The sequence below is a fragment of the Phocoena phocoena genome, chromosome 12, assembly GCF_963924675.1.
Source record: "Phocoena phocoena chromosome 12, mPhoPho1.1, whole genome shotgun sequence".
Lineage (NCBI taxonomy): Eukaryota > Metazoa > Chordata > Mammalia > Artiodactyla > Phocoenidae > Phocoena > Phocoena phocoena.
In genome coordinates, this window is record NC_089230.1 from 83530750 (window position 1) to 84089029 (window position 558280).

Genomic DNA, 558280 nt, shown 5'->3' on the forward strand with positions numbered 1-558280 from the left:
GTCTAGTGATTGGTGCAGAAAAGAGCGGAGCATAGGTAAATAGGAAACATGACCTGGAATTTATAATTACACATGTGTACTGGCTTGCACTGAATTGGTATTCGGAAACAGTGCCAAGCTTTTAACCTTTGATTTGAGTTTTTGTGCAAAAGCATTATTTACTTATTTTAGGGGTCTCTCTCTTTTTATGGCTCAATTTTTTTTTTTTTTTTTTTGTGGTACGCGAGCCTCTCACTGCTGTGGCCTCTCCCACTGCGGAGCACAGTCTCCGGACGCGCAGGCTCAGCGGCCATGGCTCACAGGCCCAGCCGCTCCGTGGCACGTGGGATCTTCCCGGACCGGGGCACGAACCCGTGTCCCCTGCATCGGCAGGCGGACTCCCAACCACTGCGCCACCAGGGAAGCCCCTATGGCTCAATTTGTAGCACTATTCAGGATGTCCATCTGTTTTTCATGAGTTTAGCGGCTAAGCTTGCATGTTACTTTTTTTCCCACTGATGATGAAACAGAATATAGCCAAAGAAGGAAGCCCCCTGCATATTTATCAGGCAATATGACAAATATAAAATCTTCCTCTACATGGCTGGTTGTTAAAAACATACAACCATTAAACTTTCAGGAGTTTACAGATAGTACAATTATAAAATTTGATTTGCTTTTATTTCAGGTTACTCTTTGCCATTTTTTCCTCTGATAGTGCAGATCAAGCAGTTATAAGAACTTTTTTTTTAAAGAAAATCTGGCAACAGTATTAGATTATGATAAGTCCATACAGTACTTAATTTAAAGTAAAAGGAGCTAAATCTTTTTCTCCCACTCTTGATTCTCTTACGTCCCTCATTAGCTGGTTAAAGAGTTCCCAGCCCGGACTCTTCCCACTCACAAATAGGAAGAGGGAGACGCAAGAGGGAGGAGATATGGGGATATATGTATACGTATAGCTGATTCACTTTGTTCTACAGCAGAAACTAACACACCATTGTAAAGCGACTATACTCCAATAAAGATGTTAAAAAAAAAAAAAGATGCTGTGAGAACCTGTCTTGGTCAGTTTAAACTGCAATAAGAAGTCACCACAGACTGGGTGGTTTACAAACAATAGAAATTTATTCCTTACCATTCTGGAGGCTGGGAAGTCCAAGGTCAAGTGCCAGGAGATTCGATGTCTGGTGAGAACCTAATTCCTGCTTCATGGACTGTAGTCTTCTTGCTGTGACCTCACGTGGTGCAAGAGGCCAGGGAGCTCTCTGGTCCTCTCGTTCATGGGCACCATCCCTACAGTGAGGGCTCCACGCTCACGACTGATCCCCTCCCAAAGGCCCCACCACCTAATACCAGCACGTCAGGGATTAAGATTTCAACTTGTGAATTGTGGGCGACAGGGGGGCCCAAAAATTGAGTCCATGGCAGAATCCATTTAATTTACACATAAAGTCCGAAGGGAGCCACCTTCGCTGCCTACATATCCTACATTAGATTAGAGAGTATCTAATCCAGAGAGGCTACATTATATCCATTCTGCTCTATCATGGCCAGTTGGTAAAAGCTTGAAGTACCTGAGTCCATTTTTGATAGAGTATAACATTTTGATGGGCTCTCATTTCCATGCTGACATAAAGGCTCTACGGGGTTTCCTCAGTAAAAGATCTCTTAAAAAATGATCCAAACAAACTTATTTACGAGACAGAAATAGACTCATGGACATGGAAAACAAACTTATGGTTATCAAAGGGGAAAGGGGAGGGGAGGGATAAATTAGGAGTTTGGAATTAACAGATACACACTACTATATATAAAATTGATAAAAAACAAGGGGCTACTGGATAGCACAAGGCACTATATTCAATATCTTGTATAAACCTATAATGGAAAAGAATCTGAAAAAGAATACATACATATAAATGTGTGTGTGTGTGTGTATATATATATATATATATATATAAAACTGAACCACTTTGCTGTATACTTGAGAGTAATACAACATCGTAAATGAACTATGCCTCAAAAAAAAGATCTTTATGGAAAGTGCTGAAATGTGCTATGTTCAAGATTTCTCAGAGAAAAAGATACCCTAAAGATGGATGGAAATGGTATCCTAAAGACATTTTATTCAACTTTTCCAGATGTCAGAGGTGTTTGGTAACCCACAATACTGGAGACTTTGGAAATTATTGAGACCCAGACAATGTTAGGTCTGGTTGTTGATTCTGCCACTTGTAAATCTAGTTGTCTGACAACAGTTAAGAGTATATTAATTTTCTTAAGCTGCTGGACAACCTTAAGGTGGTATAACATAGGAGCACACGTTAAAAAAGTTAATTAAAAATCAGTATCAGAAAGTCTGCCTCTCTGCCATTCTACTGAGAGATTCACATGGGGACCCTGCCCTGGGCCGTCACACATCATCGAGACTCACTCTCATTATCACTGATGGGTGTCAGCTCCTTTCCTCTAGGTGTAGCTACTAGAAGTACTACTAGTAGCTACTGTAGTAGCTACTAGAAGGACAGGTCCTTTGGTTTGTGCTTTTCCAAAGATCCACTGTAAGGAGGCAGATAATAGGACTGACATACAGGGAAAATTAGGAGTATAAAGGAATGTCAAGAAGAGGACAGCAGACATGAATTGCTTTAGGAATATCTTTGCAGTTATTTTGGTCCAAAAATATGTGCCGATTTACATCAGCACATATTTAAATATATGCTGAGAACAAATACACACAGCTAAGATGTAAATTATAAACCAACAGTTTTTTTGCCCCGTTAGACAGTTCTTATATAGCAACTTTATGATCCTTGTAAACATAGAGGATAAATTAAAATACAAAAATTTAAGCAACAAATCATATTTATGCTAGACATTATTATTCACTCTAAGGAGAAATAATTAGGAACAAAATATTTCATACATATGAATAGAAAATCCTTTTTTGCCTAAGGCCACGGTATTTATTTGAATACTTGGCAGGATATTATAAAGAAGCGTATGAATTTGACTTTGGGCAGTTTGTAATCCATCAATTAGCTTCGGGTTGTCTTGTTTATGCCTCACATTTGATTGAATTCATATAGAGTCTGATATTTTGTTTGTCATTTCCATTCTTCCTCCATGTTTTATTACTTAGTTTTGCCTTAGCTCTTATGAAATCTTCTCTATGTAGTTCTTCTGATGTATTATTGGTGATGGGTTCCTGCCCTACCAGGTACCACCAGTGTGGTCTTGGTCAGCTCACTTAATTTATCAGAGCCTCTATTTCTTTATATTCTAATATTGGGGTAAGGACAATTATCCTCCACATTGTTGGCAGGATTCCAGATAACACATACAGAGCATGGTGGCAGGTCCCATGAGGGGAGGGGGCGTGGGGGGGCAGCTGGTGGATCAGTCGATCCTCTTCCGCAGGTACCGCTGACCGTTATCAGGAAGGAACGGCTGGCCCCAAGGATGGCTCCGACAGCTCCGAGTCCACTCTGGGCTGGAGTCTGATTCTGGTTGTTTTTAGGGTAACCAATCATCCTGATCTGCTTAGGACTGGGATGGGAGGGTGGCTCCCCGGACGCCAGGTTTTCTAAAACCGGGAAAGTCCTGGGCAAACTGGGATGAGTTGGTCACCTTAGACTTTTGGTTTACATATTATTGAGGATGAACTGTGGATTCTTTGCAAAGACAGTGTGCGTGTGTGACATGAACCTGAGCCTAGAAGTTTCATGAGACAAAGAGCCACTCAAACCGAGGGTCAGGAGAATCGTGTTTCACTGTCCTCTGTGAGTTGCAGGAAAAAAGTTCTTGCCCCTTGAGGAAAGGGTCTCAGTCTAATTGCCTAACTTGAAAATGAAACCAACCAGGAAGGAACTGAGGAGAGACCACAGCTGCGGCTGTTCGTAGGCTGTTCGTAGTTAAAACTCTGAAGTGTGGTTTCTCGCAGTTTCTGCCCTCTACACTGGGGTGCACTTCTACAGTGTCCACGAGTCACTGAGAGGTGAAAGGTTCTGTTATTTTAAATATGAACAGACTGTATTTAGAGCACCTGAATATTGCTTTATTCCAGACTTGGAAACTAGGAATTGAAGCAAGGAATGGCTCTCCACATCCCAAAGCTCACATATGTCCTGACGTTCAGGGCCAGAGTTTTATAATCTCTTTGACTAGATGTTTTTTTTTTTTAAAGTGCCACATCTTCTAATTACTTTCAGCAGAATACGCTTCTTTGCTTTCTTGGATCAAAGTCATATTAATTAACATGGAACCATTCCCTCCCAAATGACTTTGCTGTCTCGTGATGTCACTTGCAGCTGGTGTAAAGATAACTAGGTCAAATGTCTTGGTTCATCCCCTGAGCAGCTCTGTAGGTGATGTTTGAGTTTAATATTTCTGTGCACGTTTGTAGTAAAGAAGAGATAATTTGGTGAAGAACTTTGACTGTCACCTCAGATGTAATCTTATCTTAATTAGAAAGAAACTAGATCTAGAATGTATTTCAAGATCCAATGAGGATACATAGATGTTCAACCACCCCTAAAACTTTTAGGTTTTTGGACTGGCTCTATAGCAATGGTTCCCAGCCTGACTACGTGTTAGAATCACTGGGGGTGGACATGGAGGGCCTGAGGGGCTGGGGAGAGGGATTTAAGAAAATACTGATGCCCAGGCAATTAAATCTGAACCTCTGAACAATTAAGTCTGATCTACCCAGATCTGCTTGAGTAGATCCAAGCACCGGAATTTTTAAAAAGGTCAGCAAGTCATTTTAATATACTGTTTCACACAGCTATAATGTCTCTAGTGGATCAAAAATTCAGAGGACCGATAGGTCCAGAATTTCAGGCATTGTGTGACAGCTTTTTAAAAAATCCTTTATTTTAATCAAAGTATAGTTGATTTACAATATTGTGTTAATTTCTGCTGTACAGTCAAGTGTTTCAGTCTATATATATACGTATATACACACATTCTTTTGTATCGAGTAGAACCAGCATTCTATTTAAGGGAGTTCTCTTTTCACTCGCATCCTGGGACCCCTCTCACCTGCACTTCTGGAAGAAGTGGGAAGCAGTTCTTACACACTTACACTTACAACCTCCCCATCTTTTGTGAACGTGCTGAGTGCAGGTCCACACAGGCCAGTGCATGGAGACAGGCTGACACCTTTCTTCCTCGCCCATGACTGTCTTCTTCCCCGACAAAGCCCTACAGGACCTGCATTGAACTTGGGAGGAAGTGATCCCCATGAATGGACCTAGGAGTTCAGGCTTCCTCCCTTGAAATTTTAACGTATAGCGGTGAGGAAACCAAGGGGAACAGTTTTCACAGGAGGAAGAGAAGCATGAACTTCAGGATGCGTTGGCTAAGAGAGAGGGAGAAGACAGAAAGAAATATCAAAATATAGGGAAAATGGCATTTTTGCTTTCTCTTCCCTAGAAAAACAACAATATCGGCAACAAGCACAAACTTAAAAAAATCAATACATTGAAGGAAAGTTACGTTAAGATTGAATGTAAAAGACTGCAATTTAATTTATAACTCAGCTTATGAAAATGACAAAGAAACAAAAAGGACAGTATGCTCAGATTATTACTCAGATATCTGGGTGGTGTTACGGGGAAAGCTGTGAATCCCCAACATAAGACAGTGAGAGCCCATGGCAGGACATATCTGCCATCTGGCCGGCCGGCCCCAGAAGAGGATGCCTATATCCTAGGTCCTTAAGTAGTGGTAGTGGGAGATGGGATAATGGAAGCAGAAGGAAAAAGAATTAAAGCGCATACTAAAGGTACTCAAGGACAGCAACACAGGGTAGTTAGCGTGTGGAAAGCTAAATTTGAGGCATTATTAACAAGGGTCTGGGTTTGGTTGGGTTTAATTTTGTTCCCTTTAAAAGCCACACACACACACACACACACACACACACACACACACACACACATGCCTCAGGTGCAGACGGTGGGGGGAAAGGAGAAATAAGCGACCATTCGTACCCTCAGGATGCGAACTCTCTTATTGGAAAGCTTATTTTTATATAGAAGACATAAGGACAAATTTAAAGACAATATTAATCACTAACATGATCATCCATTAAAAAATATTTATTTTTGGCTTCGTTGGGTCTTTGTTGCTGCACGCGGGCTTTTCTCTAGCTGTGACGAGTGGGGGCTACTCTTCACTGCGGTTTGCAGGCTTCTCATTGCAGTGGCTTCTGCTGTTGCGGAGCACGGGCTCTAAGCGTGTGGGCTCCAGTAGTTGTGGCTCGTGGGCTCTAGAGTGCAGGCTCAGTAGCTGCGGCGCACGGGCTTAGTTGCTCTGCGGCATGTGGGATCTTCCCGGACCAGGGATCGAACCCGTGACCCCTGCATTGGCAGGTAGATTCTTAAGCACTGCACCACCAGGGAAGCCATGATTGCCCATTTTTGTATGGTTTAGTTTTCCGATTACAAAGATGATAATGCCTATGGTAGAGAAGTTAGGAGTTAAAAAATGTGGAAAGGACAATACCGATCATCCGTAATCCCCGAGCAGTCCCTCCTTTGAGTTCAGATAGCATCTTTGCTCTCCCTATAGGTGCTGGCTCCCTCTTTTCAGCCCACAATGTGGTCAAACTCTCCCCATCTCAGTTTCCTCATCCCTCCAGTGGGGATAACTGCACCTACCACTCTCGGTTGCTGTGTGATTAAATGAGTCACTATAGATGAAATGCTTAGAAGAGTGCCCAGATAAAATTGCTATTTTAAAGTTATGATTTAAAAAAGAAACAAACAAGAAACCCGTCTGGTAGGTCCTGTCCTCCCGGAACCAACGTCCCTGTTTTCCCATCCCTGGTTCCCTGACTCTTTCGGCACCATTCTCTTCCCCCCCCCCCACCCCGGTGATCTGGCTTCTGCTGGAGGTCGTGCGAACCCACACTTACGCTTTCCCAGAACAGCTGAGTCTCCGTGGTCACCTCCACTCCCACCCCCCAGCAACCAGCTGCCTTACTGCGCTGGTTGATCCAATGCCATGTCTGGTCCTTTTCACCTTTTCTGGAAAAAGAAACCCTGTACTTGGAAACAGATTTCATACTCTGCCATCTCCTGCAGACTTTACCCGTGGACATCTAGGCTTAAGCCTCTCCATCTGCCTCTCTACACAGACCTAACACATTCCCAGTAAGCTCTTTCTTTACGGGATTTATCACCATCTGCTTGTACTGACACCATCACTGTTTCTCTGCCCTTCCTGCCAGACAAGTGACAGGGACCATGTTTACTTTTGGATCTCAAGAGCCTGTTTCATGGATATTTGTCAAACTGAGTTGAAGTCATGGGGTATTGCTTAGGGAACTTACTATCTGCTACTCTGTAAGGGTATGTATGTCTTCACTTCTCTGCTACATTTTAAGGTTTTTGAGAGTTGGGAGTTTGCCTTCTTCAGCTGTGATTACTATGCGAAACTGTGGTCTTGCACGGCATAGGTACTCCCTAAATACTTCCGAAACAATAATCACCTTTGTAGGCTACTTGACACTTTACAAAGCTCTCTCACATGGATGAGCTTGGGTCTCACAGTGAACTTCTAAGGGGGTCCCCACTGGACAGAAAAGGAAACCAGCTCAGTGGTTTTAAGACCAATGAAGGGGACTTCCCTGGTGGTGCAGTAGTTAAGAATCCGCCTGTCAATGCAGGGGACACAGGTTCGAGCCCTGGTCCAGGAGGATCCCACATGCCGTGGAGCAACTAAGCTCCTGTGCCACAACTACTGAGCCTGCACTCTAGAGCCCGTGAGCCATAACTACTGAGCCCGTGTGCCACAACTACTGAAGCCCGCAGGCCTAGAGCCTGTGCTCTGCAACAAGAGAAGCCACCGCAATGAGAAACCCATGCATCGCAATGAAGAGTAGCCCCTACTCACTGCAGCTAGAGAAAGCCCACATGCAGCAACAAAGACCCAATGCAGCCAAAAATAATAAATAAATAAATAAAAATAAATTTTAAAAAAGACCAATTAAAGACACCACTGGTGGAACGAGGGGGGCTCAAGGCCAAGTCTCCTGATTTTAGACATCCCTGCCTTCTCCACTATATCCTCCTGCCTGGGGAATGGAATGTGACATCATTCCATGCAAATAGCTTTTCCCATGTGCAATCAGAATGCAGAACACAGAAACAACCTAAATGTCCATCAACAGAGGAGTGGATAAAGAAGATGTGGTACATATATAGAATGGAATACTACTCAGCCATGAAAAAACAATGAAATAATGCCATTTGCAGCAACATGGATGCAAGAAATTATCATACTGAGTGAAGTAAGCCAGAAAGAGAAAGAATACCATATGATAATACTTATATGTGGAATCTGAAATGTGACACAAATTAACCTATCTATGAAACAGAGTCACAGACATAGAGAATAGACTTGTGGTTGCCAAGTGGGAGCGGGTGGGAAGGGATGGAGTGGGAGTTGGAGTGAGCAGATGTAAACTATTATGTATAGAATGGATAGACAACAAGGTCCTACTGTAGAGCACTGGGAACTGTGTTCAATATGCTATGATTAACTCTAATGGAAAAGAATATTAAAAAAGAATGTGTATATATATATATATATATATATGTCTATATATGTGTATATGTAAAGCTGAATCACTTTGCTGCAAGCAGAAAGTAACACAACACGGTAAATCAAGTATACTTTAATTTAAAAAACCCTCAAGGAAACCTTCAAGATGGCGGAAGAGTAAGACGCGGAGATCACCTTCCTCCCCACAGATACACCAGAAATACATCTACACGTGGAACAACTCCTACAGAACAACCACTGAACGCTGGCAGAAGACCTCAGACCCCCCAAAAGGCAAGAAAGTCCCCACGTACCTGGGTAGGGCAAAAGAAAATAGAATAAACAGAGACAAAAGGATAGGGACGGGACCTGCACCAGTGGGAGGGAGCTGTGAAGGAGGAAAGTTTTCCACACACTAGGAAGCCCCTTCGCCGGCGGAGACTGCGGGTGGCGGAGGGGGAAAGCTTCGAAGCCGCGGAGGAGAGCACAGCAACAAGGGTGCGGGGGGCAAAGCGGAGAGATTCCCGCACAGAGGATCGTTGCCGACCTGCACTCACCAGCCTGAGAGGCTTGTCTGCTCAGCCGCTGGGGCGGGCGGGGCTGGGAGCTGAGGCTCGGGCTTCGGTCGGAGTGCAGGGAGAGGACTGGGGTTGGCGGCGTGAACACAGCCTGCAGGGGGTTAGTGCACCACGGCTGGCTGGGAGGGAGTCCGGGGAAGAGTCTGGACCTGCCGAAGAGGCAAGAGACTTTTTCTTCCCTCTTTGTTTCCCGGTGCGCAAGGAGAGGGCATTAAGAGCGCTGCTTAAAGGAGCTCCAGAGACGGGCGTGAGCCGCGGCTAAAAGCACGGATCCCAGAGACGGGCACGAGATGCTAAGGCTGCTGCGGCCGCCACAAAGAAGCCTGTGTGCAAGCACAGCTCACTATCCACACCCCCCTACCGGGAGCCTGTGCAGCCCGCCACTGCCAGGGTCCCGGGATCCAGGGACAACTTCCCCGGGAGAACGCACGGCGCGCCTCAGGCTCGTGCAACGTCACGCCGGCCTCTGCCGCCGCAGGCCCGCCCCGTACTCCGTGCCCCTCCCTCCCCGTGGCCTGAGTGAGCCAGAGCTCACGAATCAGCGGCTCCTTTACCCCGGCCGTCCTGTCTGAGCGAAGAACAAACGTCCTCTGGCCACCTACACGCAGAGGCGGGGCCAAATCCAAAGCTGAGCCCCGGCAGCTGTGCGAACAAAGAAGAGAAAGAGAAATCGCTCCCAGCAGCCTCAGGAGCAGCGGATTAAAGCTCCACAATCAACGTGATGTGCCCTGCATCTGTGGAATACCTGAATAGACAACGAATTATCCCAAATTGAGGAGGTGGGCTTTGGGAGCAACGATATATATATATATATTTTTTCCTTTTTCTCTTTTTCCGTCTGGATGACAGGGTCTTGGTGCTCCGGCCGGGTGTCAGGCCTGTGCCTCTGAGATGGGAGAGCCGAGCTCAGGACACTGGTCCACCAGAGAACTCCCAGCCCCACGTAATATCAAATGGTGAAAGCTCTCCCAGAGATCTCCATCTCAATGCTAAGACCCAGCTCCACTCAACGACCAGCAAGCTACAGTGCTGGACACCCTATGCCAAACAACTAGCAAGACAGGAATACAACCCCACTGACTAGCAGAAAGGCTACCTAAAATCATAATAAGGTCACAAACACCCCAAAACACACCACCGGATATGGAACTGCCCACGAGAAAGACATGATCCAGCCTCATCCACCAGAACACAGGCACTAGTCCCCTCCACCAGGAAGCCTACACAACCCACTGAACCAACCTTAGCCAGTGGGGGCAGACAACAAAAACAACGGGAACTACGAACTTGCAGCCTGTGAAAAGGAGACCCCAAACACAGTAAGTTAAGCAAAATGAGAAGACAGAGAAACACACAGCAGATGAAGGAGCAAGGTAAAAACCCCACCAGACCAAACAAATGAAGAGGAAATAGGCAGTCTACCTGAAAAAGAATTCAGAGTAATGATAGTAAAGATGATCCAAAATCCTGGAAATAGAATGGAGAAAAAACAAGAAACGTTTAACAAGGACCTAGAAGAATGAAAGAGCAAACAAACAATAATGAACAACACAATAAATGAAATTAAAACTTCTCTAGAAGGAATCAATAGCAGAATAACTGAGGCGGAAGAACGGATAAGTGACCTGGAAGATAAAATAGTAGAAGTAACTACCTCAGAGGAGAATTTCTAAAAAAGAATGAAAAGAATTGAGGACAGTCTCAGGGACAACATTAAATGCATGAACATTCGAATTATAGGGGTCCCAGAGGAAGAAGAGAAAAAGAAAGGGACTGAGAAAATATTTGAAGAGATTATAGTTGAAAACTTCCCTAATATGGGAAAGGAAATATTAAGTCCAGGAAGTGCAGAGAGTCCCATAGAGGATAAATCCAAGGAGAAACATGCCAAGACACATATTAATCAAACTATCAAAATTTAAATACAAAGAAAAAATAGTAAAAGCAGCAAGGGAAAAGCAACAAATAACATACAAGGGAATCCCCGTAAGGTTAACAGCTGATCTTTCAGCAGAAACTCTGCAAGCCAGAAGGGAGTGGCAGTACATATTTAAAGTGATGAAAGGGAAAAACCTACAACCAAGATTACCCAGTAAGGATATCATTCAGAATCGATGGAGAAATTAAAATCTTTACAGACAAGCAAAAGCTAAGAGAATCCAGCACCACCAAGTGAGCTTTACAACAAATGCTAAAGGAATTTCTGATTAAAAACCCTCCAGAAAGTAGACATAGAGGGAACTTACCTCAACATGATAAAGGCCATATACGACAAGCCCACAGCCATCATCGTCCTCAATGGTGAAAAACTGAAACCATTTCCACTAAGATCAAGAACAAGACAAGTTTGCCCACTCTCACCACTATTAGTCAACATTGTTTTGGAAGTTTTAGCCACAGCAATTAGAGAAGAAAAAGATATAAAAGGAATCCACATGGGAAAAGACGAAGTAAAACTGTCACTATTTGCAGATGACATGATACTATACACAGAGTATCCTAAAGATTCTACCAGAAAACTACTAGAGCTAATCAATGAATTTGGTAAAGTAGCAGGATACAAAATGAATGCACAGAAATCTTTTGCATTCCTATACACTAATGATGAAAAATCTGAAAGAGAAATTAAGGAAACACTCCCATTTACCATTGCAACAAAAGGAATAAAGTACCTAGGAATAAACCTACCTAAGGAGACAAAAGAGCTGTATGCAGAAAACTATAAGACACTGATGGAAGAAATTAAAGATGATACAAACAGATGGAGAGAAATACCATGTTCTTGGGTTAGAAGAATCAACATTGTGAAAATGACTCTACTACCCAAAGTAATCTACAGATTCAGTGTAATCCCTATCAAACTACCAATGGCATTTTTCACAGAGCTAGAACAAAAAATTTCACAGTTTGTTTGGAAACATAAAAGACTCTGAATAGCCAAAGCAATCTTGAGAAAGAAAAACGGAGCTGTAGGAATCAGGCTCCTGGACTTCAGACTATAGTACAAAGCCACAGTAATCAAGACAGTATGGTACTGGCACAAAAACAGAAATATTGATCAATGAAACAGGATAGAAAGCCCAGAGATAAACCCAGACACATATGGTCACCTTATCTTTGATAAAGGAGGCAAGAATATACAGTGGAGAAAGGACAGCCTCTTCAATAAGTGGTGCTGGGAAAACTGGACAGCTACATGTAAAAGAATGAAATTAGAACACTCCCTAACACCATATACAATAGTAAACTGAAAATGGATTAAAGAGCTAACTGTAAGGCCAGATACTATAAAACTCTTAGAGGAAAACATATGGCAGATCACTCTACGACATAAATCACAGGAAGATCCTTTTTGGCCCACCTCCTACAGAAATGGAAATAAAAACAAAAATAAACAAATGGGACCTAATGAAACTTAAAAGCTTTTGCACAGCAAAGGAAACCATAAACAAGACAAAAAACAAACCTCAGAATGGGAGAAAATATTTGCAAATGAAGCAACTCACAAAGGATTAATCTCCAAAATTTACAAGCAGCTCATGTAGCTCAATATCAAAAGAACAAACAACCCAATCCAAAAATGGGCAGAAGACCTACATAGACATTTCTCCAAAGAAGTTATACAGATTGCCAACAAACACATGAAAGAATGCTCAACATCATTAATCATTAGAGAAATGCAAACTAAAACTACAATGAGGTATCACCTCACACCAGTCAGAATGGCCATTCAAAAAATCTACAAACAATAAATGCTGCAGAAGGTGTGGAGGAAAGGGCACCCTCTTGCACTGTTGGTGGAAATGTAAATTGATACAGCCACGATGGAGAACAGTATGAAGGTTCCTTAAAAAACTAAAATAGAACTGCCATATGACCCAGCAGTGCCACTACTGGGCATATACCCTGAGAAAAGCATAATTCAAAAAGATTCATGTACCACAATGTTCATTGCAGCTCTATTTACAATAGCCAGGATGTGGAAGCAATCTACGTGTCCATCGACAGATGAATGGATAAAGAAGACGTGGCACATGTATACAATGGAATATTACTCAGCCGTAAAAACAAACAAAATTGAGTTATTTGTAGTGAGGTGGATGGACCTAGCGTTTGTCATACAGAATGAAGTAAGTCAGAAAGAGAAAAACAAATACCATATGCTAACACATATATATGGAATCTAAAAAAAAAAAAAGGTTATGACAAACCTAGAGGCAATAAAGACGCAGACCTACTAGAGAATGGACTTGAGGACACGTGGAGGGGGAAGGATAAGCTGGGACAAAGTGAGAGAGGGGCATGGAGTTACATACACTACCAAACGTAAAATAGATAGCTAGTGGGAAGCAGCCGCATAGCACAAGGAGATCAGCTCGGTGCTTTGTGACCACCTAGAGGGGTGGGATAGAGAGGGTGGGAGGGGAGGAGTTACAAGAGGGAAGAGATGTGGGGATATATGTACATATATAGTGGATTCACTTTGTTATAAAGCAGAAACTAACACACCATTGTAAAGCAATTATACTCCAATAAAGATTAAAAAAAAAGATAAAAATAAAAAAACCTTAAAAAAAAAAGGAATGCAGAACACCTGGCTTGAGGTCCAGGGTGGGAGGTGCTTCGTGGAGGGGTTGGGGCTTGCAGAGAAGGGCTGGGAAAGGTGCTGTAGAAGGGCGCTCAGAGGGAGACTATAGTCCCTGAAGGGAAAAATCTTGTATTAAGATTACTTTCCCTATTTCTCATTTGAGAAAACAGTGGTACTTAGGCTTGGCAGGAAACATATATTTTTAAAGGAAGCTCACTCATGGCTAGTATACAAGTTACAGCTGAATTTGTTGTCAGTGTGACTCTGGACACAGAACGATAGAAATTAATATGGTGGGCTTTGTGGGCAACACAGCAAAACCCTGAGGGTTTTTAATAATCTTTCAGTCTCTTTTAAAAAAAAACGCTTTTTATGGTTATTTATAGTCCAGTGAGGGTCACCTAACTTCGTGGATTTTCTTTTAAAATAACGTCTCACAATAACACACCAAGGATCTATCATTTAGCCTCTGGATATAACATTAAAGTTATTTATTTCTTGCTGTCTGTGTTTATAGTGTGTATTTACGGACAACTTTATTATGGTACAAATCTGTAGCCAAATGACATTTCCCAGTATTGTACCAAGAGACAGATTCCTGCGATTCTTGAATAATGTTTTACACGTTCTTCTGGCTTTCGGCAGTATCCCGTCAGATGACAAAGCTTGTAAGAGCATCTACAAGTGATGAAAGCCTGGTGGGGCTGCAGTTTCTCCACATCTGCTCCTGAAACCAATGCTCCGTAGCAAGTTCTGCTTGGAGAGGCCAATAATTCTGGGTCATTTATTCTTTTGTTGCTTCTTTATTATTTTGTTCTGCTTGACTGAATAGGTTTTAGGAGATCCGCCACGGGCATGCTGATTTCCACTGAGGTTGCTCTGGCTCCACTCTGCCTCTTCCCCGTCTCCCGTCTGAGCTTCACTCCAGAGCTTGTTTCACCATTCAGAGCAGCTTCAATTTCAGATCTTTTCCCTGCACACAGCGCATCTCCCGTTCTCGGCTGTGTGCCCTCGCTCTTGCAGGCTGAAGCCATCGCTTAGTGTGTACCCAGGATTCTCTTGGACGGTTAGTTTTTAAAGTAATGTAGATCCTTATTTACTGATTCGCTTTCCCCCAAGGAAGTGAAAGCATTGCTCACTGGTTATGCCATCAACCCTTCCTAGCCCCTGACTTAAGGCAGGCTTCGTAGCCTAACACTGATATTAAAGGGAAAAAGTAAGCTGTACTTTAAGTGGTAGCAAACACCTTGTGTGTCCTAGTGAAGACATCATCCCTCCTTTACCCTCGCTCCTGGCATCGGGCACCTGATCTTCCTTTTGTCTTGATGAAATTCTCAAACTGAGAAGCCTTTGCAGACGACAGAAAGTTTCTCCTGGAACTGTGCCACCCTACCACTGAAACTCTTACTTCTACCTTTTCCATGACAGCAAATGGGTTGCTGATTTGTTTTCCAGTGACAAAATAGGAATGTGATAGGCAGCTTAATAGAAGACAGTCAAAAACATCGTTAGAGCCCTTATTTATTTATTTACCAAGTGTGGTTTAATGACGAGTTTTCTCAACCCCCAGGTTCATAATGACACACAAATAATATTTTCAAAGAGTGAAGTCATGTCTTTGACATAACTAAATACATGCCTCACATCATCGTGCCTCTGAGGTTTTGTTCTCCTTATTCCAACTGCCTTGTCACCCTTTCTGCCCGTAAACTCTGATTCGTCCCTCAAGGTCATGTTAAAATGTCACTTTCCTCTGTGAAATGCTCTTGAATCTTTCTAGACAGTATCAGTTAGTTTTACCTTTCTGTCTCTAGAACACTTTGTGGTTCTACTTATTTTCATTCAGGGGTCCTTTTAGGCCAAAGCGTGCTTCACAGCTTTGGGGTGTGTGTGTGTGTGTGTGTGTGTGTGTGTGTGTGTGTGTGTCCTTCTTCCTCGAGGGCAGATAAAGTGTTATTTGGCTCTAAAATTTCCTTAGTACCCAGCACTGTGCTTTAAATATGGTGTTGCCTGAAGTTCTGAGTGATGAAGTATATACGAACGCTGGCTGCAGTAGGTCATAAAGGAAGAGAGATGATAAATAATCGAGGTCCCTAACCTGTAAGAGTTTAAAATTTGAGACAAATTTTGATATGAATAGAACCATATGAAAATATAGAAAAGACCTTTACTACTACTTTTTGTAGTTTTTTAGCAAAGCACCAGTAATGCAAACCTTTGGACGCGGCTCACTCAATTAGGGCACCAAGTTGTTGACCTATACAAGGGCAAATTTTATCAGCTCTTGAAGGAGTTCTTAGCTTGAGGTTTATTTATTCATTTTTTAAATTTCCAATATAGATTGTATTTCTACTTTTTAAAATATGGACAAATGAGGGAAACAGGGAAATAATTATACTACCCTGTACACTTGGGGGTTTATGAAGAAAGGAAAATAATCGTGAAGGATTAGATGCACAGTGAGATGGAAAATGTACTTAAGCTTACTGTGCATGTGTGTGTGTGTGTGTGTGTGTGTGTGTGAGTGTGGACTCAGAAACAACAAATTATAGGAAGAACATTGGCTTTGGTGTCAGATAAACCAAACTTAGGTTTGGCATGCCATCTGTGTCCCTTAGCAAGTTTTCTAACATCTTTGAACCTCACTCACCTCCCCTATAAAATGGCAGTGAGTCGTGTAGATTGAAGGGGATGACGTCTTTTTAAAGCATGAAGCAGTTCCCGGCATGGTAGAGGGATCCCTTCTCCCATATCCTCCTTATTTTGCACTTCTAGAAAAAGCCCTGGAAGCCTGGGAGAAGCCCTTGGTCCAGACAGACTGGGGTGACACCAGTGGCTCCGGTCCTGACCCACTGTCAGCACCTCTGTACGCCCTGCCCACCTGTCCACTCCTCTGGTCCATTCTGGACAGACGGCTGCCTGGAATCACTGTGCTAATGCTAGAGCCCTTTCAGCTTGCGTGGGCTCTAAGGTCAGCCCTTAACGACAAATACTCTTTATCACCTGCCCATGTGTCAGTTGTCATTGCTATTCCTGGCACCAGCCATGGCTTCAGGGATATTTGAAATGCAGGAATGGCAGGAAGCATGGCTCCCCTGCGGTGGCCCTGCTGCCTCTGGAATGCCTGCCACACCTCTGCTGCTTTGTGGTTAGTCAGTTGGTTGTGAGTTTATGGTCCCACATGGCTTTGGGTGAGAAAAGGAATGTCTTTCAAAAACCATGAGCTGCTGGAAGAATCTGCCCCAGTTACTCAATGGTCCTTTCTGTACAGTTGTTCTTTAGAGGTTACAGCAGTTAGAATTAAAAGGTGTAATCTTGACTTCAGGGCTAAGTTCTTACACCTGGGCTTTGCTTTCTATTCTGTACATGCCACATCATTGCATTTAAATTTGGGGAAAGAAAATGCTACGCTCTTCGTGACGTGTATTTACAGAGGTTGTGAAACTATGTAGAATATGATCACAACTTGCGCATAGAAAAGGAACGGGAAAAAATATCCTAAAATGGTAATAGTGAGTTGTCTCACTGAGTGATTTTTTTTCCTTTTTTCTTTCTCTATGTCTATATTTTCTACTTTTCTATAATGATCACATATTGCTTCTAAAATGAAGAAACCGATTATATACAGACATAGATATAGATATATATGTATATAGTAAGCAGCAGTTTCATAGTTGTATCTGTTTCAGATTCAGTCAGTAGACTTGGGTACCTCCGTTGTCACCATGAACTTAGGCAGCCGTCTTCCATCTTCACCAGGAAAACAGGATGGTCACATCTATCTGTTGGCTTGTTGTGAGATACAAAGGAGATTATGATGATAGATGTTCTTGAAGAACCACACAGCATTATGAAAGAGAAGGTCTTATTGATGCTGAACTGAGCTTACAGGGCTTAATAAGGGCAGTTTTGTAGGAGGAAGAATCATAAACGTGTAGCAAACAGCCAAAGATGTGAGTATGGCAGGGAGGAGGGGGCTTCTGATTGGTTTACTTTGATAGCTGTAAGTGGGTTTTCCAGTAGTTGTATATTGCCTGGGAGTTTTCAGCTTCTAGCACAACCATACACCCCACACAGGGAAAGCTTTTCTAAGGAGATCTCAATTAGCCACTGCTTGCCCCAGCAGAGTGGGACTGAGTGGGAGAATTATGTTTAGGAGAGTGAGTTACAGTAACAAAAACATTTGTAGCTGAAATTTATTGAGTTCCAGGCACCATGTTAAACTCCGGTTTAACCCTTAAAATATACCTATAAGGTGGTTGCTTTTATTATTCATATCGACACATGAGGAAACTGAGTCACAGGGAGATTAGCGAACTCTTCGGGGTTTCCCAGCTAGAAGGGGGTAGTGCTGAGTTGAACCTAACTGGTTTCAGAGTCCACACTCTTAACCTTGGGGATGGCCTCCTTAGTTGTAAGGCTCAGTTTGGTGGTGGTGAGGGGGACAGAGTGGATGGCTCACCTCTTGGGGCAGAGTTAAATTTAACTGTTCATTTAATGCCTTTCTCCTTCAAAAGACTTTCTGAACAATCAGAGTGCATTGTATTTGTGCATTTATTCTGAGAGCAATCCCAAAATGGAATCAGTTATAATACTCCAATATATACATATGGAGAATAACCATGAATGGAATATTTGCATAAAATCAAAGTTGTCTACTTAAAGACCGGAAATCAGATTCTAGTCCGATGCCTGAGCTTTGGTTTCAAATTTCAGGGTTACACTGCCATCTAGTGCAGACAAAACATTTTCCCAGAGTGTGGAAGCTAGTGAATCCATATAAAATTTCTTGGGATGTAACATTAAACAATGTTTATTTAAGGCTTCTTTCATAAAAGAGGAAGAACAATTCAGAATCAAGGATCTTTCTATATATATTGATAAAGGGTAACATGGAATTCAGGAACGCACTTTCTAGTTTTTGGTTAATAGTTGATAATAGTACAGAAGGTAAGGCTTGGTTTCCTGTACTTCATTTAATTTCAAGTACATTTCTTTAATACATATCCAGTAAGGAAATTAGTACAGTCTTTTTCTTCATGATCATGAAAGTTCCTGTAGGTCTTATGAGTTCAACTGATAATTATTTTAAAAACTTATCCTGCAAACACTTATTAAATGCTACCATCAATGTAAGCTGTAAAAAGGAGGGGTAGCTTAATGGAGCTGAAACCATTACTTTTTTTTTTTTAAGGTTAATATATGGTCTTTATTTATTTTTTAAACATCTTTATTGGGGTATAATTGCTTTACAATGGTGTGTTAGTTTCTGCTTTATAACAAAGTGAATCAGTTATACATACACATATGTTCCCATATCTCTTCCCTCTTGCATCTCCCTCCCTCCCACCCTCCCTATCCCACCCCTCCAGGCGGTCACGAAGCTGATCTCCCTGTGCTATGCGGCTGCTTCCCACTAGCTATCTACCTTACGTTTGGTAGTGTATATATGTCCATGCCTCTATTTGTAATGAGGTGGATAGACCTAGAGTCTGTCATACAGAGTGAAGTAAGTCAGAAAGAGAAAGACAAATACCGTATGCTAACACATATATATGGAATTTAAGAAAAAAAATGTCATGAAGAACCTAGGGGTAAGACAGGAATAAAGACACAGACCTACTAGAGAACGGACTTGAGGATATGCGGAGGGGGAAGGGTGAGCTGTGAAACCATTACTTTTATGAGCAGCCTTTCTTGACCAGTAGAACCAGTGGCACCCAGGACCTTGCTAGAAATGTAAATTCTCAGGCCCACCTGAAATCTTCTGAATCAGAAACTCTGGTGGGTGGAGCCCTTGATGTGTTTTTAACAAGCTGTCCAGGTGGTTCTGTTGTAGCTTTGGGAACAACTGTTAGAGAAGGAGATTACAGTATGTCAAAAAACATGCTGAGGTACCAGAATGTGAAGGCAATCAGCTGCTACAAACTGAAGATCCACAAGGCAGCAGATGCAGCAATAGGTGTTGGAAGCCCACACATGGTGGAGGAGAATTGATTTTTCTCTTTCTTGGGGAAAGGGAAATTCTCATATTTTAGAGGAAACAAAAGTAACACACTGAAAGGCTTGGGGGTAGGGATGGGGTTTATGTTAAATAGCACATTGTTGTATTAATGGTCTATGGCAAGGACACATGTATCTGCGAGTGATTTCAGAGAGAAATGGCTGTCATCACGGGGCTCTATTTGCTTGCTATATATGATTAGGCTACAATTACAAGTATAGAACCAAAATAAGCGATTCAAAATAGAGCTTTGATTGTGGTGAAATTTCTTTACAGTAAAAACTGAACCCAATGCAAAACTGTGGGAGTCCTAGTTTTAGCAACTCTCTGATTGTTAATTAGCCTCTCAGCCAGATTTCTCTGATAAATTTCAGGCCCTTGCTGTATCTGATTTGTGGCATCCTCACACAACTGACATGTGCCCTTAGGCGTTTTGGGTCTTTTATTTTTAAAGACAAGAGAGAAGGAAGAAAACTTAAGCCTAGATACTATTAGGAAGCTAGTTTTTAAAGTGTCTCTTCTTTGTTTTACTCTATAATGTAATTAATAATGGGAGTCGTGGCATCTTTAATTAATGCTATAAGTTAATGCGAACTTCAAAAGAATACCTTCTAAAAAATATAGTCCTGTTAAAAGCGAGGAACTTGTTCTACCATTCATGAGTTTTATGGGGCATCCCACCTATTGTGCCCTGTACTGGGAAATAAGAAGAAACTACCTCTTGGCATTTCTAGTGCAGCTATATTCTAACCCAATGTTTTTCAAACCATGGGTTGCAATGCATTAGGTGTTCCTGAAATCAATTTATTGAGTTGATCACATCACTAAAACATGTAATAGAATAAAACAGAAAATAGAGTGCACCACACTTACGTGGGTAAGTACTATTTTCTGAAACTCTTGTTTCAGTTGTATGTATGCGTATTTATCAAATCCATTCAATCCATCTTTCCAGAAATGCCAGAACCATCTTTCTGAAGACACATCTGAAAAGTCATTCTTGGCCTCAAACTCTTCACTCATTTGCTTAACAGCCAGAATGAAGTCCAAACTCTTTCAAAGATTTTCAAGATCCCCTACTCATCTCCTCCCCCACGGTCCTTCTAACTGTCATTTTAAAAGAATCACCATCTACTCAGCTACTCAAACTTCTACTTCCCCACCCAGTCCTTTTCCAGTGTTCCACCCATCAGTCTTACCTCCTCATTCTCATCTTGTCTGAGTTAAAATTTACCATCTCAGATAAGCCTTCTCTGACAGCTCAGTCTAGATCAGCCTCTAAACCCACCCTTCCCTTCCTCTAGCACACTTTACCCTTTTTAAAATTTTTTTAAAATAATAGTTCCAACTGAAATTATCCTGTTTCTTCTTATAAACATATTTAGTATCTGTCTCCCCAGAGGCATGTAAGCTCCATGGGGCAGGCACCCGGTCTTGCTCTGCCATATTTATGAGCTGAGATCCATTCAGGGCTCATGGTAGAAAAGCCACTAATAAGTATTTACCAAGTGAGAGTTCCAGAACTAAACTTATGGCTCCTGAAGTATACTCCTCTACCTTTTTGTCATGGTTTCTGTTGTTTCTTCTGCCCCAAATACACTGTACCTGTTTTTTCTCTTGGTAGGCATCTATTCATTCTTTAAGATTTCACCTCCTTGAGAGTTCCTGGTTCAAGACGGTGGTGTAGGGAGATCCTGAGTTCACCTCGTCCATCGGACACAACAAATCAACAACTATACGTGGAATAGTTTCCTCTGAAAAAGACCTGAAGACTGGATGAACAGAGCCTCCACAATAAGGGATGAAAGGGCAGCATTGAGATGGGTAAGAGGATCAGAGACACAATCTCTTTCACACACACAAAACCCCACTCCAGGAACAGTGATCCAAAATTGAGAGGTATTTAAGAAAATGTGGAGTTTACCCGTAAGGAGTGAGGGCTTTGTGTTCCACATCAGGGTCCACAACCCTTAGGAGAGATGAAGCCCCCAAATGCCTGGGTTAGAATACAAATGGGGATTATGTCCAGGAAAACCATAGTACTGTAGGGGAAGAAGGGCTCCTGCACAGACTCAGTCACCCTGGGATCCAGAGCAGAAAACACCAGTTTGAAAACTGCCTGGGCCATATGTGAGGGAGACCCACCTACTAATCTTAAGGCATGAGCTGGAGAGGCAGGGACCTGCTGGGACTCTCCCTGGGACAGACACACAGGTGAGTACCATTCTGTGATCTTATTCTACCTTACTAACGCCAATGCTGGTGGGAGCCACTTTGTAACTCTCTCTCTAATGTGCTAGTGCTGGGACGTGCACCCTGCTGAGACCCTCACCCATCCCCATGCCACAGCTGTATGCCACAGCTGCATGCATCTAGCTGAACTAGATGACAGCACCCCCCATCCCCATGCCACAGCTGCATGCCACAGCTGCATGCATCTAGCTGAACTAGATGACAACACCCCCCATACCCATGCCACAGTAAGTGGGCATGACCAGACCACACCAGGGATGCCCCTTGAGCACCCAGCTCTGGTGGCCAGGGGAGACTGTGCTTCTGGGCCTCATGGGACATCTCCTACCCAGGCCTTCAAGATTGGGAGAAGCAGCTGAATTGCCTAATACCTAAAAACAAGCACAGAGAGTCAGGCAAAATGAGGAGACAGAGGAATAAGTTTTGAATGAAAGAACAAGACGAAACCTCAGAAAAAGATCTTAATAACATGGAGATCAGCAATCCACCTGATAAAGAGTTCAAAGTATTGGTCATAGGGATACTCACTGAACTTGGGAGAAGAATCGATGATCATAGTGAAAATTTCAACAAAGAGACAGGAAACATAAGAAAGTACCAAACAGCAGTTACAGAACAGAAGAATACAAAAACTGAACTGAAAAATACACTAGAGGGATTCAATAGCAGACTGAATAAAGCAGAAGAATGGACCAGTGAGCTGCAAGACAAAGTAATGGAACTCACTTAGAGCAGCAAAAAGAAAAAAAGAATTTTAAAAAGTAAAGATACCTTAAGGGAACTTTGGGACAACATCAAGCAGAAATAGCTTTCACATTTTAGTGGTTCCAAGTGGAAAAGAGAAAGAGGGCCATAAAACTTCCTTCAAGAAAAAATGGCTGAAAACCTCCCTAATCTTGGGAAGGAACCAGACATCAAGGTCCAGGAACCCTAGAGACTTCCAAACACGTTGAACCCACAGAGATCCACACTAAGACACGTTATAATGAAAATGATAGAAGTTAAAGAGAGAATCTTAAAAGCAGCAAAAGAAAAATACCTTGTTATGTACAAGGGAAATCCCATAAGACTACTATCGGCAGATTTTTCAGCAGAAATTTTGAAGGCCAAAATGGAGTGGCATGACATATTCCAAGTGTCCAAAGGAAAAAAACCTTTAAAAAAGAATTCTCTACCTGGCAAGTTATCATTCAGAATTAAAGGAGAGATTAAAAGTTTTCCAGATAAGCAAAAGCTAAAGAAGTTCATCACCACTAAACCGGTCTTACGAAAAATGTTAAAGGGACTTCTTTGATCTAAAAAGAAATGGCACTAATTAATAACAAAGAAACATACCAAAGTAAAATTTTCACTAGAAAAAGTAGTTTTATAGTAAAGGTAATGGATCAATCACTTATAAAGCAAGTATGAAGGTTAAGAGACAAAAGTAGTAAAATAAACTGAAACTACAATACTTAGCTAAGGATGCATTAAATGAAAACATATAAAAGGTGATGCCAAAAAAATAAAACGTGGTGGGGGAAGTAAAAACATAAAGTTATGGAATGTGTTCAAATTTAAGTTGTTATCAACTTAAAACAGACCATTATATGCATAGAATATTATAGATGAGCCCCACGGTAACAGCAAATCAAAAAGGTATAGTAAATACACACACAAAAAATGAGAAAGGAACCTAAACATTACACTAAAAAAGTCATCAAACCCCAAGGGAAGAAAGAAAAAGAAGAAAGGAACAGAGAAGAACTACAAAAATGGCCAGAAAAAATTAACAAGATGGCAGTAAATACATACCTATCAATAATTACTTAAAATGTAAATGGACTAAATTCTCCAATCAAAAAGCATAAAGTCAGTAAAGTTGCAGGACACAAAATCAATATACAGAAATCTGTGGAGTTTCTATACACTAATAACAAGGTATCAGAAAAAGAAATCAAGAAAGCAATTCCATTTACAGTTCAATCAAAAACAAACAAAAAACACCTAGGGAGAAATTTAACCAGGGAGGTGAAAGACCTATACACTGAAAACTATAAGTCTCTGATGAAAGAAATTGAAGAAGACACAAATAAATGGAACTATATTTCATGCCCAAAGCAATCTACAAAGTCAATGCAATCCCCATTAAGATTCCAATGGCATTTTTCACAGGACTAGAACAAATAATTATAAAATATGTACGGAGCCGCAAAAGATCCCCCAAAGCCAAAGCAATCTTGAGAATCAGAATAAAATTGGCGTTATCATGCTCCTTGATTTTAGATTTTACTACACAGCTATAGTAATCAAAGAGTATGATATTGGCATTAACTATATGGACACATATATGTGCAGTTGATTTATGACAGAGGATCCAAGGACATAAAGTGGAGAAAGGACAGTCTCTTAAGTAAATGGTATTGAGAAAACTGGACAGCAACATGCAAAGAATGAGACTGGACCCCTGTCTTACACCACACACAAAAATGACCTCAAAATGGATTAAAGATTTGAATGTAAGACCTGAAGCCATAAAATTCCCAGAGGAAGACACAGGTGGCAAGCTCCTTGACATCAGACTTAGTGATGTTTTTGTGGATCTGACTCCAAAAGCAAGGGAAACAAAAACAAAAGTAAACAAATGGGATTATGTCAAACAAAAAAGCTTCTGCACAGTGAAGGAATCCATCATCAAAATTAAAAGGTAACTTACTGAATGGAAGAAGATATTTGCAAATCAAATATCTGATAAGGACTTAATATACAAAATATATCAGGATCTCATAGAACTCAACAATAAAAACCCAAACAGCCTGATTAAAAAATAGGCAGAGGTTCTGAAAAGACGTTTTTCAGAGAATACATACAAATGGCCAACAGACACATGAACAGATATTCAACATCACTAATTATTAGGGAGATGCATATCAAAACCACAATGAAATATCACCTCGCACCTGTTAGAATGGTTATTCTCAAAGACAAGAAGTAACAAGTGTTGGCAAGGATGTGGAGACACGGGAACCCTCTAATACTGTTGGTGGGACTATAAATTGGTGGGTCCACTAATTCAAAAATATATATGTACCCTTATGTTTGTTGCAGCACTATTTACAATAGTCAAGATTTGAAAATAACCCATGTCCATCAATGGATGGATGGATAAAGAAGATGTGATATATATATATATTCCATTGTATATATATATATATATATATACACGCACACACACACACAGAAGGAAAAAGACAAATACTATACAATTTCACTCATATGTAGAATCTAAAACAAACAAAGAAACAAACAAATGAACAAAGAAAACAGAACAAAAATGAACTCGTAGATACAGAGACCAAATTAGTGATTACCAACAGGGTACGGGGTTCGGGGGTCAGCCAAATGGGTGAAGGATCAATTGTGTGGTGACAGATGGTAACTAGACCTTCATTGTTGATCATTTTGTAGTGTATACAGACGCCAAATTATAAAGCTGTGCACCTGAAACTTCTATGTTACATGCCAATTTTACTTCAATTAAAAAAAAGAAAAGGTTTTTTAAATGAAAAATTTCCCAGTGTTCCTGGACTGAGTTCATACTTGTTTTCAGTGATGCTGCAGCCTCTTTCACTCGCTATCTTGCAGTCATTTTTATATTGGATTCCCCACTGGGCCATGGGCTTCCTCAGGGCAAGGTTGTGTTTATTCATCCTTTTGTCTCTTCAACTCCTAGCCCTTGGTAGCAGTGGCATATACTCGGGATACATAGTGATTCCAGAAGGGTTTGTTGAATGACTGAGTAAACCGAGTAAAAGAAAGCAGATGATCAAGGCATATGATCATTTGTGGTGATGTTCCCTGACTTAAACTGTAAATAAATAAAATTCTGGGTTTATAGAAGGGAAAATATTAGTATATATGTATGTTGTGTAGAGGACAGTGTGTCTGGGTGGGGAGGGAGTAAAGAAGGGTAAAAACACAGTTACTCTGTATCAAGTACTTTTATTTACAAAATGGATCATTTAAAATATGAAGCTGTCTGTGCATTTACAGTCTGATATGATTGACCAGATTTCATTTCCACATGGTTTTTCAGGATCAGAACTGTTAAGTAAGGTGAGGGAACAGAGTTAATGATAAAAAATCTTGTGTGCCTATGATTTTAGGATGCAAATTCCTGACCCAGACAGGAATAGCTTGGGGTTTGCACTGTTCCCTGTGAGACTCGAATGTCATATTAGGAAATATGATTAAGAGAAAATGGGGTGGGGGGAGGAGAAAAACTGTCCTAAGTATGTGTGTGAGATAAAAATATCTTGTTTTCTCTGGATTTACATTCTTCCTTAATAGAGTTGTTGCTTGTTCTTTACCACCTTAAATAAAACTGCCAAGCTGGAAAGAAGCCCAGCTACTTATAAACAAACCCATTTTCTTCTCTATTCTTTTATCTTTTATTAAAGTCTCTCCCTCACTTGTCTTCAGATCCTAGCTGGAGAGGATTCTTCAAAGTGGGAGGTGGGGGGAAGGCGAAAGCAGAGGTGAGATCTCTAAAACACTTAACAAAAGGATTTCTCGAACACTTAATTCCATAGGGAAATCTGCCTCTTCTTTCTCAGAGTATTAATATTAGAGGATCTGTATCACAAATAGAGAACTTCAGTGGAGACGGTCCCTTTGGAAGAGGCCCTTTTCCCTGTGGAGCTAGGGCTGGCTTACCCTGTGTGATTTCAGGATGTCAGGAGGTCCCCAGCTGTGCAATTTCTCCTCTGATGTCCTACCAGTGGAGGGTCAGTTCTTTGGGCTAATAAACGGCTCCATTTATGTAAGATAAGCCCTGGCTGACTTATAAGAATAAGCTAAGACCCTCTGTAATTCTGTGACTCAGCCAGAATGGCTGCCCTAGGAAACTGCAACTTTGATAGATGGAAGAAGAATGACAGGGCCGTGTGGAAAGCCCCAGACAACGTGAGGAAATGGATGTCCCAACGCTGGGGGGAGACAGGGGTCCAACAGATAGGTCATGAACAGAAAAGCGATGGGGTGCAAATGGACAGTGGAGTTTGCCTAGTTGTCACCTTTTCAGGCCAAACCCTCCAGCGAGCTGAGAGAGGCAGAAGAGGAAAGGATTTTTTTGGGGGGGGGGCACCAAACAAAACATAAGAAGCAACACTGCTTATTTTGCAGTGAAATAGAAAGTTTAATTAATTTAAAAATTAAAGAAACGTCAAGGAAGCAAAACAACTTCATGCTAGATACCATGGACTCATTAGGATCATTGGATGCTCCGACCCTGAAAGTCCTTGATTTTGGGCTCGACCGTCCTGAGTGGGTGGCATGGGGGCTTGCTCTCAAGCTGCTCAGGTTCTGGGAGAGGGTGGGGATGTGTGACACGGGGCTGATACAAATCTCTTTCTCCAGGTCTGTGCTCCTTGTAACTGGAACTCAACTTGTTTTTAGAGCATAATATGTTGCTGACTTCCAAGGATGTTCTGCTCAGCTCTGGTGCTGTAACTATAGAGTTTAAGAAGAAGTAAGACCTGGGCTTGATGTTACATTTTATTTATCAAGATTTCCAGCCATCTAGTACAGAGAGTTTGCAGTGTATTGAGTAAATTAGCTGTGCAACTTTGAAGTTACAAGTTACTTCATTTTCTGTGCCCCAGTTGTCTCATTTCTAGAACAGAGATCATTTTAGTCTTACTTTATAGTGCAATGAGAATTAAATGTTATCAAGTACTTTCAACAGAGCGGCACACATGGTGAAGTGTCAGCTACAATGACAATGATTATGGGGAATAATGATGGTTTTCAAAAGCCAGGTGTGAGGTTCTTCTATTTTGTTTAATTCTTTAACAATTGTTTGGGGTAACTATGTTCAACTTGTATTGCAGTTAAGGCAACTAAGTTACAGGCAGATTAACTACTTTGCCTGAGGCCAACAGCTGAAGAGCTTCAGAACAAACTGGGATTCAAACCTAGGTTGGCTGGGCACCAGGGCCCCTGTGAATTCCCACATCCCTGCCTTCCAGGGAGCCCCTCTTTACCGAAGTCCTCCAAAAGCTTGCAGTGTATTCCTAGAGCAGTTCTCAAAGCTTCCACTGTGTTCCTATAGCAGCTTGTCTGGATTTTTTCTGATGAATTTCTCCACATCCTGATTTTTTTTTTTTTCTTTTCAGCAAACGTTCCCTTGCTAATCCCTCCTTCAGTGTAAACTTGTTAGCTTTGGGGACACACCCCTGGCTAGGCCTGGCCTTACAGGGCAGCCTCTTCCCACCCCTTCCCTCTGCTTTGGCTTAAAGTGTCACCAGATGCCTCTGGTTCACTCCCTTTGCTTTAAGCCCTCACAGGGGCAGGAGGGACCAAGGCTGGCCTGGGGTGGCACTGAAGGGGTCTCGGGGGAGCACTGACTCCCCACAACCCCTTCTTCATTGGGACTGTTGGCAACAAAGGAAAACCGGTCGGGAAAATGAAGAACTTCTGGTAAGACCTTGACGCAGAAAAGAGTCGTGGGGAGACTGGGCTGGGGATCCTTGGAACCCAAGGTCTGTGTTTTTGCAGTGGTGGTAGGAGGGGAGAGGGGAGAGCAGAGAGACAGAGAGATAGATGACGGAGTGAGACAGAAAAGAGCAAAAATGAGAGACACGAGAGAGCCAGAGAAAGGGAGAAAGAGACAGCCACCCAAATGGAGATGCAGAAAATGGAAGATAAACGAAAACAGAGACAAGGATATGGGTGTAGAAATAGTGAGACAGGTAGGTATGGAGAAAGCGAGACAGAAATGTGAGAACTCATTAAATCTCTTCATCGGACTTAATAAAGAAAATGGAAAAAGTAAACTAGACTGAGGGCTGGTCACCTGCATTCATCAGGTGCGCCATATTTAAAATAGTGAAGCAGTCCCCATGTGGAGAGACTCCTGTTTGAGTCATTTTTCTTCTCTTCTCTTCAGGAAAATCCCATTTCTCTTCTTTGTATGCAGCTTTGTGGGACCTTGGGCATCCGCAACTGTCAAGCGCCGCCCAAGTAAGGGCCACAGTTTCTAGATTTCACAATGTTACTCGTTCTGGAAAGGATCAAGCAGGGCTGCGGCTGAGTGAGGCATCCAGGACCCTTCACACCCTCCTTCTTCAACTCTGCCTTGGCCGTGGGTGTGCTCTATAGCTTGTTTTCCGTGGTCAGTGTTGCACATGGAAAAGTCCTGGCTGTGATCACAGCTGGGCAGGAGACCTAATCTGTGTGCTGCAGTGCCTCACCCAGCGCCTCCCTGGTTCAGATGGTGATTGGTAATGATGGATGGATAGATGGATGGAAGCCAATAATCTGGGGTTGGGGGGCATATAAAGAGTACGTTTGATGTACTGAAATGGCCAGGCCAAAGCTGTGTAACTGGAAAATGCTTTTTCTGAAATCTAGGACGTGTCTGTCACCAGGTGAGGACCAGCAGGGCACCAGGGTTGGACAGTTACAAGAAGCCTTCTGTGTTGTTGAAAAAACTGTCCCCCGCTACAACCTTTCACTTGAGTAAGGAGCACCCAATTTCATTCTAGGATTTCTCATCCTTCTTGTGATTGAGGGTTTAATTCTCACAATTCTTTTGTCTTGTCACTCTTCCTTATTCTAAGATGCTGGTAATAGTCTAGTTGGAACGCTTATTTGATCTCTTAGAATAAATTTATGAAATGAAGTGCATCCTCTATATTTTGTTTAGGGTTAATGAATCCTAAGACATCCTCAACTCCTTTCTCAACTTGACAAAGATTCTTAAGAACTTCACTTTTCAGAAGTCCCATTGAACTGGCTCTCTGGATTCTCTCAGGATTTCTAAAATTTGTGGTGTTAAAGGAATATCTTCTAGCCCAAACCACCAGAAGTTTTCCAAACAGTCTTCTGACACTGTGCCATTCAGAACAGCATGCAGCTCTGTTCCAAAAAGAACAAATTCTGAACTTCCCCAAAGGGAACATTTTCCCAACACAAATGATTAAAACAACTTTGTGCCTTGCCTCACTTCCCGGATGGGTTGAAGATGAACAAATTATAATCATAGAGTCATAGAGTTAAAGCCAAATACACTACTTGTAAGTAGATATGGCATAGTTTAGTATGTTTTGTATAACTCTGTACTTTAAACAGTTGCCCAGCTCATTATTATTGATATATCCCCATGATCCCTGTAGGGGTTGAGGTAGGATGACATGTCATCTCTTTTGCAGGGTTCCCTGTTAGTTCAAATGCTAATGGTGAAAATGAACTCTGTCCAAAGGTCAGGATTGGACAAGATGATTTACCAGGTGAGTATCAGTGTGTCATATTGACAATGCACGTTTTCTATAAACCTACCTGATACATGTTTTATTTGGGAAAGTTGTGGAAAGGAATGAAACCAATCTCATTTTAGACTTTGATTTCGTGTTCTCTTTCTGTAGGGTTTGACCTGATTTCTCAGTTCCAGATAGATAAAGCCGCATCTAGAAAAGCTATCCAGAGGATAGTGGGGTCAACTGCATTACAAGTGGCTTACAAACTGGGAAAGAAGGCAGACTTCAGGATTCCAACCAGGTAATGTAAAACAAATACTTGATCTAATTATCTGCCTCAAGCACAACTTAAAACATGAAAATCTAATCCGTCTTGAGAGTCGTCTCCTGCTCAGTGTTTCTTGGGTCACGATTTTATTTAAAGATGAAGGAATTTATTTACCTACCTATCTTTAGTACCTGAATATGTGAACGCTCTTCATGTTTTCAGTGTGTAATTTACTTTCCATTCCAGGAAAAAAGGATCACTGAGGCTATTATACATCGATTCAGGACATGTTCTTATTACTTTGCTCTCTGTTTTTCTAAAATTTGTCTGGTTTTGCCTGAAAGGACCCTCTGTGAAAAGTGCCTGGAGTATAGTTGCTTTAGAATGGTGTGCTAGTTTCTGCTTTATAACAAGGTGAATCAGCTATACATATACATATATCCCCATATCTCCTCGCTCTCGCAGCTCCCCGTAAATTTAACTAGAAACCGCTGAGCGGTTAGAAGGCTCACGATGGCGCTGTTCAAGCATCCTGGTGCTGAAATAGATCCACACATCTAGTGCTTGGCTCCTGGCAGGAACCAAAGAAAAGCAAAACTAGAATAATGATAACAGAAACAATGGTAGTGATAACACTTTAAAAATCCTGCATCTCCTTCTCTGGAACTAAGCCTTTTCTTCTTTAAATTATTATAACTAAGGTGGTTTAGTGCATGTGTAAGTTTTGAATCATGCCATTGTTAGGAATGAGCTTCAGGGTTTTCAGTTTTATATCACCTAAAAACCTTAAATGTAATGGTGATGATGATTGAATGTTTTAGGGCACTGTAAAAAATGTAATTAAGATTCCTTTGGTATATGAATGAGAAAATTAGGGCTTTGATAGAAATTAAGATGTAAAGGTAAAGAATGATTTATAAGAGCAGTAAAAGGATATCATGAAATTCTAAATGTTTATAAGAATGAACATTTTGTTAAAATTAGAATATCCTGATATAGTGCCAGATTGCAGATAGAAATTCATGCTTTGAACATACTATATTTTATAAAACAAAATAGTGTCCTGTATAAGCTCTTTTTATAGATTTACTAATTAACATTTTCATTACAATTTTGTGGTGGGGACGTTATTATCCACATTTCATGGAGGAGAAAACCGAGGCCAGAAAGTTTGTTGCTTGCATAAGGCCACAGGGTTAGGAGGTGCTGGGGGGATTGAAACTCAGGGAGAATCATTTCAGAAGCTGAGCTTCTAACCACTATCCCATACTGACCTGGAAACGAGTCACATTTGGAAAGATTAAAGGCATGATAGCAGCCATTGACTTTTTTCTTATATTTTCTTTTCATGTGCTAGATGTGTTCTTAAATAAGCTTTAGAATACTTTGGTTTTTCTTTCTTCAATAAAATAATTAAACATGACACGAGACCCTCAATGTTGACCTTTCTTCTCTATAATTTAAGGTACAATCTGGACTGTCATTAACTTTAAGTTCAGAGGTCGATAAACTTGAGGCCATGGAGCCTTCCTACCTCCTGCTCATCTTTGCTGTTGTTTTTCTCTAAGTGCCTAGAGTGATCACGAAATATTTTCCACAGGTGAAAACGTCACAGGACATTTTTACCAATGTCCCGTATTTTCTGTCTCCTTGACTCCTTGCTCCCACAAGGACTAAAGGCTCTTGTTTTACTGGCAAGGTTTATTAAGATATGAAGAAAGAAGGAGGAAGGAATAGAAGAAGAGAGTAGCAGAAAGAAATAAAAAAGGAAGGAAGAGAGCCAGAGGGCTGAGATAGGTGGAGTCCCTTGGGCAAGTTGCTTAGACTGTCTTTGATTCTGTTCCCTCAGTTTAAAACTAGGAATGATAATAATCATGCCATTGGGTTGCCATGAAGAGAAAACGTTAGTACACGGAGATGATGAATAGAGCCTAGTACACGGGTGTTGGTGAAATGTTTATTGTAAGTGGTGGAGAGCAGTAGAAGAGAGAGGTGCAGATGGGGGTGCTTTCACCTTAGTGGATTCTTTCTTTGCGAGCTGCCCTCCAAGTCCTATTCACTCAAGAAAGGCAGGGACCAGGACTGCTCTCAAGCCATGCATGCAGTAGACTGTCTTGGTTGTTAAGGGAGTCTGTGCAGGAGAATATAGGCTCCGAAGGAGTGAAAGAAACTATTAGCATGATCTTTTTGGGAAGGAGAGTATGGCATATGGAGCTAATGTGATAGAGTCACGATTCATCCTTATTTATGTTTCAATTTTTTTAGAAATATTAGAAGCCACATAATTTTGGTGCTTTTTATTCTTTTTTTAAGGCATAAGAGTGTCACAATCTCAACTTGTACTTCAAATATATTATGTTTGTTTGCAGTAACAGTCCTTAGCTTTTCTTTGGGTTAAGGTCCTAAGCAAATGTTCCAAGGTTCAAAGATTTCTTATGTTTTATTCAAACGCTATGGTTCTCCTTTTAAGGTATTCTGTGCAGATTGTAACATAATGAAATAAACATTTATAGATTCAGCTTCTTATAAATTATGTATCCTGTCAAGTTTACTTATCGATGTGTAGAGCATAGTTGCCAGAAAAGAATCTCAGTTGTTCAAAAAAGTAAATGGGACTGACTGTTCTATAACTTAAACTTTTTTTTTTTTTTTTGCGGTACGCGAGCCTCGCACTGCTGTGGCCTCTCCCATCGCGGAGCACAGGCTCCGGACGCGCAGGCTCAGCGGCCATGGCTGACGGGCCCAGCCGCTCCGCGGCATGTGGGATCTTCCCGGACCGGGGCACGAACCCGTGTCCCCTGCATCGGCAGGCGGACTCTCAACCACTGCACCACCAGGGAAGCCCTCTAACTTAAACTTATGAGGACTTTTAAATGGCCTTAGGTGTACACAAATAAACACAGACACACATATATATTTTATTAACTTGAACACTCAAAGGAATTTTCTCTTCTCATCATGTTTATTCTCTTTCCTCTTACTGCATTAACCTAGTTCGAAAGAGTCATAGCATGATAATCCTATGACGTTTGTGTAGACACACATATTACACTCATATATATGGAGAAAGAGAGATGGCCGCCCTTGACTTATCCCCATGTTTATCATGAATTATTCTTCCAGCAACCTCAACCACCTCCCATTTTAAAAAAGTTGTTGGCATTACGTGACCGAGTCAGAAGGAAATGAAGACATTTTGTCATATCCTACCTTCAGCACAATCACTTTGTTCACTTAGCAGGAGAGATTGGACGAAGCACAAATTGGGAGAGATCCCTCTGTTAACCTCATAATGTCTTTGCAAAGGAGTCATGAGAAGTTACTGTGACTTCTAGGATCAAAACACCTAGACTTGTTTTTCCTAGAGACTGATGAAATTCCGCAGGCTTGCTCAGTACATCTTTAAACAAATATATAGGTGACACAGATAAGTTTTTTACTTTTTGATATTTTTTATTATTATTATTTTTTACACAGATAAGTTTTTAAAAGCCTAGAAAATGAATGCTTTAAGGTAGAGAAGATAAAATATTAGGATTATTTTCCTTCTTGGAAAAACTCACACCTCAACAATAACTATCTTGGGCTCCCCCTAAAACTCTTTAAGTATCTAGTTAAATTCAGGTCATTGGTTGGAAAGAATAATAAAAAAAAAATTATAATTTAAATGGAGACTTGCCAAATTTCACCATTGAATAAGACTTTTAAATTACCTCCTAGCTCCAAATTAATCAAGGTTGGTTAAATGAGATGTATAAACTTCCATAAGATTTTACAATTACACAGTAGGCAATATCTTTTTTTCACTGTTTACAATTACTATTTTCTTGAGCATTTACATTATTTCCAACTTTTTGTTATTAAAAATATGCAATACATGTTTTGTAAATAAAACTGTTTCGCCATTTTGTGATTACTTTCTTAAGTTTCCAAAATGAAAAGTATTGGATCAAAGGGCATGAATAGTTTAAGGATATGTGTATGGATCTAGTATTATCAATACTAACACATCAATATTAATTTAAAGTAGGCAATGTCTTATACTGTCATTAGTGAACCTTAGTTTCTTCTCTAGAAGATTCTGGAATAGGTGTAATCTGAGAAATCTAAAGTCAAAATGACAAACAGAATCTATATTAAAAACAAATATCAAAATAGATATGTTAGACATCCTTTTTCTGGGAAGATAGGATAGTAAATAGTTCTTGCATACGTTTTTTTCTTCTTTAGCTCCAAACTGAATCTTCTAAAATGTAGATATTTAAACCTCCTGTACACTTGACAGATGTAAAATATATTTAGCAAATTGAAAGCTTTGCAATAAGAATAATAAACATCACCACTAATCAATTAAAAATATGAACTGAAAATTGAATTCACCCAGTGTTATAAATAAAAATTAAAGTCATCTTAGAAAATAATGGCTAAAGAAGTACTTGGATGATAAAAGAATACTCGGATGAAGCTTTCACATTTTTGTTATTTTTATAAAACTAACAAAGCAATGACATTTGTTGACATAGTTGACAGCTAGCTATGACAGCTAAACATTTGGGGCTGAGGAAAATTTTGGTTTAGAACTTTTCGACCCCAGCAATATATTTTAAAGTAATGGGCAGAGTGCATATGCTAATACAATGAATTTTTATGTTATTCATATTAGTTTGTAACAAATTAAGCCAGTATCCACTTAGCTGTTTCTTCTTGCCTTTTCTTCTTTACACAAGAAGAGGGCCGTAAAACAGGAGTTTGACCTGAAGGAAGGTTATTTGGGACTTTGGATCCTGGTCCGTAACTGTTCAATCGAAGTTGATTGGCATCTAGTTTTCCTAGGATTTCTCCTTTGCTTAGGAATTTTTCTATGCTTATAAGGAGGAAGGTAGAAGGAAACAACCTTCAAGCCCCTGAAGGTAAAGATGTAATGGCGATGTTTACATTTACTATGTCCTGATTTTTTAAAGTTCGGTCTTCAGCTTTTAGCCGCTTGGCTTCAACAGAAGACCCAGGTAGCTGGTGCAGCTCCAGATGGCTACCTCCACAGAGATGGGGGATGCAGGAGGAACAATGAAGTCTTATGCAGCCATTTAGAGCAGTAAAGGAAGTTGCCATGATACAGATTTAACTGGCAGATTGAGGAACAACTGGGTTGGAGTAGAGAATTAATGACTGGTCACCTTTCCCTTGTCACATGTCCAGTGACAAGCAACCAGCTGCTACTTTAACACACTCTGAAGTCCTTGGAAAAGACAGACATGCTCAGTGTGAAGGGGCTTCTCAAGTCTGCAAGTGACCAATTCTCAAAATACTTATGAGACTAGGTTATACTTGGGGAAGGGAAAATCCAAGCAATTATGGAAATAACAAAAAATCCTAACATATTACGTTAAAATAAAATTTCAAGAATCCACTTTAATTAAAGGGTGTCCTAAACTGGTAGAGCTGCTTTGGATTCCAAATGATGTCTTCTCTCATTTGTGGAAGAATGTTGCCCAGAACTTTGCAAGAATGTGTTTTTGGCGGAATGTGTTTTTTGAGGTGGAATTGCTGAATAGTAGCTCTTTAGGTAGCATAAATAGTAAAACTGTTGGGATTATGTGACATTTGGGAACACTCCTTAGCTACGAGGGAGGGTTATTTTTAATGTGTATTTTAAGATGAAACATTAATGTACACGAATGAACTTCAGTGAAGGTCTTTATGAACAGTCATGAAAGAACAACTTGTACATGGTTTTTCACACTGGAGCCTCTCTGTAGGTCTAGAATCTAAAACAGCATAATTAGGAAATATGGTACTATGCTTGGGTACAGAAAACAAGGTTTATATTTACTGTCTTAAAATTTTGCTCAGGCAATTATATCCCAGTGGGCTGCCTGAAGAATATTCCTTTCTAACCACTTTTCGGATGACTGGAAGCACACTTGAAAAGAACTGGAGCGTTTGGCAGATTCAAGATTCCTCGGGGAAGGAGCAAGTTGGCGTGAAGATTAATGGCGAAACAAAATCTGTTGCATTTTCATACAAGGGACTGGACGGAAGTCTCCAAACTGTGACCTTTTCGAATTTGCCCTCCTTGTTTGATTCCCAGTGGCATAAGATCATGATTGGCGTGGAAAGGAGCAGTGCAACTCTTTTTGTTGACTGCAACAGGATCGAGTCCTTACCTATAAAGCCAAGAGGCCAGATCGACGTCGATGGCTTTGCTGTGCTGGGAAAACTTGTGGATAATCCTCAAGTTTCTGTTCCGGTAAGTATACAAACGTACACTGTGGGAGATTAAAACAAACCCAGATTGGTGAAAATTAATACCTCAGACATCTTTAAAGATCATTCGAGTATCTTAGACAATGGACAGTTATTCATCTTTAAAAGTCATTCAAGCAGTTTTGCAAAATGCCTTCAGTGCCTCTTTTGAGCAGAACACTTGCCAGATGGAATGGGGAATCAGAGCAAGTTGAGTAGCTGTTTCCTCATCCTAAGGAGCTTGAGGTCTACTTGGGAGATGCTACATGCCCACCTGGAGCACCCAGAATCCTTTGAGGCAAATTGAAAGAAACCCATACTTGTGTGGTACATATTGCTTATAAGTAACCAATGAGCATATTCAAAGTAAGGTTAAGATGAGTGGTGGATTCAGTTAGTCAAGAATCCCATGCTTTTCAGAAGCAATGAAACCTTGAAATGGAAGGATTTGAATTGGTAAAAAGAGGAGAAAGTATATTCTAGCTGAGAGAAAGAGCATTAAAGGAAAAAGAAGTAAGAGAGTAATTCAAAGATCTGGAGCCTGGCTGGTTTGGATGAAATGTGTGTGTGAAAATGTGAGTGAGTGTGTGTGATGGGGGGTGGTGAGGGCAGGTGAGAGGCAAGGTTAGGAGGCTGTATGGTATCTGACCCACAAGAATGAAAATCATGTAGACGGCACAATATTTCTTTATTTAGAAGTAGGTCTCGCATGACATATTATGCAAGTAAAGGATTTTAGAGCTCTGTTCGTGATTTTGCCGTAGAGACCCATGGATAGAAAGGTAAGGAATTGTATGATGACACAATAATTGTGCCAACTAGTACCATATAGTTCTATCATTTTGAATCGTTAAACTTTCACTGAGCTATCCTTTAAAAGGATATTTCTTAATATTGTTACGGGAATTTAAAAACTATATCTTACTGGGCAAGTGATCTGTTGGAAAAAACAAAAGGATTTAGAGCTCCATCAATAAACTATTGATTCCTCCCCCCACCCTACTTCTGTCTCTCGTACAGAGCTGTTAAATTGTAGTCACAGAACTCGTATCATGGAGTGTAGCAGAGGTGACACAATGATTTTGAGTGGTTCCTGTGTACCTGTCCAAAGGAAGAAGGGTTATCGGGCATCTCAGTAACGGAATTGCTCAAATAACTTATTTTCAAGGGAAGAAGTGTGATTAGTGTGAAGGATAGTGTGAAATTTCTATATTCTGTGATGGACAGGAAGCAATTTTTAACTGCCACATTACTGCTCTGACTTGTAGACACTTGAGAAAGTATTCCTCCAAATAATGAGTTATCACACTCGAGTGGTTGGATTAGAAAGCCAATGGGACCATCGTGGTGCCATCTTGAAATTTCGTGCAGCAAGATCTTTGCAATGGCGCTGGGGTGGCTTTCAGACAACACAACCTCTGCCATGTCTGTGTCACTTCTGGACCATAGGTGAGGGAAGGAGACCTTAGGGTATGTCCTCACTGTGATGGATATCAGTCAAGTACTTGTATAATTGATTTACTAATTCATTGCTCTTGAAAAACATTTCAAGTCATTATAATTCTGAATTCTGCATGCTAAGATGCTATTAAGTTGACTGATGGCCAGAGCAGTAAAGTCTCAGTATTACTTCGTTATATTATAGTCTAGCCAATCATGTTACAGCTGACTGTAGGCTGTCTGCCAAGTGTAGTCTTACATCACAGTGGAGACCAGTTGGGACAGTTATCTTCAATTTTTTTCTGCCATGTGCAGGAATGCAACTAAGATGCCGGCAGCTGGTGTTACATTTCACTTTTGTTCCACCAAGGAGCTTTTCGAAGTCAGCACACTGTCCATGTTAAAAGTGTTTGGAACAGGCATGAACGATTTTTTTCCTTTGTACTGAATTCTGACTCTACCACAAGGAAACATAAAAGAGATTTGAGTCTAACGTGTCATTAAAGTTCTGTATTTGATGATGGTTGGTGGTGGTAACAATAACTAAAATAGATCAAGGTTATAGGTCCAAAAATATCCCACTTATGCCCAAGGACAGACTGTGACAATGTCAAACTCAAACTTGTCACCAAAACATATTCCTCAACTTTTACCCTGTATAAGACAAAGAAGTAGAAAACTCTACGTAATTAAATCCCATTTATGCTTTTTTAGCATCTTAATACCCCGAATATACCAATGTAAAAGTTTTAAAAATACTTCTATTCCCATTAACTTACTTTATCCTTTCAACAATTTCATAAGAGAGCAAACACAGATTGGGTTCTATTTTTCAGTTGAAGACATGGCTTCATGTAGGTTTCTTGGCTTGTAAGAAACAGTGTTAGGCATACAATTTCTAATCTACCTTATTTTGTCTATGCCAACGAACTTTCCTTTGAGAAAAAATAGAAACATATGTAATATCCACATATCTTTTCTTATAAAGGATCTCATCATTCTCATTTTGGAAGGTATTTGTGATTTGCATAGATGTTTCAGAATTTACTTTGCAGGACAAAATAAAATCAATTTTTTTAAAAGAAGGAAAACTGTGCAGTATGAAACATGTCCTCAGACATTGGTCCTACTTGTTATTCATTTAGTGAGCTTTTGTTTTTGTTTTTTACTTACTTTTTGGTTGCACTGCAGGGCATGCGGGATCTTAGTTCCCCAGCCAGGGATCAAACCCGTGCCCCCTGCATTGGGAGGGCAGAATCTTAACCACCAGACCACCAGGGAAGTCCCTAGTGAGCTTTCAGTTTTTGCCTCTAAACTGGGTGTACAGAATTAAACAAGTCACAGGTCTTGTTCTCCCAGTTCCTGGGAGGGTGAGTGGTTGAGATAAGTAAACGATGACAAAATAACACCATAAGGATCAGGAAACTGGAGGGAGGCACAGGGAAAAGGCTCTTCACTCAGATGGGGGCAGGGAGGCATGGGAGTGAAGTCCAAGGAGGTTTCCTGTGGGAGGTGGCCTTTGAGAGGAATCCTAGGGGGAGAGGAGAGTTACCCAGGAGAAGATAAAGTCCAGTGTTCTAGGAAAAGGAATTCTCATGCGGGAATTCCCATATCTGTGAATTCTTACCTTTTCTAGCTTTATTAGTTTTCCAACACTGCTCTTTACTTTTCTAGACTAAGAATAGTCAAGTACTCATACGAGTCCCCAGACAAACCCAAATGCCCATGAATTGTCCCTACGCCCTTGTTTTTATTTTGTGGCCTATGATCTCATGTTGGCTGAAATCTCAAGTTGCCATCAATGACTGAAGTGACTGTCTCTTGGAAGACTTACAGAGTGGTGAACAGCGGAATCTGTGTATTCTGAGTGGTAGAAGACGCATCCTGAGAGGGTACTTTTCTTTTGATTTGGAGACAGCAAGTATTCGGTATTCCTTGTGAGAGATTTTAGATTAAAATGAAATGTGCTGCTAACATGGAAGCAACAAGTAACAGTGTATTTTTCTATTTTCCTTCATGAAATCAGATTCATTCTAATCTTTGACACTCCACATTAATTAAATACTTTTTTCAGGATCGGCACTTGCTTTTCTTTAGTAAAGCAAACGCCCCTTTTAAAGGTATTAACAGATGTCGAAAGGTAACCCTAGGAACTGCATAATAAAAATGCAGTGGAAAACAACATTTGATGGGGCGCTAACACTAAGAGACTCATTTATATCGTGCTTGTTTGTGATTTCTCCCGATCTAGCCCATCTTTTGTCTCTTTCCCTTTTCTAAATTGGAAAAGGAAACGAATTTCAAGAGGTTTACGTAAGACTTGCAGAGCAGCTGCTTCCGTGCTGTACAGCTCAAACACCGTCGCATCATTCGTGGTTATTCAGTGGGCTCAGAGTATTTATATTTTCCCCAAAGTACTGCTATAATACATAGTTTGACTTCAAAGCCATAAATACCATATTTTCTATTCGCCTTTGTGCCCGTATTTTAGGCTGGTGCCATTTATTCCACGGCAAAGCTCAGTTTCTTGGCAGTATACCATAAAAACGTGATTTTATGGCAGGTTCTTTATTGTTTGCTGGCAACGTGGTTGCCCAGGAGAGTTATTTGGTACAGCTCCATTAGAAAACAAAGTAAGGCTTTCTACCTTTTCAGGGATGTACATTAGGGGCTTGGGCTTGTTTGAGGGAGGATGAAAGTATATATGGCTTTACAAATACATGATTCAAACCCTTTATCTTTTTTTTTAACATTTGAATTTTATTTTTTTACACAGCAGGTTCTTATTAGTTATCCATTTTGTACGTATTAGTGTATACATGTCAATCCCAATCTCCCAATTCATACCACCACCACCACCCCCGCTTTCCCCCCTTGGTGTCCATAAGTTTGTTGTCTACATCTGTGTCTCTATTTCTGCCTTGCAAACTGGTTCATCTGTACCATTTTTCTAGATTCCACATATATGTGTTAACATATGATATTTGTTTTTCTCTTTCTGACTTACTTCACTCTGTATGACAGTCTCTAGGTCCATCCATGTCTCTACAAATGACTCAATTTTGTTCTTCTTTATGGCTGAGTAATATTCCATTATATATAGATACCACATCTTTTTTATCCATTTGTCTGTGGATTAGCATTTAGGTTGCTTCCACGTCCTGGCTATTGTAAACAGTGCTGCCATGAACATTGGGGTGCATGTGTCTTTTTGAATTATGGTTTTCTCTGGGTATGTGCCACATAGTGGGATTCCTGGGTCATATGGTAGTTCTATTTGTAGTTTTTTTAAGGAACCTCCATACTGTTCTCCACAGTGGCTGTATCAGTTCACATTCCCACCAGCAGTGCAGGAGGAAAACCCTTTATCTTTTTACCTATGCATATTCTGAATAAACCAAGGCAGAACATAATTAATCAGACAGATATAATGCTTTTAAAAATTATATTTCGTGAATGTACTTAATACCTCTGAACTGTACAATGATTAATAGAGTAAATTTTATGTAATATTTATTTCACCACAATGAAATAGAAAATAAAGTACTACTGGGTTATAGCCCAAAGTATAAAATAAAAAAAAAATTATATTTCAACTGTGTTGCTCTATGTTATTTTTTTTAAATTCAGAGAAAATGTGAGAGCAAATATTATAGAAAGAACCAGCAAAACCCAGGATGGAGAAGCTATGTCTTTCTCTCTATCCCACAGAATTGTCATACTAACTTCCCAGTGTACAAAGAAAGTTTCATGAATGATAACATGGGAAAGATAAATTATGAGGTTGTGATTAATATTATTTCTGGTATTTGAGAAATATTATAGGAAAGTTATGTTTTCAGTGATTTAAGAAATGCATATCTATTGTGCAAAATATCTAAACTATTGTTTGCTTATTACGTTGCTTTTGACAAGTGCTTTTTACAAACACTCTTTCACTAGGAAGTATTAAATAAATATGAAAGAAATGGTAGTGTTATCTGTACATATCCATAGAAGATACTTTTTATAACACTTTGGTGTGATTTGATCAGGTTATTTTTGAATGTTGACTGTTAGTCTTTCAGAGATAAAACCTATCTTGCTACATCCGCTGGATCTTGCACTAGGTGGCAATAAAACAAGAAGAGCACAGAAAATAGAGCTGCTATCACAGGAGGAGCCATGATGGGGGAAGGTGCTAAGGACAACTAGAGTGAAAACTAAATGACGGCCAAACTTGCTTTTAATGGAAAATAGAAAGTACGAAAACTTTTATTGGCTTCAGCTGTGCCCAGACTGTTGCAATGAAAAAAAAAAATCATTGTTATTAGTATTCTATTTTTCCTAAAATGTATGCAGACTAAGATCATAAAGAATCTTTGTTATGTAGACTGGTTGACTAGAAAGCAAGAGATTCATTCAACGGCATTTTCCCTTCTCTTCACATTAATTTCTCTATTGTTAGTTTCTTTGGTTACAACATGGTACCCATAGAATCATGGGCTTTCAGAGCTATAGGAAACTAAGTCTATGTAGTTCCAACCTCTCAGTCTATACATGAAGCAATTAAAACCCAGACAGGGGAAGGGGCTTGCCCTGAGTTGTAATCAAACAAGAAGGCAAATACTAACAGTACTTTCTTCATTATATTTCTTATCCATTTCTATGTATTCATTTATTAACACTCAGTAACTATTTACTAAACATCTGCTAAGTTATAGACAGAAATTAAAGCTGCAATGGTGCTTACATTCTTTCTAGGGAGAGGTGATGAACACAGATGAGTAAATCAATAGGTTTATAGTATGATAGGTGGTCATAACTGCTGTAGAGAAAAAAGAAGACAATTGGAGTGCCTGGAGAGAGAGGCTCCTTGAGAAAACAAAACAAAACAAAACAAAACATGAAGGAGTTGGGGGAATTAGCACGTATATACTATCTGGGGGAGGAGGATTCCACAAAGAGAGAGTGAGTTAAAGGGACTGTGTTAGTGTTGTCGACTGTCTTTGAGGAAAGCATGGAGACCAGTGTAGCTGGGATGAGATGGAGAGAAGCAGGCTCTGAGGTTGGAGAGGGACCATGATGTGAAGGTGAGAGACACTGTCAGCACCCTGGCTTTCCTGTCATGTGTGAGATAGAAAGCTATCAGATAATTGGGCTAGATAAACAACATGTTTTCTTTTTAAAGCATCTCTTTGGCTGAATTTTGACAGTATATTGGAGGGGGAGATAAGGACAGAGCATTTAGGAGCATCTTAAGAGGAGACCTTTTTTTTTTTGTTTGAAGTATAGTTGATTTGCAATATTGCATTAGTTTCAGGTGTACAGCGTAATGATGATTCAGTCTTTTTACAGATTATATTCCATTATAGGTTATTGTAAGATGTTGGGTATAGTTCCCTGTGCTATACAGTAAATCCTTGTTCCTTATCTATTTTATGTATAGTAGTTTGTATCTGTTAATCCCATACTCCTAATTTGTGCCTCCTTTCCTCCTTCTCCCCTTTGGTAATCATAAGTTTGTTTTCTATGTCTTTGAGTCTGTTTCTGTTTTGTATATAGCTTCATTTGTATTATTTTTTAGATTCCACATAAGAGTTATGTCATATAATATATATTTGTCTGTCTCTGTCTGGCTAACTTCAGTTAGTATGACAATCTCTAGGTCCATCCATGTTGCTGCAAATGGCAAAATTTCATTTTTTAAAAGACTGAGTGATATTGCATTGTATATATGTACCATATCTTCTTTGTCTAGTCATCTGTTGATGGACATTTAGGATGCTTCCATGTCTTGGCTATTGTAAATAGTGCTGCTAGGAACATTGAGGTGCATGTGGTTTTTCAAATTAGGGTTTTCATTTTTTTCTGGATATATACCCAGGAGTGGGATTGCTGGATCATATGGTAGGTTTTTTTTTTTTTTTTAATTTCTTTTAATTATTGTTTTTTAAAGGAACCTCCATACTGTTTTCCTTAGTGGCTGTATCAGTTTACATTCCCACCAACAGTGTAGGAGGGTTCCCTTTTCTCCACACCCTCTCCAGCATATATTACTTGTAGACTTTTTGATGGTAGCCATTCTGACTAGTGTGAGGTGATAGCTCATTGTAGTTTTGATTTGCATTTCCTCTAATAATTAGTGATATTGAGCTTCTTTTCACGTGCTTATTGGCCATCTGTATGTCTTCTTTGGAAAAATGCCTATTTATATCTTCTGTCCATTTTTCAATTGCATTGTTTGTTTTTCCATACTGTATTGAGTTATATGAACTGTTTGTATATTTTGGATATCAATCCCTTGTCAGTTGCATTCTTTGACAGTGTTCTTTCCCATTCTGTATGTTGTCTTTTCATTTTGTTGATGGTTTCCTTTGCTGTGCAAAAGGTTTTAAGTTTGATTAGGTCCCATTTGTTTATTTTTGCTTTTATTTCTTTTGCCTTGGGAGAGTGTTCTAAGAAAATACTGTTATGATTTATGTCAAAGAATGTTTTGCCTATGTCCTCTTCTAGGAGCTTCATGGTATCATGCCTTATATTTAGGTTTTTAAGCCATTCTGAGTCTATTTTTGTGTATGGTGTGAGGGTGTGTTCGAATTTCACTGATTTACATGTAGCTGTCCAGCTTCCCCAGCACCACTTGTTGAAGAGACTGTCTTTTCTCCACTGTATATTCTTGCTTTCCTTGTCATAGATTAATTGACCATTAATTGGTTTATTTCTGGGCTGTCTATTCTGTTCCATTGATCTATGTGTCTGTTTTTGTGCTGATACTATACCACACTGTTTTGATTACTGTAGCTTTGTAGTATAGTCTGAAGTCTGGAAGGGTTATATCTCCAATTTTGTTCTTTTTTTCTCAAGACTGACTTGGCAATTCTGTGTCTTTTATGGGTCCATATAAATTTTAGGGTTATTTGTTTTAGTGCTGTGAAAAATGTGATGGGTATTTTGATAGAGATTGCATTAAATATGTAGATTGCTTTGGGTATTATGGCCGTCTTAACAATATTAATTCTCCCAGTCCAAGAGCATGGGATGTCTTTCCATTTCTCTGTATCATCTTCAATTTCCTTCATCAATGTTTTATAGTTTTCAGAGTGTAGCTCTTTCACCTTCTTGGTTAAGTTTATTCTTAGGTATTTTATTCTTTTAATGCAATTTTAAACAGGATTTTTTTTCTCTTTCTGATATCTCATTATGAGTGTAAAGAAACACAACAGATTTCTGTATATTAATCTTGTATCCTGCTACATTGCTGAATTCATTTATTAGTTCTAATAGTTTTGTGTAGAGACTTTATGGTTCTCTATACAGAGTATCATATCCTCTGCAAATGGTGACAGTTTTACCTCTTCCTTTCCAAATTAGATATACTTTATTTCTTTTTCTTGTTTGATTGCTGTGGCTAGGACTTACAATACTATGTTGAATAAAAGTGGTGAGAGTGGACATCCTTGTCTTGCTCCTGATTTTAGAGGAAAGGCTTTCAGCTTTTCACTGTTGAGTATTATGTTGGCTGTGGTTTGTCATAAATGGCCTTTATTATGTTGAGATATGTTCCCTCTATACCCAGCTTGGTGAGCATTTTTATCATGAATGGATGCCGAATTTTGTCAAATGCTTTTTCTGCATCTGTTGAGATGATCGTGTGATTTTTATCCTTTGTTTTCTTAATGTAGTGTATCACATTGATTGATTTGTGTATGTTGAACCATCCTTGTGGCACTGGAATGACTCCAACTTGATAATGGTGTCTGATTCTTTTTATGTATTATTGGATTTGGTTTGTTAATATTTTGTTGAGGATTTTTGCATCTATATTCACCTAAGATATTGGCCTGTAATTTTCTTTTTTCGTAGTGTCTTTGTCTGGTTTTGGTATCAGGGTGATGGTGGCCTCATAGAATGAATTTGGGAGTGTTCCCTCCTCTTCAATTTTTGGGAATAGTTTGAGAAGGATAGGTATAAGTTCTTCTTTGTATGTTCGGTAGAATTCCCCAGTGAAGACATCTGGTCCTGGACTTTTGTTTGCAAGGATTTTTAAAAAATTACAGATTCTATTTCACTTCTAGTGATCTGTTTGTTCAAATTATCTGTTTCTTCTTGACCCGGTCTTGTCAGTCTGTATGTTTCTGGAAACGTGTTCATTTATTCTAGGTTCAATTTGTTGGTGTTATTGTCACCTCCTCTCTTCAGAACTCTATCCTTCAACCTCCCCATCTCTGCTTATGAAAACCTTAAGTGCCTTCAGGTCCCTCCTTATGTATTCCATGTTATATGATCCCCTTGTTGATGACCTTAGCCAGAAGTATATCTTTCTCATCTCAACTGCTGTCGTATTTATTTTCAAAAACATTTTTCAGCTTAGATACTGTCCTATATGCTAAACATTTTTGTGTCTTCCATACTGTCTTTCTTGAAGCACGTGAATGTGCTATACAAAGATATGCTGACTTAAAAAATGAGTAAATGACTAGTTGCCAGTCTGCTAACTCCAAGTCCACTGCTTTCCCCTTTCACCATTCTGCCTCTGCCTTTGGTGTGATTTGGATGAGTGTTGCCCACTCATATTTAACCACATTCTTGGCACTAAGTCTGGAACTGCATGGCCTAGTCTACACAAAGTTAGGGGGATTTCTGATTTTGTCACAGCTCAGAACCTCCAGCTCAGCAACCAGGAAGCTTCACCTAGAGGAGGTCCCTTATGATGGTAGAGAACAACATGTCATCATAAACTGAAAAGAAGCACGAGATCTGTGAATTCAAGTATTTCTTTAAATCTTTGTTGCTACTGACTAGACAAAAAGCTTAATGAATCACCTCTCCTATTAAAGAATTTATATTTGAAGGGTTAGTTTTTAGGCAATGTATATAAAATTTAATCATAATTCAGTTTGCAAAAAATTAAGCCTTGTGTCATTCTCCTTAATGTAGAGTCAAGTTCCATAGTTTGTCATTAAAATTCTCTCTCGGAGGAAAAGGTAGTTGTCTGCTATTAGTTTTTGTTTAGTTCTTCTGAATGGCTTAAGTACCTTATTAATATTTGTCAATAACCTAGCAAAGTAAGTAGAAATCTCTAGCCCTATTAAAAGAGTAGAGAGTTGGGGCCAAAATTCCTTGGTTTAATGTGTTGTCAGCTGGACCCTACTCTAGCTTAGGGGATAGAATTATACCTCGGGGTCCTATTGAAAAGAATTGGATAATGATGAATCTAGGCAGATGTAAGACAACTTACACTCACACAACTCAGTTTGCCTTGAAACAATGCAGAGGTATTTTACGTTGAGAAATATGGATTGTCCTAGGGCCTTTCATGTTCTGTTTAACAGATTAAAAAAAACTTTTAACTTTTTATTTCTCTGCTTGTATTTTTTTTTTTTCGTGTCACATACTGTAAGCCCATTATGGGGAGGAGAATATCTGGTTCCCGTAGAATATTTCCTTAGTGCTTGGCTTATATTGGGACTTGAAAAATGTTTGCTGATGGACTAAATTAAAACATTAGTCACATATGTTTTGTTCATGGGTATTCAAAGTGAAGAACGATTCCAGGTATGAAAATGAGAGATGTGTGGAAGTCAGCATTTTAGATGTATAACGAGAGTGACTTTTACCAGGGAACTCTGCCAATCTTCCTTCAAAATAATTAGCATGGAAATTAGAATTCATATTGTATGCCCCCAAACGGTTGTTGTATAGATGATTATTAGTGCATAGGTGGTGTTTATATGGAAGCACAGATGTGTTCAGAAACCTCTGATCTGGGTGACACTCTGTCACAACCCAGCCTGTATTCACAAGTGAATTCCATTCCATTCCCCCTTATCCTGCACCACAACTGCAGCGCGCGTACTTACACAGGTGTACCCATTTATCCAGACAGAATTACATTTTTGAGAAAATAGCTTAATGAATTACTTTGCATTTGCAATAAGTAACTTTAATGAACTATCTAAACAAAGGATATAGGTTTCCTGGTTAGCCATATAATTAAAATTTCTCAAGGCGGTTAAGGTATGAATTATTTTTGAGAATCAAAGAATCACCCACATACAATGCATGCGTAGTTTGATACCAATTCACAAAGGACTTAGTGGATAACATTGTATGAGTGGTCTCTTTTATTTTGCGAGTCAGGGAGGGGGAGGCACCTTTTCTTATTCTGGTAAAACTTTTATCTGGTCACTACGGAAAAAAAATCACATTTCCTATGTGATATTTTGTCATACACATGAATATGTAACTGCACATAGAAACGGCTGCCAGTTTGGGGAGGAACAGTAGAAAGTTTGCTTCTGGATCTGTTTCTATAACAAGCATGCAAGTAGGGTAAGTTTTGAGTTCTTACGAAAATTTATTAGTCGAGTTCTGAAGTCTTCTACTACGTGTAGGAAGTAAGTTTATGCAGTTTTAATTTCTAGGTCTGTCTTCCTTTCTATTCATCTTTAATACAAATGTTCAATCACCACACGCATGGGTTACCTGCTTAGAAAATCATGATTCATTCTGGAGAGATGCTGCATTCTCCAAGGAGGCTGACCGGGATAGCAGAGAAAGTCCTTATTTGAGAGGCAGGAACATTTGGAATGCCAGCTCTGACGTTTACTAGCTGTGCGACCTGGCAAATGATTTAACCGCTCTGCGCCCCTTTACCCGTGTGTGACTGGCCTCCAAGAGCTGCTGGGGGCATGCCGGGTACTTAGCAGTCCTTAAGGAAAAGGTTGTTCCATTCTTTCATCTTCCTTTTACAGTTTCCTCGGCAGGTTGGAACAGAACCAAGATAAAATCCCTCCCAAGCAAACAAGACTATTACGATGCAAAACAAAGTGTTTGATTAAAGTGATTTCCTTAGCTGCAAGCTATTGTGTGGTTTGGAAAGCAGTTCTTTTGTAGGATGTCAATATGCAATTGTTAAACAATTCACACCAAGAACACGCAGATCAGCATAGTTTTCATACAATTTGTAGATAACTTTCCACCCTAAAATATGTCTTGATTTAGCTGCTCACTTTCTTTTCATCTCACTGAATTCGTTTTTCCAGTGTCCACATTTTCTGGAGAAAAGTCATAGTAGGGCTGAGGGAAACAAGAAAAATGGAGGAAGAGGAGAATTCCAGGGCCTGTGAGAAGGGGCACCAATGCAGGAATGTCAAAGATTGATGTCGTATTTTCACTCCTTTATAAAAGTTTGGTTAACTTTCCCTTCCTCTGTGGGGAGAAGGAAAGGACTTCATCTTTCATTCTTTCCAACTCTGACCTTCTATCCAGTAACTTCAACTCTGGTTGCTTCTGTAACAATGGGAAAAATGTGTCTAACTTGATTCTGGATCCAGTAGATGGAGTCATTTTGGCAGGAGGGATGGAGTGCAAATCACCATTGGATGAAAGAAAAGAGATTACCTTACATTAAGCTACTTTATATTTAGATGACATTATGTTTAGATTTGGGAACTGGACATGTGCGGAATGTCAGGAGAATCAACTGACCAAGAAACATGGATCCAAATAGAAATGCCTGACAAGGAACTTCCTCATTGAAGAGGGGCCAGAGTGGCACATGGTGGCAGGCTTCCTGTGGGGTACATCTTTTTTTTTTTTTTTTTTTTTAACCTTCTCACCTGAGGCTTTCAGATTCAGACCTGGCCACTCTTCCTTTGTTCTGTTTCCCTCCTGTTCTTTCTCCCTTAACACCTGCTGAAAGGTAAGAAGTTGTGAAGACACACCTGACTTTCAGTTGTCTAGGAATTTTATATCTCTTCGACCCATGAATTAGTTAAACTGAAATATTTTTCATTACCTTGTTTTTTCCTGAGTCCTAAATTTCTCTCATTCCCTCCACTTCCAGACCTTCCTATTTCCATTTTAAGCTGTGACACTCCGTGGCAAATGTCTAGCACGCATATTCTCCCAGGACCCAATTTTCCTTTCTCTACTTTATTCCTGGTGCCGCCTCTGTTTCTAATCTTTTCCCGTGTGAAGTGTCAGTGCATATGTCCTCTGGGATCCCATCCAGACTCTGACACTTATTGGCTTGTGCCTAGGACAGTTTCCTGTTCTCTCTGAGACTCATTTTAACAGAATCTACCTCTTGAACGTTGTGGTGAGGACAGAAATAGAAAGTCAGTGCCAGTGGTGGGTTTCCTGCCTGGGGCTGTGCTGGAGCAGTGCAGAGCTAAAGTCATCTACATCCAATGATAGGAGAAAAGTGGGAAGGGTTTGCAGCCCATTTCCATTGGAAAAAAAAAATGGTATTCAGGAACAAAAGTCCTGGTCCGCTGAGATCAACAAGTTCAAGCTAGTGACCAGACACTTAACCATTGGACCACACTTACAAACTCATCTCCTTTTTAAACGACCTGCTTCTGTGCTCCAAAAAGACCTGAACTGACTGGCTGCTGTCTTTCCCCAGTTTGAACTCCAGTGGATGCTGATTCATTGTGACCCACTGCGACCCAGGAGAGAAACTTGCCAGGAGCTGCCAACGAGGGTAACAGTGAGTCCCTGGACCACCTGCAAAGACCACTTCCACCCAGCGTAGCTCTCGCCACCTCCTCAAAATCCCCCCCTCCCCACTCTCTTTCTCTAAAGAATCCAGGCTTTGCAGCACAGACCAGATAGACAGTAAGGAAGCACCGGTCCCACCCACAGCTGGGCGGGTAGAAACCACCTTGGGGCGGGGGTGTCTGTTTCTACCTGAGGTGGCTTACGACCCTCCCTCCTCCCCTCGCAAACATCTCCGCGAGAACACTGCCGGTCGCAGCCCTCAGTGGCACGCAGGCCGTCGCCTTGGCTCCTAGGACAGCAGGAGGCTGCCCTGGGGCGGGAGGGGCGCGTGCAGAACCGGCCTGAGCGGCCGCGGGGAAGGGGTTAAAAGGCACTGTTGTCATTCTATCCGTCCTCCCGGCCCCGCAAGCTCTCCTCCAATCCCCAGGACCCTCTCCAGGGCCACTCACAAACAGGAGGAACTTAGGCCTCTCTGTCTGGGGGCGCTCTTTGTGGGGACAAGCGCCACTGTGCGCGCGTGGAGGGCGGGCCCGGGGATTAGCGGCGCGCGGCGGGGATGGCCTGGTCGGCGCGGGACCGCGGGGCCCTCGGGCTGGGACTGCTGCTGTCGGGGCTCTGCCTGTGCGCGGCTCAAGTAAGTTGCGCGCGGGTTTAGGGGGACGCCTTCCCACTGTCTCCCCATCTTTTCTTCTCCAGCCCAGCGAGACCACCGACCTGGTAAGCCAGGGGGCGCAGCCGTCGGGGGAGCCTCAGGGAAGGTGCCGAGCATCCCGTGGGCTGCCGGGCCCCGCGCATCCTGCGGCGAGCACGGTGGGAGGCGGGGGCCCTAGGTGACCCCTACGGTCCCGGAAAGGGCTTCCCCTCGCCCACCGGGCCCCCATACTGAAGGCTCAGGCGGTGGAGGCCGGCGGAAGCTGGAGGCCGGGGTTTACTTTTCAGCCTGACCGCCCCTCCCCCCTTCCCCTCCCCCTTCCCCCTCCCCCCTTCCCTCCCCTCCCTCCTTCCCTCCCTTCCCCTCCCCTCCCCTCCCCTTTCCCCTTCCATACCCTCCCCCTTTCCCTCCCCCTCTCCTCCCCCGTCCCCTCCCCCTCCTGGCGCGGTCCAGGGCAGCCCAGCGTGAGTAGGCGGGGTTCCAGCAAACTTTGCATCCCGCCCACTGTGCCCGCTGGTCAGGGTGGACCCGCGGCCCGGACTCGCCTCGAAATTTCGGCCGCTTCCCGAAGGCTCGGCGTCTCCTCCCTCCGCCCAGGACAGGACCCCGCGGGGGCAGGGGAGCCAGCGCCGTTTGAGGTTTCACTTACAAAGACCCCATTGTAACCTGTCTGGTCCCCGGAGTTTAGAAAAACCAAGTTTCCTTTCATCAGAATGAAGCTTTTTTCCTTCTTTCTTTCTTTAAATTTAGAAGAGAGACAGAGAAAAAAAATCTCACATTCCCTAAGCAACGTGTGCAAACTACTTCAGAGGCCAGCCTTCCCTCTAACACCATCAAAGCTGAGCTGTTTGCAGCCGATAAAAGGGGTCACACCCTAGGGTCAGCCTGAAATTTGGGGTGTTTTTGAAGCGAGGTGCCCAGACCTCCTGCAAGAGAATCGCTGCAGGCGAATCTGAAAGGAGGCCAGGCGCTCGCTGGGTTTCACCGCTTTCCCCACCCACCCCCATCCTCCCTTGTCTTTCCCTGAGAGGATTCCCCCAGCTTTCTCCTGAGCACAGGAAGGTCTACAGAATGACACTGTAGTTGATCTGGGCGGGAGCGCCTCCGCTCCTACCTGTTCCACTTTGGCCAAAACACTGACCCGCAATCACCGATTAAATCGAGGTATTCAGTGACCACCAGCTTCAAGATCGAATCCCTTGAGGAAGAGGCCCCCTCTTCCTCACAAGCCCCCTTCGGTTGAATGCTCTGTAGACGTGAGGACTCCACCCTGGGGGCCTGGACTGTGCTCTAACCTCACTGTCAGCCTCACTGAGAACCTTGAGGAGGGGAAGAAGTTCCCTTGGAAGTTCGATCCCCACCCCCCCGCCGTGTTATGTTGGGTTCAAACCCCGGCCTCTGCAGGGCAATGTCTTTACCGGACCGCGCGGGGGGCCTTGGGCCCTGGTGTCCAGTTTCGTGTCGTTGCCCCACGTACTCCACTAATCCGTGTGCGCTTTCTTGTCAGAGGGGCCCCCCGGGTGAGCAGGGTCCTCCGGGGCCGCCGGGCCCCCCTGGAGTCCCCGGCATCGACGGCATCGACGTAAGTGTCACCTTCCCCCAGCGGCTCGGGTGGGTTATTTGCGAGCGCCCGAGCCCCCCACCCAAAGGCAGGTTGGGACGTGGGTGAGCCTGGAAGCCTGGGAATTTCGGAGGGAGGAGGTCACGTGTCCTGTGGCCCCAGCTGGTCATGGACCAGCACCGTTTAGCCTGTCCCTGTCCCTGATTTGTGAGGGATTCTCCCGGAGGGGTCCCCAGCGCCCCCCTCTCACGGACTGCTCTCCCTTTTCTCCTGTCCTCCAGGGTGACCGAGGTCCGAAGGGTCCCCCGGGCCCCCCGGTAAGTGGATCAGCACCTTGGCCCTCCACTTCCTTCCTTCCGACGCGGTCTGCAGCCACGTGCGTCAGAAGAGTCTCAACTCTGTCCCCTTTTCTCTCCTTTTTTCTCTCCCTGCCTCGCGCCCTCCCTGCCCAGGGCCCCCCGGGAGATCCGGGAAAGCCGGGAGCTCCGGGCAAACCTGGCACGCCGGGCGCAGACGTAAGTAGTGGGAACTGGGGGCGCAGCCGGGCCCAAGGCGTGTGTGCGTGTGTGCGTGTGTGCGTGTAGAGAGGCGCAGGCTGAAGGCATGGGGGTGACCGTGGTCCCAGCTCCAGCAGGGCTGTGGCCCTGAACTTGGCCTTGCGTGCGGGCTTGGCACGGACGCGGCCGTTTCTGCGCATGGGTCTTCGAAGGTGGAGGCTCCGCGCAGCTCCCTGGGGAGATCACGCAGCGCTGGCATTTCCTGCTCTCTGAAAACATAGGTGGGTACCGGTTCCTGCCTCTAACCGTCCACTCCCCTGCTCAGCCGGTGCCGGGGAGGAGGGATCCGACTGGCCTCTGCAGGGGCTTCCCAGCAAGCCGTCTCTGCCCTTGCCTTCCGGCACCCCCTAAATGCATTTAGAAGAGGAACCTGCAGGGGAAGGTTCTTGGGGTTCTCCTAAATCCCAAGGAAAAGAGAAGAGAAAGATGCTCTTGAGGGGAGGGTCTGAAGTGAGTGGGGGTGGTGGAAGCAGGGCTGGGGCAGGGATCTGGTCAGTACACGTGGAAGAGGAAATTCAAAACTAGTCTTCTCTCTTCCCACGGGTGTTTTCTTGGCTGACATCACTGACAGAAATAAGCTGACTAGGGTTGCCTGAAGACCGGGAAGCAGCAGCCTCTCCCCAGCCTACCCACCAGGATACCTGCCTCCCCCCCATGTGAGGGACGCTCAGATGCTGAGCTGTGTGATAAGCCTAACACTAAGTAACATTTCTTCAGAGTAAACGGACTTCAGGCCTCTCGGCTTCTCTGTCCGCACACTGGACTAATCTTCATTGAGGTCTCACTGCAGGCCACTCCTTGACTTTGCCGCTGGATATGAAGTGAAGTGAGATCCGGCACCTGCTCTCAGAGAACAGACAAGGCTGGGTCCCTCAAGCTAGCCTTCAAGTTATCATTTCATGTGGTTTCCCCGAACTAAGGACTTTTCTAAATCAAAAAAAGCACCCAAAAACCTGTGATTATAGATTCCGAGAAGTTTTGACTGGCGTTTAAGACAGAGCCTTCATTTTGAGAAAAAGAAAAACCACACAGCTAGATATTAGTGGTTATTAAGATGCACTTTCTTTATCGAGATTAGCATAATGAAAATATTTATCTATGCTATTCATTGCCTTAGGAGATATCGACTTTGTTTTATGCTTCAAAGGCCCCAGTTTGAACTTTCTATGTACGCAAAGTGGCAGTGCGTGAGGTTCCCAGAGACCAATATTCATATAATACAAACTGAAATTATATAACTTGTTGGCTATCAAGCTTTTCTTTGAAACTCCGTGAATTACTTATGACACATGATAACAAAAACGTCTGATAAATACAAGGCCACTAAGTAAACCAGTAACCCAATATAGGTTGGATTTATTTCTGCATTCCTTTGAAACGTGGACCTTGTCTTATGTGAAAAGAAAATTGATGATTAAATGACTATCATTATTATTGATTTTTGTGGCAGTCGGAGCATAAACCAATGGCCTGAAGTCTTGTCTCACTATTGAGTTGCCATAATTTCAGACAGAGGACTAGAATTATGGTGCTTTTGTAGCAGGCGCAACAAATTCTTCACCTGTAAAGAAGAATAAAGACAATGCCTGGTTTTGCTTTATAAAGTAATTTCCGCACTTAAACAGAAACTTGGGATAAACAAGTGAAAGGTCTTGAAAATCTTCAGAAGTACAATGTAAATAACACCTACAAATAGTTTTTTTTTTCCTCCTTTGTCTATAGTTGCAGTACCACAGTGCAGATTTCCAAATCAGATTTCCAAAGTTAAAAGGTGTAAAATAGTCAGGTTTCTTATATCATAGAACTTTGACCCTGGGAGGTCCTCAGGGAGACACTGATGAGGGCATTGAATCAATCTTCTGGGATTGCAAAGGAAAGCAAGAGAAAAAGAGAAAGAGAAAGGAAGGAGAGATAAAGTAAGAAACTCGTGTATGTGCCAGTATTGTGGGCATTTTTAGAACCGAGCAAAAAATGAACCGTACTAATTTGCATTTGAGTAGAACTTTTTTTTCAAATGCAGAGTCACAAACATTATTTCCTTTAACTTTACAATAAGCTGGAAAGTAGGTTTGGCTAACTTTATTCTTCACAGACAGGGACACTGAATAATTATGAGGACAAGTAGTTCCCCCAGGGGCCCAGAGTTATTCAGTGGCTAAGATGGTGAAAGAAACGAGATTTCTTGATTTTTAGAGTCACTTTCTTTCCAGATAGCTTTGCCTCATACAGGTATGAATGAGCTTCTTAAATAGATGAATATTTGGAGAAAATAGGGAGAAAAAGAATGATAGTGAATTTTTGTTATCTGAATTACCAACCAAGAAATATGATATTAAAAATTCAATGGATAGTAAAAATATTTTAATTGATATTTTATAATTACTTGTAAATATTGGTGTAAGTTTCATGTTCGCCAAATTTTGAAATGGAGCCATATGCAGCTTACAAAATCCTGACCTGAAAAGTTTTTTTATTCCACTCTTTGACACATTTGACATTTTAAACAGACCTTTTACCCTAAATTGAGAATAGACCTTGAGACTAATGAAATACCAGAAACTGGATCAGAGTTTGCTGTTTGTCTCTGGGCTTGAGAGCTAAGTAAGTGGGAAAGCGTAAGTTATCTTTCTTGGTAGGTGAACCTAAGTGTAGTGGTGGGACCCGAACCCTCCAACCTTGGTTCATGGCAAAGCTGTATTTTTTGGTAATGTTAACAAATGGTTAATCAGATGGTGTTTGGAGGGATCTGAAAGGAACATGGCTTCAAGGTAATTATCCTGAATCAAGTGGATTTGTGACAGAAAAGGTAAACGAGTCATGGCAGCTAGTCTTGTGGGATTACGCGTCGGGTCTCTTGAGCTGAGTGGTTGGAATGTTGGAAGGAAATTACTGTTGATGGCTGGTGTGCTCTGCCGGACAGCGGCAGGAAGTTTCAGAACACAGTTGGCTTTAATATCGTCCCGTATAGAACTTAATCTTCATAAGCATTCATATGACAGCAATTCTTTCTGCTGCTGGCAATATTTTCCTCTAGTCATTTCTCTGACAAATAAGAATGATTGCAAGTTGGAGTTGTATGCGTGCGTCTGTAAATGTAAATTGTAGGAGATTTATGTGCATCCATATAAAATCCCTCCTTTCCTGCTAAGGCTTTAGTAAGTTGATTCTTTTCCCTTATAGACGTGTAAAATTAAAGAGGTCAGAGCTTGGATGTAAGCTCTGCTCCCAAAGGACAGCTGTGCTGTTATCATTCATAACTTATATTCTTATAGGCACTTTTGCTGTGGCATGCTTAGTGAGCTCTGTAAAGTAGTATTTTTTTTTTCACTCGTATAGCATCCGTCTCAGATACAGAGAAGAGGAATTAGAATGAAGTACAGGAATTATAGTGAAGCCATGCTACTTTTTACAGGAAAGAGGTTAGAACATCCCCTGAATGTATACAACTATCATCCCTGATAGACAGATGTTATATGATTAGAATAGTGAGTAATAAAGAAACTACTCTGAAAGGTCAGTGTAAGTGGAACTAGCCAGGCAGCAAAAAAAAATGTGGGGGGGGGGGGGCTGTGAAGCACAGTGCCCGTGGTTAATACCTAGAACTTTTTGCCTGTTTATTTGCAGAACCCCTTCTGAATGAGGTCTTAAGCTCCCAGAGGGCAGGAAGCATCACTTCATGTGAACTCTTCATTAGCATCTAGTGTAGTCTGACCGCACAATGGTGATAAGAACAGCTAACATTAACTCAGTGTCCGCTCTGCCAGGCACTGTTGTAAACACTCTGTGTGTAATATCCCAGTGAATGTTCAGAATTACCACATGAGGTAGATATTACCATTATACCTATTTTACAGATTAGGAAACTGAGGCTACATATAGTTGAGCAACTTGACCATGGTTGCATAGCAATTAAGTGCCAGAGGTGGGATTTGAACCGGAAGTAAAGATGATGTGGAAGGACAGGTGTGAAATCCCTCCACCCAACACCCAAAGTAATTTATTCAGTAGTCGTGTACCGAGTGTGTGTTAGATGTTGGGACAATGTGCTAGGATTGTAATGGACACAGTCCTGTCCTCATGGAGCTTATGCTTTTCTACATGGCTATTTCATAAAAGAGTTCACTGGATCATCGGACACCAGAATATGTTTTCATTCATTCAAAGAGCCTCCTAGCGATTAGGCATAGTTTATCATGTCTGTGGAAGACAGTATACGTAAGAAGTGACTGGAAGCAGCCTCCAGGGTATCCAGCCATTCTGCTTCCTTATTATGGAGCTGAAGTTCTACCATATACCATAGCTTGTCAGTTACTTCAATCACTGAGATGGTTAGCTGGCTGTGTGTGTGGGGACTGGCCAGGATTGGTCTTGGAGGGTATATGCATAGAGTGGACATTAGATGTCCCATTCGTCGGACATGCCCTGAGGTTTATAAAACCCATGTGCCATATGTGTTACCAGAGTGCCCCTGCAGGAATGGTTTGTTTGCTGAAATACAAAAGCCAACGTTCCATTACCATAGGTGCTCAGCAACTAAGATGCTGGGACCTGTTCCCAAGTTACAGCATTCCAGTTATACTGGGGAGATTGAAAATCTCAGCCCGTCCAGAACTCTTCCGTGTGTGTTTAATAACTTTATTCTTTGGTAAATTTCCAGTAATTAACATTTTCAACTCATTCTTTTCTACTCCCTTTGATTCACTCTTTGGAGTTATGAGGGAAATTAATCGATGTAGAGAAATGTAAAAGTGGTGACAGTGAAATAGTTTTCTATATAAGCTACATGAATGCATTTTATTGATATTTATGCAGACTATGACAGATTAAATATGGATTTTGGTGATTATTTTTAAGTAGGGCTTTCATATTTTCAAGGAATCCATCCCTCAATTAGTCTCATTTTAGCCTTTTTCAAAATCTTGATAATGTATAGGTTTTATAAGGTATTTATATTGTATATGCATGCATATATGTATATGTACATATATGTATGTATATATCTATAGATACACATACACATATTTATCTTTAGCAAGGTGTTCCCTTCAAGATTACATTATAAATGACAACATCTAAAAGTAAAGAAAAAATTACAGAGATAAAAATACGGGCTTCCCTGGTGGCGCAGTGGTTGAGAGTCCACCTGCCGATGCAGGGGACCTGGTTCGTGCCCCGGTCCGGGAAGATCCCACATGCCGCGGAGCGGCTGGGCCCTTGAGCCATGGCCGCTGAGCCTGCACGTCTGGAGCCTGTGCTCCGCAATGGAAGAGGCCACAACAGTGAGAGGCCCGCGTACCACAAAAAAAAAATGCATCTTTACCTGATGTGGAAATTTGGATGTACATGTAATGTTATCATGCTTTGATATCTATTAAGTCAACTACTGTGAAACACATTTATAACCATCATATGTAAAGCTAAAGCGGTTATTAAAGCATCACTTCCAAACATTTTCATTTTCCCTATTAATTTTCAGTAACTGACTTAAATTCTACATACTGAGTGGCACACATGTAAATGTATACTTAATGATAGCTGTTTTACTAAGGGAAATAACCTAGAAACATACATGCTCTCAAGTGATTCAAATTTAAAAGTTAATGTATTCCATAAGCAGTCATCATTGCTAAGATGACTAGAGAGCTTTAGACGGCTCTAAGGCAATAATGCGATGGATTAGTTTTAATTACTAGCGAAGGAACATTTTAACTCTCAAGACGTGATTCAAAAGCTACAGAGACATACAGTGTTTTTGTTTTATAAACGAAGTCAAGGAGGTACATAAATATGGCTCAATGGCAGAGACAAGACCTGTCGTCCTATCAGACTTACCTATTAGAACACTGTAACCGTTAGTCTGCATTTTTCAAAGCAGAGACAAAAGTACTAAATTATTGAACCCTGTGATAAACAATGCATTTAGCAGGAAGTTAGGAATAGGATCGAATTTATCAACAGAAAGTGACTAACAGGCAGATCTTAAACATTAGCTTTCAGAAAGAATATGCAAAGGTATTTCTTTACAAATATTTGTACCTTACATAGGTAACCATCCTGTATAGAATTAACAAATTAAGCAAAATTATCCACTTAGTGGTTTGCCTAAGGATGCTCTATTAGTTTTAACATCATCTTGCTTTATTAGGGATTAACGGGACCTAATGGATCTCCTGGCTCTGTTGGACCGAGAGGACAGAAGGTAAGTTAGTCACCTGGTATTAATTGCTGGTATTCATTAAGTGTGGAAGCATAATTTCATTGTGGTGTTTCCATATCAACTGACAGATTAGTTGTGAAGTAGCTGAAATACACTTGTTCAACTAAAATCGTGTTTCAGTTGAATTAAATTACATCCCAAACACCAAGATGGAGTGTTGTGATGATCTCAATATTTACCCAGTTTGCATACTTACATATTCATTCTGCTAAAAGCTAAGTACAATGGAGCTCTTTTTATTTTTAGGGAGAACCTGGCGTGCCGGGACCTCGTGGATTTCCAGTAAGTAAATGTAAAGTGACGTGGTTGATAATCTCCTATCTTTAGGTAAAATTCTGCCACTATGAAATTTTTCAATGTCGTTTTCTACGTAATACACATCACAAAGGAGTTTATGACTCTTCTGCTGTGATAAGCATTCTGACTAGGAGTAGAGAAATTTTAGAGCAATTTGAATGTAGGGTGTAAAATACATACATCTGTTTGCAGGTAGCGTTTCCCAATAGACATCCCCCCCTCTGTCCCCACTGGTGGAAAATGTTTCTTGCATAACAACAGCAAATCTAAGTATTCAGTGTTTAGACCTGGGCATCACACCACTTTCTTCACAACTGGTTTTATCCCTAATGAAATATTGGCTGTCAGATATTATCACCCACCTGGTTCCCTGGCAAGTCTTTTTCTGCATTGTACAATCTGGCAGACTTGTGTTATTTCAGTCTACAAGAGAACTGGGATCTCAGGCTGCTATCTTTTTTTCTATTCTGCTCTTCATTCCTCTTTTGTTCTTGTCAGGAATCTGTATGTTTCCTCCTTGTTTTCTATTCTCACTGTTTTCTTTGCCTTATTTCAGTGTCTGTCAACTTTTCCATTATAAGTCCATCTGCAGAAGTGAATATCTTCCTGGCCTTTCTCCCATATTTTCAGCTCAGAGCTCAACATCTTATAGAGATGCCTTTTTTTTTTTTTTAGATTTAGTGAAATTTATCAAACCTCTAGGTCTCTGATAATGAAATAACTTATTGATTACTTTCATATTGCCAAGCAGAACATTTATTCCCCAAATTGATCCACATATTAAAATGTTCAAATAGAAGTAATTTTTCAAAGAATGGCTTAAAAAAAGTCCCACTTATCATTAAAACAGACTGCCCATGTGAAATTCATACTTGTTGTGGCTGCCTGAATAATTAGAAATAATAGAGAACGGACTTGAGGATATGGGGAGGGGGAAGGGTGACCTGTGACAAAGCGAGAGAGAGGCATGGACATATATACACTACCAGACGTAAGGTAGATAGCTACTGGGAAGCAGCCGCATAGCACAGGGAGATCAGCTCGGTGCTTTGTGACCGCCTGGAGGGGTGGGAAAGGGAGGGTGGGAGGGAGGGAGACGCAAGAGGGAAGAGGTATGGGAACATATGTATATGTATAACTGATTCACTTTGTTATAAAGCAGAAACTAACACACCATTGTAAAGCAATTATACCCCAATAAAGATGTTAAAAAAATAATATCATTATCAGAGGATGTACACTGATTCCACTGGGTCCTTCATATAAGGATATTTTAGGAAAGGAGGTCTGGAAGTATAAGCTATCAGGAATATGGTATCAGAGACAGTTATGAATACAAGGGATTCAAGCCAACAGAGGAGAGGAAACCCAAGGCCGGGAGACTGACCCTGGAAAGCATAGAGAGAATAGGGGCTCTAGGTAGCTGATGCTCAGTTTTATTAAGTTCAACAAGCGTAGAGTTAGAGCTTCTTATGTACTAGGCCCTGTGCTTGGAATCGAGGCTGCGAGGCTGCGGAAGGCGTGGCTTCAACCCTTGATTACATGCAGTTCGGTGTTGCTCAAGAGATAGAAAATGTCAAGGAGTGTGAGATGGGGTGACCAGCTCTAAAATAAAATTCAGCATACTAAATTAGGATCCATTGGAGGTTATTTCGTGAGTGACACCGTTTCATTTTCAGTATCTGGTGGATTTGGTGTCTGCATGTAGCCCTACCTGTCGAAGGGTGTGTTTCTAAACCCTTTTCTTCTCCCCCGCCTCTCTGTGCTAAAGGGAGAGAACTTTAGGAAGTTCTCCCCTAAACTAGGGAGAGGAAGTTTGGGGAACTTCCAAATATCACATTAGAAACTTTAAAGCAGTATTGTATTGCTTTTAATGTAGGTTTCTTATAAAACATGACAAGTGATGTCACTTATATGCAGAATTTAAAACATGATACAAGTGAACTCATTTACAAAACAGAAATAGGCCCACAGACATAGAAAACAAACTTATGGTTACTAAAGGGGGAAGAGGGGGAGGGATAAATTAGGAGTTTGGGATTAGTGTATACAAACTATTACATACAAAATAGAAAATCAACAAGGACCTACTGTATAGCACAGGGAGCTATATTCATCATCTTGTAATAACCTACAATGGAAAAGAATAAGAAAAAGTCTGGTTGTGCCTCTTTGTGAGTAACGGTATCTTGGTTTTCTTTAAAAAAATGTTTGGAAAAAATATTACTGGTTAGCTTAGACATCAAAAGAATATTTGAGGAGCTGAAGCAAATTTCTTCCTTTAGAAGTAGAGCCGTGTTTGCTTTTCCTTACCCAGTCCTTTCTGTAGAATGAACATCTTATGTTTATTTAGTGATAAACTTTATTTATTTTTTTAAATTAATTAATTTATTTATTTTGACTGCTTTGGGTCTTAGTTGCGGCACATGGGCTCTTCGTTGCAGCACTCAGGCTTCTCTAGTTGTGGCATGTGGGCTCCCTAATTGTGGCGTGTGGGCTTAGTTGCCCTGTGGCATGCGGGATCTTAGTTCCCTATTGTTTATTTTTGAACTGAGTTATCTCTGTGTCTGTATTTACACTAAGTATAGGTCACGTACCGTAACAACTTTTATTTTAATCTTTTAGGGCCGTGGTATTCCTGGACCTCCTGTAAGTATTATCTCTTGGTTTGTTTTACATAGTCTACAAAAACGGCCCATTTCTCAGATCCCGACCCTACTCTCCAGCTAACACTGTACCCAGTGGCGTTTATAGTGTCCTACCTGAATGATCTTAGGGGGCTACTATGACAGCACCCCTATTCTGCTAAAAGTATTTCATTAATTTAAGGAATTTCTGTTCATTTAATTAATTTCTATATAAGTAATTAAAATTTGGTCCAATGAGTCGTCTCTTTGGAAACCAAAGCTAGCACAGATACGTAATTCTAAGTCAGTTTATCGTATTTGATATCACTTGTCGTAGATTGTAAAAGCATCCGTAAATCACCGTGTCCCTTTAATTTGATGACTGCAGGGTCCTCCTGGGGGAGCAGGCCTCCCCGGAGAGCTTGGCCGTGTTGGACCAATTGTGAGTACACGCGCACACGGCGCATTGGTAGACATTTGCTGATTTAACGGAAGATGTTACTAGGGAAGGCTCATTGCCCTCGCTGTATGCTTCCCCCTGCAAATCCAAGAAATGGCAGATGAATTTCATTCCAGTTTATAATATTGATGAAGACCAGGGTGATCATGCTCCCTCATTTTTGTAGAGTGATTTAAATTTTTTCTCCGAAGTTTTCAGCTAAACTTTTCTTCCCAACTTACAGAATTAGTGATCAAGTGGAGAAGTGTCACCTTCGTTTTACGGACTCTAAGCCAGGATTGGGGTCCAGTGTCTCTTTTATTAGTCTCTCTGCAGGAAATGAAGTGAATAGTCTAAAATTACTACCATGTACACTTACGTTAGGATCATGAAATCATAATCGAACTGACAGAAGTTAACTTTAGTCAGTAAAGAACTGACTGAACTTCATGGGAGAAATTGCTGGTAATGTGTTTGATGTTCATATTCAATAAACATTCAAAAAACGTTGAATCACTGACGTTCTCTGAACGATAGATAATAGTAAATCCACGGAGAGTCTGTAGGAGCTACTCTTTGACAAATTTATTTAGTGAATGACGAATGAATATGAAATGATTGTAAAATTGATTGTCCGATGCTTTTGACTTCTTATGATAGAACATTAGGAAGGAAAAGATGTGCCAGGAGTCAACTCTGGATAATAAGTCTAACTGGACTCCATGTTCATCTGAATGGCTCATTTGAATTTAGCCATCTTGACCTTCCGTCCCAATGGCAAGAGCGTGCAGTGACAGACCGAGGGATAGCTTCTGGGTGAAGAGCCCCAGGGGTGGCTGGCCCTGCAGAGGTGACAACCTTCCCTGTTGCAGCTTCAGGCAGGCGCAAGCCTTCCTTGCTGCTGTTGGCTGGGCAGCATCAGCAGTGTCGGCTGTTCTGGTTCCCCTGAAAATCAACTAGAGAAATACGTAGTGTTTCCAGTTTGTTGGCTGTCCTGGTTCCCCTGATAATCAACTAGAGAAATACGTAGTGTTTCCAGTTTGTTTGCAGAGTAGATAAAGTGATCATCCTATAGAGAAGGACTGGCTTTTTTCCCCCAAGTCTCCCTCTGCCTTGTCTTACTACTTTGGTGAGACCGGAAGTCCTTTATTCTTCTGGTTTTGTGGAGGTAGTTGGATTGCGGGTCCCCCATCGATTTTGGTGGCAGGTCCATGCAGGCTGAGCTCTGCAGGGTTTCTAGGAATGTCAGTTTCTCATGCCTCACCACTTTTATGCACTATGTTTTGACGTGTGTATAACCACTGTGTCACAATTTTCAAATAACTTAGGGTGACCCTGGGAGAAGAGGACCACCGGGCCCCCCTGGTCCCCCGGGACCCAGCGTAAGTTATTTGAAGCTTGAATTTCTCTGTGTCTGAGAGTTGGGATTAAAGAACCAGAAATGGAAGTACCTTTAAATCAAGTCGTTGTCCTAAAATTCCAGAATGGCTATGATTTTTTCACTCATTCAGAGCATGGTCTTTTTAGGCCAGAATAGTAGAGAAATCACAATAATTTAAAAGATGGTTTTCACGGGGAATGGTTTACTCATTGTATTTGAGGTGCTTTGAGGCTTGTGATGTCTCAAATGTTCAAAACTTGGACGTATAAAGGGAACATTTTCAAAGGAACTCGTTTTTACGAAGGATTTGCACAGTTAAGTACTTTTAAAAATGCAGTTAATTAGGAGATTATCCTTATTTTTAACTTACGATTTAGAGTTCTCCACATTTTCTATTCTCTCATTTTATTTCCCTTCAATCCCCTGAAAGAAATAATCTACTGCAATTTAGTTTGCTCCAAGCAGAAGAGGCCAAGTCAAGTTTTTAGAATGTTAGCGTATTATACGCTATTTATTCCGTATAGGTTATTGAACAAATACATTGATTGTATTTTTGTCCAGTGAACTTTCTGTTATTAGTAGTCTGAATTAAAATGTTTCACTATATTCTTAACTTTAGTATTTTCTTTACTTTAGGGAACAATTGGCTTTCATGATGGAGATCCATTGGTAAGACGTTTTCCTTTGAACAAAGTACAGTTTAGGTCAAAGACCAGGAATTCTCTTTAAAAGGTGAATTCTCTTGAAAATGACCTCACTGGAATGTTGTATTTCTGTCTTTTACTTTACTCAGATAGCAGAGCAGTCGGCCGGACTGGTGAACTGGTCGCTTGTGTACACTCAGAAAAACCGTTTTTCATTATAGAAATATCTTTTTTTCCATAATCTTTTTACTTTATGACTAAGACATGCTTTTTCACCAGAAGTCAAGCAATCCGCTCTGAGACTTGTTTTACTTATAGACTAATGTTCAAACGATGTAGGAAAACTGCACTAAATGCAGCTTTGGTCCATTTGTTGGGGGGACGTGACCCTCAGGACAGAGCTGTTGGAGTGGGGGGCAGGTGGGAGGGGACAGAGGTCAGGTCCTGGGACAGTGGCCTGTCTGCAATCATTTTATTTCTTTAACAAGTTAAATCTGAAGTAAATATGGCAAAATAGTAACACACATTAAATCTGGGTGGCGGATACGTGGGGGAAGCGTTTGTTATGTTCTCTGTACTTTTCTGTAAGCTAGGAGTATTTCCGAGTTTAAAAATAAAAGAATGAAAAAGGAAAGGGGGTAGTCAGAGTTATTTCATGAATATAATTGAATTGGGGTTCTGTAGCTGGACTCCTAAAGGAGGTACCATTTTGTCATAAAGTAGAAGCTCTGGTTTACTGTCTCTCTGTCTCTCTGGCAGTGTCCCAATTCCTGTCCACCGGGTCGCTCTGGATATCCAGGCCTGCCGGGCATGAGGGTAAGAGAATAATTTCCATGCTGTATTCTGTTTTCTGTTTTGAGTATTATCCACAGGAAAAGTAGAGCCTTTCCTTGAAGCACTGGCTTTTCTGGTGTGGAGTGCCCACTTTGATGGATTAGGCAAGTCTGTGTCGCTTATTCTGTGGTCCTTATACAGTCCTGGAGATTCCCGCTGGTACCCTGACAGACACAGATGCTTGATTATTCAGTGCTGTTCAGGGAAGAAATACCAGTGAAATGTACTGGATGGAGGGACCCTACAACACCAAATGAAGGTTCAGAAGTTTGCTCCAGTGATGAGAGATGCGGGCCAGGGACGGTACACATGATGTATGTGAAACTGTTTTAGTTAAAAAGAATTGGAAAAACTGTGCAAAATAGAGAAGAAAAGAGACTTTCCAAAAGTGTTTTTCTCTCACTCTGCCATCATAGCTACTTCAAAATTGCCCATAAAAATAAAAATAAATAAATACCAAAAGCTGGGGTTAAATGGCTTTCTCTCTCTAGTCCAGACCAGGGAAGTTCTGCCAAAGATCTCAAAGGCTCCAAGGCCCTGGGTTTCCCACTGTGATTTTCGTGGAGGTTAGCTTTGGTGGGTTCCCATAACTGCAGAAGACTTGGGCCTGGCTTGGTGTCTTGTTTTTCACAGAGACTTGCACCCTTGGTACAAGAAAGGTTCTGAGGAAGGAAGCTCTGACAGACTTAATTTCAGAATGTTTATTTCACACTTGCCCCATGTCCCTGACCCGAAGCGCACATATACTTAGAACAGGTGGCTTGACAGTGAAAGATGAGGATTTCTGCACATGTTCTGCAACCTTCACGGGCTGCCGCTTATAGCTTGTCACCTGCACTTAAATTGTGTACAAGAAGAGGCAGAAAGTCGTGTGTCTGGGGAAGCCCTTCTTCTGCTTCCAGGAAGGAGATGGGCACAGAGGAAGCAGAGGGTTTTCAGGGGAGCCTCCAGAGAGCAGAGAGTAACCCGTTGGGTGTGTCAGCTGTCACCTCTGGAGAGCGAGTTACTGATGCTGGAGAAGACTCCATGCCCTTCGCCCAACTGTGGGAGGGAGCTGAGGGGGGGAGGGTTAGGGACCGGCTGGCAGTGAGTCATTGCCCAGTGGCTGAACTAGGTAACGGGGTGTTTGCTATTCTCGAACAGAGTTTGTCTATTAACTGAAACTGATATTTATTATATACTGTGGTCATGTAGCCCACAAGGTGTTATTAAGGTCTTCTAAGGCTGTCATTTCTCTGACATAACCTTACTGTTAGCAGCCTATGGACGTAGATTTGGGGGGAGCAAGGTCATTTCGTGAGCCTTCTGACCACTTTCTGTGCCAAACTCAACACGTTTGTTTGCTTGTCTATTTATTTATTTCTGTACTTACGTACTTTTGCATTTGTTAGGGTCATAAAGGGGCTAAAGGAGAGATTGGTGAACCTGGAAGACAAGGTCACAAGGTAAGGACAATGAATATTTAGTGGGAAAATTGTGATTAGGAGGTCGTGATCACTTTCATTATAAAGAATTATAAGGGGGCTTCCCTGGTGGCGCAGTGGTTGAGAGTCCGCCTGCCAACGCAGGGGACACGGGTTCGTGCCCCGGTCCGGGAAGATCCCATGTGCCACGGAGCGGCTGGGCCCGTGAGCCATGGCCACTGAGCCTGCGCGTCCGGAGCCTGTGCTTCAGAACGGGAGAGGCCACAACAGTGAGAGGCCCGCGTACCGCAAAAAAAAAAAAAAAAAAAAAAAAAAAAGAATTATAAGGGATAATAAAAGCATACTATTTTACCCTTCCTTTTCCAGTGATGATTAACAAGTTCTCAGTAGATGCATCAATATTCTGTTTAAGCATCATATTCTAACATTGTTCAGTTACAAAAAACAGAACAAAGAAAGCGTCATACACTTTCATTCTTTCCTGTATTGCTACCCCTTTTCTTTTCAAATCAGTCACACACACTCAGCACTTTTCCTTGATGGTTTTGATAGTCAAGTGTTATTCTAGCTGGTTGTTCCACTCCACTAAGCAAAATTTTATGACGGGAGTAAAATTTTATGACAAGTGTTGCTGAGACTAGCAAACGGGGAAGTTGGTAATTGGCTCATAGCCTCTCATCTTAAGTTCTGAAATAATTTATCTGTTTCTGACCTAATTTCAGTGTAACTTAGATTTTGAGTAATCTGGAGGTTAGCAATTGGCACTTATATTATATTCTGGGTAGAAACTGAAATCCACAGCACAACTTGCATTGGGGCTGGCATGTCCTACAGAAAATCCAAGGCTGAAATTTAAAGCAAGGTGACCTATTTGCCTTTTCTTTTCATCCATTAGGATGAAATCTCTTTAGAGTAACTAAGAATTTGACTTCTTGTACGGTAGAATTTTAGTTCCAGTTAATTCTATAATATTTTACAAAGTCAAACTGTTCTTATCAATGTGGGTCTTCTCGACTTTGTTGAATATGTCCTTCTACACCTTTATTGGGTGGCAGAAGTCTTTTTCTTTAGAAGTTAAGAGCTTGAGAGGCAATTTATTAATACCTTCAGGCAGGCATTAATATTCCGTTTTTTTTGGCCGTGCCGCAGGGCTTGCAGGATCTTATTGCCCCGGCCAGGGATCGAACCTGGGCCCTCGGCAGTGAAAGCACGGAGTCCTAACCACTGGACCGCCAGGGAATTCCCAGGCATTAATATTCTTGAACTCCTTAGATAAAGCTGTTGAACAATCTCAGATAATGAGGATAAATAAGCCAATTTCCAGTACCTTATTACAGTATGAACATTCATTTAAAAAGTCTTTTATTATTTAGGCTCTGAATGGTTAAGGCATTTCACTTATCTGGCATATAACAGCTGGGTTCTTGATGTCAAATTGGAGAAAACAGAAAAAAAAATCAAGTACTTTGGAAATTTCTCTGTGTGCTCATTCCTCCATTGAATTTTTCAATTTGTAATTTAAACGAACCAACAAATATTTATTAAGTACCCACTATGTGCCAGGGTTTATTCTAAGCGCTAAGGGAGCAGAAATGAAAAATGTCCAATATGGCTAAATTAAGTATGACATATCCATATAATAGACTATGATCTAACCTCAAAAACAAGTGTGTAGGAATATTAAATCACACCAAATATTCAGGAGGTAATATGTATAATAAAGCAGATTTAGTAGACTTCTGCTATTTTTGATGCCCTGCATCCCTTTCTTTTTTTTGGGGTGACCTCTTTTCTTTGGGGAACTTCCGCTTCCCCATCCCATGGGATTTGGGAATGGACCTGTCCGTCAGAGTGTCTCTCCACTCTCCCATGAAACTAGCATTTTTGAGACCTATACAAGTTAGTGATCTGGACTTTCAAATTTGGTTTGGTCTTCATTGGGGAACCTGCAAATTGTTTGGTGTGTTGGGTAACTGGCCAAAATTTTCATTAAAAGTTGTTGAGGGCTTCCCTGGTGGCGCTAGTGGTTGAGAGTCCGCCTGCTGATGCAGGGGACACGGGTTTGTGCCCCGGTCCGGGAAGATCCCACATGCCGCGGAGCCTGCGTGTCCGGAGCCTGTGCTCTGCAACGGGAGAGGCCACAACAGTGAGAGGCCCGCGTACCGCAAAAAAAAAAAAAAAAAAAAAAAAAAAAGTTGTTGAAAACTCCTTTAATTTATTTCACATGTTTATGTCACTTAAAACTTTCAGTGGTGTCTTTGAAAATCGGCCTATGAAGATAAGATAGCTCCTTGAACAATGAAACTTGAAAGGGCTAATAGATGCTGTAAACTGAAAGCAGAAAGGTGAAGAATTATGAGACTATAGGGGTCTGAAGTTTGCTTTCAGATTCACAGTTCTGCCTTGAGTTTACTCTACAAATTAATTAATGAAGATTATAAAAATTGTTTATAAAGATAAGAATGAATAGTCAAACATCTTTCAGTAAAACGGTACTAAGTTGCTATTCTAAATTCGTCATTTAGCTTTGTGGTTATTGGTTAGTTTTTGTGTGCTATTCATCTGCTGGTGAAATATTTCAGTCAAATACAGTACTCCAAGGTTTATCAAGAATCTGTGGGAAAATACCCCAAAACCTGCTAATGAAAAATTACAATCACTGTTGTTTTTGTACTTACATGGGGAAATACAAGTAGTATTTAATCATACACATGTGTTGATTATCCGCTCCATAAACTAGCTTATTCACTGGCTTTCCCATTAGGACCATCTCCCTCCACTGTCAATCTTATGTTCTGACGGAATGTAATCTGAATATAATTATGAGACAAAGATCCACTATGTAAGACTCTCAGAGTTCATTCAAAAATCAAGTGTAAATTATTTAGGTATAGCCTAGTTCTTTGCACTAGATGCCCAAATGTTCTATATTAACACTGGTACTAAATTTTTTGTATTTCTTTGTGGGTGTGTGTGCAAAAATCTCTAGGTATAAAGTATAGCATGTGGAGTAAGAAAATGGGTGAATTGAAGCATGTAATAAACAATAGAACTGGATTTTAATCTACCATCATGAACAAATATCAAAAACTAAGAATGTTTCTCATGATGAATTTCACAATTTAAGTCATTCATTACCACAGAAAATGTAAAACAGTATATCTACTGTGAAAAGTAAAACCTTTGTCAGAGAGAAAATAACTTTTTCCCCAGAGTCCATAAAGTAATCTTTCTGTAAGAAACAGTAGTTGGATTTCTGTTTAGAATATCCTAACATTTTAAAGTATATCAGAGATTATAAAATTAGTATCAAAAAGTTAAACCAATAATTAGTTAAAAAACATAATGGAAGAAGATTCCATTGGCAATAGCCACCAGGTGGTCAAAATACTTTAGAACAAACTTAAGAAGTATTCAACAAAATGAAAAGAACAAAACTTTATTGGTGGAAAGAAAAAGAAAACGTTTTGACTAAATATGAAGATACACTGAGTTCTGAGATGGAAAGACGCAGTACTGTGAAGATTCTAACTCTCTCTCTATAATCTATTAATTTAATGAAGTCCTAATACAAAGCAAGCAGTGTTTTTGTGAAGATCCGCCCAACAATTCCAAAGTTCATGTGGAAGGGTAAACATTTAAGAAAATCTGAAAATAAAAGTAACTATAAATGAAAAATAAGGGTAAAGGAATTCTCCCAACCTGAGATTAAAACGTATTATAGAATTTCGATAATTAAAACGTTATGGTATCGACAACATCATACAGCAGACCAGTATAGCTGAATAGGAAGGAAGTCCAGAAACAAGTATATTTATCAAGTTAACATACATTAAAGATGAATTTTTCAGCCTGGGTGGAGAGAATCTATTATTCAATAAATGATATGGGATAGAGTGCCAGTTATCAGGAAAAAAAAAGATTTCTACTCTATATTTACATAAAAATAAATTAATGATAATTAAAAATTTCTATGTAAGAAATGAACTATAAAATTACTAGAAGGAAAATATAGATGAATATTTATATATTTTGGGGATGTCAGAGAAGGCTTTTCCGAGCACCATCAAAGGTAGAAGCCATGGAAGAAAAGACAGATTTAGATTTAAGTACAATTTTTAAAAAACAAACTGTGCATGGTACAAAAACTATAATGAAAAAGTTAAAATGAAAATCATAATTTAAAATATTATAGTTTAAGGAAAAGTTTGCATAGTGTGATCACACTTTCCTAATAATACACCCACAACACACATACTTAGAACATGAATGCATACACTCCCCCTCTCTCTCCCCCTCTTCCTCTTTCCCTCCCCTCCTCTCTCTCTCTTTAGAAAAGCTTTGAAAGGATAGCATCCAAAATATTACTGGTGTTTATAGTGGAAAGGTGGGATTGGGTGACTTTATTTATATGCATCTCTATTTTCTGAATGTTCTGCAGTTAATATGGACTACTCATATAAAATAATTTAAGCAAGTATAGTAGACTAATTCAGGAGATGCCAGATGAACTTACCACGTGCCAAGTTAGACCGAGCCCATTTCAGTGTCCATTTGCTGGATTAGCATTTGGTGCCCTTCTCTCTGTTTTTTCAGGGTGAAGAAGGAGACCAGGGTGGAATTGGACAGGTTGGAGCTCAAGGACCTCCGGTGAAGTATTTTTAGAAACATATTTAACTATGTTGTGGGACCCTGCTGGTCTTTGGAGGATATCATTACTGCTTGCTGAACTTCTGGGGTTTGGGAGAGGATATGCCAAAATATTTCTGTAAAATTCACAGTTTTTCATCTTTTAAATATACAGCATCTGTCAAGGAATGCAAGATTTGTAAAAAGTATGCTTTTTGGAACACTTATGCACGAGCTCGGGAGACAACACATGTCATTCTCATGTCTCTGCTATTGACCCAAATATTTCTGGAATTCTCTTTTGAATTACCTTCAGAGTCAGAAAATAAGTCCCACAAGAATGAGTGGCTTTATTCTGATTTGGCCAGATCTCACTTTGTGTCCTGACTGGATCACCCTGGCCATGTGTATTTCAGGCCATTCCTAACTGATCTACAGAGAACCGGGACTGACCTGGATGTAAAACAAACAGTTGGAGATGCCCCCTTTTCTCCAGTGAGAGCACGGGGAAATGACTGGCCTAGAGCTACTTTATCCTAAGCCATTGTGGACAGTTAGCAAGTTGCCCGGAAGTGGCTACCCCGCTTTCCTGATGGGGCGTCTGCCCGCTGCTTCTCCCCAGGGAGCATCTCTACGGCATCTGTTTCTGGAGCCCTGCTGCTGTGGGTCCAGACAGTCAAGAATGACAACACTCAGTGTTGAAGGGGGTCCTAGGATCGACACCATGCACCCTCATTTTGAGGATTACCCACTCCTGTGCCCGAGAAGGGAGGAGATGGCTTCCTCCTGCCCCAAATTGGAATTCACAATGCCTTTTATTGTAGAAATGGTGTAATGTAGAGTGATGGCAAGTGAATGATGGAGACCCCAGCTACACTTATAGGAAGAAGCTTTTGTGGGCTGCCTGGGAACCTATTGCCTTGGATGGCACACACTGGTGGGGAAAAATTAGTCCAAAGTTTAAAATCACGATCATGTGACCCGTAACCACGTTACAAACCATGAAGGAGGCAAAAGTGGCAGTGTATTCTGTGTGAGTTAAAAGTCAAAGGCTTTAGCAAGATTCTTTGATGCTAATGATACTTACTCTTTTGCCATCAGTCATTGTTCCGATTCCAGATTTGTGTAAGTCTTCAGAATTTTTAAAAAGGGTTTTAACATCAGAAGAATTCCTTTTGGATTTTTCTTCTAAACCAGGAAAGTTTGTCTGCAATATAATGTCACTTTTTCTCAGTGTTACCTTTGGTTATGATAACATCCTTCTCGATCAGCTTTTGTGATGACATCAAAGAATGTGTGCTTCAACTAAAAGAATTTCCTTCTCTTTTTTACATTTCCAGGGAGCCCAAGGTTTGAGAGGCATCACTGGCATAGCTGGGGCCAAAGGGGAAAAAGTAAGATGGTGATGATACACTACCAAAATGCATAAATGTTTAAGTTTGGGGCCATTTCAAATAACTTCTTATCTTTAACGTCACTTTTTATTTCTTACTTGGTGCTTTGTAGATGTTTGGTTGGGTTCTTACTTTCTGTTATAAACGTAGATGATAGAAATGAGTCATACATAGGATACTTGTTATTATTATATATTTTAAATTATTTTGGGTAAATAGGAGTAAGCAGGGTTGTTTCGCTTAATCTCTTTTCTTTATCAGTAGTTGACACTGATAACACTGACACAGTACCTGGAGTGCCCGGCAAAAGCAGAGGAGGATGGAGAGGTGGAGCAGAGGATGACGCGTTGCCCTTGGTGGGCAGGGCAGGGCAGGGCAGGGCAGGGATGGCTTGTCTGAGTGAATAGAAGAAGCAATAACAACGCAAGCTTGAACGTCCATGATGAGCTCAGAAATATTTTTCTTGCTGTGTGTGTGTGTGCGTGTGTGTGTGTGTGTGTGTGTGTGTGTGTGTGTGTGTGTGTATGAGTGGAGGGGGCATGTCTAGCTTCTCTCAGATGTTAAGGAAATGGTCAGCACTTTGTAGAAAGTTTGTTAGGAAAGCCCATTTGTAGGCTCCAGAAAATTAAAAACGGGGCTCTTTGCCCACCACCCCTCCTGACCCTCGCCTCACCCTCTGCAGAACCTCTGAGGCTAATTCATGTTGTTCTGCACGGAAGCACAGAGTCTTTCATTAGCAACCAGACAAGGATAACGGGCACATTGTAGGTGCTCAGTAAATGAAATTCAACCTTTTTAGAAAAGAGATGCACATTTTTGTGGATCGAAGGAATTGCTTCATGAATAATTCCATCAATTTCATTTTTTCAGCCGCTTTCTCTGTCTGTCTAGGTTTTCTCATTGTGCCCGTCTCCCTCTTCTGTTTCCTATAGAATGCGGTTTCTTTTCTAAAAACACTGTATTTTTAAAAACATATTTTGCATTTCTGTACTCATGTTTCCTTAAGTAACATTCTGTGTGTACTCGTCTGTTATTAAAAAATAAATCCCATTTATTTTGAAGTTGCTGATACACAGACTTTTGCTTTTTCTGGGTTTAAATCACTTCCTAAAATACGTGACCCTCACTTTGAAACCAATTACTGTTCTTGATATGCTCTTTATTTGAGGTATTTTGCTACTGGGTACTTTTCAAAATTTCTCATTTCCTCTGATTTTTGTCAAATTGCTTTCATTAAAAAGAAAAAAGCTCTTCTGGTGAATTCAGACCTGCGGAGTGGTTACCTAGTAACAGCAGTTTGGGTCTGAGCTGGTGTTGAACAGCAATAAGAGAGAGAGAGAGAGAGAGAGAGAGAGAAAGGGAGAGAGACGGGCAGCGTCCAAGCCATTTCTATAACTCGAAGGCTGGCTCTCCTTCCACCAGGCAACGTGAGTGACGACTTCAAGGGCTTTTTCAGGTCTCCCAAACGTCTTCTTCACTGGTGGAAGGAGAACGCCTTCTGCTGTATTCTAGTTTTAGGGATCAGAGACTTTCAAGGCTCTGTGGTGCCTCTGCTTCTTTCTTTGATTCTACCCACGTCTGAACCGTCTAGCAAAGGTTTTCTAATTTTTAATTCTTACTGCAGACACCGTCCACCTGGTTTTCTTGGCCTGACATTTACCCAATACCCTTTTGACTGTTTTCCATTTCTTTTATCATCTCCTCCTCGCAAGCCTGTTCGTCAGGAGATGGCTTGTTCACTTCAGGTGCCCATCTGTCTTCTCGTTCCCCTGGTAGATGAGAAGAAGTTTTAAACAAGGGAGTGTGTCTTGTCATGCAGCATATGTAGAGAGCACCGAAAACCCCATATTTTTGTTTTCAAATCACATTTTGATTCTTATAATGAAAATAGGGAGGCGATATGTGCAATAGATAACAAAGACAGAGATAGTTTCACGATGATTAGATTTATGAAGCTCTGTAGGTTTTAGCCATTGTCACTCAGCAGGGTAAATCTGTTGTGGAGAAAATAGATCAATTACTTTACACATACTGAACCTGCCATCTATCCAGGATGGAAGAGGGGATGCTTAAATCCTTATTACAATTCGTTCCTCTGAATCACACGGCTGGACTCCTGATTCTAGGTCTGGGTGGGGATCTCGAGTCCCAGAAATCCCTCCCACTGGTGTGGTGGTGGCGGAGTCCACAGCAGCTACTATTTGGGTGGCCCCTTGGTCTTCACCATCAATGAATTCCTGTAGGGATCCTGAGAACCCTGGAGTGTGATGACCAAACCTTTTCCAATAGGCTTGCCAAGTTCTCTAAACAGGTAGCTCATATCAGCAATCAGGAATGGACCCAGTGTTTGTTAACTTAAAATATTCAGGGTGGTATCAAAGATTGGGTGTAGGTACTTTTGGTGGGATGAGAGAATGTAAACCAGTGTTTTAACATCTGAGGTTTCTGATTAAATACTCCTAGGGTTCACTGATGAATAGAGTATATATTACAAAACACAAAACCTCCTTTTTATCTGGCTATTGAAGTTCTTTAGAAAGACTGGTGTGCCCTTTAGCATACATGGCTGATCTCAAGTTCATTTCTTTGTCTTGTTTATTTCCAGGGCGCTCGGGGCTTAGATGGAGAACCCGGACCACAAGGTCTCCCTGGTGCACCTGTGAGTAGTTTTCCTTTCATGGGATCCACTGATAGATTTTTTCTCAATGATCAATGATAGATTTTTTTGCTATATGTACGTGTGTGTGTGCAAGTGTCTTTACGTGTGAATAAGGTGGAAAAATGGGCAATAGTTTCTATATTTATTTAAAATTTAAAAATTAAGACAAGCATCTCTTTTTTGTACAGAGAAATGTTCTTCTGACTTGTTATGGGTTTTGTTTTTCTCATAAGTACCGTCAAATTGTTAAGTTTTTATGCTTCTGCTGCGTTTTCCTTTTGCTTTGGTTGCTAGGGTGCTTAGAGCCGCAGAAACTCTCTCACTTGAAGTTCTTGGGTAGTTCTGTCATTTTTCTCTCCTGTGATTTCTGATCTCATTATTTGATATTCTGACGGCCATGTGCACACGTGTCCTTATTGTGGACTGCCTCACACCTGTTTTGGAAGTAAATAAACCAAAGAGCTGTTCATTAATATCTCTCACACCACCTTGAAAAGAAGAAAAGGTATAGTAAAATAGAATTTCCAACTATCAAGGTCCAGTGGGAAGGACAGAATGTAACTGAAGGATAACATTTTAAGATCAACCTCCAGAACATGTGGTGGAGGTAATGCACCGAGCGGGCCTGAGAGGAAGGAGGGCCTGCAAAGCTGTGCTGGGGGGGAGGCGGGGCACAGGCGGGAAGAAGCCCTGTTGGGGTGATGGGGGTGTGTGCTGCCTTAGGGCTGGCACGGCCTGGGTGGAGAGCTCCTTCTGAGAAGATGAACTTGAATAGATAAGGTCGAAGCACATGATGGAGAGTGTTTGATGCCAATCTGGGCGATCCGAAGTGATCCAGTAGCAACAGGAAGCCATTTGAGGTTTCAGAGCAGTTAAGCTGTTCAACAAAAGCTATATTTTAGGAAGACACCTCTTCTCATCTATTACCGCCTGTACCATATATCAACATTAGCTGGGTAATTGTGACAGAAATCATTATTATTGACTGGGGGAGTAAGTAATATGGAGAAAAGGTTGGCAACTCGTCCAAACCTCAACCCACCACGATAGTCAATGAGGCTAGAGGATGTGTAGATATAGTTACTGATGTCAAGGTTACCTGCAGTGTGGACCTTAATTTTATTATACTTATTCATCCAAAGAGCACAGAGCATTATGCCTTTACAATGAAATCAATAGACATGCACGTCTCAATTATCTTTATGGTAATATCAATTTTGAGGATAATATAATTTTTATAAAAAGATTTCTTGAGGCATCCACGATAGAGCAAAGCCATTGGGATGAAAGGGCAATAGTAAGGTAACGTAGATGGTGTTTTATAATTTCTAAAGTCTATCAAAAAGTTACTTTTGCTTACTTAAACGCAATTTTATTTTCATACAGGGTGATCAAGGGCGGCGAGGACCTCTAGGAGAAACAGGTCCCAAGGGAGACAGAGTGAGTTCGAATTCGCGTTAACCACTGCGAGCATGCAGGTTGTGCTGGTCTCTTTGATGTGACCTAAGTACACGTGGTAATTGATTGTGTCTTGTCTGTCTTCTCCCTTCTACCCTGCAGGGGGCTCAAGGTTCTCGAGGAATTCCTGGTCTCCCTGGGCCCAAGGGTGACACGGTACGTGAGCTGTAGTCATCGAGCCCATTTTTCAAAGTGATTATTTCAATAAAACTTTAGAAAGTGATGAAGGGAAGAAGAATGTGTTTCTAAGAGCCAGTGTGTTTCTTTGTGCGTCTTTAGGGCTTGCCAGGTGTGGATGGCCGGGACGGGATACCTGGAATGCCGGGAACAAAGGTAGCTGTGTGATTTGATCTAAAGGTGGTGGAGTCGTCCCTGCCCGGGGCCAGCCAAGCACAGGGTTTCCATTACTACGTCACTGAGACTTTTATTGAGCTGGTTTTGACTTCTTTCCTCCTTCTAATTTTTTAATCAAGTGTCAGTTCAAGATACTTATTAGAAGTCAGAAAGAGAAAGACAAATACCATATGGTATCAATTACAAGTGGAATCTAAAACATGGCACAAATGAACCTATCTGCAAAACACAAAACGGACTCACAGACATAGAGAACAGACTTGTTGCCAAGGGAGAGGAGTTTGGGGAGGGATGGACTGGGAGGTTGGGATTAGCAAATGCAAACTATTATATATAGGATGGATAAACAACAAGGTCCTACTGTATAGCACAAGGAACTATATCCAGTGTCCTGAGATAAACCATAATGGAAAAGAATAATGAAAAGAATGTATCTATGTGTATAACTGAGTCACTTTGTTGTACAGCAGAAATTAACACAACATTCTAAATCAACCACACTTCAATAAAAAAAAAATTATTAGAATAGAATGTTTGCTTGGTTTCAGAAAGTCAGTAAAATTGCCCCATTGATGAGAGTAGTCAGAAGGAAATTAACGTATTCTGATTGCATTTCTGTCCTAAGTCCTATCCCATCTCCCCGCCCTGAACTGGGTCATGCTATGAAAGTGCACGTAAGGTCAGCTGTGCGGATACTCCTTTTACTTAGAAGGTCTTGGTCTTTCCTTTTCTTAAAAGAAGGACAGCAGTTCATACAGATTCAACAAAAATTTTTTTCAGGGTGAACTAGGGAAACCTGGACCTCCTGGGGAAGCAGGGTTGCAGGGGTTACCTGTAAGTATTTGAATATTTAAATGTTGATTGGTTTATATACATAGTTTGAAGATATGCACTTTGGGGAGAAGCATGTTATGTATGTAATTTGATAAGTTCTGGAGAAGAAATGATGCTTTCATTTTATATTTTTACAGTTTTACATTGACATTTCTGTACTTTTTCTCTGAATAACTAGTTATTTCTCTGGTAACCACACTGAGCTTTAACTTTATATTTTGCATCCCTCCTCTCTCTAGAGTTCACTAAACCTTCCTTATATCGTTGCACTAACCCTGAGCTGTGGTCCAGGCTTTATACTTCCTCCTACTTTTAACCAGTTCTGAAGCTCTTGTACCAGGGTTGAGCCATAAGAGGTTGAGAGGATGTTCAGGGAACAATGTGAGATAATAAGATTTCATTGTTTGATCGTGTGCTATTTTGAATTATTCAAATTGGTGTTTTCCTGCATTAATGTGGCTGGAAGTTCACGTGGGTTATACCACGTGTATTCTTGGCCCTTTGGAGGCAATTATTTCAAGTTAAAAGGGATACTTGGTAATGATGAGGGCTGCCCTCGGTTTATTATGATATCTGACACCTTAAAATAATCAGAGAAATCAGGCCTCCCAGTGGCACCAAATCTCAGACCCAGCATTCTCCTGCCATTCTCTTTTTCTACTTAAGGCTTAGAGTTTTTGATAGGTCCTTGCTTTGTATTCCACACATGAAATCATGCCAGGAAGAGCTCCTGTTGATCTGAAAATAGGATTCTAATTTGGAAGTTCATCCTTGAAAAGTAACTTTAGTTTAGAGCTAGAATTTGCTGTAAGGGTATTCAGACATAACAAGCCAGTTACAGTAAAGTTGCCTTCTACACTGTGGGTAGGTCTATAACTGTTCAAACTGGGGAACTAGGAAGAATCTCCCTCTAAAGCTTTGAGGTTGTCACGATGCCCCCAGCCCCTCGGCAGTATGCAGTGGGCTTGGCATCTCACGGATTCTCAGAGGAGGTGATTAAACCTAAGTTCTGTGTGCATGCTTTCAGGGTATACCTGGAATTCCTGGCGCAAAGGGTGTTGCCGGTGAAAAGGTAAAAGATGAAAACTTTGTAGTTAATATTTTTCTCTATTTCTTTATTCTTTTACTAATATATTTTATTTATCATTTTATATATTTCCAACCTGCCTTTTATATGTTTGACCTTAAGGAGAAATCAAAAAGGCCTTAAGGCTTCAGAAGCTAATCTCTTTCCCAGCTGCAGAAATAGTACTTTGACAAAGCGTTGCTGATCAGACTACCTTCTTGAAAGAGTCATCATCTGCCAGTGTAAAACAGGGAAAGTTTGATTTGCTCTTTACAACTTACTATGAGGACGATATTAAGCCATAGAAAATGTCAGTGCATATATTATTAAGATGATTTATCTTAAGCTAAAAGATATTAAGCATTTTGTTCACATAATGATCAGTTTTAAGTGCTTATATTCTAGCACTTAAGGACAACAGTTGAAAGAAAACGTTAAAGGGATAAAATATAGCATTACTTTAAATAAAATAAACTGTGAATAACGTAGAAATTGATTACTATTAGATTACATGGCTCCAGGCCTCCGATCGTAGTGGCTCGTGGAGTCTTGAGCAGAGATGTGCCCTAGTAAGTAGACCATGAGCAACTGATGGTGGGGTGGGATCCCAGACACCTGCTTTCCCTGGAGCTTGCTGGCACATCCCTTATTTCCTCATGTTGGCACGATCTTTTACAATTTTAATGGTGTCAACGTCAGGTATCAATAAAAAGGCTCCAAGAACTGTATTAGAGGTGGAAATGATGAAGAAAGACATATATAATTCACATTGTAAAGAAAGAAAAATCCTCTCTTATTCTTGTCTGTCTAAAGACCTTCATTTTTGGACATCTGACCTTCGCTTTTAAGTATTTTTGACATCTATATTATGCCTCTGGAAGTGACAAAACAGTATCCTAACCTAAATCTAAAGAACTTTGATGTACCCACCAAGAAAGAGAGTTTACATCTCAATGTAAAATCAGGAAAGTAACGCTCTTTAAGTGTAAGAAATACCCAGTCTGGGTAAGACAGGTTGATTATTACGCTTATTTACTGCCTGAATTACTCTAAATATTGTATTTTACCTTCAGGGTAACACAGGTGCTCCAGGGAAGCCCGGTCAACTGGGGAATTCAGGCAAACCGGTAAGTTGCCATAGGTTACCTTTTCATACCTTGTAACCTGTTGTAATCACTAAGCAAAGGATTAGGGAGTTTAACTTTTTCTTTACCTGCCTTCCTTATAACAGGGCCGCCAGGGGCCACCAGGAGAGGTGGGACCCCGAGGACCTCGGGGCCTCCCTGTGAGTATTCCTTTTCTGTGGACCCCTCCCAAAGTGCCTTCCCCAGGCTTCGCTGGGTCTTCCTTCCAGCCTCTCCCTCCCTCCCTCCCTCCCTCCCTTTATTAATTCATCCATTAACTCATCCAGGAAATGCCTTCTGACGTTTTAACATGTGATAATCCAGATAAACGCTACTTAGATATACAATATGCTGTTTTTCCCCTAGAAAGTAGAAACAAAAATGAAGTATTTAAAAAAAAACATGCTGACCCTTTCTGCTCTCATCTCGTGACGTAGGAAATATTTTAGTGTGATTAAAAAAAACAACCTTATCGAGGTATAATTCACATACTATATAATTCACCCATTTAAAGTATACAATCCACTGGGTTTTAGTACATTTGCAGAACTGTGCAATCGTCACCACAGTCCACTTTAAAACATTTTCATCACCTCAGAAAGTAACTCTAGATCCACTTGCAATTCAACATTTCCCCGCCCCCACCCACCCACCCACCCACCCACCCAGTCCTCTCAAACCTAGGAAACCACTCATCCACTTTCTATAGATTTGCCCATTCTGGAAATTTCATATAAATGGATTCATGCAATATGTGGGTTTTTTAATGATTGGCCTCTCTCACTTAGCATAATGTTTCAGGGTTCTTCTATGCTGTACCATGTATCAGCACTTCATTCCTTCTTATTGCCAAATAGTATTCAATTGTATGGATGTACCACATTTTGTTCATCCATTCATGCATCGATGGGCATGGGGGTTGTTTCCACTTTTTGGCCATTATGATTAATGCTGCTGTGGACATTTTTCTACAAGTTTTTGTGTTGACTTGTTTCATTTCTCTTGAGTACATACCTACGAGGGGAATTGCTGGGTCATGTGATAACTCTATTTTAATCTTTTGAGAACCTGCCAGACTTCTTTTAGTGTGAATTTGTAAATGTGTCTATTTTGCAGCAAATAATATAGCTCTGTATATTTTCTCACTAGATACACTTTAACCCTTAGAGAGAAACTGATTTGGAAATGAAACATGGTGCACTCAAATTTAACTTTAAAAAAAGTCTCCCTGGTCTTGATTTTAAGTTCTTATCTTCAAAGCCTGCTGGGTAACACAAAGAACTCCAAGTGAGAACACAGAAACGTTCCCAAATATCATTGTTAGTTTCTAAAGAGCATCTCTTGAGTATGTTGAGTGAGGATTTTCACGCTTCAGAAAAGTGAAATATCCCAGGTGTCTCGCGATATGAGAGTGGAGAGTGGAGTTTTCCCACTTCTTACCGCTGTTTGTCAGCTGACCCGTACCAGGCGGTGTCCAATACTTTCCCTCGACTGTCTGTCAGAGCAGTGAGGTCACAGCTGGATCCTATTTCTGAAGCAACAGAAAGACTGATCAGTGTGGAGGAAGGGTGCTGGAGCTTTGAGAAAATTGCCTATTTCATCTCGTGCTCCCTGCTGATGGCAGGACCAGGCACAGAGCACAAGCCGTACGGGTGCAGTGGGCTCGGCCCATCCCTAGCTCAGGACTCGAGGCCGGCCTTCGGAAGCGATGGCGTGCGGTGGAGGCGGTGTTGACTTCGCTCACGGGAGGGCGGCGGATCCGAGGAAGTTATGCCTGCGCAGGGTTTTGGGCCTGATTCCGGTTTTGCTTGTTAGTTTCTGTAAGCGTCCGCGTTCTTCCCACTGTTGCCGTCACCGAGGCTCAAAGCCTTGGTGTTTCTTCTCCATCACGTTCCTGCCCCCAGGTGGACCTGCTCATCCTACCACGTCCTCTCTAAAGCTTCCTGTCTGACTCTTCTTTCTAAGCCCACGTCCACCCCCTGGCTCAGGTGGTTCACTGCTGCTTGATTGTTGCAGTCATTTCCTGATTTGCCTTCCCTGCTCCCATCTTTCCTTCTACTGCGGCTCGCAGCAGGGTACTCTTGGTATTCTGGCTGGGATAGCTCTCCGTTCTCCAGGACTCTTGCACATCGCAGGGTGTCCTGCATCTAGAACTCCAGCAGTGTCCCCGCAGTCCTGGTGACAAACGTAAATGCCTGGGGAACCGTAGGGCTCCAAGTCTGCACGTGCCTCCATACTGGTCTTTGCAAAGTACAGCATCCAGCATCATTTCTCTTCTTCATTTAAAAATCTTCAGTGGATTTCCACTGACAATAAAGGAAAGCCTGAAGTCTGTTTATCCCCTAGTTTTACTTCCCATTTCTGCCTTGCTAAGAGCCTGCGTTCCAGTCAAGCTAGACTTCATGCTAATTCCCAAACACTCTCTGCACTTCTCAGACTGCCTGTTTTCTTTGTGATGCCCTGCAACTGAGATGGCTTTTTCCTCTGTTTCTCTGACTGGACATCCCATGTGCCCTCCTAGATACAACTGAAGTGTTAATTCTGCAATGGAACCATCTCTGATGACGCCCTACCCCCCAGATAGAAGTGACCTCTCCTTATTCTGAACCTGTAACCCTTGGTCCCTTTTTGCCCTGTGGTGTGGAAACTGCAGGAAGTCAGGAACACGTCCGATCCACATTTGTGTTCCCTACATCTCTTTCCTCGGGGCCTGCCGTAAGGTCGTGCTCAATAAATATTCCTTGAAATGCATTGGATGGGAGGTACAGTAAATCTTGAAATGCATTGGATGGGAGGTACAGTAAATCTTGAAATGCATTGGATGGGAGGTACAGTAAATCTTGCTATGCTGCCTCTGTTCATGATTGACTTTGCACCTACTATAAATTTTTCAGAAGAGTATCACGTGCGGTTATAAATATTATAGTTCTGGATCAGAGTTTTTACACCAAATGTACTTACTGAAAGATACATTTGTTCTTTCATTTTCCATCATTAAATTCATTTTCTTGGTAAATTCACACATTGTCACCCATTCCCCACAAGTTTGATCAGTTCTTCCTGCAAATCTTCAACTGAGAAGCTGAGTAGAAGGAATGAAACCTATTTCTAATGTGTCCTGTGAAAGAATCAAGGTTAACTGTAGTCTGTCTTTGAAATTAAATTCTCCCCTTTCCTCACCGTTGTTCCATCAACTTTCGCCAACGCCACGGCAAAAAATATTGGAGTTTTGGCATCTCTAGGGATTACGTATGAGCACGTATCTTTACCACTTGGCTTGCGCTTCCGGCTTTCTCTGTCACATTCCGCTGTGTTTACACATGCGTCTGGGTGACTCCTGGTTTAGAGCCAGCAGGTGGCTGGGGCCTCTGATTTGGTCCTACCGTGTAGTCGCTCCCGTCCGGCTTCCTCTTCCAGGTTTCCCAGAACTTGCCAGGGCTTTTGTTGAGTGGGTTGTGTTTGCTCTGCTCTCGTGATTTGGACTGGGATGAGTGCTACACCAATCTACCCCCAGTTTTCTGAAGACTATACACTCGTGGAATGTGGAAGCCTGTCTCCTCTCTCTTGAAGTCTTCTAACCTGACCCCATCACCAGCAACTTCAGCACAGAGGTCCCACATGCTGTGTAGTTGAGTGACCTAAGCTACCTTCCTACCCCATCAGACTCTGGAATAGTCTCCCAGTCAATACTTCGTGAAGCAGCTGTGATGGTTATGGTGTAAACAGATTGTCATCTGCTTCTGTGTGAGGGGATATTTAAACCTACCCTGGAGAGAAATACAAAGTACACAATGTTGTAAAATTGAATGAATCTTAAAAAATATTTCTGTGGCAAGCCTAAAAATCATCCCTGTAGTAGGGCTAATATGATCTGCCAATGTTAATATGAAAATGGGTTTGTAAAAGCAGCAGTCTTTAGCAGTCATAACTCATCTTCTGGGTTGAACGTCCTTTTTGCCAGAAAGAGGCATTTAGGGTATATTACAGCCTGAGCATAGTGATTTATAATTTCCCCGTTCTGAAACTGGCAAGGTACTAAGGATAATGTTTGTTATTCAGCTAGTTAGGATTTGGGGTTATCAGGCAAATACAACCACCACCACAATCTAGAGCACAGTGGAGTAAAGTCCAGTTTTTTGGTAAAATAATTATGACAACCCAAGTATGATAAAATGCATTTTTCGGTGGTATTTTAGAAGTCTAGTAGTTCCATTTTGAAAGGGAGACTTCCATATTGAAGTCTTTGTATTTATTAAAATGAGTTTTACAAAATAGCTGCTAGGATTTCTTTATAAAAAAGGCGCCTTCTTAGTGATCTGACAGAAACTCGAGAAATGAGGACTAAAGACTTGTTTTTTCCAAGCATAACTCATGCTTTTAAAGAAATTTGGAAGATTTGAAGCGAAAAGAACATTTAATGAAACATTTGATTGAAAACCATCATTTTGACTGATGTCTCTATTCCTTGGATAAACATAATAACTAGCACGTCTGCAGTGCTTACTATGAGCTGGACGTTGTTCTAAGTACTTCATGTATCTATTCAATCCTCCCCAAAGCCCATTTTACAGATGAGGAGACGGAGGCACACAGGGGTTGAGTTGCCTGCCTGGAGTCAGCTGGTGCCTGGCGGAGCCAAACTTCAGACCTGGCCTTGGGGCTTAGTGTCCAGGTCCCCATCTCCACCCTCTAATGCCTCCAATGTCAAGGTTCCGCTGCATGTTTTTTTTTTTTTTTGCGGTACGCGGACCTCTCACTGTTGTGGCCTCTCCCGTTGCGGAGCACAGGCTCCGGACGCGCAGGTTCAGCGGCCACGGCTCACGGGCTTAGCCGCTCCACGGCATGTGGGATCTTCCCGGACCGGGGCACGAACCCGCGTCCCCTGCATCGGCAGGCGGACTCTCAACCACTGCGCCACCAGGGAAGCCCCGCTGCATATTTTTATTTGAAGTTAGCCTGGCAAATTCTAACGGCACAAAACACATTTAGCAAATTTTAGTATTTATGGAGCTTTCGCAGTGAGCATTTAACAAGAATCTAAGTCAAGCTGGTGAAGACAAACGAACAGAACACAAGCCCCAGTAATTTCCTGGGTCTTACCCCAGACCTACAGAATCAGGACCTGGGGGAGAGGGGTGGAATGCGGAGGGGAGAGAGGAGGTGGGGTGGTGAAGACACCAGTGAAATGTATTTCTAAAACCTCCTCAGGGGATTCTGATGCACAGCCAGGGTTCGGAATCATTGGTAGAGGGTCTGCATCTTTTCTTTTCTTTAAGCCTTGATTGGCTTCTTAGATAGGGACGAATTGGAAGATGTGTCTTAACATGTCGGAGATAAATATGGTGGCACAGAGCACCCAAGAGAAAAATAGAGCATTTTCTTATGGTCTTCGCATTTTCAGTGGTAGGATGTTGCCTTTTTATCTGGTTCCTTCCAATTCTCTTGTTAAAACCCATAACTTCTGTCAAGAGGTTTGTAAATATCAGCCATGGGACAGAAGAGCCATTTCCCCACCAGCCTCCCTGGCCCACATCTGAGAATGTGATTTCACCATAGCTGTTGAAACAGAAGAGATTTATCATTTTTCTAGCACTCTTGTTGTTACCAGGTTAGGGTGAATTGCTCCCTGCAGGATGTGTTTAGTTTAACCTGTGTTTTTTTAGAGATTACTATTTGTATCTCAATTTCTCACGTTCATCTTAGTTACAGGTGAAATTAAAGAACTTAGAGGAAGAATATGCATGTTTTTAGAACACATAGAAATCATAAGAATGGCCATGAGAAAATCTTGCCCTTTTTTTTTTTTTTTTTTTTTTTGGTAGCTGTTTGGTCCTTGTGGAAATAAACATTACCTTTTCGCACAGTGGGATGATTTCTATAGAAATACCTAAGTTCAGAATAGCCAAGGATTTATAAGCTAGACGTGAAACGAAAATGAGGACCCACATGTTGTCTATTTGTGCAGGGACAGAAAAGTGAATGCCCGTAATTTCACCCATCCCTCCCCCGGTCCTATGTGTGTTGCCTTGTCATGGCTATAGGTCAGCAGAGCAGGCTGCGTAGACTGGGTTCTGAGCCGTTCGTAGGTATTACCAAGGGCTGCCGGGGCTTGGAAAAGACTTCTGAATTGAATAATGAGAGCTCATGAAAGACAGAGAAAATAAGATTCCAGCAAAGAAAATCTTTGTCTTTGACTGAAAAGATAATTAATCTCTCCAAAAGTAAATGAAAGGTTATAGAGTCCTTTATTTTCATTTAGCCTTTTGGTTTGTGGAAGAGGAAAAGAGTATATTAATCATATATACTAATGTATATAATCATATATATACATATATATATACATATATAATCATATAATCATATATATAATGTATATTAATCATATATACTAATATACTAATCACATATATTAATATGTTTTGGATAAGATGGAATAATGGTTCATTTATTTAGACATGAATACTTGAGGTTGTGTCGAGAACTTTGCTTTCCCTTTCTGACACGATTAATTATGTTTCCCACCAATGACTGTTAATCGTTCTGTGAATTAAAGTCATTTTATCTCAATGACATTTAGGATCTCAATCAGGATGCAGTTCAGAAATAATTTGAAAATGCCAGCAGAGCAGATGTACTGAAGAAAATCTATCTTGAACTTGGAAGTACTGGGTCATATTAATGGAGTGAAACCCCATCTTCATGTGTAGAGACACATAGAAGAATCTATCATAAGGGCTGGTTTTCACCTGACTTATCAATATATCTTTCTAACATCTGTCCACATGGGGTACTGCTTCTGGCTTCCAAGCTGCTCACAAGGGTTACCTACCAATGTATTATTCAAACTCATGCATTAGACAGAACATTTATATAAAAGTTTTTGAAAAGCATTTAAGAGTATTTTGTTTAAATCACCTGTAAGTCATATGAAATTATAGCTAGAAACTTGTAATTTGGCATACAATTCTCAGTCCTCTAGAGCAACGGAAAATGCAGAAGGTTTATAGATCTTGACATTTTGTTCTTTTTATAGATGAATGAATAACATATGGGTCAGATCAGGATAATCTTATCAGAAGCACTTATAAATATTAAACATTAATATGAAGTTGTCATGTCATTTTAAAGAAAAACAAACTCAAAAGACTGCCTTCATTTTGTGTACACCATCCAGGAAATGTGATTATTTATCCAGCAACCTCAGTGTTCAGCTTAGTTGAACTTGAGTTAGAAATGAAACAAGCTTTTGTCAGACTGCATAAAAGTGTATGAAGTTCTCAGAGAAAGAAATTGAAGAGTTCGTGGTGTTTCCTTTTCTCAAAGGGCTTCGAGTTTCAAATAAATTGATATTGGCTCACAAAATGAAATGAGAGTGTTGCTTTTGGTGCATCTACATTATAAATTGTACTTTCCAAAGTCTATTTAATCTTTTAAGACATGTTTAGAATGAGTAGAACAAAGACTTTTTCAGAAACTTTACACATTTCTACTATTTACGTCTTTTTGAAGTTACAGTAGTAATTTGAGGGCGAACATCTCTGTCCTGTGTCTTTTTCCCTCTTTCGAGGTTCAAGATCACTTGCCAGATGCTGCTTTAAAATGTACTGTAGACCTGAAATTTACTCTGTGTTTTACACATTTATGTGGAATTCAAAATTTTACTATACCTATACCTCAAGAACATGTAGTCTAAATGAGAGGATAAATCATGTACACAAATCACCATAATCTAATTTGGATGGTGAAGTAGATGCTGAAAACTCCTAATTGCCATTTCTTGTAGATGTATCAGGTATGATGTCCGTGGAACAGTCTGTATTCACAACGAACAGCGTTAGGACTGTTAGAACTCAGGATGGACACTGATGAGGCTGCAGGCATTTAATATAAAGGTCTCTGCCTTCAGTTGAAGATGGGGAGAATACTTTGGTGACCTTTATATTTAAACAAAAAACCTAGGTAGCATGTTACTTCATTGAAATAGTGATTAAACATTTGCATTTCGGCAGACTGTCTGGTTGACCATCATGTTTGTGTGTTTCTAGGGCAGTAGAGGTGAAGAAGGACCAGTAGGACCCCCAGGACTACCAGGTAAACTGGTAAGTAATAATTCTGGTCCCGCAGTTTATTTGCTTCATACAAAACACAGTAAGTCTTTTAAAAGAAGCAAGGAGAGAAAAATAATTTACAAAGGGTAATTGCATCATCCTTACTTGATTTCTATTCCTATGTGAATGTGTGAAAATGTAAATGAAGAATTTCAAATTAAATCTAGGAGACCCTTAAAGGGTATTTTAATCAGTGTGGCTTGTAGCATTTATTCGAAAACTGGGAGAGATACAAAGTGCTACATTTGGCTCCTGGTTGTTCTTGGACTTGGAGAGCGAGTGCGTGAATGCCACCCTTTTACTTCTCCAGCCTTGCTTGTTTACACAGCCAGCGAGGCGGGGACTCAGCTCAAAGAGCCCACTGTTGGGAAGGGGTGCTAGCCCTGGAACTGGGGACCTCAGAGGTGGGATGGAGTCTGGTGGGGGGGACTGGGTCTCTTCTCCTGGGAGTTGGGAGAGTGACAAATTTGAGAAGCAGAGTTAAACCAACACAGCACATTTATTCTAGACAGGAGTCCACACACCCAAGGTTGTGTCTGGCTTATGTGCTTTCAAAGTTGCGGTAGCAGTGGTTCTGGGGACTCTGTGTTTGCTTTTCAGGGTTCTCTCGGCAGACCTGGCTTCCCCGGCTTGCCTGGCCCCCCTGGACTTCCTGGAATGAAAGGTGACAGGGTAAGATACCTAGCTGTCCAGAAAGTTCCTTATTTGGAAGGGTGATTTCTACTATGTTGAGAAACCAAGGTCGCTTTTGGCCCAATGGAGAATTTTTCTAGAAATTACCATAGAGGGCTATCAAGAAAGATATCTTAAATTACTGAGAGTTGAGATTAAGAAACAAACAAAAAAAATCTATTAATACAGTAATTTATCAGAAGGGAAAAATAAAAGCTGAGTAAAGTAAAAATTCAGCTGTAATCACACATCCTATTTAGTTCTAAACTTCCAGTCCTACTAGTTACATTTTACATGGATGTGATCAGAGGGCACTTCAGGTTGCCAGTGACTTTTTTTGGACAACTGTCAGTTTCTCCAGGTCTGACCTGACTCTTGCTAGGTGGTGAGGTGATAGGGATTATTCATACTTGTTCCTATTCACCAGCCCAGTAAGGGGAGTTGGTTCGTTTGAAATTATATAGTTAAACACCTCAAAACACTGAAAAAGTATATTTTATTCATTACAGGGCGTAGTTGGTGAACCTGGTCCAAAGGGTGAACAGGTAGGTGCCACGTGTGAAATGCAGCACTTAATGTGCCTTACCAGCAGGGGGCACTGGCTGACCTGCGCTGTGGGTAAAATGTGGAGGCTCAATGTACTTCATAGTGGGTGAAACGCAGGGTTTAATTTGGTCTGTAGCCTTATCTACCATTTTAATAAGCCGGAGCGAATGATGGCTCTGCCTTCAAGAATACACATTGTCCTTCCTTTGAAAAGAATGGCCCCGTCTCTCTTACGCAACAGATTGGTTTACTCCAAGCCTGATGAGGCCTTCCATAGCCGCATCATAATGTTTTGTTTTTTTCTTTACCAAGACCTTAGCAAATAAACAATGCATGTGAATTAGAGTTAGTCCTTGCCCTGGTGTTGTTTGTTTGTTTTTTTACCTAATTATAAAATTGTTGATTATACTCATTAATCCTTACCTTTAGCAGAAACTCAGCTTCACCTTCTGGCTTTTCTCTGGGCTGTTTTCTGGGTTGGACAAGCCCGTGACAGCTAGATAGGAAAACCACTGAGATCATTTCATATTTCTGCATGATCTTGGGGGCACTGCAGGGACTTTTGAATACTTCTCAATGTTGACTGGTTAAAATTGAGCCAAGGAACTAAGAACTTAAAAAATGTGACTTTTAACTTTTAGGGTGCCTCTGGTGAAGAGGGAGAACTGGGAGAAAGGGGTGAACTGGTAAGACCCTTTTTTTTTCCGGTTATTGATGGAGACTCACTGATTTTGGACTGTATTAGAAACATACGTACTTTTTCTTTTCTCTGACCTTGCTATCCTTGCTGACTTCTTTAAAGGTAATATGTTTCTTACATAAGCTAAAAAACAACCCCCGAGAATCGCACCCAAGATCAAGTAAAGTGGAGGGGAAACACGGCAACATCGATAGACGTGGCCTTAAGTGTTGGGAGGACAAAGCGTTCCTTACGGAGGGCATGTTTTCTTGTGGTTTTCAATGTAGACATCCAAGGTGATTCTTATGTGGCTGTAGACAAGTCTATGAATAGTGCCCATCACGGAAACAAAATTAAAGCTTTATTATAGTTTGTATTATAGATTATTGTAGTTAGAGAGTTGAGGCTCCCGAGTTTGACTGTGGGTATTCTCCACGGCCTTTTGGAGTCTAAGACCCTCCAAAGAAGTGATTCCAGGTCCAGGGGAGCCTTCTGCTAAATCTCCAGGAAGGCGGGGAGGAGAGCAAGTCATCACCTCCACAGCACTGCTAGGTCTGCTGGCGCATCCTTTATGGTTTATGACACAATGTAACAGGACCTCGTGTGGAAACTTATGATTGGTCCTTTGGGGGGTGTGTGCCTGACAGAATTCTCAGAAAACGGTTTCAGAGAGTTTTTAGTACAGGAGAAAATGCTGATAGTGTTTTATTCAGAGTTTTAGGATTTCAGTTGACATCTGAATGAGGCAAAGCTTCCTAACTATTAAGTAAATTAGAAAAAGGGGGATTTCAATTTTATTTTCTGTTGAAAGTGTTCATTTTATAAGGTAAGAGGATGTTTTATTTCTTAATTTATTTATTTTTAAATTTTTGTTTATTTATTTCTGGCCGCACTGTGCAGCTTGTGGGATCTTAGCTCCCCTACAAGGGATCGAACCCGTGCCCCCTGTGTTGGAAGCGTGGAGTCTTAACCACCGGACCTCCAGGGAGGTCCTTAAGGGGATGTTTTAAGTCGTGCTGTTTTGTAGTGGACATGCACTGACGTGCTAAGATGAGCTGGATTCATACCTAGAACTAGTGGTGGGAGATAGTCAAGGTTTTTTTTTAAGCATAAGAGCATGCATATTTGGTTTGATAGACTTCTGGGGATGAGTTTAAAAATATTGTTAGAGTTTCAGAAATGAAGTCATCTGGTTTAAATGTCTATTATGTTTTATAACAGCATGCTAGCTTAATGTCTTTTGACTTGCACATTTCAGTTCTCCACACCTAGCATTTTAAATCTGAATGCAGCCTTGGAGAGCTGTGATTCAATCCTATTATTTAACAGACAAGTTAGCCAAAGGCTGGGAGGGGACCAGAATCCAAATTGTGAATCTAATGTTTTTCTGTGGTGTCATGGTTCTGTTCATGGTTTTCTATTGAGTTTGGCAGCATGATAAGCTTTTTAGAGTTTTTAGTAAACATTGTTCTAATATAATTTTGTTTTATTGATTTAGGGAGATATAGGATTACCTGGCCCAAAGGGATCTGTAAGTATAATGAACAGTAACGGTATAAAAGATAAAAATATGAATAAAGCTATAGAAAATGCAATGCTCTGCTTTATGAAAGCATTCTAGAAAATTCAATTCTAAAAGGATTTACCTTTAAGGAAATTAACACCTACGTTTATTCTCTAAGTAGTGGATTAGTCCAAAGAAAAAACCGCACAACAGTGTAAATGGAACTGCCTTTTGACCTAATCACTCTAGAGGAAGGGTTCTTTTTTCATATTAAAGTGGCTCACTGAATATACGTCGTAATTTCTTCCACAAATGGTTTATTTTATAAGAACCGACCTGTGCTTTGCAGTGATAAGAACATAAGTGAAATTCGTTGTCAGTCATAGCATTGCAAATATTTCAGCAATTTTCTTAATCTTCTGTGTGTCCTCGTTGGGGAAGTAAGATATAGGCACGATACCTAAGAAAGTACAGATAATTATTAGAGCGAGAAAATAACCATCTCATTCAATTTATCATTTTACAGAAACGAAACTGATGTCCTTAGAGATTAGATGTATTCAGAATTATAGAACCAATGAATAGCAAATCTAGAATGGCTTGCTAATTTGAAAGGAACGCACATCTAATAAAATAAGAGATTTAAGATAATACAAGCAGAAAGGAGGAAGCTCAGACTTCAATCTCAAGTGCATCTATCACCAGTTTCCATGAATCTCCAAGTCTTCTTGTTTCTGGAATCCCCCCCTGACTTCTCTCTGTCCTGGTCCAATGTGTTATCCTCGTGACAGCCAGTGTCATCTAGATGAAAAGATAAAGCCCACTATCTATTCCTCCTCTGCTTAAAACCCTCTAAGAATAACATTTTACAGAATAATTCAGACTCTTAGCAAATGTATCCAAAGCCTTCAATGAGCCTCACCAGCCTCATCTCCGACCTCTCTGGAACGTCATCTGTCTGTGGTTCTTTTTGTTTGGCACATACTATTTAATGCCTTGTGGGCTTCTTCTAGTCCTGGACACTCTTTCTCTTTCCTTAGAATAGCACGTCCTACCTGAGCTTTTAGCCCCATCCTCAGCTGAGCTTTCTCGGGGAGGACCCACCCAGCCTTGGTTACAGTGCCCTGCCCTGGGCTCTTCACACAGCACTGAGATGGAAATTGTCACATTATATTATCTTACCTGTTTACATACTGCCTTTAAACACCATGTGACAGTCTCAAGCTTCAAATAACATCTTTATGCCTAAGAATCTTTGACAGGAATCGTTTAGGATTGAGAACAACGTAAAGAGTTAAACCTTGATAGAATTCGGTCATGGAAATCCTCCTTCACTGTCTAGAAATAATCAGTAATGTTAAAAGGTGAGAATTCAAGTTATAAAAGAAAAAAGTGGATGGACAATGCAGGTGTGAAAATGAGTTAATTTCATTTAAATTCGGATATAATACTCGGAATTAGCTCTTGATTCATCACCTCCCTTCCTACCCCTGTCTTTCCTGACATTACCCAAGTAATACAGATGAAATTGAAGTGCACCGTCCTAGAATCAGGGGACAGAGTTACTGACAGAAAAGCTTTTCCTTTTCTCAGTGATTTCAGCAAGACAAAGCTGGTAAGTGGGTGAGGTCTGCACGCTGGTTTCTGCATCAGCGTATCCCTCCTCAAGTGAGGAATCCTTTCCCAAAGACCCAGGGCCCTTGTGACGTCCTGGTCATGTGGGCCCTTGACTTCTTCATCAGAAATGCCCTGCTCCTTGTTCTAGCAAAATTTCAGATGTTGCCAGCAAGGTAATACACTCTGATTTGGCCTCCTTTGTCTTCCACCAGCTGTTTAGCGCATTCTGAATTCATTTTGGCTTCTCCTCCGGGTTTCTTTTAGAAGTCGCTATGGTCTTGCATACCCGTCACCCGACAGTTCCCCAACCTTCGTTCCATAACACGTGCTTAGCTTTCCCCCTTGACCCTGACTCTGGAAATCTTTTAAGCCATAATTTCTTCATAGAGGCAATTTTGACAGGTTGACTAAGATGAATATCAATTTTTTTGTGTATAAAGCACACTCCGTGAGCTTTCTTTAGATGTGTCTAGTGAAAGCCTTGCTTCGTCACCTTTATTTCTTCAGTTTAAAACATTTGAGCTTTTGAACAAGTTGGCTTTTCCTAGATAAATGTTGCATATGAAAAAGAAGCAGGATTGAGCTGCTTTATGAACATTCAGATCTTGACCAGTGGTGTTCCCTCAATGTCTCCTGTGCATTTATCTTCTCGTTTTTATTCTGAAAACACCAGTCCACTGAAACTACTTTGCCACAAATTCCACCAGAGGTAGTTTAAGAAAAAGTGAATTAATTTAGTCTCTCTTTAAAGCAGTTTTTGTAGATGAGGACTTTAAAGATACTTTTAGTGGTCTGCTTTCAGAAGAAAAATTTAATTGGTATATGCTTTCGTGCCAAGGAAATAATTGGTTTATTTTTAACATCTTTAATGTTTAGATTTTTAACTTCCTCAATACTTAGATAAACTATGGACTCACTTTTCTTGTTCTGGCATTTTAAATGCATTGATTTAGTTTTCTGTTAGTATTTTATAATTCCTGGATACATCTGGCTTCTTCAAACTCTCCAAAGAATGTTATAAAGGCTAAATAACTTATGTTCTTGGAAATATCTTTATTTTATGCTTTCTATATTGGTGATATAGAAGGTGACATGTCTTGTGAACTCAGTGGCCTTTCTGTGGCCAGAAAAAGTTAACACGTTTTATTAAAAATTAACGTGCTCTTAGAAGTGACTTAAAGTGTGAAGAATATGGTTTTAAAATATATCCTTCCCATTAACATTTTGAAATCATAACTATACCCCAAAGAAAGATCTTTAAAACGTTTACTTGAACTGGAATTCTAAGAGATTGGAGAGCTGCTCTGTGGCATTACGTGTGTTTACCTTGAGGCTTTGTAAGCTCTGAGCAAACACGGCTCGGGAGACAGAACGTAAGTAAACCCACAATTTCACGGCAGCGCTTGTATTAACATGAAGCAGACGCATTCCTTGTGTCTAGCCTGGACTAACAGTGCGCCCCTGTGTTCCAGGCAGGTAGCCCCGGGGAACCTGGCTTGAGGGGACCCGAAGGAAGCCGGGGGCTTCCTGGGGTGGAGGGACCACAAGGACCCCCTGGCCCGCGAGGCGTGCAGGGAGAACAGGGCGCCACCGGCCTGCCTGGGATCCAGGGCCCTCCCGTGAGTGCTGGGCAGCCCCTGGGGTTTCCCTTTGGAGACTCCATCCCAGGAGGGAGCGCGGGGGTAGGGCCAGACCTCAGCTCCTCAGCAGCATGGGGCCAGCTCTTCTGGTTCCAGCCACCTGTTTTCTTGCCCAGCCTGTCGGTTTACCATTGAACAATGTCCTCTTTGTGGTTCCGTGTACAAACTGGCTTTTGTCTTTTCTGTCCCAGGGCAGAGCACCCACCGATCAGCACATTAAGCAGGTTTGCATGCGAGTCATTCGAGGTAAATAAATCATCGCCGCTTGACGTTTTGTGTGCTTTAAAGGCGGGGGATTTGGAATACTAGTAATTTCACGTCTGTTCTATACAATTTGTCGCCATGTGCACTAGCTTATAGCCTCAAGGAAAAATAGTACCTTTCTGGGCTCGCCAGGATTTTTTTTTTTTTTTTTCCAATGTGGTTCATTTACAAGAAAGCATACACACACACACACACACACACACACACACACAGATACAGACACCTTTTTCCCCCCCTTTGGAACACAAATTCTCAGGCTCTTTCCCCTCTTAATATCCTACCACTTGGTGTGTACCTGGCACTGACCTAGGCTCTCTCTATAGATTATATGAGAAGTAACTGGCAGACTTCTGCCCATAAGAAGCCTATGGCGATTGCTATTTTTTATTTGATTCTGGTTGGAACCAATTCTATCATGAAGAAACACTCATCTTTTGTGTGTTCAGGAGATAGTATAATTTGTCTAGTAGAATCATAGAGTTTTTCAGAATGAAATGGTCCCCTCTATATTTGAAAACCAATATCGCAGACATCTTATCTTGAAAGGATATTTCCAGTTCAAACATTAAGTGTTGAGAAAATTATGACTTTATGTTAACTCTCACTTAAATAAGGCCAACTTAGGATACCTGCATTTGAACAGTTTAAAAATCTTGTTGAGAAATGTGTCTCCAATTCATTTTCTCCTTCACACCCTAAATTAAAAAAAAAAAAAAATCACACTAAAATATCTCCCCTATTTAATGGGAAAATGTTTTGTTCTCCATGGTTTTAGTGGATGTTTCTTAATCTATTTAATGCTTCCTGAAAGAGCCTACACAGTTATGAGTTTTTAAGACAGGCAGTGACCATTTCTAAGAAGCAGGCTTTCTTTAATGTCTGGTGTCTCTTCCAAGCGTGAAAAAACTTTTGAGAAGGAGAATTAATAGAAAGTCATGAATCCTCAGGGTATTTCATATTACTTAATATCTTCAAACTAAAAACGTGAGCCTAGGTCTCAAACGGTATCTCAGTACTAATTCTGGACAATGTCCTTGCATTTGAGAAGCTTCTGGGTATCCACTTCTTCCTGTGTTGAGAAGCTCACTTTCTTTTCGTCCCGGGTTTTCAGGTAACCAGCCAGGTTCAGGTGACACACTCATCTCTTTGGACACCGCTCAGCCCTGAAGTTTAAGGTCTTTTATCCCCTTGTCTCAGAGCAGCAGGGTCCATCCAGGGAGGGCTGAACAAAGCAGCACCAGTGAAACCTCCTGGCAGAAAGCCCGTGGACAATGACCCAGCTTTATTCAGGCCTCACCAGCAGCTTTGAAGCTCTGGTGACACATTTAGAAAAAAGGCACTTGAAATAGTTCTTTTTTCGTCCGAATCACTTTCATATTTCTGACTCACCTGGACTGTTTTGTTTTTTATCTTTTAGAGCATTTTGCTGAGATGGCTGCAAGTCTCAAGCGTCCGGACTCCGGAGCCTCGGGCCTCCCCGGGCGGCCTGGCCCCCCTGGTCCCCCAGGCCCCCCTGGAGAGAACGGTTTCCCAGGCCAGATGGGACTTCGAGGCCTCCCGGGCATGAAGGGCCCCCCCGGGGCTCTTGGTTTGAGGGGAGCGAAAGGTAAGGCATTTTGTCCACGTGGAACCAGGAGCACACACTGGCTTTTTTTCAGATGGATTCACTTGTCCTAAAGTGCCAGGTATCTAGGAGACAAGAAGATGGATTGTTCTCTTTTACTGTGGTGATGGTAAAGATTAGAAAACTATCGTTTGATATTTTCTTGGCCTTGGTGTGTGACAACAGTAGACCCAATACTGGAATTAAGGTCCCTTGACTTTTGGTACCAATCTTTTACAGTTACACTGCTTTAATCATAGTTCAAGGTAAACTTTACAGGATCTGGTAAAGGATTTTTTTTTGAGACCTTAATATCATTGTAGAACTCTTCTAAGATGGCAACTGGCCCTTGAATGTTATCTGTTACTTCAGGTAACAAAGTTTGTTAGCAGGACATCAGAAAAATCACAGCATGCCTCAAAGCCGCCTCCCTCTTCTTTTAAAGAGTGACGTTGGATATCAGTTTTGCTGTTTTTTTTTTTTTTTTCCGGGTCTGAGGTACAACTTTATTCCTTATTTAACATGTGAGAGGGTGTGAGGGAGTTTGTTTCTTCTCCTTTTATTTAAAGCAAGTTAAGCCCTGGAAACCAGTATTTTGTAGGCCAGCAGGATTGTGAGTGTGTTAGGTATTCTGCAGGGTTTGCAGAAGAACTGGCTGCCTCTGATGGTGTTTGCTAGATGAGGTATGTCAGCATGGGGGCTGGTGGGCCTGGGATAATCGACAGAAGGGACTAAAAGTGCAGAGTTTCTGCATCATGGTGAGTGACTGACAGCTCTCTGGGGAACTTCAGAAAAATGTGGCATCAAGAACAAGAGAGGGACTTTTGTTTTTTAGGCAGTGGTGCTCCAATTAGGGATAAATATTATGGTGCTAGCGGTCAGAGGTCAAACAAGATGCCTTTCAGATCTGTAGATGAATGCCTGATGTGTTTGGTTCAGGACACTCTCAGCTGGAACAGTGTTGTTAATTACGTTTTTTGTTTTTGTTTTTTTTGGCATGTGCAGAGCCGTGTGTTAAAAAAAAAAAAAAAAAAAAAGAGCCCTAATTGGGGCCTCCTGTGAATCTGACAGGATTTCCCTGTTTTTGGAGGCTGGACAAAATCATATGGAGAGAGCTCCGAGTTCACCTTAAACAGAACTGGACCTCTTCTCTGAAAGAACCCCTTAGCCATTCATTCATCTTGGTCCTGCTTTGAGCTTGCATTCAGGAATCCATAGCGGAGGTGCTCTCCCTGTGGTCGGGCCCCGTTCGCTCCGTGAACCATTCTAGGGAACTCCATGCTGTAGGCGGACTGCTGGCTGAGCTCGCCCTGTTGTGCCCCAGCCCACGGATAACTTCTCTGCCTTGGTGAGTTCACTGAAGTGAACTAAAGTACAACGGTTCCGAAAGAGTGGTCCCTGCAGCATCAACATCACCAGAGACCCCCTGAGTCAGCAACTCTGGAGAGGGGCCCGCAGTGGAAATGCACAAGTGTAGGGTGGTCCTTACCCTACAGGCAAGGTCCCGCCTTCCCAGGGAAGGACCACCTTGTAGGGCTAAGAGGATCACAGCCCTGTTTTCTCTGGCCAAAAGGAAGTCTCCATATTTGGGGCTGATCTTGACTTTGAGTTAGTAAGAGCCCGCTCCTGAAGTCCCATCTTATTTCCTAAGACAGGAAAATGTCTGTGTACTTGCTCCACCAGGAGAGCCTGCCGAGGGCTGCCTTCTCCAGCCTGGGCTCCACGTGGGACTGACCCAAGGAGCTTTAAACACTGCTCACGTCTGGGTCCCGTGCCCAGAGATTTTGATTGACTTGGTCTAGGCCCCAGGCTTTGAAAATATTCCCCAGGTTATCTGAAGAAGCAGTCAGGGCTGAGAAGCTCTGGAAACAAAGGTGACATGATCTGGACACTTTCCAGGAAGCTGGGAATCGCAGTGTGGAATTGTGTCTGGGTTGCGCTGGGTTGACTCCAGCAGTGAACCTTATTTTGAAGGGAAGAAAAATACATTCCTATATTTGGAACCTGAGAAATGCCTCTGGCACTAGGTTCATTCATCAACCAGAGTTCCATGTTATAAGGGGCTTCCTCCTATTTTTTCTGCGGTGTTTATGACATAGCCTATAATCCAGAAGTGAGATAGTTCTTTTCTTTTTTCTAAAGAGCTTTCTCGCCCCGCCCTCCTCCATACCTTTCTTGGCATTGGGTTCCTTTAAAGCAGCATCTCCTCCCAGTTCTACTTCTTAAGATTTGGGGTGTGGGCAGAAAGGAATAATCAGATTTTCTATCAGTTGCTGCTGTCATACATTTGGAGATGTATGGTTTTAGGTAATTGGACTTGACCTTTCTTGTCCACCACATACATTAGCAGCCCTACTTAGTAGAAAACACATAGTGTTCTACTACCCAAAGGTAGTAAAACAAATTTTCCTTGAGAATAAACACACCACCATTTGAAACTTAACTGTTCCACCAATCGGAGAAGAGACGTGTTTCATTGTCACCTGTTGCTTTTTTGTTTTCACGCTTAACAAAGAGGGGATGGTGGAAGTCTTGGTTTGCCATAGAGTTGCTCTGAGGGTCTTTTTCCAGAGAAATTCCTATGTAGATAAGTTTTATTAAAACAAATAAGTTTTACTAAAGCTTTTAACAGTTCAGGCTATGTCTTAATCAAATCACTGTTTTCTTCCTAAAAAGTTACTTTGAAAAACACAATGGAACATTTTTAACAAGAGCTAGTAGAAAAAAGCCTCAGACCGTACTGAAAGCTTCCATCATGTTTGTGTATTTTTTGGTTTTCACTGACATGTTTTGCACACTTTTACACAAACACATTAGAGCTGTGTGTTCATTTCATGTGATGCTTGAGCAGAAACGCGAAAGGCACCTGACTGGCCCTGGGTCCACTTTACTTAGGATTAAGTCAGTCTTTCATGTCATAAATACTCTTTGTAAATGTTCATGGTTTGTTTATTTCAACTCCCTTTGAGGAAGGCTGTGTGTATTTTTAGATCTTTTAGTGTGGGTCAAGCAGACGTGTCCCTGTGTTAACGAAGGCTGTGGAAAGTACACCGGGCATATCTGAGACTCACCTTTTCCGTTATTAATCTGCTCACCTGGAGGTAGAGCATCAATTATAGCTTCCAAATAGATGAAATTGAGAGCAATTTTGGAGCAATGAGAACTTCTCTAGTTTCCCCAACTCTGTTTTGAATCAAACTGCTTATTCTCTTCATACCTTATCCAAAGCTTATTTTACAAGCTTTTAATATGTCTTTTCTGACAATAGGCTAACAAAGGTGGACTTTAGTTCCCTGAGCCAGGTTTCCTATGTCTTGAAGGAAGACGTGACCAGTGTTTGAAGAAGTAGATTAACCCTGGGGGTAGCAGAGCCGACACACGACGGCCGCTGCAGGTTGCAGTGTGGCTCTGTCCCGGGGCTCGTTTTCGTGTTTTCCCATGACTGATCACCAAAAACCAGTTTCAAAGTTAAGACAGGGGTCTTTTTTTTTTCATTTGGAGAAAATGTTATTCTATATATCATACAATGCTGTTTATTATTGTCACCATGCTGTCTGTATTCCCTTTATTCTGCAGTATCCAAATACGCTGGCAATCCCATCCAATGAATTTTTACCTTCAGATCTTGTACTTTTCAGTTCTAGAATTACCATTGTTTTCCTTAAGAGTTTTCATATCTCTCCGGAAATTTCACATCACTTCGCCCTTTATTTCCGTCTTTTCCTATACGTTTGGTAACATATGTTGATACATAAAATAGTCCTTTTAAAGAGACCGCGGTCTTATTCCTCGCAAACAACATTTTGAAGTTGGTGCGGCTTTATGCTAGCGCGCGCTTAACTGTCACTTTCGCTGTGAAAGTTGCATTTTAATTTATAATCTTCATCTCGTGTCTTCAGAAAATGTGGTACATTCTCACTGCCAGCCTCAAAAATTACGAGGTGACACATTTAAATTGCTAAGTTAACAAGAGAGCTTAAGCTGTTAGTTTTAAAAATGCTAATTGTCATATCGTCCTAATACAGTAAGGCCATACTGACGATGAGTGTAAGAAACAACTAGTTTATGTATGAGTCCAAGCTGAGCTGTACATCCTTTCACAGTATCTATAAAATTTAAATTGATTTCAAAATGTAGTTGATTCACCATAAAAATGTTCACACAAGGACATTCACAGCTAAAGTATGGTAACTTTTAAACATTCATGTCACAATTTGAGATTTTTGACTATTTGACAAATGCACAGATGGTTGTACAGATATTCTTCCTATTTTTGTTGTGCACTTGTGACTTTGTTTTTTAAATTGTAACAAACCTGTCGATATTCAATGAGGTTGGGCGAATATTTGGAAAAAGTGATTATGTATAGAATTTGTTGCAAAATGCTATCGCATCTTGTAACAATGTAGTAAAATAATAATATACTACTGTACTAATGGGATAGTAGAACTGGTCTTGTACCAGAAGCGGCATACGTCATTCAGGACCAGTTAACTAAGGTATTAGGTCATCTTGTTAATGAGGCCAAGTTTCTAAGTTTGGTCCCTGCAGGGCCAGGATAACTTATGTAACTTTGTTCTGTGGCTGCCGAATCCCCGAATTCAATCAACTGTCTTGCAAACACACATGGTTGGTTGCAGTCCAAAGTACATTCCCTATAAATAATGAGAAGTGAAATGGAGGCACTGATGACAGCACACTTTAAATTTTGAAACTTCATTAATTTATTTTTGGTGATACTAAATTTACATTGTTCAAGAAATTAAAATGTCTAAAAAGATATTTAGTGAAGAGTGTCTCTCCCACCCCTGTCTCCCATCTGTCTGGTTTCCTTTATCCTTCTCATTAGGGAATCTCTATTATTAGTTTCCTACATACCCTTACCAGTGATGCTCTAAAGGATCTATGAATATATTTATTTTCCCTACATCCTTTTAACAACAAATCATGCTGTCCATTAGTAAGTGATCTGGGCCTTGCTTTTTTCACTTAACAGTATCTTGGGGATCATTTCAAAGACCTTTCTGGTTCTTCTACACCTGTGCATAGTATTCTGTTCTGTGGAAGTACCATAGTGTATTTAACCCTTTAATGGATATTTAGATCGTTTTCAATCTTCTGTTCAATTTTTTTTCATGTTGGATTTGCATATTTCTGATTAAACTTATTTTCCTAGTTATTTGATAATTTAGTTGCTATTACAAGTGGGATCTTTGTTCACTACATCTTATCACTGATTGTTGTTTGTATATATGAAAATGATTGATTTCCATGTATTTCGTACCTTGCTACTTTACTGAATTCTTTTATTGCTTTTAGTAGATTTTGAGTTGCTTTTCTAGGGTTTAAGATAAGCAGTCATATCATCTGAAACTAGGGATGGCTCAAACCAAATAATAAATAATAATGATAAAGTGGGCATCTTTGTAATGTTCTGACTATGATGAAGCTGCTCTGTGTTTCTCGTTAAGCATTATGCCAGCTTCAGTGCTGAGATAGATATACTCTATCATGTTAAGGAAATAGTCTGAGTCTTATTTTATTGACTGTTGTATCAGGGATGCATGTTTAATTGTCAAATATCTTTCCAGCATCTACAGATATGATCATTTGATTTTTTTCCCTCTTAGATCTCAATATAATTAACTTGATTTTTGCCTTGCTACATACTTACTACGACCTACATTGTGGCAACTTCCTACTTTTTGGTTTCTGAATGTAGGCTTTGCTTTAAGTTTAAAAATATTGAACTTTATAGACATATAGAAAAATAACATTTCTCTAATGAAACGCAGGTGACATGGGGGAAAGAGGTGATCGTGGACCCCCAGGAAGAGGTCCCAAAGGTTTGCCCGGGACTTCAGGTCTCCCAGGTAAGAATAAACAGGATGAGGTGGGAACTTGGCAGCCAGTGGGTGGTCTGAATTGGATCACATTTTAAAGAACTGCTCTTTGTTTACCTCTGTTTATCATGTGATGTGCAGTGATGGCTGGCGTGGATCTTTCAGAACCAACTTTAATGAGGAGTTAAATAGTCTGTAAATCACGTCTGTATTCTTTGAGAGAAAATACATGTCAGGGCTTGAAATATTACTTTCTTTTTTTTTTTTTTACATCTTTATTAGAGTATAATTGCTTTACAATGGTGTGTTAGTTTCTGCTTTATAACAAAGTGAATCAGTTATACCTATACATATGTTCCCATATCTCTTCCCTCTTGCGTCTCCCTCCCTGAAATATTACTTTCTTGAATAAGTACTTTAAAAAATAGTGTCAAGGTCCAACCACAATGCACTCGTTATAAAATTCTGAATGAATGGGGTCCTGTCCACTTCTAGCCCAGTTGAGAGTTCCCTCTTCTTTTCCTTTAAACCAAAAAGTCAGAGCAGCAGGAAAACGAGTCCACGTCTTCAGCTATTCGTGACGCATGGGGAGTAACTGACATCTTATTCTAAAAGCTTCTCCTTCAAACATCCAGACCCTCCAGAGGCCCACATCCCCAAATAAATAAACCTGAAACATTCCTACTCACGAAAGTCATGCCCAAGGACGCATCCCAGCTGGGTCGACCGAGGTGACAAAGTGGCCTCTGTGTGAGAGCCCGGGTCCTCTCACTGGCCGTCTGTTCTCTTTACACACTGGCTACTCTGTGGCCAGAGTCCAGGCTGCTGCACGTTGGGAATGACTGCCAGGTCCAACCACAGAAGCAGCCTTGCGGGCCGAAAGCCAGTTCAGTTGAAGAGCATGAATGGCCTGCAGTCTCCCAGCAGACGCTCTGATCACTGCTGGGACAGGGCTCAGGAAGGGCCCCAAAGCTCTGGGGAGACCAGTCCGGGGAGGGGAGCTTGTGCAGGGGGGTGCCCCACACTCCCACAGTGGATTTGGAAAACTTCGTTGAGGGAAATCTAGCAAAAGAAACGATCATTTTCTAATTCTGCCGGAGGTTTACATAGCCGATTGTGGCTATAATTGCAGCCTGAAGCATCGTTGCTTTCTAATTATCCATTCCATTGCTCCTGGGTTTGGCTTTCTCATTTAAAAGAATTTTTAAAAAATGCATTTGGAGATAGCTCAAACACTGCCTTTCTAAGACGGTGATTCACGGGCTGTCGAGATGTTTTCACAAACTGATGAATTTTTGTGATTGGAAAAGGAAGCCTTTATGATTGGAAAAGGACAGAAAACCTGGTTGGAGTTCAATGGGACCCAGACAAGAAGATTTTAGTAAACAATAAAGTCTGGATTCATTGATGGATGTTTAGAAGAGAGAAAAGGAAAATAGAATTTACCGAGTGCGCTTCTCCTTTATCAATGGTAGGAATAGGAGGTTTGAAAGCTGATAAAATATCATCTGTACCATTTACTTAGTTATCTATGTATTTATAGGAGAGACTGACAATTTCTCCTTTGCGCATTTGGTTGACAAATAACAGTTCTTGGATCAGCAACTTGCACTATTAGCACAATTTTCTTTTAGCAAAAATACATGATCATTTCCGGTGACTCTTATTTTTAAAACATCTGTTCATAAACCCCATTTTGAGTTTAAAAATGGGAAGATCGAGAAAGACCAGCTTGGATTTGTGCAGTGTTCCGGGATGCCACGAGGGGGCGCGTTATGCCTCACCTCGGGCTTGCCTGGTGCTCCGGGGCCCTTGCTCTGCCCCAGGGGGCTCCACAGGTTTGCTTTTTAGCACACCTGTCATCTGTGCTGCGAGTGGTAAGGTAGGGCAAGGCATCTCTGGCGTCTCTGCCTGGCCCTCATTGCATTTCCTTTATGACAGTGGTTCGATTTGTTGCAGCTGGTCTTGGAATTAATACTTAAATCTGATTTCTTAAAAAGCTTCGTGGGCTCCCCAGTTCAGGACCCCGAAACCTGCCCTTTTCCGTTTCCTTTCTGCCGTTTGCCAGCCCTTGCCCCTCCCTTCCTGGTACCACTTGGAAATCTGGTCTTTCTTTTTCTGTGCTTTTGTTACATTTTCATTGAGAGGGTATTTGACATTATTTAGTGAAAAATCAGAGTTACAGATTATTCTTGAAAAAATTAAGGCCAGGTTTCTGAAGCGTGCAGTTTCCTCGGTGCTTTACCACACAAGCTCAAAGGGTCCATATTTAGCAGCCTCCTTGAGGCACCAGCTGAGCTGGGGCTTTGGTTTTGGGTCAGCTCACATCCCCTTGTCTACACCTAAACGTACTCAGATGACAGTTTCCCAAATCCATCAAGTCCCTGAACAAGAGCTTTTAGGGCCATTCCGCCTCTAAAGTGAGTCCTCTGAAAGTGGACTCTTGGGAGTGTGGGTTCCATAAATCAGACATCTGGCCTCAAATCCTGACTCTCACTTACTAGCTTTATGACATCGGGCAAGTTCTTGACTGCCCAGTGCCTGTTTCCTCACTTACGAAAGAGTGATAATAGTCAATCACTTCTCCTGGAGAGGCTAATTCTGAGAATTAAAGAAAAATCAATCCACGTAGAGTGCTTAGGACAGTTTCTGGCTATAGTGGGTGCTCAAGAAATGTTAGCTATTGGTACTATTATTAACGTAACAAATGCACTTGTGCGTTTTGAGGTAGATGAAGGTCAGAGGTGGACCCTAGTTCAGTCCCTGTGGCTTCTCCCCTGGCTCTCAGTGAGAAGACGCTACTCTTCTGTCAGCCGGCGCCACCTCTGACATCTCGGACCTTCCCTCCGTGAAATCTACTTCAACTCCACATCACAAATGCAAAGTGCTGGGTCACAGTAAATCATGTCACTCGTTCATTATCCACTGAGAGGCTGGGCCATTTTTCATTTCCCCCGTAGAGCATGGAATGTGGTTAGGAATGTGATTTCTGGTCTCTCACAAACATGACCGTACGAGGACTTCAGGACCTGGGGGGACCTTCACCAGGGCTGTGTCCAGGAACTGGTCCGAAACCTTCTAGGTAAATATACGTCTTATGTAAAGGAAGGAGCCTGCAGAACAGGGTATTCTGTGACCCCCTTTGTTGTCCCGATTGTTGGATTTGGGACTCGAATTCTCCTGAATGGAAAGGAGATCCTTTGGTCATTCTTGGTGCTAACACATCTGATATCCTTGGAAAAAGGTTAACTAATACCTTCATGGTCTGTCAGTTGTCAGGACTGCTTTATTCTTTCTGGACTGTTTTCGTTCTCGGTCTCCCCTCCTTCTCTCAGCTTGTTCAGTGTTAAGTATTATGTGCCCTTCGGGTTTGTGATGGTACATCGCCTAATGTGGACCACGGGTTATTATTATGACCGTGACATGGACTGTCACTTTGGCTGTAGTTCTCTGTTGTCTAAACGTAGACCTAAATCGTCCAGCTTGCTTCTCGCCTGCAGCCAGAAGCCAGCAGGGCAGGTGTGTAAGAAGGATGGGCTCCGAACGAGGCTGCCCTGGGGTAGGTTCTGCTGTGTCACTCCTTTTCAGCTCTGCCACCTCTGTGTGCTCAGCTTGTCCCCTGCACATTGGGGGGTTATACCCCTACCTGCCCTATGGACTCATCTAGGAGGGTCTGTGGATGTGTTCATACATGGAAAGCACTTAGGTTAGTGCGTGGCTTATGGCAAACATTCTGCAATTTTAGCTCATTACTATTATTATTCTTTTTTCTTCCTTTTGTATTTGAAGAAATACAGACTTACAAAGGTCACAGGCCCTGACAAAGGTCTCCCAGGTAGTAAGTGACAGAGGCCAGTGTTCACACGTCCAGGTTCACGTCGTGGACAAAATGATGCCCTGGTGGTCCGGGTGTATGCTGAGTCTATCTCGCCATCCTGGCATCTGACTTCGGCACGATCCCCTTTCTGCCTCTCTCGTGGAGCTGTGGGGACCACATCAAGCGAGACCCCTGGGGCCTTAGACCCCCATCCCTGCCCCTACCTCCCGTCTCTTACCAGAGGCCTTCGGTGGGTTGTTGGATGGGGCTGTCTCATCACCAGTATCTTTTTGCCTGCCTGGTCCATTGGGGACTAGTTCCTTGGCACTCTGGGGATTTGAAGAAAAAATATTTGAGAGTGGGTCTTCACTTCCTCTTTGTGCATCTAAACGCACTGGGGGAAGGAGGAAGTTAAATGATGGTCGTGTGTGAATGTGCCCGGGAGGTTAGAGCTGACCTGCGCTCATCATGCCAGGTTTCTTGTGCAAGATTTGCAGATAGGTGAGATTCACTTGTGAATACTGGGTGGAAAAAGTCCCCAAGCGCAGGGGGCACACCTGTTTTAGGCTTATGTGTAGCAGTAGTCATCTCTCCTCTATTTCCACTGCTGTCCTGTTTCCACTATTTTATTCGGTTGTGGGCATCTTATGTAAACAGGCCACTTTATACACCACAATCTTAAACGTATGTGCTTTGTCAAACACCACAAAAGTTAGCTCGGTACGAGGTGAGAAATGTAAGAAATTCCCTATTTAATGCTGAAAATTATTTCCAGGTTTTGTTTTGTTTTTAAAGCCTGCCATGTACAGCCCTTTTTATTTCGTGGCAGGTATTATTTATTAGGTCCCAAAGAGTGTTCCAGCCAGGTTGCGCCTCTGTCAGTGTAACACGACTGCCCTCTCCTGTCAGCTCAGAGAATGGCACAGACATTCATTTTTTTAAAAAAAAAAATCATGAGAAGTTTGGCAATAGCATTTTACAGGTCCTTGAAATTTCAGAAAACTGTGTAATCATCAGGCAGTTAGTGTAGCTACAGACCTGTGAGGTAGGCAGAGCAGAAGGAGAACACTTCAGATCCGTGCTTTCTATCCCTCGTAAGAGTTGAAAAGTGGTTTATAAATATTTGCTAATGCAGCTGCTGGACTTCCTGAATGACTTGGTGTCACCCCCAAATTTGGCTCCCACATAATAGTCTTAGAGCACCTTGGAGGGTAGATGCCCAAGGTCAGGGCTCACCAGAAACTCATAAGCTGTTATGGGAAGGCTGTTTTTTTTTTTCCCTCTGGCCATTTTTACAGGGTGAAACCTCAGAAAAATAGCTTTAGTCACTTGTGATAGAGTTGCAGAAGAATCGTTAGTAATGCTTGGCTATCGTGTCTCTTTCTGCCTCTCAGTCAATTCGGGCTCAATGAATTAAACCACACACACACACACACACACACACACGCACTCATGGATGCACCTTGTCAGAGTTAGCAAATCAGTAGGTGTGGAAGCACAGTTAGGATGGAGGAGGGGTCCAGGGCCCTCATTTCTAACTCCAGCGCTTTCTAGCCACGTGACTGTGTGACTCTGGATTTCACCTTCACTCTCTCAGTTTACACACCAGGAAAGTGGGATCGCCAGTGAGTGGCACAGGGTAAAGGGAATGCTGGTGGGCTGGTGATGACTTACCCAACGCTCCAAAGGGCAACTTGCTGTGTTTGCCAGAGGAAGACTTGGACTCCATGTGCTTGTCTTAGAATAAATCCAGGGGAGACAGGACGGTTTCATCAACTCTTTCCTTGGAGGATAAGCAGGAATCTGGAATAAACTCAGTCATTGAAAACACCCTCTCCTGGATTGTGTTAAAATGGGGGAGCTCAACTTGAAAAAAAGTTCTCCTTCTGCTTTTTCATACTGCTTGTGTAGTAGAAAATAAACTCCCTGAAGTTTTAGGTCTTAGGCAGGAGGCTGGCGTTACACATGTGGCTAAAAAGGGAAAGCTATTTATTTAAAAACTCAGCTTCTGAGTTGCCCTTGAAATGACCAGAGGTCTGGCAGCCCTGGCCCGTGTTCGCCATGGCAGCGGGGACACGCTGGCGTCCACTCTCCAGGTCACCTCATGCCTCAGCCCTTCCTGCTGCCTCCATAACCCTGATGTGTTACAGCTTCCATTACGTCTGTGGTCTCCCGTGAAGACAGAGGGCGAATTTCTTAATCCAGGGCAGTTTCTTTACTACATCAGGAGTCAGCAAACTTTTTGGGTAAAGGACCACATTCTTCGAGGTCTGCAGGCCAGGTGGCTTCTGTTGCCGCCCACACCTGTGCCCTTGTAGTGCCAAAGCAGCTGGGACAACATGGAAACTAATGGCCATGCTGTGTTCTGATGACACTGCTTACAACACAGGAGCTGCCCATCCCAACCTACACTCCCTGCCGCTGTGGTCACTGCGTGTGCCACCTCTCCTTTGGGCGTTTTCTCCCCCTAATCTTGATTTGATTTTTGTTAAGGCATCCTGGAATGTCTCAGTGGGAGCTCTGCAAATCAGCTTTTAAATGCATTTATATCTGACTTATCTTTTTAATCCTTAAAAGATCAACGTAACCTTCAACTGTCCCAGCGCCCGGAGATCTGAACAGGCTCTGCTAGAGGCACGGTTCTGCTGAAGCCTTGTTGACAGGTGCTGTGGATTAGAGAGAGACTTTCTCAGGTGCCTTGTCTTGAGAGGGAAACACAGAACCATCTGCTTCATCACAACTTATTATAGTCAAATGAAAGCCCATGGGATAAATGAAGGGAAATGACTTACGTCTGCTTGTCTACAGCCTTGAGATGTATAGAATCAAAGATAATTATTCTCTGAAAACTTAGTAATGTTTTGTCCTGTAATGTTGCTTTGTAGATAAAGCAGGAAAAATGAGGTGTTATATCTAAAGCAGGATCTCTAACCTAGTTCCCTTCTAAAAGTATGCGGGCTATGTAATAAGACAGCTTAATAAGACCAGATCACTATAATAAGACCAACAAAAAACACACGTAACAAGACCACTAAAATAGGAAAAGAAAACTAAAAACCACCAAGAAAGAAGGAAAGGAAGTAAACCTAAGCAAATATAGAGTTGAACATATAGATTTGGTTTTCAACTTTTTGGTTGAACAGCCAAGTTAAAACAGTTGACAGCAATGAGGATCTGTGTAAGACCGTATTATCCTGGCACAGACGATTCCTTTTACACGGCTGTCTTATTGCCACCTTTGCAGTAATAGTACGACAGCGCTGCTGGTGTGATGAAGTACACGCTCAGCAGAAATGTCTCTCGGTTACGGGAGCCGTGCCTCACTGGTTCGTGGGTGAACCAAACAACCTCTGGACTTGACAAAAGAAAGCGACGCCCCCAAGAAACCTAGGACACCGTGTAGTTCCGGCTGGGGGAAAGTCCCCGATGAGAGGAATTTCCGGCAGCTTTGCGGGGTGCATTGCACAGGCTTCTAAGAGACGTGAATCAGTAGCATTCGAATAGTCATTTATCGGGTGCATTCAGGCTCGGAACTTTATTATCAGGCAAGCGTCATCTGTCCTGTAGAGGAAGAGACGGGGAGGTGAGTGCCTTGCTGATGTCACCTGACTCATAAATGGCAGAGCGAGAACTTCCAGCCACCTGTCTGCATCTGCCCACCACCGAGCTGTACATCTCCCTGCCCGGAAGTTGAGGACCCGCTAGAAATAAGGGCAGCTGCTAGCGGAGTGCTGTTCAAAGAAAGCCAACATGAACCTCATGAGTTGAGGGCATAATTTTAAATCTGCTAGTAGCCACGTTAGAAACGTCCAAAGAATCAGGTGAAATTCATTTTAATAATATTTAATATGTGTATTTATAGTATGATTTAATAATTATTTAACCCAGTGTCCAAAATATTATAATTTCATCGTGTAATAAGTACCAAAGTTATTAATGAATTATTAAAAAATCGAAGTCCAGATGTGTTTGGCACTTACGGTTCACCCCCCGATTTGACATGGCCACGTTCCCAGGCTCGGCAGGTGTCTGTGTAGAGAGGCTACCATACTGTGTAGTACAGCTCCTCTGATGGAAATAGGGGTGAGAGATGTGAGGTCTCCTAACACTTTTAATTTTGAAGCAACCCAACTGCAATGAAGGAGTTTTATTATATCATCACCATCATCGTCTGCTTTAATCGTCCTCTGTCATTTCTAAAAGCGTTTGTCAAGGGCCTCTGTACACGCTGCCTGGCAGTGGGCAGGGTGCAGGGTCCAGTGCCTTCTGTGTCTCTAGCCATGAGGGCACTCCTGCTTACACGTGCATCTTCTGTGTGTTTCAGGTGACCCAGGTCCTGCCAGCTACGGGAGGAATGGCCGGGATGGTGAGCGAGGCCCCCCAGGGGTGGCAGGCATCCCTGGTGTACCCGGCCCCCCGGGACCTCCTGGCCCTCCTGGTTTCTGCGAGCCAGCCTCCTGCACCTTACAGGCTGGGCAGCGGGCATTTAATAGCAAAGGTCCAGATCCATCAAAGGCTTAGTGCAGCATGGCTGTCTGCACAAACCATGCCTGGCGAAGGGCTTGGAGGAGAAACGTCCCCAGAAGCCAGGGCCCAGGTGACGGTGCATTACCTTCAATGTTATTCTATTGATAGAAGTCCCACCTGACCATCAGGTTTAGAACAATGGTGCTATTCAATAAATCCTCTTTCCTTTTCCTTGGAGAGGAGCCACAGGGTCATCGATCAAACTAACAAATAAAACCTTCCCTTGAAGTGAACTGACAGTAGTCCTGTCCCCAGGATCTGGAACTTCCGTGTGCTATCCGTGTGTGTTACGTCATGAGCCACTGAGCCAATAAACAAAAACAGCTGTTTGGTTTACCTCGGTTTCGGCAGTTATTTTCATTTTTTATTGAGAGCTTGTTCTCAGATGATAGTTTCAGCTCTATGATTACCAGACTGGTTATGAAGAAACGCCACTACCGTCAATAGAACTGGTGCTCAAAATCCCCCCAAATCCCGGGAGGGCCAGGGATGCTGTGCCACTCGGAGCGGTTTCCATGCTGCACGTGTGGGTTCTCAGCATCAGCTTGAATTTCTGTGGAACTGTACTGTATCCCAAACCCGCGAATATTTTGGGCTCTTCTGTGTGAAAGCAAAGAAGGAATCTTAATATCCTGCCATTCGTAAGTTTTATTGATGAGATTATTTATTTTAAAGGTTCGAGGTAACGTCTCTGGTTGTACCAAAGAAGCAATAAATACGGTTTCTTGATCTCTTGCCATGTTTTCTTATAGTCATGTTCAATGAAAAAAAGTCACTGAGACTATTTAGATACTTCAAACTTTCCTCATTTCTGTAGGCTTACGTGATTTATTCTACAGAGAAATTAAAACGCCCTTACTGCTCCCCAGAGGGTGTCGTTTTGTGACAGAGTTCTTCGTATGTATGTGTTTGGTGGGGGACTGGGGGGAGATGGGGAGGGCTTCACGGACCTTTCTGAAATGAAGTGAAACCTATGAACCCATACCCCAGAAGGATACGCAAATCTGCTTGCACGCTATGTCAGAGATTTCACGGGGCCCCTAAGCCTAGCCTTGCTTGGTTTCTAGGAGTGGAACCGCTGACTTCAATGGTGCGTTAGCGCCCTCCTATTTAGAACTTCACGGATGCAAAAATGATTTGTTTTGCCGTTTTTCTTATAAAGGCAGCTCAACTGAAGCACTATTTTCTTATCAATAAGATAGGTATTGCCTGACCACTCAAGCGCTTTATTACTACTTACACAGTCACATTGGCCTGCTGTTTCATCAACAACATGCTAACTATCGATCAGACTTAATATATTCATTTTACGTCACAGCGCATACGCCTGACTTGTCCCAGGCCATAGCACTGCGCTCCAAACAGCCAGTATCTTTTTAGTTTATGGCACTCCATTCTCTCACCTCAAGGGGAGTGAGCCCCAATAGGATCTTTGATGCCATGTTTTTTTCTCCTCAGGTGTACTTTCTCTACATTTAAAAACTTTAGCCCGATTCGTTTGGTGAAATCAATCATTATATAGTCTGTACTTGGGATTCTTTTAAACTGCTCACGGCATCTAGTTCTGTGCTTCTGGTATGGACTGTGTTTAAGGGAAATAATTCCAACTTGGCCGCAATAGATCAGGGCCATTGGACACCCTGGGAAGGATGGTCTTCCTTCTTGGGGAAGAGAGAATCTTTGGAAGCAGAGATATCTGTCATAACTACTTAAAATTGTCTTCATATGAATGGCAAACCTTTTCAGGTACTGTGGCGTATAGTCAAATAAATGCAAAGAAACTGCCTCGTCTTTTCACCAAGGTGGTTTTATTTTTACTGGAGTAACATAGTCAAATACAACAAAAGAAAAATTAGGTAACCAAATAAATATGTTTCTCAGTTCTATACTTTCAGATTCATAAGAAAATTAAAAAAAAATAAAATTTCAAAGAAAAGTTGAATCAACTGTTTTCCAAACTTGATATACAAAAGGCAGTACAGCAAGCTTCACAGATACAGCAAGACCGGAAACAACCACTTACAGAGAGATTGGGCAAAATGAGCACATACCAAATGGTGGGAACAATCCACTGTAAATCCAGTTCGGTCAAAGAGTTTACAGAAGCAGTAAATACTTGACTGAGAAATTGCAAAGAAAAGCATCTCACAAATCGTCTCCATGAAAGAGAGTTGATGAATACTGAATTAGACCAAATCTCTCTCTCTAGCAAAACAGAAATCTTCAAAACCTTTGGGATTATTTTTCAAAGTTGGATGAAGTGTCAGAGTTGCTGAGAAGAGCATGTGAATAATAACAGGTGGTTAGAAACGGGCATGTCACTTACCCAAGGGCAAATGATTTATTTCCAGTCAGTGCTTCTATGGCATCCTGACCTGATTTTCATCCCAAAGATCTGACAGGTTGATGAAAAACTATGGCCATCACTTCCCAGGGTGACTGAGCACATCAATTGCCTGGCATAGTTTGGGATAATTGACTTTGTCTAGCAGAGGAGTATGAATGAGCCACATCAGTTTCATGACTGATTTGATTATTTATGGACACTTAGTACTTCAAGCTGACTAAACGAATATTGCTATTCTTAAACATCATAAATAAAATCTGATTTACTTGCAGCCTGAAATAAGCTGAATGTAAATCCCTGCTTTAGAAGATCACCTCTGATTGTAGTATTTAATTTTTTGGCTATTACAGCCTCTCTGATATCCAACATCTCTGGGTTTAAAAATAGATCAGGATGGGGGGAAGATCACTAGAAATACATAAAATCACACCAAATATCAAGAAAATTGCTTTAAAACATTTTCTGGGAGCCCTGGCAAAAGGTGTGAAAAAGCAATACTAAGAAAAAAAAAATACTAGCCAACTAGTAATCCTGCTGTTTACAAACAGGGAATGGACATAAATTATTTAAAATATCTTTTTAGAAGATTTGTGTTCAATAAATATAGGTCAAGTCTCTTTGTTTCTTTCCTAGAGTAAGATAGATACTTTTCAGTGGTGTCCTGAGTCTTTGTTAGCGAGCTTGTGATCTAGGACATGGCGGCATTAATGCATATGGCTCGGTAAATATTAAATCAAAATTGGTTTACCATAAGAATGTATGACTATAAATACACATGCCCAAATGCTCTTTAAATGGTTAACTAGAGGAACTGTAATGTATTTGTTAGATCTGGTTATCAGAAAGCGGATGCTGACTGATCCTATTTTTAATCGTAATAAATGGGAATCCATGCTAACTTTCCCCTTAACAATGCCTTCTCATCCTGCTCTCGACGCCAAGTTTTCTGAGAATACCTAGAGAAAGAACAAATGATGGAAACTGGCTCCAAGAAACTGACTTTTTAAAAGATTTATTTGAAATTGTCTCTGATCTCCAAGTTGAAAATTCTTGTATGAAAAGACCTGAAAATATCTTAGAGATATCTGAGCACACGGTCAATTTATATACTATGTCATAAGGGGACCTGAGGGTGAGGACAGTTAAGAACTACATAAATCGTTTCCCAGTCTAAGCGGACATCTAAATCCACTGGCATGTTTTCGTGTGATTCATCTCAGTTAAGGAAACATGCTGTGTATTTAACCTTTCGTCGCCTATTGGCCTGTCACTCATGATGGAAGAGCTTCTGTTTATGAGGAAAGTTAACTGTGACATTCTCGTCTCGCTCAAGCCCACGTGATTTAGTGAGCAGATCACTCTGTGGGACAAAAGTCACAAAGGCCTGGCTACTCGCTGACCTTTATTTCTGCTTTTAATTCTCATCTGAAATCATTAGACCAAGCTTTTTATGAGCTGCCCTGGAGATGGGCTATAAACTTAATTATTACAACCTAAGCATTGATTCATGTGACAGACATAAGTGTAATTACCAGCATGGTGTCTAGCCAAACCCTGCAACAGGCCCATTTGCTGGTTCCTCGGGCATCCGTGTGGCTCACGCGGGGCATGTGAGTGCTTCCGCAGTTGCCCTGTGGTTGAGACCCATCAGAATGACGGAAATGTGAGCCTTCGGCCAAAGAAGAGATGCTGTTAACAACGGCACCTCGGAATTCCCCCATGTAGGGTCAAATCCTTTATTGCTGAGATAACGGACAAGCTCATCATGCAGCATGAAACATACAGGAATCTAGGCCTCAAAGCATTATATCCATGTGGGATCTAGCAAAAAACTAGCGCCATTCCACTTCACATCAGTATGTTGAATTAAAGAGCTTGATGAGGTATGGTAGGGAACAAACAAAATGGGCAAAAATTGCATCCTAAATCTTAAAAATAGTTATAAAATATGCCATAAAACAATCTGAATTTAAATACATTAATACACCGAAAAATATTTTTCCCTAAAATGTACTTTAAATAATACAGCCAGATAAAAGGTTGTCAAGTAATTAGCATCTTTATACCCAAATGCTTCCAATCGTCAAGCGACACACACCCTTCTGATAAACTCAAAGCTTATTGAACTACCCCCAAGTTTAGTGAAACCTCCTACTTTTTTGTATTCTCTTTTGACAAATTCGTGAAGCAAGTAGGTAACTCTTTGAGTTGTAACCTGTATCACTCACTGCTGGTTCTGAACATGACATTTTTTCCATTTAGATTTTCTTAGACTTAGCTTGGTTTTATAAGCCTGCCTTATCTTCGAGGTAAATTTTTGCTCTTCTGAGTCTGCTTCTCTGGATGAGGTCCCTGTGCTCATCTGGTTCTTCATTCAATTTAACAAGCTTGACCAGTTACCCTGGCATGACTTTGCTGAGTGAAATGTTTTGGTTACAGCTCCAGCTATACCGCACAATAAAACTGAAGTTATCAATTTGTCTTGTTTCCTGAGACTGCTAGTAGTTAAACACATGTAATGTCATTAATGCTACCTTTACCTGGCAACTAATGAATGAATACAAGTCAATGGTCTAAGTTGCTTTGAAGTAATAGGCATAAAAGACACAAATTCAATCCTGTCTGCACCTCTCCCTCTTGGAAGGCCGTGTAACCCGTGAGAGAGAGAGAGATAGGGGTATAAAAAGGGGTCTGATCCTTCACACTAGAGTACTGGGAAAGAACACGGGAAGCAGTGACAATAAACACTTGTGTGTCTTAAGAAGGTGGACACGGACAAATGCGAAAAATCATTTAAAAACGAGAGCAATGAACAAACCTGCAAAACTATTCTGAGACTTCACTGGAAAAAACTTAAGCATATAACTTAACCTGGAGGTTCTCAGTATCAGGATATTATTACCAGTGTTAGGAAAATTTAAATGGTATTTTGAAAAATAGTGTTCCTTATCTTACTTTTGTAAACAGTGATACATTTCTAGAAAAATATACAAATCTAATTGTAAAATTTTCAGTACTTTGAACAATATGGAGATTTGGACATTGTCTAAGTCTGTAAATGGTCTACTTCTTGTGATAAGCCAAATTCTTTTTATTTGCCGAAAGAGACTTTCTCTTCTGTTTAGAAGGTAAGATGATTCCTCAAGGGTTTTCGTGTTAATCACTAAAATAGGAGGGTAGCGTACAAACTAAAGTTACAAATAGTAACTTTGCAAGTTAACTAGGCATATAAATCCCCTGACGAAATAAAATTGAAACAGCCAACAAATCAAGAGTTACTGTGCCTGCTTCATAAAGATACTTAAAATGAAGAAAAATATAAATGAACAAAACAAGATAACAAAAGATAAATTAACAAGAAATTATTTACAAAAGTAAAAAAGAATAAGTGCAAAAGCAAAGGTTCTGATTGAGTTGTTGCCCACTAAACTGTTTCTAGATTTGCATTTCTGCAAGTCTGTTCAGTTCTTCTGATACAAATTGCTTTAAACACCATCTTGTGGACAACAGGAGGTATATCACAGGTTCTCAACAGATTAGAAAGACTGCAGAAAGGCTAAATCTTATTTAACTCCTAAAACATATTCATAAAACATTATTTTATAACCCAAACATCAAATGGCATCTTTTACAGATAACACATCTTAAGATAATTACTGAAGTTCTATAATAAAAGTGACTACAATTTTAAAGTTTCAACAATGTCATGAAACATAGAAATAAGCATATGGGACTATCAATACTTTAAAGTCATTAATCAAATTACTTTGATCATGAGGTGAAAACTTTCAAAGGTTAAGACTGGCTGTGTTTCTGTTATGAAAAAATGGTTAATGTCTTCAGTAGGAAAGAACAATGAACAAACTCATGAATTATTCTTCCTTTTTCCTTTAGGTTCCAAAGGCCATAAATATTAATTGAAGTCATATCTTGTTCTTCGCATAGAAAGATTTCTATCTGACAGTGTTAACTGACCTTGGTATAAAATGTTAGACTGGAAATCAAACATATAGGGTAAACACAATTTTAATTTTTAATAGCCATCATGGCCAAAATTATTTTGTATTTAAACATTACGTTGTCTGGAGTCCAAAGAAGAGATAATTCAGGAAATGTGGTCATTCCTCTTCCCTGCTGTGGACATTACTGACATCTGTGTGAAAGTAAACAAAGGTTTTGGAATGGAAAAAACAAAAACAATACAAGAGAACTGGCAACCACCAAGCCAGTTAGGGGAAATTTTCACACCCGACTTTGGGACCTTAATTATCCCCTTTCTCTTTGTTAAAAGAATCAGGCAACTGCCAACTCTCCGCTTTATTTGGTGTTGTGTTAGCTGGACTCAGGCTTTCTTGCTGCTTTTGGCCGCATCTCGTGTACAGAGATGAGACGGTGGACACACAGGCAGCTGAGCAGAGGCTCGCTCCACATGACACAGCCTGTTCCCCTGGTTACGCCCCAGGTAGACTGAGTCACGTGTGTCGGTTGTTAAAAACCAGGCTGTGTCATTGTGACAGCTCTACTTTGTAATATGCACCAGCTCCTCAAACCAGCTGAATAAATCCAGATTCTTGAAGCAGGGATAAACCAGCCCAGCCTTAATGGAATTTAGAACAAGAAAGGTTCCTAAATATACCATTTGTAAGAAAGGATACATGACATATTCTCTGGAATTAAAATAAGCAGAATTTATAAAACAAGAAAGTGAAGCGAGTCTTCTTATGTCTGTGAAGGGATCGACTCAAAGAAAACAAAAATCATTGATCACCAATAGCAAAAAAGTTCATGAAAACAGTAAAATGCTAAAAATAAATACTTCCGGATTAGCAAAGAGGCAAAAGGAGAACCAAACTATTAACTAATGTGAAAAAATAATCTTTGAAAACATATAAAATGTTGAGCTTTATGACGAGTTCAAGTAAATTTATGAGTGGCAGAGGAGTTGTAAAGCTTTCAGAAAATTCAACAAATTAAAGTTCCACAAATTAAAAGCTCAAGATATACACATAGCACCAGATTTTAGATCTCTGTACATTTTTTTGGGGGGGGAGTGATAAATGATCATTTTACTAAGAAAATGTGTATGTATATTCTGATTGTGTCAAGTCTAAAACACAGCACCATTGTAGGTATTGCACAGGAAAGAAAATGAAGAAGAAAATCAATTTAAAGTTAACAACACTTGAAATAAATAAAATGACCTTGGAAAAGAAAATAAATAAACTTGGAAGTGAAATATACAGCATCATTCAACATGAAATAATGAAAAGGTTCCATGTACGCACAGCCACGTAGACAGTACCTGACCAGCAGTTCATCCGTCTACAGTGAAACCCAGTTCAAACCCTGGGTGCGTTTGAACGAAGCCGCCTTCATGTAGCAACGCTCCCCACAAGACCCTGCTCGGGGCTTTCCCCAGCTTGCCCCGACGGCCTCGGGATGGGATGTCTGCAGCGGGAGGGCTCTGGGCGCTCTCAGCATCCCTGGGACCCACCACTTAGACGCCAGCAATATCCTCATGCTCGGTGCCCTAGGAAGTCCATTGTTTTTTAACAACAGTTTCTCAAAATAATGTAGAGCCAGGCAATAGAAGAACCGTTTAGCCATGTGGTTGGCAATCACACATTCTCGTTCCTGGCCAGAGGACGTGGTCCGGGCAGTGCCTGTTTCCCTGCAGTGCGTGGACTCTTTGGTCTCGGTGCCGGCTGCATGTTGGGTCTCGTGGCTTTCCTTCTTTGCCCCGCACCTCTTGCTGCAGCTTCTGAGAAACATCCTTCTCCACCAGAGCTTCTGGGCTTGGCAATATGCGTCTGCTGGCACCACACATTCATCTTCTAGGTCAAGGGGGTTTCTTTTCCAGTTGCTACAATTCCCATCCTTTGTTCTGATGGCTGGTTCTTAAACTCTGAGAGTGATGAGGTCAGAAGGATAATGGATACAGGGGCCCAAAGACCTTGCGAGGCCCTTTAAGCTTCGAAAGTACTAAAGACAGCTTGGTGCCTTCACCACCAGATACCTTCTAGGGAAGACAGCTTTCTGTTTCCCAAATGAGAAACTCAGTGCAGGGGCCACAGTGCTGGGCTTTGACTTCTTGCCTCCCTTCTTATGCAGGACATACTCATGCCGGTGGGATTGCTTTGAATGGAGCTCATCACACAGAATCGACAAAATCATTTCAGCAGTTGGCTATGGTAGGATTTTGGGCTCCCTGATAAAACGGCCGCCTGGGTTTTCTTCCAAAATATAAGTTATGAAGTGAAGGTCTTATTGCCTATCTATTTCTCTGCATAAGTAGAATGGATACAGGATGGTATAAGAATTCTTAAGCTATAAAAAGTAGTCAAAAAACGTTCAGCAGGAACAATGCACTATATCAAAAAAGGTGATGAGATTTTTAGCAATGCTAGTAAATTTAAACACCAAGAAAACTTTCAGGTAAGTCTGAAACTGTAAAATTCAGAAATCAAAGGCCAAATACAAGTTGATGAGATTATAAAACGTACATCGCCGTCAGTCTGCTAAATCATAAGATGTCACTTCCTCTTGAAGAAGAACTAATGATATGATTTGCTTGCATATTTCAAAGAAAACTGAATAAAAATCATAATAATGATGAAACAAGACACATGGAATGAATTTGGAAAAATTCTAAAAAGGCTGATATCACCATTACTATAGGAATAGGATTCCAATTTTTGCTCTTAATGTCTGGCCTACATCAAAAAAAGAAGTCACCCATGAATCATGAGGGTCTGACAGTACTAAGAAAGCTCCAACAGCAGGAGGGATGGCTGGGAATCAAGTCGTCCTCAGGTATGGTTATTTCCCACCCGTCTGCTGACGGGCGTGAGAGACGGGATACAGGCAGTCTCCTGGGTCACACCTTCCACTGGGTCCTGGGGGGCCCTGGGGCCCTGGGGCACCTGGTGAGCCTGGCAGGCCCGGAGCTAATGAAATAAAAGACCCCATCAGAACACGGGTCAACATATGGCTTTTCCTCCCTCCCTCCAACCAACGTGGGTCATTCAGTGTCACCTGCAGCGATACCTAAGGGCCATCGGGGAGCAGGCATGGCTTCTATTTTGGGAGGTTTGCTCATGCTATGAAGATGATAATATCACTATTACCTGAGATCCCAGGAAGACCTGGGCTCCCTGGAAGCCCCATTCCCGGTTCCCCTCTTTCTCCCTTCTGTCCTCGGTAGCCTAAATGGGAGATATACAAAAAGAGAGACAAAAAAGTAAGTGTGTTCTCTGGCAACAGACTGATATACATTCAGGAAATATTTTGAGGTGTATATTGAAAATCCACCCAGTGGACTATCTTCACACATTTATATCTGAAAACTATGTTACAGAGATTCAATACAATCCTAGATCCTAGAGAGAACAGTGGAGTGAATACTAAATAGATACATAATTCAAGTTTAAAATATCACCAGGATTTCTTTTATGTAAGTGACCTTCATTTAACAAACGTGAGCAGTAAGGAGAAATGTTTGGACTTAGGTTCATTTGAAAGCACCCTTCCAAATCTGTATTTAAACATTTCTGCAGTAAAATAACATTTACCACCTGAAGTATATTTAATATAGTTCAACCCAGCTCCTGCTGTGACAGACACCTCGTTAAGGTGGCTCTCAAGTCATCTCAGTGAGGGCTTAAGATCATAGGCTAAAAAAATGAGGAAGAAAGAAAAATAAGTGAAGATACATGAACTTCCGATTAACAAGAGGGTTAACGACACTGAACACAATTCCAAATGAACAACGTAGGTGCTAAAAGCTACATATTTAAACTCAGTTCTCAGATTTCAATATAATGCAAAATAGATTATTCCATATGGATTTCAGTGCATATGGTATCACAAAACGAGAAACAACAATTTGTGTATTTGTATAATAAGGTAACATTTACACATGTCCTGTCAAATGTAACAACTTGTTTGTACAAATCTCTCACATCATTAGGTAAATACGGACCCACTATTAACAGATAAAGATGTTGAAGTGCACAAAGCACATGAGAACTTTCTACTCTTAACTTTCCTAATAAGGTCCCAGGCTCATTCCTTATGAAGGCTCCCCAAAAGCCTTAGGGTCTTATTTATTATTTATTTATTTATTTGTGGCTGTGTTGGGTCTTCGTTGCTGCGCGCAGGAAATGTGGAAAACGTTGCTTTCTCTAGTTGCGGCGAGCAGGGGCTACCCTTCGTTGCGGTGCGCGGGTTTCTCACTGTGGTGGCTTCTCTTCTTGCGGAGCACGGGCTTTAGGCGCGCGGGCTTCAGTAGTTGTGGCGCACGGGCTTAGCTGCTCCGCAGCATGTGGGATCTTCCTGCACCAGGGATCAAATCCGTGTCCCCTGCACTGGCAGGTGGATTCTTTACCACTGCGCCACCAGGCAAGTCCAGGGTCTTATTATTATCATTATTTTCTAACATCTTCATTGGAGTATAATTGTTTTACAATGGTGTGTTAGTTTCTGCTTTATAACAAAGTGAATCAGCTATACATATTTTTTCCACAACAACACTTCAGATAGGAACGCTAATAAGGTCAAAAACAACGTCCCCATTCTCTAGAATTAAGCTTTTCACCCTTTAGGGTAGGCCTCTCTCGAAATTTGGAAAAGACTAAAAGGCTGGTCTATCTGCAAACAGACATGTGTTTTCTTGGCCCCTAGGTGCAGGATGAGAGTTTGATATCAGTGTAGCTTATGTAGGAAAAAATATAAAACAACAGCAGTGCCCTAATCCAAAGCATCTAGAGATTCTCATCATTGAAGAACTGTGCTTGCTGGAGTTTTTAAGGTGTTAGACTTTATTTCCCTTTCAACACAAGGGATTTACTTCTAAAATTGTAAATCAGTGCATTTACATGCACGCTGGAAAAATGAGGTCAGAAAAAGAGTGTTACTGGCATTTGGGAGGATGACTCTTCATGTGGGACCTTACAAGCTGTCTGCAAGCCTTCCACATTGTCTGGCCTGCTTGTTCTGGCCCACTAATTGGCCACTGAACCCGTCACCATACTGACACACATATGCCTCCCATTTCCTAAGGCCCCTACTGCTAACAGATCTGAAGGGTCAAATCTATATCAGTCACGTCAACTACTCTATGGGCCACTGGCTTATACATAACAGGTGGTTTCTTTCATTACAAACCAATAACAGCTGAACTTTAGAAGTTCAAAAGTAAGAACCATCATTCCCAATACCACCCCTCCAAAATTGATGTGGGATAGAATGGCTGGATCCATTTTCTCCTAGTAACCCCCCCAAAGCAACTCCCACTCTTGGGGGCTGGGAATAAAGGACACCAAGGAAAGCACTCCTCCCACAGCACAGTGGGAAGGCAATAATCCGAAACCCAAAGGATGGTTAAAATCTAAAACTGAACTTTTTGAATTAAAAAAAAAGGCATCAACAATTGCCCTTTGGGGAATTTAGGAAAAGTGCAAACAAGGTGACCCAACTCAGAATCATATTGGCATCTATTCTCACTGCAAGAAGATCAGGTGCTGAAAGAATGTCCAACAAGATTCATGTTGTTTTCATGCCTGCTAACACTACATCCATTCTGCAGCCCATGGATCAAGGAGTCGTTTTGACTTTCAAGTCTTATTATAAACTCCCATATTTCACGAGTTTTATTTTTTGGCTGCATTTCTGGCATGTAACAAATCCTGAAAAGGAGATATGCAAACGTTGAGGAGACACCTGAGTTATAATCAAGATATGTCTGTTGTCAGAACCCTCTGGTGGGACAAGAGTTTTGTTAATTTTACTAAACATTCTTTTTAAAAACGTTGGAGGGCTTCCCTGGTGGCACAGTGGTTGAGAGTCCGCCTGCCGATGCGGGGGACGTGGGTTCTTTCCCCGGTCCGGGAGGATCCCACATGCCACGGAGCGGCTGGGCCCGTGAGCCATGGCCGCTGAGCCTGCGCATCCGGAGCCTGTGCTCCGCAACGGGAGAGGCCACAACAGTGAGAGGCCCGCGTACCACAAAACAACAAAAAAAGAACTGGATCCGAAGCCCCATCAGGAGTGGAAACAGTAGATAAGGTCTCCTCGGCAGCACAGCAGGTAAATAAAACCCATAGAAATCTTTTGCAGAAGTGAAGGCCAATGAGTGGTGAACAGAGGTCTTGTTTCCAAAAGCTGCACGAACACCTGGCACGGCCTCTGCCCGAGAGCCTTCCAGATGGGCCTTCCAGGTGGGCCTTCCAGGTGGGCCTTCCCTGCATGGGAGGGAGCCCGAGACAGGGGTTTGTGTGGACAGGTGACTCTAGTTCCAGAAGGGTTTTCCTTGCTATCCTGACCATGCATTGCTCTTGTCCCCTTAGGTGGCCACTGTGTGAAGCATCTGTCCAAGTTCTTTCTCCTATTGGTGTTAACAGTCCTGGTTCTTCACATGGTTTGAGGCATCAGACATCTTCAGATGGGCTATCAAGGTCTTCCTTCCCGTCTCCTACACTCTGAATTCACAACAGACCCAACTGGCAGAAGATGGTAATTAACCACCCTTTACACAATGGTACACACACAAGGCTACACCTGATTCTACACTTGCTTCCAATTCCTTGCCAAAACTCTCTGTGACCTAAGAGAAACTAGGTAGAAAAGACAGTTCAGGTAAACTAGAGTGATTCACTGCCGTTGTTTTGCACTGTGCTAGCTAAACCAGAAGGCTTGTCAGTCTCAATGGGAAGTTAGGATCCTAACAGACCCCACGACCGGGGAAAGCTGTGCCTCTTTCAGGGGAGGGAGGACACGGCAATCACCTTTGGGCCCTTCCTACAGAAAATAGAGAAGCCGTTGGAAGGAAAGTGAACTAGTGAAAGGGAAATAACTCTCCGCATATATAGTATTTTGAACTGTATTCCTATGCGATATTGGTGTTAACTTTCTCTTTTCTCCTTTACCCATTCATCTGTTGATGGACACTCAGGTTGCTTCCCTGTCTTGGCTACTGTAAATAGCGCTCCTATGAACACTGGGGTGCATGCATCTTTCCAGATGAGCATTTTTGTCTCTCTCCCTTACACAAGCTTTTGATTATTCCAAGGAGAGCCCTTGAGTTCCTCTATAATAACACATGAAAAGCAGTGTCTCTGGCCTTTCCTCTCACAGTACGTACTCATTGGATCTAATGCTTCCTTGTCAGAGCTGTGACTCTTCTAAACCAGGGTCCCCTTAGCCCCTCTGCTGACTGCCAATCACATTTCTAGAAAATGCTCTTGCCAGCTGAATTTAGCCAAGCTACATTTAAGATCATGTCTCTTGTCAAGTGATCATCAGTGGAGCAAATTTTTTTTTTTGCCAATTTAAGTCTTGCTTTGAAAAATTTAGAAACAACATGAGAATTCTTTTTTTTTTTTTTTTGCTGTACGCGGGCCTCTCACTGCTGTGGTCTCTCCCATTGCGGGGCACAGGCTCCGGACGCGCAGGCTCAGTGGCCATGGCTCACGGGCCCAGCCACTCCGCGGCACGTGGGACCTTCCCGGACCGGGGCACGAACCCGTGTCCCCTGCATCGGCAGGCGGACTCTCAACCACTGCGCCACCAGGGAAGCCCGAGAATTCTTTTTTTTTTAATTCAGAAGTTACCATCCACAACTTTTGCAGAAGAAAAAGGATCTAAAATTTCTCAAAAATATATTTCGGACCCAAATCACTAGTCATAGTAGCAGGTCTTAAGACTTTTTCCTCAGTTTCTTTAAGATACTAAGATTCTTGTTGTCTACTTACGTTAACAGCGAGGCATAAATTTGCAGATGATAATGATAACTAAGCACATTATTGCTGTTATTATCATACTAAGTATTGTTATTAAATACATTTAGATTAGCAAATAATTATCAGTCAGGTTTAAACTGGAATGAATAATAGTTAAAAATTTATTTCTAGAATATTAAATATTAACAAGATATCCTATATTAAATCATTATATATACATATTTTTAAATAAATTTATAAAACACATACCAAGTATATATATTATATATAATCTAATATACATACTTTTAATGTATATTAATATATATTTGTAATGTATATAAATAATTTTTGCCTTAACTGTGATTAGCATATTATAAATACTGAGAGTTAAAGAGCTGGTAAACAAATATTGTCCTCAAAGACGTACCTTGGGGCCCAGGGTCTCCTGGTGGCCCAGGCAATCCATCCTTTCCTGGTGGACCAGGCCTCCCATGAGCTTGGGCAGCCAGCATTGCTGCTGGTAGCTTGAGCTGGGACAGGAACACAGCCATCCTCTCTTCATTGATGAAAGGGAAAATAATATGCATGTTATGGAAATACTTTTTATGTCAAAAGTTTTCAAATAGTTTTACATAAAATTCAACAAAAAATTACTTGGTTTTCAATTTAAGCACATCTAATTTACCAACTGGTCTGAGCGTGGAGAGATTTCTTTGATTGTTCAAGTAAAACAGATTGTACAAAGTTGTTTGAATATGGATGCAGATGAGTTGTGTTGATCAGAGGATTGAGAACCTTCAGTGCTTCAGCGATGTTGCCAACCTAGCAGACAATACCCTACAGTAGGGGTCCATGGCCCATTAGGAACCGGGCACACAGCAGGAGGTGAGCGGCAGGCAAGCGGAGCGAAGCTTCGTCTGTATTTACAGCCGCTCCCCATGGCTCGCATTACCGCCTGAGCCCCGCCTCCTGTCAGACCAGCTGCAGCATTAGATTCTCACAGGAGCGCAGACCCTACTGTGAACTGCGGATTTGAGCCATCTAGGTCGCATGCTCCTTATGAGAATCTAATGCCTGATGACCTGAGGTGGAGCTGAGGCGCTGATGCTAGCGCTGGGGAGCGGCTGCAAATACAGATGATCATGAGCAGAGAGGTGTGACAGCACAGAGACCATAATAAATCAACTGCTTGCAGACTCATATCAAAACCCTACCAGTGAGCGGCAAGTGACAATTAAGCTGCATCTTATGGAGTAGACCGGACATAAGCAACACACGTCGGGTGTCACTGTCTTCCATCACCCCCGGATGGGGCCGTATAGTTGCAGGAAAACAAGCTCAGGGCTCCCACTGATTCTGCATTATGGTGAGCTGTATAATTATTTCATTATATATTACAGTGTAATACTAATAGAAATAAAGTACACAATAGATGTAATGCGCTTGAATCATCCCCAAACCACTCCCGTCCCCGGTCTGTGGAAAAACTGTCTTCCGTGAAACCAGTCCCTGGTGCCAAAAAGGTTGGGGACCGCTGTCCTAGAGCCTAATTAACCTCTGGTAATGACTTGAGGAGAGAATTCAGGTTCATATTAAAAAATGGTTGTTATAATACATTTAAGCCGCTTTCCAACAGTGTTGTGAATGTGCCGGTGGTGGTTTAAAATATGTTGACAAGGTCTTTGACACTCCCTTCCAAATGGAATTAGGTGGAGCCTAATCCCCCTATTCTGGAGTATGGGCTGAACTTCCTTTCACTTCTAACGAATAGAAAAAAGGCAAGTGGGGACACTAAGTCATAAAAGCCTCGTGGCTTCCTGGCTGCTTTCTCTCTTAGATTCTCATTCTGGGGGAAGACAGCTGGCACGTCTTGAGGGCATGAAGAGAGCCAAATGGGGGTGAGCTGAAGCTAACTGCCAACAGCCACGTGAGTGAGCCCGGAGGTGGATCTTCCCGCCCCAGCTGAGCCCTCAGAGGACGTCAGCTCTGGCTGACACCCTGAAAGCAACTTCATGACAGACGCCGAGACAGAACCACACAAGTAAGTGACCCTTTAGGTCCCTGATCCACAGAAAACGCACGCTAATAAACACTGTTGTTTTAAGCCACTAAAGTTTTGAGATATTTTCTTATGCAGCAATAGATAACTCATATGGTATGTGACACTTTATATCCTTGAACAAAACTGCATTATTGATAGAGAGGTTTATTTATTGAAAAGATGGGTCACTGGCTTCCTATTCATTATGATTTCATGGTACTGTTTAATTTCTATACTGGGCTAATACTTTGTCAACAACTTATGCTTTTTAAAGAAAATGTTCTAGTATACACCCTCAATATTATTCCTTTTTCCTTTTTTTTTTTTTTGGTTTGATTTCCAATTAGTTCCATCATTCAGCCAAGGTTTTAGTAGGAAGGATGTCTCATTTGGCCAAAGGGACAAATGCAGCATTGCTGCCCAGGAGCAGGCCGAGTGAAACCAGCAAAGTCTCTGTACATTTCTGTGAACCTCAAGAAGACGCTGAAACTAAGAACACACAAGTTACAGGAAGTTGACAAACTATCCAGAACAGTTAAAAATCTTTTGTCAGTGTTGAGTGATGTGACCTTTATGACCTGAATACAAGGACACATCACCGTCATCTGCCCTTTGTTCATCCACCAGGCTGCCTGGAGCCCAACCCTGTTCATCTGGGTCCTAAAGAGAAAGTCCAGGGAGGGGAGGCAGGACTGTGTAAGAGTGCTACCTCGGGTGAGCTCGGCTCTCTGGCCGTGAGCGTGTCCTACAGGGTACATCAAATGTCAGTGCTTAGGGTCAACAAAAAAGTGACTCTACATCATAGGACGTTGGTGCATTAATAACTCATAACATTTAAAGGGTCTGGAAAATGAACACCAAAAAATGTAAATATGAAAATATAAATAAAAATTTTCACCCTAAAATTCCTAAACAAGTCAGATTATTAACTAAGTTAAACATTCTCTGTAAGCAGGGCTTTGCATTGGGCCTTTAACATTTTCTGCATTAAGTGCTCTCGTTCAGAAATCATGGAGAGTTACTCAGCCAAAAAAGAAACAAAATTGAGTTATTTGTAGTGAGGTGGATGGACCTAGAGTCCGTCATACAGAGTGAAGTAAGTCAGAAAGAGAAAAACAAATACCGTATGCTAACACATATATATGGAATCTAGAAAAAAAAATGGTTCTGGAGAACCTAGGGGCAGGACAGGAATAAAGAGGCAGATGTAGAGAATGGACTTGAGGACATGGGGAAGGGTAAGGGTAAGCTGAGACAAAGTGAGAGAGTGGCATGGACATCTATACACTACCAAATGTAGAATAGATAGCTAGTGGGAAGCAGCCGCATAGCACAGGGAGATCAGCTCGGTGCTTTGTGACCACCTAGAGGGGTGGGATAGGGAGGGTGGGAGGGAGACGCAAGAGGGAGGTGATATGGGGATATATGTATACATATAGCTGATTCACTTCGTTATAAAGCAGAAACTAACACACCATTGTAGAGCAATTATATTCCAATAAAGATGTTAAAAAAAAAAAAGAAATCATGGAGAGAGCAGAGAGAGATTATCATTTCAATATCCAATAAGAATTATTATCCATGTTTTTATAAGTGCCGTGCACTATAAAGATTAACTGCCAATAAGCTTTATTTTATGACTAGAAATCTGTTATATAATTATTCTCAGAATTACTTTTTTGGATAATCAAATCCACGGTTACACTTATTATTGTAGAATTCTTGGTTATTAACCCCACATAAGACTATTGTTCAGTTAAATTTCATCTCAAAAGCATTTTCAATATTTTGCCACTATATGGATAATTTTGGTAGTCATTAATGCAAATTCACCCAAAGTCCACGATAAATACAATGTGTCACTGGATTCTGTATTTAAACTTGCTTGTTTTGTTTATATTTTACATAGCTCATATTTAAGAAATCTAATATATATGTAACTAGATTTAAAATAGAAAACTGGAGGAAGGCATATCCTTGCCATGACATAAAAAAGTAACCACATGTTTTTTCTTTTCACATATATTCTTTAAAAAGAAAATTCAAATGATTTCACTTGTAAAACTAACTGTTTTTCAAAGATGTAGCTAGTAAGTAGTAAGAGATGACCCTTTCATGTGAAAAATTCAGCATAGGTTTGGTGCAGACAAATCTTCTAGGAAAATGTTTTACTGATTAAATTAGCGTTTATTCTGCAACTAAGAACCAAATGACAGTAACATACTAGAATCTATAGCTGCCAGTTAGAAAAAACAAGGGCCAAACCATATAGAGCTTGTAAAGAATTACCTCAATTTTCTCCAGTCTCTTCGCTCAGTTTAATTCACTTAGTTGAACTTTAAAGACACTTTTTGCTTAAACAGGATGTGTATGTTTTACAATTTTTTGATAAAGAGCAAATTACTACTGAGTAAAACCTATTTTTCAATGGGCTTTCAATAAAAATTTTGCTTAAAAAAATGTAGGTCCCTACACTGTTTAGGAGATAAAACCAAAATTCTTTTCAAATAGAATCATTAAGGGAAAAGCCTCAACAAATGTGGAGTATTAGCTATAATTAACAAAAGAGCAATCACCCTACACTCACATTCTGAAATCACAAAGCAAGCCGAATGGAAACATGCCAGTACCCACAGGACCAGAATCTCTGATGTGGATTGATTGACAATGATGATGAAAACCAATGAGGGTCCGATGAGTCATCCCTAAGAGTGACATTAAGTCACCGGCTTTCCAGTAAAACTTTTTACTACCTGACTTTCCACCTGGGGCACGTTTGGTTGGTGTTAATACATTTGTTTCCAGTAACAACAGATAAAACAAATTTGCAATTAATATATATAGTTTTGCAAATCATCACATTGAATCTAGATAGAATCTCTTTATATTACATCGTAAACTGGGTGTTTTATAAAGATATGAAATTCAGTGATCACAGTTTGAAACTTTGCGTATTATTTGTTGTTTTGCACTTAAAAGATAGATATATATTTCAGTACAATTTTTCTTAATTTGAAACATACCTCTTTGAATATCTTCAATGTCTAAACACAAATATTCATAGCACTAGTTTTTCCTCTTTAATGTAGGAATTGAATTTGTAAGTAACTTGCTTTGGGTGCTTTTAAATATTTTTAGCAAAACAGAGAGTTCTTTTAAATAATTACTTCTAGCTGTAAATTATCTGGCTTTAAGATACACTCAAAAACAGTTATTTAGCACAGGGTAATTACCTCCTCTGAACCATACTCCAATGCTCTATAATTTTAAATAATATGTTTCTGAGCCGGTAAATAAATTGTAAAGACTTGTATTCTTAATTGCGTTTCCTCTGTTTTCAGGGATCTTTGGTCAATTAAACTGTTTTTGGCTATGCTTTCTAAAGAGGCAGGAAATTGAAGAGTTTGGATAGGAGCTTGCATAAACCAAACTCACACAGGCCATCTGCCAAGGCAAACCCATAGCAGTCATTCTAACAAATGATACCAATGGCTGGCCTTCCTTGGAGAATGGGCTTGTTAATATCATGCAGACATTAATATTAATGTGATAATAAAGCACATTATACGGAGAAGGAAGTTTGTCATCTGGCCCACGTCTACCTTCTATTTCACAGAATTTGTAAATATTTTCAAAGAGAGAAATTCACTTTTTTCTCCTAATGTCCATTCAAATGTTTAATTGCCCATTTTCTTGGTATAGTGTCAACTTATTTCCTTTTGTTACCCCCTGATGGAAAACAGAGAGTAGTTAATGAGTACTTCCCTTGGGAAATCAGTCATCTACTTGATAATATTGTTACCTCTTAGCCTTCAGGTTAAATAACTTTTACGCATAGGCTTGGTGATCTGTTCTGTAAATCACGTTTTGGTTCCAATGTTCTGGGGTTTTTCCATACATCTCTTAAATGTGGAAGCAAAAATTAGATACAGTTATCTCTTAATGGGCAAAATTGTCAGAAGGGTAATTTCCTTTCATGTCTTGAGAATGATTTTCTAGTTTCATTCTAGCTGTTAATTCAACATTCAACTCTGGCTCAATTCTTTGTCACCTCTGTTGCTTTGAAATGTTATTATGAGTAAAGATGGCAGACGGAACACACGCACCTGCTTTAACTCTTTCCTGAATCACTGCAAAACAATGGTAAGTTACTTTTAAAGGCAGAAAACCACAAGAATGGGAGAATGTGAAAGGAGACGACATTAACCTTTGGAAGCTGAGAGCCAGATGGCAGAGTGTGGATGACTTAGCAGACTCAAGAAAACCAAATCTTTACACCAGGAGCTGAGAACCAGCCTGTGTTAAATCACAAAATCCCTAAAACGTTCAGGAGTTACATCTGGAAGTGGGGCTAAAGGAGGGGAACTAAAATAAGGGGGACTGGATGAAAGCCTGTTTAAGAAATGATCTTAGAAATCCCTTTCTCTGCTCTGTGCAGCTACCTAGTTGCCCCTTCCTAATCCCGGCAGAAGGCGGCAGGGTTATCATCTGAAAAGTGTAAATAGACCATCTCTGCACTGGGGACCCCAGACTGTGTTGAGACTCAGGCTTACCTACTGAAAACAAGGAGAAGAAATGGGCATTGCCTTGTTGGAGCTGAGGCCACCACTGCCCTATCCGCCTACCTGGCTCCCCAAATGCTGGCAACCTGGCAGGAAATGCAAGTGTTTCCTTTGGGGAATCTGACCAGAATACAAGGAAAGACTTCAAGACAGTGAAGTTGAGGGTCCCTTAATTAAAAAACAAACAAGCAAAAAAACCCCCAAAACCATCCAGATTACCCTACGGTAAAGCTCGTGGTTGGCAAGGCCACCATTCACTCCTAACGTTCCAGCAGTTTTTAGAACCCATGCTCTTGTATGAGCACATGGCCAAGGATGGCTGACACTAAGGAAACCCTCTAAGCTGAATGATAGACCCCAACAAACAGAAAGAAGCAGGTTGGAAGAGATAGAGACTAGGATGTGGAAACTAGTTTTAAAAACTATCTACATCTCCAATTATGTGTATCTATGAGAAGACTGTACATATACAAATATGTGTATACAAGTACATATATAAATTAATATCTTCATTGTAGAGATGTTGCAGCCTGGAAACAAGAGGGCAGGATAATCCATATTCATACATGTTCACGCATATGTGGATGAAACTATGTATGAAAAATGGAGAAAACATAGGTGAGGGGCTTTCGTGGCCCTGGCAATCTAGAGGCAGAAGCATTGCTCAGGGACACAGCCCCAATCCTCCCGTCCTCCCACAGATGTCGGTATGGCCTTGTCGTTTCCAAGTTTGTCTCAAGAACCCAGAGGGGGGCTTCTCTGGTGGCGCAGTGGTTGAGAGTCCGCCTGCCGATGCAGGGGACACGGGTTCATGCCCTGGTCTGGGAAGATCCCACGTGCCGCAGAGCGGCTGGGCCCGTGAGCCATGGCCGCTGAACCTGCGCGTCTGGAGCCTGTGCTCCGCGACGGGAGAGGCCACCACAGTGAGAGGCCCGCGTACTGCAAAAAAAAAAAAAAAAAAAGAGCCCAGAGGGTCAGACGTTTGTCCACTTGCCTGCCCAGGTTGGTAAATCCTGCCTGCAGGGTGATATACATCCCCCAATATAATAGGGTGGTGGGCGTCATAGCAAGAATTGAGCTTCTCAGATCTGGATGCAGAGCCCTCATCAAACAAACAGGGGCTAAGCTAAGATACACAGCTTCTGTCCCCTTTCTGTGCGGCCACCTTGCGTGCACAAGGATTTGAGCTCCTGGCCAATCACATCAAGAATCTAACGCAATTTTAGATTGGGTGTATGTCTGTGCATTTTATCCGCCAGAAACCCAGACCTGGGATGGGTGGAGAACCAGCTTTCTTCCACCGTGCTCGGTTTGGGATGGGGCATCAGGATGTTGAAAGAGGGCTCGGTGGCCTGGGTGACAGTCCCAAGTGTGAAATCTGCGGGAGTGCTCTGTCGGCGGGGTCGCCTGTGAATCCCCAAAGGGGTTGGAAACCTCCATGAGGAGAGCCTGAGTTTTGGGGCCTGGTCTAGGGCCTTGCTATGGTCTGGATGGTGACGCGGGACAGCAGGACTCCCCTGAGCCCCGCAGACGACCCGCGGCTGCTAAGCAGAGAGAATCCCCCTCGAGGCTGAGGACTTGCAGGGGTGAGTGGAGCAGAGGCGATCGGCTGCCGCGGACACAGCTCTCGGTGAAGTGGTTCAGCCAGAGAGACGCAGACAGGGGCTGCTTCACTGGAGCCCTTAACTGTTTTAACATGTGAGAATTCATCTTGGCTTCTACGGAGAAAGCTTTCTGAAAAGGAGAACTGTGACCCTGGAGCTCGAAGATTTGTGAAAATGGAGGATTTTGTTTTTCTCTTTTATAAATGGTGTTCAGAGGCAATGGAAAAGGTGACTTTGAAGTGGAAGATGACATGGACTGACCTGAAATAATCTTGGGACAAATGAACTAAAGTACCGAATAACTAAATTCTGGGTTCCAGGTACAACTTTGTTCGGGAGAAGATGGTTTTGTAGGGCTGGGGCCAACAGAGATAAAAAGAGAGAGGGGATCCCATTTGGAGTCTCAGAGTCTGGAAGTCTCAGGAAAAAATTTGCTTTGGGGCCACTTGAGAATATTGTCTTGACGCCAAGACATCTGGGGCCTCTGCGGGGGGCACTGACCCCTCTACTGGGCCTCACCAGGCTGGGAGAGACTGGGAGAGGGGGTGGGACAGATGGGTGGCGAGTGGCCCAGCTTCCGTGACCTCCGTCCTCAGGAGGCTGACAGCCCTTCCTGGGAGGACCCTCCCGGTGGCCTGAGAGGGCCGTGTGGAGCCTCCCCTGCAGAGTTGGCCACATCTCCTCCCCTGCTGGGCAGGCCACCAGAGCTCTGCCTTTATCCAGTGTCCCCGGGACTTGCAACACGGACACCTCCTGTATCTCTGCACGTCACGTTTTTCTGAGAGTGCCTGGCTATATTTTCTGACCTCCTTAACCAGCCTTTAAAAACTTAGACTAATTAACTACGGAACTATTTACACTGTTTTTATATAAAGTATTTTAAGAAATTGAAGCTCCACGTTAAAGCTGCCTGAGATAAGAGATCACGGACGTGATAAAAGGAGATTCTAAAATGTAAGGGCAAAGGAGATTCTAAAATGTAAGGGCAAAATTAAAATTACAAAGAGAAAACTGGTAGCTCAAAAAAAAAAAAAAAGAGCAGACAATTGTATTAATAAACTATCATGTCAGAGCAAGGTAAAGGCACTTCGCAGGGATCAATGTGAAGTGAAATCAACAGCATGAAGTCATGACCTTTGAAAAAACATTTTTTTCTATTTTGTAACTGAAGCTACCAAAAGTCCCTGGGCTAATCTGTTCTCTCTCTAGTGCTCACGTGAAATAAGATAATGTGCCCTCAAGCACCGAGAGATTTTGGTCTCTAAATCTAACTACTGCTTAAAATATTCAGGGCTTCCTGGAGAGAGGCTAACTCCATGTTGGCAGTGAAAGATTTAAGAGGAAATCAGGGCATCTTGTAATCCTACTGCTTGCAACATTCAACAACGCATTTTTAGCTTAGCAAAGGAAGGATGCTTTGCAAAAGAAGCGGGAACCACGAGCCAATGTAGATTTATTTTCTCAAGACAAATAATTCCCACCTTATAAGCTCACAGTTGAGGGACGTGATCTTGAGTTTAGCAAATCATTTGATTAAATCATGTAATATCCTTGTGACTAAATAAAGAAATGTAGAGTGGATTTTAAGACAGCTGTATGGATTCAGAACCCGCTAATACCATAGATTAATAGATGATTTACGAACGAGCAGGACAAACGCGATGGCATTTAGCCCTAACCCTCCTTAGTCAACATTTCTAGCAACAATTAGAATGATGACATGCCTAGGAAATTTAGAGATGACACAAAGTTATGAGGGTCAGCCAGCCTGCCCTAAGAGACAAGATTCCAAAAGATATTTTCAGGTGAGAATGATGTTTGAACACCAATCACTTGAAACTGAATAAGAAGAAACATAAAACCACACACGTAACGTTGTAAAAATGAACGCAGCACATAATGAGAAACCCCTGATTTTTAAAAGTTCGTATAAGGAACACAGAGGGTTGTTAGTTAACTGAAAACTCAAAATGAATCAACAGTGTGATATGGAGACTTCTTTTTAAGGAATGCTATCTTAGGCTGCATTATTAAAGTATCTACATCAGGCGTCAGAAAACTTTCTCTGCGAAGGGTCGCATAGTACATCTTTAAGGATTTACAGGCTATACGGTCCCTGTCCACACTCAATCCTCCTGTCCAGCATGAAAGCAACCAGAGAAAATACATAAAGGAAGGAGTAGGACTGCACTCCAACAAAACTTTATTTGTGGACACAGATTTGAATTTCTGATCGTTTCACATGTCATGCAATATTATTTTGATTTCGAAAAACCATTTAGAAATGTATCCTATCCCCTCACTTTGCCCCCCCCAAAAGGAAAAATGATTCTAAGCTTGCTGCAGCTGCGCTGCCATCTTTGGAGAACGCTGCTAGAGGGACTCCCTACAGCTGAGGGGAGGGGGGGGAGGGAAACTTCCGAAATGCGTATTAAGCAAATCTCACCTTCAAAAATCCTCAGAACCTCTTGATTAATATACTTCTTTATTTCTTCAAATGAAACCACATCAGCCTAGAGAGAGAAAAAAAGGCCTGTTCATGTGGAACCTAGCACAAGTGAATAAAGAACAGAAATGCTGGGAAGAAGTGCATAACTACAGTGCTTTAAAAGCTGTGGGCCGGCACCGTAACCAGCGATGGGAACATACTTCCTACTAGATTTCACACGATGAGGGAAGACATTTCCTATTACTTCATTTTCTGAAGTAATTTGAACCAGTGTTATGACGGGACCACCCCAGGCACATTTTTAACCTGTAACTAATCCCTGGACACTGGTAAAGTCAATATCTAACTGATTTTATTACGTATGTTCAAAGGAAGAGAACTCCAAGTACGCTGAACGATTCTTTAACAGGTTTTGTTCGTGGGATAAAACTAAGTTTTACCCATTTCATGGTGAAGCTCATCTGCAATCTGCACATTGTAAGCATACTTGTATTAAGCAATTTCCTTTCCTTGATAGAAAATGCTGCGGGATCTGGTAAAGCGGAGTAGGTAAACGACGCCAGTTGAATTTTTAACCCCTTGACGAACAAACCCACATGAATTCGACAGAGAACCTAACATTGAAAATGGTATCTCACATTTATAACAGTAACGTTTTACTATAATACCTTGACATTTTTAAAAGGGAGCTATTATTTTTCATGATGGTTAGGGTTTCAAGGTATGTTGTTACTCATAAAGTGATGATTTCTGTGGGACAGAACAGTTCCAATTTCAATATTTTACTTTCACTGTTTATGGGGCAAATGAACTTGAATGAATGCGTCTAATACCACGTACTGACACAGCACTGAGAGTTCACTGTATAGGCTTTATTCAAACAGAGTGTAGGAAGAGTGGGTAAACTAAAGCGTATGGTGGGAAGGCCCAATTCGGCCCAATCTCTGGAATTGGCTGATTATCTGAGGACGGCATGTCCTTAACCCCCTGGCCTCACGCTAGGACACCCCTTTCTTCCTGATGTGGATATTTTCAGATTCAGTTCTCCGTGGAATGGCCATCCACCAGCCTCCTGACGATGCTTATAAGGACATGGGCTTCCTTAGCCAAACACTCTTTCTTGGCCTAACAGGTTTCCACTTCAAAGCACCATACAGGGCAGATCTGTTGTTCTGATTGTCAACAAAATGGAGTGTTAACATGAAGCAGACGTGTGTTTTCTGGGTAGTGTAAGGGGACATTATGTATTGAAGAGTGTGGGCTTGGAGTCGGTCAGGCCTGGGTCCGACCCACTGGATACCTGTGACATTGGACAGGTCGGCACTCGGCTTCTGCATTCGTCAAGGTGGATGGACAGGTCACCTGTCCTCCCAGGTTAGTTGTGAGGCTCTATTGAAGGGTGTTTAGTGAGTACTAAGAGGGGGGAGTCCACACATAACTTGAAATAAATGACAGCTATTGACATCCTTGTAGAAGCCAGCTTAGGTTCATTATATTAATCTTGAAAGGTTTATGACTGCTCTTGTTGTAAAAGGGACACGTGGTCAGTCCCAGCCAAGAGTTCCTCGCCCACTTACCGGGGAGCCGGGGAGGCCTGGGTGGCCTGGAAGGCCTTGGTGCCCCGGGGATCCTGGGGAGCCCTGATTTCCCGGGGGCCCCATAGGACCTAAGGCTCCCTTTATGCCTGGAAGGCCTGGTTTTCCACGTTCACCCTGTGGGCCTCGGTCTCCTGGAATTCCCTGATCACCCTGTTAAGGAAAAAGATGAATAAGAATGATCTCTTCTAGAAGCACGTTAGCTGTGGTTAAAAGCAGATGTCTGGATTCATACTGGCCCGTACTAGCTGTGAGGCCTGGGGTAAAATGAATCAAACTCGCTCCACCCTGCGTCCTCTCCCTAAAGTGGGGTCATTAAGAGTATCCACTGAATAGGCGATGCTGAGAAGTGAGTTAACTCAGGTAAAGTGCCTAGAACAAGCCGACACGTGGAAAGCACTCAGTACAAAGTTAGTGACGATGTTACTTGTACCCGGGTGCCAGTCTAGAATGATGTCACTTTTGAAAGTCAACAGCTGCTTGTCACTTCAGGCTTGGGTCTCCTTTTCAATGGGGAAGGAAGATGGTTAAGAAGATTTCCTCCCTGAAAGTTTTCACTCGGAAAAGCTTCAGGACACTCAAAATCTCTCCTAAATCATGTGTTTTTCTTTTTTTCTGCTTTTTCCTGTATGCTTGGCCTTTAATAGTTTCTGTGGGTTTCTGCTCGTGTTTTACATGCACACGTGTATGTGTGTGTGTGAGCGTGTGCGTGCGCAGGTATCTTAAAGAGTCAGGAAGGTGAGAAAGGGAGCCTTTGGGAAGGTTCAAAGTAGGTCACTGGGGTGGAGAGTCATCACTGAGGTCGTTCGTTCAATAATGTAAATAAACTATAAGAGAATTCATTGATTAAGATGCCATAATAAATTAGATGTGCCTGAATCTGAGAAGAAGTTTCGTTAATGTAGACTTTGATCCTGCAAGGTGTCTACTACTGTATGTGTTTGTGCATGAGAGTATGAAAGAGGGAGGGGGTGAGAGAGAGAGAGAGAGAGAGAGAGAGAGGGAGAATGTGAATGAGAGAACACGCGTGTGTGACTGAGGTGTCTCAGTACCAGATTTCAAACATTCAGTTCCACAGTTCCAGGAGGTGACGATCACACTGAACATGAAAGGATGGTGCATTGACCTGCCCGGTATTTCACCGTATGATTCTTTTATTTGTGACTATCCTGCAGAAGTCCAAACTCTATTTCTCCTGATTTAAAAAACAATAAAAATGAATGAACAATTACAAAGATCTATTTGGTCATAAATGAAGACATATAGAAAGAAGCCATGTAGAAAGAAGAAAAACAGTCGGACCTAATTTCAATTCTACTGTCTTGGTTATAAAAATGTGTCTCATACAAGTATATCGACCCAGCTTGCATCTGGAGAAATATCGGAGATGACTAAGATTAAAAAAGAAAGAAAGAAAAGAACTACTAGCACACTTTAAGAATGTGTGAAATAAACACGATTAAAATTATTTATAGTTTAGGCACACGGGTGTTCATTATAGTAAGGTTTTTTATCATGCAAATTAGAAAGAACCTAAATACCCAGGAAAAGGGGGCAGGGTATTTTCCAGATACCTTGGAAAAGCTATATCCAGACAGTGGAATAACATATAGCCACTAAAATGTCCACGTGGATCTAGATGCACTGACATGGAAAGATGGTCGTCATATATTAGGTGAAAGAATTCACTTATGAAACAGTATGAACCAATATTTTGAAAAGTATATATTCACTTGTACCGATGCATTGAGCAAACGTGTATATGATGTATAACAGTGAGATGGAAATATGTCCAAAATATCAATAGTGCTTATCTCTGTAGGCTTTTTTTGGTTTTTTCTTTATATATCTCTATTTTTGTGTTTCCTTCAGTTAGCGTGGATTATTTGGGTAATAATAAGTAAACTAGACACCAGTACACAGGAACGTGTGTGCACGTATACACACACACACACACACACACACACACACACACACGCAAGCCCTCGCTAGAACCCCTCTGAATAACAATGCTCAAGGAACCTGTTGCCATGGAATGCATCCATTTCTAGCAGAAAATGCTAAGGTTCCTTAGGGAAAAGAATGGGAAGCTGCAACAATGACATCAACAACCAAAACAATGCAAAGAAAAACGTATGCCGTAACTGGCATTACTAGTAGCTCTATATGTCTTTCCCCTTTGTCTTTCTCTCCCCCCTCACCAGCCCCCACTTACTCAGCTTGGTATTATTCCCCCAGCTCAGGGGGTCTCGACAATTCCTCTGCTCCCAGGGAGGCATTTGCAGTTGCAAGGAGACATTTTTGGAGGGAGGTTGGTTGTACAGTGTCTAGTGGGTGGAGGCCAGGGATGCTGCTAAACATGCTACAAAGCACAGGACAGGCACCTATGACAAAGAATTATCTGCCCCAGACAGTAACAGTGCTGAGGTGGAGAAACCCTACTTCAGGTAAAGAACACACGGGTGATAGTTACAGTAGGGACATGTGTCTGAGACAGGAGGCTGATAGAAGCTTTCCAAACTGGAACAGCAAACCAGACTTAGTTGTGAATAAAGGCAAACCAGGTAGGGGTATCTGCCATACGCCTTGATCCTGTTTCCCTGAATGGTCCCATTTTATGCCTGGCAGAGACCTTGGATCACATACACCCCAGCCTTTTCATATGCGGAGATTTCGAGGGGGTCTACGACCATAACTGTGTAACTCAAATGAGGGGGCAGCTGTGGAGACAGACTTAAATAACAATCACAGTAGGAATGTACATACCCGTTCTCCTTTGGGGCCTCTCTCTCCAGGCTTACCCATGATGCCCTGAAAAACAAATGTCAGCACTAAAAATCACTGTGTATCAAGATTTCTCATCAAGCTGCTGGATCAGGAGCTCTGGCAGGTAATCTGGATGTATTTTTGCATTAGAACATTTATTTTCGACAGTATTTTTCATACCTGCGCACCTGGTAATCCATCTTTCCCATTTATTCCCTGTAAAGACAAAAAAATGATCAATATTTCTCATTCTGCATTAACAGACATAATTAAATGCAACAAGAGGGTAAAGTTTCAAGGACTTTATCATATTTCTACTGATATTTGGTGAGGCAGTGTGGTGAAATGGAAAACAAAATCGATAGAGTCAGCCCCAAGTTTACATTCTGACTCTGTCACTTGCAAGTTCCATTTACTTCAGGCAATTTACTTAACCTTAATAGCGTCAGCTTCTCCACTTATAAAGTCAGGATAAAATAATGGCCTTAAAACTAAGGATTTAGGGAAATAACAGAAAATGCCTAGCTCACTGTAAATAGTCAACAGGGTTATTTTCCTTCCTTATTCCATTAGGTACATTCTGAGAAATAAGAAGGTTCCCCATGGCACTGGTTGGCTGGTGTACGACATTTATTGTTCCCTTCTAACAATCTTCCTACCAAAGAGAGCCATTCTCAGTTAAATGGTCTCCGTTGCTGCTTGAGAAATCTCATAACATGGCCAGAGCCAGATGCCACTATGAAATAAACTGTCAGCCAGAGAACAATTGTTATTTTTCAGTTAGAAAATATGAAAGGACAGTGAGAAATCCGTAATCATGTTTTCTGAGAGTATTATATAGTGGCTTTTTCTTAGTAAGCTGGAAGTTTCCCGAACTATACATGGCAGTTCTGGAGGTGGTAATAAAGCCCAATCCTGCTTGCAGATTTATAAGCTTGGGAGAACCACTGACTGGGAGGTGTTAAGAAGGGAAAGCACCTGGGGTCCCATCAAATACTGAGAGACAGCAAGTACGTTTCTGAGATTTGATTTGAAGAGGGAGACCGAGGTGAGGAAATGATTTCTTAGCCAGCAGGCAGGTGCATGGACTTGCTCCTCTGCAAAGCCCGGGAGGCTCTGATTGTGCTGGAGTGCAGTCTGCAAGGATGGACCTGCAGAAAGGTCTGTGTTTTTACTGCTGTAAATCACACTAACACCTGCCACAGTTGGGAACCCAGAGTCCCTCGGCCTTCCTGAACAGCCTGGGAATTATCTAGGGCACTTTAACTAAGACCACGTTGCCCAAAGCATCAGGTTCAAAGGATTTATGTCATCCAGAAACACAAGCAAAAAAGGATAAAGCGGATGAAGGAGAGGATGTGAAAGAAACAACTGTGTTAATTGAATAAAAGAAGATAAATCTGATGTCAAAATATAATTCATGTTTTTGGTAACAATACAAGAAAATGAATAAACCTATAGATAGTTTTTTGTCTCTTGTAATTCATCCATGACTCTCGTGTGTTCTCTTTTCTATGAAGGCGTTACTAACTTGTTCTCCATGGCGGGGGGTTGAGTTCTGCTTTCAGAAACTTTTACAGAAACCTCAGTGTATGTACCTCTATCCCCCTCGTCTCACTTATCTGCAAGAACGCTATTCTTTTTTCTAACTCAGAAAGTGTAACCAGCTTTCCCTCCGCACACCTGCGTCTGAGCAGCTGACTGTGGGTGAAGAAGGGTCACCCTCGCTCAGGTGTTCTGATCTACACGTATGGCAGCAGCTCCCAAGCAGCCCCTCTGCATCACCGGCCATCCTTCTGTATTTCCTGACTTGACTCCTTCTTTCCAGAAGTACTTGCACATATTTTCCTGTCTCACGAAACCTCCAGCGTCACCACCCCACTCCTCATGGCCAACTGATGACTTCCGTCCTTCACTGAGAAAATCACAGCAGAGGACCCGCTCACATCCCCGCCGCCAGAGCCACGCACCTGTGCGCATGCGTACTCGGACTTCCGCCCGCCCCCTCCCCGTGAGAAGGTTGCTCTGCCCTGTTCCTTGTAAACACCAGTTTCCACTTGGGAGTCTTCTCTCCTTACTCTAAGTCCACTCTCTTGTATCTTCAAATGTCCCCTCTCAACGGGGTCATTCTTCATCAAGATCCTACCGTGCTGTACTCTCCCCGCAATGAGGTCCACATTTCCAAACGTGGGGGAGAATTGTCGGCTCCTTTGTTACTTTTCTGTATGTTTTCCTCTCGTTTCTCTTCAACACTTACCTCCCTCCACATCCAGGAAACCGCCTTCGCCTGGTTTTCTTCACATCTCACTGGCTGCCCCTTCTCCGTCTTTCTGCCATATCCTCTCCTAACAGCCCTGCTCTCTCCCCAGTTCGCAGCGACCCCACTGCATCCGGGCTCAGGTTGAAATACCCAAACCAGTCTCTCCAGTCCTGGCCTCTCCATTAATTGCAGATGCACGTAGACACTGCTTACTTGACTAGAAATCCACTTGGATGTCTACTAGTGCTTCAACATGAAGTTTTACAACAGAGAGCTCAGATTTTCCTCCCAAACCCACCCATGTCACGAAACATACCACCCTGACCCCGTCTGCTCAGACCCCAAACCACAGCTTTGACTGGTCTCTTCCTCCCACTCTGCATCTGTCTGATCCATCAGCAAGTGTTGCTGGCTCTACCTTCAGTGCACACCCTAGGTCTCCTCTTCCCACCATCTGTGTTTCTCATGGGGATTACGGTGATGCTTCAGAGTTCCGTTCCCTACGGTGTGCCCCCCGCACGGAACTCAGAGTACCCCTTGAAATGCAGTCCAGTCATTTTGCTTCCCTGCTACAGATGCTCCAGTGGGTCTCCGTCAGACTTCACGTGAAACCCGCCCTCCATTCCTGGCTTAGAAGTTCCTTGTGCTCCGCCACTGGCTGCCTCTCCCTCCGTATCTTTGCCCCTCTCCTTTAGCTCAGCTCACGCCTGCCTTCAGGCCTTCCTCCCTTCCTTCAGCACGGCAGGCTCTACTAGCCATTCCTTTTTCTTGGAACAAGCTCCCCCTGCCTCCCCGCCCTGCTGACCTCCCCATGGCCTGAGCTCTCCCATCATGCAGGGTTTGCTCAAGTGGTGGGCCTTTATTGACTGCCCTATTTAAATTCTACTCTAGGGCTTCACCCCGCTCAGATCATCTTCTCCCTGAAGTTGTGTGTGTCTATTTGTTTGTTGTCTTGTGTCCCTGTACTAGAATGTAAATCCGATGAGCTGAAACCTCCCAGTGCTTGGCATGTAGTAGGCGCTCAAGAAGTATTTGCTGAGTGAACAGATTGCTTTTTGCATAATCCCCTCGGAACTGGATGGCAAGCATTTGCGAGTGGCTTACAGGGGCTGGGATGGGGAGCTGGTAAAAGGGAGGGAGGGGAGGGAGGGAATGAGACTAATATTAATGGGGCGTCTCCCACGGCAGGCATTGGACGTCTTACCATATGTCACGTTGCTTAAGTGACTCACAAACCCTTTGAGTCATAACTCAAACCCAGATCTTCCTGACTCTAAATTCCATACACTTCCCGTGCATTCACGTTGCCTTCTCTGGGGAGGCTGTGGCCAGGGAATGCCCTTGCCCTGTGGTCTCACAGATTCTGAGCAGCCTCCTGAGCTCCGCACTGCGTGGTCACCTTCAGCCCCCCTTCTCCTAACAGCATCCCCTTCCCACCCACCCCACGGCACAGAAACAAGCAAAGGGAGCAGGGACTTCTATAAAAAGCGCACCCGAGAGTGAGGTATGTCTATTCCTCTTTATATCCCCTCCTTCGGGGCCCAGCACATCCTTTGCAAACGGCAGGGATAGCTGACAATATGTGGAATTGAGTTGAATTAGTAGGAATGGTTGTTACAATGTCACATCAATATTATGTATCAGTAGCCAAGAGCTCTTTTAGGACAGGAGGGGATGATGTATTTGACAGCAGTGATTTATGAACATGTAAGAACAAGGCCCACAGGTAAAGGAGGGACTCTGATACAAGAGCGTCTTTCCTCTCTAGCTTAACACACAGGTGTCACATCTGCGAGTCTTTGTATTTCAGGATATGACAGGCCATTTCATGTTTTAGCTCTGCTGAGGACCTCAGACCTGAGAAATAATGAGTCTAATTTCCTGACATTTAAAACAAAAGACCTCACTGTTCTCACTGTGGTTTAAGACGTAGAGATACTCACGGAGAGCTGGACACTCAGTGAGAACCACACCCCCAAAAGCCATTTGCAGACCTGCGCTCACTTACTTGGAAACTACTTATTCCAATCTCAGACTTTCTGAAGAGAGAGGTAAAGAGGCAATGCTTAGAACATTTCTTAAACTGGCAAATAATAGATAAAGGACTTACGGGCTTTCCTGAGGGTCCTTCTGGTCCAGGGAAACCTATGTCTCCAACAGGCCCTCTCTCACCCTGTAGACGTGGCCACAGACAAACATTAGCTGCCAAGAAGAGCTTTGAAACTGCATGTAGTACAACACAAGGACAATGGCTAAGTAAGGAATGGGCAACTGACCGGTTCTCCTGGAATTCCTGGAGGGCCTGGGGCTCCGGGTTTCCCCTGGGAAATGAAGCCAAGGGGAAATGTTAGGAGCCAGATTACTGAATGAAGCCACGCGCTTCCCTCCCCCACCTGTGCGTTTACCACCCGTGCTGCAGGTGTGGCTCTACACCGAACTGGCAGCCCTACCGGCCAGAGTCCCAGAAACCACACTGCACTGGGCAGACGGGACGGCAGTCCCTCAATGCACATATGGGTGTGGGGTATGGGAGGGAGGATAAGCTTTTGAAAATATTAAGCCAGTGTATCCTCATTTCTGGAAATCCCTCTTGATGGGCAGATCCTCTTTACTTTAGGGGGAAAGAGGGCACAGTGGGTCAAAGAAGTCCTTCCTAGATTTTGATTTTCACAAGAAGCTTTTTCAGTTCGTAGTGAGATAGCCTGAAAAGAAGCATGGTTGATTTGAAAGGCCGTTTTGTTGAAAGCAGAGGACAAGTTTGGTGTGACCCGGCGTACCGCAGCCTGGAAGACTGAGGATGGAGAAACCGTGGGCTAGAGAGACCACAGGAGGGATGAGAGAGGAAGATGCACCAGCAGAGACGGCAGTGGACACGAGCCCAAGCGTCCAGGCCAGGCCTAAGGATCCTGCCTTGGAGAAAGAGCCGCTGCCTGCACCCTGAACCTCATGTGGTTGGAGATGCAGGTGTGGGACTGAGACCATGGAAATCCCAGTAGGTTGCAAGGGAATGGAGAGGGAGACCCTTTTCCGCACTTGCTGTATGGAACTCTGGGAGCAGACCGCCTGGCAGGTCCGCTACAGCTGAATACCGAGGTGAGGCAGACACAAGGTCCTGAGATGGCATCCGGGCTCCCACCGCCCGCCTGCAGCAGGAGCGCCTGGAATCCCATGGACCTGAGTTGGGGGACGTGTTAGGGCTGAGAAAGCCAGTGTCCCAAAGGGTCTTGGCATAGACTCAGGGGTGCAGGGTGCTTGGGCCTGGAGCTCCAGACGAAGATCCCAAAGGCTGGGTAGTGCTGGCAGGGACCTCGGAGGCCCCGGGGAGGGCATGCTGCTCACACGCCATCCTGGGAGGGAGGGGAGGAAGAGCCCTGGGGAAGGCCCTGGAGGGCCTGAGTGCACTAGGAGGAAACAGACAGCTCTGTTCCAGGAAGAGCAGGACCGGCCCGCTTGGCTCTCAGCAGAGGCCTGTGATGTGCTGAGCAGGGAGACACATCCCTGCTTCAACCAGAACCATCACCTTAAAAGTCTTTTATTGTGGTAAAATATACATAACGCGAAAGCTACCATTTTAGCCATTTTATGTGTACAATTCAGTGGCATTAAGTACATTCACACTGTTGTATAACTGTCACTATTTCCAGAATCTTTGAACTAATTCATTTTTCCGAGCCACAGTAAGGTCCAGTTATAGAAAAGAGAGGTGCACTTTTTTTTTTTTTTTTTTTTTTTTTTGCTGTACGCGGGCCTCTCACTGTTGTGGCCTCTCCCGTTGGCGGTACACAGGCTCCGGACGCGCAGGCTCAGCGGCCATGGCTCACGGGCCCAGCCGCTCCACGGCACGTGGCATCTTCCCGGACCGGGGCACGAACCCGTGTCCCCCGCATCGGCAGGCTGACTCTCAACCACTGCGCCACCAGGGAAGCCCGAGAGGTGCACTTTTAACTACCCAGTTGTATATTTGCGGCGTGCAACATGTTTACCCTTCCCTACTTCTGTCATTGTCAGTTAACCTTCTTAACGATGAGATAGGAAAGCTGCGTTTTAGGTGAACGTATTACGTCTTGGACATCCCCACAGTGGCAGGCTAGCCTCTAATTTCAGTCATGCTGCATCCTTCAGAGTATCCTTGGAATTCTTCATTTGGATCGTCTTTTGATCCTGTCACTTATTTTTTCAATACTTTCAATGGTTGCTAGTATCTTTTCTTTGACTCGGTTTAGGGTAATGGCTGAAAGGAATTTATAGTCCCACCTGAGTGAGCACTGCGGGGCATTACACTTCATTATACCAGGTGGAAACACAAACAGGCTGTGAAGGCACCCTGAGAGGCGGGTTGTAGGGGACTCAGGGCAATTGCACAAACAGCTGCGAATATGTCGCTAGGAGTGGTGGTGAGCAGGGGAAGGCGGGGAGGAGGGGGATAGTGTGAGCCAGTTGTCAAGAAGAATGCTTTCGTGTATCAAAAATTCTGCGGTGCTTGCTAAAGAAAATATTTTCACGTTACTGTTTTTTTTTTGTTTTCGTTTTTTGTTTTTTTTGTGGTACGCAGGCCTCTCACTGCTGTGGTCTCTCCTGTTGCGGAGCACAGGCTCCGGACGCGCAGGCTCAGTGGCCATGGCTCACGGGCCCAGCCGCTCCGTGGCATGTGGGATCCTCCCGGACCGGGGCACGAACCCGTGTTCCCTGCATCGGCAGGCGGACTCTCAACCACTGCGCCACCAGGGAAGCCCTAAAGCAGCTAATTAAGGGGATGTTATCCTTCATACAGGTTGCTTTGCTATGGAGTGTGGATGGGTTTTTATTTTTTTGTCGTTAGATTTAGCAACTAAATAGAGTGGCTACCCTCCTTTTGAAGGATGGGTGCTGGGGGGTGGTGGTAGGAGGGTCTGAATGGTGCTGGGTGGAGATGGTAGGGCCGTTTCTTATCTTCCTCATGTTCCTGTGACTGAAGCACACGTTTTCCGTTGACTTTCCTACCCTGGCCCACCCTGCAGGGGCAGCTAGCGAGGATAAGCGGGCTCTTATTCATCAAGCCTGACCACAAAGTTTTAATTAGAGCCTCATGAATGAAGATCAGAATAATCCCTAGGGCTCAGAGAAATGACTTTAACCTTTCCTGGAGCACTTCCTATTCATCTGGAAAGACCTTGATGAGATTAAAACACTGGACACATTAAAACATTGGACACAGAGAGCAACAAAAATGATTGAGAGGCTGGAAGGGCTAGTTTACGAGGACACATTAGCAGCCATAAAGCTCTGCTAATAACACCTGGCTGAGGGAAAACTCAGGCAGATGGCAGCTTAATAAGAAGGTCCTGAAGCACGTGCCTGAGGACTTTGCCTTTTGAGGATCAAGAAACCTTGAACTGTAACAGGAACAGAGAAACCCAACAAGCTTCTCAGAGCTGTGCTATCTTAATGCGTTGACACAGGTAACTGGGCTTCCCCTTCCCATGTGAAAGTGAGTTGGGGAGAAAAAAACAAAGAAAAACATTTAAAAGATGAAAATAAAGAAAGGAGCATTCTTGAGGTGGGAGACGGACGGATGGTTCTGCTTTTTAAACCGGAGGTTTAAGGAGTCACTGCGTGCTCCCAGCCCTTCTGACGGTCGGTGCCCACAAAACCAACATGAGAGAATCTGGACTCACCGAGATTCCCGCCACTCCAGGGGGACCTGCCGGGCCTCGATCTCCCTGGAAAAAAATGTACTATTTATAATGATATCTATAAAATCTCCACCGATGAAATTAATGCTCCAGTAATAATTTGGATTTGGTAAAGCTTCTCTTTGGAACTTATAAATGTTATCCGTATCAGCTGGGTGAAGCTAGAGCCCAGATGGGAAAAGAACAAAATGAAAACTGCAGCCAATGGAACCTACTAAAGTTCTCTCTCTCTCTTTCTCTTTTTTTTCCCCCATAAAACCAAAGCAAATAATAATCTTAATGAAAACGAGCATTCATGGTATCATTTCTGTGACCTATTCTTTTAAACAGAACCCCATCCATATTACAGGTAAAATCAGTAAACAGTTTTATTCCACATATTCAAAAGTAATTCATTACTAATACTTAAAAGCTAAGCACACTGAATGTCTTCTAAAAAGCTTTCGCTGTACTTGTCTCATTGGATGTAGGTTAGAATAAATGTGTTTAGAACTGGGGATTTTGTAGCTTCTCCTCTTTAGGCCAATAAGAAGAGCCCTGGAATTGCTCTGAACAGTGGACTGACTCAACCCTTTTTCCAAAGGCAATGTGGTATTTTAGATAAAGCCGACAAGGCTAAAAATACTTCTGATTATATATGGGGTAATAAAATGGCAATTTTTTGTTGAGCAGAATCTACATTAAAAAACTTCCACAGTTCCCTAAGGGACATAAAAGAAGACTTGATTAAATGGAGAGAGATGTTTTGTTCTTGGAGGGCATGACAGTGCTATAAAGGTGTCATTACCACCCAAACTAATTTATAAATTAATGCAATTTTTACAAATTGTGGCTTGATCGAATGATATTAAAGTTCACTTGGGATAATAAATATATTCGAGGATAAGAGAAAAAATAAAAGAAGAATAATAAAGAGGTTAGCAATATCGTATTTCAACATACAATAAAGCTATAATAATTGCAATAATGGAATACTGGCCCAAGATTAAGCAGTATATCAATGCAATATAACAGAAACCTCAGAAACAAACTAACATTTGTAATAGAATTTTAGTAAAGAAAGGGCTGTATTATTCAACAAATAATGCTAATAACTGAATAATTTCTTTGAAAAAATCTGATTCCCTTCTTTGCATTATACTCCATATAAATCCCATATAGATTATATAAAAATAAAATGAATTAATAAGAACTAGAAGAAAATCAAGTCATATTATCTGATTTTGCTTGAGAATGAGAACGAAAGTCATTTAGTGCATAAAAGCAAAATAAGAAATCATAAAGGAAAACAGTTTTACATTTGACCACATAAAAGTTATATTTACATATAGAATAAGATTAAACATAAAAATGAGAGGCAAGGACCAACCAGGATAAAGCCTCTACCATATAAGATAGAAGTAGTATCTTTAATATATAAAGCATAGCTACAGTCAAAAAAAGAAAAAAAAAAAAGAACTAGTAGAAAAATGGGTGAAGGATGTAAACAGGGAATCCTTGTCAGTTCCACTCTGCCCTTTTTTAATTACAGGATTTTTACCCTGGAAATGAATATACTGGAGCTTTTCATTCAATGGAAACATTTGCATATCTGATAAAGGTGAATGTTAAGAGAGCTCCTCTCTGGTAAGATGTTCCTTCCAGCAATCGGGTCTCACAGTTCTTTGAACCACTCTCCCCTAATGGTATGGCCTCTTATTTCCATAGCTATACCCGAGACCTCGTCAAAAACAATAACTATATCCCTCCATAACCTCCACTGCACGCATTCCAACCTTGGACCACCATCTTCCATCATTCTAAATCACTCCCTTGAGTACTTTGAACCCCCAAAACTTTTGATGTCACCAAGATCTCTAATCCATCCATGATTCAAAATTTTCATTATCCTTCATTGCCCGGATGGCCCCTCCTCCTTATTTATCTAGTTTAAATTCCACTGTCACTTGTTATAATCACCCCCTCGTGTATACTGTTGGCTTCCTGGCCCATTCTTGCTTCTTGCACTCACTTGTCAAAACCGGAGCCTTGTTTAAAGCCAGCTCCCCTCCTGTTCTGTGCCTTTGCCTGAGTGTATGTACCTGGTACATAATCTCACTTCCGTTCATGACCATGAACCTCTAGGGTAGCGGTCCCCAACCTTTTTGGCACCAGGGACCGGTTTTGTGGAAGACAATTTTCCCACAGACTGGGGTGGGGGAGGGGGGATGGTTTGGGGATGATTTGAGCACATTATGTTTATTGTGTGCTTTATTTCTATTATTATCACATTGTAATATATAGTGAAATAATTATACAGTTCACCATAATGCTGACAGGAGGCGGAGCTCAGGCGGTACTGCGAGCCATGGGGAGGGGCTGTAAATACAGACGCAGCTTCACTCGCTCGCCTGCCGCTCCCCTCCTGCTGTGCGGCCGGGTTCCTAACAGGCCACGGACCAGCCGAGGCTCTAGGGGGTTCTGCTCAGCCACCACACTCTGTGGTCCCTGGATTTTCCCTCTCTCTGAGAGGACCTTCTCCTTAAATCTCCAACCTCTTCTCCCTACCACACTCTCAGATGATGACCTGGACTCCTCCATCTCTGAGAAAACTGAAGCAATCAGAAAAGAACCTCTATAGACTCCAACCAATTCATGTGCCCACATACCAGCATCTGTACCCCTGTTCTCTGATTTCCCAACCGTTACCATAGATGAACTATCCATGCTTCTCTCTGAGGCCAAACCCTGCATTTATGCTCTAGGTCCCCTTTCCTCTTAGCTATCTAAGGATGTCATTCCAGCAATTCTCGCCTCTCCTCCTATCTCATCATCCCCCTCCCCTTTCTTCAGCACAGTAACAGTCTGCTACTTCTGTGGTCTTAAAGTTCGTTTTAGCAAACCTTGCCCTATCTCCTCCAGCAGCTGCTGGCCCAGTTCTTTACTTTCCTTTGCAGCAAAACTCCTTAAGCACTGTTTAAACTGTATTTGCTGTCTCTAAATCTTTTTTTGTTATTCTCTCTTAAACCCATTCAAGTCCAGCAATTGGTCCTACCAACACAGTGAAACAGTAATCACTCCCCTGGTGATACGTGACAGTACTCCGCCATCCTACTTGACCCCATCCTACTCGACCTATCTGTAGGATTGAGACAGATTTTCACTCTCTCTTCTTGCTACGTGACCTTTGCTTGATTTCCAGGAAGCCAATATTTCCTCCTATTTCCCTGGTCACTCCTCCTCAGTCTCCCTTACTCATTCCCCCTTTTCTTCCTGATCTTAATGTTGGAGGGCCTCGGGGCTCAGTCCTTGACCCTCTTCCATTTTTTTGAGTGAATAAACAACACTCTTTTTGTCTTTAATTTTTTGTCTTTTAAATTAATTTTTATTGGAGTATAGTTGACTGATCCTCTTCTCTTTTAAAAGAATCCACTGTCATTCTCTTGGTGATCTTATCCAGCCTTCTGACTTTCAGACGGCATCTATATGCTTAGACAAGCAACCTGTATCTTCACTTGGACTCTTTATTATTATTATTTTTAAATTTTTGGCTGCACCACGCAGCATGTGGGATTTTAGTTCCCCTACCGGGGATCGAACCCATGCCCTCTGCAGTGGAAGTGTGGATTCTTAACCACTGGACTGCCAGGGAATTCCCTGAGACTCTTTTTTCAACTCCATACTTTTATACTGTACTGCCTACTCAATACCCTCACTTTGCTGTCTAATAGATACTTCCAACCTCAGTCCCATGTCCAAAATTATACTCTGGATCATTGTCTTCCAACCTCAGTCCCATGTCCAAAATTATACTCTGGATCATTGTCTTCCAACCTCAGTCCCATGTCCAAAATTATACTCTGGATCATTGTCTTCCAACCTCAGTCCCATGTCCAAAATTATACTCTGGATCATTGTCTATCTGCAGCTTTCCTCATTTCTGTTGATGACGCCCTGCCATGCCAGTTGCTCAGGTCAACACCATGGAGCCGTCCTCGACTCTTCTCTCAGACCCACATCCCATCAGTCCTGTCGCCCTGCCTTCACAGCACGTCCATAACCTATCTGCTCCTCAGGACCGCCACCGTTTCTGCTCTTATCCGAGCCGACACCACTCCCCCCGTCTACAGGAACAGTGTCTTCCCTGCCCCATCCTCACTCTCCAGCTGTGGGCCCCATCACTCTACTACTCAGAAACCACCGCTGGCTCCGTATTCCCTCAGGGTGAAGGATAAAGTCCGTACAATGGCTGGTAAGCCTCTTTATTAATTAGTGCTTCTCAAACTACCTGTGGTGAAGGAGGAGTTTATTTACTTATTTATTTTCTAATGCATCACGATCCAGGGTGAGTCTACTGGTCACAGGTTTGGATATCATGGCAACGTCAAAAGTCAAGCTGCCAGACAAGCTGCTTAAATGCTTTCCCTCCATCTCTGTGCTCACCTTGCCCCAGAATCCATAACGAGTCTGCAGACTGGCACTGGGACTGCACTGGCCAGTGAGTAGCATTGACCTCAACATGGCGGGGCTGCTCCTAACTGCCACCCCACCTCTCTGACCTCATCTCCTAACATATCCCCTCGCTCACTCCCCGGGTCTCCTTGGATGTACCAGGAGTGCTCTGCCTCAGGGCATTTAGACCTGCTGTTTTTTCTTCTTTTAAAAAAATTTTTTTAGTTGTATATATTTAAGGTGTACAACATGATAATTTGATATACGTATACATTGTGAAATGATCACCGCAGTCAAAATAATTCACATCCCTATCACCTCACACAGGTCACTGTGTGTGTGTGTGCGTGTGCGTGTGGTGAAAACGCTTAGCAGATTTCAAGCGCACAGTTTAGCACGGTTACCTAGTGTCACCTTGCTATACACTACATCTCTAGAACTTACTCACCTTGCCTGGAACATTCTTCGTTCTGGCTTGAGGGGGCTTGGCTAACTGCCCCCTACCTCTTCCAAGTCTGCTCTTTTCTTGCTTTCTCAGACCACCCGATTTAAAATGATACCCTTCCCTTCCGCACTCCTGATGCCCTCAACCTGCCTCTACTTTTTCTTCCCACAGCACTTACCAACAATATTATTTCGTTATTTGTGTTTATTCTTTTAGTTTCTGTATCCCCTTCTTAGAACATAATTTTTGTCTCTTTTGTTCCCTTATACATCCCCAAACCTAAAACAGTTCCTGGTCCAACAGTAGGTGCTCCATAAACAGTTTTGAATGCTGAATCAGTGATCACACGTCTAACCCTGCACTTACCTTTATACCAGGAAATCCTTCTAATCCTGGCAACCCCATCACACCAGGTTCTCCCTGTTAAATATGAACATGAGAACACAGAAGCGATGGTCAAAAGGTTTTTTAAGCATTGATTTCAAAAGCAAAGATATTTTTTTGCCTAAAAAATACTCCCTCAAACATCAATTGGTAATTTAGCAAGTAAATAATACACTCTATTTTCAAGCATCTGTATTCTTGCATTTGATATTTGGGAACAGTTTGAAAATAAAGCTATTCCCTGGAGAAGTATGAGTATCTTTTCTAACTAATTGTTTTTATCCTGATGAAGAATCTGCTCTGAACGAATCCCTCTAGTCAGTGATAACTCCAATTTCAATAAGAATTAGAAGGAAAGACTGGGCTTTAATAAACTTTGCCAATTTATAAGGTACCTAAGCCTTCTAGATTATCAGAAAACAAGACTAAAGTCTTTAAGAGTGGATGAAGATGGAGCTCTCAAAGTTTATAATCCCTCAATATTTCCTGGAGCTGGATATGAATTGTGGATGCTTCAGAGGACAGCCCAGGAGCAGTTATTTATGATGGCTCACCGAGAGGAGACAGGTAAGCATTTCTGCTAAAAAAAAAAAAAAAAAAAAAATCTGTTACATATGCTGGTGTCTGGTCCCAGATGACTGGAACCCCTAGGCCCTCAAGGAACCCATTTAGAAAGGTCAGGGTGAAGGAAGCTGCCAACTTTGCTCAGCCGATCAATCAATATTTGTCTGAAAGTAGCTAATAATAAATATTTAATTGAAAGCCAATTATAAATTGAATATCAAGGGAATGAAATGGAGTGCCTCAGAAGATAATAAATTCAATTAAGGGTAATTTTTATCTGTAAAGGTTCACTGAGAAGATTAGAAACAGTGGTACGGATCTGGTGTCCTGGGATCTGAAGGATGCTGGAAGAGTATATCTCCCCATACTTACCCCGATGGGCCTTTTCCATTTTCTGCTCTGTGACCTGTGACTCCACCATTCCTGGCTTATCTATCTCTATGCTATGAGGTAGTATTTCTCTATTCGGGGCAACTGGTCGGAAATGAGTTGTCCGGTGGTGGTGACATGGAGCCCAAAGGGATAATCTAAAGTTTTATCTAAGATAAACCTGAAGGTTTACTCGGTAGTTAATTTCATGATTCCACATTTCTGTTTTTGTGCTTCACCCATTTAATTCACATCTCTAAAAGCAAGGAACGTCATCCACTTAGTTTTTATTCTTTGTCGCAGCTAAAAAATTTTGAAGCCTAATCTCTTCAAATTCTACTCAATTGCTGTCTACATTTTCGTTGCCACGCGCTTTCGAATCCAAGTGAATTATAATTTATCCTTTATTATAATACTTTTTAAAAAGGTTTCTCACCTTAACCTACAGTTACTAATTTAAAAACTTGGGTGTTCCAGAAAAGTCAGCGAGAAGCCTACGTGTCCCTGAATGATTCAGAGGGGAAGCTTGTGTGTGTGAGTATGAGAAGGAAAGACCAGGAGGAAATTTTTATCAATAAGATGAAAGCAGGTTCAGATTGGAATGAAGGATATGCGGGGGGAGGTGAAAGCATTAAAAAACGTTACAGATAAAGAAAGCACAGCATGAGTAATGAAACAACGGAAACTTCTAAATGACATATTTCGGAAATATGCTACAAACTGGGCATTTCATAGGGGAAAACAAATGGGCTTTTAATATATATTGCCCAATAACAAAAAATAAGCTCTTTCATGCGTCTCCTTTGAAAATCTATTTAGATGTAAAAAGATTGCTTTTTATGGCTCTTCTTTCACTTGTTTAAAATTTATTCATCTAGTTTTACCAAACTCCACTGTAATGAAAGGGCCTGCGATTTCCTGAACATGGAACCAGTCATCAAAATAGTCCTATTGGAAGAAAGTGTCCTATTTCTCGGGAGCTTTACATGCGTCTTCCTCCAGCCCAGGGTGACTTTCAAAATCACACTGATGGAAGAGCGTCAAGGGCAGGGACACATCAGGACCGAGGCATCCTGACACGAGGAGGTGCCCGCTTCCTCCATGTAACCAAGGGACATCTCCGAAGGCAGGCATCTCTCCTGAAGGTCTTCTTTCAAACTCGAATAAAGATTTATTTTCTAAATGACACAAAACATGGGAGTATACATACCACTGGGCCAGGATCACCTTTGGGGCCCTATAAGAAAAATATGAGAAGTCATCTTGAAAATAACGACCGAAGCAAACTTACAAACTATGAAGAATTTTTATCCAATTGGCTTTAATACACATAAAAATATCTGCCGGTTTTGTTTTGCTATGGTTTGGATTTGAAGCATAATAAGATGAGGAAATATAACTTGATGGAACTCCCATGACGGTGATTGCTTGGACATTGATTTAGTTCTCAGGTTTCCAAAAAGTGACACCGCAACGCAGAATGCTGTTTTCCTTTATTTTGACTGTGTACATTTCCCCAATGTTATTATAATTGGTTTCATTTATTTCCTCCTGCAGAAAATTTTCTTTATATTTGTAATACATACTTTTCAGTGAACTTAGGAGGTCTGTGTGTGTGTGTGTGTGTGTGTGTGTGTGTGTGTGTGAGGCTGCTCAGCTAAAATATGCTTGGTGGTAAGAAACGGTACTCACAGGGGGGCCAGGTGGCCCTGGAAAACTGGGAGCGTTCACACCTCCCTTCAAAAGAAAAAGACAAAGGTGAGAAGAATTTGTAGTAACCCACAGCCGGAAAGTGATTTTACATAATTAGAAAAGTAAATACCTGGATTTTATATAAACTGCTCATTCCATTTCCTTCATTGAATGGTACACCCTTAGGAAAGAAATGAAACATGGAGTTATCCTTTGAAGTTAATAGTGAGCATCTCTACCTTTTGTTGTTTCACCAAATGATATTTTTCCTACTCTATTTTAGAAACTGAGTTTCATGTTATCGGTAAAAATAACAACATTCCCGTTTTTGGTTCTTCTAAAGCAAACGTAGAAGAAGAAACCAGAAGGCATGTGGGCTCCACGTGGAGCACGCGCGCACACTTTGGGTGGGGCTGTGACGAATGTGCCGGCTTGACAGATGAGACACTAATGCATTCAGAGGAAGATACTATTTGCTCATTAAAATTCAGTTTCTGAATTGCCAATTTATGCTAACTGTTTACAGCCTGCTGACCTGCAGGCCATAACACAGGAGTGCTGATGAAGATGTGAACAGGGAACAATTGGGCTGCTGAAAGGTAATTTTTTTCCACACTCTCTTCATACCAAATAGAAAATTAAGGGAAATGGGGGAGATGTTGTTACTCACAACCCTGCATGGATGTTTCTACAAAAACATATTCTTTAGAACAACAGGGAAGAGGAACTTCCTAATAAATTGACCCGTGAATGCAAAGTCCCAGAGCAACTAACACTTAAAGAGAACTACTGTGAGGGGCTTTCAAAATCGTACATTTTGGCATTCAGGAAAAATTTGCATATGAAAATTTTAGTTAGGATCTCCTAGCCTTCTTTTTAAAAATTCCCATAGAATCATAACCTGCGTTTTCCTGTATTGTGATTTCCACGCTTCAGCTGCAAAACTGAAGAGCCATCATTGCCGTTTTTGGACCACGGCGGTCAGTGGTGCTCAGGGCGCATGCTTTGCATGCATCTTCCAAACACTTGTGAAGGAAGGAAAAATGCTCTGTTCGTTTATTCCTTCAGTATTTCACTCGTTCATGTGACAACTGCTGAATGTCTACTGTATTTAGTCCTGGAGGGGGAAGGATACTTTTGTCTGAGATTCCCAGGGCCCCAGGGGGGTGCTTCACAGAAAAGACAACATTTAATTTGTTTTGAAGAATAAATAGTTTTGGAGAATCGGGCTGGGGGGCAAGGGAGATTTCTTAAGTCCATCGTAAAATAGAGGTCCTCTTTGGGAGCTCATGTTGTATTTTGCTGTTCTGTCCACGGGGGAGGGAGGGTATTTTAGTGTTTGAGCCTCAAATGCTGCCTGCTCTGCTTCCTTGTCAAAGGAGAAGGTAAGTAAAACAAAAATGAAGAGCACGTTTAGGGAAACCGAGTGCCAGCATATTCACTGATGCGCGCCAACGTGCGATTGCATGCAGAGTAGCGATGTATCTTTGTTGTCTCCAGCATCTCAAGAAACTCTTACCAGTGGAGAAAGCTGAGACGTGAAACTGCACAGCAGCCATTCCCTTCCTTTCTCTTGTTTTTAGATGAGGATGGTACTTAAGGTGAGGACTTGGGCCATTTCAGGGCGTCACTCAGTTTTCCCGGATGTCTCCCTTGCATACAGGAAGCGCACATGTTATTAAACTTCTGATTGTGTTTCTCCAAAAAAAACAAAGTCATGGATGAATTCTGCCCCTTCTGGAGGAGTCTGGCTTCTTCACCTCTCCCTCTGAGGCAGGTGGGAAAGAACGCTTGGCCGGACGGACGCTGTGATGCTGTTTGAGCGAGACCCCACTTGAGGGCAGACTTGCTCCAGAGAGAGGCCCCTGTCCTCCTCAGCCTACCGACAATGTGCACGTCTGTCTCAATCCCTAGCACGAAAGCAGCGGTGGCCCTTGTACATTTCTTTCACTAGGCGCCATATAAATAGAATTTCCTTGCATCTCGGGCATCATAGATGGTAATGAACACACACAGCACAACAGAATTTTTCTACCAACTCACACTGCCGGAAGGGATGTCTTTTTACAGCCCCTGTCTTTTCTGTGAATGAGGCTCATTGAGGTTAAATGACTTTCCCAGGGTCCCCCAGGCAGGAGGTGGAGAGTAGGGGTGCACACCCACCTGAACTGAGTCCACAGCAGGGAGGCCCACAGTCCGCAAATCCGAGCAGTGTGCCTCAGGGCTGAGCTAAGGCGGGAATCAGGGCTCCCCTAAGCCACCCTGGCTGTCATTCACATTTATACATAAAACTCAGATGACTTTTATCCTTGAGAATATCTAAATGTATTCTGACCTCTGAGTCATAAAAGCTTTTTTTTTGATTTCAACTATAGGACATTCTGAAAAAGGCAGAAATATAGAGATAGTAAAGAGACCAACAGTTTCTAGCGGCTGGAGGGACAGGGAGGTGAGCGATGAACAAGTGTGGCACAGGACGTTTTCAGGGCAGTGAAACTGTTCTGTATGGTACTGTAATGGTGGATACGTGAGATTATGCACTTATCAAAACTAATGGACCATACAACCAAAAGAGTAAACCCCAGGGTCAACTATAGAGTTTAGTTAATAATAATGTATCAATATCAGTTCGTCAACTGTAAAAAATTCTACTCTAAGAGAGAAATTATATTACCTGGATAGTTAATGTGACAAATAATATTTCTCGACATATACTTCATAATAATAATTTTGTTATACATGCCACTGAAAAATCATTATATCAGGGTTAGAAGGAACTTTATACATATGTTTTTGGTTTTTAAGCCGAGATAAAATTCACATACCATAAAGTTTATACTTTTAAAGAGTACAATTCCACACTAATGTTAAGATATTAATGATAAGGGAAACTGCGTGTGTGTGGCAGGACCATATGGGAACTCTTTGTATTTTCTGTGAAATTTTCCTGCAAACATAAAAAATCATCCAAGAAAAATAAAGTCTATTTAAAAAAACAACAAAAAAACAAACAAAAAAAGTAAAATCCTTTTTTTTCCCTATTCCATTATGGTTTATTACAGGATATGGAACATAATTCCCCGTGCTATACAATAGGACCTTGTTGTTTATACAAGTCTGAAGTAGATGCATGAATTTATGTTTTAAACCTGAAACAACTCACAGGTGGTCCAGGTGGTCCGGGTCTCCCAGGGGGTCCCTCGCTGCCCTGCAAGGGGGTACACAGACCAACATCAACGGCTTAGACATTTCTACTCCAGGTTTATGGACCCGACTGCGCTTGTTCCGAGAGCCACATTCTGAAGTCAATATGACTTGTTTTGTTCACCCTTGCAAAGTCTTATTCAGCGGGGCTTTTCCCTTCACCTGGAGAATTAACATTACTAGACCACGGGAAAGGTAAACGCCTTTTCCCACAGGCATTCAGATCCTCACGGTGTGAGCACCAGGGATGAAGCTTATTTTTAGATGGAGCCAGACAAGCAGGTGACCAGGTCCTGGACTTCGAGTGCAGCTGGGGGAACTCTCCCCACATGGGGGTGCAGAGCACACTTCCTGAAGCAGCTCAGGGACACGGCTCTTTGGGTCAGACCCTCGCTTCTAGCCTCACCTCCACCACCTTCATCTTCTGGGGACCAGAGAGGGCATCCACATGCTCTGACTAAAGTAGAAAATCACAACCTGTGTGTGTCTGCAGGAGGAAAACCTTCTTTCACATCCTAAGTGAATATCAGGCATGTCCCACTGAGCAAAAGTGACCGTGGTACAACGCTGTATAAGGGAAATGTTCTTTACAATGTAAACAGCCTCAGACATTCTGCTTCCAGGCACAGCAGACTGAAAATGAAATGTGTGAGAAATGCATTCAAGTTGAAACTTGAAAAATGGGATTTCATCTATATTTTGATAAAACATAGGATGCTTATTGGTCCGTGATAAACAGAGGTATGATACTCCTTTTGGTGCCTTTAACCAGTTTTTCCTGTAACTGCTTTTTTTTTTTTTTTTTTTTTTTTTTTTAGAATAATAGCCTCATAAAATCTTTTCAGTCCCTCAATATCAGGGGCGATGGCAAGAAATGGTTCATTAAAAAAGAATCCAGAGAGAGTAAAATTCCTACTTTAAAATGCCCAAGAATTTTGAGGGATTTTAGTCTGTTTTCATAAATTTGATGAAGGATTTCATTCCAATCTCCCCATTTTTTCAGTAACCAAAGAATCCTAGAAACATTTTGATTGTATCTTTATCAATAAAAACCAACTGTTAAGTTTTTCTTGCAATGTATCTGTCTGAGAAGGAGTGACCATGAGTATATTGTATCTTTTCCCAAACTGCTCTGCTTGTGGCTCTCTCTCTAAGACGCATGGGGCTCTGCTGGCAGCGTCCTTCAGAGAATCATATCATGATTCTCATGAACTGTGAGAGGATGACAAACAAGGAAAATATGCGCCTATTGAAAGGACTTTTTTTTTCCGGCACAATTAATAGTCATATTTTCATTCTCGATTGTGCCCCAAAACTCATCTCGGTGTGGAATTCCCATTAACTTCAAAAGGCAAATCTCTGACTGAATAATTTCCATCGAGAACAAATCAAAAAGGCTGGTGGAGTTGGGCAAGCTCCCTGGGATGCTATCAGAGAAACTGTGCTGAGACTGTCCAGAATAAGCACGTGTTGCCTTTTAGTTTGGGGGGATTCCTTTGCTCCTTGATGCCATTATGCCCCACTGTGGTCATTTTGAGGTAGAAGCCACTTGAGTGGCTCACATGGCCTCTGGATTCTTAAACTTCTCTCATCCAAAGAGTTAGTCCATGTGACTCATGTGGTGGCTCTATCACACTGTGGGTGACACTTTAGATCCTAAATGGGGTAACTGTGTGATCTTCCTGCTGAGACCTCTTTTGCTGGTTCTCCCTGCTGACCACAGCAACCCATCTGTCCTGTCAACCGGACTCCCCAGGAAGCAAGTTGTGCTGGTTCTTTCGCGGATGTCTCCTAAGACCACCTAAGGACAGAACTTGGCAGATTTTCTCAGCAAGCACGTCATTTACTGGGATCCTGGTTGGTTCTGAGAGCGAGCCTCCTGTCGGGAGCCTTGGCACCTGCGGCTGGACTTCCAGATACAAACTACCTTCCTGCACCTCATCGGGAGGTGACCCTCACCCCATCCTTCCCCACAGTGGATGCCCAGGACCCTGAGTCCAGCTTGGATGTTTGCTGTGTGGCACCTATGTGTTATTCATCCTCTTCCCTGGGAACATATCTCTTGTCTTCAGACCAATTTTGGGACCTATGTCTTTCCAAGCCCACTTCCCTGACATCACTCCTATAGTACTTTGAGGCTTTGCTTGATTTTATGGATTTCTCTGTAAGTAGGCTCACCTTGCCCCTACCCCAAGCCCCAATCTGGACAGTAAGTGAGGCTTTCCCTCTGTACCTTGTTACCCTTTGTTCCCGAGGGGCCAGGATGTCCCGTTCTTCCCAACAAGCCCTGTAAAACACAAAACTAAGTTTGTCACAGAAACAACAACCAAACGGCCAAGGGTATTGGAAGTTGGTTGCTCAAACTGATACACTTTGAAGGTCATTTGATCCTAATTAAAATCAGTCCTATAAGCTTATATTTCTTCAGGCTGATACAGCAGCTGTATCCTGCTAATAAGCCCTTGGAAGGATAAAATTTGTATTTGTGGTCGCTTTTTCACCTTGGCCGACCACATTTAATGGCCTTAATTGGAACCTCTTAATACATTTAAGAATTTAGCCTTGCTGTTGAAATGGCAATTTACATAGCATTATGCCTTCCTAAATGAGCTATAATTTTGGTGGTGATCACCATTTTAAATACTTCACAGAGCAGAATTAACAAGGTGAGTTATGCGGTCTGCATTTTACCAATGGAAAATAAAATTTAGTTTAAAATCTTCGTTGAGCATAGAGTTAGCTATCATTTCCATGGCTCCTTTCACAACTCTTTCTCTTAACTTTTAATTTTAGTGTACAATTTAGAGCCAGGTTTGTTCTATATAACTGTGGTGAAAGCATAAAAGGTAACATTTTCATTATGGCAAACCCACGATTCAAAACATGAAAGAACACGATTACATTCCTACATACCATTTGCCTAGGCACCCTAAGAAGGAAAGAGTTGGAAAAATTGAGGCTTGAGGAGGGCTGCTAGACTTAGCAAATAACAATACAATATTTGGGACAAACATGCTATGAAAGTATTTATTTACATGAAATTCAAATTGAGCCTCATGTCCTGTATTTTAACTGGCAACCCTAGATTTGAGCTCTACTTTCATGATAGACTGGGTTTAGCAGGTGGGAAAGGAAAAAAAGATTGTTTTAAGCAAACAGGGTAACTGAAGACAAAAAGGCCCTGATGCTGCGTTTGAGAGAGACAGCTGAAAAAAGTGCCGACTAAAGTAGAGCGTATTTTAAGTCAGAAACAGGAATAAAAGTAAATTGAATCTGATAATCCTTGACCCGTTTTTTTTTTTTTGTTGTTCTGTCTAGAAAATAAATTCTTAGTTTATGGCGCTTAAAAATGTAAGGGTGTAACCATCTGAATATCTGTCCCTAAGGTTGATGCCAGAAAAATTATAGCTAAAAAAGCTAACGCTCCTCTACATCCAACGTCTATTCAAATAGACTTGCTTCATCACAGTCTGCTTTCTGGTCTGGTAGAATTTTCATGACAAGTCTCCACAACCCCAAGCAGCCTTAAGGAATACTAACAAAAATCTGAGATGTTGGATGCTACTTTCCCCAGCAATAGCTGCATACTCCACACAGAGGAACAGAGAACAAAAATCAATAAAGAATGTTAGTTCACTTTGCGTCATACCAGCAGACATGGACTCTGAGTGAGACCATTTTAGCAAATACTTACAGGGGGTCCAGTCGGGCCAGGAGCACCTGGAAGGCCTGGAACGCCTTGAAGACCCTAAAAGAGATAGTTCCTACCATAAAATGTAATATCATTGGAAACAAAGCATTTTAGTTCATCAAATTTTTTTCTTTTTTTTTTTTTTGCAGTATGCGGGCCTCTCACTGCTGTGGCCTCTTCCGTTGCGGAGCACAGGCTCCGGACGTGCAGGCTCAGCGGCCATGGCTCACGGGCCCAGCCGCTCCGCGGCATGTGGGATCTTCCTGGACCGGGGCACGAACCCGTGTCCCCTGCATCGGCAGGTGGACTCTCAACCACTGCGCCACCAGGGAAGCCCTAGTTCATCAAATATTTTGACGATTGAAAACTACCCATCTTTGTTGGCTAATCAAGAAACACATTTGTCATCTGCAAACTCCCGTTTTCTAAGAGTAAGGATGGCGAGCTAAAATGCCACGACATGGAATTTGTTACAAACATAATTTAATGTGTTGGTGATTCATAGAACATTTCTGATCTCACAGAGCTCCTCCATTGACAATAGCCATCTTTGAGAAGCTGGCACTGCTAAAGCATGAAAATACAAATTTCAGATGAGCAGAATGCCATCAAAGAAATACATGGTTACACTAATGCTTCTTTCAGTTGGTGGAACAACGGACTCTGTTTTATGATCCAGTATTTAGTTTAGCCGGCCAGTTCATTACAAGAAATACACCTCATCGGCGAATTTAAATTTATAACCCTTTAATGGCTTAAAGGTAAAAGTGAAGAGATAGCTTCTTAGGCCCCACCTAAGATTTGTAGCGTCATGCTAATTATACTGGATACATTTATATATTCAAAGAAGAATTGGTAAGATTAACTGATAACTCGTGTAATTAATTTGTTCCTTTACCAAGTAAGTCAGCAAAAGAATATTAGTTAAATAAGTTACATAAAATCCATAATATGAAATGTTTTGCAACTGTTAAAACCATGTTTCAAAAGCTATTGAATAACAAAGAAAAGGAAACGTTACAAAATGTTACATAAAGGTCCAAATTATTAAAAACTTAGAAACGCACTTCATAAAATATGAGACTGATAGAGGCTCATAATGCCTTATCTGGAAACTTTAGTGTCAGGTGTGTTTCAGGGTTCTGAATTTTCAGATTTGTTTCAAAGGGAACACAGTGCTCATACTGGATACTACATAACACTCCCATGGCACCTGAGGCAGTACCTGCTAATAAACACACAAATATTTCTATAGCAAAACATATGATAGTCTCACCAAGTGGGATGAATAGACTAGCTCCATGAGACTTCAGGTCAGACTTTGCTGCCAAATAAATTTGCTGCAAACTTGGGAAAAATTTCCTGGGTTTTCAGAGGCATTTGAACTTTGGAATTGTGGATGAGGGGTTGTGGACAACAATCTGACTTTTACCAACAGTCGGAGAAGTACAAATAGGAATAATTTTTGTCTTTTTAGTGCTTTTGTGTATTTCTCAAGTTTTCTATAAGGAACTCAGATGATTTCTACAATGGGAAAAATATACTTTTAAATACCCGTTTATTATTTCACATAACCATATGACGTGTCAAGTTCTATTTTGAACGGTTCCACTTTTTCAGGATTGAATTTTCTTTACTGAGTAATCCTTTTATAGTGCCAAACCATTCATTGTTATAATAAATTCCTTTGCTCTTTACTGTGATGAAATATGCATTTTATACATATTATAAATATCAGGTGAAGTGACTATGGTAAAACTGCTACATAGTTATCTATGGGAGCTCTAGAGGAACAAAGTTCTACAGGATCAAGGTTCTTTGCATCAGTGGGATTAAGGACCAAGCTCTGCCAGGTCTGTCCATCTAATGCCTAATGGGATCATATTTTCCTTCAGGTTTTTCCATGTGATGGGAGGTGAAGAAATGCTGGAAAGGCTCTCCTTGAATGTGCCGAAATTCCTCATGTAACAAGAGTCTTGGGTAAAATCTTATGTATACTTGTGTTAATGTGGACATATACTTTCTTCAAGGTGGTATCATCCTCACTGGCAACGCTCAGCGTGTGTGTGCGTGTGTGTGTGTGTGCATGTACCCATGTGCATTTGTGGGCGGTACACACTGGCATGTTGTATTGACTCTTTTTATTCCCCCACCATTAACTTGTTTATGGGGTTATACGTGGAAAGGAAACAAATTTCCTTCTGGAATGGATCTCTAAATGTCTGGAGATTATAAATGCTATGCCACAAATTGCTTTATCTCAAAACACCCACATTTCCATAAAATTCTCTCTGTATGTACGTGTATAAGATATGTGTGTTCATATGTATTTTTTTTTTTTTTTGCTACTTTTAGTCTCAACACTGAATCAGTCTAGAGATGCTGAGTGAGTCTTTAGGTAGTCCAGTTTATAAGCTTGGGACTCATTAACCTTTGATGACCACATTAAACTTTAAAGTAAACCTCAGTCCATAAATAAAAAGAAATCATTCTCAGCCATCTTTCTCTGAACAAGCTGAAGTTCTGTAGTAAGGGTAAAAGTTACTATGGATATATAAAGGGCAAGCAGGTAATTTTACAAGACAAGAAAGGTCATTAAAGAAGACAAATACCTATTAAAGAGTAGGACAGTCAATTTAGCATATTTACCAAACTAAAATACAAATTAAAATTTACTGCATAGTCAAGGATCATTAGAGCTAAGTACTTTCCCTATTCTGATATTTTGATTTTGCAAGTCCTACCTCACTTGCTACCAAGAATATTTATTTTTCCATTGCTACAACTTATGGCTGACAGTATTTTTCCTGTCCTATCTATCAATTATTATTCTAAAATATTGTAGAAAGACCTGTATTCCAAGCAAGAATTCCCTCTGACTATGAGAGGTAAGTCCGTGTTCTATCAGCACCTGCTAATTTGCTACCTTGCATTGTGAAACAACACCCGTAAAAACCATTGAGGGTAATGTCACTTTTGTAAGCGCAATAAACCGAAAGGCAACTCCTCTCTTTAAGTTCCCAAATGGATTAAATCGACCATTGGAAAATTATTAAATAATAATTGGGAATTCCTCAAAGAGACAGGGTGTCCTTCTGCATCTTTTCCACTAACGGTAGAACAGACATCTTAGATTTTGTATGATTAGATATTATATGCATATTAAAATAGTATAGTTTATTGGCCAGCTGGAAATACATATGTTCTTGGGCAAAGTTTCATTCACTTAAACAAATCAGCAAATTAAAATGTAAGGGAGTATCTGAGTCCAAGTAGAAGACGAGATAATATTCAATATTTCCCACCTGCCTGAGAGGGACAAGCTGCCTTGCCCCGCTACCCCCTAAAGGCCCAACTGAGCTAGTATGTTACTTCAGGTTTATTCATACTATTCATGTGATGTGGAGAAACTCCTCCTGAACTAGCTGGAATTGTCTAAGTGTCTTGTGCAAAGTCTGTGTACGCTGTGTTAAAGAACCAGCAAGGTGTACTTAAGGAAAAGCACACTAAAATAGTGATTAAGGAGGGATTTCAGTTCACCAGGAGTGCTAAGGATTCTGAAGAATCAATAAAAGTTAACTTCTAATAAATTTAATTTAGAGTCACTTATGAAAAAGCCTGAATTCCAATTATTTCCTGATCTTTTTGTTATTACATTCTCAATTACCTTTAAAGCCTACTTCTTGAGTCTAGGCAGTTAAAAGCTGTTAGACTATTAAAATCAGACACTGTGCTTGTACTTTAGTGCAGCTTTCTGTGGAGCATGAAGATGCAAAAGCTCAATAACTCTTCCTTATTTAGAAAATAAAATGCCTTTACTGTTTTTTTTTTTTTTTGCCATACGCGGGCCTCTCACTGCTGTGGCCTCTCCCGTTGCGGAGCACAGGCTCCAGATGCGCAGGCTCTGCGCCCATGGCTCACGGGCCCAGCCGCTCCGCGGCATGCGGGATCCTTCCGGACCGGGGCACAAACCCGTGTCCCCTGCATCGGCAGGCGGACTCTTAACCACTGCGCCACCAGGGAAGCCCGCCTTTACTGTTTTATTTACAGATGAAAAGAAATGTTGTATTTCTTTGCTCTTCAATTTTTAACTTGGACAAAAACCAAGCCAATCCTCACAGTTTTCTTGAATAGAATCCATGTTAATTAAAAACAATAACAACGATGATAATTTATAATGTGAAATATATAACTCCAACTCAAAAAAAAAGATCTACTTTATATCATTTTGATTTTCTGCACTAACATCAAGGTTACTAGATGGCTTACTTACTTTCATTAAGAATTATTAGTATCAAAACTGTTTAAACTAACAAGAATTCATCATCCTAATTGGTTTTTCTAAGAGTTCATGTGAATTATGCAGGAAAGAATGCTATCCTGAGCATCAGTGTGGCTGAGAGTCAGAAAATTATGCCACCATCTCAAGAGCACATTTGACTTTGAACCTTAGTGGGAGGGTGGGTAGCTGATTTAAACCAGTCCAAGCAGACCCATTTGATAGTTTTTTTTTTTCTTCCTCCCAAGAGTTTGAAAGTTGAGCAGAGATACAAACAAACCAAGGTCAGTGAAACTGAGCCACGTTGCAGCAGCGGCCCAGGGAAGTTCTGCTGAATTCTGGAGCTGCCCCTATCCCTAGGCTGGTTGCTGACTATCCCTTCAATTCTATGAGCTACTTTGGGATTCTTTTCAGTAAATCTCCTTTTCCTCTTTCTTCTTGCTTTTATCTTGAGAGAGCTGGAATTGTTACCTGCTATGAGAAAACAGAAACGTAGTAACTGATATGTTAACTTTGTGTTTGAATTCCCTTGTCTCAGAAACTGGATCACTGAAAATAAGCATCAACGTATTATTTTAAATGTGTTAACACTTGGAAAAAACCTGTCTCTGTTTCTATTTGTTTAGCATCAAACATGAGATATGGAAAATTGATGTCCTTCTGTTGTGTCACATGGAAAGAATCAACAGTAGGGCTGCATGGTCAGAGAAGAGCCTTTTACCTCATTGCCTTTCTCCCCACGTATCCCGGGGTAGCCTCGCTCTCCTTTGCTCCCCTAGAGACACAATACATTTAGTTAGTACACTCAGTCATTTTGTCATCTTTTGGGAAAATGAACATATCTCTTCTCAGGACACTTGGGGCATGTCATTTGGACAGAATCGGGGAAAAATAAATGACATCTGCAAATGATTTTTACACCACCTTTTCAAAATATTTTTAGAAAAAGGACTGTATTTTAAAACGTATTTCTTTTTCTTACCCTGAATTAAAGGTTGCACAGAGGAGAGACTTCCTTACCTTTGGTCCCTCTCTGCCTGGGACTCCTGGAGGACCTCGTGGCCCTACATCACCCTAGAGGACAGAGCAGTCACAGCTGAGAGAAGGCACCATGTGTCACCTCCAGGGTCCACCAACACTTAGCCCCCTTCTTACCTTCTGGGCTACAGAATCAAACTGTCCAGGCTCACCAGCGCCTGCTTCTTCTCCTTTGTTGCTTTTCAGCCCAGGGACACTGGCTTGGCAGTTGCCACAGAAGTTCTAATGAAGACAGAGATAAGGTCACTGGAGATTCATTATTCATTGATTGGATTTGAACTTCTCTTTGAACTTTTGTGAGAGTTGAGTGATAGCCATTGCTATGTCATTCTACTTTCAGAAACTTAATTTATTCAATTTGAAAGACTACTTTTGGGGAGGCAAAAACTATTTTAAAAGATAAACTCGTAAGTCATAAGAAAGAAAGAAAGAAAGAAAGAAAGAAAGAAAGAAAGGAAGGAAGGAAGGAAGAAAGAAAGAAAGAAAGCTGTGAAGAAAAGATTTCCCCTTTTGAGAGCCCAATCAGTTGGAGAACCCTAAACACAGCTTACTAACCTTTTATTTGTTAGGGGAAACACTCATGTGGGAAACAATTATTTGAGTGGCTGGGACTTGACTTCTAAGTCAAATCCAAGTGCAGATACGAAATATAAGTGGAATCACCTTTCCATCGCCTTCTCTGTAATCTTTAGCTGATCTACAAACGCTTCAAGTTAGTTACCTGAACTCACAAGATAAACTTCTTATCACATAAAGCCTACAGAGGCTTATTTTTAAATAAACCGTTATAAAAATATGATCAGGAAAGGCATAAAATAGGGACTACTGAGTGGGGGACACAGCTTAAATTTAACAATTGACCAAAGGTAGGACAATCTAAGCCTCAATTCTTCCATCTTTTTAACCAAAGGGAAGAATCCTTAAACATAAAGAGGGAATGGAAGCTTGCCGTTGACGGGAAGCTGGCAAGAAAGGCCATGAAGTTCAATATTTTTGACCCAGTGTATATCAGCACAAGTTTGATTTCCAAACATATGCTCCATGGAAGACTAGTTTTGTATGATATTGAAAAGGTTCTGAGGCAATTTGCCTAAAAAATGCTGGGTTAGAACAGTTCTCTTTGTGGTTGTCCTTCTTAGAGCTGGAATACATGAGAAGGAGTTGGAACGTGCAAAGTTTCCCAAACTAATTTTACCACTAGGATCATTCCACTGAGGTAATGTGCTGGTACAGGAGTTAAGAAGCACATACATAATTGTAGAACCACCCCTACTCAATCTGAAAAACTGTGAAGGTAGAGACGCTTGAGGACTTCAGAGAACCAAAAAGCTTTCCATATTTCAAAAAGTATAAAGAACGTCTACTGTATCTGTAGACATTATAACATGGCACATCAATATATAGTAACATTTTAGAATGGATTATTCAACTGATTGCTTTTTTACTGAAGTATAGTTGATTCACAATGTTGTGTTAATTTCAGGTAAATGGCAAAGTGATTCAGTTATATATACATATATATCTCTTTTTCAGATTCTTTTCCCTTATAGGTTATTGCAAAATATCGAGCATAGTTCCCTGTGCTACAGTAGGTCTTCGTTGGTTAACTATTGAATACAGTAATGTTCATATGTTAATCCCAAACTCCTAATTTATCCCTTCCCCCGTTTCCCCTTTGGTAACCATAAGTTTGTTTTCCATGTCTGTGGGTCTATTTCTACTTTGCATATAAGTAACATTTTAGGATGGATTATTCAATTGATTTTTATTGAAGTATAGTTGATTTACAATGTTGTGGTAGTTTCATGATTGTTTTAATAAAACATAAAAAATGGAAATAATTACAAGTCAATAGGATTTTCTAGAGTCATTTCAAACTGACCTCATCTTTAGGTTAGAGTTACTAGAATGGTAAATGAAGGAAAGTGGATTTCATTAAGGTTCTTGAAAAAATATCTTTTAAGATTTTTCTCACGGAGAGGATAAAGACGCAGTTATTAGCTAATACACAAGCTTGTTCAAAGAAGGACTGACACACGGATTAACCTGGAGGAAGGTCTTTGAAGGTATACATCATTCGGGCTGGGAAATATGTCAGTTCTTTTCAACACTTTATTCAAACACAGTTTTTGAGAACAGAAAGCAGGACGATCAAGTCCGCTAAAGACTTTAAGACAGAGTGGGACAGTTAATGTACTGGGTGACAGGATTAGGATTAAAATTCCCATATGCTTTAGGGAACTACATGCTTCTCTCCTACTGAATACAGCTTGCTGGGACTCAGTCAGGGGTCCTGCCCACCTCTTGCCAACTGGCTCCCCTGAGACTCAAAACCCCCATGAGGTGATGTTGGGTCTGGACCCCGGCAAGGGCATTTATTAAGGGGATGCTGCCCTGGTGAAACTGTTGACTACTTCCATGTCTGAGGCCATCGGAGCCCTGTTTCTTTTCTCTGTCAGAGCCTGTTTGCAGTCTTTTTGTCTGTAGTGGGAGCTGCCACATCCTATCAGGATAGTCAATAATTTTTTTGGATCTTAAAGAGCCCTAACTGTTCCGCAATGATATAACTCCTACAATCCTGCCATTTCCAACATCACTGCCCTCGTAGAGAACATGAGACTGACCGTCTGAGGACCTGCACTCCTGTGTTAATGTCACACTTACTGGCTGTGTGACTCTGAGCAAGGTACTTAACTCCTCAGAATTGAGGTCTCTCGTGTACAGAATGGGAAACTCCACAGCCTGAACTCATGGGATTCTTGCGCAGGTTAAGTGAGATGATATGAGTAAAGCAGTGTGTTGCCTGGCATGTAATCATAACTCAATAAACATAAGATCCTCCTGAAGCCCCCATAAATACTATTTTTTAAAAAAAATAGGATTTGCTCTTTTTTAAAAAATTAATTAATTAATTAATTAATTAATTTAGGGCTGTGTTGGGTCTTTGTTTCTGTGCGAGGGCTTTCTCTAGTTGTGGCAAGCGGGGGCCACTCTTCATCGCGGTGCGCGGGCCTCTCACTATCACGGCCTCTCTTGTTGCAGAGCACAGGCTCCAGACGCACAGACTCAGTAGTTGTGGCTCACGGGCCTAGTTGCTCCGCGGCATGTGGGATCTTCCCAGACCGGGGCTCAAACCCGTGTCCCCCGCAATAGCAGGCAGATTCTCAACCACTGTGCCACCAGGGAAGCCCCTATTTTCTGACTTATGAGAAAATGTTGGCTTTTGAAAGTCTTAAACCCCCCCCTATATATTTATATTTATATCTACATTGACATTTATATTCATATACTATTCTCAAAACCTTTATCACCTGACAAATATATTTACTAGAATTCTAGTCTTGTGAATTCAATTCAACAAATATTCTTGCCTGCCTACTATTGAGTAAGTCGTTGCAGGAAACATTGGGTTAAATGCTGGGAATATAAAATAGATCACATATACACACACATAGCTCGTGTGTGTGTGTACAGATATACTGTCCATTCATACATTGACAGATACGACACATGAGGTTTGAGTGGAATATAAAGGGACAGACTTTCATTTGGGTTCAGTCTTAGCATTCCACAAAGAAACATGAAAATACACAACCTCCAGGTGTCTTATTATCAACCATCCCCCATCTGTTTTACAAATAAGATAGAGGAAAGTATTAAAGAAAAAAAACAGTAGCAAGATTAATTCCCTGTGAGGTGGATAATAGGTAGAGATCATTTTTATTTAATAGAGTCACAGGTGTTAGGGCAATTGTCAGCTATGGAATTTTGTAGCTCACTTTGTAAAATCCCATGACATAAAAACTCAGCCTTGCAAGCTAGCTGTTTATTGAGCAGCATTGCTTTCCATCCTGGACTGGCCAGGGCAGATACCGTGAGGAGGACTGGGTTTCACAGCGATGAGCCTGGGTGGGTAAACACCATTAAGAGAAAGCTATTGCTGCAGAGAGAGAACATCTACTCAAGGGTGCTAATGACACCATTCCTCTCCTGCAGCTCATCTCAGAACTACCACCTCCTCCCCTGCCTCCCTGTTCCTCCACACCCAAAATGAGAGGCTGGTAAAGAAGAGAGTGGGGAATTAGTATAAGTGGCACTAGACATATACAGATACGTGTTCCTTTTTCTCTCTGAAAGATGTTCTGCCATTAAGAAACTGAATTTTAATTCAGGCTAAGCAATTAGCTCCAATTCTCGTAAAGATTTCCTTTCTGATTTTTCCCAGAAGTTAACACATAATTTCTTACGTAGCCACAGAGTACCTTGAACAAGGCCCCAATGTCTCCCAAGAGAGGAAGTGCAATCTGTGGATAAGGAGAAGAAAAACCCCAATGCATGTAATTATACATATACAGGCACACAATACAATACAAACATAATGAATGTAGATGTTTTCCCTCAAAACACCAGGCCAGCTGAGATTTGTCACCATGGTGACAAATGGTAGGGCTTAGAAGAGCCTCACCATCAGGGTGGTTGGCCAACATGATGTTTCCTATCCAGAAACAGACACAGGACTTGGGCAGTGCTTTGGCCTCGTGTCTTAAAGCGTCCTTTCAGAGAGACACCGTAAACCCCAGTAATGCTTTAAAGGTTCCCAGTCAATACACATACACACATGATTCACTCAGTGAGGGAGTTAAAGGCCAAGATACGCCTCTGCACGTAACTTATGATGGCACATGAGGCTCAAACGGTGTAGGAGGATTTGTGAGACTCAGAACCGAGAGGCCAGATTTGGGTTTTATTATACAAAATTCTTAATACAATGTCATATACCATATGGCTTCTTAAATTATAACAGCCAATTTGGAGGCTATTTAAAGGGATTTCACTGTCACTCAAAGCAAGGTTTAACCTAAAATAAAACTTTGGAACACCCATTTAGTGCCTAAACCTGTTCTGAAAAGCCTACTCAAGCCAGTTTTGTAATTGAACCATTTCAGCATTCTTAAAGCCACCGAATCAATAGATATGTACCATATTGTGGGAAACTTACCCGCAGACTTTCATTTAGAAAAATGAAGTTCATTTCGTCACTAGCGTTAGAAAGAACAGAATCTGTGGCTTTGTATTTTAACTCAATTTTCCATGGGATTGAGACATTATACACCAAGGCTCAGCTTGGGGCAAAAATTGTACAGCTGAATTATACCCTCGGGAAATAAGTATTCGTCACACACACAAAAATGCTGATGTAGCTTGAATTTTTTTTCCCCTCTACAAAAAAGTGGGGATAAACAAAATCACTAAGCAGTCACTGAGCATTCTAATTAGTCTGGACAGCAAAACTTGCTTGGTAGGCTGTTTGCCTGCTGCGTGCATTAAAGATACATAAATCAGGCACAGACTGTCAACATACCGGGTCACCTGGGGGGCCTGGCAGCCCTGGCTTTCCATCCCTCCCAGGAGCTCCCTGAAAACAGAAGCAGCATGTTCAAATCTTTGCACCTCGGCACAGGTTCAGATTAAGACAGGTGTGGGGGAGAGGGGAAGTAGGTAAAAACTGTCCTTACATCATTCCCTGGGGTCCCTGGAGCTCCTGGCAACCCAGGGAGACCTCGAGGACCCTGGCAAAGGGGGAAAATAGTTACTTACAAGGATAGTCTTTTAGTAATTGTCCCCATTCCCCCCCACCCCCACCCCCAGTCAGCAAGATGGATTTGCTGTGCCAGATAACTTGGTTAAGTAGCTTACCTGAATCCCTGGCTCTCCAGCTGGGCCTTGGGAGCCCTGAAGAGAAGGAGATTCAGTGATCAGAATTCTGCTGGGAATGTCCATAGATTACCCAAGTGGGAGAAAGGGCCAAGTACTGTAATTTACATAGTGGACAACAGGGCTTGCCACCCTGCACACTCTGAAAACTCTCTGCAAAGCTGGCCAAGAGTTCTGGGTGGCAGGTGAACACCTGACCAGATGCAGTGCTGGAAGCACCACCATGACTGTGTTCAGACACCTGGGCCGCCCCCGAGCCCGCCGGCGGTCCCTGCCCACTCACGGGCGCACAAACAACACGCCCAAGTTCTGTCTGCTAGACACTGGCCGGCCACAGGGAAACCGGCCTGGGGCTTCCTCTCCTTCCTGCTTTTTACTGGGAGTCATTTCTCTGAGGAAATTGCCAGAACCAGTGTTCAGTGACGGGAACTGGAAACAAAACTTCAGTTATTCTCTTCTATGTTAGAAAACTGGAATTTGGGGTAGCTGAAATGAGGCTGGGAGATTATCAGTGAACCTAATGGTGACAGATCCATCCCTGTCTCATGACCATGGACCCCTGGATGAGGAACTGACTGATCACCTGGGTGCGTAAAGAGCTGGGGTCTCAGCACCTGGCTTCACTACCTGCTCATTGCCTTTTCCCTTCTTACTTTTAAATAAATATTCATATTGTCAAAGCTACCTTTTGCTTCCTTTCTATTTATACGGTGTGCTTAAGTTATTTTTGGTTCGTTGGTTTATTTTTCGCTTCAACCTCCTTCACTCCCCTAATAATTTCCTGACCTACTTTTTTACTTTGTTTAATCTCTCATCTCCAGTGGTCTTTATATTCTCACCCTGGAAAATCAAACACCAGCTACACACAATATAACCATTCACTATTTACATCTTCTTTTACCTCTCACGATAAGGCCAATCTCCAAATTAATGTCTTTGGGATAACCATCTACTTCACTTTTCTTGTCCCAAAATCTTTTATCTTTTTTCGTAGTAAATAAAAAGTTTTATCTCTTACTGCTATTTGGTCCACAAGTATGCATACAATGGTCATTATTATCATTATTACCCTTATAGCTAAAACACGTCAAAAAACTTTCTATTATTTGTCTTAACTATCAAAAACTATCTCTATTCTCTCTTCTCTAAGATATTACATAGAGATTTTTGATATCATCTCATTTATAGGCACTCCATTCACTTTAAAAGTAACTTTTCATTTTATTCTAATTAAAAACAAACAGTAATATATAATATCCTAATATTGGGCATTCTCATAATCTTACACTCATTTGTACTTTTAAATATATAGAATGGAGGAATAAAGTGTTAAATAACTTCTTCTAATTCAAAATCAGTGTACGTGTGATTAGCATCTGTAAGTCAACAAACAGTGGGTACCTTCTGTGCTTAGGATATAACCACAAAGCCCATTAATTCTTGCTCTCTGACTAGCACTTTTTGTATCTCCTCTGACCATTTCACTCTTCTCCGTATTCAAATTTGTTGCTGGATTTTATTTCACAACATTGGGTCAACAGGGTTTCAAAAACTTGATTGAATTTCACTTACAGTTCGGCCAGGAATTCCTATCCCTGGGGGGCCTATGTCACCTGGGGAGCCGTGGATACCTGGCAGTCCTCTTTCTCCCTGTGCAATTAGATGCTTCTGTTAGTGTGAGGCTCAAGGGACATGGATTTTCCAGTTATATTTCGTTAATTATTAATTCTTTAAAAATTATGTAAGATATTTTTACCTTTGGCCCTCGCGGGCCAGGTGCTCCAGGATTTCCATCTAATCCCTAAAAGAAAAAGAAGAGAAAAGGAAGTGAATACATTTCTTTTCCTAAAAAGGTTAATTACATCTTAGAAGTCATAACTCAAAAATATTTCATTGCTCTTCATCTTTTTTGAATAAACCTTTTCTGTAAAATAGTAAGGAAGAGGGAACACAAATTTCACTAGGCTACAGATTTTGTATAGTTACTTTAAAATATAAGATGTTTTCATCTTTAAAATGAGGCATCTGATATTGAGAATTATTTATTACTGTTCACATAAAAGGTCAAAGGGGAGGAGAAAAAAAGGCAGATGAAACAGCCATATGGGTTGGATTTTCCAGCTATCCAGTTTTCTATGTCCTGGGATTAGCCCAGGCCACAAGGACATTTTTTAAAGATGACCACCAATGGCTATATATGCAGAGCCTCTAGAAGGGAAATTTCAGGCAGTTCTTCTGTTTTAAGAGATTGTCCAAGGAAGGTTTATGGTTTAAAACTAGCAAACCTTACTAGGCTTCATAGATCCCCAAACAGTCCCTGCAGAAGCTTCAGGGGTGCCTATGAATCTCCCAGAATTGTATGAAAAATGGTGCATGTGTGTGCCTTTTCTTCAGATGAGAGCCCTTTGCTTGCATCAAATTCCCAAAAAGATTAGACCTCTGATCTAAAGAATAAGATGAACACTTCTTTTTCTGCAGACCTAAACATTCCTATGCCTGTGGTCTGAAACTGGGAACACACAAACAGTAATTAATCAGCTTTCAAAGGAAATGTTAGTAAAAGGATTGGTACTTACTGGTTCCCCTGGCAGGCTTTTTCCTGGAGGACCAGCCTCACCTTTTGGACCTGGAGGGCCTATAATCCCACCTGGGTCTCCCTGAGGAAACAAGGTAAGGTTCTCACTTCATCACTCAGGTTCATGGTGGGACGGGTAGAGGCAGCAGTTTCCATAGTATTAAGTTGTCACCATAGCCAGTCACACTGCGTTCTCTCACCCATTCACTCACTCATTCCACTATATGTACTGAGTGTCCCATCCACGCGGACACTGTTCTGTTATCTTAAGTGCACCTAGATCTGGCGGTGAGCTATGTTACGGTAGGTTTACAGTATCATGAAATGTATGTACGTGTATAAATAGATATGCAAAAAATATAAAAATCTATTCATATGGTTCTTTAGATGATCTTTATGTTTTCTTTAAGTTATTCCCAAGTAATGGTTCAGTACTAAAATACTATTTCCACGTAGACATCAAGAAACAGGTACTGAGAGATTGAGACTTCTTAGGTCTATACCTGAGTTGTTAGCTGAGCCTGAAACAGGTTTTTTGAGTCCTGAGATCTTCAACTCTAAGGCAGTTCATTCTGTAAAACTGCATTTTCAGTGCCAGAACCTGGGCTGCCACAGTGTCCAGGGATGACGCTCATGCCATAATTTATGCGAACATCTATCTCCTGCACAATCCCAGCTGCCCTGGCCTGTTCTTTCACTCCCCCAGTGTCCTTATGACCCTCTGTCTCTTCCTCCTACCCAGCTACTTAATATACAAAGTGAGTGAAACGGAAGCGATACCTTTTCACCCTTAATGCCTTGTTTTCCTGGGATACCATGTTCTCCTGGCAATCCCTAGAAAATTCAGAATAAAAGGGAGAGAGCAATTAGAAAATCTCTTATTGTAATAACATTTCTATCTGTGAGTCTTTGTCAGGAGAACAGAATTTTAACACACAAACTACATGGGAACGTGTTGATTTTGGTCTGCTGGAGAGAGAAAAACCTTAATGAAAATATGTGGCTTGTTGTTTCAAGTGAGGTAACCTGAATGTAATGAGAAAGAAACTAAAAGGGAGACCTGAATTAAATGCCCCATCCATATTACTGCCAAAAGGCATGGAAGAATGGCTCTTGGTGGCATCACCCTATGACTCAGAAAGACAATGGGGTAAATAGAAAATATGCTTTTACTATGATTTGGCAAGAAAGGCTCTTTTATTTTATTCTCTATTTTAGCTCTAGCCACTATCACTTAATGTCATTTCTTGGGCATCTTGTGGCTCCACCTGTGCCACCAGCATTATGTTTCTTTTTGTAAGATCTCTCCATTAGGTACACCTTCAATGGTTCACTATATGGCTTGGGGGTGCAACAAAAAGATTTGCTTCATGAAGTGAATGTTCAAAGTACCAAGTGACCAAACGTGCTGAAAGATGAACCCCTGGAGCCTCAGTCAGGGAGCACGGAGAACAGAGCAAGATGTCATGGGGCTGCTCCCAAGGTGATGGGAAAAGGAGAGATTCTAACAGTTGCATGGAGGGTACTCAAATCATGGCCAGATAGAGATCAGTGTTAAGAAGTGGTGGTCAAGCATTTTTCTCGTTTTGCTCAAGTGAGGATTGATAGTGAGGTTTTGGCTCCCAAGATGTCAGAAGGCTAGGGAGATTGTCCAAGGGACACAAAGCTGACATGGGGGAATGGATAGGAAAGTGCATTTATTCAATCAAAAAACAGAAGAATACACATTCTTTTCAAGTGCACATGGAATGTTCTCCAGGATAGATCACATGCTAGGCCACAAAACAAGTCTCAACAAATATAAGAGAACAGAAATTATATCAAGCATTTTTTTCCAACCAAAATAGTATGAAACTAGAAATCAATTACAGGAAGTAAAATGGGATAAACACAAAATTGTGGAGACTAAACAACATGTTACTAAAAAACCAATGTGTAAATGAAGAAATCAAGAGGAAATCAGAAAACACCTCAAGACAAATGAAAATGGAAACACAACTTTCCAAAATCTATGGGATACAGCAAAAGCAGTTCTAAGTTTATGGTGGTATAGGCCTAACTCAACAAACAAGAAAAAATCTCAAATAAACAACCTAACCTCCCATGTAAAGGAATTAGAAAAAGAAGAACAAACAAAACTCAAAGTCTGAAGAAGGAAGGAAATGACAAAGATCAGAGAGGAAATATTAAATAAAATAAAGACCCCAAAAGCCCCAAACAATAGATAAGATCAATGAAACAAAGAGCTATGATTTTTGAAAAGATAAACAAAATTGATAAGCCTTTAGTGAGAGCTCATCAAAAAAAAAAAAGAGAGAGGACACACATAAACCAAATAAGAAATGAAAGAGGAAAAATGACAACCATTACCACAGAGATGCAAAAAATCATAAAAGAATACTAGTTATATGCCAAAAAATTGGACAACATAGAAGAAGTGGACAAATTTCTAGAAATATAAAACCTTCCAACACTGAATTAGAAAGTAATAGACAATCTGAACAGGCTGGTCACTAGTAGTGAAATTAAATTTGCAATAAAAAAGAACCCTACAGCAAGCAAAAGTCCAGGACTGGAGAGCTTCACAGGTGAATTCTACCAAACATATAGTGAAGAGCTAATGCCTTTCCTCCTCAAACTATTCCAAAAAGTTGAAGAGGAGGGAACACTGCCAAATTCATTCTATAGGACCACCATTACTCTGATACCAAAACCAGACAAAGACATTACAAAAAAAGAAAATTACAGGCCAATATCTCTGATGAATATAGATGCAAAAATCCTCAAGAAAATGTTAGCAAACTGAATTCAAGAATTTATAAAAGGGATCATACACCATAATCAAGTGGTATTTATTGCAGGGAAGTAAGGATGGTTCAATATCTGCAAATCAATCTATGTGATGCACCACATTTACAAAAGGAAGGGTAAAAATTATGATAATCTCAAAACATGCAGAAAAAGCAATTCACAAACTTAAACATCCACTCATGATAAATGCTCATCCAAGTTGGTACAGAGGGAACATATCTCAACATCATAAGCACCACTTATGACAAACTCAAAGCTAACATCATACTCAGTGGTAAAAAGCTGAAAGCCTTTCCTCTAAAATCAGGAAGAAAACGTGTATGCCCACTCTCACCAGTTCTATTTAACATAGTATTGGAAGTCCTAGCCACAGCAACCAGACAAGAGAAAGGAATAAAAGGCATCCAACTTGGAAGGAAAGCAGTAAAACTGTCACTATTTGCAGATGCCATGATACTATATATAGAAAGCTGTAAAGTCTCCACCAAAAAACTATTAGATGTAATAAATGAATTCAGTAAAGTTGCAGGATATGAGATTAATATACAGAAATCTGTTGCTTTTCTATACACTAATAATGAAACTATCCAAAAGAGAAAGCAAGAAAATAATCCCACATAAAATCAAATGAAAAAGAATAAAATACCTAGGAATAAACTTAACCAACGAGGTGAAAAATCTATAGTCTAAAAACTATAAAACACTGATGAAGGAAATTGAAGAAGATATAAAGAAATGGAAAGACCCTGTGTTCATGGATTGAAAGGATTAATACTGTTAAAATGTCATTACAACCCAAAGCAATCTACTGATTTAATGCATTGCCCAATGCATTTTTCACAGAACTAGGATAAATAATCCTAAAATTTGTATGGGACCACAAAAGACATCACATTGCCAAAGCAATCTTGAGAAAGAATAACAAAGCTGGAGATATGACACTCTCGGACTTCAGAGTATATTACAAAGCTACAGTAATCAAAACAGTATGGTACAGGCACAAAAAACAGACACATAGCTCAATGGAACCATAGATAGCTCAGAAATAAACCAATTATTGGTCAATTAAATTATGGCAAAGAAAGCAAGAATATACAGTGGAGAAAAGACAATCTCTTCAATAAGTGGTGCTGGGAAAACTAAACAGCTACACATAAAACAATAAGTTAGAACATTTTCTCACACCATATACAAAAATAAACTCAAACTGAATTAGAGACCTAAAGGTAAGACCTGAAACCATAAAACTCCTAAAAGAAAAAATAGGCAGAACACTCTTTGACATAAATTGTAGCAATATATTTGGATCTGTTTTCTAAGGCAAAGGGACAAAAGCAAAAATAAACAAATGGGGCCTAACTAAACTTAAAAGCTTTTACACAGCAAGGGAAACCATTGACAAAATGAAAAGACAATCTGCTGAATAGGAGGAAATATTTGCAAATGATATGACTGATAAAGAATTAATATCAAAAACATATAAACAGCTCATAAAACTCAATATTAAGAAAAACAAACAACCTGATTTAAGAAATGGGCAGAAGACCTGAATAGACATTTTTCCAAAGAAGACATACAGATGGCCAACAAGCACATGAAAAGATGCTCAACATCATTAATCATCAGGGAAATGCAAACCGAAACCACAATGAGGTATCATCTCACACCTGTTGGAATGGCTACCATCAAAAATTCTACAAATAACAAGTGTTGGAAAGGATGTGGCAAAAAAAGGAACCCTAGTGCACTATTGGTGGGAATGTAAATTGGTGCAGCCACTAGGGAAATCATTATGGAGGTTCCTCAAAAAACTAAAAATAGAGTTACCTAGTGATCCAGCAATCCCATGCCTGGTTATATATTCAAAGGAAATGAAAACAGTAATTCAAAAAGATATATGCACCCCAATGTTCTTAGCAGTATTATTTATAGTTGCCAAGATATGGAAACAACCTAAGTGTCCATCAGTAGATGAATGGATAAAGAAGATGTCATATACATACACAATGGAATGCTACTCAGCCATAAGAAAGAATGAAATTCTGCAACAGTGTGGCTGGACCTAGAGGGTACTGTGCTTTATGAAATATGTCAGATGGGGAAAGACAAATATTGTATGTTATCACGTATATGTGGAATCTAAAAAATAAAACAAATGATTGAACATAACAATATATAACAGACACACAGATACAGAGAACGTACTAGTGGTTACCAGTGGGGGAAAGGGAAGGGGGGAGGAGATAGGGGTAAGGGAATTAAGAAGTGCAAACTACTGTGTATAGAATAAATAAGCAAGTAGGATACATTGTACAACACAGGAAAAATAGCCATTATTTTGTAATAACTTTAAATGGTATATAATCTATAAAAATATTGAATTACTATAATGTACACCTGAAACTAATATAATATTGTAAATCAACTACTTCAATTAAAAAAGTACATTTAAACAGTGTGAGGGTGTGTATGTGTGTGTGTGTGTGTGTGTGTGTGTGTGTGTGTGTGTGTGAGAGAGAGAGAGAGAGAGAGAGAGAGAGAGAGAGAATTGTGAGCTGAGTAAAGCTAGGTTTAATGCAACCGGAGGACCTTTCTCCAATTGCATTATATAAGTATTTTCAGCCAAAAGACTTGCCCTTTTTGGAGAATGTTGCAAGAAGACAACAACAGAAGCTTTGGAAGTATCTTACTTGGATGGAGAATTGAACCAAAAGCCATTTATAATGATGTATAATGGAAATGCTAACTTGGGTTTCAAAGACTGATTTGTTAGGCTAATATTCAAAAGGACCTCGTATGACTATATGGAGATACTAATGTTCTCAATAGCCCCTGACATTAGGTGTGCTGTTTTATTGGTAGAGATGACCCATGCCTTTGGAAAATGTAGTATAACTCAGTCACATGAACAGATGCTGATGTTCTTTAAAACATGCTTTACGGGGCTTCCCTGGTGGTGCAGTGGTTGAGAGTCTGCCTGCCAATGCAGGGGACACGGGTTCGTGCCCCGGTCTGGGAAGATCCCACATGCCGCGGAGCGGCTGGGCCCGTGAGCCATGGCCGCTGAGCCTGCGCGTCCGGAGCCTGTGCTCCGCAACGGGAGAGGCCACAACAGTGAGAGGCCCGCGTATCGCAAAACAAACAAACAAAAAAACATGCTTTAGTCTCAATTTAATTTCCAAATATCAAAGACACATGCATCTACTATACATACAGTATCTCCTGGTGGTCCTCTGGGTCCCATAGGGCCTGCAGGTCCTTGCTGACCCTAAATAGAAGGTGATATGTACTTTAATTTGATAAAAATTAGATTGTACCTGAATATATGTAAAACACGGTATGACCTTTATCTATAGAAAGATCGACTTTCCACCATCCAGGCTCCTCTATATAACACTGAAATGTGCTTTGGGCCTACAAAGATAGTTTCTAGATGTTGTCATTTAAATGAGTCTGTTCTCACCAGTAGGTGAGGCCTGGATAACTTGCCTTACCCACTGGTGGGGGCATATCACACGAATCTCTCCAGCACCTCCCAACAGCTGGTCTTCTTTGGGACGCTCCTGTAGAGTCCTGCATGGGCAACTCAAACACTTCTGGGCTGCATAATTTTGGCTTAGGAAATTGAATACTGAATCCTGTTCTCTTTGAGAATACAGCTCAGGGTCATAGATGTGGCTCACACTGTTTACTCTTAAAGCTTTTAGGATGCTATTGTGAATATCGTCTGAAAAGAGCTTAAAAATCCCACTGTGATCCATAAGGCACAGTCACCATGTATGTAATAAATGCGGCCAATGTGGGGATCGGGGAGATCACCATGGAAACATGATAAAGTCTCTGAGAACATTTGTGATGAAAATGAGTGGTCCATCAGAGTTCCTTGTTTTACATAGAAATGGCTATAACTTCAAAATAATATCCTCATTCATCTCAGTTATTTCTTATATACCTTTAGTCCTGAGCTTCCTATTACACCAGGGGGGCTAGGATCTCCAGGCTCGCCCTAAACATATGGGTGGGAAGGAAAGTGAAATGGTTACTTTAATGTTTCACAATCTCATTACATCGGAGATGCAAGAGAAGGGTGTCAGGGGATTACCTTTACTCCCTGTGATCCTGTTATTCCAGGTTCTCCCTGTAAATGAAAGAAGGACCATACCTGTAATGTTTAAATATGGATGGAGAAGAGCATCTCTAATGCTGCAATTCATCTACTTCCCCACTAGCTGACATACAATAAAGGGGAAAATTATGGAAGACGTGGTGAAGTCAAGGAGGGTTCATTCTAAAATACGATTTAAAATAATCATTGCTAATACATAAACAATAATTTCCTATTTTTCTTTCTTCTCTGTAACAGTTTTTTTCCCCAATGTCACTTTTGACACTTTAACCATCATGGTCCATTAGTGGTCACTGAGTTCCCTACTTAGCTGACATTGTTATAATTTGCTGCCAGTTCATCTTGTATCTCAAGAGAACTAAAACTGCAGATGAGGGCGAAAAAGAAAGAGTAAAATTTAAGTTGATATGTCATGGAGATTCTACTTTCAGGTGTATGTATTTAATGGAACAAAAAAACACACAAAAATTAAGGTTACACAAAAGAGGACAATATTGGCTATAATGAGTTTGCTTTTCTTATTTTCCATGACTTACTATTGATCCTTTCTTGTTTGAGAAATCCAATTTGTATCATTAACAAAATTTTTGAAAAAAATCTGTATCTTACATATTAATTTTGTATCTTAAATATCCTTAGTGTAGACCTTTCATCACGTTCATGTCCAGTCACAAATTGTAATGGGTTAAAGAAAATATACACTACCCAAAGCCAATGTGGAAGTGTCATCACATGATAACACTTAACAAGGTTTAAAATTTCTCATTTATCAAAATAAAAGAGTCAAAATTCACAGAGGAAAAAGTAAAATGCTCAGGGAGCTGACCTTATCAAATGTATTAGACTCCAAAGTAAACATACTAGAAATCAGAGAGAAAGAAAATGAAGTAGAAAACCCAAGACAGTGATAAAACATCTACTTACTCTATCTCCCTTTTCACCTTTTGTAAAGGGTTCACCCTAGGAAAATGGGTGGAAAACAGAATCATTTATAAACACTTTTAGGAATAATCTCTCCAAACCTGGATGGGCGTAAATCCTGCAGGCCAAACTCAGACTCCATTGCAAACATGCAGTGATCCAGAATGTCACATTGTCTGCCTATGCAGCTTAAAAGGACCATATGAAAACGAATTTAAAAACCGTTTCATATTTCCAAATGAACAGTAAGTTAATCATTTCAATGTTATTTTGAGACTCCTGAGTGGTTGACAAATTACAATGTGGTCCAAGGCCAAAGCTTCCTCTTGCATGGTTCAGATAGAAGATGGTCTCACACACACACACACACACACACACACACACACACACACACAATCAGAGGCAGAATGAATATGAAGATGTCAAGTGATCAGTGGAAGGACATTCATTTGAATTTTTCCAGTTACTTAAGTTGGTGCTTAAAAATACAGTTTAACTTAGTGTTTAAAAATGTAAAATCATTATTTTAAAAATACTTTACTAATTTTCATTTTTCTTTTAATGAAAATGGCTTGAAGCAGTTAATTACTGGGTGAATAACAGTACAAGTCTGTGGAACTGATACTCGTTCTTGTTGGATCTAGGTATGAAGGTTCTGGGGAGAGACAGAAGCTTTGAAGGAATGCCCCTTATTAAGTAACACTGCCCCTGTTGTCACTGTGTTACTAACACCACAACCCACCCTTAACACACACACACACACACACACACACACACGGGGAGGCTTCCCCTTATTAACTTCTGTTCTTGAAGGTATGTATCATGGTGTCATTTAACCTTCACTACAGGGCTGTGAGGGAGATATTGTCCCATTTCAGGAATGAGGAAAGAGACTCAGAAAGTTTCTGAGTAACTGAGTTACTTCCCCTAAAACAGCATTCACCCACTGTACGTTCCCTTGTTTATCTTGCCAATAAACTCTGTGAAGGTAGAGATATAATTCATCTTGACTATCATAGCATCTCTGGGGTACACTATTGGTGTCGAACAAAAGTTTATTAAATTAGGGAATTTAAAGTTTTACAGATATAACAATAGTAGCTGACATGTATTGAATAAAACACTTACACCTGTTTTAATACAGTAACACAGTTACCCTCTGTGTCAACAGGCTAGGTACGATGAGTACACTCATTTACAGAGGGGGAATCTGAGGCCCAGAGAAATTAAGCCATTTCCTCAAGGTCACAGAATCAGTAAGAGGTCACTGATGATTTAAACCCAGGCAGCCTGACTTCAATCCCAGGCTTTGCTTGCTCAGTCTGTTTGATTTGATTTGAAATGTAATCGATTGATTATTTGAATGGAGTGAATTGACAATAAGATGGATACCACACATTTTTAGTAACTTAGTAATTTTAGTCATTTTCTTTTGCATCTGAAAGTCAAGGGCAAGTGTGAGAACCACTGTGGTAGGTACTGCTGCTCTCAAAGGTCCTCTTAGGGGCTTGACCTTCAGGTCACGATCAGGAGGGGTGTGGTTACTGAACAAGCCTCGTGTCCCGTGACCTGGGGACTGTGGGCCCCCGTCTTCTCCCTGCAGTTATGTGAGGCCAGGCAGCTAGTTCTGACCGTGAAATGTGTGCAGAAGTGATGCGTGCTGCTTGAAGGAGCCCATTCGTCATCCTCCAGTCCCACTTCCCTGGCAGTGGTGGCTGAGAAGGTTGCACCTAGCAGATGGTGTAGCTCCCGGGTGCTCATCAGCCTGGTGACTGGTCACTGAGGGTCGTGTGCAGCAGGACACCCACTCCTCCCGACCACGCTGGGCAGGCAGCACGAGCAAGAGAAAACCTTTCTTGGGTTAAAACCATAGATATTTCAGGGCTAATTTGTTACTAGGCATAACCTACCTACTCTGACTAATACGACCCATATCTATCCAACATCATTACATCTCTTATTATTGGATAATTTCTATATATTAGATTAGGGCTTTATATTTTTGCTTTTCAGTCTTAATTCTAAAAATCAATTTGAGTTTTAAGATAGGAGACGAAGTTAATTAGATGTGAGCAATGGGCAACATTGCTTTTGTAACTGCTTGCTTCTGATTATAGCACGTTGCTTATCTAGAACCTCTGTCAAGCCACACTGACTAAAGTAACTGCTTGTAAAAGAAAAAAGAACCAAAATCAGGGGCCTGGTTATCTAGAGACCTGATATTTCGTCCTAGTTCCAATGGCTACCACCTGGGACAAGTCTTTTACCTTTTAGAGCCTCTTTTTCCTTAGCTATAAAATCCTGGGGTTCAACCGGACGATATTTCAGCTCTGATGTCTAACCTGGTCGTGTTCTAAATTTCCTATAACGGGGAACAAAGTGCCCTTTTAAGGTACCATTCAGGCTCCTAATTCAGATCTGGATGAAGACCATTGTTCTGTTCGGGCCTTCTGGTTATTATGCAAAGTTAAGTCCACATCCTGTTCTGTATTAAAGAGGTTGAGATCACAAAGAGCTAAACTGCTCTGCTAAATAATGTGAAATTTGTGTTTTTTCCTGTGGGGGGGTGAGGAGAGAGGCAGGCAAAGACGTGTAAGGGGTGTGGGATAATTCAGGGATTCAGAGGGAACTGACAAGGAGAAGAACTGAGAGGAAAAGAAGCTGGTTTCTCCTGGGTAAGGTAGATGGGGCGAAAGGTAGTCTCAGGGGGTTGGGTCTTGGTGGCAGGACGGAGAACCACAGGGAAAACCCTTAGGAACTGTGACATCCTTCGGCGCTTGCTACGCAAAGCATGGTCTAGGGACCCACAGCAGGAGCATGGCCTGGGACTTTGAGAAATACAGCCACTCAGGCTGAAAGCAGCTCTTTCGTCCCTTTCCTGTTTGCCCATTTCTGTTCCCTTCTAAACTTAAAAGAACCTAAATATAAAAATGAGATCATGAGGCAATTGAAACTAACTCCTGACTTGTGCTGTCCTGAACGCACCCCATGCCTTGTCTAACCTGTTGATTCTTTTCCTAGATGAAAAGAAGTAAGAATGAAGAATTAAGCAGTTAAAATATGACTAACTCTCCTGCTGGCAGATCACGCGGGCAAGATAACGTCTGAAGAAAGAGTCAGCCAGTCTGCATGCAATGGAGAAAGATGCAGAACCCAACCTCCTGCCTCAATGATTCATTGAGACTCTTCCCCCATTTTTCCCTCTAAAAACTGTCATGGCTGAGCAGAATCTTTGGAGTTGGTCTCTTGACACAAGTCCACCATCTTCTCAGATGGCTGGCTTTTCTGATTAAAGCATCTTTCCTTTCTACTGACATTTGCCTCTCGAATTATTGGCTTATGAGCCATCAGCAGCTGAACGTGGGTTTGGTAAAAAGTCCAAGCCAGACCTGCTGAACTAGCATTGGCATTTCAAAATGATCTTCAGGTTATTTAAGTTCACACTTAGTACGAGAAGCACTGCTCTAACCCGTTCAGATTTCTCTATTCTGCTCTACAAGTCCCAGCTATCCCAGTAGAACTGTAGTAAATCTTAGGGACTGGTCTGTTATGGGTCACGTGGAAATTAGGAGAAGGTGAGTGTCGGTGTTCCAGCATGGAGGGGCGTCAGTGGGGACCCAGAGAGGTAGGTAAGAGGTGGGAGACGTGCCCACAAGTGTGGAGTATCAGGAGTGAGTGGGCAGATGGATGGGGCAGCAGACACCAGACTGGATTTGTGGGACACATGAGATTTCCCAGACAGTCCCAGGAAGGGCTGTTACTGGCCTGGATGGAATTCTAAGGGCAAGCATGATTCCTGAAGTAGGAGAACTTCGGAGTACATGAGTGACAGCACTGATTCTAAAGCTGCCTGAAAAATGACTGTCATTGCCAAAGATGCTTCATTTTTTAAAAAATTAATTAAATTATTTTTGGCTGCCATTGGGTCTTCGTTGCTGCACACGGGCTTTCTCTAGTTGTGGCGAGCAGGGGCTACTCTTCGTTGCGGTGTGCGGGCTTCTCATTGCAGTTGCCTCTCTTACTGAGGGGCACGGGCTCTAGGCACTCAGGCTCAGTAGTTGTGGCATGTGGGCTTCAGTAGTTGTGGCTCACGGGCTCTAGAGCGCAGGCTCAGTAGTTGTGGCACATGGGCTTAGTTGCTCCACAGCATGTGGGATCTTCCTGGACCAGGGCTCGAACCCATGTCCCTTGCATTGGCAGGTGGATTCTTAACCACTGTGCCACCAGGGAAGCCCAAAGATGCTTTTATTATTCATTTGAGCTATTATGTTTAGTTATAGCATGGCAGCTTAGTGATTTTTTTTTTTTTTTTTTGCCACACGCGGGCCTCTCACTGTTGTGGTCTTTCCCGTTGGGGAGCACAGGCTCCGGACGCGCAGGCTCAGCGGCCATGGCTCATGCGCCCAGCCGCTCCGCGGCATGTGGGATCTTCCCGGACTGGGGCACGAACCCGTGTCCCCTGCATCGGCAGGCGGACTCTCAACCACTGCGCCACCAGGGAAGCCCAGCTTAGTGATTTTTAAACCCTGGGTTCTGGAATCTGCCTTCCTAGGAGTGATTCATGGTTTCAATACTTCCTAGCTGTGTGAACTTACAGAAGTTACTTAACCTCTCTGTGCCTCAGTTTCCTCATCTGAAGGATGGGGGTGATTTTTTAAAAAATGAACTAAGTGAGGTAATACATGTAAAAAACTTAGTACCTTGACTAGAGTACATGCTCAAATATCTGATCTATTGTTCCCTATGGCAGGGGCAACCAAGATGCATGGAATTGGGCTGATTAAGAAATATATTTTTAATTCTATCTTTTGGATATTCTTCCTCTGCTCTCAAAGCTAAAATACTTACAGATTCTCCTTTTTCACCTTTAGGGCCAATAGAGCCTGGAAATCCTGGTGGTCCAATTTCACCCTTTCAAGAAAAAGCAGAAGAAAGTTTTTGCAGGAGGCCAGGTGAGTCCTGTTGTGACTGTCAGGGTCAGAGCATTGCCTGTGCCCTTTCTAACCACGGAAGTTATCTCTTATCCCCCAAGAGGCAATGTGAAGTTCTGAATCCGGTTAGGCTATTTGCATAATAATGTTTGTCAGTGCTCCACGATGCCTTTGGGTCTTTTAGAAATCCATAATATTCATTAGGATCTTTAAAATGCATGTGAAAGAAAAGTCAATTATTTTTCAAGGAAAGAACATTTAGAGGGAAAAAATTATAATTCCGCTCTGCTGTATGTTGTTTTTGCAAAAAAAAAAAAAAAAAAGAATTTTTGTGGTTTTAAAGACATGAGCTAATTTAACTGACACAATAATCCAGACCCATGTTATTTCAGACACTTCTTTCTTTTTTCAGGTTGGGGGAGGTGGAGGGGTGAGGAGTCACAGGAAGAAAAACACATCTCTCCACTGTTTCCAGCACTTATATCACCACTTAAGTGTTCGGCTGTGGACAGAGAAGGCATTCTTGTTGATGTGGGGACAGTAGCAACTTAGAAATGCCTAAGAGGTTCTGGTCAAAAATCTTGAGAAGGGATTTGTATGTGACATATAAAGGGAATTTTGAGAAAATAAAATTTTAGAAATAATACTTGTGGCAAGGAAACATATCATTAATTAGAAAACCTATGTGTTTATTTTGAATCCTCAAACAACAATCTACCCAAAGTATTTCAAGTACTAGTTTATTACAGCCCTAAAACATTGTTTTATTTCTACATTTCTATCCTAATCAGTATCTTGTGATTTTAGACTAGAGGAAGAGGGAGCCTGTCATATATAATGGACAGACAAAGCCATGTTTTTATTAAGGTGGTGTCTAGATTTGTGGAATATATTTTGTAAATGTAATCTTGATTTTATTAATACAAGTATTTTCCTTTATAGTGTACCACCCAAACATATAATGTACCATCAGTTTTGCACTTACCATATTGTAGGAGAAGCCATTTTTTTCTACAGATATTGAATTCTAACCATAGTACAAAGAGGAAGAAATTGGTGGAGACATTTAAGGGGCTGATTGCTGTTGGTTTGAAAGAATAAGTAAACAGTTGGCCTTATACAAGTGTTAGGCTGTACAGAGTGACCTTCCTATTACCCATCTGATGGGTGCTAAAAGCCCCAGTGCACAGGTGTGATAGAAAAACTTATGCCTAGTAAGTTGCATAAAGTAAATGTAGAAATCAAGGAAAGGGTCTAGAAATTACTATAAAAGTCACATCTGCTCAATACTAAAGGTAAGGGGAGGGGAATATACTTGGAGGAAGAGTAACTATGTCCACAGCTGCTAAGTATTTGAAGCAATGTATACAGTCCTCCACTGAAATGCAGAGGAAGGACCCAACAGAGGCTTTGGTCCATCTCTGATTGGTACGAAGGGGTGTCTGGGCTTGGAGGAAATCTAAGGGCTCTGTTCCCTTATATAAAACTCTACAAACAAAAGCATTTCACACCTGAAGCACAGACACGTATGCTGTTTTTCGTAGTTAGAATGGGTGTTCAGTGAGTTATCACTGTGGCTATGAGCTGAAAGACAAGTGATGAGTTTACTTAGCTTCAGGAAAGGCTGTCATTTAATTTGACACCTTGGACGCTATTTGAAAGGTCTGGTGGTGTTGAGCCTCCATCTTTTCCCTCTGACAACTTCCCTAAAAGACACCGCTAATTCCTCAGGAGTCCTTAGATATTCTGTCACCTGTTTCACCGTCTCTATAAAGGAGCAATTCTCCCCAACTTATCTGCAAACACAGCATCATCCCCTCACCAGATCCCATCAGTCTCAGGTCGTCAGCCTGGTTACTTGGATATCATGGTCTCCATCGCCATTTACCATTAAAAGCCGGTAGTGTTCCTTGGTGTTTCTTCCTGTATCCCAGTATTCTTGATACAGGACTTGGCTGCTAACCTAGGAGTGATTTGTGTGTTCATCCTACTGCTGTTTGCATCTGTTCTGGTGCTTCACTGGAAGGCTGGGTTCCCAATGGTAGGCTGGTTTTGTGATTCTACTCTGCCAGCCGGTGCATCGAGAAGTGATGTGTGATTCAGCAATAAGTCGCTTATGGGTTGAAATCGTGCTTCTGGTTCAATCTTTTATTCTACAAGATAAATTGAGCCCCAAATTATGGTGAGTGAAGCAAAGATGATCAAGACCGGGTGTTAAGGATGGTAACAACTAACTATTAATATCAGACAGAGATAAACGATACCTTATGAGAATGAAGAACGTTTGGAGTGGATGGATAGGAAGGAGTGAAGCATTAGTGAGGGCTTCATATGTGCCAGGTATTGTGGTTCGGGCAAGTTCATCTCATCTCATTTGATTTCAATCCTGCCATCAATTCTCTGTGTAGACGTCCATTTCACAAATACGGAAACTGACGCTCAGAGAAATAAAGTGTCTTTCCCGAGGAGACAGAGTTGTTAATGGCACAATCAACTTTTGATGCCAAAGCCCAGGATCTTTTTAGCACTCAATGGTTCTCCACTCTGGCTGCCAGGTAGAATCACCTCAAGCCCTCTTAAATAATAGCAATAGGGACCACCCCCCACTCTGCTGCCACCCCAGATCAACCATATACATGGGCTCTGCCCCACATCAGAGTCTCTGGAGATGGAACCTGAGTACTGGTACTTTCTAAAAGCCCTCAGGGGGTTCCAACGTGCAGTTGGAGTTCTGAACCACCAGAGTCCACCGCAGGTTCAAGCAAAGATCTGAAAGAGCAGCTTGAAGGAGCTTTAAATTCTCACTACAGTGACCCAGGAGCAGCATTATAATTTTAAGAACAAAAGTATAGATTCAGCCCAGGTACTAAGTGAGTGTGTATAGGTAGAGGTGATTCTACTCTTCTAGCAAATGTGGTGCTTATGTTTTTGAGTTTATCATATGCATTATTTACTGGCAGAGTCTTTCTCCTTTTAATTAGAATTCTTACAAATCATTTCATATGGGCATTTATATCAGGTACTCTGTAGACTCTTCTGGGTTATTTCTTTGGGCAGGAAGAGGCAACAGTCATGCCACTGGCTTTTTCTAATTCCACTTAAGATTCTGAAGCAATTAGAAAAGATTTTGAGCCATAGAAAGGGTCCTTAGAGTTTGAAATACACCTGTTTGACAGAATCAAATTTCTCATCATTGAGGTCTTAAGGATTCCTAAGTAACATATGTTTCCTAATGAACATAGCAAAACCAGGGCCAGCTGTTTTGTTTCAAGAAATGAATCATCATTTAAATACTTTAAAAGTGCCACAACTCTCTTTGCTCAGCTGTCCTAAGTGACAAGCTTTGTGGCTTTCTTTTTTTTTCTCCTTAGTCTGCATGTGTCCAGCAGTAATTGCTTAAAATATAATGTGCTCCTTATGGTGGTGTAGGAATTCTGCAAGCTATTTGGTTACAGGAAATAATGCTAATGTACTAGCAGTACAATCCAAGACACATCAATGACCTTATTGCTGTATAATCAATTTCTGGGATGCCTTTTTAAGAATGTCAAGGTTTTATTTGTTTACTTATTTGCAGGAAATTTCATTTTCAATGGTCAGTCTATAAGAAGCCCCTACTTTCTGTTGAGACTATCTTTTAGCCGTTTTTTCTGGTTACGGAGGTATGATCTTGTGAATAGATTGGCTGCACTGATTTATAAGGCACAGAAGTCATATTTTCTTGGATTCATGTCGAAATACCCTGCCCTCAATCATGAGAATTTTTACTGGGTGAATGAATGAAAAGAGAACCCCCAGGCCATGTTCCCGCAGAGTATTTCCAACCCACTTGCCTCTGTCTGTGGATTTAACGTGCATTTTCCCCCTTTTTTTAATTGAAGTATAGTTGATTTACAACGTTGTGTTAGTTTCAGGTGTACAGCAAAATGATTCCATTTTACATACATATATATCTATTTTTTCTGATTCTTTTCCTTTATAGGTTATTACCAAACATTGAGTATCGTTCCTGCATTTTTTTTTCTTGACAATGGCACGTTCCCACTGAATCCAAGGTCATCCCAACTGCGGGATCGAACAGGAGTGAAACATCTTTTTGACCAGGCAAGGGCATCTGTCATCTTCACAGCTAATATAATTAAACCCGTGAATGATGATGAGAAGGCAGTGCGAATTCGTCAGTATTTTAACTGTAAAGCTATTTTGAAATAATTACTTGGTTAAACCGAGACTGTACATGATAAAACCCCACCCCAAAATGCTCCCATGATAGTTTATGTTTGGACGCTTAAGAAAACACAAAAATAGCGAGCCTCAGGCATCGTGTCAAAGGGCCTTTCAGATGGTTTTTGCCGTCTACATGGATCCATGAAACATCTAATTAAAAACCGAAACCTGTGTCCTAATTTCATTTACCTGTGACAGCTATTTCCCCTCGATGTGGATGTGTTTGTTCCCTTCCTGTAGTCAGCTACTCAGGGCTTTCTCTTGGAGGCCAGGGAGGCTCGTGCCCACTGCAGGCTGACTTGGAGCCCACGGGGCAGCGGGACTGCCCTGATGTGTGAATGGGTGTGAGTTGGTGTAAGATGTTTTTACTCAAATTTACTTTGCAAATTTGATTACCTTCTCTCCTTTTGGGCCACCAGCTCCATGCTCACCAAGGTTTCCCTAGGTAAACATAAAACAAATAAAAAGACAAAAATCCATTTATTTTTAATACATTCAGTCCCTAGTTAAGCATAGAAATAGTGAGATAACAGCACAGTAACAGCTTTTTATAGATATCATTTTAATCCCGTTTGCCTCTCTCACGTTCTGTCAAATATTTCTGAAAAGCTCTAACTATTGAGACCCTACCTATCCTTGCTGTGACATCCCCCCAGGAGGTGATGCTGGAGAAATACACGTCTCCAGGGGTGAATTAGCAATACTTCAAATTAACGTCCGGCAGCCTCACTCGGTGCCCATCCACTCCACGGATAGGACTGTCTAAGGCTAGCAGTGATATCCTTGCTGCTCAGTGTCATGGACATTCCTTTCACTGCCCTCTTGGCTGCACTTGGCATGTCGTGACTTGTATCCCACACGTTCTCCTGCTTCCTCCTGTCTCTCTGACCTCTCCTCCCACACCATCTCCTAACTGCTCAAGGTTGGACCTCCTCAGGACTGGGTCCAGCTCTCTTGTTGTGACTCAACATTTGGTCCCAGATACTCTTATCTGCCCCGCATCTTAGGCATCATCTACACCAAGAAAGACAAATTTGTAAACCCAGCACACGTCTCCCTTCTGGGTTTTGACCCCTATATCTAATTTTCTACTTGACCTATCACTCGTAAATTCCAGAAGAGATTTATATTTGACAAGTTCAAAACTGAATTAAAAAATACAACAAATACAGGCAATATAAGTGAGAAAGATGAGAATATCACATTGTTAACATTTGTTAGTCCAGAAGGGGGAGAATGATAATTAACTTCTTCCCAATATATCTCTGTGGTTTGACTTGTTAAAATGAGTGGTACTTTCATTGTATAATTGAAAAAAATCAAGGAAAGAAAGTCTGAATTCATCCTCTCCCATCTGGAGAGCTCTTTCTTCTTCCATCTGCATGTCGTCGTTAACTCCGCCCTCCTCTGTTCCTTGAGGACAATGTCATCCGGTCTGGTTGCCTCTGTCCCCAAATCTCTTCTCTCCATTCTACTCGCCTTCACTGGGAAGGCCACCGTCACATCTCTCCAGGATCATTGCAATGGCTCCCTCATTGGCCCTATAATCCGCTCTTCCCCCCTCCCCACCATACGTTCTCTATAGAAGGTCGGAGAGTGATCTTCAAACGACATTCTGACCTCCTTCCTTCAAAACCTTAGCAGAGTCGTATGAAGGTCTTCTCTCAGCTCTTCAAATGGACCGAGATCCTTCCCGTCCCTCCCTGTAGTTCCCCACCCTGTCCTCACTTCTTTATCTGGTTAGCAACCTCTCAACCCTCAGGGCTCAACTATTGAGATAAAACGCTTCCTGTGGGTCTCCAGACAGGTTCCGCTCATAGGTTCCCATTGGACATGGTGTTTCTCCTTCGTAATACTAACATTGAAAATGTTGTGTTTGTTTAAAAATATTTGCACCTCTTGCATTGGCATGTAAGGTCCATGATGGCCTGGAACTGAATGGCCGCCCCATGTCTAGTGCCCTACCTAACGTATAGGAAGCACTCAACAAGTATTTGTTGAATAAATATGCCAATGATTCTGACTTACATGTTTTTTTCCCATTAAGGTTTTTTTAAATTAAAAATACATATGTTGGTAGAGAAAATTCAAAGTACAGAAATGTTTAAACAACAAAAATACACAGAGGCACTGGTTCAGATCACTGTTGCTACAGTTTAATATTTTAAATGTGCCTCCACATTACTCATGCTACTCCAATTAAAAATAAATAGTTTATAACTGCTGTTATTACTGGTCTTGTGATATTCTCTCATTTTTCCTACTTAACTTTGATCCGAGATGTCTAAATTGAAAATAAAAATGGTTGTCTCAAAATCCCAAGCTATAAATTATTACAGGGACATATTTGAAAATGAGGTATAACACTCCAAGAATGCTCATTGCAAGAATGAGCAGTTAGAAAGTGGTAGGTTGTTTGAATGCAATCTGCACAGAAACACAGAAACTCTAGGAATTTCCTGAAAATACTACCACCTGGGCCTGGAGCCAATGACTATGTACAACCCATCAGAGTCTCTGCCTAGCTCTGCTTACGCTGTGACGTGTGAGGAAGGCGGAACATGCTTTGGTCTAAGACACAAGTTGTCCAGAGGTGGTCTTTGGATTGGGAGGCCCCATGCTCTTGGCTTGCAGAGCAGAAGAGCACCCAAAGTACATTTGCTGAGAGCATCTCACAGTGTAGCATCTTGGTTTAGATTCCTCTCCTCCTCTGAACCCCGGCAACCTAAAGGGCATCAGAGATGCTTCAGGGATGAAGAAATGCCTCTGTAGCACCAAGTCATATTATTCTATCCATAGGCTGTATTGTTCTAAAATCTTGATTTTTCTGGAGGCTTTCCTATGCAGAGAAACAACATGGTATTTACTGCCTAGCAGAGTGCCATATGTTTGCTTCACTCCATAGCTAGGTCAGGAAACTCATCTAATCGAGGACCCACAGTGGCCTCTGTAGGTGTTCTCCACTCTTGGGCTAACAGTACTCAAGGCAGAGGCAAACTGGAACTTCAGCTGCATTTATGTGTTGGCATGTGAGATTCTCCTCTCCGCTTTCTCCAAGTTAATTGTACCAGATAATTACTTGGCTCTACAGAAATAATGAGACATCGTCCTTGTGTTTCTGGAACCCACGGTTCTGCCTCAGATGTTATTCTAATTTTACGAGGTCATTTTGTGCCTTGCTGCCATGTTATCTGAATGGTTCTCATAAACCTTTTGAGTAGCTATAATAGCTGTACCCTCTTGAGTGTGTTTGTTGAAGAGTTTCTATGGTGCAGTGGAGAAGGTTGTTGTGTGTGCCACTCAGCCTGCACATTCCAGGAATTCTGGGGAGACCAAGGTGGCAGAGTGGGAGGAGGCTGAGCTCACCTCCCCCCACGAACACACTGGTAACACACCCACATGTGGAGCAACTCTCACGGAAAACAAACTGGAGACTGACACAGAGACTCTTATACAATCAAGACCGTAAGAAGGATCCACACAAAATCTGGTAGGAAGGGAAGAGAAGCGATCAGGTTGGGACTTGCGCCCATAGTGGGGGACACAGAAGAGAGGGGATTACACGGCCTCAGAGATCCTCCCTGGGAAGCAAGTGGTTTGAACCACATTTTGGGTGCTCCAGCCCTGGGGTCTGACGTCAGGAGGATGAGTCCCCTTAGCTGGTTTGCAGACCAGTGGCCCTGACAGCGGGGCTGTAAGAAACCTCGAGTCTGCTTGTGAAGCGTGTGTGCACACTCGCTTACTCCCAAAACAAGGCGGAGGGAGCAGATGAAAGCTACCCAGGACTCTGGCTGGTTACCTGTGGCCATGCCTGCAGGTTCCCCAGCCCAAGTTGAGCACCTGGACCAGCCCGCTGGCTCTGTGGTGCAGCTCCACACTACAGCAAGGACTGCCACGGCCAAGGGGGGGGTGCACGGTTGTGGGGCGATGGAGCTGCCTTAGACCTGGCACAGCATCTGAGTGGGGGGACAGTGGCCATTGCTGTCACCCCTGGAGGCAGCAGAGTGGGGGCCTCCCAGAACTCTAACGGTGCCAGGAACACCACAGCCTGCACCTTGACCCACACTGAGCAACCACTCCAGGCCCTCTTGTTCCAACACTGCTTCCCTCTGGGGCAAGGGTGGTGGTGATGGGAGAGGGGAAAGCACACTCTTGGAGGGAACAGAGCCGTCTCAGACCTGACCCTCGCGGCTTCTGCTCCAGCAACCAGGAAACTGCCACCACTCCCCAGTGGGGCGGTGATGGTCACTAAGCAGAGGAGAAGTCCTGAATCACACCTGGCTCCAGCTCTAGCACCTCCATCTCCAGTCCCACTTCCTACCAAGGTAAGAGTGGCCAGCACACCCTGGAGGAAGACGTGCCTCAGGCTCAGGTCGGATCCAGCTCTCCCCGCAAAGCCACTGGGCACATGCAGACTGTAGAGGGAAGCTCCCACAAAAGGACACCCCTTCAAGACCATACAGGTAACTGGTTCACCTAACAGAGAAAGTTAGCAAAATGAGAAGACAGAGGAATTTGGTTCAAATGAAACAAAAGAAAACCCCTAAAAAGACAAGTAATTAAATAGAAATAAGTAATTTATCAGATAAAGACTTCAAAGCATTAGTAATAAGAATAATAACTGAATTAGAGAAAAGAATAGATGAACACAGTGAGAATTTTAACAAGGAACTAGAAAATATAAAAAAGAATGAGTCAGAACTGAAGAATACAATAAATGAGTAATAAAGAAACACACTAGAAAGAATGAACAGCAGACTAGGTGATACAGAAGAACATATAAGTAATCTGGAAGATAGACTATGAAAATCATCCAATCAGAGCAGCAAAAAGAAAAATAAATTCTAAAAAGTGAGAACAGTTTAAGGGACCTCTGAGACAATGTTAAGCATACCAACATTCATATTATAGAGAACACAGAAGAAGAGAGAGAGAAAGTAGTAAAAAAATGTATTTGATGAAATTATGGCTGAAAAATTCCCAAACCTGAAGAAGGAAAAAATATCCAGATACAGGAAGCATAGAGGGTCCCAAACAGGATGAACTCAAATAGACACACACCAAGATATATCATAATTAACATGGCAAAAGTTAAAGAGAGAATTCTAAGGGTAGCAAGAGAAAAACAAAGAATCATATACAAGGCAACCCCCATAAGGCTATCAACTGATTTTACTGCAGAAACTTTGCAGGCCAAAAGGGAAAGTGCTGAAAGTGAAAAACCTATAATCTAGAATAATCTACCCAGCAAGGTTATCATTTAGAATTGAAGGAGAGATAAAGAACTTCTCAGACAAGAAAAAACTAAAAATGTTCATCAATACTAAACTTACCCTAAAAGAAATGTTAAAGGGTCATCTCTAGGTGGAAAAGAAAAGGCTACAGTAAGAAGGAAGAAGCTACAGGAAAGGAAAAATCCCACCAGTAAAGGTAAATATATAGTAATGGCTGTGAATCAACAACTTAAATAAGCTAGTACAAAGATTAAAAGAAAAGAATTGTAAAATCAACTACAATAAACAGTGAAGGGATCAACATGAAGATGGAAAATATGACCTTAAAAACACAAAATGTGGGGGGAGAATAAAAAATGTAGGTCTTTTAGAATGTGATTGAACTTAAACGACTATCAGTTTAAAACAAGTAGAAATAGTTATAGGTCATTACGTATATGTAACAACAAATCAAAAACCTAAAACAGATACACAAAAAACTAGAGAGAAAGGAACACGAGCATACCACTAAAGAAAATCATCAAACCACAAGGGAAGAAACTACAATAACAAAAGAACAGAGAAGAATTACAAAAACAACCAGAAAACAAGTAACAAAAAAGCAGTAAGTACATACCTGTTAGTTCACTTTAAATGTCAATGGACTAAATGTTCCAGTAAGAAGAAATAGGGTGGCTGATTGGATAAACAAAACAAGACCCATCTATATGATGCTTACAAGAGACTCACTTCAAACTGAAAGTGAGGGGGTGGAAAAAGATATTTCATGCAAATAGAAGTGACAAGAAAGTGGGGGGTAGCAGTACTCATACTAGACAAAATAGACTTTAAAACAAAAGACAAAGAAGGGCATTATATAATGATGAATGGATCAATGCAAGAAGAGGATACTATACTCGTTAACATATATGCACCCAATACAGAAGCACCTAAATATATAAAGCAAATATTAACAGATAGGAAGGGAGAAATTGACAGTACAGTAAGTCCCCTACATATGAACGAGTTCTGTTCCAAGAGCATATTGGTAAATCCAGTTTGTTCGTAAGTCCAACAAAGTTAGCCTAGGTACCCAACTAGCACAATTGGCTATATACCGCTGCTTTTACACTTGCTTCCGGACATGCTGGGCTTGAAATAAAGATACTGTACTATTGTACCCTATGCAATACTGAACAGTAAAGTACACAAAAGCTCAACCACTCATAGAGGATGCATGCACATGACAACGTATGCCAGACAAGTGAACTAACTTACCTGATCGGACATGTGAAGACACGTTTGCATCTTTGAAAGTGCACAACTTGAAGGTTCGTATGTAGGGGACTTGCTGTACAATAATAGTAGGGGACTTTAACACCCCACTTACTTCAATGGACAGATCATCCAGAAAGGAAATCAATAAGGAAACAGTAGTCTTAAATGACACACTAGACTAGGTGGACTTAATAGATATCTATAAGACATTCCATCCAAAAAGAGCAAAAGAAACATTCTTTTCAAGTGCACATGGAATGTTCTTTGGGATAGATCACATGCTAGGCTACAAAACAAGTCTGAATAAATTTAACAGGATAGAAAATATATCAAGTATTTATTCCAACCACAATGGTATGAGACCATTACAATCAATCAATTACAGGAAGAAAAATGGGAAAAACACACACACGTGGAGACGAAACAACATGCTACTAAAAAATCAATGGATCAATGCTGAAATCACAGAGGAAATCAGAAAATTCCTTGAGACAAAAAAATAAATAAAATAAAAACACACCTTACCAAAATCTATAGGACGTAGTAAAAGCAGTCCTAAGAGGGAAGTTCATAGTGATACAGGCCTACCTCAAGAAACAAACAAACGAAAAACTTTCAAATAAAAAACCTAACTTCTCATCTAAAGGAAAAAGAAAAAGAAAAACAGCAGAAGAGAGGAAATAATAAATATCATAGAGGAAATAAATAAAATAGAGACAAAAAGAAAAGATCAATGAACCCAAGAGCTGGTTGTTTTAAAAGATAAACAAAGTTGATAAGCCTTTAGTGAGGCTCATCAAGAAAAAAAGACAGAGGACCCAGATAAAATAAGAAATGAAAGAGGAGAAATAAAAACTGATACCACAGAGATTCAAAACATTTTAAGATAATACTACAGTTATAGGCCAACAAATTGGACAGCCTAGAAGAGACGGACAAATTTCTAGTAAAATACAATCTTCCAAGGCTGAATAAGGAAGAAATAGACTAGCTGAACAGATCAATCACTAGTAGCAAAACTGAATTTGTAATCTAAAAAAAAAAAGCTCCAAGCAAACAAAAGTCCAGGATCAGACAGATTCACAGAGGAATTCTACCAAACATATTAAGAAGAGCTAATACCTATCTTTCTCAAACTATTCCAAAAATTTGAAGAGGAGGGGACACTCCCAAATTCATTCTACAAGGCCACCATTACTCTGATGCCAAAACCAGATGAAGAAACTACAAAGAAAGAAAATATCTCTAATGGACATAGATGCAAAAGTCCTCAACGAAATATTAGTAAACTGAATTCAACAATATATAAAAGGAATCACACGCTATGATCAAGTAGGATTTATTCCAGGGATGTAAGGATGGTTCAATACCCACAAATCAACCAATGTGATATACCACATTAACAAAGGGAAGGATAAAAACCACAGGGTAATCTGAACAGACACAGAAAAAGCATTTGTCAAAATTCAACATCCATTCATGATAAAAATTCTCATCAAAGTTGGTGTAGAGGAAACCTATCTTGACATAATAAATGACATTTATGACAAACCTATAGCTAACATCTTATTCAGCAGTGAAAACCTGAAAGTCTTTCCTCTAAAATCAGGAAGAAAACGTGTTTGCCCATTTTTGCACTTCTATTTAATATAGTATTGGAAGTCCTAGCCACAGTAATCAGACATGAAAAAAGAAATAAGAGGCACCCAAATGGGAAGGAAAGAAGTAAAACTGTCACTTTTGACAGATGACTTGATACTATATAAAGAAAACCTCAAAGTCTCCATCAAAAAACTATTAGAACCAATAAACAAATTCAGTAAAGTTGCAGGATGTGAGATAAACATACAAAAATCTGTCGCTTTTCTATACACTAATAATGAACTATCTGAAAGAGAAAGCAAGAAAACAATCCCATTTAAAATCAAATCAAAAAGAATAAAATACCTAGGTATAAACTTAACTGAGAAGGTGAAGTATCCATGCTCTGAAAACTCTACAACAATATTCAGGAAATGAAGATGATACAATGAAATGGAAAGATATCCCATATTCATGGACTGGAAGAATTAATATTGTTAAAATGGCCATGCAACCCAAAGCAATCTACAGGTTTAATGCAACCTCTATCAAAATATCAATTACAGTTTTTCACAGAACTAGAACAGATAATCCTAAAATTTATATGGAACCATAAAAGACTCTGAATAGCCAAAGTCATTTTGAGAAAGAAGAACAAAGCTGGAGGTACTGCAAGCCAAGGAGCCACCAGGAGCTGGGAGTGAGGCCTGAACACACCTCTCCCGGCAGCTCCAGAGACAGCGTGGCCCTGTCAACACCTCCGGAGCTGTGAGACAACACATTTCTGGGGGTTAAGTCAGTCACTTTGCTTCATTACAGTAGCCCTAGTAAGTTAAATAGAACATGTGGCCTAAGAGGGCTGTGCTCACTTGGAAATAAGGCCCAAGGCTGGCACCAAGTCCAGCTTCTCAGGTGCTCGCAGGAACACATTTCACCAGCTCTGAGTGTGGTGGGCCACAGAGGGGAGGGGCCAGGCCCAGGTGAGTTTCAGATTTCTCTGTAATACTGCTAAAATCCAAAAATCCGTATGTCTGTGCCTAAATCCATGATGTTTTCCAAAGCTAGTGGATCCTGGGGCACTGGGAGGGGAAGACAGGAAGTTAGGACTTAAATTTTATTTCTAAATCTTCCAGGCCCAGAAGGGTTGCCTCCAGTGTTTCCAAGGAGGCCTTCACTTTCTGTGCTATCTTTGGGTTTAACTCACCGCTTGGAAAGACCTTGAGTATTTGATTCTGGAGAAATGTTTTCTGTCCTTTCTAGTCTGTGCATATGAAAATGAAGTTGTGGTTTGATACTTGAAAGGAAAAACAGATTATTTTGTTAGCAAATTGGTTTTCTTGGATCAACAATTTGGAGAAGTGAACACTGGAACTGGTTGCAGGGAGACACAGCATCAATCTCCAACAGATGAGAATGATTCTCAGCAAATTGCACCGAGGGTGGTGATGTTAAGATAACCAACTACACATTTTCCACGTGGATCTTTAAAAACCAATATGGAATGTAAAACCTGCAAGTACCTGACCTCCACAGAGAATGCTTTTTTTTTTTTTCCTTTCCCATCTAGATTGGTGTAAGGAGCTCTGGATCTGACGGCTTTAGCAGTTGACAGAATCCATCAAATTTTTCTTAAAATCCCCAGAGCTGGAGACAATGCAGAGCAGTTTGCTGGATTGTGAGAAGATTTTCCTTGAGGGGAAGAATATGCTCGGCATTGTTGCTCCTTTGCAACCAGTCTTGCAGAATGGGAGCAGCTCTCCTGCAAATTATTTTTGTGATGGAGAGGGGAATCTACCTTTCATTCTTTGCATCCTCAAGTGGGCATGCAAAATACATAGAAACATGCTTATATAACTGTCTTGACCTCCCTCCTTAGTCTCTCTTTTCCTCACTTCCTTTTTTCTCTTCCCCAATTCTCTTTTTGATTTGTGCTGTGAGAGGAGAGGGCTTCTTATGCCTGAGCTTCTTCCTCTGATGACAAGGAAAAGTGTAGGGGGAAACGATCAACTCTTGTACAGGGGCCAAAGGCAATTACTTTGCTTTGAGGATTCCTGGGATGAGGGAATGAGCCAGGAGCTCTTTCAGGAGAGGAAGGGGAGGGGAGGTGTATGAGTGGCCTGCCACTCGTTCTCCCAGGGGCAGCTGCTTCCGCAGAATCCAGGCTGCAGGACGGCTGAGCTGCTGCGAGCTGAGGTGCCGAGGCCCAGGACTCAAGTGCAGACATTACATAAATCAATGCCAATTTAAACGGGAAGATTATTTTAACCTCGGAATGTCACTTTATATGTTTCAATACATGGTCCATTATTTACTCTCCAGGAAAGTTTCACTCAGGGCCCCCCATCTCTCTGTGCTTATTTGCGACGGCCAGACCATCAGGCATGCGATGAACTGCAAATTGAAACAAGCTCAGCATCCCAAACCGGTGGGGGTCATGACCTGCTGGGGACATGGCCAAGTGAAGACAGGCATCTCATTCACCATGGCACACTTGGCCCTTTCTTTTGTGAAGCCGAGGGTGAAGAGGTGGCGGTTACAACCCAGAAAGGTGCTCAGTGTAGGTGCTGAGAAGGTGGGCCCTACCCCTCCATCCATCCTGGTGGGACCTCCATGGAACAGCCCTAACTATTCTCAGAAGGAAACAGAGTCAAGTATTTGGAAAGTTACCTTCCATTAATTCCCAGGCGGGTCTAAAGCCTTCTGATGTTAACTGGCAACGGTGTTTCATTTGGGGAAGAGAAGCTATGGTCTCCCCTCTTTACCCAGCTGTGCTCCAATTCTGAAGTCACCTTCTGAGCACAGGTGGACTAAACACCTGTGAGTCTCAATCCCATAGTAACAACGGTAGTAACAATAGCTGGAGTTCTTTTAGGTGAGTCAACAGCTAAATTCAGAGAACTGGTTTGCTGTTAGCAAGACTCTCCACCCACCTTCTCCGGTCGGCCTCATTTTGGGGGAAACATAACCTTAAAGTAAAAAATTTATGTTCTCAACTTCAGATTCTAAAATATAAATGCACTATAGATCTTCATTTAAGGGAAAACTGACTCGTTGGCAAGATAAACTATATACAGAAGTAATGCTGAGAGACTTGTAAAGAGATGAGCATTAAAAGTTTTGCAAAGGATGGCAAATATCTAAGTAGCTGAGTAGCAACTTGGTAAATTTTGTACCAAGGGTGGTAGTAACAGACAATATTCTTTAAGTTTTTTTTAGCTGACACTGTTAGATCAGAGCCCACTCATTCTCATTATTTTGAAGCATTTATAGTAAATCCTATTTTGTACCAGTAGATGTCATTACAGAAATGCAGTGTATTTTAACTGAGTAATTTTAGATATGCTTCTCTTACGTTTTTTCATGTGGGCCAAGCCTTATGGTTGTGAAAAAGTTGGTACAGAGAGATCTCTACAGAAAATGTTTACTAAAGGATCATACAATACACCTCATACGTTCCTCCTAATACAATATTCCCTGGAAAATCTAAGGAAATGAGAAAAATTAAGATAGGATCATGCAGGAAGTGGAAGAGACGTTCCACACTTCTGATTTAAAATTTATCAGCCACAAACAATCCAGGTCTTCGTGTTGAACTTAATCTGATGGAAGAATTGGGATTTTGAATTAACTAGCTTGTCATTTCCTGTGCACCTGCTGCCTTCAAGGCCTCTGCTGGCACAGACTGTTTCTTTGGGTTTTTAAACAGAGGAACAAAAGTAGCCAGAGGAATCTAAGAAAGGGAGACCACGAACACAGGACAGACATAAAGGGGAGTTTCTCCAGATTTGCAGCTTATCAGTGATAAACCATGATGTAATAAGGGATCCGAGTCAGCGGCCAGAATGCTCCCCACAAAGCGATCAGACCCCCAAACGTGTGCTGAAAGGTGAGCCAACCAATGGTCTCACTTAGGTCTCTGAGTCACACTCGGTTGCCCACACCCATTCTTCTCCATCTGCTGTGCTTCCTTGTAGAATTGGGGGCAAAATTGTCTTGCCTTTTGGCTGTCAGATCCTTCCATGTCATATTCCATCCAAACCAATGGGTAATTAAAAATCTTGGTGAAGTTAAAGTGGCTCCTTCCTGAGAGGTGGGAGACTTCAGTCTTGACCCATAGTATGTAAACCTTTGCTTGAGATTTTAGTGTAGCACCTGTTAGTTTGGTGAGAAATCTGTCACCCGTTGTAGTACCCAGAGCTCTAAGGTAGCAAATCATCTCTTTCTGCCCTCAGGGAAACCGCATATATGATGCTATCAACGGTGAAACATGTTTTTTACATTAATTTTTTGTATGAAATTTTGCAAACTTTGAAATAAACTTTTAAAAAGTAAAGATAAGGACTTCCCTGGTGGCGCAGTGCTTAAGCATCCACCTGCCAATGCAGGGGACACGGGTTCGAGCCCTGGTCCAGGAGGATCCCACATGCCACGGGGCAACTAAGCCCGTGCACCACAACTACTGAAGCCCGCATGCCTGGAGCCCGCGAGCCACAACTACTGAAGCCTGCACGGGCCTAGAGCCTGTGCTCCGCCGCAAGAGAAGCCCCCGCTCGCCGCAACTAGAGAAAGCCCGTGCGCAGCAACGAAGACCCAACCCAGCCAAAAATAAACAAATTAATTTAAAAATAAATAACTAAATGAAGATAAAATCTTGGTTTTGTGAAAAGATGCTGATCAAAATACTTTTTCGGAAACATTTTCATTATGGAAAGATGTTAAGCATATGTGATTATGTTTCAAAGTCTGAGCAGTTAGCAATTAAGTTCATTATATTTTTCGAGAATACCATCACATAAAATCTCTGTATACATGATGTGAGTGAAAGAAGCCATACCTTGTGATAATATCCATCAAGAGGCTGTTGCATTCCTTGTATTCCAGGAGGTCCCTATATTAGAAACAAATCAAAGACATACATAAACATTTACCAAAACAATGTGTATTTAAATAATGTATCTAAGAACTCTTAAAATCTCACAGGTAAGAAGAAGGAAGTGTCTGTTCAGTCAAGTATTCTAATTAATAGAGTATCACATGGACATTAGCTTATCTGGTTCTTAAATGTATTTCTAGGTTAAATCCTGCATGAATCCAAAGAAAGGTCCTAACTGGGAACACGTAACATTTTACTCAAAGGTCAGCCATCAGCATATTCCTTATTAAAAGGAATCTTACCCATAAAACTCCTCAAGGGAAGAGGCTGAAGAGCTTGTTTATGTTTGACACTTCTTATAGGGCTTTTATCAATGAATTATGGAAGTGTATGCCCACGTGTTATTACCTTAAAAAATAAGGGGAAAATATTGTTTTGTTATCGCTTTACTTATTTGAATTAGTTGGGTGAACATGGGCTTCCCACGGACTTTCAGGCCAGAAAAAGATATCTGCTGTATAACCTTGGGCTTAAGACATTTAAATACATGTAGTTTTCAGATGATGTGGAAATATTCACGAAGCGCTCTGCTGAGTTTTGGGTGGATAGGAAGGAAGTAAAGACGTTTGTCTGTCCCTAAAACTTCCAGGAAGAGAAGCGTTCTCTGAGTTTTTCTGGGATTAAATTTTGGGGAAAGAGGTGGAAGAAAATGCAAAGATTAACATGATTTTAATTTAGGTAGTTCAGCCAAAATAGATTCAGCTATCTCAGAAAAGAGACTGCATATCTCATCCACACCTCGTAAGCTCCTAGGAAGAGAGAAAATGTTACAGAAGCAAAGTTCTCAGAAGATAAGACACCGAAAGATCATGATTCAGCCAACCAAAGTCACTATTATACAAAGATTATTATTTTAAAAAGCGAACGAAAGCTTTGGAAAGTGAAGAAACATTTTAAGGAACATCTGCTAGCTGCACTCACTGATATAGGTAACACCTTAGGTTATCTTGAAAAGATTAATGTTGGTCAACAGTTATGACGGGTGTTTCTTAGGAACGGCCTGTGACAGAAGGTCTAACGTGAAGGCTTTACTTTGTGCCGTTAAATGTTGAGGACAGCAAGATGTAGTGATGGATGATAGAAGGAGGCAGATATAACTCGTGAGAAAATAATAGGCCTTGTGCGGAACGGAGCTGACTGTGGTTGGAAAGACAAACGACGCTGTTACCTTGCTGGAATCAAAACAGAGCTAATGTCAGAAAATAATTCTCAAAGCGCAATTATTTTTCAGGTTCTTTTTCCATCAGCCAGCTTTGTGTGACGTATTCCAGGTCAGGCTGTTGAAGCGAAGAGGAAAGCAATTACTGAGTTGGGGGTTGTTTCACAAAGTTTCTGGCCAAGAAGGTACAAGCTAGGAACTCATTCTTGAAATTCAGGAGACATGAGGCTCCATACACATTGATCCTTCTGCAACTATTTTTAACAAGGCAAGGAGAAATCTTAGATACCGTATGTAGTAGCATCAAAGGTAACTTAGGGGTATCTGCATAGCAGGCATTGGGTGAATGGTGAATGTGTATTGATCATAAGGTCAATTAGATCAAAGACTAGTGATGTGGTAGGTACACTTAGCTTCAGACACATTTGTCTTAGCTAAAAGGGAAAGGCTTAACAAGTGGGGCTCCTGAATACAGCAGATCAATTAATAACGTCTGTCAACTAGAGCAGAAGAATCCATCAAATAATAACGGCACACATTTAGGTAGTGTGTATCGTGCGCCAGGCATTACACCAAGGGTTTCAAATAGACTAACTCATTTCATCTCTACAATGACACCATGAGGCATGTACCACCATTATTTCCAATTCAAAGATACAGAAAAATGAGCGTTTGAAATAGTTAACTGGCCCAAGGTCACAACCCTGGTATGCGGCAGCGCTAATATTTAATGGAGGCAGCCTGGCCCCAAACTCACTTCTTAGTTGTTCAACTCTTGTAACTTAAAAGCAGATTCTCAGCCTAAAATAATTTTTGCAGGCATTTTAAAATTATGGTTATGGAAAGGAAAACTGTCCCAGTACCCTGCTCCTGTAGTGACCCACAGCAGCTATACAGATACCACGGCTTTGCTCTATTTGTGTTGGGCTGGGAGACACAGGACGCCCGAGTTAATGGGATAAGTAGACAATTACACAACAGCTGTAAAATGCTCACGAGCTCCGGGGAGACACACCTGTTCATAACCCAACTGTGCTCGCGTGTAATTACCGGAGCGGTCCATCAGCCTGGTGTGGGGAGAGACCCTAATGTTTCCTACTGCAAAGAACCATGCCTGGTGTGATGAAGGGAATTAAAGATACATTCAACTTGGGAACATATATGCTCGGTAATAGTTTAAAGCATTTAAAAAGGGTTTTTTATTTGTTCGTGTTTTTTTTTTTGGCTAAAATCTTGCTAGAGGTGGAAGACAGAGAAATATCCTGTCTGTCACCAGCGTCATCAGATGCTACTGTGAAAATGATCAACTGTTTGCATTATCAGCTCCTTAGATTTCAGTTTGGGCCACAGATTCCCAACGTCTAAAGCATGGGAAGAGCTCTGTGTTAAAGCTTCTTCGGTCCTGGTCTTGGCCGCACTTTCACTTTCCAGCCAGTTCATGCCGTATGCGGAGCTTTGCCTTTTTTCCCTTCCCTGGTCTCTGCTGCGAGCTCCCTGTCACCGTCAGGGCTGGGCCTTTGGGTCAGCTTTAGCGCACCCTTGATGTTCTGAATCAGGGTCTCCCTGGCCCCTCAGCCACTCTGCTCCCTCTCTGGCCCATCTTCCTGAACTGTCTTCCTTCCTCCCTCTTCTCTGAAAGCATCCTTCAGCTCCCCATAACTGCTGACTGAACGTCCGTGCGCCATCTGGGTACCACTTATCTCCACGCACCAACACTCTTCATTAGGAGCTCTCTCATTAGGGGCTCCTTTCAGGATTCACAAATACATATTTTCAGGTTGTACACAACTGCCTTCTGGCCCTGTGGGTTTCCAATTAACTTTGCTAACAACCTTTGAAATACCAAAAACCTCTATGAAGAAAGTTGCACTAATCAACTTTTTTCAAAGCATGCTAAAAAACAGCTTTGCTATAAGAAGAGATAGAAAGTTTGTTATTGAAAAGTCATTTGGGCTAATTTTCAAGAAATATTTCTAACTTTCTAATGGCTAGTAGAAAAGGCAAAGACCAGTAATTATTTTTCTTATATTAAAAAAATTATTAGGAAGCCTAACCTCATTCATAGGAATGGTAAGATGAAGCATGTTTCAATAATACAGTAATTGCTGGGAAGGTTAGTGTCAGAACGAGTTTTTCTCTTACATATATATATTCCATCTATAACATTATATATAACTTGGTGAAGCACATTTATACTGATTTATGGGGTTTTTTTTGTGTGTGTGTGGTACGCCGGCCTCTCACTGCTGTGGCCTCTCCCGTTGTGGAGCACAGGCTCCGGACGCGCGGGCTCAGCGGCCATGGCTCACGGGCCCAGCTGCTCTGCGGCATGTGGGATCTTCCCGGACCAGGGCACGAACCCACGTCCCCTGCATCGGCAGGCAGACTCTCAACCACTGCGCCACCAGGGAAGCCCTGATTTATGGTGGTTTGAGTACATGTCTATCTTTCCAGTTGGAATGAAAACTCCTTGAAGATAGGAGTTTCAATCTTTTTTATCTTATCATAACATATAGTACCCCCATCCCAGTATTTGCTGAATTCAACAGAATCTTTTGCAAGAAAAATTTTGAGGGTATAGCCAATTTCTTGCTCATTCGTTTTGATTTCAATTAGGAATGGTAGCAAACTGAGCAGGGGTCTTGCAGCTTCCAAACTCACAGAATACAGGGCCAACAGATGCAGATTAATCTAAGAATCTGGCTAAATAACCGAAAACAAAGCTGCAGTGAGCTCCAGTTAGTAGAAAAGAGCTTATGGATGGATTTTTGACCAGAATTACAACATGGAAAGTTGTCTCCAATTCTGAGAGAAAAATCAATAGTACTCTTTAGAAAATATTTGGGAAATCAATTTCTTTTTCTTTTAAACACAGATCCTTTTATTTATCTTAAATATTTGCTCTAAATGAGTTGTTTCATTGTCTCTTGGGATTTAATTAACTTAAACAGTTGTAATTTTAGAATAGATTGTTTTTCAGAGAATGTTTCTGCTACAAAGTTTTAGTGGCTAAGGAGATACCAGCACTCCAACCCCTCCCCCCCCCCAAATTGCTGAAAACTCTCAAATTGCAAAATATGATTTCTGAAGCAAGGAGGGGATTCGTTAAGTGTTTATACTATGGTTATATTTCAACACAGCGACCTCAAGTTCTCCTTTATGGGATTACAGTGGGGATGTGGGCCAGATAGCACATATTAGGTGAAATTTAAGGTTCCTGGGAAGGGGCTCTTATTTCTGAAAACGTCTCACCCACCTTCCGGTTTATGCCTGCCTAAAACTTCATATAGAAAGACTGGTTTATTTGGTGTTGGGTTTTATCGCCAGCTCGAATACAAGTGTTCTTGGGAGATGTAATACTAATGTTTCATATTCATACAGCTCAGGATGATTCTAAATACGTTTTCACTTATATTTTCTTAGACGGCAGGGGAATGTGACTGCAAAACACATCATCTTATTTGATTCTCATAAAGACTATGTGAGATGGGTATGATTATGTTCTCCATCTGACAGGGAAAAACTGATAGATTTACCCCCAAATCACGCAATAAACAAATGGTAGAACCAAGTATAAGAGTTGTTCCACTTGAATATATTCTTATGGATCATTCAGTAAGTATTTCCTGAGAGCAAGTTGGATGGGACAAACAAGGGGAGGAGTAACGGGATGCTATGTGGCAGGTGGGACAGGAGAAGACAGCACCGAGGGAGGGGAAGGTACGGAAAAGGGGGAAGTGCAGATCCTGAAGACTGTGGCTTCGCAGCCCCCCAGGCCTTTGGCACTCACTTTCTGGCATGAGGCTCTGAGAAATGTAGTTAAGTCTTAAGATGAACTTTGACTGTAAAAAGTGGGACTCAGAGGAAAAAGCTATAGGAGGATGATAATCAAAGAACTTGGAAAGGTATCAACACTTTTGCTTTAGAAATGGGAGGTCCTGGATTAAATCCTGGGACAGAAAGTAAAACATAATGAGCAGATGGAAGAGAATGATAAAATGGGATAATGATAAGAATATTAATAAATGACAATAGTAATCCTTGGAAAGTAATAACTGTGTGGCAGGTACGTATGTTATTGCATTTTGCTTTTACAGCAGTCCAATGAGGTAGGCATTATCCTTATTTTACTTATAACAAAAAGTTTACTATCTTACCCAAGGTCATACAACTAGCAGACAACAGCTAGATTTCAACCCAAGTTGGCCTGACGCTGTATCTTTGATATTTTAACTCTTTCCTTTATCTGCCTCACAGTGAGAGGGATGACAGATAGAGAAAAAAAAAACCCAAATCAATCATCTTAAAGCTGGTTAAAAACATCACGTAGGGCATTCAAGGGTAAAAGGCTGCAGATCTATTAATGAGGGACAGAATCTACAAGGGCCAAGCACAGGGAGCTCTGGGACGCAGTGTAGATGCACCTTTTCAAAGACTGGACAAGAAGAGACCAAGAGGAGAGTGACCAGAATGGGAGGAGGGTGAGGACAAGAGAGAGGAACCACAGGCAGATACAAGAAATGTTAAAATCAAGGAGGGCCTGGATTAGAGAGAGGTGAGAGGGAGACTTCTGAGAGGGAAAAGGAAAGAAGTTGGCAATCTTGATCGGCATCTTAAGTAACTTTTGAAGTTCAAATGATACCAAATGAGGGGTAGATTCTTGGCATTCATGAGATGGTAGAAGAAAAACAAACACACAAATGGTCAGAGTTGGTGGGAAAAAGACTAGAAACAAGAGAGTAAGTTTGTTTAGGGATCATATTGATAGGCTGAAATTCCTATGAGCGTGAAATTGCAGTGGATGAACAGTCATGGGAAAGTAGTCACACTTAGTAAGAAGATGAGATACCCTTCAAACAAAACTACAATTGTGCCATTGTGTCCTTGTGGAAGAGAGATTTGTGTATTGCCATGTGGGACCTGAAGGATTTGAGTGATACAGCAATACACTGGTTCAAGCATTGGTCAAGGGCATCTTCTGGGGACTTCCCCTAAAAAAGGTAAGAGCAGTTTTTGTTAGAAGCCAGCAGCCAACGCTTAAACTTGGTGAAGCTCTGGAAATTCTGAGCAGCAGTGATCGTCTCTTGTCTCAGCCAGGTCCCCCTTGCCCCACCCCAGTGGCATACACGTGCACTCTACTTTGAAAGATCAGTAGCTCCTAAGTATCTCCGTATGAGATATGCCAGCAACCCTGGTTCAGAAGTTCAGAAGCAGCGTGATTAACAGGTGAAGGATTGCAGCGGAGCAGCGCTTCTGGGTCTTGAATGAGAAGTTTTCACATCTGCCACTTTGGACATTTTTCAAACGCATCCCTCTGTGTATTCCAGAAGTGCTCACTTGAGCTGGGCTTGTCTCTTCTGGCCTGCACACCGAGCTGTGTAATTGAGGGAACTCAAGCAGAGGCAGTTTATGGTTGTATGAATAAGCAAAATACTCAATATGTGACCTGATTGTTTTCCAAAATTACACAGCCGCTGGTTTCACTTGTCATTTTGGAACAGGGGTGGGAGGATGAGGCTGTGACAGTGAATGCATTCAATGGGTATAATTAATCCATTTCATAAAAGCAGATTTTCTACATTATGCTGCGAGGCTCAGAAGTTTTTAACACTTTACTTTCCAAGGGAGAAAAAAAAATCATTTTCTAAAGGAGCTTATTTTCCCTGATACCATGAAACAAATCCATCTAATTGGTTATAAAGCCCATTGCATTCTTGATAGAATGCCTTGCTGGGACATTGATGACTGATTTCCATGGCATGACAGTTAGAAAAAAATGATTCCTCCCCTAATGCTGCGATTCTGCTTATCCATCCATAAAATGTTTCATACTCGTTTCCCCTCAGTATGTCCTGCAAAAGCAAAAACGTTACATGTCAGCTTCCTGTAATATAAGGGGCAGCAGCCGTCTCAAGAGGGGCCTTGCCTCCCCACCGAAGCCACATCACTGACCCTGCATGAGGTGATTAAAGCCAGCGGGGCATGAGAACTAGTAAGGATGGAGATTGCGAAACAAATGATCTGTATCCAGTGGCATCGCCCAAAGTTCACCATCAACAGAAACCATACCTGGGGAACAGCTGAGCTTGCACTCCCCTGTCTGACCTCAGGAATCTCTCAATACACCTCTCAAATCTGCAGGGAGGTTGGCTTACACAGCCTGCACCTATCAGTGCTTTGAGATTCCACTTATATAACTGATAATATTCACTCTCTTTAAACGTGTTGGTACATGTCAATCCCAAACTCCCTAACTATCCCTTCCCCTCACCATTTCCGCCGCCCACCCCTGTAACCATAAGTTCTTCTCTACGTCTGCGCTCAATAGTATGTAACAACCTAAATGGGAAAAGATTCTGAAAAAGAATAGATACATGTATATGTATAAGTGAATCACTTTGCTGTACACGTGAAACTAACACAACATTGTTAATCAACTATGCTCCAATATAAAATAAAAAAGTTTAGACAAACAAGTTTAGATCTCTTTACCTTTTAATGAAATTACAGATATAACTGAAGCTCCTTCTAGGCTTACTTTCTACAGAATTTCCTCTCATGTTTCAGGTCCCCCGGACAATGCTGAAAACTTGTTGCTTCTCTACTCACATAACTTCTTTTAGTCTCTCCTTTGATGGAAACAATTTCCTACCAGGTTGTAGCTGCTGTGAAGAGAAAACTGACTGAAGAGATTTAGCTAAGCCCCTTACTTCTGGAGCCCCAGTCTTTTCTTATTGTTAAAATGGAGATAATCTTTTCTTGCCTGTTTCACAGAGTTATACGGCGGTAAAATTAAATGCCGTATGGAGATACTTTCGTAAACTATATCAGCAAATACAAATTATAAGATTATTTGGGAAACAAGTTTCCCTTTTTGAATATTTCTCAAAGGCCAATCAGATTTATTAAAAACCTTACTGTTTACCTCTCACAAAGAATCAGTGTTTAATCTATGCACTGGCCCAACAACAAGTTTGGTGACCATATATCAAGGATTTCAAATATTCTGTCCCATCATTGCTATACACAACGTCTGTCATTCAGAAGTCTTAATAGTTGGTTTCAATAATATGACCCAAAATGAAGAAAAGGAGTCAGTGGCTGTAAGAACATAAAATCCTTTTCTTCCCAAGTGTATCTATAATTAGTAAAAAACCCAGGCAGTCAGAAAGTGGCTAATAATGTCTCACTGCTGCTGCTCATTGGGAGAAAAAAAGAGAAGTAATTAGGGAGTGGAACCCAAGTGCTGGTTTTCACATTCTCCACCTGAGACCCCAGCTGCCTCACATGCATGTCTACGGATTCTGTGGCCACACAAGGTGACACTGGAATGTTAGTAATGTTGGCAACAGCTGTTTTGTCTGGGACCATGGCCCCAGTGGGGGACGAGTGGCAATAAAAATGATTGACTGGCCATGCCTCCATTTTATAGGTCTTAGGTATCTTTATTTTTAACTCTGAGGAAGTCATCTTATTTTTATTATGAATAAAATTACTATTCCCGTTGACACAGATAAATGGTTAGGTTCTTTTCCTCCGAAGATATCAGTACAGTACATGGCCTTTAGCCATTAATAGACCAAAGAGACTAAAGTTCTTTGCTGAAAGGAAAACTGAGAAACAGAAAACCCTGATCAATTCAAGGCTTGTAAACGGATGTTCAGACTATGAACTGGATTCCCACTGAGACATGAGGGTTCTCAAAATGCACATAGTCACACAGAGTATTTTAGCAAGAAGTCAAATGTTTTAATTGGACATTTTTGTCATCCACTTTATTGAGCAGCCCAAAATGTGTCTTGGGGACTAACTTCCCTTAGGGGTGGGCCTTGCTAACATTAGCTTTGCACCGTGGGTCCTCAGTGCATAGGAAATAAGGCTGGAGATGAAGACGGAAAAGGTGGGGATAGTGATGGATAACAGGGCACAGATGCGGGAAGGCATTAGTTCCACGGTGTTTCCAGAGCATAGACTTTCATAGTTATAACTGCTCATCTCAACCTGTAGCCTATCAGAAAGGAAGCCTCAGGTGTAGCTGTGGGGAAGAGAGAATCAGACTTGTATGTGATGAGATTCTCCATCTCCAAGGAAAAACATGGTGTCCCCTGGATTCAGGCTGGGCTGAAGTGAAATGGGCAACTGTCAAAGCTTTGTCTGTTTCCTTGTTTTCTCAGCAAACAAGTCTGTTCCCTGTCCGTGCAAAGACTAAAAACGATATGCTACAATGACGCTGCCTTTAGAATTATCATTAGGAATAATAATTTCATCACATCAGAATAAAAATCTAACCGCCTGAGATAAAAACACAAAGACCTAGAAAAGGGAGATGTGACCAGTTGATTATTTTCCTTGCCACTTATTCTCCCCCCCACCCGGCTCCCCAGTTCCACTCTCATAAGGCTAAGCCACTCAGCTCCAAAGCCTCCTCTGGCACTGTTCTCCTAGCTCCTTTCTGTTTACTGAATCCAGCAACCTCTCTCCCACCTCAGGCCCTTTGCACTTCCTGATCTTTGTGGTTGGAAAGTTCTTGCTCTGGGCCTTACACGGCTGGCTACTTCTCAAGTAATGTCTCCTAGATGCTCAGAGATGCCGCCTAGACCACCTTAACTAGGGCAACAACTCTTCCTCCCAAACCACTCTCACGCTACCCAGTTTATTCCCCTGCAGCACTGCATATTAGGCTGAAATTGTTTTGTCTACCTATGGAATTGCCTCTTCACCATCGGTCCCTCACCCCACACACACATGATAGAGTGTAAGTTACTGAAGGTAGAGACCTTAGCTTTATTATTATTATTTGTTTGTTTGTTTGTTTTTTACGGTATGCGGGCCTCTCACTGCTGTGGCCTCTCCCGTTGCGGAGCACAGGCTCCGGACGCGCAGGCTCAGCGGCCATGGCTCACGGGCCCAGCCGCTCCGCGGCGTGTGGGATCTTCCCGGACCGGGGCACGAACCCATGTCCCCTGCATCGGCAGGCGGACTCTCAACCACCGCGCCACGAGGGAAGCCCGAGACCCTAGCTTTAATTTGTCTGTTTTTTTTTTTTTATATATAAACCACTGTATACTCAAGGTTTGTAACAGTCATTAACACATGCTAGGTGATCGAGGTAAGTATGTGTTGGATAAATGAATTCAATTTCACATCCTAAATTCACTCTTTTAACCATGTATCCTGCTCTGTAACCATAACCTTCAGGACTGAGCACTGCCTCATGTATTAAAGGTGAAAGAAGTTCTACACTGCAATTAAAATGGAAACAACACGGTTGTATATGTTTTCAATCTTATGGTTCCTTTAGAAAAGAAGCGTAAATTCCACCAGACTCAGCTGACATAAAAACTCACGCTGTAGAGTTTTATCAGCATGTTACAATAAGTCAGCATTTTAGAGAAAGCTAAGGGCTTTCACTTCTAGAGGGCATCCAGTTGACATTGAAAATGACTGTTGATCAGCTAGCATTTGTATTTAAAATACAGGATTAGCATAAGATGCAACAAAATCCTGAAAATAAACTTTGAAAATCATGTAGATTTATAATTAAGCCTCGAACACTGAGCAATCTCCGGACCCTGGACAGCCTCCTGAGGGCTGAACAGTGTCATTTCTAGAGCTTTTCCAGTGGAAACAGTAGAGGGAGCTCCTGGCCCACATTACACATTATGTGAATTTCTGTGACACACCTGAGCCCCACTGCTCAATTCTCTTACTGCAATAATGAAACAATGCACAAAAACAATGCCAGAGGAAAAAAAAAAGAAAGGAAATCAAGGGCCCTGCCTGCAACAGAAAGGAATAATAACACATTTTCCAATTAATGCTGTTTTTAATAAACACGTTTGCAGGGATGATGAATGAGAAGTGACGGAAGTGTCAAACGGGTGGGCTAAGACATGCCGCTTTTAATGGCTCATTAGTTAAACTCTTCTGTTCCGCCTCATTGCCAGCTGCTCTGCTCTCCCTTCTAAAGGAATGAAAACCTGGAATACTTTGAAATAAACTAAGACATTTCGAGACTCTCGAAGCCTCATCATGCTAACACGAGGCCACTGTTTTCCATTCCTTTACGCTACTCAGATAACTGGAAGGCTTGAAAGACAAAGAAATCTTTACTGGAGAGTGAGTGAGAGAATAAAGGTGGGTTTAGCGGTCCATTCCTGGGTCTCAAGTCTATAACCCCTACTTATACTTGTGTGATCCTGGGCAAGTTACTTGATGTTTCCAGGCAACCTTTACCCCATTATAAAATGAGCATCATTTCTACTTCTCGTGATAGTTGTGAGGATTACATAATGCGCTGGCAGTGGAGCATCAAACACAAGAGCTAGGGCTGTAATCATCTCTCCCGGTCCATCTCTCTCTCTTTGGTGGAATATGTTTCCTCAGGAGTTACTGCTATTTCCTTCCCTAGGGAGAGGCTTAATGCTCTCGTGCTTCCTCTCTGAAAACTGCTCTCAATCATAATCTTAGGGGCTTCCCTGGTGGCACAGTGGTTAAGAATCCGCCTGCCACTGCAGGGGACACAGGCTTGAGCCCTGGTCCGGGAAGATCCCACATGCCACAGAGCAACTAAGCCCGTGAGCCATGGCCGCTGAGCCTGCGCTCTAGAGACCACGAGCCACAACTACTGAGCCCGCACGCCTAGAGCCCGTGCTCTGCAACAAGAGGAGCCACTGCAATGAGAAGCCCACGCACCACAACGAAGAGTAGCCCCTGCTCACCGCAACTAGAGAAAGCCCGCACGCAGCAACAAAGACCCAATGCAGCCAAAAATAAATAAATAATTAAAAAATCATAATCTTAGTGTATTTGCAGGTATCATCAGTCCAAGACATTGCTACTTAATGGTTTCCCTCCAATGAAGAATATTCATTCAAAACAAGATGACAGAAGCTACTTGGGGGAATTTGGGAGCTTTTCCCTTTGTGTAGGTAAGATCAGCTCTGCTTCTTAACAGGAAATTGGACCAATACTTTATAAAACGTGATGAAGGGTTGTGGCCAGCTCTGTGAACCAGTTAGTTGCCCCTCAATTACCAGCATCTCAATAAGAATAATTTTATGTATGCAGATTACATGTGTCTAAGTTTCAACTAAACCTTCCTCAAAGAGAGGAAAAGTTGCTATTAAGTATGGGAAGCTAAATTGGAGTAATATATATGACTTTGATGAAACAATACTTCATAAAGAAAATCTAATAACATTAGTTCAAAGATCTACTTTAAGTAAATATTCCTTTATTAGATTCTTTCCCCTAGAGAATGTACTCTCTCAGGGTGAAAGAGATTGTCCTTCCACACACACAAAGTTGTGGGAAATTATTCTTTGTAAACAACTAATCTTTTTGGTACAAATGTTTCTTAAGAAGGTGAGAAAATACAAATTTGGCTTCAGAACAATCACAAATAGAATGGTTGGTTAAAATGTTTTAATTATTTGAGTTGCTTCAGGCCATTAGAGATTTCTTTCTTCTATTTTTTAAAAATCTTCATTGACACTCCCCAGAATAACAACACTACCTTTGATGTAGGGAACATCTCTAAAGCCCTGGAGGGGAGAACATTTTCTTGAAGAAATTGAGCAAAGTATGCTGTTATCAAAGGATCCATGTCTCCTAAAAACTCCTATTCCTTGGTTCTTTTCAGACAATCCCACCGGTCAGAGTAAATCAATAAAAAATTTTCCCTTAACTTTTCTGAAGGCTAATTGCTCAAACATATATAGTAAAATTATATACTATACTGTTCACTCATTTGAGGGACATTATGTATTATTTGATTATTGCTTGATAAGAGAGAAAATTAATTTTTTTTTATAGTTTACATCGTCATAAGACATTCTAACACATGCTTTAGGAATCTCAGACGCCAGCCAGTAGGGTGAGTCAGACACCATCTCCCAATCTCAGTCGGAAGGATCTTGGTGCCTCCCAACCTTTCCTTCTTTCTCTTGTTACCTTCCTTCCTGTTGTGAAGGGGGGAGGGCTCATCTCACATAAGGTACAAAGTGGAAGAAGACAAATAAATGAAAAACAACAACATTTTGACCTAAAAAATGCCCACAAGTAAAGGGGGACGTCTCTTAAGCTCTATGTCAGTTGTAATAAAATACAAATGACTAGTAAATACTATGATAGCTGCAATGAATCTCACTCTCTCTCAGCATTCCAACTACTGTGCCACTAGAGAGACCTATCAGGAAATCTGGCCCTGGGACTCTCCACTCAGAGCTCTTCACAGATTGTCCTGGTTTCTTGGGACATGGGGAGCTCATAGCAGTTCTGCCAGGATGCTGCCCGGGCTGGACCCGACCTGTCAGTGCTGTGGTCAGAGCTGCCTGGCAGCCGCCTGCCCCACTCCCCGGGGCTCAGCTTTTGTTCAGGCTGCTTTCCTCTGTCAGCAGCTCCTAGCTTGCTCTCTCCTTCCCCTCTATTTGCTTTACTGGACAGATCTTCTCAACTTTTACAGAAACAGCTTTATTGAGGTATAAGTGAGACACAAAGAATTGCATGTATTTAATGTGTACAATGTGATGAGTTTGGACAGATGCAAACACCTGTGATCTCATCACCACAACCAAGGTAACTGACATACCCAGCACCTCCCAGCCTTCCCTTGTGTTCCTTAGTGTGTGTGTGTGTGCATGTGTGTGGTAAGAACACCTAACATGAAATCTACCCTCTTAACAAGTTTTGAAACGCACAATACTGCATGGCTACCTATAGGCACTATGTCGTAGGGCAGATCTCTGGGATGTAATCATCCTGCATAACTGAAACTTTATACCTGTTGAATAACACTCCCCAGTACTCCCACCCCTATATGTTCTCTGCTTCCGTAAGTCTGACCATTTTAGAAATCTCAAAAAGTGGAGCCACGCAGTCTTTGTCTTTCGGTGAACTGGCTTATCTCTCTCAGCATAACGTCCTCCAGGCTCATCCATGTGTCATTGTGTCATGATGAGCAGGAATTCCTCCTTGTTTTTAAGGCTCAACCTTTATGCTTCAGTTGTCAATTCCAGAAGAAAACCACCCTGGCGTTATCTTTTCTAAGTTTTCTTCCTCTATTCACATTTTCTGTGAGTTAAACTTAAATACTTGAAGGGCAAGGACCACATCGTATTCATTTTTGCAAGCCTAGCTCCCAACAGTGTTAGGCACATAGGAGGCCTTAAATAAATGTTTAATAGTTGGTGAAACTATTAAATGATGTGAATTAGAAGCAGGTTGATTTTTGTATAAGCTCATTTTCTTAAAATGTTAGTTAATATGATCTTGAAAGGACTGATTTTGAAGAACTCTGTTCATTTCTAACCATTTGGGAAATAACAGTCCTCTTGCTAAAGTACATTATGTTTAGGGAAATTAAACATGAAGGTGGCATAGAAGAATGTGGGAAGCCAGGTATTTCACCTTTCTTTTCAATGCTTCCCTTAACTAATTCCTGTAAGAATGACAAGGTGCTTCATAGGACTTTTTGCAGTATGGTGGTATGCATGTCATCTATTATGTGAATAACTTAAAAAAAATACAAAAGCTGGTGAAAAATGTACCCCAAGATAGAGTTTTGATAATACTTGTATCAGACAAAAGATATTTAATCCACTAGAGGAGTTATCCCACAATCAAAAAGACAAAGAGTTTCCATAAACCACAATTCTTATACAAAAATGAGCGGATGATATAGTCTAATAATTCTTTTTAAACAAGAGCTGACCCATGAATAAAATCCTTTTCTTTTTTGAATAGAATTTCCCCCTTTTTTTGGTAGTCTAACAAATTGGTATTTTATTATATTACAAAAGATAATAAACCACTTTTCTTTTAAATACCGTGTACTCAGGATTTAATGAACACTGTGTGTCAGACCCATAGCTGAGTTTAAATTCTAAATCTAATACTTGAAATAAAATAAGTACCTCTCTCTCCCAAACACTCTGGCAATCAGAACCTGTGGAATTGAATGTTATAAACTCCTTCATATGGTCGCATATTTCTTAATCTTCTAAATTGTTCAGTAAACTCATTTGATCTACAGCTGAGGACTCATTCCAGGATGTGGTGTAATCCTCTTCTCTCCTAGACATTTGGCAAGCCTGTCATAAAGGCCTTCATCATTCAAATTCCTCATGCATTTAGAAAACTATGGGAAAGTCTAATCTTGCCTGTTAGCTTGTACCAGCTTTTCTTGTTTATAGCACGAGACAATTACCGAAAATCCTACAATAAGTTCTCTCTTTTGCCAGAAAATTTGGGATAAAAATCAACAGAGCTGATTCCTTTAAAGACTGGATTCCAGGACGTCCAATTGATGCCATTTCCCCCCCCAGTTGTTTCATAACCAGTATCAACTGACACCAGCATATTGCTAAGAGAACAATTTACTTGAACGGCTAAATGGATGAAATGAAATCATTGACAGAGCAGCAATCTTTTTCACCTTTGGCATGTGGCCACACCCTAAGTGACTCCTAAGGAGCTCAGTCTAGAGCCCTCTAGTGGTGGCGCAGGTGGTTCTAGCCTTTAAAAAGTCACTTATTTTCCCGTCTTGATTTTCTCATCTATGAAGTATATTCATTTGTTGACTCATTCATTAAATAATTAACAGTTACATGCTACATGCCAGAAACTGTGCTAGACAATGATGATAAAATAGAGGTTCAACAAATATTCACAGGGCAGTGGTCAGAAAGACAAGGAAAATAGGAGTCACAAAACAATGTGCTCTGTCTGCAGGAGGCATAAGCTTATAAGATTGCGGAGGATGACACCTCTCATGCTGTGCTGGGAGCACCGGCAAGGGCTTCGTGGGAGACCTGGGGTCTGAGCTGAGTCCTGCAGGTGGGGAAGCTCACCTGGGCCTTGGGGAGAACATTTGCAATGTGTGGCATTTTGAGATCATAAAGGAAGATGACACTACAGGTTGCAAAAGAAGAAAGGGCACAGAGGAGGATAGACAAAGATAGGAAAAGGACAAACTTTGAAGGGACTAGAATGGCTGCAGAAGATATGGAATCCATCTGGAAGGAAAGGGAGGTTATTAAAGAGTTTTCAACCAAAGAGCTACGTGATCAGAGTTATGATTTAGAAGTATTACCCCGCTTGTAGAAGGTAGAGGCAATGAGACAGCTGGGAGAAGCCTACAAAAATATAGATACAAATTGACAAGGGCCTAAATAAGGCAGTGGTATGAGGAATGAGAGCTGATGGGAAGTAGAATTGACATGATTTAGGAACTATTTGGATGTGGAGGATGAGAGAGAGAAAAAAAATCTAGGGTCATTTTTAGAGTTTAGTTTCAGACAGGCTATGTTTGTAGTACATAGGAGACCTCCAAGTGGAGATACTGAGCAGGCCGTGGGGTGTAGGAGCCTGGAACTCAGGAGGAATGTCTGCGTGGAAATAGAAGACTGGGATTCTTTAAACCATACAACATATAAATAAGGGAAGGGGGAACAGCTTTACGGAAGGAGACAAAAAGGATGGCCTCAAAGGTAGGAGAAAACGATCAGCGTCAATGAACCAAGAGAATAGAGAGTTTCAAGGATAGAACAGTCAACAGCGTCAGTTCCTATACAGCAGTGAAATAAGGTGAAGCCTGAAAGGCACTCAGGGAATCTCGTGACTCAGAGATATTGGTGATCATGGAGAATGCAGGGCCAGCGGAGTAGCTTGGACATAAACCAGACTCTAGTGGGTTGAAGAGTTAGCAGAAACACAAGAAATTGCACACTTCCTCTAGAAGCTTGGGATAAAGGATGAGATCAGCTGATTGGCTACACGATCTTTATGGCTCCCTTTAGCAACAATATTCTATGAAATTCTACTGGCAAAATAGCTGTGTCAAGAAAAGTAGACACACTTCCCCACATGTCTGACTGCCCACCAGCCTGGATGTTAAGAAATTGAGGAGATGGGGCTCAGGTGGGCTCAGCACAGGGGTTGCTGATCTGGGACTCGGCTTGGGGTGCCCATGCAGGCAGTACACTTGCTCCTGTCCAGGAATGAAGAGGGCAGGGGGTGCAGCCGGCCACCAGCCTCCCTGATCTCTTGGTTGTTGGTGGTGGGAGGTGTAGGGAGCACAACCACGTGAAACAGTGGAAAGATGGAAATTATTATCTACAGGGGATTAAGAAAACCTTTAGATGAACACACAGCAGTACAGAGAGACTCATGAAATACCCTACTGTTTACTCACAGGTGGTCCTGGAGGCCCTGGTTTTCCTGGAGGACCTGGTTTTCCTCGTCTTCCCTAGAAACCAAAGAGAAACAGACAACAGCTACTGTGATTCCATTTTATTTTAAGATGAGACAATAGTAAATGGCAATTTTAAAGACTAAAAATTAATCTAAAAGTTAAAAAACAATTCCAAATCCACATGACCTTTAAAGACCTGTGAAGTCTAAAAGCTCTGAGACCATTTTTAACAGCCAAGATGAGAAAAACAGTGCCTGGAATGAATAAACTGTGACTCTTATTAGCAGCCCTTTAAAGGCTGTCTACTTTGGTACTCTAGCAAAGTAATATAAAGTATCTGAAGGATGGTCTAAGATGGGCATTTTATCTGATAATTCAGTGGGTTCAGGTGCAATAATAAATGCTTTTATCATCTTAAATTGGTATTTCTCAAAGAGTGATCTGAATTCCAATTTTATAGGAGCTTCCTGAGGGTGCTATCAGGTATTAAAAATACACTTTTCTGGGCTCCATCCTGGACTTACTGGTTTAGGATCTCTGGGGAAGGGATCCATGAATATGCATTTAAAAAACCCCTTCAGGTAATACTCATACTCACACTCAAAGTTTGAAAAGCACTTCCGTAAGCCATATTATAATTATATATGTTGTGAAAAGCACATTAACTAGCTCTTTTCTTCCCTTTGGATGATTAAGCTGTTTTATAAGTGAAATAAAATGTTCACTCCTTGCTTATTAATCTTCATTATTGTAAGTGAATGTTAACTCCCCAAGTTCACAACTAGCTAAATTCCAACTGCAAGAGCCAGAATGACATTTCTAAGTACCTGGGTATCTATAGCATTTAAACAACATTGATTTATTATACATTTATTTTCTTAATTATTTTCTTTCCTTTATCATAGAAGGAAGCAAGCTTAGGTATGGATAGCACACATTTTGAATGAGAAGCATTTCTGAGCAGGTTTTCTAATTCTGTTTCATTGTTACTAATAACTTTATTTTATTACCATATTGGTAGTATGTTAACACATATTAAGGCTTGTTGTTACTTAAAAGGTAAAAGTATTAGGCTGATCTTTCAACTCTTTTTGGGGAGAATTGTAAGCATAAACAGGGAAAGGCCCATTTCACTGACGGATTTTCTTGTTCTGAAAGAGTCAGGCTTGATCTTTCTGGCCTTCAGCTAAGCTTGGAGTTGGGTAGGAAATGCAATACCCACTGAAGCAGCAGAGTAAGGTCTGGAAGGTAGGTAAGCAAATGCGACACTGTGATTGGGTGGGAAATGCTTGCATTAATTGCTGAAGGCAAGTTGAGTACCTACTGTCAAGGACTCCATATAAAAATGGCAGCTGTATTCATAAAAGATCCTGGCTAACAACTACAGAACAGATTTTTTAAAAATTTCATTAAAACCAGAAATAAAATGAGTAGTTATTTTCATGTACCTTCTGTTTTAGAGATCTGAACCTTGGATTTCCTTTGGGGGGTTGTAAGATTGGAATGAATATATAATTGAATATTCTGTGTACTGAATAAGAGTTACACACATGGACATCATTTTCTTGTTTTGCAGTTTATACATTCTGAAAATCAACATATTGGGTCTTTTAGTAAGTGCAAGTCAATCAGCCCCTGAAGATTAATCAATGATAAAACGTTTACTTGGAAAGTGGAGGCATGTATCCATTTACAAGAGCACAAAGAAACAAAATCGGTGACATTGGAGTAGGTGATTGGTTCTTTCTTTTAGGTTGAGGTAAGTTAAAACCATAGGATAAACTTTGTGTGCAGTCTCCTTTCCTTAAAGGAGACATATATATTGATTTGGGCAGGAAGTGGAGAAAATGAGGTTACTGATCAACTTTTACCACAGAGTTAACGTTTAAGATAAACCAAGTCTCAGATATTGTAGCATAACATTGTCATGTCTTAACATGAGGAGTAGACGCATTCATGGTTCAGTATGGTACGGGCAAGCTTCCAAACTCTTGATTTACATCATTGTTCAAAGCCTTGCGACTGTCAAGAGTGTGCGGATGTGTCTCTGGAAGAGCACAGGGGAACGCTGATTGTCTTTATGCCTCCTTGCTAACAGTAGACATGCAGGTAAGATGTTTTTGAGGGTCGTCAAATTATTGGAACATACTGTACACAGCTGACTTCAGCCAGCATGTATTTTCAGTTTAAATGTGGTTTCTAGGCTTGAATTTCTAGTAATATCCTGAAGCAGATTTGAATACTTTTTTCTTTTTCAGCTTTACTGAGATATAATTGGCATGTAACATTGTGTAAGTTTCATGTGTACAAGTGATGCCTTCATACACTTATACGTTAGGAATAAAGTTAGTGAATACCCCCGCCAGCCTACATAATTACCATTTGTGTGTGTGTGTTGAGAACATTTAAACTCTACTCTCTCAGCAACTTTCAAGTATAAACACAATATTGTTAACTATAGTCACCATGCTGTACATTAGATCCCCAAACTTATTCATCTTCTAACTGGAAGTCTGTGCACTTTGACCGGCATCTCCTCATTTCCCCTTCCTCAGCCTTTGGCAGACAACATTGTCTCTGTGTCGATGAATTAGGCTTTTTTAGATTCCATACTCTGGGGCTGGGGCTGTGCCTGGGAGGGCCAGGGAATACCCTCCTGACGTCGATAGAGGGGCTGTTTTTGCGTGTTTCTTTCCACTTCTGTCTCCTCTTATTTCAGGCCCGTCATTCTAGACCCACTGTAAAGTGAGACAAGAAGTGGGCACTCGGATGTGGGTTGGGATGAAAATCCCAGCACATAACAGAAAAATGCTGAGCTGGGTGCAGCCTTCCTGGCTAGGGTGCCTGGTCCCAGGTGGCCATTTGTTCAGAAGCAATTGATCAGTTGGAGTCTGGCTCAATCTCCAAATGGATGGTTTCAGCAGCATTACAATTGGGCTAAGCCAATACTTTTCTGAAAATCGGGAGTATGAAGCATAAAAGGCAGATTTACCATATCAGGTTGCCCTGGAAACCTCAAAGTGCTCAACACACATGTTTCCTGTTTGGCAACAGTGTAAAGGTTATCAAACTGCAGTTTAGGTATTTGTCTAATGATTTAAGCCCAGTGGTGCTCTAACCCGATCACACACCAGCATCCTCGGGAGACCTAGCAGACACAGATTGCTCTCCCCACTTCCAGAGTTTCTGACTCAGCAGGTCCTGGGTGGGACCCGAGAACTCACATTTATAACAAGTTCCCAGCAGTACTGATGCTGCTGGCCTTGAGACCACACTGTGAGAACTCCTGTTCTAAACCTCAAACTCTTATTTCATATTTAAAATCAGGCAATCTTGTATAGCCCTTAATCTTGTAAACCTTGTAGCTCAGAACAAAAGAGCTGGGTTGGTTTTGTGACTGCGTGGAACTTTAAGAATAAAAACCCCATTGTCAACTTCAGGACCGCCTGGATTGGAATCCCAGCCTTTTCTTTTATGGAAGGTTCTTGTGTCAAGATGTCCTTGCTGTAAAATTGGTACTTACACATTGAAGCCTGTTTGCGAAGAATTAAAAAAGAGATCATGTGTAAAATTCCTGCCACGCACACACCCGTTAGGATGGCTAGTTTCAAAAAACAAAATAAGCGTTCGTGAGGATCTGGAGAAACCGGAATGCTCGCGCACTGCTGGCGAGATTGTAAAATGGAGCAACTGCTATGGAAAACACTGCGCAGATTTTTAAAATAATGAAAAGTAGAATGACCATGTGATCCAGAAATCTCACTTCTGGGTCTATATCCAAAGGAATTGAAAACAGGGTCGTGAAGAGATACCTGCACACTGTGTTCACACACAGCACTATTCAGAATAGCCAAAAGGTAGAACCAATCCAAACGTCCATTAACAGATGAGTGGATAAACAAAATGTGGCACATACGATGGAATATTGGACATTCTGATACATGCTACAACACGGGTAAACCTTGATGACATCATGCCAATTGAAATAGGCACAGTGAAATAAGTCAGTAGAAGACAAATACCGTATGATTTCGCTTATATGAGGTACTTAGAGTAGCCAAATTTACAGAAGCAGAAGGTAGAATGGTGGTGGCCAGGGGCTGGGGGGCGGGGGATAGGGGAAGTCATTTAATGGGAGCAGAGTTTTAGTTTTACAAGATGAAAAAGTTCTGAAGATCTTTTCACGACAGTGCGGCTGTACTGAACACAAATGAACTGTACAGCTGAAAATGGTTAAGATGGTAAATTTTATGCTACGTGTTTTTCTCCACAATTAAAAACAACAACAACATCACTCCTACTATAATATCTGACACAGTGGGAATAATAAATGTTAGTTCCTTTTCTCCCTGCCCTTCTACCAACCTTTATCCAATTATCCATTTTGTTTTCCATTTAAAAATGTTGACAATATACCAAGAAAACCTTCTAAAATCTGTGTTGTGTATCAGTTAAGAAACGTAACCAACTGTCAACCTTGCATAGGGGATTTTTTTCATCTAAAACAACAATCCAGATGCCCATTAAGAGTAGAAATAGAAAAAGTAACTTGTAGATTATTCATACAGTGGAATACTATATAACAACGGAAATGAATGGAATACAACTATATGCAACAAAATGGTTAAATTGTGTAAACACAACGTTGATCAATTCATATAAGGAATAAAAGCAGGCAACACTAAGCTAAGCTGTTAGAAGTTGCAATAGGTCACCCATGTGGGAGCGGGGAGCGACTGAGATCATCAGACTAAGATGCAGACGTTCTGTTTCTTGAACTGTGTGCAGGTTACAAGCGTGTTCTCGATTTGTGAAAAATCAACAAGTGGTCTCCTTAGGATACATACATTTTTCTGAATGTTTGTTATACTTCAATAAAAATTAAAAAAAAATGAAACCAGGAGATTTCCACGATGAGTGATTTTATTTGAATTATCAGATGACTTCATCCATCTGCATTTGCTGTGTACATGACCACAGAGGGTCAATACGATCAGGAAGGAAAAAAAAAAAACAAACCCAGGCCTATTTAAATAAATGACATCTACAGATTTTCAACAGTAAAAATAACCTGATGCTTCCAGGATGACTTGCAGTATGAGAGCACATGTATCTTAAATTAGCCACTTGATTTATAAACACTTGACCATCCAGGAGCATTAAGAAGGGAAGAATGCAAATAATGGGCGACTGGTACTTATCTGACAGATGGTTTTTGCTGTTGATGATGATGACGAGGACAAGTTCCAGTAGTAATCGTACCGAAATAAAGGGTGGTATGCAGCCCTCAAGCCCACAGAGGAGACGCGTGTGTAAGTAATCTCTCTAAATTGCCAGGTCTTCTCATGCAGCTGGCTCCTCTCCAGAATTCCCCCGTTCCCATGTGTGTATTCAGCACAGCCTTAGGCATCAACTCAGCCTGAACAAGGTACCAAGGAGATGTCGGGGAAGAGGAGACAGGGCCTTGACTGGCACCCGCAACTGTGAAGTAGGTGTTAATTACACAGGAAAACATTACAGACCATCTGGGAAGTTTAGTTTTCTTTTTTTACATGGTGAACGGAAATAAGATTAATGACCGATGTAAAAGGTTAGCACATTTTGAAATCAACGATATGTGAAAAAATGGGAACGGAATACTTACATGAGGAATGCATAACATCTTAAGTGAATTTTATTTCTTAACATCTTTAAAGATACATCTAAGACAGCAATGAGGCTGGTCATAATGGTCTCCTTATTTCAGGGATCAGACAAGTGGCTCTTGTAAGGACACGGCAAGAGGATGTAATTCAACATGAACAAAGAATCTGAAACAGGTTTAGAGCTAAGGGAAGATGAATCCATATTAGGTTGGGATCTTAAAATTTCTAAATCATGTCACAATTTCCCCACCTCTCTGTTCCCTTCCTTTTTTTTTTTTTTTTTACGGTACGTGGGCCTCTCACTGCTGTGGCCTATCCCGTTGTGGAGCACAGGCTCCAGACGCACAGGCTCAGTGGCCATGGCTCACGGGCCCAGCCACTCCGCAGCATGTGGGATCTTCCCGGACCGGGGCACGAACCTGCATCCCCTGCATCGGCAGGTGGACTCTCCACCACTGCGCCACCAGGGAAGCCCTGTTCTCTTCCTTTTTTTTCCCCTTTGGATGGACTCTACCAGTAACTAATGTGGCTTTTCAAAACAAGTTAGAAATGTGACAATATTAACTAAACCCCCTCAGCTATAACTGAGTAAATGACAATCTGAATAAACGGTAACACTTCATCGAAACATTTGACTGGGCCAGATGGTCTGGTCTGTGGTCAGCGTGGTCTACAGTCACTGCTTAGCATTCCTATGAAGTTATCATGGTGGCATCAATTTGGTCACGAAGATAAGTATAATTAAGGTCTGACCTCTTAAGTCCCTTCTGACTGGATGAACCCCAAATCACCTTTTCCTTGTGTGCTCCAAGCTGTGCATGTACCAAGAAACATAAAAGTCTATGACAAATGATTATTAAAATGGTTACCATTGATCAAATGCTTGCCATGGGCCAAGCCCTGAGTGCTAAGCATGGACTTACGCTATTTCATTTAATCTGCTCCAAACTACTGTGGGTGAGTGATACGGTTCCCATTTTACAGAGAACGAAAGGTTAAACGTCTAGCTCCAAATCGCCCTGCTCTTAGTTGGTGGGGCTAAAATTTAACCCCAAGTGTGTCTGATCTTAAAACCCGTAACCCTCAGGATGAAGGTGTCCTTGGGGGGGCATAGCCTGGTCATTCACGATTTCAGTTACTTTGCCGCTCTAATTGTTGAGTTTCTCTTGTTTTCTCACCACCAAGCCAGATTTTTAAATGTCCCATCACCTTACGACTTTGCCCTTTTGGGAATTCAGGTCTTTCTAGTTCTCTCAGCTGCTCCCCTGATGGCTGCTTGCCTTTGCCTCGCGCCAGCAGGATAACCACAACCTTCCACTTAGACTGGACTCCCGACGGTCTTGCCAAACCACCAACTCTCTCTGTCCCAATCGCGGGCTCTGTTTTCTATGCCTGCCTTTGCCAACCTCAGCCAATGCACTTGGTTCATCCCGGCTCAGGGGTGGGGCACCATAGGGCACGGCTTAGCTGCTTCCTGACCATCTGTGATACATTTTATTGTGCGGCAGTGAGAGGGTGGATGCTCCCTCCATATTTGGAAGTTCACAGGGGGATGCTTGCAGGCCGGAGGAGGAGAATCGGGCTTGGACTCTGCCTTCCTTGTCCGAGAACTATGCCCATGCCCTGGGGTCCTCATCTCCAAGCACTCATAAGGCCACAAGCATCTTTCATTTTTATTCAGGAAACGGTTACATTTTTAGACTTAGAGAGTGGATGAAATCAACACGTAGAGGGACAAATAATGCACATAAACTGCTAGTGTCTTATTTAAAAGAAATGTTAACATGAAAATTATGTGATGAGGTTCCTCAACAAATTTCAGATGGGTCAGAGCTTGAGCCGTTGTATAAGAAGGAATTCAGCCTTACCAGTCAGCACTGGAACAAAGAAATCATTAATGACATTTCATATCTTGATTTCAATGAAGCTAAATTTATAGAAGTGCATTTTCAGTATTTTTGAGTCACATACTTTAACAGATGAAATGTACCCTCAAGGGGTGGAATTTTAGAACTGCAGTTTCAAAGAGAAAGACTGAATTGAGCAACACCGAATAAATTCATAGGAATACATTTTGCAGCTATTCAATAACCGCCCGTAAACAGAGCGAATCCCCAAGGATCCGTAAGATGCAAGTATGAAGGTCACCCAATTTTGATACAGAAGAACTTTCAGTGCGTAATTCTTAATCCATCAACTTAAATTTAATGGATTAAATCCCACTTGGATATTTAAATGCCCACTTCAAACCCTATCCAAAAACTGAGTAAATTTATTCAGCAGAAATGTACTGTCTGTGTTTTATGTACTGTTCTAGGGGAAAATATATGAATAAGGCCTGGATCTTGCTTTCAGCATAGAAGAGGAGGGACAGCTATTGACAACAGCTATTTGGAGAGTGTTGTTCATTTGGCTGTAGGTAAACTCAGGAGTTCCGGGGAGGGAAGGTGAGAATTAAGTTGCTTCCCAAACCTTTCAGTAACTCTCTCAGCCTTTCGTTTGACAGGGGAAGTGGCGGGGGGTTGGTCACCGGGATGGGATGGGAGGGAAATGCGGGTGGAGGAAGCCATCTGCACCCCCTTGGCAATGAGATGGGGTGCTAGACCCTGAAGAGTCCCCTCAGACAGGGACAGCTTCCCTGGACACTTGTGCCCCCATACAGATGTGTGTCCTCTTTGGTCCTTTTGTCCTCTGATACTTATAGCCAACCTTTCAAGCAACTGGGCTTGGAAGGCATTTCCCAGCCTGCCACTCCTTGTGCTTTCATGATGGACTTAAGTATTGGGACTCTGTATTGATGACCTTCAAAAACTGAATGCTTGTGGACATGCCATTATGTAAATACTGGGTATGTTTTTTCTTGACTTGAATACTCTTTTCACTTCCTTAAACCTGACACCCAAGGTCACTTGCCAGTGTGACTGGGTAAGAGGAACTCTGAGTCTGACCTCTTCCAGCTGCTTTCCTACAGTCTCTTTCTCCTTCAGCTCCAACCTTTTCCCAGAATAAGGTTAGGGTATCTTGGGAAAGCTGGTACCTCAGTTAGCCCTGCCAGCCCCAGCTGTGGGTCATTTGCTGGATTCTTTTTATGTTCTCCTTTGACTTCTCAGTCTCCTTTAGAGAAGTATCCTTCAGGCAGAAACCGCAGCTACATCTTATGCCGAGCGTCCTGCTACACCGGGCGTACATCCATCCATCCCTATACAGACATCCATAAAGCCTAACCAACACCTACTCACGGGACTGACCTTCCTACGTACTTGCCCCAGGCCCCAGCGAGTGACTGTCCTTGTCAAAGGGGTGGTGAAGGGCCTGTGTCCCTCTGCTGGTTTCCCTGGTAACCGATGATTCCACCTGATGTCAACTCCCCTATAACTGGAAATCCCTCCAGGACCTTGCTTCAGACGTGTAAGTGCCCCCATCCATGAAACCACTGATGTCTCTGTTGCTGACTCCGGGCTCTTTCTTCGGTCTTAAAGCTGGGCAAATGCAGGCCTTCTAGGCCTGCAGCCCAACAACCTACCACCTCTTCACTGTGTTTTGTAGAACATATTTCCCATTCTCAGCTGGCATGTTCCCAGATTCCTTCATTAATTCATTCAACAAACATTAAATCATTCAACAAACATTTAATGAGTCCTTACGGTGGGCCAGATCCTTCTCTGTGCTCTGGAAATACCCTGAATCCATTCTGTCCTCAGAGAGCTTATATTCTAGCAGAGGCAGACAGCACCTGGTCCTTTCTCTCTGCCAGACACCGTTCAAAGCAATTTATATCTACGTATTCATTATATCTTCAAAGTCCTCGTAATATCTTTGAGGTGTCTCTGTTTCACAGATGAGGCAACTGAGTGACGGAGCAGCTTGCCTGAGGTCACACGTCCAGTTATGCAGCAGAGCTGGGACTTGAATTCGGGTAACCTGGCTGTGTCATCCCTGATCATCCTCCCCTGTTATACTGACTGCGTATCTGATAACGACACCAGTAGAGATATAAATTCTGGATAGCAACAAAAATCATAAAAAGTAAAGCAGGGTAAAGGGATACAGAGTTAGATAGGGTGGTGTGCCGTTTCAGATAGAAAAATCAGGGGAGGTCTCAGCAGACACCTGAACCAAGCGAATCCGTGGGCTGTGCAAGGGCTGAGAAGGGACATCCAGCAGACGGAACCGTGAGAACAAAGCCCTGGGTGGCTGGAGAAACGCAAGCCGTGGATGGGTGGCAGGCAGGGCAGATTAGCTGAGCCTTGAGGACTGTGGTGAGGGCTTTGTGTTTTCTTCCTTTGATTGTCTTGGGAAACCATTGGGAGTTGTGGTAAAGGGGCCGCATTGTGAGGTTGACCGAAACGCTTGCCTGTGTAGATTAGCAGCCACTAGGGTAGAGCTGCTACAGACTGATCATGTAATTCAGAGGCTCAACAGAACTGACTGTAGCTTATCTGATTTAGGTCGCTCGCAGGAACATTTCCTTCCATTTGTGCAGACAATCAAGAGTTGAGTATCTGTATAGCATTTTGTGACGGTTAAGTTTATGTGGTGCCCAGATATTTGGCCAAACATTTTTCTGAATGTTTCTGTAAAGGTGGTTTTTGGATGAGATTAGCATTTAGGTGGTGGATTCTGAGCACAGCAGGCTGCCCTCGGTAAGGTGTGTGGGTCTCGCCAATTGGTCCAAGGCCTGAATGGAACAAAGACTGACCTCCCCAAGGCAAGAAGGAACTCTGCCTGCAGACGGCCTTGGGACTTGAACTGCAACACTTCACCGGGTCTCCAGCCTACCAGACTACTCTACAGATTTTGGATTTACCAAGACTCTACAACTGTGTGAGCCAATTCTCTCTGTCTCTGTCTCTCTGTATACACATCCTGATGCTTTCATTTCATTTTTCTGGAGAACCCTGACTAATACCCATTTCCATTTATAAGTATGAAGTATTTTTTACCTTCCTTTAACATCTTATGTTACTGAATATAATATCTATTATTCTCTGATATTTACCCAGTCCATTGTTTTTGACTGAAAAAATGATATAAGGAAATGAGATCTATTTCATCCTTCACCGTGAACAATGGTTTTCAAATAGAGAATGCTGCATTGTTTAAGTAATCCTGCAAGACTTATATAACGATATTTATAATTTAATGAGCTTGTACTCAAGGGAAAAATATGTTCTTGAAACATGTCAGGATGAATTTTCAAGGGAAAGACCTAATTAGCAGTGTCTGAAGTGTATGTCATCACATTTAGAAAACAAGGACTGGTCCCTGTAGACAGAATGGTGAGTTAGACTTTAAAGCTTTAACTACTCCCGTTAATATGTATGATTAATGGGCAGTCTGTCAGTTGGTTGCCCTCACTAAAGCAAAAGACCTTGCAGGGGGGAAAAAAAGGATGTTTAAATTAATGCACACAGAAATATGCAAATGCAGTTTATAATCTTTTTTATATTATGATTAATTAATAACTTTAGAGTCTTTACTGCGAAAGGATGCCATAGCTTGAACACCTTTTAGAATATAGAATCAAAGCTATAAAGATGTCTGAAAGTAACAGATGGCCACAGGTCCCAGTGACTTTACAAATGAGAACTCTGCGAAGCTAATGAAAGCAAAAAAACTCTCAATGTTAGATCATGGCTGAGAAATCAAAAGCTGGGGAAAAAAGTATAAATGGAAGTAGTTATGTCATTATCTTTTCCTTACATATAATAAAATATTTTTACCTGATGATTATTTGGAGAAAATCATATTGAAGAAACAAGAGTTAAGCCCATTTAAAGGAGAGAACATAGGCGGTGGGGTCTATTTGATGTCAAGATCTTCAGAGGCAAAGAGAAAATCCAGTCATGTGTGTAAATGATTCTAAACATAAAATTATTTGGTAATAGTTGCACGTTCATTTGGATATCTGGGTTTCTGAAGACAGAACCTTAATTTAAATCCTTCAGAAACACTGATAACTAAAACTACAAGAGCTAAGGTTGAAAGCAATCAAAATTACAGATCTGGGGCTTCCCTGGTGGAACGGTGGTTGAGAGTCCGCCTGCCGATGCAGGGGACGCGCGTTCGTGCCCCGGTCCGGGAAGATCCCACATGCCGCGGGGTGGCTGGGCCCGTGAGCCATGGCCGCTGAGCCTGCGCGTCCGGAGCCTGTGCTCCGCAACGGGAGAGGCCACAACAGTGAGAGGCCCGCGTACCGCAAAAAACAAAAACAAACAAACAAAAATTACAGATCTGTTTTGTACCAAAATGAGAAATCAACTTCCAGAAGAACATAAATGAGTGGGAAATTCAGTAAACAGATAACCTTGCATCAGTGATAAGCATTGCTGCATTTATTAAGTGCTTACTATATGAATATTGGAGATTAAAGAGAAAATTAGACACAGATCCTACCTTTGAAGGTTTGGGGAGCTTTTAGTCTAGTATTAATTTCTCTTCTTTCCTGTCTACCAGATTTTCTCCACACAAAAAATCAAGGCTGCTTAAAGACATTGAAGAAAAGAGAACAGTAGCTCACAACTATTTTCAAGAGCTGGAGGTTGCATTAAACTTGGCCAAAACTGATATTTCTATTTTGGCATACTTTAATTACGTGGTGTACTTGCCCATGGTCACGCTTTTTCTGTACAAAGGTAGAGGTGAATATAGATTTTAACTCATATATTTATGACAAAGTAATTGATCATTGATTAACAATAAAAACAGAATGGAAAAGTGCGCTGTACTAAGAAGGGAGAGACCTGGCCATTAGTACCGTCTCTTGTATTTATCAGCTAAGCAAACCTGAGCCAGTTATATCATCTCTCGCCCTTAACCGTTTATTTATTTATTTATTTTAAAAAAGGACTAATAACATACCTGCCTAAAAACATTGGGCTGGAATATATGAGCACCTGAGAAATATTTACTGTAAGAGAAATACCAAAGTTTGAAAAGAGCTTTCTATAATCTTTCCCCATAAATTTTCTTGAAGGCAGAGGGATGGTGCCTGGCATCAAGCAAGTTCTCCATCGGTGCCCACCCATCCTTCTGGACAGAAGGTTCCAAGCTTTCCTGGAGAGGTTACACTGCGTGGGGACACGCGCAAGGTGGTCCAACACATTCAGATATAGAGCTAGTGGATCAATTATATTTTTGGCAAATACCAAGGAAAAATATATCCCAAATACTCATTTTGAAATTTAGTACTTTGAGGCTACCCTCCTGGCCTAAACCAAAACTTTACGTAGAATGTGCTGTCTGACACTAATATTTCAGCCTGGCTGACTCATGGGTAAGATATGTCTGCAGAAATGTTTTTCAAATAGTAATAATATTCAGCCATCAGCTAGCCTGTTCTCTTCCCTGAACATGGTCAGAATTGGTAGGATGGCAGTCGGGTTGGAACTGAAATTTTCAAATATAAATAATATTTTGCCTAAAAATGTGGTATCCATAGCTTTGGCCTCACTCTTGGAATGAAATTAATATTCTAGATTTTACAAAGGACAAACTAGGGCCCTTACTAAGAGCAAAAGCCCAGCTCCTTGCCACGGCCTGCAGGGCTCTGCTCCACATCCGCTACTCTCACGCCCGGCCAGCCACACAGCTTCCTGCAGCTCCTTGAACTTTCCACCTCAGGTCTTGGCACTGTCTGCTTCCCCCAGATTTCCACAGAGCTGGTCCCTCACCTCTTAGTTCTTTGCTCCCAGGTCATCCTTGCAACGTGGCTTTCTCTGACCTCCTCACAACACTCCCTAACCCCTTCCCCTGCTTTCTTATTCTCAGTTGCATGTATCACCACCAACCATTCTAAGACATTTATTTTGTTACTGTCTGTCTTTGTAATAGATTGCAAGCTCCATGAGGGTAGAGGTTTTTGTATTGCAGGGGTTGGCCAAGTTTTCCTGTAAAGGGTAAGAGAGTAAATATTTCAGTCTGGCACAATACTCTGTTGTTGTAGAATAGTCATAGACAACACGTAAGCAAATGAGCGTGGATGTGTTCCAATAAAACTTTATTTACAAAAACACATGGACCAGATTTGGCCTAAGGGCCATCATTTGCTGAGTCCCAGTCTATTGTTTTCATTGGCTAACTCCAGTGGCTACAATAATGCCTGGCAAGTTGTAGGTGCTCAAGAAATACTTGTTCTAATTTTTGGCCTGAGCTAACAATTAAAATGGAATTAAGTGTAACGCTTTGAAAAGGTACCAGGCAAATGAAGAGCCTGTACTAATGAGGAAAACAGTGTGATCTCATTCATTACTGTACTTTTATTAGACAAGGATCAACACCAAAACTGTGGGATTAATTATGTCTCAAAAATTCTTTAGGATCTGGTGATTGTTTTTTTTTTTTTTTTTTTTTTTTTTTTGTGGTACGCAGGCCTCTCACTGCTGTGGCCTCTCCCATTGTGGAGCACAGGCTCCGGATGCACAGGCTCAGCAGCCATGGCTCACGGGCCCAGCCGCTCCGCGGCATGTGGGATCCTCCCGGCCCGCGTCCCCTGCATCGGCAGGCGGACTCTCAACCACTGCGCCACCAGGGAAGCCCTGGTGGTGTTTGTAATCATTATTTTTGTTAGTGTTGTTGTAGAGAACACAAGACAAAACTTTCATTAGTACTTTGCAATTATTTTGCTGAAAAAATTTTTAAAATGCAGGTCTATAAAAAGAATAACATAACAAATGATTATCTTCCCACAGCACAGAATTAACAACTGGTAGTATTTTGCAATCTTTTCTTCAAGTCTTTTTTAAAATAAATAAAATGTTACAGATTAAATGGGAGTCCTTTCTTGTAGTCTTGTTTCCCTCACTCCTCTTGAGGTGTAACTACTCTCACGAATTGGATGTCACCCTTCTGGTTCATGTACTCAATAAACACACACACACACACACACACACACACACACATATATATACATATATATTTATATATATGAATAACTAAGTAGTGCCCAATATTTTGAAAGTTGTAAAAATTATTTTTTGTATGTATCCTTTAACAAATTTTTTTGTACTCAATATTATGTTTTTAAGATTTATCTTTGGGCTTCCCTGGTGGCGCAGTGGTTGGGACTCTGCCTGCCGATGCAGGGGACATGGGTTCGTGCCCCCGTCTGGGAAGATCCCACATGCTGTGGAGCGGCTGGGCCCGTGAGCCATGGCCACTGAGCCTGTGCGTCCGGAGCCTGTGCTCCGCAACGGGAGAGGCCACAACAGTGAGAGGACCGCGTACTGCAAAAAAAAAAAAAGATCTATCCTTGTTGGGAATGTTTGAGAGAGAGAGAGAGAGAGAGAGAGAGAGTGTGTATAGATAACATTTCCAAATAAAAATATTTCCAAAGTAGCAAAATACATAAGTACAGAAAATGTAATGCTATTTATTTTATTATAAGGCACTCTCCATTGTTTTTTTCAGGTTTTCTGTATTGGGGTTTAGTGTTGCTCAAGTCTTTCACCCAAGAAAAGAACCAACGGCCCAAGGAATTCAGGAATTTAGCACCATTTCATTTTTCTCTCGTGGAAAACCTTTATCCTGTAAAATGTCAATTCAGTTATTAACATTTGATTAGTGTTTCAACAGCGTAACTCACTTCCAATATTTCAATTTATGCAGCTAAATTTTAAAACACCTAGTTGGGGATAAAAGACTTCTGGTTACACAAAACATTAGTGGTCTCTGTAACAGCACGATAATGAGAAATATTTTTAAATGGAGTTTAAAATGTAAACTGAGCAAAAGCCGAAATTAAATCTGGGTCTACTGATCCCAAGTATCAGTTTCTTAGAGCTTTGAAATAGAGTATCCATTTTCAATAAGCTAGATATATGGTGACCTTAAAAAAGCCTTCTGGCATATTTCATAACATCAAGGAATGGGAGGATAAAGAATGAAGAATCCTTTTGAAACATCTGCAGTCCATAAAACACTTCAAAAAATACTCTGTTGACCTATGTTATAAATAGTTTAGCCCTGATGTGAGGCTTGACAGTATGGCGTCTGTATAACAAAGAACCTCTCACAACTGTTCTAGAATACCAAATATCTGGGGGGACCCATTACAGTGAAAATGTATTCATCTAGCACTTTATTAAATGGAAAAGTCCACTGAATGGCACTTCTGGCTCCCACACAGTAGTGCTGACTTTGATGACCCAGAAGATGGGCCATCAGTGGCTGATCCAGTGCTTTCGTGCAAATGAGAAAAAGGTACCCTTCCTCCTGGTGGCTGCAGCCCTACACTGGACACACAGTTGGTTAGTGGGTCACGGGCTGGATTTCAGCCCCTGAACACCTGGTGACTGGTTCCTTTCTTCAGGCCAAAACTATGCTAGGTGACAAATCCACAAAAGTCTCTGGGATTCTAAAGGAACCACTAAACGGTTTCCGTGGCTTTAGTGCTAGTGGATTTTGTTGTGCTCAAAGACTAGGAAATTAATTTTGTAAGTATGATATCATAAATAGTGGTCATTGAGCCCTTGTTGTGTGATAGGCCCTGAACTGGTTGTTTACGCATATATTTTTCTAATCATCATTTGGGGACAGGCATCATTAGCATCATTTCCATTGTATAACTGAAGAGACAGAGGCTCAGAGAAGGTGGGTAGCATTCCCTGGGTCACAGAGCCAGGGTTTACCCAGGAATCTGCATCACTCCAGAACTTGTGACCTCCAAGGGCTTTCACTGGTGAGGTGATGCAGAGTTTAACATTTTATTAATACAAAGTTCAAGGAACCAGATCCCCATACGAGACATTAACCAATCAAATGATAAATGGCCCTCCTTCCATTGGCTGGGTTTGTGGGTGGCCTTGACTACCACCACCCAGGCCACTCTACAGCAGAAGAAGCATCTCCCCCACCAGCTAACCTTCACGTGCATGAGTTGTAGTCAGGGAGAGCAGGAAAGGTGAAGGGGCTGGGAGGGAGTGAATCAAGGCAGCCGCAGACTGAGGAGGGCTGGGCAGAGAAAACAGGCAGAATAGCTTCTGACACCACCCATTTTCCTCAAGATTGATTAAACTGTTTTGTATATTCTGTTGTATTTGTCTAATTCTTAAAAAAAAAAAACCAAAACGGATTGTGATCCATTAAGCCAATTTCTGACCTGCTAATGGGTCATGACACAAAGTCTGAAAAACGGCTATTGTGGGACCAGGGTTTGGCAACAGACTTCTGTTAGAACCTGACTCTAAAAATTTCTTGCTCCGTGATCCTGAACAAATCATTTAAGTTCTTTAAGCCTCATGTCCTCATCTGACAAGTGGAGAGAATAATCCTTAATACAGGAGGATGTTGTGAGTAGACAGGGTAATACAGAATTACCATACATATTATTTTTATTGCTACAATAGTGCATATATTATTGTTATCACTGTAATAATAGCACCAACAGTTGATGAGATGGTCCCAAATCTGGCAGTTTTGTGATCAAGTCAGCTTTAGCCATGTCAAGACTAGTCATCATCTTACCCAAAGAACGCTGGTCAGCGTGAGCCTAAGCTGGGCATGAAAGTTCTCTTCACAGACCCTTCCTGGACTACCTTCAACTGTATCTTCTTGTTTGCCTATCTACACACCTATACCCATCATATTGTGTAAAATGGACGTTCAGGCCTTAAAAAGCTAAGTCAGACTCTTGGTCACACTTTACCCATTAACTTCCATTTTATCTTCTTCCTGGGGGGAAAACCAAGAGTGAGAGAGGAAGGCACTTTCCTCTTAGAATGGTTTCTCAGAGACTCCGTTTACAAAAAGACTCCATTTACAAAGTCACTTTTAGCCTCACTAGTTGTCTTGACCTGCACAGAGATTCCAGAACTAATTTAGGCATCAGGAATAAAGCAGAGCAGGCGGTAAAACACATTACCCTTCCGTACTTTACATACAATACAGCTGCTAGCATAACTGCGTAGCTGAGGACTCACTGCATATTTTCATAGTTGATTCCTAGAGTTGACCTGGCTAAATGCACATTTCTCGTAATTATTACAAGGCTAACTAGTTTTAGAAGCTTAATTAGCATTACTTAAATAAAATAAATTCTCTCTGCTGGTGGTAAAGTGTTTGTTATTATAGTTTTTGCATGTAGTCAGTGTAACTCACTAAGTCAGTGGTTCTCTAACTCCATGGTGGAGGACTGGTTTGTAAATTTTCCATTTGTTGTAGACTGGTACTTTTATAAACTACAGTAAAACTGAATTACTAGGAAAAAAGAGATAAGAACATACAGAGTATAAGTCCTAATGTTTACTATTGGATTCAACAGACATAAAATTACACTTTAATAAATATCAAACTAACAATGGAGGGGAAAAGGAACAAAGTACAAAACTGTACAAACTGTTGAAAGTGAGTATATATGCTGATAAAAAAAGATTCACTGTTATACTTGGAACTTTTTGTTGTTTTGCAGTTATAATAAAAAGTTATGAGCAAAATAGTGATTCCACATATTAAATGTCTATATACACTCTCTGAACAAATAAACACTATTATATCAGTGTTCAAAGTTTTTAATGTAAAAAAATGAGCTTGCTTTTCGCTTGCTAACATATCTAACCTAGGTTGAATTGACAACAATGCTACTTATGTAAATCACCCCTTTTCCCACAGGATCTTTGACATTGAGGAATTGTAATAGGCAAGGGCAAATCTGACTCCATATCGGCTTTGTCTCTTTTTCTTTAACCTTTGTATTCTATTGCTTTTGCTACAAATTAAGAATGTTGCCTATAGACTGAAACGTACAGGAGAACCCATTCTCAAGGCTCTGACCTTTAAAGGTTGCAGATCAGAGAATAACACTTGTCTTGTTGGAGGTTTATGGGAATACTGTGACCAGACTTACATGGACAGCTACAAGAACAAATAATTCTTGCACCAAGAAGTTTACAGCAACCAACCATACCTCTCCACCCCTTTTATTATGAAAAAAAGCCTGAATTTTAACTTGGGAAGATGGTTCTTTGGGACATTAGTCCACCATCCTCTCGGTCTGCTGGCTTTCTGAATAAAGTCGCTATTCTTTGCCCCGACAACTAGTCTCTCAATTTACTGGCCTGCTGTGCGGCGAGCAGTGTGGGCTTGGGCTCAGTAACACTTGTAGTGCACAACTTTATCTATACTGCTTCATTTTTTGTTTGAATGAATTTCAGTATAGAAATCAGTCTAACACAGGTATGTTGAAAGGAATGGACTAAGACCTTTCAAACTGGCTTCAGCAAACTCAGAAGAAAATCAACATCATAACTTCTTTGATAATTGTTGTGAAACTATGGGAATATATTGTAACAATCTGTAGAAACTTCAGTTTTTACTCTTCAAATTTTTTTGGCCATTGGAAAACAAATTGCATTCTTTCTTTACATGGAAGTATTGATATTATTAAAAATACTGAAGATATGAGACAAAAAGCACATCTGTCTGTCGAGGTTTCTTTTTGTTATTTTTTCTTCTCCCAATTTCCCCCATCTCACAGTCTCTGGCAATCACCATTCTAGTCTCTGTTTCTATGAGTGTGGCTGTTTTAAATTCCACATATAAGTGATATATGGTATTTGTCTTTCTCTCTCTGACTTATTTCACTTATCACAATACCCTTAAGCCCAACCACGTTGTCCCAAACAGCAGAATTTCCTTCTTTCTCAAGGCTGAATAATATTCCATTGTATGTGTGATACATCTATATCTATAAAATATCTTCTTTATGCATTAATTCATTGAAGGACACTTGGATTATTACCATGTCTTGGCTATTGTGAATAGTGCTGCAGTGAACATGGGGTGCGTATATCTCTTTGAGATCCTGTTTTCATTTCCTTTGGATATATAACCAGAAGTGGAATTGCTGGATCATAGGGCACTTTTACTTTTAATTCTTTTTGAGGAACCTCCATTCTGTTCTCTGTAGTGGCTGCGCCACTTTACATTCCTGCCACAAGTGAAGCAGGGTTTCCATTTCTCCACATCCCCTCCAACACTTGTTATCCCTTGTCTTTTGATAATAGCCATTCTAACAGGTGTGATGTGATATATCATTTTGGTTTTGGTTTTGATTTGCATTTCTCTGGTAACTAGTGATTAGTTTCTTTTTTTTGCAGTACGCGGGCCTGTCATTGTTGTGGCCTCTCCTGTTGTGGAGCACAGGCTCTGGACGCGCAGGCTCAGTGGCCATGGCTCACGGACCTAGCCACTCCGTGGCATGTGGGATCTTCCTGGACCAGGGCACAAACCTGTGTCCCCTGCATCTGCAGGTGGACTCTCAACCACTGCACCACCAGGGAAGCCCTAGTTTATTAACTTGCAGAAACAGTGATTTGATTCCCTAATTTTAACATTCCTAAGTTGTTCTCCTTGATAACCATCAAAGTACCTCACTACGCAATAATTGTTGTTTTGACCGTTTTCCACATTATCTCAAAAATTTTAAATCTCACATTTGGCATATTAATCTTTACAAATTCATAATTTTTACCGTGTCATTAAGCCTATTGTGTAGTTCAGCTGACAGTCCTTTGCTAGCAAGACTTTCTTGATGAAGGAAGCAGAGTGTTGGTTTACATTCTCCTGTAAGCTCCCTAATCTGGAAAACTGCTCCAGAATAGTTCCCTACCATTGCCGCTTCACCATCAGAACATATTCCTGTACAAAAATTGAACTCCAAACCATGTTTGTTGACAATGTTTTTGCATAGTTCAATGACTATGTTCATAGTTTTTTTTTTTTTTTTTAACGTCTCACAGTTAGCTATATTTGTGGGCAAAGAAGCAGAAGAAAAACATTCTTCCTAATATTACTATCATCTATAATTGCACATTTACCAAAACAGTTGCAACATGGGCATTACCTGTGCATTTGTCAAGATGCAGCAAAAATGTTTCGCTAGTTTTGTTTGCTCTCTGAGTTGGTATTAGCTTGTTTTTTAAATATGTCAAGTAATGGAATCGTTGTCACATATCCATTCAATATTTCCAAGCAAGTATCTTTCACGTCATCTTTCACTAGTGCCTTCGCAATTGCATGTTTATTTTCCAGCCTCAGAAATCTAAAGTACTACTTTAAAAGACACCTCCAAAACATTAAGGTTTAAATATGAGTTACTGAACTTTGCTTCCATTGCCTTTTAAGTCAGTGTTCATGCTTTCAAAATTGTTTTGGTTTTGAATTTATTTTTGCTTCCTGTGTAAATGTTGCTTATGTCTTGATGATTTCATTGCTTCATTAGCCAGTCCACATCTGCACAGAACATGCAATGATTTAATACTTCACCTTCAATTAGCTGAACTCAGTATATGAGTGATCATACTTCCTAGTAAAACTAGTTATCAATTCTTTTGGTCTTTGTTTATTTGCAATCACTGCCATGGACATCAGGTAGTTTGTTTCTACTGAAAACATATGTCCAAAAAAACCCATGAAGCTTGTTTCGCCACTGGTTCATTAGGGTTAAAAATGAATAATATAAATTTTACTTCCCTAACTTAATTTAAAGTAATAAAAACTTATAATAGAAAGTAAATGATTTGGGTTTCTCAGATATTTGTGGATTATAATTGACAAGCTAACCTTCAAATGCCTCGTGTTGTAGTGTGACCCTACTGTTCATAACTTGTAGGCAGCTAGCACGCTTATGACTCTGCGTGTTTGTTCAACACACCAACCCATCCGTAGCCTGCTCTACTGGATAAGTCCAACAATCACATGCTTGTTAAATTGTTATAAAAGTTTCTAAACACATATTTTCAATTTCTGTGCTTATCATGGTCCAGTAACACTTTGAGCACCACATTTGAGTAGCATCGTATTACACAGCATCCATGGTTTATTAATGCTTATATCTTTTATAAGGACAACTTTTTCAATTCTTCTCCTTTCTTTTAGGTCCTTTTAACTAGGTGGAAAGTAGTCTATGCTTTAAAAGAAAACAAACACAAGGCTAGTTTTGAGGAAAATACAGATAAAGTAGGGCCTATTTTATCTAACTATGTCTCCTTTCCTATTTCTCTATCACACAGGTCTCCCAGGGATGCTGTACGCACATGGTCCATGACAGTCCTTGTTTCGTTGGCTGACTCTTCCCCACCTAATGAATCATCTGTCTTAGTGTTGGTTTAGCTCATTACAACATCTCTAGAAAGTGATGATGCTGACATTTTTGTAACAGAATCAAATTGAGGTTGATTAGGTAAAACAATTCTAAGTCACAGAATATCTTCCAAGAGTGCTCTAATTTGGTTTTTCAGGGAAGACTTTCAAAATCTGAACATGAACGGTAATAAGATCTGAGAAAGTTTCATAGATTTGTTCAACTTTGAAATTATGTTGGTGCTAGAAAATATGTCTAATTGTTGGAAATGATGTGGCAGGAAAAGAAAGCAAATAAATTGTTTTTGAGAAAACTCATTATAGGTAATTAGATTTACAATTGAATAGCAAAATATAAAGAAGGAGTATGGAGGTGGAGCATAAGGCAGATAATTAGGAATGCTGTAAGTCTTAAGAAGAAAAGATTTAAAATAAAGCCCCATCCCACTAAATGCTGTGGGGGAATTCACTTTTTCATTTCTCTTTTTGTTTGTTTTATTTTTTCTTATATAGACATTATCTAATAAAAGTATATTAGACACACTCCTGTCATGCAATTTTGACAAAATAAAAGAGAAAGGGAGTAGGGCACCATTTTCAATATTAAATTAGAAGCATAACTTCTTTTGAATTAGTAATTTTTATGCCATCTCTTGTTTTACCTTGGAGAGGTTTTATCGCTATGGCAACAACTGCAGAGAAATACACCATATTCATTTCCATCAGCTCCCAATGAAAAAGATTTTAAGCCCATAGAAAGTTAGCAGGATAGTATACAAAAATTTATAGGTATAACCACAAGGATTTATTGATAAAAAGACACAGGCAGAACTACTTATATGGTAAACCATACCCTTGACATTTCCTAGATTGGGAATTATGCTTAATTAGCATGCTTCAGAAATTTTATATCATTTGCAAAAAAAAAAAAAAAAAGAATGACAGTTTCCAGAATGTGTACAGAGATATAAAAAGTGAAAATTGCCAAAATCAATAAAAATAAGAACAATTTAATTTTGGCGATATTTTACTCTGACATCATTTACCTTATATCAATAAAATGAAGTTTTCCAAGAAGTTAGGATTGTATTCTAGCAAAATGGATTTATAAAACAAAATAAATGAATTCAGACAAATGGCTGATAACAGTAATGTTCTCTTAAGATACCACTGGTAATTTACAAAGGAAAAGAGGCATGGATAGGAGTAAAACGAGGTGGCTGCATTTCACCAGCTGCTTGAGGAATCCAGCAAAACTCTGAAATTACAATAGACTTTTTTTTCTCCTAATGCCCTGCCCACCCGACATCTATTTTAGTTCAGCTTCCTCTAACTTCTATATTTCTCTCTGCTTTTACTTGATTGAATTGGGCTTGCTGTTCATGGAAGAAGGAAGTAGTAGGTGTAAATCTCTGTGGCCTGAAAACAATGAACAGTCTTGAGACCCTTGCCTCTTATACACAGCAGAAGTCTCATGAAATTATATCTACACTGGAAAATCCTTTCTGTAAGAGACACATAATGTCTTGATTCCTACTTGTCCCACAAAGTGAGTGTCCATGCCCCTCCTCTCTTCCCATATGTTCTCATCTTGTGTCTTATCTTTCATCCTCCTCTGGTACTTCTGGATTGCTTATTACTATAAGTAATAATCTACGTTGCTTGTAACTTCAGTTTCCCCCTATTTATTGACTTCCTTGCCTCAGTTTGCAAATGTACGCAGTTAAAAAAAAATATTTTTCTTGACCTCTCCAAATGTGATCTTACGCCATCTCTCTTTACAGCTCACCTTCTGAAAAGAATAGTCTATAATCCTGTGGACAAAGAATGTCATCTCTATTGCAATAAACAACAAATGTTGCCCTCCATCAAGCCATCAGCCACGGCAGCCCTGAGGGGAATTCAGGATAGAGAAAAACAGGAAACATTCTGTATTGGGTACTGGCCGTAGGTAGTTACGATGCATACCTTAGGAGTAATTTCAATGAGCCCAGATTTTTGAATCTTCCCATAAACAGAAAAGCTCTAAAATCATCAGCTTGAGATGTCTGTTTTTTGTAGTTAGCAGTAATCTTTTGATGTTGGACTACATTATGTTTTTCAGCAAAAACTCCTATATATCTTGATTCCTCCCTTACCTCTTTGGAGCAGTTCCTCAGAGCTATCTGAGAGGCTGTCTCCCAGGCTGTAGTCCTTAGTAAGGTCACCCCAGAAAACATAACTTGCAAGTTTTAGGTTGTGTGTTTTTTTCAGTCGACACCTCCCCACGCTGACTTTCTCAATACCTACTACACTCCCAAGACCTGTGAAAAGTCATGCCTGTGTCTTCACAGCACAGCCAGTCTTAGAAACCAGCCTCATCCAAGGGCATCAATGGCTTTTCCTCAGCCCTCAGCTGCCCTGATGCATTGGAAGCACTTCCCATCAGGTGATCATCTCCAGTCTCCTTCAAAACTTTCCTCTAGTTCTATTTCTCTTATACTTTTGATTCTCTCATTCACCTAACCACCCGTTCTTACATATAGGCTTATCCTAATTTCAAAGTCTACCCTCAGCTCTTTCCTCCCCACAGTCTCCCCCTTGGTCATCCTACCCACTCTGATGGCTTCATTTATCACCCACACATTGATGACTTTCTAACAGTAAACTTTGTCCTTTTTCCTATGATCGTGATTCAAGTTTTAAGGGGCTGGTGCATTTCCATTTTCAGAGCCTTTCTGCAGCTCTAATGCTTTAGGCTTCAAACTGACTCATCTCCAAAAGAATGTTTTCCTCCAGCGTTTTCTACTTTGGTCTACCACCATTTCAGATTTGGTACTTCAGTAAACACTTTGATGCATAAATCCATTGCCTTGTTTCTACTCATTCTCTCTCCTTGATGTCTGTCCCACCCAATCATATCACTTGTTTTTACAAGCATGATCTGAATTTAGCCTTTTATTACTTATTGATTAGACTAAAAGAATAGTTCTATCCTCTTCTCAGAATTGCTGGTTTTGACATTATGTTTATATGCAGATGATTTCCTACCATATTTGATGTTTGCCTTTACTGGAGCTTTTCCACTCGTAATTTTCTTGTTTCTAGTAGTGGCCTTTTCTTTTCCGCTTAGAGAAGTTCCTTTAGCATTTGCTGCAAAGCTGGTCTGATGGTGCTGAATTCTCTTAGCTTTTGTTTGTCTGTAAAGCTTTGGATTTCTCCATCAAATCTGAATGACAGCCTTGCTGGGTAGAGTATTCTTGGTTGTAGGTTCTTCTCTTTCACCACTTTAAATATATCATGCCACTCCCTTCTGGCCTGCAGTTTCTGCTGAGAAATCAGCTGATAATTTTACGGGAGTTCCCTTGTATGTTAGGGTTAAGGTTAGGGTTAGGGCTAGGGCTAGGGCTAGGGTTAGGGTTAGGGTTGTTACTTTTCCCTTGTTGCTTTTAGTACTTTGTCTTTAATTTTTGTCAGCTTGATTACTATGTGTCTTGGCATGCTCCTCCTTGGGTTTATCATTCTTTTTTTCTTTATTCTGTTCCACAGCAGTGATTTCCACCATTCTGTCTTCCAGGTCACTTATCCGTTCTTCTGCTTAGTTACTCTGCTATTGATTCCTTCTAGTGTATTTTTTATTTCAGCTATTGTATTGTTCATCTCTGTTCATTGGATCTTTAGTTCTTCTAGGTCTTTGCTAAACATTTCTTGCATCTTCTTGATCTGTGCCTCCATTCTTTTTCTGAGATCTTGGATCATCTTCACTATCATTATTCTGGATTCTTTTTCAGGTAGGTTGCCTGTCTCCACTTCACTTAGTTGTTCTTCTGGGGTTTTACCTTGTTCCTTCATTTGGAACATATTCCTCTGCCGTCTCATTTTGGCTAACTTTCTGTGATTGCAGTTTTCATTCCACAGGCTGCAGGATTGTAGTTCTTGCTTCTGCTGTCTGCCCTCTGGTGGATGAGGCTATCTAAGAGGACTGTGCAGGCTTCCTGGTGGGAGGGATGTGTTCCTGCACACTGGTGGGTGGAGCTGGGTATTGTCACTGTGGTGGGCAGGGCCATGCTAAGGAAGACTTTAAGTAGCCTGTCTGCTGGTGGGTGGGCTGTGTGGCTGTCCTGTTGGTTGTTTGGTCTGAGGCATCCCAGCACTGGAACCTACAGGCTGTAGGGTGGGGCCGCGTCCTGTGGAGGAAATGGTGGCCTCCAGAAGGGCTCATGCCAATGAGTGCTCCCCAGAATTACCACCACCAGTGTCTTTGTCCCCACAGTGAGCCACAGCCACCCCCGCCTCTGCAGGAGACCCTCCAATACTAAGTCTGGCCTGGTCTCTTATGAGGTCACTGCTTTTTTCCCTGGGTCCTGGTACACACAGGACCTTGTGTGCACCCTCCAAGAGTAGAGTTTCTGTTTCCCCCATCCTGTGGAATTCCTGCAATCAAACCCAGCTGACCTTCAGAGCCAGATCCTCTGGGGGCTCCTCCTCCCATTGCTAGACTCCCAGGCTGGGAAGCCTGACGTGGGACTCAGAACTTTCACTCCTGTGGGAGAACTTCTGTAGTATAATTATTTTCCAGTTTGTGGGTTGTCCACTGGCGGGTATGGGATTTGATTTTATCATGGGGTGTGCCCCTCCTACTTTCTCACTGTGGCTTCTTCTTTGTCTTTGGATGTAGGGTATGTTTTTTGGTTGGTTCCAGTGTGGGGGTTTTTTGTCAATGGCTGTTCAGAGGTTAGTTGTGATTTGGGTGTTTTTGTAAGAAGGGGTGAGCTCATATCCTTCTACTCTGCCATCTTGCTAGCCAATCCCAAGACAGTTCTTTATGAAACATTAGGCATGTCCTTTTTTGCCCCTTTTTCTTTGTGCTTCATCTAGTTTCATTTGCTCTTAAGGTGTAGCCTAGAGGCCTTGCACCTGGTGCTTCAGACCAGAGTTCCTAGTGCAAAATGGTGGTGCCTGGCACCTCAGCTCAGCCTAAAGGAATAGTGCTAGCATCTGTTTCAACATAAAACACACACACTCTCTCTCTGCCTCCAGGTCGCTGTCTCTCTCACTCTCATGGTGAGGTCACTATTATCAAAGTTTTCATCGTGTCTTCATTTCTGCTCAAAAGCCCTTGAGGATTCTGCACTGGTGATGAGTATGGTCTTTTATTTCACCTCTGGTGCAGGTGCTGTTGGTGCCAGGCTTGGTGTCCAGCTGCCATGGGTGTCAGCTGCTAATGGCTTCTGCCTGTGCCTTTCCTAGAGGTTTGCTTCACTCTATAGGAGCTGACTTGCCTGGAGATACCTGAGAAGTTACTGCACATTTCCCCACTTTGTGTGGTTGGTGGGTATTCAAACGTGGCCCCTAACCCCAGCATAGGACAGATTCTGTGGCACTCCAGAGTGCCTCGTGAGATAATGCTGAGACTAGACATGTGAAACCACATTTTTGCCTGCACTCTTCCTTTTTCCTGCTTTCCTCACTCTCTTAGAGATTTCTTCTGAAAATCACGTATACAGGAATCCCATCTTAGATGCTGCTTTTGGGGAGACCTGATCTAAGCCACCTTCCATGGTACCTCAACACAAAATAGGCACTCAGACATTTCTTGAATAAATAAATAGACTCTCAGATCTCTCAGGTTTTTGTCCAAATGTAGTTGCTTCCCTCAATATAGGTCTTTCCCCTTATTTTCATCTTTTTCCTACTTTTTATTAATTATCTCTTGTCTTCTCCTCTTAGTGTACAGATTTTGGTTTGATTGGATTTATAAGACCCTCAAATTCTTCTGAAGATAAACTATGAACACAATTGAATAAGTGCATAATTGAATAAGTGCATAATTGAAATGTTTAATTTAAACACAATTTAAATGTATGTTATTGAAATGTTTCTGCAAAAAATTTGGAACACTGTAGAAACACATGGCCAATGGAGAGTTGAAGTAACAGCATTCAGTATGGCAGAAAAGTGTAAATGTTTTCTTCAATGGTATTTAGCTCTTTTCATTATATTTCTAGGGTTAATTTTATTAAGACATTATTACTATTGAATAAAAATATATTATCATTATTATCGAATGTGTATAAATTATATGTGTTTACAATATCAAATTGTATGTACAATCAAGGCACTAAATATATTTTTAGATATTCTTTTTCATTATCTCATAGACACACTGTAAATATCTCTGATGATACAAATACAAATAACAATCCTTGTTCAAGGTGTGCACTGTTTAGTGATATTAGAACCACAAGTCACAAAGAACACAGTATAGTGGTCCCAGCATATGTTGTATGTAGTTATGAATTTGAAAAGCACAATGATAACACCTACATAGATATACACACATACATGTATGTATATGTTTGTGCTGAACATATTAAAAGTGTCAAATGTATCTATAACAATTCATGAAAAAATCCAGTCAAAAGTTTACTGCTTTTAAAGGAAAATGAGGAAAAGTAGGGTCTAAGCTTTTTCTGCAGAGTTCAAGAGCTACTCTGAATACAACTATTTCAAGAATTTAGAAATGAGTAGTATGTAGTGTACTTATATCCCATAAAAGAGAAATCTCCAACTTTTCTTAGGACTGTTACACCACATTTATTTTGCTATATCTCTGCTCTCCCCTGAGAATTGAAATATAACATATTGAAAAAAACTAAAGTGCCATAAAGTTAAACTTACTTTGAGAATTCTGTACTATCATCTAAGGTAACTGAAAATACTATGGAATTTTACAAAGATGAGGTCTTGTATTATTTATTAGGAATATAATTTGCTGACTTTCAAGTCATTAGGCCATAAAAATGTTTCATGTTGCAAATGTTTTGCATTTTTGAAAACATGTAAGTTTGTATTTCCCAAATTGATTAATAACTTGTGATTAATTCTTGGTTTTGGATGCCACCCACATAGATATTCACTGTGTCTCAAATGGATAATTAATTACTTTGTACTTGACACTTCCAATGGTAAACGTACCAAATAGCTGCTAAGGGGTTCAGTGTGATCTTCTGAAGAAAGATACTGATGCGGGAGCATTAGCATGTCGCCACCCTGGCAGAAAGTGCCTCCCCCTTTTCCATTCTCTTTGAGTGTTTCTGTGGTTGAGCAGGTAATACTTATAAGACTCTTTCAGAGAACACTGGTTGCCAGAGTCTATTCAAAGTGCCTCTGGCTTAATCCCATGATATAACTGAGAGCTAAACTGTGATGAAACAGATTAGAATCTTGAGTGATTTGCCTGCAGTCACAAATTTATCTGGAAAAGAGCAGCTCGGACTTCACTGACCAGGCAGTGCAGGTCCCCCATTCCTGCTGCAAGGTAAGCAGGACTCAGGGGCAGAATGTGCAGGTTTTACAACGTGTGGAGACCACGAAAGGACCAACTATACCTATCTACATTTGTCCCTCATTACGTGTGGCCTTAATTAGAGAAATAAAGTGGCTTTGGTTAAATTCTCAACGTGCAAATCTGGATTTTGGCATGAAGCCACCAAACAGACAGTGGGCGCTTCTTACACAGAACAGTTAAAGAGGATAATAGCCGTCCAGACTTGGAGAACTGCTAAATATTTCTGACCCTCAGTTTCCTTAATTGGTGGACTGGAATGACACAACAGCCCCCTTTCAGCTCTAAAATGCGACAGTTTGATGTCCCTGAAATGGGCCCGCCCCCCAGACCCATTCATCTGAAGTGGCTCCCAGTCTCTCTGGGACTCAGTTTCTGAGTGCCTCCAGTTTGGAGAAGTCCCCATGAGATGGTGATCTTCTTCTACAGCAGAGACCAGCTCTTGGGTGTAATCGCATAAATAAATAAGACTTTTAGAGCAGGATTCTATTTGGGACATATAAAACATTTCCTCTTTACTAATCCAAATAACAGAGACAGCTTATAAAGCCATGTTGCTACAATACAAATAGTGTCATTTGACCCTTCATTTATTTTATTTTATTTTTTTATTATTATTTTTTTTTGCGGTAGGCGGGCCTCTCACTGCTGTGGCCTCTCCCATTGCGGAGCGCAGGCTCAGCGGCCATGGCTCACAGGCCCAGCCGCTCCGCGGCATGTGGGATCTTCCCGGCCCGGGGCACGAGCCCGTGTCCCCTGCATCAGCAGGCGGACTCCCAACCACTGCGCCACCAGGGAAGCCCTGACCCTTCATTTAAATGAATAAGAACCTCAGCTCGTTGTGGCTTAATGATCTATGCATGTATTACTGTATCAAAACAGTTCTTTTGTTACAGAACTGGTTACAAGCTCGTTCTTGCTGCAGGCTCCCCAGGGCACTCTGCTGCTTCAAGGGCACAGCAGAGACTCCCTACATAGAGTGAAGTTCACCACAGGTTCACTGTCATTAACCAGCTGTGATATTTAACTTTAAGGGGTGGCCTGGTCTCACTAAGACAGGGTTACATCTCTACTGTGTCTCTTTTTTACCTGATTCTAATTAGACTGAGCTACAAGTTGTCTCCCAACAGCTTGTTCCACTGATTTATCTTTCCTACCAGTCCTAGTGTGAGGCAGAAGTGGGGGATTCTTTTCCTGGCCACACAACTACTCCCTTGGAGACATCTGTTTGACATTAATATACATTAGCCTCTTTTCCTTCTTCCTGCCTGCTCCACTGCTGCAGCAACTCTATCTGAGGCAGTTTTGGAGACACCCAGCTAGAGTGGGCAGGAGTACCTGGGGGGCAGGATACTAGGAGAAAATGGTGAAGCACAAATTTTCAGAAAAAACAGGCCAATGTCAGTCCTTAAAATCTTTTTCAAAGTTCTCTGAAATTCTGATGTTATATCTTGAAGAACATCTAACGGACAAGAACTCCAAAACGTTATTAAGAAATCTCCCAAATGTTGTCACACCTTATTACGTGAAGGAGTTGATGGTGAAGTCACTTGCTTAATAAGAAATCACATGCTGTTTGGGGCCTCGTCAGTTACGACAAGCACAAGAAGCTAATATGCAAAGTATTGAATGATATACTATTGCTCCGAGAAATGCATCACATGACAAAGGGACAAAGACTATGCAATTTCTACATTCTCTGCTGATTCCTCACTGAATCTCTGAGATAGGGACTAATGTGATGGAAGACTTTATATTTACTTATTTATACACATGTGCAACATATAGCACCCAGGGCACATAAAAAAAGAACTGAATAACGTCAGATGACAAATGCGCATCATTCAAATATGTGATATATAATATCACAGATCCTTAACAATGCTTGAAAGCTTTATATTCCTAGTAGAAATGGTACCTCATATGACGAGAGTAAGAATGCAAAATAAACTGTCACTGGGGAGGAGATCACGATGGCAGAGGAGGAAGACATGGAACTCACTTCCCCCGACAGACACATCAAAAATACATCTACATGTGGAATAATTCTCACTGAAAATGAACTGGAAACTGGCAGAAAGACTCCCGTGCAACCAAGGCTGTGAGAAAGAGCCACACAGAATTGGTTAGGAATGGAAGAGAAGTGATCAGGTCGGGATCCGTGCCCGGAGGGCTGACACAGATGGAGAGTGAGTGGTGAGAGCTGTAGACCGACTGCCCCAGTCCTGTTGTCCCACGAAGGGGAGACAAGTCCCCTTGGCTGGCTGGAGGGCCAGTGGGACTGACAGGAGGGCAGTGGGAAGCCTGGACTCTGCTCAGGAGGAGTGCACACATGCTTGCTTGCCCCTGAAGCAGGGTGCAGAGGGTGAACTGAAAGTGCATGGGTGGCTGCCCAGTTTCCTATGACTGCCCCAGCTTGCACGCCCAGACAGAGCCAAGTGAAAGCTCCAGCCACACGTGCTTCATGACACAGATCCACACCAGTGTGCGGGCTTGGCTGTGAGGCACAGAAGTGGCTCAAACCCGAAGCGACCTCTGAGAGGGATAGAGGTCACCATCATCAGCACCTGCACCAGCAGGGCATCAGGAGTAGTCTGGGTCTCTGAGCACAGGGGGCTCACCACGGACCCCACCGCGACCCATGCTGAATGCCTACCCCAGGCGCTCTTGCTGCAGCACAACAGCTCCCCTCTGGGGTGGGGATGCCAGTGCTGGGGCGGGAGGGCACACGCTTGAAGAGAACAGGGCCAACTCACACCCAAACCTCAAGGCTTCTGCTCCAGCAACTTGAGACCAGACCCACCCCTGTGGGGCAGTGATGGCCACTGAGCAGAGTGGAAGCACAGGCTCAAACCTGGTTCTGGCTCCAGGCCCTCCAGCTCTAGTGCCTCCTCCTACCAATCTGATGGCTGTCAGCACGCCCTCAGGAAAGATGTGACTTCTGTTCACATCAATCCAGCAATCCTGCCAAAGCCACAAAGTACATGCAGGCTGTATAGGGACACTCCCACGTAAGGGCATCCCTTCAAGACCACCATAGGTAACTGTTTCATCTAATTTCATAGAGACAGACAAAGTTAAGCAAAATGAGAAGATAGAGGAATTTGTCTCAATTGAACAAGGAAGAGAAGACCCCTAAAAAAAAGAAATAATGAAACAGAAATAAAAAACTTACCAGATAAAGAATTCAAAGAATTAGTAGTAAAAATGCTAACTGAATTAGAGAAAATAAGGGGCAAACACAGTTAAAATTTTAACAAGGAACTAGAAAATATAATAAAGAATCAGACAGAAGCAAATCATTCAATAACTGAAATGAAAAACACACTAGAAGGAATGAATAGCAGATTAGGTGATATGGAAGAGCACATAAATGATCTAGAAGACAGAATAACGAACATGACCCAAATATAAGAGCAAAAAGAAACAAGAATTTTAAAAAGAACAGTTTAAGAGAGCTATGGGACAATATCAAGCATACTAATATTCACATTATAGGGGTCCCAGAAGAAGAGAGAGAGAAAAGGGGGTCAAAAATATATTTGCTGACATAATAGCTGAAAACTTCCCAAAGCTGGAGAAGGAAAGAGATTTTTAGGCACAGGAAGCACAGAGAGGCCCTAACAAGATGGATCCAGAGACCCACACCAAGCCATATAATTAAAATGGCAAAAGTTAAAGATAAAGAGAATTTTAAAGGCAACAAGAAAGAAAGAGTCACAGGGAACAATCATAAGGCTATCAGTTGATTTTTCTGCAGAAACTTTTCAGACAAGAAGGGAGTTTCATGATATATTTAAAGTTCTGAAACAGAAAAACCTACAATCTAGGATACCCTACCCAGCAATTATTATTCAGAATTAAATGAGAGATAAAGAACTTCTCAGACGAGTAAAAAAACTAAAACAGTTCATCAATACTAAACTGACCCTACAAGAAATGCTAAAGGGTCTGTTCTAAGTGGAAAAGAAAAGACTACAACAAAAAGTGAGAATTTAGAAGTAAGGAAAGATCTCACTAGTAAAGACAAATATATGGTAAAGGCTATGGATCAACCACTTAAATAAACAAGTATGAAGACTAGAAGACAAAAACTGTAAAATCAACTGTAGCTAACAAACAGTGAAGGGATAGACACTAAGATGTAAAATATGACATAAAAAACACAAAACATGGGAAAGAGGAGTAAAAAATGTCATTAGAATGTGCTTAAACTTAAATGTGTATCAGTTTAAAATAAGTAGATTCAGTTATAGGTCAACATATGTGAACCACATGGTGACCACAAATCAAGAACCTACAACATATAATTTCAAGATATTCTATGGAATTATATAGTAGAGGCAATATTTAAAAATACTTGAAATAGTAATTAGGGTAATTTTTGTAAAATGAACCTTTAGCAGTTTATTGCACAACTATATGTGTGCAAACTGTCAGAATCAGAAGTGTGTCTACAGTCTTATCATTAAATTTTTTTCATGCCTCCAAAAGTCCATTTTGCAAGCATAAATAATGTTGATATATAAATTAATAAAGGAAAAAGCTTATAATTAAAAAAAAAAGGAACCTACAACAGACCCATGCCCTGAGCCCTGCAGCCTGCAGCCAGGCCCAAGCCCCCCACCTGCCACCATCTCTTTGTACCCACCGCAGCTCTGGGGAGGCAAACCCCAGATTCCCAGAGCACCTGCCGTCCCACCCTCATATCCTAACAAAGACCGGGATGGGGAGGAAGGTGCAAGGGAAACCCTCATCATCTCTACCCTGCGTGAGAAATCCTTTGAAACCAGCTAGGAAGAGCTGTCCACAGCTAAGTTAAGTTAAGGGAGCATCCTCTCTGCCCTCCTTGACCTCCAGCCCTCCAGGGAAGACCCAGGGTGAGGAATCCCTGGGAAAAACACTGAAAGGCGTTGCCTACAGCAACTGAACTTTGGGAAGGACCATCTCTACTCTCCCTTTTCCTCCAGGGAAAGACTGAGGGTTAAAAATCCCATGAAACAAACAAACAAACAAAGGGACCTACAATAGATACACAAAAACTAGAAATAAAGGAACACAAGCATGCCACTAAAGAAAATTATCAAACCACAAGAGAAAAAACTAAAAGAAGAAGAAAAGAACAGAGAGAACTACAAAAACAACGAGAAAACAAATGGCAATAAGTACATACCTATCAATAGGCACTTTAAATATCAATGCACTAAACGATCCAGTAAAGTCATAGGGTGGCTGGTTAGATGAAAAACAAGACCCATCTATATGGTGCTTACAAGAGACTTACTTCAGAGCTAAGAACATACAGACTGAAAATTAGGGGATGGAAAAAGATATTTCATGAAAATGGAAATGACAAGCAAGTGAGGATAGCAATACTCATATCAGATAAAATAGACTTTAAAGCGAAGTCTATAATAAAAGACAACAAGGATATTATATAATGATAAAGGGATCAATACAAGAAGAGGATATCACACTTGTTAATGTATAGGCAACCAAAACAGGAGCACTTAAATATATAGAGCAAATATTAACTGACATAAAGGGAGACATTGAGAAAAATACAATAATAATAGAGGACTTTAATACCCTACTTATATCAATGGACAGATCATCCAAATAGAAAGCCAATAAGGCAGCCATGGTCCACAACAGACCAAATGGATTTACAGATATATAGAGGACATTCCATCCAAAAGCATTCTTCTCAAGTGCACATGAAACTTCTCTAGGATAGATCGCATGTTAGGCTGGAAAACAAATCTAAGTACATTTAAAGGACAGAAATTACAACAAGCATATTTTTGTGACCACAATTATATGAAATTAGAAATCAATTACAGGAAGAAAAATTGGAGAAACACAAACAAGTGGAGACTAAACAACATGCTAATAAGAAAAACCAGTGGGTCAATGAAGAAATCAAAAAGGAAATCAGAAAATATCTCAAGGCAAATGAAAATGGAAACACAACACTCCAAAATCTATGGGATGAAATACAGGCCTACTTCAAGAAATAAGAAAAGTCTCAAATAAACAACCTAATCCACCATCTAAAGGAATTAGAAAAAGAAGAACAAACTTCTTCCCAAAGTCAGAAGGATGGAAATAATAAAGATCAAACAGGAAATAAATAAAATAGAGACCAACAATCAATAGAAAAGATCTAAGAGACCAAGAGCTGTTTCTCTTCTTTTAAAATAATCAAAATTAATAAAACTTTAACTAGGCTCATCAAAAAGAAAGAGAGAAGACTCAAATAAATGAAATAAGAAATAAAAGAAGAGAAATAACAACTGATATCATAGAGACACAAAAAATCTTGAGAATACTACAAACAGTTATGTGCCAACAAATTGGACAACCTAGAAGAAATGGAAAAATTTCTAGAAACATACAACCTTCAAAGACTGAATAAGGAAGAAATAGACAATGTGAACAGATTGATCACTAGTAGTGAGATTGAATTTGTAATAAAAAAATCTCCCAGCAAACAAAAGTCCAGGACTGGATGGCTTCACATGGGAATTCTACCAAACATACAAAGAAGAGCTAATACCTATCTTTCTCCAACTCTTGCAAAAAACTGAAGAGGAGGGAACACTCCCAGATTCATTCTATGAGTCCACCATTACTCTGATATCAAAACCAGACAAAGACACTACATAAAAAGAAAATAACATGCCAATATCTGTGATGACTATAGATGCAAAAATCCTGAACAAAATATTAGCAAACCAATTCCACAATATATAACAAGAATCACTATGAATACTATACACTATGCTCAAGTGTGATTTATTCCAAGGGAGCAAGGATAGTTCAATACCCACAAATCAATGTGATACACCATATTAACAAATTGAAGAATAAAAATCACAGGTTGGTTTCAATAGATACAGAAAAAGATACCAAGAAATGGAAAGATATTCCATGTTCTTTAACTGGAAGAATTAATATTGTTTAAATGTCCATACTACCCAAAACAATCTATAAATTTAATGTAATCCCTATCAAAATATCTGTGACATTTTTCACAGAACTAGAACAAATAATCCTAAAATTTATATGGACCCACAAAAGACCCCTAATTGACAAAGCAATTTTGAGGAAAAAGAACAAAGCTGGAGGTACCACACTCCCTGATTTCACACCCTACTATAAAGCTACAGTCATCAAAACAGTATGGTACTGGCACAAAAACAAACACATAGAACAATGGAACAGAATAGAGAGCCCAGAAATAAACCCACACACTTATGGTCAATTAATCAATGACAATGGAGGCAAGACTATGCAATGGATAAAAGACTGTCTTTCCAATAAGTGTTGTTGGGAAAACTGGACAGCTACATGTAAAAGAATGACATCAGAACATTTTCTCATACCATACACAAAATTAAGCTCAAAATGTATTAAAGACCTAAATGTAAGCCTGGAGAGCATAAAACTTCTGGAAGAGAACAGCAGAATACTCTTTTGACATAAATTATAGCGATATTTTTTGGATCTATCTCCTAAGGCAAAGGAAACAAAAGCAAAAATAAACAAATTGGACCTAATTAAACTTAAAAGCTTTTGCACATCAAATAAAACCATCGACAAAACAAAAAGACAACCTACTGAACGGGAGAAAATATTTGCAAATGATACGACTGATAAGGGGTTAATATCCAAAATATAAATACAGCTCATACAACTAAATATCAAAAAAATCCAAACAACTCAATTAAAAAATGGGCAGAAGACCTGAATAGATATTTTTCTAAACAAAGCATATGGATGGCCAACAGGCACATGAAAAGATGTTCAACATTATAGTCATTGGAGAAATGCAAATCAAATAAATATCACCTCACACCTGTGAGAAGAGCTATCATCTAAAAGATCACAAATAATAAATGTTGGTGAGGATGTGGAGAAAAGGGAGCCCTTGTACACTGCTGGTGGGAATGTAAATTGGTGCAGCCACTGTGGAAAACAGTATGGAGGTTCCTCAAAACACCAAAAATAGAACTACCATATGATCTTACAATTCCATCTGGGTATACATCCAAAGAAAATGAAAACACTAATTTGAAGAGATACATGCACCTCAATGTTCATAGCAGCATTATCTACAATAACCGAGATATGGAAGCAACCTAGGTGTCCATCAAGAGATGAATAGATAAAGAAGGTGTGGTATATATATATACACTGGAATTACCAAGGAATAAAAATGAATGAAATTCTGCCATTTGCAGCAACATATATGGGCCTAGACATTATTATGCTTAGTGAAATAAGTCAGACAGAGAAAGACAAATATTGTATGTTACCACTCATATGTGGAATCTAGAAAATAAAACAAACAAATGAATATAACAAAACAGAAATAGACTCACAGGTATAGAGAACAAACCAGTGGTTACCAGTGGGGAGAGGGATGGGGGACCACAAGATTGGGGTAGGGGATTAAGGGATACAAACTATAATGTATAAGATAATAAGCAACAAGGATATGTTGTACAGCACAGGGGAATATAGCCATATTTTGTAATAACTTAAATGGAGTACAATCTATAAAAATATCAAATCACTATATCGCACACCTGAAACTGATATAATATTGTAAACCAACTCCACTTCAATAAAAAAATACACCAACATATGATTATATCATAGAAATTATACCACAGTATACTTTTCTCACTAAGTGGTTGATTTAACTCAGTGTTTTTCTCAATTATGTAACATTGACCTTTTACTTTTTTTTTTTTTTTTGCAGTACGTGGGCCTCTCACTGCTGTGGCCTCTCCCGCTGTGGAGCACAGGCTCCGGACGCACAGGCTCAGCGGCCATGGCTCACGGGCCCAGCCACTCCGTGGCATGTGGGATCCTCCCGGACCGGGGCGCGAACCCGTGTCCCCTGCATCGGCAGGTGGACTCCCAACCACTGTGCCACCAGGGAAGCCCTGACCTTTTATAAGTGTTATTTTTAATAGTCTTATAGATAAACTGTGAATAACTAGATAATCCTAAATGATAAGTGAGGTTCTAGAAAGAAAGCCAAGTAAAGGCAAAGCTGGCAGCATCAGGTACTGAAATGATAGTAACAGTTCCCCAAAGTCAGGTATGGAGATTTGATGATTTCTGTCCTCTGAGTCTCATGTTGGTTTTGCACATTCACGAAAGGAGTTGGGGGAAAGCAGCATAGCTCTCTGGACCTGAACAGGGTACACACTTTCCCAGTTCCCCATCTAAATGGCAGATGCTGTCAAAGATGGATGGTATCTCTCTGAAATTCTCTAATCCTTAAGAAGAAATCCTCAGGGGCTTCCCTGGTGGCGCAGTGGTTGAGAGTCCGCCTGCCAATGCGGGGGACGCGGGTTCGTGCCCCGGTGCGGAAAGATCCTACATGCCGCGGAGCGGCTGGGCCCGTGGGCCATGGCCGCTGAGCTTGCGCGTCCGGAGCCTGTGCTCCGCAACGGGAGAGGCCACAGCAGTGAGAGCCCCGCATACGGCCAAAAAAAAAAAAAAAAGAAATCCTCAGGAAATATCACAGGAAGTAAGTGGAAAAAGATGTCATCTGAATGCCAGGGAGTTTAAGACGTGCAATAAACATAAACCACTAGTTATAGGACGCAAAACCTCTAAGTTGCTATTTACAACATGTGTGTTTACATATTTATACATGGATCCCAAGCAAAAAAGATGCTTTCCCTCCATATTTATGTTCTACACGGGACCAGGGTTAAAAGTATTATTTAAAATAATCTGTTGACTTTTTTCTCTTAGCAATACTAATCCTTGGTACAAGGATACCAGGCATTGATTTGGGGGCTGAGCAGAATTATGGATATGCACTCACTATGCATTCTAAAGGGCACTGTCGGTTTCAACACATAAAGATAAGAAGACAATCTTATATTCTCCTCTCACCTTAATGTGCAACTAACCAAATTACTTCCTGAAACTGAAAGTTCATCACTATCCATTCTTTATGTCTCCTCTCCCATGTTCAAGCACATGTAAAATAGTGGAATTACAACTACAGAAAATCATAGTGGTTTCCACCAGGCCCTGAGCTCACTTCATTGAAACTCTGAGGTCATGCTACAGCTCTGAAGTCAGCACCCTCCTAAATAAGAAGAGATGCTTGTGTTTGCCACACTGCGAGGCAGTTCTGACCTGCTTTACTGGGTTTGTGTGTGTTCTATTTAAAGCTGCCACTGGTCATGGCCAGGCCATAAAGGCATAATTTCACTTGAAAAATACGTCAAGCCCCATAAAAACAATTCAGCTTAAGGAAAATTTTACTTGGATGAGTCCTGTGGTGTGCGTTGATTTCACAAGAGCAGTGATTTTGACATCCTTTTTCCTAAGGAGATGGATATAACTCACTAATTATGAGAACATAATTATGTTACTTGTGTTGCCTTAGGTAATGCATATAAGCCAGCTCAGAAACAAACAAGCCAAAAGAAGAACAAGTTGTTTTTCCATGAATGCCTTAGTGAATTTATACATGATCAGCACAAATTTGCTCACAAAACAAATATTAAGGTCTTAGCTACTCCACAATGAGAACACTCATCTCTGCTTCTTCAAGGAAAACGACTTAATCTACTTGACATTTCCAGACTTGTTAATATACTTGTTTATTGTGAAACTGGATAAACATTGGGCTTCATAAAGCTTCTGAGGCATTAGAACATGAGCATGGACATCCAGATAAAGTAGAAATTCAAGTAGAAGTTAAATAAAATGGGGCTTCCCTGGTGGCGCAGTGGTTGAGAGTCCGCCTTCCGATGCAGGGGACATGGGGTCGTGCCCCGGTCTGGGAAGATCCCACATGCCAAGGAGCGGCTGGGCCCGTGAGCCATGGCCGCTGAGCCTGCGCGTCCGGAGCCTGTGCTCCGCAACGGGAGAGGCCACAGCAGTGAGAGGCCCGTGTACCGCCAAAAAAAAAAAAAAAAAGTTAAACAAGTTCAGCGGAGTGGTAGTTAAAGCAGTCATTTTACTTTCAGTAGTTTTTCTTGACCAATTAGACATTCTCTTTAATCAAGTCCTAATACTCTGAGTTCACATACTTCCTTTCCCGTCTGCACACAGCTTCAGATCAGCAGGTCGCAGGTGAGAATCACGACAACAGCTAACCCCTACCTGGCACACTCCTTTCAACAACTCTTCCAGGTAGGTAGGGGTTATTAGAATCTCTGTCTTCTAAGTGAGGAAACAGAGTGGCAGAGAGGCTGAGGAACTTGCCCAGGATCACAAAGCTAAGAGGTGGTGAGGCTGGGGTTTAAACCCAGGTGATCTGAATTGCCTCCACATAATCCCCTATGTTGCTTACACACTAAGAAGCCAGCAGACACATGGTCTGCCCTGTCCTCTGTGCCTTTGCAGGACTGACCATCAGACTCCCCCCTCGTGAAGGAAATATGACTCAGTTCCTTTGCCATCAAGTCTGGGCTGGTGCGGAAGGACACACCCTGATGGGACACACCCTAAGTAGGGTGAGTTCTCCATGCTGTTTAGGACACAAGGAACCCTGACCCCAGATGCAGGGTTCAGGGTGGCTTGGAGCAAGCACTTCAAGGGAGAGTAAAAAAAGTAGAATCTGCACAAAAATGTTAAAAGGAGGCAATTAAATGGATGGCTGCCTGGAAGGAATAAAAATGAAAAAAAAAAAAAAAAAGGACAAGCACAGGCAAAGAAGCTAAACTGACATAGCAGCACTATTTACAATAGCCAGTACATGGAAGCAACCTAAATATTCATCAACAGAGGAATGGATGAAGAAGATGTGGCACATATATACAAAGGAATATTACTCAACCATTAAAAGGAATGAAATTGCGTCATTTGTAGAGACGTGGACGGACCTAGAGAGTGTCATACAGAGTGAAGTAAGTCAGAAAGAGAAAGACAAGTATTGTATTTAAAGGCATATATGTGCTATCTAGGAAAGTGGTATACATGACGTTATTTGCAAAGCAGAAATAAAGACACAGACATAGAGAAAAAAATGTACGGATACCAATGGGGAGGTGGGAGGAATTGGGAGATTGGGATTGACACATATACACTATTGATACTATGTATAAAACAGATAACTAATGAGAACATACTGTATAGCACAGGGAACTCTACTTAATGCACTGTGGTGACCTAAATGGGAAGGAAATCCAAAACGGAGGGGATGTATGTATACGTATAGCTGATTCATTTTGCTGTACAGTAGAAACTAACACAACATTGTAAAGCAACTGTACGCCAATAAAAATTAATTAAAATAAAAGACACGGGGTGGCTTGTAAGGCATTTAAAACATAAAATTTCTATTCAGGATCAAAATGAGGATCCAGCAACAAAGAATGCAAGAGTGTGGTGTCATCTTGGTCCAGCCGAACAAACTTCTGGTCGGGGCAGTCACTAGCTGATTCACCAATAAATGTTCTTTCAGAGACCCAGAGGGACTTTAACAAAAGGCCCTGAGATTGCTCAGACATGCACTTTAATGTGACTATAAAGGAGAAATCCAAGGTTACATTAAAATGATACTTATTTTTTATGTTTTGGGTATTAGGAATATTAGAAAATCCTATAAGGAATCTACATCTTAGAGGGGATTTTTATAAATGCCAGTTCTTTTGAGATGTCTCATGTAAACTTCCACGAACATGCTCAGCCATCTGAAATACTCCACTTTTCATCAAGACACCTTCTTGGGCTTACATCCAATTCCCGTCCTTCTCTCTTTCCCCGATTCCCCACTGCTGCCTCTCCTTCCTCACAATTCACCCCCTAATTCCCTCACATCTTTTCTTGCAATTTTTGTTTCTAATGCTCTCCCATTTATTTATTCAACTAAAACTTCTCTCTCAGCTGGTACCAATTCCAGCCACCTCTCCTTTTATCCAGTATCTCTCCCCCAAATTTTTTCCAAATTTTAATGCTGTTGAACCCTCCATGCATCTTGAAACGCCCTTCTGTTGACTTCCTGGCCCTGCAGTATCCCAGTCCCCCTGCTGGTCTTTCTTTGCCACCATGGGCTGGACAGCCCCTTGGTGTCCAGGCAGGTGGTGCCCATGCTGCTTTCCCTTACTGCTCCCTGACACACTCTCACCTGCGGCTCAGGGTCAATATTCAACATTAGCTGAATTTTTAAAATTGTGTTAATCTATAAAGCATGTGAGATCCCAAAATACGCCAGCCAAATGTTTCAGTTGTAGGACTTCAAAAAGATAACAAACAGAAAAAGCAATGGCATATAAGAGATTCAAAGAAGGAGGTTAAAAAAAAAGAAAAAGGCCACAAATCTCAGATATATATCACCACCAAACACTGTTACGGTTAACAGCAGCTTTTAAGTACAAGAAGCATACTACTACTATGTTTTATTAAATGAACACTTATCTAAAATTTAGTAGCTTACAAGACAATAAAGAGAATAAAGTCAACTAATGAAAATTTCAAACAGAATTTTGGTGTGGTACTTGGTAAAAAATAATGTTTTTATCGTACTTATAGAAAACTCTACACAAAGGGTTAAAGAGAAAAACTTTTTATATTTATCATAGTTATTTAAGCCTTAATAAAATAACAGTGGTATTGTTAGTAGTATTACTAACATTTTCTATCATGTTTGGTATGCTTACATATGACAGTTATGTTTGAAACTCACCATAATTGAGAGATATTAGTAGAATACAGGCTAGTCTTTATTTAATCATTGAGGAAAACCAACAAATCAATGATTTCTTCTACTTTCCTTAGAGACATTATGCCTAGGAATAAGGTGCATAAACTTGCACATATTTTATATTTCATTTCAATAAACTTAGCGATAGTCAATTCATTCCTGATCAAACACATGTAATCAAAATATGAGTTTTCTTGACAATGGGTCAATAGAAAAGAATTTTAAATTCCCAGATTTTTCTGTTGTTTTCTATTGCAAAGTTCAGTGAAGTGAAAAATGACAGGTCTTAGCTTTCAGTGTGTGTGTGTCTGTCTGTGTGTATGCACACACACACATGCATGTCCAAAAGAGGTGAGTGCTGCCTAACTCTTGAGCAGAGAAGAAATGGTGGCACTAAGATGGGTCTAAATGTAAATATGTAAGAATGCTTTTTTCTTAAATCTGCTTCACTTTTAAGTAGCTGAAAAAGCAGAATAAATCCCTGAGTACATTTGGAAATAATCATTTGTAAATGTGTATAATATCAATAATACCTGATCTAAATGCTCTCCTCTATAAATATGGCATTTGTGAAAGAGCAGTAATATTGATAAACCTTGCCTTACATTATCTACAAAATTATATTACATTCCTTAGTTTCTGACACTGTTACTCGTTGATAAGTTACAATAAAAGTAATATAAAATTATCTGAACTATACATATTTATAAATGGAATAAATTTGCATAATATAGTGGTTGAACTTTACAATTTGAATATGTTCCTCTAAAACTGTCATGAAGACTACATAAGTTTAATTTATTCTTTAACTCACCTTCTTTTGAAATGTAAGCTTCGCTAGGGTACAATTTCAATTTGAAGCGTTACTATTTTCAAAGAGCCTCATCTGAATATTTTTTATTTCAGCTAGTCTGACAAAGACTCTCATAATTATCTTACAAGCCAAATTAAGAAATGTGGGTTGGAAGGAGGGAGAGTCCGAATGTATTTGTACATGACTTGTATCAAGTCACACAAATATCAATGGTAGACAAGATGGCAGCTTTGCTGTTGTTAGAGTTTTCAGGCCCTGTTCTGCCCAGGATTTATTAGTGATATGAATGAAGACTCAACGGGTCGGCTTATCAAAATTTAAGGTGATGTAAATCTGGGAGCTATTTCACTGGAAAAAAACACGATAGAATGGTATTAGAAACTAAAATCCAGAAGATGAAATTTAACAATCACAAGGGTCAATTCCTACTCTGTGATAAAGAAAGGCAACTGCATAATCGCAGGATGGGTGAAGATCTGACTGGGAAGAAGTTTTCTTTAAAATAAAGGAGGAGGCACCTTGAATTGACCACATGTCAGTACAAGTCAGAAGTACAATTTCCTTGTATGCTTAAAATTTGTTAAGAGAGATGATCTCATGTTAAATGTTCTTACCACACAAAATTTAAAAAAAAAAAGCTCTGCCACAGGGGGAAGAATTCAGACATACTGTCTAGCTTCACCCACCTCACTCCATAATTTCCATCTCAAACCACCTAGGGTTTTTTATTGGAGTTGAAATTAAAAACCTATTTATCGTTGTACTTTACTGAGTTATTGTTGACAATTAAAATTTTATATATTTAAGCTATACAACCACAATCAAGCTAACTAACATATCCATCCCCTCACAAATAGTTACTGTTTTCTGTTGTGAAAACACTTAAGATCTACCCTTTTAGCCAATTTCAAGTATATAACACAATATTAACTACAGTCTCATTGTTGTACATTAAGTCCCCAGAACTTATCCATCTTGTATAACTAAAAATCGTATCCCTTGACTGACATCTTCTCTTACCCCCTTCTCCCCTCAGCCTCCAGTAACCACCAGTCTACTCTCTGTTTCTATGGATTTTACATTCTCAGATTCCACATGCAAAGGCGTATTTGTCTTTCTGTCTGGCTTCTTTCATGTAGCATAAAGTCCTCCAGGTTCCTCCATGTTATCACAAGTGGCAAGACCTACTTCTTTATTAAGGCTGAATAATATTCCATTGTGTGTGTGTGTGTGTGTGTGTGTGTGTGTGTGTGTAATCACATTTTCTTTATCCATTCATCTGTCAATAGACCTTTAGGTTGTTTCCATATCATGGGAGTACGCATATCTCTTCGAAATACTGACTTCCTCCCTTTAGATATACACCCAGAAGTGGGAGTGCTGGGTCGTAAGGTAGTTCTATTTTTACTTCTTTGGAGGAACCTCCATACTCTTTTCCACACTGGCTGTACCAGTTTACATTCCCACCAACAGTGCATGAGGGTTCCCTATTCCCCACACCCTGGCCAACACTTCTTATCTCTTGTCTTTCTGATACTAGCCATTCTAGCTGGTTTGAGGTGATAGCTCACTGTGGTTTTGATTTGCATTTCCTTGATGATTAGCTACCTTTTCATATACCTGTTGTCCATGTGTATGTCTTCTTTTGAGAAGTGTCTATTCAGGTCCTTTGCCCATTTTTAAATGGGGTTATTGGGTTTTTTTGCTATTGAGTTGCATGAGTTCCTTATGTATTTTGGATATTAACTAGGGAGTATAATTTATCACTCAGTTTCCAGGAAGGGGTAGTTACTAGAAGGAAAATGTTCCCTGGATGCTGCAGACTGAAATTAATTCAGAAACATGGTCCTAGATACAACAGACATCTTGGTCATTACTGTGAGAAAATAGAATAAGAAGCTTGGAAATTAACTTCACATGATCATTTCATCTAGTCCTCTGCCCCCAGTGGGTGAAAACGCTTAAGGCAGCCTCAAAAACATAGATCTAGGGAAGTAATCGTCTATGTTTCCCCAAGGCTATTTAAAGCATTGATCATGTGGATTAATGAACTCTTGGATAGAGAGGGGCTGGAGAGCTAAAAGGGGAAACTACAATTGTACACACAGGTGTTGAGACTAGAACCCAAATGTGACTACTTTGTAAATAATTTTAAAATACCAGCAGAGTCCACTTTCTAGCAAAGTGTTTGAACTCAGTTTTCTCTGTGAGGGCTACAGTAGAACTTATTTCACAGAGCTATTGTGAGAAATAAATGAAATATGAATCATTTAGCACATTGTAGGTAGCTGATAAATGTTAGCTATTACTCACAACATTTTCCCTTTTATTTTCTTAGCCATCAAAACTTATTAAGCCCTTTTATGTTCACTGAAATAGCCACTGGGAATAAAAACTGGACACAGAAATGTTCTAACTGAGAAAACTTAGACATCATCTAGTCCAGTGGGCAGAACTGGGAAAAATAAATTTAAATGACTGAAAAGAGATTTAGGGTTAATAGACTGAGACAGTAAAAGAGAATATGGTATCCAAAGCCAGAAGCCCCAAATTCAAGTTCTGGCTCAACTTTTTAGTAGTTCTATGACTAGGCAAGTCATCTATACTCTGTGAGTTACACAACTCTCATCCGTAAGGTAACAAAAGTTCAAAATACTACTCCTATAAGAAAGCACACATAAAATGTTTGGAGACTTTAACATGATTTGAAAACAGTTAATAACAATTAGCGACAAGAATGGGGTGCCCCCTTGCAGGAAGTGTTCATGCAGAGCTGACCAATTATCTGTCACTGCATGGGTTCCTTTTAGGGGGAGCCAGTAAGCCTAACTGCCCTGGAAGGTGATTGCTATACTCCCAGGCAAGTACAATGTATCCACATATTACATACTTTATCTCAAAGGCAGGAGAGTAACTACAAAGAGTCACTAATGTCAACAATTTAATTTGGCTAAGGAATGTAGTTAATATCCACAGTCTTTACAGAATTCATGAACAGGCTAGAACTCCACAAATATAACCCATCAAACTTAACTCTGCAAAGATGAGCTTAACTCAAAAACCCCAAAATAGGACCAACGTGCTCCAGATCAAATTATGGTTAATTCATTTCACCCAAATTACATTTCCACATTTGGGCTGCCAATCTGGAAAATATATAGAATTTTCTGGATTGTAAAAGCGCTGTCAAAATCTCAAATTTTGGCTTTCAGGTAGTTGATATTTTCCTCAAGCCCATGTGCTTGCTGTATTTTGATTTTATTTTTATAAGTGTTCAGAAATAAGTAACCCCTGAGTTAGTAATGCCTGCCAGTTGTTCTGTGTTTACTTACCCTCTGACCCTCTTTTCCAGGTGGACCTTGGGGGCCTTGGATCCCCAGGGAGCCCTAGGAGGAAAAACAACACATATTAATAGATTGTTTCAAGTATACCTGCATTGGAAAGAATGTTGTGAAAATTAATACCTATTTTATTGATTATAGACAACTTTTAAAGTGATTCGAACACTTCCAAGCCTAGCCTAGCCTACCTAATACATTAATAATGCTGAATTGTCCTTTGACTGGTTTATCTTTGGAGTTAACACCAGAAAAGAAAAAAAAGGTGATTCCTAACCATGTGTGAGGCTCAGTGTTCACCCCCAGTGGCAACTCCCATATGATTGGAACCATGTTTTATCAAACTGCCATCAATAAATGGTAACAATATTTGCAGGCAGAAAAAAATGCTGCTTCATATATTTAAAGTCTATAAATGCAATGGCATTTTTGGTTGAGAGTGGCTCTGTGACTATCCACTGAGAGAACACCTAGTTATGACGTTGGCTTCAACATTCACCTACTTCTAACATTTAATTTTTAGCATCATAGAGATTATTTAATACTTTCTCATAACATTGTCAAGTGGTAGAAAAAAATAACCTTTGTTTTTTTTCAGTTATACAAGAGGCCCAGGAAATCCCAGGTGCACGAATCCGGAAGTCAATCCCCTGGTTCTCACAGACAGTTACTAGTACACAGGAACTCTCACTCAGCATGAAAAGCAAAATGATGACACGGCTGATTTTAAAGTCTCTGGCATTGATTGCTAGCTGTTACCTCTCTGAAAGCTTCTTAGTCTCCCCTGCTGCTTCCTCCTTCCCTATTCAACCTTTCAGTGTGAGTGTTTAGGCCCGTTTTCTTCCCAGTCTACACTCTCCCACCATGGTCTCATATACCATGGGCTTTGGATTCTCCAGGCCAATGATGCCGAGATTCATAACTCAGTTTATCTCTGAGTTGCAGGTCCACACATCCAACTGCCTGCCTAACACGCCCACTCCGCTCTCTCACCAGCATTTGAATTTAGCACACTGACACCACATCTAGGACCCTCCCACCAAAACTGGGTCCTCTTCCAGCAACCCCCCAACTCTGTAAACCCACGCACCATCCTGCTAGGGCTCCTGCCAGGAATCTATAACTCGTCCTCCATACCTGCCTCTCTCACTTCTCTTTCACATCCAGTCACCAAGTCCAATTGCTGTAGCTCCACAAGAGATTTGGATCCATTTATTATCTCCCTTCAACATTCTGCTCCATCACCCTTCTTGCTTGATCATCTATGAGAGCCTCCTTGGTGATACTAGACATGGTGGACCCCTCCATCTTACACAGCACAGCCAAACCCGAAAACCCAGCCTGACCTCCTCTGGTTGTCCACATGAAGAGATGAATGCCTTGTTTCATCAGTCGTAGGGTGCCTTATACTTGTTCTTTAAAGTACTTATCATAAGTCTATTTAAAAGAATATTCAGGTAATGTTCACCAGGCTCTAAGGATAACAGGTAGAATCAGTGTCTTACTCAACTCTAGGTGCCTGTTAATGTTTGACTGAAAAAAAAATCATAATGGGAGATCAATTCACTGTAAAAAAAAAAAAGAAAAAAAAGGGTTTTGGTAAGCTAGTACTGTTCAAAGGGTTTTAAAAATATGTATGGTTCAAGATGGTGGAAGAGTAAGACGTGGAGATCACCCTCCTCCCCACAGATACATCAGAAATACATCTACATGTGGAACAACTCCTACAGAACACCTATTGAATGCTGGCAGAAGACCTCAGACCTCCGCAAAGGCAAGAAACCCCCCATGTACCTGGGTAGGGCAAAAGAAAAAAGAATAAACAGAGACAAAAGGGTAGGGACGGGACCTGCACCAGTGGGAAGGAGCCGGGAAGGAGGAAAGGTTTCCACACACTAAGAGCCCCTTCGCGGGCGGAGACTGCGGGTGGCGGAGGGGGAAGCTTTGGAGCCACGGAGGAGAGCGCAGCAACAGGGGTGCGGAGGGCAAAGCGGGGAGATTCCCGCACAGAGGATCGGGGCTGACCGGCACTCACCAGCCCGAGAGGCTTGTCTGCTCAGCCGCCAGGGTGGGCGGGGCTGGGAGCTGAGGCTTGGGCTTTGGTCGGAGCACAGGGAGAGGACTGGGGTTGGCGGTGTGAACACAGCCTGCAGGGGGTTAGTGCGCCACAGCTAGCCGGGAGGGAGTCCGGGAAAAGTCTGGACCTGCCGAAGAGGCAAGTGGCTTTTTCTTCCCTCTTTGTTTCCTGGTGCGCGAGGGGAGGGAATGCAGAGCGCTGCTTAAAGGAGCTCCAGAGACGGGCGCGAGCCGCGGTTAAAAGCGTGGGCCCCAGAGACGGGCGGGAGACGCTAAGGCTGCTGCTGCCGCCACCAAGAAGCCTGTGTGTGAGCACAGGTCACTTTCCACACCTCCCCTCCCGGGAGCCTGTGCAGCCCGCCACTGCCAGGATCCCGGGATCCAGGGACAACTTCCCCGGGAGAATGCACGGGCGCCTCAGGCTGGTGCAATGTCACGCCGCCTCTGATGCCGCAGGCTCGCCCCGCACTCTGTGCCCCTCCCTCCCCGAATCAGCAGCTCTTTATCCCCGTCCTGTCTGAGCGAAAAACAGATGCCCTCCAGCGACCTACACGCAGAGGCGGGGCTGCAAATCCAAAGCTGAGCCCCGGGAGCTGTGCGAACAAAGAAGAGAAAGGGAAATCTCTCCCAGCAGCCTCAGGAACAGCAGACTAAATCTCCACAGTCAACGTGATGTACCTGCATCTGTGGAATACCTGAATAGACAACAAATCATCCCAAATTGAGGAGGTGGACTTTGGGAGCAAAGATATATATATTTCCCTTTTTCTCTTTTTGTGAGTGTGCATGTGTATGCTTCTGTGTGTGATTTTGTCTGTATAGCTTTGCTTTTACCATTTGTCCTAGGATTCTGTCTATCTTTTTTTTTTTTTCTTTTCTTTTTTTAGTGCTTGTTATCATTGGTGGATTTGTTTTTTGGTTTGGTTGCACTCTTCTTTTTTTTTAATTACTTAAAATTTTTTTTAATAATTATTTTTTATTTTAATAACTTTATTTTATTTTATCTTCTTCTTTCTCTCTTTCTTTTTTTTCTCTCTTTTATTCTAAGCCATGTGGATGACAGGCTCTTGGTACTCCAGCCAGGTGTCAGGCCTGTGCCTCTGAGGTCAGAGAGCCAACTTCAGGACACTGGTCCACAAGAGACCTCCCAGCTCCACATAATATCAAACAGCGAAAATCTCCCAGATATCTCCATCTCAACACCAACACCCAGCTTCACTCAACGACCAGCAAGCTACAGTGCTGGACACCCTAAGCCAAACAACTAACAAGACAGGAACACACCCCACCCTTTAGCAGAGAGGCTGCCTAAAATCATAATAAGGCCACAGACAGCCCAAAACACACCACCAAATGTGGACCTGCCCACGAGAAAGACAAGATCCAGCTTCATCCACCAGAACACAGGCACTAGTCCCCTCCACCAGGAAGCCTACACAACTCACTGAAACAACCTTAGCCACTGGGGGCAGACACCAAAAACAACGGGAACAAGGAACTTGCAGCCTGTTGAAAAGGAGACCCCAAACACAGTAAGCTAGGCAAAAATGAGAAGACAGAGAAACACACAGCAGATGAAGAAGTAAGGTAAAAACACACCAGACCTAACAAATGAAGAGGAAATAGGCAGTCTACCTGAAAAAGAATTCAGAATAATGATAGTAAAGATGATGCAAAATCTTGGAAATAGAACGGAGAAAATACAAGAAACGTTTAACAAGGACCTAGAAGAAAAAAACAGCACACAAACAGTGATGAAAAACACAATAAATGAAATTAAAAATTCTCTAGAAGGGATCAATAGCAGAATAACTGAGGCAGAAGAACTGATAAGTGACCTGGAAGATAAAATAGTGGACTGCAGAGCAAAGAAAAAAGAATGAAAAGAATTGAGGACAGTCTCAGAGACATCTGGGACAACATTAAAGGCACCAACATTCGAATTATAGGGGTCCCAGAAGAAGAAGAGAAAAAGAAAGGGACTGAGAAAATATTTGAAGAGATTATAGTTGAAAACTTCCCTACTATGGGAAAGGAAATAGTTAATCAAGTTCAGGAAGCACAGACAATCCCATACAGGATAAATCCAAGGAGAAACACACCAAGACACTTATTAATCAAACTATCAACAATTAAATACAAAGAACAAATATAAAAAGCAGCAAGGGAAAAACAACAAATAACATACAAGGGAATCCCCATAAGGTTAACAGTTGATCTTTCAGCAGAAACTCTGCAAGCCAGAAGGGAGTGGCAAGAAATATTTAAAGTGATGAAGGGGAAAAACCTATAACCAAGATTACTCTGCCCAGCAAGGATCTCATTCAGATTCAATGGGGAAATTAAAACCTTTACAGACAAGCAAAAGCTAAGAGAATTCAGCACCACCAAACCACCTTTACAACAAATGCTAAAGGAACTTGTCTAGGCAGGAAACACAAGAGAAGGAAAAGACCTACAATAACAAACCCAAAACAATTAAGAAAATGGTAATAGGAACATACATATCGATAATTACCTAAAATGTAAATGGATTAAATGCTCCAACCAAAAGACATAGACTGGCTGAATGGATACAAAAACAAGACCTGTATATATGCTGTCTACAAGAGACCCACTTCAGACCTAGGGACACATACAGACTGAAAGTAAGTGGATGGGAAAAGATATTCCATGCAAATGGAAATCAAAAGAAAGCTGGAGTAGCAATTCTCATATCAGACAAAATAGACTTTAAAACAAAGACTATTAGAAGAGACAAAGGAGGACACTACATAATAATCAAGGGATCAATCCAAGAAGTAGATATAAAAATTGTAAATATTTATGCACCCAACACAGGAGCACCTCAATATATAAGGCAAATACTAACAGCCACAAAAGGGGAAATCGACAGTAATACAATCATAGTAGGAGACTTTAACACCCTATGTTCACCAATGGACAGATCATCCAATATGAAAATAAATAAGGAAACACAAGCTTTAATTGACATTAAACAAGATGGACTTGATATTTATACGACAGTCCATCCAAACACAACAGAATTGTCTTTCTTCTCAAGTGCTCATGGAACATTCTCCAGGATAGATCATATCTTGGGTGACAAATCAAGGCTTGGTAAATTTAAGGAAATAGAAATTGTATCAATTATCTTTTCCAATCACAACACTATGAGACTACATATCAATTACAGGAAAAAATCTGTAAAAAACACAAACACATGGAAGCTAATCAATAAACTACTTCCTAACCAAGCGATCACTGAAGAAATCTAAAAGGAAATCAAAAAATACCTGGAAACAAATGACAATGAAAACACGACGACCCAAAACCTATGGGATGCAGCAAAAGCAGTTCTAAGAGGGAAGTTTATAGCAATACAATCCTACCTGAAGAAACAAGAAACATCTCAAATAAACCACCTAACCTTACCCCTAAAGCAATTAGAGAAAGAAGAACAAAAAAAATCCCAAAGTTAGCAGAAGGAAAGAAATCATAAAGATCAGATCAGAAATAAATGAAAAAGAAATGAAGGAAACTATAGCAAAGATCAATAAAAATAAAAACTGGTTCTTTGAGAAGATAAACAAAATTGATAAACCATCAGCCAGACTCATCAAGAACAAAGGGAAAAGACTCAAATCAATAGAATTAGAAATGAAAAACACTCCCAAATACATTCCATGAGGCCACCATCACCCTGAAACCAAAAGCAGAAAAAGATGTCACAAAGAAAGAACACTACAGGCCAATATCACTGATGAGCATAGATGCAAAAATCCTCCACAAAATACTAGCAAACAGAATCCCACGGCACATTAAGTGGATCATACACCATGATAAACTGGGGTTTATCCCAGGAGTGCAGGGATTCTTCAATATATGCAAATCAATCAATGTGATAACAGCATATTAATAAATTGAAGGAGAAAAACCATATGATCAGCTCAATAGATGCAGAGAAAGCTTTTGACAAAATTCAACACCCATTTATGATAAAAACCTTCCAGAAAGTAGGCGTAGAGGGAACTTACCTCAACAAAATAAAAGTCATATATGACAAACCCACAGCCAACATCATTCTCAATGGTGAAAAACTGAAACCATTTCCTCTAAGATCAGGAACAAGACAAGGTTGCCCACTCTCACCACTTTTATTCAACATAGTTTTGCCACAGCAGTCAGAGAAGAAAAAGAAATAAAAGGAATCCAAATAGGAAAAGAAGAAGTAAAGCTGTCCTGGTTTGCAGATGACATGATACTATACATAGAGAATCCTAAAGATGCTCCCAGAAAACTACTAGAGCTAATCAATGAATTTGGTAAGGTAGCAGGATACAAAATTAATGCACAGAAATCTCTGGCATTCCTATACATTAATGATGAAATATCTGAAAGTGAAATCAAGAAAACACTCGCATTTACCACTGCAACAAAAAGAATAAAATATCTAGGAATAAACTTACCTAAGGAGACAAAAGACCTGTATGCAGAAAATTATAAGACACTGATGAAAGAAATTAAAGATGATACAAATAGATGGAGAGATATACTATGTTCTTGGATTGGAAGAATCAACATTGTGAAAATGACTATACTACCCAAAGCAATTTACAGATTCAATGCAATCCCTATCAAACTACCACTGGCGGCCTTCCCTGGTGGCACAGTGGTTGAGTCTGCCTGCTGATGCAGGGGACACGGTTTCGTGTCCCGGTCCAGGAAGATCCCACATGCCGCGGAGTGGCTGGGCCTGTGAGCCATGGCTGCTGAGCCTGTATGTCCGGAGCCTGTGCTCCGCAACGGGAGAGGCCACAACAGTGAGAGGCCCATGTACCGAAAAAAAAAAAAATTCCACTGGTATTTTTCACAGAACTAGAACAAAAATTTTCAAATTTGTATGGAAACACAAAAGATCCCGAATAGCCAAAGCAATCTTGAGAAAGAAAAATGGAACTGGAGGAATGAGGCTCCTGGACTTCAGACTATACTACAAAGCTACAGTAATCAAGACAGTATGATACTGGCACAAAAACAGACATATAGATCAATGGAACAGGATAGAAAGCCCAGAGATAAACCCACGCACATATGGTCACCTTATCTTTGATAAAGGAGACAAGAATATACAGTGGAGAAAATACAGCCTCTTCGATAAGTGATGCTGGGAAAACTGGACAGCTACATGTAAAACAATGAAATTAGAACACTCCCTAACACCATACACAAAAGTAAACTCAAAATGGATTAAAGACCTAAATGTAAGGCCAGACATTATAAAACTCTTAGAGGAAAACATAGGCAGAACACTCCATGACATAAACCACAGCAAGATCCTTTTTGACCCATCTCCTAGAGGAATGGAAATAAAAACAAAAATAAACAAATGGGACCTAATGAAACTTCAAAGCTTTTGCACAGTAAAGGAAACCATAAACAAGGCCAAAAGACAACCCTCAGAATGGGAGAAAATATTTGCAAATGAAGCAACTGACAAAGGATTAATCTCCCAAATTTACAAGCAGCACATGCAGCTCAATAACAAAAAAACAAACAACCCAGTCCAAAAATGGGCAGAAGACCTAAATAGACGTTTCTCCAAAGAAGATATACAGATTGCCAACAAACACATGAAAGAATGCTCAACATAATTAATCATTAGAGAAATGCAAATCAAAACTACAATGAGATATCATCTCACACCGGTCAGAATGGCCATTATCAAAAAATCTGCAAACAATAAATGCTGGAGAGGGTGTGGAGAAAAGGGAACCCTCTTGCACTGTTGGTGGAAATGTAAATTGATACAGCCACTATGGAGAACCGTATGGAGGTTCCTTAAAAAGCTAAATATAGAACTACCATATGACCAAGCAATCCCACTACTGGGCATATACCCTGAGAAAACCATAATTCAAAAAGAGTCGTGTATCACAATGTTCATTGCAGCTCCATTAATAGCCAGGACATGGAAGCAACCTAAGTGTCCATCGACAGATGAATGGATAAAGAAGTTGTGGCACCTATATACAGTGGAATATTACTCAGCCATAAAAAGTAATGAAATTGAGTTATTTGTAGTGAGGTGGATGGAGCTAGAGTCTGTCATACAGAGTGAAGTAAGTCAGAAAGAGGAAAACAAATACCGTATGCTAACACGTATATATATGGAATCTAAAAAAAAAATAAAAAAAGGTCATGAAGAACCTAGGGGCAAGACGGGAATAAAGATGCAGACCTACTAGAGAATGGACTTGAGGATATGGGGAAGGGGAAGGTAAGCTGGGACAAAGTGAGTGAGTGGCATGGACTTATATACACTACCAAAAGTAAAATAGATTGCTGGTGGGAAGCAGCTGCATAGCACAGGGAGATCAGCTCGGTTCTTTGTGATCACCTAGAGGGGTAGGATAGGGAAGGTGGGAGGGAAGGAGATGCCAGAGGGAAGAGATATGCGGATATAAGTATATGTATAGCGGATTCACTTTGTTATAAAGCAGAAATTAACACACCATTGTAAGCAATTATACTCCAATAAAGATGTTAAAATATATATGTATGGTCAACCTATTATATATTAAATGCCTTAAACGCTTTGGAATATGAGAAATCTATTCAAACATATCATTCCAGGATAAACATTCTTTTATTATCTAATTTTAGAAAATTAGGATTCTTTTTTATACTGTGACTCTTTCCTTTAAAAGTCATGACTACCTTTAAACTAAAACATCAGGTGTGTTTGTGATGACCTATAATTATTTATTATGTATACATTTTTTGGTTTTTCATAGAAACTAAATTTTCATAAATGTCATAACATTAAGTTCACCATCCAATTTTATTTAGAATAAATAAAAAGGTTATAGATATACTTTAATTTTTCACTCAGATAGCTTTCCTTTGATTAAAATTGTCAGAATTTAGTGTAAATCACTATAAGTAATTTTGAAAAAGCATTAGTACAAAAAATCCTGGATGTATCACCCATCCTCAGTGTTCCCCAAATCTTTCTGAGTCTTTCTCCACAAAATATTCCTAAAATATATTTATTTATTAATTTCTTTTACCTATTTTTGGAACACTTTGTTATAGGGGCATGTAGAACCTATGTTTTATTGATTTACACAGGAATAAAAACCAGGGAATGAAAAAGGTGATCAGTTCTGTTTATTTTTACCAAAAACACCTGCCAAATGGTATATAACCAAGGAAATTGGTTAATTCGGCCAACTTTAGGATGGTAAATTCCTAACGTGTATAAGAAAAACAAATTTTGCAATCCAAATATACCAAATATTAATTGCAAGGTAATTACAGGGAGTTGTGTCCTTTTTAATAAGATTGACAAAATCTTGGCTCCAGATTAAACTCTTTCTCTTTGCCCTTAGGAAACTATTTTCATTTCATGAATAGTCAAACTTATACATAATATTTTTGATATCCATCCAAATGTTGACAGCTCTTTCAGTGTTTTTAAACATGAGCTACTAAAACATACACACACCAAACATTCATCAAGGGAGTACAATTAATTCTGAGCCACATGTAATCAAAATTCCATTCTCTTTACTAGTTTGCGAAATTATATAGCAAAAGTGTACATAAGACGAAAATATTAAACTTGATTTGGAATGTATTTGATGGATTCAAAAAAAATTTATGAGAACCTTTTGTGTGAAAAGTCCAAAAGTAAGACATGATACACTTACACACATAAACCCACTAATATGCCTCCTGTACGGTCATGATTCTGAATAATCCTCCCCCACCCCTTACCTTTGCTAAATCTGGGGCCCAGAAAGGAATTTGATAAAAAAGTAGGATTATTCTTAATCTCCAATGGATTATTCACTATTTGAATTATCCATGACCAGGTTTTAATCTTAGCTATATTACATTAATATTCAGAATATTTTTGATCTGACTTTATTGAATATTACTACTTGACATTTACAAAGAAAAATGATATCAATATTGTCATTAGTAAAACACAGGTCAACCAACTGTGGAAAAATATTTTTCCCCAGAAATAAGAAATTAAAATTTGGGGATGATACATTATTTACAATTCTCCAGCTAACTACCCCTTGCATTTAGTAAAGTCAAACAATGGATTAATCTTCCACTTAGCATAAAAATTGTAGATATACCTAGGCTGATGCTCTTCAAATTAAACTTGGGTAGAGCCCAGCATTTGTGTCAGAACCCCTCCTGTAATTCCTTCCTACTCTGACCTTGTAAATGCCATATGTGTGTGCTTTACTCATCCTCTCAGTTGATTATGAGTTCTAGAGAACAAAGAATCATTTTTTTTCTATCCTTTACCACATTTACAGAAGAGACTCAATAAGTACTTACAAAGTTGGATCATAAGGAACTAAATGGAGATAGAATAACACTGAGCAGTGATAGTGGTAGGAAAAGGTTTCTGGTCTACATGTAATTATATTTATTTTCAAAACTTGGCCTTGGACTTAAATACCACATTGGTGGACTTTCAATTTTGTCTGTATTTCTCATCTAAACTGATCATTCCACTCTCTGATGTCTAAGAGTAAGACTGCCTTACAGTTCATTGAAGAATTAATCATCTACTCTTATTGTAATACAGAATCAAAAAACCAGGAGAGTTTGTTCTGATTCTTGATCTGGATTTTGGTATCATGGTTGTGTTCAATTGTTCTGATTCTTGATCTATATGTTGGTAAAGTGGATATATTCAATTTGTAAAAACTCCTTTGAACTACATTTTGTGATACATACTTTTCTGTATATATGTTATATTTCAATAAAGAAAAAAATCCTAAAGTCTGTGAAGGCTCAAATTAAAAACAATTAATTATCTACCATTTTTGACATCATCTCCATTATGGAACTTATTTAAATCTTTGACCACCATTTGATGTTTTACAGATTTATACCATTTTTCTAGTTAGAGAATCATATTTAAGTATCTTTGTGCACATGACATCTTTGCATAATCTGTGCATTATTTTCTTCTTCAGTTTAATGTGGTGAAGAATAATACCTAATCATTTTTTTCTTCTTTTTCCATCTACTTAGGCTGCTATGAAAATAACTCTAAATTGTTTTATTCCTAAAATTTCACAACCATGAAGATTTATTGCTTTTCTGAAAGAGAAGCTTAAGAATGTATTTAGGATATTCACAATGTAAACATCTGCATACGTCTATACAAACATTCATTTTTTAAAAAGAATTCTGGACATTAAAAACGTTGACAAGGAAAGGAATTCCTAAGGCTGTTACCCCTTTTAGCTAGGATAAAAATATGCAAAAAAATAGTCCCAGCCAGCTAAACCATTTTAAGTCCCAGTGGATCGCTATTACAGCGTGTTATACTGCACATAGCTCTCTCTGGACAATCTGCTGATTGTTTAAGACAGGCGAGAGCTTATCATCATGGAAGCTCATGTAAATATTTAACTGAGAAATTACTCAGAATTAACTGGTTCAGAGCAAAGTTTTGAAGTGTCTAACAAATACAGCAGATATTTAGTAGAGTTAATAGGGTAGATTAATTGCATTTGAACACATTTTCATTTGTGAAATGAAGGCAAGACATATTCATAACTTCTCAGTCAAAGAAAGAAGCTGAAGTAAAAGACGGAAGTTTCATTTTAAAGTGTCCTTTGTACTCCCTTGCCAGGAATGTTGCAGAACATATGATCCCTAAAACCCACTGCAGCAAAAATGTTATGCAAGTAAGTGTATTTTAAGTGTTATGATTATTGCTTTAGAATATGCTTCATAGGCTTGAAACATAAGATTAAGCAGAATCTGCATAAATTCTTAGAATACCACTAGGGCGTTTTCTGTGTTTCAAATACCATGTAGAAAATTAAGATGGAAAACAGAGTTTATCTGTCTTTATAGAAAATTTCATGCCTTTAACATGAGAACAATTCGAACAAATTTTATAAGTTGGAGGTATCAGAACAAAAAACAAATAAATAAAAAATATAATAGACATATAGTTCACAGTCATGGGAAGCGATTTTCATGTTAGTTCTGAGAAGCAGCATTTAAGAATATTTATGATGATAAATTAAAGGAGTGACCAGTTTTATGCTATTTCACAGAATTGTCAGGATGCAAGAAATAATTTCCCTTAGGGAGTGTAAGTATTTGGAAAAGAAATTCTATGTTATACATAAAAAGCCTATCATTTTATCATAAGCAGTTGTAATCACACACTAAGAAATAGGTGTTTTTGAAATAAAAAACAATAGAATCTCTTCTATACACTAAAAAAGCCCTTGCAAACCTTTGCAGTAACACTGACAAGAGAAGGATAAGAGCTGTCACCAGAAAGAAACGTCTTATGAAATATTTGTGTGGACAGGAATGTTTCAATCATTCTCAGTTACAGTAAACAAGTTCCATAATTGGATGGACAATTTTATCTTACTTTCAACAATTTAAAAAATAGAGGTCATTCGTAGTGCTTTCAAAATTTAACAATTTCATTGAAAATCTCTGGCAGTATTTTAGACATGAGACATAATGAATTATGATTGTTCTTTGTGGTTGCAGGGATAAATTTTAATACTAATCTTTTTCTGTGTTTTCTGAACTCAGAAATCACATTTCTTTTTATTATATAGATTCTGAAATAGCGTGTTCTCAGTCACCATTGATTTAACCAATAAAACTAGAAATATTATAAATTAAATAACAGAACACAGTCTGTGACTCTAGAATGCTGTGGGACATCCGTAAGTCCCATAGAGTTTCCTCTAACAATGACCTTTCCTCCTATGATGAGGCATTCCACTTCACAAATTATATATATATATCCTCAGTTTTGTTCCCCTTTGCATCTTATCTAGCAAAATGGACTGCATTTAGTAGGTGTTGAATGGACGAATGGCTGCTAAGATTCTGATTCTTTACACTTCTCCTAGTACTTCTGCTGTAGTGAGGATATTAATTGCCATAGCTACAGAAATTCCAGTTTAGAAACCTATATTCTTCATCTACAAATCCCACTTGATACCAAAATAATCCAAGTTATTTAAAATTCTTACGTGGTAGTACTGCAGAATAGATGCTACACTTCTATCTGGAGGAGTTTGCCCTTCATCAGAAGAAGAAATATAAGCTCTGTCTTTAATTTATCTCACACTGATGAGGATTAAATACTTACTTTTTAAAAAAACAACATGAACTGCAGTGATTAAAGTATCTATGTAAACCATTAATTACAAAGAAATAGATCCAATCAAATTATTTAAAATGCTTATATCACCTAAAATAATGTAGTTTCCTATTTGGCAATTATTCTTGACTCACTTTCATTTATTTGTCATAAGTAATTTCATATTTGTAATTATTATTGACTATGAAAGTCTTTACGTAGATTTGCTTTATATCGGCCCTAACTTAATAAGTGAAATAGTTTGATTTCAGTTAACTCAAAGCTCTGTTGACAAGTAAAAAATCTTTGGGCCACGGTCTGTCAAATCCATTTGTATCATCTGTCTTAATGACTTATGTGAGGGAGAATATGATTGTTTCAGTTTTAATGATTAGTCTGATCATCATAACAATCTGTATTTTGGATTGGCTTTGCCATAAGTCAGTGGAACATGGTTCCACTGCAGAAAGATGGATAATCTATACATAGGTTGTCTTTATACCTCTTCCATTGTCTTCTGAAGAATGGACAACCTGATAGAGATGTAATTCCAAATGTAACAGCATTAATAATGTTTGTATTTCGGCTATGCAACATAAATAACCAGACTGAAGGAAACAAGCTAGTAAACTTAGGAATAAAATGTAAATCAGAACAGAGATATTCACACACCACATGAGAGACCTAGGTATTTAATCAGATAACTGAAGATGGTTTATACAATATCAGGTTAAATGAGTGGCAATTGAGTAAGGTGGTGAAAACCAAACTTCCAAGGGGGGGAAATGCTCCATATGGTAATAAAGAACTTTTTAAAAATATTTAAAATATATATTGAAGACTTTTCACTTTTTAACCTCTTTCTACCTGTCAGAGGTATCCATTTTCTTCAGGAAGATTAAGATAATAATAGCAAAAGTGTAAAGACAATGGAAGAGTAAACACAGACACAGACAGGGGGCTGGAAATTAGGCTCTGTTAACAGAAGAGTGTTTCTAAACGTCAAATACCTTATCACCGTATATCGGGAGATGTTCCCATAGATCATAAAGTTTAACTATGAATCACATGGCACAGAGGAAGGAGCAAATGCAAGGGTAATTCTAACCCAACCGGAAAGAGAATGGAAAAAATGTAGCTTCCCTCTGTTTCCCTGAATGAAGAATTTCGGAAGAAGAATGGTGAATTAATCAGATACTAGAATCCTTACCTTCTCTAGAATTCATAAGGCATTAGATTTCTCAGGAGCAACACTGATATCAGCTAAAAGACAATGATGCAAAACCATTATAATTCTGATGGAAAGAGTTTTGAACCTAGAATTCTATACCAAGACAAGCTACCAATCAAGTGTGAGAGTAGAATAGAAACATTTTTATATTTATTTATTTATTATTTTTTTGGTGGAAAGGAACCCTTGCTTTATTTTGGATGCTGGCAACCAGAGATGGAGGTGGAGGTGGTGGATGCCTGTCCAAAGGGCAACTCCCCGCCCCTGTCCCACTCCTGTGACAATCCAGGGATAAGAACTTTTATAGGTGAAGGGAAGGAGCTACATGCAGTACAGCACAGTCAGCTCTGACAGTCACCTTGAAATTGGTCATCAGCGGTCTGACTAGTGTCATCCTGACTGTTATAAGTACAATTAATCTTCAGTTCCAGGATTGGTTGGTTTCCATTTCTGTTTTCTTTTTTTTTTAATTTTTGAATTTTATTTAATTTTTATACAACAGGTTCTTATTAGTTATCTATTTTATATGTATTAGTGCATACATGTCAATCCCAATCTCCCAGTTCATCCCAACACCAACAGCCCCCTCCCTGCCACTTTCCCCCCTTGGTGTCCATATATTTGTTCTCTACATCTGTGTCTCTATTTCTGCCCTGCAAACTGGTTCATCTGTACCATTTTTCTAGGTTCCACATACATGTGTTAATATGCGATACTTGCTTTTCTCTTTCTTACTTCACTTTATTACAGTCTCTAGATCCATCCACGTCTCTACAAATGATCCAATTCCGTTCCTTTTTACGGCTGAGTAATATTCCATTGTATATATGTACCACATCTTCTTTATCCATTCATCTGTCGATGGGCATTTAGGTTGCTTTCATGACCTGGGTATTGTAAATACTGCTGCAATGGACATTGTGGTGCATGTGTCTTTTTAAATTATGGTTTTCTCTGGATACATGCCCAGTAGTGGGACTGCTGAGTCATATGGTAATTCTATTTTTAGTTTTTTAAGGAAACTCCATACTGTTCTCCATAGTAGCTGTATCAATTTACATTCCCACCAACAGTGCAAGAGAGTTCCCTTCTCTCTACACCCTCTCCAACATTTGTTGTTTGTGGATTTTCTGATGATGCCCATTCTAACTGGTGTGAGGTGATACCTCATTGTATTTTGATTTGCATTTCTCTAGTAGTTAGTGATGTTGAGCAGCTTTTCATGTGCTTCTTGGCCATATGTATGTCTTCTTTGGAGAAATGTCTATTAAGTTCTTCTGCCCATTTTTGGATTAGGTTGTGTTTTTAATATTGAGCTGCATGAGCTGTTTATATATTTTGGAGATTAATCCTTTGTCCGTTGATTCGTCTGCAAATATTTTCTCCCATTCTGAGGGTTGTCTTTTTGTCTTGTTTGTAGTTTCCTTTGCTTTGCAAAAGCTTTTAAGTTTCATTGGGTCCCATTTATTTTTATTTCCATTACTCTAGGGGTGGATCAAAAAAAATCTTACTGTGATTTATGTCAAAGAGTGTTCTTCCTATGTTTTCCTCTAAGAGTTTTATAGTGTGTGGCCTTATATTTAGGTCTTTAACCCATTTTGAGTTTATTTTTGCGTATGGTGTTGGGGAGTGTTCTAATTTCATTGTTTTACATGTAGCTGTCCAGTTTTCCCAGCATCACTTATTGAAGAGACTGTCTTTTCTCCACTGTGTATCCTTGCCTTAGTTGACCATAGGTGTGTGGGTTTATCTCTGGGCTTTCTATTCTGTTCCATTGGTCTATATTTCTGTTTTTGTGCCAGTACCATATTGTCTTGATTACTGTACCTTTGTAGTATAGTCTGAAGTCAGGGAGTCTGATTCCTCCAGCTCCATTTTTTTCCCTCAAGACTGCTTTGGCTATACAGGGTCTTTTGTGTCTCCATATAGATTTTAAGATTTTTTTGTTCTAGTTCTGTAAAAAATGCCACTAGTAATTTAATAGGGATTGCATTGAATCTGTAGATTGCTTTGGGTAGTATAGTCATTTCCACAATATTGATGCTTCCAATCCAAGAACATGGTATATCTCTCCATCTCTTAGTGTCATCTTTGATTTCTGTCATCAGTGTCATATTTTTCTGAGTTCAGGTCTTCTACCTCCTTAGGTAGGTAAATTCCTAGGTATTTTATTCTTTTTGTTGCAATGGTGAATGGGATTGCTTCCTTAACTTCTTTTTCTGATAATTCATTGCTAGTGTATAGGAATGCAAGAGATTTCTGCACATTAATTTTGTATCCTGCAATTTTACCAAATTAATTGATTAGCTCTAGTAGTTTTCTGGGAGCATCTTTAGGATTCTCTATGTAGAGTATCATGTCATCTGCAAACAGTGACAGCTTTACTTCTTCTTTTTGAATTTGCATTCCTTTTATTTCTTTTTCTTCTCTGATTGCTGTGGCTAGGACTTCCAAAACTATGTTGAATAATAGTGGTGAGAGTGGACATCCTTGTCTTGTTCCTGATCTTAGAGGAAATGCTATAAGCTTTTCACCATTGAGAATGATGTTTGCTGTGGGTTTGTCATATATGGCCTTTATTATGTTGAGGTGGTTTCCTCTATGATCACTTTCTGGAGAGTTTTTATCATACATCAGTGTTGAATTTTGTCAAAAGCTTTTTCTGCATCTATTGAGATGATCATATCGTATTTATTCTTCAGTTTAATATGGTGTATCACATTGATTGATTTGCATATATTGAAGAATCCTTGCATCCCTGGGATAAATCCCACTTGATCATGGTGTATGAGCCTTTTAATGTGTTGTTGGAGTCTGTTTGCTAGTATTTTGTTGAGGATTTTTGCATCTATATTCATCAGTGAAATTGGTCTGTAATTTTCTTTTAAGTAGTATCTTTGTCTGGTTTTGGTAACAAGGTGATGGTGGCCTCAAGGAATGAGTTTGGGAGTGTTCCTTCCTCTGCAATTTTTTGGAAGAGTTTGAGAAGAATGGGTGTTAGCTCTTCTCTAAGTGTTTGATAGAATTCACCTGTGAAGCCATCTGATCCTGGACTTTTGTTTGTTGGAAGATTTTTAATCGCAGTTTCAATTTCATTACTTGTGATTGGTCAGTTCATATTTACTATTTCTTCCTGGTTCAGTCTTGGAAGGTTATACCTTTCTAAGAATTTTTCCATTTCTTCCAGGTTGTCCATTTTATTGGCATAGAGTTGCTTGCAGTAGTCTCTTAGGATGATTTGTATTTCTGCGTTGTCCATTGTATCTTCTCTTTTTTCTTTCCTAATTTTATTGATTTGAGTCCTCTCCCTCTTTTTCTTGATGCGTCTGGCTAATGGTTTATCAGTTTTGTTTATCTTCTCAAAGAACAAGCTTTTAGTTTTATTGTTCTTTGCTATTGTCTTCTTTGTTTCTATTTCATTTACTTCTGCTCTGATCTTTATGATTTCCTTCCTTCTACTAACTTTGGGTTTTGTTTGTTCTCCGTTCCCTAGTCCCTTTTGGTGTAAGATTAGACTGTTTATTTGAGATTTTTCTTGTTTCTTGAGGTAGGCTTGTAGTGCTATAAACTTCCCTCTTAGAACTGCTTTTCCTGCATCCCATAGGTTTTGAATCATCATGTTTTGATTGTAATTTATGTCTAGGTATTTTGTGATTTCATCATTGATTTCTTCAGTGATATCTCGGCTATTTAGTAATGTATTGTTTAGCCTCCATGCGTTTGTGATTTTTACGTTTTTCCCCCCGTAATTGATTTCTAATCTCACAGTGCTGTGATTGGAAAAGATGCTTAATATGATCTCAATTTTAAAAAATTTACTGAGGTTTGATTTGTGACTCAAGATGTAATCTATCCTGGAGTATGTTCTGTGTGCACTTGAGAAGAAAGTGTAATCTGCTGTTTTTGGATGGAATGTCCTATAAATATCAGTTAAATCTATCTGGTCTATTGTGTGATTTAAAGCTTGTGTTTCCTTATTAATTTTCTGTCTGGATGTTTTGTCCATCGGTGTAAGTGAGGTGTTAATGTCCCCCACTATTATTGTATTATTGTCGATTTCCTCTTTTAGAGCTGTTAGCAGTTGCCTTATGTATTGAGGTGCTTCTATGTTGGGTACACTGATATTTATAATTGTTATATCTTATTCTTGGAGAATCCCTTGATCATTACGTAGTGTCCTTCCTTGTCTCTTGTAACATTCTTTATTTTAAAGTCTATTTTATCCGATATGAGTATTGCTACTCCAGCTTTCTTTTCAGTTCCATTTGTATGGAATATCTTTTTCCACCCCCTCACTCTCAGTCTGTATGTGTCCTTAGGTCTGAAGTGGGTCTCTTGTAGACAGCATATATATGGGTCTTATTTTTGTATCCATTCAGCAAGTTGTGTCTTTTGGTTGGAGCATTCAGTACATTCACATTTAAGGTAATTATTTCTATGTATGTTCCTATTACCATTTTCTTAATTGTTATAGTTTTGTTTTTGTAGGTCCTTTTCTTCTCTTGTATTTCCCACTTACAGAAGTTCCTTTAGCACTTGTTGTAGAGCTGGTTTGGTGGTGCTGAATTCTCTTAGCTTTTGCTTGGCTGTAAAGCTTTTGATTTCTCTGTTGAATCTGAATAAGATCCTTGCCAGGTAGAGTAATCTTGGTTGTAGGTTCTTCCCTTTCATCACTTTGAATATATCGTGCCATGGCCTTCTGGTTTGCAGAGTTTCTGCTGAGAAATCAGCTGTTAACCTATGGGCATTCCCTTGTATGTTATTTGTCATTTTTTCCTTGTTTCTTTCAGTAATTTTCCTTTTCTTTAATTTTTGTCAATTTGATTACTATGTGTCTCGGCATGCTTCTTCTTGGGTTTAGTCTGCCTGGGACTGTCTGTGCTTCATGGACTTCGGTGGCTATTTCCTTTCCCATGTTAGGGAATATATCAACTATAATCTCTTCAAATATTTTCTCGGGTCCTTTCTCTCTCTCTTCTCCTTCTGGGACCTCTATAATCCGAATGTTGTTGCGTTTAATGTCGTCCCAGTGGTCCCTTAGGCTGTCTTCATTTCTTTTCCTTCTTTTCTCTTTATTCTGTTCTGTGGCAGTGAATTCCACCATTCTGTCTTCCAGGTCACTTATCTGTTCTTCTGCCTCAGTTACCCTGCTATTGATTCCTTCTAGTGTATTTTTCATTTTAGTTACTGTACTGTTCATCTCTGTTTGATGTTCTTTAATTCATCTAGATGTTTGTTCTTTAATTCTTCTAGGTCTTTGTTAAACATTTCTTGCATCTTCTAAATCTTTGCCCCCATTCTTTTTCCGAGGTCCTGGATCATCTTCACTATCATTATTCTGAGTTCTTTCTCTGGAAGGTTGCCTATCTCCATTTAATTGTTTTTCTGGGGTTTTATCTTGTTCCTTCATTTGGTACAAAGTCCTCTCCCTTTTCCTTTTGTCTATCTTTCTGTGAATGTGGTTTTCCTTCCATAGGCTGCAGGATTGTAGTTCTTCTTGCTTCTGCTGTCTGCCCTCTGGTGTATGAGGCTATCTACGAGGTTTGTGTCAGAAACATTTTTAGATATGTACAATCTCGGAAAATTTACCTCCTTTTCACGTTGTCTTAATAATTTGCTTCAGGATGTGTTCACATAGAAGAAAGAATAAAACCAAGAAAGGAGATGACAAAGAAAAGAAGCCCTGGAATCAACCCAGGACAAAAAATAAAGGGAGTCACAGAATGAGAAATTTGTAGTTGGCTTAGAAAGCTTGTAGTAAAGGATGGAGTAAGAGGTCTGAAAGGTACTCCCCCAACATAAGAGACTCAGTGAGAGAATTTGAAAAACATGGAAGATAAGTGCAGGGAAAACAGAAATACAACTAGAAACACCACAAAACAGCAATAACAACAAACCTATTCAATAAAGGAAAGTATACCACTTGGGTCTGCAAACGGTAATATTTACACAGTCATAAAAAAGTGAACATTTTCTATTTTTAGAATAATAAGAATAATACTATAACTCCATTCATCATTCACCTGCACTTGGCACCGAGATTGTTTCCATTGTTTTACTATTTCAAACAATGCTGAAATTTTAGCCTTGTATGTGCACAATCTCATAAACGAGTGACAATATCTCTATTTATATTTTCTGGTTCAAAGAAAATGTGAAATATTGATAGACAGTATCAAATTATCCTCCACAGAGATTGTATCTAGGCATTCTTCCCTCAGAATGTATGAGTGTGTTTCTCTACATTTTTGCCCATGTACTATACTGTCAAACTTTTAGACTTTTGCCTATCTGTTTTTCTTATTGTGGTAAGAACTTTTAACATGAGGTCTACCCTCTTAACAAATTTTTAATTGCACAATATAGTATTGTTAACTGTAAGCATAAAGTTTTCCAGCAGACCTTTAGACCGTATTAATCTTGTATAACAGAAACTTTATAGTTTTCACAGCAGCTCCATAATTTTCCCCTACCCCCAGCTCCTGGCAATCACAATTCTACTTTCTGTTTCTATAAGCTTGACTATTTTAGATACAAGTGGAATCATGCAGTATTTGTCCTGGCTTATCTCACTTAATGTCCTTCAGGTTCATTCATGTTGTTGCATAGGGCAGGGTTTCCTTCTTTTTTAAGGCTGAATAATATTCCATTTTATAAATACACCACTTTTTTAATCCATGTATCCATCAATGGACATTTAGGTTGTTTCCATATCTTGGTAATTTTGTCACAGACATATGAAAAGATCTTTAACATCAACAATCATCAGGGAAATGCAGCCCAGGTCAAAAACCACAATGTGATATCACCTCATACCTGTTAGAATGACTACTGTTTTAAAAAAATAACAAGTGTTAGCAAAAATGTAGAAAAATTGGAACCCTTGTACACTGTTGGTGGGAATGTAAAATGGTGCAGCTGCTATGAAAAACAGTATAAAGGTTACTAGAAAAATTAGAAATACAATTATCATACAATCCAGAAATCCTACTTCTGAGTATATATCCAAAAGAATTGAGAGCATTGCCAATCTTGCAAGAGAAAAGTAGCATCTCAGAGCCATTTTAGTTTACATTTATTATAAGTGAATTTAGATGTCTTTTAATATGTTTAAGAGTGATCTTATTCTTTCTTTTCTATGAACTCTGTTCACATCCTTTCTTTAATCATCACTTTGTCTTTAGATTCAACTTTGTACTTACTGATGGCAAAACAAAGGAGTGGCCTTTAAAGATGAAACAAGCCTTGTTATTTCTGCAGAACACTTGAAAAATACCAGGGTGGTTGCTTTAATATTGAATGGTTAATTCACAAGATCAGTGAGAACTCCCTGAGAATTAACTATATGGTGCATTTTAGTAATTTGTGCACCAATGGGTAAAGTAGTTGCATTGTCTGTTTATTGGTTTTTTTGTGAATGTTAAGTGAGAAAGTGTGTGCTAGCAGTTTTTATATTGAAAAAAAGACGTATCCTTGAAAAATATTAGAATCCTGAGACTTATTTAAATACATTTGAGAACTGTTTCTGTGGAAATTATACTGCAATTCAATGGATGAATCTGTCTATATATAAATACTGTTTAAAACACAACCTTTTAGAAATGGGGTCAAACACTTACCTTACCTAATCACATTTATTTTATAGCCTGAATTAATTAAGGCTGTGTCAGTGTAACGCCAATTCAGTGCAAGCAACATCGAGATTAGTTGTGATGTGTCACATAAACCCCCCAGGATGTTGTTCCCGTGCCACTTTTTAATCTTCTGGGTTAGTAACATGATGTGTCTTCTAAATAACCAGATTGTGATACTATCAAAGCCAGGAACAAACCCCTTAATTTTCAAGCTACCAATCAAACACTAGAAAGTTGGCATGAAGGTTAATTATAATTAATGTTTTCTTAATATTTCAATGAAATGGAGCACGCAAAAAGTTATTTTCAAGCTTCTGATAAAGAGTAACTAGTGTATCAAGTGAACAAATCAAGATAATTTGAGAGTCGATGTACTAATATAAAGCTGTAACAAGCAAACAACAGTAAGTAAAAGGACAGGTGAACAGGATAGAAAAAGACCCTCCTGTTTGCACAGAACCAAAAGGCAGATGCGCTAGTGCAGCATTTTAGCATCATTTCAACAAACGCCTTGATGACCTCCACACACTCACAATCATAAATTAGGAAGAGTACCTGCTCTTGCACCAGGAATTCCACTAGCCACTTTAAGTGATTTTATTTAATTCTAACAACCCTAAGAAATATAATTTCGCCCTTTTATAGATGAGAAAAACAAACTTCCTAGAGATAACACTGCAAATAAGTGAGGGACCTGAGCTCTAAACTTAAGTATGTCTGACCCCCAAACCCTATTCTACTTCGAATATATTCTACTTCTACTTCCAAAGAATTATTTGGAGCATACGATTTATTTGAATACACATAATCTTCATCCATGAATTGTGTTTCAGGTCAATGGTATCATATTTAACACCCGCAACATTTTTGATATATGAAGATATTAAACTTTCCAGAATATATTATACTGGGAAACTGAGAGTGGTTGTGAAACAGGATGGCACACTATTAAAAAACAGAATGAAAAGCCAACAGCATAGACTGAAGGGAAGTTAAGAACAGCAAAGCCCCAAAAGGCATCTGAGGATTAGAACTGGTCAGAAGCTGGAGGAGGCAGCTGTACAGTTAGCAGTGCTGTGGTAAATAAATGAGCAATCATCTGCCAGGACTTGCCTAAAAAAAGATGCAATACACCAGGGCTGGTGGTTGGAGAAAACTCTCCATGAAGCTTGTGCATTTCTGCTTGTGTTGTGAGTGAGGTGCTAACCGTTCTATGTTCTGAACTACCTTTTCACACCCTTCAGGTGGTGGCCTAACCAGAAGGCGACCTAGAGAATTCAGATTTCATTCTGGCTCAGCCACCTAGATGCTCTTGTTGGCTCGATGTGGTTCTAGATCAGAAAGATAATGGCCACTGATCACTCAGCACCCTTATGACAGCCCGTCCAGCTAAAGTGACACACACAATGGGTCTCTGCAAGTTTTATTAAAAATGTGTGTGTCCTGCCTGATGTACCTGGATTAATTCTTCAAGTCAAGGGAAAAGGTCAGCTCAGAAACTTGGGAAAATCATCTGGTCTCCTAAGACAGACTTGGAGGCTACAGGGGATTTGCTTAGCTGGTTGGGTGTGGGATTCTGGGGAACATGGTTGAGATCAGCACTACAGGTTGGCCTCATCTACTTGCTTGGAGTCCTGTTAATAGTAGCCCTTGTTAAATGCTATCTGAGACAGATTGAAAGTTTGGTCCCAGCCTCTTTTGGTGAGGCCAATCCAAGAGGCTGAATGAGTGGTACACTCAGGAAAATTTGCCAGAAGCTCAGACAGTAGAGCAAGAGGAGTGGCTGTTTCGGGGAGACTATGGGTCTTCCCATGGGTCTTGCATGTTTCTGTGTATCTTGTGAGGGAAGTACTAACTGCCCTTTCATTCTGAACTATCTTTTTAAGGATGTTTGTATAGGAAAGCCCTTCCTCTGGGGCACAAAAACAGTTGCACCTTTCAGGATAGATTAGGGTTTCTAGGCTCCACATCCAGTGTTCCTTTACTTCTCTAAAGTTGACTTTAATAATGGATTAGAATATATAAAGCTTCTGTTCATGTCTGCAGTATAGTGAACAGAAGGTAGAATTCTTCAACTAAGGTGATAATTCCAGCTGCCCACAAAAAACATGTTTCTCAAACTGAATTAAAAAAAAAATCAGGGACAATAAGTGATATCAGAACCGCCATTCTGAAATTGAAAAATTTCAACATGGAAGGGGAATCCCTGCCCTAAAGTAATTAGCTTCAGCTGGAAAGAGAGAATCTACTCTTCATTATGATGTTCAAGTTGATGATTTTGTATTTTCCTATAGATATTTTAACTGTAGGATTTGGTGATATTTTGTTTTCATAATATGTCTGTCAATGAAAAATATTTGTTTCCTCTGCCTATGAAGAGGAAATATTTATTGGGTCCCTACACTGCACCAAGTACTTTTAGTCTCTGGGGCTACAGCTGTATATAAGTTAGACCAGGCTCTGTCCTCATGGAGGTTCTACTAGAGGTAAAAAAGAAAATAGTTCAATTTAGTTTACATTTACTAGTTTTCTCAAGATGAAAGAATTCTACCCATAAAGATAACTATACAAAAGTTCTCTTTGAACATTTCTCAGCAAGTACTTCATAAAGGCCTCATTCCCATTGATGTTCATTCCTATTGATATTTTTGTCACTGAATAGTAATATAAGAGTGATAAGAATACCTGCTAAAAGTTAAACAGTACTTACTAAGAGCCAGTCATTATTCAAAAGATTTTACATGTACCATTTAATCTAATCATCACTACAACACTGTGCAACAAGAAATATTATCTCATTTTTAGAGGATGAAACTAGGGCACAGAAAATTCAAGTAACATGGTGAGGTTCAAAGCCACTGTCTGGATCCAGGGTCTGCACAACTCTTAAGGTATAATGCATGGATTTTTTATTAGCTAAAACCAATGGAATGGTTAATTGTAATGAATATAATTCAAATACTTTTAGAGAACAATCATTTTAAAATACCACCTTATAGATCAATGTAAGGTTTCTACTAAATTTTTTTAAATGTTTAAACAGAGTAGAATTGAATTAAACTAATTTCTGTGTAGATTTATGACTTAAGTACATGTTTATCTGCATATAATTTTTCAAAAGTCTTATCCATTTTATAATTTTCTAATGGCATTTGAGATACATTTTAAGGTAATTTTCTAGGTTGCTGAGCATCTCAACTTGAAATAAAATAGCTCTTTCATAACAGTCCTAAATTGCCAGTGTATAGCACTTTTAGGAAAGAAAGTTTTACTGTTGAGTTTTAAAATGCATAATTTAGAATTTTGGTGAAAACAATTTGAAATGTGTTTTGAAACAGAAGCAAACTATAAACAGAAGGGCAGAAGGAGTTATTCTCAAACCATTCATCTAATGAAAAATACATAAATCACCTCCTTGTCAAATGAGCTGATGGTAGGTTTTTCCAAAACATAAATCTTCTCTGAGGCTAAACATAAATCTTCCTAGGGCCTTAAGCATCAACTCCCCTACATTTCTGCACAGAGTCAATAAAAATAGATTTATAGTATAGAAACACCCTCTATTTTAATCAACTAATTTATTTATGTAAGCCTTTTGCCCACAAATTTAAAAAAGCATTAATTTAAAAAAAATATTTCAACTGCCTTCTTTCTACTGATCCACTAGTACCCTAACAATCCCAATATTGGCCTGGATCACCAGTTTCAGAAAGTTAACAAGAATTAACTATGAATTATGTAACTTTACTAGATTAATATTATTAATTCAAATTCAGGCAATCCATAGAAAGACTATATAAATAACAGATTTTGAAATGTAAGGAATTCAAAATAATCTTAAATTGAATTGCCTGTCACTTACTATGCTATAGTACATATTTTAATAGGTAAATATAAATATGTATAATTCATAAATTCTATAGAACATGTATTTATTCTGATATGAACAGAAAGAGAAATTATGTTCTATGGGCATTCAACAAGAATTTTTCTACTTCATTCACCTAAAAAGAAATAGCTATAGTTCCTTAGCAATTTTAATAAGAAAACATCATTTAGTAGTTGAGGCTGTGATTTAAATGTATTCAAAGTAAATAACTTTAAATTACAGCATGAAAATTCTAGTAAAAAAATGATTTTCTCTGAAATAATGTTTTTGTATAGGGCCAACAGAACTACTGTTCTGTTGTGTACCAATACTTTTACACTATTTGTATATTAATTGCAAACGATCAGTTTATAAAATGATCAGCTTTAACCATCTGGTTGCTTTTTCTTAAACCAAATAGGTCCCAAGAAGGCAGTGACAATGAGTATTTCTGTGTCCCCAGATATCTAGTATCTGATACATAATTAGCATTCGAATAAGTAAAAGTAGGTAAAAGGGAAGGAGAAGCTAGGGAAGGGACCAGGTCATCTACTGAACTGATTTTGTATCTTGTACACACTAATTTAGAAAACAGCCTTATTCCTTAGGTGAATACTATATGATCTCTTGTGCATTAGGGCCATCTGTTAATTTGTGTCATTTGATCTATAAATGACCAGCTGAGATTGTCTCTCAGTTACTTTTGGTATTTAAGGTAGTTTTTATAGGGTGAAGTCTGTGCCCACCCCCACCCCCGAGCCTATAACTCACATAAGCTGGATTTATCTGGGCCCCAGGACTGCATTTAAAGTATCATTTAGTGAGCATGCCTAAGACACTTCTGCTGTTGATTGACTTAACCTTTGGCTTCTGTGTAAACATTTGGTGCCATCTGGGTGAGAATTTAATGACTCCCCAAAGGGACATGGCCAGAGCCACACAGGCATTTTCCTGGGAACTAAAATAAGTGGATACATTGAAGTAGCACTGCTACACCTTCCTTCACCTGTCGCTTCTGACACGAGGTGCAAAGCCCAGAAGAGACAAGAAGGAAGGAGACAGAGGTGTCAGCCGACTGCCTCATTTCAGTTACAGTCACTGCCTTGCTTCTGGAGCTTCAGCAAAACTTTACTGAAAAACCAGTAGTATATTATCTAGTGGAGGAGAAGTTGGTAATAGTAAGAATATAAAACATACACAACAATTTTTAAAAGTTATATATAAAGACGTACTACATTTACACAAAATTAAGATTTTAACAAATGATGAAGAATAAAGAAAATGTACTTATTATACCTGCATATTTAAATGTAAGGGTTTATATCTAATATTTAAATGTAAAGAAAAAGCTAAGGTAAAATGTCGTAATTCAAATAATGTGAATAAACCATAAAATACCTACCTTTAATAGAGGATTATTAGGTCAAAATCTTGGTGATTTCAGATTAATTTATCAGAATCTATTTTTAACATAAATTTGCATTATGCTTTTAGAATAAACTGTATTTTGATCAAACAAGTTTGGATGTTATTATAATAAGTTTTCCTTATTCAGTGTTGGTTTTAACTCACATAAATCAATATCTTCTTTGTAAGTTATAAATACCAACAGAAGAGACATTTCAAATTCATCAGTAACTCACTTTTCCCCCCGGATTTACTGGGGAACAATTGACATATCACACTGTGTAAGTTTAAGGTGCACAACGTGATGATTTGAGATGCGTATCTATAGTGAAATGATTAACACAATAAGGTTAGTTAATAGCTCCATCATCTCACATAGACACCCTTCTTTTGCACATCTGGTGGTAACATTTAAGATCTAGTCTTTTACCCACTTTCAGGTATATAATACAGCATTGTTAACTAGAGTCACCATGCTGTATATTAGATCTCCAGAACTTATTCATCATAAAACTAGAAGTTTGTACATTTTGACCAACATTTCCCTATTTTCCCCACCCTCCACCCCTCCCAACCACTATTCTACTATCTGTTTCTATGAATTCAGCTTTTTTATCTTCTGCATACAAGTGGGAACATATAGTATTTGTCCTTCTGACTTATTTCATTTAGCATAATGACCTGAAGGACCATCCATACTGTCACAAGTGACAGGATTTCTTTCTTTTTATGGCTGAATAACTTTGTGTGGGTGTGTGTGTGGGTGTGTGTGTGTGTGTATCTCCATGTTCTTTATCCATTCATCCCTTGATGGACACTTGTTAGGTTGTTTCCATGTCCTGGCTATTTGTGAATAGTGCTGCAATGAGCATGGAAATGCAGATATTCCTTTGAAATACAGTTGACCCTTTAACAACACAGGGGTTAGAAGTGCAGTCAAATATCAGTGTATAACTTTACAGCCGACCCTCAGTATCCATGGTTCCATATCCTTGGATTCTACCAACGATGGCTCATATAGTAAATTCACATATAAATGGGAATTCATGCAATTCAAACCTGGGTTGTTCAAGGGTCAACTGTACTGACTGCATTTCTTTGGAATATATACTCAGAATTCAGATTGCTAAATCATATGGTAGTCTTATTTTTAATTTTTTTAAGGATCCTCCATACTGTTTTCCATAGAGGCTGCACCAGTTTACATTCCCACCAACAGGGCACAGGGCTCCCTTTTCTCCACATCCTCGCCAACACTTGTTATCTCTTGTCATTTTGATAACAGTCCTACTGACGGGCGAGGTGATACCTCATTGTGGTTTTGATTTGCATTTCCCTGATGACTGGCAATGTTGAACATCTTTTCATGTACCTGTTGGCCAAATGAATGTCTTCTTTGGGAAAATATCTATTCAGGTCCTTTGCTCATTTTAAAATGTGGTTAATTTGGGCTTTTTGCTGTTGAGTTAAATGAGTTCCTAATATATTTTGTATATTAACCCTTTGTCAGATATACGGTTGTATATATTTCTTCCATTCCATAGTTGCCTTTTCATTTTGTTGACTGTTTCTTTTGCTGTACAGAAACTTCTGAGTTTGATGTAGTCCCACATTTTTATTTTTGCTTTTGTTGCTGTACTTATGGAGTCATAGCCAAAAATTCATTGCCAAGACCAATGTCAAGTAAATTTTCCTTATGTTTTCTTCTAGGAGTTTTATAGTTTCAGCTCTTACATTTAAGTCTTTAAATCATTTCAAGTTAATTTTTGTGAGTGGTGTAAGATAGGGGTCCAATTCAGTCTTTGGTATGTGATTATCCAGTTTCCCCCCAAACCATTTATTGAAGAGACTGTATTTTCTCCAATGAGTGTTGTTGGCTCCCTCGTCAAATATTAGTTGACTGTATATGCATGGATTTATTTCTGGGCTCCCAGTTATGTTCCAGTGGTGTATGTGTCTATTTTTGTGACAGTACCATACTGTTTTAATACAGCTTTGTAATATAGTTAGAGGTCAAGAAGTGTGATGACTCCAGCTTTGTTCTTCCTTATCAGGATTGCTTTGGCTCTTTACGGTCTTTTATGATTTCATAAGAATGTTAGGATTTTTTTTCTATTTCTATAAAAAATACCATTAAAATTTTGATAGGGATTGCACTGAATCTATAGATGGCTTTGGGTAGTATGAACATTTTAACAATATTATTTCTTCCAATCCATGAACACAGCATATATTTCTATTTGTTTGTGTTTTTTTCCATGTCTTTCACCAAAGTCTTGTAGTTTTCACTGCACATATCTTCTTCCTTCCTTGGTTAAATTTATTCCTAAAATGTTATTGTTGTTGATGCTATTGTGAACAGGATTGATTTCTTTTTCAGATATTTTGTTAGTGTATAGAAATGAAACTGATTTCTGTGTGTTGATTTTGTATCCTGCAGCTTTAATGAATTTGTTGATTATTCCTAACAATTTTTTGATGGAGTCTTTAAAATTTTCTATATGTAAGATCTTGACATCTGCAAATAAAGACAATTTTACTTTTTCCTTTCTGATTTGAATGCATTTTATTTCTATTTTCTTCCCTGATTTCTCTGGCTAAGGCTTCCAGTACTATGTTGAATAAGAGTTGGAAGAGTGGGCACACTTGTCTTGTTCCTGATCTTAGAGGAAAAGCTTTCAACCTTCCACTGTTGAGTATGATGTTTGCTCTGGGCTTGTCATACATGCCCTTTATTATGTTGAGGTATGTTCCTTCTACAGCCAATTTGTTGAGAGTTTTTATCATGAAAGGTTGTTGAATTGTATCAAATGCTTTTCCTGTATCGATTAGAGATGATCATATGATTTTCATCTTTCATTTTATTAATGTGGTATATCATACTATTTGATTTTTGTATGTTGAAACATCCTTGCACTCCAGGGAATCACAGTGTATAATCCTTTTAATATGATGTTGAATTCGATTTGCTAGTATGGTTTTGAAAATATTTGCATTTATAATCATCTGGGATATTGGTCTGGAGTTTTCTTATAGTGTCCGTATCTGGCTTTGGTATCAGGGTAATGCTTGCTTCATGTTATGAGCTTGGAAGTGTTTCCTCTTAAATTTTTTGGAACAGTTTGAGAAGGAGTGGCATTAATTCTTTAAATGTCTGGTATAATTCACCAGTGAAATATCTGGTCCTGGACTTTTCTTTATTGAGAGGTTTTTTTATTACTGATACAATTTTTTCACTCATTATTAGTCCATTCAAATTTTCTATTTCTTCATGATTCAGTCTTGGTAGGAATTTATCCATTTCTTCTAGGCTGTCTGATTTGTTGGTGTATAATTATTCATAGTACTCTCATGATCCTTTGTATATCTATTGTATTATTTGTAATGTCTCATCTTTTATTTCTGACTTTATTTAGTCTTTTATCTTAGTTAGTCTAGCTAAAAGTTTGTCAAAAACCAGCTCTTAGTTTAATTGATCTTTTCTATTGTTTTTCTGGTCTCCATTTCATTTATCCCTGCTCTGATCATTGTTATTTTTTTGATTCTGCTAACTTTGGACTTTGTTTGTTCTTCCTTCCCTAGTACATTTAGGTGTAAAGTTAGGTTGTTTACCTGAGATCTTTCTTTTTTTCTTAATGTAGGCATTTATAGCTATAAACATCTCTCTTAGAATTGCCTTTGCTGCATCCCATAAGTTTTGGTATGTTTTGTTTCCATTTTCTTTGTTTTAAGGTATTTTTATATTTCCCTTTTAATTTTTGACCCATTGGCTGTTCAGGAGTGTGTTGCTTAATTTCCACATATATTTTTAATTTTCCAGCTTTTCTATTTTTATTGATTTTAGTTTCAGACTGTCTTTTCTCCATTGTATATTCTTGCCTCCTTTGTTGTAGATAGACTGTAGGTGTGTGGTTTTACTTCTGGGTTCTTTATTCTGGGTTCCATTTGCCTATATGTCTGCTTTTGTGCCAATACCACGATGTTTTGATTACTGAAGTTTTGTAGTATTATCTGAAGTCTGGGAGGCTTATGCCTCCAGTTTTATTATTTTTCCTCAGGATTGCTTTGGCAATTCTGGGTCTTTTGTGGCTCCATATAAATTTTAGGATTATTTGTTTTAGTTCTGTGAAAAATGTCATGGGTAATTTGATAGAGATTGCATTAAATTCGTATATTTCTTTGGGTAGTATGGCCATCTTAACAATACTAATTCTTTCAATCCAAGAGAAATTGATATCTTTCCATTTCTTTGAATCATCTTCAATTTCCTTTATCAATGTCTTATAGCTTTCACTGTATAGGTCTTTCACCTCCTTAGTTAGGTTTATATCTAAATATTTTATTATTTTTTTTTATGTGATTTTAAATGGGATTTTCGGAGGTTTTTTACTTTCTCTTTCTGGTATTTCATTGTTAGCATAAAGAAATGCAATATATTTCTATATATTAATCTTGTATCCTGCAACCTTGCTGAATTCTTTTATTAATTCTAATAGTTTTTGTGTGAAGTCTTTAGGGTTTTCTATATAGAGTATCATGTCATCTGCATATAGTGACAAGTTAATCTCTTCCCTTCCAACTTGGATACCTTTATTTCTTTTTCTTGTCTGACTGCTGTGGCTAAGTCTTCTAATTCTATGTTGAATAGAAGTAGTAAGAGTGGGCATCTTTGCTTGTTCCAGAAATTAACAGTAAGGGTTTCAGCTTTTCACCAATAAATTATAAGTTGGCTATGGGTTTGTCATAAATGGCTCTTATTATGTTGAGATATGTGCCCTCTATAACCACTTTGGTGAGAGTTTTTATCATGAATGAACGTTGAATTTTATCAAATGTTTTTTCTGTGTCTATTGAGATGATCATGTGGTTTTTGTCTTCTCTTTTGTTGATGTGTTGTAATGCACTGGTTGATTTGAGTATATTGAACCATCCTTGTGACCCTGGAATGAATCCAACTTGATCATGGTGTATGATCCTTTTCATGTACTGTTAGATTCAGTTTGCTAATATTCTGTTGAGGATTTTTGCATCTATATTCATCAAGGATATTCCTCTATAATTTTCTTTTTTTGCAGTGTCTTTCTCTAATTTTGGTTTCAGGGTGATAATGGCTTCATATAATGAGTGTGGGAGTGGTCCCTCATTTCATTCTTTTGGAATAGTTTATGAAGGATAGATATAAATTCTTATTTGTATATTTGGTAGAATTCTCCAGTGAGCCATCTGGTCCTGGGCTTCTGTTTACAGGGAGTTTTTTTTTTTTTTAATTACAGATTCTATTTCAATTCTAGTAATCAGTCTGTTCAAATGATCTGTTTCTTCTTGACTCAGTTTTGGCAGACTATATGTTTCTAGAAACTTGTTCATTTCTTCCAGGTTGTCCAATCTGTTGGTATATAACTGTTCATAGTATTTTCTCATGATGTTTTGTATTTCTGTGGTATTGGTAGTTATCTCTCCTCTTTCATTTCTCATTTTGTTTACTTGAGTCCTCTCTCTTTCCTTCTTGGTGAACCTGGCTAGAGGTTTGTCAATTTTATTTATCCTTTCAAAAAACCAGCTCTTAGTTTTATTGATTTTTTTATTGTTTTTTATCTCAATTTTATTTATTTCCCTTCTGATCTTTATTATTTCCTTCCTTCTGCTGATTTTGGGTTTTGTTTGTTCTTCTTTTTCTAATTCTTTTAGGTGATAGGTTAGGTTGTTGATATTTTTCTTGTTTCTTGAAGAGGGCCTGTATTACTATGAACTTCCCTACTAGAACTGCCTTTGCTGCATCCCATAGATTTTTTTTAACATCTTTATTGTAGTATAATTGCTTTACAATGGTGTTAGTTTCTGCTTTATAACAAAGTGAATCAGTTATATATATATACATTTGTCCCCATCCCATAGATTTTTGTAAGGCTATGTTTTCATTGTTGTTTGTCTCAAAGTATTTTCTGATTTTGTCATTGACCCACTGGTTTTTTAATAGCATGATTGATTAGTCGCCATGTAATGGTTTATTTTCCTGTTTTTCTTTCTGTGGTTGATTTCTAGTTTCTTACCATTGTGGTGAGAAAAGATGCTTGAAATAACTTCTATCCTCTTAAATGTCTTGATGCTTGTTTTGTGTCTTAGTATGTGGTCTATCCTAGAGAATGTTCCATGCACATTTGAAAAGAAGTGTATTCTGGGATTTTTGGATGTAGTTTCCTGTAGATCTCAATTAAGTCCAACTGTTCTATTGTGTCATTTAGGATCTCTGTTGCCTTACTGATTTCCTGTATGGAAGATTGGTCCATTGATGTCAGTGTGGTGTTAAAGTATGCCACTATTATTGTATTCCTGTCAATTTCTCCTTTTATGTCTGTTAGTATTTGTTTTATACATTTAGATGTTCCTATATTGGGTGCATATATGTTAATGAGTATAATATCTTCTTCTTGTATTGACCCCCTTAACAATATCTAAAGCCATTCTTTGTCCTTTGTTATAGACTTTGTTTTAAAGTCTATTTTGTCTGATATGAGTATTGCTACCCCTGCTTTTTTGTTGTTTTCATTTGCATGAAATATCTTTTTCCACCCCCTTGCTTTCAATCTATGTGTGTCTTTCACCCTAAAGTGAGGCTTTTGTAGCAGCATATTATAGATTCTTGTGTTTTTTATCCAATCTTCCACTCAATGTCTTTTAATTGGAGCATTTAGTCCATTGACATTTAAAGTAATTATTGATAAGATGTATTTATTACCGTTTTAAACCTTATTTTCCAGTTGATTTTGTAGTTCTTCTTTGTTCCTTTCTTTTTAGTTTTCCTTTTGTGGTTTGACGGTTTTCTTTTGTATTATGCTTGAGTTCCTTTCTTTTTGGTTTTTGTGAATCTGTTGTATGTTTTTGATTTGTGGTTACTCTGATTTTCAAGTATGTGAACCCAGAACTATATCTACTTGCTTTAGACTGATAGTCATGTAAGTTCAGACACATTCTAAACAATATATGTATATTTTTTACTCCCCTCTTCTGCATTTTGTGATTTTGATGTCCTATTTTATGTCTTCATATTTATCTTTTTGCTGTTAATTGTAGTTATAATTGCTTTAACAACATTTTTAATTGTTTTTTAATCTTTGCACTGGCTTATTTAAGTGATGTTTAATCATTTTATATATTGGCCTTTCCTATTGTGTTTTTGCCTTTCCTATAGATTCTTGCTTCTTTTCTATTTAGAGAAGATCTTTAAACATTTCTTTTAGGTTAGCTTTAGTATTGCTGTATTCTTTCAGTTTCTGTCAGAGAAATTATTTGTTTCTCCTTCTTTTTTAAATGATAATATTGCTGAGTAGAGTATCTTAGGTTGCAGGTTTTCCCCTTTCAGGACTTTGAATATATATTGACACTCCCTTCTGGCCTGCGAAGTTTCTGTAGAGAAATCAGCCTATGAGGGTTCCCTTGTAACTGACTCTTTGTTTTTCTCTTGCTGACTTTAGAATCCTCTCTTTAACTTTTGCCATTTTAATTATGATATGTCTTGATGTGGGTCTGTTTGGGTTCATCTTGTTCAGAACCCTCTGTGCTCCCTGTACCTGAATATCTCTTTCTTTATTTAGGTTTGGGAAGTGTTCAGCCATAATTTCTTCAAATACATTTTTGATCCCTTTCTCTTTTTTTTTTTTTCCCTTCTGGAACTCTTATTATGTGTAGGTTAGCACACTTTATATAATACCATAGATCTCATATGCTTCTTTCATTTTTTAAAAATTTATTTATTTTATTTATTTATTTTTGGCTGCGTTGGGTATTCATTGCTGTGCATGGGCTTCCTCTAGTTGTGGCATGCGGGGGCTACTCTTCATTGTGGTGTGCAGGCTTCTCATTGCAGTGGCTTCTCTTGTTGTGGAGCACGGGCTCTAGGAGTGCAGGCTTCAGTAGTTGTGGCACATGGGCTCAGTAGTTGTGCCTTGCGGGCTCTAGAGCACAGGCTCAGTAGTTGTGGCACAGGGGCTTAGTTGCTCCGTGGCATGTGGGATCTTCCCGGACCAGGGCTTGAGCCCATGTCCCCTGCATTGGCAGGTGGATTCTTAACCACTGCACCACCAGGGAAGCCCTCGTTTGTTTTTTCATTTGTCTTTCTGTCTGCTGTTCTGATTGGGTGATTTCCATTATTCTATCTTCCAAATAACTAATTTGTTCTTCTGCATTATTCAGTCTGCTTTTAGCTCATTTTTTATCTCAGCAATTGAGTTGTCTAATTTTGATTGTTTCTTCTTTATAGTTTTTAGTTCCTTGTTACAGTGATCTGCATTTCTATTGAAAATCTTTCTTAATTCCTTTAGCATTTTAATTACCTCCTTTTTGAACTCAGAGGTCTAGTAGACTGAAGAGGTATGTTTCATTAATTGTTTTTTAGGGGATTTCACTTGTTCTTTTTATTGAGAGTAGTTCCTCTGTTTCTTCATTTTACTTATATTTCTCTGACTCTATGAAGTTAGGAGCAACAGTTATCTACTGTGGTCTTGGAGGGCTGTTTTTATGTCAAAGCATCCCTTTGTAGACTATGTAAGTCTAATATTTTTGCTGTGAGAGCTGTTTTCATAACGGATCCCTGCCACATCTCTCCTCAGAGTGTGTTGGCTGTTATCCCCTTGATAGAGGGTATGACTGGTGTCGTGGTATCCAATTCCTGCCCTGCACGTTGGGTGGGGCCTCCTCTTTGCTCCGTGGCTGTCACAACCCTGTTGGAGGTGGGGTCTGCTCCCCAGTTGTTTCAGTAGAAGCCGTGAAGGTTGGGTTTGATAAGGCTCTGTTGACCTTAAGTGTGTGCTCTGTCCCAAGGAGGAGTGCTGAAGCAAGAGAAGCCCATGTGGTCACAGTGAACCTATGCACCACCTATTCAGGAGTCCACAGTTCTGCTCAGAAGCAGCCCAAGGTCACAGCCCTTTCTCTGTTGTGTTTGTCCCAGACCTAGTGTAAGGCTGACCCTGGGGATCAGGGCATTGTAGCTGCAGGAATTGAAGTGGTGTGCTGCCACCTGAGACCTAGGCCTCCTCTGTGGTAGGGCTCTCCCAGAGCCTTTCCCCCAAGATTCCAGCTCCAAGTTTTGTGTGAGGTGGGTGGAACTGAAGCACTCCTGCTGGGAAAGGAACCTCTGCACACTTCTCGCCAGGGCCTATCCGCTGGAGATGTGCCATTCTGTGGACAGTGCCCCCCACTGGTGTGCACACCAATGAAGTCTGCTGCTGCAGGGCCCACCTCCCACCTGCCCCCACTGTGGGAGTGCTGATTATGAGCTCAGGTGTCAGCCCCTGTCCCATATTGCGTGCACGCACAAAGCCCGCCAATGGAGCAGTGCCCCACGTGGGCAGGCTAATTGTGGGAGGTCCCTATGGTGGGCTCACACTCTGCCATATGTGCACTAACAACAGGCTCTGGGGTTAGGCCTGGACTACACTCTAGGCCCTGGGGGCTGTCTTCACACAGCTAGACCGAGTCCTCTCCGAGGGTTCGTCCACAAAAGCCCAAGTTTCAGCTCCTACCTCCTCTGTGTACTAGCAGCTCCACCCAAAGTGCATTCCAGGCTGGGAGGTGGGTAAGGTGGCAGCCATCACTACCAGTCTCTCTGTGCCCTGACTGCTAACAAGCCAGCACACACAGACTCCTCGTGGGCAGAGTCCAGGCCCACTCCGGCTCCTCTATCTGTCCCGATGGACCTCCCAGCTAGTGAAGGGTTTCCAAGGGCGAGGGGCTGCTCATGCAGGCCTTTCCTCTTTCACAGCTCCCTCCCAGGGGCACCAGTCTTGTCCCAATGCCTTTTTTATTTTGTCCTACCCAGTTATGCGGGAATCTTTCTTCCAGCTTTGGCTGTGTAAGAGATCTTCTGCTAGCTTTCAATTGGTTTTCTGTGAGAATTGTTCCACCTGCAGATGTATTTTTGATGTGTTTGTGGGGGGAGGTGAGCTCCACGTCCTCCTAATCTGCCATCTTGACCTCCTGCTTTAGCGTCTCTCTCATATCTTTAGATAAGTGTAAAAATCAGCTTGTACTCCTTTGGTGTCTGCCAGCTGAATAGGGCAAAGAGACATCTACAAGGTGCTACCTGGCAGAAAGATGTCAGCTGTCACTAAAAATCCACAAGATAGATAGAGTCCAATATAATATTCTGGCTGAGGGGTCAAATTTGCTTATCGGGTGAAATGATACAGATAGAGATTGCATTTTGGTCTTCAAACACAAGTTGAAAACAACTAGGTAATCAGATAACTACGTGGAATGATTGAGCACATAACTCAGTTGAAGAAAAGCAAGCATGTGATTTAAATAAAATGAGCAGGCTTAACTCGAAATCACTGTCAAATAATGTAAGAAATAAACTCCACAAATTATAAAAATTGAATAATATGCATTTAAAGTTTCCTCTCAAATAAATAGTTTTTATTTCTGTCTTGAAAATCAAAGCTTCAAGCAGAGAATTCCAGTGTGAATTGAACTTGGATAGTCCTAAGAAAGTCATTTGTTTGGTTCCTTAGATTTTCCACTTATGAAGAGATATTTGCCCTTCAAGTGAGCATTGCAAAGATTATCTGTGTAAGACATTATTAACATAGTGTTCATAATGACATTTTCAAGTACAAAGATAAATAGGAATGTTATCAAAGTCACACAGCCTTTGCGAGTCCTATGCTGCTCTGCTGGAAGACCCCCATCCAGATGCTAGACTTCTTTATACCTCACCTTCTATGATCACGACAGGTCTCGGAAAACTGATGATTTAAATTCTTAATTTATGTCATTAGATGATAGCAACATAAAATTCAAGAGACCTCAGGCTACACATGATCTTATTTAAAAGCTTTTCTTCTTTTCCATTAGGCTTAGTGTCATTCTCAGACCAAATCTTTAAGTTAAATGAGAAACCCTAATGGACGACGAAGAAAATCAGTAACAGCAAATTGTATCCAAATATAAAATCATTACATACTTATGATTAAATGTTTAATAAACGATGAACCATTTAATTGAGAACAATCCCATTATGCGCACTTTATAAACTTTTCTCAAAACTCTGTTTCTGAAATACTGACATTTTATCATGTGCAAATCTTAGAAGCAACTCACATAGAAAAAAACAACAGTCTTGAACAGGTTTGGGAGAATGTAACAGTTTAAATAGGTAGCTATATTTATACATTGGGTGATTATAGTTTATTTTGTTCTTTTACAGTTTTTAGAGTAAATAGAACTGTCTCTGCTTCCATTAACTTTAAATGTCATGTTAAGGATGTATAATCAAACTTTTAAGGGGCAAAATTATGAACCACATGGAGGGTGGAGGAAATTGCTTAGGTTAGGTACTGCTTCCAGGCTTTTCTAGAACTACCTGCATGACCTCGGGTTAAGCCCTTCAGTGTTGTGGGCAGATGTCCCATCTTTAAAATCTGGAGGTCTGCCTAGATCTACTCAAGTCACTTTCAGTTCTCAAAATATCCAGTGGCTTAAATTCTGGTTTAATCATGATGTAATGTGAATAATAAACAGGTTTAACGTATTTGTTTTGAATTTTGACTTCAAGAATACTTACAGTTAAGGCTGGCGGTCCTGGAGGTCCCAGATCTCCCTAAAATAGATGAAAGAAAAGCTGCAATTACCAATAGTCCCTTTTTGCTCATGTTATTTATAAATTTTCTGAATGGATCAAAGCAATATCTAGATAAATCTGGAAGAAAAGAAAAGTAGAATTTTATCTTGATAAAGGTCTCTGCACAATGAAAAATTGATCATGTGCTTTTAGCTCTCATGATATAAATATCGCCTTGTGCATCCCCATGCTTTCTGCAGTGGCAGAACTTGTTTTGAAAAGCTAAAATAATCTAGTTTCCATTCTTTTGTCTACTAATCCAAAATTAGAAAGAATATCTCTTCAAATATGGTTACTTGCCAATGGAGCAGCTGGGAATTGTCACAACGACAGATTATATTTCTGACAAAGTTAGCATGGGGATCAGAAGAAATAATAAGTGGGTCTCCCCACTTCATGCCTTCCAGCTGCAAGAAGCAGTCCCGCTGCCTCTTTTAAAGCTTTGCTGAACTGACCTTGCACTTGCCAACAACTGTATGAGGTTTTGCCTATATTCATGTATTTTTAAATACTAATGTTGCTTTGCTGACCTATGTGAATACAAATTACCAGGTGGATATACTGACAAACTATTCAAAATCTAAAAAAATATAGTTAATCTAAAAGTTTATCATTTTCCAATTTATAAATATGTCACCTATATGCTTTATTGTATCAGCATCCTTATTTATTTCATGAGAACTCTTAGTCATTAAGATCAAGCATCACTGGGAAAGGCAAGATAGGGGTAAATGATTAAGAAGTACAAACTACTAAGCATGAAATAAATAAGCTACGAGGATATACTGTTCAGCACAGGGAATATAGCCAATATTTTTACAATAACTTTAAATGGAGTATAATCTATAAAAATTTTGAATCACTATGCTGTACAACTGAAACGAATATAATATTGTAAATTAACTACACCTCAATAAAAGAAATTAAGTTTTTTTAAAAGGCAAGTCTTAGAATGTTAAATTTGACGGACTCTTAGAGACCCTCCATCTCATAGAATGTTAAATTTGACAGACTCTTAGGGACCCTCCATCTCATCAAAACCCCTCATTTTGCAGACAAATAAATTGAATCCCAGAGTACCATTGGTGAATTGAATAAAGTCATTGCTTAAAAAAAGTCAAGCATCACTGCCATAATCCCCCTTCAAATGGACATTGTGGAACCAACACCATGTGGCATGGGGCACTGGCACACTGTATTCTCGTGTTGGGAGTATCTCTATGACGTCCTCTTTTTTCATCTAACATAATCACCTCAAAAGTGAGGACTTAGCCTTGTGTAATCATTATTTTGGGAACAACTGAATAAAAATAACCGACAGCTGTTAAAGAACATTGATGTAGCTTAAATCAGTCATTGGGGACCAATTTGCAAAGTCAATTTTAATGTAGAGATAAATATTGAAGATAGACAAAGATTTCTAAATGTGCTGAGAATGGAGAACAAAATACAGTGCAAAACGTCTACACGTACAATTGTCATCAAACTAGTATCATCCAAGTACCTTACTCAAAACAACTTTTGCTTTTTACTATCTCATAATTCTCTTTTTCAAGGTCCCTGCCAATAGGCCACTGTAAAATGACATATGAGAAAAGGTGTTAGGAAATGGGGCATTTAGATTAAGGCTGAGATGCACAGTTAGCCTCCTTCCCCCCAAAGGTCGCCTGCTTCACCATTGTGGTAGCAGTTCAGTGCTATTGGCAAAGGTCCCCAGTACAGGACATGGCTTATAATTTGGTGATGCAATACTTAATACTGTTAAGCAAGGGAGAGAAAAGGGAAATCTTATAAACACAAATTGATGTCGACTAGCAATTGTGCATTTAATCTCCTCAAACGAATTAAATGAACCAAAAGGCTTTTCTTCTTGTTCAGATGCTTTTAACATAACAGCCTTTGGTTAATTTTAACAAAATTAACATTTGGCAGTTAAACAGTATCAATGAAAAGTCACTTCATAGGTTCTTGGGGTTTTCTTAAGAAAAGATTGGCACTTTCCTGGGAGAATACGGTACCTTTTCTCCTTTTGGGCCAGGTGGACCATGCGGACCCATGTCACCTTTCAAACCCTGTGCAAAGAACACAGCCAATGTGATTTCTATATACAGTTCACAGAAAGCTGCAATTTTGAACAAGTCATTAGTCGCAAAATAAATCACAATTTACTGAACTCCCAAATCTCATCTTCAGTGTGTAGTATAGAAAAACTGGCTCTAAAATGATATACCACATCTGCGCTGTGGTGGGTACAGATACATTAAATCAGTGTGAGGCCGCAATACTGCATATTTATGCAACTTTGCTTCCTGCTAAAATTACATTAATTCACCATCTGGGAGAACATCATTTAGGTCTATGTGAGCTTCTAAGTATCCACTTGGGCTTAAATTTGTGGATGTTGTAAATACCTCTGATTTAGCATTGATTTGGCCTTTATAAAGCTTGCCCCCAAAATTCAAGATTTAAATCAAAAACATTTTTTCATCTCTATCGAGAAATCTAATTGTGGGGAGGGGAAGGGATGAAGGATGTATTCTTTTCCCATCCCTCACAAAGCTGGAGCTAAAATGCAATCTCTCTCCTGTTTTAAAGTCTGGTTTAGTTTTCTAACTCCTATTGCTTTTTTTTACCTGGATTTATAAAGCTATCAAATAAAACTATATACAACATAGACAGCATATCAGATAAATATAGTCATAAGTCTTCTGAACTCTTGGCTGTTTTAGTAGGTATTTGGTTGATCTGATTCAGAAATGACAGCTGTCAGGAACACCACAATAGATTTCACTGGAGGAGATCAGTGCTACCGTTGAATGTATTCACAGTGTAAACAGAAAGAAAATTAGATAGACACGTCCCAACTGTATGGTAAATAGGAATAAATATCTTTTCTCAGCCTTAATTTAACACATTGGGTGAGGGAAGAATAATGGAAAAAAGAAATATTCTGAAGCCACAGAATGCACAGTAAATCCAAGCATCTTACTGTTCCTAGCTGAGGCATCCAGCTCTTACTGTTCTGACATTTTGTGGTGAATAAACAATGCCAAATGCCATCACTTGTAGCTACTCGATGTAGAAGCTGAGGATGAATTTAAAGCAACAAAAGTAAACGAAATATTTAAAATAATCTTGTTGCAAAGAATATGAGAAAACTGTAGCCTTATACTTTAAGAAAAAAAATTTAATAGGTGAAAACATCTATTCAATCATTGGTTAAAACAAACACCTTTGTGGTGCATAAACAACTTTGTGGATAAAATTCATAGCTATGTTCCTTCCATCATTACCTCCAGGTGTTTATAGAACAAGGATGAGTGAAAAATTAAATCATATTTGACATGTGGTATTCTCTTTATTATTTAAAATACCCATTCTTTCCCAAATCAAGCAACACATACTCTATTCATACATGCCACTGGAGTAAAACTTGGCATCAACATATTCTGAACACTTGTGGAAAGAAAACGGCTATTTTTGTGATTACGGTTTATTCTTAGTTCGCTCATGCATTTATTCAGTAGACATTTACTGGATACCCTCTGTGCAGTCACCCCTACAGTTGTCAGATCTGTACTGCCCAATAGGTGGCCCTGGGCCTTATGTAGCTTTTCACCCTTGGAAGTGGCTAGTCTGAATGGAAATGTGCCGTGAGTGTGCAATACCATCGGGTTTTCGATATTTGGTACAAAAAAGAATGTACAGTAGCTCATTAATAATTTTTCTGTTGATTACGTATTGAAAAGATAACATTGTGGATATGGGATTAAATAAGATATATTATTAAAATTAGTTTCACCTGTTTCTTTTTACTCTTTACAATGTGGCTATAAGAAAGTATAGTATATTTCCCTTTGTCTTGAAATTATAATATTAGATTTTAAAATATAATATATTATACTTTATTTGTATTAGAGAGTGTTATTGAGAGACACAAAAAAGAACAGGAAGTTGACAAAGAATCCCTCCTTAACGAAGCTTGAGCCAGGACTCAACTTTGGCCCCATCCTGTCTGTCCTTGGCTTGCTTGGCCCAGTTTTAGCAAGAATCTTGTTAAGTCAGTTTAGAAAGAATTCCCCAGCCTTGATACCTGATCAAATCCCTCATCCCCCTCTTTGATGCATAAGTCTTTGGTGTGCCTTTAGCAAGAATCCTCTTAAGGCAGTTTAGAGAAAATCCCCCAGCCTTGATGTCTGCTCTTAGTAATATTCCATTCGCTGACTGCATCGCTCTACTCCTTTGCTATAAATTCCCACTCATCCTTGTTGCATTCAGAGTTGAGCCCAATCGCTCTTCCCTATTGCAATACTCATATTGCAATAATCTTGAATTAAAAAGCTTCTTTACCATTTTAACAAGTATCATAATAATTTTTTCGATAACAAAGTCAGGATTCCTGCCCCAATGGAATTCACATTATAGAGGAGGGTGACCGACAATGAACAGATCCACGGGCTGAATGTGATGAGTGCGGGGCAGATGCTGCTATTTCAGTGAGGGTAGTGGTTGGAAACGGGCTCTGGGTGGAGGAGATGTTTGTTTCACAGGATCCAGTCATGCAGTGATCCTGGAAAAAAGTGTTGGGGCAGGCGGAGGGACGGGTGGGTGAGGCAACAGCAAGCACAAAAGCCCTCTAGGTGGAAGGAGTGTCATGAGCTGGTAAGGAGGTAAAGAGCAGGAGATGAAATCAAAGTTAGTCAAGGGTCACAGCACATAGAGAACTGCAGGCCCTGGAGAGAAGGATGGGTTTTGTTCTAAGTGCAAGGGGAAGCCACTTAGGGTTTTAGCCTAGAAATGGCATGATTTGACTGTGTTTCCAAAAAAAGATAGTTTTGGCTACAACACGAAAGTAGATTGTACACAGCAAGAGCAGAAGCAGAAAAGGGGGTCTCACAGCTTTGCAGACAAGAGAGCAAGATGGCTGAGGATGGACTTGCAGAAGCGCTGGAGGTAGGGCCAGGGAAAGGGAGGGACCAAGGCTGATGTGTACTTGGCTTAAGTGACTGGCTATTCCACTCACTGACCACATCTCTCTATTCCTTGGCCATAAATCCCCACTCATCCTTGTATTCAGAGTTGAGCCCAATCTCTCTTCCCTATTGCAATACTCATATTGTGATAATCTTCAATTAAAAGCCTTCTTTACCATTTTAAAAAACTCTCAGGAGAAAGTATTTGCAAATGAAGCAACTGACAAAGAAATAATCTCCAAAATGTACAAGCAGCTCATGCAGCTCAATATCAAAAGCACAAAGAACCCAATCTAAAAATGGGCAGAAGACCTAAATAGACATTTCTCCAAAGAAGATATACAGATTGCCAACAAACACATGAAAGGATGATCAACATCACTAATTATTAGAAAAATGCAAATCAAAACTACAATGAGGTATCACCTCATACCAGTCAGGATGGTCATAATCAAAAAGTCTACAAACAATAAATGCTGCAGAGGGTGTGGAGAAAAGGGAACGCTCTTGCACTGTTGGTGGGAATGTAAATTGATAGAGCCATTATGGAGAACAGTATGGAGGTTCCTTAAAAAACTAAAAATAGGGCTTCCCTGGTGATGCAGTGGTTGAGAGTCCGCCTGCCGATGCAGGGGACATGGGTTCGTGCCCAGTTCCGGGAGGATCCCACATGCCGAAGAGCAGCTGGGCCCATGAGCCGTGGCCACTGAGCCTGCGCATCCAGAGCCTGTGCTCCACAGTGGGAGAGGCCACAGCAGGGAGAGGCCGCGTACCGCAAAAAAAAAAAAAACTTAAAAACTAAAAATAGAGTTACCATATAATCCAGCAATCCCACTCCTGGGCATATACCCTGAGAAAACCATAATTCAGAAAGAGTCATGTACCACAATGTTCATTGCAGCTCTATTGACAATAGCCAGGACATGGAAGCAACCTACGTGTCCATCAACAGATGAATGGATAAAGATGTGGCACATATATACAATGGAATATTACTCAGCCATAAAAAGAAACGAAACTGAGTTATTTGTAGTGATGTGGATGGACCTAGAGTATGTCATACAGAGTGAAGTAAGTCAGAAAGAGAAAAACAAATTCTGTATATGCTAACACATATATATGGAATCTAAAAAAAAAAAAAAGATTCTGAAGAACGTAGGGGCATGACAGGAATAAAGACGCAGACGTAGAGAATGGACTTGAGGACATGGGGAGGGGGAAGGGTAAGTTGGGACCGAAATGAGAGAGTGGCATGGACATATATACACCACCAAATGTAGAATAGATAGCTAGTGGGAAGCAGCTGCATAGCACAGAGAGATCAGCTCTGTGCTTTGTGACCACTTAGAGGGGTGGGATAGGGAGGGTGGGAGGGAGGAAGATGCAAGAGGGAGGAGATATGGGGATATATGTATATGTATAGCTGATTCACTTTGTTATAAAGCAGAAACTAACACACCATTGTAAAGCAATTATACTCCAATAAAGATATTAAAAACAAAAAGCCTTCTTTACCATTTTAACGACTGTCAGAGTGCCATTTACTGCTGAGAAATTTACTAAAAAGAGGTATTCTCTCTTCTTGCTGGTAGAACATCATCCAGAGAAAAAACAAACATGAAGAAAGAAATGGTGGAGAAAGACACCAACTTTCTATTTACGCAACCAATATTATGGAACATCTACACACATGCAAGACTGAACCCAGTACTCCTACGAAGAGATAAGTAGGAAGTCATTGTTTTATTTATTTTACTTTTTGAATTTGATTTTTTATACCACAGGTACCTATTAGTCATCCATTTCATACACATTAGTGTATACGTGTCAATCGCAATCTCCCAATTCATCCCACCACCAGCCCCCCCCACACTTTCCCCCCTTGGTGTCCATACATTTATTCTCTACATCTGTGTCTCTATTTCTTCCCTGCAAACCAGTTCATCTGTACCATTTTTCTAGGTCCCACATATATGCGTTAATATACAATATTTTTTTTTCTCTTTCTCACTTACTTCACTCTGTATGACAGTCTCTAGATCCATCCACGTCTCAACAAATGACCCAATTTCGTTCCTTTTTATGACCGAGTAATATTCCATTGTATATATGTACCACAGCTTCTTTAGCCATTCGTCTGTTGATGGGCATTTAGGTTGCTTCCATGACCTGGCTATTGTAAATAGTGCTGCAGTGAGCATTGGGGTGCATGTGTCTTTTTGAATTATGATTTTCTCTGGGTATGTGCCCAGTAGTGGGATTGCTGGATCACATGATAATTTTATTTTTAGTTTTTTAACGAACCTCCATACTGTTCTCCATAGTGGCTGTATCAATTTACATTCCCACCAACAGTGCAAGAGGGTTCCCTTTGCTCCATACCCTCTCCAGCATTTTCTGTTTGTAGATTTTCTGATGATGCCCATTCTAACTGGTGTGAGGTGCTACCTCATTGTAGTTTTGATTCACATTTCTCTAATAATTAGTGATGCTGAGCAGCTTTTAACATGCTTCTTGGACATCTGTCTGTCTTCTTTGGAGAAATGTCTATTTAGGTCTTCTGCCCATTTTTGGATTGGGTTGTTTGTTTTTTTAATATTGAGCTGCATGAGCTGCTTAAATATTTTGGAGATTAATCCTTTGTCCATTGATTTGTCTGCAAATATTTTCTCGCATTCTGAGGGTTGTCTTTTCATCTTGTTTATGGTTTACTTCACCATGCAAAAGCTTTGAAGTTGCATTAGGTCCCATTTGTTTATTTTTGTTTTTATTTCCATTACTCTAGGAGGTGGATCCAAAAAGATCTTACTGTGATTTATGTCAAACTGTTCTTCCTATGTTTCCTCTAAGCGTTTTATAGTGTCCGGTCTTACATTTAGGTCTCTAATCCATTTTGAGTTTATTTTTGTGTATGGTGTTAGGGAGTATTCTAATTTAATTGTTTTACATGTAGCTGTCCAGTTTCCCCAGCACCACTTATTGAAGAGACTGTCTTTTCTCCATTGTATATCCTTGCCTCCTTTGTCATACGTTAGCTGACCATAGGTATTTGGGTTTATCTCTGGGCTTTCTATCTTGTTCCATTGATCTATATTTCTGTTTTTGTGCCAGTACCATATTGTCTTGATTACTGTACCTTTGTAGTATAGTCTGAAGTCAGGGATTCTGTTTCCTCCAGCTCCACTTTTTTCCCTCAAGACAGCTTTGGCTGTTTGGGGTCCTTTGTGTCTCCATACAAATTTTAAGATTTTTTGTTGTAGTTCTGTAAAAAATGCTGTTGTAATTTGACAGGGATTGCATTGAACCTGTAGATTGCTTTGGGTAGTATAGTCATTTTCATATTATTATTTCTTCCAATCGAAGAACATTGTATATCTCTCCATCCGTTGGTATCATCTTTAATTTCTTTCATCAGTGTCTTATAGTTTTCTGCATACAGGTCTTTTGTCTCCCTAGGTAGGTTTATTCGTAGGTATTCTTTTTATTGCAATGGTAAATGGGAGTGTTTCATTAATTTCTGATTCAGATTTTTCATCATCAGTATATAGGAATGCAAGAGATTTCTGTGCATTAATTTTGTATCCTGCAACTTTACTAAACTCATTGATTAGCTCCAGTAGTTTTCTACTAGAAACTACTAGTTTTCTAGTCGTTTTCTAGGTGGGATCATTAGGATTCTCTATGTAGAGTATTATGTCATCTGCAAGCAGTGACAGTTTTACTTCTTCCTTTCCAATTTGTAGTCCTTTTATTTTGTTTTCTTCTCTGAATACCATGGCTAGGACTTCCAAAACTATGTTGAATAATAGTGGTGAGAGTGGACATCCTTGTATTGTTCCTGATCTTAGAGGAAATGCTTTCAGGTTTTCACCATTGAGAATAATGTTGCTGTAGGTTTGTCATATATGGCCTTTATTATGTTGAGGTAGGTTCCCTCTATGCCCACTTTCTGGAGAGTTTTTATCATAAATGGATGTTGACTTTTGTCAAAAGCTTTTTCTGCATCTATTGTGATCATATGGTTTTTCTCCTTCAATTTGTTAACATGGTGTATCACATTGATTGATTTGCATATATTGAAGAATCCTTGCATCCCTGGGATAATTCCCACTTGATCATGGTGTATGATCCTTTTAATGTGCTCTTGGATTCTGTTTGCTAGTATTTTCTGAGGATTTTTGCATCTATATTCATGAGTGATATTGGTCTGTAATTTTCTTTTTTTGTAGTATCTTTGTCTGGTTTTGGTATCAGGGTGATTGATGGTGGCCTCATAGAATCAGCTTGGGATTGTTCCTGCACAATTTTTTGGGAGAGTTTGAGAAGCATGGGTGTTAGCTCTTCTCTAAATGTTTGATAGAATACACCTTTATGCCATCTGGTCCTGGATTTTTGTTTGTTGGAAGATTTTTAATCACAGTTTCAATTTCATTACTTGTGATTGGTCTGTTCATATTTTATATTTCTTCCTGGTTCAGTCTTGGAAGGTTATACCTTTCTAAGAATTTGTCCATTTCTTCCAGATTGTCCATTTTTTTGGTATAGAGTTGCTTGTAGTAGTCTCATAGGATGCTTTGCATTTCTTCGGTGTCTGTTGTAACTTCTCTTTTTCATTTCTAATTTTATTGATTTGAGTCCTCTTCCTCTTTTTCTTGGTGAGTCTGGCTAATGGTTTATCAATATTATCTTCTCAAAGAACCAGCTTTTACTTTTATTGATCTTTGCTATTGTCTTCTTTGTTTCTATTTCATTTATTTCTGCTCTGATCTTTATGATTTCTTTCCTTCTGCTAACTTTGGGTTTTGTTTGTTCTACTTTCTCTAGTTCCTTTAGGTGTAAGGTTAGATCGTTTATTTGAGATTTTTCTTGTTTCTTGAGGTAGGCTTGTATAGCTATAAACTTCCCTCTTAGAACTGCTTTTGCTGCATCCCATAGGTTTTGGATCATCGTGTTTTCATTGTCATTTGTCCCTATGTATTTTTTCATTTCCTCTTTGATTTCTTCAGTGATCTCTTAGTTATTTAGTAATGTACTGTTTAGCCTCCATGTGTTTGTGTTTTTACGTTTTTTTCCCTGTAACTGATTTCTAATCTCATAGTGTTGTGGTCGGAAAAGATGCTTGATATGATTTCAATTTTCTTAAATTTACTGAGGCTTCATTTGTGACCCAAGATGTGATCTATCCTGGAGAATGTTCCATGCGCACTTGAGTAGAAAGTGTAATCTGCTGTTTTGGATGGAATGTCATGTAAATGTCAATTAAATCTATCTGGTCTATTGTGTCATTTAAAGCTTGTGATTCCTTATTTATTTTCATTTTGGATGATCTGTCCATTGGTGTAAGTGAGGTGTTAAAGTCCCCCACTATTATTCTGTTACTGTCGATTTCCTCTTTTAGAGCTGTTAGCAGTTGCCTTATGTATTGAGGTGCACCTATGTTGTGTGCATATATATTTATAATTGTTATATCTTCTTCTTGGATTGATCCCTTGATCATTATATAGTGTCCTTCCTTGTCTCTTGGAACATTCTTTATTTTAAAGTCTATTTTATCTGATATGAGTATCACTACTCCAGCTTTCTTTTGATTTCCATTTGCATGGAATATCTTTTTCCATCCCTTCATTTTCAGTCTGTATGTGGCCCCAGGTCTGAAGTGGGTCTCCTGTAGACAGCATATATATGGGTCTTATTTTTGTATCCATTCAGCAAGCCTGTGTCTTTTGGTTGGAGCATTTAATCCATTCATGTTTAAGGTTATTATCGATATGTATGTTCCTATAACCATTTTCTTAATTGTTTTGGGTTTGTTTTTGTAGGTCCTTTTCTTCTCTTGTGTTTTCTACTTAGAGAAGTTCCTTTAGCATTTGTTGTAGAGCTGGTTTTGTGGTACTGAAATCTCTTTGCTTTTGCTTGTCTGTAAAGCTTTTGATTTCTCCATCGAATCTGAATGGGATCCTTGCTGGGTAGAGTAATCTTGGTTGTAGGTTCTTCTGTTTCATCACTTTAAATATATCATGCCACTCCCTTCTGGCTTGTAGAGTTTCTGCTGTGAAATCAGCTGTTACCCTTATGGGAGTTCCCTTGTATGTTATTTGTCATTTTTCCCTTGCTGCTTTCAATAATTCTTCTTTGTCTTTAATTTTTGCCAATTTGACTACTATGTGTCTCGCCATGTTTCTCCTTGAGTTTATTGTGTATGGGACTCTCTATGCTTCCTGGACTTGGGTGGCTATTTCCTTTCCCATGTTAGGGAAGTTTGCGACTATAACCTCTTCAAATATTTTCTTGGGTCATTTCTCTCTCTCTTCTCCTTCTGGGACCCCTATAATGCAAATGTTGTTGTGTTTAATGTTGTCACAGAGGTCTCTTAGGCTGTCTTCATTTCTTTTCATTCTTTTTTCTTTACTCTGTTCAACAGCAGTGAATTCCATCATTCTGTCTTACAGGTCAGTTATCCGTTCTTCTGCCTCAGTTATTCTGCTATTGATTCCTTCTAGTGTAGTTTTCCTTTCAGTTATTGTATTGTTCATCTCTGTTTGTTTGTTCTTTAATTCTTCTAGGTCTTTGTTAAACATTTCTTGCATCTTCTCGATCTTTGCCTCCATTTTTTTCCCGAAGTCCTGGATCATCTTCACTATCATTATTCTGAATTCTTTTTCCTGATGATTCCCTATCTTCACTTCATTTAGTTGTTTTTCTGGGGGTTTTATCTTGTTCCTTCATCTGGTACATAGCCCTCTGCCTTTTCATTTTGTCTATCTTTCTGTGAATGTGGTTTTTGTTCCACTGGCTGCAGGATTATTGTTCTTCTTGCTTCTACTGTCTTCCCTCTGGTGTATGAGGCTCTCTAAGAGGCTTCTGCAAGTTTCCTGATGGGAGGGACTGGTGGTGGGTAGAGCTGGCTTTTGCTCTGGTGAGTAGTACTCAGTAAAACTTTAGTCCTCTTGACTGCTGATGGGTGGGGCTGGGTTCCCTCCCTGTTTGTTGTTTGGCCTGAGGCAACCCAACACTGGAGCCTACCTGGGCTCTTTGGTGGGGCTAATGGCGGACTCTGGGAGGGCTCATGCTAAGGAGTACTTCTCAGAACTTCTGCTGCCAGTGTCCTAGTCTCCATGGTGAGACACAGCCACCCACCGCCTCTGCAGGAGACCCTCCAACACTAGCAGGTAGGTCTGGTTCAGTCTCCTATGGGGTCACTGCTTTTTCCCCTGGGTCCCAATGCACACATTACTTTGTGTGTGCCCTCCAAGAATGGAGTCTCTGTTTCCCCCAGTCCTGTCAGAGTCCTGCAATCAAATCCCACTGTCCTTCAAAGTCTGATTCTCTAGGAATTTCTCCTCGTTTCTGGAACCCCAGGTTGGAAAGCCTGATGTGGGGCTCAGAACCTTCACTCCAATGGGTGGACTTCTGTGGTATAAGTGTTGTCCAGTCTGTGAGTCACCCACCCAGCAGTTATGGGATTTGATTTTACTGTGATTGTGCCCCTCCTACTGTCTCACTGTGGCTTCTCCTTTGTCTTTGGATGTGGGGTATCTTTTTTGGTGAGTTCCAGTGTCTTCCTGTCAATGACTGTTCAGCAGTTAGTTGTGATTCTGGTGTTCTCACAAGAGGGAGTGAGAGCACGTTCTTCTACTCCACCATCTTGGTTCAGGCTCAATAATTGGAAGTAATTGTTTTTAATAATGGCAAGGAACGTGAAACATAACATTCGGGAAAATGGTTAACTCTACAGTGGGCATAGCATTAGGTTGAGCTCTGGGTAGATCTGTGTTCCAGTTACTTCTATAATTCATAATCATCATATATGTGACATGCCACAAAAATATTATTTGAAGCATAAAATAATACATTAAAAACTTTAACATTCCTGCCTGACAAACTAACCCTAACTGCACCTTCTGGAGGAGGGACTTACTTGCTGATGTGTCAGCTAACTATCCCTGGTTTAATCAACTGCTCAGGGAGGAGGTGGGGTAATAAAGCAACCAGCTGCCGGTGGACGTAAGCAGTGAGGACTATGATAGACATGTGCACAGCAGGCATGACGGAAACAGGTCTCGGAGATGCCTCATTCTCCTGGAGGTGCTCAGGACTTCAGACACGTGGAGTTCAGGACAGTCAGGAAAGGACTCATGCATTATCGTGGGTGCATTATATAAGCCTCCCTATACAATAGGTATAAGTAATAGTTGTCTTCATGGAAATAACCTAAATGTCCATCGACAGAGGAATGGATAAAGAAGATGTGGTACACGTATACAGTGGAATATTACTCAGCCATAAAAAAGAATGAAATAATGCCATTTGCAGCTACATGGACGGACCTAGAGATGATCATACTAGGTGAAGTAAACCCGACAAAGACAAACATCATATGATAGTGCTCCTATGTGGAATCTAAAATATGATGCAAATGAACCTATGAAACAGAATCACTGACACAGAGAACAGACTGGTGGTTGTCAATGGGGAGGGGTTTGGGGGAGGGAGGGAATGGGAAGTTGGGGTTAGCAGACGTAAGCTTTTATATATAGAATGGATAAAAGACAAGGTCCTAGTGTATAGCACAGGGAACTATATTCAATATCCTATGATAAACCATATGGAAAAGAATATATATAAAAAAAGATTGTGTGTATATATATATGTATAACTGAATCAATTTGTTGTATAGCAGTAATTATCACAACATTGTAAATCAACTATACTTCAACAAAAAAAGAAAAAAGTAATAGCTGTCTTGAAGAGTTGTTCTGAGACTCATATGTTGCAAAAATTACTTAGCACAGCATAAACACTTAACAAATGTTTCTTTAACTTTTCAAGCCCAAGTCTAAGGGATAGTTAATTGTTCTGTCCAGTTCTGTACTCAGTTTGATGGATATGTAACAACTGTGCTTTAACTCACATAGAATACAATGCAACTGGGGGACTTCCCGGGTGGCGCAGTGGTTGAGAGTCTGCCTGCCAATGCAGGGGACACGGGTTTGTGCCCCAGTCCGGGAAGATCCCACATGCTGCGGAGCGGCTAGGTCCGTGAGCCATGGCCGCTGAGCCTGCGCGTCCGGAGCCTGTGCTCCACAACGGGAGAGGCCACAACAGTGAGAGGCCCGCGTACCGCAAAAAAAAAAAAAAAAAAAAAAAAAAATGTAATTGGGAAGTACTGCACTCATCGAGCTTCTACTTTTATTGGCCATTGACGTGGGACAATGGAGCTCATGTCCTCCTGTGATCAAGTACTATGTTGTTAAGGCCATGGCATCATAATAGGCTCTGAGAAGTAGATCAGTAATGCTTTCCTCAAGTGCAATTTGTCTTCTTGTGTGACATTAGTGTTCCTATCAATGGATATTGAGTACTGGGTAGAAAAAGACACAGCACTCACCATAAGTGAGTGAGAATCAAATGGAACAGACTCTGAATTTAATACTGAATAAGTTTCCTAATAAAATTTGTGTATATAAAGATGCTCAAAAGCACAGTAGTGGGCTCTGTATGTTATGAGAGACAGGCACTCTCATCCGAATGCAAAATGAACTTATTTACAAACCAGAAACAGACTCACAAACATAGAAAAAAAACTTACGGTTACCAAAGGGGAAGGGGGGAAGTGATAAATTAGAAGTTTGGGGTTAAAATATACCACCACTAAATATGAAATAGATAGCCAACAAGGACCTACTGTATAGCACAGGAAACTATACTCAATATCTTGTAATAACCTAGAATGGAAACGAATCTAGGAACAAAAAAGATACAGATATATGGCTCACTTTGCCGTACACCTAAAACTAACACAACATTGTAAATCAACTATATCTCAATAAAAAATTTTTTTAAATGCAAGCTGAAAGCTGAAGGACATTATCACAACTAAAATTATAAAAGCAGGTAGACCATGAATTAATTTTTATTGGAGGACCTCCTTACTGGTGGTATGTAGCATCTTTAAACATCATTTGATACAAGGTAATGTTATTTGTTAAAAATTTTAACCCATCTATTCATTATTTTCCCCATCTTCCACCCGCTGCATCTTGTTCCCTAGCAATGGCACCAGCTGTCACCAGCCGATATCGCAGCTTTGTGATTCCAGTATTTTTGTATTCAGTATACAGATTGCACTGGTGTAAGGAGATTAACATGACCATTTTAGAAACATCAGATGCTGTAATTCTGATAAGAGTTGTTTGAAAGACAATAACAAAGATGCAAAGGAGAAGACTAAACTAAATAATTGAAATCTACTTTTCCAAGATTACATAACCCCACAAAAAATAAATTAAAAGATCTATCTACCTACCTATCTCTATATTAGGGAAAATGTGCTTTATTTAAGTTTCTAATAATAGCAAATGTTTATATAGCTCTTACTGTATGCAAGGCACTGACCTAAATGCTTTATGTATGATGACCCCTTTAATCATAAAAAAAAAGACTATGAGTTAGTGCTATTAATATTATCACCCTATTGTGCAGATGAAGAAACAGGCACGGAAACAATAAATAATGTGCTAATTAGGACGCCAGCTGGGCAGTGGTAGAGCTGGGATTTGAGCCCAGGTAGTCTGGCTTCGAAGGTCATGTTAACAACTTTCTAAGATTCCCCCTCAAGTCTGTTTTAAGGTGCCATTGTTGAATGCATCTCATAGTAGGTCACAGTCAAAATCACTTAATTATAAACTAGAATATGTGAAGCTGAGGTCTTATATTTTGAAGGCTAAATTCTAGTAACTCAAAGTTTTGACAATTTCAATATATATTTGGTATGCATTATTTAAACTATAAGGGAAATATGAGCATGTATAGTCCAATACCCCAGTACCTTGAAGATCAATCAAAGTTTAAACACACACACACACACACACACACACACACACACACACACGGATGCATTTAGAAAGATATCAGAACATTTTTTTTTTTGTCCTAATGACTAAGAGCTGCTACTGGTGATTAGTTGGTGAGCCTCAAGGACACTATGCATTTTGCTCTTGCAAGATAGTCCCACGTGGCAAAGAACCATCAGGACCAAAATGCCAAGAGTGTCCCATTAAGAAAGCTGAACTGGCATACTTCCCTTTAAAGGAGGTTTACATTGTCTGAAGTGAGCTTGTCCACTTTGCGGGAAAGCTGGCACAGATGAAATTATTAAAAGATACATTTACATCAAGATATATTTAATATATAAGAATAAAGACTATAAAAAGGCTTTGAATCTGTTTCACAGGAATATTAAATTCTTCCAATTTTCTCTGACTTGGAAAGTAGCTGCCATGACCTGGCCCACTGAGGTTATTCACCCTGCATTCCAACAGAATGTTCCTGAAGTTAAAATGTCCATCATGGCTTGACTTCAATGCAAACTGAGACAGCTATTATAATGCCCTTCATTCCCTAAGAATGTGTACCTGCTCTTATTGAAAGGCAGAGCAAACTGTCATAAATGCTGAATGATTTTGGTTCGTGGAGTCAGTTTATTTTACCATTGAAAAATAGACAATGAGAAATGTGGCATGACTTGGGAAAATTAAGAAACTTTTCGGTCAAACAAGGGATAAAGGCTGATTTTACCATTTTCTAAAAGGAAATTTCTTAATTTCATAAGCTCTTATTTCTTGACTCTAAAAATTGGGATGCTATCACCCCTTGCACCTTCTACCCCATAAAGTTGGGGTAAAGACTGAATTTCAAATTCCTCATGAAAACAGTTTTTTGGACTATGGCACAATATTAAAACCACCACCGATGGAATAAATAACAGAGCACGTGATTCTTTACCCCTAGTAAGAGTAGAGGGGTAAAAAGAGAACTTTCATTACTTTTTCTTACTTCTCCTTAGTCATGACCTCTGAATACCTTTGGCAAAATTAAGGGAAGGAATATTAATTAAGTAACCAAGTGAGAAAACTTAATGTGCTTTGTCACGCTTTATAATGTACCTAATGAGCTATATGAGACAGTGATGGTGCTAAAGGAATAACACACCCATGTGTGTGTTTGTGTGTGTGTGTGTGTGTGTGTGTGTGTGAAGGACTCTTCCCAGACCCTTGTCAAAGAGGAAAGGTCACACTACCCACTAGGCTGGGGGCTCTCTCAGCAAGACGGTCTTTAGATCTGGGCAACTAGAAGGCACTCATATCTATGTGTGTACAAACTGATTAATTCTAAAAAGCCAAATCACCTTACTTTCAGACAACATAAGAAAATTTCCGAATCTCTAAGTTAATGTGACTATATTTCAGGCTCCAACCCCTCAAATCTCCTTCCAGTTTTACTCGTGTTTGGATAAATCCTTTCTCTATTTCAATTCTAACACTATCTTAATTAACTTCTAAAAATCCTTGTTTTGGGAACTCCCTGGTGGTCCAGTGGTTGAGAATCCATGCTTCCACTGCAGGGAGCACGGGTTCGATCCCTGGTTGGGGAACTAGGATCCCGCATGCCGCGAGGCGCGGCCAATAAAATAAAATAAAATAAAAATCCCTGTTTTGCTCCTGTATCTCGGGGAGTGGCATACATGCAGCTTGGTTATCTTTTGCAAAGCTGTAGTTAATCTCTCTCAACACTCTGACATTTATCATGAGATAATATCCTTCCTGTAATGAATGGTCAAAACCTTGGGCTATTTTTGAGTTTTCGCTGCAATCAAGCACCAAGTTGCATGTATTTTACCTCTGCAATATCACTGTGCACTCCCTTTCACCTCTGTTTTCCTAGTTTAGGTTCTAATTACTTATATTTTAGACTATTATAATAATCTCTCAAGTTTTAACATGAAAATTTAGCAACTAATTATTGAGAACTTACTCCAAACATCTACTAAGTACTAGCGACTCCAAGAAATGGTCTTTGCTCTCATAAAGAATATGATAGAAGGAACAAAAGCACAGGCAAAGGCCTCGATTCTATGCATTTTGTAGAACATGCTGTGAAAGGAATCTTCCTTTAAACACAACACGACCCACATCACCCCACGCACCCAGCCAGAGGAGGAAAGTGCTCGCACAGAGCACTGCCCATGCCTGGGCTCCAGCTGTATTCCCATCGTGTTTTCCCTACATTGCCTAACATGCATCTGGAAGTCCAAACACCTGAATGAATGCTTCAAGTTTCATCGTGCTTTTCAAGACTGTAATCCTAATTAATCTTAGTAATCTCTTTGTATTAAATGATAGGGCATTGCAGTGATGGGGACCTTAGAATCTATTCTAAGGCTATCACCTTACAGACTCTGAGAAGTGATTTCCTCAACTAGTGACAGAACGGGGACATACACTGGGCTCTAACTTCTCACTGGAGATCTCTTCCCACGACACCAGGATCTCCCGTGACAGGGTTGGGGGGTGGGGGGAAATTAGATGCTCTATTAAGTGTATGGGCCAATGGTCAGGACATTCAGCATCCTGATGTACTGTAAGGAGGCAGAGAAAATGCAGAGACTCCCTTAGCTCCAACCATTGGTGCAGCTCCCAGTCTCTGGTGGAGAAAAATCCCTTCGAAGAAGACAGAAACAAGAAGGATATCATATTAAAGATGTGAATGGGGCTTCTTAGGAAGTAAGAGAGTAAAGCTGTGGGGGGCTAGAACCTCAAGCCGGAGTAACTCCTGGGGTGTTTCTCTCCCGCTCCCAGAATCCCTCTTACTTTGTCCACAGGCTCCAGGGACTACAATGTTCAGCCTCCCTTCCCACTGTGTGCAACAATCTACTGCAGATCAGGTGGATTTCATAGCACCTCTAGGGCATTAGGGAACTGGATCTAGCTTCCTTATTCTTTTATCCAGAAAGTAAGTAGTATGGTCCTTCAGAACCTTTCTGAAACACTTTTATGCAGATGAATAAGGGAAGCTGTGAGGGAAAAAAAAATTCATTGTGGATACCTGCCTTAGTAAAGTTAGTATATCTACAGTAAATGGTACATCTGATGTCCTGAAGGGGGAGTAATCTACACTTAGAGGAAAGCCCAGATTTGGTCTATCCTCCAAACTCCATCATAAGAACCCAAGTGAAGCTCCTGGGGGACAGCTGTCCTGGGCAGGGGTCGGGGGCAGGGTGCAGGAGAGGACTCAAGGATGTTCCCTGGGACAGGGACAGGAGCCCTGAGGTTGCGGAGTAGGTGCAATGGAGGGGGAGTGACACAGATACACATGGTTCCCTCCCTTCTGCCCTTTCTTCTCATCACTGAGATCGACCTCTGCAGACCCCTCAGTAGATGGAGATCGGGGGTAAGATGAAAAGTAACCTGGGTAAGAACACAGGTCACAGCAGAATACAGGCAAGAAGAAAAAAGAAAGAGAAAGGAAGATAGAAGAAATGCAAGCCAGAAATAGCAAGGAAGAAAGGGCTGTGAAGGATGAGTACACGTACAAGGCATCTAAAGCCAGGGAACTACCTGGTCATTACGAAACTAAAAATACTGGTGCCACATGTGTCCTTCAGCCATTTCCTAAGAAGGTCCTCATTTTTCTTTAGCACCAGAAGCTGGCCGAGGACCACATAGCTCCCCCTACCCGGTCTGTTTCATGCTCTTTGGCCCTCTTTTGGGCAGGACAGTCACTGTCTCTGTAAAGTTTTTTTAATCAATAAAGTCAGTGGCCTTTAAAAAAAAATAAATACTGGGGCTCCACTGAGCCACGTAAAAAACGACCTTGATTCTTGACTTTGCAATGACTGTGGCTAGTTCTTCCAAGCATAGTCAAGTCTCAATAGCATTAGATAGTTAGCATATTTCAGCAGCAAAATGTTAACACAATGTTAGAAAAAAAGTTAGGCTTACATCTTGCCCATTAACTCCGGCCAAACCTGGATCTCCTTTTTCTCCTTGGGCACCCTAGAAAGAAACAATTTATACAATGAAAAATGTTGCAACTGAAAACCTTTACTAAGAAAAAACAAGGGAGTTGCATTGTTTGGCTATTTATAACAACATGATTACTTCACTAATCTCTTGAAAGAAACATTTATTAAAAAACAATTCTGAGTCCTAAAACCGAAGAGAAGTTTAAAGGTTCAAAAAAAGCCACATAAAAATGATTAAAGAGTATAAATAGAACAAGGATTATTTATTTTTTTCTATAAGCAACAAAGAATTTCCTGGAGGGCAATTTGGCAATATATATCAAGTGTCTTAAATCTGCTCATGTCATTGGGCCCAGTGATTTTGCTGCTAAGAATGTATCCTAAGGAAATAATCAGAGATGAAAAGTTTTAGGCAGTAAGATGTAGAGTACGATGCTATTTATAGTAGTAAAAAGAGAAACATACTAAATGTCCAATAATAGGGAACTGGATAGATAAATTATGGTATATAGATACAGTGGAATAAGCTGCAACCATTAAAATCATGTTTATGAATTTTATTTTATACTATAGGAAAGCTCTCACAATATAAAAAAGTAAGATACAAGTATTTGATTACCAAATTTAGTGAATAAATGTTAATCAATATCTATTTTTATTACTGTAAAGTTACAAATGTTCAAAATGGCCACTAATACCATTGTTGATGACACATCTCATAGCTCCATATATTTTTGTCTGATTACTATCTGAAAAGTATATACTTTTATTGGTTCACCCTGCATAGCTATAGTATAATTCAAAAACTTAAAAAGAAATGCTTGTCTACCTGAACATCCACCTACCTACCTGTGTATAAATCTACCTATGGGTCTTAGAAACACTATTGGAAGAAAACAAATCAGAAAAATAAAAATAAATAATCTATGCATGCTGTGACTATGGACGATTTTATTTCCTTCAGTATACTCTTCACTGTTTTTCAATTTTTAAACAATAAACATGTATTATTTGTATAATATGTAAAGTGTTTAAAAATAAAAGATATATTAGGTGTAGAAAGAACTCATTCAAGTTCCAAGTGGATCACACATCACTCTGTGTGTGTATAGTAGTAATAGTAGTAGTAGTAGTTATCTCTCTCTGCTTTGTGCCACTAGGGTGATTTTATTCCCTTCTTTATATATTCCTTTGCTCTTCATTTTTTAAGGCAATAAACATTATTATTTTTATTTGCAAAAAAGAAAAGCAAGCACCTCCTGGGCCAAGACGGTGGAGTAGGAACATGAGCTCACCTCCTCTCCTGGGTACAACAAATTTACAACTATTTATAGAGCACCTACCAATGAAGACTAGCAGAAGGGGTCTTCTACAACTAAAGATATAGAGAAGGAACCACAACAAGACAGATAGAAGGGGTGGAGACCCAGACCCATACCCCTGGGTAAGTGACCCACAAATGGGAGAATAATTACAATTACAGAGATTCTTCCCAAGGAGCAAGGGGTCTGAGCCCCACGTTGGGCTCCCCAGCCTGGTGGTCCTGCACTGGGAGGACGAGCCCCAGAACATCTGGCTTTGAAGGACAGTGGGGATCACATTGGGAGAGCCATGGGGGCTGTGGGAAATAGAGACTCCACTCTTAAAGGGTGCACACAAAATCTCACATGATCTGGGACCCAGGACAGAAGCAGTAACTTGAAAGGACCCTGGGTCAGACCCACCTGCTGATCTTGAAGAGTCTCTCAGAGGAGAAGGAGGCAAGTGGAGCTCACCCTGGGGACACAGACATCAGCAGCAGCCATTTGGGGGAGCTCATTCTACCATGATGACACTGGCACTGGGAAGCACAACTGTGGAATCCTCCTCCTAGCTTATTAGCCCCAGGACCCAGACCCACACTGGCTCAACAGCCTGTAGGTGCTAGTGCTGGGACATCTCAGGACAAGCAACTAACTGGGTGGGGGCAAAGCTCACCAGCAAGCAGGCTGCCTTAAGACCCCCTGAGCCCACAGCTGCCCCTGGATACATCCCTGCCCACCAGAGGGCCGAAGATCCAGCTCCACACACCAGTGTGCAGGCACTAGACCTGGGACTCCCAGGGCCCTGCAGCCAGAGACCTGGGGCCTGGCCCCGCCTACCAGCCAGCCTGCTCTAGCTTCAGGACCAGCCTCACCCACCAGTGGGCAGACACCAGTTACAGGACACCCTGGGATCCAACCCCACTCACCAGCAGGCCAACACCAGCTGTGAGACACCATGGGCCACTCAGCCAGCTGCCCCAGGATCTGACTCCACTCACCAGCAGGCTGAAACAAGCTTCAGGACACCCCAGACCCTAAAGCCAGCTGTGCCAGGAATTGGCCCACTCTGGGACGCCTGGGCTCTGCACTCGGCCTGCCAGTGGGCAAGACAAGGGTATGGGATTAAGAGATACAAACTACTATGGGTAAAACAGAAAAGCAACAAGAATATAGTGTACAGTACAGGGAAATATAGCTCTTGTTTTGTAATAACTTTAAGGAGAATATAATCTGTAAAAACACTGCATCACTATGTTGTACACCTGAAACTAATATAATATTGTAAATCAACTATACTTCTATTAACAAAAAGGAAAGCTGGGGTGGCAATAATTTTTCAGACAAAATAGACTTTAAAGTTATAAACAAGAGACAAAGAAGGACATTACTTAATGATCAAGGGATCAATCAAAGAAGAAGATATAACAATTGTAAATATATATGAACTCAACATAAGAACACCTATATACATAAAACAAATATTAACAGGCATAAAGGGAGAATTGTAACTAACACAATAATAGTAGGGGACATTAACACCCACTTACATCCATGGGCAGATCACCCAGACAGAAAACAATGAGGAAACACTGGCCTTAAATGACACATTAGATCAGATGAATTAAACAGATATATACAGGACATTCCATTCACCAAAAAAAGGAATACACATTATTTTCAAGTGCACATAGAACATTCTCCAGGATAAATCACATTCTAGGCCACAAAACAATAATTTTAAGAATGAAATTATATCAAGCATCTTTTCTGATGACAATAGTCTGAGACTAGAAATTAACTACAAGAAAAAAATACAAAGAAACCACAAACACGTAGAAGCGAAACAATATGCTACTAAACAACCAATGAATCACTGAAGAAATCAAAGAAGAAATGAAAAGATACATGGTGACAAATGAAAATGAAAACACAACAATCCAAAAATCTATGTGATGCAGCAAAAGCAGTTCTAATGGGGAAGTTTATAGTGATACAAGCCTACCTCAAGAAACAAGAAAAAGCTTAAATAAACAACCTAACCTTATACTAAAGGAACCGGAAAAAGAAAAATGATCAAAATCCAAAATTAGTAGAAGGAAATAAATCATAAAGATCAGAGGAGAAATAAATGAAATAGACACTAAAAATAATAGAAAATATCAATGAAATAAGAGCTGGTTCTTTGAAAAGATAAACAAAATTGATAAACCTTTGGCCAGACTCATTAAAAAAAACCCAAAAAGATGGAGGTTCTACATCAATAAAATCAGAAATGGAAAAGGAGAAGTTACAACCAACACCACAGAAATATAAATAGGATCATAAAAGATTACTATGAACAACTATATGCCAATAAAATGGAAAACCTAGAAGAAATGGACAAATTCCAAGAAATGTATAATCTCCCAAGACTGAACCTGGAAGAAATAGAAAATATGAACAGACCAATTACCAGTAATGAAATTGAATCAATAACAAAACAAAACAAAACTCAAGTCCAGAACCAAATGTCTTCACAGGTGAATGCTACCAAGCATTTAGAGAAGAGTTAACATCTATCCTTCTCAAACTATTCCAAAAACTTGTAGAGGAAGGAATGCTTCCAAACTCATTCTATAAAGCTAGCATCACCAGATAAAGATATCACAAAAAAGAAAGAAAACTACAGGCCAGTATCACTGATTTTAAAATCCTCAACAAAATATTAGCAAACTGAATCCAACCATAGATCAAAAGGATCATACATCATGATCAAGTGGGATTTATCGTAGATGCAAGGATGGTTCAGTATTTGCAAATCAGTGTGACACACCACATTAACAAATTGAAGAATAGAAATCATATAATCATCTCAATAGATGCAGAACAAATTTTTCAAATTCAACATCCATTTATGACAAAAACTCTCCACAAAGTGGGAATAGAGGGAACATATCTCAACATAATGAAGGTCATATATAATAGGCCCACAGCTCAAATCATACTCAACAGTGAAAAGCTGAAAACATTTCCTATAAGATAAGGAAAAAGCCAAGGATGTCTTCTATCACGACTTTTATTCAAGTAGTATCAGAAGTCCTACCCACAGCAATCAGACAGAAAAAGAAATACAATCATCCAAATTGGAAAGGAAGAAGTAAAACTGTCACTGTTTGCACATGACCTGATACTATACATAGAAAACCCTAAAGACACCACCAAAAAACTACTAGATCTCATCAATGAATTCAGTAAAATTTCAGGATACAAAATTAATACACAGAAAGCTGTTGCATTTCTATACACTAACAATAAACTATCAGAAAAAGAAATTAAGGAAACAATCTCATTTACAGTTGCAGCAGAAAGATTAGAATACCTAGGAATAAATATAACTAATGAGGTAAAAGACCTGTACTCTGAAAATTATAAGACACTGATGAAAGAAATTGAAGATGACACAAAGAGATGGAAAGATATACCACGTTCATGGATTGGTAAAGTTAATATTGTTAAAATGATCATACTACCCAAGACAATCTACAGATTCAATGCAATCTCTATCAAAATACCCAGGATATTTTTCACAGAACTAGAACACCTAACCCCTAAATTTATATGGGATTAGAAAAGACCCCAAATTGCCAAAGAAAGCTTCCAAAAAAGCAAAGCTACACATATCACATTCCCTGACTTCAGATTATACTACAAAGCTACAGTAATCAAAACAGCATGGCAATGGCACAAAAACGGACACACAGATCAATGGAACAGAACAAAAAGTCCAGAAACAAACCCACTAACCGATAGTCAATTAATCTATGACAAAGGAGGCAGGAATATACAAATGGAGAAAAGACAGTCTTATCAATAAGTGATGCTGGGAAACCTGGACAGCTATTGTATATGTAAAAGAATAAAGTTAGAACATTTTCTCACACCGTATAGAAAAATAAACTCAAAATGGATTAAAGACCTAAATGTAACTCTGGAAACCATAAAACTCCTAGAAGAAAACATAGGCAGATCACTGACATAAATAATAGCAATATCTGTATGGATCTGTCTCCTAAGGCAAAGGAAACAAAAGCAAGGGTAAACTAATTGGAACTAATTAAACTTAAAAACTTTTGCACAGCAACAAAAACAAAAAAAAACAACATAATGAATGGGAGAAAACATTTGCAAATGATATGACTGATACGGAGTTAACATCCAAAATACATAAACAGTTCATATAACTCAATATCAAATAAAAAAACAACCCAATTAAAAAATGGACAGAAGACTTGAATAGACATTTTTCCAAAGAAGACATACAGATGGCTGACAGGCAATGAAAAGATGTTCATCTTTCAATGAAAAGATGTTAGAAAAATGCAAATCAAAACTACAAACTTCTCACACCTGTAAGAAGAGCTATCATCTGAAAGACCACAAATAATAAATGTTGGCAAGGATGTGGAGAAAAGGGAGCCCTTGTACACTGTTGATGGGAATGTAAATTGGTGCAGTCACTGTGAAAAACAGTGACTGTATGGAGGTTCCTCAAAAAACTAAAAATAGAACTACCATATAAGCCAGCAATTCTACTCCTGAGCATATATCTAAAGAAAACAAAAACACTAATTTGAAAAGATGCATGCACCCCAATGTTCACAGCATTATTTGCAATAGCGGAGATATGGAAGCAACCTAAGTGTCCATGAACAGATGAACAGATATAGAAGATGTGGTGTACACACACACACACACACACACACACACACACACACACACACACTGGAATACTACTCAGCCATAAAAAAGAATGACATTTTGCCATTTGCAGCAATATGGAGAGGTCTGGAGGGCATTATACTTAGTTAAATAAGTCAGATGAAAGACAAATACTCTATGTTATCACCTATATCTGGAATCTAAAAAAATAAAATGAATGAATATAACAAAACAGAACTAGAAAACAAACTAATGGTTATCAGTGGAGAGAGAGAAGAAGTAAGGGCACCATAGGGCTATGGGATTAAGAAGTACCAACTACTATGTATAGAACAAATTAACTACAAAGATATATTATACAGCACAGGGATATATAGCCATTATTTTGTAATAACTTTAAATGGAGTATAATCTATAAAAATATTGAATCACTATGCTGTACACCTGAAACTAACATAATACTATAAATCAATTATACTTCAATAAAAAAAAGAAAAAAAGAAAAGCAAGCACCTGATTTTAAGAGATAATATTTTAAATATTTTACAAGTAGAAATACATATGTACAGTCCCAATTAAGTGCCAGCAGCACAAACCACCCCAAAATGTGCCACTCTGGCATGTGGACTGCATTGGGCTAAAGGCAATTAAGCCCCATAAGACTCCGGAACAGCTTTTTTCCCTCTGCCTTAATTGCCTAAAAGAATTTAATAGGGGGCTTGGCCCAGAAACAGAACTATTACCAGGGATAACTTTGTATCTAAAGAATTGTCTACATGATAGGCAAACATCTGCTTACCACACATATGCCCTTCTCATCCTTCGGTGAGTTGTCTTCCTCCCCTTGTAAGCCTGGCCCGTCCCACTCCTTAGGTCTGACGGCAGATAAACCTCAAGTGCCTGACTGCCTTTGGGTGTCATATTTTTATGGGGCTCTGGTACTAAAACTTTCTTTTTCTCCTGTTAGTCTATCATATGTCAATTTAATTATTAGACCAGTCAAAGAACCTAGAAGGGAAGAAGGGAAAAGTTTTCTAACCCTACGCAATCATCTAAGACCATGTGCTATTACCATATTGAAAACACAGGAAATGAAGTAAAAATAATTTGATTACTTGCGATACAAGAAATGCATATAATATATAGGATAAACAAAAGGCCACACAAACATATTCAGTGAAATACATTCAAGAAATAATGAAACTGAAGATGTTAAACTGGAAATGGAGGGTAAGGAGATGCTGCAGAGCTGGGCTCTCCAGGCTCGTAGCCGCTGGCCACACATGGCTATTTAATAAAATTTAAAATTCAGTTTTTCAGTTTCCCTAGCCACATTTCAAGTGCTCAGTAGTGCCGACTATATTGGACTGCGCAGGATAGAATATTTACATCACCACAGAAAATTCCACTGGACTGTACTAATCCAGAGAGTGGCATATATGACAGAAAGCGAAACAGAAATTAAGAGGTTCAGAAATACCCAGAAGAAAATATCTAGTAAGGGGATCCAAAACAACACAGTGTCTAGATATCGATATGAAATGTATTCCGCACAAGTTAACAGAATAAACTGAATTCTTTGACACAAGAAGACAAATATAATTCCATAGATAGCATCGACTTTCAGAATGTAACTAAAAATGAACACAGTCTTTATTCAAAATTAATGGTTCTCATAGACAGAAAGCATAAGCAACTCTAAATATTAAAGAGATATGTGTCTACAAGGAAACCTGCAACTTGTCAGTTATAAAAGTTAAATAATAACAACAATAATACAGAGAACAGAGCTGATAGTCTGATGGGGTTTATGCGGCATGGCAAGGGCACAAGAAATGTGGCAGATGGCTAAAGAAGAAACATGCCGCTTCAAATTGATCAGTGGCAAAAATCTGCAATCAATTTTAAAAAGTATTACTTTTAATATAAGAAGTAGGGACCATGGTGATCAAATAAGGTTCATTTTTAAAAAGTCATTTACTTTATTATTATCACTGTCACCAACCCTTCTATAATGTTTACTATGTGCCAAGCACTGCTTTAAGCATCCTGCAATTCTATGACAATCTGAGGTAAAGATACAATTATTACCCTCATTTTACAGGTAAGGGAACTGAAGACAGAGAGGTTAAGTAACTTGCCCAATGTCACACAACTTAAAAGGGGCAGGATCCTGATTCAACCCAGGCACTATGGCTCCACAATCTGTGCTCTAAAACTATTAAGCTCATTTGTTTTTAAAACAGACTGGGGATAAGCAAAAATACAATGCAGAAATCTGGTTTTCTGCAAATCAGGAGGCAAAGTCTCTGACAATGCCCCTCAGGGTAGGAAACAAATATCAGCCAGGTACTATCACTATTGATGAGCTTGTAACTGGCAGAGGACCTCCCAATCGATCTCTCTCTCTCTCTCTCTCTCTCTCTCTTTCTCTCCTCTCTCCTATCAAGTTCTCTTACTCTTGGCATCATTGACAATTCTTCCTTGCGAGGGCTCTCCTGTACATTATAGGATGTTTAGCATCATCCTGGCCTCTATTCACTAAAGGCCAGTAGCTAGCCTCTTCTGCGCCCTACCTACCTTCAGTCTTAGCAAATAAAATATCTCCAGATATTAAAATATCGCCAGATATTGCCAAATTTCCCATAGAGGGCAAAATTGTCTTCAGCTGAGAACCACTGATATATATTATGAACATTTTTTCATATTCATGATATGAAATGTTAGACTGAAACAATATGCTATATAAACACCATGGACTTTTATTAGGAGTAAGTGCGATCTTGCATTAAAGTGAATTCTGGATGGGTTAGATAGCCCACTTAAAAATAAAAATGTTAAAGGAGCAGAAGAAAATATAAGTGAAACATAGCTTAGAACTCAAAGTATAGAAACAAAAAAAAGAAATTCATAAAAAATAATACATTTGACAAAACACTAATTATAAACTTGTAAGGCAAAAACATAAACTAAACTAAAGGGCAAGTGACAAAATGGGGAAAAAAAGCATTATATGGTGGCTTAATGCTTAACATCATTAATACACAGAGCTTTTATCATTCATAAGAGAAAGAATAATATATCAACTGGTAATTGAGCAAAGGACACATCAGGCAATTACCCATGAGGAATACAAAAGAAATGCTAGATGACAATTACTAATATTTTAACTGGTATTAATTCATCAGGTTATATACTGGGACTAGGTGAGCTCTAAAGCTTCGTTATTGTAAATTCTATCATTCTTTGAAAGCAGTGGGAGTTCTATATCCAGATAGAAAAAAAAAAAGATATTCAAGCATTGCATACTTAAATCCCAAACAAAGTTGACAATAGTAACCAGCTGTTCCTTTTTTGTTCATTGAGAAGAAAATGATTGAAAACAAAACTACAGCATTAATAAGCCAGAATTAAAGAAAATTTATTTGACATCAGAGGTTGTTAGAGAGTAGTTGCATTTAGATTGTTTCTCAGTGTTAGGATAAATTCAAATGCAGAAGATTCAAAAACAAAACCAGTAGAACATCTCTGGAGATTTCTTTGAAAATACAATCATTCTAGTCTGACAAAACTTAAATGCAATCCCAACGAAAGGAAAGAGGATAAATGGAAATCAGATTACATTTAAGATTTTTCCCATACCCATTCTTTGATGAAACTATTTTCAAAACTATACCAAAATTTATGAAATAATGCCATTTGCAGCAACATGGATGGACCTAGATTATCATATTAAGTGAAGTAAGTCAGACAGAGAATGACAAGTATCATGTGATATCACTTATATGTGGAATTTTTTAAAATGATACAAATGAACTTATTTATGAAACAGAAACAGACTCACAGACATAGAAAACAAACTTACAGTTACCAGAGGGGATAGCAGGGGTGGGTACCGGGAGTAGATAAATTAGGAGTTTGGGATTAACATGTACACACTATTATGCATAAAACAGATAAACAACAGGGATCTACTGTATAGCACAGGGAACTATATTCAATGTCTTGTAATAACCTATGATGGAAAAGAATCTGAAAAAGAATGTATATGTAACTGAATCACTTTACTGTATACCTGAAGCTAACACAGTACTGTAAATTAACTATACTTCATTAAAAAATGGTTTAAAAACACTATACAAAAATTTAATATCCTTCGAAACAAAATCACAATGCCTTGGTATGCAAAATATTGTGTTCAGGTAAGTAGTGAAACTCTTTTACAGAGTTTGGATTAATCTATTATTATCCACAATACAGGTAGTTATTAACATTACTGATATTTCAATAGATAGTAGCAATAATACACTGGCTTCTATGCTGTGTGCTTTACTATATGCCAGGCTCTGTGCCACGCACTTTACATAGAAAGGGCTCGTGATACTTGTAGCAGTAACTCTGCAAGTTGCATGTTCTCATCCCCTTTTACTGATGATAAATCAGTAGCTCAGAGGACATATGTAACTTTCACACACCCAAAGAACTCCTCCTACTATCCCAAGTTATTTGCTGTTACTCTGACCTCATAGGGACTTTCCTTCACTTGGTGTAATCTACCTTGTACCACATGCCCTAGGCTCAACTCTCAGCTGAAGCTGTGTTCAGTTCCTATGGACTCCTAGATACTGTCAACATCTAACGGGGTGGGGGGAATTCAACAGCCCTTGAAGCAATCCTCCACCAAAGGGTAACTGGAGTTGATGGATTAATGTGTCAGCTTCCTGTCCTATAGAGAGACAACTGTAAAGCACATTCTACAGGGTTCCTCAGGGATCCCCAGCACGTCTCAGCCTCAGTTGCCTACAATGGTAAGTGGCTAAACATGTGCCTTTTTAAATTAGCTTTTCCTCATCCCTTTACTCCTGCTTCTTGAGACCCCTGTTAAATAAACTACCTGCTTCTAAGTCAGGAGAACCCAAGTGAAAACAGTGTCCATCAGACCCCAGTGTCTTCATTTTCGTCTGCATCCTTACTTCATCCACTCTTCTACCACTATTCTGAGCACACTTGTTCTTCTGTCTCTCGGACAGAGCCAACCTCGAGTCCAACTGCCCACCTTCTCTCTTGTTCTTCAGCTGCTGAAAAATCCTAGAGAAAGTCACACAACTGGGCCGATGATGCCATTATAAAATCATGATTTTATAATCATGAAGTTATAAAATCATAACCTCATCCTATGTCCTTACACTACTCCGTTTCCTTCAAACCCTCGGTATTAAGATTCCTGCTCTTACCCTCGGGGGCGCATGGTGCCCATGGAGAAAACAGACGCTGTCACACAAACCTTCCCTTAATGCCTTGAAATCTACGAATTCACTTACATCGATACCGTCCTCTCCTCTATTCTAAAGCATGGAAGAATTGTTTCATCCTCTGTTCCATCCCCCTGCTCCCACTGAAAGAGGTTGTTGAATCTTCTATTAAAACAAAACCTCTCACTTCCCTCTCCTGTTGGTTTCTGCTTCATCTGCTCCTTCTATTTTCAGATAAGCTTTGGAAACAGGCTCTGATACTTCTTGTCTGCATTCTGTTACTTCTCACTCACTTTGCAGGCCACTCCAGATTGACTTGGACCCTCCCTGTTACTCAAAACCCGCTCATGCCAAGGTCTCAGGTGACCACCAGATGCCGTACAGTCTTTTTTCTCCTTTGGCCCATCGGTAGCATTTGATATCTTTTTGACCAAACCCTCCTAGAAATAACTGCTTGCTGAGACACTATATTTGTTTGGTTTTTATTCTACTTCAGTAGCCACATTTCCTCATTTTCTTTTTTTGCTGCATCGTTTAAATGTTGCTCTTCCACAGGGATCTGCAGAAAACAGCTTCTTCTGTTTCCATTTTCAGCAGACTTTCCCGGTATAATCTCTACTTTTATAGCTAGCGTCACCATCTATATGCTGATAAGCCCCAAATTTCTACTTTCAGCCTAAATATCTTTTTAACAGATTTTTTAAGGTATAATTTATACACCATAATATTGACATGTTCAGTTCACTGAATTTTAGTAAATTTATATAGTTGTGCCATCACCACCACAATTCAGGATTAAAACGCCTTCAGCCGGAAAAGTTCCCTTGTACCCATTTGTAGTCAGTTGCCCATCACAGCTACAGCCCAGACAACCACTGATGTGCTTTTTGTCTATATTTTTGCTTTTTTTCTAGAAATTTCATATAACCAGAGTAGTACAATATGGAGGTTTTTTATTTTTTGGCCTGGCTTCTTTGACACAGCATAATTCTGTTGCTACATGGATAAGTAGTTCATTTCTTATTTCTGAGTAGTGTTCTTTGTATGCATATATCACATTTTGTTTATCCACTCACCAGTTTCCCATTTTTAGCTATTCTAAATAATTCTGCTATGGACAATGGCATAAATATCTTTGTGTGGACATGGTTTTTATTTCTCTTGGGTAAATACCTAAAAGTATAATAGCCAGGTCACATGGTTAAGTGTATGTGTAACTTTTTAGGAAACTTCCAAACCAATTTCCAAAGTGCCTGCATCATTTGCCATTCCCATCCTCAGTGTAAAGGTGTCAAGTTACTACTACTCCTCACCAGTAGTTGGTATTGTCAGTCTTTTAAATTACAGCCATTCTAGTCAGTGCATACAGTTATCTCATGTGGTTTTCACTTGCATTTTCTCAATAATTAATGATTTTTTTCATGTGCTAATTAGCCATTCACATATCTTTTTTTCTTTTTTTTTTTGTGGTACCTGGGCCTCTCACTGTTGTGGCCTCTCCCGTTGCGGAGCACAGGCTCCGGACGCGCAGGCTCAGCGGCCATGGCTCACGGGCCCAGCCGCTCCGCGGCATGTGGGATCCTCCCGGACCGGGGCACGAACCTGTGTCCCTTGCAGCGGCAGGCAGACCCTCAACCACTGCGCCACCAGGGAAGCCCACATATCTTCTTCAATGAAGTATCCATTCAAATATTTTGCCCATTTTTAATGTTTGCCTGTCTTATTACTGCATTTTAAAAGTTCTTTTAATGTTACATATGCAAGTCATTTATCAGATACAATTCGCAAATATTTGCTCCCAGGATGTGGTTTGGCTGTCTATTTTTGTCAAGGCATTTTCAAATTTAAAAACTTTAACATCTTTATTGAGGTATAATTAACATACTGCACATATTTAATGTGTGCAATTTGATAAGTTTTGACATATGTGTACAGCCATGAAACCATCACAACAATTAAAATAACAAACATTTGTGTGGTCTTTTAAAATTTGTTTTTTGTTTTTGCATTTCGTTAGTGACTATTTTGAGCATTTTTTCATGTGTTTATTTGTGATCTTTATTGTCTGAGTGTTCTTTTCAAATCATTTATTCATTTTAAAATTTGGATTGTTTAATGTTATTTATATATTTTGGATAAAAGCCCTTTATCTTATATGTAATTTGCAAAGATTTTCTCCAGTGTGTAGCTTGTTTTTTCATTCTCTGAGCAGAGTCTAAGAGACAGTTTTAATTTTGATAAACTCTAATATAACAACTTTATCTCTTATGGATTGGACTTTTAGTGTCATATCCAAGAATTTATAAACTTATTTATAAATAAATGGATAAATGTAATAGATAACATGGAAGATATGGATTGAAATTCTTCCTTTTTGACATGAATATCTAATTGTTCCAAAGGTTTTGTTGAAAAAACTGTCCATTATCTGCTGAATTGTTTTTGTACCTGTGTTGAAAATAAGTTGTACATATATATGTGGGGTTATTTTTGGATTCTATACTTTGCCATTCGTCTATTTGTTGGTCATTACACTAACACTACACTTTCTTAATTACTTTATCATAAATGTTGAAACCAGGTAGTTTTAATCATTCCGTTTTTTTTTTTTCCTCCATTGGCTATACCAGGTCATTTGTATTTCTGTATGACTTTTAGATCAATAATTACATATCAATAATTACATCCTTCTACCTTATAGATGTATTTTATGTTTCATATACCATAACCTTGAACAGCACAGGTTTGAACTGCCTGGGTCCACTTATACGCAAATTTTTTTCAATTGTAAATATGTACAGTACTACAAAATCTGTGGTTGGTTGAATCTGTGACTGAGGAACTGCAGCTACAGAAGGCTGACTATAAATTTATACCAGAATTTTCGGCTGCAAAGAGAGTCGGCACCCTTAACCCCTAGAGTTGTTCAAGGGTCAACTCTGTGTGTGTGTGCGTCAGTGTAAACCTTTAACAAAATAAACTTAATATGGGGACTCTCTGATTTGTGTTATTATCTGGTCTATTGAAATGGAGATAAATCTACTCAGTATAGGAGAACAGAAACAATTAAACACACTTCTTTTGTGAATTGTTAAGGCTCAAAGGTTTCAAATAAATTTTCAATATAATTAATTTTTCAGTTATTTAAACCGCTAAAATATCTTGTTTTCCATTCACTATTAAGAATCAATAAGTTAAGAAATATCATTTTAAGCAAAACCCCTTTGCCTAAATGTTGTAAATTTGAAAATTAAAAGAATACACCTGCAGCATTCACTCGACTCTTGAACAACGAGGGAGTTAGGGGCACCGATCCTCTGAGCAGTGGAAAATCCACGGATAACTTCGAGTTGGCTCCCCATATCTGCTGTTCCTCCATATCTGAGTTTCCGCCTCCGTGGATTCAACCCACCACAGATGGCATAGTACCATAGTATTTACTGTTGAAAAACTCCGCAAGTAAGTGGACCCACACAGTTCAAGGGTCAACTGCACTACTAACTCACACATATATAGATTAGTTAATGAAAGGCAGTTACAAAAAAGAACTTTTCTTTTCCAAATAAGACATTCTTTTCTAACTTAAAGATATCTGTGACTTATCATCTTAATATAGCTTACAATCAGTACTTATTTAGTGCTTTGTTATTAGGGATAATGAGGACGATAAAGATGTGACTGATTATGTCTCTAGCAGCTAAATATATACTGAGAAACGTGATAGATTCTCAGAAACTGCCAAGCCAGAGCTTAATGTTCCAATTGTGATCTAGTGAAGTGAGTCTGGTGCTAGGAAACAGGAGGCCTGAGTCTAATTACACGTGTCTCTACAGCTGTGTAAAGTCTTTGCCATTATCGGCTTTTGGATTTTTAACTAGGAAAAGCAAATAACTTCTAAATCTACCTGAATACTACTGTTGCAATGCTGAGATGGAAGAATGTATACGTAAAGTGTTACATTATGAATTACATTCCCAAGATTCTTTTAAAATAATGACTTCCTGAGGATCTAAGAATGAATAGAGATAAAGGCTGAGACAACTTCTCATTCAGAGACAAGTGGCCCTGCTTTTCAAAGTCTCAGAAAGAGTCTGTCTTGATAAACTTATTTGTTACGTCACAGATTGTTCAAAATTCTTTTATCTAAATGGATAGGAGCCAAGATTACTCACCTAAGTGCATTTGTCACATAAACCTAATTATGTTATCTCTCCAAGGAGGAGAAAGAACTCAATCTAACAAAATAACTTTTATAAAATCAGCTTATATCAATTTCCTTTAATAACTAAAAATGCAGATCTATTGATAATTATATTGTAAATTTAATTTGGCTCATATGTCATATAAGAAGAGCAAATCCTCTTTCAAGAAACACTCTCACTGATGTATCACAAACCATTTCCAAGGTCTAGTTGACAGTCCACTATTTCAAATGATTTTAGACACAAAATGTTAATATAATTAAAGAATCTAGATGGTCCTTGGAGTTCAAAATAGCAAGAAGTGGTCTATGCTTTGATTTACTAACAAAACAATGGCATAATTCTGGTTAAACAAACATGGTTTTACAAGAGCTTAAGTCATCCATTATTAAGTTGCCTTAGCCCTGGCTGCCCAGTTAACTGGCTAATTGCTATGGTAGGAAAGCCACCCAACTGACATTTGTATGAGGTCTAAATTCAAAACTCTCTTCTTGAAAGCTAAATCTTTGGAAAATCCACTAGTAGGCAGTGGTGGTTATGTTTGCTAATGTAGCCTCTGAATTTCCAAGTTTCTTAGAAACTGATTCTGTGGTACAGGGACCAAGGAAACATTCAAAGAACTGTTGTCATGACTTCTACAGATACTAACATATGACAGTAAACTAAAGCATCTGTAGAAATGGTCCCAGTGTACCATGATGACAAGATGGTATGCCACAGCCCACCCTTCCCACTGGGCCTAAAATTGTGGTGACTACGTTAGGAATGACCGTTAAGAAGACACAAGTTATTCTCATATTGACTGATGGGGGTTGAGGGGGAGGGGGAGGGGGGAATATGAATGAATTTGATTATAAAGAGGAGGGAGGCACCACAGCAGAAATAATCCTGGGTGATGTGACATACCAAGAGGTGCATCTTTGGGGAAGCCAGGCATGAGGTGATGTGTGAGCAGGTGGACAGAGCATAAGCAGAACATGAGGCTGGGTGGGATGGGAGATGGGCCCAAACTGAATGGCCTCGTCTCAGATGCCCATGGGCAGAGGCACACAGTGGGTCTCCCACAGATGTCTCCCAAATGAAGTATCATCAGGAAGAATTCTGAGTAAAATAATGGCATTTTAAATGACAGTCTCTAAAACTGATTTGGAATTCAAGTATAATGAATTCTCAAAACTGCCACATCATCTGTGTGTTAGCATGAAAATTTCCAAATTACAGCAATGTCTGCAATAGTATTACAGGCCTTTTCAAAATTCTACACTTCATTTCATTTTGCTGATGAGGAAAAGAGCTGAAACTTTACACTCATCTGGGAGAGACAGCTCAGTCCATTGCAGCTGCTTCCTGGGAATCCAGTGAGAATGACAGATCTACAAGGAAACCCTCTACAGTCACCACAGGCAAATCTCAACCAGACCAATGAATCACTGCTTCCACGGCTGTCTCTACCCTGCTCTTGGTTTGACTAGGATGCAACCCTTCTTTGCTTGTTTTGGAAACAGATCTTCTATAAACTTTTCTAGGAAGTCTCACTTAACTGGAGTTAGCAAGACATAAAGAGCAAAGAACTAAACAGCAGCAAAATTATAACCTTTCTGAGCTTGTTTCTTTATCAACAAACAGCCTAATCGTATCTTCTATCTCTTGGCATGATGTTGACCTGCTGCCTGCAAAAGGTGCTTACAAACTGCCAGTAAATGTTACTTAGTTTTCTTAAAATCTAAACATGTAATAAATTAATGTAAACATATGAAACTGTTACTTGTACTGTGGTTATATAAGAGAATATCCCTATTCTTAGAAACTACACAATCAAATATTTAGAGTTAAGAGGCCATGATTTAAGTAACTTATTCTCAAATCATATGAAAAAAGTTATATGTAAATATTATTATATAAATATGTATAATATACAAATATGTATGTTATGTATAAATATATAATATAAAACATAATCTATTACCTATATATTATATGTAATGTATTATGTATATTATTATGTAATATATGATATTAAATATGATGTTATATATATTTTATAGAGATATATATTATATGTATATTTTATAGATAGGTAGGTAGGTAGATAGATATGAAGAGAGAAAGAGAGAGAGAGGAAGAGAACACAAATGACCTACCATATAAGGTGAAAGATATATGGGTGTTTTCTGTACTATTTTTTTTTATAATTTTCCTGATATTTTATAAAGTTTGTGGTTTCATGTTACTCATTGAATCTTGACTGAAGAAAGCACATCCAATAATACACACAAGATCAGAAAACTACTTGATTCTCAAATCCCACAATACGCAAGATTATTCCCATTAAATTCTTGAAGGGCTACATAACTTTAAGTCTACTTAACAAAAGCAACATTAAGTAATCAAATCGATTTCATCAGGACCTATGTGAGGCCTTCTTCCAAGCACTGGGGATGTGAAGACTGAACGTTGCCGTCTGGGGAAACCAGCCTCTGATGACTGGCAAAGACCCTACAACTTTGAGGCTGCAGGGCTTCAGTGGTGAGGTGAGTACTATAAGCAGATGTGGGCAGGAAACCTTCAGGTTGGAGGTAAAAACTAAGGCCGTGCAGCATGGTTAGGACTTAAATCACACGCAGGAGCATGGAACATGTTATCCACGGAAGCTGTCCAAGATGCCTGCTTCACATCAGAGGGATTAGCAGGCTCACTGGAGAGGTTCCTACTGACCACGAAGAGGACAATTTGAGAATCAATAAGGGTAACTACAATGGAAGAAAAGCAGTTCACAAAACTGAAAAAAACAAACAAAATAAAACATAAGTGGTAACCACTGTAAGATACTAGAGAATCAACTCGTTATTTTGAAAAATGGTATATAAATGGAAAGAATCAAGCATTTAGCAGGACTTTCCTATATGAACCATACCACTGAGTAATCAGAGAGCAGATGAGGGGAGGTTCTTCCCTATAGAAATATTCCAGCCAATAAATGTAGAGGGGATGAGGAAATTAAAATAGTACCATTTTGAAACCCTAAATGAATTAATGGGTGTAGGTATTGATGATCAATGGCTGCTATCATCACAAAAAGAGATTTCTGGACATTAGGTCCCTTCTGATAGAAGAATACCACATCACTTATGAAGTGATTGTGCCCAGAACAGCATACCTAAGGCTTATCTAACTCCCCATTTAAAGGGAACACAGAGGAGAGAGGAACATATTAAATTACACCACGGAGATGTAATCAAATCCACACTGGCAAACCCTTCGGTACAAACAGCCCTGTTTCCTTAACAAATAATATAATGAAAACAAACAAAATAACAGAGAGATAGAGGGGAAATTACAGATTAACACACCTAAAAGCACAGCAACCAACTGGAATATGTGAGCCTTTATTTGGATCCTGACTAAAGCAAAATGTTAAAAAAAAAAAAAAAGTTACGTTTTTTATACCATTCTTGAAATCTGAACACCACGTGATTACCTAATGACGTTAAGAAGTTATTGTTTAAAATTTTAAGTGTGAAATTGGTATAGTGGTTATGTTTTTAAAAAGTTCTTCTTATTTGGAGACACATACTGAACTGTTCATAGATGAAGAATAGGGGTCACTCCCACAGGAACATGGATGGGGTCGAGTGGAGACAAGATCGGCCGGGAGTCGAAGCCAGCTATGCACATGTAGGTATTCACAAGCCTCCTTTATTGACTTTTGTGTTTGTTTGAAATTGTCCTTAATAATTTCTTTAATATGTCTGAGCACTAGTTCTTTATTTTACCTGAAGGTAAGCGAAGTGTATTTTTCATGCCCACAATTATAGAGATAAGTTATATACACATATTCATTATTAAACTTCCTGATACCTATATAAGAATCTGCTTAAAGGGTAAAGCCCTAGAAATGAAGAAAACAGTTACTCATTCACAATTGGTGTCTAGCATTTATATAAGATCTTACATGCATGAGACTCTATTCTCAGAGCCTTAACTTCAAGTAAATAAACTTCACCACAGCACCATGCATTAGATGCTACAGTTTTCCCCATTTTCTAGATGAGGAAACTGAGGTAGAGAAAGAGTATCTTGACACACCAATAAGTGGGAGAGCCAGGGTTTGAACCCCAGCAGTTTCATTCTAGGGCTCAGGCTCTTCAACTTTAGTCTGTATTTAATTCTGTCCCTAATTCCCAGGCAGGTTCTCATGTTCTAGGCACAGTCTAGATCAAAAGAAATGAGGGGAGGCTATTCCAGAACAAGGAAAAGGTAGAAGTAAAGGCACAAATCTGAAGGGCCAGCAAGTTACTTGGTTTCAGTGAAGCGCAGGATTCTGCAAAGAGCAATGCTATGAAAAGAAGCCGGCCGACAGGGAGGATTAAGTGTGAAGGACCGTGATGGGTAAGTTAGGGAGCAAGGACGTCCTCGTGTAGCCATGGCAGAGGCACTGTAGTTCTTGGAGATGAGCGGAGCGAGGCCTGTAGGACACACTTTGGGGAGGGGAGAGGTTAGAGGTAGGATTCAGTTAGGAGGCTATGCCAGCGGTCTAGCAAGAGCGAGGAGGGCTGGAACTCGGGACGACAGCACGGGAATGAAAACGCAGGGCAGCTACGAGAACTGAGATGCGACCGAAGAAAGAGAAATAAGAGTTAACGAAAACTACAGGTTTGGGCCTACGCAAAGCTCGGGAGGATGGTGAGGTCATCACCACAGGCAGAAAAGCGCAAGTGCAGGAAGAGGGGCAGACAGCAGAGGAAAGAGGGAAGGGGATGGGTTTTGTTTGAGACACTGACATCCAGGAGGACGGGTCTCGGGTAGTTTGGAAAGGGAAGCAAACTCCAGGAGAGAACTCAGGTGCAGGACACAGGTTTGGGAATCATCCTTGCAAGGGGTGATGGTTGAACTGACGACAACTTGAGTCTGCCAAGGGGGACAGGAGGTAGGCTTGGTTTGAGTCTCCAGCAGTGTTGTGAGTCTCTTAACACATGCGTCTTTTTCCTTCAGTTGTTTTTATTGAATGAGTCTTTAAATTATATAGTGTTTTACGATTTTCAAAAGTTTCACACACATGATTTCATATAATTCCATAATAATAATTTTTCCTACCCCTATCGTGCCCCTCTGCCTTTCCCTCTCCCCACTGGTAACCACTAGTTTGTCCTCTACATCTGTGAGCCTGCTTCTTTTTTGTTTTCTTCACTAGTTTGTTGTATTTTTTAGATTCCATATAAGTGAAATCATACAGTATTTGTCTTTCTCTGTCTGATAATACCCTCCAAGTCCATCCATGTTGTTGCCAATGGCAAAATTTCATTGTTTTTTATGGCTGAAACCATTCCATTGTGTGTGTGTTTGTGTGTGTGTGTATTAATTACATCTTCTTTATCCATTCATCTATTGATGGACACTGAGATTGTCTCCATAACACATATATTTTTAAAAATTCCTCCAAATCATCTAGCACAAAACTAAGCAAACTCTCTTGTCAGATTCATGAGAAGATATAAGAGGTGCTAGGAGTCTTCTCATAATCAGAGTTCTGATCACCCAAATGATCCCAGTATAGCATTTATTTATTGGTAGTGAGGATGGTGTTTTCCTTACTGTGTCATCTGGGAACAAACTAATAGGGAAAGACCAAATCCCAAAAGCAAACTTGTAGCGGAGGACTAAGAATTCAGACACACAACTCTGCTCTAGACTGAGGATCTAGATCTTCATCTTCCGGCCTTTATTACTCAAAAGCCGTTCATGTCAGGATTCACTATTGAATTGTTAGTCAAGTCCAGCCCGTGGGAAAAGTAGATGAAATGATGTACGTTTTCACCTGTCTCTAATGTAACAAATTACTCACAAATAAGACTGCAGTTAGTTGAGAACGAAACTACAGGAATGAGAGAAAACTGTAAATCATTTCTGCACATTTAAATCATTTTTAATTTAAGTTTAAAAACATTAAAAACTAAAATAAAGTTGTTTCTAACAGCAAGGCCAACAGCACATCACTTCTGAGTGTTTCCCAGAACCTATATGAGCCAGATAATTTAGTTTAAAGCTCTAAAGATCCAAATAATTATCCTTTTTTTTTTCACTTATTCAGTTTATTCTTCCCATGCCAGAACTCGATGTTCATACTTAATTTCAAACTTTTCACATTTTCCATTTACTGCAACCTTGGGCTAAGCAAGTCCATGACTTCACAAGATTTTATAGGGCACTTTTATGGTATTAATAACTATATTCCGGTAGGGGTTCTCTACAGGGGAATGAAGAGTATTAGTCAGAGGGCTCCTAAGTAAGCACAGCTGGGAATCCTTCTCCACAATCAAGAACCCCCACCCGCCCCTGCCAAGGCCGTTAAGCACAGCCGGGAGGCATTTTGTTCCATCCAAGTCCTGGAAGCCTATGAACTGAAGAGCTTTGATACCAATGGTGGTGCTTACGACTCTAACTTTTAGAAAACTTCTCAAGCACATAATCACCTCTAGATGATTCTATGCGTTACAACCGCTTTGCTGTGAGTGAAACCAGTAACCAGGCAATCCTTTTAAGGACTTTAAGCCATTAGTGTGAGATTCGTTTCAAATTTATTTCAACTACCAGAGTTGATACTTCTTGGTAGCACATGAAGAATTTTCCTTCAATGCAGCCTTGTAGCTGGGCCACAGATAACTGCAATCTTCACTGGCTCAAGAGGCTACTGTTTGTACCTCTAAAAGAAGAGAAAATAGTGAAAAAATTTAGAGATAGGGTTATTCGTTATTAATATAGTTCTGTTTTTGAGGAAGACACCAATGAGACAATACGACAGAGGGTTTTGTTTCATTGTGCTTTTGGTGTTGGTGGGTCCAGTGTTGTGCTGTAGGTGAGGGTCAGTTACTATCACTGAGCATCCCTAGGCCTTGAGGGGTTGATGCCTTTAGATTCTGAACAGTCAACATGATACGTATTCCTTGAAGAACGTTTAAGGAGTTATAGCATACACTGCGCGGTTCGAGTGTACACCCAGGCAGCAGGGTTCAGTCTAGATAGGACTCCAGGATTTGATTACGTTATAGGTTTATAGATGAAAATTACTACTGCTCTCAAATTTTTCTTGGTGTGCAAGAATCTGTGAGGGAGCTGATTAAAATGCAAAAACCTAGGGTGGGACTCAGAAGCAGGCATTTTAAGCACCTAGGAGATTCTGATGTAGGTGGTTTGCTGATCACATTCCGAAAAACACTGGATATAATTTACACTCAGTGCTTTTCATTAAATATATCTGTTGATAACTAACAATTAATAACCTCAGCTTAACCAGAAACACATATACCTTCACATTTCTGACACAAAAAGTTTTTTTTTTTTTTTCAGTACGCGGGCCTCTCACGGTTGTGGCCTCTCCCGTTGCGGAGCACAAGCTCCGGACGCGCAGGCTCAGCGGCCATGGCTCACTGGCCTAGCCGCTCTGTGGCATGTGGGATCTTCCCAGACCGGGGCACGAACCTGCGTCCCCTGCATCGGCAGGCGGACTCTCAACCACTGCGCCACCTGGGAAGCCCGGAAGATTTTTGTATGCACAGTAATTTGTAAGTCATTAAAAACTTCTACTGGCAGCTATTATTCTTAACTGACACTTTTCTCTGTATGTAATTTGAAACTAAAAACAATTCAATTAATTGCAAAATTTGCTTTCATCCTGACTTAGTAGACTGTCTCACTGAAAAAACCTTACTTTTCAATTTTTATTTTTAATTAAGCAAGACAAACACATTCAAGCTCTAGGTTACTAAAGCAAATTCCCTAAGTAGAATATGACACCAAGAGAATATATGTTTTAACAAGACCCTGAACTATGTTTTCCTAAGACCCTAATGGTCCCACTGAAGTTGTTACAATCTATTAAATTCAATTTATGTAAGTGGAAGCTCCTTAAATATGCATTTTACGATAATATGCGTTTTAAGATGTCCCCTGATATATATTATACACACTGCTAGACCATAATGACTATAAACTCAGTAAAATTAATAATATGCATTCTTAAATAGCCTGAACTTTCAAAGACTCCCAGAAGAGACTTTTTTGAGCAAAGTTTTTGAAATAAGGTAAATTTTTACAATTTTGTGGACAAAGAAACGTTTCAGGAACTTTTGAAGATGTTCTGTGATGGTGAAGGGAACACAGGCTCCAGGGCCCCTGTCTCCACTCTCCACTGTCTTCACTCACTTAGCAGTGGTCCAGGTTCTTCTGATTAAGCTCTCTCCCCAACCGACCTAACTGCAAAGTCTCTGCATCTCCTCTCGTCCTCCTCTTCTTTTCTAATGGTGCTGAACTCACACAGGACCATGGAACCATGGGTATCTGGAAGGGTGTTTCTACTCAGAGGAAGGAGTAAGGTAGTGATTGTCATGCCTCCATATTTGGCTTTAGTCCTTCCTCACTGATTCACTTGGAGGCTCTTCCACTGAAAGCTAGAACCTGGCTACAAGTGGAATCAGTAAGCTAAAGATTCCAAGACCCTCCCACACAGCAAAACTCAGGTTAAATATATCTTTTAACCTTGTACTATCAAAATTTTAATAGTGAGGAGTTCTTTTTCAAGTATTATAATGCCCAGGGGAAAAAATACCTTCCCTAAAAGACATGTCTGAGGTATACTTTATGTTCTGACCCCAACTCCTCAGGTAGGGAGACTTTTTGTACTTAGCCGAATTAAGTCTAAAAAAATCAATTTCCCTCAAATGCTACCAGCTCTTAAATGAAGCCCTTAAATTACACATTTGATTATTGTATTTGCATTAACTCCTTCTTTAAAGTGAAGAAAATTATCAATCTCCTACAAAAGGTTTTAGGCTGGTCACACATAACTCCACGGCAGCATTCAAAATTCAATGTTAGTAGCAATGGCTAAAATGTTCCCCAAGGAAACAAAGAGTGTCCCAAGAACTATAAACCCAACTAAATTGTCATTAAAGTATAAAGTAAAAGAAAATTTGTGGTGATCGCCACATACTCCATATGTTTTTTTTCATAAACTTTTTGAGAAGGAACTACTAGAAGACAGACATCACCCAACCGAAAGAATATAGAAGCTGTAGGTAAAGGACTAACAATGAACACAGATTCCATTTAGGTGCAGGACTGAAATAAAAAAGAAAAATTATGAATTGTGATTAAAGAGCAACATGTAATTATTATAAATACATGTTGAAAAATGTTGAAATTGTACGTCTAACAAAAATTAGAAGAAGAGAGATAGAAAGAGAATGGTAACATGGGTGTAATAATTCCTTTACCTTTTGTGATGAGGTATTAAAAATTGTCTTTAAAGCTAAAAAATTAACAGAGATAAGCAAATCAATAATACCAATGTAAAAACTAAGAAAAATAATAATTCATTGAAGTCAGACAGTGGCAGGGACGGAAGTGGAAATACATTAATTCTGCCATTCCAGAGAAGGAAATCAATAGATACTGAGTGGAAAAATAGATATCATAGTTTATGAATATAACCACTGGAACAAAAGTTTTCCAAATTTTGAGGAGACACGCAAAACAAAGCAATTAAGTAATACAAAATAACTAAACCCATATATTAAAATATTTCACAAAGAAACCTCCAGATCCTGCTGGCTTTTCTGGTGAATTCTTAGAAACATTTAGGAAGAATTAACACAAATAGTATACATACTCCTTCAGAGAACAGAAATAAAGGTCACAGTTTTCATCTCATTTTATGAACCCAGCATAAATCTAATACCAAAATCTGACAGGGAAATTACAAGGAAAAACCTCTCAAGTTTTCATAAGCACTGCTTCGAAAATCCTAAAAAAGATATTAGTTAATTGAATCCAGTGATATACAAAAAGGGATAATATATCATGAACAAATAAGTTTTATTCTAGTAATCCAAGTCTGGCTTAACATTTAAAAATCAATCAGTGTAGAAAAGAAGGAAAATCACAGTATCATCTCACCAGCTGCTGAAAAAACATTCTAAAAATTAACTATCTGAATGGGTATTCAGGAATAAGCTCAGAAAACTATATTCTTGATATCCTTATTATGATAAAGGGTCTCTACAAAAACCTAAAGCATACTTAATGATAAAATATTGAATTCTTTCCCCATGCATTCAGAAAAAAAGACAAGGATGTCCACTATAACCACTTCTATTCAATAGTGTACTAAAAGTCCTAGCCACTACAATATGACAAGAAAAAGAAATCCAAGCGATAAGAACTGGAATGGAAGAAATAGAATGATTTATTCACATACAATATAATAATCTACAAACTAATAGAATTTAAATTAGTTAATTAAGCAAAGTTGCTGGATACAAGGTCAATAAACAAAGCTCAGTGTATTTCAATATTCTAGCAAATATCAATTGGAAATTATCAAAAATAGTATTAAAAACATTAAATACCTAGTGATAACAAAAATTATGTAAGAAGCCTACAGTGAGAATTAATTACTAAGAGACGATTTGAAAAACCTAAATAAACAGATATACTATAGATTTGATAACTCTATTATTAAAAGGTAAACTCCTCCCAAACATTCTATAGATTGAAAGAAAACTAAGTCAAAACCTCAGCAGGTTGTATGTATGTGAGTGTGGAAATTGACATGTTGATTTAAAAATTAATATGAAGATGCCAAGGTCCTAGGTTGCACAAGACAATCTTTTTATTTTTAACATCTTTATTGGAGTATAACTGCTTTACAATGTTGTGTTAGTTTCTGCTGTATAACAAAGTGAATCAGTTATACATATACATATGTCCCCATATCTCCTCCCTCCTGAGTCTCCCTCCCTCTCACCCTCTCTATCCCACCCCTCTAGATGGACACAAAGCACTGAGCTGATCTCCCTGTGCTATGTGGCTGCTTCCCACTAGCTATCTATTTTACATTTGGTAGTGTACATATGTCCATGCCACTCTCTCACTTAGATCCCAGCTTACCCTTCCCCCTCCCTGTGGCCGCAAGTCCATTCTCTATGTCAGCACCCAAGACAATCTTAATAAGCAAGTTGAAGGACTCACACTACTGGTGCTTTCAGTGCAATACTTACTATAAAATGTCAGTAACTTAGGCAGTGTTGTACTTCTACAGGGGTAGACAAATAGACCAATGGATCAGAAGAGAATCCCTCCTCCCTTCCCTCACTCTTCTTTCTTCGTGTATTTTTGTTTATATTCTAGTTAAATTGCCCCTGTTCTGACTGATCCTGCCATTATCATTATCATAATCCTAGTTCAATCTCATTTATGTATTATCGTAGCAGTTAGCTAGATGTTTTTCATTCTTCAATCTATCTCTCTTGTATTTGTTTTTTAAAATTAAAAAGTCACCTAAAACTTACAGAAATTTTACATAAATTCCTAAACATGATCACATAAAATATATATTTTAGTAGATTTTTAAATGTTGTCTTATAAAATATTTGATACATTCTCAAGAAAATATGTATCTGTGGATGTATATCATATATGAATATATTTATACATATATCTTATGAATATGATATATTAAATTCATAAATACAAACTATTGCATAGATAGAAAAATTTTTAATATAAATATATATAATGTAAGTAATGAAGCATAAAAATAAATCATACTCTTCTTCCCATGCTTTTTTATTTGTTTTTACCCCTCCTTTGAATGCCAGACCTTCGTTATCAACTTTGTAGGTATCCTTCCAATTTTTTTCTACAAATTCATATAATCATTGCTGGATAAGCACACACACACACACACACACACACACACACACTATGGATTTAAATTTTTTTTTTTTGGTTTGCTTTAAAAATTGGTTATATCATAGTCTAAAGTCAGGGAGCCTGATTCCTCCAGCTCCGTTTTTCTTTCTCAAGATTGATTTGGCAAAACATCTATTTCACCAAAGCAATCTTAAGAAAGAAAAATGGAGCTGGAGAATTCAGGCTATTTGGGGTCTTTTGTATTTCCATACAAACTGTGAATTTTTTTGTTCTAGTTCTGTGAAAAATGCCAGTGGTAGTTTGACAGGGACTGCACTGAATCTGTAGAATGCTTTCGGTAGTACAGTCATTTTCACAATATTGATTCTTCCAATCCAAGAACATGGTATATCGCTCCTTCTATTTGTATCATCTTTAATTTCTTTCATCAGTGTCTTATAATTTTCTACATACAGGTACTTTGTCTTCTTAGGTAGGTTTATTCCTAGATATTTTATTCTTTTTGTTGCATTGGTAAATGGGAGTGTTTTCTTGATTTCACTTTCAGATATTTCATCATTAGTGTATAGGAATGCCAGAGATTTCTGTGCATTAATTTTGTATCCTGCTACTTTACCCAATTCATTGATGAGCTCTAGTAGTTTTCTGGTAGCATCTTTAGGATTCTCTATGTATAGTATCATGTCATCTGCAAACAGTGACAGCTTTACTTCTTCTTTTCTGATTTTGATTCCTTTTATTTCTTTTTCTTCTCTGATTGCTATGGCTAAAACTTCCAAAACTACATTGAATAATAGTGGTGAGAGTGGGCAACCTTGTCTTGTTGCTGATCTTAGTGGAAATGGTTTCAGTTTTTCACCATTGAGGATGATGTTGGCTGCTACAAGACCCATATATATGCTGTATACAAGAGACCCACTTAAGACCTACTGACACATACAGACTGAAAGTAAGGGGATGGAAAAAGATATTCCATGCAAATGGAAACCAAAAGAAAGCTGGAGTAGTAATTCTCATATCAGACCAAAATAGACTTTAAAATAAAGACTATTAGAAGAGACAAAAAAGGACACTACATAATGATCAAGGGATTGAACCAAGAAGATATAACAATTGTAAATATTTATGCACCCAACATAGGAACACCTCAATACATAAGGCAAGTACTAACAGCCATAAAAGAGGAAATCGACAGTAACACATTCATAGTAGGGGACTTTAACACCCCACTTCCACCAATGGACAGATCATCCAAAATGAAAATAAATAAACACAAGCTTTAAATGATGTATTAAACAAGATGGAATTAATTGATATATATAGGACATTCCATCCAAAAACAAGAGAATACACATTTTTCTCAAGCGCTCATGGAACATTCTCCAGGATAGATCATATCTTGAGTCACAGATCAAGCCTTGGTAAACTTAAGAATATTTAAATTGTATCAAGTATCTTTTCCGACCAAAACGCTATGAGACTAGATATCAATTACAGGAAAAGATCTGTAAAAAATAGAAACACATGGAGGCTAAACAATACACTATTTAATAACGAAGTGATCACTGAAGAAATCAAAGAGGAAATAAAAAAATACCTAGAAACAAATGACAATGGAGACATGATGACCCAAAACCTATGAGATGCAGCAAAAGCAGTTCTAAGAGGGAAGTTTATAGCAATACAGTCCTACCTTAAGAAACAGGAAACATCTCGAATAAACAACCTAATGTTGCACCTAAAGCAATAGAGAAAGAAGAACAAAAAACCCAAAGGTAGCAGAAGGAAAGAAATCATAAAAATCAGATCAGAAATAAATGAAAACGAAATGAAGGAAACTATAGCAAAGATCAATAAAACTAAAAGCTGGTTATTTGAGAAGATAAACAAAATTGATAAACCATTAGCCACACTCATCAAGAAAAAAAAGGGAGAAGATTCAAATCAACAGAATTAGAAATGAAAAAGGAGAAGTAACAACTGACATTGCAGAAATACAAAAGATCATGAGAGATTACTACAAGCAACTCGATGCCAATAAAATGGACAATCTGGAAGAAATGGACAAATGCTTAGAAATGCACAACCTGCCAAGACTGAATCAGGAAGAAATAGAAAATATGAACAGACCAATCACAAGCACTGAAATTGAAACTGTGATTAAATATCTTCCAACAAACAAAAGCCCAGGATCAGAAGGCTTCACAGGCAAATTCTATCAAACATGTAGAGAAGAGCTAACACCTATCCTTCTCAAACTCTTCCAAAATATAGCAGAGGGAGAAACACTCCAAAACTGATTCTGTGAGGCCACCATCACCTTAATACCAAAACCAGACAAGGATGTCACAAAGAAAGAAAACTACAGGCCAATATTATTGATGAACATAGATGCAAAAATGCTCAACAAAATACTAGCAAACAGAATCCAACAGCACATTAAAAGGATCATACACCATGATCAAGTGGGGTTTATTCCAGGAATGCAAGGATTCTTCAACATACGCAAATCAATCAACGTGATACACCATATTAACAAATTGAAGGAGAAAAACTGTACGATCATCTCAATAGATGCAGGGAAAGCTTTCGGCAAAATTCAACACCCATTTATGATTTTAAAAACTGCAGAAAGTAGGCACAGAGGGAACTTTGCTCAACGTAATAAAGGCCATATATGACAAACTCACAGCAAACATCATCCTCAATGGTGAAAAACTGAAAGCATTTCCACTAAGATCAGGAACAAGACAAGGTTGCCCACTCTCACCACTATTATTCAACATAGTTTTGGAAGTTTAGCCACAGCAATCAGAGAAGAAAAGAAAATAAAAGTAATCCAAATCAGAAAAGAAGAAGTAAAGCTGTCACTGTTTGCAGATGACATGATACTATACACAGAGAATCCTAAAGATGCTACCAGAAAACTACTAGAGCTCATCAATGAATTGGGTAAAGTAGAAGGATACAAAATTAATGCACAGAAATCTCTATCATTCCTATACACTAATGATGAAAAATCTGAAAGTGAAATCAAGAAAACACTCCCATTTACCATTGCAACATAAAGAATAAAATATCTAGGAATAAACCTACGTAAGGAGACAAAATACCTGTATGGAGAAAATTATAAGACACTGATGAAAGAAATTAAAGATGATACAAACAGATGGAGCGATATACCAGGCTCTTGGATTGGAAGAATCAACATTGTGAAAATGACTGTACTACACAAAGCAATCTACAGATTCAATGCAATCCCTATCAAACTACTACTGGCATTTTTCACAGAACTAGAATGAAATATTTCACAATTTGTATGGAAACACAAAAGACCCCGAATTGCCAAAGCAATCTTGAGGATGAAAAATGGAGCTAGAGGAACAAGGCTCCCTGAATCCAGACTATACCACAAAGCTACAGTAATCAAAACAGTATGGTACTGGCACGAAAACAGAAATATAGATCAGTGGAACAGGATAGAAAGCCCAGAGATAAACCCACGCACATATGGTCACCTTATTTTTGATAAAGGAGGCAGGCACGTACAGTGGAGAAAGGAGAGCCTCTTCAGTAAGTGGTGCTGGGAGAACTGGACAGGAACATGTTAAAGTATGAGATTAGATCACTCCCTAACACCATACACAAAAATAAGCTCAAAATGGATTGAAGACCTAAATGTAAGGCCAGAAACTATCAAACTGTTAGAGGAAAACATAGGCAGTATACTCTATGACATAAGTCACAGCAAGATCCTTTTTGACCCACCTCCTAGAGAAATGGAAATAAAAACAAAAATAAACAAATGGGACCTAATGAAACTTCAAAGCTTTTACACAGCAAAGGAAACCATAGACAAGACCAAAAGAGAACTCTCAGAATGGGAGAAAATATTTGCAAATGAAGCAACTGACAAAGGATTAATCCCCAAAATATACAAGCAGCTCATGCAGCTCAAAAAACAAACAAACAAACAACCCAATCCAAAAATGGGCAGAAGACCTAAGTAGACATTTCTCCAAAGAAGATATACAGACTGCCAACAAACACATGAAAGAATGCTCAACATCATTAATCATTAGAAATGCAAATCAAAGCTACAATGCAATATCATCTCACACCAGTCAGAATGGCCATAATCTACAAACAATAAATGCTGGAGAGGGTATGGAGAAAAGGGAACCCTCTTGCACTGTCGGTGGGAATGTAAATTGATACAGCCACTATGGAGAACAGTACAGCGGTTCCTTAAAAAACTAAAAATAGAGTTACCATATGATCCAGCAATCCCACTAGTGGGCATATGCCCTGAGAAAACCATAATTCAGAAAGAGTCATGTACCACAATGTTCATTGCAGCTCTATTTACAATAGCCAGGACACAGAAGCAACCTAAGTGTCCATCAACAGATGAATGGATAAAGAAGATGTGGCACATATATACAATGGAATATTACTCAGCCATAAAAAGAAACGAAATTGAGCTATATGTAATGAGGTGGATGGACCTAGAGTCTGTCATACTGAGTGAAGTAAGTCAGAAAGAGAAAGACAAGTACCATATGCTAACACATATATATGGAATTTAAGGGAAAAAATGTCATGAAGAACCTAGGGGTAAGACAGGAATAAAGACACAGACCTACTAGAGAATGGACTTGAGGATATGGGGAGGGGGAAGGGTAAGCTGTGACAAAGCGAGAGAGTGGCATGGACATATATACACTACCAAACGTAAAATAGATAACTAGTGGGAAGCAGCCGCAGGGCACTGGTAGATCAGCTCGGTGCTTTGGGACCACCTAGAGGGGTGAGATAGGGAGGGTGGGAGGGAGGGAGATACAAGAGGGAAGAGATATGGGAACATGTATACGAATAACTGATTCACTTTGTTATAAAGCAAAAACTAACACACCATTGTAAAGCAATTATACTCCAATAAATATGTAAAAAAATAAAATAAAAGCTAAGTTGTTTCTAAAAAAAAAAAAAGACAGTATGGTAGTGGCACAAAAACAGAAATATAGATCAGTGGAACAGGATAGGAAGCTCAGAGATAAACCCACACACATATGGTCACCTTATCTTTGATAAAGGAGGCAAGAATATACAGTGGAGAAAAGACAGCCTCTTCAGTAAGTGGTGCTGGGAAAACTGGACAGCTACATGTAAAAGAATGAAATTAGAACACTCCCTAACACCATACACAAAAATAAACACAAAATGGATTAAAGACCTAAATGTAAGGCCAGACACCATCAAACTCTTAGAGGAAAACATAGGCAGAACACTCTATGACATAAATCACAGCAAGATCCTTTTTGACCCACCTTCTAGAGAAAAGGAAATAAAAACAAAAATAAACAAATGGGACCTAATGAAACTTCAAAGTTTTTGCACAGCAAAGGAAACCATAAACAAGATGAAAAGGCAACCCTCAGAATGGGAGAAAATATTTGCAAATGAAGCGACTGACAAAGGATTAATCTCCGAAACATCCAAGCAACTCATGCAGCTCAATATCAAAAAAACAACCCAATCCAAAAATGGGCAGAAGACCTAAGTAGACATTACTCCAAAGAAGATATACAGACTGCCAACAAACACATGAAAGAATGCTCAACATCATTAATCATTAGACAAGTGCAAATCAAACCTACAATGAGATATCATCTCACACCGGTCAGAATGGCCATCATCAAAAAATCTACAAACAATAAATGCTGGAGAGGGTGTGGAGAAAAGGGAACCCTCTTGCACTGTTGGTGGGAATGTAAATTGATACAGCCAATATGGAGAACAGTATGGAGGTTCCTTAAAAAACTAAAAATAGAACTGCCATACCACCCAGCAATCCCACTAGTGGGCATATACCCTGAGAAAACCATAATTCAAAAAGAGTCATGTACCAAAATGTTCATTGCAGCTCTATTGGCAATAGCCAGGACATGGAAACAACCTAAGTGTCCATCAACAGATGAATGGATAAAGAAGATGTGGCACATATATACAATGGAATGTTACTCAGCCATAGAAAGAAACGAAACTGATTTATCTGTAGTGAGGTGGATGGACCTAGAGACTGTCATACAGAGTGAAGTCAGTCAGAAAAAGAAACACAAATACCATATGCTAACACATACATATGGAATCTAATAAAAAAAGAAAAAAGAAAAGAAAAATGGTCAGAAGAACCTAGAGGCAAGACAGGAATAAAGACACAGGCCTACTAGAGAATGGACTTGAGGATATGGGGAGGGGGAAGGGTAAGCTGGGACAAAGTGAGAGAGTGGCATGGAAATATATACACTACCAAACGTAAAATCGATAGCTAGTAGGTAGCAGCCACATAGCACAGGGAGATCAGCTCGGTGCTTTGTGACCACCTAGAGGGGTGGGATAGGGAGGGTGGGAGGGAGGGAGATGCAAAAGGGAAGAGATATGGGAACATACGTATATGTATAACTGATTCACTTTGTTATAAAGCAGAAACTAACACACCATTGTAAAGCAATTATACTCCAATAAAGATTTTAAAAAATAAAATAAAAGGATGTTACAAGGGAAAAAAAATTGGTTATATTATATACATTTTTCTGCTTTTTTATTTTCTCCCCCAACATTACTTTCCATAAACCAATTTAGATTACCCAGTATAGTCGTAATTTATTCTCTTCAATAGTTCCATAATATTCTATAGCATAGATGTACCATAATTTGTTCAAGTGTTTTTCTGTTAATGACTATTCTGTTTCCACTTTTCTACAAATTATGCTGCAATAAACATCATGCATGCAATCTACTTTACATAGATCAGAGTCTCAAGATTATGCATTAAAATTTTCTTTTCAATAGATGTTGCCAAATTGCTTTCCACAAGAGTCTGTAGCTCTAAACATCCCACTAGCAATGTATGGGAATGCTTTGTCCCTGAATCACATAGAGCAACAAGTGTCAGGCTGATGGTGTAAAGTCATAATTCCTAATTGCTTTAAATTACATATCACTGTCTACTGGTGAATCTGAGCCTTTTATATGTTAGTTTTTTGCGTTTTCTCTTTACTAAACAACCTGTTCATACACTTTGTTCACTTTAAAAAATTAAACTGTTCATCCTTTCTTGTCCATTTTTAAAAACTCTCTGAAAAGTACAAATGTTAACTGGCTGCCTGTTAATTACATTATAATATTACCAGAACCATCATTTTCTAATTGATTTTGACTATAGTCCTTCACCATTGAAATGTTTAATCTTTATGTCTAATATATTTGCCTTTTACTTTATAGTTTCTGGGTTTAAAATCTTGGTTAGATATACCCTTGTCCCTAGCTTGTACAAATACAAAATATATATTGTTTTGTTTGGATTTTTACATAAATCCTTTGTCCATCTGGGATTTATTTTTGTATAGGGTATAGGGTATTTTTCATATGTATAGAGTCAGTGGTACCAGAACATCTATGGAATAATCCATCCATTTCCACTGAATTGAAATATAATATTTATTAAATTCTCATAAAATCAGGGGTCAATTTCTAGATTCTCAGTTTTGTTCTACCTATCTTTATACTACATGTTATAACATTTATATTTTTATGGTTACTTTAGAGAATGGTATAATGTCTGGCAAAGCAAGTCAACCCTTACTATTGTTCTTGAAACATTTTTGACTCTTTTCAGGTATTTATTTGGCCCTATAAATTTTAAGCAATCTTATCCAACTCCAAAACAAATTTTAAAACAGCTCAGCATTTTTATTTGTATTGCATTAAATTTACATATTGATTTTGAATGACTGAACTTTTAATATTGAAGCTTTTAAGGAAATGGTTTGTATATTCATTTAGATCTTCTTCATATGCTTTGATTTTCTTTGTATACACCATATTCCTTTCTTATTAAAAATTTCCCGAATTCTTATTTCTTTATAACTTACATTCAATATTAATAGAATATTTCCTATTTACCTTTCTAGACGTTTATAGCTAAGATAAAGAAAATCTATTGTTCAATACATCTCTGATGTATTCCTCAAATCTCTTAGAAATTGAAAATTTTTTCCTAGCAAAGTCGCTTAGGCTTTCTACATATGCAATCCAATAAAAAGGTATAGGTTTACCTCTTTTTCCAATTCATACAAGTTATTTAATTTTCTTATGATGCAATGGTGATGGCAATTTTACCTCAAGTCTTAATTTTTCTTATTTAACAATTTCTAGCATAGTTTTGCCTTTTTAAAGAATATTTGTGGTAGGATTTTAGTAAAAATATTCCATCAATTCCTGTTTTCCTTGGAGATTTGATTATGAATGATCATTGCATTATCGTGTATTATCAAAAGCTTCTGCATCTATCTATATGATCACAAAAATTTTATACTTCACATGGTTGATGTCATGTAGTATGCTGATAAAATCCCTTAACTTGAATCATCCTTGACTTCCTAGTATTGAACTTCCTTTTGCTGAACTGTTGAATTCTATTTGCTAATATTTTACTTTTTAAATATATTTATATTCATAAACAAAATTCGGTTACAGTTTTCTTTTTTATTAGACTTGGCATTAAAGTTGTGCTGACATCTTAGAAGCTGTACATCTTTTTTTTTTTTTTTTGCAGTACGCAGGCCTCTCACTGCTGTGACCTCTCCCGTTGTGGAGCACAGGCTCCAGATGCGCAGGCTCAGTGGCCATGGCTCATGGGCCTAGCTGTTCTGTGGCATGTGAGATCTTCCCGGACCGGGGCACAAACCCGTGTCCCCTGCATCGGCAGGCAGACTCTCAACCACTGTGCCACCAGGGAAGCCCCCTGTCCATCTTTTCTTTGGTCTAAAATACTTTAAACAACATGAGCTAGGTAAACCCTGCTGAGAAACCACTTAGTCCTTGTCCTTTATTCGGTGGTAGACCTTGAATCATCTCTTCAATTTCTTCCACATAATTAGTGAAGTCATATTTTCCAACGATTCTTTGTCTATTTTTTACATTTTGGGAGGAAATCATCCATCTTTCTAGGTCATCAAAATCCTTTCTTTAGAATCACACATAGTAGTCTCTCGGAATCTTTTAGCCCACACACTATCTGTGGTCAAATTTATGTTTATAAATTTCTTTCTTCTTTCCAATTTGTCTCATTTCTAATTTTTATTTTCTGTTTCCTTAACTGAATTTTATTTATTTTATTGGCCATTTTATTAAACCAGATTTTGGATTTGTTTATCCTTTTAACAATTTTTTTTAAAAATTCTGTTGGAATGAAATTCTGCCATTTGCAGCAGTGGGGACGGTCCTAGAGGATATTATACTTAGTGAAATAAGTCAGAGAAAGACAAATACTTTATGGTATCACTTATATGTGGAATCTAAAATATAATGTAAATGAATGTATACAGCAAAACAGAAGACTAACAGACATAGAGAGCAAACTAGTGGTTACCAGTGGGGAGAGGGCAGGGGGGAGGTGCCAGTTAAGGGTATGGGACTAAGGGATAAAAATTACTATGTATAAATTAGATAAGCAACAATGATATACAGCACAGGGAATTATAGCCATTGTCCTGTAATAACTTTTAATGGCATATAACCTGTAAAAATACTGAACCAATAGGCTGTACACCTAAAACTAATGTAATATTGTAAGTCAACTATACATCAATAAAAAAGTTCTGTTTAGGGCTTCCCTGGTGGTGCAGTGATTGGGAGTCTGCCTGCCGATGCAGGGGACACGGGTTTGTGCCCCGGTCTGGGAAGATCCCACATGCCGCGGAGCGGCTGGGCCCGTGAGCCATGGCTGCTGAGCCTGCGCATCCGGAGCCTGTGCTCTGCAATGGGAGAGGCCACAACAGTGAGAGGCCCGTGTACTGCAAAAAAAAAAAAATTCTGTCAAACAATTTTATGATTATACATATTAATTCTCTTCTACTATTTTATTTTGGTTTATTTGTTGCTCTATTATTGTATGAGATAAAAACTTATTCCCTTTCTTTTTATATTTTCTCCTTTATACTTAAACATGTTTTGCACTCTATATTTTCACCCACAGTATAGCTTTTTCATGCTCCATTTATTTTGATATAAAGTATTTTCTTGTTCATTAATTTCTATGAATTCCCCTTTTATTTACTCTTTGGCTCAAGAGTTATATTTAGGAGTATTTTTTTTCATTTCTTGATTTCTTTATTATTGTTTATATCCAGGAATGTGTCTTGCAAGAGGTCTGCTTTTTAAACTTATTTGTTTTCCCAAGGAATCATAATTTTTTCTAAATATTCTATGAACATACAAAATAACTGTCTATTGGATAACTGATTCTCCCCTCTGTCTCTCTGTCTGTCTCTGTCTCTCACTCTCTCTTTATAGATACCAGCAATCAACCTAAGTGAATGGAGATACAGCATAACCGGCAGGTGCCAGCTCAAATTAGACCTGAAATTTCTTCCTCTTCTTCTTCTCAAGAACCAAAAGAGGGAATGGCAGCATTAAGGCCTACTGCTGACACACATACTGATCAGAGGTAACACACACAGAAACCCTGAGAATTCTTGTGACAACTTGAGCAGGGAGATTACAAGAAAAGACTCAACATCTGGCTAGTAATTATTGGAATTCAGATCAGTAAATTGGGTTCTTCTATAAATACGACCGTGGCTATTTATTACCATATAAAGCCAGGAATTCACCCCTTAGATGTTATGATCAAATTCTAAATCTCATTTGACTCATAAAAGAGGTGGCTATATCTCATGCTCTTTTCTTTCTTTAATTGAATAAAGGATAAACTAATTCAGATTAAGTAGCCTTAGGACAGCAACTAGCAGAATAAACAGCTCAAATCCATTTTCCCTCTTAGGCTAAAATTTTCAGATTCTATAAACTGCAAGAATAAAGAAAATAGAGAGCTTCAGAAGTTCCTAGTAAATGCCAAGCAAAAGGCTGAACTAAAGTCTTATTTAAGCCAGCCTGAGTCTTTCATAGGAACACTGGCCTTCAGATGGGTTTTCTTGTGGGATGACTCTTCCAGAATATCAACGTTCTTCACCTTATTAACTGCTTACTTGGGGTCAGGTGGTGGCCCTACCAGGGGAAAGCGAACTGAACGGGCTGCTCAGAGGGCACCTCTTGATATTCCTTCCTGGCAATTCTCCTGTAGGGCGCTCTGCCTGAAGCTGTACTTTAGTCAGTTTTTTTAAAGTTCTTTTCTTCTTTTTCCCTCTGGTGGTCCCTGCTTTTCATTTTGTTGTACAATACACTCCGTCTGGTTCCCCGTATAGCTCATACTTGTCTCACTCTGTGCCTTTGTAAGTGGACTATTCCATTTGCCTCTCCCTTGTTCTAGAGAACTCCTACCTATGCTTCAAGACTCACTAAGGAGCCCTTTCCCAGCTCACTTCCCCCTGCCAGGCAGAGTTTTCCCTCCCTTCTCTTCCTTCCCACAGCATCCTTTACAAACCATCCAACACCTCACGCACGCTATCTGAAAGAATGTTTTCTCTTTCATCTCTGTTACACTAGCGCTGCACAGTGTCTGGTACAGAGTAGAGAGTAAATGATCAGTAAATGAATGCCTGAACAAGCGTGTTCTAAACCTAGCATGTGTTCAGAAGGAAACTTCAGTATCAAGCTGGGTTCTAGTTGGCATCAAACCGCTTTGAAAATAAATTCAAGGCTTTTTAATTCATTGATTCTAGTTAACTACCCTTGAGACAAAGACAGACATTAAGATAGGATAGGACAGATTAAGCACAGATAACTAAGAGCTCATGGAAATTAGCCACTCACGTGAATTTCTGAGAATCTCGGAGAAGAAAAAGCCTAGATACAACAATGTTTCCTCATTTAAAGAATACACATGAGTAATGAGTAAGTTGAATATCGATCCTTGGCAAAATTCTACAATTAGTTATTAAGCAAATTGGTTTTATGCTCTTTGTAAAGAATAAGATGATTTTCAAGAAGGTACATCATGTCAAAAAACAAAAATCATTCAAATGTTATGAGATTGGTTTATTTCATGCAGTAAGACATTTAACAAAATTTCTTAGCATGTGTTAGATAAATGTGGGTTAAACTGCAGTGAAGTAAGTGGTTAAATATGCTAATTTTATATCCATTTATGTTTAGTCGTCATAGAAAGATTTCTCCAAGGGTGTGCCACAGAGCTGTGCCCTAGGCCTTGTTTTATTCAATATTTATATCAGTTACTCAAAGACTCAGAATTTATGTATACAAAATTTGTGGCCGTTAGAAAGCTAAAAAGTGACTGTCGTAAAAGATGTCAGAATCAAGGGTTAAAGTTTCCAAGTAGAAACACTAGGGGAACACCCCACAATAAATGTTGGCACATATAAATGTCAATGCTTACATTCTGATTCAAGGAAACAACTGCCTGACAATAGTACAGACCTTTCATATTTTGAGATTCATTCTAGCTCTGAACATTTGTGCTTCCAGAGGTAATCTAGCCTTGCCCTCTCCTTTTACAGATGGAGATTCTGAAACAGCCAGGCAATCAGCTAAGCTGGAGCCAGGATTAGGGCTCAGCCCCACTAAACCCCCTTCACTCTATTATATCACCTGCATTATCCACTCCTCAAACGCACCAGAAGATCTTGCCCACTTGTGAGCATCCCACTAACAGCACCCTGATAAGCTGGCGCATCACAAGATGAAGTCTGTGAGGACCAGTAGGGGCCTCTGCATCCACGAGGCACAACAGAAACACCTGAGATCCTAGCGTGCAAATGTTCAGGAGAAGACATCTGACATTGTCAACCCTCCAAAAGCCTGTCAGTCACTTGAAGAAGGAACAAGCCGAGAATGTATTCTTCCCAAGGGGATGAACTGGTCAAAATAACAGGGAATAGATTTTGACTTAAAATGAAGAACTTAGAATTGTCTGTTATTAGCATTAGTGAGCAGACCCTGGAAGCTGTCAAAATCCAAATAACAGATGAGGGTCAGCGGAGATGACCTCCTGAGTTCCCTCTAAAAGGAAGAGGCCTTGGTTTGACCTCTGTCTCCTGGGTGCTCCTGTGTGACTCAGCCCTCGATTTTCACCAGGACGTCAACGCCATGAATCATCTGTACACACAAGTAAACCTTAAGTGGGAGGAAGGACCACTGCCAGTGAGTCCTGGAACAGAGACAGCAGGTGACGCCATCTGCATCCCCACACTCCACCCCAGGGCGGGACAAGTGCGGGGACTTAAAGTAACATTCCACAAAATGTTTGCCCAAAGCGTTTGTGCTTTACCATTTTGTCATTATTTTTGATCTCATGGTATGATGACCTCATGATCAGCGGGACACAGAGAACATCACGGAAGAATGCAGAAAAGACGAAGCCAATATTAACTGCTTTCTGTGTCTTGCCTCGTTCCCCCTCTGTTGCTATTAGAACAGGTGATGGGAGTTACTTTTATGGCTTCAAGAAGATTGTGAAGATTAGCAAGCAAAGTAAGACCCCAAAGTAAAATCTTTAAGATATTAAACTAAGAAGCAATAGACGATCCTAAGTCCAGACAGTAACTTGTCACCCAGGCGGTTGTTTCTGCTTTCTGAGCAGTGGAATTTTGCTATGTAAGTCTGGCGGGACACTTGTTCAGCAAACGACTATACAGTGAATTGCTTTTACACTGACTGTGAAGGAAGCTCACATGCCACTGGGCTCTAAATAAAAATGACGCACCTGTCATCTAATATTTGGTGACCATGAATTAATGACTCCCCTACCATCTGGAATTACCTCCAACAAAGAGATACGGTTATGTGAGGTATATTTATTGACTGAGATCTAGTGAAAACAGTGAGATATAATGAATATTTGGTGATTATATGAAGCAGAAGCAATTGCCAGATAAATTTTTAAGTCCATTTCTTTTTGTAACTTTTAAAAACCACATCTTTTCATTACACTAAAATCTCTGTCACCAAATGTGAGGGTTGCCTCTACCTTCCTCTTAACTTAAAACCCAGTCTGATTCAGGAATGCTCTCATGTGAGAGGGGAACCACATAACAGATCTCTTCCTTGTTACTGAGTCCACAAGATACTCAAGTCACCTGTTCAGGAATTTTTATGTTTATATTAAAATTTATCTTTCCTCCTCAGAGCTACCTGAAATAAAAATGGAAGGAAAGTAACTCGAAAAGGGAACTAGGCTTAGATGGAATGAAAGCAAAAGAGCTGGGAAAGAAAGCCGGAGGGGCAGCAGGATTACCAAGAGGCTGTGGAAAAAGGAGCCCGGGGAAAGTGGAGGAGACTAAGTCTATAGCAGAGGGTGACCCTGAGCAAGGCAGAGGGGACTAAAGCGCAGGAGTGGGCACCCGAGACAGCGCCGGAGCCTGGAATGAAGAAAGAGGGTAACTGGAATAAAGGTCAAAATAAGAGCAGAATTCAGACAAACTGTAAACCACCCTTTGAGAATACTCAGCCTCTACTAAAGAGAAAGCTATCCAAAGTCAAGTTGTCTTAACAATCATGTGAATGAGGGTCGTGACTCTTCTACTTATCTCTCATTATGTGCCCCGAATTTCCAAATTTCTTTGTCCTTAAATTACATAAAATAGTTCCTGAATAAATTTCCATGCAAAACCAACCTAAGGTTACTGCTGTCAATAGTTCCAAAAATTCCACTGTAATTGCAACTAAAAATTATGACAGAAGACTCAACAGACGACCCTTCACACTACCACAAAGTTAAAAAGACACTGTGTAATATCTGGTATTAAAAGAACTGTATTATTTTGTTTTTTAGAGCAAGGAACTGAATAGTGGCTTGCCAAAGGCAAGGTCCTTCACAAGTAATGAAAAATGGAACTATGTTAACCGATTATTACTTCTCTGCACATTTTAGTATACTATTAAATATAGTTTACTATTAAATATATGTTTTATATATTGTCTTTTTTTGAAACAAAACTTATTTTTTAAAATTTATTTTATTGAAGTACAGTTGATTTACAACGTTGTGTTAGCTTCTGGTGTGCACCAAATTGATTCAGTTATATATATATACACACACATTCTTTTTTCATATTCTTTTCCCTTTTGTTTTATCACAGGATACTGACTACAGTTCGCTGTGCTATACAGTAGGAGCTTGTTGTTTATCCATTCTATATATTATAGTTTGCATCTGCTAATCCCAAACTCCCAATCTATACCTCCCCTACCCCCTGCCTTGGCAACCCCAAGTCTGTTCTCTACATCTGTGAGTCTGTTCCTATTTCATAGATACGTTCATTTGTGTCATATTTTAGATTCCACATATAAGTGATATCTTTTAAAGACAAATACCATATGAAACAGAATTTCAAGGATCATACATGTGAAACTAATTTTGGTCTCTCACTCCACCTCACAAATTCAATAGCCGGAATCTGAAAAAACAGGGTTGATACTGAGTTGAACAAATCAAAATAACAATTATCGAATACTTCAGAAGGTTGAAAAGAAACACTAAGCCTTGTCTACACTAATCTCCTTCAGCATTGAATTAACCAATTGAATTCTTCTATGTGCTCAACGTTAGGTTGGTTGTCTGAGATAAAGACGTAAACAGATACGGTCCCTGCCCTTATGAAGCTACTGTTCTACTGGGGAAAATAGAAAAAAAAAAACAAACCATGTCAGTAAATTTATAATTATAAATTGTGATAAGTGGTATAAAGGTGAAGTGTAGTATTAAAGGTACAATGAGAAATTAAACAAAAGGAACTGAATTTGATTGGAGCATCAAGAAAGCCTCCCCTGAGAAAACGACTTTGAAGATGTAGATAGAGGTTAACCAACGGAAGGGAAAGAGTGTTCCAAACAGAACCAACAGACAGTTCCGAGGCAGAAGACAGGCTGGCGAGTTCAGGGAAGTGCGGCAGGAGCAGAAGTACAGAAGGGGAGTGAATGAGAGATGAGAGGTAACTACAGGGACTGGGGATTTTCACTTAATGGGAAGCAACTAAATGTTTCAAGCACAAAGAGCCCATGAGGAGTTTTGTAAAGATCCATCTCTATAATTGGAGGATGGATGAGAGAAGAGAGAGAGTGAAAACAGGAAGATTAGGCAGGAGTTGATAATAAATGATTACAGCTTGGTGGTATTGGGGGCTATGGAGAGAAACAGATAGATGCAAACTATAATTTGGAAGTAAAATTGACACTGGCTGGAAATTTCAGAACACTGTTAAATAATAATGGTAATACCTTTGTCTTGTTCTTGATTTTCATGGGAATTTCTTAAATATTACATTATCATTGGCATAAGTCTGACATGCCTTATGAAATGTTAGACATTTGCAGCTCTCTGTGTAAGTGAGCTTGGTCTGTACTATTCTTTGGGGTTCTATCTTAATCAAGAAGATTTTTCTCTCAAGGACTCAAGCTTGCTTTGGATGTTGGTGCATTAAAGTTTCTTCTTCTACAATCCACACCCCTTGGCTATGGCTGTGTCCCCTGACCCCTCACAGACAGTTCTTGAGAGGGTTCTCTGCATGTTCTCTTTACTTGTCCGTCACTCTTCAACATACTGCACTTGATGTCTACCCTTATTATTCCACCAAAATGAACTTTGCCAAAGTTGCCACTGACCCATAGCAACAATTTTACTTGCTCATCTAGGGAGGCAGTGAGTTAAGGCTCTGGTGTTCCTTCTTATTTTTCACCTTCTGCCCCTGTTTCCTCATCTACAGAGTGGGGATAATAACAGCAGAGAGTTGCTGGGAGGATTAAATGAGGTAATTCATGTAAAGCTCATAGAAGAAAAATGGCTGAGCATAGTAAACGTTCAACAAATATTAGCTACTGATATTGCTATCGCATTTGACTGCTAAGCACATTTTGAACTTGTAAACACTCACTTTCTTCTACTTGGCAACACATTCTACTGGTTTTCGCTGCACTTCTCCGGATGCATCTTCTCTATGTTCTTCTTCTTCCTCTACTCAACTTCTGAATGTTTAAGTTCCTCAGCTCACAGGCCCAGGCCTTCTCCTACTTCCAACCCCTCTCCTTATGCAGTCTCGACCACTCCCATTGCTATGTGCCAACCACCCCTCACTTGTAACTGGAGAACAGACTATTTTTTCTGAACTCCAGGCTCAGACCTCATTAGATGCCTCACGCACACCTCAAACTCATGGTATAAACCCCTACCCAAATTTGTTCCTCTTCCAATGGACAATGGCCAGAATGTGACCGTTATCTCTTATCACCACCTTCTCTCTTATACCTACATCACTAAAATCAGTTGGTGCTATCTCCAAGTTATATGTAAAATCTATCCACTTCTTTCCACCTCCAGGAAAATTACAAGCTGCAATCATCTCTTGCTTGACTACTGCAGAGCCTCCTAGTAGGCACCCTACAGCAAGACGTGACACATGAAGGAAGCTAAAGCAATTGGAACGAAGAAGCCAGAATGCACATTTCCTATGACACCGTCATATACAGCCCATTGCTTTCAATGGAAAAACTAGCAGAATTAATAAAATTAGGAACTAGATGGAAGAAAAGAATTGGGTAAAGTGACTAGATACTAAATAGAGATACAAAAATCAAGAGTTTTCCCATATATCAGCAATACTCACAGACTTACGGCTGCTTTTTTTTTTTTTCTCACCCCCGTACCCCTTCTTATAAATCCCATGCACTCTCTGTAAGTCAGCTGAGTTGGCCGCAGGGCTTTCCAGACTCAGGTGATGGAACCAGAGGTGAGTCAACTAGATTCTCTGTACTCGGAATGTGGGTATGACGCCTGGTGATGGCAGTGTGTTATTGGCATTGGGATTATGAAGGTGTGCAAGCTGGGGACAAGGCTGCCACTCTGGTGTGGCCTCCTAATACTAAGTTTACCAGTGAGCAAGCAGAGTCAAGATGTAACACAAGAGAACAGAGCAGTTTCACAGAAAAGAGAGATCATGTAGCCAGAGAAGAAAAGAGAGGATGCAGAGGCATCTTAGTTCCTGAGTCCACTCCTCTGAGGCTCAGCCACACTCTGCTCTATCCCAAAGCAATGTGTAGAGTTAACATAAAACCAACTGGTAGTTATACCAACAGTAATATTGATATTTTGGAACTAGGAGAACTAAACTAAATTCATAAAGAAGACAAAAATAAAAGCAAACGGGGCTTCCCTGGTGGCGCAGTGGTTGAGTCTGCCTGCCGATGCAGGGGACGCGGGTTCATGCCCCGGTCCGGGAAGATCCCACATGCCGCGGAGCGGCTGGGCCCATGAGCCACGGCCACTGAGCCTGTGCGTCCGGAGCCTGTGCTCCGCAACGGGAGAGGCCACAGCAGTGGCCCGCCTACTGCCAAAATAAATAAATAAATAAATAAAAGCAAACACTTTTTCAACATCTTACTCTATGCCAGGCACTTGTTTGGATCCTTTGATGACAACATCATTTAAGTTTGATGCAAACCCAATAAAATCAGTATCATTATTATTCTCGGTTCAAGGATGAGGAAATCAAAGAGTGGGTAACCATCCAAATTTAAACATGTAGCAAGTAGCACTATAAATGGGTAAAAGTATGCAAGAAAACATTTTAAAAGAAGAGTAATGAAAATGTGTTCCCAGTGGTAGATGTTAAAATGTATTATAAGAGCTAAAATAATTAAAATAATGTGGCAGCAATACAGGAATCAATAGACAGAATACATACCCCTAAAATAATCTTAGTATATAAGAATTAGTATATGATAAAGAAAGCATCATGAACAAACGTGTAAGGAAATCATTATCAGACACGGTTTTGAAGGAAAAGTCAAGTTTCATCTTTATCTCATAACATCATCAAAATACATTTAGGTGGAAGAAAGGGTTACAATGTGTAAAAGCAAAACTAGAAGAAAATGTGAGTGAATATTTAACTGATTTCTTGAAAGCACAGGACATCAAAATACAGAAGGAATTAAGGAAATCATTAAAGAAACACCAACTGTCAACAAAGAAATTTAGAATTTCTGTATATCAATTCACAGTAAACATTAAAGACAAACCTTAAGATGAAAATAATATTTATAATATATATGACAGAACTGTGTGTATAAATGTTAATGTGGTGTAAAGAAATACAAGAAATAAAGAAATAAAATTTTAAAGGGAAATAATGTTTATTGATTAAAAATTGTAAACATTTGAAAAACTTAATACTTAAAGCTAGTGAGGGTGGAATAAGGATGCAACCACTACTTATTATGAATGTGTAAAGTGATTGAAAAAAAACTTTGGAGAAAATAATTTGAGTATATGTATCAAGAATCTTAAAACTTTCAATACTCATCAACCCAATAATTCTAATTCCAGAAATCTAGTTTAAAGGAAGAACAAGAGATATATTTAAAGATGCTTATCAAAGTATGCTGAGTCTGCATTACATGTACTAGCTAAAACATTTAAAAAAACAGAAACAAAAAAGAAACAAAAACAAATAAGAAGGACTTAAGTTTCCAACAAGGGAATGGTCAAATAAAATATTATATATCCATACAGTGAAATATTAAGCAATTATTAAAAATAATACTTTAAAAGACTAATATTCATGAAATAGCACAGCCCTTGATGGTTATTCTCCTCTTTTTCATGTCTCTTTTTTTGACATTTCACTTTTTCTATAACCACTATTAAAAGATGTAGCAACATATTTGACATAATCTAGAGTTATTCACTAGCCCCGTAAAGAATGAAGAAAGTGACACACAATCAGTGAAGACTAGCGTCAAGCCTCCAGCTTGGCTGTGGGATTACCATTACACTGCCCCACTGCCTGCTACCATGGCTAATTGAAAGTTGGCATGGTTGCTCCCATACCAATTGGCATTGGCCACAGATAAATTGCTGTGTATTTTGAAATCATAGTTATTATTCTACTCCATCTGTTCTCTTCATTTTTCAAGTCAACTGTCAAATTAAACAAGTAAGCCCTTCCTAAAAGTTGCAGAAGTGTTACATGTTACCAGGGTAAATGAAACAATTGTCCAATATGCTGATGTTCAGCAAATTCTACAAGGGGAACCAAGAGAGAACTCACAGGAAGTGAGGTGACATGTCAACAGTTGTTTTAAAGTGATGATGGGAAAGTGCTATATTTATAATAACAGTATTTAACATCCTTGCATTCATTCTGAATGCTAAGCATAATTGCCCAGAAAGCTTTAATAGTGAAATCCTAAAAATACATTTCAACTCTGACCTGCTTTTCCCAGTTGTTCTGGTCTCAGTATTACTTTAGCTAAAATTAATAAGCACATGGGACTATGTAAAAGTACTAAGTCATTCCTTGGTTTAGCTATTTGACACCTTGTATCTCTCCCTTCCCATTCTAATTGAGAATTTCATCTTTCTATAATATTTTCCTATTACACATAAAGCATCTCTACCATTTCGAATATGGAAATATCTTTTGACCCAGTCTGAGTCCCACTATGTAAACATAACTTTAACGATTACTATGCAAGTCATGGGAGAAGAAGGGGAATGAAGTCGCTAAATTACTCACCCTTGTTGCTCTGAAGTAGAGTTCAACTGTTATACTAAAATAAGGAAATTTTATCTCATTTGTGTTCAATTTATTACAAAAATGGCCCCATTTTTCACCCCTCTATGTAGCCATACCCCTTGCAATGCGACTTTGTCGCTATCAAGAGGTGGCATTTGTTTTCCCACCCCTTGAATCAGGGCTCGGTTTGGGACTTGCTTTGGCAACACAATGTGGCAGAGTTGATGGCATGCTGGCTCTGAACCAGGGGCCTGGAGAGGCCTTACGTGCTTCTGCCTGCTCTCTTTGGACCCCTGCCGTTACCTTGAGAACAGGGCCATCGTTGGAGGATGGGAGACCATCTGAGTAGACATGCTGTCCATCAGAACCCGACCTAGACCAGCCACACTCAGCCAACCCATCAGTTGAGCACAGATACACAGCAAACCTAGACAAGACCAGCTGGGAGCAAAGTCACTGAGCTAATAATCCCAGTCTAAACTGCTAAACCACAGGAGAACAAGCTAGACAAATGAATGTGTTAAGCCACTGAAGTTTAGGGTGATTTGTTACACGCCAGTAGCTAACTAATATATCCTCTCGTCTTTTGCTTACTTATTTAGAAGTAAAATTAGGAAGTAATACTAGGCAAATAAAAAATTAGACATAGTAATTATATCAAATCTATTTTCCTCAAAATATCAATATTTACATTTTGGCTGTTGGGGATATTAACATTTACTGAGCACCTTTTAGTTACTAGGCACTTGTTTTACTCCTACAAAAATCCCATAAGTACGAATTATCTTTATCTTATAGAAAAGGAGAGTAAGGTAAAGATAGCAAGGAACATGTCCAGGTTCACATAGCTGGCATGGCAGGGCTGGATTAGAACACGGGACACAGGAATGTGAATCCATTTATTCTACGATAGGTCACCATCATTTCCACAATGAACTGTTAAGTCTAGGCTCTCCCTGGAGTGGTTCTCCAGAAACTAGGAATATGTGTTCCCTGCCAAATGACCAAGATGCTACCCCAGAAGGTTCTGAAGAATAATTTATGCATATTATACAGGCATACTCACTTAGGCTTTTTCTCATTCTCCAACAAAATCTTAAATGGCAAAAATACCACAGCTATGCCTTCAAATTCTCAACTCAAGTTCTATGTGCAATTACCATAACAACAATTGGATGGAATATTGACTAACGAAAAGTGAAAATATCTTCCAGTGTAAAAGGTCTTGATTTATCTGAAGCCATAATTGTTGTTTCTAGTAGCAAATGATTACTATTGATTGCCTTATTGACTATAATCTCATGATATTTAATGCTAGAAGGCAAAAGGCCGCACATCATTCATAAAATCAACACTAAGCCTAAAGTTATATTTTTCTAGGATGGCCAATGAAAATTTGAGTTATGTCATCTGAAAATTAAGAAATACAGATGATCGGATGCATGCCTTAATTATAAATAACCTAGATAGTTTTGGATTAGTAAAGCGTACTTGTACTTAACCATACATTACAATAGATATTTTAATAATTTTATTCATTTGAATATCACATTTTCTACAAAATTATATTACAAATTATACTACCTTATATTGCAGTAATACAATACAATAATACGTGGTTAAATAAATCAACTAAATAGGCATCAGTTAGATGTTTTTCCAGTGGACTCTGTCAGGTAAATTATTTGCAACAGCTATAAAACCAGAGTAATAAATATTTAAATATAATTTTCTGATTTAAATAAATATATGGCATTTCAGGACCTAGACAACACTCTGGTAAGAAGACAATAAAAATCACAAGTCACTGGAAATTTATAGCAACCAGTTTTCCAAAGTTTTCAGAGATAAATTAAAGCAGGAATCATATGCATTTGTTAATATTATGGTTATGGTTATTGTTATTAGTTTAACTCAGGGTGAAAGAAAAGATCATTGATCAAGATGACGAAAGTAGGTAATGCCCGTAAGTCAGAAACTGTTGAAACATGAACACTCTAGACTATAGAACACGTGAACTGTTGCACACTGTCCACATCTCCTGGAGCCACATGGTTCATGACAAAAAGCAATTTGGTTGTTCTCTTTTCTTTTCATTAAACTTAAGAGATCTTGAAGAGACCAGATAATCTCAATATCAAATGGAAAAGTTTCACAGTTGCTGAAACATCTTAGATCCCTGTAAAGATTTGCTGCCATGTGTGCCCATATTATCTTAAATGTCACTCTTGAATGAACCAAAATCGACAACGTTTTAGCTAGAAAATGTCAGGAACACTGTGGCGAGAGTAACAGTTGCCACTGGATGTTTCTCTCTCACGACTAAATGATATGTTAACAGTAAACTGCAGCAGAATCAAGTCTAATGCTGAAGAAATTAGTTTTTAAACTTTAAGTCAGTTAGGGTTTGATTGACAACATACAAGAATGAGAATTTTAAAAGCAAACTAAATTACATGATCTGAAGCAATTACTTAAAATATTGAATTCTATTATGAAGCAGATGTTTACATTGGCTTTTCTATTTGCTCCTTTTCATAAATGCAACCGAGTAATACTCCTATTTTCTCAAAGATCTAAAGTAAAGATCTGGGCTCAGCGTTTAGGAATGGTGATCACTTCATTGAACCCCTGCCAGATGGCCTTTTTCTAAAGTGATATTCAGAGCCTAGCTCTTGCATCTACCTTGGTTGTATAACAAGAGTTGGTTTGGCTATGTCATTACGAGGAAGGCTGACAGTGGGGATAACTGTCATCAAGAGTGGACTCTTGGAGCCTGTGCTCCACAACGGGAGAGGCCACAACAGTGAGAGGCCCGCGTACCGCAAAAAAAAAAAAAAAAAAAAGAGTGGACTCTTCACCACCTCACACCAGTCAGAATGGCCATCATTAAAAAATCTACAAATAATAAATGCTGAAGAGGGTGTGGAGAAAAGGGAACCCTCCTACACAGTTGGTGGGAATGTAAATTGGTGCAGCCACTAGGGAAAACATAATGGAGGTTTCTCGAAAAATTAAACATATAACTACCCTATGATCCAGCAATCCCACTCCTGGGCATATATCTGGACAAAACTATAATTCTAAAAGATACATGCACTCCTATGTTCACAGCATCACTATTTACAACAGCCAAGACATGGAAGCAACCTAAATGTCCATCAACAGATGAATGGATAAGATGTGGTACATATAAACAATGGAATACTACTCAGCCATAGAAAAGAATGAAATAATGCCATTTGCAGCAACATGGATGGACCTAGAGATTATCATACTAAGTGAAGTAAGTCAGACAGAGAAAGACAAATATGTATCACTTATATGTGGAATCTAAAATATGACAGAAATGAACTTATCTACAAAACAGAAACAGACTCACAAACGTAGAGAACAGATTTGTGGTTGCCAAGGTTGGGGAGAAGGATGGAGTAGGAGTTTGGGGTTAGCAAATGCAAGCTATTATATATAGGATGGATAAACAACAAGGTCCTACTGTACAGCACAGGGAACTATATTCAACATCCTGTAATAAACCATAATGGAAAAGAATATGAAAAAGATTGTATATATATATGTATAATTGAATCACTTTGCTATACAGCAAAAACTAACACAACATTGTAAATTGACTATACTTCCATAAAATAAATTTTTTAAAAAAGAAGAGTGAACTCTTCATTTTGTTTACTGCTAGTAGTAGCCATATAACATCTACAGTAATACTAAAGGAACCTAAGGAAAATCCCCCAAAGAAGGGATGTTTAAGACCACTCCTATAGAAACAGAGAAATCAGAATGTAGACCTCAGCTGGGGGTCTATGCCTCAGCCAGAATATAGACATCCCCTCTCCTGCCTCATGGGCTATGCTGTCAGGGATCCAGGGATCCCTGAATGATGCTCCAGCCAGTAACAGGTCAGTGGGGCGAGGTCGTTCCTAAGATAAACCAGAACGTGGCAAACCTGAAGAGAGCTGTCCTCTGGGAGAGTCTTGCCAGCATCAGAAACTAATCTTTGAGAGAAAGAACCACCCCTTGAAATAATTTTCACTTTAGGACTGACTTGGCTGAACTGTGTTTGCTTAGGTAATGAGGCGTGAGTTTCTGTCCTGTTATAAGCTGCTGTAGACAGACTCAGGAATATGCTTTCAGATGAGGTCTGCTATACCTGCTCAAGTTCCATGGGTTCTTTTCTGGAATGAGGGCAGCATCTTCAATACACCCCGTGGTAGTCCAGCTTGGGTCAAGCTGGCCTGAAAGCTAGTTTTCTAGCCATAAAGAAAAGCAGCAGATTTCTTTACGTGGTTTATACTGGATTATAGAAATATCACCTGAAAACCATCATATGGTATTTTCTCTTTGATAGTTGATAAACTTCCTTTTTTGGTCAGCAGCCACGTGGCTTTGGTAGGTATGATATCTCTGAACAACAGCAACTTCCTGAATTATTTCATTTTGCAACTCGTGAATTTTGTCATTTATAACAGTCAAATTTTAAACACAGTAGAGGCCACATTAAGGTAATTAAAGAAGAAAGGTGAGCCTTATTTTCACTATATATTCAGTTTTCCACAAAGAATTGAAATTCAAATGAGATTGTCTTTATTCAGAAAACAAATTGTGTTGCAAGCAGTCCAAGAATCTCATTCTGGTGTCACACAGAGGTGAGTGCCTCACATACTTTTCTTGTTTAATCTAGAAACAAAAAGTTTCTAATCTAGAAACGAATACTTGGATATCAACTATTTATCTTATGGACAAATATGTGTGGTCATGTATCATAATACACAGCATGTAACACTGAAGAAACTCAAACATCCCATATATGGTAAATAAAAATCAAAGCGGAACATATTTTTAACATAAGCGTTATGTGAATCTTACATTTGACTATAAACCATTTAAGCTGTAATTCTCATTCAAGACATTGTCTTTTCTACTTGGTGCTTTATTTCTTCCTGATAACGATATTCTCCATAAATATTTTCACCTCTTGGTGACAGGGACTATTTGAAGGCAACAGTTAACAGATATGAGGAATTAGAAGGGAAATCTTTGAAGCCAGATGTACTGAATGTTTTTCAATACCCCATAGCCTGTGAGAATCTATTTATTACTAAGCAATACCAACCGTATATCTAAAATATCAAAATAGCCACTAAGATTCTAGTGAGATGGCGGCTTTAAATTACAGAGAATATATCTGTTTTCCTTGCTTATTCTTACTTGTTCCTACAGGTAAAGTCCCATTAATAAAACAGGAATATGTAAAGCATTTATTTAAAGCCATGGTCTTGCAATGATGTTTATTCTAAAGGAAAAATATTCAAGAGATTCCTAAGAAGGAGGATCCACTTAAAAAACAGTCATCTCTCAATGGACTTCTCTTCAATTATACGATAATTATATGGCTATCCTTCCTTCCCCCTCACTGTTCTGTGAGGAAAAGTAATTATCAAGTAGCTTACAACATGTGTAATTTGTCTTATAATAATAATGGACGCTCATTCTGTCTATAAATACTTACTGAAGGAGCAAATATCTGACAACGGCTCAGCAAACTCAACACAGGCCACACAGTCTAACCTGAGATGATCTCTCTGGCTGTCCAATTACATGGCAGTTCATGAAACAAAGGAATGGTGCTGTTTTTGTTCTATTTGAAAATAAAACTAGACACATGAAATGCAGAAGGATGCAAATGATTGTGTGAAGGGAAATTCTAGATGACTAAGACACTTCTATCCTCTACACTTTGAGTACAAAGCTGTGAATGTGTGAAACGACTGCTTGAATGGAGGGGTTAACAGCTTCTCTCAGCTGCAACCTGCAGCCCTCTCCACATGGCTTTCTTTACCTCTGAGTCTGGTAACCAGTAACCTGGCGGGGTTTAAGGCGTTCCCTATAACCCAGTCTGGGATATTGCACAATCCTTACGGTTTTCCTAAATGTTGCCCCTGCCTTTTAAACATTCCCTTTATTCAACTCTTCCACACTATTCTATTTTGAATGTGCCATCCCTTTTCTGTTGGACCTTGACTATTACAGTTAGTTCTACTTATTTATTTCCTCAGGAAAAACTCCACTGATAAACTAGGTGTACATAAAAACAAAGCATTTATTTAGACTTGGACATTTCATGAGCACATCAATGATTTTGCAGCACAAAAATATAATGCTTAATAAATGTCTGAATTATTTATGATTTATCTAGAAATATGTAGAAATAACTACCACCTAAACAAGTGTAGAAAGATTTATGACAGTCATCGATATGGTAAGTCTACCTTAGGTGAAGCACATATTTTAAATTATTTCTATAAAATCACTGAATTGCTTTTATGGAAAGCACAAAAACAAGTTAAATATTCTAGTTCAAAATATTTTCAAGAACACAATTTAGTTTTACAAATAAGTATGAAAAGTGATCTTTACCTTTCCACCAATTTCTCCTTTGCTACCTTCGAAGCCTTGCTCTCCCTGTAGAAGAGGAATGTGACGTGTATAATAACGGGCACTACTTTTAACACAAGTAATAATAATAATCGTAGTTTCTAATATTGAAAAATCAATAATTGTATATATTAAAACCATTTCTGAAATGTAAGCTCGAAGCCAATATTAACTTATACAAAATTTAAACATTTCTAAACACTGAAGGAATAATTTTCTAGGGTAAAACCTATATAGCTTCACTACTTGCAATGCAATTTAGCCTCCATAGACCGGAATTTCTGCAACCAAAGTACCTTTCTCATAGGTGTTTTGAGAACTGAATGCATCAAATAGCGTGCCTGGCACAGACTCATTTAGCCATTACTGTTGTTATTACTACCACTATTTATTCCACCAGATCCAGTAGAAACATCCTTCTCAAGCTGACTTCCATGGAAGACCGTCCCAGGGAGAGGTGTGTGATGAACGAGGCCAGGGTTCGGGCTCTGGCTCTGACACCGGCGCCAGGCTCTTTCCCACCTAGATGGCCCGCCTCTCCAGCACAGAACGGGTGTGGGCTCTCACTCATCATGTTGTTTCTGAGAGGTATAACCCCCCTGTTCTTCAAGTAAAACCTCTCTGATCTGACAAGCTTATTTTCCCACTTAACTCTGCACAGATATTTAGAGTACTGATGTTTCATTCACACGATCAACAAATATTCATTGAACAGCAAATATACATCAGGCACTCACAACAGCGTAGCCAGCAAGGGAATGCTGGGGGTGGGTCATACCCACCCCTCCACCCACAGGAAGCGGTCAGTAAACCGAGATGAGGGATGGAGGGTTTCTTATCTCCAGTTTTTATCTGCAGTGCTTCAAACAAGGTGACACTTAATGTAATTAAAATTTGTATGTAAGAAAAGGAATGCCTGCTTTTTTACTATGCGTATATTATACATGTACTCATACACCCAATGACACATACACACACACCCGATTAAGTCATTACTTCCGGGGCTTCTGGTGGCGCAGTAGTTACGAATCCGCCTGCCAATGCAGGGGACACGGGTTCGAGCCCAGGCCAGGGAAGATCCCACATGCCGCGGAGCAACTAAGCCCGTGCATCACAACTGCTGAGCCTGCGCTCTACAGCCCGTGCTCCGCAACAAGAGAAGTCACTGCAATGAGAAGCCCACGCACTGCAATGAAGAGTAGTCCCCGCTCTCTGCAGCTAGAGAAAGCCCACGTGCAGCAACGAAGACCCAACGCAGCCAAAATAAAATTAATTTAATTTAAAATAATAATAATAATTACTTCTGCTTTATCTACCTTCAAAAAAGGTACAGGAAAGAAAGTAAGTTAGTATTTGGGTATATTTGCCACTGAATGTGTGGTCTATCTTTTTCCTACCACTTTTCCTAAAATATAGACTTTAACTTGATCTGTTAATTCAAGCTGACACAAAGCTGATGAACACCGCAGTACATCGGCCACAATGCCAGCATGAGGCAGCCACCATAAACAGCTGCTGGAAGGTCCTAAACTGTTTCCCAGAAGATAAATCTACACATCCCTTGGCTGGCAACTCGACTCACAGATGCAGCACCCGCTGTATCAATGGGTTTTGTCTAGAACTGCTGTGAGGAAGTGCAGAAGCTTGCCATTTCATCACTGCCAGTTCAATCTTAGTATCTTCATCGAGTAAGTAAAGGAAGATTTTTCAAAAGCTGTAACTACAAATACGTGCATATCTTTTTAACGGTAATTTTTAGCTACGGAGTAAAACCTAGATGCGACAGTAACTTCTGACTTCCTGTTGCTAAGATCTGTAAAACTTCTCCAGAGCATAGAAATGATATGCTTGGCTTTGGTGGGCATCTAATATTGCACCAATAATGCTCTCCCCTGTGGCGGGATTATCTGGGTGGTATCATGACAGCTGGCGCCACCTGAAGGGGCTCCCTATCCCTTCAGGAAACTGGAATAAACCAGTCTCTGTGTTTCCAGTAATGCTGGTCACCTACAATCATATTTCTTCCCAGGAGGAAAAATCAGCCCATGGACAATAAAGGGGTGAAATGAAATTTACCTTGGTAAGGAGAAAGATTCTAGGCCCAGAAAGAAGCACCCTAGCCAATGCAAAAATCCCTACTGATTATGAATTTATCATTCTGAAAGAATTTTTTGAAGAGATTAGTTGTAGCATCTTTGTAATATTTAATGTTTTATATCATTGTAACCATTATGTTTAGCTCAATCTGGGAAATACAAAAAGGAAAAGAAGTAACCACACACTGTCAAAGGTAGTAAAGCCTGTTCCAGTCTTCATTTTAGACTCAACAGTGAAAACATTCCCAGAGCAGCTGTGCTCACTCCCCGGGCCCCCATGAAGCATCATTGCCCACTTCTCCAGAGGAGCATATGGCTAAACCCCTCCGATAAAGCTCCCTCCTAAAGTAGGTCCTTTGAGAAGGGATCGCTTCCATGGGCTCTCTTTGGAAAGGAGGTTCAAGTGCTGGTTGACTCAGGGAATTCAATTTCATCAAACACATTTTCTAAATCTTCACTATATTTATGTACACATTCAACTTTCAAGATGTTAAAGTTCTTAACTAATATGAAACATTAAAAATCTCTTTACCTTTTGACCAGGTAAGCCTGGAGCTCCATGTAAACCATTTTCGCCCTAAAAGAAATACACAGAATAAATTTTGTTAGCCACAAAAAACAAGTGAATAAAGAAATTTTTGTGTTTTTTTAACAACTTGTTCTAGGCTGGAAGGAAAGGCAGCCTAATGCTGAATGTGTATCAAGTACAGGGGTACAGGGGGCTTCGCACCCATCCTTCATCTCCCAACTCCAGGACTAGTACTTGCATTCAGAAAATAAGAAAATAGAGGCTCTGAGCGGTTCGGTAGCACGCTCACAGTCACCAACTAGGAGCATCACCGAAGATTTGAATGGAGGTCTCTCAGACTGCACAGCTCATGCTTTCCCACGTGCCACTTAGTGCCCTTCATTTTATTTTCTCTCTCTTAAACCTCTGGGAATAATATTAAAATCTGACACAGGCTGTCTATGGGCCAGGCACTGTTCTCACAACACATCTATCAGGTAGATACAACTATTATGACCATCTTCTTACGGATGATTACACAATCGGGATATAGACCTGGAATTCAAGTTCACCTACTTCATCTCTGCACACCTAATCACCCACCTGCACTGTCTCATGGAAAAGATTTCATTCTGGCTTGTAAGTGACCTCTTATCTAAAAACTAAATATATATATATATAAAATATTTTTTTATATATAAAGCATATCTACTTTCTTTCTCATTCCCATTGATTGCCTTTAGATCAGTTTTGAAGACGTGCCCAATGCCGTTCTACTTGAAACAGTTCCTTGGGAGAATTTTGAGTTCTTTCCATCCATCTGGTTCCTGTGTTGAGTACAAAGGTTTTTCAGCAGATGCCTATCAGTTTCCATTACTGGAATTCATGGGCCATCTCTTTGACAAGTCTGGTTTGCAAATGGCACACAAGCTAGAACAAGATACTCCTGGGAGGATGTGCACATTCCCAGTGGAGCCTCAGGAATTCTGCTGCTTCAAGGACGTGACTTGGGCTCCCAAATTTCCAGGTTTAGAAAGCTCAAAATAAACTAACATTCTACGGACCCGCTTTATTTCTAGCAAACATTTATGAAACAACAGCTTGTTTTTCAAGTGTTACCTAAAATGAAGTTAGACACCACTTCTTAGAGTTTTAAAAATAAAATTCAAATATATGAAGAAAAAAATCATATCTTCAAATTTTAAAATAGCAATAATATGTTCTGTTTAAGCCTAAAGAGATCATTATTGTTTCATTAATTAATACATTTTTGGAAAGGCTTAGTCATTTTTTCCAGCAGTGTACTGCTATATACACAACATATTTTAAAGACTAAGGCTTTTCTTTGACTAGATTAAATTATCTGTGCTGTACAGTGTAACTGCTAGCATCACAGAATATACTAAACACTAAAGGCAAAACTTTGTGGCCAGCAAAACTTTGTGGCCAAGGGTTGAGGCATCAGTAAAATACAGTGTACTTATCTATGTAATAAATATATTTCTATCATTTAAAAAGTTGTTATAGTTCTAGACCTGAGGCATCCCACAAATATATTAGAAACTTCTCATTTCACTTAATAAAGTGAAAGTCAAAGCACATTAAGTTTTTGACACCAGGGAACATTCTATGGAAACTGAGCTGTTACTCATCACAGAAGTATGTCCACTTGTCCATGAGGAGCAGAATTATTTTCACTGGTTGGTCCAATATAATGTTTTACATCATATTACAAGTTACACACAATAACAATATATGGTTTGCAATCTGGTAAGGTACATTGACACAGTCTACACTGCCAAAAATACTTTTTGGAAAAAGGAAAGCAATGTCAGTAGCTCCTTCCCTTTTTCTTTGCTCACAGCTCACTCCTATGTGTCATGTGCTCCAAAGACTGGCACCTAAAGGGCCACCTCTGGCACATGTCAGGTTAGGGTCACACCCAGATGCACTGTCAACTGGGTACCATTCTTCCTTGACAGGAAGAATGTTTCTCTCTTTAATGGACACTGGTTTTACGATTGTTGCAATTAAAATATTTTCCTATGGCCAGTGTTAATTGGTCTCTGCTCTTTCCTGACCCAAAATTTGTTTTGTAAACATAATTCTAAGCTCCATGGATAACCCAATGGACACCACTGATTACTCTTCCAGGAAATGAGTTGGCTTCACGCGATACAACAACATATGAAAGATTTTGAGATACTGGGAAACTTTTGAAGCTTAAAGTCTGTAACTTTGGTATTCAGAAACCAATTTATTTTCTTCTCACAGATTTTCTCAAAGTTACCAGAGATGTCTGACATAGAAACTTATAATCATGTAAAATCATTTGTCATTTTTCCAGTCTGAAGGATAACTTAGCATATTCGTTTCTGACTATATCTCAAAAAAAAAACAACTACTAAGTAGCATAACAACTAAAGAAGAATATAGTCTTAAAGAGCAAAATTTTGTTTAACAGATTAACAGACTATGTTTCTCCTGTCAGGACTTTATCTGAAACCTAATTTATGTCAACAGAATGAGCCCTTCTTTACTCTGAATCACAGTTTCAAAGCTCTGGTGCCCATGCAGCTTGGGGTCAAATTGAATTCTATCCAACAAATAAATGCCTGCCTAAAATTACTTGATGAGCAGACATTAGCTGTTTTTTCTAAACTCTTGCTGTCCCTCGGTGCTCCCAGTCTCAGCACAGGAGGAAATAAGAAGCCTCTTTTTTGGCTTCCCATCAATACTTTAGCCCATTATTGAAAGAAAATCATAATCAATGTTTCCTGTATCTACTATAACTTTCAAAATTTGTTCCTCTGGCATATACTTTCTATTACAGGTTTTTCCATCAAAGGGCCTGCGTCCCTTTCGTATTACAGATTCAAGCTCCAGATGGGCAATGTATGGATACGTGTAATATAAAGCAGGGCAAAATCTAACATTGCTGCTGATAGCATCGATGCCATGGCATTAGTGTAATACAGAGCGTGTCTTCAACTTCACAGAGTAACCTAAAAAGTCCTTTCCAGAATTCAAAGTAACCTCTTTGGAAAGCTTTTGGAAAAAAACTTAAGTGTGATTTAAGAGCAGCTGGTGGCTTTCTGAAAAGCTGATCAAAGGATTTCCTTTTACCTCCTTTTTAATCACTGCTCATTTCCCGGAAGTAAGCACAGCTAGGCATACAAGATAAATTATTAGTTTTCCTGATTTCTTTGACATTGGAATCAATGTCTTTTCTTATGCAGGAAATACATGCTGTCTGAAAGACATTTAATAAAGAATCACACTCCCTAGGGCTGTAGTTTGCAAACCTAGTACCAAGGAGGCCAAGCAAAGAAAGGCAGATTAAGCAGGTAAATGAAAATTCCCTTATAACTAGACCCAAGCCTGGAAAATAGAAAGTTATATACTCTGTTTTGGCGATTTTTTCTTGTAAAAGTTAGGCATTCAGACTTTGATTAAAAAGTCTGAGATCCTGGGGCTTCCCTGGTGGCGCAGTGGTTGAGAGTCCGCCTGCCGATGCAGGGGACACGGGTTCATGCCCCGGTCCAGGAGGATCCTGCATGACGTGGAGCGGCTGGGCCCGTGGGCCATGGCCGCTGAGCCTGCGCGTCCGGAGCCTGTGCTCCGCAATGGGAGAGGCCACAGCAGTGAGAGGCCCGCGTATCGCAAAATAAATAAATAAATAAATAAATAAATAAATAAATAAATAAAATAAAATAAAAAGTCTGAGATCCTGCAGATGTAGAGAATGGACTTGAGGACATGGGGAGGGGGAAGGGTAAGCTGGGACGAAGTAAGAGAGTGGCATGGACTTATATATACTACCAAATGTAAAATAGATAGCTAGTGGGAAGCAGCCACATAGCACAGGGAGATCAGCTCAGTGCTTTGAGACCACCTAGAGGGGTGGGATAGGGAGACTGGGAGGGAGATGCAAGAGAGAGGAGGTATGGGGATATTTGTATATGCATAGCTGATTCCCTGTGTTATAAAGCAGAAACTAACGCACCATTGTAAAGCAATTATACTCCAATAAAGATGTTTAAAAAAAAGTCTGAGATCCCATTTATAACACTGTTTCCATATTTAAAAATGTAATTTGACCTATCATTTTACTTAGAGCAAGTTTCCCAGGAACACAATCTTCTGTTTGAATTTACTGTACGCTTGGAAGTATATCAATATTTTCCCACTAATTAATTCATATTCATTAAGAGTAAATTTACTTAAATTGAGTTTTGAGTGAAATAGCTGGAACAAATATCTGAAGTGGAATGCCAGAATCCTAGCATGAAAACCAGTAAAGGAAGCAGCCAAAAGTAAATCTGGTTATGATTTTGTGCATCACTAACTTGACCTCTATAATTCCGACAATAGGCATGCTGTACTCAGGCCATAATCTTTGGGGATTTAATTTTTATATGGTTCTAAATTCCTGCCACTCAACTAAATATTTCAGGAAATTAAACATATACCTCCTATATTTTTTCTGATATCTCGTCCAATCAGAGTCCTTTTATTTCAGGGAAGAGTATTTTTTCCTTCTATATTCTGGGACTTCATTCCAAGAAATAAATTGTTAAGTAAAAAATCTATGTACTTCTTAGGGTTTAAAACTTCAGACTTTTTGAATTCTTTGTATTTGTTGGATCCTTCATGCAGCTAACACATGGGGATATATTATCACATGAATGTTCAGAATAAGGCAAATTTAAAACATTCTTAAACAAAAATGAATGAGACCCTATTATTACTTATTCTTATGGTCATTTCAAAGAAGAGAAAGCCAGCCCACCATCAGTAATACATGGTCAATACATGTTTTAATCATAGTAATATAAATGTGGGGAGTTAGCAGCAGCTGAACCCAACATCTACTTTCTCAAAAACTATTAACCTGAGTGTATCTGTGTGCACACAAGTACATGCAAGGGCACACACCTAGAGAACAAGCAGGGTGGGTATTCTGAAATACAGGGACAGGTGTAAATTTATACATTTGTATCCACCAGCTCCACCAAAGAATCTGCTAAGGCACTGACCCTATTGAAAGCTTCTTAAAGTCAGGCTAGTTTGCTGTTTAATTTGCATTGTGGAGAGCAAAACAAAACAATTTGATGTATGGATATTGAAACAATGCCTTCTGAACCCAAATTAACCTTTCCCAAATTTCTGCCCATTGGTCTTATTTCACACAGGACAAATATCGTATGGGACTTATACATGACATCCCTTTGTGTCACCATTAAGCCTATTCAGTAATCCAATCATTTTTCAAACGATAGTGTGGAGTCCTTCATATTATAGTCACTGTTCCATGGGCACACACTGTCCTTTAAAATGTGGCACTGAGAATTCAGCACATCACTCCAGATATGGTCTCAACCACACAGAGATGAGTACTGGCATACGCACCCATACACACACACACCTCGTTCTGGATACTATACAACACCGGCATTACTACAACTTGCTTTTTTAAAGCTAAATTGCTTGTACATACATTGAACTTGTAGTCAACTAAAGCCATTAAGTTTTCCTTTCAAAGAGGATATTTTTACAATCCTTTTTCAAATTACTGGAGTGCAAATCACGCTGAGTTATTCAAATAAAAAACAAGTAATTTTGAAATGGTTTGGGGACGTAAACGTTTCTTTCCACTTACAGCAAAGTTAGGGAATTGAGCCTTGGCCAATGTTGTAAGACCACACTACAAAATCTAGGCTCCTATGTCATTAGTAAGGTTTTCTTCTAGTGGATCTGTTAAGAATGAGTGTGTGGGCTTTTCACTTTCTTGTGAGACTAGCTGGAAGGCAGTCTTTAGGCAAACTTGAAGCTTCACAACAGTACCAGGGAAACAGAAGACATTTAGTGTAAATCATCCACTGAACTATCTAGAGTGGGGTAACTGACATCTGAATCAAGTATTCTAACAGGAGATAATTGAAGATATAAAGAGAAGGACAGTGTCATCGGTAAGTTCCTACTTGGAGACAGTGAGACACCGGTAACTATTTCTGGTCAGAAGTAGTAATTTAGTAGTAATTTAGAGTTCTACTCTGTATCAATTACTTCTACTGGAGCTTCAATGCATTGAAGGCATTGGTTACTTATCTTTAGACCTGAGATAAATGGCTGTGAAGGTCTGGAGGAAGAACACACCTTAGCAACGTTGTAAGAAAGCCAGGAGATGTGCAAACCTAGTACAGCGGACAAGGCAGCAAAATCACCTAGAGATTTGTGCTGGAGAGAGAAGGGAGAGCATGTTGTCTCCAAGGGAAATGGGAAGCCAGTTCTGGGGCTGCACACTCTTCCCTCTATTTCTGTTTCATCCCTGAAGCACCGCTGTCAGCTTCACCAGACATGGGAGAGTCTCTGGCCCTCCTATTCCCTGAAGTGAGCGTCTGCAGATAGTACAGGAGATTTGGACCGAAGCCTCGTGGCTTTGGAGGCCTTTCCAATCCTCCCTCGGCATGGTTTTCTAACAGTCATCCTCTGTTTCTCTTCTCTATTGACTTGAGCTCTGAACAGCTCAACAAACATTATGCAGAACCAAGGAGGTGCCACGCGCTGGGCCAGGTGCTGGGGTGAAAGGTGTGAGAGGGATCCCCGGCCCTTGTTCTCCAGGAGGTCACAGTGGGGACCAAGACACACAGACTATGTGGGTAATGTAAACAAAGCGCTACACGAGCAGAGTGCAGGGCTGCTGAGTCTGCCTGGTGGCCAAAGAGAATTCATGAAATAGATGCAATTTTTCTTGAGCTGTGAAGTCAGTGATCTGTGAAAATGCAGTGATGGTGGGAGGAAAGGAAGATGCTGACTGTGGTCATCCTCTTGAATCTTCTTCTCTTACCCAACAAGTTCGTGCATGACCTTCCACAGGCTATGACAACCCTGACTAGGCTGCAAAAAGTTCCTTTAGACACAGCCACATTAAGAAAATTCTATTACCTGAACTTGTAGACGTCTATATAAAATAACAATTACACATCTAAATTCCCTATTGAGTATCTCAGTAATCTACATCAGAAATAAAATAATTAGGACAAAACTATAACTAGAAAAGATACACGCACCCATATTTTCATAGCAGCACTATTCACAATAGCGCCAAGGCATGGAAGCAACCTAGATGTCCATCAACAGATGAATGGATAAAGAAGATGCGGTATGTGTGTGGAATATTACTCAGCCATAAAAGAGAATGAAATAATGCCATTTGCAGCAACATGGATGGACCTAGAGATTATCATACTAAGTGAAGTAAGTCAGAAAGAGAAAGATAAATATAATATCACTTACATGTGGAATCTAAAAAAATGATACAAATGAATTTATATACAAAACAGACATAGATCCACAGACATAGAAAACAGACTGTGGTTGCCAAGGGTGAGGGAGGGTGAGGGAGGGAATGATTGGGAGGTTGGGATTAGCAGATACAAACTATTGTATATAGGATGGATAAATAACAAGGTCCTACTGTATAGCACAGGGAACTATACTCGATATCCTGTGATAAACCATAATGGAAAAGAATATGAAAAAGAATGTATATATGTGTATAATTGAATCAGTCTGCTGTATAGCAGAAATTAACACAACATTGTAAATCAACTCTCTACTTCAATAGAAGTTTTTTTGAAAAGATTAAAATAATTAGCCACTAAACTATGCAGAGAAACAGAGACTGTGTGATCTTTTTTATGGCAATATTTTAATATTTGTGTGCTAGATTCTCACAGTGCATTAAACCAAATAGGAACATTAGTAGACTAGCTTCTTAAAATCTGGCTAACCGTTTAGCAAATAAAAGTCGAGTGCCGGGGTGCCAGATCCACTGCATGTGTTATGCCTGTCATCCATCTGTTGCGTTCTCTGCCAACTGCTCCACTTGGGGTGCGAGTGGAAGGCATTAGGAGGGAATAAGAAACCATTAAGAAATAAACTCAACTGCAGAGTGAGCAAACCTCTTTTTCTTTTTCCTATCCTTCTATTACCTCTGTCCTTCTCGGGTTTCTGCTTATTTTAGTGCTATCTTGTATCAATATACTGCCCACAGATAAGACAATTAAATGAGACTTACTCCAGGTAAAGGCAGTCATTTTTCACTGATAATTCAAGTCTTATTCTTGTAACTGTAGTGAGTGAGGTCAAGAAGCAGGCTGACAAAACTGTTTTCTTTGTGGCCATTTTAACCATGAATAGAAATTGGTTATAATAAAACGTTCAATCCTACGTCCAGATTTGACTATACCTTTATTCACTGCAGGATTTTCTGAAATACAGGAGTATGTGTGTGACTCTCTGTTTAAGAGGTATCTTCTACTAACATGGAGCTCATACTTGTTTTATAAACCTTGACAATTTCACAGAAAGGAAATATCCCATTTTTAGAATAAAGCTGTATTGTACTTTTTTTTCTCCTCATTTAGTGTTGAGATTTGGACAATAAATTGTCACATACTAATAGATATTTTAACTTTTTTGATCTTGGGAAGAACTCTGAAATTAATCTTAATTCTGAATTTCACTGGCAAACTGGATGAAACTAGATAATGCAGGGAGAAAGCCAAATGACAAAAAAAAAATTCTTCAGCTTTCTCAACAAATGCCTGTAAGTTTCGGAGTATCTGAGGCATTAATGCTACGTCTGGACCAGGGCTGTTGCAGAGTTCATTATAATTCACAACAGCTACCGGCCTTGTCTGCGCTTTCATAAACTGTAACAGCGTCTGCCTTTATTTCCTGAAGGTGCAGTCTTCTCATAAAATGTCTTTTTAAGGGAAAACCGAGATTCAAAGATCACCGTCATTTCATTTTCCAACAGAAAAGAAATATAAAGACAGTTAGGGAACAATGGATCTGTCCAGTTTGGTCTCATCCTCCTGCAAAGAGCTGGGGCTTCAGAGTTGATGGTGAAAAGACCCGGTACACAAAGCAGCTCTTAATGAGGACAGTTAGCCCAGCTATTTTTAAGACATGCAACTTGGCAACTCTCTCACCACACTATCAGATACACTTCTTAAGCGCCTTAATGCACGTGGCTTTTTACCTCTAGAAGTTTGATTTTTTTAAAAAAAGAACATCACGGTACTAGATGAAACACTTGTATTTTTGATCAAGTAAATATACAATTTATAGATATATTTGATCAAATGAATATAAAATTTACACACACATATATATATATATAATATCAAAAGCATATTTGGAGGAGAGCATAAATAGAGAAGTTTCTAGATTAGACACTGAGGTAAGGTTTATCTGGACAGTGTGGCCATGATGGGCCTGCATGGAGGTCAGACAGGATCTCCAGAGAGTCAAGTTTGGGAAGTTTGGAAGCATATTTTAAATATAATTTGGAAATGAGACAAAATAAAACTGCATTGTTTTCATAATACTTATTTCAGAAAGTAAAGCTAGACACAATGCTTTCATTTGGTGAAAAACACATGATGAGGATTTTCAAGAGATGGACACAATTTTCTGAGGCTGGGAGAATTATCTCTAAGGATAGGCAGACTTTAAAAGGGTCCATAGATTTCAAGACAAGGGACACAGCCCTCCCTGGAGCGGGAAGGAAGGAAGTCCCCTGTGCAGTTCCCTCTCTAGCCTGCAGATAAATGAATTTAAGATCTAATTCAGAACTGTCTGCAAAGGAAATGTGAGCACTTGAGGGACACTTCAGACAAGGTAATACGGTAAAGGTGCCAGAGCCATGGATTCACGTGGGTAGAGATTCAAATCCTGACTTCATTAGTAGTTAGCGATGAAACTTTGGGGAAATTTCTCCATCTGTGAAACAGTGATGATAAATCGTACCCCATAGAAATGCAAATCAAAACTACAATGAGATATCATCTCACACCAGTCAGAATGGCCACCATCAAAAAATCTAGAAACAATAAATGCTGGAGAGGGTGTGGAGAAAAGGGAACACTTTTGCACTGCTGGTGGGAATGTGAATTGGTACAGCCACTATGGAGAACAGTATGGAGGTTCCTTAAAAAACTACAAATAGAGCTACCATATGACAGCAATCCCACTACTGGGCATATACCCTGAGAAAACCATAATTCAAAAAGGGTCATGTACCAAAATGTTCATTGCAGCTCTATTTACAATAGCCCGGAGATGGAAACAACCTAAGTGTCCATCATCGGATGAATGGATAAAGAAGATGTGGCACATATATACAATGGAATTACTCAGCCATAAAAAGAAACAAAATTGAGCTATTTGTAATGAGGTGGATAGACCTAGAGTCTGTCATACAGAGTGAAGTAAGCCAGAAAGAGAAAGACAAATACCGTATGCTAACACATATATATGGAATTTAAGGGAAAAAAATGTCATGAAGAACCTAGGGGTAAGACAGGAATAAAGACACAGACCTACTAGAGAATGGACTTGAGGATATGGGGAGGGGGGAGGGTAAGCTGTGACAAAGTGAGAGAGTGGCATGGAAATATATACACTACCAAACGTAAAATAGATAGCTAGTGGGAAGCAGCCACATAGCACAGGGAGATCAGCTCGGTGCTTTGTGACCGCCTGGAGGGGTGGGATAGTGAGGGTGGAAGGGAGGGAGACGCAAGTGGGAAGAGATATGGGAACATATGTGTATGTATAACTGATTCACTTTGCTATAAAGCAGAAACTAACACACCATTGTAAAGCAATTATACTCCAATAAAGATGTTAAAAAAAAAAAAGAATAGCAGGCCATCTGACAATGGGTAATATATGTAAAGAGATCTTGTAAATCAATAAGAAAAATAACAACAATCCAATGTAAAGAAAGGGCAAGGGCATTTCAGAGAAAAAAATTCATATATAAATGACTTATAATCTCTCATACTTTTAAACATGGAAAGTAAAATAATAATGTGGTATAATGTTTCACCTATTTAATAGAAAATGGAAAAACTCAATAATGTGTGTTGTTGAAGAAGTCATGTGGAAATAGGTGTGTGTCCCACTGCTATGGAGTAATTGTCATGTGGCGAAATTTTTCCAATAAATACTTTAAAAATTAAAAAACAAAATCGTACCTCATAGAGATACCGTGGGGAATGAGTGAAATAATGTAAAGAAGTTTCTTGATAGTATTTAGCACATAATAATTATAAAGTAAATGGCCACTATTATTATTATTGTAAAAGTTTGTACTCATATTTTTTGGTTAGGCTGAAAATTCATTAGATTCCTAATATCCAGTTTGTTTTAAGAAGTCAAAGTTTTCTAAGATATGTGACTTTTATTTTAACATTTCCATTCAATATATTTTGAATAAATAATATAAATTCCCTCAAATGAGTTCTAGTTTAGTCTCTTAGTAAGCCAGAGTTTAGAATAAGAGAATCATTAAACTGTTTTCTTTTAAAATTATATCTACTGTTTTCCAAATATTTATTTATCAGCTGGCAACTGAGCTGGCAATCTCATGAATTATTTCATCTAATCTTTAAGACAAAACTAGAAGTAGGTACAATATAATTCCCATTTCATAAAAAGAAAACTTAGAAACTGTAAGAGACATGTCCCAAGTTACACAGAGTAAGGATTTGAGCTGGGATTCAAACCCAAGATGTTTATAACTCTGGGTATTTAATAATTGAATGACAGAACAGTGAGGGCTATCACTTACTGCACACCTACCCCACGAAAAGTAAAATAAATTTATCAAAAGTTTTCCCACTAAAATAAACACTTTAGGACAAATTCTAGGGAATTCAGCAGATCGAAAATTGGTTTTAGCATAAATTAGGCTCTATTTTATTTAATTTTTTACTATCACATTATTAGGATTAAGATTATTGGAAGATAAGTATTCCTATTTTAAAAAACTATCCCTACTTCTCAAAAAACATATCTGATACCTGACATACACAAGAGAAATAGGGAGTGAGGCCATTTTTTATTTGCAATATTCGAGCAGCAAATGCAAGCATGCTTTGAGTGTGAAGTCTGGAGGTAGGGCAGTGGGCAGGATTTGCTCCAGGGGCCCAATCTCATTTTCCCACTGCACATCATGAGGATGTGAGTTGTAAGCACCTGTGTGTGTGTGTGTGTGTGTGTGTGTGTGCGTGTGTATGTGTGTATGACATATGTGTGTATGCCCTTGTGTGATCTCATGCATTAAGCCACTCAGTTCTCTTGGAAACTTAACCATCCAATTTACTTGTGTTGACTGACAGTGGCTTCTGTCCAACCAAGCTGACCGGAAGTCACCAGTGACTAATATCTAAGAACCCTTGCTACATAGAGTAGATTTTCTTATTTGAACCCAGAACAGAAAACTTACCAAATATGTTAGGCAAAATCCTAGCTGTGCTGAGTAAACGTAAAGGGGACAGTTATTTTTCTGTGGTGTGTTGGCAGTAAGGCTATGTATCTATCAGGTTAGAAGGTCTATGCAAGTCTGTACAAGGTGATGCGTATTATAATTACAAAAGAGCATAATTAAATGCTATAGTTCTTCTTCTTCAAAGTCTCCATGATTCCATATTACATAAAGTCTCCTGGGCCTCAGAAGAAAAATGCCACCTCAAGAAACTAATACTTTGTTCAGGGCCTTGACTTAAAAAGTTTACTGCTATCACCTGGACAAACTTCGAAGTGTAGGTTTATTTTAGGATAATGGGATTTATATGCAAATCACTTAATTTATTACTGTATCACATTGTATGTAAGTATAAAGTGCAGTTAATATACAAATTCTACTCTACTCTGCTCAGAATAGGCTTCCCTCCATTCATATAAATCAGTTTTCTAGTTTAAATATTAAACCTTAAAAAAAAACCTTCCCTTTGCGAATATTTTACCTGAGATATAGGTTCTACGGCACTTTGCATATGTTCTTCTCCAAGTAAGCAAATTCATCTTTTTTTATTTTGTCTTTTAACAGAACTCTTAAGCACTTCTAATTCTAAGAAAAGAACCCCAAAGAATAACAACTGTTGAGAAGCAGAATCCAGGCCAAGCTCGGGGATGCTGTATGCATACTCTGGGAGACATGGCTCTGAGGATACATAACACTTTAAGAATAATTTTTCTTTGGAAACTTAGAAAAATCAATCAAGTTATTTTCATCATAAAATAATGGAAGTACTGTACCCCAAACATAAGTGCCCATCTTTACAACTATAATCTAAAATTTATGAAATTTAAAAAATTTTAAAAATTGATGTATCTTCATTGGAGTCAAATATTTAAAACTTATAAAGCATGCCAATAGATAACATAGTAGCTTTCTTGTTATTTTCATTTTGTGTATATTCATTAGAGATATTTTAAATAAATGGTAACCTGTGGATTATAGAAGTGAGAAAAATGCTCTTGAGGTGACATTTCTTCACTGATGAGTGTCCTTTAACAGCTAACTGAAGTGACAAGTTAGAAGTAGACCTGGCACCACCAGTGACTGTGCCCTTGAAGAGAGGGTACGGTCAAAGACTTGGTGATTCCACAGATGTTGGGAAGGTCCCTGAAGATGCCTGACACCAGGACCCAAGAGCTAAGTGCAGCCTGATACCATGGTTAGCACCACAGGAAGCTGAACAAATTCTCTGATTGTCTGTGAGGCTCTCTGAGAGCGACTCAAGTAAATTAAACTTGTGGAGACTGCTTGGGGAAACATGAGAGAGAGTTTGCCAGGACAGTGTGCATTGATTTTAGAGTACCATGGATACGGCCTCTCCTTCACCACGTTAGCTTTTTTTTTTTTTAACATCTTTATTGGAGTATAATTGCTTTACAATGGTGTGTTAGTTTCTGCTGTATAACAAAGTGAATCAGCTATACGTATACATATATCCCCATATCCCCTCCCTCTTGCGTCTCCCTCCCACCCTCCCTATCCCACCCCTCTAGGTGGTCACAACACCAAGCTGCTTCCTACTAGCTATCTATTTTACATTTGGTAGTGTATTTATACGTCCATGACACTCTCACTTTGTCTCAGTTTACCCTTCCCCCTCCCTCCCCATGTCCTCAAGTCCATTCTCTACATCTGTGTCTTTATTCCTGTACTGCCCCTAGTTTCATCAGAACCTTTTTTTTTTTACATTCCATATATATGTGTTAGCATATAGTATTTGTTTTTCTCTTTCTGACTTACTTCACTCTGTATGACAGACTCTAGGTCCATCCACCTCACTATAAATAACTCAATTTCATTTCTTTTTATGGCTGAGTAATAGTCCATTGAATATATGTGCCACATCTTCTTTATCCATTGATCTGTCGATGGACACTTCAGCTTTTAAGTTCCCTGGAGACAGCGTCTTCACACAGATCTTGTGAGACTCACTCTTGTCACCAGTTTGACCAAATGGGCCCAAAGGGCTGAGGCTTTCCATTCCCAGAATTACTACATCCAAGGGATTCACTGCTAGCTAGTATATTCCCTTATATCTACTGCAGTTTTACTTTAAGTGGAGTGTTGGATGAATCATCTCATGAAATTCTTTCTACAGATCTGGGCTTCTAGGAAAAGCAACAGCATCTTTAATTCTGAGTTGTGTTTGCCTGGAACACCACATCTTGCTCCAGCTCCTTCACTCAGCCCCAAATACCCTTGCTTTTCTAAGAAACTCTATTTTTTTCTGGAGAATTCCTTGGCTTGCATGTTTAACTTCCCAGCCTGCTGCTTTCTTACTCTCACGGTCCTTGATGAAGATTGATTTGATCAACGTCTGTAGCAGTTGAGCCTCTTGATGACTCTCTAGCTCCTGTACTGAGTCTCACCTGCTGAGAACTCCTTTTCAGAGCTAAGCGTCTCCTCCACAGCCAGTTAGTAGCACCTTAGGCCTGGTTTCCACAAATAGGATCCAAGAGATGTCACCTCATTGCACCAAATTCAATTAACAGTATTTAGTTTTAGACTTATTTTATGTATTTATTTATTTTTTGGCTGCGTCTGTCTTTGTTGCTGCACACGGGCTTTCTCTAGTTGCAGCGAGCGGGGGCTACTCTTTGTTGTGGTGCTTCACCTTCTCATTAGGGTGGCTTCTCTTATTGCAGCGCAGGGGCTCTAGGTGCCCGGGCTTCAGTAGTTGTGGCACGCAGGCTCAGTAGTTGTGGAACACGGGCTTAGTTGCTCCACGGCACGTGGGAGCAACTTCCCGGACCAGGGTTCGAACCCATGTCTCCTGCATTGGCAGGTGCATTCTTAACCACTTCCCCACCAGGGAAGCCCCCATTAACAGTATTTTATACCAATCTTAGTAAATTCTGTTTTAAAATATAACAGGAGAATTTTATCCACTTTCCCTTTATTCATTGTGTAAACCCAATTAAATCTTATTTTACACCCCACAATAAAGAAGTCTAGACCAGAGGGCAGACAGCAGAAGCAAGAAGAAGTACAATCCTGCAGCCTGTGGGACAAAAACGACATTCACAGAAAGACAGACAAGATGAAAAGGCAGAGGGCTATGTACCAGAGGAAGGAACAAGATAAAACCCCCCAAAAAAACAACTAAATGAAGTGGAGATAGGCAACCTTCCAGAAAAAGAATTCAGAATGATAGTGAAGATGATCCAGGACCTTGAAAAAAGAATGGAGGCAAAGAGCTAGAAGATGCAAGAAATGTTTAACGAAGACCTAGAAGAATTAAAGAACAAACAAACAGAGATGAACAATACAATAACTGAAAGGAAAACTACACTAGAAGGAATCAATAGGAGAATAACTAAGGCAGAAGAATAGATAAGTGATCTGGAAGACAGAATGGTGGAATTCACTGCTGCAGAACAGAAGAGAGAAAAAAGAAGGAAAAGAACTGAAGACAGCCTAAGACACCTCTGGGACAACATTAAACGCAACAACATTCGCATTATAGGGGTTCCAGAAGGAGAAGAGAGAGATAAAGGACCCGAGAAAATATTTGAAGAGGTTATAGTCGCAAACTTCCCTAACATGGGAAGGGAAATAGCCACCCAAGTCCAGGAAGCACAGCGAGTCGCATACAGGATAAACCCAAGGAGAAACACGCTGAGACACATAGTAATCAAACTGGCAAAAATTAAAGACAAACAAAAGTTATTGAAAGCAGCAAGGGAAAAATGACAAATAACATACAAGGGAACTCCCATAAGGGTAACAGCTGATTTCACAGCAGAAACTCTACAAGCCAGAAGGGAGTGGCATGATATACTTAAAGTGAGGAAAAGGAAGAAACTACAACCAAGATTACTCTACCCAGCAAGGATCTCATTCAGGTTCGATGGAGAAATCAAAAGCTTTACAGACATGCAAAAGCAAAGAAATTTCAGCACCACAAAACCAGCTCTACAACAAATGCTAGAGGAACTTCTCTAAGTGGGAAACACAAGGGAAGAAAAGGACCTACAAAAACAAGCCCAAAACAATTAAGAAAATGGTCATAGGAACATACATATCGATAATTACCTAAATGTGAATGTATTAACTGCTCCAACCAAAAGACACAGGCTTGCTGAATGGATACAACAATAAGACCCATATATATGCTGTCTACAAGAGACCCACTTCAGACCTAAGGACACATACAGACTGAAAGTGAGGGGATGGAAAAAGATATTCCATGCAAATGGAAATCAAAAGAAAGCTGGAGTAGCAATACTCATATCAGATAAAATAGACTTTAAAATAAAGAATGTTCCAAGAGACAAGGAAGGACACTATATAATGATCAAGGGATCAATCCAAGAAGAGATATAACAATTATAAATATATATGCACACAACATCAGAGCACCTCAATACATAAGGCAACTGCTAACAGCTATAAAAGAGGAAATCGACAGTAACACAATAATAGAGGGGGACTTTAACACCTCACTTGCACCAATGGACAGATCATCCAAAATGAAAATAAATAAGTAAACAAAAGCTTTAAATGACACAAAAGGCCAGATAGATTTAATTGATATTTATAGGACATTCCATCCAAAAACAGTAGATTACACTTTCTTCTCAAGTGCTCACAGAACATTCTCCAGGATAGATCACATCTTGGGTCATAAATCAAGCCTCAGTAAATTTAAAAAAATTAAAATCATATCAAACATCTTTTCTGACCACAACACTATGAGGTCAGAAATCAATTACAGGGAAAAAAATGTAAAAAACACAAACACATGGAGGCTAAACAGTACGTTACTAAATAACCAAGAGATCACTGAAGATATGAAAGAGGAAATCAAAAAAATCCTGGAGACAAATGACAATGAAAACATGATGATCCAAAACCTATGGGATGCAGCAAAAGCAGTTCTAAGAGGGAAGTTTATAGCTATACAAGCCTACCTTAAGAAACAAGAAAAATCTCAAACAATCTACCCTTACACCTAAAGGAACTAGAGAAAGAAGAACAAACATAACCCAAAGTTAGCAGAAGGAAAGAAATTATATAGATCCGAGCAGAAATAAGTGACATAGAAACAAACAAAACAATAGCAAAGATCAATAAAACTAAAAGCTGGCTCTTTGAGAAGAGAAATAAAATTGATAAACCGTTAGCCAGACTCATCAAGAAAAAGAGGGAGAGGACTCAAATCAATAGAATTAGAAATGAAAAAGAAGTTACAAAGACCCCACAGAAATACAAAGCACCCTAAGAGACTACTATAAGCAAATCTATGCCAAAAAAATAGACAACCTGGAAGAAATGGACAAGTTCTTAGAAAGGTATAACCTTCCAAGACTGAACCAGGAAGGAATAGAAAATATGAACAGACCAATCACAAGTAATGAAATTGAAACTGTGATTAAAAATCTTCCAACACACAAAAGTCCAGGACCCGACAGTTTCACAGGTGAATTCTATCAAACATTTAGAGAAGAGTAACACCCATCCTTCTCAAACTCTTCCAAAAAATTGCAGAGGAAGGAACACTCCCAAACTCATTCTGTGAGGCCACCATCACCCTGATACCAAAACCAAACCAACATACTACAAAAAAAGAAAATTACAGACCAATACCACTCATGAATATAGATGCAAAAATCCTCAACAAAATACAAGCAAACAGAATCCAAGAGCACATTAAAAGGATCATACACCATGATCAAGTGGGATTTATCCCAGGGATGCAAGGATTCTTCAGTATACGCAAATCAATCAATGTGATACACCATATTAACAAATTGAAGAATAAAAACCATATGATCATCTCAATAGATGTAGAAAAAGCTTTTGACAAAATTCAACACCCATTTATGATAAAAACTCTCCAGAAAGTGGGCATAGAGGGCACCTACCTCAACATAATAAAGGCCATACACAACAAATCCACAGCAAACATAATTTTTAATGGTAAAAAACTGAAAGCATTTCCTCTAAGATCAGGTACAAGACAAGGATGTCCACTCTCACCACTATTATTCAACATAGTTTTGTGAGTCCTAGCCACGGCAATCAGAGAAGAAAAAGAAATTAGAAGACCACAAATTGGAAAAGAAGTAAAACTGTCACTGTTTGCAGATGACATGATACTATACATAGAGAATCCTAAAGATGCCACCAGGAAAATACTAGAGCTCATCAATGAATTTGGTAAAGTAGCAGGATACAAAATTAATGCACAGAAATCTCTTGCATTCCTATACACTAATGATGAAATATCTGAAAGAGAAATTAAGTAAACACTCCCATTTACCAGTGCAACAAAAAGAATAACATACCTACGAATAAACCTACCTGGGGAGACAAAAGACCTGTATGCAGAAAACTATAAGACACTGATGAAAGAAATTAAAGAAGATACCAACAGATGGAGAGATATACCATGTTCTTGTATTGGAAGAATCAATATTGTGAAAATGATTCTACTACCCAAAGCAATCTACAGATTCAATGCAATCCCTATCAAATTACCAATAGCATTTTTTACGGAACTAGAACAAAAAATCTTAAAATTTGTATGGAGATACATAAGACCCAGAATAGCCAAAGCAGTCTTGAGGGAAAAAAATGAGGCTGGATGAATCAGACTCCCTGACTTCAAACTATTTTACAAGTAATCAAGACAATATGGTACTGGCACAAAAACAGAAATATAGATCAATGGAACAAGATAGAAAGCCCAGAGATAAACCCACGCACCTATGGTCAACTAATCTATGACAAAGGAGGCAAGGATATACAATGGAGAAAAGACAGTCTCTTCAATAAGTGGTGTTGTGAAAACTGGACAGGTACATGTAAAAGAATGAAATTAGAACAGTCCCTAACACCGTACACAAAAATAAACTCAAAATGGATTAGAGACCTAAATATAAGACCGGACACTATAAAACTCTTAGAGGAAAACATAGGAAGAACACTCTTTGACATAAATCACAGCAAGATCTTTTTTGATCCACCTCCTAGAGAAATGGAAATAAAACCAAAAATAAACAAATGGGACCTAATGAAACTTCAAAGCTTTTGCATGGTAAAGGAAACCATAAACAAGATGAAAAGACAACCCTCAGAAGAAAAGACAGCCCTCAGAGAAAATATTTGCAAACGAACCAACAGACAAAGGATTAATCTCCAAAATATATAAACAGCTCATGCAGTTCAATATTAAAATAACAAACAACCCAATCCAAAAATGGGCAGAAGACCTAAATAGACCTTTCTCCAAAGAAGACAAACAGATGGCCAAGGAGCACATGAAAAGCTGCTCAACATCACTAATTATTAGATAAATGCAAATCAAAACTACAATGAGGTATCACCTCACACCAGTTAGAATGGGCATCATCAGAAAATCTACAAACAACAAATGATGGAGGGGGTATGGAGAAAAGGGAACCCTCTTACACTGTTGGTGGGAATGTAAATTGATACAGCCACTATGGAGAACAGTATGGAGGTTCCTTAAAATACTAAAAATAGAATTACCATATGATCCAGCAATTCCACTACTGGGCATATACCCAGAGAAAACCATAATTCAAAAAGAGTCATGTACCACAGTGTTCATTGCAGCAGTATTTACAATAGCCAGGTCATGGAAGCAACCTAAATGCCCATCGACAGATGAATGGATAATGAAGACGTGGTACATGTATAATAAAATTATTTCAAAAATGGAATATTACTCAGCCATAAAAAGGAACGAAATTGGGTCATTTGTAGAGACATGGATGGATCTAGAGATTGTCATACAGAGTGAAGTAAGTCAGAAAGAGAGAAACAAATATCGTATATTAACACATATATGTGGAACCTAGAAAAATGGTACAGATGAACCGGTTTTCAGGGCAGAAATTGAGACACAGATGTAGAGAACACACGTATGGACACCAAAGGGGGAAAGCAGCAGTGGGTGGTGGTGGTGCTGTGATGAATTGGGCGATTGGGATTGACATGTATACACTGATGTGTATAAAATGGATGACTAATAAGAACCTCCTGTATAAAAAAGAAAAAAAAAGATTTGTTCATATGGTGGTATAAGTAATCCCTCTCTTGTATGTACGTTGTAATTATCTTTTCTCAATTTGTCTTTTCTATTTTGCCTGGCATTTTACTGTTTCTATAATCATATGTATGATTTGATTTTTTAAAAAAGTAGCATAGCTCAGCTCTAAGATACACGAAAAAAAAAAAGAAGTCTAATAATCTATTTTATAGTCCAAGTTCTCCAATGATTCTGTACTTGGCAAAAAAAAAAAAAAAAAAAAAGAAGAGTTCCTATATTCAAGTAATTTTTAAAATCCCAATGATCTGAAATCTAAACAATCTGAACAATATATTTTAGGAAGAGATTGGTGAAATGGGTATATAAAGCAAATTTGGACTGGGCAATCTCTTCAAGAGTTAGGTGATTAAGTAGTATTCTCTTGGGGAAACGGCATTTTGAAGGATTCAGACCTTTAAACAAGTGTCTGAAGGAACTTTTACTTACTGAAGTGTCTTCGTTTAATGTCATCAGAAAGATTAAGCAAGAGGACAGCAGCCCAAATAATCATTAGCTTGCAGCAAGGTATCATTGTTTACAAAGTTTGTTGGGTTTTACTGAGTCTAACATTTACAGGAGCAAAGAATTTGCATATCAGGCTGAATAATTTCTAAAAGAAACAGAGCAACATCAGTGAAGCAGTCAGATATCAGAGACACGTTTAAGAAGGACTCAGAAAATAAGTTCTGAACCTCCTACCACTTCAGCTTCAGTTCCCCTCATGACAATGATGGCTTCATAACCACAGGGGTCATGACCCTCTAGATAGTGAGGCTAAATAGACTCACTTGATAATTAGTGCAGCTAGAACAGCTACGAAAATTTATGTTAAATTTATTTTAGTGAAGAAGAGAATTTTCTTAGCCTCAATATGTAAAACTCTAATAATTGAACAATTTAAGTGAAAAATAAGACAAGATAATTGCAGTCTAATTTACAAATATAACATTTTTTTTTAAGTTTCCTGAATAAGTATGCTAACCTCTTGTGAGTGGATTCATTATTTAGAATCATCTTTACAGTATTAGAGAAGACAATGTGAAAATCATTTTATTGATGGATTGAAATATATTTCTTGTATTTTTATTTATCATATTTCATGCGATACTTTATTTTTAAATGTTTATTTATGTCTGCAGTGAAATACATATTAAAAGATCCTATATCATGTGGTCGCTTATTTGTGGAATCTTAAAAAATGATACAAATGAACTTATCTACAAAAACAGAAACAGAGTCACAGACATAGAAACCAGACTTACGGTTACCAAAGGGGAAAATGGGGGAGTGATAAATTAGGAGCTTGGGATTAACAGATACACACTACTATAAATAAAATAGGTAAACAACAAGGGCCTACTGTGTAACACAGGGAGCTATATTCAATATCTTGTAATAAACTATAAAAGAATCTGAGAAAGAATAGATTTATATATATATATATATATATATATGTGTGTGTGTATAGCTGAATCACTTTGTTGTACACCTGAAACTAACACAACCTTGTAAATCACCTAGACTTCAATTTAAAAAGAAAGAAAGAGAGAAAAGATAAAACATATCAATAAGTAACCCTCCCCCGCAAGAAAGATACTATACCAAACATAAAACAGTGAAATTAAGAAGCTTTGGGTCTCTTAGAATAATGACTAATGTTCTGAAGCAAGTGTTTTCTGCAAAGGACCAGACAGTAAATGTTTTAGAATCTCTGCCACAATTACTAGACACTGCTGTGTAGCTCAAAAGCAGCCTTAGCCATTATGAAGACCCATGAGCATGGCTGTGCTCCAGTAAAACCTGATTTACTAAATCATACAGCAGGAATTTTTGGCAGCCCTCCTGCAGGGTCACAGTTTGCTGACTGCCCCCCACCCCCCGAAATACCAGATTTTTTCCGTGTATTTTCCCTTCCTTTCTGATACAACCTGGTAAAATAGCTACAAAGCTTAATTAAGGGTCTGATCCACATACCTTTTCCCCAGGAATTCCAGGAGCACCCAATTCACCTTTAAGACCAACTGCACCCTGAAATATAGAAATGCTCATTAGGAGTTTTTTCAAAGGTGTATTAATTGCTAAGGTTGTCATAGATGAGTTGCTTTTGCTCGCACCAAAGTGTGTGCCATTAAGTTCTTTTTTTCCTATTATACACAAGTCATTAAACTATACTTTTGACAATTAATAAATTATCCGAAAGTTAATAATAAATATCAGAGTGCTAATCAAAACTCAAACTAGACATTCTCCACACAGACATATGCAGTACAGCTTTCTCATTTCTTTTATATTTATCAAAGGTTAAGGAATGATTCTGTTGCTGTTACTTCAACTAGTACCTGGTACTTTCAATTCAAATAAGTCATGAAATTTCAGACTCCAAGGTACCCATATTTTTATATTTAGTGTGCCTGACCTTCCATTACATCCTCCAGGAAAACACTCCCAAGCTGGGTCAATCCTTTTGTCAGTTTCCTTGCTCATCCACGTTAACTGGAAAAATCTGCTCAGTGAAGTTGATGGGCTACCTTTATCTGCCTTTATGGCTCTTTTACAAATTCAGTCTAATAAATTTATCCTTGAGACAGTGGACAATAATGTAAACTTTCTGAATGAATTTCTCTATTACTAATGCTTGGTAGAGATTAATAAACACATTAGAATTCTATGAGTATATAATACCATTATTACCCTGATATTACCTGTTAATTTCAGATTTAAGGCATACAAATAAATGTCAACTTCAAGTTCCTATAGATTAGATGAGATTGTATCAGATGGAGTAAAATTACAAAAACAAAAAAGAACCTGTCAATTAATCCAATATGCTCAATATTGGATTAGAAAGGATGAAGAAATATTCTTTAATTCTCATATTGACGTAGACAAAAATTCAAAACCATAAATATTAAATCTTGCTTCTTTGAGGTTATTACTAAGGGAAAAATATTCCTTCTTTTAAAAAATTATGAACATATTTTGATTCAATTATTTTTTATTGGTGTGGTGTGTCTTCAGAACGGGCACATGAGTAATGTCACACTGGAAACAAAATAAAGGGAAATTCACTAGTAATCTCTGGGTTAACACACTAGACCACTCAAAATGGAAACTTCCATACAGTGAGATTGGAGAGTAGGGGTAGTAGAAAAAAAACAATACCAAAGTTTTTGACTATAGAGTCAAGTAAGTTAACATTTCATCTTAAATTATTTTGATTTTCTCTAAAAGTATACCTACAAAGCAATCATTTCATAAAGCCTACACTTTTCGGGAAATTAACTTGATACAGAAGGTAATAATACAAAACTAAAGGGGAAAATTATTCCCCAAATAGACCTCAGATCATACTCCTCCTTAGGTTCAGGAACAGAGAAATCGAGCTGCTATGTTATAAAACTGAGGGAATTTCAACTCTGAAGTGGGTGAAGGTATTAGCAAGGGTATTAAAGAACTGAGAAAGTAATGTAGTTGCTAAGTAATTAGGCTGCTAACCACATCTGCTAAGAAAAGGGAATTAAAAGATTCAGAAAATTACAATCATTGAGTCTAAATGAAAGAAAAGTATTAATTATTATTTCAAATAATGTCATCCAGAGTTTAGTCTTGGACAGAGGGCATGGTTAGGATGGTCTGATTGGGTGGCCTGATACAGAATATTCATCACAGCTATGTGTTTATAAGCAGTGGTTGAATCTCAAACTATCTCCATGAAAGGGGGTCATAAGCTTTATGAAGAAAAAAGCAGTAAATCAGACTAATGAAGCATCACAGTGTGGATGAGAAAATAGGCAAATAAACACTAAGTCATCCCAAAACTTGTGGCTTTTCTCCAAATATTTCTGATTCATCATTAACTAGTGGGTAACATCAAGCTAAAACTAATCAGGTCACTATGTAAATTTTTTTAAATGCTTTTGTTTGTAAAGGGAAAAGTGTAGTAGAACATTAGTGAATAATATAACAGTTCTTAACGATTTAGCTTATCTAGCTCCTTCTCTGCAAACTGACTCTTTGCCCTGCTTGGCAAGGTCCACTGGGCAACTGGGGCAGAGAATTCACAGGTTCTAGAAACAGCTGAGTTGATGACTTAGACTTTCCTTGTGGTAGAATATTCATTCATTCAACGTATTTTTAGCTCCTATTATGTGCTGTTCTATGTATGGTGCTCAAGGAACTCATATCCTAGTGGGGGAATAAATGGAGGTATAATGATAACATGTCAAGTGACGATAAAAGTGCTAAGAAAAGAAAGACAGAGGTGGAATGAAGGGATGCTTTTTACACAGAGATGTCAGAAGAGGCCGTTCTATTTTTTTTGTAATTAATTAATTAATTAATTTATTTTTTTGGCTGTGTTGGGTTTTCGTTTGTGTGTGAGGGCTTTCTCCAGTTGCGGCGAGCGGGGGCCACTCTTCATCGCGGTGCACGGGCCTCTCACTGTCCCGGCCTCTCCCGCTGTAGAGCACAGGCTCCAGATGTACAGGCTCAGTAGTTGTGGCTCACAGGCCTAGCCGCTCCGCGGCATGTGGGATCTTCCCAGACCAGGGCTCGAACCCGTGTCCCCTGCATTGGCAGGCAGATTCTTAACCACTGCACCAACCAGGGAAGCCCCCAGGCCTTTCTATTTTAAAGTGATTTATGAGAGAGAGCCTAAATGATGTGAAGGAAAGAGAAATGTGAATATCTAGAACATTCCAGGTACATGTAGCCTGGTGCAAAGACCTTGGAACAGACATGAACAAGGGGAGAGTGTAGGAGCCACTATAGGGAGGGGTAGCGGGGTAGGGAGAGCTCTACACATTATGGGAAGTCTTGCGGCCCGTGGTTAGAGCTTCAGTGTTATCTTGAGGGGAATAGGAAGCCATGGGTGGGTTTTGATCCAGGTGGGACAAGATTTACTTACAGGATTATTCAGACCAGCTGTCTAACTCATAGTGTACAAGCATAAATAAAGTAAAATTTGCTCTTTATAAAGCTGCCACAGATGACAGTAAGGATTCTCAAAACGTAAGACCTGGGCTTCCCTGGTGGCACAGTGGTTGGGAGTCCACCTGCCAGTGCAGGGGACGCGGGTTCATGCCCCGGTCCGGAAAGATCCCACATGCCGCGGAGCAGCTGGGCCCATGAGCCATGGCCACTGAGCCTGCACGTCCGGAGCCTGTGCTCCACAACGGGAGAGACCACGACAGTGAGAGGCCCGCGTAACGCAAAAAAAACCAAAAAAAAGTAAGACCTTCAGAAATACTGTAATGAGTAATACATAATTTGGAAAGAGATTTGGGTACTGTATTCTCAAAACTTTTCTCATTTTATCTCATTGGGCCAAACGTAAAATGAGAAAAATGAGAATGAGAAAAATTAAATTTCAAAAACTAGCACACTATATCTAAAAAACATCTTGTCAAATAAGATTGGGAACAAAAGACACAGATTTGAATGAAATACTTAAATCACTGAGTGATCTTTTGAAGAAATGACTGTCATTAAATTATTAATATTTACTATAAGTGGAATATATCAACTCAAGGTTTTTATAACCTAAAACATGTAATCAATTGAAAATTCTAAGGAATTATTTCACAAAATGAAGATGTGTTTGGTTTTAATCAAACCACATATGAAACTAAACTCAATCTAAAAGGATTACCTCTACCTCTCCTTCAACACATGAACAATTACACTGTGTATAGAAAAGTAGAGGAAACATACATTTGCTAAGTATCTACTATGTGCCAGTTCCTGGTACTAAGTATTCCTTCTTCACAATAAGCTGTTGACTCAGTGTTATTAAGCATCATTTTCAAAGCAAGTAAGAGGTGGACAGGATTCAATCCCAAGTGATTCAGGCTCCAAAGTGGTACTCCTTCTAATATACTGTCCTACAGCCCCTAAATATACTCTCTTGGTCTTACACACCAAAAGAAAAACCTTGAGAACAACATCTGGTTGCCTTAGTAACACTGCACTTCTGATCATTTCACAAAATCTACTATTCAATATGCCTTAGAGCAAAAATGACTTTTGATCTTCAAACTACGCAGGCACTATTTTGTGCACCTGCTCTAATAATGAAACTTATATACAAGACTCAAACACAGGTGGAAAGTCATCTTTATTTACTGCCCATTCAAGTTGCAGGATCACGTAGTACAATAAGAACAGAAATGTACTCATCAACTCCTCAAAAGGAAAAGTACATCCATGCTTATTAGAAAAAGCTGATCACATTCATGGCCATGGTCATCTGAAGTCGTATTTGCACATCAAGGATTATGCTGGTTTAATTAAATGCTGGTGCATGTACTGAAACAATAAAGGAAGTATAGTGATTCTATAGCCTTCTTTTGTAGATTATCAATTTATTTTATCCCAGCTGTCATTGCCTTGCCACTAAAATCTCTTGCCATTGTGAATTTTGTGTAGGCTGGAAGTTAAAACAAATGTTATTATTCTTTAAATGTATCATAAATGGGAAATTATGTAATACATTATAACTTTAAGATACATTTTGTATATTTTATAGATTTGGCATACAATAAATTTTCTAATAATTATGATCTTTTTTATTTCTGTGGTATCAGTTGTACCATGCCCTCTTTCATTTTTTATTGTTTATTTGAGTCCTCTCTTTTTTTCTTGGTGAGTCTAGCTAGCTATAGGCTTGTCAATTTGTTTCTCTCTTCAGAAAACCAGCTCTTATTTTCACTGATCTTCTCCATTGTATTTTTAGTCTCTATTTCATTTATTTCTGCTTTAATTTTTTCTTTTTTTTGTGGTATGCGGGCCTCTCACTGTTGTGGCCTCTCCCATTGAGGAGCACAGGCTCTGGACACACAGGCTTAGCGGCCATGGATCACGGGCCCAGCCGCTCCGTGGAATGTGGGATCTTCCCGGACCGGGGCATGAACCCACATCCCCTGCATTGGCAGGTGGACTCTCAACCACTGCACCACCAGGGAAGCCCTGCTCTAATTTTTATTTCCTTCCTTCTACTAACTTTGGACTTCATTTGTTCTTCTTTTGCTAGTTCATTAAGGTGTAAAGTTAGGTTGTTTGTTCGAGCCTCTGATTGTTTCTTGAGATGGGCACTTATTTCTGTGAACTCCTCTCTTAGAATTGCTTTTGTTGCATCCCACAAATTTTGGTATGTTATATTTCCATTTTCATTTGTCTCAAGGTAATTTTTAATTTCTTTTTTGATTTCCTCTTTCACCCACTGGTTGTCCAGTAGCATGTTTTTTAATCTCTACATTTGTGAATGTTCCAGTTTCCTTCGTGTAATTAATTTCTAGTTTCATACCACTGTGGTCAGAAAAATATGCCTGATATAATTTCAATCCTTTTAAGTTCATTAAGACTTGTTTCATGGCCTAAAATACGATCTGTTCTAGAAAATGTTCCATATATATTTGAGAAGAATATATTCTATTGATTTCAGAGGGAATGTTCTGTATATATCTCTTAAGTTCATCTGATTCATCTGTCATTTAAGGCTAGTGTTTCCTTATTGATTTTCTGTCTGGATGATGTATCCATTGATGTAGTGGGGTATTAAAGTTTCCTACTATTATTGTATTACTGACTACTTCTCCCTTTAGGAGTGTTAATATTTGCTTTATATATTTAGGCACTTCTGGGTTAAGTGCATAAATACTTATAAATGTTACATCCTCTTGTTGGATTGACCCCTTTGTCATTATATAAAACCCACCTTTGGCTCTTATTACATTCCTTGTGTAAAGTCTATTTTGTCTGATATAAGTATAACTACTCAGTTTTCTTTTGATTTCCATTTGCAAAAGATTGCAATATCTTTTCCAATCCCTTCACTTTCAGTTTGTGTGTGTCCTTACATATAAAGTGAGTATTTTATAGGTAGCATATAGATGGATCTTCTTTCCAAACTATATTATACAGTTATAGTAATTAAAACAGTGTGGTATTGGCATAAAAACAGACACATATATCAGTGGAACAGAGCAGAGAGCCCCAAAATAAACCCACACATATATGGTCAATTAATTTATGACAAAGGAGTCACAAATATATAGTGGGGAAAGGATAGCCTCTTCAATAGTGTTGGCTATTTACAACAGCCAAGACATGGAAGCAACCTAAATGTCCATTGACAGATGAATGGATAAAGAAGATGTGGTACATATATAGAATGGAATAATACCCATAAAAAAGAATGAAATAATGCCATTTGAAGCAACACGGATGGACCTAGAGATTATCATACTAAATGAAGTAAGCCCTACAGAGAATGACAAATATCATATGGTATTGCTTATACATGGAATTTAAAATAGAATGATACAAATGAACTTATATGCAAAACAGAAATAGACCCACAGACGTAGAGAACGAACTTATGTTACCAAAGAGGAAAGGAGGGAGTGATAAATTAAGAGTTTGGGATTAATATATACACCCTACTATATATAAAACAGATAACCAACAAGGACCTACTGTATAGCATGTGGAACTATACTCAATATTTTGTAATAATCTATAAAGGAAAAGAATCTGAAAAATAATATATATAGATAACTGAATCACTTTGCTGTATACCTGAAACTGACACAACACTGTAAATCAACTATACTTCAATAAAAAATAAATAAAATTTTTAAAATAAATAAATAGTGAGTGCTGAGAAAACTGCAGAGCCACATGCAAAGAAGAATGAAACTTGACCACTATCTTATACCATACAAAAAAATTAACCCAAAATGGATTAAAGACTTGAATGTAAGATCTGAAACCATAGAACTCCTAGAAGAAAACATGGGCAGTAAGCCCCTCAACATACATCTTGGTGATAATTTTTTTGAATATGTCTCCAAAAGCAAAAGTAACAAAAGCAAAAATAAACAAGTGTGATCTCAAGGGCAAAAATAAATGCCCATCCCAAACCCAAACATTTCTTCTCAAGCACTTGCTTAGGTGCCAGAAGTTCCCATGGAAGGTACAATGGTGGACCCTCCTTTGGGAGTCAAAAGACCAAGGATGGCTTGGCTAAAGCTTGCTGTGAAGCTTGCTGTGCAACTTTGAGGGACAGTCATTTCACAAACTTCAGTCTCTTACCTTTTAAAATAAGGAGTCCATGTAGATTATATGAATAATTTAGAACCATGGACTTCCAAGTTAAGGCATGAAAAGAATTTAAATCTGTTCTACCTTGGAAAGATAGTAAGAACATAATCAACTCCTAATCTTAGCAGGAATTAATCTACCTAGTTAGCTAACAAAAGACGTGACTCATAGAAAACAAACTTATGGTTACCAGAGGGAGATGCAAGGGGAGACAAATTAGGAGTTTGGGATTAACATATACACACTACTACATGTAAAACAGATAACCAACAAGGACCTACTGTATAGCACAGGGAACTATACTCAATGTCTTGTAATAATCTATAATTGAAAAGAATCTGAAAAAGAATATACTTATATATATAGATTCAGTTATATATATATATATATATATATATATATATATATAGCTGAATAACTTTGCTGTACTCCTGAAGCTAACAAAACATTGTAAATTAACTATACTTCAATTTAAAAAATGATTAATAAAAAGACATGACTCAAAGAGTGAGGAATAGACAGTTCTGTTTTGAGAAAGACAGGGAGAAAGGAAAAGCATGGATCCTAGCTAGACTCAGATCTGCACAGGTCCAGCTCACCCACCATCTTCTCCAGCAAACTCTCTCCCCAGTCTCCCCAAAACTGTTACCTCAGGGCCCCTGCAACCCTCCTACAGCACCTAACTGGTGTGGCCTTTTAAGGTCTTCTATCTCCTTCCAGATGTAAAATCCTGGAACATAGCCTATTCCTTCTATCCGCTCTAACACCCAGCACTAGGCCTTACGCAGAGCAGGTGCTCAACAAAGGTGACAAAGGTGACAACAAAGGGTGGGGAAGAATTTCAGTGGAGACCTATCAGCAGACAGAGAAACAGGAGTTCGTCACATATCTGGAGAAGAAAATGCTAAAGAAGGCTACAGCCCAACTAAAAGACACTTTCTTGCTTCACAGTTTTGCTTGTGGTTTACAGGTACATTTTAGGCCAGCCTTCCAGTTGGAATGCGAAAGCAGACTTACATGCCAATATAGTCTTCCTTATTTCAGTGATCAGGACTTAAATACAGCCCTCAATAGGCTTTCACAGAAATGTGCATTTGTATGGGACACAGGAAAATGAGGTGGACACAATTGTGAAGTCACTTTTGGACGAATCCTCTTTTGTCCCGACAGCGTTGGCTGGTGTCTTACCTGCTCTCCTTTGTCCCCCTTCTGTCCAGGTGAGCCTGGAACTCCCACTAGTCCTGCTTCTCCCTGAGCAGAAATGAATTTTGTGTTATCAAATATTCTGTCACATTGAACTAAAAGCACATAGTCTATAAATAAGAAGTTGACAATAGTAAGACAAAGCTTTCCTTTCCTGGGAGCTGATGCAGGTCCCTCCGCTGGGAGGCCCTTCTCCCCTCATCATAAGGCTCACTACCCCCTATTCCAAACGCCTGCCAGCATCATCTCCTCCCCGAGACCTTCCGTGGGCTGGAACATGCGCTCTACTCCACGCACCCTGCACCTTGTACTAGCCTTTCGCATGGAGCTTCCTGTGCAGGGCTATTCACTTGAGGAAATGTAAGCTTCCTCTAAACTCCCACCTCACCCTCCTCCCCACTACTCCGGCCAGGAAGGGAAGTGGCGCGGGATGCTCTAAGCCTAAGCATGCATCAAGTCATGGTGCCGGGGACCTTCTGCTCTAGAAGCTGGGGCAAGTTTCTCTTCCTTTTGTACTGGTGTAGAGGAAAGCCGTCCAGAGATCACTCAGGCCTCTAAGTGCCATTAACATCCACAAAAGACGTTTGTGTAGCCCAACGGGCCCAGGCTTCCTGACCAGGAAGGGGCAAGCAAAACAAATTCTTTGGGCAATAACAGAGCTCCTCTGCACTTCTTGTACAACTCACTGCAGAAAGGAGTGCTGGATGGATATCTGGGATACTGGACAGACACGGTCCCCACACTACATAGAGTATCTTTGCGTATGTGTTGAAGGGCAGGCACTGCGTTTTCTTCATCTGTGAATTCGCAGAATTGAAGCCTATTCCTGGCATGTGTTATGCCCTTGTACTTAGCTGTCGTACAGGTGGTTCCTCCCTTTATTTTCTTCTACTTCCTACCCAGGAAAGAAGGTCAGGTGGCCTCAGAACTCTCCAGATCGACATCCAGGAGATCGTATTCCCAAGCCCCTTCTCTTAACCCACCCAGCAACTGAGAGGCCCAGGCACACTAAAGGGAAAGACCAGGGCCACACCCGCAGGGCTTGGCTCACTGTGTGGCGTGGCTTTTCCGTGGGCATAGGGGAAAGGGAGCATACCTTGTTTGGAATGCACTGGCACTGGTCTGTAAGTTCCTGCTTTGCTGGCAGAAATGCAGACGTTCTACTGGCATGAGCGGGTACCAATGATGCTGCAGTACTTCCAAAGCTATGCTGCTCTGGGCACTAAAATCCAGAAAGAGGCTTTAGGATATGGGGTCAATTCCAAACATGATGACATTCCCAGCACTGACTCTCACCAAGCTAGACATGACTGGAGTTTCTTGCCAGAACTTCCTTCTAATAACCAAAGGTTGACACCAACCTGTGAAAGTCCATAATGACTTTGCCCTTTCACTAGACCCCTACATTTTTATTACACTGACAACACACTAGAAATGCATTAAATTGTTGGTTTTGGTGAGAAATTCTAAAGCTATTATAGGTGACTTTATGACAAGTACAGTAATATCAAACGTTTACAAGAATTACAATTGCTACAATAAAATACTTTATACAAATAACATTGGTATATGTGTTTCAGGAACAAATTTTAAAATAAAAGAATGTAATTTGAACTTTTAGAACATCGTTTAGTTCAAAAAGATGATTATAAAGGCATGCAAAAGTAGAAAATAAACTCTTTTTATGCTCTAAGGTAGTATGTATTTAATCAAAGTATGTGTATCTTATTCCAGTCCATTGTTCTTTATTCAAAAGTCTCCACTGCAACAGACAAGTGATGACTTTTATAACTTATCCAGTGTGTTCAGAACATGTGGGGATGGCCACATGAAGTGAAATTTGGTTACAAAGCAATGAACTTTTTTTCTGTCAAAAAATAAATCCAGATGGCCGTCTGAAGAAGATAAATGCATCCTTTCCTCTCAATATCATTTACCAGAGTCCTTACCACAGTTTGTAACTCTGAATCTGCAGTTTCATGAATTTGCAATTTCATATTTCTGAATTTGCATTTTAGGGGGAAGTGTTCACACATTACTTTATATACTGCAAATTATATATGCCTGGAAAAATATTGTCAGGATACAAAATTAAAATATTGTCTGTGGTTATTTATTGTGATGAGATCATGGTTGATATTTATTTTCTTCTATGAAGTTGGCTGTATTTTCCAAATTTTATATAGTAAACATGCATAACTTTTCAAACAAAATAATATTTTGAAAATGTGTGTAGCATTCTAATGCTTGTGAGCACAGTAGACACGGTAAGAAAAATAGCTCCCAGAAAAACTGGGACTAGTTTCCTGTCTTTACCACTAGTTCTATCACATTTACTCTCTGCAGATTTAATGATTAGCTGTTTAGTTATCATCATAAGTTTCCAAGTCCACAAGTCTAAAAATTACATTAGAATGAAACACACAAGATTATCACCAAAATGATCCATTTATGTCCTATGATTTGATATGATTTTCCAGCCAGTTCCTGTCCCGTGCCCCGTGGGTTCAGTTAGATAATCAAGACCTATTCCGAGCTCACAGTTTTGCTCTGGATAACTGATTCACTACTTTAAGACTTTAAAAGCATGTCTCAGGCTTCACCATAAAACTGCCCACACTTTCCAAAAAGTGCCTACAGAGAACATAAGATGTACAAGTAAGGATCCCCTGCTTCATAAAACCTCTGGTTTTGATATGACACATATTTAGTTAATAAACCCTCAAAATTTTAATCATCTTTCTCCTTTATTTTCAACAAATGTTGCTGCTTTTCTCCTCTCTTCCTCTTTATTCTTCATTCTCTCTGTCTAGGTCTGTAGTCATGAAATCTGACTGCTTCAGAAAGAGAAACCCTAATTAATAGCAGCAAAGAAGTATATTTATAGATTATCCTGAATAAATTTCACTTTTGAAATATGCTATAAAATATTATTAACAGAAAGGATGTCTGATTTGAAATTACAGGACAAAATTAGATTTTTAAGCGAGTACATTAAAATTTGCTGAGTTGAAATATTTTTCAAAAAATATAGTTGATGCCAAAATTAGAGCAGACGCACTTAAGTATCTTTTATATAACTATTTACCTTCCAAAATATATATTTCCATTAAATGTAAATATAGCACATATCCATTTCCTGTTAACGATTAACAGAATGGTGATGTCCGCCCCCAAATACTTATCAGCAGGAAAATAAGCAGTCTTTTGTTATTTTTTTCCAAGGTTGGAGATGATTTCCTACCTTATTTTTCTACTCTTTAAAACCAAATCTTTTTCAAACACGATTTAAAATTTTTTTTCATGATGTGTGGGGTCATGTCACCGCTTTTAATTATCAAGCCACTCCATCGAATCCATCACCTATTTCCTTAAACAGTTTTCTCATAATTCAAGTTGGAGTGACTATTGGTCAAGAGTATAATATTTAGGTACCTCAAAACATCATGTTGTTACTTTTCAATCAGGGAAAATTCATATTTTAAAAGCTCTCACATAAAAGAAGCATAATTAATTAAAGAAAAACTTCTGGAGAATTCACATCTTAAAGATTTAAATGTGTGCCTCCAGGAAGTCTAGGTATTTCAAGTCTGTAGATTGCCATTCTAAATTACCTTTTCAGATATTTATAGAAAGATATTTGGCTGGCTTTCCTTGCAATGAGAGCCATAAACTGGGTTGGAGATATGGTTTATAAAACCAAGTTACATTAGCAAAACATATAATTTTTACAGACCTAGCTATGCTTTGAGTCAGTTGATCACATTATTATTCTACTACCCAAAGTGAGTGATAGAAGTTAAAAATATTTTTGAACTACTAAACTATGGATAAATATTCTTACAATTTTCAATGGTAAGTTTAGAACTTCTGGGAAATCTGACCCAAAGAATAACATTTTCACCTTTTACTTTTCATATGTTCTTTCTGTAAGACTTTTCAGAATTAATCCCTTTCAAACACCAGTCAACAAGTCAAGAAACAATGTTTTGACATCTTTTACAAACAAAGCACTAATCATAAAAGAAGGGTACAAAAGTGTAATTCCCCTCAATGAGTATCAAAGGTAGTTGAATAAATTAAAGGCAAATACAACTATATCTAATAATATAAGACACACACATGACCATTGCAATAAGAGATGCAGAAAGTACTGAATTTAGTGGGGTTTTTTAATGGAAGGTTGGTACAAGAAAGTAATAGTTGTAGAGTTAGGTTGAGAATATTAAGAGTGAGAGACTAAGAAACTGAATTTCTAATTTGTTGCAAACAGGGAGTAACCAAAGGCTTTGAGGGTGAGATGAGCAGAGGACCGGGAATGTGCCTTATTCACGTCAGCCAGCCTTGTTGCTTAGCACAATATCTAGAAGATCAGTGTTTCTGAATAACAGATGTTTAGTGGAAGAAGGTAAATGAACCTACAAAGCAGTGATGCAGAGACTTACTCTGGCTATGTGGGGACAGGGAAGGAGGATGACACAATAATACGACGATCCAAGCACGAGGTAAAGGTGGACCACGGAGCTAACAGGAGAGGGGAAGATGCAGGTGAAAAATCTTTCACAAAGGAAAACTGGCCAGGAAGGGTGACGGCTAGGAGAGGGAAGTGAGTGAGAATAACGTACAATCACAGACGTAAAACCCCTGTAACTGGAAAATGCTGATGCTACCGTCAGAGCGTGGTTTAGTGAGAAAGGCATAAGTTCTCTTTTACTCATGTGGAGTCCAAAGTGAGGCCATATCTTTCCTGAAGTTCAAGATGAAGCACTGGGATTAAAACTGTGACAAGAGACGATGGGACAGCCCCATGAGGGGTCTCTTGCTTGGAACTGTTTGCTCGCTTGGCTTCAAGAGAAGACATTCAGTGCTGCCCTACACGTGACTCTACAGCCCAGGCAACTGGCCCTCTACAGTCTTCACACACCAAAAACTGAGCTTACCTTAGGGTCTGATATCTCACAACACGTTTCTTGAGCTATGAAGTTCGAGTTACAGTAGATTTGAAGTTGGTGAATTTCAACCTATTAAAAAATTAGTAATAAGATATATCATTAGTATTTTTCTTTTTGAAAATCACATTTAGGCATTTGAGAACGATGGTAATTTAACTGGAAAGAAAAAAAAGCTAATATTTATACAAATAGATCACTGGCAGATATTTTGGTTTTTGTTTAATTTAGGATTCATGACTTTATGGACCCTTTGAGAAACAGAAATGGATTCGGCTGTTGAGATAAATCTATATGTAAAGGAAATCAAGTAATAGAGCAATTGCAGATCTCTGCTCCTTGTTTCAAACCATCAAAAAGAAGTATTTAATTAAAGAGAGATAATGCACTATGATAAGAAGAAAAAAAGGTATTTAGTTTTTATCTACTTTTCATAGATACTGTCTAATCACCTAAGGATTTTATGTTACATGGCATACTCTTGAGCATGACTCACAGTATTTTTACAAAAAAAAATTGATTCTTCTATTTGCTCAGCAAATCCACATTTGTTGGCATTCGGACATGAAATTAAAAGTAGTTTCAGGAAAGTACAATCATGTCTTCAAGTGCAAGATCAAACAACCACATCAGAGAAAGTAAATGGTACAGACAATTGACAAAATTTCAATATGACAGAAGCACAGAGAGGCTGCTTCAAATTAGTTTGTGGTTGTAAATGTAATAATTTAATTAATAATCTTATGATGATATGACATATAACATAGGTCAGGAACAACCTCTTTCCTTCCCCTTCTCCCCGCCTTTCTCTCTCTCTCTCCTCTTTCCCCATCTTTCTCTGTCTCCTAATGTAACAGAGCTAGATTATGTATTTCTTTGAGGTCAGTAAGTACTTTCTATAGTAAGACCCAACTATAATAATATAATAATCCTATGATAATAGAAAGCAGATATCTGAGGTTAGCTCTGAATCTCTAACCCAACACCAACAAAGCAAGAAAGGAGGGGAAAAGCTGTAACTATTACTCTACACTGAGATGAACAAAATCAATTCAGCTCACAGAAAGCATTAAGAATTCCAGACATCTTCTGGATTCACGAACAGCCTAAGATTTGCAGCCAATGCAAAATTCTGAGATGAAATGAAACTTAATGATTTCTCTTCTGTAACTTTTTGCAAGGTTACTGAAGTAAACTTTTATTTATAAAGTTTAAATACACTGTCTTACATAGTCTAATGAAACACCAGGCAGTAACATACCCATTATGTAGAATGAAGAATGTAGAGACTCCAATTAATTAATATTCTCCTTAACTAAAACTAATTTATCATCAACACTGTTATCTAAATAGTCAATAAATACTGAGATTCTATTATGTATCATCCACTGTGCTAGGGCCTTCATATGAATTATTTTACTTAACTGAAGATAGATGATCAATTTTTCATGGATTAGAACCTAATAAAGTACCCATGACACTGAAACTACAATCAGCCTAGTTTAATTATGCTTTTTTAATTCATTAGTTGCTTTAGAATCCTTCACTGACATAGTGCTTTAGAATGAGAATGCACTGACCCTGTCACGCAGAATTTTTTTGTTTAAAAAAAAATTCTTTTATCAGTTTTGTCACCTATTTCTCTGCACGAAAGCACACGGGTAGTATATGCAAAATAAAACCTAATCATTAGAAGGTTTTTTTTGATAACTTACGTTCTGAATAAACAAAACATTTTCACGTTACAACAAATCTTATAAATCACAGAGCTTGTATGGAGATAATAAAAATATTAGTTTACTTAGAGTTTTAGTAGGACCAAGAATCTTTAAAAAATAAAATACGTATTTTTTTTGTTTGTTTAACTTAAACAGTGACTCTTCTAAAAGCTCCATCATCGTGACATGGCTTTAATATTATTTCTTAAGTGAACTAAGATTCCACATTAAACTATGAAAGTGTTGTAAGACTATAATTTTCCCATTGTAGCTTTTCATCAGGACTCACAGTGATATTCTTCAGCCTCAGGTTGTTACCTTGAGTAAAAAGTTAATTAGACACGGGACACAACACTCAACCTTGAGACGGGAGCTTGGAGTCAGGACCCCACTCCTGGAATAACTTGCTCCTCTCTCATTGTCATCTCTCCCTCAAAGGTTATGAATTTATCTTAATCCTCATGTTCTTTGGTTCTTGCCATTCCCCACTTTGCCCTCTCTAGTCCTGCAGGAGATCAGATTCCAGTCAACACCAGGGCTCCAGCAAGGGCTGCCGCCACCCCTACTCCTGTTACTAGAATCCCCTGAAGATCACTTCCCGTCTACCTACACTCCACCCACTGCTGGAAGTCACACGTCTGAGGTTTAGCTGCTGGACTCCACTTCCTCCCTTGACTCTGGAGAGACCTTTCTGAAAGGTCTGTCTAGGACTGTTGTCACTACAATTAATACTGTGATTATTATTGACAGCCACCATTTACTGACACATACTTGATCCATCTTTCTGACACAGACTGAGCCTTTAAGATCTTTGAGAGAGGAGATTTTGTTGTTGTTTTCTGCTCTTTTATGCCAGGTTGAACGGCATGTCTGGCCCTAAATAAATAAATGAATACACAGAAAACTGACCACATATTATGCACTATGGCACATACGCTATGCAATTATAACTAACGAGTCTACCAATATTATTTTATAATTTAGGATACTGAGACTCAGATAAATTAAGAGTGAGCAAGATAAGTTAGCAGATCATAAGAATTAAGTGGGTGAGCTAGGATTTACAATCACATCTGTCTGATCCCCAAGCAAGCTCACTCTCCCTGATGCCATGATGTCTTAAGTCCAGAACTGGCTTCTCCTGCTCTGGGGTATCTTGATAATCATCACTGAACCCTCGTTATGACACTTTCACTGATTTGTTCATTGTGTCTAAGAGAAGACAGTTTAAAAATAATATTTTATTGGATATATATATATATATATATATACACACACACATATATATAATATCTATCTATCTATCCATCTGTCATCTATCTCTGATGCCTTCCACAGGGGCCTTTAGAAATAATATGCTGGCTAAACATGTATGTGCACAGAACCGTACTTTTGAAACAAAATTGAACTGTTAAGGGCTTCGCGTTAACAATTCCTATTGGTGTCCTGCATTCAGATTATTTTTATGGGTTTTCCCATCATTCCACCCATAAGAAAATGTGAAGTCATCAAATTTAGATATATCCCCCTTTTTAAAGATTATAGGCCTTTGGGAAATTGATAATAAATCTGTACCATGTGAGCATCAAATATAATTTTTAAAGAAACTTTTCATCTGAAAGGGTTTTACTAGACAATTGTTCTCATCCAATGACCTACTGTTGTGTTTCAGTCCAACAGAACTCTAAAGAAACATTATAAGCTAATGAAAAATAGTCTGCAGTACAAACATTTGTGATTCTGAGGATGAATAAATAGCCTATTGTTCTTGAATGAAAACACCAGATGATCTGGAACCGTTTAACTTAAATTTCATCTTTTTCCAGTCCTTTCTATTCAAGACATAGGAACTTAGACCAAGCTTACTTTTGTATAATATTTTCAATTTTTACTAACAGTTAATTTTAATAACCTTATTTTTTAAGGCATAACCTAGTTCTTTTAAATTCACAGGCTACAGAAAAATCGGTGAAAATAGATAGAAAATAATATATGTAAAAATATAGTTGGAGGGCTTCCCTGGTGGCACAGTGGTTGAGAGTCCACCTGCCGATGCAGGGGACACGGCTTCGCGCCCCGGTCCGGGAAGATCCCACATGCCGCGGAGCGGCTGGGCCCATGAGCCATGGCTGCTGAGCCTGCGTGTATGGAGCCTGTGCTCCACAATGGAAGAGGCCACAACAGTGAGAGGCCCGCGTATCTCACACACACACACACACACACACACACACACACACACACACACACACAAATATATATATAGTTGGAAATACATAGCTATGCTTCACACATCTGATAGCAAATTAATTTAAACAGTGTTGAGAAGGGAATATCTTATACAGTTATTAAAGGAAAAAGGTTTTAATAAGATATTTTATTTTAATTTATAAATGTTACTAGCTAACAACTCACGTCCACAGGCCTGCCATCTGAAGCTCGGGTTGCAATAACAGTCCTTCCGTGGAAGTCCACAGTGCCCTTTCCATCAATATGCCGGCTTGCAACTAAGTTACAGTCCGCATAGACTGAAATGGCCTGGGATTGTATACTGAAGCCAAGTTTATGCCACTGACGATCAAACAAAGGACGGAGTTCTCGATTTTTAAAAACGTAGTTCAACACATCTCCCTCCACAGCTCGGAACATAAATTCCACCATCTTCTTTCCACCATCAACTGCTATAGAAACCTGCAAAAATGCAAATGATCTTTAAGTGTTTGAAATTCAGTTTTAAAAATTATTAAAGCACACAAATCAAAACTCAAGGTGCTACCATAGGACCCAGCAATCCCACTACAGGGCATATACCCAGAGAAAAGCATAAGTCAAAAAGAGACATGCACCACAATGTTCACTGCAGCACTATTTACAACAGCCAGGAAATGGAAGCAACCTAAATGCCCATCGACAGATGAATGGATAAAGAAGATGTGGTACATATACACAATGGAATATTACTCATCCATAAAAAGGAACAAAATTGGGTCATTTGTAGTGAGGTGGATGAACCTAAAGTCTGTCATACAGAGTGAAGTAAGTCAGAAAGAGAAAAACAAATATCGAATATTAACGCATATATATGGAATCTAGAAAAATGGTACAGATGATCCTATTTGCAGGGCAGGAAAGGAGACACAGACGTAGAGAACGAACTTGTGGACACACAGGGGAAGTGGAGGGTGGGACAAATTGAGAGAATAGCATTGACATATATACACTACCATGTGTAAAATAGCTGGTGGGAAGCAGGTGCATAGCACAGGGAGCTCAGCTCGGTGCTTTGTGACCACCTAGAGGGGTGGGATAGGGAGGGTGGGAGGGAGGCTTAAGAGGGAGGAGATATGGGGATATATGTATACATATAGCTGATTCACTTTGTTGTACAGCAGAAACTAACACAACACTGTAAAGCAATTATACTCCAATAAAAAAATAAAATAATTGAAAAAAAACTCAAGCTGCATGTTAGTAGAACTGAGGTACTCAGTAAAATATTTTAGATGATACTTGTGTCCATTGGATTTGTTAACATATAAGAACAGCAGGGCTTCCCTGGTGGTGCAGTGGTTGAGAGTCCGCCTGCCGATGCAGGGGACATGGGTTTGTGCCCCGGTCTGGGAAGATCCCACATGCCATGGAGCGGCTGGGCCCGTGAGCCATGGCTGCTGGGCCTGCGCATCCAGAGCCTGTGCTCCGCAATGGGAGAGGCCACAACAGTGAGAGGCCCGCGTACCGCAAAAAAAAAAAAAAAAGAACAGCAAACAACCGCTACAAAAATGGTTTAAATATGGGATATCTGGTGAATGTAATATGCTCCTTTCTTGAGAGGACATCTAGGAGTGTGTGTGTGTGCGTATGTGCATATGTGTGTGTTTTTATCTAAGTATATATATAATTCTGTATTAGTGATTCAAGAATTAAATGTTACTAATTTAAAAACAATAAGAAATAATCACTTCTCTTAGCATGGAAACTGAGATCAACTTCTTTAACTTTTGATGCTTTGCATGGTGCAAAGAAAATACATTTTCATAGAGAACATGTTCTTTCTGTTCAAGTCATATTTCCATCTTAATACTGTGACTATATAATAACATATTAAAAGACCAGTGAAATGAAAAACATTTCAATGGATATGTATGGAAATAAACACAGATGGATGGTGCCCAAAAGTAATTGTGATGTTTACTTCCCCTCCCTGGAGCACCTGCGTCCCCTCCTTTCTGCCCAAATGCCACATCTCCCACAAGTATTCCTAGACCCCTGCTCTTCTCATGTCCCATCTGGGGGAGCCGTCCTTTCCATGCTCGCACAGTCCCCACCCAACTCCAAGCTGTCCTCGGCCACCACACTTGTCACCTTGTGGTTATGCTCCAATAGGCTGTTCTCATACATGGCATCCCCAGACCTATGTGCTCCCTGAGAAAAGGAATCATGCTTTGCCAGTCTCTTATCTTTGTCACTAACTCGCATCTAGCATGTGTTCAATTATTTTTATTGATGGAATCAATATTTGTATCTCATCTCTTAATTTACTAAGGATTTTCAGAGGAAACAATGAACAGCTTTAAAATGATGTATAATATCAGAAATAATAGGGAATGAAGAAGTCGTCAGTGAGCGGTCTTGGTGTCAATGAAGCAGTTGTAAAGGAAGGGTAGTTAGAGTGTCTTCAGACAAAAATAGGAATCTAGTAGAAAAAAACAAACAGAACAACAAAACAAAAACAGAAAACAAACTAATCTTGCCTCACCCACCAGGCTCTCCCATTACAAATCTCAGCAAGCTCCTTCTAACTCTGAGAATACTTGCATTTCCCTGTGGATGATTCCACTAAAAGACAGAATAGTCGTGCATGAGGTCTGCTCCCAAATTTATGCCCACAGATCCAAGATTCACCTGGCCTAACCCCACCAGAGGCCACAGATCAGTACATCTCTCCGGTTCCTTACCTGTGGCATATTCTGCTGGTTTAAAACCTGCCACAGAAACCACCGTTCCTTTTTGGTGCTTCTTCGTACCCGAAACATGGCTGCTATGGCGAACTCCTCAGGAAGGCCTTTGGGAAACACCTTACTGTGGGAGAAAAACAAAGAACCATCATGGGAAAACTGAAGGCAAGGACACAAAATCTCGGTATGAAGGTCTCTGCAACACAACATCTTAGTCACATTTTCTCAATGAATTTAGAATTCATTATGCATGTTTACAGCATTCTACCAAATGCATACATGGACGCATCCACGTCTACTTTTACCTATGGATTTTGTATCCTTGTTCTTTCCCTTTAAAATATTTCCTGGGAAGGTGTTGTTAAAGCTTGAGGTGTGTAAAAGCGAGTGACTATAGTACTATGGGGCGATATTCATTTACTGAACAAGATGTTCCAACAGAATCTCAGAATTCACTGCAGTCTGGCACACAGTAGACATTTATAAAGGAAATAAATAGTACCCCTAGGCTTTATCGGTAGACAGAAGTACAGAGCATTTCAAAGAACACTGCTAGCAATTAAATGTATACTTCCAAAGGACTTTTGTCATATTAAACCCTTGCAAAATGAACTCCTAATTCTGATTTCCTAGTAGGTATCAATTTAGGACTGAAACTAAATATAATAAAGACATTTTAGCTTATTTTTTATTCTTACAGAAAATAAGTAAGTTATTTCTAGGTAGCAGAGAGAAGCCTGAAGACAGTCCAAATATGTTTCTGTCTCAACCTTGTTTCAAAATACTGGTCTCACTGGATCCATGAAGAAACTTGGGGAGAAAAATTCACCATGAACATAAATCATATTTAGACTTTCATTGGAAAACATGGAGAGATACATTCCTCCACGTTGACTTTTAAAGTTATCTGCATTGTATGTAAAAACTCTGCAAGGCAGGAATCTTGCTTTTCTTTTAAAGAATCATGAGGAATAGTAGGTAAGAATTCTCTTAAGGATTAACATAGCCAGAACTTGTTTATATAAATAAAACATCATACATTGAGATGGTTAACTACTCACTGGGAATATCACACCAAGGTCCACTGAAACTGACAGCCAGACTCATGGAGAATTCTGAAACTTTGGTTTTACACTTTGTGTTAGAGAAAAAGTCACAAGTGGTAGGGAAATCAGGAACAAATATGAAAAAAAAAAAAAAGCTATGCTGGCCTAAAGTTCTTAGTTGGTTAAACTCACGCGTGCGCGCACGCACACACACACACACACACTCTTACGTATATAGTGTATAAATGTAGGTACATGTACATAAGCATACCTCAGGGATATTGCGGGTTTGGGGCCAGCTCACTGGAATAAAGTGAATATCACAATAAAGTGAGTCACGGGCTTCCCTGGTGGTGCAGTAGTTAAGAATCTGCCTGCCAATGCAGGGGACACGGGTTCATGCCCCGGTCTGGGAAGATCCCACATGCCGCGGAGCGGCTGGGCCCGTGAGCCATGGCCGCTGAGCCTGCGCGTCCGGAGCCTCTGCTCTGCAAACGGGAGAGGCCACCACAGTGAGAGGCCCGCGTACAGCAAAAAAAAAGTGAGTCACACGAATTTTTTGCTTTTCCCGTGTGTGTAAAAGTTGTGTTTACACTATGCTGGACTCTATTCCATGTGCAACAGCATTATATCTAAAAACGTACATACCTTAATTTTTAAAATGCTTTACTGCTAAAAAGAAATATGCTAACCACCATCTGACAACCCAGGGTTGCCACAAACCTTCAATTTGTAAAAAATCCAGTATCTATGAAGTACAATAAAGTGAAACACAATAAAAGGAGGTCTGCCTCTAAATATATATAAACTCTAGTTTTACCTTCTTCATTAACCTGCTTACCCCCAGTCCGGAGGCTTTCTGGCTCTCAGCTCTTGTCTGGCTGGCTGAAGAAAGAGGAGGCAACCTGGGGCCTCATTTTCATCACACACACACACACACACACACACACACACACACAAACACACACCCCTCTCCAGCCTCCACAGAGGCTGGCTGGTGCCTCCCCGGGATGAGCCTCTCCCGTGCCGGGGAGGTACCCCACCCCACGGGCCAGCAGCACCCCGCCCTGCGGTTCCGAGGTTCTAACTTCCTCCTCTCTGCTGCCTGTGACCCCACTGCTTCCCGTCTTCTGAGAATGTATTATGTCTGTCTCTGTGGCTTCATCTCCCACTCTACAGTCATTTTTGCACTTCAGAGGATAAAAGTCTATTTCCATCTCCCATCTCTCCCTCACCTATGCCCCTCTTATCTCGGTTTACAAATGTATGCATATCTTCACCCTCTCCCCTGCTGTAAAACAGACAAAACTCCCTCCATCCTCGATACAGCATTATATTACCCTTCCAGGTATCCACCAAGTTTCTTAAATGAAGACTCTGAACGTCACACTGTCACAGCCCTCCGCCCTGAGCCTTCCTGCATTCTAAAAGCAATCCCGTGGGCTCTCGCGTGGCTGCTCATGGTGCGCCCCTCTTCCCGAGGCAGGCCATCACGTGAGTGGTCTCACCCAATCCGCGAGGGGGCCTGGGGCGGGGTGGGGGAGCCGCGGTTCCCTCCAGAAAGGAGCGCGCCGCTGCGGGCAGGAGGGGGAGCTGCAGCGGCCGCCCGAGGGGAGCTCGAGACGCCACAGGGCAATGTTGGAGGAGCCCGGACAGCGGCCACAGCCACGATGGCAAATACAGCCTAGCTTACCCAGTCAAGAAGTTAATACAGGAACTGGATGGGCTTATCTCCAAATGGGATTTCCACCCATAATGAATAACTGCGGGATTTGTACTGGGGATGGCGAGCAGATCAGAAAATGTGACCTTCGGAATTCAGGCAATATCCCTGCTGTGGAAGCTTGTCAGTTTTTTTTGGCTTTTGCTTTTAATTAGGATGTTGGGAAATAATGAAATAATGAAAAGAAAACCCCATTTTAAACTTCAGGAATTCCCCCCTCCCCCTCTGCCAAGCACTGCAAGGTCCATCATTTCCGGAGCATCTGGAATGTTGAAGTACCGACGGTCATTCTTCACCCTCGACCTAAAAAGACGGCCTCCCTCTCTTTCGGTTTCCGCCCTTCACGCGCCTGAATCTCGTCCCGAGGGAGAAAACCCACGACACCAGGGGCTCTCAGAGCACGCCTGCACCGAGACAAGTCCCCGAGTTCGGAACCCCTTTGGACCACTTGGAGGAAGACTGTCATATGGGTTCCAATGCAGATTTTAGGCCGAAACTTGGTGACGGGAAGGGCCCCTTGGGTACCTCTTGAAGAAGGCGAGTGGAAACCACTATGGTCCAGGCCATGGTCATCATCGCCTGGACGGACGGCTCGAGTGACCCACCAGGCGGCACAGTGGCTACAGTGAACTGAATTCTGCAGGAGGATGTAACCGGGTCACAGAAGAGGCCGGAGGAGACTGGGCAGCTGGAGGCCGGTCGGAAGGCCGAGCTGGTGAGTCTTGGGGAGGCCCTTTCGGAGGCTCTGTGCTGAACGAGGAGGGGGCACTGAGCCCGGGCCACAGACAGGCGTGGACGTGCGGGGCTGCCTGGGTTGACGGGGGCGGAGACCGTGCTCGCCATGGACAGGCCTCAGCGGGGCCGGCATCCTGTCCAAGGGACGGTGCCTGTGGTCGCCCTGCAGGATCTCCTGGGGCCAAACCCAGGCCTGTCTCCTCCCGCCACACCTCCAGGCCAGGCCGGGCCATCCACCAGTGGGACACAGGGTCCAGCCCCAGAGGACTGTGTCCCAGGCCACTGTCCCCGGTGTCCAGCCCCAGAGGACTGTGTCCCGGGCCACTGTCCCCGGAGTCCAGCCCCAGAGGACTGTGTCCTGAGCCACTGTCTCTGAGCTCGTCCTCCCCCACCTGTGCTCCTGCATGGCCCCTCCCGCCTCCATGCCATCCCAGGGGGAGTATCTCCCCAGAACCAGTGCTACTGGAATCCAGAGGTCTCTGCATCCTGCCCTTCACTCCTCACCCAGGGACACCATCACCCAGATGGCTAATGGTGAGTGAGTTGGGCTGCAGGCCAGGTCCTGTGACTTCCGATGCAGAATTCTTTCCAATATGGAAAGCCGTTAGGGGTATTCAGTACCATGTACCCTGTGATTTGCTGGTAGTTCCGTGAAGTTCCGGTGTGTCACTGCCGCCCTGATAGCCTTGTTCACGCCTACTTAACAGTGCTGGTCACCTTAGCCACGTAGTGACTATTGGGTGTCAGTGGGCGGCTGGAACCCTTGGGTCAGCCTTCAGCTCCCTGCCCACCTCTTGTTCCAACAGACACTCCAGGGACGTCACTGGTAAGCAGTAAGGTTGGTGAAGAGACCCCCCCCAGGCAGTGGGAAGAATAAAAGGGGGCACTCTGTAGGGTCAGCTCTGGTCAGCATGGCCGCCAGACTTAAAAACCTCACCCAGAGTGAGGAGGACAGGAGAGACCTGGCACCATGTTTAAGAACCCAGAAGGGTGACTTTGGAAATGTCTGTTTTTGTTATTGGCTTCTGATCAGCACAAAGACAGATGTCTCTGTGCTCATCTGTTATTAAGGTCCTGTGGGTAAAACTGATAAGAGCAGTCAAAATAAAATAATGTAAAATGAAATGAAATACTATAAAATGTAAAGTAAAATAAAATAAAAGTATTCCCAATCACCTAATCCCCTGGCCTCTTCTAAATCCTCACTCCACTTGGTCCTTCTGAAGGTTTTAACACTGAAGACATCCTGTCTTCCTTGATATAAACCAAGAGTCACAACCACATGGCTCTAGGGCCCAGCCAGGAAACTGGAATGTAAGCTTCCTAAGGTTCTTTGTCTATCCTATTCACCAGCATCTAGAGCAGTGCCCGCACAAGGTAGGCACTCAATAAGTATTATTAAAGGAATCAATTAATGAGCTGAATTCGGATGTAAGAAGTCTGTAAACCAAAAGAAAAATAACATATGTTCCCATCTAAGTCTAGCCTTTAGTTTTAGTTTTTCTGTCTTGGATAGAAATGTGCATGTAAGAAATTTTCACTTTCCTCTTAAGAATTCTTCAGTAAAAACAAATAGAGCAAGTGAGTTAATAACAGCACTGTTACCCCTTCTCATGTAGAGGACACACACATTAGACTAAGGGAAATGCAGAGCCCAGCCCTTCTACAGGGGCAGCTGCTAATTAGCTACAGCTAACTCTTACCATATGGGGAAGTGGGTCCAGGGTTGCCAGTTCATCCCATTTTTCAAGACAAGCCAAATACCCAGATTTTTATCTGAAAAGTTTAGAGTTTTAATTTTGGCAACTATTTCAGATTTTTCATAAACACTGTCCAGACCAACATTGTGCAAAAGCAAACAAATCAGTGACTGCTAGTTAGCAAAGCTGGATCTACACAAATGTTTGCTGAATACCCAGAGAGGCTTACAAAGATGGGAAAAGGAAGATTCCTGCCCTAATCAGTTCTTAAAATCAGTTAGGAGAGGAAAATTAGAACTCAAGGTTATGAACGGAAAACCTAGTATTAGGAATGGGACTGCTTTTAAAATCCTATTAACAGCAGGAAAGTTTCAGTCCTTTTAAATTTGTTGAGACTTGCTTTATGACATAACATATGGCCTACCCTGGAGAACGTTCCACATGCAGTTGAGAAGAGTGTGTATTCTGCTGTTGTTAGGTGGAATGTTCTACAGTCTGTTAGGTCTAAATAGCTTGTAGAGTTGTGCAAGTCTTCTATTTCCTTACTGATCTTCTGTCTAACGTTCTATCTGTTTTGAAAATGGGGTACTGAAGTCTCCAACTATTACTGTTGAATTGTCTACTTCTCCCTTCAATTCTGTGAGTTTTTGCTTCATGAATTTGGGGGCTTTGTTTTGGGGAACATATTTGTGATTGCTCTATTGTCTTGATGTATTGACACTCTTTTTAACTTTTTTAAATTGAAGTATAGTTGATGCACAATATTATATGTTACAGGTGTACAATATAGTGATTCACAATTTTTAAAGGTTATACTTCTTTTATAGTTAGTATAAAGTATTGGTTATATTCCCCATGTTGTGCTTAGCCTTGTAACATTTTTTTCCATTCCCAACTTTATTTTTTTAATTTTATTGAAGTATACTTGACTTACAATGTGTTAATTTCTTCTGTACAGCAAAGTTATTCAGTTATACATATATGTGTGTGTGTGTATATATATGTATATATCCTTTTTCATAGTCTTTTCCATTATGGTTTGTCACAGGATATTGAATGTAGTTCCCTGTGCCATACAATAGGACCTTGTTGTTTATCCATCCTATATATAATAGTTTGCATCTGCTAGTCCCAGTCTCCCAATCCTTCCCTCCCCTACCGCCCATTCCCCTTGGCAACCACAAATCTGTTCTCTATATCTATGAGTCTTATTTATATTTCATAGATATATTGATTTGTGTCATATTTTATACTCCACATATAAGGGATATCATATGGTATTTGTCTTTCTCTTTCTGACTTCAAATAGTATGATAATCTCTAGGTCCATCCATGTTGCCACAAATGGCATTATTTCATTCTGTTTAATGGCTCAGTAATATTCCATTGTACATATATATATATACCACATCTTCTTTATCCATTCATCTGTTGATGAACATTTAGGTTGTTTGTATGTCTTGGCTATTGTAAATAGTACTGCTATGAACATAGGGATGCATGTATCCTTTTGAATTATAGTTTTGGCTGGGTGGGATTGTTGGCTTACATTGCAACTCTATTTTTAGTTTTTTGAGGAACCTCCATACTGTTTTCCATAGTGGCTGCATCAATTTACATTCCCACCAATAGTGTAAGAGGGTTCCCTTTTCTCCACCCTCTCTCCAGCATTTGTTACTTGTAGACTTTTAATGATGGCCATTCTGCCTGGTGTGGGGTGGTACCTCACTGTAGTTTTGATTTGCAATTCTCTAATAATTAGCGATGTTGAGCATCTTTTCATGTGCCTGCTGGCCATCTGTATATCTTCTTTGGATAAATCTCTGTTTAGGTCTTCTGCCCATTTTTTGATTGGGTTGTTTGCTTTTTTGTTATTGAGTTGTATGAGCTGTTTGTATATTTTAGAAATTAAGCCCTTGACAGTTGCATCATTTGCAAATAATTTCTCCCAGTCTGTAGGTTGTCTTTGCATTTTGTTTATGGTTTCCTTTGCTGTGCAAATGCTTATAAGTTTGATTAGGTCCCATTTGTTTATTTTTGCTTTTATTTCCATTGCTTTGGGAGACTGACCTAAGAAAACATTGGTGTGATTTATGTCAGAGAATGTTTTGCCTATGTTCTTTTCTAGGAGTTTTATGGTGTCTTGTCTTATATTTAGGCCTTTACGCCATTTTGAGTTTATTTTTGTGTATAGTGTGAGGGTGTGTCCTAACTTCATTGATTTACATGTGGCTGTCCAGCTTTCCCAACACCACTTGCTGAAGAGACATTCTTTTCTTCATTGTATATTTGTGCCTCCTTTGTTGAAGATTAATTGATGGTAGGTGTGTGGGTTTATTTCTGGACTCTCTATTCAGTCCCATTGATCCATATGTCTGTTTTTGTGCCTGTACCATGCTGTTTTGATTACTGTAGCCTTGTAGTATTGTCTGAAGTCAGGGAAGGTTATGCCTCCTGCTTTGTTCTTTTTCTTCAGGATTGCTTTGGTAATTCTGGGTCTTTTATGGCTCCATATAAATTTTAGGATAATTTTTCTATTTCTGTGAAACATGTCATGGGTAATTTAATAGGGGTCGCACTAAATCTGTAGATTGCTTTGGTACTGAGAATGGCCATTTTAACAACATTAATTCTTCCAATCCAAGAGCATGGGATATCTTTCCATTTCTTTGAGTCATCTGTAATTTCCTTTATTAATGTTTTGTAGTTCTCAGCATATAAGTATTTCACCTCCTTGGTGAGGTTTATTTCTAAGTATTTTATTTTGGGGGGTGCAATTTTAAAAGGTAATGCTTTTTTACTTTCCCTTTCTTATATTTCATTGTTAGTTTAAAGAAATGCAACCAAATTCTGTATGTTAATCTTGTATCTTGCTACCTTGCTGAATTCATTTATCAGTTCTAATAGCTTTTGTGTGGAGTCTTTAGGGTTTTCTATATATATATTATTATATCATCTGCATATAATGACAATTTTACCTCTTCCCTACCAATTTGAATACGTTTTATTTCTTTTTCTTGTCTGATTGTTGTGGCTAGGACTTCCAATGCTATGCTGAAGAGAAGTAGTGAGTGGGCATCCTTGTCTTGTTCCAGATTTTATCAGGAAGGCTTTCAGCTTTTCACCATTGAGTATTATATTGGCTGTGGGTTTATTGTAAATAGCTTTTATTATGCTGAGATATGTTACCTCTATACTCACTTTCATAGCGATTTTTACCATGAATGGATGTTGAATTTCATCAAATGCTTTTTCTGCATCTATTGAGATGATCTTGTGGTTTTCATCCTCTCATTTGTTGATGTGGTGTATCCCATTGACTGATTTGCATATGTTGAACCATCCTTGTGACCCTTGGGTGAATCCTTGGTCATGACCCTTGGTCATGGTGTATGAACTTTTTTATGTGTTGTTGGATTCAGTTTGCTAATATTCTGTTGAGAATTTTTCAGTCTATAATCATCAAAGATATTGGCCTGTAATTTTCTTTCTTGGTAGTGTTTTTGTCTGGTTTTGCTATCAGGGTGATGGTGGCTTCATAGAATGTCTTTGGGAGTGTTCCTTCCTCTTCAGTCTTTCGGAAGAGTTTGAGAAGGATCAGTATAAGTTCTCCTTTGTATGTTTGGTAGAATTCCCCAGTGAAGCCATCGGGTGCTGGACTTCTGTTTGTAGGGAGTTTTTTTTTATTACAGATACTATTTCATTTCTAGTGATCTGTCTGTTCAAGTTATCTATTTCTTCTTGATTCAGTTTTGGTGGGCTGTATGTTTCTAGAAAGTTTTCAATTTCTTCTAGGTTGTCAAATTTGTTGGCATAGAATTGTTCACAGTATTCCCTTATGGTTTTTTGTATTTCCACAGTATCAGTTGTGATTTCTCCTCTTTCATTTCTTATTTTGTTTATTTGGGTCTTGTCTCTTTTTTCTTGGTGAGCCTGGCCAGAGATCTGTCAATTTTACTTACGCTTTCAAATAACGAGCTCTTGGTTTTATTGACTTTTCCTAATTTTCAAATCTCTATTTATTTCCTCTCTGATCTTTATTACCTCCTTCCTTCTGTGGACTTTATGTTTTGTTTGTTTTTCTTTTTCTGATTATTTTAAGTGGTAGTTTAGGTTGTTTATTTGAGATTTTTCTTGTTTCTTAAAGAAGGCCTATATCACTATGAAATTCCCTCTAAGAACTGCTTTTGCTGCATGCCATAGAATTTGTATAGTTATGTTTTCATTGTCATTTGCCTCAAGGTATATTTTAATTTCTTCTTTGATTTCATCACTGACCCATTGGTTTTTTAATAGCATGTTGTTTAGTCTCCATGTAATTGTTTTTTTCTTGTTTCTTTTTCTGTGGTTGATTTCTTGTCATGCCATTGTGGTTAGAAAAGTTCCTTGAAATAATTTCTATACTCTTATATTTGTTCAGACTTGTTTTGTGCCCTAGTATATGGTCAGTCCTAGAGAATGTTTCATGTGTACTTGAAAAGAATGTGTATTCTGCTGTTTTTGGATGTAATGTCCTGAAGATATCAACTAAGTCTAACTATTCTATTGTATAATTTAGGATCTTTGTTGCCTTATTGATTTTCTGTCTTGAAGATCTGTCCATTGATGTGAGAGTGGTGTTAAAGTCTTCTACTGTTATTGTGTTCCTGTCAATTTCTCCCTTTATGTCTTAGTATTTGTTTCATGTATCTGGGTGCTCCTATATTGGGTGCATATATGTTGACAAGTGTAATATCCTCTCCTTGTATTGATCCTTTTAGCAGTATATAGTGTTCTTCTTTATCTTTCTTTATAGCCTTTGTTTTAAAGTCTGTTTTGCCTGCTATGAGTATTGCAACCCCCATTTCTCGTCATTTCCACTTAAGTGAAATATCTTTTTCCATTCTCTCACTTTTAACCTATATGTGCCCTTTGCCCTAAAGTGGGTCTCTTGTAGGCAGCAGGTTTTAGGCTCTTGTTTTTTTTATCCAGTCTGCCACTCTGTGTCTTTTGATTGGAACATTTAGTCCATTGACATTTAAGGTAATTATTAATAGATATGCATTTATTTCCATTTTAAACATTGATTTTATATTTCTTCTTTGTCCTTTTCTTTTTCTTTTTCCTTTTGTGATTTGATGATTTTCTTTTGTATTATGCTTATGTTCTCTTATTTTTGTTTTTTGTGACTCTATTGTATGTTTTTGATTTGAAGTTGCCCTGTTTTTCACATATGTCAACCCCTTCCTATATCTACTTGCTTTAGAGTGGCAGTCGTATAGGCTCAAACACATTCTAGGAAAAAAATCTACATTTTTTTACTCTCCTCCCCCACATTTTATGATTTTGATATCCTCTTTTGCATCTACATGTTCACCATTTTGCTGTTCACTGTAGTTATCATCATTTTTCCGTAAGTTTTTGTTTTTCATTTTTTTTTTAATCTGTGTACTGGCTTATTTAAATGATTTAGTTTCCAATTGTGATTTTCTCTTTCCTATAGATTCTTACTTCTTTTCTATTTAGAGAAGACCTTTCAATATTTCCTTTAGGATAAGTTTAGTATTGCTGTATTCTTTTAGTTTTTGCTTTTCTGAGAAATTCTTTATCTCTCCTTCTATTCTAAATGATAATCTTGCTGGGTAGTATCCTAGGTTGCAGATTTTTCCCTTTCAGGACTTTGAATACATCTTGCCACTCCCTTCTGGCCTGCATCATTTTTGTAGAGAAATAAGCTGATAGCCTTATGAGGGGTTTCCCTGTAATTAACTCTTTGTTTTTCTCTTGCTGCCTTTAGAATCCTCTCTTTAACTTTTGCCATTTTTATTATAATATGTCTTGGTGAAAGTCTGTTTGGATTTATCTTGTTTGGGATCCTCTGTGTTTTCTGTATCTGAATATCTGTTTCCTTTTTTAGGTTTGGGAAGTTTTCAGCCATAATTTCTTCAAATACATTTTCTTTTTTTTTTTAACATCTTTCTTGGAGTATAATTGCTTTACAATGGTGTGTTAGTTTCTGCTTTATAACAAAGTGAATCAGTTATACATATACATATGTTCCCATATCTCCCTCCCTCCCACCTTCCCTATCCCACCCCTCTAGGTGGTCACAAACCACCTAGCTGATCTCCCTATGCTACGCGGCTGCTTCCCACTAGCTATCTATTTTACGTTTGGTAGTGTATATATGTCCATGCCACTCTCTCGCTTTGTCACAGCTTACCTTCCCCCTCCCCATATCCTCAAGTCCATTCTCTAGTAGGTCTGTGTCTTTATTCCCGTCTTGCCCCTAGGTTCTTCTGACCTCTTTTTTTTTTAATTCCATACACGTATGTGCTAGCATACGGTATTTGTTTTTCTCTTTCTGACTTACTTCACTCTGTATGATAGTCTCTAGGTCCATCTACCACACTACAAATAACTCAGTTTCACTTCTGTCTATGGCTGGGTAATATTCCATTCTATATATGTGCCACATCTTTTTTATCCATTCATCTGTCTATGGACACTTAGGTTGCCTCCATGTCCTGACTATTGTAAATAGAGCTGCAATGAACATTGTGGTACATGACTCTTTTTGAATTATGTTTTTCTCAGGGTATATGCCCAGTAGTGGGATTGCTGGGTCATATGGTAGTTCTACTTTTAGTTTTATTAAGGAACCTCCATACTATTCTCCATAGTGGTTCTATCAATTTACATTCCCATCAACAGTGCAAGAGGGTTCCCTTTTCTCCACACCCTCTCCAGCATTTATTGTTTGTAGATATTTTGATGATGGCCATTCTGACCAGTGTGAGGTGATACCTCGTTGTAGTTTTGATTGCATCTCTCTAATGATTAGTGATGTTGAGCATCCTTTCATGTGTTTGTTGGCAATCAAACTGGACAGCTACATGTAAAAGAATGAAATTAGAACACCCCCTAACACCATACACAAAAATAAACACAAAGTGGATAAAAGACCTAAATGTAAGGCCAGGAACTATAAAACTCTTAGAGGAAAACATAGGCAGAACACTCTATGACATAAATCACAGCAAGATCCTTTTTGACCCACCTCCTAGAGAAATGGAAAGAAAAACAAAAATAAACAAATGGGACCTAATGAAACTTAAAAGCTTTTGCACAGCAAAGGAAACCATAAACAAGATGAAAAGGCAGCCAGTCAGAATTGGAGAAAATATTTGCTAACGAAGCAACTGACAAAGGAGTAATCTCCAAAATATACAAGCAGCTCATGCAGCTCAATATCAAAAAAACAAATAACCCAATCCAAAATTGGGCAGAAGACCTAAACAGACATTTCTTCAAAGAAGATATACAGATTGCCATTTGTTTATTTTTATTTTTGTTCCTCTTCCCTGAAGAAACACAACCAGAAAATTATTGCTAAGACCGATGGCAAAGAACATACTGCCTGTGTTTTCTTCCAGAAATTTTATGGTTTCAGATCTCATATTCAAGTCTTTACTCCACTTTCAGTTGATTTTTGTGTATGTAGTGAGGTAGTGGTCATTTCCCTCTTTGGCACGTGGCTGTCCAATTTTCTCAACACTAATTATTGAAGGGATTATCCTTCTCCATTGTATATCCTTTGCTCCTTTAGGTGAGACTCCATTTTTATAATTTCCTTTAGTTCGTTAGACAGCTTCCTTTTGTTATTTGAACGTAATTTAAATAGCTGATTTAAAGTCTTTACCTAGTAAGTCCAATAACTAGATTTCCTCAGTAACAGTTTCTATTAACTGCTCTTTTCTCTGTGTGTGGGCCATACTTTGTTTCTTTGCATGTCTTGTAATTTTTTGATTGAAAAGTAGAAATTTTAGATAATATAATGTGGCAACTCTGGGAATCAGATTATTCTCCATCCATCCGTGGTTTGCTATTGTTGCTGTTTGTTATTTTTGTCATAATTGTTGCTGCCGTTGTTTGTTTTCTCAGTCACTTTCCTGAACTAATTTTGTAAAGTGTGCTTTCTGTGTCATGTGTGATCACTGGAGTCTCTGCTCAGTTAGTTTAGTGGTCAGTGAACAGTTAAGTGCCTTTGACCTATAAGCATCCACGCCTCTGCTGAGACACTATGTGCATGTTGGAGAATGGCTTCAATGCTCAGGCAGGCAGTTTACAACTCTCCTTAGCCTTCTCTTTTTGCTTGTGCAGAGTTTCAAAGTTAGCCAGGGCAATGAGCGTAGGGCCTTTTTGGAGGTTTCCTGGGTTTCCACAAATCCCTGTGCCTACACATAGGTGCCTACACATAGGTGTAGATTGCACAAATATGCTGGAGGTTTCTATGGACATCTCCTCCCCCAGCTTTTCCTTTTAAATGTTTTTGGTCATCTTCTCATTTGTCCCAGTTGTAATTGCTGTCTTGGGTAGCTGCAATGTTAAACAATTACTATTGATTATTTTCAGCAAATGCCAGGGGAAAAAGGCTGTACTTATTGAGTGAGCTGATTCAGATCAAATAAAGAGAAGCCCTGTGAGTTGGGGTTTCCTAGGAACTACCAGTCAGGTAAAATAATGACAGCTTTCTAGAAATAGGGTTTTTGTTGACCTCTAAACCCATTCTCCTCCCTTCAATGGCTGCTAGGCTGCTAGTTTGCACTTGTGACTATAGAGCTGTTGGTTTTCAAGTCAACCATTATGGGAGAGAGAGGGATGTGAATAGGACAAGTTTAAAATGCCACAAAGCTAGCTATTCTTACCAAGAGTCAGTCTTTTTCTTGAATAAACACCCATTAATTGTTGCAAGCCCTTGGTTAATTTCCAGAGTTCTGAAATATTGATTTTGACCATTTATCCTGTGTTCTTACTGTTTTTATGGATGGGTACATTTCCTGGGCTTCTTACTTTGCCATTCCTTCTGACATCATTAGTAATATCTTCTTGGATCTTCCAGTTCAGCCTGACTGCAAGCTTAATGCAGCTCAGTGACCTGAGTGAGCATCTCATGAAGCAGAACCATGTGGATAAACCCTGCGCCTTTTTCTAACTCAGAAAATCATGAGAAATAATAAATTGTTGTTTTAAGCCACTAAGTTTTGCAGTGGTTTGTTACAAAGCAAAAAATAATGAAAACACCTTTTTCCTCACTTTCTACTTAGGATTATAGTCATATAGGTACCTGTCACATTTCATCATGAGATTGCAAGCTCTTTGAAAGCAAAGACAACATTTAATCTATCTTTGTACCACCTACAAAGCCTAAGTACAGTGCCAACAGGGCAGTCTATAACTATTTGTTAAATGAGTGGAGTGAGCGATCCAGCAAATGAAACATTTTGATATGATTCTTTAATACTTCATAAATAAAACTAAATATAATTATTTTTAAAAATTAAAAATGTAACTCAAATATTGAAAATATTTTATATTCCATGAAAGGTTTCTTCTGTGACAAAAATAATAAAACAAAATAATGTCATTAATATTAATAATGTTTTAATAAACATAGTCTTAAAATAATACATTGAAATAAATTTATGTTTAAAGAAAAATTATTTTTTCTTAGTCTAAGTTTATAATGGATGAAAATCCTTATAATTACTATATTTCCCTTTCAGAAATTGATATTCTGCTTTGAGGCCAAAAATGATTTTGCTTGCCTAGACTGTAATTTTTGAAGAAAAAATTTTGTATTTTAAAAATAATACAAAATGTATCTACTCTTACAGACTATGTTTTTTGTTTATATCACACAAGCACAAACACTTAACGTGACACAGAATAATTTCTCTGCATCTTGCCAAAGTTTCTATTATAAAAGACACCATATTGGATTACTGGTCTGTTACCAGAGAGATAAAATGACAGCTTGCAGTGTCTAAGATATCCATGCTTGAATATTTTTGAATGGAGTGTAATTTCCTATAAGAAATTCTATCCTTTGCTTATTCAGTGATACTCCCATTAAGAAAAATACTGTTGAGACTTACTTACCAAAGTCATACATAGGTATTATATTGGGCTAGAAATTCTCAATGGGATATTTCCTATCTTCCCTCCATTTTATACACATTGTACCTAGTTCAAGACTGTAAATGAGAAGTTCATCCACAGAAATTAATATTAACCTACATTTGAAAAGCTCAAAGTTTAGTGAAATATAAGTATAGTTAATCCTTTATTTCCCATTGTCTACTTTTCTTCACATTAATGAAAGTCACCTAAATATTCATGGACAGGTGAGAGCAGAGGTATGCCAAATTAACAAAATGTTCAATCTAAAAACAATTTTTACAAAATATGACTAAGTAAAAGTCATAGAGAGCCAAAATAAAGTCATTCCAAATTACCCACAGGAGCCCAGGACACTTACTCCCTCTGGAGTCCTCCTTACACTAGCCCACTGAGAGTTCTAGATATAATCCAGAGTGTCTCTGAAGCCTTGTAATTCACATATTTTAGACTCTTTTGAACCTGTAATTTATTTCAATGTTAAGGAAAATCTAAAATTTAGTTTCCAACAGCTCTCTGATATTCTCTATGTATAGCAGCCCTCAGTTCAATTGTAAAGTAGAAGGAAATGCTCTAAAACTATAGAGGAAGTGGTGGAGGATCAAAAGCGGGGCTCCTTATAATGACCAGCTATGGAAGAATGCCCAGATCTGAGACTCTGACCTCAATACAAAACTTCATAAAGATCTTTACATTACCGTGCTTCCCTCTTCGTATTAAAATTAAGAGGTTTTTATGCAATCAGCATAAATTGTAGGAGTGATCTTTTTTTTTTTTTTTGAAAGCACTACTATTTTCAGTTTAGGAAAAAATAATCCTAACCTTTAAAACAACCTATAAATTAACCTTATATTCTTTTTTTTTTTCGCAGTACACGGGCCTCTCACTGTTGTGGCCTCTCCCATTGCAGAGCACAGGCTCCGGACGCGCAGGCTCAGCAGCCATGGCTCATGGGCCCAGCCGCTCTGCGTCATGTGGGATCTTCCCAGACTGGGGCACGAACCCGCGTCCCCTGCATCGGCAGGCGGACTCTCAACCACTGCGCCACCAGGGAGGCCCCCCTAACCTTATATTCTTAAAGGACAGAGATGAGGGAGAATTAACACAAAAACATTATTTTTACTACTATGGGAGGTTAAAAATAAGTCATAAAATCTATAAGTCCCAGCCTATAGCCTTCATAATAAGTCACTGAGCTGTTAAGTAAGAGAAAACGAGAAACTTCAAATGAAAATACACTTTTTCCAATACTTTCTCCACATGCTTCAAACAGAATATTTAATTACAAAGTACTAGTAACTATATTTGTGGAGTCAGATAAAAATTAACATCTTATTAACCATAGGGATTTACTGTATAGGACTCTAAGAATGGATTGTATTTGTCTAAATAGCATAATAACTACATTCTCTAGATCTTTTTTTCCCACTTGACTAACGAAAACTACTTTCCTGATCAGAATTTATTTAAAATCATTAGAAAATACAAGGATTTCCCTGGTGGTCCAGTGGATAAGAATCCACACTTCCACTGCAGAGGGCATGGGTTCAATCCCTGGTCAAGGAACTAAGATCCCACATGCCACGTGGTACAGCCAAAAAATAAATAAATAAAAGCAATAGAAAATACAAATAAAACGATGATGTCTATAAGGCATCTATATTACAGGAAAGATCTTGGCCTAAGATGAAGTATTTAATCACTGTGTGTGTGTATACTTGTTATTAAATATTCAGTGGAACTCTGCATCTGCTGTCTTTTGTATATGTGGTATGGACTCAGAGATACTCACATTCTCCCTAACTATGAAGTACTTTCACTGACAACCCAAACACTTAATACTCTACTATGAGAGAGCTTTCTTCCTCTCTGGAAAATGCGTTTTATAAACACAAGCTTTGTTACCATTAAAATAGTCCCTAGAAACCAGTCACGCATTACTTAACAAATTGTCTAATAATTAATTCTCTCATTGGAAAGCAAAGAACAGGGAATCTATGGGGATTGCTGTAAAGCATGGAAGTTTAAATGGGGAAGGCACAGGGAGGGAGAAATAAGGTCAGAGCAGGAGGCACCCCTAAGTCAGGCCGACCAAGATGAGATGCCACTGTTGTGAGCCCTGGGCAGCAAATGTGTCCCCTGAAGGCACTGAAAGTTTGGGAGGAAGGTTCCAGAAAGAAGGAGTTGAAAAGGGGAGAGGCAACCAAGATAAACCTTGACTATTGCCCTTACCTGTACTGTGGACTCACACACCTAAATTGCCACTTGTCATCTCTACCTGGATGTTAAAGGCAAGTCTAAATAAATAACTGAAATTGAACTTTTTGCTTCCTACCAAACACATCCCTTTACAAGGATTCCGCATCTCAGTAAAAGACATGACCATTCACCCAGGTGCTCCAGCCAAGTACCTAAAAGTCATACCTGATTCTTGCCTTTCCTTTATGAACTCCAATCCCATCCAACTCATCAGCAAGTATTACTGTGTCTGCCACCAAATGGATCCCGACTCTGTCCACTTCTCTCCAGCTCCACCTTCACTCCCCATCCCAAGCTGCCACGTCTTGCCCCGGACTCTTGTTACACATCCTGATTGCTCTCCCTCTTTTCCCTCCCTTGAAGTATAGCCTGCACACAGCGGTCAGAATGAGCTTTTTAAGTGAAAATCAGACCAGGTCCCTCCCTTACTTATCACCTTCCTACAGGGCCCCGCGGCTCCTAGAATGAAACGCACATCACTGATGATGGCTCACAAGGCCTAGTGCTCTGACCCCTGCCTTAGTCTGCCACATCGTGTCCTATTCCAGTCTCTGTGTGGCACCCACGCTCCAATGGCAGTGACCTGAATTTTGTTCCTTGAACACCTCATTCTATTGAGGTCTTGGGCCTTTGTACTTCCTGATTTCTTCCTGGGAAGGTTGTTCCCAGGAGTCGTCACATGGACGCTTCTCCTCACTATTCAGGTCTCAGGTCTAATGTCCCTTCTCTGAAAGGTCTATAGTAATACAACACTTGCTCTGTTTTATTTCCTTCATAGTTTTATAAAAGCCCAACTTCTTTAAAAAAATGTATTAGTTTCCACATGTATTGCCTGTTCCCAACCACTAGAATGTGATTTCCATGACAACAGGGGCTCTGCCAGACTCGTTGCTCTAAATCAAGCATCTAGACCAGTCCCTGGCGTATAGGAGGTGCTCATAAAAATGTGTTCCATTCATGGAAAATCCATGATGATGCCTATGACCGGTCCTGGTAGATATCAAACACTTGTATTCAGTATGAAGTTTGTGTCGCCCTGCACAATGCCTTAAAAGTCAAGGCCTTATGAGACTGGGCTACATCACATTCATCATGAAAAAAGCAGAAGGAAAAACCAAGCCCTATGCAAGTCTAAAGCAGGTTAATCAAAACGTTTGACACAAGACAATTCCAGGAACAAATACCATCAGTATTCTTACTTTCAAAAGAAGTTTAAAATCTCTACAGACTGTAGCAAGATAGAATCTCTGCTCCAAGAAGATTTCTTCAGAAGTGTCTATGAGCAGAAGTCTCCCCATCCTTGGAAATATTTCCGTTATAAAGAAACCACACATGACAATTTCCTGTAGTCCTACACCCCTAAAGCTGAAAGGGACCTTAACAGTGATTTACAGCAACCATCTCCCTGGATAAATGAGAAATTAAAGCCACAGAAGTTAAATAACTGCCTCTGTTAAATAACAAAGGTCAGGATGGGACTTGAACTCGGGACTCTTAGTTCCGAGGTCAGATTTTTCCAGTATCTCAAGTTGCTTGCGTCCTCTGGGCTAAAGATAAAGTTTCCCTCATCGTTACTGACCTGACTTAAAAGTAATGTTTTGGGACTGTAAGGGAGAAAAAACTATTTTCTGAGTACTGGGTGGGGCAGGGTCGGTGTAAATAAATATAAAATATTAACGTCAAGAAATGAAAAAATAATTAAAATGTTTAACATCATACTATAATATTAACATCAACAGTAAATCACGTCTTGGGCTCCGAGCAAAGGATTCATGATGACGTTTGCATATTCTAGGTGACCAGTAGCCCTGAGAGGTAGATTATTAACAGTTCCTTCTTCTAATGATATTTTGAGCACAGATCAGGAAGTATCACAAACCACATAGTAATATCCTTAAAATGGGCATACTGTCTGTTGGGTTTTAGGGAAGAAATGTATGCTGTAAAAGGTGATAACCAATCAGGAATATTTGCCCTGTATTCCTTAGAGATCACTTATTAGAGGAAAAAGAAATAGGATTTTTCACCAAGCATTTTCTTTAAATGAGTACAATTGGGGGGATGTAGTGAAAAATATGAGAACAGTATATATACTAATAACTATGTAATGTGAAGAAAAGTATGAAGCGTCTGATAAAACTGCCTCCTTTTTTATCCTACTGGTGAGAAGTTATAAGTTGGGATTTTAATGCCTAAGGAAGAACATCAATAGAAAGGTTACCTAACTAAAAAGACAGGTAATTCCCTGAGATGTGAAAATAATGATCATATATGTGCCTCTTTCAAGTGATTATGGAAAGAAAGAGAACCCTTAGCACTGACCCTGGCCCAGGGGTCAGTGGAAGCTTCCATCCCATTCACCCCCTGAGCTGTGGAATCCATGACTAACATAGCTATACACAAAGTTACCTTAATGAAGGGGAGGTGTCTAGTCTCTCGGGGACAGAGCAATGTCAACTGAACAAATAATGGGCATTCCTGGCTGTCCAATTAATGAGAAACCAATAAGCACTGCCTTAAGAGGGTAAACTCTGCTCTTCCACACTCCCTTCCAGATAGGGAACACTGCAAGCATGGAAAAGCCAGGAAAAATCATAAAACAAAAATAATGCACTTTTGGACTTCCCTGGTGGCTCAGTGGTTAAGAATCCACCTGCCAATGCAGGGGACATGGGTTCGAACCCTGGTCTAGGAAGATCCCACATACCATGAAACAACTAAGCCCATGTGCTATAACTACTGAGCCTGCAAGCCACAACTATTGAGCCCACATGCCACAACTACTGAAGCCGCGTGCCTGGAGCACATGCTCCGCAACAAGAGAAGCCACTGCAATAAGAAGCCTGCACACAGCAACAAAGACCCAACACAGCCAAAAAAAATAATTAATTAATTTAAAAGAATAATAGTAATGCACTCTTTTAAAGTAAGTACATGCAAGTATTTATTGATAAAGTTGTTTTATGGGGAGATGGAATTAGGGAGTGGATCTCATTTTTTCCCCACTATGCCCTAGTAGTGTGTCAAGAAAAATAAAGACCATAACGAAGCTCATAAATTTGTTTACTCCTTAGTATATTAAGCAATTGGCAATTTCATTGTACAAGTTCAATTTGACGTATCTGTTCAGTGTTCCTAAAAGAACCTTAGTTTGTCATGTGGCAAGTAATATCTCTGTTTCATGTGTAGAAAAGGAAAGAACAAAACCAAACTACAGAATAAGAGAGGATTAGAAAGAAAAACCCATGACTACCAGTTTCTTTTCTGTTCTTTTACCTAACTAAATAATAAGGAATTTGAGGCAAGGAGTGCAATGTAAAACGGAAAAAAACAAAGATGAACAAACTTTCACTATTACAGTCCTTAGAGACTGAAAACCAAGATGACACAATTATTCTGGAGAAATTTCCTTTTGTAAGTGGTGTTCCAAAAACCAAGTGTGATATACACTTAGAGAACAAAATGTTTAAAAAGTTTAGTTACTAATTACAGTGATTCCAGGGCTAATTCCACCAGCTCATAGCGCAAGCCTTGAAGCGAAGCCCTTTTTTTAAAAGTCTATTTTGGTAGAGCCAAAGTGAGTTTTCCAGATCATATTTAGCAAGACCAACCTTTATTTTTCTGCTTTAAAAACGAAATGGCTAAATGGAAAAAAATCTATTTTTAAATATCAAGAACTGGCTTCCAAATTAATTCTTCCATTCTAAATAAGCGTGAGGCAGGCTTTATGAAGAACTTCCGTATTTACAAGTATCAGTGGGGCCTCTGACTTGCTGAATATCTTCCAGGAAGAGAAATCTGATACAAGTTACATTTCCTGAGAGTGAAGTGAGAGATGCTTGGAGTTTATAGTAAGTCATTTCTTGCCCAGCTGACATTCACCATCACCTGTCACGTTACAAGCAGTTTGGCTCGCAGGGCCTGAAGGGTTTGTCTGAAATGCCTTCACCCCGCCGTGCGGGGCTGGGGGGATGATGTCTGAGTTCCATAGTCACAGAGACTCTGAAATCTTAGCCTTTCTGAGTTTGTCGGGGGATTCAGCCGCATAGGTTGCTAATGGGAAAACAGAGCTTGGATGGCTCTCTAATAATCTTATGCCTGTTACGATTAGCATTCGTTCATTGTGACGTTGTAAATGACTTCCCCTTGAAAATGAGCCCTCCTACTAGATGGCATTCTGATAACAAAAATCGAGGATGGACCAGAGAAGCTGCTCTTCAGAAAGGTTTTTTCACTGTCCCCCACCCCCCCCCCAGAAAAGATAAAACAAATCCCGAGTCAAACCCCGCTCCACCCCCAAGAAGTCCTCTGAATTGTGAAGTGTCCTTCTGAGTCTGGGGGCTTGGCTTCTGCTTCAGGGTCAGCCCGGGAGTCCCGGGTCGCTACCCAAAGCTGTGATTTTCCCAACGGCATATACTCAGCCTTTTTTTTTTTTCTAGAATGGAACGTTATTCCTCCCACACCTTCACACTTTTGAGCATGGCTTTCTTGTGGTATAACTGATACACTCGGGTTTCTCTTCAGAGCCCAGAAATCTTTCACCTTTTACTTTCCTTTTTTCCATGAATAAAGTTCTAACCCCTTAACCTGGCACGTAAGGCCTTTCAGAACAGCACCTCAGCTGTCCCTTCAGCTTCCTTCACCACCAGTCTCTCCCCTCTGTTTACTAAGCACACGGGATTTCTCACCAGTCTGCAAATTACGTTGACCTTGAAAACAACCATGATGCCCCCTCCAACTACCACCTGGCAAACTTGTGCTCATCCTTCAAGCCTTTTTTCACATCCCCTATGAAGCCTTTCCTGGTTCCTGGAAGGGTTCGCCCGTTCTTCCAGAGTTCATCAGACCTCATATCTAAAGATTGCTACAAATCCCATAATTCCCAGACAGAAATAACTAGGACGCTGTCTTTATTTATTCTTAAATCCTCAGTGCCTGGCACATAGTGAGTATTCAGTGTCATTTGGGAATTGAGTGAAATACTTTGGTAGAATTTCTTCTTTCATTGGCATCAAAGCTGAACTTAGAAATAGTGGTGACTATATCATGAAATATTTTTTCCTACATAGGTCTCCTAAGCAAAGGGAATTTTATTTTCTTATCCTGGGTAAATTAGAAGAGAGCTATTATCTGTGAAGATAGTAGAGAGGATTGCCTATATCCATATCGACGAGCTTTAGAGCCCCGCAGAGAAAGGAGTTAGTTGTTAAATACACTGTGAGAGGGAATTCCCTGGCGGTCCAGTGGTTAGGACTCAGCACTTTCACTGCCGTGGCCCGGCTTCAATCCTTAGTCAGGAAACTAAGATCTTGCAAGCCGCATGGCGCGGTCAAAAAAAAAAAAAATTACACTGTGAGGCTCTGTACCCAAGTAGCACTGCTTTGGAATCCATGGGACAGCTAGAGGGTCACTGAACCCATGCCACCACCCTCCAAAGCACACACACACAGAGCAACTTTGGCCTTGAAGGCCGAGGATAAGCAGCCTTGAGCAGAGGTTGGCTGGGTCCCAGGAAGAAGCGTTTTCATGGAGGGGACCCACAGCAAAGGCCGGGGTGACATGCACTGACAAGGAGATTAGGACCCAAGAGCAGAAGCGTACTAAGTGAAATAAGCCAGACGCAGAAGGACAAGTATTGTATGATTCCACTTATACAAGGTCCCTAGAAGAGTCAAATCACATAGACAGAAGGCAGAAGGGTGGTTGTCGGGGGCTGGTTGTAGTGCTGACCAAAATGAGGCAGTGAACGAGGCACTACCAAGCTGATGTGAGTCACATACAATAACATAAGCAGCTTTATGGCCACCATGCTTATTTTCTGGTTAGCCTTGATGGCTAAATTGAAAGAATTGAGATGATAATAAATTAATGATTTATTAGCTGACACTATTCTTCTTGGATTCACAGACGTTTCAGAGTTTGTCAGTGAAATCATAATTGCGTCTTCCTATCTGATTCTGTGTCTGAGGATGAGGGTTAGACTATCCAATGCTATTTTATGAAACATGGAGTCCTGTCAATCCACAATCCCTGGTGGCACAGTGGTTGAGAGTCCGCCTGCCGATGCAGGGGACGTGGGTTTGTGCCCCGGTCCGGGAAGTTCCCACATGCCGTGGAGCGGCTGGGCTCGTGAACCATGGCCGCTGAGCCTGTGCGTCCAGAGCCTGTGCTCCGCAACGGGAGAGGCCACAGCATGAGAGGCCCGCGTACCGCAAAAATAAAAAATAAAAAATAAAGCTATTCTTAAGCACTAGTATAACGAAACATCATATATTACTACAGTCGATGCTCTGGTTAATTCATCAATTTAAGGTCATGCTTAAATTTGGGTTTACAACCATTATAAAAGCAGCACATTTGCCACCACTGAAGGTTAATAGCTAATTAATCCTCATAGCTTTTTTTATGAGGCAAATAAGATTAAAGATGACTGAAGTATGTGGTTCCATGCTTTCTTTCTTTTGTATATTCTGGAAACCTGCAGTGCACATTCCACAGATACATACATATAACCCGCACCCAAGCAAAACCTCTGCAGTCTCTTATAAGATTTCATTCATAGGATGAAAAGACAAGTGAAGAGAGAAAAAAGTGTAATATATAATCCAACCACAGAAGTAGATTAATTAATGCCTGTCAAGCTGGCCTGAGTAATTACCAAAATAGGACGCCTTAATTTTATTACTTTATGATGACATCGGCATTATTATGACTCCTAAGTAGTAGACTTAACTGGTACTTCACTTCTCTCAAGGTAAATGGCATCAGGACGTTTTAAGATAAGATAATTTACATGTAATTAGCCATAATTACAACGAGATCTGCTGTATAACATTGCACTTATAGTCAGCAATGACATATTATTCACTTAAACATTTGTTAAGATGGTAGATATGTTGAGTGATGTTTCCAGAATAAAATAAAACAAAATAACATAGATATGAATGTTGTAGAATCTATAAACATAGGATCAATTACTGATACTTTTTACTTCTCCCTCCAAAATACTGAATTATATGAAATCTGAAGGAGGAAAATCACAACTTACTTAAAATTGTTGATAATATTAAATGTTTCCAAAACTGTTAAATGAAACTACTGAACTGATAATATTTCATATTATGTTACATTTTAGAAGTATTGGAGGAAGTCATTGAGACGATTTGCCCACCAGTTGACCTGTGAGCTGGACCCGGGCAACCAGAGGTTCCAAAGCCCCTCCTCTGTCCTTGGGATGTACTTTCTGCCCACCATTCCCACGTTAGGAGTTGTTTCAAGGATGCAGCCTTGAGAGAGTAATGTGTAGCTGAGACCATCTGGACAGTGTACATGACTGACCCCCATTAAGGCCTCTACATAAACTTCTATGATTACGGCGGGTGGGTGCAGAGATTTACTGCTCTTGCCGTGCCCAAGACAAGCCTTGGATGTACGTTCCCTTGCTCAGTAAACCTGCCACCTACCAATCTGGGGGCTCTGTCTCTTTCTTCGGTCTCTCCTTGCCCTCTGTGTACAGGGGCCAATTTCAGGTTTCACCAGGGGAACTCCCGTGGTTATGAACAAACAAGTAGCCATTTCAACCTAAAGCAATTTATTATTGGAACATATTAACATCTCTTAATTTTCTAGAAAAATATAAAAGAGATCCTTGTGATAGAGAAGTAAATACTTCTGTGCATTCTTAAAACTGTATAATACTCTTAAAATTCTTTTCTATCTAATATATAAAATTTGGCTAAATTGAATAAAAAAGAAAGAAATGATGCCATTTGCAGCAACATGGATGGACCTAGAGAATATCATACTAAATGAAGTCAGAAATAGAAAGACAAATACCGTATGATACCACTTATATGTGGAATATCACTTATATGTGGAATCTAAAATACGACACAAATGAACATATCTACAAAGCAGAAACAGACTCACAGACATAAAGAACAGACTTGTGGTTGCCAAGGAGGAGGGAGTGAGGGAGGGATGGGTTGGGAGTCTGAGGTGAGCAGATGCCAACTATTATATGTAGAATAGATAAACAGCAAGGTCCTTCTGTATAGCACAGGGAATGATATTCAATATCCTGTGATAAACCATAATGGAAAAGGATATGAAAAACAATGTATATATGTATAATTGAATCACTCTGCTGTACAGCAGAAGTTAACACAACATTGTAAATCAACTATACTTCAATAAAATAAATGTTAAAAAATAAAATAAAACTTGGCTAAATTGTATGATTTTAAAATTTTAGGGCTTAAGAATCTGCCTGCCAATGTAGGAGACATGGGTTCGAGCCCTGGTCCGGGAAGATCCCACGTGCCACGGAGCAACTAAGCCTGTGTGCCACAACCACTGAGCCTGTGATCTAGAGCCTGCAAGCCACAACTACTGAGCCCACGTGCTCAGAAAGTGTAGCTTTTATGAGAGGAGCTGTGGGCTTTGAGTCCTGCAGCCTATGCTCGAATGATAGGAGGGACACAGCTCAGTTTCTTCTTGGGTCAAGGCAAGAGCAAAGTGTAGCTTTCCCTTGCACTGTGTATCTCTCCAGCAGGCTTCAGGAAGGCAAGATGAGACCCACACTTTTCCACCAGTGCAGTCCCAGAGCTTAATAAAGTGCTCAGTCCATAGTAATCTCAGTAAATGTTGAATAGAAGGGTGAGCTCTGGACTAGACTGAATTCATTTCAGTGACTTATTGAATGCTACCTCTTATTCATCCTAAGCGGAACAGAAAATTCCGGGAACCCCTAAAATACTTATATAGTAAGCCACAACTTTTATTTGTAATTGTTACAAGTTTTCAGTTAAAAACACAAAACTTAATAACAAAATTTTTAAGTATAATATCCAATGTTACTAAGGAAATTGGGTAATATGCAGAAGAGATGGATAAAACAATGATGGAACATAATTAGAAGTATATTACCAAGATCTCTAAAAATGAACTTGCAATTCTACTTTGAAAAAATCAATCTTATGAATTTTTGGGGCTCAACAAATGTTTACTGAATGAACGGACACGTGAAAAATAAACAAAGGAGGTGATGAGTAAGTGGTGAGTCTTAACTGGCCTCTCTAGCCAGAAAAACAGAGGGAACAACTTTCCTGTATATTGTAGTGTTATTTATAATAATAAAAAGCTGTAGGTAGTGTGAAGGTCCATGTAGAAAAGACATGCCCACGGAGTGAATCATTCAACAGGAGCAAAGACCAGGGCTGAGGGCTGATGATGCTGTGATACACACAACAGCTTTCCCCATATTTAGGAATATTTCCAAGGGAACTGTTAAGGTCCAGAGAACTTTAAAATCTCCTAAAAAATGCTATACATCTTCTAATTATTTAGAAGGATTGCTGAGGATTATTATGTATTACAAAACACAGATGAGAAGGGCTTCTACCAGCTCTTTTCTTCCATGTAAAGCCATGAAACTAAAGAGCCCTTTGCTTCCAGGAAGCAACCACCAATTTAATGAAAGGGACAGAGAGACGACTCCCTTCACTGGAGATTTACTTGTTTGTAACAAAAGCAAAGAGGACCATATCTATCAGCTATGCCACTGTTTCTAGCTACACTATCCAAGCTCATAAAATCTTAGTAATCTGTGTTGATTATTTTTTCACACATAGTCTCATTTCCCCCCATTCTTGGGAACTGCTTCAGCTGCAAAAGCCACCCGGTCACAGGTGTCATCCTAAGTCAGAGAGGCTACAGACTAGACTACAGACTACAGCCCTCCCTTCCCCCCTCTTTTCACGAATGGGCCATAGCACTCCAATCTGCTGAACTCAACAGGGCCTCAGAAGCCTTCTCAACACAGTATTCCAGATAGACATAGAACCTGAGAGATAAGGCTCTTTACCGTCCTTGAATTCAATAATAAATCAGGAATTCACTTTTCTGTGACATTTTAAATTTATATATTCAACTACTAACACATTTTTATTTAAAAACATGTTTATATACAAGCAACCAATGAAACAGAAGAATAATGTTATACCAAGAAAATAAGGCGCTCCATACCATATGCATGTTCTGTATATGTTTTCTCTCAAAACTTCACCATTTTGCCCTGATAATTGCCAAAAGACAATTTAAAGATAATCAGAGTGTGATCACCTGGGATACTGCTCTCAATCTGTAGAGAAATAATTATTTCTTTCACATAACCAGAGATACTTGTAGATACATGAAGCTGAGAAAATTTCCTCTAAAATGATGCTAGAAAATTCTAGAAAACTGGGTAGCATGCCACCCAGAATCTTTGAAAGCACCCAAATACTTACTATTTGCTATCCTAAGGAATACTAAAGAATGGACATGAAGAGAAAAGAAAACCAAACATAGAAACCTTGTCAGATGTTCCCTGAGCCTGTGCCACCTTTTTGGGTACAACAGTGTTTATCTGAAGGACCCTTGCAAGAGCTGCCTTTGGGTCCTCACATTAAGCCAGGCTCAAGGCACTAAGTGGGTACCTGACCAACAGCTCATGAGATCTCTCCCCTCGTAACCCTCACCTGGAAGATGGCAGAACAATAAAAGCAAGCTCAGGCACAGAAAGAGTCCCAATTTCCATATAAACTAGCATCTGCCTTTTCCCATGCTGATTCTGCAAGATGGCTCATTTACAAATATATAAATAGCTGCAACTTTACTCCAGTCTCATTGAAAAATCAGAACGGCATCATGTGAGAGAAGCATCCTAGCATCCTTGGCTCACGGAGCGAAATGTAAGTGGAGCTGGGCCAAGCTACTTGACACTCGCTAGTCAGCTTAACCAGATGCCCTCCAGTTTCCTGCAGTGGAGGGACCGGGTTCTGCTGGCAGAGCCTGAGACTTCATGCACATCAATTGCCCAGCAGTCGCACCGTGATTTAGAGCCAGAGGTTGGAAAATAAATTTCAAGTAGTACCTAATATTTATTATCACACATATTCAAAAGAGAATGGCAATGTCTAAATGTGGCAGGAAGTTTTCCAATGTAGCTACTTAAAATTCGCTATGTCTTCTTGCACACAGGCTCAATGAATTTTCAAAGATTGTCTCTCCAGTACTCTGGCCACCTGGCCAGACTTAGAGGGGTTTAAATCATCAGGAAAAGGGCAAGAGAGAAAATGCATTTTAATTTTTGGAAGAGCATTTATTGCCTTGCTTAAATTCATTAATTAAAGTTATCTACTGGTAGTTAAGAAACATCTAAACCAATATATATGAAATGTAGATGAGATACATATTGACTTTTCTTTGCTGCATATGAATACCCAAATAGGAAGCTGTCAAGCCCTGAGGGTTTAATGCCTGCATGTGAAGCCACCTTCAGGCTTAAGACGCCCACAATAGCATAGATCTGTACAGTGACATCTGCTGAAGTTCTCCACCAGACAAATCGCCCATTACATCCCCTGGTATCAAATTACCCTCTTCCTTAGCCCTCTGATTGCTTACCAATTAATGAGCAGTTTACTTTTTTAAATTTTATTTTGCGGTACGCGGGCCTCTCACTGTTGTGGCCTCTCCCGTTGCGGAGCACAGGCTCCGGACGCGCAGGCTCAGTGGCCATGGCTCACGGGCCCAGCCACTCCGCGGCATGTGGGATCTTCCCAGACCGGGGCACAAACCCGCGTCCCCCGCATCGGCAGGCGGACTCTCAACCACTGCGCCACCAGGGAAGCCCCCAACAGAATTTGATGCTTTATTCATTGCAGTGTATTCACACCCTGAAATGTTCATCTTGGACTCAAAGGCTGAATATCAGGACCATATATGCTATATTTGCCTTCCTGATGACTCAAGCTTTCTGAATTACTATTGATCCATCCTCCAATTACATATAGCCAACCATATGGGGAATTATTATTGCCTTGTATAATTGCTGACAAATTGTCAGTATTTAAATGGCAAGTCATTCTTTTTAATCTCATATTTATCAGAAGAAAAAGTATAGTAAAGATAACAAACCAACAATTAAAAAAAAACCCTTCAGTAAATTCATTTTGAAATGAAATGAGTAACAAGACCAAAAAAAAAGGCTCTTCTTTACTATATACTCTACACAATATATGAAATGAATATACAGTAAGGGCTAAGTTCTTTTAATTTACCATGGAGCTTATCTATATGCATGAAGCATGTAGAAATAAATATAATAAATATCACTCTTGTGTCTCTAAGTCTACATTGTGTCTTAGTTTAAAATTCACATTTTAAAATCTAATTTTGGTTATGTCTATTTAAACATAAATAATATTTCTTCAAGAACAAATTTACTTACTATTCTTTAAAGATTATGCCGCTATCGATACATGTAAATTTATGCTATAGAACAAGATCAGTTTGTAAAGATTACTAAAAACCACAAATAATCAAACAACACATTTACCACAGCATTCAAGTGATTGTGTTACTGTCGACAAGACTTTTTATTTTTAAACAAATTATTTGAAATCTCTTTAGAAAGTAGTTTATGTTGTATTATTAAAACGTAAAGAAAGGGCTTCCCTGGTGGTGCAGTGGTTAAGAATCCACCTGCCAATGCAGGGGACATGGGTTTGATCCCTGGCCCAGGAAGATCTCACGTGCTGCGGAGCAACTAAGCCCGTGTGCCACAACTACTGAGCCCGCGAGCCACAACTACTGAAGCTCGCGCACCTAGAGCCTGTGCTCCGCAACAAGAGAAGCCACCACAGTGAGAAGCCTGCGCACTGCATCGAAGAGTAGCTCCCACTCACCACAACTAGAGAAAGCCCGCGCCCAGCAACGAAGACCCAACACAGCCAAAAATAAATTAATTAAATAAAAATAAATACATTTTTTTAAAAGTAAAGAAAAATTATTATTTTACTTACATGGTGTCTCTAATAAGACGTGAACTTCCCAATTTGATACAAGTTTTATCACCTTCACAAAACACACGTCTCAGAGAAAAGCGCTCTCCTAGGTCAAAACCTGTGGAATGTGACAAATGATTTAATCCAGCAGTTTTATTAAATTTAGTAAATTCACAGAGTTACCAACTTTTAAATAGGATTTTTTGTAGTCCTTATCTGTAGACTGACTTATTTCAAGTTAAATCTGCTCTTTACGGGATCACCAAAATTTCTTGGTTTATTCCCTCTGTTTAGGATATAGGAGGATGAAATATATGTCACAAGATTCAAGTATTATTTTTCTTTGACCTAGGAATTATTCTAAATAAGTAAGCAGAGTAGTTTATTGTAGCAGCTCTGATAGCTAAAGACAGAAAATTAGTTAAGTAAAAAATACTACAGCCATTCAATTGAAATCTAAGCAGTGTTTTAAAAGAAATCGTGCTTTAGAAAAATATATGTTGATGTGGGGAAATGCTCGGATTTCAAATGCAGTATATGTATTATGATAACGTGTGCATATGTGGGTGGGGGAAGGGTGGAGAGAGAAAACGGAGGATGAAGGGAGAAAAGAGAAAGAGAAAGATGAGAATGTTACAAAAAGGGAATCATGACTGTATTGGGGTGGTGAGATCTTCTTTCTCATACATTTTCTTTTCTTTTTTTTCAAACTTTCTACAATGGGTACAACTTTTAAAATTTTAAATAACTTTGGTTCTCCGAGAGGTTGAGTTGTTGGTGGTCCTAGGTTAAATGATGTAGGATTCTGCGCTCAGAAATTTTTGTACATCATTTGACTTCTTTGCTTTTAATTTTTTAGTATTGGTGTTATCTTAAATTACAATGTGAAGATGTCACCTACAATACGCTACGTGTTTGGTGATAATTTTACACACAAATGTTTCTTTGTGAAGAACTGTAGTGCTTACCTGAAACTTCAACTTTATCTCTATAGTCTGGTGTAAACTGGTGTCCCTCTTTCCTCAGTACAGAACATTGTTTCTCTATTTAAAAAAAAAAAAAAAAAAGGTATTGAGAATTTTCATTACATTGTCTATCATTTTTTTCAAATAAATTTGAATCATACAATACAATCGGAAATGTAAGATAAAAATGGAAAGAAATTAAACCGCTCTATTAAATTCCTTTTATTTTATTTATTTATTTTTTTTAGATGTTGGGGGTAGGAGTTTTTATTAATTAATTAATTTATTTTTGCTGTGTTGGGTCTTTGTTTCTGTGCGAGGGCTTTCTCTAGTTGTGGCAAGCGGGGGCCACTCTTCATCGCAGTGCGCGGGCCTCTCACTCTCGCGGCCTCTCTTGTTGGGAAGCACAGGCTCCAGACGCGCAGGCTCAGTAGTTGTGGCTCACGGGCCTAGTTGCTCCGTGGCATGTGGGATCCTCGCAGACCAGGGCTCGAACCCGTGTCCCCTGCATTAGCAGGCAGATTCTCAACCGCTGCGCCACCAGGGAAGCCCAATTAAATTCCTTTTAAATAAGTATAAGAGTATTACCCACCTCACAGTGTGTTCGTGAGGAATACATGTGGTTATGTATGTGAAGTCCCTGGTACACAGGGAACGCTTGTCAGTGTTAGCTACTGTTTGCTCTAATGTTCTAATTGTCGCTCTATACTCGACATTAGGAAATTAGCTAGCTTTAATATCGTTAAGTTTTCATACTCAAAGTATATTCTAATGTTAGAAGAAGTGACCTACTACTATTTTCACACACCTTGGATTCAGGTTTAGGTATTAGTGATATTAAACTTTAGAACAGGAGGAGACTGCATGGGACTAAATGTACCCCTCCCTAAATTCATATGCTGAGGTCTTAATCCCCAGTGTGGTGCTATCTGGAGATGGGGCTTTTGGGAGGGAATCAGGTTTGGATGAGGCCCTAGGGGTGGAGCCCTGTTGATGGGATGGATGTCCTTACAAGAGGGTAGAGGAACAGGGACTCTTTCTCTCTCTCTCTGCCTTGTGAGGGAACCAGGAAGAGGGTTCTCATCAGAACTTGGTCAGGCTGGCAGCCTGATCTTGGACTTCTTAGCCTCCAGAACTGTGTGACATAAACATCTGTAGTTTAAGCCTCCAAGCCTATGGTATTCTTGTCAGAGCAGCCTGAACTAAGTTATTAAAATAAAACTAAAAAGCAAAAGCAAAGACCTCTGCCATACCAAAGTGGCCTATAATGAAAAATAAATGAGATAAAAATCATTGAGAAAGTATTAATTATATGCTAATGCTAATTAACGATGTTCAAAGAAGTAAAAGATAAAGTCTGCCTCCACTTACAGTGAATTTACATACTCACTGCACCACAACACAGTAATGTACATACATACACTAATTTCTTGTTATCTGGGGTTTGTTTAAATTTAATTCAGGCTAGATTCTAGGAAACTGATAGCCAATGCAGACAATATTGCAGCTAGTTTCTATAATATGCCAACTGGACAACTGTACAGTTCTTAAGCTAAATTGATGAACTATTTTGGCATCATGCAGTCACAACCTTAATTTTCTAAAATGTCTAAAATTCATGTTTGGGTATAATGACCTCAAAGTTTTTATGACAGAGAGGAGATAAACTGCTGAAAACCACACTGATCTCCTGCTCTATGGGAAGTGGAAACCATCAGTTCTCCTGGTCAACTGCTCAGCCTTTCAGCCCTTCATTTAACAAATGTGTCAAAGACTTCAAGGGTGGTGACAGGGCATCAGCTTAATATATTTAACCAGAAGAATAAATCGGATTATAAATAGTGCTACCACTTAGATTTAAAAGCTGCAATCCACACAATTAAAATATATAGCACTGACTATTTTAGAGATTACTTAGTTACTCTGGAAATTCCTGTCTCAGAGATCTTAACATGATTGCAGGTCCTAAATAATAATAAAATCGGGTCTTTTGTAAACACTACCCATTTTTTGAGAAAATTGAAATCATACCCATTTTTTTATCTGAGTTCATCATCATGTTTATAAAAACCAAGCATCTCCTCAAGATCTCTGCACTGAAAACTAGAGAATGTTGCAGAGAGAAATTAAAGTCCTAAATGACTGAGTGGATTAAACAAGTATTTAGACTGGAAGACTCGGTATTGTTAAGATGTCAATTCTCAATTTTATATCTAGACGTAGTGCAATAACAATTAACATCCCAACAGGTTGTGTGTGTGTGTGTGTGTGTGTGTGTCTGTGAAAACTGACAACCTTATTCTCAAATTTAAGGTGAACTCCAAAAAAACTAGAACAGCTAAGGCAAAACTGAAGAAGAACAAGCCTGAGAACATGTACTATTGGACACCAGGGATTTTTATAACGTGATTTTGGTGCACATATAAATAGATTAATTGGACAGAGAGTCCAAACACAGACCTGTGCACATGTTTACCACAAAAGGGCCACTGCAATTCGATGGGAAAAGGATGGTCTTTTCAGTCAGTGATTCTAGATCAACTGACTGTCCATGTAGAAAAACACTGGACTGTGACCCTTACCTCAAACCATGCAAAGAAATTAATTAGAGATGATCTTAGACCTAAACATGAAAGGTAAAACAATAACGAACTACAGAAAAACGTAAAATCTTCATGAACTGAGGGTAGCAAATATTCCTTGATAGACCTCAACATGAAAGGTTGATAAACTGGACTTCATTAAAATCTTAATAATCACAAGACAACATTAAAAGACTGAAAAGGCTAACCACAGACTATTACAATACGTATATCCAATCAAGCATCATATCCAGAACATACAAAGAATTCTCACAAATCAACGGGGAAAAGATTGAAAACCCTATTTTGAAAATGTGCCGGGGCTTCCCTGGTGGCACAGTGGTTGAGAGTCCACCTGCCGATGCAGGGGACACGGGTTCGTGCCCGGGTCCGGGAAGATCCCACATGCCACGGAGGGGCTGCGCCCGTGAGCTGTGGCCTCTGGGCTTGTGCGACCGGAGCCTGTGCTCCGCAACGGGAGGGGCCACAACAGTGAGAGGCCCGCGTACCGCAAAAAACAAAAACAAAAACAAAAAAAACATGTTCTAAACAAAATAATAGAGTACCTATGATACTCTCTTCATTCGTTAGTGGAAATATACTTTGTCCCCACTCTCAGTTTGAAACACGTGCTTAAAAAAACATCACTTGTTCCCTTAATCTCTAAATCCTCATGCTTGTTTTCACCTGTTGACTGGGTCCCCTATTATATTGTTAAGCTTTCTAGTCTGGAGATTAGATCACATGTCTTTTAAAACATATTTTTCCTCTCATTGTTCTGGTCTTTCTATACCCACTCATATATAAAAGTCTTCGGTTTAACCACGGAAGTCATGTTCAATTCCTTCTTTCTCCTCTCAAATAGCTAAAAAGCCCAGAACAGTTAAATCCATTCTTTTAACTTTCCATTTTTTCCCTGCTGATTGAATACCTAAAAGATGTGTGTATTTTGCTGATGCTCATACAGAAAACGGACCAGTCACTCTCTGTGGCCCCAGAGGCCTCTGGCCTTAGGAAAAACCAGGAGTGAAGTCATTCCTTGTGCACCACAAAGACAAGGAGAAAAGTCAAAATTAGAGGCATCCTGAAAAATAAATGTATACATGTTCTAGTACACCTTTACAATTTGTAGAGGGTTCTTAGCATTACTTAAGCTATTAATATACCACTTTACTGATTGCAAAGAAAGGAAATATGTCATTTGTCTAGTGGATATATAATTTATATTTTAACTATGCTAAGTGTCCATGTTTCCACACATTTGTACTTAAATGTATCATGAATAACTCAGTATTACAATATTAAAGTACCTGTGAATTAAGGCTTGTTGAGAGGTCTTTAGGGGAGATATGTGACTGAAAGATATAAATTCAGAAGCCTACCCATTGGTACTCCTAGAGGGCAAGGTTTTAGCATCTCCCAAGAGGTCTCACAGGGCAGTGTCTGCTGCTCTGGTGAATTTTACCAGAGTTCAAGGTCTAGCCTTTGAGCTTGCAGGCTCAGAAGTCAGATGCTGACAACACATAAAGCACAGATGCATTTCTGAGGGGCACGTGCCCTTCTCCTCCTCACTCACTGGACTCCAGTCTTCCGCTCTGTCTCGTTTCTCCTGCACGCTGAGCACGCCCCTGCCTCGGGGCCTTGGCATGTGCTTCTTTCCAGGTGATCACGTGCTTCACTCTCTCACTACCTTCTTGTCTCTGCTTAACTGCCCCTCGATGAGGTCAGCCCTCCCTGACCACCCTGTAAATAATGAAACACCCTCTCCTCCCTTCATACCATGTAGGATTGCCAAATACAGCAAATAAAAACAGGTGCCCAATGAAATTTGAATGTCAGGAATAGAGGCGCAGACCTACTGGAGAACGGACTTGAGGATATGGGGAGGGGGAAGGGTGAGTTTTGACAGGGCGAGAGAGAGTCATGGACATACACACACTAACAAACGTAGTAAGGTAGATAGCTGGGGGAAGCAGCCGCAAGGCACAGGGATATTAGCTCGGGACTTTGGGACAGCCTGGAGGGGTGGGATGGGGAGAGTGGGAGGGAGGGAGACTCAAGAGGGAAGACACATGGGAGCATATGTATATGTATAGCTGATTCACTTTGTTATAAAGCAGAAACTAACACACCATTGTAAAGCAATTATACCCCAATAAAGATGTTAAAAAAAAAAAAAAAAGAAATTTGAATGTCAGATAAAGAACAAAAATATTTTTAGTATACGTATTTCTGATGCAATATTTGGAGCATACTTATACTAAAATGTTTTCATTATTTGTCCCACTTCAAACTTAACTGGGTGGCCGGTATTTCATCTGGCACCCTCACCCACATGCTCATAGTCTTGGAGGCCAGATAGGGTGGTTACTTAAAGAGGTGACACTGAAGATGGACAAGGGGGAAGGAACTGAGACACAAGAACGGACAGGATGGGGACTTTGCTGGTGGCGCAGTGGTTAAGAATCCGCCTGCCAATGCAGGGGACACGGGTTCGAGCCCTGGTCCGGGAAGATTCCACGTGCCACGGAGCAACTAAGCCCGTGCACCACAACTACTGAGCCTGCGCTCTACAGCCCGCGAGCCACAACTACAGAGCCCATGCGCCACAACTACTGAAGCCCGCATGCCTAGAGTCCGTGCTCCGCAATAAGAGAAGCCACCGCAGTGAGAAGCCCACGCACCGCGACGAAGAGTAGCCCCCACTCGCTGCAACTAGAGAAAGCCCGCCCCCAGTAACAAAGACCCAACGCAGCCAAAAATAAATAAATTAAAAAAATTTTTCTTGTAAAAAAAAAAGAATCAACAGGATGTGATAACAGACTGAACGTAGGGAGGAGGGGGAGATGCCTTGCTCAGCTGGGTAACAGGTGAGTTTACTGAAATGAATGCCACTAGAGGAAGAAAAGGAGTTGTGACAAGGAGTGAATTCAGCTGCGGTGGAAAAGCCACAGAGTTAGAAATGTCAAGTTCAAGGTGCCATTAGGAAATATGGGTATGGAACACAAAAGAGGGGTGGGCTGTGAGGTAAATTTGGGAGTGATTGACATAAAAACCATACTTAAAGCCACAGGGATGGATGGCATTACACAGGAGGTAAGGCCAGAAGGGAGGAAGGGCAACAGCTATCTCCTGAGAAATTGCAATATTTCTCTCTCTTGTCCACTTCACCTGCTTTATTTTTTCTATTTCTTCATATCCTCTGGAGTCCACATAACATATTATGGAATTATTATTACCTGTAAAATCAGAGTTAAATCTGCCCAGTTTCACAGGCGTTCTATTTATCACTCTTTTTTTAAATCAAGGTATATTTGATATACAATATTATATGTTTCAGGTGTACAACATAGTGATTCAAAAATTTTAAAGGTTATACTCCATTTATAGTTATTATAAAATATTGGCTGTATTCCCTGTATTGTACAGTATATCCTTGTGGTTTATTTATTTTATACATAATAATTTGTATCTCTTAATCCCCTACCCCTATCCTGCCCCTCCTTCCCTCTCCCCACTGGTAACCACTAGTTTGTTCTCTACATCTGTGAGTGTTTCTTTTTTGTTATGTTCACTAGTTCATTTTATTTTTTAGTTCCACATATAAGTGATAACCTACAGTATTTTTCTTTCTCTGACTTATGTCACTAGGCATAACTCCCTCCAAGTCTGTCCATGTTGCTGCAAATGGCAAAATTTCGTTCTTTTTTATGGCTGACTAATTTTCCATTGTATATATACACATCTTCTTTGTCCATTCATCTGTTGATGGGCACTTAGGTTGCTTCCATATCTTGGCTATTGTAAATAGTGCTGCTATGAACACTGGGGTGCATGTATCTTTTCAGATTAGTGTTTTTGTTTCTTTCGGGATATATATCCAGGAGTGGGACTGCTGGGTCATGTAGTAGTTCTAGTTTTAGTTTAGTTTAGTTTAGTTTTGTTTTGTTGCGGTACGCAGGCCTCTCACTGCTGTGGCCTCTCCCGTTGCGGAGCACAGGCTCCAGACGCACAGGCTCAGCGGCCATGGCTCAGGGGCCCAGCCACTCCGCGGCACGTGGGATCTTCCCAGACTGGGGCACGAACCCGTGTCCCCTGCATCAGCAGGCGGACTCTCAACCACCGCGCCACCAGGGAAGCCCTAGTTTTAGTTTTCTGAGGAACCTTCATACAGTGCTCCACAGTGACTGCACCACCAACAGTGGTTTACATTCCCACTAACAGTGCACGAGGTTCCCTCTTCTCCACATCCTCTCCAGCATTTGTTATTGGTGGTTTTTTTGATGATGGCCACTCTGACAGGTATCACTCTTGTTTTCTAACATGCATTAGGAAAATTGTTTTCTTTACCTTTAGTGACAAAACTCATGACACAGCATTTGTCTCAAGATCAGGGTTGGGGAAGTTGAAGAGCAGTAATTTACCACAGACATAGAACTAGTTTGTTTTCTTTTCATAAATGGATCAAAGTAACAGCCTTTAGGTGTTTTGCTTTTTTTTTTTAAAGGCTGACAGACTTCCCATTGACAGAGGCCTTTCATTTAATTGTTACTAGTTGCCCTGGGGACTCCTGTACACTTCATACTTTGCTAATATATCTGATGAAGGATTACAGAGTATCCTAGGTTGGGAGAAAAACAATGGTTAACAACAAGAGGTTAGCACCTTGGACCAGAATATAACAAAAAAATATGGAAAAGTGACAAAACGAGAAAAAAATGGGAACACAGTTATATTAACAAAGAGGTAACGAGGGGTCACAGAACCTTCACTGCTAATTTTTTATCCAAAACTGTTCCCCCAGAGGAGTATACCAGGTTAGGAGCTATAACCTTTATTTAATAATTGTGACGCTTTCCTGCACTTTAAAAATTTAGGAGTTACAAAGTACATTCGTCAGCAGTAGGACTCTTATCCGGTACCATACTGAACATGAGGAATTCTTCAAAACACAAAATAAAACTCTCTATATAATAGCATATTTCGACTCTGAGTTTAAGAGTGCAGCGTGTGTCGACTAGTAAAAGCCAAATTTCAGAAGAATAGTTTTTCCTTATAATCAATAGAAAACTAGTTTAAAAGGATGTATGTGTATAGTTTGGGACCTAAGTTTATAATCAATTCCATCAAGACACTTAACCTGAAGTTTTACCATAAGTAAAAGGGATGGCATTCTATTATCTCTTTATTGAGTCTGGCTTTTTTTTGCTGCTCTTCCTTACCTTATTTTCTGTTTTTATTACTTTTGATGATAACTCAGTACTTTTGCCTTAGAACAGATTAAGGAAAATGCATGAGAAATAGGAACTATTATGAGACATAAGCTTCTATCATAGAGACAAGTTTTAAGAAAGTAATTAAAGCAAGTTTTGAGATGATCTCTGTGATGTATATTAATTAATACAACTCTCTTCCCCAGCCTCTTTTGACAACTAAACTGAAACGGCCACATTCAAATTGTTTATCTGCAGTGTGAAAATATGCAAACATGCCTTATGTCATAATCTCAACATAATAGTAAAACTGATGAAAGAATATGGAATAGCTAATTCTGAATAGCTTCAAGATTTTAATATTAAAGGTATTATCGAATCCCTCCATATTACTCTTGAATTCCATCCCAACTGGCCCAATATTGCAAGCAATCATTAGGCACACCATTGAGTTAAGTAAAGCAATTAAAAGACTCGATTTATCCTTCGTGTATTTAAGTTTAACAGCAGATTGTTGACAACTTCACAGACTCCAGAGCTGAAACCCTAGCCTCCCCCTCAGATTTGTTATATTTTATTTTTAGGCTGTAATCACTTCCCTCCGGTAAATGGTTAGTGACCACAGGCACAGGTCTGCACATGAGGAAACTAAAAAGGGAACTTTGTGCTATGAATCAGACACACAAGACATGAGAAGAGCCCCTGCCAGGCCCGAAATGTTATACTCTTCAATAATACTTATGACAGGGCTGTGCTGACATTTTCAATGAAAGCAAACGATACTTGCAGTTAAGCAATTTCCATGGCACGTTTAGTGTGGGCTGTTTCACAAGCATCTCCTACCAAGTGCCCCGATAAAAAACAACTCTTCATTTTTTTTCTTTAGGAATTTCTCTTAGTGCTTCAGGTTACGTGAATCTTACTAGAGTTCCAATTAATTTGGAATTCACACTCTTAGGAAAATCTTTCAGAAAGATTAATTTGGTAGGGTGAATTGGGCTAGAATATATGCATTTCAGTCTTCCTACATACAATGTAACCTGATTAAAGAATTGACATAGCCAAGCTACAAGAGCAAAACATTCAGGGGAATCCCAAGATGGAGAAGTTTCAGTTACGCAAGGTGATGAGTACTGTACGCAAGATCTATAGCGAACAGTACTGTGTTATACACATAGAAATTTGTTACCAGAGAGGAGCTCATGCTAAGTGCTCTTACCCCTCCCAAAAACGTTATTAAAGTCTAAAGAAATAAACAAATGCAACCTGGTAGTGTAAGGTGCAAGACAACCAGCTAAGAAAAAAATAATAAAAAGAAATAGTTAATCATCCCAAAGGTGAGTGTTCCTCTGTTTTCCGCAAACATAGGCATTAGATTCACGTGGGGAGCCGGTTAAAGATGTAAATGACTGAATCCCACCCCATGCTGTCCCGCATCATAGGAATCTTTGGGAGTGGGACTCCAGAATCAGTACCCCAGATGATTCTTGCTCACACTAAAATTGGAAAACCATTTATGTAGATCCTTCAAATCAATATCATCAGGAACATTTATTTATTACACACTCGCACGTGCCTAGAAACAGATTCATTCTCCTTTCAAACCAAAAAAGTCCTATCCCCTCTGATTAAGTAGCAAATTGCATTTCCTGCTACGTCTCTTAAAAGGAAGAGATGTAAAAAAGATTCAGAAGAGGGACTTCCCTGCTGGTCGGGTGGGTAAGACTCTGCGCTCCCCATACAGGGGGCGTGGGGCTCGATTCCTGGTCAGGGAACTAGATCTCTCATGCATGCTGCAACTAAGAAGTCTGCGCGCCACAACTAAGAGCCCACATGCTGCAACTAAGAACTGGCGTAGCCCAAATAAATAAATATATATATTTTTTAATTCAGAAGAATAGCAACATTATCAGAATAAACTCCCTGCCCTAGGGACTTCTTTTTGCCATGAGTCACGCCCGACTTTTCTGCAAAACGATTTTCCCCCCAAAAAGTATGATAGCCACAGGATGTCATTTGTACAGTGTTAGAATATTCAAACTTTCATGTAGATTATTTTATGAAATGCAACTCCTGCCAAATTAGTAAAAAATCATAAAGACTTACAAAACACCGTGACTCAGATATGTTTTTATTTTATGAGTGCTTCAAACTCAAAAGTCTCTACTAGGGTATGTTTATATCTGTTTAGCAAAAATTCTGAAAGAAACATTCAAAAGAATAAGCACAGTAAGACTCATAGTCTCATGACACGTCATCATATGTGACCAGGGTCAGAATATATCGTATGTGATCCTTTGCATAGAAGGTGAGTTGAAGTTTCTCTTTGCTCAGCAAATGGCTTTTCAATGTGTCTAGTTCAACTTTGGAATGCGAAGTACATTGAGGTCAGTAACTCACGCGTACTCAATCTTCAAGAAGAGACTTCCAAATTAGCCACCGGATCATTTTTAAAAATCAGAGGTGGAAGTGAATGTTTCAAATTGCTTTCAAGTCCTTTGGAAATATTTATGAGGTTGATAACTGAACAGTTGCAAATAAAAATTATCTATTTAGTTCAAAAAGTGCTCTCACGACAGTTAATCTTTTGTTTGCCTCATCTGAGATACTACAAAATTGATATATAATTAAACTACATTTCCTTTTCTATTTCTTATTCTGTTTTTCACTCTTCTGTAATTAACATTAGCTATGTCCTTGGTTAATCCTAACTGAGGATGGGTTTGCATACTTACAATTTGAGTAACTTGAAAAACTTCATTTAAAGGGGAAAGGGAAAAATAGACACACACAGAGATGTACATACATATTTATATTTGTAAATATCAGTGAGAGAAAGAAAAGGCTATTTAGACTAATATAATATGCATATAAAAAATGTAATTTTAGACATTCTCAATGTGCAATGTGCAGGTCAATGGGGAAAACAATAAATTATTATCTATTTTGTGCTAGTAGATTGAATCTATGGCCTCTTCAACCCTAATATGACTTATTTTAATATTTTTTTAAAATAAAGACTATAAATAACATTTGGAGACTGGACAAGAGGTGGCCTGGATACCTGGCTTGTCCCTGCTCACCACGGAAGTGGAAGCAGGAAGCAGGAGCATCGCTGCCCAGAACCAAAGCTTCCAAGAGCCAGCGGGTCTCATGGCGCCTCAAAACCATGGGATCCAGTGGCCACAGACCTGCAACAGAACAAAATATCTGAATTGAGCTTATCGCATACAGTTCCCTTCATCATTATCTCCAGAAAATCCTCGTCACCAAAGAGAACACAATAGATTTTTACAATATATATAATTATATAATTGGATATCTGCTTATACATGTAATTAGACATTATTAATATATACCTTATTATGCATGAAAGCCTCTGAAAATATTTTCAGATTAGTTCCTAATTAGTTATCAATGTCCATAGAGCCTCATATAACTTAAATTTCTCTTCTTCTAAATTTTTTTAAAGCCACGCTACTTACAATGATATGTATATATCTTTATTTTTAATCCTGGTAAAATACGCATAACAAAGTTTACCATCTTAACCATTTTTACGTGTACAGTTCAGTGGCATTCAGTATCTTCATGCTGTATAATCACCACCACCACCTGTCACTTTTCATCCAGCAAAACTGAAACTCTGTATCTATTAAACAGTAACTCCCCATTTCTCCCACCCCAGCCCCTGGCAACAATCATTCTGTTTTCTGTCTCTACAAATTTGACTGCTCTAGGTCACATGCACGTGGAATCACGCTGTATTTATTCTCTTGCGACTTTATTCACCAGGCATATTGTCCTCGAGGTTCAACCATCTTGTAGCATGTGTCAGTATTTTCTTGTTTTTTTTTTTTTTTTTTGTGGTACGTGGGCCTCTCACTGTTGTGGCCTCTCCCGTTGCGGAGCACAGGCTTCGGATGCGCAGGCTCAGCGGCCATGGCTCACGGGCCCAGCCGCTCCGCGGCACGTGGGATCCTCCCGGACCGGGGCACGAACCCGTGTCTCCTGCATCGGCAGGCGGACTCTCAACCACTGCGCCACCAGGGAAGCCCTATACCTTATTTCTTTCGAACTCTCTTATCCAGCTCTGGTCGTAATCCTCATATGACTTTGGAAACTTATCCTAGCTATTATTTTAAGGCCGTTGGTAACTGTTAAAGTAATTAATTCTATTTCAAATAAATGAACTCACAAATATGGATCTAACTTTCATAGAGATCCTTGATTGTTTGCATTTTTAACCAAACTGATTTTTATGAGTTGATAAGTTAGCAGTATAGCACAGTGGTTAAAACTTCATGCCTAGGTTCCACCACTCATGAATGAGTTACATGATTTCTCCAAGACTTCATTTATTCATCTGAAAACTGGGAATAATACTAGCAACACGTTGTTTAATACCTGGAAAGAGTATAGCACAGGGCATTGAATACAGTAATTGTTCAAAAAAGTATCTGCTATTATAATTGTTTGCTCCACATATTCATAAAAAATACTGAGTAAAAATTTAGTTATATTTATCTATTCACCCTGAGGTTGATAGTGATGTTTGAACAATGGAGAAATGCCAAAGCATCCTAAAAATTTATGTTCATTGAAGCTTTGGTCCCTGTTTCGGCAACAAAGAACCAGAGAGCTATATAGCCATAAGCATATGAATTCAAACTTGAGGTTTCCCAACTATTTCTTTGAGTCAGTTAGAGGATAAAAGTACTCAACTTCACACTCATTTCCTCAAAATGTTTGAAGAATTGATGTTATGGTTAGTCGACTAAATGTTCTAGTTACAAAAGAATTGCCATTCCACCACTCTGCTGTAATGTCTCCAGCCAAGTTCAGCAAAACTTGAAAGAAGGATCCTTTTCTCTTCGCATCTAATTCAACTCTCCGTGGCATTTCCAGCAGCTGATCACGCCCTCCTTCTTGAAACCCTCACTCTCATTGGCCCCCCTGCCCTCACACTGTCTGGGATTTCCTTCTAATTCCCCTTCTTAGAGCTTCTTTCTACCTGATTTCTTAATGGTGGGATCTATGGGTCCTCCTCTCCTCTCTCTTTATAATGTCTCTTAGGTAATCTTACCAATCCTCTCTGCTTTAAGCAGTATCTGTCAGATGATGGGTCTAAAATTTACCTCTCCAGTCTAATCCTGGTCTCCGAACTTTAGACTTTGCGTCCAGCGGCCTACTCACTATTCCCTCTCAGACATCACAGAGACATCTATAACTTCATACAAATCGAATGCTTGGTTCTTAACCACACCTTGCACCTTCGCGTTCTTCTCAGTCTCCATGATTAGCCCCCGTCAAAGCGCTCCAGCTAGACACCCAAGCATCACATGGATTCTTCTGCCTTCTGTACCCCCATCTCACACATCCCCATCAAGTCGCATCAGTGTTACCCCAAACACATCTCAAACCCACTAACCATTGCTCTCCTCTCCTCTGCCACTGGCCTAGCTCAGGTTGCCCTGGTGTCGACTCCTCCAAAGCTTCCTGACTGATTCCCTATGCACGATGGGCTCCTGACCAAGTTCACTCTCTACATAGCACTAGACAGCTTTCTTTAAAGTAAAGGTTGGATCACGTCACCCCCTATTTCTAACCCTTCAATGGTTTCCCACTGAACTTTGGATATAATCCAAAAGGCTTTCTATGGTCCAGAAGCCCTGAGTAAACTGGCTCCTACCCCCCTCCTGCTGATGTCCTGTTCCTCAAACCCCCTCACTCTTTCCAGCCTCAGGGCTTTTGCACATGCTGTTTCCTCATCCAGGAACATGCTGGGTCCTGTTCATCTTGCATCCTTCCATGTAAATGTTACTATGTGGAAGAGCCCTTCCCTGACCAGTAGACGCCCTGGCCACCCTCTTCTCTAGCTCAGACTTTTCTGTCTGTACACATGTTTTTGGCCCTCACTCAACTCTAAGCTCCTGAGGGCAGGGACTGTGTGTCTTGTCCATCACTGTATCCTGGTGCCTGGCATGGTACCTGGAAAAGCAGGACTCGGTAAATATTCTTTGAATTGAAAGGGAGGAAACTGCCAATTTGTAAATCTTGAGACACAGTGAAGTGTACTTACGTTTGAATCTGTAGTGACGATAGTTTAACATTTCAGGATTCTTAAGGCATTTCAGAATCTTATAATATTTTAAGGGTCATTGTAATGTATATCCTTTCTTTTTGTATGTTTCGAAAAACGTGTTTGCTATTGGAGGTTTCTATTGTTTCAATCCTGATTAGACATGTACGCAGCTACGAACATCTGAAAAAACTTTTTACAGGGTCTCAAAACGAAGCCTTGTTTGTGTTTAAAAAAAAAAAGACACCTTTCCCAGATATTTTCCCTCTGCTGCAGGCAATTTCAGGGTTGACCCCAACAAAAGTGTCAAGGGCAAGACTTCCCTTGAGGTCTTCCTGGACCTCTCTCCCAGATCCTTCCCACAATCCCCAGATACCTGCTGTCCTCAGGCTGCTTCTAGCTGTTCTCCACCCACCTCTGGTGCCCTCCCTGGATTTCTCAATTCTGGGCTTTTTCCACCATCCAAAAATCTCCTTCCTCATTGAAACTTGCCTGTTTGCTCTCCTGTCCCCTCAGATCCCAGCTCGTGACTATCAAGATAGTTTTACAAATGAATCCAAGCCAATGTTATCACAGTGTAATGTGTTGTTCTTTCCAGGTAAGATTTAAACTTTAACCTTCAATACTTTACCAACTGATGTAGAACCTCAGGGTAATATATGTAGATGCTGAGGTTTCTTAGGGCCCTCAAATCACTTTTTTCCAGACTTATACAAAGATGGCTCTTGATGCATTTTAAGAAGGATATGGAGATTACCGGCAATATACTTGGTCTCATTTTCTGAAGCAGAATTTCTTTTATATATTGTATTTTATTTAATATTCACAATAAGTTGAGAGGCAGGCATGCCTGCTCCTAATGTTAGCAGGGTACAGGGCAAGAGATCTTCATTCCATATGTCTAAATATTTAAAAGTTAAAAATAAAGCTAATAAAACTGATAAGAAGTATATATTTTCTCCTTTCTCCTTGACAAATAAACTTTCACAAAGACCTAAAAGCCAAGGTCATGTTCAAAATTGAACAGAGAAGGCTGCAAGGGATGCAGTGGCCTCTGGACTAGACAAAGCTCCTCCCTTACTGTTTCCCATTCCTGGTTCCATCTGCACCATGAGGGGCCTCACTCACACACGTGGGAACATGCCAGTAAGCCCAAGCTTTGTCCACAGCACCTGCAAACTTCTCTCCTTGACCACCCCTTGGGCTCAGGATTGTTCACACCAGTGGCTTGGTCTGTCCCTGGGAAGATGGACCCAAGGAAGAGGTGTCCAGATCCTGCAAGATGACTAAAGGTCATTTGGTCAGGGAATGTCAGGATCTTGGATTCCCACAGCCTAGTTTAGAAGCTCTGGCTTTGGGTGGGCCAGTCCCCTTACCTCTGTGGACTCTTACCACTGAGACCAGGTGCACAGACAGAGCAAGACCTTCTAAAATGTAGAGCCCAGAGCAGGGACCTTCTTGCCTGGTACAGACATGAAACATTAAAGCTCATAGAGAGGATCCCAGAGCCTGGGGTTCCGGTTTAGGTCGGCTTGACTAAAAATCCTCTGCTGTTACCCCATGATGTTTACTACCAGGGTGTGGGACAGACCTATCACATCCCTATAAGCTTCCTTTTCAAATTTCAGCTAATCTCCATCAAGATTCGAGCCAGACCCTCCACAGTTCCTTCCCAGTACGAAAGTCACTGTCGTGAGTATGCCCAGCACTGGCCGTCTTGAGCAAACAACACTCCTGGAGACCAGGAACCCTCTAAGGTCATCCAGACAGCCCTGCCTGCAGCTGGCTTCTCATTGTCTTAACAGCAAAGAGAAGTCGGCTGCCTGAAGGCTGGCCTCTGACCTCTACCAAAACCCATTATTCTCACCATCCTTTGCCAACCAAAATATCTGTGGAGACCGGTTGGGCTTAGGGAATTTTAAAGAGCCACTGTCCTTTAAACTTCTTTAATCCAGCTCTTGAAATCTTAGATGGCAACTATAAAAACTGAGAATATTTGAATTAGGACATAGATTTTTAAAATCTTCTTATTAATGTATATTTGTGTACAGAGACCACAAAGAGGACAGAAAGGAATATTGGGAAATCTTAATCTTTCATCCCATCGACAGGATGTGGTCCTACTATGTATACTGTGGACACCAAAGCAGTGAGCCAAACAGTCCCTGGGTCACTCCGGTCAGGGAGATGGCAAACAAACAGACACATACGTCATCTTTTAGAGACAGACACTAGGAAGCAAAGGAACGCAGAATCAGTAGACAGAATGATGGAATGGAGGCTGCCTAGATAAGATGGTCGGGGGCCATCTCAAAGGAAACCAAGCCAAATCTGCCTACAGAACATGAATAATTTTATTCTATGCCATCAAAGAGTTAATAATGCTCATTCTGCATCTCTGAAATTTGAATTTGGTCTTAGGTAAAGGGGCAGAGCATTAGATCTAATACCAAATAGAAAATAACATGCAAAAGATAAGTGAAAGGAGAAAATAGAAAGGCAACATTGATTCGCTTTACGTCAGCTGTTAAATGAGCAACACATGTGGACTTTAAAAAATAGGCTTGAGTTGTTAAATGGCTGAAAGAACCCAAGTTTTCAGAACATTTATTATAAAAAGAAATGCCGTGTGAGTGGGTAGAGGATTGATTTCTAAATCAAACTTTCTTGACTACCCTCCAATGTGCCTGTACATAACTCCACCAAGGAAATCTGGCCATACTGTTATGAAGTGACACATCTTGTAAATAAGCAAAAGCAACAGGTGTTACACATCTGTTCTTTTACCAATCTTTAGAATCTATCTTTAGTGAAGCTATAGTAGAGTCTATAAACTATTGTAAAAAACTGGCTGGAAAGTCATGCCTATGCAGTTAAAAATCCAAGTCCACAACAGGAAAAAAAGGATCCTCAAGAGCTTAGGACTCCATCCAGCATTATTTCATAATTTTGCTATTGACCGTAGTCATGAAATTGAAGTTATTCCGCAAGGTCTTTTGCAGCTTCAGCAATGTTTCTGCCCTTGTTATATTCTACAGAAACCTCCTGATTTTTATCTTTTAATCACAGGCATCATCTTTAACTTAGGAATCCAGGCTAGAAATTTCAAAATCATCTTGAATTCATTCTTCATCCCCCATATAAAATCTCTTTCAAAATCTGTCAAATCTACTTTTGAAATGGTTCTTGAATCCATACCAACCGTCCTCACAAAAGCTGCCTTACTTCACTTCCCTACAATTTTGAATCTGGAAAAGTGCGATTGACTCCAATAATCTCCTCTCCCCCAGGACTGTTCCCTGGAGTTCCATCTCCCTACTGCCCAGGAATTCTGTTTCTAAAGCAAAAACCCGGCTTTCGTGTTCTGCCTTCTCAAAGCCTCCTGGTGCTTTCCATGCCCACTCCTTAGGGCAGCAGGCACTCGAGGCTGTGTTACATCAGGGCCTCCACTCATCTGACCAGGCTCATGTCCAAACAAAGTCTACCCCATCAAACTATTCCCAAGTCCCCAAATGTGCCAGGCTTCTGTGCATGCTGGAATGTTCTTCCAACTCTCTTCCGTCTAATCTGCCCTCCACGTGTAGTTCACATGCTGTGTCCTCTGTGACGTCTGCAAGCCCCATCTCAGAATCCATTACTCACTGCCTTGTGATCCACCAGTGCTCAGGATCCAGCCCTGCTTCAGCTTGGTCTACCCTGCATTGTAGTAACTTGTGCGCATTCTGTGTCCACTCTATACTGAATATCTTGGCGAAAACAGGTTGTATCTGATATTTGCATTTTGTTTCAACTTGGCATTTAATAGATCCTCATTTGATCAATTTGTAGGATGAATATAGTCTAAGGCAATCCTATTTGGACTAAAATTAAGCAAATGAAAGGTTGAAGTCAAGTAACGTAATCAGATAGGGACTTAACAATTACAAAAAATACGGATGAAGTGAAGAGTTATAGAGAAATAGAGGAAAAACTACTAAAAGAAGGCTCAGGGAACATTATTTAGTGAGACCAAAAAAATACTATTGAACTTTTCTTCTTTTACCGAAAACACACTTCCTGGTTCTTAATGTTTATAGTTCTCTAAAACTGATCAACACTATCACATTTCCTCAAAGTTCTGTTATTTCTCCTGTCACTTCAAAACTAGTATCGACTTCCCGGGGGTCACCAGGCTTAGGTTCCCCTGGAGCAGGTTTAACCAACACTCTCCACCCTCAACAACCTGTTTCTTTTATTGACTCACTTCTCTAAAAGACAGCTGTCACCATCAACTTTCTCTCTGGATGCTATCCTCAGTTTCAACCACCATGACCAACCAATATTTTGTCATATTTTAATTCTCTAGCTCAGCCTCCACAGGTATTTCTAGATCAATGACCCTGTGCCCCTTCAAATTTTAAATAATATTGTACCTTTTTGCCTAATCTATCAACTTTTCCTGATGTTCCCATTCGGAAGCCTCTGCTAATGTTCTGATCAAATAACCTTGCAATCTCAGGATTATCTTTGCTTTCTCTCCGAGAGGGATCAGAGGCGCTTTGGGCCTCACAACCTCTGCATGGATAAGAGAGGCCTATTGTTCCACTCTTTTTTTTTTTTTTTGATACCATGCTTGCATTTCCCATCTTTCTATCATTTCCAAATTCGATGTGCAACTTCCTCACCTGGTTATCTCACTCGTGGCCTGCAGAATCACACCCTATCGAGCCCCTGGCCCTTCAGCTCTCCTCTCCAATCTTTCCTGGGCAGTTGCTATCTGATCTCCTCATCTCTGGTTTCACCCCAGCTTGGATTCTCCAACTTGCCAGGCACATGACGGCTCACGCCCACCTCTAAGCCTCCACACGTGCCTTTCCTTCTGGCTGGAAGGTCCTCTCTCCTGCTGTGTTCTGCTAAGCCTCCTTATTCTCTGCCTCTTTAAGATATACTCCTCAACGTGGCCCACCTCAAATATTTTTTCCAGCATCCTCTCCAGGTTATATATTGCATCTCTCTAGCTCTGCTAGTTCATATTCCTGCTAATTTTTCATTCTTCACTTGAATTTGTATTAATGATGCCAACTGGCCAGACAACCATGGTCTCTATCTGCGTATCTTCTCCTGCCTTTAAACCATCCGTTCTGTGTACCCACTGGGCATTGCTGTCTGCTGGGGGAAAAAATGAACTAAAATTGCAGCAGGAGAGATTAAACTGAAGGACCAGAAAGTAGATGGGAACTTTCTATTTCTGGACAATACCACGGGTTTCCATCTGTTTTAGGTGGTTTCCTTGGATGATGATGATTCAGGCACAGAGATCACGTCCCAACTGTGAGAATGAATAATCACTCTTGGTTTTCTGTCATCTTTTTGCTCTTTCTCTGACCTTTTTTTTTTATCAGGTTCAGGCTCTCTCCCCTACTCTATCACCCACCTTCTCCCTCCTTTCTCAGCAAACCCCACTTAGATTCCTGACCAGTTCTAGAGATCAGGCTGGACAACACATTATAGAAGCACCTGCCTGTAACTTTCTCCATTTTCTAACACCCGGGGAGAGAATGAACTTTCCACCCCGGGCATCACCATCCTCTTTTCCGTCCTGAAGAGCTATTCCTCAGGAAGGGGTTTTAGGGACGTGTTGCACCATCTGAAGACCTAAACATCTCTTCTCTTCTGCAGGCACACGTCAAAGATCTCTATTTAGGGTGCCACCGTTTTTTCCCCACGGACCAGAAGGAGATGCTGAAAGACTGTCACTCAGTTGAAGAGGTTTATTAAATCCCTTAAAGAATGACAGTGGCACTTGTTTTGGGGCAGAAGAAGCACCATTGCTCTCTCCCTCTCTTTTCTTTTGTCGGGATGGGTGGGAAGGGGGCTGTTGGAGAGGTTTTATCTCCTCCGCTCCATTATCAGGCAGATACAAAACCCTTTTGCGCGTCCGGACCATCCTCCCATCTGGTTTCTCCTCGGCCCCCTCCTCCAAGCAGAAGATGGAACCAAGTAGTCTTGGAACGGGGAGGGGGGGGGTAGGGGGAGGCAGCTCAGTGGTTTCCTTTAAGCTCCCATTTCCCAGCCTCCAGCAGTGGCTCCGGTCACCAGTTCCTGGATGGTTCGATTAAAACGATGCATTTGCGGGAATCTGGGTCCTCCTCTTTTTACCCCCAGTCTGCTGTCCCCTGAGGCTGGCTGACCCTGCGATCTGGAACTCTGCTTCTCCCCACCCTCTGCCAATCCGCGTCTCTGCGCCTCTGAGGCTGCTGCAGCCCTGCCGGTCCACCGGCTCGTCCGCCCACCGACTCGCCTCGCTTTTCTCCCCCTCCCTCCGTAACCGACTTGAGGCAGCTTTCGCGGCCACGCCGCGCGCCCCGGAGGAGCTGGAGAGCCCGCGGCCGCGGCAAGCTTGATTCCGGGCCAACAAACTTCTCCGGGACCCTGCAGTGCCCGCCTCCTCCCCGCGGCCGCGGCGGATCTGGCGGCGGCAGGGGACGGCGGGGACCCCGGCGCTCGGCCCGGCCTCGCGGCGCCGGCTGCGGGGCAATCAGGGCGCAGGGCCGGGCGCGCCGGGATGAGCCGGGCCGGGGAGGCCGAGTCCCGGGATCCCCGCCCGCGCCGCACCCCCGGAGCCGCGCTCGGAGAAGCAGCCTCGGGTCAGAACTGGTAGGGGAGGAGGCGCCGCAACCCCGCGTCTCCCAATTTATGTCCCGTAACTGTCTCCTCGCTTCTAGACAGAAACCAAAAAATAAGCTCTAACGGCTTGAATTTCTATTGAGTGGGTTTGTTTTGCGCATTCCACCCCAGGGATCCTTGTTTCCTCTGTGTTCGGTGCCTGTTCTCACCGCATCAGCAGGGGTCCTGGTTCCGCTCTACAAACACACAGAGCCGGCAGAACCACCTAGAACTAAAGTATACAGCCCGCAGCCTGCATTATGGGAACACAGGAACACGACCTACGGTCTACACAGCGTGCTCCAGTGGCCAGATCGTGCCAAACGTTGCCGGTCCCAGGGTTAGGCTACCTATGGGAATGCGCAATTGCAGGTGTACGTTATTTATCCACCCAAACCCACCTACGAGGGTAGCGCCGTTTTCAGATTTTCTGGAAAAGCGGATGCACGCGAAGGAGCCCGAACGCGAGCGGCGACCCGGAGCCGCGTGCGTGCGAGGGAGCGGGCGACGGGCAGGGTCGCGGCGCCGCGCACTTACCTTGACCGCGCGCGGGGCCCTCGGAGGCGCAGCGGAGACCGCGCGCGGCTGCAGCACCGCGAGCACTGAGCGCCCTGCGAGTGGGGACGGGGGACGCCTCGCTGCCCTTATTAGTCTCTCCCCGTGTGACCCTCCCACTCGGCGAGGACCGAGGACTCCGCCAACTCAGGCCCAGGTTTTCCTGCATTACAGCCACGTCGCCCTACAGCCGGGAGTTATGCCTTTCGGGTTTCTGTTTTATTCGCTGGTTCCCAGATAGAAGGACGGGTGGATGCAAAGGCTTCAGAGTTTCTCACTCCTGATTGCGAAGTGTCATCAAAGTATTGCATGCGGCGAGCACGCACAGGTAGATAATTGGCTTTTTAACAGTTGAGCTAAAGAAGGACATCGTTTACGTTTCAGTTTGTGCTTTTCCGTCAGTTTAGATGAATTTGGTCAGCAGAGCCCGCCAGCCTTCTAATCAGGCTCCTGTGTACAGGCTTGCGTGACACGGTTTTGTCTCAGAGTCCACAAAACTATTTTGTGATTTTAAATATTATATCTTTCTATGGATTGGTACTGCAGATCCTGGGTTTTGAACGCTTTGGGATCCCTTCGAACCTGTGAAGGTGACATTTTTCTGCGGATCAGTGTGTGGGGACGTGTGTGTAGAGACAGTATATATAGACGGTATGTATGTATACTTGTAGGTATATATACGTATTGTATAGACATATATACATATATATATAATATATATATATATATATGTTTGAAAGAAAAGTAGAACCATTATAGAATTTGGAAAAATAAGTCAGGCACTAGAAAACAGATAACTTGGTTTAATGTTCAGTATTGCCACAGTTGGCGAAATAGGATAAATTATACTATTGATCCATACTGGTGAAAATCGTTAAGCTTAAAAGTTATCTTAAACCATAGCAATTGGCTTCACAAATGTCTGCGTTCACAGATCAGGAAATAAAATCAGGCTGGCAAAAAACTTTAAGTGTTAAAAAAAATTGTTAACAGACAGCTCATTTCCACCTCATTGAAGTGAAACTGTGAAAGAGTCGACTGGTAGTTTTTAAACCTGTCTTTCATCCTGATCAAAATCCCTGTAGTTTTAGAGTCTTGCATCCATAGTGATGCAAACCGTGTTTACATGTCAGGACTTAAAACCTCCTGATGTGTTTTCTTCTCCTGTAATTTTCATCACTGGTTTTTGGTTGACTGTGGAAGGAGGCCAAGGAGGGAGGATGTTACATGAGTCATGCTGCCCAGATGGCCATCCGAAAAACAGGGTTCCCATACCTACATCAGACTGTGGTGACCTTTCTCTAGTTTTCTAAATAGTATTACCCCTCTTTGAATATTTTTTCCTCTCAAAGCAATTGTACTTTACCTTTTAATTGAAATGAAAGCATCCAGGTTTTATTTCTCCCACAGACAATTAACTTTACATTGACATTTAATTAGTACTATTTAAAATAAGCCTTTAAAACTACCTAACAGGAAGCCTGAAATTTTGCTTCCAATTTGTGCTTTAATACAAGTAAATCATCTTCATGTTAGCGTTATTTTCATAAATATTTTAATAATTTCATAGTCTTTAAGAGGTTTTGGATCTAGCCAAACACTGTAATATTTTTGTTTCTCTTGAATTGCTCATTTTCCTGCTCAAAGATAAGAGTTTGGAAGAAAGTGAAAAATAAATAAATACAATTAAAAATTATTATCTACTGCTTCCTTTGTCCCTAGATACACCAGCATCTCCAGATCAGTAAATCCTCCTGTGTTTTGCTTTCAGGAAAGTGTTCAAATGTGGGCTGGCTTCATGGTCACGAACTATCAGATCCCTGGGATTTGGTCCTTTATCCAGTTCCTTTCACTGAATTTCAAAGTGACTTCAAGTAGAGAGATCTCCTAACCAGGCACATTTTATTTATCTAACTCCAATACTGTTATAAACTATGCATTTTCCCACTTGCTTCTGAAGCTACCACTGGTGAAGGAACATCTGAAAATTACAGGGGAATGTGAAAGGACTTTGAATTCTGGCAGACAGCTTGGAGGGCTTCTAACACCCAGTTTAGCTGTATCCACGTGTGACAAAAAAAAATTTTTAAGATTTCAAAAACAAACAGTTTTCTACATTTCTCCCATGGGAGACATGCTTAACTAGTATTTTTTATGCCTTAAGAGGGCTAAATTCCATTTGAAATGCATTTTAAAAAACTGTTCCATATTTTTAATGCCCCACCTACATAATTTAAACATTTAAATTAACACTGAACCATATTTTGATAATTGCCACTTAATAAATTTAAAGAATGCGTGTGTTCTAAACCTCACTTCTCAATCGCTTCTGTTTTAACATGGCAATTTCTTTTTCCTTTTCATCGTTTTTGTGTACTTCTGTACTCCCAGCCATGTTGCTTTACTTTTTCCTTTTTGTAAATTCTTTCACTTTTTCCCCCCTTCATAGTTTCCGTTTTCCAAGAAGAAAGAATTTCAGCATTGCCCCCAGCTAACTTCTTAGTTAACAAGCCATAAGAGCGCTCATTCTCTATTGAATGGAGGGGCACAGGCATACATGACTTCCATACAGACCCCATGGAAATTCTTCAATGCATCCATAGAGGAGGAACAGACGTCACTGTCAGCTGTAATTACCAACTCTGACTTGTCATCGAGAGCGCGTACTTCCCTTTCTATTCCTTTTTAGGCCGGTACTGTGTCTCGTATTCGTATCATACAAGTAAAGGTAAAAAGAAAGTAGTCCTGTTAGATCAAAATGTTTAGTAATTGGCAAAAGTAAGTTAGGGCATTTAAAATTTTTAAATGCTATTTTTACCCTTGTTTCAAAAAATAATTGTCCTCATAGAGAAAATAATATTCCGCTGGTGGTTGCTATGTTTGCTTCCGTTCCTGGAAGACATTGAGCTCCTGACATTGACTCAGCTTAGGAATGAGAGGAAGAGGTGATCAGGGAACTGACTCTCACTTAGCTTATTAGACCCTTTTCCTAGGGATCGGTGACGCTGAAAGGAAATATGTTAAAAGACAAACGCCTGACTGGAGAAAATGTTTATTACTACACACCCAGCTCTCAAAAATCATTTTTTAAAAAAGGAGAGAGATACGTATCCCAATTTAAAAAAATAGGCAAAAATGTAAAGAGGCAATTCACAAAGGAAATACAAATGGTCAGTGAACACATGAAAAAGTATTCAACTAAATTACTATGCAAAGAAATGCAGCTTGATAAAGGGGTGATTTTTCCTCCACCCATTTTGACAGGATTAATATTCTTGACATCAAAAGAAGGGGTACCAAATAGTTGCCCTTTGTAAAGGGCAAATTAGCCAAGTGTATTAAACAGTTCAAAAAATGCATGTTGAATCACTAATCATTAGAGAAATGCAAATCAAAATCACAATAAGGTATCACCTCACACCAGTCAGAATGGCCATCATTTAAAAAATCTACAAACAATAAATGCTAGAGAGGGTGTAGAGAAAAGGGAAGACTCTTGCCCTGTTGGTGGGAATGTAAATTGATACAGCCACTGTGGAGAACAGTAGGGAGGTTCCTTGAAAAACGAAAGATAGAACTACCATACGACCCAGCAATCCCAGTACTGGGCATATACCCTGAGAAAACCGTAATTCAAAAGGAGTCATGTACTACAATGTTCATTGCAGCTCTATTTACAATAGCCAGGACATGGAGGCAACCTAAATGTCCATCGACAGATGAATGGATGAAGAAGATGTGGCACATATATACAATGGAATATTACTCAGCCATGAAAAGAAACTAAATTGAGTTATTTGTAATGAGGTGGATGGACCTAGAGTCTGTCACACAGAGTGAAGTAAGTCAGAAAGACGAAAACAAATACCGTATGCTAACACATATACATATGGAATTCAAAAAAAAAAAAAAAAGAAAATGGTCAGAAGAACCTAGGGACAAGATGGGAATAAAGACACAGACCTACTAGAGAATGGACTTGAGGATATGGGGAGGGGGAAGGGTAAGCTGTGACAAAGTGAGAGAGTGGCATGGACATATATACACTACCAAACGTAAAATAGATAGCTAGTGGGAAGCAGCCGCATAGCACAGGGAAATCAGCTAGGTGGTTTGTGACCACCTAGAGGGGTGGGATAGGGAGGGTGGGAGGGACAGAGACGCAAAAGGGAAAAGATATGGGAACATATGTATATGTAAACTGATTCACTTTGTTATAAAGCAGAAAGTAACCATTGTAAAGCAATTATACTCCAATAAAGATGTTAAAAAAAAAACAAAAAAAAAAAACCCAAAGAACAAAACAAAACAAAAAAATGCATGTTGAGTGCGCTTCATAAACTCCTCTGAAACAGTAGCTGTGGTTACTTCTGAGTTAGGATATGGGAGATTCTGATTTCTTCCTTTGCTTGTCTGTAATATATAAATTTTCTACAGTGAACATGTATTGCTGTTGTAATAAAAAGTACAACAAACATGAACAAGTGTGGTGTTTTATATATCACCAACAAATTAACAAAGCAGTGGGTTTAAGTGAACTGAGAAATTGGCCTTTCAGGTACCCCTTTCAATGATTGCCAGGAGGAATCTTCCAGATAAAAATTAGGATGCAACTTAAAACATTTGAACTTAGCCTAGTGATTTCACTAGGAAGCGAATACTATTTAAACCGTTTATTCATTTGATATGTATTTTTGAACGCTTCTTAAACTAAGCACTGTAGGGTATTACACAGATAGGTTAGACATGGGCCCCACCTCCTGGGGTTTAACATTTGGTAAGAAAGAGATGTATATGTGTATAATGACGATCTGAAATAAAAATACGGAATGTAATAAGCAAAGTAGATATAAAATGCTGGGAGAGTTCAAAAGAGGGGGAAACTGTATTCATACGTGAAAGCGTCAGGATCAAAAGATTTCAGTGAACAAACTTCAGCTGACCCTTGAACAGCACGGCTTTGAACTGTGTAGGTCCAATTATACGTGGAGTTTTTTCCACTAAATACGTACTACAGTACTACAGAATCCCATAGTTGGTGAATCCGTGGTTGTAGAACCACAGACAGCTGACTGTAAAGTTATACTCTGATTTTCCACAGCGTAGAGATTCAGCGCCCCTAAGTCCCTCACATCCCAACACACACATGGTTCAAGGGTCCATTTTTTGTCATCTCAGTAAATATATTTACAAATCATCAGAGCATCCTAGTGGGCACTTTCACTAAATAATTACATGTGAAATGATGAGTTTACTCTTTCTGTAATAAAGATTTGTTGAAAGAATCAACAGGGAACAAGCTCACTTATCCCCTTATTCAGAAGAGGAAAGTGAATTGTCTTGTTTCCTACTGAACTAAATCCTTTCCCTGGAATTCGAGGCCCTAAACCGTGTAACCTCCACCCCGTCACCTCAGTTCCCTTAAATGCACATGATGCCATAACCAGGTTAACGACCTGTGACCACAGAATGAACAGCCAGTGCTTTCTCACACTCTCTTGTTGTAGCCGCCAACTGAAATGCCAGGTGGCTCTTGAAATCCTGCTTATTTGAGGTGTTCTCTATGACACAGTTCCTTCCCTGGCCTCTTCCCACCTAACAGACCCTCCCTGCCTCTGTACGGTGGAGCACAATTTGCACTTTTTAATGACAATCTACTTGACACCTTGTTTCACACACATTTCTGTATTTGGCCCTGACATGATTGTAAACTCCTTGAGGGCTGGAACTGTGTCTTTTCCTTTTTTAAGGATACCCAGAGCATCTAAGACAATAAATTATTTTTCCTTAGTATAATCTTCAAGTATTTATTGAAATGAGGCCTTGGGGGGTTAAGTAACTAAGGACATACAATTTTCTAATGACATCGTATAGACTGAATCTCAGAGTTGGTACGGAAAAGCGGTACATTCGTTTGGTATTTACGTCTAAGGGAATTAAATTACCATATTGCCAAAATAATCACAGGATAACTTGCTCTCATCTGTAAAAGACCCTAGCGCAGAGGCTCTGAGGACAGCAACACATCAAGACAACAGATTCTTATTAGTTGAAAATGTCCTCATCCTACGTCCTCTTCACTCCTTTTCCAAACCTAAGGAAAATTTTCATTATTGAAAATGAGAACACAACTTTGTTTAATCTCTTATTATTCTTAGAACAAGAATCTCTAATTATTCTCTAATTCAACTTCGCACTAACTCCTGAATGTTTTTAAAGAACCAATCTTATATACATCTAAAAAAAATTCAGTGCTGACACATCATAAATGATAGATTGCCTAGAACATTATGTCAGATTTATATCTATAAAATTGTGATTCTTTTCATTGTAACCTCCTTCTAGAATATTTATTTTCAATTTAGAATTTATGTAGCTTATGATTCTCATGGAATCACTTTAAAAAATCACCATGTGGGCTTCCCTGGTTGCGCAGTGTTTAAGAATCTGCCTGCCGATGCAGGGAACACGGGTTCGATCCCTGGTCCGGGAAGATCCCACATGCCACGGAGCAACTAAGCCCGTGCGCCACAACTACTGAGCCTGTGCTCTAGAGCCCGCGAGCCACAACTACTGAAGCCCATGTGCCTAGACCCCGTGCTCCACAACAAGAGAAGCCACCGCAATGAGAAACCTGAGCAGCGCAACGAAGAGTAGCTCCCGCTCGCCGCAACTAGAGAAAGCCTGCGCACAGGGCTTCCCTGGTGGCGCAGTGGTTGAGAGTCTGCCTGCCGATGCAGGGGACACGGGTTCGTGCCCCGATCCGGGAAGATCCCACATGCCGCGGAGCGGCTGGGCCCGTGAGCCATGGCCGCTGAGCCTGCGCGTCCGGAACCTGTGCTCCACAACAGGAGAGGCCACAACAGTGAGAGGCCCGCGTACCGCAAAAAAAAAAAAAAGAAAGCCCGCGCACAGCAACAAAGACCCAACCCAGCCAAAAATAAAATAAATTAAAAAAAAAATCACCATGTGTGGGACTTCCCTGGTGGTCTAGTGGATAAGACTCCACGCTCCCAATGCAGGGGGCCCGGGTTCAATCCCTGATCAGGGAACTAGGTCCTGCATGCGTGACACAACTAAGAGTTCGCATGCCACAAATAAGAAGTCCACGTGCTACAACTAAGAATCCCGCATGCCTCAGTGGAGATCCTGTGAGCCACAATTAAGACCCAGCACAGAGAAAATTAATTAATTTTAAAAATCGTCATGTGCTAGGAAGGGTACTAAGTGCTTTACATGTTTTATCTTTTTTAAATCATCCAACAACCCTATTGCCTTATTTTTACAGCTTAGGACTAAGGCTCTGAACCCATCCCTGACAGAGACAGTATTTGCACCCAGATACTGTCTCATTCCACAGCCCAGGCTCTCAGCCACTCTGCTCTGGCAACTTTTCTTCTGCAAACACCTGTTTGCAGCCCTACATCACCCAATAGACAGGCTAAAGGGGAACTCAAGACAAAGCAGGGTCCTCAAAGGTACATAGTGACAACATAATCCCCTTACAAGACAATGTGAAATAAACCTACAAGTCTCTGTTGTAAGACCGGAATCAATTTTAATTAAGAGAAAACCAGGAACTAAATTGGTTGGTGTTAAAACTACTTTATTTATTCAGATGCTGTGTTGCAACATGCTTTAGTCTATGCTGACTTAAAAAGAAATTCCAAGATAGTGAACTAGGCAAAGTAATAGTCAACTAAGACAAGGTAAGATGAATTTGACTCGTTTCTGTTTTCTATCAAAGGTGACAGATTTACCTGCTTTTCTGATACTCAAGGACATTCTTGCTGTCAAATTATTTTACCATAAACCCATTTTTATCCATCTTTTTTTTTAAACATCTTTATAGGAGTATAATTTTTATCCATCTTAAATGTAAGCTCTTATGTTTATAAAGCCCCTTTCAAGTAATTATGAGAAGTCATAAAACATAGCTAGTGAAGGAAATAATGATAGTTCATAAATCTACACTTATTTTTAAGCATGTCAGGTGTTAACCAAACTCTACAGAATATTTTTTTCTTTTCCTATACAGAACAGTTCTCTATTTTTATAAAAACCTCACAATAACTTTTAATGTTTTGATAGTCATATTAAAACCCACTATCGGGCTTCCCTGGTGGCGCAGTGGTTGAGAGTCCACCTGCCAATGCAGGGGACACGGGTTCGTGCCCCGGTCCGGGAGGATCGCACATGCCGCGGAGCGGCTGGGCCTGTGAGCCATGGCCACTGAGCCTGCGCGTCCGGAGCCTGTGCTCCACAACGGGAGAGGCCACAACAGTGAGAGGCCCACGTACCACACACACAAAAAAACCCCACTATCTTGTATCTAAAGACTTGCTTGCATGGGCTTCCAGACAGATGTTTTGTGCTGAGCCTCTCCCTAACTGAGGTCACTGCTCAGCTGGTTCTGCTGTGGTGCTACCACCCAGTTTTGGCCCCAGCCTGGCGATGCTCATTCCGTCAGGAGACAGGGACTATCTGCGGCCAAGGAAGGGTCTGTTTTCTCCATCAAGGTCAGTCTCATGTCAGTGGTTTGTGTCAGAATGACAATCTCATGGCAGGTGACACAAATGGTCACGGGCAGCCTTCAGCTTCTTCACTCCACGTATCTTTAGCTATAATAACGGATCCCAAAACTCAGTAGCTGGAAGCATAACCGATTGTCATTGCTCACGGGTCTGCTGAGTGAAGTTCATTTGCCTGGGCTCGGTGTGACTGCTCTCAGCTGGGCTCTCCCCTGTGTCTGTCGTCAGCCGGCGGGTCGGAGGAAGATTGGCTGGTAGTAGGTGTTTCAGCTGGGACAGGTCATCTCTCCTCTATGTGCACCCTCCAACAGGCTGGCCTGATCCAGGAGGTCACAGGGGTTCTGGACCAAGTGGAAGCTGCAAGGCCTCTTGAGCTTAAACCCAGAACTGGCGTCCATCACTTCTACCATATTCTATTGGCCAAAGCAAGTCACAAAGCCAGTTAAGAGTCAAGGTTCCATCCCCTGATGGGAGAAGCTTCCAAGTCACGTTTCAACAGCACTGCCATAAGAGGGTGAAACGCGTGAGTCACCGGTAATTTTCCATGGTTAGGAGGCTGCACAAAGGGCATCTTCACTCACTCAGCCCCACCAGGGCAACATCCCACAGCCTCCCCCGGATCTTTGTTGCCTCTAGAACTGCCTGCTGCTAACCAGCTACCCGTGTAGCTCTGCAGGCCCTGTCCCTCACTCAGCCAACCCAGCCCCTCTCACTGGGGATCTTCTTCAGAAAGTCTCACCACACCTCCAGGGGGATCGACCCAGCACCCCAATAAGGTGAGGGGGAACAATTTGGTAGCTCTTTGTTCTCTTTCTTGCAGAGGAAGCCCTCTTTCTTCTGTAGCTCCCATGGCTTTGCTGGTGACACGCTGTCAAGCCAAGTGAGCCTTCTTCAAACTGAGAAGGACCTGGGAAGCTAAGGGACTGGGGCCTTTCTCCTTTTGCACCTGGCCTTGGGAGTTTGGCATCTTTTTTTTTTTAACTGTTTGCTCTCTCTATAATAATGTGGAGGTGATGTGATAAAAAAAATTACTAGGCGAGAGTGCAAAAGACAAATATAGGTGGGATAGCCCTAGAAAGCATCTCTAAGGGGCGATATTAGAGCTGAGACGTGAAGCTCAGAAAGATCAGAGACAGGAGCAGCCAGTGCAGAGGCTCTGGGTGGACAGAGCTGGGCCTGTTCATGAACTTAAAAAGGGCTTCTTGCCTGGAACGGGTGGCAAAAGAGGGTGTGGTCAGAGATGCTGGGGTCCAGGGCCAAGTCCTGCCGGACCTCTGAGGCCCCAGTAAAAAGGGTTTGAGCATGGGAATGATATGAACTGATTTTTGTTTTGCAAAGATCACCCTGGCTTCCCCGTGGAGAATGGGAGAGTAGAAATGAAGACACCAGTTCTGAGGCTGTGGTATCCAGGCAAAGGATGACAGTGGCTATGATGAGGATGGTGGTTGTAAAAGGAAAGAAGTAAACAAATTCTACACACGTTTTAGAGGTGAACTTGACAAGACTTGCTGAAGGGTTGGATGTAGGGGCTGAGGTAAACAGAGAAACAGAGAACAAGCCTGTATTTCAGGAACCCAAGAGACCTTAAACATCGCTTGGACCAATCATGTTTCTATATTCATTTTAATCAATTCAATTAAATGCAAAGTTGCTTTGTTTTCAAAAGCTCATCCTTTAGGCAAAAGGGGGAAAGGGAGAACTACGTAATAAATGACAGACAAGCCCTGTGTGTCGCAGTTTGTGTTTGAGTGCGGAGGAGGGGCATAAGCCCTCCTAAGCGATCCCCTGTCACATTGCCGGGGAGAAGGGGGCCAGGGGTGGGAGGAGGTGACCGAGAAGCACGTGAGCTTCTCCGAGATTCAACAGATTGAAGCAACAAGTTCTGCACATGAAGCCAGATTTTCCTCACAGAAGGTAGTACATTAGTAGCTGTTTTGGTCCTTGGACCTGGACAGGAGTTGCTATAGACCTGGATGACTGCTGTCCAACCACCTTGGAGAAATTGAGGGAAAAAGGAGAGAAAGAGGCAGTGGGGAAGAGGAGGGGGTGCCGGAGATAGACAGAGCCCAGAAACAGACTGCTTTCTTTTCATGAACCCTAATTATCATGGTGCATTAGAGACACTTGCAGATATGCAGAAGTGAAAGGGAAAATTAAACACTGTATTTTATGGACTTGGTGAAATAAATCAAACTTAAAAATTCTGTGTTGAGCTAGTGTTTAGGTTTCCTGGCATAAGACTTGGCAAAACACTATTTTAATAATCCAGTGATTTAAATCTTGAATCTGTTTTTTTAGCTATGTAAATGACCACGTGCACTCACATATTTCCCTAATAAAGCGGGGAAGTTAAGTATGTGAGTGGCTGAGGGCAGGCTACTGCTCAACACTTGGTCATCTTAGAAGGACAGGAACCCCTACCATGTCATGTTGTGGTCAGTGGGAAAAAATAGCAGGACGCGATTTCCTGACATTTCCTCCTTTATTTAATAATCCTTCAATATTTTGGAGGATTTATTTTGGGAAAAAAGAAGGAAACAATAGCCCTGTTATGAAAAACTGGTATTCATGTAATTTTTTTTTTAATATTGGAGTCCCATTAGGTTCATATGAGCAAGGTCGAATTTAAAGTAAAAATTATTCATATTTTATTATAATTTATATATGCACATGAAAACATAATTTTGAAATTATTGACAAACAGCAAGATGTATTCTTTAAATGATCAAAAGTAAATCAATTCTTAGGCTTCTCTGTTCCTTTCATCTTAATGAATCTCTTCAAGGGTATGGTCTGCAAGGAAGACTCTGGATAGATATTTCCTATGACAAGGAATCTTTTCACTTTACACAGATGGGTTTGAATAGGATGACCAGATCATTTCTTTCCAAGCAGGCACATTTTCAAGAGTGAAAGGAGGCTCTATGACTATTATAACAGGACAATGGGTATAAATGCCTGTGAGACAGCCCCATATTTAGCACATACAGTAAACAAACAAAGTGTCGATAGAAGGACAGGACTTTACATATAGATCCTTTATATTTAGGATTGATTTCTAGGGATCAGACTGGGACCGATGTAACTATGGCCCAGTGAAAGCCCCGATCACTGCTGCAACACTGAAAGCTTTCCTAAGTGCAGTGTTAATTGGCTACCGTATCTTCAGGGCCTGAGGCTCCCTCAGTGCCTGAGCTGTGTATCTTCTCTTCTAAAATAACTCTCGTGGTGCTTGTAGGAGTTAATGTGCTTCTCTAAGCGCCTTTAACCAGAGCATGACTTGTGCTGTGTTCTAGGCAAAACTGAGTCTCCTGTTTCAACATCTGTTTGTTACATATTTAAGGTAAGGTTATAGTTCCTGGTACTGTCGTCCAATTTCTTCATGGTTTTATATTGGTCCCCATATAAATGAATTAATTAATATCACAGGTATCTTTTCATAAATAAAATAGAAAACTTCAATCATATAATATGTAGCCTCATGCTGTGTAAACATAATGGAATTTTAAAATGAATACGTGTGTGTGTGTGTGTGTGTGTGTGTGCGCGCGTGTGTGTGAGCTTTAGAGAATGTTGAAAGCATTGTTGGGCCTTAGGAGTCCTCGTAAAGATAGATTAAAAAATGGATGTATGACCTAGAGAGATCAAATGCTATATAACACTAAGGAGAACACATGCCCAAATTGACTTCTTATAAAAAGGGACATTTGTAAGTTGCAGCTGGCTTCCCGTTAATACCTTGGTAATTTACAAGGTTGGAGCATTTGACTTTGTGTTTTATTTGAAGATGCAAGAGAAAATAGAATCTTCATCAAATAATCAAGAGATTCTGAAGACCTAGAGCTTTATACACTGTAGGATAATACATAATATATATATAAAACACACACATATATATATTCTAATAAATATATTTTTAATACAAAAAATGTTTATTGAGCCCCTCACACTGTTTTTACTTCTTGGGAAACAACCATTAACAAGACAGATAAGATTCCATGTTCCTTACATGAATTGTGGTGGAAAAGTTAATTGAGATGGGGATAGCTCCAAATATTTCCATCAATACTTCTGGTTTAACCAGTTGCAGATATGTTTAAGGATTCTTCTAGATGAGATGAGATGAATGCATAGCAATTTTTCATATGCCAATGCTATGTTCTAACTGGAAGATTAGATTTAATTTCTGTGAATAATTATCTCCTAATGGCTTAGCTGGATTGAAAACCTCCTGAAAATTCTTCACAAAATATTGTGTATTCAATATTCATTGATTCAACAAATACTTAGAGAGTGCTACCACGTCTGAGGCACTGTCGAGATACAAATGAACAAAATGAATTCTCTTCTCTCATAGGATTTATATCCCAAGGGAAGTGATGGATAGTTACTTCAGAAATTAGTGACTAATATATGTCAGATGGTGACACATGGGATGGAAGAAAATAAAGCTAGGAAGGAGATATTGCCAGGGTGGGTGCTGAGGGTAAGGCAGAGCGTGTGTTACTCTTTTATAAAGAGAGGTCAGAGGCCTCAATGTAACGGTAACATTTGAACAGAAACCTGAAAGAAGGAAGGGAGTGAATTATGGAGACACAGCAGGTAGACTGGAGACATTCAGGCAGAAGGAAAAGTTTGTGCAAGAGTGCTGAGTTAGGGGCTTCCCTGGTGGCGCAGTGGTTGGGAGTCCGCCTGCCGATGCGGGGGACACGTGTTCGTGCCCGGGTCCGGGAGGATCCCACATGCCGCGGAGCGGCTGGGCCCGTGAGCCATGGCCGCTGAGCCTGCGCGTCCGGAGCCTGTTGCCCCGCAGCGGAGGGGGGAAAAAAAAAGAGTGCTGAGTTAAGAAGGTGCTTAATGTATCCAAGAAAACCACAATTGCCAGAGATGCGAGGGTCGAGGAGGGAGGTGGGGGATGGAGTCTGAGAGCTGGGCTGCCTGTAATTGCTGCGTGTAGCCAACCTAGACAGGAGACGCTGGCAATAGAAAGGTGCTCATTTGAAGAACAGTGGACACGTTAGAAGCAACTGCTCGACTCTCTTTTAGTCTGTTTATCCTATTAAATTCTTTCTAGGATTTTTCCTTTCTAATCCTTGTGATAAAAATATGTCAGCTTGGGCTTCCTTGGTGGCGCAGTGGTTGAGAGTCTGCCTGCTAATACAGGGGACACGGGTTCGAGCCCTGGTCTGGGAAGATCCCACATGCCGCGGAGCAACTAGGCCCGTGAGCCACAACTACTGAGCCTGCGCCATCTGGAGCCTGTGCTCTGCAACAAGAGAGGCCACGACAGTGAGAGGCCCGCGCACCGCGATGAAGAGTGGTCCCTGCTCGCCGTAACCAGAGAAAGCCCTTGCACAGAAACGAAGACCCAACACAGCCAAAAATAAATTTAAAAAAAAAATGTCAGCTTCAGGGCTATGGGCATAAAATGAGATTTCTGAAATAACTTTGCTCTCCTGAGGGCATTGTTTTGGCAAACAATACAGCATCCACTCACTGAAGTGTCATTCAAAAAATAATTTATGAAAAATAAAGCAAGAACATTTATTCCCAGTTCTGGAAATCAATGGTCTGTTAAGTTACTAGACAAATGAAAGATTTTCTGGCCCATCTTCTGTATGTGTAGCTGTGTATATGTAATATGTATATTTGTATTTTTAAAAATCTATTTCTAGTACATGAAGAACCTAGCCCTAACTCAAATTGTATAAAATTTTTAAACACTGTCATTGGCAGGTGGGTTATGGATTGGTGGGGAAGATATTGGATACTTTCTTACAAGTTTAAGAAAAGTATCAATACCAAAGAAGAGGAAAAAAATAAAACCTCCGAAGCAAGGAATAGTTCTCTCTTTTAGGTATATTAATATATATCTTCAGGGGCTTCCCCGGTGGCGCAGTGGTTGAGAGTCCGCCTGCTGATGCAGGGGACATGGGTTCATGCCCCGGTCCAGGAAGATCCCACATGCCACGGAGCAGCTGGGCCTGTGAGCCATGGCCGCTGAGCCTGCCTGTCCGGAGCCTGTGCTCCGCAATGGGAGAGGCCACAACAGTGAGAGGCCCACGTACAGCAAAAAAAAAAAAAAAAAAAAAATATATATATATATATATCTTCATCTATCTATCTATGTGTATATAACTAGGTTCATATATTTTTAATTGCCTGTGAAAAGACATTTTTTCTGTCCTTATGCTTTTTATGTCCTTATGATGCTTGGGCATCACAGTGTAATGATTAAAGGCTTAGGGGTCAGACATACCTGAGTCTGGATTCGATCTGTGCCACGTTCAGGTAGGGAACCTAATCTCACTCTAAATGCCTGCCTCACAGAGAAACTGTACATGTTATCTGACATAATATGTATGCAACATTCAGAACGGTATCTAACATGCAGGAATTGCTCAGTTGAGCGAAGGGATTTTCACTTCTTAACTCCTCCCTCTTCTTTCGGTTCCTATGTTCAGTCAATCACCATTTTTCACACTTCAAGAGAAAGGCCGAGTTTTATCACTTTATCTGTAGTTTTTTTTTTATTTTTTTAAAAAATTTATTGAAGTATAGTTGACTTACAATGTTAAGTTATGCTGTACACCAAAGTGACTCAGTGAACATATATATATTCTTTTTCATGTTCTTTTCCATTATGGTTTATCACAGGATACTGAATATAGTCCCCTGTGCTATACAGTAGGACTTTGTTGTTTATCCATCCTATATATAAGAGTTTGCATCTGCTAATCCCAACCTCCCAATCCATCCCTCCCCCACCCCCCTCCCCCTTGGCAACCACAAGTCTGTTCTCTATGTCTGTGAGTCTGTTTCTGTTTCATAGATAGGTTCACTTGTGTCATACTGTAGATTCCACATATAAGTCTTTTGTCTGTATTTCTAATACAATTAACTCAATCACTCATTTAGTCATCCAACCAGTACTTACTGAGTGCTCCAGGCACTGTACTGGGAAACAAAGAGTGTGCTGAAAAAGACAGAGAATTGTCAGAAGCCTTTCAGTCTAAATAGTACTACCTTGAGTATTAAATTCAGATCAAATATCCCCTCAGTATCTAGCACAGTGCCAAACATGAGAACATTCCAAAATAACCCTAGACTTAGTCTTGCAGAATTAGAGAAGTACCTAGAGATAATCCTGTATAAACCCCTTACTTTTATTTATTTTTTTAACATCTTTATTGGGGTATAATTGCTTTACAATGGTGTGTTAGTTTCTGCTTTATAACAAAGTGAATCAGTTATACATATACATATATCCCCATATCTCCTCCCTCTTACTTCTGCCTCCCTCCCACCCTCCCTATCCCACCCCTCCAGGCGGTCACAAAGCACCGAGCTGATATCCCTGTGCTATGCGGCTTCTTCCCACTAGCTATCTACCTTACTTTTGTTAGTGTATATATGTTCATGCCTCTCTCTTGCTTTGTCACAGCTCACCCTTCCCCCTCCCCATATCCTCAAGTCCGTTCTCCAGTAGGTCAGTGTCTTTATTCCTGTCTTACCCCTAGGTTCTTCATGACATTTTTTTTCTTAAATTCCACATATATGTGTTAGCATACGGTACTTGTCTTTCTCTTTCTGACTTACTTCACTCTGTATGATAGACTCTAGATCTATCCACCTCATTACAAATAGTTCAATTTTGTTTCTTTTCATGGCTGAGTAATATTCCATTGTATATATGTGCCACATCTTCTTTATCCATTCATCCGATGATGGGCACTTAGGTTGTTTCCATCTCCGGGCTATTGTAAATAGAGCTGCAATGAACATTTTGGTACATGACTCTTTGAATTGTGGTTTTCTCAGGGTATATGCCCAGTAGTGGGATTGCTGGGTCGTATGGTAGTTCTATTTGTAGTTTTTTAAGGAACCTCCATACTGTTTTCTGTAGTAGCTGAACCAATTCACATTCCCACAACCCCTTACTTTTAAACAAAAGTTTATGGCTAAGCACAGCTTAATATTGTAAGGTGATGCTTCGAGGAGTATGAACAAAGTAGTTTTGTTTATCACATTAACAGACCTCTTTATTTGGTAGATGAGAAACAGTGACATTAGGACTTCATATTTTCAATGCTAGAAACGTTGTTAGAATCAGAGGTGGGACTGGAAGACATTGTTAAACACATGAACTTTAAATTAACTATGAATAACATGGCCAAGAAATTAAATGAAAAGATGGAGAATTTTTAACAAAAACTTAATTTAATGAAAAAGAATCAAGTGGAAATTATAGCTATTAAAAACACACACAATAATTTAAGTAAATAATTGGGTTTAACAATAAATTGGACACAGTAGAAGAAAAGGTTGGTGAAGCTGAAACAAAAGTCAGTAGAAATAACTAGCTGGAAGTATGAAGACCAATGAGTAGAAAATAGCCAGAAGATCATCTGAACAAAGTGAAATATCTACATATGTATAATTAGAGTCCCTGAAGGAGAGGATGTAGACAATAGGTTGACAGTACATTTGAAGAGTTAATGGCCAACATTTTCCCCAAGACTGATGAAAGACATAAAGCTACAAATTCAAGAAGTGCTATAAATCTAAATGGGATAAATGCAAAGAAAGCAAAATCTACGAACATAATACTAAAGCTGCAGAAAATTAGTAGCATTTGGAGAAAAAAAGAGACATTTTCAAAGGAGCAGCATAAGATTTACAGCTTAATTCTCAAAAGAAATAATGCAAGACAGAGGCAATGAAATGAAGCCTTTAAAGTATTAAAAAGAAATAACTGCCAATCGAAAATTTCAGACCTCAAAATTATCTTTAAAGCAAAGAGAAAATAAAAGCATATCCAGATAACAAAAGTAAGCTATTTCATCACCAACACATCCTAAAAGAAAACACTAGATGTAATTTTTCAGACAAAAGTAAAATAATGCTAAATGTCAGCACAAAATTTCAAGAAAAAAGGGAAATCAAAGGAAAGGATAAACAAATGGATAAAGCTAAACAGATTTTGACCGACAAAACCAAATATAATGAATTTTTGAATTTAAATTATATGTACAATTATATATATATTTATCATGGAAATAAATGCTTGATTAATCTGAAGAAGGCAAGAATAAAGGACATAGGTTTAGAAAGAAAAAGTAGAACTCTCATTTTTCATAGAAAACGTGTTGAATAATAGAAACTTAAAAAGAATTTTAATACTACTAGAATTAATAAGAGAATTCAGCAATGTTATAGGTCAGTATATAAATATTATCTATATTTCTTTACTAGCAATGTTTAATTAGAAAATGAAATTTTCTTTTTTAAAAAACCATTTACAACAGCAATAAAAACAAAATAAAAGGAATAATTTTAATAAGGTTGTGTGACTTCTACACAGAAAAGTATAAAACATTATAGAGGTCATTTTAAATAACTAAATAAGTGGAGGCATTTACTATGTTTGTGATTTGGTAAATTTGCTATTGTAAAGGTACCAGTTTCCCACAGATTAATCCATTTCAATGCTATACCAATCAAAATATCAGAAGTTATTTTTAAAGTATGTATCAATCAACAAGTAGATTCCAAAATTTTTCAATTTATTTTCAATAAATAAGGCAAAGGTGCATGTCCCACATGACACCATATTTTTAAAAATACTCAATTCCAACTGGATTACTGATGTAAAAGTAAACATAAAAGCACAACTTTACAATATAATATAGCAAAATATACTCATTAACTGATGATAAATAAACATTTTAATATAGAACCCCAAAAATATGCTAATCATAAAATGAGTGAATTTTTTTTTTTTTTTTTTTTTTTGTGGTACGTGGGCCTCTCACTGTTGTGACCTCTCCCGTTGCAGAGCACAGGCTCCGGACGCACAGGCTCAGTGGTCATGGCTCACGGGCCTAGCTGCTCCGCAGCATGTGGGATCTTCCTGGACCGGGGCATGAACCCATGTCCCCTGCATCGGCAGGCAGACTCTCAACCACTGCGCCACCAGGGAAGCCCAAAATGAGTAAATTTGCTTTATATTTAATGTAACTTTTCATTAAAAATTTTTTCTCTCTCATTAGTTTCTCTATATTTTTTACTACACCGTGCTTTGCACAAAATATATATTGTTGAAAATCTTGTTGAGTGTTGATCTTATGCTTTTGTTTAGTGCTTTTGTTTAGTGACTCTTTTTTCTATAACTTATGCTTTTGTTTAGTGACTCTTTTTTCTATAACTTTTCCATAACTCATGAAATATTTTAAGCATGTAAAAGCTTTTAAAATGCATTATTTATATTCTTTTTCATAAGCTCCCCTGCTGGATAGTAATGCTCCATTTCCATATCATAATGGCAACAATATTTTGAAAGAAATCTGAAACTATCTTTTTATGCTCATTATTTATAAACTATAGATCACAGAATTTTAGAGTTTGAAAGACTGGAATAAATGGATTGCATTGGATAATGTCTGCAGTGAAGAAAACTAGAGTCCAGAGATGTTCAAATCCATCAGCAGCACAATTACTGTCACAGCCAAGAGAGTAGGCAGGGTTTTTCTCACCCAGAATGATGCTTTCTTTCTTTATACGTTTTAGCCATTAATAAAAATTCCTAACTACATAGTGGGTATTTGGAAAACAGAAAAATAATGCTTGAGACTCCTACCATTCTGACATAAGCATATTTTAGATATACACTTGTTATTAGATATAATAATAACATACCTAAAATCTTTAAGTGTATTTTATTCTTTAAGCATGAAGACAAACATTTTGTTTTGGTTCTAATAACCTGTATTCACAATGCCTGCATAATATTCAGATGATTATGATTAGATGTAGTTAATCATTCTCCCATTTTGGAATGTTTAGGTGGTTTCATCTTTTTTAGGGCTAAAAACCATGATGAACATGTTTATGAATCTAGAGTTTTCTACATTTGAGGTTATGTATTTTCTTAAGTTATTGGTTCCCAAATTTCAACCTTCTTATGATTCTTGATATATACTGCAAAATTACTAAAAAGCTTACAAAATCACCAGCAATATATAACATGCTGTTTCAATAGTGAGAAAGGGTCCTTTTTTTATTTATACAAATCATTTATATGATTTGTCGTCACTGAAAATAAACATTTTCCACATATTTCTTTTTGTTTTTTCTTTTTTGTAAATTTTCTGTCCCTATCCTTTTCCTTTGTAAATATGTACTTTAGTGTTTTTTGTGCCCCATGTATTACCTACCTATTGATCAATTGATCAATTAATCAATCTATCTTCTATAAATAGGATATTAATTCTGTATCTGTTATATTTGCTAAAATTTTTTTTCTACTTTCTTCTTTAGCCTCTACCATTATTTCCATTATAAAATAATCAAGTTATTTTAAAAAATTATGAGCCTTCCTAAATCTACTGAGAAGAAGGGTAACTAATCACTCGTATGGCTAGTAGATTTTCCTTCCTTTTCTTATTTTAGACAATGATCTGAAGGTGTTTTTGAGTGTTCCTTTTCATTATGAAGGTATCATTCTTCAATTGGGTCATAGTAGGGTTTGTGAGGCTCAAGTTTAGCCTTCTATGGCCTTAACATCACACAGAGATCGCAGGCAAATGTCCATGGGGAAATTAACTAGTCCTAAAGCTAATTCTTTTTTTTGTGCATCAGGATTGAAAATTTATATATTCCACAATTTGGATGTGCATATAAATGTAACTCCATTTCTCTGTAACTGACCTAATCTTCATGACCCTACCTACTCACTCACTAGGAAGAAGGATTGAAATACCAAATTTATCCCCATCTGACTCAAATATTAGGGCATCCGATGATCTGGACAGATTATTAGCATAATCCTAAAGTAACCCTGCAACAATGCCTCATTCTCCACCCCCTATTTCTCTTCAAGGTGGCATTTGGATGTGTAGGAGGGAAGTGTAAATCACTGCATGGCATTGGGGGAGAGGGAGGGCCAGCCTGACGCTGGTCCTGGGATATGCACTGATTGGCCAACCATGAATATTTGATTGTCATTTATTGATTGTGATGGTAAAAAATTTTTTAAAACCGGCACAACAAGGACACCTAAGAAAACAGACGCTGGCTATAAACAACAAGTACAGTCATACTACGCATGCTGGATGAATCACAGCCCTGCACCTGCTGTGTCTGATGCTAATAAACCGCTGTCTATCCCCTCTCAGCTCAGTCAGGATCCTTTGGCTTCTTCCAGCTGACTAGGTCTCTCCAGTCTGGTACTAGAGATCACTGTCCTGCCTTTGACGCCCCAGTTCCCCGCACAGCCCTGGACAAAGGGACAGGCTTGCACTACATCCTAACCTCTTCCTTCCAGAGAAGGCCTCTCCCTTCCTCTATCTCTTTGCCTGGAACTATAATGGTGACCTTCATGTTGGGAGAAAAAAAAACAGCTTACCAGTAAGGAAAAAACTCAGGAATTTGTTTTAAAAATAGGTTATACTTGTATCATATGCAATGACAAAATAAGAAAAGGGTTTTATAGAAATACTACAATAATAGAGCTTAAGGTATGCTTTAAAATAATGGATTAAGGTACCTCAAATCCTTGCTTCCTTCATGTTGACCCAAAGCAACAGATAATTCCTTGTAAGCTTGCTTCCAGAAGCTCTATCTGTCCTTCATTCTGATACCATAAAAATCAAGATGAACCCACATTCTTACTGCTAGTCATTTCAAACTCAAATCAAGTATCATATTAGGAAAAGACAATGAGTCAGCAGGAGTCATCAAGCAGTAAGTGGACCAAAATGCCCTACATTTGAGAGTAAGATAGACATTTATTGTTTTCTCCTATTTAGCATCTTTCTTCGGTAATATTGTATGGTTTTCCTCCTAGGAGCCACCTCTGGCTCATGGACAGTCTATGTGGCTTGGCTGCAACTGACAGCTTTGTGACCTCCCTGGACACAGTGAGAGTATTTCTCCTCCTTTGCTTCAAGGATGTGTGCATGGTCCAAGTCACCCCAGGATACCTAGAGCTGGACTTTTATTGGAACTATTGAGGAGAGAACTCTAGTTTTAACACTGAACCTAGAGCTTCTGGAGGCCACCTTATGTCGATGACTTGCTTGAAGATTATAACCAACACAAGGCAAATGATATCTGGGAAATGAGTGGAAGATCTCTTGAGCATCTGAATTTAGCAGTCCCCAAAGCAGAACCTAACCTTCAAGTTTTCCATAATGTTAGTCAATGAATTCCCTTTTCTGTTTTAGTCAATTTGAATTTAAATTTATATTACTCATAGACAAACAAAAAAAAAAACCCTGCTGAATAATGTAGAACTGCAATGCTTCTACTTTATACCACACCATTGCCAAGAATTTATCTGCCTCTCTTATAGTTTAAGTTCTTTCCAGAGGACTAAATTTAGATTTATAAGGAAATATTTTATATGCCATTGCTCCATGTAAGAGAAATAGAGTTTCTGTTTACTATCTCTCAAGAGATATCATTGTAATTTGGTAAAGAATAGTGCCTTGCAAACTGTGCATGTATAACAATTAAAAACAAACAAAGAAAAAAGCAAGCAGTAACAATGTGACCAGAAAGTACATATTAACTTCTGCTAGCAATGTCATTTCAAGTGCCAAAAGGCAATTTTTCTGCTACTTCAAATGTAAATGAAAGTATAGGGAGAGAAATTCCAACATTACCGGGAATAATTAACTACAGTATTTTAAATATGATGGTAAAATGTAAATTATATCTAAAATATGTGATTGCAGGCTGATGGATGACTTGAAAGCCTTTAGTAATATTTTGCTGACAAATTATTTTAAATATTATTCTAGAACATTTTTGTATATTCCTAGAAGACTGTGGACCAAACTTATTAACTTTTAACAGCAGAAACAACTTTTAACTATTATAAAAATGGCCTTTGTCTATATTAGAGTTTCTACAGATTCTGCAAAAGCCAAGATTTTCGTTTTCAATAATACCATCATAAAGTCATGTGGGTCTTCCAGTTCATAGACATAACTATGAGCAAAATGTTAGGGTTCTGGAGTATCTCAGAAATAATTATATTTATCTTAAAAATAGACCATGCTTTCTACCTTTGGGGTTTGTTTTTTGTCAGAGTGGGCTGGGGAGATAGTGTATCATTACCAAAATTTTTTTCGCATTCACCTGTAATTGTAACATGTACATCATGTATTGAACCACGTACCCTCTGCTTTGAAAATTAGATATGCTTGACCTTTTCAAAGTCTGCTTTATGTAAAACAATTCTGAGTAGTCTCATTAAGAACAAAAAAGAGAAATTTTCATAGCTCCTTACTGCTATTTATATTATTGAAATTAACCCAAGAAATCAAAGTTTTAATAAAATGGAGACTGAGTATGCTATCATCAAAATTTTAATATGAGAAAGCTAGTAGCTTTATAAAAATAAACCAAGTTTGAAACTCAGTCTTTTATTATTTCAAGAAGTATATATATAAACTTGGACTAAACACTGAATGTCTGAATTCATTAAGAAAGAAACACACTGCTTTCTTTTTACTCCATGTAATTCAGTTGGCAATTTATGATCAACAATAGCCTTGTATCTTTCTTTAATAAAAATTAACTGTCAGCGTTGGAACTTTCTTTTCATGAATAATTGACATAAACCACTCTTTGTGACTTACAAGTTATATTCTATTGATGCAGCAAAATTAATACTACCTCAAATTTTAAGCTTCCTTTAAAAGGAAAAAATTTAGAAGACATAATAAAATATAACATTTTTATTTGTATGGGGTTGTTTTGTGTGTGTTTTAAACACTATCCTGAAACTTTTAATAAAAATAAATCTAACCAATTGGTTTATATCCAAGTCAAAATGTTAAATGAAACAAAACTTTTCAAACAAAACTTGTGTCTTTGGCTGCACTTTTAGCAGAAGTGTAAAGTGAGAATCTTTATCTATTTGTCTAAGATGTTGTTGACAGCATTTTTTTTTTTAGTCTACAGAAATTTTCCTGATGTCACCCAAACCTCTTTGACTTACAGGAAGCTCTCTGTCAATGCATAAAGAGCAGGGATCTGGGGATTCTCCCCTCACTGACACGACTGCTTGGTATTATGTACCCTCTTGGTATTATGTTTACTTTCTTTTGTAATGTTATAGCATCCTTTTAATTTATTTTTTTAATTAATTTTTATTTTATATTGGGGTATAGTTCATTTACGATGTTGTCCTAGTTTCAGGTGTACAGCAAAGTGATTCAGTTATACATGTACACATATTCACTCTTTTTCAGATTCTTTTCCCTTATAGGTTATTACAGAATATTGAGTAGAGTTCCCTGTGCCACACAGTAGGAACTTGTTGATTATCTATTTTATATACAGTAGTGTGTACATGTCAATCCCAAACTACTAATTTATCCCTCCTTCCCATGTTTCCCCTTTAATAACCATAAGTTTGTTTTCCAAGTCTGTCTCTTTCTGTTTTGTAAATAAGTTCATTTATATCATCTTTTTAGATTCCACATATAAGTGATATCATATGATATTTGGCTCTCTCTGACTTACTTCAATTAGTATGATAATCTCTAGATCCATCAATATTGCTGCAGAGCAATATTCCATTGTATATATAAACCACTTCTTTATCCATTCCTCTGTTGATGGACATTTAGGTTGTTTCATGTCTTGGCTATTGTATATAGTGCTGCAATAAACATTGGGGTGCATATATCCTATCAAACCATGTTTTCCTCTGGATATACACCCAGGACTGGGATTGCTGGATCATATGCCAGCTCTATTGTTAGGTTTTTAAGGAACCTTCATACTGTTCTTCATAGTGGTTGTACCAATTTACATTCCCACCAACAGTGTAGGAAGGTTCCCTTTTCTCCACACCCTCTCCAGCATTTATTGTTTGTAGATTTTTTGATGAAGACCATTCTGACTAGTGTGAGGTGATACCTCATTATAGTTTTGATTTACATTTTGCTAATAATTAAGAATGTTGAGCATCTTTTCATGTGCCCGTTGGCCATCTGTATACCTTCTTTGGAGAAATGTCAATTTAGGTCTTCTGCCCATTTTTTGAATGGGTTGCTTGTTTGTTTGATATTGAGCTGCATGAGCTGTTTGTATATTTTGGAGATTAATCTTTTGCCCATTGATTTGTCTGCAAATATTTTCTCGCATTCTGAGGGTTGTCTTTTCATCTTGTTTATGGTTTACTTTGCTGTGCAAAAGCTTTTAAGTTTAATTAGATACGATTTGTTTACTTTTGTTTTTACTTTCATTACTCAAGGAGGTGGATCCAAAAAGATATTGCTGCAGTTTATGTCACAGAGTGTTCTCCCTATGTTTTCCTCTAAGAGTTTTATAGTATCCGGTCTTACATTTAGGTTTTTAATCCATTTTGAGTTTATTTTTGTGTATGGTGTTAGAGAGTATTCTAATTTCATTCTTTTACATGTAGCTGTCCAGGTTTCCCAGAACTGTTTATTGAAGAGACTGTCTTTTCTCCATTGTATATTCTTGCCTCCTTTGTCGTAGATTAATTGACCATAGGTGTGTGGTTTTATTTCTGGGTTTCTATACTGTTCCATTGATCTATATTTCTGTTTTTGTGCCAGTACCATATTGTCTTGATTACTGCAGCTTTTTAGTTTATTTTGAAGTCAAGGAGACTGTTTCCTCCAACTCTGTTTTTCTTTCTCAGGATTGTTTTCACTCTTCAGGGTCTTTTGTGTCTCCATACAAAGTTAAAAATTTTTTGCTCTTGTTCTGTGAAAAATGCCATTGGTAATTTGATAGGGATTCCATTGAATCTGTAGATTGCCTTGGGTAGTATAGTCATTTTGACAGTATTGATTCTTCCAATATAAGAACATGGCTTATCTTTCCATCTGTTTGTGTCATCTTTGATTTCTTTCATCAGCATCTTATACTTTTCAGAGTACAGGTATTTTGCATCTTTAGGTAGGTTTAACCCTAAGTATGTTGTTTTTTTATTGCCATGGTGAATAGGAGTGTTTTCTTAATTTCTCTTTCTGATCTTTCATTGTGAGTGTATGGAAATGCAACAGATTTCTGTGTATTTATTTTTTATCCTGCAACTTTACCAAATTCTTTAATGAACTCTAGTAGTTTTCAGGTAGCATCTTTAGGATTTTCTATGTATAGTATCATGTCATCTGCAAACAGTGACAATTTTACTTCTTTTTTACCAACGTTGATTCATTTCATTTTGTTTTCTTCTCTGATTGCCATAGCTAGGACTTCCAAAACTATGTTGAATAAAAGTGGTGAGACTGGACATCCTTGTCTTTCTCCTGATCTTAAAGGAAATGCTTTCAGGTTTTAACAGTTGAGTATGATGTTAGTTGTGGGTTTGTCATATATGACCTTCATTATGTGGAGGTAGGTTTCCTCCATGCCCACCTTCTGGAGAGTTTTTATGATAAATGAGTGTTGAATGCATCTATTGAGGTGATCATATGGTTGTTAACTTCAGTTTGTTAATGTGGTGTATCATACTGATTGATTTGCAGATATTGAAAAATCCTTGCATCCCTGGGATAAATCCCACTTGATCATGGTGTACGATCCTTTTAATGTATTGTTGGCTTTCATTTGTTAATATTTTCTTGAGGACTTCTGCATCTATGTTCATCTGTGATATTGGCCTGTAATTTTTTCTTTTTGTGGTATCTGTCTGGCTTAGGTATCAGGGTGATGGTGGCCTCATAGAATGAGTTTGGGAGTGTTCTTTCCTCTGCAGTTTTTTGGAATAGTTTCAGAAGGACAGGTGTTAACTCTTCTGTAAATGTTTGATAGAATTTACCTGTGAAGCCATTTGGTCCCAGATTTTGTTTGCTGGAAGTTTTTTAATCACAGTTTTAATTTCAGTACTTGCAATTGGTCTGTTCATATTTGCTATTTCTTCCTGCTTCTGTCTTGGAAGATTGTAACTCTCTAAGAATTTGTCCATTTCTTCTAGGTTGTCAATCTTATTTGCATATAGTTCCTTTTAGTAGACTCTTATGATTCTTTGTATTTCTGTGGTGTCAGTTGTAACTTCTCATTTTTCATTTCTAATTTTATTGATTTGAGCTCTTTTGCTTTTTTTCTTGATGAGTCTGAAAAAAGTTTATCAATTTTGTTTATCTTTTCGAAAAACCAGCTTTTAATTTCATTGATCATTTCTATTGTTTTCTTCATCTCTATTTCATTTATTTCTGCTCTGATCTTTATGTTCTCTTTCATTCTACTAACTTTGGGTTTTGTTTGTTCTTCTTTCTCTAGTTGCTTTCAGTGTAAGGTTAGGTTTTTTATTTGAGATTTTTCTTGTTTCCTGTGTAAGATTGTAGTGCTATAAACTTCCCTCTTAGAGCAGCTTTTACTGCATCCCAAAGGTTTTGGATCATCATGTTTTCATTTTCATTTGTCTCTAGGTATTTTTTTATTTGCTCTTTGATTTCCTCAATGATCCATTTGTTGATTAGTAGCATATTGTTTAGCCATCACTTGTTTGTGTTTTTTACAGTTTTTTCCTTTTATTTCCAGTTTCTCTTGATTTCTAATCTCATAGTGTTCTGGTCGAAAAAGATGCTTGATACGATTTCAGTTTTCTTAAATTTACAGAGGTTTGCTTTGTGGCACAGCTTGTGATCTATTCTGAAGAATGTTCCATATGCACCTGAGAAGAATGTGTATTCTGCTGCTTTCAGATAGAATGTTCTATAAATATCAATTAAGTTCATCTGGTCTTGTGTGTCATCTAAGGCTTGTATTTCCTTATTGATTTTCTGTCTGGATGATCTGTCCATTGATGTAAGTGGGGTGTTTAAGTCCCTCACTATTATTGTGTTACTGTCGATTTCTCTTTTTATGGCTCTTAGCATTTGTTATATATTGAGGTGTTCTTATGTTGGTGCACATATATTTACACTTGTTATCTTTTCTTAGATTGATCCTTTGATCATTATGTAGTGTCCTTCTTTGTCTCTTGTAACAGTCTTTATTTTAAAGTCTATTTTGTCTGATGTAAGTATTGCTACTCCAGCTTTCTTTTGATTTTCATTTGCATGGAATACCTTTTTTCATCCCCTCACTTTCAGTCTATATGTGTACCTAGACCTGAAGTGGGTCTCTTGTAGACAGCATATATATGTGTCTTGTTTTTGTATCCATTCAGCCAGTCTATGTCTTTTGGTTGGAGCATTTAATCTATTTACATTTAAGATAATTACTGATATGTATGTTCTTATTGATAGTTCGTTAAGTGTTTAGGATTTGTTTTTGTAGGTCTTTTTTCTTCCCTTCCTCTTTTGTTCTCTTCTCTTGTGATTTGATAACTATCTGTAGAGATATGTTTGAATTGCTTTTTCTTTTTTTGTGTGTGTATCTATTGTAGATTTTTGGTTTGCAGTTACCATGAGGTTTTGACATAGCAGTCTATATATATTTTATATATATACATATATATATATATATATATATATATATATATATGATTGTTTTAAGTTGCTGGTCTTTTAATTTCAAATGCATTTCCAATATCCTGCATTTGTACTCTCCTCTTCTCATGATTGATTGTTTTGATATCATATTTGTGGGTGGATGATTTCCTACCTTTACTGTATGTGCCTTTACTGGTCAGCTCTCCCATTTGTAAGTTTCTTGCTTCTAGTTGTGGCCTTTTCTTTTCTGCCTACAGAAGTTCCTTTAGCATTCATTGTAAGGCTGGTCTGGTGGTGCTGAATTCTCTTAGCTTTTGCTTTTCTATAAATCTTTTGATTTCTCCATTGAATCTGAACAAGAACCTTGCTTGGTACAGTATTCTTGGTTGTAGGATTTTCCCTTTCATGAGTTTAAGTATATTGTGTCATTCCCTTCTGGCCTACAAAATTTCTGCTGAAAAATCAGCTGATAACCTTATGGGGATTCCCTGTTTGTTATTTATTGCTTTTCCTTTGTTGCTTTTAATATTTTCTCTTGTCTTTAATTTTTGTCAGTTTGATTACTATGTGTCTTTGCATGTTCCTCCTTGGGTTTATCCTGTATGGGACTCTCTTTGCTTCCTGCACTTGGGTAACTGTTTCCTTTCCCATGTTAGGGAAGTTTTCAGCTATAATCTCTTCAAATATTTTCTCAGTCTCTTTCTCTCTCTCTTCTCTTTTTGGGACCACTATAATGTGAATGTTTGTGTTTTAGTGTTGTCCCCAAAGTCTCTAAGACAGTCCTCATTTTTTTTTCAATCATTTTTCTTTATTATGTCCTGCAGCAGTGATTTCTACCAATCTGTGTTCCAGCTCACTTATTCATTCTTCTTCCTCATTTACTCTGCTATTGATTCCTTCTAGTGTATTTTTCATTTCAGTTATGGTATTGTTCATCTCTGTTTATTCTTTAAATTTCTAGCTCTTTATTAAACAATTCTTGTATCTTCTCAGTCTGTGCCTCCATTCTTTTTTCAAGATCTTGGATCACCTTTACTACCATTACTCTTAATTCTCTTTCATGCAGATTGCCTATGTCCACTTCACTTAGTTGTTCCTTTAGGATTGTTTCTTGTTCCTTCATCTGGAACATATTTTTCTGTCATCTCATTTTGTCTAAGTTTCTGTGTTTGTGGTTGTCATTTCTCAGGCTGTAGGTTTGTAGTTTCTCTTGCTTCTGGTGTCTAGCCCCTGGTGAGTGAGGTTGGCCCAGGGGCTGTGCAGGCTTCCTGGTGGGAGGGACTGGTGCCTGCCCACTGGTGGGTGGGGCTGGTCCTTGTCCCTCTGGTGGGCAGGGTCATGTTAAGGGGTGTGTTTAGAGGTGGCTGTGCACTCAGGATGACTTTATGCAGCCTGTCTGCTGATGAGTGGGGCTGTGTTCTCACCCTGTTTGTTGTTTGGGCTGAGGTGTCTCAGCACTGGAGGCTGCAGGGTGTTGGGTGGGGCCAGGTCTTGATGCCAAACTGGTGACCTCCAGGAGAGCTCGCATCGATGAATATTCACTGGGTCCTCCACCACCTGTGTCCTTGCCTGCACAGTGAGCCACAGCTAACCCCTGCTTCCCCAGGAGACCCTCCACTATCCACAGGTAGGTCTGTCCCAGTGTCCTATGGAGTCACTGCTTTTCCATGGTCCCAGTATGTGTGAAACCTTGTGTGCACCCTCAAAGAGTGGAGTCTCTGTTTCTTCCAGTCCTGTTGAGCTCCTGCACTCAAGCTCCACTGGCTTTCAAAGCCAAATGCTCTAGGGACTCCTCATCCCAATGCCAGACCCCCAGGCTGGGGATCCTGACATGGGGCTTAGAACTCTCACTCCTGTGGGAGAAACTCTGTGATATAGTTTCCAGTTTGTGGATCATGCAGCCAGAGAGCATGCGATTTGATTGTGTCACGAATGTACCCCTCTTACCATTTCACTGTGACGTCTTCTTAGTATGTACGTAGAATATCTTTTTTAGCAGCTTCCAGTCTTTTTTGGTTGTTCAGCAGTTAGTTGTGATTTTAGTGTTTTCATTAGAGGAGGTGAGCTCAAGTCCTTCTATTCCACCATCGTCTCCCTCTCCAGATTTGTTTTAATTTCACAATTCAATATTAATTTTCAAGTTGAACTCACTGGGCAGACATGCATGGCACAGACTAAGGACAGAAGTGTCCTGTAAATGTCTGGAACTGTGAACCCCAGAGGCAACATGTCCAGTTTCACCAACCACTTCTGAGCAGGCTTCTCCTGCCTCTTTCCCAGTTGGCCACCTCCACTCTCGTCTCTATCCCATCCTTTTAAGTTTGTTACACAAGAACCAATTTGAGAACAAAAAATAGTTTATTTACTTTGCATTCCCAATATTTTGTATTCCCAGGTCTATTTTAATATTTGTAAAAGGAATGAATAGGTAACAAAGGTTAGAAATAGAAAGATCAACAAAAATGTAGAGTCCAGGTTTACACTCTTCCCTCTGTCACTTACATGTCACCAACATTGGATAAAGCATTTCAGCTCTCTGGGTCTCAGTTTCCTAAATGGTAAAGTGATAGAGTTGGACTAGATAATATCTGAGCTTTTCCTGACCTAAAAGTTCTATGAACCTCTGAGGGGGCTACTGTCTAGACACCTTTGGGACAAACATTCCTAAATGTATACCCTATTCTAATGTCTTATAGCTATAAGAAGATAAAACTCCCTGAACTTAATATCTTTTCTCTCCTGTTTAAAATCCATCAATATCCTCTATATCTTTTTTCCACGTCTATGTGATGCCAGTAATAAATAAATTTAATATCACTGTGAGCTCTGGAAAGACAGATTTCATTCAGGTTTTTATATCTTCCTTAGTGATTGCAAATAATATGGATTCAACACCTGTTTATTGAGTAAGTTGTTAAAGAATGCTGATCTTTAACCTTTTTTCTTACTTATTTTTTAATGTTTTAACCTTTTTCCATTTTCCCTTTTCCACTGATTCCAACTATACAAGGGTCCTGCATGCTGAATCTATATCTTTATCAGTAATATAAAATTTTAAAATTTTAGTCCAGATAAATATTGACTCATGAGCTTTGTAAATAATCATTATCTACTTTCCTAAATCAAGTATACCAGCATAGGGTGAGTAATTATATTTTGGTACCTAATTCTTGCTTTAGCATAACTGAGCCTACCCACATCTGCTACTCACAGATGAAAATATAGAAAATGATTAAAAATAAGAGTGAGGAAATCAAGAAGAAACAATCTGAGAAGAAATTCAAGCAAGAGAATTAAGACACCATTGGCAGTTTTCTTTTAAAATTGAAAGGCATAAAAAGACACATGTAGTAAAGAGAGAAAGATACAACAGGAAAAAATTGACTCTGTGAGAAAGGATATGATAAAAATGTTTCTCAGGTCCAACCCTAGAAATCTAGGTAGATATTTCTATTGGAAATACTTGCCTTAGTCCAATTTTTTTTACGTTTCTTTTCATGTATCAAAGCAATCAGAGGATGTGAAAGTGTTTTGGATTAATTAGTAGCCAATGATTTTGAAGTGCTTCTAAACACAGGTTCTTAATTAGAATGGAAAAAACGTACTAGGACATCCTGGTAATGGAACTACTGACTAATTGAGAAAAAAAGTGAGCTAGAACACTAAGACTAGGAGCTTTCAGGGTATATGGAGAAGTTCAAAGTACATAACCTCAAAGTCAAGGATATGGAAGGATAAGAATGCTTTGGACGTATTTAGAGAACTGAGATTGGAGAGGAGGTAGTTTTCAACCTGAATAGCAGGTTGAAATATAAGTAATTCAGAGCCTGGCTGATGCAAGAGAGAGAGAGAAAGAGAGAGAATGACAGATTGGATGTGGCAGCCTGCTTACATTATGGAAGTAGAACAAACACACAGAAGAAACAAGAAAGAATTCATCCTAGTAAAAATAGGTGGCAACGTAATAGAGAGCTTTCAAGCACAGTATCACCAAAATGACCTTGTGGAAAGATCTTAGCTCTCATGGGAATTCAGAGGGCCTGGTTTTGAAGTCTCAGCCCCAAACCAAAATAGCTGAGTGACCACAGGCAAGGAATTTCTTATCTAGGATCATTCAGTGGTATACACTTCAGCTTGCATTGACCCAGTTCTGAGCCAGGCACAGCCAGGAGTGGGAGGGGCACGGCTGTGAGTGAGGTCTGACTTTGCCCTCAGGGAGCTTAGATTCTAGAGGAATAAATGTGATAAGGGCTTTCTGGTTCAGAAGAGAAAGATTGTTAACTAAGACACTGTGAGTCTTGAGAAAAGAAACAATTAATTCTCCCTTTGGGGAGCAGAAGAGAAATGTTTAAAACTGGCTTAAAATACAGCATAAGCAAAGGCTGAATGTCATTTCATGGCTCATGAGCTGACTGATGTCAACTGGAGTGTGGGTTGTAGTGCAGATGAGTCTGGAAAGTTGTTAGAGATTTGGCCTTGCAAGAAATGTCATGTTTTGATCTTTTGGTAACTGACTGCAACTACAATTTTTTTTCAACATGCATAATCTGATCTAACCATTAATCTCAAAAATATTTTTCAAAATTGGCTATTTCAACAGCTAAATGTGTGTCACTAGCTATTTCAAAGGCCATTTAAACAATTGTGTGGCCATTTGCAAATTGAAAGTTAATATAGCACATTGTTTAAGGACAAACTCCAGAGTTAGACACTTGGGTTCACATCTCACATTTGCCACTTATTAGGTGTATGAATTGGGCATGTTACTTAATCCCTCTGTGTCTCAGTTTCTTCACCTATAAGATACATGTGCATGGCATATAGCAATCATTCCACAACCGTAGGCTGTATGAAAGGAAAGACAATGACCATCACAATGATATGAAAGAGAGAAGGAATAATGAAGGTCACGTGCCAGTGAAAAAACCCACTGGGATTAGTCAAAGAATTCTGTGACGTTGCAGGATATCAAAATCAACATATAGAAATAAGTTGTGCTTCTATACACTAACAATGAAATATCTGAGAAGAAATTTTTTAAAATCTCATTCACAACAGCTTCAAAAATAGTAAAATACTTAGGGACAAGTTTAACAAAGGAAATGAAAGATTTGTGCAATGAAAACTAGAGGGCTTTAGTGAAAGAAATTGAAGAAGACATGAGCAAATGGAAAGATATCCTGTGTTCATGAAGCGGAAAAAGTAATATTGTTAAAATTTGGTCTACCCAAAGCCATCTCTAGATTCAATGCAAGCCCTATCAAAATTGAAATTATATTTTTCACAGAAATAGAAAAAAATCCTAAAATTTATATGGAACCACAAAAGACTTTGAATAGACAAAGAAATTCTGAGAAAGATTAATAAAGTCAGAGGCATCACACTTGCTGATTTCAAAGTACAAATCTCTAGTAATTAAAACAGTATGATACTGGCAGAAAAACAGACATGCAGACCAATGGGACAGAATAAAAGGCCAAGAAATAAACTCCTACATATATGGTGAACTAAAACTTGACAAGGGAGCCAAGGACATTCAATGGGGAAAGGATATTCTCTCTAACAAATGGCGTTGGAAAAACTGGATAACCATATGCAGAAAAATGAAATTGGACCCCTTTCTTATACCACTCACAAAAATTAACTTGAAGTGGATTAAAGACTTAAACGTAAGCCCTGATACTGTAAAACTTCTAGACGAAAATATAAAGAAGCAGCTGCTTGACATTGGTCTCAGCAATGATTTTTTTGGATATGACACCAAAAGCACAAGCAACAAAAGCAAAAAAATCTATAAATAGGACTACATCAAACTGAAAAGCTACAGCAGGGCTTCCCTGGTGGCGCAGTGGTTGAGCGTCCGCCTATCGATGCAGGGGACACGGGTTCGTGCACCGGTCCGGGAAGATCCCACATGCCGCGGAGCGGCTAGGCCCGTGAACCATGGCCGCTGAGCCTGCGCGTCCGAAGCCTGTGCTCCGCAACGGGAGAGGCCACAACAGTGAGAGGCCTGCGTACCGCAAAAAAAAAAAAAAAGAAAAGAAAAGCTACAGCAAAAGAAATAATCCATAAAATGAAAAGACAATGTACAGAATGGGAGAAAATATTTACAAATTGTATATCCAACAAGTGGTTAATATTCGAAATATATAAAAAACTCATACAACTCAATAGCAAAAACAAACAAGCAAACAAACATTTTAAATGGACAGAGGAACCGTATAGACATTTTTCCAAAGAAAAAGAACCACAGGTCCAAATGGCCCACAGGTACATGAAAAGATGGTCACTATCACTAATCACTGGGGAAGTGTTGATCAACACCACAATGAGATATCACCATTAATTGTTTTTCTATCGCTTTTAGCATCTTGATTTCTCGTCAAGAAAAGCAAAAATTCAAGAATTTAAATATATATTATTCAGATATATATATATATTTTTTTGATCAAGAGCAAACAAGTAAATAAATAGCCCTTTTTGCATGTATGAAAGCGGTGATTCTTGACACGTGGTCCCCAAAGCAGCAGCAATAAAATCACCTGGGTCTTATTAGAGATGTAACTTCTCTTGCCTCACCTCAGACTTACTGAATCGGAAGCTCTGGGGTGTGGGTCCAGCACTAGGTGGTTTAACAAGCTCTCTGGGCGATCCTGGTGCACACTGGCATTTGAAAACCGCTATGAGCTAAGGTTTTGCTCTACCTTGTAAGGAGCTTCTAGGGGTACTCAGGGAGAGAAATCCTTGCCCCTTCACTGCAAAAGTTTATGCAACCTAAGTAACTGGAGTAGGCAGAGCTTGCTCATTTGAGAACCCACCTTTTGTCCCACGGAGAAGACACCATGCCACTCTGGTAGTTATGTCACATGTATTTGCATCTCATCTTCCCTAGGAGACAGGGCAATGTTTCAAATGGGAATAGACTTTTAATCATGTATGCTCTTTTTAAGTTCTCAGCTAAGTTCCTTATAGTGCCAAAGAGAACTTGAGATTTGTGCTGGGAATGAGAAAATGTTAATGCAAAATAACTCCATGAAGAAGATAAATAAACAAAAAGAAATATTAAAACGACCACGATGGAAAAAAACTCTAAAAGTCAGCAAAAGCAAGCAACTTTAAAAATCTCTCTTGCCTTTTAAATCTTAAAACACAAGTGGAATTTACCAGCTAGAAGATACTGAAGCTCGTGAGAGTGAAAAAAACGACAACACATTTATTTAGCTAAGCATAGAAATAGCAGTTACAGTACCCTAGATAAAATTACAAGGACTGTAAATCTTTATCCTTTAGGGTATACTGCTGGGATTAGGAAGAAAACCTACTTACGATTTATACTTTTAATAGTTCTGAGATTTCTAAGGGTCTTTCCTTTTTACTCCTTATATCTGCTTTGCCCAACCTTGTACGGTATTTGGAGGATACTCTCCACAGTGCAAATACACTGTATAAGCATGATCTATGGTCAGTGTCTCAGTAACAACGACATCTTATTAATGCCTATTGTCAAGATACAGTGTCTTGTCGAAAAAGTTTTGAGTCCAAATTCTAAGTATTTCAGAGCAAATAGCGTCAGGAAATGGAAGAAAATTCAGTCAGCTGTGAATTTGGACTGAAGGGTTTTACCAGCCTGGCGAGACTTGGTGGGCTCAGCTGGGAGTTCCTAAACACAATAGCCAAGCAACCTCTGTGTCCTCGGCTTATATACAGACAAAGCACAGCATAGGTATTTCAAGAATACAGTGAGAAAAAGGGACATTTTCTCTGAGACTATAAAGAGCCATGAAGCGCCATCCACAGAGAAACTCAGTGCTGAATAAAGACAAGGATCTGGATAGACTGAGCAATAATGGTTTAATTTTTTAAAGTTATTTTAGCCTTTATTATCTAGTTTGGTTGTTTCTATTGATCAGATTCACCAGGTCATCACCCAATTCCCCAGACAGTTTGAGTTATAAAATGGAAAGAAGCTGTTTACCCAGAGCAAAAATAAATGAGTTTTCCGCTGTGGGACCCACCTAATAATTCATAATGGAGTTGATCAAAACTAAATATCCTAAAAACCTTGATGCAAAAGTATTGTCAAAAGTTGCAGTGACACACGAGTGTTTTTGGAGGTGATGCGAAAAACATCTAACATAAAGAGAAAAATGAATCTCTTGGTGAAGCTTTAAGATTTATGGAATTGAGTAGAAAAAAATTTTTTCTTTAAGTTTCACTATAAGCCTCTTGAATTTCCAAGTAGGCAACTTGTAAAGCCAATCTTGATGAGAAGGTGATAAGACAGAAGTAGAGTAGAATAAAAATAATATGGAATGGACCTATGACCTACAATGATTTATGTTTCCTGCCCTTAACTTTCTGATCTTGATTCCTTAACCACCTAGAGGAAATTCCAAATAAGAAGGTGGTAAATGCAGGGAAAGCTACTGACGGCGCATATTCTCTGTTGAATACATAGCCTTATACTAACACTTTTACCTGGCTGGGACAAGCCTCGCCAATATAATATATGCACACTTCCTTTCTGACCCTGAATTTCTCAGCTCTCCTGAGGAGAAGACAGCTTTGATTCCTTACAAAGAGCCATGATATATTTTATCCTATTAAATCCTAAAACCTCTGTGAGATGCCAAAGAGGTCATCAAACCCGTTGCACTCTACAAAGAGAGTCAGCAGAGTTCAGCCCGAGTTTGCAGCCACGTTCTGTCCCTTAGTAGCTGTGGGAATTTGAGAAGTCACTCACCCTCTCTGTACCTCAGTTTACTCATCTGTGAAATGGGGACAAAAATAGTACCTCCCTCAAAGGGTTGTTGTGAGGTTAAAATTAGTTAATATTTACATGTAAAGTGCTTAGAGTCCTGCCTGGCACGTAATAGGTGCTAAACACACAGGAGCTATTTGTACTCGATTTAGAGTCAGGCCTAACTGTGAATCCCAGTTTCATGGGACCCACCGGCTGTGTACCCTGGGAAAAGTCCCTTTAGTCATCTGATCCTTGATTTCCTCGTGGGTAGTTTGGAGGTTACAAACTAAAATAAAATCCCACAGAGGTGTTGTGAAGATTTAAGGGGATAAAATGTGTCACAGCTCTTTGTAATCTGTAAGACTAAAAACTGACCAGGACGGTTGAGGAGTTTTGGTGTCAGAAATCAAATGTCCACACGTGATGCTGACCGAACTAGACAGCCTGTTTGCAGACCCTGACTTCGGGAATGCAGTCCAGACGGGGCTGGTAATACACGAATGTAAAACTGATCCCAATCCATCAGGCTATCAAAGCCGCACCTACCATAGGAAATGAAAATAGTAAAGATTTCACCTCTTACACAATGACCATAGCTTTCATTTCAGTGTGAGCACGATTCCCACTTACAAGACAAGTGTGTAATCAAACAATTTGTGTAATCAAATGTTGAGAAAAGCTAATGAAATACTACAAAATGTCAACTGTAAAATTAATTTCAGTGGGTCAAATTTGAGAATTAGAAAAGGGAAGTTGGTTGGGAGTAAGGTCATCCTGATAATTAGCCATCAGAAAAAGTCTCGCTGAGCATGACTGAGGTTACATTGAGGTTAGTTGCTAAGCTTCTGAATTATCATGAATCAGAAAGTGAATAGTAATCAGAAATCAGTGGAGAAACAAAAGACTTTCAGCTATGCAACATAAACAATAAAGGTTTACACTTTGACAATAAACACTTTCTTCAAGTCTCCAAATACAAGGCAATCATGACAAGCCAGGCAGAAGTGGGTGAAAGATTGAGGAGGGAAGGAACACAGCTTGACATCTGGTGAAGGGGCCATTTTAAGGGTTCCTATACAGGTATGGGTTTCCTCTAAACCAGGCAGGAAATGAAAGTCTCATCCCAAGGCCAATGGCATTTTTTCCACATGGTAAGTGATTTCCCCATAATTGTGTCCAGACAAACACACCCATGACTGGTTGTGGTGGTACCTGGTGGGTCCTGTCCCGCAGTCCTCTTGGTCAGGGGCTCTGACTGCCTGCAGTACTAATTTTGGATGTAGCTGTCAGTAAATAAATGTGTAATGAATAAATTTTCTATATGTTTTACCCAGTAATTTATTAAGAACATAAAGAAAGGAATCATGTCTTCTATTTATATTCTTTATAGTGTATTTGGCATAATTGAACATAATTGTAGGCAATTGTTAAAATTTAATTGAAGACCAGAAAGGACCTACTGTAGAGCACAAGGAACTATACTCAATATTTTGTAATAAACTAAAAAGGAAAAGAATCTTAAAAAGAATATATATATGTGTGTGTGTAACTGAATCACTCTTCTGTACACCTGAAGTGGAAACTAACACAACATAGTAAATCAACTATACTTCAATTAAAACAAAGAAAAACAATTTAATGAGTCCTATTTGTATTCTTAGGGAATTACTTTATGGTCATAAAAACGTTATTGATTGCTCATTGACTAGCAAAACTGTGAAACAAGATAGTTTATGGCAATTATATGAAATAAAGCAAACAGCAAAAATATATGAGTTGACCATTTTCATGTACTTAAGTTTTATCTTAAAACAGAAATTAATTATCAGAGGACGCATATTCTTATCTGGCCTTGCCACTGACCGGCGATCTGAACTTGGAAATTTCACTTTCTATTCACAGTGCAACAGAGTTGGCTATTATATTAAATGAGATAATAGATAGGATTGTACATTGCACTGTATTGACCTGGAATTGTGGCTTGCTCACTGTAGACAGAGTCTAGAAAAGAGACAATTACCAGTTTTCTTGGATGCCTTAATTACAGTTGTAGAAAACCCCATTGATATTCCTTGATCTGCCATTTATTGACCTTGGGAAGTTGTTCACCCGAGCGCCAGATTCCTCATGAGTAAAGGAAAAGGAGAGATCATTCATTCACACTTCCTCTGATTGCTTCAAAAAATAAGTACGGAAACACATGTCAAGAGCTCAGCTCAGTGCCTGGCACACAGAATGTGCTTCTCTGTGAGCTTTTCATAGTCCTTCTCTCTTCCTCTTCCTTCTGCTGCTTCTACAACAGATCCTCAGGGTGGAGGACAGGGGACACTGAGGTGATTCAGGACGGGAGTCAAAACTACTCTGTGTGATGATGGAAGAAAGAGCAACAACCAGGCCTCATCCCGACTTTTCTAACTCCTTCCCATAAATGAATTCGGTCTTCCTGCCCATACTTTTTCTTCTTGTTAGGGAGGTGGCTAGTCTTGATACTGCAAAGGCAAGAACATTAATTCTAGCCAAGAGTTTGGCTAGCTATGCAACACAGATATTTCCCTTAAATATTACTGTAGGGCTTAATTTCTTTATCAATATGTCTGATGATTTTACAGGTGTTGAGTAAGGACTAAGAAGTGGGGCAAAGAATAACTAAGGCAATAAACAGAAGGAAAGCATGTCTCATACTCCCTAAAAAAGTCTATAGAGGGAAATATACTCAATATTTTGTAATAACCTATAAGGGAAAATAATCTGAAAAAAATTGGATGTATATGAATGTGTAACTGAATCACTTTGCTGTACACCTGAAACTAACACCACATCGTAAATCAACTACACTTCAGTAAAAAATTAAAAACAAAGTTTAAAAGGTCTGTAGAAGAAGAATAGGAGATGGTCAAACCTGAAACTCATCCTTAATTAAGTCATAGAATACATCCTTAATTAAACCCTTGATTCCAATGACAGTAAACCTCTGGAAATTGACTTGATGCACTGATAATTGTAGAGCGCCATCTAGTCTTGGTTACTAGAACTGCAACTGAGTCTTCTGATTCCCTAAGGCATGTGAAATAAATTTTGAGGGGTGGGGACAGAGAAACATTTTCCTGTTTTGAATTTTTTTAATTATTAAAATTCTAAATTACATCCATTAATTCTCTATCAGCTCAGAAAAGTAAGCATGCTTTGCAACAGTTGTTTGTTGACATACTAGTGTTTCTAAGGAAAAAATAAATGACCCATAGGTAAATATGATACCAAACATATCATAATATCAAAGATTTGTGTATATTTTAGACAATGTCAGCCCTTCCAATATGAACTTTTTTTCCCACAGCTTATGGATCAGCTGTGTAAATTTACAGTGAGTGTAATCTAGTGTATAATGAACTCAAGCAAATTTTAGGAACAGTCAAATTTTTAATAAAATCAATATTTTATAAAAAGAACAAGATTTCACTTAACTCAGCAGTTTTGGTTTCAAAAGTATATTTTAATCTTGAATGAAAAATTAAGTTATCGTTCTCTGAAAATATTTTAAAACAGAGAATGTTCTTGCTGTCTTCATTTTTCCTTGGCTTAGAGATTACATTATTCATTTTGGCTAATAATATATATTACCCTTTAAGGTCAACTTAAACACTTCTCAATTGGTTTTTTATTTTTGAAGAAACAATTATTTTTATTGAAAAATGTGAAATTGAAATATTATATTTATTGTATTTTTTAACATCTTTATTGGAGTATAATTGCTTTACAATGTTGTGTTAGTTTCTGCTGTATAACAAAGTGAATCAGCTATACGTATACGTATATCCCCATATCCCCTCCCTCTTGCATCTCCCTCATTTGGGTTTATTATGTATATGTAACTAGTTGGAAATAATTTAAAGAAATGGAATGACATTTTAAAAATGTCATTTTGAAAGACATTTTAAAAGTAGGATTTTTAAAAGAAGAAATCCTTTTAAAAGAAGGACTTTTTTTTAAAGAATCAGAATACAGGTTGATTTAACTAAGATGAATTCCATTTATATAATATGCCCTTTGTATTGGCAACTCACCATGGCATTCATGTTATATTTCTACATAAGCTTTAAAAATATCCATTAGCTACAATGAGGTTAATCATCTACAGTCTGACAAAAATCTTTCAAAAAGAAAGATTACTATAGGAAAAAATATGACAATCAGTGCTTCAAAACCATAATAGTTTGAATTTATATAGCATTGTGGTAGCTTAAAACAATATTTAGGGGCTTCCCTGGTGGCACCAGTGATTAAGAATCTGCTTGCCAATGCAGGGGACATGGGTTTGATCTCTGGTCCAGGAAGATCCCACATGCCGCAGAGCAACTAAGCCCGTGCGCCACAACAACTGAGCCTGCGCTCTAGAGCCTACAAGCCACAACTACTGAGCCCCTGTGCCACAACTACTGAAGCCCATGTGCCTAGAGCCCGTGCTCCGCAGCAAGAGAAGCCACCGCAGTGAGAATCCCGCGCACCACAACGAAGAGTAGCCTCCGCTCGCTGTAATTAGAGAAAGTCCCCGTGCAGCAATGAAGACCCAATGCAGCCAAACATAAAATAAATTTTAAAATAAATTAAGTAATTAAAAAACAATATGTAATAAATCACTCATCAAAAAGGAAGGATTGTTTCTCTGACAGAACAATATGCTTTGTGTGAGAGACCACTTTAACCTTTATATTTTCTATCTTCAGTTATTCTATATACAATTAATGAAACTTCTGGATGTCATTCTTTTGTTATTGGAGTTAAAAACGTGTTTGTTACTCCAGGAAAGTATTTAACGACCTGGTGCTGGGGTTCAGTGGGTATTGGGAGAAGTGAGGTCCCAGCGTTCGTTACACAGCTTTGAAACTTCTCAGAAGTTGAAACAATTGGGTAAAACTGATCCTGACGAGAGGCAAAATGAATCGCCCCCAGTGTAGTAGCTTCTACAGTCCTGATGAATTGCTTCCCCACCTCCTGATCCAAGCACGCAGTGCTCTAAAGAGGATTCAACACTTTGGTCAGTTTTTCTTAAATAATCACCTTTATTTAAGGCCAACCCTTCAAGATCATATCATATTTTTAGTTTCCATGGAAATCATATTTCTCATCTTCTCCCAAATATTGCTTAGGGTTCTAACCCAAAGCAAGTATTACTGAGTCAGTTTCGGGTAAAAAAAATTACACATAACGATGATCAGGAAGTAAATTCAGGGGGCAGGTAAGAGGAAAATGGTCAAATCGCTGGCTTTCCAAACAGGACAAAACTCGAGTTTTAGTAAGGGACAAACTGTGGAGTGATCAAGTTTGTCAAAATAAAATCAGAATGCTTTGGACCTCTGAATGAAATTTGCAGATATAGTTACATTTTTATTTTCAAGTTAGTTTTTGTTACTCAAAGCAAATATTTGAAATGTCAAGGACTAAAAGTATTTGTAACCAATTTACAAGCATGAACATATATCTTACTTTTGCAAAGAATTGTCCAATTTTTGAAGATATAATTTAATTTGTAAATATTCTTCTCTCCAAAATAGAATTGCTCTAATCTTATGCTTTCCTGCAATTTAGGAACTGTCTTTGAACACATAACTGCCTAAAAATTATTATTAAAAATTTTTATTCATATAGATAGAAAATTCAAAAATGATACTTGGAACTATACTAGAGTCCACTCGTGTAATAAGTGCTCCGAAAGAGTTATTTCTCAGAATCAGTAGAAATACAAAACTTTTTAAGTCTTCTCTAAGAAATTTGGGAAAAAATTCTCATCTTTATGGAAGGACTGCAGCAGCTGGCAATAAGACAAAAAGGATCCATCATTAGAACCAAAGGCACAAAGGCATGGGCTTTGATCAGTTATCTAAGATTGATTCTCTTGGGATCATGACAAGTAAGCTTATGTCATCTCACCAGAAAGAATCCTAAAGCAAGTATTATGTTTTAGGTACTTCTTCCTCTTGCTTTGTAAGTTGGATCACATCCCTGGTTATTGCTGTAAGGAGTTTTCTCTAACCCAAAATTTCCCTGGGGATAGCAACATTCTATTAATAAAAATGTCAATTAATTGCCAATGTATCTTGAAACTAAGCAGGTTCCGTGATAAATGTGTGAATTTTATAACAATATCACCAGTCAAGTCTTCAGTTATATGGAATCTTGTCATTTAGTGTTGACTTGCTATCAGAAAGCCACCAGACAGTGGGAAGAGGAAGAGGTGAAATCGGGAAGGAAGAAATAGAGTTGTATGCGACACAGTGGCCAACCTGAGCAGCAGGGCAGGGCTGACAGAATGGGTAGAGTGCTGGCTTGGCAGGAGGTGACACACCTCTCACATCTCTTGAGAAATACAACAGCCCCATAGTTGTAGCATCAGTTTCCCTATTGGCTCTGTTTTTTTCCTTCACCTAGAATAGAGATGGCTAAGAGGCACATGAAAATATGTTCAACATTGCTAGTTATTAGAGAAATGCAAATCAAAACTACAATGAGATATCACCTCACACCAGTCAGAATGGCCATCCTCAAAAAATCTACAAGCAATAAATGCTGGAGAGGGTGTGGAGAAAAGGAAACCCTCCTACACAGTTGGTGGGAGTGTAAATTGATACAGCCACTATGGAGAACATAGTGGCTTTAAAAAACTGAAAATGGAGCTACTATATGATTCAGCAATCCCACTCTTGGGCATATATCCGGAGAAAAACTTGGTTCAAAAGTATACATGCACCGCAATGTTCATAGCATCATTCTTCACAATAACCAAGACATGAAGTGACCTAAATGTCCATAAACAGAGGAATGGATAAAGAAGATGTGGTACATATATACAATGGAATATTGCTCAGATATTAAAAAGAATGAAATAATGCCATTTGCGGCAACATGGATGGACCTAGAGATTATCATACTAAGTGAAGTAAGTCAGACAGAGAAAGCCAAATATCATATGATATCACTTATATGTGGAATTTGTATCAAAGATAAAAATGAACTTATCTAGAATAAAGCTGTAGTATTTGATCGAACATTTTCCCTATTATATTTATATTTGTCATGAAAATAAGTTCAATCAAACATAAAAAATAGTCCCAAAACATTGACGTTAATGGAAAAAGTCAAATCTATCAAGCGAAATTTAATCCTTCCTTGATTTATATTCCTATTGTAACAATCGGAATGTTCAGTGGTTCCAGAATTTAGACCTAACAATGATGGAAAGATTGATCAAACTGTCACATCATCTCTACGATATTTTTGATTCATTCCTCTGTCGTTTTAAAACTAGAGACCACATTTTTTCATTTTGTTCTGTTATAAATTTATACAACAAATGGAGTTTTCCATTAATTATAAGATATAAATAATTCAAAATTAATATACATACTAATGCATACTCTTAAAGACTGCAGACCTATTACAGTTTCTTTTGTCTGCCACAGTAGAAGCTGAAGATAACGTTGTGGACATTTTTATTCTCTTTGGCCGACCAACACGTGAATTCCTTTTCCATGTTTGGGGAATTCCCACCACACAAGGCTGAACTCCTCCCACTGTAAAGGCTGAAAATATGAGATAGTCTCTCTCCCAGCTAAGTGCACAATGAAGGAAGCAGTGGCGTTTTCACCAGACTATTTCTGTGCTGTGATTTAGTCACCGTTCCTTGTTGTCTAGCCATGAAGAAGTTGGGTGTGTTACCCTGTATCTGTTTAACAAAACCATTTTCTGCTTCCATCAAGCCGAGTTAGTTTCATTTGCTGAAAGAGTGAATGAGGAGACATGGTTGCAGACCACGATCCATCATGGGAATAGGAGGGCCTGGCTGGAATTGAGAGCAGTGAAAATATAGCTTATATTAATTGATGGAGCCTCAGGAACTCAGAACATCAAATTATTTACTAGGTTATTGAGATGAAATACCCACTGAAGACAAGGCTTTGGGGAACTAAGTGGCCAGTCTTCTGAGCAAAATGAAGGGCATAAAGAATTAAAGGGCTACAGAAGGGACCGTTATTTCTAACAGCACCGTAAAGTTTTTACATAAAGAGAATGACAAGGTCAAACAGATAGCCAAGGATAATTCTGCTCCTTATTTATGGAGCAAATTTACGTATTTGCCTGACTTTGTTCCCTGGACATGTATTTCCTTCAAGGAAATTCACAGTGGGATGGGTACCTGATAAAGCACTAATATTGACTAAAGTCAACTCCTTTCACAAGATCTTTAACATGAATTTTGCATTATGTTTCCCTATATTGGAAAGCTAACTGATACCATTAAATGATAATTAAATCAAACATAGGTGAGGCAGTTAGAACACATGTAACCTTTACCTGTGTTCAAATATCCAGGTCCAGAGAAGTGAATTAAGTCATTTATTAGGCGGGTTAAGGTATAAGGCAGGTTTCAGTCCCTGAAAATGCAGGGCAGTTAGGAGGAAGGAGTGAGTAGGAAACTGAATTTGAGTATTCAAGGTTTGAACACTGGAGGAAGCCCATCTGACCACCAAGATTAGCCCCAGGGAGATAAATAAGTGTTCAAATTTGGCCCCGGCAAGGCTCCAGCCAGCGTTGACACAGAAGATTTAATTTCAGAGGCAGGGTGAAGTAGCAGGGGAATCTGGTTAGTTGTCCAATTCAGAAGTAAGCAGAATCCCCACCTCCTTGACATTCCCTAGGGAAGGAGGGCTTACAATAATTAGCTGTGTTCAAGCTGATGTCTCAAGAGGCTGTATTAGTTAAGAAAACAAGAGAACTAAAATAACTAAGGGTTAATATACAAGATATGAAGGTGGGAACCCAGCCTGGTAATCCAGACCTTTACAGAAGCTGAGCAGGGAATATAAAGATTTAATATTATCACAGGTAACTGATAACACAGTCTCAGAACAGCACAGGAGTTATGGCAGTGCATAACTGATACAGAAAGCAAGGCTATTTTCAAAGCCCCAAATGACAAAATTCCCTGCCTCGGCTGTAAAAATGGACTCTTCAGGAGGTAGATTGATACTGATTTTTAAAATTGTGTGGCATCAAGATGACTGAAGAAAACAAAACAAGACAAGGTTTGAAAAACTACCTCAGAGATAAAGCTTGGAGATTTTGTCATCGTGTTTTAGAGATCACGGGAAATGGGAGTGCTGCAGAAGAACAGAGGTGAGTAAATACAGCCTCAATTTCCAAAAAAGAAAAATAGATAAATCACTTAAAAAATTTTAAAGTAGATTTTAAAATAGAAGTATCAAGAGAATGAAAAGACAAGCCACATATTGGGAGAAAATATTTGTAAAAGACACATCTCATAAAGAACTGTAATTCAAAATACACAACTCTTAAAGTTTGACATTAAGAAGACAAACAGCCTAATTAAAAAATGGTCAAAGTCCTCAACAGACACCTCATCACAGAAGATATACAGAAGGCAAGTGAGCAAATGGAAATATGCTTCACATCATATGTCACCAGGGAAATGCAAATTAAAACAACCGTGGATACCACTACACACCTATTAGAATGACTGAAATTCAGAACACTGACAACACCAAGTGCTGATGAGGATGTGGGGCAACAGGAACTCTCATTCATTGCTGGTAGGAATGCAAAATGGTGCAGCCACTTTGAAAGACAGTTCGGCAGAGTCTTACAAAACTAAATATACTCTTACGATGTGCAATCCAAGAATTGTGCCCCTTGGAATTTTCCCAAAGGAGCTGAAAATTCTGTCCACCCAAAAACCTGCTTTATTCATAATTGTCAAAACTTTATTCATAATTGTCAAAACAAGATGTCCTTCAGAAGGTGAATGGATAAACTGTGGTCCATCTAGACAATGGAATAGTATCCAGATAGAAGGAAATGAGCTCTCAAGCCATGAAAAGACATGGAAGAACCTTAAATATATATGACCAATTGAAAGAAACCAATCTGAAAAGGCTACATACTGTATGATTCCAACTATCTGACATTTTGGAAAAGTCAAAAGTATACAGACAGTAAAAATATCAGGATTTGGGGGTTGGGGGAGGGATGAATAGGTAGAGCACAGAGGATTTTTAGGGCAGTGAAAATTCTCTGTATGGTACCATAATAATGGGTACATGTCATTATAGCTTTGTCCAAATCTATAAGATGTACAACATCAAAAGTGAACTCTACTGTAAACTACGGACTTTGAGTGATAATGGTGTAGCAGTATAGGTTCCTCATTGTAAAATTGAGAAATTGTACCATCTGCTGGGAGATGTTGATAATGGGGGATGCGATACACACGGGGGCAGGAAGTTTATGGGAAATCTCTGTACTTTCCCCTCAATTTTGCTGTGAACCTAAAACTCCAACAAAAAAAAAAAGTTGTAATAAGAAAGATGTTTAAAGTAAATCTTGAAAAAAAAATAGAGGTAGACCTTGCTGCCTGGGGAAAAATGTTCATTTGGATCATTAAATAGAGGAATTATGAAGTTTGGGAAAGTTGTGTAGTAAATACGAAATGAATTAGTGAGTCACTTAGATAAGATATGCCAAGAGAATATCATTTCCTTTAAAAAAAAGTAGGGTTTCTAGACTGGTGGTAAATAAAGAACCAAATGTACAGTGTACCTTGAACTGCGCCAAAGTATTTGATTTAAACCTTTTTTTTTTTTTGCGGTACTCGGGCCTCTCACTGTTGTGGCCTCTCCCGTTGCGGATCACAGGCTCCGGACGCGCAGGCTCAGCGGCCATGGCTCACGGGCCCAGCCGCTCCGCGGCATGTGAGATCTTCTCGGACCGAGGCACGAACCCGTGTCCCCTGCATTGCCAGGCAGACTCTCAACCACTGTGCCACCATGGAAGCCCTTAAACCTTTCTTGATAGGCCCATAGAAAAGATGATGACGTGTCAATTGAGTAATAGTGTAAATATTTACAGTGAAACTTGTTTGGAAAGATGCTACACATTGGATATGAAGTTGAAACATTTTTTCTGACTATAAAGTGTCCTCAAATACTAAGGATATTAATTTTTAAATTTTTTATGAAAATATAACTTAGGTCAGAAAGCTTAAGATGGAGTTAATGCAATGAATTTAAAAGTATATATAATAATCAAATAACTCCATATTTTCCCTTTTTTCATAATTTTCACATCTTCATCACAGTTAGTTCTGTCAAGTAGGCTTTGATGGGGGAGAATCAGATGGAAGAGGTTTTTATCTTGCCTTGGCCTGCATTTCATGGCACCCTGTGTTCTCCTTGTTAGATGTGATATAATGGATAACAGTTTTTCCAATATCATGAAATTCCTCCTCTGAAAACAGGACCACCTGGGATATCTGCTTTCTCTTTTTACAGGTTCTGATAAGAATGAACCTTGACGGCACCTCCTCTATTTCTGTAGATGGTTTGTGACCCAGTTGCTCCTCTTGCTTTGATGTGCAGACATTCATCTTGAGAAGTGAATCTGGAATACAGAATCTTTGGTGCGTGGGGCTTTCTGAAACTTTTGTTACTCTTGCTCTCCAATCTCCTAAAAGGTGGGTCTGCCCCCAGGAACTGTCCTTTGGTCTCATTTTTCCTACTGGTCAACCCTCTGCTTTGATGGTCTTGTCTAATCTCCTGTTTCCTACCATCTCCTCTGTGAGAATGAATCTCAACTCCCTTTTCTAGCCCTGACCTCTCCTAATCTCCAAATTTACAGTGTGAATGCCTGGGTAGCTTTACAGAATATCCAACTTAACATTTCCAAAAATTATTCTTTAATCCCATACTTTCATTTCTCAGAAAAAGAAAAAATTTTGCTTTTACATGAAAAAAATGTTAGAAGTGCCATCACTAATACTATATTCCCATGCATTAATTGTGAAAGATCAGGTCTTTTTTTTTAACTTCTTTGTTGTAGACTATGTTGCCTACAATAATACATTTTACTTTAATAACTTTGTATATATATCTGCCTCCTCATGTTTATTCTAAAGCTACTCTGTTGTTCAGGCTCATTTGGATTAGACTATTTCAATAGTTTCCCATTGGATTCCCACCTAGAAGGCATGCTATATATTGTTGCAACACAGATTCTTGAAGCATAGGGATATGCAAATCAAAATTACAATGAGGTATCACCTCACACCAGTCAGAATGGCCATCATCAAAATATCTACAAACAAAAAACGCTGGAGAGGATGTGGAGAAAAAGGAACACTCCTACACTGTTGGTGGGGATGTAAATTGGTGCAGCCACTATGGAGAACAGTATGGAAGTTCCTTAAAAAACTAAAAATAGAACTACCATATGACCCAGCAATCCAACTACTGGGCATATACCCAGAGAAAACCATAATTCAAAAAGACACATGCACCCCAATGTTCATTGCAGCACTATTTACAATAGCCAGGACATGGAAGCAACCGAAATGTCCATCAACAGAGAAATGGATAAAGAAGATGTGGTACATATATACAATGGAATACTACCCAGCCATAAAAAGGAATGAAACTGGGTCATTTGCAGAGATGCAGATGGACCTAGAGACTGTCATACAGAATAAAGTAAGTCAGAAAGAGAAAAACAAATATCGTATATTAACACATATATGTGGAATCTAGAAAAATGGTACAGATGAACCTATTTGCAAAGCAGAAATAGAGACATAGATGTAGAGAACAGACGTATGGACACCAAGGTGGGAAAGGGGGATTGGAATGAATTGGGAGATTGGGCTTGACATATATACACTATTGATTCTATGTATAAAATAGATAACTAATGAGAACCTACTGTATAGCACAGGGAACTCTACTCAGTGCTCTGTGGTGACCCAAATGGGAAGGAAATCCAAAAAAGAGGGGATATATGTGTAAGTATAGCTGATTCACTTTCACGTACAGCAGAAACTAACACAACATTGTAAAGCAGCTATACTCCAATAAAACTTAATTTTTAAAAAAAATCACGATATTAAAGATAAGGGGCTTCCCTCGTGGTGCAGTGAATCCACCTGCCAATGCAGGGAACACGGGTCGAGCCCTGGTCCGGGAAGATCCCACATGCCGCAGAGCCACTAAGCCCGTGCACCACACTACTGAGCTCACATGCCACAACTACTGAAGCCTGCGCGCCTAGAGCCTGTGCTGTGTGACAAGAGAAGCCACCGCAATAAGAAGCCTGCGCACCGCACCAGAGTAGCCCCCGCTCGCTGCAACCAGAGAAAGCTGGAGCACGGCAACGAAGACCCAACCCAGCCAAAAATAAATAAATAAATTAATTAATTAATTAAAGAAATAGCTTTTAAAAAAAAAGATAAGGAAGCTGAACGAATGTACTCTTCTTCACCTATTACAGTTACCTCTGGTGCCTTCATCTGACACACCAAACCAAAAACTAAAAAATATAAAAAAGTAAATTTAAAAAAAGCATAGGGATACTCATGGCACTTTCCTACTTATAACTCTGAATGTCTCCTCGTAGTTTGCGAATTCAACATAAAATCATCTGACATCTTGACAGCCCCCCTTATCCTACTGTTTAAAAATATTGTTTTAAACTTTTTATACAAGTTTTAAAGGTTAATTTCTATTTACAGTTATTACAAAATATTAGCTATATTTCCCATGTACAATATATCCTTGTAGCTTATTTTACACCTAATAGTTTGTACCTCTTACTCCCTTCCCCCTATTTCACCCCTTCCCCCCATCCCCACTGGTAACCACTAGTTTGTTCTCTATATCTGTAAGTCTGCTCCTTTTTTGTTATATTCACTGGTTTGTTGTACTTTTTGGAATCCGCATATAAGTGATATCATACGGTATTTGTCTTTCTCTGTCTGACTTATTTCACTTAGCATAATACTCTACAGGTCCATCCGTGTTGCTGCAAATGGCAAATTTCATTCTTTTTTATCGCTGAGTAATATTCCCTTTTATATATGTACCACATCTTCTTTATCCATTTAGCTGTCAATAGACACTTAGGTTGCTTCCATGTCTTGGCTATTGTAAATTGTGCTGCAATGAACATTGGGGTACACGTATCTTTTCAAATGAGTGTTTTGGTTTTTTCAGGTCCCCTCACCCTGACTTTTGACTTCATCTTCCACCATTCATCCCAGAGGTGAGTGACGATGTCTCTGTAGGACTTGCATTCAGATCACTGGATGTTTTGTCAAAATTTGTATTGCTGGGGCCCAGTCTACTTACGGAAGCTAAATCTCTAGGAGCACAGGCCTAGAGTTTTCAGGTTTAAAAATCTTGTTACATATTCTAAAGTTTTAGAACCATTGGCCAAAATTCAGACTAAATTGACTCTTTGCATTGACTGTGCATTCGTGCCTCTTTCTCTTGTTCATGCTCCTCCCTCTTTCCAAATGCCCTCTTCCTTCCAAACTCTACCTATTCTTTACCCATTCTTTGAGAAGTATGCATACCACATGCCGGACTCAGGGTAGGGGAGTAGGTCAATAGATATATTTACTATAGGTCAACAAATACATGACTTTCCTTCTTGGCAAGTTCCTCAACTTCTCTAAGTCACAATTGCTTCAGTGTCAAGAAGAATGTGTTTAACAAAATGACCCCTAAAGTAATGGTAACCCTCTAAATTATCGTTCCTATTCTTACATTTCTTTTGATGCTTATCATAACCTGTCTAATGTTATTTTTATACTTGTCTTTTCACCTTTATACTATAAAGGTCTTAAGAATAAAAACTCCATCTGTTCCTATCCATGCCCTGCACTGCTTTGCAATATTCTTGCCACACAGGTGACATTCAAAAAATAACAGATTCAGGCTTCCCTGGTGGCGCAGTGGTTGAGAATCTGCCTGCTAGTGCAGGGGACACGGGTTCGAGCCCTGGTCTGAGAGGATCCCACATGCCGCGGAGCAACTAGGCTCGTGAGCCACAACTACTGAGCCTGCGCGTCTGGAGCCTGTGCTCTGCAACAAGAGAGGCCGCGATAGTCAGAGGCCCGTGCACTGTGATGAAGAGTGGCCTCTGCTTGCCACAACTAGAGAAAGCCCTCGCACAGAAACAAAGACGCAACACAGCAAAAATAAATTAATTAATTAAAAAAAAATAACAGATTCATTGCATTGCATTTCAAGGAGGTAAATAGATATTTAAACTTTTGCTATGCTTTTATATCCTGGGTTTTCCTGCCTTGACTGTAATAATTTAGGCGTATATACTTGATTTATAGCAAGAATGAATCTTAATTCCTTCCAAAAATTAAATTATTTAGTATTTATTAAACACTGCAGTGTTAATGGCATTTACTGTTGTATTAACGTAAAAGACTTAACTGTGAGACATGGAAATCAATATTCCATTAGAAGAAGTGACATTTTTAAGTTCCCTTCAGAAGCATTTTGATAGTTCCATGTGTTTATGATTCTAGTGGTTCCTTAATATGCATAATAAGTAAAGGGCAATGCAATGTTAGCAAAGAAAAGGCTTGATTTGAAAGAGGTTAACACATATAAGTTAATTACATTGAGTTCCGAAGTGCGAAAATGCCAAAAGAGATCATGTTTTATATCAAAGTATTTTAAGAAATGTGTCTGAAGTTTAGCCTGCAGATAGGAGGCTGTCAAGGGATTTGACAATTTCTGGAAATATGCAGATGTATGCAGATACATCCTCTGATAATGAGTAAAGATTTCCACTGGAGTAATTCAAGAAAGAATTAAGTAAGCTTCAGCAGGAAGACTGAAGGTTAGATATTGGGCAGAACTTGGGAGCACGCTGAAGTCTATAAAGCCCTAGCAATAGTATTAGAAAAAGGAAACATGGAGGCTCTCCATAGAAGATGAAAAGATCACTACCTTTTCAATCTGGTTTATGCAAAGCGGTCACAAACACACACCACCCAAGCCATGTATACAGACATAAAATAGGGCTCATTAGGGGGAAACGTACCGATAAAGAAGTAGCAGAGAGCACACACCACTGAGCTCTGCTTATCCCAAGGCCTGGGCTGGGTGCAGTTTGCAGGCACCAGGCCTAACAGTCCAGATGAGACTCTCCTGCTTGGCTTCATGCATATTTAATAAGGTAGGGGTCAGGGGACCTCTCCGTGATCACGTAACCGTGGAGGCTCCTGTTTGAACAAGTGGCCTTGGTAGAACGGGGTGACCTTGGAGCCCAGGGGTTGGTATCGGCTGCGCTCACTCTCCCTGCAGAACCTGCTGTCTGATGCGCCACTGAAGGGGGAGGTGGTCAGCCTCCAGGACCAGTCGGTGCTGCTTGTCTCCAGCCAATGCCCTGGCTCTCGGGGGCCATTCAATCTGCACACCTCTCTCAGCTCCCGAAGGCTCTGGGTGTGGTGTTTGCGCAGTGTCCTTGGGAGTGTGGGTTCTGTGGCACAGTCTGGAGGGAGGCATCATTTCGGACCCTGTGCCAGACACCAGTGCAGGCCAGATGGAACAGCCACCTCTCGCATCTCTCATGGATTAGAACCAGGCAATGGACAAGATATTACAGAAACTACCTGAATACTGAACGACAAGCAGATCAGGGAAGAAAGACAAAATCTGAAGAATGGCTGGGAGAGTGAAGGTAAGTTTTCTGGTTTTCTTCTTCCTCCCTCCCTCCCTTCCTCTCTCTCTCTCTTTCTTTCTTTCCTCCTTTATCTCCTGGTATTGATCCTGGGATGGGCAGAATCAAGTGGAAGCAGAACTAAAAACTTCAAGAGAAACCATCCTTCTACCCTAAGGGCCAGCGAAGTCTCCTGAAACCAGCGCTAGTTGCAGAACTGAATTGCCATTACTAAGGAATCGATGACAGTGAAGAGCTTCCTGTCACTGTGAAGTGACATGCCTGTGCTCATGGCGGGTACCACGCACCCTGAGAATCTGGATAGAGGAACTGGGTGAAGGGCAGGAAAGCCACCTGTTGTACAAAGAATAGAGGGTGAACATCCTGGTTATTTTCCTTTCTCTGTTCCCTTGAGACCTCACACCAAGGGTACACACAGATTGCACAACAGCATGGGGGACTAAAACTCTGATAGAATCCAAATTTTTTGGCCAGAAAAACCAGGGATGTCTGGGAGCCAGAGAGCAAGGGACAAATTCCAGAGAGTAGAGAGCTAACTAATGTCATTTGCAGGTTCCCCCAAACTGAGCTTGTACAGAACACAGCCAAAGAGGAGTAACAAGGGCTTTAAGAACTAAATTACGAGCTAAGCCACCATTCACATCCCAGACTAGACTCTGAGTGGCTCAGATGTGGGGCAGAGCTTTGCAACTGAACCTACATTGCATCCGTGTTGGTTCACAACCTCGGGAGCCTCCTGGTGAAATCTGAAACTGGTCCCTGTACACAGAGGGCAAAGGAGAGACCAAAGAAAGAGGCCGATCACCCCGAATGGGTAGGTGGCAGGTTTACTGAGCAAGGGAACTTACTTCCAAGGCTTGTCTCGGGCGGCTGTAAGACCAGTAGAACTCTGTACCCACCCACCTGAATGGCAGACGTTTATATAGAGGCCTAAGCGGGGTCAGTCATGTATATCATCCAGGGAGTCTCAACACCACATTTCTGTCCCAAGGCTGCATCCTTGAAACGGCTCCTAATACGGGAATGGTGGGCGGAATGCACATCCTAAGGATGGGGGAGGGGTGAGGAACCTCTGATCACCTGGGTCTAACTCAAGGGTCAACCACTGATCACACCCTCTCTGTGACCTCCTCCAACAATACAGAAGATGAGCTGGAACTTTGATCACCTGTGAAAACAACAAACAAACAAAATCAACATTCTTCAGAGAATTTTAAGAGGATCCAGAATTTCAAACTTAATGTTAAAAATGTCCAGGATAAAGTAAAAAATTACTTGACATACCAAAAATATGATGCATTTTCAAGGGAAAAGACAATCAATGGACAGAAACTCCAAGATGATCTAAATTTGGAATCATCAGGCAAAACCTTGCAGTAGCAGTTAGAACCCTCTTCACCGAGGTAAAGCTGAACACCTCTTGAGATGAATAGAAAGCTATAAGTTCTCAGAAGACACAGTTTTGTGAGTGTTCCCTATGTATTCAGAAAGAAACATATTTTGTGTTTGTTGGTCACCATGTTCTGTACGTGTCCATTTGCTCAAGTGTGTTTCCTACATTCTTTAAACTTCTGTATCCTTATTTTTTATCTTTTATTTTTTTCGGTACGCGGGCCTCTCACTGCTGTGGCCTCTCCCGTTGTGGAGCACAGGCTCCGGACATGCAGGCTCAGCAGCCATGGCTCATGGGCCCAGCCGCTCCGCGGCATGTGGGATCTTCCCGGACCGGGGCACGAACCCATGTCCCCTGCATCGGCAGGCGGACTCTCAACCACTGCGCCACCAGGGAAACCCCTGTATCCTTATTGATTTTCTGCCTGCATTTTATAAGAATTTCTTAGAGAGATTTGATGATTTATTTAGATACTATTTATAGCTTCTTGCGATTCTATCAATTTTGACTTATAAATTTTAAGCTCTATGAAGTGTATACAAATTTAACATTTGATATCTTGTTTAGATATTAAACATTTACCATTATGAAGTTACTCTCCTTATCCTCAGTAAATATTTTAGAATTAATGTCTATCTTTTATATTAATATACAATATTAATTATATTAAATATATATAAGCATATATTTTACATATTAAATTTACAGTATTACTACCTCTCTTTCATTTAGATTGTGCCTGTTGATGGATTTTTTTCTTCATTTTTCACTTTAAATCAATCTGCACCTTTAGTTTTTATATATGTCTGATGTAAAGAACATATAATTAGAATTTTAAAAATACAATCCGGGAATTCCATGGTGGTTCAGTGATTAGGACTTGGTGCTTTCACAATTGTGGCCCCGGGTTCAATCTCTGGTGGGAGAACCAAGATCCCACAAACTGCACAGCACACACACACACACACGCACACACACACGCACACTCACACACACACAAAATCGAATCTGACAATATTTGTCTTTTACTGAAGCATTTGGCCTATGTACAAATAAGAATAGTTGGACTTTAATCCTCCATCTTATTTTCTGCTTTTTTTTGTAGCCTGGTCCATGTTTCTTTCCTCTTGTTCTTTTGAATTATTTTTAGCATTTCATTTTTTCTTACTACTAGTTTGAAAATTATATACTCTGTTTTTTCCTTTTCAAGATTATCCTAGAAATTACATTATGTATTACTTCTCAAGGTGTTCATGAATATTTTTATTCTCTTCACAAATAATACAGGTAATACCAAGATTTACAACACTTTATATTTATCTGATATTTGACACTTTTTCTAACATAACTGGTAATGTTACTTATGTGTCCACATAGTTGTTTGTAAATATTACTTCAGTAGACACTATGTCTTTTTAAAATTATTAATATTTTTTATAATTATGAAATATATCAGACATAGGTGAGTATGTATATTGTCTAAGTACATTTTAAAGAATTATAGTAAAATGAGCACTCCAACATCCCTGAGCCTATGAAATAAAGCTTTGAAACTCTGTTGAAGCTTCCTGTGAGCCACCCCTCACAATAATTTTCTTTTTCTACAACAAAGGAAACCACTGTTTTTATATTTACCATGCCTTGGCTTTCTTGGCAGCTTTACCACATTTGTAACCCTAAAGAATATATTGCATAATTTTACCCACTTTAAAGTATTATAGTGACAGAATTATACTGTATGTATTCTCTGATAACTTGTTTTTTTTGCCCAACATAAATAGAGATCTTTTCAAAGTGATGCATGACGGTAGTTTACTTTCATTACCACATGTATTATTTCATTGTGTAAATGCTCTACAACATATCTATGTGAGGGGAGAAAGATTGGGTTGTTTCCACCAAATGTTATTATTATTAATGTTGTTATTATTTTTTAAATGCTGCTAAGGCATTCTGGAATGTACCTTCTGTGAACACATGCAGGAATGTCTCTCAGATATAAATCTCAAAGTTACAGTGCTGGGTTGTATCATACGTGCATGTTTAACTTTACATAATAATGACATTTTATTTTCCAAGATGGTCATATTTCCCAAGATACCTCTAAAACAGCTTTCACTGCTTCATGTCCCTGCCACCACTTCACTCTTCAGCCTTTAAGATGCTTCCCATTGGGTGATGTGAATAGTTTCTCAATTGTTGGTTTAATTTGTATTTCCCTGATTACTAAAGAGTCTGAGCATCCTTTCATATGTTACTGGTCATATTTACTCTGTGGGTGTTCATATAATAAGGTCAAAAATAGGCAAGATTAACCTGTGGTGACAGAGGTTAGATTAATAATGACCATAGTAATGAGGAGATGGGTGGTTGCTGATTGATAGAGACCATGGAAGCTTTTTGAGGCACCATATACATTCTGCAGCATAATCTGGGTGGTAGTTACAAGGGGTCTTCTTAAGTAAAAAATCATCAACATAGAAACTTAAAATTTGTGCACTGTACTATAGCGGTTATATAGCAATAAAAATGAAAAAATCTCCGAAGAAAGGGGAAGTGTACATGTAATTACAGAACTTCTAAAACAATAATGAAAGGATTACATAAAAGAATCTTTAAGTTACAATTAAAATAGCAGTTTGAGGCAAAAGTTATAATCTTAAAGCATATCATAGAAAAATAAACAAGAAAGATAAAAGCAGAAATTAATGAAATGAAAAAACAATGAAACAAATCAATCAAAGTATTGGTTCTTTACATAGGCAGAACACTCTATGACATAAATCACAGCAAGATCCTTTTTGACCCACCTCCTAGAGAAATGGAAAGAAAAACAAAAATAAAAAAATGGGACCTCATGAAACTTCAAAGCTCTTGCACAGCTAAGGAAACCATAAACAAGATGAAAAGACAACCCTCAGAATGGGAGAAAATATTTGCAAATAAAACAACTGACAAAGGATTAATCTCCAAAATATACAAGCAGCTCATGCAGCTCAATATCAAAAAAACAAACAACCTAACCCAAAAATGGGCAGAAGACCTAAATAGACATTTCTCCAAAGAAGACATACAGATGGCCAACAAACACATGAAAGAATGCTCAACATCACTAATCATTAGAGAAATGCAAATCAAAACTACAATGAGATATCATCTCACACCAGTCAGAATGGCCATCATCAAAATATCTACAAACAAGAAACACTGGAGAGGGTGTGGAGAAAAGGGAACCCTCTTGCACTGTTGGTGGGAATGTAAATTGATACAGCCACTATGGAGAACAGTATGGAGGTTCCTTAAAAAACTAAAAATAGAACTACCATACAACCCAGCAATCCCACTCCTGGGCATATACCCTGAGAAAACCATAATTCAAAAAGAGTCATTTACCACAATGTTCACTGCAGCACTATTTACAATAGCCAGGACATGGAAGCAACCTAAGTGTCCATCGATAGATGAATGGATAAAGAAGATGTGGTACATATATACAATGGAATATTACTCATCCATAAAAGGAAATGAAATTGAGTTATTTGTAGTGAGGTAGATGGACCTAGAGTCTGTCATACAGAGTGAAGTAAGTCAGAAAGAGAAAAACAAATACCGTATGCTAACACATATATATGGAATCTAAAAAAAAAATGGTTCTGATGAAACTAGGTTCACGACAAGAATAAAGATGCAGACATAGAAAATGGACCTGAGGACACAGGGAAGGGGAAGGGTAAGCTGGGATGGAGAGAGTGGCATGGACATATATACACTACCAAATGTAAAATCGATAGCTAGTGGGAAGAATCCACATAGCACAGGGAGATCAGCTCGGTGCTTTGTGACCACCTAGAGGGGTGGGAAAGGGAGGGTGGGAGGGAGATGCAAGAGTGAGGGGGTATGGGGATATATGTATACGTATAGCTGATTCACTTTGTTATACAGCAGAAACTAACACAACATTGTAAAGCAATCATACTCCAATAAAGATGTTAAAAAAAAAAAGAATATTGGTTCTTTAAAAATCAGCAAAATAGGGAATTCCATGGAAGTCCAGTGGTTTGAACTTGGTGCTTTCACTGCTGGGGGCCCAGGTTACAAAGATCCTGCAAGCTGAGCAGCAAGGCCAAAAAAAAAAAAAAAAAATCTGCAAAATAGACAAATATCAAGAACACAAAATAAAAATAGCTAGGAGAAAATAACCACTGAAAGAGAGGTATTTTTTTTTAATGAGACTACTTTGCAAATAATTTTTAAAATATGGATTAAGTGGATAATTTTCAAGGAAAATGCAAATGACCAGCGTTGACAACAGTTTATATAGAAAGCTTTAACATGCTATTTTCCATGGCATAGAGAAGTTGTTTTAGCTGTCTCTACTAAAGGTAGACATAATGTACCATGAGATCAAGTTCTTGTTAAAAAAAAAACACAAAAAATATAGTTTTCTTTTCATAAGGCAATTCTACAAAATCTTTGAAGTTAATAATTGAGAGATATTTATTTTAGAACTTAGAAAAAATAGAGAAAACTTGCAAATTATTTTTAATGAAGCAGGTATAAAATTAAGAAATAGCCTTAAAATGCACACACAATAACCAGTTAGAATATATAACGTAAGAGAAAATCCAAATTATAATCAAGACAAAAAAGATAAAAATACTGAGACATAAACTCAACAAGAAATATGAGAAATTTTAAACATTCCTAGAATATTGAGTAGACTTGAAAGCTGAACACACAGAAACATTGTATATCTATATAATTACCAACAAGTTTTATTTTCTGAAGTCAATTTTAAGTTCTCAATTTTAAAATTTATATAGAAAATTAAATGTGCAAGAATATCTAGAATAATCCTGCAGAAAGAGGTCAATGAGGGCTGTATTTGTTTGCTAGGACTACTGTAACAAAGTACCACAAACTGGATGACTTACAAAATAGAAATATATTGTCTCAGGTCTGGAGGCTAGAAGTCCAAAATCAAGGTGTCAGCAGGGTGAGTTCTTTCTGATGGCTGCAAGGAAGGATCTGTCACAGGCTCTTTCCTTGGCTTGTAGATGACCGTCTTATCCTCCTCATCTTCCCCTTGTGCATGCCTCTGTGGCCAAATTTCTCGTTTCTATAAAGATACTAGTTATATTGGATTAGGACTGATGCTAATGAATTCATTTTAACTTGATATCTCTGTAAAGTCCCTATATCCCTATAACGTCATACTCTGAGGCCCTGGGGATTAGGACTTCAACATAAGAATCTTGAGAAGACACAGTTCAACCCATAACAAGTGGGAACTACCACTGCTGCTTTCATTACATGTTACACACATTACATATGATGCTGATTAGAATAGACTGACCTGTACAACAGAATAGTAAGTACAGAAATAGACCCAGGTATGCAAGAAAATTTAGTATATGATAAAAGGTGGCATCTCAAGTCACAAAGGAAACAATGGTCTTTTTAATAATTGATATTGGACAGCTGATAGCCATGGAAAAAGGTAAAACTGAACTTATATCTCACACCATATACCAGAATAAACAACAAAGGGATCTGAGATGTAAATGTAAAAGCCAAAACTGTACCAATAATAGGGAAAAACATGGGGAAATTCTTTTATAACCAGAGTGTGCCAAAACTCTTTTAATTCTGACTTTCTTTAAAAAAAAAGACTGATAATGCAACTCTATAATATTTTGTAAAATTTACTTGGCAAAAAAAGCACAATAAGCAAGGTCAAAAAGAAAAAAAAACCCAACAGACCTGAAGAAGAGAAAAGTATTACATATATTACAGTTTGGCCAATATCCTAAATATCAAATCATTATGTTGTACTCCTAAAATTAATACAATTTTATATGTCAATTATATATCAATTTAAAAAAATCAATGGGGATACAATGGAATATTACTCAGCCATTAAAATTAATGAAATAATGCCATTTGCAGCAACGTGGATGGGCCTGGAGATGATCATCTTAAGTGAAGTAAGTCAGACAGAGGAAGACAAATATCATATGATATCGCTTATATGTGGAATCAAAAAAAAACAAAGATACAAATGAACTTATTTACAAAACAGAAACAGACTCACAGACTTAGAGAATGAATTTATGGTTACCAGTGGGAAGGGTGGGGGAAGGGATAGATTGGGAGTTTGTGATTGTCACGTACACACTGCTATATTTAAAATAGATAACCAACAAGGACCTACTGTATAGCACAGGGAACTCTGCTCAATATTCTGTAATAACCTAAATGGGAAAAGAATTTGAAAAAGAATAAATACATGTTTGCTATACACCTGAAATAACACAACATTGTTAATCAATTATACTCCAATGTAAAGTAAAAATTTAGGGACTTCCCTAAATCAATTATACTCCAATATAAAATAAAAATTTAGGGACTTCCCTGGCGGTCCAGTGGTTAAGACTCGCTGCTTCCACAGCATAGGGTGAAGGTTCAATCCCTGGTCAGGATCTAAGATCCTGCATGCCGCATGGTGTAGCCAAAAAATATAAATAAATAAAATAAAATAAAAATCAATGGGGAAAAAAGACCAAAATCAATAGAAAATGGGTACCAATCAAAACAAAGCAAAACGCAAATAGATCTCAGAGAAATTATAATGGCTCTAAACATATAAAAAGAAGGCTCAATCTCAGTCGTACTAAGGGAAATGCTAATGAAAATTGTATTGATATATTTCTTACTTAGATTTGTAAGCATTCAAAGAAGCTTGACTACTCATTCTGTTGATAAAGCACTCTCATTGCTGGTGGGTGTGCAAAATGGTAAATTCCCTCTGGAGGGAAATTTGTTATTATTTAAGGAAAACTGCATACGGATGAGATGTAAACTCAACAAGAAATATGAGAAACTTTATTATTTGTGAATGAATGAATAGTAATGCCATTAACTTATTGAGAATAAGGAGCAGATTTCTGGGAGAAGATGATGAGTTCAGATTCAAATTCAAATATGTAATCTTGAGATGGAGATGCTCCAAACAGAATATCCACAGTATATATCTTTTCTTATTTTTATTTTTGGCCACACTTTGCAGCATGTGCGATCTTAGTTCCCAGAGCAGGGATCAAACCCATGCCCCCTGCATTGGAAGGCAGAGTCTTAAACACTGGACCGCAGGGGAGGTCCCTCCACATATTATGTCTAGAACATCATAGAAACTTTTGAGGAGACTGACACCAGCTGCCACAGTGCTTGGTGCCTTGCACTGAACTTGAGAGTGTAAGAAATACAGCAGCTATTTCACTTCTGCCCTCCAAATCTTATGCTTCTGTGTCTTCTGTGGCTGACACTAGCTGCAACTCTGAAGGTTAGGGGATTCTAGGAGGTGTAATTCCAGTCTAACAAAGGCAACACAGTACAAGACCACAAATGGTAAACTGAGCCTCTGAAGGTTTTAGTTTTGTATACAAGAGCCCACTGCAAGTGGGCTATATGCTATTCGATTCCAAAGCTGGTGTTCTTTCTGGTATGTTAGACTCAAATTTTTACCCAGGGCTGGCTATACACAGGTGGGGGGGGGAAAGACCTGTACATGGAGGCCTTTTCTTTGTGTGTAATCATGCCTACACATAGTGGAATGCATACCTTGCTTGTGTGGGTAGACACGTAGCAAAATTGATGAGACGTGATTGGAAATGCTGCCAATGAAGAGGCTGGAGAGCCAGCTGCTGTTCTCATGGGAGAGATACCTGTGCCATCTCTGCTCTTTGTTCCTGGAGCCACCATTAAGATATGAGGGTGCCCAGGCTGCTATAACAAATACCACCGACCGAGTGGCTTATAAACAATAAGCGTTTATTTCTTGAAGCTCTGGAGGCTGGACGTGCTAGATCAGGGTGCTAGCATGGTCAGGTGAGCGTCCCCTTCTGGGTGGAAGACTTCTTGTTGTATCCTCACAGGGTGGAAGGGGCTAGGGGGCTCTGCGGGATCTCTTTTGTGTGTAAAGTCTTTTGATTTTTTTCCCCGCTTTTACTGAGAAATATTGCACATACATCACTGTGTAAGTTTAAGGCATACAGTATGATGGTTTGACTTACATATCTTGTGAAATGATTATTGCAATAGGTTTAGCTGACATCCATCATCTCATATAGACAGAACAAAAAGAAAAGAAAGAGGAAAAGAAACAAGAATACAAATGTTCTCCTTGTGATGAGAGCCCTTAGGGTCTACTCCCTTCACAGCTTTTCTATATATCATACAGTACTATTAACTACAGTCATCCTGTTGTACATTACAACCTTAGTACTTGTTTACCTTATACCTGGAAATTTGTATCTTTTAACAACTCCCTTCAATTCTCCCTCCCCCCACCCTTTGCCTCTGGTAATAAGATGTCTGATTTCTTTTCAAGATTCCACATATAAGTGAGATTATACCATATTTGTCTTTTTCTGTCTTAACATAATGCCTTCAAGTTCCATCCATGTAGTCACAAATTGTAGGAATTCCTCATTTTTTATGGCTGAATAACTGTCCCTTATTCCATTTTGTGTGTGTGTGTGAGTGTGTGTGTATAATCTCACAACTTCTTTACCCCTTCATCCACTGGTGGACATTTAGGTTGCTTCCATGTCTTGGCTATTGTAAATAGCGCTGCTATGAACACGGGGGTGCAGATACCTTTCTGAGTTACTGTTTTTGTTTCCTTTGGATATATTCCCAGAAGTGGAATTGCTGGATCATATGGGGCTTCGATATTTATTGTTTTGGGGAGGCATCCTCTGTACTGTTTTCCATTGAGGCTGTACCAATTTATAATCCCACCAATAGTGCACAAGGGTTCTTTCTGTGGGATCTCTTTCATAAGGTCACTTATTCCATTCTTGAGAGCTCCACCATCATGACCTAACCACCTCCCAAAGGCAACCACCTCCTAACACTACTGCATTGGGCATTGAGTTTCCAGTATGTGCATTGTGCGGGTACCAGCCCTTCAGACCATAGCAGGCAGAGAGTGGAATGATACCCAAACACTACTGCCAAAGGGAGGCCATTCATGGAGCTACCGACTTGTCCTTGGACTTGTGTTTGGATGGATGGGATTCCCAGAGGACAACAACGTATTTTACCTGTTAATCTGCTTTGATAGAGAGAGACTTGTAACTTCTGCCAGGCGGATGAACGGGCAAGCAAAATGCTGCTAAAAGGTATAGTCAGGGTCAGCTTCATGGGAATGTAATCATATGGACGACACCATGCTTGGTCTAATGACCTATTGTCAGTATTCTGCAATTATAAATACTTATACTTTTAATTTGTTTGCAGTTCGATTCAAAAATTGTATTTTTGAATTTTTAAAGTGATGTCCAATGGGGAAGTGGAGTGTATGCATTTAGGAGAGGAGAGAAGTGGAAGAAACAAAAAAACTTTGTATTTTAGTGCCTTTAAAGTCACTTTTGTCCTGCTTTTAGAATAAAGAGTACCTCATTTTTATTTTTCTCTGGGTCCTGCACATTATGCAGCCAGTCCAGAGTATAGTGGTAATAGGAAACTTGCTCCCTCCAAAATGAATGAAATAGGCATTTTAAGTATGCGTTATAACTGACATCAATAATTAGGAGGTGAGGGGTGTGGCCCAGATGGCGGAGTAGGAAGACCCTCTACCTGGACCTGGGATGACTTCAAACGCTGGATAAACCATTAAACTTAGCATTGCCTTCATGATGCAAAACACTTTTTTTTTTTTTTTTTTTTTTTTTTTGCGGTACATGGACCTCTCACTGTTGTGGCCTCTCCCGTTGCAGAGCACAGGCTCCGGACGCGCAGGCTCAGCGGCCATGGCTCACGGGCCCAGCCGCTCCGCGGCATGTGGGATCTTCCCGGACCGGGGCACGAACCCGTGTCCCCTGCATCGGCAGGCGGACTCTCAACCACTGCGCCACCAGGGAAGCCCCGAAACATTTATTTTATTTTATTTATTTTCACTCCTCCCTCAGGCATACCAAATTTACAGCTAATTACAGAGCAACTTTCAATGAGAATGATCTGAAGATTAGCAGAAAAGACTTTTCACAATTCAAGACATAAAGAAGGAGACAGGTAAGAGGGGCAGATACATGGTCTAGGCAGGCCCCACACTCCTGGGTTGGGGAACCACAAACAGGAGGAACATCACAAATGCAGAGGTTCTCCCCAAGCCAGGGAGGGGTCTGAGCCCCACATCAGGCTCCTCAACCCAAGGGTTCTGCACTGGGAGATGAGCCCCTAGAATGTCAGGCTTTGAAAAACAGCAGGACTTGCTTTCAGGAGAGCCAAAGAGCTCTAGGAAATAGAGACCCTGCTCTTGAAGGGCACATGCAAAATCTCACAAGCTCCAGGTCCCAGTGCAGAAGCAGTAATTTGAAAAGACCCTGGGTCAGACTCACTTGTTGATCTTAGAGACCCTCCTGGTGGGGCAGGAGGCAACTGGGACTCCCTCTGGGGACAGAGACCTGGCAGCATTCACTTTGGGGAGCTTTACCGCCATAACACCAGTGCTGGTGAGCACTATTTTAGAATTCTCACTCTAACCTAATAACAGCAGGGCTTACCCACCCACTACTGGGACAGCACCAGCCAATTCAGGAAGCTGTGTGGAGACCGGGGTCCATCCACCAGCAGGCAGGCACCAGCCCCACAGACCCCCAGCCCATGCAGCCAGCCATGCCAGGATTGAGTCCAACCCTCCAGCAGACCCATAGTCACAGAAGGAGGCACGGCCTTGTAGACAACCAAACCAGAGGCCAGCCCCACCTATTGCCTACTACCTACAGTAGTCAGCCCTGCCACAACAGAAGGGGGCACACAGCCCACATAGGGGGCACCCTGAGAACCTATTGGTAACCAGAGGGGAGTGTGCTGTTGGGCCCCATGGGACATCTCCTACATAAGTCCACTTCTTCAAGATTGGGAAACGGAACCAACCTACCTAATGCATAGAAATAAACACAGAAAGTTAAGCAAAAATGAGGAGATAGAAGAAAATATTCCAAATGAAGGAATAAGACAAAACCTCAGAAAAAATAAACAAAGTGGACATAAGCAATCTACCTCATGAAGAGTTCAAGGTAAAGACCACTGGGAGTTCCTTGGTGGTCCAGTGGTTAGGACTCGGCGCTTTCACTGTTGTGGCCCAGGTTCAATCCCTGGTCAGGGAACTAAGATCCTAAAGCCTCGAAGGACAGCCAAAACAAAATAAGGTAATGACCATAAAGATGATCAACAAACACATGGGAAAAATGAATGAACACAGTGAGAATTTCAACAAAGACTTAGAAAATATAAAGAAGAGTCAGAGCTGAAAAATACAATGACTAAAATAAAACCTACATGAGGAGGAATTGAGAGTAGATTAGATAATAGCAGAGTAACAGATCAGTGAACCAGAAGACAGAGCAGCAGAAAGTACCCAAGCTGAGCAGAAAAAAAGAAAATAGAAAAAAAAGAACTGAAAATAATTTAAGAAATCACTGGGACAACATCAACAATACTAACATTCCGATATAGGTGTCCCAGAAGGAGAAGAGAGAGAGAAAGGGTCAGAGAATTTATTTGAAGAAATAATAGCTGAAAACTTCCCTAACCTGGGAAAGGAAAAAAAAATTCACATCCAGGAAGCAGAGAGAGTCTCAAAAAAGATGAACTCAAAGAGGTCCACAACAAAATACATTATAACTAATGGCAAAAATTAAAGAGAGAGTCTTAAAAGTAGGAAGAGAAAAGCAACTAGTTATATATAAGGGAACTCCCACAAGACTATAATATAACAGGACTTCCCTGGTGGCGCAGTGGTTAAGAATCCACCTCAAAATGCAAGGGACGTGGGTTCGATCCCTGGTCAAGGAACTAGATTCCACATGCATGCCACAACTAAGGAGCCTGCAAGGCACAACTAAGAAGCACACATGCCACAACTAGGATCCAGTGCAAAAAAAATAAATAAAGACTATCAGATGACTTCTCAGCAGAAAATTTTCAGTACAGAAGGGAGTGGCATGATATATTCAAAGGGATAAAAGGAAAACAGCTACAACTAAGAATATTATACCCATCAACGTTATCATTCATACGTGAAGGAAAGAAAGAGTTTTACAGAAAAACAAAAGCTAGAAGAATTCAGCACCACTAAACCAGTTTTACGCAAAATGTTAAAGGGACTTCTCTAAGCAGAAAAGAAAAGGTCACATTTAGAAACATGAAAATTATGAGAGAAAAAAATCTCGCTGGTAGAGGCAAACATACAGTTAAGGTAGGTCAAATATGTATAAAGGTAATAGAAAGGTTAAAAAACAAAAGTAGTAAAATCACCTACATCCACAATAAGTAGTTAAGGGATACACAAAACAAAAAGATGTAAGATATGATATCAACAACATTAAACATTGGAGAGGGAGTAAAATATAGAATTGTTAGAATGCATTCAAACTTAAGAGGTCATCAACTTAAAATTATCACATGCATACAGCTGTCCCTAGGGACCATGGGGGTATTGGTTCCAGGACCCACTGCATTACCAAGATCCACAGATACTCAAGTCCCTTACAGTTGATCCTCTGTATCCGCAGGTTCTGCACCAGCAGATACAGATGGTCGACTGTATGTTTATTGAGAAAAATCCATGTGTAAGTGGACCTGTGTAGTTCAAACCCATGTTGTTCAAGGGTCAACTGTTCATAGGTTGTCATATAAGAACATCATGATAATTTCAAACCAAAAACCTATAAAAAATACACATTAAAAAAGAGAAAGGAATCCAAACTTACCACTAAATATAGTCACCAAATAAAAAAGGGAAGAAAGCAAAAGAAGAAAGGAACAACAGCGAAAAAATTACAGGTCAATATCACTGATGAACATAGATACAAAATTCCTCTGAAAAATATTAACAAACCAAATTCAACAGTACATTAAAAGAATCATACCCCATGATCAAGTGGCATTTATCCCAGGGATGTATGGATGGTTCAGTATCTGCAAATCAATGTAATACACCATGTTAACATACTGAAGAATAAAAATCATATGATCTCAATAGATGCAGAAAAAGCATTTGACAAAATTCAATATTGATTTATAATAAAAACTCTCAAAAAAGTGGGTGTAGAGAGAACATACCTCAACACAATAAAGGCTATATATGACAAGCCCATACTCACATCATATTCAATGGTGAAAAGCTGAAAGCATTTCCTCTAAGATCAGGAACAGACAAGGATGCCCATTCCTGCCACTTTCATTCAACATAGTTTTGGAAGTCCCAGCCACAGCAATCAGAGAAGAAAAAGAAATAAAAGGAATCCACACTGGAAAGGAAGACGTAGTACTGTCACTGTTTGCAAACGACATGATAATATACATATAAAATCCTAAAGATACCACCAAAACTATGAGAACTAATAAATGAAGTCAGTTAAGTTGCAGGATACAAAATTAGTATACAGAAATCTGTGACGTTTCTATACACTAAAAAAAAAAAAAAACTATCTGAAAGAGAAATTAAGAAAACAATCCCATTTACAATTTCATCAAAAAGACTAAAAATACCTAGGAATAAATCCAACCAAGGGGGCAAAAGACTTATACTCTGAAAACTATAAGACATTGATGAAAGAAATTAAAGATGATACCAACAGATAGAGAGATATAATATGTTCTTGGATTGGAAGAATCAATATTGTGAAAATACCTATACTACCCAAAGCAATCTACAGATTCAATGCAATCCTTATCAAATTACCAATGGCATTTTTTATGGAACTAGAACAAAAAATCTTAAAATTTGTATGGAGACACAAAAGACCCCAAATAGCCAAAGCAGTCTTCAGGGAAAAAAACGGAGCTGGAGGAATCAGACTCCCTGACTTCAGGCTATACTACAAAGCTACAGTAATCAGGACAATATGGTACTGGCCCTAAAACAGAAATATAGATCAATGGAACAGGATAGAAAGCCCAGAGATAAACCCACACACCTATGGTCAACTAATCTATGACAAAGGAAGCAAGGATATTCAATGGAGAAAACACAGTCTCTTCAATACGTGGTGCTGGGAAAACTGGACAACTACATGTAAAAGAATGAAATTAGAATACTCCTTAACACCATACACAAAAATAAACTCAAAATGGATTAGAGACCTAAATGTAAGACTGGATACCATAAAACTCTTAGAGGAAAACATAGGAAGAACGCTCTTTGACACAAATCACAGCAAGATCTTTTTTGATCCACCTCCTAGAGTAATGGAAATAAAAACAAAACTAAACAAATGGGACCTAATAAAATAAGAAAAGCTTCAAAACTTTTGCACAGCAAAGGAAACCATAAACAAGATGAAAAGGCAACCCTCAGAATGGGAGAAAATATTTGCAAACAAACAAAGGATTAATCTCCAAAACATATAAACAGCTCATGCAGCTCAATATTAAAAAATTTTTTAAATATTAATTTTTTTTTTTCGGTACGTGGGCCTCTCACTGTTGTGGCCTCTCCTGTTGTGGAGCACAGACTCCGGACGCGCAAGCTCAGCAGCCATGGCTCACGGGCCCAGCCGCTCCGCAGCATGTGGGATCTTCCCAGACTGGGTCACAACCCATGTCCCCTGCATTGGCAGGCGGACTCTCAACCACTGCGCCACCAGGGAAGCCCCCCAAAATATTAATATTTTTTACTAATATTAAAAAAACAAACAACCCAATCCAAAAATGGGCAGAAGACCTAAATAGACATTTCTCCAAAGAAGACATACAGATGGCCAAGAAGCACGTGAAAAGCTGCTCAACATAACTAATTATTAGAGAAATGCAAATCAAAACTACAATGAGGTAGCACCTCACACCAGTTAGAATGGGCATGATCAAAAAATCTACCAACAATAAATGCTGGAGAGGGTGTGGAGAAAAGGGAACCCTCTTGCATTGTTGGTGGGAATGTAAATTGATACAGCCATTATGGAGAACAGTGTGGAGGTTCCTTAAAAAACTAAAAATAGAATTACTATATGATCCAGCAATCCCACTACTGGGCATATACCCAGAGAAAACCATAATTCAAAAAGACATATGCACCCCAATGTTCACTGCAGTACTATTTACAATAGCCGGGTCATGCAAGCAACCTAAATGCCCATCGACAGACAAATGGATAAAGAAGATGTGGTACATATATACAATGGAATATAACTCAGCCATATAAAGGAACGAAATTGGGTCATTTATTGAGATGTGGATGGATCTAGAGACTGTCGTACAGAGTGAGGTAAGTCAAAAAGAGAAAAACAAATATCGTATATTAACGCATATATGTGGAACCTAGAAAAATGGTACAGATGAACTGGTTTGCAGGGCAGAAATTGAGACACAGATGTAGAGAACAAACATATGGACACCCAGGGGGGAAAGCTGCAGGGGGTGGTGGTGGTGGTGTGATGAATTGGGAGATTGGGGTTGACATGTATACACTGATGTGTATAAAATTGATGACTAATAAGAACCTGCTGTATAAAAAATAAATTAAATTAAGTTAAAAATTAAAAAACAAAAAAGAAATTGAAGATGACCCAAATAAATGGAAAGATATACTGTGCTCATGGATTGGAAGAATTATTATTGTTAAATTGCTCATACTAACCAAGGCAATCTACATTCAATGCAATTCCTATTAAAATACCTATGACATTTTTCACAGAACTAGAACAAATTATTCTAAAATTTGTATGGAAACTCAAAAACCCTGAATAGTCAAAACACTCTTGAGAGAGAAGAAGGAAGCTGAAGGTATCATCTCCCCTGATTTCAAACTATGCTACAAATCTACAGTAAACAAAACAGTATTGTATTGGCACAAAAACAGACACATAGATCAATGGAACAAAATAGAGAACCCAGAGGTAAACCCACCCTATCATGGTCAATTAATCGATGACAAAGGAGGCAAGAATGTACAATGTGGAAAAAAATAGGCTCTTCAATAAATAGTGCTGGGAAAACTGGACAGTTATATCCAAAAGAATCAAAGTGGACTACTTTCTCACACCATATACAAAAATAAACTCAAAATGGATTAAAAACTTAAATGCAAGACCTGAAACCATAAAACTCCTAAAAGAAAACAGGCAGTACATTCTTTGACATGGGTCTTAGCAATATTTTTTGGTCATGTCTCTCCAGGCAAGGGCAACAAAAGTAAAAATAAACAAATGGGACTACAACAAACTAAAAAGCTTTTGCACAGTGAACGAAACTATCAACAAAATGAAAAGGCAGCCTAATGAATGGGAGAAGATATTTGCAAATGATATATCCAATAAGGGGTTAATACCCAAAACATACAAAGAGCTCATACAACTCAACATCCAAAAAGCAAACAACCCAATTAAGTAAAAGGTCAGAGGACCGGAATAGACATTTTTCTAAAGAAGACGTACAGATGGTCAACAGACATGTGAAAAGGTGCTCAACATCCCTAATCATCAGGGAAATGCAAATCAAAACCCCAATGATATACTACCTCACACCTGTCAGAATGACTATTGTCAAAAAAAGTAAGAAAAATAGGTGTTGGCAATTATGTGGAGAAAATGGAACACACATGCACTGTTGGGAAGATTTTAACTTGGTGCAGCCACTATGGAGAACAGTATGGCTGTTCCTCAAAAAATGAAAAATAAAACTTCCATATGATCCAGCAATTCCACTTCTGGGTATTTACCTGAAGAAAAGAAAAATACTAGTTTGAGAGGATATATGCACCCCAATGTTCATAGCAGCATTGTTTACAATAGCCAAGATATGTAAACATGCTGTGTCCATCATCAGATGAATGGATAAAGAAGATGTGGTGTATATAGACAATGGAACTATAAAAAGGATGAAATCTTGTCATTAGCGACAACATGGATGAATCTAGAAGGTAATATTCTAAGTGAAATAAGTCCGCCAGAGAAAGACAAATATCTCACTTATATGTGGAATCTAAAAATCAAACAAACAGAAAAACAAACAAAACAAAATGAAAACAGATTCATAAATACAGAGAACAAATGGGTAGTTGCCAGAGGGGAGGGGTGTGGGCATTGAGTGAAATAGGTTAAGGGGATTAAAATAAATAAGCCATGGGGATGTAATACACAGCATAAGGAATTTGGTCAATTATATTGTAATTACTTTGTATGGGGACAGATGGATACTAGACTTATGGTGGTGATCATTTCATAATGTATGCAAATGACAAATCATTATGTAGTACACCTGAACTAACATAATATTGTACGTCATTGATAGTTCAATGAAAATAGTTAGGCGTCAGTGAAGAGACCATGCTGTCATGAAGCAGGAGGTGGTTTTCATTTAGAAAATAGTGGCTTTATTCACAGGATTGAACTACAGAATATTAATGTTTTTAGATTGGTTTCTGTTTAACAATGTCTAAAATGTACTGTTAAATCCAATGTTAAGGTTACTTAGTAAAATTAAATCTCATTTTGGCAAAAAGCACACAGCACTTTGATTTCAAAGATAATCTGAGAAGCCCAGAAATGAGGCAAATGGAATCCCACGATGGAAAAGAATAGATGCTGAGTCGCGAGAGGAGCCCTATTACTAGAAAAAGGAGCAGCATATGCTACAAATGAAAAAATACATGCTTCCTTTGTTAAAATTATTGACTGTGCTATGGATCACTTTTAAACATCATAAATTTAAAATCAGTTTTTATTGTAATTTCCACTCATAAACTGACTTTGACATTACTTTATGTTTAAGTTGTATAACTAAATTTATTTTTTATACCTTAAAGTACATAAACACCAGGCTTGGGAATTGACACAATGAAAAACACTTGAAGGTATTGATATTACATGATATTTTAACATGTCTAGACTATGAATAAATCATTTCTTGCATCACCAGAAGAAAAATCTTAAGAAGAAAACTAACTTGGGTCACCAGTTCATGTGAGAATGTTTGTTCCATTAGAAGTACACAGATGGTATCCATTAAGAGTTTATAATTGCAGAAATATGGAAATGCGAATTTCACAATTCACATTATGATACTGTGTGCAGTCTACCTTTAGAATGAGAAATTGGAAAATTGCCTCTGTGTCCACAAATCAAAAACACTCATATATTAACATTTCAGTGTCATTTTCGTTTTTGTCAGTTTTCTACACAGTGCAATAGGTGAACCATGTTTTTTGAGTATAACATATACTTTGGGACTCAAGAACAAGCTCTTTTGATTTTAAATGAAGAAACGGAGAGCATAGACTTTTAATTTTTCATGGATTGGCTCTTGTGCAAAAACCTCTGGCCCCCACTGGTTTACATACAAATGAGCAAATGTTCTAGCAGAACCAAATGGGCTCTCAACCATAGGTGCCAATTACCTTATAAACATATTGTAAGCACTTCCACAAAGAAAAGAACTTCTCGGGGTTGTGATGACCAATTCAGGTGAATGACAGTGAAAGGGGAGGAAAAGGCTTGATCAAACTTCCTCAGGTCCATGGAAACGTTCCCCCTGGATCATTGTTAAATCCTTTGGATGGAAGATAACGTGTAGGCACAACACGGAGCCCAACAGAGAGATAAGTTCTAAATCAGCATGCAATGGAGCAGGACAGACATGTGCAAAGTCACTGGGATCTGAGGCCAGAAAGGCTTAACTGTAACCTGACTGTAGGTGTTAAAATAGCTAGAGAAGTATTTGTCAGTCAGAAGGAGGATTATTGGTTAGCAAGAGAGGGACAGAAAACAGGACAAGAACACAAATTTTGAGGGTTTTCAAGCACCTTATTTGGAAGGACAGTCTGATATTTTAAATTTCCAACAAGGTAATAAAATTTTTTTCAGTGATGTGTAAAAAGCAGCTATTTTTGAAACACAACATGTTAAAATCCAGTGGTGTAATACACACAGTTAACCTGGATACATAGATTTCCTTATGGTCTAAATGTGATTTCAGGGTGCAGGCCATAGCAACCTGTACAGTTACCATTACGCGGGTAGGTTGACTCTGTTTGCTGGGCCTAAGGCCTGCAGTCACTGCGATGGGACTCTTTTACATTGCTGACCCCTCCACAGCCCCTGACCCTCATGTGTTTCTGACTCATTCACCCTTCTACTCACCAGTTCTAGGCCAAGTTAAGCCTCTATATCCTACTTTTTTTTCTTTCTGTCCCATTGGCATAAATTTTTCTTCCAGCCTGTTCTTCTTTCCTTTTAATTAAAACTTACAATTTTTGGGCTTCCCTGGTGGCGCAGTGGTTGAGAGTTCGCCTGCCAATGCAGGGAACGCGGGTTCGTGCCCCCGTCCAGGAAGATCCCACATGCCATAGAGCGGCTGGGCCCGTGAGCCATGGCCACTGAGCCTCCACGTCCGGAGCCTGTGGTCCGCAACGGGAGAGGCCACAACAGTGAGAGGCCCATGTACCGCAAAAACAAAACAAAAAAAACTTACAATTTTCTTTTCTTCTTTCTACCAATTCCTATGTAAGATTATTTCTATAAATTCTACCTCACAGTACATGTTTTTCATTTTGTTTTTACCATTAAATTTTTTTTTAATTGAAGTATAGTTAATTTACAATGTTGTGTTAGTTTCTGGTGTACAGTAAAGTGATTCAGTAATACATATATATATCCATATATATATCCTTTTTCAGATTCTTTTCTGTTATGGTTTATTATAGGATATTGACTATAGTTCCCTGTACTATACAGTAGGAACTTGTTGATCACAGTACTTGTCACTTGATCATAATCCTATCTTTGGTTATGGATCTTGTAAGGACCTTGTAAAGGGAATGAATGAGAAACCATTCTCGTGCCTCCTGTTTCCCACACCTGCCCTCCATCCCCCAGCTCGAGGAGGGGAGCCTCTTGAGTGCCGTTGGGATAGGGCTGAGAGGAGTGATGGTTTGTGCTTCATGAGCTCTTTTTTTTTTTTTTTTTTTTGCGGTACACGGGTCTCTCACTGCTGTGGCCTCTCCCATTGCGGAGCACAGGCTCTGGACACGCAGGCTCAGCGGCCATGGCTCACAGGCCCAGCCGCTCTGCGGCATGTGGGATCCTCCCGGACAGGGGCACGAACCCGTGTCCCCTGCATTGGCAGGCGGACTCTCAACCACTGCGTCACCAGGGGAGCCCTCATGAGCTCTTTTGTTGAGAGTTTTGGCATCTATGTTCACTGTAGTTTTCTTCTTTCCTTCTGTCTTTGTCTGGTTTTGGTGTCAAGATAACCTTTCTATAGGTTGTCACGGTCTGGTCTGTTTTCTCACTTGGGCCACTCCACCAGCTTCCTGCTGTCCACGGGTTCCTGTCTTGCCAAGAGAATTCTCTGGAAGGCCTCCACCAGGGGAGGTTGTTGCAGCTCTCCTTAGCCTTCCACACAAATAAGCCCATGGGAGAGGGTAGTTCTCAGGGGCGTCCACCAAAGCCTTCAGGGTGAGTTGAATGAGCTAGCCTGGGGGGGGCCGGGGAGGGGTGGATGGGAAGAAGCTCACCCACACCCTTTCTGCACCAAGATGCTCCTCAGCAATATCTTTATCCCAGCTCAGCACCAGGCACCCCTGTGAGTCAGTCACCCTCAGCACCTGCAGTGATGCCGGGCCTCTCCCAAAATTCAGGTCACACCCTTCAACCTGATGGGTGATTCTCCTGTGTAATCTTGTCCCACTGGCTTTAGGGAAAGACTATTCAAAATCTGAGAGACAGAAGAACGAGGGGAAGGAGAATTGCTCCCTTGCACACATTGCCTTCCTCCAAAGGCCTCTAGCCCTCTTCATATAGTCAAGGGGCTCTAGGTTTGGATAGGCCTATGTTTTCCTACAACATCTCCTCTTATTAAACCCCTTGGGAGTGATGAGCTACACATGGCCATTTCTTTGACCTTAAAATGGAACAGCATCCACAGAAATCCTGGTACCTTCCCATGATTTGTTGGGTGTGGGGTACGGCAAGGGCTTCTACAGTAATTCTAAGCGTCTTAGTCAATTTGGGCTGCTTTGACAAAAATACCATAAACTGGGTGGCTTAGAGACAGCAGAAATTTTTTCTTACAGTTCTGGAGGCTGGAAAGTCCAAGATCAAAGTGGTGACAGATTCAGTGTTTGGCTGGGGCTATGTTCTCATTTAACTTCACATAGCAGAAGGGGCTGAAGAGCTCTCTGGAGTTGGGCACTGACCATTCCTGAGGGCTTCGCCCTCCTGACATAAGCACCTCCTACAGGCCCTACCTCCAAATAGCATCACCTTGAGTCTTAGAATTTAATATATGGATGTGGGGCGGGTGAGCACATATTCAAATATTCAATCTATAGCATCAGGGGAGCAGGAAAGGACTGTCTATTGGGTTTTTACATCCTCATGGAGTATATTACAATGTGCACACAAAAAGCCTTGAAACTCTTAAAGGCAAGTATCTGGGGGTGAGGAAGATTGTGTTCGTTTATTAGGAGCTTTTTACTTTCTAAATTATTCATGTTTGGAAATTTTATTAATGAGCATGCATTACTTTGGTAATTATCAACAACCAATAAAGATGGTTATTATTATTTTTTTTGTGTGGTACATGGACCTTTCACTGTCGTGGCCTCTGCCGTTGCGGAGCACAGGCTCCAGGCACGCAGGCTCAGCAGCCATGGCTCACGGGCCCAGCCACTCCGCGGCATGTGGGATCTTCTTGGACCGGGGCATGAACCCGTGTCCCCTGCATCGGCAGGCAGACTCTCAACCGCTGTGCCACCAGGGAAGCCCAAGATGGTTATTATTTTTAAAGAACTCTGGTCTGTAATGTAAGGCTTCCTAGGTTTAAGAACATCACTCAGGAGAGTGTGTTCAGTCCTCACTGGTCTGGTCATATGCTGAATGAATAGTACATCCTGACTGCGTGGAATAATGGAAAGATGGGCTGACGTGCCCTTTTCTACCTGTTCAGGTGTGTCACTTTCTCTTTTCCCTTTCTCCCAATCTTCCTGATTCAAACCACTACTATCCTTATAACTAGTCACTCTTTCATCAGCAACACAGGTTTACAAGGCTTTTCCAACTTGAAAGTTAAGCTACTGCTCAATGCTACCCCAACACTTAGGTGTTCAGAGTCAGCAAAAGAGTGAACCCAATTTATTAAATAAGCTGAATTCAATGGAAGGTACTGGGTTGGCCAAAAAGTGCCTTCGGTTTTTAAGTAAAAATAAAAGACACATTTTTCATTTTCACCA

At 39.7% G+C, this 558280-nt stretch overlaps 2 protein-coding genes across 2 annotated transcripts; one reads left to right on the top strand and one right to left on the bottom strand.

The window, feature by feature from the left end:
* Nucleotides 1–28367: 28367 nt before the first annotated feature.
* COL9A1 (collagen type IX alpha 1 chain) lies at nt 28368–111597 on the top strand. Its single transcript, XM_065888667.1, has 38 exons — nt 28368–28414; nt 28884–28957; nt 30148–30225; nt 30361–30493; nt 36311–36707; nt 50538–50621; nt 51329–51349; nt 52792–52866; nt 53127–53162; nt 53298–53360; nt 59548–59601; nt 59866–59901; nt 62542–62565; nt 62932–62985; nt 64311–64364; nt 65000–65032; nt 65767–65823; nt 67233–67286; nt 71862–71915; nt 73235–73288; nt 75894–75947; nt 77334–77387; nt 77508–77561; nt 77685–77738; nt 78540–78593; nt 79621–79665; nt 80733–80786; nt 80891–80944; nt 88829–88882; nt 89492–89563; nt 90073–90108; nt 90751–90795; nt 92287–92319; nt 95382–95528; nt 95741–95795; nt 97231–97419; nt 103212–103289; nt 111401–111597. Exons 1-38 carry the CDS (start codon nt 28401–28403, stop codon nt 111595–111597), a joined length of 2778 nt encoding a protein of 925 aa, XP_065744739.1. The 5' UTR covers nt 28368–28400.
* A 7675-nt stretch (nt 111598–119272) lies between these two features.
* COL19A1 (collagen type XIX alpha 1 chain) lies at nt 119273–471277 on the bottom strand. The gene is made up of 51 exons (XM_065888668.1): nt 471187–471277; nt 460331–460405; nt 459381–459480; nt 429131–429254; nt 426591–426866; nt 422452–422532; nt 418608–418733; nt 417497–417559; nt 386790–386834; nt 384144–384188; nt 330026–330079; nt 312291–312344; nt 310216–310251; nt 271267–271320; nt 224382–224435; nt 206929–206982; nt 194419–194463; nt 189713–189775; nt 184868–184903; nt 183920–183955; nt 183770–183823; nt 183032–183085; nt 177787–177840; nt 177008–177088; nt 176188–176232; nt 176004–176081; nt 174414–174449; nt 174233–174286; nt 174079–174132; nt 172979–173020; nt 168834–168938; nt 168699–168752; nt 168400–168453; nt 163403–163456; nt 161942–161995; nt 159668–159712; nt 156635–156685; nt 156505–156549; nt 156023–156049; nt 153862–153915; nt 148602–148646; nt 145224–145268; nt 145058–145120; nt 140868–140903; nt 140688–140732; nt 137904–138074; nt 136324–136390; nt 126098–126226; nt 121078–121155; nt 120781–120897; nt 119273–119784 (listed from the first exon to the last, which is right to left on the bottom strand). Exons 1-51 carry the CDS (start codon nt 471275–471277, stop codon nt 119273–119275), a joined length of 3915 nt encoding a protein of 1304 aa, XP_065744740.1.
* Nucleotides 471278–558280: the final 87003 nt, after the last annotated feature.

Excerpts from the sequence above, each read along its gene's own strand:
- COL9A1 (XM_065888667.1), top strand. Across the intron at positions 62,986-64,310 it reads TTGGCCGTGTTGGACCAATT|GGTGACCCTGGGAGAAGAGG; the intron begins GTGAGTACACGC and ends CAAATAACTTAG. Across the intron at positions 80,945-88,828 it reads GAGGACCTCGGGGCCTCCCT|GGCAGTAGAGGTGAAGAAGG; the intron begins GTGAGTATTCCT and ends GTGTGTTTCTAG.
- COL19A1 (XM_065888668.1), bottom strand. The coding sequence starts at position 471,277 with ATGAGACCCGCTGGCTCTTGGAAGCTTTGGTTCTGGGCAGCGATGCTC. Across the intron at positions 183,824-183,919 it reads CAGGATCACAGGGAGTAAAG|GGCGAGCCTGGAGATCCTAG; the intron begins GTAATCCCCTGA and ends CCATATGTTTAG. Across the intron at positions 156,686-159,667 it reads CCGGACCACCTGGACCACCT|GGTGTACCATTCAATGAAGG; the intron begins GTGAGTTGTTTC and ends TTCTTTCCTAAG.